The 576,716-nt window shown below is 45.7% G+C and overlaps 1 protein-coding gene across 1 annotated transcript; it reads right to left on the bottom strand.

Annotated features, from left to right (window-relative positions):
- Positions 1 to 106,711: 106,711 nt before the first annotated feature.
- On the bottom strand, positions 106,712 to 547,938 carry LOC147710107 (zinc-binding protein A33-like). The gene is made up of 14 exons (XM_086920807.1): positions 547,863 to 547,938; positions 528,559 to 528,638; positions 430,785 to 430,861; positions 395,848 to 395,880; positions 384,710 to 384,742; positions 288,125 to 288,145; positions 285,023 to 285,043; positions 282,543 to 282,563; positions 277,892 to 277,912; positions 257,162 to 257,182; positions 247,438 to 247,458; positions 209,847 to 209,867; positions 206,032 to 206,058; positions 106,712 to 113,649 (listed from the first exon to the last, which is right to left on the bottom strand). Exons 3-14 carry the CDS (start codon positions 430,858 to 430,860, stop codon positions 113,138 to 113,140), a joined length of 828 nt encoding a protein of 275 aa, XP_086776933.1. The 5' UTR covers position 430,861; positions 528,559 to 528,638; positions 547,863 to 547,938; the 3' UTR covers positions 106,712 to 113,137.
- Positions 547,939 to 576,716: the final 28,778 nt, after the last annotated feature.

The raw sequence follows: 576,716 nt of genomic DNA, 5'->3' as shown, positions 1-576,716 counted from the left end.
CATGGTTACTCCCAGGTCTATGTTCCACTGTATAGTCCATCCCCTGTAGGGAAATGGACCACCTGAGCAGTTTGGGATTTTCACCCTTCATTTGTTTTAGCCACAAGAGGGGCTTATGGTCTGCCTGAACCTTGAAGTGAGTGCCAAACAAGTATGGCCTCAGCTTCTTCAGGGCCCAAACCACAGCAAAGGCTTCCCTCTCAATAGCTGACCACCGTTTCTCTCTAGGGGTCAGCCTTCTGCTAATAAAAGCTGTTGGCTGGTTTTGACCATCTTCATTCAGTTGTGAAAGAACAGCACCTACCCCCAACTCAGAAGCATCTGTTTGCACAATGAATTCTTTGGAGTAGTCTGGAGTTTGCAGAATTGGTGCAGTGCACATGGCCTGCTTCAGGTCATCAAATGCCTTCTGACAGCTTCCTGTCCACTGAACTTTCTTTGGCATTTTCTAGGAAGTTAAGTCATTAAGGGGTGTCACAATGGAACCATACCCCTTGACAAATTTCCTGTAGTGCCCAGTCAGGCCCAAGAAAGCTCTGCCCTGAGTCTGGGTGATTGGAGCAGTCCAGTCCATGATGGTCAGGATCTTGCTCTACAATGGTTGAACCTGGCCTCCACCTACAAGGTGCCCCAGGTATACTACCTGACTCTGCCCTATCTGGCACTTGGTAGCCTTGATAGTTAGGGCTGCCTTTTGCAGGGCCTCCACAATATTTTTCAGGCGGATCCGGTGATCTTCCCAGGTGGAGCTAAAGACAGCAACATCATCTAGATAAGCTGCACAGTAGTCATCCAGGCCTGAGAGGACTTGGTTCACCAACCTTTGAAATGTGGCAGGTGCATTTGTCAGTTCAAAGGGCATTACCACAAATTGATAATGTCCACCAGGGGTTGAAAATGCTGTTTTTGGCTTTGCATCATCAGCTAGTCTGATCTGGCAGTAGCCAGCTGTTCGGTCAAATGTGCTCAAGAACTTGGCAGATGCCAACTTGTCTATGAGTTCATCTGCCCTAGGGATTGGATAGGCATCTGTCCTAGTGACAGCATTGAGGCCTCTGTAATCCACACAAAACTTCATCTCTCTCTTACCACACTGGGTGTGAGGTTTTTGCACAAGGACTACTGGACTAGCCCAAGGGCTATCTGGAGGTTCAATAACTCCCAATTCCAACATTTCCTGGACTTCTGTCCTGATACAGTCCCTGACATGATCAGGTTGCCTGTACATCTTACTTTTAACAGGCAGACTGTCTCCAGTGTCCACTTCATGAGTGCACCAGGTAGTCTGACTTGAAGTCAGTGAAAACATATGTCTGTAGGTCAGCAGAATTTGTCTGCAGGCTCTCTGCTGTTGGTCAGTGAGGCTGTCTGCCAAGGCTACACCATCAACTGAACCATCATCAGGGTTCTGAGAGAGCAAGTCTGGGAGAGGGTCACTCTCTTCCTCCTGGTCTTCATCAGTAGCCATGAGCAAGCCCATGTCTGCCCTTTCAACATATGGTTTCAGTCTGTTGACATGAAGCACCCTAAGAGGGCTCCTGGGAGTTCCAAGGTCAACCAAGTAGGTGACTTCTCCCTTCTGTTCAACAATAGTGTGGGGTCTACTCCACTTGTCTTGGAGAGCTGCTGGGGCCACAGGCTCCAACATCCACACTTTCTGTCCTGACTGGTAAACAGTCAGTACAGCCTTTTGGTCATGCCAGGCCTTTTGTATTTCCTGACTGGCCTCAAGGTTTTTGGATGCCTTTTTCATGTACTCAGCCATCCTGGAGCGGAGACCAAGTACATAGCCCACAATGTCTTGTTTGGGAAGTTTGAGAGGTAACTCCCATCCTTCCTTCACCAGACAAAGGGGTCCTCTTACAGGATGCCCAAACAAAAGTTCAAAAGGGCTTTAGCCAACCCCCTTTTGTGGGACCTCTCTGTATGCAAATAAAAGGCAGGGCAATAGGATGTCCCATCTCCGCCTGAGCTTTTCAGGGAGACGCTTAATCATGCCCTTTAAGGTCTTGTTGAATCTCTCAACTAGACCATTGCATTGTGGGTGATAGGATGTGGTGAAGTTGTAGTTCACTCCACACTCCTTCCACATTGCAGTCAAATAACTATACATAAAGTTTGCACCTCTGTCTGAGATTACCTCCTTAGGGAAACCCACTCTTGAGAAAACTCCCAAAAGGGCTCTTGCCACAACAGGTGCTGTAGAGGTCCTAAGGGGAATAGCCTCTGGGTATCTGGTGGCTTGATCCACTATCACCAGAATAAACCTGTGCCCAGATGCTGTTTGGGGATCCATTGGTCCAACAATGTCAATCCCAACTCTTTCAAAGGGAACCCCGCCACAGGTAGTGGTATAAGGGGGGCCTTTGTGGTGCCACTTGATTTGCCACTGGCTTGGCAGTTGACACAGGAGCGACAAAACTCCTTTGTGTCTTCAGACATGTGGGGCCAGTGAAAGTGAGGGACATGCCTGTCCCAAGTCTTGTTCTGGCTAAGATCTCCTGGTAAGGGAATATCATGGGCTAGTGTCAAAAGGAAGCCCATGAATGCCAAAGGTATGACCAACCTCCTGGAAGCACCAGGCTTGGGGTCTCAACCCTCAGAATACAGGAGCCCTTCATCCTTATAAACTTTATGGGTTCCACTAGCATTCCCAGCAGCCTCAGCAGCAGCTATCTGTCTGAGGGGTTCAAGAGAAGGGCAGTCCAACTGCGCCTGCCTCAGATCTGCCCTTGAAGGTCCCCCTGTCCCAAGAAACTCAACCTAATCAGGTTCAAGCTCTTCTAGGACAGTTCCTTCTTCAGGCCCACAATCAGCTACCTCAGAAGGCTGACTCTCATCCTGAGGCAGGGGGGAGGCTCTGCCTTAACCCTACTGCTTCTCCTCTTGGTAGGCAACTGGTCCATTATTCCAGAATCCAGTGCCTGTTCAGTGTTGAAATTTCTGACCTGTGACCTAGTAACATCAAGGGCATGTGCTGAGATTCCTAACATTTCTGCATGGGTCCTATACTCCACTTCAGACCAGGCTGAAGATTCCAAATCATTGCCAAGCAAACATTCTACAGGGAGGTCTGAGCTAACAACAACCTTCTTTAGGCCAGTTAACCCCTCGCGAGGAGAAATTAACAACTGCTATACTGTGTGTGGTAGTGGCATTGCTAGCATTGGTCACAAGGTAATTCGTACCTAGTATGATCTGTCCAGGGTCCACAAAGTCAGGCGTCACCATTGTGAAACTGGCACATGTGTCCCTGTAGGCCTGAGCCACTTTATTATTAATCAAAGGTGTCTGTCTGTACTTGCCCAAGTTATTGGGACTCCCAGTAGAGGACATGATCATGTCCCCATCACAGATCAGGACAGCTTGAGTTGGTATTCTGACTAGGCCAGAATCCATCTCAGTTCCCATGGTTACCCTACTACACCCTTCTGTTGAGAACGATCACTTGGAGCTGACTAGGGGGAACAGTTGCCCTAGGGGAAATGGTGGCTGGAGCTGCCTCCCTCTTGGTGCAATCACTTGTCCAGTGAGTATTTACCTTACAAACTTTGCACCATGGTTTCTTAGGACCTTCTTTCTTTTTGGATTGTTGGGGACCCCCATCAGTAGAAGCTTGTTGGGGACCGTGAGAAGACTTCTGGTCTTTTGCTTTCTCCCCACCCTTTTGGTCTCACTTCTTCTGATCACCACCTTGGTTCTGTACCTTCTGCTTCACCCTGGTTCTGACCCATTTGTCTGCCTTCTTTCCCAATTCTTGGGGAGAGGTCAGATCATAGTCAATCAGGTGCTGACGAAACAGCTTGTTTTGACAGTTATTAAGAATTTGTTCTCTCATATTAAGGTTGTACAATCCTGTATAGTCACTTACTTTACTGCCCAGTAACCGGCCTTCCAGAGCCTTGGCTGCACAATCCAATCCTGAGTCTGTGTCATCTGGGTATCTCTGAACAGCAGCCTATACTGTTCAGTGGTTAGGCCAAACTGTAATGGCAGGGTTTTTGGCTCTATTTAGCAGTGATATAGACTTTAATCTTGCTCACATCTAGGATAGGTATTCTTAGCTTGTGTTGGCCCTTTTAAGCCCTTTCTTCCAGACCTAGAGGAGGCCATCTATTGCCTATTGGCTTTGGCCTGTCATTATTTCTTATAGTAGAGGTTGGATCCTGTGGTCCTGACTTTATATTACACATTGGTATGGTTTATGTAGGTATTCTGACAGTGCTAAGGGGTATTTCATCCTTCTCAGGCGTACAGGCCTAGAACTAGAGGGGCTCCATCTTGATGGAGCTGAGAGGCTTGCAGGGTAAAGGTGAAGTTTATAGTTAAAGCTGTTGTTCACTTGGAGAGAACCGGTCTGGGCCAGCCCTTATCGGTAGGCTGTATTATTCTCTGTGTGGAAGACACAACAAAAGGCCGGCCGGCTGGGTGTGTGTCCTTGACGCGGAGTGGTGCAGGGATCTGATGGGCGGCAGGCTGATGGCTGGAACTTTCCATGAGGAAACAGCATTCTATATTAGTGAAGTGCAGAGGCGGAGTCAGGCAGTCGAGTTGAGTTGGAGGAGCGGTGAGGAGTCAAGCTGGAGTGGTAGAAGAGTGAGGAGCTGTTGGAGTAGGAGAGAGAGAGGGTTCAAGCTAGAGAGAGCTGAGATGAATTGGAGGAGCAGAGAGTGTTGGTAGAGTTGGAGGAGTGGAATTGCAAGAGGAGAAGAGACAGAAAATGCTTGGAACAGAGAGAAGACAAACAGACAGTCAGTGAGCTGGAACTGAAGGAAGCAGTCAGAAGCAGTTACTTATCAGGAGGAGGTGTGAATAGCTGGAGTCTGAAGTAATGCCTTTTAGAAGAGACTGAAGTTATCGTGGATTAACCTGTGGGAGCAGCTGGAGTTAATTGGACATTGGCACAGAGATCGTATCCAGAAGGAACAAGCTAGTGGAATGAACGAGTATCAGAGCGGCAGAAACCATTAGACTGAAGCTGGAAGGTGGAGAGAAACCGTGGGGGAGAGAAATCCAGTGCAAAGTGATCAGCGCAGAGGTGTGTCCAAGAGTGCAGGAGAGAGAGAGAGTCTGAGATGAGCCAAGGCACAGACGAGAGAGGAACCCAGATGACAGCTAGAACAAGACTTCACACTAATCAGGTGATATCGGTCCTGTCATATTAGTTTACTTTACACTTACATCTTAATCTTGTCTTTATTCCCTAGGCTATTGTATTGCTAATCCTTTTCCTTGCAGCGGTGTGTTCTATCTATAGTCTTTGTCAGTTACATGTGGATGTGTCCATTATAATACAGATCTGTGTATGTGTCTATATTGTTAAAATAAATATAACCCCAGTTCTTAGTGAACTGACATGTGCCTTGTATTCTTGTTCAATCATGGTAACTTTTGTTTCTAGTTGAGAATTGTTTGCATGAACGGATGTGAAATCCCGATCAGGTAAGTAGTGATCAAACAAATAGGAAGCGAGGGGACCTTTGATGCCAGGAGCAGAAGGCACATATTATTAATTGGCTAACTCCTAATATTGTAGTAGCAAGCCCTTAGTGAATAGGGAGAGAGACTTCCCAACATATAACTGAAGGTGTCCATAGGAAAGTGGTAGTCGTTGATATGCGGCGTTAATGAGAGCGCTGGGGAGGATACCAGCGTGGAGGTCTGCCGGATTGCGGGCCGTGTGTAAGTGAGAGCGCTGGGGGGGATACCAGCGTGGAGGTCTGCCAGATTTTAGACCGTGTGTAAATGAGAGCATTGGGTTCTGCAGGCCCGTGTGTAGACACGCCAGATTGTGTGTCATATCTGCCCTAGGGTAGATTAGTCTGGGTCTGGGTGGCCGCGAGACTAGCTGATGAGAATAGAATATGGTAGAAAACCTATGCATGTTTATTGCTATTTCCCCATCCTTAGGTACGAAATGTACATATATATATCCATACCCATTGTAAATACGTTCTAAGGAGGGAGGTGATTACGTTCTGGCTGGGTTAGAGGGGCCCCTAGGGGCTGATCCCATCTAAGCAGAAAATCCGGCCATTACACCAAACCCATCTATTAGAGCACTCTTCAGGACTACATAGTTGTCAGCATCCCCATCACTAACTGTGAGGAGCTTGCCTCTACCTTTGTCTGCAAAGGAGAGCCATAAGATTGCTGCTCACTGACTCTGGGGTACCTGCTGTACTTTGCAGGCCCTCTCCAAAGCAGTTATCTATTTGTGGATGCCATCCCCACTCTTGTAGGGAGGGACAATCTTACTTAGGTTTCTATTGTCAAAAGACCTATCCCTACTTCTAGGGATGTTGCTGCCACCAGTGGGCTCTAGCCCACACAATTTGTTCTCTCTTTCAAGAGCCAGGGTCTCTTTAGCAAGGGTAATTTCTTGCCTCTTGATCCTAAGCTTGACTTCTGTCATCCTAGCTTTGTGCTCTCTTCTCTCAGGGGAAGTCATCCTCCTTTGAGCAGAGGCACTGGACCCTACTGATGAGTCAGAATGCCCAGATCCCCTGGAAAGAGACTTGGGTCTTCCTGTCATACCATTAGGCCTACGTGGAGGAATAATGGGAGGTCTTTCTAAGCCCTCTCTATCCCCAGGCAGTCCTGTTTCTTCCAGGTGAGGTTCATCAACCTCCTCCTGGTCTGCATCCTCCTCATCAGCCTCATCATCCTGGTTGGGTAACCCACCAGGATTTCCTCTGAGGAAGGATGGCCCCCCTCTCTACTACCCTGATTATCTGGGTCTGATGCTTTCTCAACATCATCTGACACTAGGATATCTATCAGGTGGTGAAAGGTTGGACTCTGTCCTTGTCTTAACTTTCTGACCACACACAAGCTTCTCAATTCCTTAAAAGTGAGTGAGTCATACTTAGAAGGCAACCTTGGGTTGTCGTCTGGCAGAGGCACACTAGGCCCTGCTCTCAAGGACATTGCTAGTGAGGTGTGGTGTGTGCACCTACCTACACTACTTGTTTCCTACTAGAACCTCTCTAGGAGTTGTAGTCATGGTGTGCTAAGCCCTTACCACCTACAACTGCTAAGTTAAGTAGAACTTATGTATTATAAGAACTTGATTTAAATGTACATACAGGTACCTTGATAATTTTTCAAATGATATTCTCAAGATTATTTGGTAAAACAATGCAAGCTCTTATCCCATCCGCTGCACACCAATGTGAGACGTTAGCCTGGCATATGATGTCCACTAGTTCTAGTGGGCACCTTGCACCAGTCTAATCGACCTTTATTGATGGTGGTTGTAAAGTCAACCTTATAGAAAGCTATCCTAGTGGTAGCATGGACCAGCAGTCATCAGGCTAAGACTTCTGTAGGCGAGTTAAGCGAGTTGTTTTACCATATATAATCTCTTGAGTACCAAATGAAAGTACACCACACAAGGTATATATCAAATATATATGGATTTATTCTAAACACAACCCCTCTGCATTCTTTAAGAGGTCAGAGGTCAAAGTACATTACAAGAATCTTAATTAGCATACAATAAGTTGCACAGTATACGTTTTGCCCTAGGGGCCTCGCAAACCATATACTAAAATAGTTATGTTATGTTATGTTATTAAAATATTTATTAAGCGCACTGTCACCGATTGGTTTCTTGGCGCTGCGATCGACAGTAGTATAAATATGGATGAAGGTGTAAAGAGTTATTGAAATGCTTGCCGGAAGAGCCAGGTCTTCAAGGCTTTCTGGAAAGAGGGAAGGTCCTGACAATTCCGGATCTCCAGAGGAAAGGTGTTCCACAGGCAGGGGGCAAGTGTAGCGAACCTACGGCCTCCTGCGCGCTTAAGTTTGAAAGAGGGCGTCTGCAGGAGGCTCAGATGGAGTGAGCGTAGGTTTCGGGATGGAGTGTATCTGGAAATTAGTTGATTAATGAATTTGGGGCTTTTGCAGTAACGGGATTTGAATATTATACATCCAGTTTTAAAGGCACAGCGCTGGGTGACTGGAAGCCAATGCAGTTTCCTAAGTAGGGGAGTAGCTGCCTGTCGCCTCGGTTGATTCAGGATTAGCCTTGCAGCGTGGTTCTGTACCATCTGGAGGCGTTTAGATAGGTAGTTGGGAAGACCTAAATATATGGCATTCGCATAGTCCAGATGGGACAGGACAGTGGAGATCACAACCTGGGTGATTGCCTCGGGCGTAAGTAGACGACGGACCTTCCGGATTTTTTTTAACTGGAAGAAACACTTGGAGACCACCTGGCCTACCTGTGCTTTCAGTGAAAGATCACAGTCCACGGTGACTCCAAGTGTTTTGGCCGACGAGGAGGGTGTTGGGGCTTGGCCCAGTTCAGAAGGCCAGTAGTGTGGGCCCCAATACTTGGCGCTGTCCCCGGTCAGGACTAACTCGTTTTTTCTCGGGTTCAGTTTAAGCTGGTTTTGGTCCATCCATGATTTAATGAATCTCATGGTAGACTGAAAATGCAGTATGGAGTTTTCAGTGTTGTCGATGGTAAAAAGCAGTTGTAAATCATTGGCATAATTGAAGACTCTCACCTGTTCGTCTCTAAGAGTCTGAATCACAGGAAGTATGTATAAATTAAATAAGTGGGGTGACAGGGAAGAGCCCTGTGGCACTCCGCAAGTGATGGATTGTTTGGCACCTACTAGATCTCCAAGACGTAGTGTTTGAGTACGGTTTTCCAAAAAGGACCTCAACCAGCAGGCCGCCAAGTCCCGGATGCCGGCCTGTTCGACACGGTCGACTAAGATGTTATGGTCGACCGTGTCAAATGCGGCAGATAGGTCCAGGAGCACCAGGGCCTGTGGGGAGCGTCTGTCAGCGCAGTCTCGCAACGTATCCAAGACTGTGGTGACTACTGCTTCTGTATAGTGTGCCGGCCGAAAGCCTGCCTGGTGGGGGTCAAAACAGGATGACTCCTCGAGGAAATTGGAGAGGCATTTAGCCACATGGGCCTCCAGAACTTTTGCCAGATAGGGCAATAGGGAGATGGGCCGGTAGTTGGCTTTACAAGCTGGGTCAGTCCCGGGTTTTTTTAACAGCGGGATGACCGTGGCCTCTTTAAACGCTGAGGGGACTATGCCGAGGGTCAAGGAATTGTTCAGAAGTGTAAGGGCAGGGGCTGGGTATGTTGAGAAACGCTCTTTCAAAATGTGAGGGGGGCAGCTATCTGAGGGGGCACCGGATTTTACTCTTGTCAATAGTTCCCGAAATTGGTCCTGGGTTATAGGTGGGAAGCTACTGAGGATGTTGTGGTTGGGCTTAATTGTCATACCGGAGGTGAGAAGAGACGCCGGTTGGGGAATACTGGCTTTGATATCCATTATTTTATCAGTAAAGTAAACATTAAGTGAATCGCAGAGAGGCTGGGTGGGAATTATCTTGGGGCGGACAGTGTCTAAGTTTGTCAATTCATTGAGAATGGAGAAGACATCCTTAGATTTGTTTGAGGATTCCAAGATTCGGGATGAAAAATAAGCCGCCTTTGCAGCAGAAATGGCGATCATGTACTCCTTCCTAGCCTTTGTATAATTCGTTTTCAGCTCAGAGTTGTAGTCGCGGCGCCAGTGGCGTTCTAACTGCCTTAGGGCCAGTTTCCTAGATTTAAGGTCAGAGGAAAACCATCTGTTGGCGTCGGCACACCGTGCTAGTCTGACTTTTTTAAAAGGGGCATGAAGATCGCTGGCCGTTTGTAGCCAGCTGTTAAGCGTGGATACTGAGGAATTGATCTCATTCTGGAAGGGGGGGATGGTATTGGCTAATGACTGTAGGAAGGCAGTTTTGTCCATCGCATTCCAGTTCCTAGCTAACCCGCCAGCGCCTGGTGCGGTAATTGTAGCGGGGGTAATGCAAAGTTTAAATTGAAGAAGTAAGTGGTCTGACCAGAGGCATGGTAGAGTGGTTGGGATAGTTATGCAGGTGGTATTGGCCCACACCTGATCTAAGATGTGGCCCTTGCAGTGAGTTGGGGAGGGCACTAATTGAGTGAAGTTTAGGTTGGACAAAAGATCAGTCAATTCAGCCGATTGAGGGCCCTCCAGAGGATCTTTATACCAGTAGTTTAAATCTCCTACTAGGAAAATCCTAGGATGTTCGAGTGCTAAGTTAGCAAGTTGGTCACTCAGGTAGTATAAGAACCACGTTAGGAATTGAAAGCAGGCCTAGGGCCTGTGGGATCGCTGGGGCTACTCTAAACAACCTAAGGTTAGGAAGTAGGAGGCCCACGGGAGACGTGTGCAGTGTCTAAACACAGCTGCGGGTTACCATTGACTTTCTATGGGAAACAAAGAAGTTACAAATATACAATTTAATGACACTTCCGGATGGACTTGGGTGGAACCCTTTTAAACTAGGACACTTCGAGAGTCAAGACCCATGGGAGCACCGGAGTACTCGTGTTACCTCACCCAGGGAAGCCGGGTGCATAGGTGCCTTTTCGTGTCGGGTTTCGTCGTCGTTTTCTATGGAGACCTGTAAAGAAGTGCTGCAGGTGACCAGAGGAAAATTGTCCGGGTGGATCCAAGAGTGGATCGAAGAGCTGTAGAACCTGAAAGCAGAAGGGACAGAGTCTGGGTCACTAGCCAGTGACCAGGAAGGAACCAGGAAGGAACCAGACGATGTTGGGAGCTTTCAAGTGAAGAAGTGAAGCTTGTCTCTTCAGCCACGTGGTCCAGGAGGCCTCGATGATGACCAGGTGCTGGGTTCGAGCTGTCCCACGAAGGATCTAGTTGACTGCGGTGTCGGTATCCGGATTGGACCCAAAAAGCCTTGGTAACTGCAACCCATGCAGGAAGTTGAGATGAGCTTTGTTGCAGGCCAGTAAGGTCTGGGGGGCTTCTCCTTTGTATTGAAGCTGGAGCAAGCCTGGAGCAACCAGGAAAGTGAGTCTGATGTAAAAGAAAGTCTTCCAGGGGCTCACTAGCCAACGGACTAGGAACCGGGAAGATGCGTCGAGCTGAAATGCAAAGGCGGAGCCCACGGGACACTCGTGGAGTGTGCGGGCTTGAGCTTTGGTGCAAATCGTGCTCGGGGCTTCAAGCACCCTAATGCACAACTTCAAGATACCTCGAGAAGGAGTGCAGCTTGCAAAATGCAGGATGTCCAGGAGTTCCGGTCCCACATTTCTCGTGTCCGCCACGTGTCTCAGCTTTGCTGTGAGCGAAGGTCGAGGTCAGAGAAGTCTGGAATTCCATGTCCTGTGTCGCAGTCTCTTCGGGATACAGCGGGAGCCTCGAAACTGCAGACCGGCAAAGTTGCTTCTGGTGCCTATTTAAACAGGGTGGTCACTCCTTGACCACAAGGGAGATGTCTTCCGTCTTCCAGTCAGAATGGAATGTGAAGGTCCAGGATTTCAGTATCAAAGTTTCGTCCAGGTAAATCTAAAGTCCTAGGGACACTGCTCCTATACTTAAACTAAGATTGGGGGCTGGACTACCTAAAAGGTCCCTCCTATGGGTGGACCAGGGGAGGTGGTGGTTACACTCCCTTCCCTTTGTCCAGTTCCGCGCCAGAGCTGGGGCTGAGTGCCCCAGCAACCGGTTTGGACTGGACTATGCATGGAGCACCTTGTGTGCCCCAGGCAGTGTCTGAAAAAGCATTATTTACCACAAAAGAGGGGCGAGGGTCAAGTCAGTTTATACTCTAACACCCCAGACCCCCAAGAAACTCAAATATGTATGTAAATGTAAATGTAAATGTATAGGCATTTATATAGCGCACTACTTACCCGGAGGGTCCCAAGGCGCTTCGACCGCTGCGAAACCCTTCCTGGCTTCCCTGAGAGATGGTCCCTTAATGGGTATCTCCAGGGTGAGACCAGGCATCCCCGGCGGTCTGGTGGGGCCGTTAGTGAAGATGAGGCAAGCTAATGCCCAGAGTTGCCGAGTGTGATCGCTGATCAGAGTGGGCACAGAGGCGAGAGAATTATCGAGTCCGCTGACCCTGGTCCAGAAACCTGCCGCGCCGGGAATCGAACCCTGGTCCCGGGCCGTCCTCTGCTCTCGGGTCTGCCGCCTCTAACCAGTGAGCCACATAGGGGGTGTATAGAGTAGGTAACACATACAAAATGTACAAACAGAGAGAGCCCCAATTAGGCAAATCACTCTATTTGAAAAAACTGCCCTCACTCACATACCAAGGTATGTGACATGCTTCATCATCGGGCCTGCTTACAATATGCCCTGGTGTATCCCCATTAGGGAGGGGGGAAAATAATAAATTTCTCTTAAGAAGACATACAATCAGGACAAATGGACATAGACGACATGTAATATGAAAGTTGGTGAAAGTCGTGCAAACACCAAGTGATCACAACCGAAAAGTGCGATGTAAAGTGCAGTATGAAGAGTGATTAAAACTGATTAAAGGTGTCAACCAGAACACAACCTTTATTAGACTTTTCTTGACACCCCTATCAGGATTAAAAGATGAAAGAGGATGGGAAAAAGCCTCAAAGTGATAATTAGGAACCTCAAGGCTTCCCTCCTACCACTGCCAGAGTCAACATGTTTCGACCGCTCTGTGTGTGCCTTTAAGGTCACTCCGGTCTTCTTCAGGACCGTCGCATTCAGTGCCACTCTGAGTTCCTCCGTACTTCAAATAATGGTACCCCAAGGTTGACGTAGGTCTGATAGATCCGTACCTCTGCCGTATTGTGTGTGGAGATTGTTCCCTTAGATGCGGGAGAACATTCACGAGTTTATAGATATTACAAACTCGAACTGGTGTCCGGTAGGAAGGACGCCAAAGAACACAATCGTTCTGAAGGCACGTCCCGGCTTAGTCACCTGCAAACCGTAACACCACGCAGATGAAAAAGCATTCCCTGAATGCAACCCTCCCTGCCCCAATACACTAACCCTGTCTGGAGAGGTGCTGGCACCTCCTGTGACAGGAAACCTATTGTCCAGGCCTCCCCTGCTGGAGTTTCGTCCAGCAGTACGAGGTCAGACTCGTGTCTGTGGCAGCAGCATCCATTTTGTGATGCCAGGGCTCTGTTTAACTTTAACCGGGTAAACCAGTAACTACATATCTTCTCCCTCTAGAAGGGTGAAATGCTACCCCTGCCGCCAGGACTGGTGGGGGGGTAGTATTCCAAAGTATTTGACACCTTACACAACATGTTTTGATAAAGCCAAACCAAAGTTAGCATTAACCGCGAGGATTATAATGCACTTAAGAGTATATGGTATGGCTATATCATAGAACAGCTATAAGGAGATGGTTCAGAAAGCTGGAGAGGGGCTCAGCTCATGCTAGGGCACCCTCTCACATAAAACCAAGTACTCTGCCTCCAGTATTGTCAAGGCCTGCCATAGGAGTGACTTATAGGTGTATATGTGTCTATATATATATGTACTAGCAGCCCATCCCGACGTTATCCGGGTTTGAATTGCTGCCGGCCAGTAGTATATTGTTTTGTAGGATTTCGTTTTGATAGCATTTCTTATCTGTGACAGGCCTGTGAAAGGCTCCGATTCACAGTGCACTGCTGATGCACTTAAGAGTGCGCGTTCAGTAGTATATGAACTCGAGTTTCCCTACTTTATTTTTCCTTGCAATATTATATAGCACAAACTCGACAACATGGCATGAGCACAATTTACATTACAGAAGAACACATTCATTTGTGGTAGGCACGGGGAGACAAAGCGATTTGCCTGGAATCACAGGATGTTGAGCTGATGCCAAAATTTGAACATAGCTCCCCAGCTCTAAAGTTTGCAATTCTAGAACTTGTGGCGGTAGGTGTGTCTAAAAGTGTATGTCGGTGCTGGCCATCAATGAGAGAGACCTGTGCATTTTTCATATCGGTGGTGAAAAAATATGAGTATGTTGCTGGAGATGTGGGCCGCAGTGCCACCAATGTACTTACCGGGGGAGGGTAAACACCCATTATTCCGCAACTTTCTTTCCGCATACCATCACTCCGCATACTTTCATTACGAAAGTACCATGACTCCGCAATGCCATTATAACGCCTGGCATTACATTTTATATGCTTTTACCACACATATATTTACAACGAAATTCGTTGTAAATGCATGAATGGTAAAAGCATGTTTTTTTTAATGTTTGGATAAGTTAAGTATGGGTATATGTTTTGGGGTACTGAGGTATATGTTTTGGGGTGTTTGGGCATTTTAAGGGTTCAGATATAGTTTTGGGTTATGGGGTACAGGGGTAGTTTTAGGGTTTAGGGATAGGTATGGGTTTTGGGGTACAGGGGTGTTTTTAGGGTTCAGGGCTAGGTTTGGGTTTTGGTCTATAGGGGTATTTTTAGGGTTCAGGGGTAGGTTTGGGTTTTGGGTTTTTGGGTTAGGGGGTATTTTAAGGGTTCAGGGCTAGGTTTGGGTTTTGGGGTACAGGGGTATTTTTAGGGTTCAGGGCTAGGTTTGGGTTTTGGGGTACAGGGGTATTTTAGGGTTCAGGGGTAGGTTTGGGATTTGGGGTACAGGGTTATTTTTATGGTTCAGGGCTAGGTTTGGGTTTTGGGGTACAGGGTATATTTATAGGGTTAAGATGGGTTGGTGTTTAAGGGTGTTGGGGTATTTTAAGGAGTAAGGGTGGGTTATGATTATGGGGTGCAGGGGTATTTAAAGGGAGCAGGGTGGACACCCGGAGCTGGAATGTACAGAACCTGGGAAGAAAAAACAATGAAATATTGGGCACAACTTTTTTTCCCGTAATCCCCCGCCCCGCACACGCCCATGCCCACAGCACACGCCCACAGCACACGATATGAGACATGGCATGAAGGGCGGAACGTACCACCCGCCCCCAGCGTTTGTCAGGCCCCCAGCACACGCCCACAGCACAACGCAGACACGCCAACAAGGGACTACTTTTCTGGCACGGTTCTTTTACCTTTTAAATGTATATGGTGGGCGTCTGCATAGCCTATGTCCTTCTGCTGCAACTGCCCTTTCCAATGCTGTATTGAGTGTTGTGATTGGTGCTGTGGTTCCTCAAAGGTTTGGGCTCTCTCTTTATTATATTAGTATAGATGGGTATAGGTATGCTATATCCCAGTAAGGGGTGATTACACCACCTTACCCAGGCTGTGTGAACAGACCTGTGGTGTCAGTTTGGATGGCCAGACAGGGGTGGCATAATACATGCTGCAGCCCCTGGTAGGCCTTGGATGCACCTATGCCCTGGGTACCTATGGTACACTATACAGGGGCTCACAAAGGTGACCCAATACCCAATCTGGTTTGTACTTAAAGTACATGGTAACAATTTAGAGAGAGTACAGCTGGGCGGTGGTCCTGATTAGCAGGGCCACAGCCAGTCTAGTGTTGAAAAACCAGTGAAGCACAGCAAAACGTGAGGGTAACCATAGGAAGCAGACCCTACTCTCCTACAGGGCAGACCACTGAAAGGCTGAATTTGGACTTACAAACAAGAAAGTCTTATAACTTCTTGTATGTACACTTTAGGAGAAATTCAGCAATATAATATTGTTGGATTTACTACTACCATTCTGGGAAGTCTTTGAATGGTCCGGCTAGTCCTCTCCTATCAATATTTATCAATCAATAACTTCCTACCATGTTAACCTATGGGCCATGGGGTTTGCAATGGGGAAAATGACTTGGGCCAGTTTTCTAGCACCAGGGCTTATAAAAACATATTTTATAAGTATTTCCGTAATCTCTACAGGACCCCCACCCCCTTTGCAACGAGGGGAGACTTCAGGGGTTCTGAATCTGCAGTGATATTGCAGATCCTCCTTACCCAATTCTTCTAGCATCAAAGTCGAATTGAGCAGCTCTTTAATACCATGTGGGGAGTGAAATGTAACATTTCACTTTACCCATGCATATAAAAACTCATTTTATAAGGGCATACCTTATAGATAACTGACCCCCCACCCCTGGGATACCTAGGGGTGACCCTGGGTGTCCCTAATATGCAAAAACATGGTAGGGGTTTCATTTTGAAGTGCCCCTAACCCCAAAGTCGAGTTTGGGCGCAATTTAAGGTTTAAAAGGTGTCCTGGCCACCAGTGCAGCTTTTAAACTGACCTCAGGCTTCAGCACCGCACACATGCTGGTGCAGAAACTCTGCTGGCCTTTAAACTGCCATGCCCCAGGATACTGGAGACTTCTAGGTAGTTTCAATCCCCTGCCCTATTACATACTAGGGGCTTATGGGGTAGGTCATGCCAATTACAGGGGTACCCCACCATACCATAGTGTACCCTAGTGTATGTTGGGTGTCTTAACTGTATTCTGCAAAACAGTAAGAAATCTCAGCGAACACGCAGAAATTCTGCGAATTGCTTGTTTGCGATGCTTTTTTCCTGTTCGCGATCGCTGTTTGCGAGCTCGGGGGGAAATATCTCACGAACACGCATTTTCAGAACGCGAACAAAGAAAAAATTCCGTGAAGCCGCGTAACATAGAATTTTGGGCAATTTTGCGTTCTCCGCGGAACGCGAAATTACCCAAATTCCACGAGCAGAATTTACTGCCCAGGTCTAATCTATAGCAAAGTAGGTGAGAGGACAGAGATAGCCTTTCAAAGACAAATACAAGCTTTTCACTACTAATGGGTTAACATTAACACTTGCTGTAAATGAACATAGCTAACAAAGGATGCTATTTACCAGAACAGTGCAGCAGCAGCAGAAGCGGGCGTGTCTGCAGACACATTTGGAAAGGAAAAACAATATGCTGGCACCATTCTTCCTGAGGGTAATTTCACATGATTTAGAAGGGGCATCTGCATCTCCACTATGATTGATGCAATCTGCCATGAACAGGTGCAACACTTGCTGCAAGTGTGCCATGATGATCTCTTGCACTAATGACATTCCAGAGTTACACCCTCAGCAGGGGCTGCGGGTCACCATGGCCGAGGGTGAGGCTGGTGATTAGTGGGATGCCTCTGTTCTTCCTATCTGAGCACTGTCACTGTGTACGAGGAGGCCCAGCCTATGCAGCTTACCAGTTCAGAAGTAACATCAGCACCAATTTAAAAGTATGGCTTTAGTTTTGTTCTGCTGTGCTGTGCTGTCAATCAGTAGATGCCTGTATGCCAGCCTGCTTCCTATCCACTCAACACCGACAGACCAGTCATGGCATTCGCCGGGTCCTGTACTGTTATGCACTAGGGCTCAGCCTTGATTTGCTATGTGAATGTTATGATGGAAGGTGGCACTCGTTAGGAATGATAATTGTCAGTCACTGTAAGTCACTTGTGCCTTCTGGGATGGCCAAGGCAGCACACATTGGTGATGTTCAGCGGCGGCTCCTCCATTGGGGCGGAGGGGCGTCGCTCCACTGCTTTCTCGCAGTGCGAGAAGCAGAAACATCAAGTGGTAAAACTACCATTTTATGTTTTTGCTTCTCACACTGCGAGAAAACAGAAGTGCCAGGTTGGGGGCGGGCGGGTGGGCGGTCCTGCTCGAGCGTAGCGGGGGAGCGGTTTGCCCACTGTTGTGGACCCTGACTGTTTGGTCGGCCCCCTGGGGCCGACCAATCCAGTCATGCGCACTCTCACTTTTTTTCTATGTAGGCTGCATGCATTGGGGAGAGGATGTAGCCGTACGCCTAGAGCGGTCGACCTCGAAGCTGGGGAATCGTGTTCGAGTCTCGACAACGACGCTCAACATCCTGTGATTCTGGGCAAATCACTTAATCTCCACGTGCCTAAAAAAAATGAATGTGTCCTCATGTAACAAAACTGGTGCTCATGTAAAGCGCTTTGATACCCAATGTCTCGCGTCTAGTTCATGATATATAAAACTCTAAAACAAAAATGGCCTCCCTACAGGCGCCCGCTTGCCATTGAAGCATTGTGATTGGCTTGGGGGGGAGGTTGCCAGTGGAAAACGAAAACGCAGACCCAGCCAGAAGCAGCAGGAGCTTAGGCAGCGGCGCGTGATCTGGGGAATGTTCTTTTTTTTAATTTGAATTACCATCCCGCTCCCCTCGTGAACCCGCGCGACCCTCTCTCCCTCCCCCCCTGCCCGTCATGCCGCGACTGGGGCTGTGTAAAATACAACCTGTCTGTAAAGTACTGTGATGTCGCAGCACAGGGGCTGCATGATGTGGAACGCACCACGAGGCCTGAGGATTTCAAAGGCTCCGCAGCGTGGAACCTGCCCGTAAAACGAATTGACGTCTGCGGAAAGTACTGTGACGGTTGGGGTCAGAAGAGGGTGTTTAGCATTGAATGCGACTGTAAAGTGCAATGACATCTGAGGATAGAAGGAGCTGTCTGAATGGTAAAGAACCTTTCCATATACAGGGCCGGACTGGTGCTTTCTGGCACCGGGCAATCCCCCGGTCGGCTGGAGGGGGGTGGGGGCCGGTTTTCAATCAGAGGGCCGGTTTTGTGAGTGAGGGCCGATTTTCGGTCCGACCCGACCGTCACAGCGTCAGTGTGTGTTAGTGTCAGTGTCACACAGGTGCGTGTGTGTCGTCGTGTCTGAGATTGAGTGAGACTCCAGTCTACTACTCACTCAGTCTTAGACTCCGTCTCCAAGTTCAGCAGGCCTGCCTTGCCGCCCATACTGCAGCAGCATCAACAAGCCTGATTGACCGGCGGTGTGTTTGCACACTGAAATGCAACTTTAAAAAAGCGGAAGCGTTTCAGGAGGGAGGAGGGAGGTGTAGGGAAGTCAGAAATCACACAGGAAGATTGTAGTAGATAGACAGAGTTTATTCAGTTCCTCTCGTCTCAAGTTCCAAGTCAGTAATACAGATAACAGTCCCCAGCCATAACTCCCCACATTCTACACATTCAAAGAATAACACAGTGTCCGCAAAGCACGAGCTTGTCACGAGCTGCCAGACACACCTAAGGGCTCGTGACAGCTCACATGAACATATGTACATTGATAAACCCAGTTATGTTCTTAGACTCCTCAGCTAGTACCACCTGATAAGCACTGGCTAGATCAACACACGAGAAGACTTGTGCACCAGCCAGGGTCGAAACCATCTCATGAAGGTTGGGTAAGGGCTGCGAATCCACCCAAATGGCACCATTAACACTGCAGAGATCAATGCATAATCTGAGTTCGCCAGTGGACTTAACCGAAATTACAAAAGGGGAAACCCAAGGTGACGACTCTATTGGTTCAATTATATTTTTCTCACATAAATCTTTTAGCATTTCTTTAAGTTTGACTCTATAGGATAGAGGAACATTCCTTACTCTATGCCTAACAGGGATGGCATTCTCATTTAATTTGATGACATGTTCGAATCCTTTATACCGACCCAAAGTGCCACTGAAAACATTAGGAAAGGATTTACGTAAATTCTCTACAAGCAGTGAACTATCCCCAGCAACACTTGAAACATTCAACGGTTGCACAACATAGACTGGAGGATTAGCTCTGGGATCAATTTTCATCCCTAACTGGTGTTGGTGTGGCCAACTTAAAAGTGATAACCCAGATCTTGACACATAAATTTTTCCTGATATGTGTCGGTCAGAGAATTGTATATTTGCAATAAAATAACCAATTAGATCAATTTTGTGGCCTGTGTAGCCACCAGGGGATACATTTATTTATTTATTTATTTATTTATTTATTGACATTTGTAGAGCGCGGCGAATACCCGTGGGCGTCTCGGCGCTAGTTAAGGGATGGATCAGCAACTGGAGTAAAGAAGATATACAAGGCTATTGGTCAAATACCCACGTCTTTAGCTGTTTGCGGAATGTGAACAGGGAGGGACTTGCTCGGATATGTGCAGGAAGGGTGTTCCAGAGCCTAGGGGCGGCAACCAGGAAACGCCTGTCGCCCCAGGTGACTGTTCTAGTGCAAGGCACAGCCAAGAAGTTCTGAATAGAGGAACGAAGAGATCGGGTTGGGACATGATGGAGAAGATTCTGTTTGAGAAAGTGGGGACCTTGATTATTGAGTGACTTGTAAACAATACACAGCGATTTGAATTGCGGCTGCATTTTGGATTGACTGCATCTTATTTGTCACTCGGACTTGGGCATTTAAGAATAGAGCATTACAATAGTCCAAGGAGGACAGGACTAGTGAGCTGACCAGTGTTTTCCCGGCCGTGTTCGGTAGGAAAGGTAGTATTTTCCTAATCATTCTCAATTTCATATGAGCTGAAGCCGCAGTTTTATTCGCATGTGCCATAAAATTGAGGCCAGCATCGAAGATGGCGCCTAGATTTCTCACTTTGCTAGCTTGACTCGGCGGGGGATCGAAAGATGGTGGCCACCAGACAGGTGACCAGCCCGGGGAGAGGTGACCGAAGATGACCACTTCAGTTTTTTCTGAATTGAGTTTCAGACAATTCGTGGCCATCCAGTCACCTATTGCCATCATTCCTCTCGTGAATCGATTGGCCACTTCCTCCCCGTCCCCTTTGATAGCCACTACCAATTGGGTGTCATCGGCGTAGGAGGTCAGGCTCATCCCAAATGCTTTGATGACATTTGCAAGGTCCGACACGTAGATATTAAATAGTGTCGGACTCAGGGATGAGCCTTGAGGGACCCCACACGGCAGAGACACCTTCGATGATTGGTAGGGTCCTAGAGATACTGCTTGTGATCTATTGGCCAGAAACGATACAAGCAGGTCCAGAGCAGTTTTCTGGACCAGATTCGAGTAACTTCTTATTCGGGAATTTTTCTCGAAAAACACTTAAAGAAATTATGGTATACCATGCACATGAATCTACGAAGATTTCCAAACTCACTTCATCAATAGTTATAATACAAGATGGAAATTTAGTGCAATCTCCATCCTCACATACATTAATAACAGTGTTAACTTGAAATGTTTCTTCATCATCCAATTGATAACCTTCACAGCATTCATGTATACAATTCATCTTCCCCGGTAATGACCTACAAAATCTTGTAAAATGGCCCTTCTTGTAGCACTTTGAACATGTTTTCCCTAAGGCTGGACAATTCTTACAATCCGCTAAGTGTCCATCACTTCCACACCTAAAACATAATAGTTTTGAGGTTTTCCTCTCATGTTTCTGATTCCTGAACTTGTTATCATTTCTAGGAGAAAATTCATTTCTCTGCAAAAAACTTTTCTTAGACTTATCCAAATCTTTAGGTACACTAAAGACATCACTTTTATCATTGCCCCTAATCTCCTTGACAAACTTCTCTGAATGTTCTATAGACTTCACAATATCTATGGCATTATTAAGAGACATATCAGAAGTTGTCCAAAGACGTTCCTGCACTTTTTTGTTATTAGTTCTCATCAAAATCTGGTCCCTTAATACTTGCTCATAGGATATGTGTTCGAAATCACACGTAACAGCCAAGGATCTTAAAGCTGAGACAAAATCCTCCACAGGTTCATCTGTGCGTTGCTTCCGAGAATAAAAAATAAACCTCTCCATGACAATATTCTTTTTCTTTCCATATCTTAAGCTTAACTGTAATGAGGCATATTCATACACATTAATATTCCCCGGATTTACTAAGGCTGGTAATGTTTTGAACTCTTTCAAAGCTATACCACCCAAACAATGTTTTAACAGCGACAGCTTCCTTTCTGGTTCACACTCCTCTTCTTCCAACACATCTACATAAGCTAAGAAGACAGGTTCCCAAATCTCCCAAGCCATGGGTAGTTCACCAGGTGATGACAAAAATGAAGGAGGAGGTACAATGCCAGACATGTTAATTCAATATTTAACACACTATGCGTAAGTAAGTTTAAATGCAGAATAAGAAAAGAATAAAAAAAAAAAATGTATTTCTAGTTCAAACTTTAAAGTCACAATAAATCATTTAAATTACACAACACGCAGTGTGCGTGTCACTGAAAACCTTCCAATGGATAAATTTTCCTCAATATGATTTCCACAGCGTGATGACTCTGAGCGTTGTTGTGATATGCGTTGTTATTTTAAGGGTGAGAAAGCGTATCAGCACAACGAGATCAGCGAGACTTGAAAAGATCGTCTCTGAACAGCGAGTTGGTACGTCTCTACTGCTCCCAAAGTTGCGCGATGACGTCAAACGTCACGTTGATCAGCGTCGTTTCAAGTACTCATGCGCGAACCTTTGCGCGCGTATGCTGGTAACAGAAGAATGCTCGCGAGTCGAAGTTGGCGATTTCAAATAATGCCACAAAAAAGTAAGTAAATCATCCTTAAATTTCTTGTTTAAAATAAATAGTCTTCCGCTTCCCAAAGAATAGCAGTGGTCCTGCAGTGGTCCTGCGCTGTTCCTTAGAAATCTTGATAGCGCTGGACAAATCCGATGCAGAGGTGAAATTCAGAACAAACAAAATAAAAAAATAGAATTGAAATCTTGTTCCGCTGTAGTCCCTCTGATGCAGGTAACGAAAATCCCGCCCGTCGCCAGTGTAGGGAAGTCAGAAATCACACAGGAAGATTGTAGTAGATAGACGGAGTTTATTCAGTTCCTCTCGTCTCAAGTTCCAAGTCAGTAATACAGGTAACAGTCCCCAGCCTTAACTCCCCACATTCTACACATTCAAAGAATAACACAGTGTCCGCAAAGCACGAGCTTGTCACGAGCTGCCAGACACACCTGAGCGCTTGTGACAGCTCACATGAACATATGTACATTCCCAACAGGAGGTGCCTGTGCGCAGCGCGCAGTCATGCCCTGCCTCCTCCAGCGCGTCTGCGCGTCGCCGCCTAGGGTGCAACTGAGGTTTCCGCATGCGCATTGCATAGTGGGCAATGAAAACTGCGCAGTCAGGGTGCCCTACAGGTTGCAGCCATCATCAGCACGACGAGTGACGAGAGCCAGCCAGGAGAGGACCGGAGCGGCCACCATAATTTATTTATTGTACTGTGGTGGCTAGGCCGCTGCCCGCCCGCCTCTGGAAGTAGCCCTCCTGTCCTGTGTCTGCCAGTGCCACCAACAGCAGGAGCCGGAACGACCCGTGACCGTGGTCCGTGAGTGAGTAAGTGTATTTTTTCCGCCCTGGCCCCCGTACCGACAATCACTTTTAATCATCTTTAGATTCAATATTAAGCACTCATTGACTGTCTTTAATGTATTCAAATCACAAACACTGAAGTTGGCGGGCGGGGTGTCGCGCAGTGGTGATGGTGGTCTGGATCGAGGGACCAGGCCTGAGTGATTCCAATCCGACCGCGTTACCACAGTGTGTAACATACAGAGCTGTGCTGTGCATATATGGTCAGTGTTAAGTTACCTACCACTGACCGTATATGCACAGCACAGCTCTGTATGTCACATGAGGCCTCTCGGAATCGTCTGCTAGAGCCTGCCATAGCTGCCAAGGTTTCAGATTGCTATGTGCGTGACATTTTCTTAAGATCCGTAATTATGAGTGACTGACGTTTTTCTCGCTTGACTACAGCAACATATAAATATCAGAAATTAGTATTGCACCCATTTGAGCAACAAGAAAGTAAACTCTTAAGATCTTACAGAAGCCCACGCCACGCCGGGGATTATTGAGAATACCCCGCTTCACAAAACGCCTCCGAGTCCAAGTATTGTTCATAATGTGCCAAGTGTCTGGAGCGGCTCCGGCAAATGACACGCTGAATCAATTACTCCGAAAACAGCAATATAATCGTACATTTTCTTTCAGATTTGTAACAACACTCACCCCAGCCTCTGCCTGAGAACTTGCTGGAACCATAGTCAAATAGCACAGCAAATTACAGGCTAGCTTGTAGGGCGAGTTAATGTCTGGGTTTAGGGGTCACAGCCTGCAGAGTGCTGCGGGCTACAAATTAAGAAATCTAGATCGTAGATGAGAAGTGTCAAAGGTCATGGGTGAACTAGTTCGTCCAGCCCTGCATTTGTCATAGAATTCTGGGACTTGTAGTCTTGTTTTTAGATTAGGTTTAATAAGACTGCAATTGCCAGAGATTGATGGAAAAACTCGACTGCACTAATTAGTCATGCACGGATCTGGAAAACTTGGGAGCTGTGGTACAACAATAGGGCGGCTTTGGACTTCCCTCCGTGGGCACAATCATCAGTGGCATTGAATGACTGAGCAGAGCTGCTGAGCCAGAAAGCCACCCTGATGCAGGACATTGACATAAGTCCCCTGTGGAACTACAATCGATGGTAGAAAAGACTACAAGTCCCAGCATTCCTCTGGACCATGCATCACTAAAAACGTCCCCTCCAGCCTGTCTGAGTTCTAAACACCAAACTTGGAATAGTGAACATGGAAAACGGGCACTTGAATGAAGATAATTCTACTCGGAAGTGGTGATTTGCTGGTGCGCTGTTACCTGGACGCCTGAGGGTTCATCATGAGACGCTCCCATCCCTGATCCTGGGACTACATTCCCGGAAGTGATGGCCACGGAGGACTCCATCCGCTCTGGAACACTGGAGGTACCCGAGAGGCAGAATGGTCCCTTCAAGTGAGTTATTTTAGTGAACCCCATCATAGAGGAGGAAGGTGACAAGTAGTTAACACTGGGGGAAAGAGCGGCCTCTGGTGGTAGACCCTAGTATGACACTCTGAAGACAGCATCTTAGATCAGAAGTGGTATTTACAAGGGGAGGTGGAGTCTGATTTTGGAGTGTTGCAGGCGAGTGGTTGAAGTAAATATGGCTCCCTGCTCTCACTCACTCCCCCAGACTTCTATTCAGTAATCACTGGTGCATGGTAAAAACGCCACTCCTGTGTCTTCCGCAGGATTCATTGAGAGTGTGGCAGGGGTTGGGAAATGTGTTGATTGTAATCAGGGCGATATTGTAAAAAGAAACAACACATGATGATTTGATCATCCATCGGTTCAATTTAAAAAGGGTAAAACAGAAACCGAGTGTTCTCTGAATATCATCAAAGCGCCACGCTGCCTTTACCTACTGTAATCAGAAGCACTTCAGTAACAACGTTTTATATTATTGACATAGAAATGTACTTATGCATGTCTGTGCCATATAGATATACAATAAACAAGAGTAGCAAAAAATGTTACCGATTCAGTGAGAGACAGGAATCACGCAATTTTGTGCTCAGTCTTAAACTGATTTTTAAAAATGGGAGGTGAAGTGTGTCGATTAAGGGAATAAACCCAGAGACAGCAGCAGAAGTTAAAATCCCTATCTGTCCTTTACAAACTGTGTGAGCTTGGGAAAGTTACTCCCCTCTCTCTTTTTCACTGTTATCTTAACTGCGAAATGGCATCTGTTAGGAGACGGATTTCCTTGAGAAGGGCCATGTAATCAATATTGTAATCCGAGATCTGTTTCAGACTTGACACGCCATCCTGGGCTAAGAGACCGGGTACGTTGGAATTCGTCCAATCAATGTGCAGTTATGGGGGGGCGTGGCTACGCGCGCAGCGAGACTGGCTGCACATTAGCGGAGCTCCGGAGTGATCCCGCACTCAGGGGTCCAATTATCCGGAAAAATCACTACGTAGGTGGCCCAAACTTGCAGCGAGTGGCCACGTAGCGCGGACCCAGCATCGGACCAACTCTCACGGTCCATCGAGCTCTGGGACCGCACCGGCGCCAGCGAAGCCGCCATAGCCGAGGAAGTGATCGCGAGCCCGGCGGGGTCCGACAGGCAAGCCCGGTGCTGGGACCGGAAGCGAAGGCCACACGGACGGAGCGCCGGAGAGACGCGAGCTGAGGCGGCGGCATTGGGACACGCAGAAGTGAACCGACCCTCGGCAGACCATCGGAAGCGGAGGCGACCCGGCAGGCAACGCACGGAGGGCTGAGAAGTGGCGCATCACCGGAATACCGAGGCCGCCATCCGGACTGCTGCGACGGGCCTGGCCACGAGGAGGTGCCCATCCCCCACTCGGCCCACATCCACGGAGCGGACCAGCGCTGCAGTCAGCGGCCCGGGAACGGTCGGATCACATGCAGGACGTCCCTCGGGTCAGAGACCAGATTCCCGGCGCCGCCAGCAGGGGCCTTAGGTGGTGAGTGCCGCGGCGCGAGAAATACCAACTGCCCGACGGGCACAGAACGTGAGCTTGCAGCGCCTAGCACAGCGGACCCCCAGCAGCACCTGCCCGACAGACACAGAGCGTGAGCTCACCGCGTCCTACACAGCGGAGACTGCAGACCCAGACCCGCGAGGCGACACAGACTAGGCCTGCCACGCGCACCCAGGAGTCACCCAACAGGGCGCCCAGCGGCCCGTACTCGCGACCCACAGCGCGAGGTGCTCGAAGGGCAACGCCAGAGGGAGCCACTAACCAATCGCAGGACACGGGGCCCGACTGCCCACGACGCCCGTCACAGCCGCGGACGACCGGAGGGCACTGCCACTGATCGCAAGCGCTAGACGGTGGGGACTGCTGGGTGTGGGGGACACCGCCAACCACACGCTGAACACAACTCAGGCGCCCTTGAGATCACGGCGCAACTGGGCGCCCAACGCAGCAGGGGGCAAGCACGGAGCCCGGAACACGTCCAGCTGCGGGAGAGGTGCAACATAACCCATCACCAGAGCCTGAGACCGTGCTGAGCGGTATAACGGCCACCACCGAATCACGCTGTGCTTTAGACGGCTTGACCACGCAAAAAGCTCTAAGGAGGCCGTAACCAGCCCCAGAAACACCGTCGCAGCAACAGCCAACGGCTCTGCTGATCGACGTGACCAAGGATCACCACCCCATCCGGATCCTCCGAGAACCAGTTCCCTCTCATGTCTGGAGGTGCCGGGAAGCGCACAGGAACGGGGAGCACGTCCCAAAAGGGCAAAATGGACAAGTCGCAGAAGCAGACAGACGCGGACCCGGTGACGGCCAGACTGGACTCGGTACTGGCGGCCATGGAACGCCTGGAAAATTCCATCCAGTCCACCCGGACGTCCCTGGAGGCGAAAATAGACGGAGTCGCCATAGACCTCACGCACTTAAAGGAGGACCATAAGAAACTAGCTGAGCGCACCATAACCCTGGAAACCACAGTGACGGGCATGGAACCTCGTGTCGCCCAGTCGGATAAACAAATTAAAGACCTTCTCAACAGGGTGGAGTTCCTGGAGGACAGGGCAGAGGATGCAGAAGGGCGGGCGAGACGCAACAACGTCCGTATAGTGGGTTTGCCAGAAAAATGGGAAGGCAAAGATCCGACCGCCCACGTAGAGGACTGGCTACGCGCCCTGTTACCCGAAGGCACCCTCTCGCCATATTTCGTGGTGGAACGGGCACACAGAGTCCCGACCAGGCCACTTCACACCGGCTCAAACCCGCGCCCCTTCCTGATCCGAATCCTGAATTATAGAGACCGAGACACTGTACTGCGAGAAACTCGAAAGCTGGGCACCATTCAAGTTGAAAATGCGAACATAATGTTTTTCCCAGACTATACAATCCAGGTGCAGCGCCAGAGGCAATCATTCCTAATGGTAAAGCGGAGGCTACGCCAATTGGGGCTTATATATTCCCTCCTCTTCCCAGCGAAACTCAGAGTGATCGCGAATGAGAAGACACACTTCTTTGACTCCTCGGAAGACGTGGAAGCCTGGCTGGACAATGGGACGGACAAGAGCGCGGGGAGACCAGGAAAACCGGACAGGCCTAGGAGACGCAGGAGATCCAAGAGAAGACGTCGCGGCAGGTCGCCCTCCCCCGCGGCCAGCGGCAGCCAGCACGGCGCAAGCCCGCCGGAAGAGGAGGTCCGCAGGGAACAACGGGAAGCCCTACGGATGGTCTCGGAGCTCAGCGGCTCCCCACCACAGCGTTCCCCGCCCGCCACCAGCCCTAGGATATCGCGAGCGACGATGAGGCGATATATGGTCTCCCGGATTCGCAACTCTCAGGTGGGCTGCCAGATATCACCCCACAAACGTCGGACCTGTACGGCTGAAGAGGTGCCGCAACAGGGGGCTCTCAGTGGTGGAAACATTGACACGGTGCTACCTGGCGGAGACGGACACTGAACACGCAGTAAGTTAAGACAATGCCACGCTTGCAATTTTAAACGGCGGTGCAGATGTCCCATGGCGCCCACACCGCATGGGCCACCACATCGTAGGGTCCATATGGGTGGGCGATGGTTACCTGCTACAAACTTGAACAGGGTAGTGGCCCCGAGTCTTTACGAACACACTGCTCCAATAGACGATGGGCCAACCTGTTGGCCACTCAGGCCTATACTTACACCCCCCTGGGAGGGCACTCACGCCTTCACGCTCAACAGACACTCACTGGCTGCTTGGACTGCGTGATGGACAGCAACCCCCCAGAATGGATTGTTCGCTCTTTTTGCGGAATGTTTGGACGGCTGCCCGTTTGGCAACTGACCCGATGGTGTTATCCCCAGTTAATGTTTACCCTCCTTTTCCCTGTTGTGAAACGCTGCATGCATAGCCCACAGAAGTGCTCGCTAGACTATTCCAGGGGTTGCCCGGACAAGGGTGGGGATGCTCTGAAACTGGATGTGGGGGGCCCCATTGAGAGGGTGCTTGAAGCAAGGGGGAGAACGGGTGTGATTGCCTTGTTGAACGCTGATGGCTGAAGTCATAATGTGTACCTGGAATGTACGCGGAATACACACACCCGCACGCAGGTACATGATTCATTCATACTTGAAGAGGCACAAGGTGCAGATCGCGCTCCTACAGGAGACACACCTGACAGCCCCAGAGGTACACACCCTGCGCAGGCGGTGGCGAGGTCAGATCTATGCGACCGGGTTTTCCTCTTACGCCAGGGGGGCACTGATATGGGTGAGATCAGGGCTCCCATTTGAAGTTGAAGACTCACACATAGACAGGGAGGGGAGGTTGGTGGCAGTGAAGGGACGCCTGGATGGTCGGCCGCTGGTGGTGGCGTCGCTCTATGCCCCTAATACAGACCAACAGAGCTTCCTTGAAATGGTGTCCACAACCCTAGCGCACTGGCACGGGATCCCCCGGATTCTGGGGGGGGATTACAATAGTGTATTGGATGCCACACTGGACCGCTCATTCCCACCTCTACCCAATGCACCAGTGGTGGGAGCCATGAAAGCTCTTAAAGCCTGGGCCTCACACTGGAACTTACATGATGTGTGGCGCCACCGGAACCCAACGACCAAGATGTATTCGTACTACTCGGGAGCCCACACCCTGCACACCCGGTTAGACAGATTCATGCTCACGGATGATCTACTCCCGCTAGTGACGGAGGCGCTTTACATGGGTAGGACACACTCCGACCATAACCCTCACATGTTAACGGTCTCATGGGCGAACACTCGCCCCCCTGTCCCCAACTGGAGGCTGCAGCCGGACCTCCTGCTAGACGCTCCCTTCCGGGACTCATTGTTCGCACATATTGTACACTACTTTGAGGATAATGCAGGTACAGCCACCTCTCTACAGATGGAATGGGAGGCGTTTAAAGTGGTCATTAGAGGACAGTGCTTGGGCACGCAAGGGAACCTCAAGCGGCAGGTGGAGAGGGACTTACATAGGGTGGAGGAGGAATTGAGTCGACACGAACGGGACTTGGTGGGAGGACACAACGCTGGGCTTCAAACAGCGCAGGCGACCCACGAAACACTGCTGGAGAGGCTCAGATGTCTGAATTTCGCAGCTTATGCGGCGCGCACACACAATAGGGGGGACAAACCTGGTAAGTTGCTGTCGTGGCTCATCGCTAGAGAAGATCGGACGAAGCCAGTCACAAAAGTACTAGATACGAACGGGGTGCCCTTACACACGCAGTCAGAGATCCACGGAGCATTCACCACACACTACAAAACACTGTATCGCTCTTACCTACCCACACCCGCCCCGGATACGGAGGAATATCTTAACCAGGTACTGCTGCCGTCGCTTACCGATACCCAACGTACCGTCCTAGCGGCACCCTTCGCCCCCGAAGAGCTCCGGGAAGTCATAGCGGCGCTCTCCAACGGAAAGTCCCCTGGCCCAGACGGACTCCCGGCGGAGTTCTATAAAGCATACCAAGACCTCCTGATCCCTGAACTTGTAAAACTATATGAGACGGCTCTGGCCGGCTCCTCCCTGCCACCGTCTCTGAGTGAAGCTACCCTGGTCTCCCTCCTGAAACCGGGTAAAGAAGAGACTCTTATGGGCTCATATAGGCCCCTTGCCCTCTTAAACACAGATTACAAAATACTAGCCTCTACACTGGCGAGGAGATTGGCCCAATACACACCTACCCTGGTCCACCCTGACCAGAACGGGTTCGTACCCACACGCAGTACATCGCACAACATCCGCCGGCTGTTCAGGGTACAGGAGTACGCGAGAGGCCCTTGGCCACGATCGGGTTGCATAGTATTAGACCTGGAGAAGGCATTTGATTCGGTGGAGTGGCCGTTTCTCAGGGCAGTTTTGCAAAAGTTTGGCCTGGGTGACGCATATCTGGACATGGTGGGACTCCTATACCAAACACCAACCGTTCGGGTCCGGATAGGGGGCCTGATATCGGAGGCCATACAGGTGGGGCGGGGCACACGGCAAGGCTGCCCGTTATCACCTCTACTCTTCTCGTTGGCCATGGAACCGCTGGCGGAGGTACTGAGGATGCAGGGCGCCGGGTGGGGCATCCCATTGACAGATGGGATACACGCGTTCTCCCTATATGCCGATGACCTACTCCGCTACGTCAGAGACCTGACACGGATACCCTCGGGACTCACCGACGCCCTCCGCAAATTCACAACACACTCGGGACTGAGGGTCAACTGGGGTAAATCTGGGGTCTTCCCCTTTCACCCGGATATGCAGGACTGCGCAGTACAACTAGGAGACGCAACGCTGACATGGTATGCCGGCACCTTCAAGTACCTGGGCATCCACGTATATAGGAACGCAGCAGACATACTGGATGGCAACCTGATTCGAGCCATAAATTCCTTGCGAGCCCAGATCCAATTCTGGGGCACACTCCCGCTCAATGTCCCGGCCAGAATCACCCTGACCAAAATGATAGTCCTACCTAGACTCCTGTACTATTTTTCGAACATACCGGTGTATGTCCCAGCTCGGATCTTTCGAGACTTGGAGACCCTGACACGTGCACTAATCTGGAATGCGGGGAGACCGAGAGTGGCCCTGAAGAAATTGTATGCCCCGACGTCCTCGGGGGGGGCTCGCGGTCCCGAACCAGGAGCACTACTACCTTGCCGCGCAGCTCCAATGGGTGGTGGCCTGGTTGGCGGGTAGGAACCTAAATGACACGGCCTCAACAGTCCCAGCCCTGACCCACGCGGAAGCTCTCGCACTGTTCCACCCCCTCAGACGCGCGACACGCGAGACGCAACTACACCTAGCAGTGGCACTGAGATGCTACAGGCGTGCACTGCGATTGACCAAGGAAGCTACCCCCTACGCTCCAGCCCTGCCACTGGAGGGACTGCCAAGGCCTGGGGGAGTGGTGACTGCAGCACACCTACAAGACTGGGCGCAAGTGGGGCTCGAGACACTGGCGGACTTATATGACGACGGAGCCCTGGTACGGTTCGAGGGACTGGTGGAGAATCCAGGCCTGCCAGCGGGACAATTCCTGCTGCATACATCAATGATGCGGGTCCGAACGGAACACTGGGGCGACATGTCAGTGGAACCCGAGACACACCTATTAGTACAGTACCTGCACGTTATGGGGTCAGGATCGCACGTTGTGCACTGGCTAACGCAGGCGCTGAGATCCCACACAACGGCCTCCCTTCAGTCGCTCAGGGACAGGTGGACTACAGATAGAGGGAGGGACTGGTTGGATAAAGAGTGGGAAAGGATCTTAGAGGGACCGCGACACGTTCCCCGCAATTCGAGATTCAGAATCATACAATTCTATGTCATGCACAGAGCATACCTGTCCCCGGACAAGATTAACCGCTACTTTGGTTTGGATACCTCCAAATGCCCGCGTTGCGCACTACTGAATGCGGATCTCCTGCATATGCTGTGGGCATGTCCCAAGCTACGGACGTACTGGCATGATGTGCACACGCTGTTGACAAAAGGGACGGCGCTTGGCCAGCGTCACGACTGGGACACCTGTGTGCAGGGCCTCCTCACCAGGACGAAACATAACAAAGCACACATGAGGTTCTGGGATCTGGGGCTGATAACTGCCAAAAGGCTTATAACCCGCCACTGGAAGGCCGCGGAACCACCCCTGACGAAACATTGGAGTGCCTCCCTCATCTACTGGGCAACCGCAGAGGGCACGGTGCTACGTAGGGAGGAGACGGCGGGGCGGAGGGCCATACCGATAGCCGAGACATGGGAGGGCTTCCTGAGAGCGTTTACCAGGGCCTGCCACGATCAAGGGGTGTTGTAAGGAAATGGCTCCTCCCCAATGGAATAGGGGGGACATGTCCGGTCCACAGGCTGCGTAGTGTGAAAGGGAAGAATCGGGAACCACGCGCGTACGGGCATGTAACACTACCCCTGCACCCCATCGCCCGCCCCCGTGACCTTCCCCCCTCCTTTTCTCTTTCCACTTCCCCCCCCGCCTTCTCTGCCCATCTTGTCTTGCCCTGCCCCCCCCCGCGTGTCAGCGGAGCCCACACACACAGTCGACCCCACCGATACGCCCCCACCCGAGACCTGGAGTAACTACGTACCACTAAGACCTCCTCCCCGAGCACACTCGAGGCCAGCACCCTGCGAGACTATTGCACTCGAAACTGCCTAGACAGGACCCATACTGCAGCGCCCCCCCCCCCTTACCCCGTGATCGGATTCTTTACACCCTCCCCCACTCTCCTGGTTTTCCCCAGTTCGAATTGGTGGCGTCCACAGCAAAGGTCACCCCCCAGTTGTCCACGCTGGTTCTGCCTTCCCTACTCACACTTTCCACTTCTGATACACGGCGGCGAAATACAGGAGCGCAGCACACGTACAAACCACTGCCGCAACCTTATGCCTCACGGAGGCGCGCCACTGTACCCCCTGGCCGACCACAGCACAAATACAAGCTGCCCGGACCACGCCCGGTAGGTTATTCACACCACTAAGGGACATCATGCTGTATCACTAGCCAGTGGGTTACGAACACCGGGGGTGCGGCTGGCCATCAGGCTACCCGCCCTGACAGGTGAGGTCAGGCACTGTAGTAAGGTAGGCGGGGCGCATTGCACAGCACAGTAGCGGTGAAGCGAATGGTTTGGTGAATGCAGTGACTGTCCCATGACAACGGATGGAGTTCTTTAACAATGAGCGCATTTATTGACCCTCAACCGTCGACAACATTCGCATTAATGCTGTACGAGCTGCTCCAATTGTTGTTTCCCCTTTGAATTATGCACACAAGAAATGTAACTGTATGCCAAGTGTACCAATAAAACAGATTAAAAAAAAAAAAAAAATCAATGTTCAGTTATTACAATTTGAACTTGGAGACACTCGCTACAGCAACAGGAAGATTTACCTCTGCTGCTGGCTAGGCAAGAGTCTGACACCATCACCAGCCATGACACTACGGCTGCATAATTTTACCCTCTACACATGAATAATTCCAGTGGACCCTGTGATGTCATAGCCCAGATCACCTTTGCTAACATAAAAGGAGTTAATAAAATGCAGTTATTTCTATTTTAATCGTACAAGTCAATAGGGCTCCAGCATTACTTTAAGACAGGGCCGTTGCTCATACAGACCCCAATGGTTATGTGTCTCCAGTAATTGACATTGCCAATCGGGACATTATTTTGCGTTGCTTCCTTATAGACCCCTATATAGAAGGCGTGTTTCCGGCCCTCTCTCCCCAGCCTGCCTCCACGACATTCCTGCCCATCCCCACACAGGCACTGGAGTTACCTCATGCCACAGAGTTCATTAGCTGACTAGGCATCTTTTTAGACAGGTTAGCAAAGGAGAGGTCAGTTTTGCCCGCGTGTGGATCTTGTACACTCCCATGTTGATATAATTCTATTCACCTTTAGTCTGTAAATTGGAGCAAGAGACTTTTTCAGCCAGCATTGGTTAAAATCTCACACAGTCCGCTGGCTGTCCCAGAAACTCTTCTCTTTTAGAAGAGAAGTTCAACCCCCCAAACTCTCCCTAGTGGTTGCTCAAGGCGCTTGCTCGCTACACACCATGTGGGGGTTGGTCTTACTTTGGTAATGGTAATGGTAATGGTAAAAATCTTATAACGCGCAACTAAGCCCAGATTCACTACTTGTGTCTATTTTTGATGCTCTCTGATGTTCTTTAAGGTCATCATCTAATGTTTACTGTGCTTTGAAAGTTGATACAATTTGAATATGTAATATAAAATGTGATGTAAAATTCACCATTTTGATCTGTCGTTTTTGAAAAATTTCTTGGCCCCCCAAACCTCCCTAATGGTCATCGGGCTCGCTCTCTGCGCTCTCTACGTGCCGGACGGGGGCTGGCTCGCTACGCGCTGGACGGGGGCTGGTCTGGCAGGGCTGGGCTGCTTTCAGTTCCCAGTCCGGCCCTGTCCATATAGTGCTGTGAAGTCTGAGGATAGTAGTGGCTGTATAATCAGAACTGTTGGATAAAGCGCTGTGATTCTGATGACAAAAGGAGCAGTTCAACATTCCACATGCCTGTAAAGCGCACTGCGATCTGGGGATAGAAGGAGCTGTATGATAATGCGCCTGTCAATAAAGTGCTGTGAAGTCTGAGTATATAAGGTGCTGTTTTATCAATGAATGTCTCTGTACAGAGCTGTAAGAGCTTAGGATTGAACGATATGTCTAATGCAGAACCTGTCCAAAAGTGCCTTGAGGACTAGCGGTAAAAGGGGTGTTAGACGGGGACCCGGAGGGTCGGCCGAGGACAGGGGGAGAGGCCTCCGGTGAGGGCCGTCTCCAGCGATCGTACAGACGAGTAACTTCCCCCCCACAGATGGACACCACACAAGGATGAGGTCAACACTCTTTATATACGATTCTTGAAGGAAGGTTATCAGCGATACAGTGAGGTCGGGACACGAGGGTCCTCTCAATTCTAGTCTCTGATGGGGAAAGGGTAGCGGGACAGTCTTGGTACCGGTCCGGTACGGGGGTGGCAAGATGGGTAGCTCACAATCCTCGAGCTCGGAGTTCTGGAAGGTCGGGCCGCGGCAGCGCCAGCAGGCTAGGATGATAAGTCTCGTTTGAGAAGGGCCGCGGCAGCGCCAGCAGGCAAGGGCGATGGTTCACACAAGGATGGGCCGCGGCAGCGCCAGCAGGTCCCGACGAAGGTGTAGGTTGCAGAGGGCCGCGGCAGCGCCAGCAGGCAGGAACGATGGTTCACAAGGATGGGCCGCGGCAGCGCCAGCAGGTCCCGACAAAGGTGTAGGTTGCAGAGGGCCGCGGCAGCGCCAGCAGGCAGGAACGATGGTTCACAAGGATGGGCCGCGGCAGCGCCAGCAGGTCCCGACGAAGGTGTAGGTTGCAGAGGGCCGCGGCAGCGCCAGCAGGCAGGAACGATGATTCACAAGGCAGGGCTGCGGCAGCGCCAGCAGTCCGTCAAGGATGAGTTCTTCAAGGTGTCTCTCGACTCCAGGATACAACTGCCTTCCTGCTCTGGAGCTGCCCCAGTTATAGGTCTGGCCTCCTTTGATGTCCGGACCCTCGCGCTGGGAGGTCAGGAGGTCCGGGATGAGGGAGTCCAGACACCCAGCAGGGGGGTGGAGCCAGCGCCCGGGGAGGCTGGGGGCGATCGGCACCTGGCGGGGGAGAGCTATCGACACTCCTCTCTCCCATTGACCTGCCAAGTGGTCTCTTCACCTCCTGGGTGGATGGTGGTGCCTCGATGTCGGGGCCTGGCCAGGCCCAGGGTTGGGGTCGAGCTGAGGCCACACGGCCTCGTGGTGCAGTGTCCAAGATGGCGGCTGGGCCGGGGCAATGCTGCTGATGGAGGCCCGGGCCAGCCGATGTCGGGGTGATCGGGAGCAGGCGTCCCGTTGGGGACGGGTTGCGGGTTGCTTCGGTGGGTTGCCGGGGTTGTTCTTCTGGAGACACCGGGAGAGCCGGTGTTCGGGCCTTATTATGCGGGGAGGGAGCGCCCCCTTCACGAGGCCTGTCCAACATGCGTCCCCCCCAGCTGAAGGCAGGGAGAGTCACCCATCTTCTTGGGTACTCTCCTCGCCGAGGCGGAAAAAGCGTGACAGGCCGTCCGCGTTGGCGTGGTCCTGGCCAGGGCGGTGCTCCACAGAGAAGTCCATCTCCTGCAAGGAGGTGGACCATCGCAACAGTTTTGGGTTCTCCCCCCGCATCTGCATCAGCCATTGCAGGGGTCGGTGGTCTGTCTGTACCCTGAAATGGGTACCGAAGAGGTAGGGCTGGAGTTTCTTGAGGGCCGATACCACTGCGAAGGCCTCCCGCTCGATGGTGCTCCAGCGCTGCTCTCGGGCCAGCAGGCGTCGGCTGATGAAGGCCACTGGTTGATCGACTCCCTCGGCGTTGAGTTGAGAGAGTACTGCCCCAACGCCATGATCTGAGGCGTCCGTCTGGACGATGAATTCCCGGCTGTAGTCGGGAGCCTGGAGCACGGGGCGGTGCACATGGCGGCCTTCAACTTCTCGAAGGCCGCTTGACAGTCCGGAGTCCAGTTGACGGTTTTGGGGTTTTTCTTGGATGTGAGTTCTGTGAGGGGCCCCACACTGCTGCCATAGTCCTTTACAAACCGCCGGTAGTATCCGGTGAGCCCTAGGAAGGCCCGGACCTCGGTTTGGGTGACAGGAGGTTGCCAGGACTGGATGGCAGCGATCTTCAGCTGAAGGGGGGCCACCAGACCGCTCCCCACTTGGTGTCCGAGGTAGGTCACGGACCCCTGGCCAATCTGACATTTGCTGGCTTTGATGGTGAGGCCGGCCTGCTGGAGGGCGTGCAGGACTTCTCGGAGGTGGTGAAGGTGGTCTGCCCAGTGACGACTGTACACAGCGATATCGTCCAGGTAGGCGGCGCTGAATTCTTCGAGGCCCGCCAATACCTGGTTCACGAGTCGTTGGAAAGTAGCTGGAGCGTTTTTCATGCTGAATGCCATCACTTTGAAGTGGTAGTGGCCATCCGGGGTAGAGAAGGCGGATCGTTCTTGGGCCCTGGGGTTGAGGCCGATTTGCCAGTAGCCTGCTGTTAGATCGAAGATGCTCAGATAGCGGGCAGCCCCCATGCGATCAACCAGCTCATCCGCCCGGGGGATGGGGTGAGCGTCGGTTCGGGTAACAGCGTTCAGGCCCCGATAGTCTACACAGAACCGGAGCTCGGGGGCAACGCCCGGGGCGGCAGCCTTGGGGACCAGTACGACTGGGCTGGCCCAGGGGCTGTCGGATGGCTCGATCACTCCTAGGGCCAGCATTTTGGAGACTTCGTCCTGGATGCAGGTGCGCACCCGATCTGGCACTCGGTACGCCCTGTGTCGAATAGGTGGACTATCCCCAGTGTCCACGTCGTGAAGGCACCAGGAGGTGACCCCTGGGGTGAGGGAGAACAGGTTCGCAAATTGTAGCAGGAGAGCCCGACAGTCTTGGCGTTGTTCCGGGGACAAGGCCTCGGAGAGTCTGACCCCTTCCACTGAGCCATCTTTTTCACGGGTCCTCAGTAGGTCAGGGAGGGGATCGGAGTCTTCTTCCGTCCCACTATCTGTTGCCATCAGTAGGCTGAGCTCTGAGCGTACGAAGTGGGGTTTGAGTCTGTTGGCGTGGAGGACTCGGAGGGGGTTCCGGGGGGACTCCATGTCTATTAGGTAGGTGACAGGGCCCTTGCGCTCTATCACCTTGAAGGGTCCTGTCCATTTGTCCTGCAGGGCACAGGGTTCGACTGGAGACATCACCCAGACTTGCTGGCCTGGTTCGAACTCGATGGAGGAGGCATGCTGATCGTACCATTTCTTCATGTCCTCCTGACTGGCCTCAAGGTTGGCTTTGGCGAGTTCCCTGAATCGCCGGGTCTGGTTGCGGAGGGTCAGGAGATACTTATATACGTCCGGAGGGGTCTTCTGGGGGCCCATCTCCCATCCTTCCTTGACCAGGCTGAGGGGGCCCCGGACGGGGTGTCCGTACAGGAGCTCGAAGGGACTGAAGCCGAGGGATTTCTGGGGAACTTCTCGATAGGCGAAGAGGAGGCACGGGAGCAGCACGTCCCATTGGCGACGTAGGGGTTCTTCCAGGCCCATGATCATTCCCTTGAGAGTGCGGTTAAACCGCTCGACCAGTCTGTTTCCTTGCGGGTGATAAGGGGTCGTGAACCGGTAGGTGACCCCGCACTGCTGCCAGAGAGACCTCATGTACTTTGAGATGAAGTTCGTGCCCCTGTCGCTGACGACCTCCCGGGGGAAGCCCACTCGAGAGAATATCCCCATTAGGGCTCGGCCTACCAAGGGTGCTGTCACGGTCCGAAGAGGAATGGCCTCGGGATAGCGGGTGGCGTGGTCCACCAGGACTAGGATGAACCGGTGCCTCTGGGCCGTTCGGGGGTCTAGGGGCCCCACAATGTCTATTCCCACCCGTTCGAACGGGGTGGTGACGACGGGAAAGGGTTGCAGGGGTGCTTTGATCTTTCGACCGCTCTTCCCGCTGGCCTGGCAGGTGGGGCAGGCTCGGCAGTGGTTTGAGACATCATTTCGCATTTTTGGCCAGTAAAAGTGGGTTACCAGGCGGCTGTATGTTTTGTCTTGTCCCAAGTGTCCAGCAAGGGGGACATCGTGTGCCAAGTTCAAAAGGAAGTCTCTGAAGCGGAGGGGCACCTCCAGCACCCGACTGGCCCCCAGCTCAGCGATTCTTTGCTCACTGTAGAGCAGGTCATTGTCCCAATAAATCCAGTGGGCCCCTGCGGTGTCTCCTGCGCTCTGGGCGAGGGCTTGCTGCCGGAGTCCCTCGAGGGAGGGACAGGTCTTCTGTTCTTGTCGGAATTGTTCCTGGGTGGGACCACCCTCTTGACGCCACTGGGCCAGTTCGGGAAGGTCCTGGAGTTGAACGGGCCCTTCTTCGTTTTGCTCTGGGGGATTGGCGCTTAGGGCGTCTCCCTCCGGGACGATCGGGCGAGGAAGTTCTGGCCATTCGGGTTCTTCGGGACTGGAGATGGCGCGTGCGGCCATGGACCGGGTCGTTATGCAGGCCCATTCAGGGAGGCCCAACATCCCCAGGTGCTCTCTTCTTTTGACGGCTGCCCAGGGGGAACTTTCGAGGTAGTTTCCCAGGAGGCAGTCCACTGGGGCATCATCGCGGACAGTCACCTTCAGCATTCCGGACACTCCTCCCCACTCGAAGGGGACGCAGGCCATCCGACACAGGCTTTCTGAGTTGTCGGCTGACCGGACGGGGCAAAGGACGTTCGGCAAGATCTGCTCCGGGGTTACCAGGTGACAGCGAACTGCCGTCACACTGGCCCCGGTGTCGCGTAGGGCTTCAGCCTGGCGCCCATTTATGTTTACCCACTGGCTGTATTTTCTCGTGTTGGCGGGAAAGGGAGCCCGCGGAATCATGTCTCTTTCCCCTAGGCAGACCAGGGACATGGCGGCTGGTTCCCACTCGGGCTGGTCCGGTTCGTACTCTTCATAGTCTTCTGGGGCTTGCTCTTCTCCCAGGGCCGCGGCAGCGACCTGGCGGGGCATAGGACTCTGGTTCTTCGGGCAAGTAGGGTCGTTGGCGTAGTGGCCGGGTCGCTGGCACCGGTGGCAAGTAACATTGGCTCGGAACCCTGGACGCATCGGGGGGTTTCCCCTGCCGGCCGGGGGCGGGGTGTTGCTGGCGGGAGCCGCCGGGACGGCGTCTCTGCCCCGACCCTGGCCTCCTCCTCCTCGGGGGCCATGGGGACCTTGGTTGGTTCTGTTTGGCTCGCTGGGCCCGTTTCGGGCAACTCGAGTGCTTTCCCATCGGTCAGCTTCGGCGGCGAGTTGCCGAGGTTCAGTCAGTTTACTGTCGAGGAGGTGCTGCCTGAGCTCGACGAAGCAATTGTTGGAGAGGTGCTCCCACACAATGAGGTTAAAGAGTTGTTCGTAGGTGGTTACCTGGCTGCCCTTGATCCACCCCTCGAATGCTCTGCTGAAAAAGTTCACGTACTCCACCCAAGTTGTACCCGGGATCCGTTTGCAGTCGCGGAACCGCTGGCGGTACATCTCGGGCGTGAGTCCGTATCGAGTGAGGAGGGCGGCCTTCATGTGGTCGTAGGACGTCATCTGATGGTCCGGGAGTTGCAGCAGGGCGTTGCGCCCTTCGTTGACGAACCTCCCCCATAACCCGGCTCCCTAGTCACTTCGAGAAATCCGGTGAGAGGTCATGGCTATCTCATAGGCTTTGAACCATTGCTGGATATCGTCGTTCCGGTAATATTCTCTGACGACATCCTTTAGGGTCTGTAGTGCCAGGAGTGTTCGGGCGCTCGGGCACCCCGAGATCTTTATTCTGTTTCCGAAGCTCTATTTCTTTTAGGTTGCGCTCATGTTCGTAGGCTAGCTTTTTCTCTTCTAACTCCCTCTGTCTTTGCTTCTCTTCCCGCTCCTCTCGGAGCCGCAAGTGTTCCAATGTTATTTTTTGTTCCGCCAATTTTAGTTCTCCGTCCAACCGAAGTCGCGCCTGCTCCAATTCATGGAGTCTGCTTTTTTCTCGTTCTCGGATCTCCTCTGGGGAGCGACCCGATCTCCTTCCTTCTGTCGGAGTGGTGCTCGTTTCCGGCGCCTCGAGGTTTTGGTTTTGGGGTACGGTCGGCCCCGTCTCCGCCCAAGATTCCAGGGCCTTTTTGAAGTCTTCTTTCGTGCTCAGTCCTGTGGTAGCAATGCCTAGTTCTATGCAAAATTGTTTTAGCTCTCTGTGGTTGTACTCTTCTAGTTTCTCCATCTGGAAGTTTTCTGTGGTTCCGCTCTCTTTTGTTGACATTGTGGTTGAGTCGTGGGGTGAGTTATTCTCTGTACGATTACGCGTTGGTTCGGATCGCGCCGCTGGCCACCAATGTTAGACGGGGACCCGGAGGGTCGGCCGAGGACAGGGGGAGAGGCCTCCGGTGAGGGCCGTCTCCAGCGATCGTACAGACGAGTAACTTCCCCCCCACAGATGGACACCACACAAGGATGAGGTCAACACTCTTTATATACGATTCTTGAAGCAAGGTTATCAGCGATACAGTGAGGTCGGGACACGAGGGTCCTCTCAATTCTAGTCTCTGAAGGGGAAAGGGTAGCGGGACAGTCTTGGTACCGGTCCGGTACGGGGGTGGCAAGATGGGTAGCTCACAATCCTCGAGCTCGGAGTTCTGGAAGGTCGGGCCGTGGCAGCGCCAGCAGGTCCCGACGAAGGTGTAGGTTGCAGAGGGCCGCGGCAGCGCCAGCAGGCAGGAACGATGATTCACAAGGCAGGGCTGCGGCAGCGCCAGCAGTCCGTCAAGGATGAGTTCTTCAAGGTGTCTCTCGACTCCAGGATACAACTGCCTTCCTGCTCTGGAGCTGCCCCAGTTATAGGTCTGGCCTCCTTTGATGTCCGGACCCTCGCGCTGGGAGGTCGGGAGGTCCGGGATGAGGGAGTCCAGACACCCAGCAGGGGGGTGGAGCCAGCGCCCGGGGAGGCTGGGGGCGATCGACACCTGGCGGGGGAGAGCCATCGACACTCCTCTCTCCCATTGACCTGCCAAGTGGTCTCTTCACCTCCTGGGTGGATGGTGGTGCCTCGATGTCGGGGCCTGGCCAGGCCCAGGGTTGGGGTCGAGCTGAGGCCACGCGGCCTCGTGGTGCAGTGTCCAAGATGGCGGCTGGGCCGGGGCAATGCTGCTGATGGAGGCCCGGGCCAGCCGATGTCGGGGTGATCGGGAGCAGGCGTCCCGTTGGGGACGGGTTGCGGGTTGCTTCGGTGGGTTGCCGGGGTGGTTCTTCTGGAGACACCGTGAGAGCCGGTGTTCGGGCCTTATTATGCGGGGAGGGAGCGGCCCCTTCACGAAGCCTGTCCAACAAGGGGGTACTAGGGGTAATGAGGAACGTATGCTGCAAAGCGCTAAGAGAACAAGCAGCGCTGTATAATGTGAAATATGTAAAGGATGGGGCAGAGGGCTGAGGTAAGAATACACAACCGTCCTACTGCCACCCCAAATCCCATCTCCAGAAACATTAATTATAATATTGTAAAGCATCCAAGACTGTAGCTGCACCCACTGCCTCTGTAATGATGAGAGAAGTACAGTTTTAAGCACCTAGACAACGCCTTGCAGTAAAGAGCGCTGCACAAGTATACTTACCCAATTGGCTTGACTCTCCTTGGAATACCATCTGTTCCTATCAAGTTACACTTAGTCACTGGGGGGGAGCTCAGTTACCCAGGACAGGGGCCCGGGGCCATACAGGCACTATCTGGAGGCTGCGGTGGCCCCTTGTAGTGCAGAGTTTCTCATGGTCTGGCGACTCCGCCGCTGTGGCATGAAGTGCTCGGGGCATGGGCATTTGCTTTGCTGTGAGGGTCGTCCCATCTCTTTGCTGCAGTCGCCGATCTGCGGCCCTCTGAGGAATTCGATGTGGCTTGCGTCAACAAGTGTTAAAATGTTCTCTTGTTTCTCTCCCATGGAGTAAGCATGTCTCTTTAAAAAGGAAATGCATGCTGGGGCACGCGCCCTTCTGTCAGAGGGACGTACGTGTCCGTCAAGGCATCGTGTGATCCTGGGCCCTGCTGCAGGGTCTCTATGGGCACTCTGGGGCTTTTGCCCTGCTGGGGGTTGAGGCTGGCATTGAAGGATCCCTCTGTGCTCAGCGCGTGCTCTGCGATGGCAGCAGAGTTTACCATGTGTAAGTGTTTAGGTCCTGCTCTGCGACGGGGTCAGAGGACTCTCTGGGTTTATTATGGCTTCCTCGGGGTGTGGTTGAGGTCAGAGGGCATACTGTGACGTAAGGTCCTACTCATAGGGTGAACTGCTTAGAGGGGACATCTCATAGGCTCTGTCTTTCTCTAAGTGACTCTTGGGTGTGCAGGGTGGGATCGGGTTCAAGAATGGGCCGCATTTGCGGATTCTGTCTTTTTTCAACACACAGCTTCAGTGTTTTAAGTGTTTCAAAAGGGAGGGGGTTCTATAAAGAGCCATGTTTCTCAACTTCTCTAAGATAAAAAAAGAAAATGTTGCCAGGACTCTTTGTGTCTGGATGAGCTCACAATGGTGAATCACAGCCAAATATAAGTGCTCAAGCCCCCTGCTGAATCTGCATACATTAATGGGCTGGCCAGCAAGAGACCAGGAATGACACCTCAGTGCAGTAATAGAGGCCCATCTGCCGCAGAAAGGCTGCTTAGGCCCCCACTGTGTCGGGGGCGTCATCTGAACTGCACAGACACCGCCAAAACCGGCCACCCTGCTGGCCTAAAAATCAGCCCTCCTCTGGAACACGGATACCAGCCCATTGCCCCAGTGCCCGCCTTCCCAGTTCAACCCTGGGTGTCGGAGAGCAGGCATTCTTTGGGATAAGGTTGTGCAATGGTGTGGGTTGGATGTTCCATGACATAGGCCCAGCTCTGGGGTGTGTACGATGTCTAAGGGTATCCTGTGGGTCTCGTGTCAGTGGGATGTTTCTCTTGCCCTTTCTCTTGAGGGCCAGACTGGGCCTCTGCTTTAAGAAAGGACTGGAGACGGGATGCGGGATAGTGGGGCTTCCCCTGGACTTTGACCCCTGGCACCGGAGGAAAGTTGCCCAAATTACATGCCACGCTGATGGCTCCATTCACATATATAGTGGTACATCATGTTCGTCACCACTCACCCAATCTTTCCCACCCCGCCTTTCCACGAGTGAAACGCATCCCCTTTGTTCTGGGGGGCCATGGCTCGTTCAATCTTCCCGCCTTTTCTTCTCCAGGTCGAATGTGTTTGGAATCTCAGACATACCTATATAAACAGCTGCTCACATTTACATAAGCATACACAAAGATTGTCCTCTATAGCTCATAAAAAGTGCAATTTCTTAAATGATAAATAATTCAATCGTATTGCTTTATAAACCTTCCTGCTTCCTCAAATTTGCTTGAAAATGCACCATTTATTCACTCTTTTTTCAAAATGTTCTCGGTTGGAGAACCTGGTCTGAATGCCCCCCGCCGCCCCCTCCAACCACTCGCACATAAACAATCTGTAAAAAAATAACATTTTGTAACTTCCATGTGTGCTGCATTAGGCAGCACACTTAAAGGACAAAACGGCATTTAAAGTTTGTTTATGTGCAGGAAGGGGCACCTTACTACACATAAACAATCTTCCCTTGCAGGCTGACAAACTTGCTCTATGGTGCAAGGGGGGCGGCATTGGTCCAAGGCAGCTAAGTGTAGCGCCAGCGCAGGAGGAAACACAGGGCTGCTCGATATTCTTATAAATATAGTGCAGCCTTGCATTTCTGAAGTGGTGGAGTGAGGCGTTAAGCCAAGACGGCTAACGCTTCACTCCGCCACTTCTTTGTACATAGGCCCCCATTGTGAGCACAACACCTAGAGCCACTAACATAGTTAACAAGCATTTGCAATGCAATGGTCTCGGCATCATTAAAGGTAGAGCTATTGGCATTGCTCATGACATTTTTTTTTCTTTAAATCACAAATAAATGGCATTGTCTTTAACATTGCCAATACACAGCACTCTGCACTCAACAGCACACAATGCTCTGCACACTCACTCTGCACTCACTACTCTGCACACTCACTCTGCACTCACTACTCTGCACACTCACTCTGCACTCACTACTCTGCACACTCACTCTGCACTCACTACTCTGCACTCACTACTCACTACTCTGCACTCACTACTCGGCACTCACTACTCTGCACTCACTACTCTGCACTCACTACTCGGCACTCACTACTCTGCACTCACTACTCACTACTCTGCACTCACTACTCTGCACTCACTACTCACTACTCTGCACTCACTACTCACTACTCTGCACTCACTACTCACTACTCTGCACTCACTACTCTGCACTCACTACTCTGCACTCACTACTCTGCACTCACTACTCACTACTCTGCACTCACTACTCGGCGCTCACTACTCACTACTCTGCACTCACTACTCTGCACTCACTACTCTGCACTCACTACTCTGCACTCACTACTCTGCACTCACTACTCTGCACTCACTACTCACTACTCTGCACCCACTACTCACTACTCTGCACTCACTACTCTGCACTCACCACTCTGCACTCACCACTCTGCACTCACTACTCACTACTCTGCACTCACTACTCTGCACTCACTACTCTGCACTCACTACTCTGCACTCACTACTCTGCACTCAGCACTCACTACTCTGCACTCAGCACTCACTACTCACTACTCTGCACTCACTACTCACTACTCTGCACTCACTACTCTGCACTCACTACTCTGCACTCACTACTCTGCACTCAGCACTCACTACTCACTACTCTGCATTCACTACTCTGCACTCACTACTCTGCACTCACTACTCTGCACTCACTACTCTGCACTCACTACTCCGCACTCACTACTCTGCACTCTGCACTCAGTACTCTGCACTCAGCACTCACTACTCACTACTCTGCACTCACTACTCTGCACTCACTACTCTGCACTCACTACTCTGCACTCAGCACTCACTACTCACTACTCTGTACTCAGCACTCACTACTCACTACTCTGCACTCACTACTCTGCACTCACTACTCTGCACTCACTACTCTGCACTCACTACTCTGCACTCTGCACTCAGCACTCTGCACTCTGCACTCAGCACTCACTACTCTGCACTCACTACTCTGCACTCACTACTCTGCACTCACTACTCTGCATTACTACTCTGCACTCACTTTCCAATGATTCTTTAGTATCGCGCCTTCCGCCATATTTTATTGTTATTACTAAGTATGATTCATGCTGCTATAAATTTGCAGACTTTTAACATATCAGCAGTGCCCTCTCTAAAGATGTGTAAAGCGTTAGGTGTGTGTAATACTTGTCATGCGGCTCTGGGCTGGCCCTTGTGTTCTGATGATTTTTCCCCATGTTTGAGCTGGCTGATGTTTCATCCTGTGCCTCTTCCTGAGTATGTTTCTCTTCCTTTCTCTAAGATTGAGGAAACACCTGTCGCTCTCCGTGAGTTCCATTGTATAACATTTTATGTAGCTCAGAACTGTGTCCAATCTAGCGGACTATAACCACCCTGAACATCGCAATTTAATTGTGCGGTTTATTTGAAGAGCATTAGTTTTAATAATGTTTGAAACCAATCTTCTAGCACCTGCTCTGAAATGGATCTTATATAATGACTTACAGGTGATGAAGTGTAGTTAGGTTCTGTCGCAGTCACTTCCACACTGCTGTACATGAGAAAGAATCAACTATCTGAGGGTGTTATGACCTTTGCCTTGTTGTTTTATTTTCCCAAATATTAAACTGCTCATTCACAAGTTGCAAATACCTTCCTGCAACTGATTAAACCTTACGGAACTTGTTTAAATCGTTTCTAAGTCTTTGTTGAAAAATATTTTTAAAGGGCTAATGAATTGCAACAATACCCTGAATAAGCACACATACCAGAGTCTGAATTTTGTGGGGTTTTTTCTTAGCTGAATCATCAGTAATTTGTGTGTTCCATATGCTGTTTCAGTGTGCGTGATTTGGTTATGTACATGCTGAGGAGCATCCTAAATGCCCCCGGAATCCCGCCGCGGCCGCCCCGGAAGTCAGGCACGGTCGCCTGTGACGAGGGCGGGGCCACGTCCAGACCGGAAGAGGAGGCAGACGGAGTCAAATGCGTCTCGCGCCCGGGGCTCCTGTGAGCGGTGTGGAGCCCCGGGGCCGCGCCAGCAGGAGGGTGGGCGCCGCGTGTTGAGAGCAGAGTCCCCGACATTGGCCAGGTAAGTTCCAAAAGGCTGGGGGGGCTTGGTGCACTTGTGTGTGTGTGTGTGTGCGCGTGTATGCTCGTGTGTGTATGTATGTGTGCGACGGTGACGGCGGGGGAGGGAGGTGGGGCCTCGGTGCACTTGTGTGTGTGTGCGCGTGTGTGTGTATGTGTCAGGGGGGGTGTCTCTGTATGTATGTATGTGCGTGCGTGCATGGGCGCTTGTGTGTGTGTATGCGCATGCGTGTGTGGTGCTTGAGCTTCCCAGGAGACAGCGCCTGGCCACAGCGCGCGTTCCAGTTTCAAATCCGCTCCAAGGCGATGCGCGCGGCCGGGACTGTCTCCTGGGAAGCACACTCGCTAACAATAGTTCTCGGCGAGACGCGCTTCCGCGCGTTTAGCCGAGACCTAATAAAAAGGAAGCTCTCCTTTTCGACTCTTTTCATACAAATCTTCTAAATCGTTTACATTTCAAAAATTTAATAAGCATCTCATTTGGTTTTGTGTGGAACTGCTAATCTGCAGGAGAGCAGGAACCTGCGAGTCTCCATCTATTTTTTTTTTTTTTTTTGGATTTAATACATTTTTTATTGATAAAAAATATAAGTGGAATATACATTTGGCAGTTCAAGACCCATAATCTTTAGACTGTTGTTGCTCTTATTTACCTGACTGGGCAGTCCAGAATATAATTTGGTATCATAAATCAAATCAAATCAAAGATAGCTTTATTCGATTTCAGTGTTAAAAATCATAAAAGCGAGCACAAGACACAATAAAATTTCATTATAATAAATTACAAATCCAATTAATACAGGATAGTACACAATACTAATCTATTAAGGTGTCAATTCATTGATTTTCTACACTTGATCACACTTTTCAAACAAGCATTTGCAATGCAATGGTCTCGGCATCATTAAAGGTAGAGCTATTGGCATTGCTCATGACATTTTTTTTCTTTAAATCACAAATAAATGGCATTGTCATTAACATTGCCAATACACAGCACTCTGCACTCAACAGCACACAATGCTCTGCACACTCACTCTGCACTCACTACTCTGCACTCACTACTCACTACTCTGCACTCACTACTCTGCACTCACTACTCACTACTCTGCACTCACTACTCTGCACTCACTACTCTGCACTCACTACTCTGCACTCACTACACTGCACTCACTACTCACTACTCTGCACTCACTACTCTGCACTCACTACTCACTACTCTGCACTCACTACTCACTACTCTGCACTCACTACTCACTACTCTGCACTCACTACTCTGCACTCACTACTCTGCACTCACTACTCACTACTCTGCACTCACTACTCTGCACTCACTACTCACTACTCTGCACTCACTACTCTGCACTCACTACTCACTACTCTGCACTCACTACTCTGCACTCACTACTCTGCACTCACTACTCACTACTCTGCACTCACTACTCTGCACTCACTACTCACAACTCTACACTCACTACTCTGCACTCACTACTCTGCACTCACTACTCTGCACTCACTACTCTGCACTCACTACTCTGCATTCACTACTCTGCATTCACTACTCTGCACTCACTACTCTGCACTCACTACTCTGCACTCACTACTCTGCACTCACTACTCTGCACTCACTACTCACTACTCTGCACTCACTACTCACTACTCTGCACTCACTACTCTGCACTCACTACTCTGCACTCACTACTCTGCACTCACTACTCACTACTCTGCACTCACTACTCACTACTCTGCACTCACTACTCTGCACTTACTACTCACTACTCTGCACTCACTACTCTGCACTCACTACTCACTACTCTGCACTCACTACTCTGCACTCACTACTCTGCACTCACTACTCTGCACTCACTACTCTGCACACACTACTCTGCACTCTGCACTCACTACTCTGCACTCTGCACTCACTACTCTGCACTCTGCACTCACTACTCTGCACTCTGCACTCACTACTCTGCACTCTGCACTTACTACTCTGCACTCACTACTCTGCACTCACTACTCACTACTCTGCACTCACTACTCACTACTCTGCACTCACTACTCACTACTCTGCACTCAATACTCACTACTCTGCACTCACTACTCACTACTGTGCACTCACTACTCTGCACTCACTGCTGTGCACTCACTACTCACTACTCTGCACTCACTATGCACTACTCTGCACTCACTACTCTGCACTCACTACTCACTACTCTGCACTCACTACTCACTACTCTGCACTCATTACTCACTACTTTGCACTCACTACTCTGCACTCACTACTCACTACTCTGCACTCACTACTCTGCACTCACTACTCTGCACTCACTACTCTGCACTCACTACTCACTACTCTGCACTCACTACTCTGAACTCACTACTCACTACTCTGCACTCACTACTCACTACTCTGCACTCACTACTCACTACTCTGCACTCACTACTCACTACTCAGCACTCACTACTCTGCATTCTCCCTTCCGTAGTGTAAATGCCCTTCACTGCCGGATGCAGTATGTAGGTACTCTCATATATTTCTTGGCACCTACGATGTAAGACTGTGTGTTGGATCTAGGAGGACATATATAGCAGTTTTGTTTCACTCATTGCACTAGCACTGTGCTTTTATCCTCTCTTCTCCGTTTGATTAAACACATAAGCCAGCATGTAAACATTTGTATTAATGAACACTGTGCCCCGGAAGTCAGGCACGGTCGCCTGTGACGGGGGCGGGGCCACCTCCAGACCGGAAGAGGAGGCAGGCGGAGTCAAATGCGTCTCGCGCCCGGGGCTCCTGTGAGCGGTGTGGAGCCCCGGGGCCGCGCCAGCAGGAGGTTGGGCGCCGCGTGCTAAGAGCAGAGTCCCCGACATTGGCCAGGTAAGTTCCAAAAGGCTGGGGGGGCTTGGTGCACTTGTGTGTGTGCGTGTATGCTCGTGTGTGTATGTATGTGTGCGACGGTGACGGCGGGGGAGGGAGGGAGGAAGGGAGGGAGGGGGGGCCTCGGTGCACTTGTGTGTGTGCGCGTGTGTGTGTATGTGTCAGGGGGGGGTGTCTCTGTATGTATGTATGTGCGTGCGTGCATGGGCGCTTGTGTGTGTGTATGCGCATGCGTGTGTGGTGCTTGAGCTTCCCAGGAGACAGCGCCTGGCCACAGCGCGAGTTCCCGTTTCAAATTGGCTCCAAGGATGCGCGCGGCCGAAACTGTCTCCTGGGAAGCACACTCGCTAACAAAAGATCTCGGCGAGACGCGCTTCCGCGCGTTTAGCCGAGACCTAAAAATGTGACATTAGGTGCATTGACAATTCATCTTCCAGCATCTGAAGCTTCAAATAAGCGGGTCTGCACTGTCTCAATCCCCATTTCTTCAATAGAAACATTCAATATTTCTTCCTGGCGAATGAGTGAAATTTACAAAACAAAACACAGTGAATTGTAGACTGTTGTGAAACACCGTCACAGGGGCATGGGGGCAAATCTTTTAACCATATATTTGTTTCTGGGAAGGTTACCAGTCTAAAAAAACTGTCCCCTCTGAAACGTGTTAGGAGCATCCTAGAGAAGCTGCTCTGTATAAGAATTAAATATTGGTGTAGACCGTATCTATGCACGATTAATTGGTTAAGTATTACAGACCCCTTTTTTCCCTCTATCTGCCACCGCTTTGTCTCTAGCAGTTCAAGACACACTTCTTTCATTTTTTGTCTAGTAATGGAGGTTAAAGTATTAGGGGAATCGAAATATTCAGAGTGTCCGATCTCAAATAAAAATGTCTTCACATAGGAAAACCACCTAATTTTATGTGCCCCCTGAAGCACACGACAGTCCTGTATGATCTCCCTGTTAAGTCCAGTTTCTTCAGATGTCCAAACCTTGTGCCATAATAGCACCGGACTTACTTTAATAAGGTCAGACACATAGGGCAAACCTAGTTCTCTGTGGCACACATAGGTTGATGTTGAAATTGGAAGTGCTAATAAAAAACGAAGAAAGGAGTTTTCACAGAGTGATAGTACTTGCGACTCATGAGGTGGAAGTCGGGAGTCAGGGGCTGAATACCTTTGAAATTGATTTTAAATTGACTATTACGCTGTTTTTTGTGACACCTGCCTTTTTAAAATTTATTTGTAAAATGGTGTGTGATTGGAACACATCTTTTAATAAATTTATTTGCACGTACTCCTAACCTTCACACTCTCCTCCCGAGGTCCACGTGCTGCTAGGTGGCCGATTTTGGGTCTCCTGGACCGCGGGACTAGGCACTCTAACAACTGTTGCACAGGCGCCATCTTGGGGGAAGAACAGTCGGCGCTCTAGTGTTGCGGGCGATAGGGCCCTTGCACTACATATAGGGCGAGCAGAAACTCACTCAGTGATAGTACTTGCAACTCTTGAGGCGGAAGCCGGGAGTCAGGGGCTGTATACCTTTGAAATTGATTTTAAATTGACTATTATGCTGTTTTTTGTGACACCTGCCTTTTTAAAATTTATTTGTAAAACGGTGTGTGATTGGGACACATCTTTTAATAAATGTATTTGCACATACTCCTAACCTTCACGCTCTCCTCCTGAGGTCCACGCGCTGCTAGGTGGCCGATTTTGGGTCTCCTGGACCGCAGGACTAGGCACTCGAGCATCTGTTGTACAGGCGCCATCTTGGGGGAAGAATGATCGGCGCTCTAGTTTTGCGGGCGATTGGGCCCTTGTACTACAAAATGCCCCCTCTATTTCATACGCGCAGCGGAAGAGCGCAATGATGGCGCGCCGGAGGTGCACCAGAGGTAAGCCCGTCTGCGCCCGTCCGCGCCAGACCGGGCCCAGGATCCTGCTCCTCCATTCCTACTTCCATTCCTAATCCTCAGATTCTTCTAACCTATTCTAGGGATTCCATACTTTTACTGAACCAGCCCCCCCTGCCCTCTTGTGCCCATTCTATCACAGTTAATGGTCTTGGTAATCACTGCTCTCATTGCCCGTTTAGGCTACCTTCCCCTAAGCCCTGTCTTCCTGCTCAGACTGTGGAAGTCCACATGCTCTTAGAGGAACATAAACTGGAGATCTTATTTTTAACAGAGACATGGCTTGCACCAGACTCTGACCCGGATGTGGTCCAGGCACTGCCGCCAGGCTATCTGATACAACATCTGGATCGCGTCAAGGGGAGGGGAGGAGGGATAGCTATAATCTACAGAGATTACCTGGGCTGCCGGCTTTACGGCAGTCCTCTCTCCGATTGTGAAAATGTTCACTTCTCCATCCAAATTTCCTCATGTAACTCCCTTTCGGGAGTCCTTATTTACCGCCCCCAGGTGCGTTGGGTCAATTCTGTAGCTCCCTCCTGGAAACTTCAATGGCCTTGGCCGGAACTCTTTCCAATTTTATGATCCTTGGGGATCTAAATATCCATCTTGATAACAGCGGAGACAGGGTAGCCTCTGAGTTATTATTAGATTTAGCAACACATCAGCTCCACCTGGGGAGCCAACATCCCACCCATATACTGGGGCACTTGCTAGATCCCATTTTTTCGAACATCTCGGATCTCGAAGTGGCGGTACCAATTCCGATACCGTGGTCTGATCACCGGCTTATCTTATTTAGCTGGTCGATCCCGGCTATCCCCTGCCCTAGATTAGCTCATGGCAGGCCAACACGCCCTTGGTCTAAATTGAACCTGGACAAATGGAAGCAGGTTCTAGAGCTTTTGTTGCCAATTCAGGAAAATGATCCCATAGCCGCGGACACCTCGTTCTCTTCATGGATAGAAAATTCCCTGAATAGAGTCCTCCAGAAAAAACCCTCCCTTAAACCACGGGAAAAAACCTCTCTGCCCTGGTTTACTAAAGAGGTCCGACTCCTAAAAACTCTCTGTAAAAAGGCAGAAAGAACTTGGAGGAAGGACTATGACCTTACCAGGAAGAGGGAATATAAACTCACAATCCTTAACTATAAAAAGGCCCTTAAAGGGTCGCAAGTAGTCTTCTTCGAAGAAAGGATAAACGCTGTGTCAAATTCATCAAGAGAAACTTTCCAAATAGTGAAAGCACTTCTAAAAACACCGGAGCCCCCGCATCTTGTGGATCCCTCGGACAATCGGTGCAATGAACTAGCTGAATTCTTCAATCAAAAGATCCAAAATATTGTGAAACAACTCCCTCTGCTAAATTCTATCGACCTATCTGATACGCTCCCGATACCATCTCAGGCCCCCAAAATGGGGCTGGATTCGTTTGCCCCCATTTCGGAGGACACTCTGTTACCTATTCTTCAGTCACTTAAGAGTGGCTCCCCGTTGGACCCAGCCCCAGTTAAGATCCTTAAACTAGTCGTTCCCACCATCCTCGCTCCAATGTTGAACGTGATCAACTCCTCCCTTGCGCAGGGCTTGGTCCCTCCAAGCTGGAAGAAGGCGGTGGTTAAGAGCTTACTAAAAAAAATTTATTTGGACCCCCTTGACCTTAATAATTTTAGACCAATCTCCCTTCTGTTAAGCACCAGCAAGGTGACAGAAAAATTCATCAATAGTCAGCTGTCCAACTATCTTGAAGCAAGCGAGCTATTGAAACCATCACAGACAGGTTTCCGCCCGGGTAAGGGCACAGAGACGGCTATGGTTGCGGTTGTTGAGGAGGCCAGGAAGATCATTGATGCAGGAGGATCAGTGGCAGTGATCCTCCTGGACCTGAGTGCGGCCTTTGACACCGTTAATCATCGTACGCTGGTCCAACGGCTCAGGGATCTGGGTATCTCTGGACTTGCCCTGTCCTGGCTGAGATCCTTCCTACACGGACGCTTTTTCCAGGTGGCGGAGGGCAAGTACACCTCTAAAGTGACCCCAATACATTGTGGTGTCCCGCAGGGCTCATCTTTGAGCCCTACGTTCTTTAATGTATATATGTCCCCCCTCGAAAAAATTGTCACCCCTTATAGAATTACATTACTAACTTACGCTGACGACACCCAGCTCGTTGTTTCTGTAAGCCAACAGGACAACCCTGCCATCGATTTGTATGCCTGTCTTGGAGACATAACCAGTTGGATGAACAGATCTCACTTAAAATTGAACAGCGACAAAACTGAGATTTTGGTCCTGGGCAACCAGTCCCTCTTCTGCCCGGAGACTCTGTGGCCTCCTTGCATGGGCCCCCCCATCCCTTAAGACTGATATCAAAAGTCTTGGGATTTGGTTGGATCAAGGGCTCACTTTTAACACCCAAGCAAGGAAGACGGCTGGAACCTGCTATGTCCTTCTCCGTACCGCCCGCAAAATTCTCCCCCTACTCCCTGCGCAGTCCAGGAAGCTCCTGGTTCAGGGCCTAATATTGTCCAGAGTGGATTATGGGAATGCCCTCTACCTTGGTGCACCCAAGAAATTGACAGCCAGACTGCAGGTAGTGCAAAATAACTACTGCTCAGATTCTTACAGGCACCAACAATCGCTGCTCGGCCAAACCGGCCCTTAGAGCACTCCATTGGTTGCCAATATGTGAAAGAGTGCAGTTTAAGGCCCTTTGTATTACCCACAAAATTTTGCACGGTAAAGCTCCACCCATCTTCAAAGACCTCATTGCCCCCTATACTACTAACAGAACTCTCCGGTCCACGAATTCACATTTGACCTTGGTCCCCAGGATCAAGAGGGCTCGATTTGGAGGCCGTCTTTTTTCGTATAATGCCTCCAAACTGTGGAATTCACTTCCATTGGACCTTCGGGCACAACCCAATTTTGTTTTGTTCCGTAAAACCTTAAAGACCTGGCTGTTCCCTTAACTTCCCCTTACCTGTCTTCGCTTGTCTCTATCATTAGCGCTGGGACGCTCACGGGCAGCCATGCGCTCTAGAAATACTTAAATAAAATGAATAAATAAATAAATTGAATATCTCTATGTTGGACTTGGCCTTTTCCCCCCAAAATTTTTCGCTTTTGACCCCCTTATCTAGGATGTCTCCCCCATGGGATTAAACCTGTATAGGCCTTGAGTGGTGCGAGACCCCTTGTTGAAAATGTAATTACATGTAATAATGTGAGCACTTGTAAAATCCCCCATTTTAAAACTGCACCTGACTGAAATGTAGTGTTTTTAAAATGGATGCCATGGCCATGGGTTTTGCCACTGGACTGCCATAGGTCAGCGGTCTAGATAATATTACCCAGCTACTCCTAGCTTTTGGAGGGAAAGCCTGGCACCCAGGGTGCTCACCCCCTCCCCTAGAACCAGTTTAGGCCAGATTTGCCAACATTCCGGAAGGTGCTGGTTCTGTGAGGGAGGAGGGTATAAATAGGGAGAAGTGCCACCAGAAAGTCAGTCAGAGCTGGGACAAGGAAGGGAGAAGACCTGCTGTGAGGTGCTACCGCCACATGGGCCTGTGAGCTGGGCCCTGCACTCCTATAAACCCCCCCCCCCGACTGCTGTCCCCATGGGCTCCTGACAAGGGAGGGCCCCTACCCAGGTCACTGACGCTGTTTGGACCGGGTACCACGCCAGCACTGCGTGAATAAGCGCCCAGGAGGTGAGGAGTGTGCCCCTGAGGCGGACTGTGGGACTGTTCACCCCCCTGTGAGGTGTGCTGCCAGGTGCTGTGCTGTAATAGCGCTGTTTTGGGGAGGTTGATGCCCCCAAGGAAGCTGTGGCCCCTTTGGAAGCGCTGGGCTGTGAGGTGCCTAAGGTGAAGGGCTGTGGACAGCTGACTGGCGTAAACTGCGGTATCGCCCCCTAAGCGCTGGGAGTCCAAAGACTGTTGCTGCCTGTGGAGCTGCCTGGGAAGGATTGTGCCCCCAAGGGACTGTGCCCTGTGACTGGTGTGGCCCCCGGAATGCTGTTGGCCCTGGAAGTGGTATGGGCCGAGGGAGGAGCAGTGCGCTGTAAATAGCGCCGATTTCACTGTTTTCCTGAGAAGACTGGCAGCCTGCGACTAGCGCCGTCTGTAGAGGCGCGCTGTCCGTCATATAATTAATTAATTAAGAAGGGAGCCTACCCCTTATTGCCGCCGATATCACCGCCGCAGCCCGAGGAGTGTTGGCGCTGCCTTGCGCTGGTTGTACATAGGCGAAATCACCGCCGCGGCCCGGCGCTGCCGAGGGGACCCCCACCGCTGTGGGCATCGTCGCGGCGGCCCCCGGGACCAGGAGAGGGCCACCGAAGTGCAGGAAGGGCCGCGCTAGGCCCTGAGGCCATCACATGACGGGGGCCCGGCCGCGTCATCGGCCCGCCCCCGCCGCGCACTGATTGGCCTGCGCGGCCGTGACCTGTGAAGGCCGCGCAGGGATTGGCTGACGGCCGGGAAGGCCAGAAGAGGGGAATCGAAGCCCCGGGTCCCCGTGAGGTAGGAGGGGGACCCGGGTGAATCACTGGAACGGGGCCCCCGTGGTCGGGAGGGAGCCCCGAAGCAAGAGCGACCGGAGCGGGAGCCCACCCCGCCGGTCTGAGCCCAGAGTGAGGGAGCAGTGGAGGAGGCGGGGCCGGGGCACACTGTCGGTGCCAGTCCGCCGGCACGGAAGAAGCGATCCAGAGGAGGAAGGAGGAAAGCCAGGCAGGCTTCCCCCTCGCGGGCCAAGTCCCCGCGCTTGTCCCTGGTGGCCACGCCGACGCCATTTGGACACCCCGGGGCCCTGTGAGGAGGAAGGGCCCCGGGTAAAGTAAATCGCCAGACACCCACACGGCCAGTGAGTGTCCCGGGTCCCCGTAGGGCAGAGGGACCCGGGAGAAGCGAAGGTTACCGCCGGGAGGGGCGCTCGAGGGAGCGCGAACCCCTCCTTCCCTCCACCCCGACGGGTCAGTACTGCAGGGGCCTCGAGGCACATTGTCGGTGCCTGGCCCCTACCGCAGAGGAGAGCCCTGCGCCCACATTGAGGTGGAAGAAGAGCCCTGGGGAAGCCGGGGAGTGAAGCCTCAGCTGCGTGCTGGTTGGGGAGCCGAGAAAGAGAAGCCAGAGCCCTACGAACGCCGGAGAGGCATCAGGCGCCCGGTGAGTGGGGCCTTGGGCAAACTGTGTGGGAGTGGGGTGAAGAGGGCAACGGGGCACAGGGTCGGTGCTCGCCCCCCCCTCCCCTTAGTTTGGACATTTGAAGTTGGGCCCAGATACCACGGTGGTGGCCCGGACTAACCCTGTGGTGAGACTAAGCGAAATTGTAAGGGCCTGGAGAGAAGGAACTGGCCCACCCCCCCCCTTTGAACTGGGACGGAATGGGCATGTCTTCAGATTAGATGCTCTGAGTTAGGCTTAGTGGTCATACGCCCAGGTTCACCTTCTGTCCACCCATGAGGTAGTGCCCAAGGAAATGTTCTTCTTGATTAGGGGAATGTGTACCCTGTCATGAGGAAGTGGTTGTCCTGGTTTAAAGAAAGGTTGCCCGAAGCCTGGTGCCTGCAAATACTTAAGGTGGGGTGCACTTCTGTGCCTAGTTTGTATTGTATGCTGATTACCCGGCTAATGTGAGTATGCTAATGTTATGCCTACACTAAAGTTATTGAGGTCCAGGTATACTGTTGTTTTATACATGCTGGGAGTTTGTATGCTTTGGTGCCCACAGGGCAAGTGAAGGTGCCTTCCCTTACAGGTTGGGCATGGTGTGCCCCCCTTGTTGGCCTGACGAGTTATTCCAGGCCCTTGTTCATGCCCCTGGTCAATGAGCCAGCCATGTTGATTCATGATAGGTGCTCCTGTCTAATATTAAATGTGCTGTGATGCTCTATTTTTCCCTTACAGGGGTGGGGTTTGGCGTTATAACGCAGGAAGTGTGTTTATGCATAATGTTGGATTTTGCAATTACAGCCTACCCCCGAGGATGAGAGCCTGAGTTGGCCCCGCCAGATTGGCCCCAGGCCTAGTGTTCAGTTAACCATCCTTTTTCCTTTCAGCTATGGACTATGGACTCAACCCTTTTGTCCCATGTAGATAATTCCCCATGATGTACTGGGCTCTGGCGCCAGTTGGCGCCTTGTTGTGATTACCAGTGTATTTTTCCTTGTTACCTTGCAGGTTGGAGATATCACTAAACTTCTTCTTTTCCAACCAAAGGTGGAGTTGCGTCTCTTTTGTGGTGTGCCTGGTGTGTCGTCTGTGGATACTGCGTGAATGCTTCACATGTCCTCGAAGTTAGGCCTGCCCGCTTGATGCCATGCTACCCCCTTGGAGATTTGGGTAGCCTCCATTTCTTACACTCTAGTATCGACAATACCCCATATCCCCGCACCATATATTATGGTAGACACACATTTCGACTAGCGCGATAGTGCGAGAGAAATCCAGTTTCCTCGCATCGGCTGCCGACGTCCATGTTCCCTTTTTATTAAAAATTATCCCCAAATAGAAGAAATTTACAGTTGTTTCTATCTTTGACTTCTCTAAAAAAGTGTTGCAGTACACGTTTTTCTTTAATGAACAGCACATATTAAAAGTTTTACCAATATTAATTTTCAGTCCTCTGGCTCCCATGTAGTCTGAAAAAGTGGTGAGCGCATTCTGTAGGCCCAACTGAGTTCTAGACATGATTACAACGTCATCGGCATATAATAAAATAGGGGCTGAGCTACCTTTGATTTGGGGAAAATCCGTTTGAACCTTTTGTAAGTGATTGGCCACACTATTTATGTAAAGGTTAAATAAAAAAGGCGCAAGAATGCAGCCCTGTCGGACTCCTTTCCTTATAGGAAAGACAGATGAGCATTCACCCTTGCTACCAAAACGCACTTTAGCCCCGCCCCCAATATAATTCTTTAATAAAATTCAACAAATTGGATTCAATGCCAAGTTGTGACAACGTATCCCATAAAATATCGTGACTCAGGCAGTCAAATGCCGAGCTAAGGTCGACAAATGTTAAAAATAAGTTACCTTTTTTTGTCACCACATATTTCCCTACTATAATTGCCAGGTTTAATCCTTGCTCCACGGTGCCTAGACCCGACTTAAAGCCGTACTGACATCTAGAAAGAACACCTGTTTCATCCACCCATAACTGGAGTCTATTCAATATGGCTCATCCTTCCACTTTCATTAGGGCATCTAGCAAAGAGATTGGTCTATAGCACCGCGGGTCGGTACAATCCCCTTTTTAAATATTGGGACCACGACCACCTCTTGCCAGGTGCTAATAAAACCTATTCTATTACTGCTATTAAGAACATTGGTTAGAAGAGGTGCCCATAATTTAGTATTAGATTTATAAACATCTACGGGCACCCCATCCGGGCCTGCCGCTTTGCCTGCTGCGCTTTCTGCTATGGCTAATTCAATTTCAGATAGGGTAAATTCAATACCTACTGGGAACAAATTCTGTGTATTTGTCCCAACCATCCCCATGCTATCATTATATATAGAAACCATCCTCTCATCTTTTTTGTATAGCTTGGTAAAATAGTCTACCCATGTTACTTCATCTATAGCTATCTCCATAGAGTCTACTTTTCTTTCTACAAAGAAGGGGGCATTAACCGCCTTCCAAAACCCCACATTGTCCCTCAGGATGCATGCTTGATTTAAAACTCGCCATGCTTCCTTCTTCAGTTCACTTTTTCGGTTTTTGATTGCGGAGTAATAGATAGCTCTGGCCTGTCTAATTTCAATAACATTATTTGGCTCTTTCTTAAGGGTCGCTTTTAAACCTGCGGGCGCTTTACTGCGCGCTGAATCAAACCACCCTTCTCCCTCTTTTTTCAAGCCCTTCTTGGGTGTCCTGGTTAATGCTTTGTGGGTTTCGCTAGAAATCTTCTGAAAAGCTGCAACTATCGAAGCACAATCACTACTTTCTGAGAGGCAGGTCATAAAATCATTGTGCTGTTCCTTTAGCAAGGTCGCCATAAACGCCGTGGCCTCTACTCTGTTCCATTTCAAACTATAACCATTCAGTTTTGCTAGTGTTAGCCCGTAATTATAAAGATTCCCGGCTACATCACTGCACTTATTATTTTTTGAGATAAGAGCTATAGAAAGACAAATAGGAAAATGATCGCTTAATGCGATATCTCCTGTAGAACAACTGAGGACATAGCAAGAGTGACTGTTAGAAACCAGGGCAAAATCAATCACCGAACTACATCCCCTTCCAGAAAAAGTAGGTAAGAAGGGGGCCTGTGGGTAACACAGTTCATTTGCAAACCCTAGGTCTAGCTGATATATCAAAGAATTAAAAGAGCTCCCAACATTTGTGTGCTCAAAATGGGTACAGGGGTCACCTTTTAAATTTGCCAGCCCGCAAATGCCTAGATGGCTATTAGTGCATAAATGGCAGTTTAAGTCACCCAGTAGAAACACACATTCATCCCCCTGGGTGTTTTCCACTGACTGCTGTAAACTTTGAACAAGTTCCTCTAGTATCTTATTCAAATCAACCCTAGGAATATTATTGTAAAGGTTAATCAAGATAACAACTTGATTTCCCCCTGTTGATAGCGTCAGAATTTGATAATAATCTGATCCTACAAGACACTTTTTGACCATGATATTAGCAGTATTAGATATGTAGGTACATAATCCCACAGAATTCATGTCCCTCTTTGATAATTCAGCAGGTGTCAAAAACATATGGAAACTATTTATATGAATTTGAGTTTCATCCCTCTCCCAACATTCTTGTAAACAGATAATTGGGATTTGTTCTATATAGGGTAAAAACGCTGGTTCCTTTAGTTTATTTGATAACCCTGCTATATTCCATGTTAAAAATTTAATGGAGTCTTTGTTGCCCATGATTTTATTAGTGGCCCTCATATTATTTGATGCTACCAAGCTAATGCCTAAAGAAGTTGTTACTGGGTGTGTTGTTACTGGGTGTGACTCACTTCCCATATGGTGTTCTAGACTCCCTTGTTCCTGGGCAGGGGCTATTGGGATAGCCGGCAAATTATTCGACTTCCCCGTTATACAATTAGCAATGCTTGAATTTCTACTACCCCCTGCAACTACAGCTCCATCTAAATCTGATAAATCCTCCCCACAATAACCCGTTGCTCCGTCCTTCTTTGTTAGAGCTATGGTATTTAATGGGATTTGGAAAAATCCTTTCACATTAACCTGTCGTAGCAAATTTCGTTTTTGGCATCTGACGTCAGTCCACCATTTCTAGGCAACTAAACCTATTTTCTACAGGGACACCAATCCAGTTGTTCGTTTGCTCATACCCCCGGTTTGTCATCCTACCCCGGGTATAATGCGTGACCCGCGTCCAGTTGCTATCATGACCAGGTGTAACAGTTGATGGGTAAAAAAACGAGAGATGCCGGGATTCTATAGATGACGGAGTAATATGATTGCTCCTGCTACAAATATACTCAACCGTGCGTGGATCGTTAAAACTGACTAACACGCAGTCACCCGGAATTATTTTGTACTAGGCCCCACCCACGCCGTTCTGCGGACCATCAATATTTTACTTGTCATATGGGGGGTAATGGTAATGGTCGATTTATATTTAGCCAATGAACAACTTTGTTCTTCAAGATCACAAATGATTCCTCCGTGGGGGTCCTTAATTCTGGCACTCCCGTTAGTACAACCGTATATGGGCTGGCTTCTGGGGGTAAATTTATAGTGTGCCTTCTTGGCGGAACTCCCAGTGTCGAATCCCCTCTCTGTGCACTAGCTGGATTATTCAATGCGTTATCACCTCCCTCTGTGGGTTTATCAATGTTAGATGGTTCAACCTGGGAATTCCTCGTTGCTGAGTGTGAATGATTTGGGTTCAATTTTTGGATGGTGGCCAGTGAGTTCCTAGTTTCTTGTACAGCCGGTTTAGTAGTTTTTATTGTTGGACGTGATTATAGCTTATTTGCTTTCATAATATCTATCCATCCCCTAGTGTTAGATTCCAAATGAGACAGATGTTTTTCAATCTGTGAAAGTCTGATTTCCAAGGGGCTAAGAGAGGATTTAAGCAGCACCCTAAATTTCTCTAATAGGAGGTCTTCATCTTCCTCACCTGTTACCACAGTGTCCACCTTCGCACCAGGAGCTAAGTTATCCCTTGTTATAAAGTTGTCTAAGGTACCGGTTAAAAGGGGTCCCCCTATAGAACTTTTGCTCTTACCCCCACGTGCAGGCATATTATAAAATAACTTACAACCAAGTCTTTTTACTTGATAAATACCTGTAGTTACTTCCAAAAGGAACTAAAGAGGGTGAGCCCAGTCCAGTCTCTCTCTGGCTCGAACGGGCTACAACGGGCCTGCCCTTGGCCCAGCTTTGCCCGGCGCGCGCCCACGCGCGTCCCGCGATTTGCGGGTATGGGCGTGGCTAAATAGGAGGAGATGAGGGGCGGGAAGAGGCCCCAGGTGCGGCAGATGGAGAGCTGTGCAGACTGCTGGTCCTCGCAGTCCTGCTCCCAAACGGTTTAACCAAGCGTCAGCCCCAAGGTCGGCAACAGTTCCCGGTGAGCACCAAACAGTTTTAAAATATATTACAGGCAAATAATGCGAAGTCCCAAAGTCTCCGACTGCGAGCTGCCCCCCCGAATCGGGGGCCGCGAGTCGTTTTGTAGAACAGGGAGATGGGGGCAGGAAGAGGCACCAGGTGCGGCAGATGGAGAGCCGCGCAGACTGCTGGTCCTCGCAGTCCCGCTCCCAAACGGTTTAACCAAGCGTCAGCCCCAAGGTCAGCAACAGTTCCCGGTGAGCACCAAGCAGTTTTAAAATATATTACAGGCAAATTCTGCGAAGTCCCAAAGTCTCGCGGGGACGCAAGTCGTTTTGTAGAACAGGGAGATGGGGCGGGAAGAGGCCCCAGGTGCGGCAGATGGAGAGCCGCGCAGACTGCTGGTCCTCGCAGTCCCGCTCCCAAACTGTTTCACCAAGCGTCAGCCTCAAGGTCGGCAACAGTTCAGGGTGAGCACCAAGCAGTTTTAAAATATATTACAGGCAAATTCTGCGAAGTCCCAAAGTCTCCGACTGCGAGCGCCCCCCGCCAATCGGGGGCCGCGAGTTGTTTTGTAGAACATGGAGATGTAGGCGGGAAGAGGCCCCAGGGGCGGCAGATTGAGAGTCGCGCAGACTGCTGATCCTCGCAGTCCCGCTCCCAAGCGGTTTCACCAAGCTTCAGCCCCAAGGTCGGCAACAGTTCCCGGTGAGCACCAAGCAGTTTTAAAATATATTACAGGCAAATTCTGCGAAGTCCCAAAGTCTCCGACTGCGAGCGGCTCCCGAGAAGCGGGGGCCGCAAGTCGTTTTGTAGAACAGGGAGATGGGGGCGGGAAGAGGCCCCAGGTGCGTCAGATGGAGAGCCGCGCAGACTGCTGGTCCTCGCAGTCCCGCTCCCAAACGGTTTCACCAAGCGTCAGCCCCAAGGACGGCAACAGTTCCCGGTGAGCACCAAGCAGTTTTAAAATATATTACAGGCAAATTCTGCGAAGTCCCAAAGTCTCCGACTGCGAGCGGCCCCCGCGAAGCGGGGCCGCGAGTCCGCGAGTCGTTTTGTACAACTGGGAGATGGGGGCGGGAAGAGGCCCCAGGTGCGGCAGATGGCAACAGTTCCCGGTGAGCACCAAGCAGTTTTAAAATATATTACAGGCAAATTCTGCGAAGTCAAGTCTGTACATGAGGCGCACACACACAACCACACACACACTCACATTGCAGGCAAACGCAAACATTAAACAAAGGGACATGCTGTTTAAGATAAGGGCACACACTCTTACACTCACAAAAACAAAACAAAAGTATGCAAGTGCCCAAACACACACACATCCACCTAATGAATGCCCTCACATATGCACCCACAAACACGCACACATGCAAACACACAGACATGCAAACACACAGATAAGTGCCATTTAAAATAAATGCACAGACACAGACACTTGCAGGAACAAGCAGAGGCAGGTGCTTAAATTAAAGTATGAGGATATAAGACATGCGTGCCCTCCACAGCACACGATGAAAGTGGCACAAAGGCATAAATGCTTTTTCGCAGACACACACACACAAATATATGCTCTCAAATCATAACTTTATAATATAACTTTATATTTTATATATTTTTTTTTTTTATAACTTTATAATCATAATTTTATTTTCCCTGTTGTGTTATGAGATTAGTGTGCAATCCAAAGCGTCGGGACACTCTTCCGAGTAGCCGTACGCTATACAAAACCCCTGCATAACATAACATAACATAACATAACACACATGTAGCGCACATACACTCAATTAAAATTCCAATAACGCTTTTACTGTAAATCACTATTTATTTGTGCTTCATAAAAGAACTCCCCATCTGGAGGCATTTCCTGCATATGAGGGGTGAAAGGTCTCCCAAGATAATAGCTATATCTTAGGCAACGAATGAGTAATTTAAGGAGACACGTAATACGTATATGTTTAGCGAGCAGTGGGAGATGGCCGAGCAAGGAATCCGCTCATTTCAGCTCGCATTCTTTCGTTAATTATTCCCTCTCCTGTCTCCGAGGGATAAGGGATTCAACGCTGTTTAAAAAGCACCCATCTGTAATGCGTGCATTTCCAGCAGCAGCTCTGCTCGGAGCTGCTGCTGCTGGCTGGAGCAGAGGGTCTCCTCCCCCAAGGTGGGCGCAGCTGCTCCTGCTGGAGCCGAGGGTCTCCTCCCCCAAGGTGGGCGCAGCGGCTCCTGCTGGAGCCAATCGTCTCCGCTCCAGAGATGGGCGCAGCTGCTCCTGCTGGAGCCAAGGGTCTCCTTCCCCGAGGTGGGCACAGCTGCTCCTGCTGGAGCCCAAGGTCTCCGCTCCCGAGGTGGGCGCAGCTGCTTCATCCTGCTAGAGTCGAGGGTCTCCTCCCCTGAGGTGGGCGCAGCTGCTCCTGCTGGAGCCCAGGGTCTCCTCCCCCGAGGTGGGCGCAGATGCTCATGCTGGAGCCGAGGGTCTCTGCTCCTGAGGTGGGTGCAGCTGCTCCTGCTGGAGCCGAGGGTCTTCGCTCCCTAGGTGGGCGCAGCTGCTTCTGCTGGACCAGAGGGTCTCCGCCCCGAGGTGGGCGCAGCTGCTCCTGCTGGAGCCGAGGGTCTCCGCTCCCGAGGTTGGCGCAGCTGCTCCTGCTGGAGCCGAGGGTCTCCGCTCCAGAGGTGGGCGCAGCTGCTCCTGCTGGAGCCGAGGGTCTCCGCCCCGAGGTGGGCGCAGCTGCTCCTGCTGGAGTCGAGGGTCTCTTCCCCTGAGGTGGGCGCTGCTGTTCCTGCTGGAGCCGAGGGTCTCCTCCCCCGAGGTGGGCGCAGCTGCTCCTGCTGGAGTCGAGTGTATCCTCCCCCGAGGTGGGCGCAGCTGCTCCTGCTGGAGCCGAGGGTCTCCGCTCCCAAGGTGGGAGCTGCTGCTCCTGCTGGAGCCGAGGGTCCCCTCCCCCAAGGTGGGCGCAGTTGCTCCTGCTGGAGCCGTGGGTCTCCTTCCCCAAGGTGGGCGCAGCTGTTCCTGCTGGAGCCGAGGGTCTCCGCTCCTGAGGTGGGCGCAGCTGCTCCTGCTGGAGCCGAGGGTCTCCTCCTCCGAGGTGGGCGCAGCTGCTCCAGCTGGAGCCGAGGGTCTCCGCTCCCGAAGTGGGCGCAGCTGCTCCTGCTGGAGTCGAGTGTCTCCTCCCCCGAGGTGGGCGCAGCTGCTCCTGTTGGAGCCGAGGGTCTCCGCTCCCAAGGTGGGAGCTGCTGCTCCTGCTGGAGCCGAGGGTCTCCTCCCCCAAGGTGGGCGCAGTTGCTCCTGCTGGAGCCGTGGGTCTCCTTCCCCAAGGTGGGCGCAGCTGTTCCTGCTGGAGCCGAGGGTCTCCGCTCCTGAGGTGGGCGCAGCTGCTCCTGCTGGAGCCGAGGGTCTCCTCCCACGAGGTGGGCGCAGCTGCTTCTGCTGGAGCCGAGGGTCTCCGCTCCCGAGGTGGGCGCAGCTGCTTCTGCTGGAGCCGAGGGTCTCCGCTCCCGAGGTGGGCGTTGCTGCTCCTGCTGGAGTCGAGGGTCTCCTCCCCTGAGGTGGGTGCAGCTGCTCCTGCTGGAGCCGAGGGTCTCCGCTTCCGAGGTGGGTGCAGCTGCTCCAGCTGGAGCCGAGGGTCTTCGCTCCCGAGGTGGGTGCTGCTGCTCCTGCTGGAGCTGAGGATCTCCTCCCCCAAGGTGGGCGCAGCTGCTCCTGCTGTAGCCGAGGGTCTCCGCTCCCGAGGGTGGCGCAGCTGCTCCTGCTGGAGCCGAGGGTCTTTGCTCCTTGGGTGGGCACAGCTGCTCCTGAGTCCTGTTGGAGCCAAGGGTTTCCGCTCCCGAGGTGGGCGCAGCTGCTCCTGCTGGAGCCGAGGGTCTCCGCTCACTGGGTGGGCGCAGCTGCTCCTGGGCCCGTCAAGAGGTCCAAGAAGCAAGATCTCCGGAGACGGCCGAAGCCAAGGGATGCACGATCCCGCGGGGATACCAAATATTACTTAACACCGGCAGCAGAGACAGGCGCGCACAGTATTATGTTTTTTTAATTGTTGTGGGTGCATTGTGCCCCTAAACTCTTACACCTCACAAGCGAGCCCAACAGTTGGGTCCATCGGGACGGTGTTAACCTCAATTTTTTATGAGAAAAGTGTCCCAGAGACAAGGTACAAATTTATATACCAAAAAACAGACAAATAAAAAAGATGGACTCAATAGTGAGTTCTAGAGTGGAATTTGGGAAAACCATGAAGGTTTATTATACAAATTCAAAAGATACAATACAGAGTAATAAAATGGAAACATTGCTAAGTTACATAGAATTCAGTTGCCATAAAGACCATTAATTTAGGAATTATACAGAACAGTGGCCGAATCAGGGTAATATTAAGCTACAAATGTGCAACAAAATTTCTGCACAGAGGAGAATGAAAATTGCCAAGACACTGTGGGATGATCAAAGAAATGATTGTTTAACAAATAAGAATACAAATTTTATAATTATCATCATACAGTCCTACCACCTGAGCATTAACTGACTATTGATTCAGTCTTTCCGCCCCAATGTCCTCCGGTGGTGTCAGAACAGACCAGCTAAATAAACAAGTCAAGTCAAGTCAAGTCATAAAATTTGTATAGCGCACTACATACCCAGAGGGTTTCAAGGCGCTTAGGAAAGGGAGGAGGATTATTTGTCAAATATCCACGTTTTAAGCTGCTTTCTGAACGCTAGGTGGTTCTGGGTGAGGCGAAGGTAAGCGGGGAGTGAGTTCCATGTTTTAGCAGCCAGGTATGAAAAGGATCTGCCTCCCATGGTGGTCTTGTTGATGCGAGGTACAGTGGCGAGGGCTTGGCTGGAAGAACGTAGTTGGCGGGAGGGGGTGTAGAAGGACAGTCGAGAGTTGAGGCAATCTGGTCCGATGTCGTAGAGTGATTTGTGTGCGTGGGTAAGCAGTCGGAAAGTGATCCTCTTATTGACGGGTAGCCAGTGGAGGTCTTTAAGGTGACCAGAGATGTGTTCGTTGCGTGGGATGTCTAATATGAGCCTGGCTGAGGCGTTTTGGATTCGTTGGAGTTTCTTCTGGAGTTTTGCGGTAGTACCCGCGTAGAGGGTGTTTCCGTAGTCTAGTCGGCTCGTGACCAGAGCGTGGGTGACTGTTTTTCTTGTTTCGGAGGGGATCCAGCGAAATGTTTTTCTGAGCATGCGAAGAATGTTGAAGCAGGAAGAGGATACGGCGCTGACTTGTCTGTTCATTGAGAGTGAAGAATCCAGGATGACTCCAAGGTTCCGAGCGTGGTCTGTCGGGATGGGTGCTTTTCCGAGGGCTTCCGGCCACCAGGAGTCGTCCCATGCAGAGGGGGATGTACCTAAGATGAGGACTTCTGTTTTGTCTGAGTTCAGTTTCAGACGGCTTTGTTTCATCCATTCGGCAACTTCTTTCATTCCTTCGTGTAGGTTAGTTTTGGCGGTGTTGGGGTCATTGGTGAGAGAGAGGATCAGTTGAGTGTCGTCCGCGTAAGATATGATGTTGAGGTTGTGTTGGCGTGCGATGGCCGCGAGGGGGCTCATGTATACGGTGAAGAGGGTGGGACTGAGTGAGGATCCTTGAGGTACGCCGCAGATGACTTCAGAGGCCTCGGACTTGAATGGAGGAAGGCTGACTCTCTGGGTTCTTCCGGTGAGGAACGAGGTGATCCATTCAAGTGCTTTTCCTTGGATTCCGATGTTATTGAGGCGTTGTAGAAGGGTGCTGTGAACCATTCTGAATCAATATATTACTGTGTGTAAGTGGGAAAAATGTTGTATTAATGAGCCTTCTTTGAGAACAGTCTCATTGTAATTGTAATTTTAATTGCATTTATATAGCACTTACTACCCCTGACAAGGCGTTGCAGCGCTTTTTGGTGAGTAGCACGCTACTCCAGAACCCATTGAGAATTAGAGGCGAATTAGTATAGGGAGATATGAAATTAATTTGCGCAGTAGAAATGCAAGTTTGTTATTTGGATTGAAAAAGAATAGTGAAGGGATAGAAGAGGGAAGGGTTTGCATTTATATAGTGCTTGCTACCCACAATGAAGTGCTGAAGCGCTTTTCGGCGGGTAGCACACATTCAGAAAAAAAGCATGTCTTGCTGAGCTATGTGCAGCAGAATTATGAAAAAGGTATGAACATGATGAGACATCCATGTTGAGCAAGATGGCAATGAGGTCTAATTGAGGCTCAGTTTATAGAAGCCAGGAAAACAGTGTAAACCAATACTCTGTTTATTGTTAATAATGGACATTCTTGATTATAGCCTTATAGCCCGCCGTAGAGGGCTATACCGGCTATTAAAGGCCCTCTCCAGCGTCCCTTTAACAAGGGAGAGGGACTTTAATAGCCGTATAGCCCAGCTACGAAGGGCTATAAGGCTATTAGAACATTCTGCCACTAGAGGGAAGAATGTTCTAACAAAAAATAAACATAGCGTTCAGGGAGGGTGAGGGGATTGGTATCCCCTCAGGCTCCCTAAAGCCTTTGTTCACAGCCAGAGCTGGGAACAAAAAAACATAGGAATGTTGGAGCTCCAGGCTTATACCAGCCATTATTTTCAAAGGAGCCCCCAACATTCCAATGTTCTAATATAGCCTTATAGCCCGCCGTAGCGGGCTATATCGGCTATTAAAGGCCCGCTGAATCGTTAAAGGCCCGAGCCGAAGGCGAGGGACTTTAACGAAACAGCGGGACTTTAATAGCCGGTATAGCCCTGCTACGAAGGGCTATAGGGCTATTAGAACATTCTGCCTCTAGAGGGCAGAATGTTCTAACAAATTAAACAAAGGGTTCTCGAAGCTCGAGGGGATATGAATCCCCTCGAACTTCGAGAAGCCTTTGTAGAACATTGGAATTTTGCTCTGCGGGCCTTTACCGGCCCGTAGAAGCAGGGAGCACTCCATTGTCTGCAATGGAGCTCCCAACATTCCAATGTTCTAATATTTATTCGACTCTTTGCAGAAAGGGGTGTGAGGTGGGGCCAGTTTTGCAGATGTTGGCTTTGGAAAGATTACTTTCACTGTGACTCCTTTTCATTGTTAAACCCAGCTCTGGGACTGCAGTGGATGGGATGGGTGGATGCAGTTTGTGGGAAAGAAAATGAGTTCAGTGCTTGGGGCAAATAAGATTTGAGTCTACAAAAGGGCCAAGAAAGTGACTCTTTTCCCTATCGAAGCAGTTTAGAGTTGGTAACAAGGATGGAGCCCAATGGACTCTGGTGGGAGGTAAGTGAGCTCCAAGCTGGATCACTTATCAAGAGGTTTAAAGATGTACAGGGAAGGGTACTCTCTGATAACTCGACTGCCACCTATGTGGTGGGGATATATCATTTACCAAATACAGCTGCTGAGAGCCCAGATCAAGATGGAGGTTAGGGAATGATTGATTGATTTAATAATTGGTTTTTTTTCTCTGTAGAACTTAATACCACACAGTGGCCCCTTCTAAGCTCCGTAAATGACCTGTCGCGTTTACCCAGTGTATGGTACTCCGCTTACCCGCCTCAAAGGATGGCGCCTGAATCTGGCCTGGAGGGAATCAACCGCGTGATGTTCACAACAGAGCATGTGTCAGCGTTAAGCGTTCAACTCACTGAGCTGCTCTGCTCGCACAGTGAAAGGGACCATGGGTTGTGATCAGGGAGAGAATTTGGATGAATTGAGAGGGAAATATTTCAGAGTCAACATGCAGTAGGTTTATCAATGGTGGGAGGAAGGGGGGGTTATCAACGGTGTAAGGAAGGGGGGTTATCAACGGTGGGATGAAGGTAGGTTTATCAATGGTGGGATGAAGGTAGGTTTATCAGTGGTGGGATGAAGGTAGAGTTATCAATGGTGCGATGAAGGTAGAGTTATCAATGGTGGGATGAAGGTAGGTTTATCAATGGTGGGATGAAGGTAGAGTTATCAATGGTGGGATGAAGGTAGGTTTATCAATGGTGGGATGAAGGTAGGTTTATCAATGGTGGGATGAAGGTAGGTTTATCAATGGTGGGATGAAGGTAGGTTTATCAATGGTGGGATGAAGGTAGGTTTATCAATGGTGGGATGAAGGTAGGTTTATCAATGGTGGGATGAAGGTAGGTTTATCAGTGGTGGGATGAAGGTAGAGTTATCAATGGTGGGATGAAGGTAGGTTTATCAATGGTGGGATGAAGGTAGGTTTATCAGTGGTGGGATGAAGGTAGAGTTATCAATGGTGGGATGAAGGTAGGTTTATCAATGGTGGGATGAAGGTAGGTTTATCAATGGTGGGATGAAGGTGGGTTTTTCAATGGTGGGATGAAGGTAGGTTTATCAATTGTGGGATAAAGGTAGGTTTATCAATGGTGGGATGAAGGTAGGTTTATCAATGGTGGGACGAAGGTAGGTTTATCAGTAGTGGGATGAAGGTAGGTTTATCAATGGTGAGATTAAGGTAGGTTTATCAATGGTGGGATGAAGGTAGGTTTATCAGTGGTGGGATGAAGGTAGCGTTATCAATGGTGGGATGAAGGTAGGTTTATCAATGGTGGGATGAAGGTAGGTTTATCAATGGTGGGATGAAGGGGGGTTGATCAACGGTGGGATGAAGGTAGGTTCATCAATGGTGGGATGAAGGTAGGTTTATCAACGGTGGGATGAAGGTAGGTTTATCAACGGTGGGATGAAGGTAGGTTTATCAATGGCGGGGTGAAGGTAGGTTTATCAACGGTGGGATGAAGGTAGGTTTATCAATGACGGGGTGAAGGTAGGTTTATCAATGGTGGGATGCAGGTAGGTTTATCATCGGTGGTATGAAGGTAGGTTTATCAACGGTGGTATGAAGGTAGGTTTATCAACGGTGGGATGAAGGTAGGTTTATCAATGTTGGGATGAAGGTAGGTTTATCAATGGTGGGATGAAGGTAGGTTTATCAATGGTGGGATGAAGGTAGGTTTATCAACGGTGGGATGAAGGTAGGTTTATCAATGTTGGGATGAAGGTAGGTTTATCAATGGTGGGATGAAGGTAGGTTTATCAACGGTGGGATGAAGGTGGGTTTATCAATGGTGGGATGAAGGTAGGTTTATCAATGTTTGGATGAAGGTAGGTTTATCAATGGTGGGATGAAGGTAGGTTTATCAACGGTGGGATGAAGGTAGGTTTATCAATGTTGGGATGAAGGTAGGTTTATCAATGGTGGGACGAAGGTAGGTTTATCAATGGTGGGATGAAGGTAGGTTTATAAGGCCAATTCAAACAGATTTTGAAGAGAAGGGCATGAGTAAGGGCTAACCTTATACATTTTTACCTTAATCATTTTTAATCTTTCTTGGCTCACGCAATTACAATTGGTTCCTCTTTCCGTATTTCAATTTCATTCTGCAATATAAGTATACAGGACACTTCTGTCCACCGTAATGGAACTGCTCGTGTTTGCTTTGAAAGAAGGCACACTTTCACTTTCAACATTATAAAATGCAAACAGGATGATTAGGAGGTCACCTCCGAGAGATTCATCAGAGTATTTGGATCTTTGCCACAGCATAAACATACTTATTTTTGTTTTTCACTCATGCATCCAGCACAAGTAGGTAATGCGAGACACTTTTATTCCATCCTTACAGTTGTCCAGGACTGTCTTCTCAAAAGAGAGGGATGCTTGGGGCTCTAATAATGTTCTGTATTGACATAGGCAGAATGGAGGTGGCAGAGCAAGAATCTACCAGTAAGCTGGAGACAAGAATAAGAAGGCAATCTAGCCGGAGAACCCAGAGAGAGGTCCTAACATCATCCAAAGGAGGACAATTTCACTGGAGCAACAACATTCGATTGTGCCAGGTTTAGAGTCAGGGCCACTCTCTATTGAAATAAGCGTTGCCTAATATCCACCTCAGCAGGGAAGGACATTTGCTGTAATGATGACGTCATTGGATGCAGAAACAAACTTTCAGTTGAGGTTTTGAGAATGAAACGAGCACTCGGAAGGTTAATTTGAGGCTCTAACTCCAGTCCAACAATTCGGATCTGTCAGAAGTATTGTGCAGAACCACACACACGTCATGTGGCATAGATAGATAGATATGTTAGAGAGAGAGTGTGTGTTTGCGTGTGTCAGTGTGTATGTGTGTGTGTCTGTCAGTGACAGCATGGCCCTGAACATGGCTAAGTGGAATAAAATACTCGGGCGTGGTTGATGTAATTAAGGCTGTGGCTTAAAAATACCTAAGCTAAAAACCTGTGCTGATCATAGTGTGCTCCCCAACTGTTATTTTGCTGTTTCTGTAACTGCATCTAGATATATAACAAGTAACATTACACCTAAACAAGCCAGGATTATTGGCTTTGTCAGTGATTGTTAGTTGCATAGGATAAATAACCACCAGCTATGGATTTGTTGTGCAGAATATTGAAAATGATTCCGTTCTGAAATGAGGAGACTGGAAGAACTATAAGGGATCTCTTCGAAGTTACATCAAAGGCAGTGAAGGGTGGTACTGCTGCAGAGTTAAAAATGTCACCCTGAGGGCAAAAATGGAGAGCCCAATAGGGACCCGTCTCAGCACCAGCTTTATTGAATTGTGGGTGCTTAGCACCGGCAGGACCCAGAATACTTAAAGCCCTGGCCCTGAAACCAAAAAACAGTGTCTGCGTTATATGAACCCTTCGGCAGCTCCCTTGTGATAGCCCTGCTGCGATATTTTTAAAAATAGACCAGTCAGCCTATGTACTATTCTAGCCCCAGACTTAGAATATTTTGGGATAAATTTTAATGTCCCTAAATAGGATGAAACGGGACTAAAGTGTTGCACTTTAGCCCCTCGCCATATCGGATATATTGCTGCCCCGAGGACAAAAAAAAATTATGAATGCTAGTAGCTGCTCTGAGGGTGCCGCTCAAGACAAAAAAAACAAGCTTGAAAAACATTTGCAATGCTATATCGGCATTAGCTGGGCAGCACAGTGGGTGAGCGAGGCAGCGCAGATTACCTGAGTCTGATGCGCAGTGCCGGGGTCGTCTTAAGAGCCCCTTTCTAGCAGGTCCTCCATGCAGCGTCTGGGTGTGTCTAATTATGAGCCTCCGTGTTCCATTAGTCAACACTGAAGTAGGACTCTTCAATAATAACAATGACAAATGCGTCTCACTCTCGGCGGGTGGGGGGAGTGTGGCCGAGAGCAGGGACATGCAACGATTTCCTTGCGGGAGGGTGCACCATTATTGCTAACAGCTGGCGTCGCACGCTCTCGCAAGGGAATACCCAAACGTGCACGCTTTGCAATGGAAAGCAATGCAAAGCGTGAACGTTTTTTGGCCAAAAAGCTGATTGTTTACAAGAGGTCCCCCTCCTATGCAGCGCATGTGAGCTGCATAGGTAAGACCCAAAAACACGATATAATACTTGGATGGTATCCAGCGTTACTATTGAAGGCTACCTAGAATTTATGTCCCCTGCCTCAAGACAGTATAAGTACGTACGGCGGACTCTCGATTTATGCCTCTACTAAACTATCCCGAAGCATCAAACTGTTAAAATTTGATGTAGATTGGGTTGCCGGTATTGAGGTTGGAAGTCAAACATCAGATAGCCAGTTACTCCTGCTCAATGTCTATATTTCTCAGCGTACCTTTGAGAAAAAACTTAAAAGGGATCAACTGACTGACATTGTCTGTAATATACTAAGTGACCACGGTAGTATTCCCTTCATAATCTCAGGAGACTTCAATACAAATCTCTATTGTAATTCTCCCGAGGACACTGGTACTGCCTCTCCAGCAGTTCCCCCACACCTCGCCTCACAATCCATACCAGCAGGACACAGACCCTGGAAAATGGGAGAATATACAGCCCTCCAGCTTAGCAGAGTGGGGTATACCTTATTGAACGGGAGCATTCCTACAGACACCCCCGCTTGGACAAGAACTGACAGTCGAACCTATTCATATTTGGACTTCACATTAGGCAACAGCGAAATACTCCCCCTGATCGAGAGCTACTACATCGCTTTGCAAGAGGAGAGTGACCACCGACCCCAAATAATAACTCTCTCATCCAACATCCCACGCCATCAGGACCTTGCTCGGACGTTCTCAGGTTGCCATACAGAGAACTTAAGGAGAATTAAAAGGTCAGTGCTGCCTTCCCCACTATGGAAAAATGTAGAGCTCTTCTACACGCATTGAGTGATAATGATCTTCCTGTGATTTGCGGCTGGGCAGCCATGGCAAATCAATTACTTAACGAATTTCCATCTAAGAGTTGCACCTGGCAACACACAATGCAATTTTGCATTTCACCTGCAAGAAAATTGTTAAAAGCTCAAAGAAATCTGACCCTTCGTCTGGCTAGGAAAAGTCCAGGAAACAAAATCCTATTTTTTAACTATAAGCAAGCACAAAAAGCTTTCAAGTCATCCATATACAGTGATAAACAAGCAGTGTCCGACCAGTTCAGACTGAAATTAGTCCACACAAGCAAGAACTCCAACACAAAGGTATTTTGATCTCTTTTGAACAGGGGCTTACAAGGAGGAAGCGGTCATGGTAGCGCAAACATAAGCGCAGAAGAATGGACTCAGTTCTTATCAGCTCACTTTAGCGACCATAAAAACAGAATGAAAGCTCACCTGGACATCAAATCTAAATATTACACCAACATTTTATTGGAAGAACTCTTGGCCCGGGCAGAAACACCAATGCTTCTCTCTTTCAACCAGACCAGTTTTGTGGCTAACCCTGAAACAACAAGCAATTTACTCACCCTATCTGTCTTAATAGAGAAAGCGGCAGCCCAAGGTAACCAACTCCACTGCTGCTTTGTCGGTTTTAAAGCGGCTTTTGGCCAAGTGCCCCGGGGAGGATTATGGCAAAAACTACAGCTTCGGGGCATACCTTCGGCTCGTTTAAATGCCATAATTCAACTCCACTCAGAAACTTGGATCAAAATAAAGTTGGGAGAAGGCTCCCATGTTTCCAAGAAGATGGAGACCAAAAGCGGCATCAAACAAGGCTGCGTGTTGGCCCCACTTCTTTTTAATTTGTCCATTTTGGATTTATCTCCCAAACTCAATAGTGTTAACAGCCACCCCCCCAAATAGACAGAACCCGCATTAGTAATTTGTTGTAAGCCGATGACCTTGTGTTATTAAGTCACACAAAGGTAGGCCTCAGAGGTTACTCGTACAGCTGCTCCCCTATACAACAAAAAACTGGCTTGAGCGAAACTTGTCAAAAACAAAAACTATTTCTTTTGGGAAGCAAAAGCGGCAGAACAGACGGTGGCTCTTTAATAATAAATCGATTGAATCAGTATCCCATCACAAATATTTTGGAATTTATCTTGACAGCAGAGACTCTTTTGTAAAGCAGAAAGAGGCACAAAGGGCAAAGTAGTCTAACCCCAGTGCTAAAATTGATGACGGCAAAGATTACCAACTCCTTGGACATGAGATCATGAAGGGCGTAATGAGTACTTCATTAAATAAATTAACCATCAAAACCTTCAAACAAGCTTTTCCCCCGCCAAGATCCGCATCAACAGCCCAAGTTAGACTAGAATTCAGCTTATTGGACTATCAGTGTTGAGGCAGGTGTGTTCATAAAGCTCTGCAACAAAACGTAATGCCCGGGAGCGCTGTCTGGAGGCCAGAATTTGGAACGAAATTACGACCAGCCAATTTAGTCATAAACATCGGCATCATCTGGACTATTCCCTGCAACTACCCGGTGTCAAGGAATATTGTGGAACAAATCCATCTCAGCCGGCACTAAAGGCAGCCATCAAGTCAAGCGTCCGGCTGTGGTCTTTCTACTCCGACAGGGCAACACTGTCCAGAAGGAAACACGCCTGGGCGGTAATCTCTGTTTTTAAACCGGGGGTCGAATCATCATATTTATCAAGCACACCTGCACTTTTTTGGAAGCTAAAGTTTATGGCCCTGAGGATGGGAGAATGGGCTTTTTTTAAAGAAGTTGCCCGAATGGCACTGCTCCAATGCTAGTATCAAATGCAGGGAGTACGGCTATCACTCCGAAGAAATGGGGCATATAGCCTGCGCTTGTCCCGCTCTGCTGATCGACAGAAGGTCCTCACTGCGGGACGAATGGAATAAACTCAGAGTTCGTACCTGTCGACAAGACATTATTACTGCCCTAAACTCAGACAATACGAAGCTGAACATTTGGTTCAATAAATTTGTTGACAGAGTGGCCAAATTGTTGGGAAAAATCAGGGCCGCAAATCTCCCTCAACCTGGGCGTGCCGCTACGTCGCCTTAGGCTTAACCCACAAATTTCTGATTGCCCAGAACAGTCTATTTGATCATTGTTTTTTGCTTAATATTAATTGTTTACTTTTCCTTATACGGCTCTTTGTAAACGTATGTTTAGCTGTCCTCCTCTAGATTCCCCCCCAGCTTCGACTGATCTGATACCTCAGTCTCTGATAGTCGGAGGTAATTCATTATCATTAAGATATTTTAAACCTATCTCCCTATTTTAGATTGTCTTACTATAAATTTGAATCTTTTAAAGCTCTGTTTTTTGTACCTAAGCACCGTATGCCTTTTAAAAAATAAATAAATGAACATATTATAATGGTTTTAAGTAATCACACAATAAAGTTTTGTTATTACTATTTCAAAACTTAAGATAAACGCCTCATTACTGTACTTATAAGTGGACAAGGGGAGGTTAAAGAGACAGGCCCAGCTCAGCCCTTTTTTCCATTTTTCCACTAAGGGGCATTAGCAGTGGCATTTAGACTCTTGCTGGCAGAGCCAGGTGCCACAACTAGCCACAGTGCCAGCCTGTGATGCCTCCGACAAGAGGTTTGGGTAACAGACGACCGCACTGGATAAGGTTTATCTCTATCTGAAAAGGCAGACTGCGCTAAAAACAATTAAATAGAATGCGATCCGAGCCTGTGGCAAAGATTTATTCAAATCTTCCATTCACCCCTTGTTTGCATTTCAAATTATTGTGGGGTGCATTATACCAGTGCACAACACCACCGTGGGCATTGTTTTTAAAGGGTGCCTAGTCTCATGTTGTAGTATTGAAGTTTTTGTAAATGCAACTCCTGCACTGTGGGAGAAAGGGAAGCAGTAGAATAATTCATCTTGAGGGCACTGTGTGGGCCCAATATGAGGGTCTAAATCAGTCTGTGTTGTTAATAACAGAAGCATTAATGAATGAATTTAGGTGCTCCGTTTTTAACCAGAGAGTATTTATAGCGAGGGGATCAATTATCAAATTCATAAGGCTGAAGAGCTCTGGGATATCACGAGGAACACAGAACTCAGCCAAGCTGGGGACTTTAAGTAGCAGAGCTGTGAGGACTCAGAACAGGGAGTCTGGACGAAGGAGAGCTTTGCACGACTAGCTTGTGAATCCAGCGCTTCATTTGGGCACCTACATTTTTGTGGCTCCACTTTTTGATGTATCTTTAAGGGTCCTCCCGAGCCCTATAAACGAACCCACCCCACCACCATCGAGACCTAAAAAGTAATCTGACACCCCTAAGCCCTAAAAAGTATCCCAACCCCCGCCTAAGCCCCCAAAACTACACCAAGGGCCCAGGGCCTGAGAGGCCCCTTTGGGGTCAGGAACTCGATTACGATGGGTCCAGGAGCTATTGGGGAGTCTGCTATGTCCCCGAGGCTCAGATAAGGAGTCCAGCAGACTAGCCCTTTGAGTCACTCTGACATCCTGGGTTCAAGATGGAGTTTCAGATCCAGTTCTTCTTCCCCAGGGAAGGGAGCAGTAGGCAACCAGAAGCACAGAGGTTCCTTGTAGAGCAGCAGTCCAGCAGAGTGGCAGTCCTTATAGCAGCACAGTAGTCCTTCGTCCTGGCAAGTATCCACACCTCCATAAGTGTACTGAAATGGTATTGTGTGAGTTCCTACTTTTATACACAGTTATGCCATGGAAGTGAGGAGAAGCTTCTGGAGGCATACCTTTGAAAAGCGCAGATGCCCTGCCTTCCCTGCCTTGGCTCCAGACTAACTACAGGAGGTTTGCAGCCCTTTGTGAGGAGTGACACAGCCTATTAAGGTGTAAGTGAGGCTGATCCTAGCTCCTCCCTCCCATCCTGCCAGTGATGGCCCATCCAGTAACACCTAATATCTCATTGTGTGTGGCTTTCTAGGAGCGTGCGCTGTTTCTTTCAAAACCTGCTGTAATTACTCAGTAGGCTTGCAGTCAGGTTACCTTCTTGCTTCTGGCTGCTTGCATTTTGACTCATACATTCTGCATTTTGATTTGTTAAAGGCATGTATTTGTCATGCTGTTTTACAGTTGCCCCTCCCTGAGAGCAGAGAGTAATTACAATCTTACTCCTGCAGTCAAGAGAATATGGAATAATGGCAACATTTGTGTATTTTGGTGCTGAGGATCAAAGTTCGAGTTTGGGGACCAAGGTTTTAGAATTGATGTTAACTTTACATCCTGAAATTGTGGTCCATTTTTGAACTTCCTTATGTAGAGATGTGTCAGTTTCCCTGTGCCACCATGGAGGCGCCATATTTACAATACGGTGCACCGTGGTGCAATGATACCTCAGAATTTCTGACGCACCTGTTGCCCAAAGGTCACGCATTGCTGGAGTCATGCCGCAAGCACGACGCAACTCCAGCAATGCACGTTGAGGCCTATACTTATTGTACTGCGTCACTCCTTGAGCCTGCTTCAAGCAGGCTTAAGGAGAGACAAAAAAGTTCACGTTCACAAAAGTGAAGCAGCAGCAGGGCAAAAGTGTCGCAAGGGGCTTGCAAATCTGCCCCTAAATGTTTCTGTGTAATGTAAGAAGTGTTCCTGTATGGCGCTGCAATCTCTTTGCGCTATATACAAATATTATGGTGTAACAGCTACAGCTGCCAACTTTGGAGCTTGGAATAAGGTTCACATTTTGGCGTGACATTCATATGGTGTAATTCTGGTGAAATAACTTACTTAGTAATGGAGGCTAGTGCTTTCATGGTAAGTAGCACTATGACGTCACAACAAAGGGCAGTGTGACTTCACACTGTGGCAACATAAGAAGGGTGATTGTGACATATATCCATCGAGGACTTTGGCATCAAAGTAAAGAACACTGTCACATCACAGTAATGAGCCCTGTTCACCATAGCAGCGCGCACTAGGACATGATAGCAACGCGCTCTGTGAAATCATAACAAGGGGCACTGTGCCATCAGAGAGAGGCTCATTATAACATCATAGAAAGCCTTAGTGCGTCATCGCAGCAAGGGGTGCTGTGACCTCACAGCAGCCATCACTGTGACTTCACGGATGGGCCCTTTGACATCACGCCAAAGGGACACTGTGATATCACATCAAGAAGAACTGTGTCGGATCAAAGAATACTATGACATCACAAGAGTAGGTGTGACATAGTCACATTTGCCATTATGTCCTCACATCAAAGAGCACTGTGACATCACATTAAAGTGCAACTGAGCTGCGTAACATTACAGCAGCAAACATTGTAACATCACAGAAGGAGTAATGCAGCATCACATCATGGGACGCTGTATCATCACAGAAGGAGTAATGCAGCATCACATCATTGGACGCTGTGTCATCACAGAAGGAGTAATGCAGCATCACATCATGGGACGCTGTGCCATCACAGAAGGAGTAATGCAGCATCACATCATGGGACGCTGTGTCATCACAGAAGGAGTAATGCAGCATCACATCATGGGACGCGGTGCCATCACAGAAGGAGTAATGCAGCATCACATCATGGGACGCGGTGCCATCACAGAAGGAGTAATGCAGCATCACATCATGGGACGCTGTGCCATCACAGAAGGAGTAATGCAGAATCACATCATGGGGCGCTGTGTCATCACAGAAGGAGTAATGCAGCATCACATCATGGGACGCTGAGCCATCGCAGAAGGAGTAATGCAGCATCACATCATGGGATGCTGTGCCATCGCAGAAGGGACACTGCAACATCACAGCAAAAGGCACTGTGACACCACTGAAAGTGCTGCGTGACATCACAGTACGGAGAACTGTGACATCACAGAGAGGGATACTGTGCCATCACAGGAAGGGGTAACCAAAAAGTATGACATCACAGCAACGGGCACTCTGGCATCACAGCAAGGGCCACTAATAATCCATAACTGGGCGCTGTCACATAACATCAAGTAGCACTTTCAAATCACAATGAGACACATTATGACATCATTACATTGGACACTGTTATCACATGAATGTAGATTGTGATATCATATCAAGGGGCAACTCAGAAGTGCGCCATCACAGCAACAAGCACTGTGGCATAGGGTGACCAACTGGCATGGGTGCAAATTCAGGACTGTGAGTGAAAAATTCAGGACAAAGATTCAGAACAGGAGGTTACAATTCAGGACAAAACTTAGGGACAAAAGGTTTGTTTTACAGACACCTCAGAGGACAACCACTTAAAATAAGCTTATACAAGTTTGAGACAATTGTGCACTTCAAGATTTTTTTAGTACGCTGGCAGGTTTGAGCAACAGTGCAGGTCTTTTGTGGTATTTCATATGATAATAATCTATTTATATGGTTACTACACATGGTTGTCCAGTCTGATTTTTTGTTAACAATTCATGGTCCCGAGCAAGCACGTTTGGTGAGCGAAATGGTCAGGAAGATCTGCCTGGATAGACATTGTGAGATGTAAAGCGGCACGCATAGGATGCAGCTAATTGGGACCTGCAGTGCTGGACAAGAGTGCAGTCCTCCGAGCGGCTGCGCTAGGTCAGATCGCTTCAGGTATTCCATGTCTGTTCAGCTGGTGATGAGTGGTATAGAGGCTGGTATAGTACTGAGTGGTGGATAAGATCCATAGTGTACATGTCTCAAGGGTAAGAGCATTTAGCAGGAAAAGGGAGTTATTACCCAGCCTGCCTGAGCTATAGCTGTCTGCAGACGGCGGAGTGTTATCGTATTATTGTGGGCCGGAACGGTTAGATAGTTGACATTACTATAAAATCCTCTGGCTAGTGGCTGGCCACGTATCAGCCCTCCTTATTTTACCTGTATATGGAAATAGTATCACTGCTTGGGCTGTTTCATTTCTGTGAGCTTTAAACTCGGATTCTAATTGATGCAGTGAAGTGAGCTACAGACTAGAAACTGTATACACTGTTCAGGCGTCATTGTAGGGCAGAAGGCGGCCCTGTCCTTTACACAAAGAACATCTATTTTCTATTGAATGGAAGCAAAATGCCAACATGCAGTTTAATGATAAAACTATATAGCGCACAAATACTAATGTGTGGAAATGGGGTTTCAGCAAATATGTATCATTTGACCGTCACCAGGTAAAGTGTCCTGATTGTTTTGATCCTATTAAACACTCTGTTTCCAGCACACTTCTGAATTACAAACACGTGGTCCATTTGTGGATTCCTAACTGCAGATATGTTTTGAAACATTTGCACAGTTTATAGACAGATATTTAAAAGTTGATGTGTGTTACAAGCAAACTGACAGCTCACAGCCTTTGTTTTCGCACCCCCAAGAAAATCTGAGAAAACAAGGTGCAATCTACAACACATTCGTCATTCTACGTTCAATTGTATTCGCTTCTAAATCATAGTAAATGATGGATTTACTGTGCAGCAGGATACGACAATCTTTGATGGGCTCTCCAATGACTCCCTCACTATCACCGCCCCCCGACAGTGCCTCTCATCCCTCCATAGCCCCTCTCTCACATGGATTTCATTTCTTTAATAGCCCTTCTCGTACCAGTACATGATGACGGAGCACTTTACATCACACACACTTACAGAGACAATGAATCAGACGTGTTCAAATCAGTGAATATGAATGAATGAATACGTTGTGTATTAGTCAATTAAAACCATAAACGTTCAATAACCCTCACCTCAGTGAAATATTTACCTAAAGTGCTTACAAACGTTTCACCCATCAGCAGCAAACCATTTCATATCTTAATTAATAGACAATCTGATTATTTGCACCCCTCATAATCATAATCACAAATCAGAGTGTGCACAAATATGCTCATTTTAGGATGTTGCAGAGATCAAGTAGTCCTCCATACCTGCCTACAATCTAAAAGAATGTATCATTCTTAGAACAACTTTTTCATGTCTTACTTAAGAAACAAGCATATAAAATGCCTATACATACAGGGAGACACGGTTAAAATGTTAACGTACACGTTGGAGTCGAGAGTATTGTATCATTAATACAGATAATAGAGCAGGTTTTCGACTTACAAATAAAGTGTCAATGTGCAAAATATAATACCATAAAAAACCAGTATGCAAATTGATGGGGGGGGGGAGGGCGTGCCAAGTGTGACTAAGCATTAAGCAAATGTTTATGTGGTTTGACGGGATAGGGACAGGTTATGACTTATTCCTCTAGCAGCCCGTCCCATACATATCAATAGCCCCGGTGAAACAGTTATTCGGTCACTTTACAGCCCCCACCCCCCACCCCTACCCCCACCTCCCATAGCCAAACTTAAGCTCCTATTACAGTTTTAAAAATAGTCAGATATTGCACTAATCTCTTGTTCGTCTTTGTGTTTCGTGGGCCCAATGACCCCAGCATTGCATTCCAACAAGTCCTGACTCCTAGGCCCTTAAACACAGGTCTTAATAAGCCTTTTCGCTGGTTTACCAGAACAGGACGGATACATATGACATGCTGTAAAGATCCTGCCCCCTGATGGCATAGGCGGCAGCTCTTGTTCTCGCCTGCCCCACCTTTCCTCCATTGTGAAATCTTAAGTCCAGGAATGTCGGTTTTACCTTCCGATGGTGGGATGCTTCCAAAAGTGAAGATTCTCCTGGGCTTGAATAGGATTTCAATACCAGCCGTCCATGGAGGCGCTTCGACAACTTGTCTTTGTCTGCAATCCCGCTTTGGAGTTTAATCAACTAGATTACCATTTTCTCTTGTACACTTGACCAGAAATGTTAGCGTTCAATAGATCTCCCAGTTCTAAGAGCACAATGCTATTCTCCAAATATTTCTTGTAGACTCCGTTCCCCCGTTGGAGATTGATTTCAATCCAAACTTGTTTAGCCAGCGTCTTAGTTTGTGTTCCCAGTTTGTGGGAAAGCTTCACAAATGCCGCAGGTCTGGCAAGTGACTGTTTTTTGATTGAAAGCTCCAGCCGAACTTGGGCCGGCGAGGCAGATCTGGGCAGCCGAAAGGTTTGTTTGTACAATCTTATCACTAATTTGTCAAGAAGGGTAGTCTCATTGCCTAGCATTATCTCAGATCCATATGCAATAGAACAGTGGTTCCCAAACTTTTGACTCCTGAGGACCCTCATTGAGTCACCACTGGAAGCCGGGGACCCCCAAGCAATTTGTATGAGTTAAATTTCAAACATTAAAACAGTAATTCGAAAAAAATACACACGTGTGCACACAAAACAAATACTCAAAGTACTAAGGATTTTGGTGCCAGATGTACGACCATTTCCTTTAGCGCCTCGCAATTGGCGACACATTGTGAGTAGCAAATTGCGAGTCGCTAAATGAAATGTACAACAATGTGTTTAATACTGTTTGGGATTCCCAATGGGGTCGCAAATTGCTAATGAGCCTCTCGCAATTTGCGCGCCCATTGGGAATGCCAGCCCTCCCAGCGATTGTGGCCTGCTGGACTCTGCAGGCCAACATGTCTCGGACTGCTTTTAAATAAAGCAGTTTTAAAAAAAAAATGCAGCCTGTTTAACATGCATTTAAAAAAAAACGAAAATGAAACGTTTTCATTTCATTTTCTAAGGGCAGGCAGAGGTCCCTGGGACCACTGCCTGGCCTTAAAACATAATTTTGCATGCATTTGAAAAGGGGAAGGGGTCCCCTGGGGACCCCTTCCCATTCTTGAATGCATTACCATCTACTTGAAGTAGGTGGTAATTGTGACTGTTTTGCGACCGCAAAACATTTGTACATGGTTTTGAGACTCACTATTTGGAAGGGAATGCCCCTTCCAAATAGCAAGTTGCAAAACCTATTTAGAGAGTCGCAAACAAATTGCGACTCGTGAAATAGGCTATGTACATGGCCCAATAGGTTTTTGCATGCGCAAACGGGGATCGTACATCTGGCCCTTAGTATTTTATATTGAAGTAATGGCCCCTCTGTCACGAGAATTTCATTTGTTTTATAGCATCTCTCATACCATTGTAGGATGTCAGAGTACATTACATCACACACATATAGAGACATTGAATCATACATGTAAATCAGTGTGTATATAAAATGTTTAAAGAGTGCTTGGTCGGGAAAAGCACACACTCAGGATTCAGAGCATAACACAGTGGACAGCACTGACTAACATTAAAAATGTATTTTCAGCCAAATATATCTTTTTAGCAGCATCAGGATAATGAATTACTGGGACAAAATATAAGTTACTAACTGATGCCATGCAGTTTGCAAGCAGCTCTTTGATGACAGTTTATAGGTCCCTCTGCTAGATTACGATTGTCACTTATGAAGTGCACAGTAATAAAGGAATCTCTGTGACAAAAGCAGTAACCACGAACTTAGGCACATAAAATGCTGCTTTTTTAGGATGCATGTTAGACGTTCTTTGGCACATTAGCCCTCTGTGCTACATTAGTTAAATCAAAGCTGCCACTGAACAAAACTCTCCTCGCTCTCCAGCAGGTACATTAATCACTGGCATGTTATGTTATGTCATCCGGATTTGTAGATCGCACAGATGCCCAAGCAAAGGGGTGTCCTGTCACTAACAGGACAGAAAACCGGACAAAAGCAATACCAGGGACATAAACACAACAACACTAGGAATCCAAAGAAAAGAGGAAAGTTTTAACAGCCTTCCTGAAGGCCAAGAGTCCGTCAATCGCACGGATATAGACGGGACGAGAGTTCCATAGCATAGCAGCAAGCACTCTAAAGGAGCGGCCGCCGGTCCTAGACCTCTTGAAGCGCGGAACTGTAGCCAGGTGTAATCCTAAGGACCTCAGAGACCGCGTGGGTGCATATGGAGAGATGAGATGCTCCAGAATCTGAGGAGAAGAGCGTTTCAGGATTTTAAACGAGAGGCAAAGAGACATAAACTTAATTCTCTGAGTAACAGGAAGCCAATGGAGCTTATGAATAGTTTTTTGGCCGAACAGAATCTTGGTAAGCCTACCAGAGCCCTGGCGGCAGCGTTCTGAACGCGTTGAAGTCTAGAAAGTTCAGCCTGATTAGCTCCAAGCAAAAGAGAACTCACGTAATCCAACCTGGACAAAATCGTAGCTTGTACTATAAGCTGTCTGGTTGGAGCATCAAAGAATTTAAAAATGGATTTGAGCCTGCGAAGAGTCCCGAAACACGTGGCATCAACTTTTTTAGTACGAGTAACAAAACTAAGCATTCTCTGGACACTTTTATTGTTGCTGGAAAGCTGCTAATTAAAGCTGCTAATTATAGCTAATTATGTGTCTGTGCTTTTAAAACTGCCTACAGACCCCCTGGGAATGTGTCACGGACCCCTGGGGGTCCGCGGACCACAGTTTAGGAAACACTGCAATAGAAGGTTTAAGTTTAGCCTTAAGGACTGCTCCCAAATCGTGGCCTTGGATGGATCTTGCCCGTGTTGAAAAGGCATAATTACTTGTTTGGGCTTTCCCCATAATTGTCTTTCTTTGGGGTACAAATGTTCCTCTTGCATCTATTTTTATCCCTAAATATACATAGGTAGATGTCTCATTTATAATATTGTTGCCGAGATACCATTCGCAGTTTTTCTTTTTTGTGTGCCGGTTAAAAGTGAACACTTTAGTTTTTTTTGCTATTTACTGTCAGGCCATTCTACTCTGCGTAAACCCCAAGACTGTTAAGAAGGCGTTGAAGTCCTGTCTGTGTATTGCTAAGTAGTAATACATCATCTGCATGAAGAATATTTGACAATTGTTGTCCACGCATGCTCGGGGCATGCGCTGTCAGCTCATCCAACTCCGTCAAGAGATCTGCAAACAAAAGGGGTGCTAACACACAGCCTCGCTTTAAGCCCATCAATGTTTGAACTTTCTCTGATACATGGGTACCATTTCCAATCTTGATTTTAACCCACGTATCAGAGTATATTAATCTAATTGCTCGCAGGACGTTAGATGGAACTCCCCATCAATGGAGTTTTGCCACAGACTACTACGTGGAACACAGTCAAAAGCTGCCTTGAAACCAACGAAGCTCATATAAAGCGATGTACCAGCTGCCTTTGCTCTATTCAATATCAGGCCCACCGCCATGATGTTGCTAATAGTACTGTGACCCCTTAAAAAGCAAGTTTGATTTGGTGGAAGTCTTCCGTTTTTATGTGCCCAAGATTCCAGACCGAGTAGAGAAGAATTTAAGGTAAACATCCAAAAGTGCACATAGACGGTAGTTGGTGGGAGAAGATGCTTTTCCACCTTTATAAATGGGATGGATTATTGAGCCCTTCCAGCTTTCGGGGGTAACCTTGTTTTCCAGAATGTTGTTATACACTGACGACAAAAAGGCTGCCCACCTAGATGAAGAATGCTTAAAACGAGCCTGTGGTAGTCCATTTGGGCCAGGGGCATAATCTGCTCTTGACTTTTTGATAACTTTTTCTATCTTCCCTGGAGTATATAAACAGGGTGCCATGGTATCTTTTTAAGACTGATGTGAGCTCATTATATCCAAGGAACTTTCTTTAAAATGTGATTTTAAATGCTGAACCCACTCAAACTCGCAAATATTTGCATTATTTGTTGGTCCAGTACCTTTCTCGATATTGTTAATGAGTTTCAAAAATCTTTATGAATCATTTGTTTTTGTACCTTGCATCGATTGAGCCCATAGTGTTTCCTGTTTGGCTTTTTTATATCTCCGGATCTTCCTTTTTAATCAATGTCTCTCATTGCGGAAATGCTTTAATAATTCTGTATCTCCTAAATTGTGGCGCAACTGCCGCTAAAGCTTGCCTACTTTGGTTTTTATTCTTTGAATATGTAGTGGGAATATGTTAGACCTGTGGGTCACTAGTTGGCAATGGTATACACCTTTGACCAAATAGGGACCCTTGTGACTAAGTCAGGGAAAGGGGATTATACTCCTGGATAACCACTGCTCACCCCCTTGGTAGCTTGGCACGAGCAGACAGGCTTATCTCAGAGGCAGTCTGTTAAGCATTTGTGAACCAATACAGTAATACAGTGAAAACACTACAGATGGACACCACATTGGGTTGTATAGAAAGAAGTATTCTTTTTATAGACTTATCACAAGACGTCAAACAACAAAAATCCACAATACTGTAATTACAAGTAATACTTTACGATGGTAGAACTAATTCAAGAATAGGTAATTCACTTAATCAGTCTTTAGCAACAGATAACCCCCAACGAGAGTTATCACGACATCGAGGTCAAAGACTTTCCAAAGTGCGGCGCCTACCGCGAGGTGCGCAGCGTCAGGCCCGGAGTCAAAACCGACCCCAACAAAACAGTACCTTTGAAAGCGAACTCAAAGACTGCTCACAGCATCAGGGAGATGCGTTGTTTTTGGCACGTTGCAGCGTCGGTTCCTTGCTTCGGGGGAGATGATGCATCAGTGTCCTGAATGCTTCGCAAGCAGGGGAGGCGTTGGTTCCTAACCGTAAAGGAAGTGACGTTATGTTGGCACAGAAACCACCATTCCTTACGATATCACGGTGTCAATGAGTTCTTGGCCACCTTCGTCGAGTATCGGCTCCGCGATGATGTCGGTCTAGGAGTCGATACGGCACAGCAGAAGGCGTTGGGCCTACGTCGTAAGTCAGAGCAGTGCTCACGGCTTATGGCAGGTTACTATGTCGCTCGCAGGCATCGATGTTTCAATTTCCTTTTGTACCGACTAGAACAGCAAGTTTCAGATGCAGGCAAGCAGAAAGGGTGAAGTCTTGTATCCCTCATATTTCAGACAGGAGGCAAGCTCAAATTCAAGCTCTTAGAGAAATATTCTGCAAGATGATGAAAGTTCCTTAAAAGTTCCTTCTCCTTTCCTTGGCAATGAAGACTACAGGCCAACCCACCACAGCACGCTGGCGGAGGGGCAGTCCAAACTCCTGCAGCCTCCTTAGGATCTTCGCCTTGGCAAAGTTTTGTCTTGTGTTCCCAGAAGTGATCTAAAGTCCTAGGGTCTGGGCCCCAATATTTATACTGCAAAATCTGTTGTCCTCTGAAGGCAGAGGGTGTCTGTGTCAGGCCAAAACCAGTTCTGGGTGCTTTCTGCCAGTGCACAACTTCTTCATTTGTCAGTGTGGGCCAGGGTCATCAGACGCACCACAGGAGGTGGATCCAGCATTGTGGAAGCAGGCACAGCCCTATTCAGGCCCAGGTGCTACTCCTCCCACCACTCCAAAGGTAGATCGGTCTATTCAGTCTAGTGCTGACCCACCCTTTCTCCTGCAGCCTCCCCAGCCCCGGTCACTCAGAAACCAGACATGCAATACACACGCTAGAAAATACCTACTTTCAAAAAGTGGTATTTTCAAACACAGAATGTCAAAACCAACTTCACTAAAAGATGTATTTTATCATACTGAGTTCAGGCATACTAAACTTGATTTCTACCTAGTTCCCTGAGTCAGTTAGGATATTAAGATGTTATAATCAAACTGCCTATTCTGGCCTCTTTGGACAGGTACCCTTGCAATAGTGAAAAACAAAAATTGTCTGTAATTCACTATCAGGACATGCCACAAACATCAGGGCATGTCCTACCTATTACATACAATGCACCCTAACCCTGGGGGTACCTTGAGCCTGCCTTAAGGGTGACTAACATGTACAAAAGGGAAGGTTTAGGGACTGGCAATTGGGTGCAATTACCAAGTCGACATGGAAGTACTAGACTGCACACATGCTCTGCAATGGCAGGCCTGAGACACACTTTACAAGCTGCCTCTGTGGGTGGCACAATCAGTGCTGTAAGCCCACCAGCAGCATTTGATTTACAAGCCCTGGGCACACGTGGTGCACTATACTAGGGTCTGACAAGTAAATCAAATAAGCCAATCATGAAGTCATTAATCCATACATCAATTTAACATAGAGGGCATACGCACTTTAGCACTGATCAGCAGTGGTAGAGTGCCCTGAGTCATAAAACAGCCAACAACAGGTCAGAAGAAATACAGGAGGAAGGCAAAAAGTTCAGGGTTGACCCTGCAAAAAGGGACAAGTCCAACACAACCCCCTTCCAGCCAAAACGCAGGGTAGACCAATCACTTGCTTGATGGGCTTCCCTGCTGTGGGCGATAGAACATGGACCCATGCCCGCAACAGCAGGGGCATATTCCAGTTCTACGCCAAGCTGAACTCATTTGGATCCCTCTGTCCAGACTCTCAGGGCCCACCAACTAACCCATGGGGAACCCTTCTCCTCATCTGTGGACACCATCTGTGCAGCGCCTGACTTTAGCTTGCTCACAGGTGTGTCCCAACCAACAGACAGCAAGCCACGGTGGCCACTGACAGTGGTCAGTGATGAGACCCAGGCCTTATGCCTCTCAGGGCTCTCAAACCTCAGTGGCGTCAGAGAGCGGGGGCAGTAGCCCCAGGTGCTTGGCACCCTTTGTCCACTCTCCCTCATGTCAGGTATTATATCCTGACACTGACCCACCAGCCTCTGGCCTGTACCCGGCGGCTGGACCGGAGACAGAGAGTGGGCTTCCCCATACCTGCTCCTCCTCCTCAGGGCTCGGTATCCTCCTAACTGGAGCGGTACCCCCTTCCAGAATTGTCAGGGTACCTGTGGCAGGTGTCCTGCACAATTCGCCCACCAGTTCAGGGGTTCTATCCTGCAAATGGGATCCCGGCCTATGGTCTGTACCCTTAGACTGGACAGAGGACAGGCGTGAGGCTGCCTTCTCCCTGTCCCCATTACTGGGGCCCTGCACCTTCCCTCGTGGAGCGGTGCGCCCAGAAGACAAACCGGTAGGGACACTGATTACAGTTGTCCTTCCCTCCAGGTCAGGCAACACCTGAACCTGGCTTCCCAACCCAGGGACGAAACCCTGAGGCTGAGCAAATACCTGGTGAACCAGGACTTCCTGGGGAGTACCTATACCCTCCCCGAGGGTGACACATGACTCATGTGTCGTGTGACAGTCTGCCTGGCGCAGATCTTCCGACCCCTGTCCATCTGACAGTGTGTGAAGATCCCCCAGGACAGAAGTGGTGTCACCATGGTCACTCCTTGGTGACTCAGCCCTTCTGGCTGGCCCATGACCCACTGGTTCTTCCACTGGGGACTCTTTTCCCCTCTCACCCCTCAATCTGGACTTCTGCACCCTCCACTTAGGAGTGGCACTGCCAGACACCAGAGCTGATGGAGGGCTGCTTACAGATACTCCCAGCTCACCTAACACGGGGAGATCCTCCTCAACAGAGGGTCTATCAGGACAGACAAGACTTCCTACCTGGTGTTCCCTTAAGGAACCATCCAGTACTGGAGACTCAAGTTGGGGCTCGGAATACGACCCAGTCTCACTCCTCCTCCTGTGAGACAGGATGTGAGGCCCTACAACCTCCTCACTATAAGTGGACCTAGATCGGCTACTCTGAGCCACTTCCACCACTCTGGGTTGGAAGACACCTGCACCATTCCTCTTAGGGTCACTCCCCCATGCCTCTCCAGACCCGCTGGAATCCACCAAAAGGTCTGCCTCCAATGTGAGCTCCCTGGGGTCAGAGAACTCACACTCCAACAGGTGTTGACATAGCTCTGGATTTGTAGTAAAGTTTGCGAATCTTACATATTCCTTAATTGCAAATTGCAAATTGTGATTCACAATTAAAGAATACCTCCACATTCATTCCTATGGGCCTAGAGGCTCATAGGAATGAATAGGAAGACATTCTCAATTTGTGATTCCCAATTATTGAATCGCAAATTGAGAATGCTATTTCAAGAGTGCCAGTGTGTCAAAAGGACACCCTGCTGCACCCCAGAAATGAGCATGGGTGCTCATGTGGCGCACATGCATGCCCTAAGGACACGTGTGTGCGCCACATGTCACTTTGAATAATCCAATCGCAAACGCTAAAAATCTGTGAATTTCAGTGTTTGCGATCACAATTCGCCTTGATACATATGGCCCTAAGATGCCTGCTGCAAAGAACATGTACTTGTGTGTTCAGACGTTTTCAGGCGACAATAAAAATGTAAAGGTAACTTTGACGATTAGTGTTCCTGCTGGAGAGAGATGGAAGTTTTTCATAGTGGCTGTTTCCACTCATGCAAAAGATGAAGATGCCTGTGGCAAAGAACATGTCCTTGTGTGTCTGTAGGTTTTTAGGCAACAATAAAAATGTAAAGGTAAATTTGGCGGTTAATGTTCCTGCTATAGAGAGATGGGAGTTTTATCTAGTGGCTGCTGCAAAGAGCATGTCCTTGTGTGTTCAGAGGTTTTCAGGCAACAATAAAAATGTAAAGGTAACTTTGAGGTTCATGCAGGACAGAAATGGAAGCTTTATCTAGTGGCTGTTAACACTGATGCTAAAGTATCACAGAGCGTTCAGATGCCTACTACAAAGAACATGCCCTTGTGTATCGAGTGGTTTTCAGGCAACAATTACAATTTAATGGTAACCAAAGCAATTAATGTTTCTGTGGGTGAGAGATCGGAAGTTTTTGCTAGTGGCTGTTTTCACTCATGCTGAAGTAGCGCAGAGGATTAAGGTGCCTGCTACAAAGAAAATGTTCTTGTGTGTTCAGCGCTTTTCAGGCAACAATAAAAATGTAAAGATAACTTTGGCGATTAAAGTTTTTGAGGGAAAGAGATGGAAGTGTTTTTTGTTTTTTTGTCCTCATTTGCCTGACCCTCACTCCAAGAAACGCCAACCACCTTACATGTCCTAGCCGCGGAGAGAGATCTCATTCTTCTCCCACATCCAGACACCAGTACCAGATTGGCGAGAGACGGATACAAGGAGTATTTTTAAGAGGGGGTGTGTGGGCACTAACCCACAATACTCACTCGAGGCAATTTTCAGTCTGTCGGACCAACTATAATTTAATATGGAGCCACCAGAGGTCCGCGGAGTATAGTAGACATAATCATCGGACCCGGGGGGGGGGGAAACCCCGGAAGTCCTAACTCCACTGAACCAACAGGTTCCAAAAGGATAGATTACGCTTACTGCAGGATCTGGCCAAATCCACCTTTGGTGTTTCATATACTGCGGAAAGCCAGCCTGCATGTGATGGCGCCTTAGTGTCGACCCAATATTTACAGATCTGCTGTCTCGCCAGAAGGATTGCGTAAAACAGAAAGGTCCTAGCTGGGCCAGTGACGCTCTCATCTAACCCAAAAATTATTAATGGCAGCGTCACACGTAACGTGGTATTAAGGATGGAGTCCAATGAGACCTTTACTTCTTCCCAAAAAGGGCTGATAAAGGGGCAGTCCATGAACATATGGACATCAGAGGCTGCAGGAAGGTTGCACTTTTTACAGCACTTTCCTGGCTGGAATTTAGAAAGCCTTAGAGGTGAGAGGTAGGCGCGATGTAACGTGAATAGATGATTTCGCCTCAGCCAAGCTGGTTTAACCGCTTTGAACAGGAGGGTAAAAGATCTTATCCATAAGTCCTCGCATTGAAGGCCCATATCATTGCCCCACTGCTCATCGGGGAGAGTGAACGCCCCGTCCACCTCCTCCAGAATGGACCAGTACCAAATGGCTACCTCCTTACCACCCGCTCGCCTCTCTACTAGCTGTTGTTCCAAGATACTGGTCTTCCCCAACTGCACCCTTTTCCTGTTCATCGCCCGGGCCCAGCTTCCAAGCTGTACGTATTTAAATCTAGATAGGGCTGGACCTACCCTGTCATAGAGCTCCTTTCAAGATACCAGTGACCCTCCTGCTAACAGCTCACCCCATCTTGCAATCCCTGCAGCTTTCACTGGACTTGCCAGACTGTCCTTCAAACATGGGGGAAGCCCAGGTGAATCCCAAATAGGAGCATAATTTGAGAAATAGGCCAACCTTATTCTATTTTTTATCTGCGCCCAGGCTTTTGCCAATGATTGTAAAGTCTTTAATCTCACCTTTTTAAAAAACTTCTGGTCTCCAAACTAGAATAGGAATCCTTCAATTGGCAACTCCGCCCCAGTTAACATTGCCCTTAACATTGCCCCATTAGATGAGCTCGATGGAGTTTTCAGCAACATCCTAGAATATGATAATAGAAACGCCCACGCGTAATACTGGAAGTCTGGTAGTGCCAACCCTGCCTTTTCCCTCCTCCTTCTCAGTTTCTTCCAGGCCAACCTGGTTGACTTGTAGTTCCAGACAAACGAGTTAATTTCCCGCTGGCATTTATCGAGTTGTTTGGGGTCAAAAGCGAGTGAAATCGCGTTAAATATAAATGTGAATTTGGGAAGGATGGACATTTTGACTAAGCTTATTCTCCCTAGTATGGTCAGTGGGAGAAAGGTCCAAGATTTTAGTAGCTTCCGGCATTCTTTAAAAACCAGATCTAGGTTGGTCTGTGCAATATTACCAACTTCCTGGGTAATTCGTATCCCCAGATAGCGCATACAAGGGGTCACTGCTAACAGTGTATTGGAGATGTTCCAGGTCATTATCTCGATTTTCTCAGTGTTAATTTCGTACCCCGAAATCCACCCAAATTCCTCCGCCCTTTTGACGACAATGGGGAAAGATTGAAAAGGGTCCGATGTGTAGATTGAAATTTTGCCTGCATAAAGGGCTAACCGCTTTACCCAACCTCCGAACTCAAAAGAAGGGATGTTATATTATCCTCTCAAGGTTTGCGCAAAAGGCTCAATATACAGATTGAATAGGAGGGGGGAAATCGGGCAGCCCTGCCTCGTACCCCTTGTGATTTTAAAGGACTGAGTCAGAGCACCATTGATCAGCAGTCTAGCCCTGGGGTCCCTGTACAAGAGATCAATAACTCGACAGAATTTAGCCCCAAATGTGAACCTTCTCATTACCGCGGCCAAATAGGGCCAATTGACCCGATCGAATGCTTTTGTAGCATCTAGGGTGAGAGTGGGCAGGGGGAGCGAGAAGGTGGAAGCGATGCCAATAGCCCCCACCAGGTCGTGGGTAAGATCTGCCAACTGACGCCCCTTTATAAATCCTTTTTGGTCTTGATGGATAATTGAGCCGATCTCCCTCCCCAACCGAGCTGACAAAATAGCTGCGAAGATCTTATAATCATTGTTGAGGAGCGAGATCGGCCTATAGGACCCGCAATCAATCGGATCTTTTCCAGGTTTGGGGATCAAAACAATAGTTGCGTCATTCCACGACTCTGGTGGTGCCTCACCTTTCAAGAAAATTTTGTTAAAGAGGACAGCCAGTGTTGGAACTATGGCTGTACTCAATACACAATACAATTCACCTGGTAGGCCGTCCGGGCCGGCTGCCTTCCCCCGCTTTAGATGTCCTATAGCTTCGCTGACCTCTGCTTCAGATATTTCCCTGTCCAGGTGGTCACTCTGTGCTGTTGAAAGCGTTGGCAGGAGGACCTTGTCTAACCAAGACTCCCTGGCCGTAGGATAATTTATAATTACCTCCTTATAGATGGTCTGAAAAAACTCCTGAAATGCGCTCCCGATTTCCGAGCTGGAGGTCCTAGATGTAGCTTCCCCTTCCAGTTTTATTTCCCTAAATGTATTTTGTTGCTTGATCTGATTTTATTTTCCAGGCCAAGACTTTACCTGCAGCTTCTCCATACTCGAAATGGGAGATCTTACTCGCCTCCCATCTCTTAGCCACTCTCTCTTGTAGTATGCACTCAAGGTGTTTTTTCAGCTCGGTCCGCTTCTCTTGGTCTTCTACAGACCCGATGGAGGGACTGCACTTCTGATCCAAAAGATAAATTTCCTGCTCCAGATTTTTAATTACCTCTCTGTAAACCTTCCCTCTGTATGAAGCTATATTGATTATACAACCCCTTAGGTAGGCTTTAAAAGCTTCCCTCACCGTGGCTGTAACTGCCGAATTTAGGTTAGTTTCTAAAAATGACGTTGCTTCAGCGACCAAAAAACTAGTCTCCTCTTCCTCCAGCAGAATCGTCCGATCAAAAGACCAGGAAGGATGTCTAATCTGCTGACCCTGTTCTAGTGAAAAGAGAATGGCTGAATGGTCAGACAAATGAGAGGGAAGGTATACCAGCTCTTTCAATTCATCTTTTAGATTATAGCTGAAGAGTGCGTAGTCGATTATCGACTTATGTTTGTATTTAAGACTCAGGAAGGAGACACCCGTTTTTTTACCCGCCAACTCCCTCTATAAATCTGCCAAGCCCAGAGTTCACATTATCGATATCAATGTTTGTCTCAATTTGGAATGTGTCAATGCTCTGGAGTTGGGTGACCTATCAAGTTTGGGATTTAAGACTATGTTGAAGTCTCCAACCCAGATCACTGGATCTTGAGATGTTATCAGGTGGTTTTGTATCTTGACCAAGTACGAAGGATCGTCTTGATTTGGGCCGTAGTAGCCCACTAAGATGTAAGTCCGACCATCTGCAATGATTTTTGTTAAAAGCCATCTTCCACTAAGGTCCTCCTTATATTCCAAAATCTGAACTTTGGCAGTTTTTTTAAAGATAATAAGGATCCCCCTTATGTTGGCGTTATAGTCAGTGCATAAAAACGTATCTACCCACTTCTGCTTTTTCAACATGTCGTTAACTTCACATTTGATTCGATGCATCTCCTGGATGACAATGACCTGTGCGGGAGAGTCTCTCAGATATTGTAGAATTCTGTGTCTTCTACCCCTCACACGCAGGCCATTGACATTCCAGGATAAAATCTGCAACAGGGTCATATTAATGTCATACCCCCTCCCAACCGCTCACTCAGATCGCCAACAACCCTTAAATATAACTGTTGACCCCTCTTAATCTGGAAGTTTCCACTAGTGTGATGTTTAAAGAACTTACTGGCCATGACAAACTTGACGGGAACAGACTTATAAGGACCATTTAACTTTTTTTCCCTACCACCCCGTATCCCCCCCTCCCACCCTCACTTGTCCTGGCCAGATGGATTGCCAGTTTGCATCTTCAAACAGACCCCCCCTCCTCCCCTCCTGCACCGCTTAAGCTGCACAAAGCCTGCCAACTAAACAAAAAGTCTAAGGCTGGGTAGCACCTACAGACATAAATGCAGTAGGAGAAAGATACTTTTTCCCTCTTTTTTTTCCTTTCCTTTTTCTCCCCATAGTATTATAATTTTATCTATTATTTATTGTTCCCCCTTTTCTAATCCATTAAATTAGTTCAATGCCTTTTCATTTTAGATCACTTCTATTTCACTTTCTCCTCCTTCTCCCTTTCTTCTTTCTTTTATTTAGTTTCCCTCAGCTGTGCTCATTACAACTCTAAAAAAATATATATATTTTTTTTATAGAGAGAGATCTTCGAAGAGATTTAAAGGCCAAACCCAATATACTGGGGGTTTGAAATTCATTTGCGCCCTCACCGACCACAACATGGCTAAAGATAAAGGGGAAAGTGAGGGACATGCTAGCTTCCCCCCTACAAGTGCTCAGTGATAGATGCTATTAGTTTGTCTGCCTCAGGAGGGGATCGAATGTTATACATTTTGTTATTAAACATCACCCTCAAAAATGCAGGGAACCGCATCTGCACTGTCGCCCCCGCAGCTCTACACGTGTCCATTTTCTGACCAAGCTCCCACTGTCGGTCTAGGGTGGTTTTAGACAGATCGGACCTGACTTCAAAAGAGAAGTCTGGGGCCTTTAATGACTTGGCCTTCAATGCAAGGTTCAGGATTTTTTCCTTCAGAGTGCAGGTGAGGAAGTTTACCAGAATCTTTCTTGGTTTTATCCTCCCAGGGTTGAGGCGGAAGGGATCTCGATGTATCCTCTGGATGTCTCTCTCTAATACTTCCGTGGTCTTGTCCAGATTAAGGGCCTTTTTTAGTAGTGACACCACAAACATTTTAATGTCTCCACCTTCTTTCCCCTCAGGGATTTTCAAAAGTCGCAGATTATTTCTTCGTGAGTAATTTTCCTGCGACTCAACCCTTTCCTTCATGGCATCCCCCTCTCTCCGTAGGCATTGAATCTTAGTCTCAGCTGAGTCCAGATTTGCTTTTAACTTCCCCACCAAGCCTTCCAAGGTCTCAGTTCTTTCATAGAGACCATCTACCTTTTTTCCAGCGTCTCACATGCTGCCCTGATTTCATTTGATTGATTTTTGAGACCATAAAACCATTCCTTATTTCTTCCCTCATAGCGGTTAGAAGCACCTCAATTGGACCACCTGCCCCTTTCTCTCCATCGATTGACACATCACTGGGCATATTGGCCCCCCCAGGGTCCCCGGCATCCCTGAGATTAGCTACAGGCCGCGAGGCCTCCATATTGTCTACGGGATGATAGAATCATTCTCCAGGTTAGAGCTAATCTCATTTTAGGGTGGAAGGGGAGACTCAGCCACATTATCTTTAGGGGTGCCACTAACGGGCACTGTAACTGGAAGAATGTCCAATACCTGAGGTAACGCTTTGAAGTAGGAACGCAAGGAGGGTGTAATATGGGCTGCACTGCAGAGAGGGCACTTGTTTTTACCAAAGCCCCTTTTCTGGGAGTTGCTACTTACTTTGGAACGTTTATTTCCCTTCCCTTTGGACCCCTGACTTGCTCCAACTTTATCCCTTGCTTTACCTAAATCTGCAGCCTCCTCATATGTCTCAGAAAAATCACCCTGAAACTCCGTTCCAGCCTCAACCTCCACTTCACTTTCCTTTTCTGGGGGATGAACTACTTCCTCAGTGGAAATGTGGCATCTGGGGCCCTTAAGAGATGGAAGTGTTGTCTAGTGTCTGTTTCCACTCATGCTGAAGTAGCGCAGAGGATTAAGATACCTGCTGCAAAGAACATGTTCTTGTGTGTTCAGAGGTTTTCAGGCAACAATAAAAATGTACGGTTAACTTTTGCGATTAAGGTTCCTGCAGGACGGAAATTGAAGATTTATCTAGTGGCTGTTTACTCTGATGCTAAAGGATCACAGAGGATTCAGATGCCTACTACAAAGAACATTCCCTGCGTATTGAGAGGTTTTGAGGCGACAATAAAAATGTAAAGGTAACTTTGGCAATTAATGTTTCTGTGGGAGAGAGATCGGAAGTTTTATCTAGTGGCTGTTTCCACTCATGCTAAAGTAGCGCACACGATTAAGATGCCTGCTGCAAAGAACATGTCCTTGTGTTTTCAGTGGTGTCCAGGCGACAATAAAAATGTTAAGGTAACTTTGGCGATCAATGTTCCTGCTGGAGAGAGATGGGAGTTTTATCTAGTGGCTGTCTCCACTCATGTTAAAGTAGCACAGATGATTAAGGTGCCTGCTTGAAAGAACATGTCCTTGTGTGTCTGTAAGTTTTTAGGCAACAATAAAAATATAAAGGTAACTTTGGCAATTAATGTTCCTGCAGGAGACAGATCAGAGTTTTATCCAGGGGCTGTTTCCACTCAAGCTAAAGTTTAGCAGAGGATTAAGATGCCTGCTACAAAAAACATGTCCTTGTGTGTTCAGAGGTTTTCAGGTGACAATAAAAATTTAAAGTTAACCTTGGCAAATAATGTGTCTGCGGTAGAGAGATCAGAGTTTTTCTAGTGGTTGTTTCCACTCATGCAAAAGTAGTGCTGAGGATTAAGATGCCTGCTGCAAAGAACATGTCCTTATGTGTTTATACGTTTTCAGGCGACAAAAAAAATGTAAAGGTAACTTTGGCAATTAAAGTTCCTGTCGGAGAGAGATGGGAGTTTCATCTAGAGCCTGTTTCCACTCATGCTGAAGTAGCGCAGAGGATTAAGATGCCTGCTGCAAAGAACATGTCCTTGTGTGTTCAAATGTGTTCAGGCAACAATAAAAATGTAAAGATAACTTTGGCGATTAAAGTTCCTGAGGGAAAGAGATGGAAGTGTTATCTAGTCTTTGTTTCCACTCATGCTGAAGTAGCGCAGAGGATTAAGATACCTGCTGCAAAGAACATGTTCTTGTGTGTTCAGAGGTTTTCAGGCAACAATAAAAATGTAAAGGTAACCACAGCAATTAATGTTTCTGTGGGAGAGAGATCGGAAGTTTTATCTAGTGGCTGTTTTCACTCATGCTAAAGTAGCGCAGAGGATTAAGGTGTCTGCTGCAAAGAACATGTCCTTGTGTGTCTGTAAGTTTTTAGTCAACTATAAAAATGTAAAGGTAACTTTGGCGATTAAAGTTCCCGCTGGAGCGAGACATTGGATTCTATCTAGTGGCTTTTCCGACTCATGTTAAAGTGATGCAGAGGATTTAGAGCCCTGCTGCAAAGAACATGTCCTTATGTGCAATGCAATGGTTTCGCCTTTGGAAAAGTTAGAGCTATTGGCATTGTAAATGACAAAATTTGTATTTATGTGTTGGTTTTGAAAACAGATAAATAAATGGCATTGTCATTTACATTGCCATTAGCTTAATCTCTGCAGTCACTCTGCAGTCACTCTGCACTCCCTAGCACTCCCTAGTCACTCTGCACTCCCTAGCACTCCCTAGCACTCTGCACTCCCTAGCACTCCCTAGCACTCCCTAGTCACTCTGCACTCCCTAGCACTCCCTAGTCACTCTGCACTCCCTAGTACTCTGCACTCCCTAGCACTCCCTAGTACTCTGCAGTCACTCTGCACTCCCTAGCACTCTGCACTCCCTAGTCACTCTGCACTCCCTAGTCACTCTGCACTCCCTAGTCACTCTGCACTCCCTAGTCACTCTGCACTCTGCACTCCCTACTCTGCACTCTCTACTCTGCACTCTCTACTCTGCACTCTGCACTCACACTCTGCACTCACTAGTCTGCACACTCACTACTCTGCACTCTACACACTCACTCTGCACTCAGATCCGTTACAATTAAAATAAAATAAAATAAACCGATGTGTAAAAAATTATATGAAGTAATCTTCCTCGAGTTTTTCTAGCACCCGATTCTCTCCCTTCCTTCCCACTTCTAGCTCCCCACCTCACCTTCTGGCCACACTTTTTAAGATTATGCTGTGAATGGGTGCAAGTATTTATTTTACTTAATGCAGTTTTATATAGCGTAAACTTTTCTAGCACCCGATTCTCTCCCTTCCTTCCCCCTTCTAGCTCCCCACCTCACCTTCTGCCCACACTTGTTCAGATTATGCTGTGAATGAGGGATGGCGGGCAAAAAGAGGTGGGGTGAAGGAGGGACGAGGGGGTCGTAGGGAGGGGGGTGGGGCGCCAAGGATGGATGGTGGACGTGGTATACAAGGACGAGGGAGGGATAGAGTTATTGGGTGTAGGGATAGGGAGGGTCGTAGGAAGTGGGTACGAAGGGAAGGGGCCGGAATGGAAGGGGGGACACGAGGGAGGAGATGAAGAGAAGAAACGGCAGGAGAGCTGAAGGAAGGGGGCCGGACAAGCTGGCTGCAGAGGGAAGAATGGCTGAGTGAAACCGGGTAGTGGAGAGAAAGAGGGACGAAGTGAAGGAGATGTGAGAAGGATAGGATGAGAGGGTTGGAAGGGAGCCTGGCTGAGGCTCGGCAGGGGCTGGAGCTGAGTGAAACCGGGTAGTGGAGAGAAGGAGGGACGAAGTGAAGGAGATGTGAGAAAGATAGGATGAGAGGGTTGGAAGGTAGCCTGGCTGAGGCTCGGCAGGGGCTGGAGCTGAATAACAGACGGGATGCAGCGGGGGTCTGTGTGGAGTGATGGAGGAGTAGGTGAGGCGAAGGGTCGTGAACTGATGGTGGGAAGAAGGGGCACCAGAGGAGAAGACGGACTCAGGAGAGACAGGCAGGGAGGAGGAAATGAAGCGGAGGTGGACTGAGAGATTGGGGTAACTGGAAGGCGTTTTGGAATGAAGGTTTGGCAAGTATAGAGCCGAGACAAGAGTGAAGGGATGGGTGAAAGGGGCTTAGGGGGTCGTGGTAGATGACACTCGGGAGGGGTGGTGTTCGAGGTGATGTAGAAATGACCACACATCATTGATAGGCAGGTGCAGACGAAAGAGGCATATCTATGTGTGAGCAAAATGCAGACATAGAAAACCTGCCGGACATGTCATCATGGACATCCACAAAAGCGGTGAGCAGGGTTGTACTATGCACACGAGTACACATTATGATTATTTTGCCATTTTATATAGCGCAAACTCGACCCGACAGTATCAGTATCAGCTTATAATCGTTTCAATAATGCATAAAACTGAGGCTTTCTTTAAAATACTTCAGTGATGAAAAAAACGAGGCTTTCTTTAAAATACTTCAGGGATGTAAAAAACGAGGCTTTCTTGAAAGTACTTTGAGTTCCTCCTTAAATGCTTTACCAATATTTTAGTTTCCCCCAACTATGCAGTTCTGGATTAAGGGCGCCCGAGGGGGTACAGTACAGCTCTTGCTGCCTTGGAAGGAATGCCCAGTACCTGTTGATGCGCGGTACACGCGGGGTGCGGGGCGGGCTCTGGATGCTGGTCTTGTCGAGCCGGTCCGGCTTGGGGCAGACGTCCTCTCTGGCAGGCAGATTCCCCCAGAGGCGGCAGCGGCACGGGGCTGCCTGTACTTATGTACAGTGCGGCTCTCGGGTGCGTTGCGCCTCTGGGACAGGTGCGGTGCCAACGCGTACACTTCAGGCGTACGACGCGAACCTCTACCAATGCAGGCTCGCAGGATCAGAGGTGCTGTGCTTTAATGCGGGCAGGTTGGTGCGAGGCGTACGGCCACAAAGGCAAGGCGGTACGTCTTGCAGGGGGGCTGAAAATCAAAGGCTGGTGCGAGGTGTACGCTTCTGGCGTATGACGCGTATTTCAGTCGGGGCGAGTCTGAGGGGGGAAACGGACAGCGGGAGGGGGGATCACACGGACAGCAGGAGGGGGGGCGGGCACACGGACAGCGGGAGGGGGGCGGGGTAACGGGCTCACGGACAGCGGGAGGGGGGCGGGTGAACGGGCTCACGGACAGCGGGAGGGGGAGGGGTTAATGGGCACACGGACAGCGGGAGGGGGGCGGGCGGGCACACGGACAGCGGGAGGGGGGCGGGTTAACGGCACACGGACAGCGGGAGGGGGGTCAGCAAACAGCCAGCGGGACAGGGAACAAGAGTAACAAAGAACACAAACATCGGGAAAAAAAAAAAAGTACACGCCCACAGTGGCCACGTCTTCATGACGTTGCGGAGAGGGAAAGAATCGGCGGAATGCCCACCAATCACCTCGGGAAATGACGGACGCCTCTCTCTTCCAATGGCTAGCCTCCATTTATGGAGCTAGCCAATGGAAGACCGAGGCGGAACTGAGGCCACACTGTTTCTAAAATTAGATTTTGCCTGCGCCGAAAAGCTGCGCAGTGCGCAGCTTTCGACGAGGCGAAACCTAAAAATGTAAAGGTAACCTTGGTAATTAATGGTTCTGCGAGAGACAGATAGGAAGTTTTATCTTGTGCCTGTTTCAACTCGTGTTAAAGTAGCGCAAAGGATGAACATGCCTGCTGCAAAGAACATGTTCTTGTGTGTCCTGAAATTTTGAGGCAACAATACAAATGTAAAGTTAACTTTGGAAATTAATGTTCCTGCAGGAGACGGATCAGAGTTTTATCCAGTGGTTGTTTCCACTCAAGCTAAAGTTTCGCAGAGGGTTAAATTACCTGCTGCAAAGAAACATGTCTTTGTCTGTCCAGAGGTTTTCAGGCGACAATAAAAATGTAAAGGTAACCTTTTTTTTTAAACATAGTTTATTAAGATTTTGTGCATGTTTCAAACAGCATGTGATTAGATTGTACATTAGACATTTCTATTGTATAACTTTATATCCTGTCAATGAGCTACCTTGAACAGCAGTTTAATTAAGCATTACAATATTATAACGCCTCACTTGGTGTTCTTGCTGCATACATATATCTCTATTACACTCATATTGCCACTACATATATATATGACTCTCAACAAATTCTTGTATTACAATCCTGTCCCTGTCTTAGTCTAATAAACCAAACTAACATATAATGTAATTTCCTCTTAAGAGCAGGTGGCACCATTATATGTCCAGTGCCCTGTGAGGTGCAACCTTAGCATAATACTTGTGTTTCAGTATCAACATCCTTCCGCCCTGACTGCACACACTAATTATATGTATATTTACTATTAAACATTTGTCCTATGTAAATGCATTAATTTCTGTTGTTTTAAACTCCTCCATTAGTACATTCCATTCAAGTGAAATAGGTTTCTTACATAATCCCCCATGTTCCTCACGTTGTATATCTATACCTTCAGCTCTACCCATCTAAGCACTTCGTTATACCAATCTGAAACCGTTGGCGCTTTCTTCGTTTTCCAGCGCATTGTTTTTGCTCTTTTAGCCAGAAACAGCACTAGAGTAAGAAAGCGAGTTGTAGGGCTCCCACTTTTTCTTTTAAGACCCACACCTAGCAAGCAGGAGTCTAGTGTATTTATTCGTTTCCCCGGTGCTATCGTAGCTAATACGGTATGTATTGTAGACCAGTAATGCGATATTTTGGGGCAATGCCATATCATGTGGACCATATCAGCATTTGGTTCCTGACCGCGAGGGCATAGATCAGCCACATCCGCAACCATCACGCTCAATCTATGGGGGGATAAATATGCGCGGTGTAGTATCATTATTTGAATACATTTAAACTTCGGGTTACGCGACACCTTTCTAGGATATTCCGTAATGGTGGACCATTTCTGGTCTGTGAATACCCTGCCTACATCCGCATTCCATCTTTCCCCAAGAGTCTGCAGTGATGTTGCTGTGTGCGATTTAATCCCATGAACTAACCATTTTGTTAAATGACTCCCATTCCCCATCAAGTATAGCATGTGCTCCAGCTCGTGTGTCGTAGGTGCTTGGCCATCCGGCGCCCAGGTACTACGAATAAATCTCAGTATATGTGCATGCATCAAGAAAAGTACGCTTGGCACTCTGTGTTCTGTCACAAAGGTAGCGCGGTCTGACAGCGTACCGTCTACAAACAGCATTCCTACTGTATTCACCCCTGATTCCGACCAGACCGAAACTCGTCGTTTAGACCCGATCTCTAGTGGCAAGGGTATGCCGATCAGTGGTAGGTTTGGAGCATACGGTATTTGATGTTTAGTATAACGCAGTGCCTTTCTCCAGTATTGCAAAGCCACTTTTAGTACCGGAGGTGTGTTTGGTGGCACCCTTGCATTTGCCAGAAGAAGTGTATGTAACTTACCCCCCAGTCCATTCTCTTTGGGACATACCGAGTTCTTGTAAAGTCCGGCCCACCAGCCACTAGCCCGTCCGGTGTAATTGGCCGGCGTAGCAGTATATTTTAAAGCCTGGCACTCCCATTCCTCCGCTTCTATCGTCTAACTGTAGCTTGGATAATCCTATCCTGCGCCTTCCGGTGCCCCAAATTAACTCCACCAGTAAGGTGTCAAGTGTTTTAAATATGTGTGTAGGACCTATTATAGGCAGGTTCGTAAAATAATAAAGTAATCTAGGGAGCATCACCATTTTGGTGATTGTAATCCTCCCTGCCACTGACGAAGGTAAAGATGTCCATACCTAATTTGTGATCGAAGTGTATTAATCGCTCTAGTTATGTTGCCATCTATCATATTTTCCATTTCTCTGTAGACATGTATTCCTAAATATTTAAATGTTGTTTGTGCTGTTTGAAAGTTCCATGGACCAAAATGCAGCGAGTCATATAACCTTTGACCCAGAAAAGAATATGCGTAGGATTTGGTATCATTGATAGAGAGCCCAGACAGCACTTAAACTTCTGAAATATATCTGGGAGAGGCGTGTGGTCTTTGCTAAGGTCCTCGAGATACAATATAATGTCATCGGCGTATTGTTGTAGACGAAGTTTGGCCAATTGAGGTTCTAAGGCCAGGACAAATATTAAAGGGGATAATGAGCAACCTTGCAGCGTACCTTGTGCCACTACATATAGTGGTGATATATAAGGCCCCGTGCGGGCTCGCGCAGTTGGGTTAGTATATAATAAAGCCAACCATTTTATGCATTGCTCAGGAAGTCCAAATTTCATAGTCCCAATGCAAAGAGTCGAACGCCTGCTGCAAGTCTAGTGATATACAACCTTGTGTATTCATGTGGGAAGATGCTTTTGTCATTAGTTGGTGGAATCTACAAATATGTAGGGCTGTACTTCTGCCTGGCACAAATCCACATTGGTCTGCATGTATTAATTGTGGTATAAATTGTTGTATCCTAGTAGCCAGTAGCTTACTGAGAATCTTGTAGTCTGTGTTTAACAGTGATAAAGGTCTGTACCCTGACATGTCTGTGCTATTTCTGCGAGGTTTCAACAGGGATTCCACTAAAGCCTGAAGTGTTGTGCCTAGTAACGTCTCAGTTTCTGACGATGCCTGATATCGTTTTTCAAGGTGCGGGCTAATTTGGCATATATATGTAACATACAATTCTACGGGCAGCCCATCCAACCCTGGAGTTTTATGCCTAGGAAGCGCTTTGATTGCTGCTTTCATTTCCGCTTCCGTAATAGGCTTATCTAGTTCTTCCTTATGCCCTGCCAACAATTGAGGAAGCTGGAGGTCCTCAAAGAATGTGTCAAAGTCCCTGTCGGAAAGGAGTGGCGGTGTCGTATAGAGTGTCTCGTAGTATAATTTAAATGCTTCATTAATGCCCAGCTGTGAACTGACAATAACCTCCCCTGAGTTAGTTACCGCTCTAATAGGAGACACCGTCAGTGTGTTGCTGATAATTCTCGCTAGTAACACTCTCACCCTATCTGCTTCCGCATGCTGCTTTTGTGTATACGGCTGGTAGTCCAATACCCTAAGGTCTTCTAATAATTCAGCATGTTGTATGTGTGCTTCTCGTAATTCCTCCTTACTAGTGTCATGTGTCAATGCCTCCCTTTCCAGAGTACCTACCCTGTTTTCTAGCGCTGTGAGTTTATCTAACGATGCTGAGCGCTCCCCTACTCTTGTGCTGATTGCAACTCCCCTAATCACTGCCTTAAAAGCATCCCATTCCATCGGTCTTGTGCTGGCGGTGTTGGCATTTTCTGTAAAATAGTTAGTAATCGCCTTGTTTAGAGTACTAACAAAGACAGAATCTTCCAATAATGACGGTTACAATCTCAATGTAGGTGTTGGTGTGGGTATCCGCCCCCACGTGAGGGTACCTTCCAGTGGGTTGTGATCTGAAAGTGTCTTCTAAAGGTACGCTGTGTCTGTCACATTGAGGATCAGCCTCATAGAGCAAAATATCCTGTCAATGTGTGTATGTAGGCCGTGGGGGTGTGAGTAGAAGGAGTATTCCCTACTGTCTGGATGCTTCATTCTCCAGGAATCACCAATATTCCATCCCGTTGCCCAACTTCTTAGAGCATCTGCCTGTTTACTACTATTAGTACCGTGCAGGGGTGGGTGTGACCTGTCCAAACCGACATCTAACATCGCATTAAAGTACAACGCAAAGGTAACCTTGGCATATAATGTGTCTGCGGGAAAGAGATGGGAGTTTCATCTAGTGGCTGTTTCCACTCATGATAAAGTAGCGCGGAGTATTATGGTGCATGTTTGCTGCAAAGAACTGGTCCTTGTGTGTTCAGAGGTTTTCAGGCAACAATAAAAATGTAAATGTAACTTTGGCGGTTAATGTTTCTGCTCTAGAGAGATGGGAGTTTTATCTAGTGGCTGTTTCCCCTTATGTTAAAGTTTCGCAGAGGATTAGGGTGCCTGCTGCAGAGAACATGTCCTTGTGTGTTCAGAGGTTTTAAGGCAACAATAACAAGCATTTGCAATGCAATAGGTCTCGCATTAGGAAAGTGTGAGCCAATGGCATTGTAAATGACAATTTTTTTAATATGTGTTGGCTTTGAAAATCTATAAATTAATAGCATTGTTATTCACAAAGCCAATATCTTACACTTTCCTAATGCGAGTCCTATTGGGTATGGCAATGCTTATTGGTAGCAAGCAAGGACAGTGCTGTTGTGGTGCTGAGTGATGATGTGGGTGGGCTGAGTGATGTGGTGGTGTCCTCAGAGTGATGTGGTCTGTACCCTTGTAACTGTATATATGTAACGTGTTAGCGTGTTTAGTGTATCTTGTGTGCCTTATGTAACTTACCTGGTTCTTTTGTAAAGCGCTCTGACACCTGTGGGTAAAGTTTGCGCTATATAAAACTACAGTAAATAAAATAAAGTATCTCCTAAAATACCCTTCACTCTGTAGCCCTCTAAAGTTCACCCCTCTCCCTCCTTTTGTCCTTGAGGTCGTTCGTGTGAGTCCCAAACATTGCCATGGTAGTGTGGGTGAGAGGTATGTGCAATGGTCTATGGAACTGTAACTCAAGCCCTGGAGCCTCCATCGACCTTGAGAGTGAGGAGCAGAGGTGGCACTTTATTACAGCCCCCATCACTGTATAAAAGGCGCCGCTTGAGTCCTGATATTATCATAAATCCACAGGTTAGCCTCATGTTATATTATTATTTAATGCACACACATGGACGCGCATCCTTCCCCGACCGAGGCTCGGACCCTGGACCCTCAATTCAGAACCAACCACTGACCGAGCCAGCGCCTCTCCTCACCTGCCCCTTGACGTCTCTCCCTATGGGTGCCCGCTACGCCATCATCCCTGTCACCAGGCGCGTGCCCAGGTCCTCGGCGTCTTCGCGGCGCTAGAGTCTGTCGTCCATCTCTATGCCGCTTGCTGTTTCTTTCTTTGGTCCTCAGCTACCACCGGCCGCCCGCAGCTTCTGGCACGCTGAGTGCTCGTGCGCCGCACTCTGGCGTTACACCGGCTGCCAGCCGCGCCTACTTCCTGGAGAAAAAAAGCGACTAAGGCGGCCATCTTTGAAAGGGCAGGTTTGGGTGTTATTTGAAAACTAATGGCATGGTCACGTATAACAAACGGGAAAAAATACATTTCTTTTTTATTTTAGTATGATTCCCGTAAATCCCGTTTAATTATTTTTTTAAAAATGTGTTGAAATGCATTAGGAGCAATTACCTATTACTCAAAAAGTTTTTGGAGCAAGTTGCGTATTCTTTTCGGGATTCTGTACATTAAGTAATACGGGTGTCGGATTACTCCGATTACACTGAAATCCCGTTTTAGCAAGTCCAAAACGGCCGCCTGATGTGCTCTTTTCCCGGGCAGGAGGTGTGTCCTTGAGCACCTGCCTCGTATGCCATTGGCCAATACGATTCTGGAAGTGGCGCTAGACCCGCTCTCGAGGCTCCCTCTTACGCTTGTCTTTGGGCAGGTAAACAAACCAGCCTGAGGCCAACTTCACCCGATTAAGCCCGGGCTTTCTCCCTGTGCACGGTGAGTGGAGGGGGGATATGTGTGTGTGTCTGTGTGCGTGTGTATGTGTGCGTGAGAGCCCGTGGGGGGGGGGGGGGTGTACGCGCGTGTGTCTGTGTGTGTTCGAGTGTGTCTGTGCGTGTGTCTGTGTGCACGGGGGTCTGTTTAAGGGGGGGTGCGTGTGTGTGTGCCTGTGTATGCGTGTGGCTGTGTATGCACGCATGCGTGAGTGTGACTGTGTGTGATTGAGAGAGGCTGTGAATGGGAGGCAGGGGATGTGCACGGCGCCGTGCGCGCCCTCGAGGGCGAATCTGAGACAGCAGAGGCGCGTGACCCAACGCTGTCTCAGATTCTCCCGAAAGTGAAAACAATAGGTGCTTCGCTACGCTCAACCTAAAAAAGAACAGCCGAAGTAAAAGGACCAGCCCTCATTGGAGGTTAATAATGAAGAAAAGCCAGTACCAAGGAGGGACTAACAAGCCTGATAGTCAATCAGAAGCGTGCATTTAGGAAGGACAATGACACAAGTCAATGACAATATAGGCGGGGAGTGGGCGGGGCTTCAAGTACATACTCCAATACAGCATGGCTCGCAGACCAGCGCTCGACCTAATAAGCGATTATCCTAAATAAAAGCACCTCCTTCTCTCTACATATGTGGGTAGAGAAGGTTGCGAGGGGAAGTATGCTGTTTATTATCACATTTAGTATCAATAATAAATAATAATAATATGAAATTTATAATGCGCTCAGCTTACCCGGGGGCATCCCGGCGCAACAGACCAGAAGGAGAGACTAAGCTAATCACTACTATGGAAACAAGTGGGTCTTAAGAAGTTTCCTGAATGGTAGGATCTTGGGCTCTGAGCGAATCTTGAGGGGCAGAGAGTTCCAAAGAGAGGCCAATTGTACAGAGAAGCGCCTGCCCCCAGAACGAGCTCTTCTTACTCTCGCTAACTGCAAAAGGTGTTTTTGGTCCGAGCGCAGCAGACGTGGGGGTTTGTAAGGACGGGCCATGTTAGCAAGGATGGGAGGGCCTTTGCCATGTAAAATTTTGTGGGCTGTACATAGCGCTTTAAATTTCACCCGCTCCTTCACGGGGAGCCAGTGAAGCGCTTTGAGGGCCGGAGCAGCAGACTGCCTTCTGGGAACATCCATAAGGACTCTCGCAGCTGCGTTTTGCACCTGTTGGAGGGTTTTGAAGGTCGTTTCGGGAGCACCGAGAAACAGCGCGTTCCCATAATCGAGCCTCGATAGAATCAGGCCACGTATCAACAGCTTCCTTGCTGGATCAGGAAGCAAAGGTAGCACCTTTCGAGCTGATCTCAGTAAACCAAAGCAAACCCCTGCGGTCTTCCTGGCATGAGTCTTGAAGGATAGGTCTTCTTCCAACCATACTCCCAAGGACTTGATCTCCTTCTTGGGGGATGGTGGGTCACCAAGAGACCGTGGCCAGCAGCTTGCAATAATGGAGGGGCTGGAATTGCCCAGGAGCATCAGCTCGGTTTTACCTCCATTAAGCTTTAAAGCGGAGATAGACATCCAACGATAAACATTGGCAAGGCAGTCGTGTAAGATGAAGTAATACTCTTGATCGAAGTATTTTACCAGCCTGTCTTTGTTTTTAATGAAATGCGATGTTGTATCCTTTTAGTAAATTAAGATGTGGGCTGTATGATAGCCTGTTCCGTAAAATATCTGTGTTGTGCTGGATTTATGGTGCACTGGTGGGGTGGGAGAAGCACGCAGCATGATGAGTAGAAAGGGGCTAGACTAAGTGGGAGAGAGGAAGGAGGACATGACAGAGTCTGAAGTCACGATACTCTGTTGAGGTAGTATTAGGGCGGGCCAGAGAGCAGGTCTGTGGGAGGCAGAAGGCAGCACTCCCCCGTCTCCAGATCGTCTAACACCGACCTCTTATGCAGCCAAACTTGGGGTAGACAGGCTCCAAAAAAAGTGCTTCTTCGGCTGAATTTTTTCCTCAAACGCAGCACAAAAATGATTGCGTTAATCAAAACCAAAGACCACAGGCAGCAGTTTCAGATTATGCAAAAGCGCAAGTTAAGAAAATATATGTAAAGATTCAATTGTTTCTGAGGGAAAAAAACGTACGTGCTTAACTTGGCCGAGGTTAATATTTTGCATTATTTTAGCTTTGTTAGATTCCTGCCTCACACACTAGTCACCACTTCAACTCACTGATCGTTCGTTTCGACCCCAACATTGAACATTCAGAAACGGGGACAGGTTTGCGTACACTAATGCATGCATCCTGTCAACAAACAGTGACACGTAGGTACCCAGGAATCCAATACGCACTGTGTGGCTCTCACAACTGGAAAACTCCTTTCCGTACCTCAAAGGCAGTCAGTGCCCGTTTGGGCTCCAATTTCAAATCGTCTTAGCTTTCAGAATTAAAAAAAATAAAATAATTTGAGATACCTTTCGAAAGACTAATTCACCTAATGAGTCGTGTGTGATTTGACTATTTTGGTGAGAGCATGGAGAGAAAAAAACAGGTCGGTAGTGTTTGTCGAAGAATGTACAGGATTTCCCCTGGGCCATGGTGTAATCAGAAAATATAAATGGTATTGCTTTTGCAAAAATAACAGTTAGACTTTCTGTAAGTGCAACTTAGTGAACGACAAAACGCGAAACATTACAAAACAAGCATCTGTGGGAAAAGTCAACTGCTAGTTGTGAGAGGGCGGGGGCTGCCCGCGCATGCGCGCTCCGAGCCCCGGAGCCAAAGCGGAGGGCGGCATCTGAAGTCCCGGGTCCCGGGAGGGGGCCCGGGTGAAGACCAGCGCTGCGGAGGAGACACAGAACTGGGGCCCGGGTGAAGACCAGCGCTGCGGAGGAGACACGGAACTGGGGCCCGGGTGAAGACCAGCGCTGCAGAGGAGACACGGAACACGCCGAAAGAGCCCGGTGAGTGGGAGGGGGGGGTGTACGCGCGTGTGTCTGTGTGTGTTCGAATGTGTCTGTGTGTGTGTGCGCGTAGGTCTGCGTGTGTGTATGCAGTGTGTGTGTGCCTGTGTATGCGTGTGACTGTGTATGTGCGCATGCGTGAGTGTGGCTGTGTGAGTGTGTTTGCGTATGGGAATGAGGCACGAGAGGGGTACAGCGCCGTGCGCGCCCACGAGGTGAAATCTGCGCTCTGCGCTCGTGCACCCTCTCGTGTCCACATTCCCAAATACGGCTCACAATAGGTCTTTCGCTGACGCTCGACCTAAAAATGTAAAGGTAACTTTGAGGTTCCTGCAGGACAGAAATGGAAGCTTTATCTAGTGACTGCTTCCATTGATGCTAAGGGATCACAGAGGATTCAGATGCCTACTGCATTGGACATGCCCTTGTGTATCGAGAGGTTTTCAGGTGACAATACAAATGTAAAGGTAACCTCAGCAATTAACGTTTCTGTGGGATCGGACGTTTTATCTAGTGGCTGTTTCCACTCATGCTAAAGTAGCGCAGAGGATTAAGATACCTGCTGCAAAGAACATGTCCTTGTGTGTTCAGAGGTTTTCAGGCAACAATAAAAATGTTAAGTTAACCTTGGCGATTAATGTTCCTGCTCTAGAGAGATAGAAGTTTTATCTAGTGGCTGTTTCAACCCATGCTAAAGTAGCGCAGAGGATTAAGATGCCGGCTGCAAGGAACATGTTTCTGTGTGTGCAGAGGTTTTCAAGCAACAATAAAAATGTTTAAGGTTACGTTAGCGTTTAATGTTTATGCTTGAGAGAGATGGGAGTTTTATGCAATAATAAAAAAGTAAAGGTAATTTTGGCCATCAGTGTTCCAGCTGGAGAGAGATCGGACTCTTATCAAGTGGCTGTTTTCATTGAAGCAAAAGTAGCGCAGAGGATTAGGATGCCTGCTGCACAGAACATGTCCTTGAGTGTTCAGAGGTTTCCAGGCAACAATAAAAATGTAAAGGTAACTTTGGTGATTAAGGTTCCAGCATGAGAGAGAAGGAAGTTGTATCTAGTGGCTGTATCCTTGAAGGAGTATGTGGGGAGGTGCTGGGTCTACAGCAGAACTAGATTTCACTTTGCTAAAAAGTGTTGGAAGAGTTTATTTGGTAATGGGGAGGGGGAGTTTTTGAGGCAAACGGTGGTTGAGTCCAGAGTCGTTCCCTTTGGGGTAGAATTTGGTTTATTTATTGTACTTTATAGGGAACAGAAAATTTCAGAGATTTAAAAAAAAAAAGGTTGCTAGATCATTGCAATGAGTGACTGTGGATTCTGGGAAATTGCCGCCAATCGATGTGGTTAGGGATTTATCAATTTGGAAACACAAACAGTAAACGTAAGAGTTACCGACAGGCCGGTAGTTTCGTGGTTTTCAATCGATATTTTACTATTATAAACATGTTAGATAGGGCCATGGGGCCATGCATATTACATTTACCCTTGTTGCCCTTTCAATAGTTTGCAGACAAGCATTATTAGTCTAATTACAATTGGTGATTTGTGTTGTAAAGATGCATATGCCACCCACATGCACCCCAGCACACTACCCACATGCATCCCACCAACACACACCTTATAACAACACACCACCCATGCCACTGCCCCACGTCTCTGCACTAGACACCAAGTTTGCAGTACGGAGCACAGCAGCCACACTGCTCTACAACATACCTTAGACTTTATCATGTTACAAGCGGGTTGGTGCATGATTCACATGGTAAACATTGTCTGACCTTGTTTTAAAAATGTACAAGGAAAAGAGATATATAGTTTCACTGAGGCATCTGGTTGTCATGGAAACAGGTGAGAGGTTCATTGTGAAGAAGATTCTTTGGAATGTTGTAGTTTAAACCGTGGGTGACAGTTGATGGGGGGAGGAGGGGGCTCACACCAGCCTGAGCTCCGCTCCTTCCCAGAGATTGAAGTAAGGGAAGAGCTTCTGTGTGAAGGGGGCCTGCAGGAAGGAGTAGAGAAGCTCCATGGAGTCAGCATTGTACAGCGACAGCCGCCCCCCCTCGTAGTCCAGATACACCCCCAGCTTCAGGGGCTTCTCACGAGGGGACAGAGTGGTCTCAGGGGAGGTGAGAGCCTTGTACTGACCCCCCGACCCGTGCACAGCCCAGAGTCCCCCCTCAGGTGACCATGTGATCCCTTCCTTCCTGTTCACAGACTCTGCTGCAACCCCCACATGCCACCCTCCCACCTCCGGCAGCAGCTGCACCTCCCAGTAATGTCTGCCGGAGGTGAACCCCTCGCTCCCCAGCACACAGGGCCAGGAGGTGAATCTCTTGGGGGTGTCCGGTAGGGTCTGTGCTGTGTACGTGTATCTCACACGTCTCCCCCCCTCAGACAGGAGGAGCCGAGGATGAGCCGTGTCAGGATCCAGAGTCACCATCACTGCAAAGAAGAGATTCACAATTAGGGATTTAATGACACAAAGAAAGGCTGTAATTACTGCTTCTGTTTTACATATGATTCATTTACAACACATCTGGAAGGAGCACGCGGCGCTAGAGAGCGCGACACTAGACTGCTCACTACACTAAAGCGAGCGGCACTAGACTGCTCACTACACTAAAGCATGCAGCACTAGACTGCTCACTACACTAAAGCGCACAGCACTAGACTGCTCACTACACTAAAGCACGCAGCACTAGACTGCTCACTACACTAAAGCGCGCGGCACTAGACTGCTCACTACACTAAAGCACGCAGCACTAGACTGCTCGCTACACTAAAGCACGCAGCACTAGACTGCTCACTACACTAAAGCTTGCATTCATCCAAAGCACACACTACACAAAACAGCACTACATAGAGAGGACATTCTACTACACACTACACTGAACCATGCACCATACTACACACGCTGCTCGCAGTTACTACACTGCAGCGTGCATTCATCTACAGCACACGCTACACCAAACAGCACCAAATAGACAGGAAATTCTACTTAACACCACACTTCATCAAGCAGCATATTACACGCACACACAGTGCTCACTACACTACTCACTACTGCACCATACAGCATACAACATAACACCACATTAGACTGAACACTGCAGCAGGTAGGACACTGTACTAGCAACTCCAAAGTATGCTGTACTGGTCAGTACACTTTATTAGATTGGACAGGGGGAGAGAGCTGCTAGAGGTATACAGTACTATTCACTACACTACATTAGAAGGTACGGAGTGACAGAGCTACTAGAAGATATATTGTACTAGTCAGTACACCACATTATAAGGTACAGAGTGGCAGAGCTACTCCTAGATATACTGTACTAGTCAGTACTCTGACAGAGAGTAACAAAGTTACTCCATAGTATACAGTACTAGGCACTTTTCTGCATTGGATGGTGCAGAGTAGGAGAGCTACTAGAAGGTTTACAGTACTAGTCAGTACACTGCATTAGATGAAAAAGAGTAACAGAGGTACTGAAGTGTACTGTACATTCGGTAGACTACATTAGAAGGTAAGGAGTGACAGAGCTACTAGAAGGTATATTGTACTATTCAGTACACTACAATAGATGTCACAAAGTGACAGAGGACATAGAAGTGTACTGTACTAGCCAGTACACTCCATAAGATGGAAAGCAGTACTAGTCAGTACACTAGATTAGATTGTACGGCGTGAGAGAGCTGGTAGAATTAATACAGTATTAGTCAGGACGCTCTCTACTGCCCGCATCTTGCCTGGATTACCGTTTGTCGCCCGCATTGCTGTGTTGCCTGGGACCTGGTCGGGAGCCCTTCCTGCTGCAATTGGGCCACCTGAAGCCTCTCCTTGCTCCTAAGCGCAGACTGCAGACTGCAGACTGCCTGGGGACTTCATATCCCCGGGGCAGTGCGGTCTCGCGCGAGGAGCTGCGCCAGCCGCCCTACAAAACTCTGAGCGGACTCCCGCGGCGCAGGATGCGCGCGGGCTCGCCTGGGTGAAGCCCGGGCCAAGGGCGGGCCCGTCCTTGCCCGTCTGTGCCTGGATGAGGCTGGGCTGGGCCCACCCTCTAATCCCCACTTTGTGACTATCTGCAAGGACCACTGATAGTAAGAAATAATTCTATCTCCTATAAGGACTATGGCTATATTCTAACTTTGCTCAGTATACCTAGTTCTTTGATTGTGGTTCTTTGCTAATTGTTAATGATATTCACTGTGGGCTTGTTTAACTGGTAATTACTGCAGGCTGTAATCTAGAACAATTTCCATAAGAAACCATTCTAGTCGTCGACTGTCTCCGAATATAGACCACGCCCGTTGAGTAACTTCTACAATAGACATGGGAAAAAGGAAAATGCCTAGTAATAACATAGGAGACGCACCACGATCATCGAGTGACACCCAGCAAACCCTATTAAGTTATCTCACAGGGGCTATGGGTGCCTTGGACAAACAGATATCGCCAGTGGTGGAATCACTGGAGGCAGGCACATCGGGCTCTGCCTCAGTTTCTGAACAACCTAAGGTATTGGACCACCAGGGCAAGACCCTGAATCCTAACCCAGCCCCAAATGGGTGTATCCAGCATCTATCTGAGGAGATTGTATCGAGTGACGCTGAGTCGTCGATGCAGCCTCCTCAATAGAAACAAAAAAATCCGGCTTTGGGGAGAAAACATTGGGAGAACAGCGGTTGGGGGATGCAACAAAAAACAACTGAAGTCTCCCCCATTTATAAAGCAAAGGCAGGGACAACAAGGGAAAAAAAGAGTGGGGACTAGAAAAGGCTCCTACAAGGGGAAGGAAAATCTTAAGAAAAAAGTGAGATTGATTCTGTAGAACTGAGGAACTTAACGATCCTGGTAGAAAGATTAGACCTTTACTTGAGAGTTAGACTTGACCAACTGGGAGAGAGGCTGACTCTTATTGAAAAATCCATTCCAAAATGTCTGCTTCAAGTCAGCGATAGGGACCTGATAGCTCCCGAACTAGCCCCTGTTACTATGGAAAAAAAAGAGCAATTAAGGCCTCTACATCGCAAGTATATAAACCCCAGGAATAAAACTGTGGTGAACACGCCCAACTCTTTAAATACCATAAATAAGATGGGCAATGGTCGTTATTCACATACAAGAACACCTAATCCTCCATCTACCGTAGAGTCGGCGAACGGATACAGGGACACTACAACTACAGGAAATACTAGCAGATCTTACCCACCAGTATCTCAACCAAACTGTGCTACAACTATAGGTCCTATTTCCTCAGGTCACTATTTAGATAAACTCCCCATTGACCAGCACCTACACCTACCCCCAGAGGCAACTCCATATGTGGTTGTTATGACAAACGTTCCAAAAAAAGCTTTAGCGGAAAAAGAAAATTAGGATTCTTTAAGAAATAAATCTTTAAATTGGCTTGGAGGGAGGACGGGGCTAACCCACTTACTCTTTACTGAGTTCAAGACGGCAAGGAGTGTACAGTGGTTTGGGTCACGTGGTAAAATGTTTCCTGGGGATTGTATAGTCCCCACATTTAAAACTCCAGCTTTAGTGAAGAATATACTTTGGATGGAAAGTATGAATTCATTACTTATGGGGAAAATTAATGTCCTTCCGCTTGGCTTTTTTTATCCCCCTTGTACTAGGGCCGAGAAGGTTGAGAACACAAACATTAACATCTACACAAAGGAATATGCCCAAGGACCCTGTTACAATGTCCAAACAACAAATAGGTACAATTTACTATCTGGTCTGGAGGAAATGGATTGACTACTGGAAACAAAATCCCCCAAATTAGAGAAACATAAAACATTGAGTAAAAATGGTTGTCTTCCAACGACATCTCCTCTAAATCACAATACATTACCATCTATTTCTCTAACTGATCTATAATTCCGGGACCCTCAGAAATGGTGCCCGGATGAGAATGTATCACCTATTTTGCATGTTAATGCCGAGCAAAATTTGACAGTTATGGATGAGGAGATAGATTTGCTTGATGTCATATCCCAAGGGGGGCCACTAACTATGGTTTACCTGAGAAAGTACAAAAGAGCAAGTCTGGGCTTGGCATTGTCTACTGGAACGTAGCAGGGTTGCGAACTAAGGTTGCTAATGATGTATGGCTCAGTTTTGTGAAAAATTTTAGAATCCTCTGTTTACAGGAAACCTGGACTACTTCTGCTCTGAACCTGGAGGGATACAAGACGTATTTTTCCCCGCAACTCCTTCTACTTCTGGGATAGCTAAAGGAGGCCTGGTAGCGTTTATTTCAGCTTAGAATTGAGGCGGGTGCACAGCTTCCCTTCGTCGTTCCTTTATCACAAATTTAAAGTTGATTTAAAGGTGCTCCACAAGTGGCGTCCGAATGCCCTATGACGCCTAAAATGAATCAAATTAATGTGCTCCTAATGGGTCATTAGTTGCATCCTTGCAGGCACACCATCACCCCTCAATAACCAATGAGGGTTCTGAACACAGTACTCCTTCAATATTTCTTCATGTTTTATTTCACAAAATGTCAATGCTTTTACGTTTTGCTTTCATTTGTTCCATTCATTAGCTGATTTCATTGTTATAAATGTGGCATATATTGCGTCAACATCACATGCATTTCGGGCATATATGACTGCCCTTCATCAGGGTGCAATATGTTAACATACTCCAATAAACTGGATTCTTATCTTCTGATGGAGTGCAGATCATTTCAATCAGCAAAGATCTACATAATCCCTTTGTTTGCACGTTTTATGAAATACAAAATGTCCTTGGAGGGTGAAAACACTGACAGTCCATGAAAGCACCCTCACGTCCATAGCCCGACTGCCTATGTAACGTTTATATCAAACCTCCTAGATCTTAAAGAAATAGTCCCTCTTAAACTTGAGCCAAACTACCAAATTATCACCCTTGGTTTGACTGAAAATGACACCAACGTCTCGGTTAACTTTTATAACAATCTATGCAACGCCCAGTTGATTTCTGTAATAAAAGCGATCAGTACTATTTTGACTGACGTCATATACAAGAGCACTAAAGAAGTCTCAATAATATGGGGCGGCGACTTTAATTTATCTCCATGGAACAACTTAATACATTTCCCACACACAACAGCAGGGAACTGTCTAAATGAAACGCTGTTTACCCTGGACCTTGCTATGGCCAATGATCTAGTGATGCCCCAGGTTCCGTTAACCCTGACTTTTCACGGTAGGGGAGCTACCACTATAGATAGTTTTTTTATTTGTAACTAGAAACGCCGCGTCCCGCATTTTAAATTTTAAAACTCACGCCAAAGCTACTAGTGATCATTAGCCAAATAGTCTTGAGCTATATCACCCAACTGTAGATAGTGGGAATGATCGCTTTGGACCACTTCAACAAGACAATTTGATTTTAGACAGGCTAAACGGGTACTCGCTTAAATGGTCTAAAATTGATCCATTAGGGGTAACTACGGCGGTGGTAAAAAATTCTTACGAATCAATAGCAATCTGTCTTGCTGACTCCACCTCTCATCAAGAGATTTTAACTAACTTTGAGGCTATAACTAGAGCAATAAAAGATGCTCTGTCAATACAATCGAAGAACACTGCCAAACACAAGGGTTGGTTTAATAGTATTTGCACTAAGGCATATACTGCTCTAAAACTCTCCATACATAAGGCAAAAAGGGATAAAAAAGAAATAGCAACCCTTAGAATAGCGTACAAAAAAGCCATAAAAGCAAGGATAAATGAACTAAAAAATGAAGCAAGGAACAATTACAAAAAAGAAAAAGATAGTGCAGCCTTCTGGAAAATTGTAAAGTCCCCCTTTTTCGTGGAAGATAGGGAGTCTCCCAAGATAGAAGTAGCGATGAATGAAGCAGAATGGATTGCACAATTCTCCCAAATATTTGGAAGAAACAATAAGGAAGTAATCGTTGTAGGAGAAAACAACAGGTCAATCTCTGCTCCTAATTCCTTATCTTTCCCGATTACCCTTGATATTACATTGCTGGAAGTAGAGAGTGCGTTAAAGGCCAGTAAAGGGGGCAAGGCCCCAGGTCCTGACGGGGTCCCTGTCGACTTGTTTTAGTTTAATATGGACCTCTGGACTCCAATTCTCACAAAGGTCCTAGAAGCCTCCTGTACAGTAGGCCTTATTGAATCATGGTCACAATCAATATTGGTGCCGATATTTAAAAAAGGAGACCGCCAAAGTCCATCATGCTATCGGCCCATATCATTGTTAGACTCCCTTGGCAAGGTAGCGGGTGTATCGTTCTTGATCGCCTACACCAATTCGTCAGAGGACAAAAACATTCTGTCCGACCTTCAGTTTGGCTTCAGGGAAGGCATGGGCACGACGGAACAAGCCCTTAATCTGACCATACTGATTGCCAAATATACAAACGCAAAGGGGGGAGTGTCTCCATATGGTTTATGTAGACCTGTCAGCAGCCTTTGACTGCGTAAACCGCTCTAAACTATGGAAGGTACTGGGTGACTTGGGTATAGACTCTGCACTATTAAACTTCTTGCGAGAACTGTATTAAAACGCCACTGCTAAAGTTAGGTATGGAACAGGAGGTGAACTCACAGCCCCCTTTAGAGTCGAGAGAGGGGTAAGGCAGGGGTGTGTCCTGGCCCCCTTTCTTTTCTCGCTCTATACCAATGGGCTGGAGCGGGCAATGTAAGAGCGGTGCCAGGACCTACCCTGCGTGAAAAAACAACCAATCCCTGCTCTACTCTATTCGGATGATGCCGTGCTCATCGTGCAAACTCCTCTTGAACTCCAACTTGCCGTAAACAGATATTACAGTTTTATGGCTAATCTAGATTTACAGGTCAACATCAAAAAAACTTTTTTAATGACATCTGGCCGGAAAAAGAAGAAAATCCGGAATACTTATATAGATCAAACTTAGCTTGAATCCACCACTGTATACCCCTATCTTGGAATTTTAATTGACAATAAGTGCTCCTGGATCCAGGCAATAGAGGACAGGAAACTCTTGTTCATTAGGGCCACTACTGCCTTGGTTAACTTTGCACACAGGCTTGGTAAAAGACCACCGGTAGAAATTATACAAATCTATCGAGCCAAATGTGTTAGTGTGGCGATATATGGAGCGGGAGTGTGGGGTCATGCTAGAGTGGATGCTCTCCAAAATGTAGAGAACACCTTTTTGAGGTTCATCCTGGTGGTCCCCCGTGGCACCTCCACTTTTAGCTGCCATATGGAAACGGGTCTGCCACACATCACAGAGCTGGTGAAACTCCAACCTATCCTTTTATGGTATCACATCTGGTCATCTTCGAAATTAGTTTTTAACAGGGAAGTTCTGATCGATTGTATGTCTCTTGAAAACTCAGATAAAATACCTTGGCTCCTGTATGTTGAAAAGTTTTTGTCTGACATAGGCCTGATAAAATATTACCATAATTCTTTATCGATAATTGAGCTTCCCAGGAAAAAGTTTAAGAAGATGCGCTTAGTACATATGGAGAAACTGCGACTGGCCAGGGAGTCATCAAAAAGTTCAGTTCAGCACATCCTATTAGTACAAACCACCTTGTCTATACAACCATACCTAACCTTTAAATTAAATGGTTATGATAGGTTTGTGCTCACCCGATTTAGAATGAATAAATTCCATCATCTGGTCACATTTCCTAAAATGAATGATTTTTCACATTCGTTATCAGTTTGCCCCTGTGACGAAGCCTCTATACAATCTACATTCCATGTTTTGCAGATTTTATTATGAATCAAGAAACCGTTGGGTAATGCCAGTATTGAAGATCTTAGGCATGCAACAATGTCGGGCTGCCTTCCTGGCACTCCAATTCTTAGAAACAGAGGGCCAGATGTATCAAGATTCCTTTTTTGCGAATCCTAAATAGCGATTTTTTGCGAATCGCTATTTAGAATTCGCAAAATGGAATGTATGTACAAAATTGCTAAATTTTTTAGTGATTCCTTATTATTCTTTATTTGCGAATTCGCATTTTGCGAATTCGCAAATAATGAATAATTTCCAATGCATTCCTATGGGCCAGGAGGCCCATAGGAATGATAGTGCAATAATTCTCAAATTGCGAATTCGCAATTTGCTAATCGCAATTCGAGAATTATTTCAAGGGTGCAGGGGTGTCTCAAAGACACCCTGCTGCACCCCTGAAATTTACATGTGTGTGCATGTGGCACACATACATGCCCTATGGGCATGTGTGTGTGTCACATGCCACCCTCACAAATGCCAAATAGGGCATTATTAAAAGAAATCGCAAATTACCACCAACTAAAAGTTGGTGGTAATTTGCGATTCCTTAACACAAAATCGCAATTTCAAAATGTTTCATACATATCATTTAAGGAATCGCAAAATTTGCGATTCCTTAAATGCTATGGCAAAATAAGGAATCGCAAATTATTGCGATTCCTTAAATTGCGTTTTTTTCATACATTTGAAAAAGTGCAAAAAGGCCGTTTGCGAGTCGCAAAGGCCGAAATTCTGCAAATTTCGGCCTTTGCGAGTCGCAAAAGCCTTGATACATCTGGCCCAGAGTGTTTTGCAATTAATATGGCAAGATTCTTAAAACTGTGCCTGAAACATAGACCAAATTTAGAACAGGAGCACTGATGTAATTACGATGTAATATATTCTTATTTCATTGTATTTTAATCCATTGTTTACGTACTACCCATTTTGAGCTTGCACTAATGTAGCTATGAACTAGTATGCTTAGGAATTTGTAAATATTTAACACGTTTTTATCCTTTTCTATTTTATCGTTTTGTATATGACTGCATATTTTTTAAAGATGAACTTTTATGGTTTTTCTTACTACTGAAAACCGAATAAAGAGATTTGATTGATAGTCAGTACTCTGCAAGAGATGGCACAGAGTAAGAGAGGTACTAGAAGTGTACAGTACTAGTCAATACACTGCATTAGATGGTATGGCGTGACAGAGCTACTAGAAGGTATAGCATACTAGTCAGTACACTGCGGTACATGTCACGGAGTGACAGAGGTACTAAAAGTGTTCAGTACTAGTCAGTATTCTCCATTAAATTGTACAGAGTAACAGAGCTACTACAAGCAAAACAGTACTAGTCAGTACACTGGATTATATTGTACAGAGTGAGAGATCTACTACAGGGTAAACAGTACTAGTTAGTACACTCTATTAGATTGCACAGAGTGAGAGAGCTACAACAGAGTAAACAGTACTAGTCAGTGCGCTGAATTACATGGCACAGAGTGGCAGACCTACTCAAACGCATGCTGTACTAGTCAGTACTCTATAATAGATAGCACAGAGTAACTGAGCTACTCCACGATATACAGTACTAGTGAGTATATTGCATTACAAGATACAGAATGGGAGCACCACTAGAAAGTATACAGTACTATTCAGTATACTGCATCAGATGGCACAGAGTGACAGACCTTCGCAAAGGAGCACTGTATAGATTGACAGGGCCACTCCAAGTTATTCAGTTATACTCAGTACATGGCTTTAGATTGTACAGAGTGACAGAGCTACTAGAAGGTGTACTGTACTAGTGGGTCAACTGCATAAGATTGTACAGAATTATTCAAAGATATACTCTACTAGTCAGTACACTGAATAAGTTGCTACAGAGTGAAATACCTACTCCAAGGTATACTGTACTAGTCAGTACACTGCGTTAGGTAGTATAGTGTGACAGAGCTACTGGAAGGTATACTGCACTAGTCAGCAGTACAATTTATTAGGTGCTGCAGTGTGAGAGAACAACTAGAAGGTGTACTGTACTAGTGAGTTCACTGCATAGGATGGTATAGAGTTACTCAAAGATATACTATACTAGTTGGTACACTGCATCAGATGGTACATGTTGGACAGGCCCCATGAAGGGCTCGCGCCCTCCCCGCATGACCGGGCCCAGATACCGGCTCTCCCAGTGCCACCCTCAGAAGCACCCCGCAACCCGTCTCCTGCGGGACGCCTGCTCCCGGACATCTATGTATCACTGGCCCGGGCCACCGTCAGCACCATTGCCCGGACCAGCCGTCATCTTGGACACTGCACCACGAGGCCGCGTGGCCTCAGCTCGACCCTAACCCGGGGCCTGGCCAGGCCCCGACATCCCGGCACCACCATCCACCCAGGAGGTGAACGGACCACTTGGCAGGTCAATGGGAGGAAGAAGTGTCGATGGCTCTCCCCCGCCAGGTGCCGATCGCCCCAGCCTCCTCGGGCGCTGGCTCCACCCCCCTGCTGGGTGTCTGGACTCCCTCATCCCGGACCTCCCGACCTCCAAGTGCTAGGGTCCGGACATCAAAGGGCGTCAGACCTATAACTGAGGCCGCCCCAGAGCAGGAAGGGAGTTGTATCCTGGAGTCGAGAGACACCGAGAAGAACTCATCCTTGACGGACTACTGGCGCTGCCGTAGCCCTGCCTTGTGAACTGTCGTCCTGCCTGCCGGCGCTGCCGCGACCTTCTGCACCCTTCATCCTCGTGGGACCTGCTGGCGCTGCCGCGGCCCGTTGTGACCTTCATCCTCGTGGGGACCTGCTGGCGCTGCCGCGGCCTCTTGCAACCATCATCTTCGTCGGGACCTGCTGGCGCTGCCGCGGCCCGTTGCTACCTACGACCTACTCGGGACCTGCTGGCGCTGCCGCGGCCCGACCTGCCCGAACGCCGAGCTCGAGGATTGTGAGCTACCATCGTCTCATCTCAACACCAGATTGGTAACAAGACTGTCCCGCTACCCCCTTGCCCTGCTAGAGACTAGAATTGAGAGGATCCTCGTGTCCTGATCTCATTGTACCGCACTACCTTACCTCAAGAATTGCATATAAAGAGCGTTAACCTTATCCTTGTGTGGTGTCCATCTGTGGGGGGGGAAGTTACTTGTCTGTACGATCGCTGGAGACGGCCCTCACCGGAGGCCTCTCCCCTTGTCCTCGGCCGACCCTCCAGGTCCCCGTCTAACGGGTAGATTTGCTAGAAGGAATACTGTAGTAGTCAGTACACTGACATAAATGGTACAGAGTGACAGAGCTACTATAAGGTGTAGTGTACTAGTCAGTACACTGCATTAGATGGTACAGAGTAAGAGAGCTACAAGAAGGTATACAGTACTAGTAATTATAGACCTATAAGTTTGTTGGACATAAGCCAAAAGGTAGTCGGAAAGGTACTGTTGGTCAGAATATTGGACTGGATTAATGAGAACAACATCCTCTCTGACTATCAGGCAGGATTTAGAGTAGGCACTGGCACAATTGAACAAGCCTTTAGATTGATGTTAGTGTACTGGAAGGTGGTGGTCATAGGCAAAGGCAGTCTTTATCTCGCATTTATCGATTTAAAGACTTCCTTTGACCTTGTACCTAGGGCGACCCTCTGGAGAGTCCTTACTGATATGGGGATACCGCACTACATTTTATCGTTACTTGTAAGGCTCCATGACAATAGCTTTGCCCAGATAAGATGGGGCACAGGGGGAGAAAAAACCAGCAGCATCCCGGTGGAGAGAGGGGTTCGCCAGGGATGTGTTCTAGCTCCCACCCTTTTCTCCCTGTATATCAACGGAGTGGTCGAGCATCTGCTGAAAGATCCTTCAGACGAACCATCCCTGGCGGGGGAGCGTATCCCCACCCTTCTCTTTGCCGACGATACGCTCCTCCTGTCTAAATCCCCAATGGGTCTCCAAAAACTCCTTAATAACTTCCAGTCCTTTTGTGTAGAACGGGGCCTGGTAATCAATACTGATAAAACGAAATATCTTGTGATGAATCCCCCCAAAAAACCTGTACGCCCCCCTAAGCTGAATGGTGTACCTTTGGGGAGGGTAGACGTATTTGATTACCTAGGCATCCGTTTGTCGCACAATATGCAGTGGGCCCCCCATTTAGATAAAATGTTGCTAGCCCATAAGAGGGTAACCGGGGTCCTTCTGAAGGAGCAACGTTCTTGTGCTATAAGACCTATAGCCCCTGTCATCGACATCTATACAGCAAGGGGAGTTAGCTCTGCTCTGTATGGGGCAGAGCTATGGGGTTCATGCAAAATTAATGAACTGTCAAGATCTGAGAGGAAGTTCTGTAGGGCCATTATGTCACTCCCCCAAGGCATTCCCATGACCCCACTAATGCTCGATTTAGGTTGTCAACCTATTGAAGATCTAGCAAAGTTCCGGCCTCTACTCCTATGGGCCCGGTTGTGGCGAGTTCCGGAGCTCGCCAATTATGCAAAAGGGCTCTCTGAAATCATGTCACTACCAAGATGGCACAGAATTAAATGGTTAAGAGACATGAAATACCTCCTGTGTAACTTGGGCTTAAGTGAAACCTGGTTAAACAAGGCATCTCCACCAAAGGCAACACTCAAGAGTCTGTACTGGAATTGGATTCTGACCAAGCGGAGTACTATTCGTACATTGGGCAGATTGACGGAGGACTTCTTGAGATTCAAGGACTTACCAATTCGGGAACTCTATCTAGACATTATTGAGAAACCATTTGATAGGTCCCTTTACTTCAAATTTAGAACTGGAACTCTTCCTCTGCATACCTTTACATCTCGGTGGAAACCGCCAGCACAGACTACAGAGTTTTGCCCCTCGTGTCCACTCAAACAGGAGTCAGTGGCACACTTTATGTTTGAGTGTCAGGAGTATGCTTGACCAAGAAGAAAATGGCTTAAGCAATTGTGCCGCTTGCTGGGGACTAGGCATCACGTTGAGGCATTACGTATTTTAATGTCAGACTCACGCCCACTGTATGTCTGTACCCTCTCAAAACTTTTATCATGGGCCTGGTGTATTAGAAGTAAAAGGCTTAAAGAAAATGTTTAATTCTTTTTTTTAACCAAACCCCTATGATATGCTTCTTTTATCCGAAAATCAAGTTTTTTAAAGTTGAATGTAATTAGCTCTTTTTAATTAAATGAACTTGTGTATTTTTATTGTGAAGCTTTTATGATAATTTTAATCCAAATAAAGCCTTTTTTACTTGACTTGACAGAACTAGTCAGTACACTGCATTGGAAGGCACAGAGTTCCAAAGCTACTCCAAGGTATAAATTACTACTTAGTACACTGCATTAGTTGGTACACAGTGGCAGAGCAAGTAGAAGGTATACTGTACTAGTCAGCACACTCCATTAGATAGTACAGAGTGGCAAAGATCCTCCTAGGTGCACTGTACTAGTCAGTTCACTGCATTAGATGGTACTGAGTGACAGAACTACTCCAAGGTATACCGTACAAGTCAAAACACAATGTTAGATGCCAGAGAGTAACAGAGCTACTCCAAAATATATAGTACTAATTAGTACACTGTATTAGATGGTACAGAGTAACAGAGTTACTATAAGGAATACTGTACTACTCAGACGGAGCTACTAGGAGGTATACAGTACTACGCAGTACACTGCAGTGGATTGTGCAGAGTAGCAGGGCTACTAGAAGGTATACTGTACTATTCAGTACACTGTTTTAGATGGTACAGAGTAACAGATCTGCAAGAAGATGTACTGTACTAGTCAGTACACTGCATTAGATCAAACAGAATAGGAGAGTTACTCCTAGGCATACTCTGCTAATCAGTACTCTATATTAGATTTTGAACAGTAAGAGAGGTCCTAGAAGGTATATGGTACTGGTCAGTACACTGCATTAGATGCCACAGGGTGACTGAGTTACTCCAAGGTATACAGTACTAATTAGTGCACTCTATTAGATGCTACAGAGGGACAGAGCTACCAGCAGTTATACTGTACTAGTCAGTACACTGCCTCGGATGATTCAGCTTGATAGAGCTGCTAGAGGTGTACTGTAATAGTCAGTGCACTGCATTAGAAGGTACAGAGTGACAGAGCTACTCGAAAGTATACTTTACTAGTCAGTACACTGCCTCGGATGATTCAGCTTGATAGAGCTACTAGAGGTGGACTGTTACAGTCAGTACACTGCATTAGAAGGTGCAGAGTGACAGAGCTACTCGAAAGTATACTTTACTAGTCAGTACTCTGCATTAGATGTTACAGAGTAACAAAGCCACTCCAAGGGGGGGGGGGGGCGGGGGGGGGGAGTGGCCAGCCAGCAAACTTGGCTGATGCAATTTCCAAACGCACTGCGCACAAACCCTCTATTATACTGAAAAACGATTGAATTCTACTCCAGCGGACTACAAAACAAGTCCTGTTAGGCTCCGGAGTGCAAGCTGATATGGACTGGAGAACGGTATAGTTGTATGGCGAAGGATGGCGGTGAGAAAGTACCTAGGGCCTTGCCATCGAAAAACTCAACCAACACTGCAGAAGTGGACTGCGGTGATACCATGACTGAGGCATTGATTGTGGACGAAGAGGCAAAGACCCAAACGCAGGCAATGGACTTCCAGAGCAGTGCCGGGGGGATCGAGGGTCGTCAGCTTAGAGGTGGTGAGTAGAAGCTGCCCCTGCACCACCCGGGAGTTCGCAGATGCGCCGGCTCTGCCGGACATGTCCCCAGGCATTGGCAGAAAGGGTTGTGCTGGACGGGAACCCCCCATACAGGACATCGCTGAGTAGTAGTGCCAGTCCAGGAACCCAAAGGAAGCGGAGCAGGTAAAAGACCAAAGCAGTCACACGCCATCAGTGACATGAGCGCTGACCGGATGGCCGGCGGGGAGCGGCGATCGGCAGCTCCCGAGCAGCAGCCCTGGGGCCTTGATCCATCACAAGTTGGAGGAACTGCAAGAACAAAGAAAGTGCATCAAAGGAGGTGCTGGGCCAAGGCATAGGGACGGAATGGAGATTGGGCCCTCCCCACTGGAGTTTACACGGCGCACGTAGCGCTGCCAGGTTCTCTAAAGCAGAGCGCACAAGAAGGGGAGGAAGATGATCCAGCAGCCAGACCAATGAGCTTGAACTGCAGGAGGATATGGGGCACACCACACGAGGAATGTCAGAACTGCTCCGCACATCCTAAGGGGAAACGCACCGAGGCCTAGTTAGGCCTGTAGTGATCCGGGGGCTGGAACAGGCCCAGTTCACAAAGCAAATGAGAAAGACCCAGCACGGAGGAGCGGCGAGAAGCCTGGAGTGCCCCGCACACTGCACGCCTCACCCCTCTACTTACATTGCAGCCTAATCAGGCCTTAAATGATCCAGGGTCGGGCTTATACCCAGGTCGCACGCGGGAGTCAGCAGGGGCACACTACGCAGCTGCCATCAGCACCCTAAGGGGAGATACATTAAGGCCTAGACAGGCCTATAAGTATCCCACGGCTGGCTTGGAACCAAAACAAGTAACAAACAAGACAGGCCTGGTGCAGGGAGGAGGCAACGTGTCTGGGGAACCCCATGGACCCCTCATCTCACCCTTCCGCCCAAAATGAGACCAAGCAAGACTTCCACAGACACGGAGACTGGCTCGGGCACAAATCACGCAGCAGACAAGACAAGCCAGGAGCGGGGGAGCAGTGGCTCATCCTGGACACCCTGCATACCTCTCATCTCAGCCTCCAGCACTAGGCAGCAGGATCCACCCCACAGGAGTGATGTAGAGGTGAGGTCCGACGTGACATCTTCACTGCCTCACCAATAGCAACGCACACACGTCACCACTCATGCTCAGATCCAACTGATCCAACATAGAGACCAGATCCCAGGCAAGTGCCAGCACTGTCTATTGAATGCCATCAGCACAAAATCTGGCCGTGGGTCGACTGCGCACCAATATGCAATAAGCCACCAGGCATCCCAAAGGCCAAGAAGCCACACATGCAGAGGGGCATGGATTCAGCGACGAGCTGCACTCGGGTCTTTCCACTAAACTGGACTCAGTCTTGGCGGCAGTGGAGAAGATAGGGGCCACACTAGACCAAACGCGGACCTCCCTAGAGTCCAAGATAGACAAGGTCACATCAGACTTTACATTACTATGAGCCGACCCTCGTAAATTGTCAGACAAGGTTCAAGGTTACTCAACGCCCCTGAAACCAATTACACACAGTCAAACGGCAGCCCAGCAGGATCTCCTGGATCGAGTGCACGCGCTAGGAGATAAACTGGAAGATTCAGAAGGGCGTTCATGCTGCAATAACATATGCACAGTGGGTATTCCTGAAGGAGAAGAAAGACATAATCCAGTGGAATATGTAGAGTGGTGGCTAAGGGAGTTAGTTCCAGAAGGGGTGCTGTCTCAGCAGTTTGTGGGCAAGCGCACCACATGCCAGCCCGTAAGGGCTTTTACTATATAGCATATAAACATTCATCTGACATGCCCCAACCAGTTGCACCAACGAATACACAGTTAGTATGTGGGGGGCCAGACTACGTACCGCCAAACACGCCACCCACACGAAGCCTAACATATGCACTAAATATGTCACGTGATCTCCCATATTAACAGACTAGAAGGGATCACTTGATAGAACACCGAGGGAAAGCCAAAACACACAGTTTCATACCACGCACACGCATACCTAGTTGCAAAGAAGTATAGTTTTTGCCCAGGTTGGGCACCCTAGTTTGCACAAACATTAACAGTGAGTTTGCATTCATACAGTTATGCACAATACAGGTAAACCACATGTTTCAATAATAGTTTGGACACCTCAGAGAGCTTTCAATGACCTCCCAATCCTCCGCCAGGCACCTGTCTTTCCACACAACAGAGAAAACACCGCCAATACACGGCACGGGCTAACATAATCATGTGGAACATGAGGGGAATGCACCCACCAGCATGCCGATACTCCATATTTTCCTATCTGCAGCGCAGAACCACAAGCATAGCCCTATTGCAGGAAATACAGCTGACCCAAATGGAAATGGAGCAACGGGGGAGGGTGCAAGTAGATGGCAATAAGTATTCTTCCCAAGCACGTGAGGCCTTAATATAAATAAAAGCCGGGGTTCCATACGTGAAATAGGAGGAGTTAGATTGAGTGGAATACTGTGGCTAACAGGGAGGATTTTAACTTGGTACTAAATGTAGACCTAGACAGATCAATCCCGCCCCTGACGAGAATCACAGCAAGATCCAAAGCCCAGGCATTGGCAGAGTGGTTAGCTCACTTGTCACTAAAAGAGATCTGGCGCACCCTCAGTTCCAACACAAGTTTTTAATTGTTCTACTCAGTCGTACACGGGTTACATGTAAGACTGGATTGCATAGTAGGATCACATGTCCTCTCCCCATTTATCAAGAAGATCGAGTACCTAGGACGCAGACACTATGATCACAATTCTCAACAACTACAACTCACCTGGGAGGTAGGCCCCCCAATTCCTACATGGCGGCTTCAACCAGCGGCGCTGGAGGACCAAGCATTCGGATCATCTTTGGAGACGGCAATGTTGGAATGCTTTGAGGCAAACAAGGGCACTATAGATGACACCCTGCTCACAAGAGGTCTCTGCCTGAGTGCTGCCTGGAACATACGGTAGCAACTGACTGACTCACTTAATAAAATAGAGAGACAGTTACTACGACACTAAACAAGTGCTATGAAAGATGTGGGAGACGCAGCAACCATGCGCACAGAACATGCTGAGCATTTAGAAGCACGTATCTTAAAATATTTCACTGCTATTTTGGGTCTGAAAGTTAACACTGCTAAGTCCTGCCTTTACCCTTTTAACAAAGCAAACCAAGACCCGGTATACATCCTCAATGGGGTACGAGTACAGTGGAGGGCAGACACATTCCGGAACTTAGGCATAAGAGTTTATAGGCAGTCAACAGACTTGTTTGATGACAACCTGGGCGGAGCATTAACCGCCATCCATTCCCAGATGTCGTTCTGGAGCAAGCTCACACTAGCAGTCACAGGCAGAGTAGCTCTCACTAAAATGGTGATCCTCCCATTATTCCTAAACTATTTCGCGAATCTGACAATATATATCCCCCCGCTTTTCCACTTGCTGGAGAAACTAATCAGAGACTTCATATGGGGCAAGTAGCGGTTACAAGATTATATCTACCCTCAGACCAGGGAGGTCAAGCGGTCCCAAATTTTGAAAAGTAGTACCTAGCCATACAATTACAAGGGGTGGCTAGATGGTTAGCCGACCGCAAACGTGACAATACTACGTGTCCACCCTCCATGCAACCGTAGCTGATATTTCATCCCGATGCGAACACAAGACAACTGGAAACATTGCTACTAAAAGTGGCGCATAGAAGCTTCCGCAGAAGTCTGCACCTAACCCGACATATCACGCCATACGCACCAGCGTTACCTTTGTAAGGAACACCCGATGGGCCAAATGACGGTTACAGAAGCTGAACTATGAAACTGGCATGAGGCGGGTATTCAATGCATGGGAGATTTATACAGAGATGGCAGACTAATCACATACATGACATTAATAGAAGAAGACGAGTTACCACCAGGCCAATTCCTGCTACACCGTTCACTAATAACCGCCCTCGCATCTAGATGGGGCGACCTAACGAATGAGCCTCAAACCCACCTTACCACACAATACATGCACGTTATGGGGCAAGGCAGGCACCTCACGTGGTGGTTCGTAACCTTGTTGAGGCAGAAGACAGCAGCTAATCTAATGGTGCTCCAACACCGCTGAGAACAAGACATGGGTCGCCCACTCACAGACACCTAGTGGACCTCAGTGCTAGAAAGCCAGGTGAGTAACACCAGAAACACACGATTCTGCCAAATCCAGTATTACATCACACAGAGGCCATATCTCACACCCAGTAAAATCAACTGGTACAACCGCATAGATGCCACCTGCCCCCGCTGCACCTTCACTGATGCAGACTTGCTACATATGCTCTGGGGATGCCCAGGTCTATACACATACTGAAAGGAAATTGCAGACACACTGGCCACATGCACAGATCACACAGTTCCATTTAAATGGCATACTTACATTCTACATCTATATAATAGGCACTGGGATAATAGAGTAACTTCTAGATTCCTAGATCTGGGTATGGTGGTAGCTTAAAGACTAATCACTAGGAAATGGAAGGCTCAGGACCCACCTCAAATACTTGCATGGAGACACTCCATGCTCGTGTGGGCCAGAGAGTATAGCGCCCCACATAGAGGACACCACGGGTATGCGTAAGACCCTGATTGTTGACCGAGCTTTCGCAAGTTCATAGCGCTGCAGATTAGGAATGCACACACGAAAAGCAGGAAAAACCCTAACGCAATAGGCAGAGCAGAAGTAGTAGGTGACAAACATGATTGCATCCCAATCACATCCAATTAACAAATAGATGTTAAACTGATCTTTACACATACCAGCATACGAAGTGAATTAGGTGGGGGAATTGGGGGAAGGCTCTGAACCTGTTATATAACACCTGTTATGATTAAAGTTGTCCCGGTTAACTTATCACCCGCCATCCAAAGTCACAAGACAATGCACAACTACAAACCATAGCACTGGCAAATGCTATTCACTAAGGAAACGATATGCATGAATGACCATAGATAATACATGAATGTACTTCATAAACAGACACTGCCTACGGATATATGCTACAATGCAAATGTTGTTGTTGTGGTCCATTACAAAACCAACACTGAATTTATGATATACTATGTATGTTTGAATAGTTGCTGAGTATTGGTAAAAAAAACAATTTAATAAAAACTGATTTTTTTTTAAAACACTCCAAGGCAAACAGTAGTAATCAGTACACTTCATTGGATGGTAAATAGTAACAGAACTACTAGAAGTCTGCTCTACTAGTCACTAGGCTGCATTAGATAGAACAGAGTGGCAGAGCTATTAAAAGGTGTACTGTATTAGACAGTGCACTGCATTAGACAACAGAGTGACTTAGGCATGGCCCGTGCAGGTAAGAGCTGTCGGTGGAGGGAGTGGGAGGGGCGATTCGACAGATGACGAGAAGGTAAACTTAAATAAATAAAAAATGTAATTTAAGTTTTCCTTGTCGTAGTCTGTCGAATGACACCCACCCTGCCCCACCGCTCTTACCTGAATGGGCCACACCTGGAGCTACTATCAATCAATCAATCACTGCATTTATAAAGCGCGCTACACACCTGTGAGGGTCTCAAGGCTCTTGGAGGAGGGAGGCTCCTACTGGTCGAAGAGCCAGGTCTTGAGGAGTCTTCTGAAGGCCAGCAGGTCCTGAGTCTGTCGTAGGCTGGTGGGGAGAGCATTCCAGGTCTTGGCGGCGAGGTGGGAGAAGGATCTTCCGCCGGCGGTGGCCCTTCGGATGCGGGGAACTGTGGCGAGGGCGAGGTTGGCTGAGTGGAGGCTTCGGGTGGGGGTGTGGAAGCTGAGTCGGTTGTTGAGGTATGCAGGTCCGGTGTTGTGAAGGGCTTTGTGTGCGTGGATGAGGAGCTTGACGGTGATCCTCTTGTTGACGGGGAGCCAGTGCAGACTCTTCACGTGGGGGGTTGCGTCCAGGGGCGTTGAGTATCTGTCGTGCCGAGGCGTTCTGGATTTGTTGCAGTCGTCTCAGGAGCTTGGTTGTTGTTCCTGAGTAGAGGGCGTTCCCGTAGTCGAGTCTGCTGGTGACGAGGGCTTGGGTGACGGTTTTCCTTGTGCCGGGAGGGATCCATTTGAAGATCCTGCGGAGCATGCAGAGGGTCTTGAAGCAGGACGCGGAGACAGCGTTGACTTGCTTGGTCATGGAGAGGGTGGAGTCGAGGATGACCCCCAGGTTGCGTGCATGGTCTGTGGGTTCCGGGGCTGTTCCTAGCGATGTGGGCCACCAAGAGTCATCCCAGGCTGATGGGGTGGGTCCGAGAATGAGGACCTCCGTCTTGTCAGAGTTTAGCTTCAGTCTGCTGTCCTTCATCCAGTTGGCTACGGCCTTCCTTCCTCTGTGGAGGATGGCTTTGGCGGTGTGGGGGTCTTCGGTGAGGAATATGATCAGCTGGGTGTCGTCGGCATAGGAGATGATGTTGAGGTTATGTTGTCGTGCAACATCGGCGAGCGGTGCCATGTAGATATTGAACAGCGTCGGGCTGAGGGAGGATCCCTGTGGGACGCCGCAGATGATCTTGGTGGTGCCGTGGCAGACTGTGTCAAAGGCTGCTGATAGGTCGAGGAGGATGAGGGCGGCTGTTTCTCCTTTGTCCATCAGGATCCTGATGTCGTGAGTGGCGGCGATGAGGGCGGTCTCGGTGCTGTGGTTGCTGCGGAAACCGGATTGGGAAGGGTCCAGGATGTTGTTGACTTCGAGGTAGCAGGTTAGCTGTTTGTTGACAATCTTCTCTGTCACCTTTGCTGGGAACGGGAGCAGGGAGATGGGGCGGAAGTTCTTGAGGTCTTTGGGGTCCGACTTGGGCTTTTTCAGAAGGGCGTTGATCTCGGATTGCTTCCAGCTTTCCTGGAAGGTTGCTGTCTCAAAGGAGCTATTGATTGTTTTTCGGAGGAGGGGCGCTATGGTTGTGCTGGCTATGTTGAAGACGTGGTAAGGGCAGGGGTCAGATGGGGATCCAGAGTGGATGGAGTTCATGGTTTTGATGGTGTCTTCGTCGTTGACGTTGGACCAGGCGGTCAGGCGACTAGTGCGGGTGGAGGTCGCTGGGGTGGTGGTCTCGGTCGTGGGTGCGGGGGTGTTGGAGTCGAAGCTGTCGTGGATGTCGGTGATCTTGCGGTGGAAGAAGGAGGCCAGGGCGTCACACAGGTCTGATGGTGGTATGTCGTTGGTGTTGGAGCTGGGGTTGGAGAGTTCTTTCACGATGCTGGAGAGTTCTTTGGTCTTGTGTGCGTTGTTGTCTAGGCGGTCCTTGAAGGTGGTCCTCTAGGCTTCCAGGATGAGCTGGTGGTGTCTGCAGGTGGTGCTCTTTTGGGCTGTGTGGCTGTCAGGTATTCGGTCTTGGAGCCATTTCTTCTCCAACTTCCGACAGGTGCGCCTGGAAATCCGGAGGTCTTCAGTGAACCAGGCGGCTTTCTTGTTGGTGTGGTTGGTTGTTGAGGTCTTCAGAGGGGCGAGGGTGTTGGCGCAGTCGTTGATCCACTGTTTAAGGTTGGTCGCGGCGGTGTCTGGGTCGGTGGGGTCGGCGAGTGGTCTCAGGGTGAGGGTGGTGGTCAGTTGGTCCTTGGTGACCTTGCCCCAGCAGCGGTGTGGCAGCTGTTGGGTGCGGTGGTGTTTGGTGGGTTTCCTGAAGGTGAAGTGGAAGCATCTGTGGTCAGTCCAGTGGGGTTCGGTGGTGTGGTTGATGGAGACGTGGGGGTTTGTGGAGAAGATGGGGTCCAGCATGTGTCCCGCGGCATGGGTGGTTGTCGTTACGAGCTGTTTGAGTCCGAGGTTGGCGAGGTTGGCGATCAGGGTGGTGGTGTTGGCATCGTTGTTGTTCTCAAGGTGGAAGTTCAGGTCCCCGAGGAGGATGTAGTCCGTGGAGGCGAGGGCGTGGATGCTGATGAGGTCGGCGATGGTGTCGCTGAACTGTGGCCATGGTCTGGGAGGTCTGTAGACTAGTGTTCCTCTGAGGGTGGTGTTGGGGTCGGTGTGGATCTGGAAGTGCATGTGCTCGGCTGTGTTGAGGGTGTCGTCGGTGTTGGTCGAGATTCTGATGGTGTCTTTGTGGATGATGGCGATTCCCCCTCCCACTCCATTGGTGCGGTCTCTGCGGGAGATCTTGTAGCCCTGTGGGATGGCTATGGCGACGTCTGGTGCTGAGGTGGCGTTCAGCCAGGTCTCCGTCAGGATGGCGACGTCGGTGTTGGTGGAGTCTAGGAAGTCCCAGAGTTCGATGGCGTGCTTGCGGGCAGAGCGAGTGTTGAGGAGGATGCAGCGGAGGTGGTTGGGTTCTCTGGTTGGTGGTTTGGCGGGCTGGATGCTGGTGAATCTGCAGTTCCGGCAGGCGAAGGACCCTTGGGTGTGCTTCAGGGTGGCTCGGTAGCAGGGGTGGTCTCGTCCGGTGTTGAGTGCGTGGAGGGTGCTGGAGTCGTAGAGCAGTCTGGCGTTGCGGGGGATGCGGGGTCCAGGCGTTCTGGTGCTGGGCCCGGTCCAGGCGCGGACGGGCGCAGACGGGCTTGCCTTTGGCGTGCCAGTGGCGCGCTCCCGCTGCGCGCGGCCTCTATAAGAGGCGAAGTGGGAGGGAGGAGCAGCTGGGATGCGGGAGCGGGCGGCCAATGGGCAAGTGTCAGGGGGTACAGAAGGGAAAAGGGGGCGGGGCCGCGGGGGAACAGCGGCGGGAAGCGGGGAGCGGGGGGGCACAGAGGGCAGGGGCGCAAGGGGCACCTGAAATTACAGTACAATAACGAAAATACAATTACAAATGACAAAATACAATTACAGTACCAGGAAAGGAAAAAGGTTGGCAGTGCAGAGGGGGACAAGAACACAGTTACCAGGGGCGAACCGGCGGAGCAGTGGGGCAGAGACTCGGGCAGACAGGAGGAGCCGAGCGGCGTGGGGAGTGGCCTGGGGTCAGGTACTAGAGGCATACCATACTTGATAGTACACTACATTAGATCGTACAGAGTAACAGAGTTAGTCCAAGGCTTACTGTACTAGTGAGTGCTGTATAATGGATGGTACAGAGTAAGAGAAATACTAGAATGTATACAGCACTAGTCAGTACACTGCATTAGATGGCACAGAGTGACAGAGCTACTACAAGGTATATAGTACTAGTCAATACACTGCATTGGTACATTCACGCAGGTACTAGATGTGGATGTGTACTGTACTAGTCAGACAACTGCCTTATATTGTACAGAGTGACAGAGCTACTCGAAGATATATCAGTACACTGCATTTCATGACACAGAGTGACAGAGCTACTCAAAGGAATTACAGTACTACTCAGTACACTGCATTGGATAGTACAGAGTGACAGAGCTACTAGAGGGTATAGTGCATTATTAATTACACGACATGATATTGTACAGAGTGACAGACGCCCTCCAGGGTATGCTGTACGAGTCAGTGCACTGAATTAGAAGGTACAGAGTAACCAACAGCTACTACAAGGTATACTGTAGTAGTATGTACACTGTAATAAATGGTACAGTGACAGAGCTATTAGAAGGTATACTATGCTTGTCAGTACACTGCATCAGATGTAACTACAAAGCTACTAGAAAATATTCTGTACTAGTCAGTACACTGTAGTAGATGTTACTGAGTGACAGAGCTACTCCAAGACATAATGTACTAGTCAGTACACTTTATTAGATGACATGGAGTTACAATGCTACTAGAAGGTATACTGTACTAGTCAGTACACTGTATTAGATGGTACAGAATGCCAGAGCTACTCCAAGATGTACTGCACAAGTCAATACACTGTACAAGATGGTACATGGTGACCTATTCAGTGCAGTGTATTATATGGGGCAGTGTGCCAGAGCTACTAGAAGGTAAACTTTACAAGTCAGTACACTGTATTAAATATCATATAACCAATTGACAGAGGTACTTAAAGTTATGCTGTACTGGTCAGTACACTGTATGAGATGGTAGAGCAGCTGACAGCTACTACAAGGTATACTGTATTACCTCCTCGACCTGTCTTCCCATCCCATTCCTTAACAGTGAGCAGCTTTTCGCACTTCCCCCAACATGGCGCCACCATCAGGTGACAATAAAGGGGGAAGTGCGTCATAGAAACATCCTGTTCTTTTTTTTTCTTCATTTGCAGTTTCCTTTGTGTGCCTTTCGGAGCTGTGAGGTTACTTAACCCTTATTTTCTTTTATGTTTGGTCGGCCTGCTTTAGCTGCCGCCTTCTTGTTTGTGTATGTATGCCCTGGACCCTCCAATTGTGCTGCCTGCTGTGCCTGACTTGGTCGCGGTACGCTCTAGCGGCCGTTTGTGCCCACCTGATGGGGGATTTCTCGCGGCCCTGTTCCTTCCTGACGGTCCCGCTGAGCCCTGAATTAGCGGGCGGGGTTTGCGGCGGTGATTTCATGCCGCACAAGTGGTCCGCGTTGTTGCTGGTTCTCTGGGGTAAAAATTTGGGTGGCCGGCTGCTTTTTTATTTGCTGGCCCTTTTTCCTGGTCCCGCGTGAGCTCGGACCTGGGGACTTCGTTTGTTTTAAATGGGGTCCTTTTCCTTATGCACCTGTCCTCTGTGAGTGCCTGTTCTGGTGGCATTTTGCTGTGTTTCTAAGCGTTGCTGATCCCCGAAGTTGCTGTCATGGACTCAGGTGCCTCTTCATCCGCTCTCCTCCTTGATTCCCTGCACCTGTTGATTAATTGAGGTGGTGGCTGCTGCTGGACCTCCTGCCAAGGTGCCTCGTGGGTCTGTAGATCCGCTGGACGCTCCTGAGGGAGAGTTCAGTCCTGATGAGGAGGAATGTGTCCGGGTCTAGCTTGAATCCAGTGGCAAAGTGAGCAAGGGACCCAAGTCTGGGCATACCCTGCCAACTTAGGGCGAACAAAGCGATACCCAGGATGCTTGTTTCCGTTCCACGGAAGACATGGCTTGGCAGTTCGGGCTGGACTGTTCCCATGAGGCACAGGGTCAGACTGATTTGCATATGGCCATGTCTGAACTGGGGTGGTGGAGTGAGCTAAAGAATGATAATGGATTAAATCCAGATGAGTTGACTGGGTGAGAGTGCTTCCAATGTTCAACACTCCGTCCATCATCCTCTTTGGTTTTGCTTTGTTCGCCCTAAGTTGGCAGGGTATGCCCAGTCGTGGGTCCCTTGCTCAAATTGCCACTGGGTTCAAGCTAGCCTGGCTGATGACGTCTGATTACTCAGAAACCGGTCTCAGGATGCTTGTTTCCAGTCCAGGGAAGACATGGCTTGGCAGTTCGGGCTGGACTGTTCTCATGAGGTACAGGATCAGACTGATTTGCATACGGCCCTGTCTGAACTGGGGTGGTGGAGTGAGCTAAACAATGATGATGGCTTAAACTCAGGTCAGTTGACTGGGGGTGAGAGCTTGCACTGTTCAACACTCCGTCCATCATCCCCTTTGGTGTTGCTTTGCTTTCCCTGGACTACGAGGCCCTGATTCCCATCTCTCCTGGGATTCAGTTGGATCTGCAATGGTGGTTGTCCCCTCATCCCCTTTCTAGGGGTTCAATCTTCTTCCTCCTAAGAATGTGGTTGTGTTATCCACGGATGCCAGTGCCGTGGGTTGGGGTGCTTTGATGGGTGCCTCCAAGGCTCAGGGTCGGTGGTCCCGTTTCAAGTGTCTCCAGTCCTCGAACTGGAAGGAGTTGAGGGCCGTTTGGTTGGCTCTTCGTTGGTTTGCTCCTCTCCTTCTGGGCCGTGCTGTCTCAGTGCAGACCTAAAACCAGGTTGTTCAGGCTTATGTCAATCGTCAAGGGGGCATGTGTCGGTCTCTTTTTCCCCTCTCCAGGAGGATCAGGCTTTGGGCCGAGCAGAATCACTTGCCTCTGATGGCGGTCTATCTTCCGTGGAAGCAGAATGGGCCTGCAGACTCTTTGAGCAGGGTGTTCCCCTCCTCGGTGACTATTTATCTGTCCCCGGATCTGTTTGATCGGATTGTCCTCCGGGTTCTGCCTTCCTTGGCTGGATCTTTTTGCTTCGGAGGATTCTGCCCTTCTTCATCAGTTTTGCAGCCTCATTCCCTCCCGGTTGGCATGGGCGATCAACGCTTTCTCCATTCCGTGGTCACTGGGGCTCCTGTTTGCCTTTCCTCCGTTTGCTTTGATTCCGCTGGTCCTCCGGAAGATTCGGTTGGACCGGGCGGAAGTTCTTCTCGGAGTGGTCTATTCAGTCTTGGCTTCCCCTGCTTCTGACCGTGTCTTCTGACCGGGGAATATCTCTTCGCTTGCTCGTTCTCACTCAGACCAACTCTATATCCTGTTATGTTCCATCTAGTGTATGCTTGCGACTCATCTCTGGGAATGGTTCTATACGAGTCCCACTATTAACGCTTTGTTGCTTGAGTTACTTTTTGCAGAACGTGGGGGATATGGTTCGATGGCATATATGAACATTGTCTGAAACGCCCACAAGGAGCCATAGTAGCTGAATGGTAGAACCAAGTACGGGATACCCTTATCGGTAGTATGTGGCATAAGACCACACAACCAACAGTTAGTTGTGTTCACCACTAGTTGGTGTTGGTGTAAAAGCTGAATGAATGAGTTATTGGCAAATTCTGATCTCCTAGCGGACTCGTGTTCAGGCAGAGGGTAAAAAGAATGTGAGGGAACAGTAGAAGGAGGCAAGGGCTGTGTAGTGGATGCAAATGCCACTTGAAAGGTGAACAAGACATATTCTCTTAAAAACATCATAACGCTAAGCAACATGGAAATACATAATATCAAAAATTGTGTCTTTGTCATTAATATACACATTCTGGCTTTAAAGTTCATCTCTTTGGCAGGTCTCTCCATCTTGTAAAACTCCATCCTCTATAATTGCTGTCCGCGGCAGTAGGGTGTTTCTGCTAAGGAATGCTTCTGTCAGTCCAGGGCAACTCCCTTAGACCAACCAGAACCGTTGACCTAACGTCTTCGGCTGCACCCCAAAGACTTGGGCAGCCGCGACCCTAGCAGCTGAACCCAGATGGCGGTTCGAAAAATAAAAAATAAGCAAGTTTCTCAGATGAGAGAGCTGTACTTTCAAGAATAGAAGAGAAAAAAAGTATTTGTCCATAGTCATGGCTCTCGGCCTCAAATTATAACGTGTTCTTCCAGGTGCTGTCTGGTCTCGGAACAGGAGTTCAGGCTCTGTAGTGTTCAATCGAATTGACGGTGGCACAGCTGCTTGCAAAACGTTGTTGCTTTCCTGTTCAGAAGTTGTTCCTTTCATATGTGCATCGCTGAAAGGCAGAAAACGAGGCACAGTCTCAGTTTCAGAGTCAGCGATCCCCTCCTTGGTCCACCGGTCGTACGGTAGAGGTAAAGGGACCCTTTTGCAATGGATCCCGTGGATCCAGTGTTTCTTTCCTTCCACTCGAACAGCTGATCTTGTCGAAAGAAGTACTAGATGGGGGCCAGTCCAGCGGGGCTCATCATTCTTTGTCCGCTAGAAATTCTTTATTGATATGTAGGATCCAGGATCGATAGGATGTCCTGGAGCTTCAGTAGCTTGAGGTAGGGTATCATGTACCTGTTGGTGTAAAACACGCAATTTAGCCGTCAATTCATACAGGTAATCAAGCAGTACAGGGTGTTCGATTTCACTTAACTTAGTGGGCCTTGGCACTCCCCATATGTTGGCTGGGCGGCCGAACACGATTTCGTGTGGACTAAGTCCCACTCTCGAGTGTACAGTCATTCTCGTTGATAGGAGTGCCAACGGCAGAGCGTCAGGCCATTTAAGACCAGTGCTCGCTTGGATCTTGGCTAACTTAAGCTTTAGTGTGCCGTTGTAGCATTCTACTAGTCCAGCTGATCGGGGGTGATTTGCAGTGTGGAACTTCTGATGTACGCCTAGCCCTTCACATACTTTCTTCATCACTCGACCCACAAATTCACTCCCATTATCACTCCAGACCATTCTTGGCATTCCAAATCTGGGGAAGAATTCTTTGACAAGGGCTTTAGCTGTGGATAGGGCAGTGTTGTCCTTTAAAGGATATGCTTCTACCCATCTTGAAAAGGCACAAACAACAACGAGTACGTATTTCAAATTGTTGCACCTTTCCATGTGGATGAAATCTAGCTGCAAAACCTCGAACGGATACGTAGGAGGAGCAAAATGACTAGCTGGAGTTGGGGTTCCCCTACCAGGATTGTACTTCAGACACACCATGCAGTTCTTGACCACATTCTCTGCACACTTAGGAATTCTAGCGTTTTGCCATACTGGAGCCAACAACTTGCAAATCCCTTTCACACTGATGTGAGCCATCCCATGAGCCATTGTAACCACTGCAGGCACATACGCATCGGGTAACAACCATCGCTGATGCTCTGACAATTCAACCCAACAACCATTTGCATCCAATTTACCCGTATTCTCTCTCCATACACTCAGCTCTTTCTCTGTGGCTTCAGCTTGGATGGACTTCACACTCTCAATCGTATCTTCACACATACCTACGTCTGGGACCCATCTCGCTGGTCCTGCAATATACATTCGACTCATTACATTCCCTGCCGTTTCTTTAGCGACTTCGTCAGCAAATGCATTTCCACGACCAACATCATCCGTGACCTTTTTGTGCGCACTGTATTTCACGATCGCAACTTGTGATGGCAAGGTCAGTGACTCAAGAAGCTCATTCACCAACTGACCATGCTGTATCTTAGCTCCATGGGAAGTCAGGAACCCACGTTCACGCCACAATCGTCCAAAACTGTGAGCCACACCGAAGGCATATTGACTGTCGGTGTACACATTCACTCGCTTTCCTTTCGCTAACACACAGGCTCTCGTTAATGCAATCAATTCTGCTGCTTGTGCCGAATTGTATGGGATACGTGCAGCTTCAACAATCGTATGCAAAGTCGTGACAGCATATGCCGCAGTCGTATCACCATTCGGGAGCTTGAAACACGAACCATCCACCCATAAAGTACCGTCACATTCAGTAAGAGGAGAGTCCCTAAGATCTACTCTCCCTTTCGTTTCTTCTTCTGTCCTAAAGAAACAGTCATGTTGTTCCGCAACATCCTCTGACTCGACTGGAATCGGCAACAACGTGGCTGGGTTCAGAGTATTGCACCTCTTAATGTGTACATGACTCGCTAAAAGTGTTAACTCGTAACCTGACAATCGAGCACTAGTTAAGTGCTGTGTCTTGGTCCTGTTTAACAAAGTGTCCACCGCGTGTGGGACCATTACCACTAACATGTTATTCATCACTAAACCAGCAGACTGTCGAATAGAAACAGCTGCTGCTGCTGTGGCTCTCAAACAACTTGGCAACGCTCTAGCTACCGGATCCAAAGTCGACGAAAAATACGCGCATGGACGCTGCCTGTCCCCAAACGTCTGTGTCAACACTGACAACGCACATCCCTCTCTCTCGTGGACATACAACGTAAAGGACTTACTGTAGTCGGGGGTACCCAACACAGGAGCCGAACACAATGCATCAAGCAATTCGGAAAAACTTTTCTGACATTCTTCAGACCACGGAATGGGATTCGGCGTGTCTTTACAAGTTAATGCCACCAAAGGTTTGGCCAGCAAGGAAAAATTTGGTATCCATTGTCTGCAATAGGAGGTAATACCTAGGAAAGCGCGCACTTCTCTCTGTGTCTTTAGCACACTCAATTTTGCAATTGCCTGAATTCTTTCCGGGGTCAGTTTCCTTCCCTCCTTCGATAAGAGGTGACCTAAGTAGGTCACTTCTTGTCGACAATATTGCAGCTTTGAAAGAGATACTTTGTGATGTAAATCAGACAAATGACGCAGCAACGACAACGTGGCTTCCTTACAAGTCTCCTCAGTATCTGTAGCGACAAGCAAATCGTCAACGTATTGAACAAGGGTAGCGCCATCATGTAAAACAATCGTATCAAGCTGTGTTTTTAAAGCCTGACTATATATGGATGGGCTTTCACAGTAGCCCTGAGGAGCACGTTTGAAGCGGAAACTTCGGCCTCCTAAACTGAAGCCAAAAATATCCCTGCTCTCCTCGGCTATCGGGATGCTGAAGAAAGCAATCTTCAAGTCAATCACCGAGAACCAAGTGGCTGAAGCTGGAATCATAGTCAATAGGGCAGTGATATCAGGGACAACTGGAAATTGTGGAACAACTATTTTATTTACCTCTCTAAGTTCAATCACAAACCTGTAAACAGGTGGCTGGGAAGAGTCAGTACGCTTCAAAACAGGCAGAACAGGACTATTACGAACGTTGCCTCTTATCTCTTCAATTACATCTTTTTCAATCAGATCGTAAATGATCGCTAGCAACGCCTTTTCGCCTTCGCTAGAGATCTTGTACTGGGGAATGCGCGGCATTCTAACATTGGCTTTCAATGTCACAATATATGGCGGAATTTCCAAAAGACCTACATCATTAGGACCAGTAGCCCAAAGAATATCCGGAAGGGAAGATAGTGCGGCTGGGATTTTATCCTTTGACAAATACATCGGACAGATCACTTTCTTACACAATGCAAGTTGTACTCCCGAAGGAGAACAATACAATGTCGCATACAATCTTTTCAACAAATCCAATCCTAAAAAATTTTCACCACAACCTGTCGTCAGAATAAGGGGTGCTTCTAATTTGCAAGGTCCAACAGAAAGGGACATAGGACTAGAGATCGGGTTCCTAATCGGGGCGCCAGAAAAACCTACTGAAACATTCATTTTGCCAGACAAAGGTGCGCCAGGGAGTTTTGAGTGCATAATAGAACTCTTTGTAGCACCAGTACCCAACAGAAAAGGCTCTGACACACCTGATGTAATCACCTCAACATAAGGTCCACTCTGATCTACTGGAACTGAAACAACTCCCTCTCTTCGTCTATGGCTGTCCTAGCAATCGTTACCTTCCATATCTTCGTCTTCTGCATAGTAGTCGTCAGCATAGTATTGAGTCGTCCTACCAAACGCATTACCTTGCTGATCAAAGCTATTCATTGATTTTTGTGGCGGAAAGGGACGTGCATTCTGTGGGAACGTACCGCGTCCCCTACCTCTAAGCGTTTGTTGAGCACCACGACCTCTTGTACCAAACCCATTTGTGGGCTGAGACAAAACCGGACAGCTACTCTTAAAATGGCCTTCTTCCTTGCAATACGCACACTGATTGGGCCCATATGGCAAACGTTGTTGAGAAAACTCGTTTCTTTGCGAGTTTCCCGAATACTGCTGAGGCTGCTGATAATCACGCTGATTATTAGTGCGTGGTGGATAGGCCTGTTGCAGAAAAACTTTAGTTTTTAATTCCTTAGTCTTTTTATCCGCTTTCTCTAACTCATCTTTGCGCCTATTTTCATAGTACTGGGCTGTAGCTAAAATCTGTGCTGACGTTGACACAGCCCAAGCACTCTCAGAATCCTTCAACTTAGCACACAACTCGGGAAGCAAATTATGCACAAATTTGTCGACGAACAATCTCTGGCCTCCCTCAGTAGCCATATCCTGACCACTATGATCTACAAAAGTCTCTTCAAACCGCATGAAAAAGTCGGACACCATTTCATCTTTCTTCTGCTTACACGCAGACAACTTATCCCAATTGACACGCAATTCAGGGATTAATGTCTTCATGTAAGTAATTATTCTACCAGGGAGTTCTGCTATTAAAGGCTCGGGTTTAGCACCACCAACTTGTCTGTTATCTGTAGCAGCAATATTAACCCATGTATCACCTAACTCCTGACCATGATCGGCGTGGCGAATCTTTCCCCATAAAGGCTGTGGAACAACATTCCCGAACAACATGTCTATATCGGCTAAATTCATAATGCACGAGCTTACAGTCTGTGATAATTCCTTATAATACCCGGCAGGATTTTTACGGGGGTCAGGTAACGTCTGTTTGAGAGCCAAAACCTCTGTTCTTTTCCATGGGACGAGTACCCAAACACGCTGAAAGTGAGCCGGTACAACTGGTGGGTTATAGACCTGGACCAGCGGCCACTTCTTCCTTCCAAACCGGCGGAACCTCTCTCATGGGATACTGTCGCGCCTTTTTCCTACCGGATGCGTCACGCTCAAATAGTGACCGAGAAGTGCCCGCCTTACTCCGATACGACAACAATGTCGCAACCGCTCTCTCAACATCGGGACCTATGATCATGCCCTCTGAGAACTCGAACCGTACACGGCACAACTCAGGCGGGTCGTATTCCAGATAATTTCCCTCCAAATCTTCCCAGAGAAAAACACACATTTGCTCAAAAACATATCTCTGCTTCGATGCTTCCCATTGACGGAAGACTTCCACGATAGACTGTACATCATATCTTACAGTGTCGACAACCCATTTATGCGCTAACCGATTCAGTAATTCTCTCTCTCGATAGTCAGGCAGTTGACTCCGCAACTGTCTACGTTCCGTGTTAGGGGTCGTATTAGGCGACCCGAAGAAAGGTGAGAAAAGATTAGTAACAGTGTTGGCCATTCTCTGTCGAACGGAAGGAGAAGCTGACGGAAGGACAGGAAGAAAGACGTGTTGAGGTAAGGCAGAGGTGGAGGCAGTAGCAGAGGGAGTATTAGGAGAAATAGTCGGTGTAATAGGCAAAGTCGTAGAGAGCACAGGTGGAGCAGGTGTGGTCGGCGGCCCTTGAGGAGTCTGCACCAGAGGGTTAGGGGCCGGCAGAAAAAGGAACTGGCGGCTGTAGAAGGACCTGAGGAACAATAACCGGGGGTTGCACTACTAAAGGTTGCGGGGGTGCTGTAGCACTCTGCGCATAAGGGGGTGGCGAACTCAGCAAATGAGTCATTAAGGGATCTTTTTCAAGTTCTTTTGCTGTATTTTGTTGGACAGTTGGTAAAACTGGGTAACATCTATCAATCGCCATTTTACGTTGCCTGTGCAACTGCTCACTTGCCTGTTCTTCTTCGTTATCTTTAAACTGCGTAGCGGCTTGCATTATCGAGATACTCTTTTCTCTCGTATTTCGTTTTGCAAATTTATTTTCTTTCTGTTTGACTTCCTTTTGCCATAGGCGGAAAGAGTCAAACATTGCCGGCCGGGCTTTCTTCTTAAAAAGTTTAACCTCCAAATTATCTAAGATTTCGGTGTCGAAACTACCATATTGGGGCCATTTTAAAACACCATCTTTCCTGGTGTATCGGATCCATACTTCATTATATGTGATGGGGCCTACGCCATGCTTCACATAAAGCTCATATGTTGGAGTTCCAACTGGACGAACCGGACACGAGTCCTCCAATCGGGAATCCCTACTACAACCAAGACAAAACAAATTTCCGAGTCTGCTAAAACCAGGCATCTTCACTCACTAGTCTAGCTTCAAACTTCGAAGGATTATCGAATACGATAGTCTCGTGAATACACGAGTCCTTCGGTTTTGGCGCTTGCAAGTTCCAAACAAAACCTATCCTCGAAGGGAAACCAAAAACTAAGAACCAGACTAAGGACTGGGAGACGCTCCACTTATACTTAGCAGAGGTATCGATGATGTCACCAGAAGACTCGTCTACAGTTTCGCTCTACCAATCATCAAGGGTCCAAAACAGGGCGATAGTCAGGGCAGCAGTCCTTCGTAGCCGTCGGGACGCGAGGAACCTCGCAGCAAAGACTTTCGGACCACGTCGACATGCAGGGGTCGATGAAGTGGCGGCCTTCCTCCAGAATTTCCACACGAAGCTCCTCACGAACCTCTGGCTTGGACCGGTACCGCTGAAATCGCCCCACATTGGGCGCCAATTGAGGTACTGAGTTTTTCAGAACCCAGTGGTGCCAGGGGACCACACCTGAAGACCTCGAGTCCTTCCTGTTTCGGACTACAGAAACACAGAGTCTTCTAGGTGAAATCAAAGATCGCATTTATTGGTTGCAACCAGTAACAGATATCCTAGAAGTACAACAGCATGTAGGTTCTCAGGAGACTGCTCAAAGTTACAAAGCCAGTCTTCTTCTTTTATACAGAATATTCTGCTCTAGGCAACATTCCTTATTTTACAGTTTGACCATTCACATATTTTCACTACAAAGAAAAAGCAGAGTCATGATGGCAATCCTACATTTCAGTTTGTCCAACCCATAGTCAATTACCCAGCAAGGTCCAGTATTTCCATCAGATATCGGCGGACCCCCAATAAAAAACGTGAACCTCCTCCTCGTAAAGCGAGTCATAAAGAAGGGATCAGGGACAGGTGTGTGTAAGATTAGGCATGGTTTGTGTGCGATGAAAGGTTTATGATATGTGGTGCCTTGATACTAATCTCACTCGGCCACTGGGAAAGGAGCTGTCCGAACAGGTTTGGCTTCAGGCAGTGGAGTCAGCTTGCCCAGGTCACAGAGGAGTCAGCAAAGGTGTACGTGTCCTTCGGACTCGGGCTTGGCCTTTAGTCATTTGGCTATGTGAGGGCAATCCCAAAATGGCTGCCGTTCACAAAATGGAACCCGAGGGTTCGAGACGGAAACTCTGGTTTAAGGGTGATCCCAACACTCGAACACGCCGGAAATGCACGTATGTAGTGTACTCGTCATTTCCGGTCTGCTGATACCAAAATTGTCATGATACGACAATGTTTATAACATGGGCCCAGAATTTTTCAGTACCACAGCGTCTCCTCTTCCTGGACCATGTTCAAGGGGGCCTCCTTGAGGGACATTTGTAATGCTGCCACATGGGCTTCTCCCCATACGTTTGTTTCCCATTATCGTCTTCAGTTGGGGATGGCGGCCTTAGCTGCCTTGGCTCTCATGTTTTGTCTGCTGTACATCGTTTATGAGTTGTACTGCTTTCTGTTGATTAGATGGACCTGTTTACTCACAATTTCTGGTCTGTTTTATTACAATCACCGTGTGCTTGGGTATGGGCTCACTGTTAAGGAATGGGACGGGAAGGCTGATCAATGAGGTAATGCCCGGTTACTCACCATTAATATTCATTACTCTGAGTCCTGGTCTTCTCGTCCCATTCCTGAGCCCTTCCCTCCCTCCATGGTTTTTGTTTTTTTGGGTGATTGTTTTCTTTCTGGGTTTCTCTTTGGTATTCTCAGGATGTATCTACGACGCATTCCTCCTTTATTGTCATCTGATGGTGGCGCCATGTTGGGGGAAGTGCGAAAAGCTTGGCTAGGTAATAGGTTTCTGTGGAGCAGACTAGCTCCTCACTGTTAAGGAATGAGACGGAAAGACCAGGACTTGGAGTAATTAATATTACCGGTGAGTAACTGGGCATTAGCCAGTTCCTATGCATTAGAAGATACAGAGTGACAGAGCTACTTCAAGGTATACCGTGCTAGTCAGTACACTGTATTACATTGTGTAGAATGACAGAGGTATTAGAAGGTATACTACTAGTGAGTACACTGTATCAGATGGAATAGAGTGCCAGAGCTATTAGAAGGTATACTGTACTAGTCAATATTGTGCGTTAGTGGGCATGGAGTGACAGCACTACTAGAAGGTATACTGAACTAGTATGTACACTATAATACCTGGTACAGAACAACAGAGCTACTCCAAGGTAGACTGCTAGTCAGTACACTGTACTAGAGAATACAGAATGACAGAGCAATTAAAAGGCATACTGTACTTGTCAGTAGACTGTATTAGATCGAAAAGAGTGACAGACCTTCTAGAAGGTATACTGTACTAATCAGTACACTTTAATAGAGGGTGCAGAAGGACTGAGGTACTCCAAAGTATACTGTAATAATGAGTATACTGTAGTGGATGGTACGGAATGGCAGAGCTATTAAAAGGCATACTGTACAAGTTGGTACACTGTATGAGAAGGCATGGAGTGTCAGACCTAATACAAGGTCAACATTTCTAGTCAGTACAATTCATTAGATAGTAAAGAATGGCAGAGTTATTGGACGGTTCACTCTACTAGTCAGTACACTGTATTATATGGGTGTTAGCAATAGGGGTCTCTTGTTGGCAGGGCTTGCACCTTTGCCCAATCAGGGACCCTTCTTCCTAGTCAGGATAAGGGAGTTACACTCCTAAAATATCCCCTGCTAACCCCCTGGTAGCTTGGCACGAGCAGTCATGCTAGAGGCAGTGTATAAAGCATTTGCACATAACCGACAGTAATACACGGTAAGCACTACAAAAGGACACCACACCAGTTTAGAACAATAGCCAATATTTTTATATACAAGACCAAAATGAGAAGAATCCACACTACAATACTTAAAAATCTACAGTTATCAAAAAACGCTTTAAAACAAGCTCCGTCCGGGGCTATCACGCCGTCTTGAGCAAACAAATCCAACAGTTCAGGCTGGACGCGGCGTCGCTGACCAGCTACAGTGTTGGGAAGACCCGCAAACGGTACCTGTCAGAGTTGTAGGGAGCCGAGACCCTTGAAGTCACTCACGTTGCAGGGCAAGCTCCTTTCTGTTGGGATCAGGAGCGCTGGCGTCGGCAGGCTTCGGGTGCTGAGATGCGAAGTGGCGGAGTCAAATGGCGTCATCAGTGGGACCAGGGTCGTGGTGCGAGGTGAAGGCGGTGCTCATGACGGTGCTGGCTGGTTACGGTGCAAGCAGAGGCGTTGTCGTTGCTGAAATGCTGTCATCGGCTAACGTACGGGAGTCGATGGTGCCGGCGTTGGTAGGCCAAGGCTGCGGTGCAGGATGAGGGCGTTGTGTCATGTAACTTTACGAGTGGTGCCCTCGAACCACGGTGTAAGCAGAGGCGTCAATTTTGGCGTGGAACGTCGGGGAGGCCAAGGCATCGCCATGAAGTGAGGTGGTGCGGAGTGCAGTGCCCACAGGTCGCAGTGCGAGCAGCAGCTCGGTGGCGGTGTCAGCAGGCGTTGTCAGTGAAAGCAGGGTCGTGGTCCGTAGTTGCGGTGGTGCTCTCTGCACTGCCCAGGCTACGGCGTGAAGCAAGGCGGTGCGGAGTGCGGTGCCCAAAAGTCGCGGTGCGAGCAGAGGCTCAGTGGCGGCATCAGCAGGCGGCGTCGGTGAGACCTGGGTCACGATGCGGCATTGCAGCGGGGCCCTCTGCATTGCCTTCAGAACACGGAGTCAGCAGCAGCATCATAGACGTCGTCGAGTTGATTTTCTGCTGTCGCAGCACAAAACACACAGTCCCCAGTGCTGAGGGCAGAAGAGCTTGAAGTCTTTGTTGTTTCTGAGACTTCTTGAACAGGGAACAAGCACTACCTCAAGCCCTTGGAGAAACTCACAATAGTAGATTGCAGGAAGTTCAGTCCAGTCCTTTCACTGCCCAAGACAGAAGGAGCCACTGTAGGCCAACACAGCAAAGCACACAGCAAAGTGGTAGTCCATCCTCACAGCTTCTCCAGCTCTTCTTCTTGGCAGTCTTCTCGATCCAAAAGAATTCTAAAGTTAAGGGGTCTGGGCCCCAGTATTTGTATCTAAAAATGCTTTGATCCTCTAGGCAGAGGGTGTCCGTGCCCAGCCAGAACCAGTTCTGCCTTCTCTGGTGTGATTTCCCGGCAGGGGGTGGAGACGGCATTGTCAGAGGCAGACCAGGCCCTTTGAGGTGCACGGAAATCTCTTCCATTTTTCCCCATCGCAGCCCAGGTCTATTCAACCCTTTCCTGACCTACCTAGACTATCGGGAGCCACCATTGCTTCCTAGCCATCTGTCGTCCAAAACCCAGACAGGCAATCCACATTCCAGCAGAGGCACACGGGATGATTGAGCAAGAAAATACCTACTTCCTAAAAGTAGTATTTTCAAAGACAGAGTGTAAAAATCACCTTTGCTAAAAGATGCATAGTTGTATTCTGAGTTCAGGCATACTAAATGTTATCTTCCCACCTAGTTCCCAGGGCCAGTTATGTTTATAAGATGGTATAAACAAACTTCCCATTCTGTCTTATGGGGAACAGGTAGCCTTGCAATAGTGAAAAAACTAAATGGTGACAGAACCTCTCATGCATTTACCGCGCATGCCTTTACAATGCAGTCACTACCCCGACTGCAAAGTTACCACTCATTAATTTACCACGCAAGTCGTTAGGGGGGCGTTGAACTTGGGAATAGTATAAATTACTATTCCAACTCCAGTTTGTGCATCAGTAGAGAAGGTGTTGGACTTAATATCCAACACCAGTCCAACAGGGCATTTCCTAAAACAAGTCATTGTATCAACTTGAGTGGTACAGGAACGTGTGGTCGGGGTAGGAACTGCGTTGTAAAGGTATGTCATTGTTAAGACTGTGTGGTAAAAGATGTTTCCTATACTGTGCTAATAAGTCCACTGTATTAAAAGGTAAGGAGTAACTGAGCTACTCCGCGGTATACTGTACTACTCAGTACACTACTACATGGTACAAATTAGCAGGGCTATTCCAGATTATACCGTACTAGTCAGTACACTTAATTAGATGGTACATTGTGACGCAGCTACTACAAGGTATACCGTACTAGTCCGCGCATTGTGTTATATGGCACAGCGTTACAGGGCTACTCCATGGTATACCGTACTAATCAGTATAGTTTATTAGATGGTACTGAGTATCAGAGCTACACCAAAGTGCACTGTACTAGTCAGTACACTGTATTAGATGGTACAGAGTGACAGGGCTACTTATATCAGTACACTGTATTAGATGGAATAGAGTGCCAGAGCTACAAAAGGTATACTGTACTAGTCAGTACAATGTATGAGATTGTACAGACTAACTGACACCTACTCCAAGTTACACTGCACTACTCAGTACACTGTGTTATATGATGTAGAGGAACAGACCTACTCCAAGGTATACTGTGCTAGTCAGTATACTGTAATAAATGGTTCAGAATGACAGAGCTATTAGAAGGTGTAATATACTGCCTCTCTGTATAGTGTATTTTTTGGCAGCATCCGTAACCAGGGATTTGTAGTCCAGCTGTTTCAGACCAAGGGCGTGGAGTTTGGCATGAGTAACGCCTGATTCCAAGTCACTCTCAAGCTCAACTATTTCTGTCTCAAGACGAACAACATCTTGATTTTTGGTTTTCTTAGCTTCAGCAATTAAAGACAGGGCCTGCCCACGAATGACCGTCTTGAAGGCCTCCCACAGTGACAAAGATGAGGACACAGACCCCTCGTTTTTGAGAAAGTATTGATCCAGAGACTTCACCAAACCAGCACGGGTCTTAGGGTTACGTAAATACCAGGGGTTTATGGGGGCGACTCGTCCCGCACCACACACTCTACTATCCATACAGAGCCACAATGGGGAATGGTCTGAAACCCCGGGCAAGGTGTCTGATCTCTCTGACAGAAGGGGACTGCGCTGCAGGCATCAGAATGTAATCAAGTCTGGAAAGACTTCCATGGGCCCCAGAATGGAAAGTGTATTGTATCTGCTTTGGATGCATCAACCTCCAGCAGTCCACCAGACCAAAAGTCTCCAAAAACCCACTCAGCCATGATTGAGAGTTGGCAAGATCTCTGGGGGGGTAGCGATCTACATTGCTAGAAACAACAGAATTAAAATCCCCACCCATAACCAGGGTACCTTCGGGGAGTCCCAGCACCACTTGCCCAATATCTGAGAAAGTAGAGGTCTGTAGACCCGGTGGAACATATACTGTGATCAGCGAAATAGTCCTGCCCTCCCATCATTCAGTGAGGGCGGCGTAGCGCCCTCTGTCGTCGCGGATTACGTCATCTATCTCCAAGGGGAGAGAGGACCGAACAAGAATGCCAACGCCCCTAGAACCAGTGGTGAACCCGGAATGTGCAACGAGACGGTACCCCCACCTGTTCATGGCGTGACACGTATTCCCCACCAGATGTGTTTCCTGTAGAAAAACAACATCGGGGACAGGCGACGCAGAAATTGTAACACCACTCCCCGTTTTATTCTATCACCCAACCCGTTGACATTCCAAGATATTAGCCTCAACCCACTACCACCCATCCCAGCAAGAAATGTGGAACCCACCCCACAACGAACACAGTAGCCAGATCACAAGAAAGAACAATACGATGCCTTGAGAAAAATTAACAAACCCCCAAACACTCCCCCCACACCCCCCAACTCGAACCCGTTACACCTCCCCCCACCCTGCACCCCTGCATTAGACTAAAAAGCCACCCCAACTTGCAGTGTGCCTGTCGCCCTACCATTACACTAATCTACAAAAAGAAACCCCGGAGGAGGAAAGAGACTCGTTTCCCCCGCCACCCTCGGGTATACTACAATGAGGTACAACAATATTAAAATAATCAAACCCAGCTGTGAAAAGTCAAGTATTCGGAGATCAGGAACCACATTGTCACTTCTGTTCTGGCTCGCCACCAGGGTGCTCAGTTCGATCGTTCCGGGCAGGCAGAGAATCCAGCCAGTCACTCACACTTTCAGGACGGTGAAAGAAAAACGTCCGGTCCTCATACTCAACAAGGAGTCTGGTAGGAAACAACATGGCATATTTCAGGCCCAAGTCTCGGAGTCTTCGCTTCACACCCTGAAAGCCCATCCTTTGCCTCTGGACAAGCTGAGTGAAATCCGGATAAAATCTTACTGTAGTGTTTTCAAATTTTACCGGGCCGCTCACCCTCGAGGCCTGCAGGATAGCATCCCGGTCTCTAAAATGAAAGAGATTGGCAATGATAGGCCTCGGAGAGGCGCCCGTCCGCAGTTTTCCACCGGGCACACAGTGGGCACGTTCCACAGCAAAGAATTTGCTCAGTCCTGTAGGAGCAAGGTGATTTAGAACGAGGTCTTCCACCAGGAGGTCCGTTGAAGGATTTTCGGGATTTTCAGGAACACCAATAATTGTAGTTCCAACACATCGGCCGTGAGGCTAGAATTCTTCAAATCCAACGATTTCACTTTCTCGTTGGTTTTAGACAGATCGGCTCTGATCAAGGTGACATCGATGGCAACGGTGTCAATTTTATGAGCCAGAGCTTCATATTGCTGGCCGATGGTAGCCTTCATATTGGCAATGGCGCTCATGACGTCTTGGAGAGACAGTTCGGTCGGCACAGCCGGGTTGTCCTTGGCGTCATCCGGAGTGCGGCTGGCGCCACCGGGGGATCCCTTAGATTGGGTATAACGATCCATGATATTACTTTGGAACGCCCCCCGCGAATAGGCGCCTTGGTTTTCCGCTTCTCGCTGTCGGCCCTGGCTGCCATACTGGAAGATGCGCCCCGAAGGGGCCCGTGAGACCTGGTGAAAATGGCCGCACGCAGGCAAGTCACCAAAAGTCTACAAGAGTAGGCTTGCGTGGCCAAGATGACAACGCAGTTCGATACAGAAGCGTTGAGAACCGAAAGCACACATTGATGAGGCAAGGTCGGACCGGACCTCTGACAACACGGAACAGTTGTGCTATCTGATAGTGCCAGGACCCAAAAACGAAACTGAAAGTCGAGGTAGGGCTACTGGGGGAAGACCCCTCAGCCGTTGTTGTTCAACTTTGTCCCGGCGTGCCAGCTTGCCAAGCCCCCGGCTTCACCGCAAGGTAGGCCTCAAAGGTTCGGATCGACGTAACTGCGGTTTCCGAAGTCCAAATCAAATTCTTGAAAGAGCAAAGATATCTGCTAGGGTTCATCTTCAGTAACCCATCTGAAAAATCAGGATAGCGTCAGGATATTTTGCGAAGAGCGGCGAGGGTCCCGGGAGCCCTGTGCTTACGCAGCCATCTCGGATGCTCGCGTAGCTCCTCCTCCACTAGGACATACTTGAGGTTGTTAAAACGTTCCATATGGATAAAGTCTATTTGCAGTACCTCAAAAGGATACGTAGGGGGAGCAAAGTGACCTGCTGGAGTTGGAGTTCCTTTTCCTGGATTATGCATCAAACAAACAATGCAATGTTTCACCACATTTTCTGCACATTTAGGAATACCTTCATTCTGCCATACTTTTTACAGATATCTTCAGAATCATCAGCTACTAACAAATCATCTACGTATTGGATAAGAGTAGCACCCGATGACAGAGAGAAGGTGTCAAGGGATTTAAAAGCCTGACTATAAATGGAGGGACTTTCACAATAGCCTTGAGGTGCACGTTTAAATCGGAAACTTCGGCCTCTGAGAGAGAAGCCAAAGAGATCCCTCCTCGCCTCAGCAATAGGAATGCTAAAGAAAGCATTTTTGAGATCAATAACCGAAAACCAAGCTGCCGAAGCAGGAATCATAGTGAGCAAAGCAGTGATATCCGGAACAACAGGAAACTGAGGGACAACAATTTTGTTGACCTCTCGGAGATCAATCACAAAACGGTACACAGGTGGCTGTGAAGGATCAGTACGCGTAAGAACAGGCAAAACAGGGCTATTGCAAACATTACCTCTGGTCTCTTCGACCACACCTTTCGGAACCAAGTCATAAACAATAGCCAACAAAGCTCTCTCACCATCATTAGATATTTTGAACTGAGGAATACGAGGCAATTTAACATCAGGCTTAACATTAATCACATAAGGTGGAATTTGAAGTAAACCAACATCATTCAGACCCGTAGCCCAAAGCGTAGCAGGAAGTGAACACAGTTCAAGTGGCAGCTGTTCTTTAGATACATACATCGAAGAAGAAGGGTGAACAATACAATGTGGCATGCAAGCGTTTCAATAAGTCCAAACCCAATAAATTCTCTCCACAACCCGTCGTTAAGAGAAGTGGAGCTTCCAAATCGTACGGACCAATGGAAATGGGCAAAGGACAGGAAACAGGGTTAGTAACTGGGGCATCAGAGATTCCTACAGAAACATTTGTTAAGCCAGACAAAGGTGCCCCAGGGAGTTTGGAATGCATAATAGAACTTCTCATTGCACCAGTATCCAAAAAAAATGGCTCTGTAACACCCAATGCTACAACATTAACATAAGGTCCATCTTGATCCACTGGAACTGATACGATTCCCTTACTCTGTCTATGGCTGTCCTAGCTGGTGTGAAAATCAGCGTTCTCACTATCTGAACAATAGTCATCATTGTAATATTGTGCAGACTGAGAATTCCGCTGATCAAAATAATTTGTAGAGTCCTGAGGGGGAGAGGGACGTCGTTCCTGAGATGACGCACCACGTCCTCTACCTCTACCTCTGGACATAGACCGAGAATCACCACGACCCCGTGGTGCTAATGATCTACCATAACGTTGCAACACAACCGCACAGCTATTCTTAAAATGACCTTCCTCTTTACAATCCTCGGAGGCGGAAAGAGTCAAACATTGCCGGCCGGGCTTTTCTCTTAAATAAAATCGCTTCCAAATTATCTAGTATATCAGGCTCAAAAGTACCATTTTGTGGCCACTGTAGGACACCATCTTTCTTCGTATATCGAATCCAGGTTTCATTAAAAATAATAGGACCAAGACCATGTTTTGAATAGAGCTCATAAGTGGGTGTTCCAACCGGAGGAATCGGACAAGAACCCTCTAGCCGGGAATCCCTAGAACAACCAAGACAACAACATTTTTCTAAACTTACTGAATCCAGGCATTTCTTAACGAACTGGACTTCCTTACAAACGTCAAGGGATTTTAGACAATATAGTCACAGCACAAACGTACTTACCCCTTGGATTCGGTTAACGCGCTAATCGAATAAAAAAACAAAAAAAAGAGTGGGCGCTACCCAGGAATACTTAACTAAATGCTTTCTCACACCAACAGATGTCTCTCTAACGTCTCGCAATACCAATCATCACCAGAGGGCCAAGGCAGGGCGGCAGTCAGGGCAGCAGTCGTCAGCAGCCGTCGGGAAGGAGTAGCCGCGCTTCAAAAGACCTTCGGTCCACTTCGACATACAGGGGTTGCTCACGTGGCTCGTGAAATCCTCCGTAATTTTCTTGCGAAGCTCCTCATGACCTTCAGGCAAAAACTACTACCACTGAAGTCGCCCACACGTTGGGCCGCCAATTGGAGAACCTGAACTTATGGGCCAGGCGGAGCAGGGCACGCCTAAGATCTCCGGGTTCACCTGCCTTGACAGACAGAGACACAAGACACTCTGTTAGGCGTAGAAAAGCAGGTTTATTAGCTGCAGCTAAGCACAGTTGTCTAAGAAGTACCAAACGGGTATATTCTCAAGAGACTGCCACTTCACTCTGTGGCGCACAGTCTATTATACAACACAAGTTTACAATGACAACTCCCAAAACACACAAAACTGACAAATAGTCAAGTCAAGTCAAAAAGGCTTTATTTCGATAAAAAAGTTATCATAAAAGCTTTACATGAAATACATAAGTACAGTTAAAAACAAAGACAGGTATGTACAAGAAACAAGAATTTATATGCAAACAATTTTTTCTTAAAAAGATTTAAAAAGAATCATTTCATGATTAATTTAAAAAAGGATTAAACAGTTAGTTTTAGCCTTTTGGCTCTAATGGACCAGGCCCATGATAAAAATTTCGCTAGGGCGCAGGCATAGGTGGTGCGACTGTCAGACATTAGTATGCGTATTGCGTCCATATGGCGCCTAGTGCCCAGCTGGCGACATAAGTGTTTAAGCCATATCCTCCTGGGCAAGGCATACTCTCCACATTCAAACATAAAGTGCGCCACTGTCTCTGGTCTATCTAAACATACTGGGCAGAACTCTGTAGTTTGGGCAGGGGATTTCCATCGTGAAGAGAAGGCATACAAAGGTAGAGTTCCTCCTCTAAATTTGAAATAAAGGGCCCTATCAAAAGGTTTTTCGATGACATCTAAATATAGTTCCCGTTTTGGGAGGTCCTTGAATTTCAAAAAGTCTTCGGTGGGTGTACCCAAAGAAGTATTGGTATTACGTTGGAGCAGGATCCAGTTCCAATAAAGTTTCTTAAGTATTGCCTTTGGGGGAGAAGATCTATTTTCCCAGGCATCTTTAAGGCCCAAGTTTAGTAGCAATGTTTTCATGTCTTTCAACCATTTGATTTTATGCCACCCTGGTGATGACATGATTTCCGAAAGACCTTGCGCGTACTTACTGAGTTCCTGCACTCGCCAGAGGCGTGCCCATAGCAAGAGTGGACGGAATTTTGCAAGATCGTCAATTGGGCGACATCCTAGGTCCAGCATTAATGGGACCGTAGGAGTACCCTGAGAGAGTGACATAATCGCTCTACAGAATTTCTTCTCAGATCTTGGCAGGTCATTAGTGATAGATGAACCCCATAGTTCCGCCCCATAAAGAGCAGAACTAACCCCTTTGGCTGAGTAAATTTCGAGGACAGCAGCTATTGGTCTGATTAAACAGGAGTGTTGTTCTTTCAAAAGGGCTCCTGTTATCCTATCCTCTTGTGGGTTAGTAGCATTTTATCTAAATGTGAGGTCCATTGCATTTTGTGTGATAGACGAATACCAAGATAGTCAAAAACTTCTACCCTCTCCAAAGGTTCTGCATTCAGGGTAGGGGAGCGTACTAACTTTTTCGGAGGATTCAACACAAAGTATTTTGTTTTGCTCGTATTGATTACCAGGCCCCGTTTGGAACAAAAGGATTGGAAGTTGTTCAGGAGCCTCTGGAGGCCTAACTGACAAATAGGAATAGTTCGAAAACAAGCTATCGAATGTCTAAATCACACCCTTCTTTCAGACCCCGTGTGCTCTCCTCCCCTCAAGTTAATCAACACTAGTGCCCGTAATTCAATTTGCAGGTGGTAGAACATGATACAATGCTTCAAAAGGATAGGCTATGTAACAATAGAAAACACAAAAAGAATAGTGAAGGACAGTTAAACAAGATAAAGTCGAGAAGAATGGTGGGACCCAAACAGTGGAGTAAGACATGGATTAATCAGTCTAGACATGGATTTACGGACTCGGCAAGACCCTGACATCAGTTTCATAAACAAGGGCAAGAGTTACTCTTTAACAGGAAAGACACGTAGAAGCTGAAAGAGCAAAAACACCACGTTTACCGCGTTAGCCGTGCTGCCTGAGTGAGGCAACACAAAATGGCGGCTAGGCACAAAATGGCGGCTGAATACGAAGCGGAGTCGAAAACTACATAACCTCAGGACATGTAGAACTAGAGCAGCAGCAGTACAAGCTTTGTATCTTCAGGGGACAAATAGAACTAGAGCAGCAGCAGTACAAGCTTTATATCTTCAGGGGACAGGTAGAGCTGGAGCAGCAGCAGTGCAAGCTTTGTATCTTCAGGGGACAGGTGGAACGAGAGCAGCAGCAGTAAAAGCTTATCTTCAGGGGACAGGTAGAGCAGCAGCAGTGCAACCTTTGTATCTTCAGGGGACAGGTAGAACTAGAGCAACAGCAGTGCAAGCTTTGTATCTTCATGGGACAGGTGGAATGAGAGCAGCAGCAGTACACGCTTCTTATCTTCAGGGGACAGGTAGAACTAGAGCATCAGCAGTGCAAGCTTTGTATCTTCAGGGGACAGGTAGGACTAGAGCAGCAGCAGTGTAAGCTTTGTATCTTCAGGGGACAGGTGGAGCGAGAGCAGCAGCAGTACAACCTTCTTATCTTCAGGAGACAGGTAGAACTAGAGCAGCAGCAGTGCAAGCTTTGTATCTTCAGGGGACAGGTGGAGCGAGAGCAGAAGCAGTGCAAGCTTTGTATCTTCAGGGGACAGGTAGGACTAGAGCAGCGGCAGTGCAAGCTTCTTATCTTCAGGGGACAGGTAGGACTAGAGCATCAGCAGTGCAAGCTTCTTATCTTCAGGGGACAGGTAGGACTAGAGCAGCAGCAGTGCAAGTTTTTATCTTCAGGGGACAGGTAGAACTAGAGCAGCAGCAGTGCAAGCTTTTCCCATCACTGAACATGCACACATCAGGCAGCAGCAGTGCAAGCTGTTCTTCCTGCAACATGGCAGTAGGAAAGCAAGCTTTCCTCTCTCACGGAAGGCAGCAAGTTCAGAATATATACAGCTATGGCATAAGTGACGTATGCATTAAAGAATGATCTCTGGGGCTCTTTTTTCATTCACTGAGAGGAGTGCATAGGTGGATGAGTGAGTGAATGTGAGAGTTGTGACACCTTTCTCATTTATGTCATAATCCATGTCACCATCTTAAAAGTCGTGTCTTCTGTTTGCATTGATTCTTTAGTTTCCCATGTTTTTACAAGTAGTAAAGCCTAGTAGGCCATTGCAGAGACCTGTATCACTTGGTATACACTACAATTCCTGTTGGCTCCCTAGAGACATGAGCAGTGCTTATTTCGTGCAAGAGGGGCACCCCAGCACTCATTTTTGGGGACTGGAACTTATTTTTCTGCATCAGATATTTCCAGAAAGCAAGAGAGGTAAAAATATACGTAGGAAGAGAAAGACAGAAAAAATGTCAAAAAGTTTAAAAACTGGCAACTGCAGCTGAGAGATAAAGCGGCAAAGAGTATCTGGTGATGGATAAAAGACATATTTGGTGGTTTTAAGACTTTCAGTCTTGCTATGCTGTGTGCAGACATTTCATTGTAACAGTCACCGACGTCTGGCCAGAGCTTCAGGCACCAACACTTTCTTGTACAAAGTAAGCACTGGACATGGCTGTCTGTAAGCATACGTCCCGTCCATGTGATACACTGCCCTTTTCAGAGTCTTCTGGTATATGGTCTGCTGTCCCTCTAATAAACAGGTATCAAGATTCTTAGACATGGCAGGCTGCAGACTGCATCTGCTGTCCCTGTGATGAACAGCTCAGAGTGCATGCCTGTCTTTGATGTGACCTACAAGGTTTTAGACCAGTGATACTCTAAGTACAGCCCGGGGGCCGCATGCGTCTCTTCTGACCTTTACATGCAGTCTGCTGAACAACAGCAGCACTGGGCTGCTGTTCAATGGAGTCAGCACTAACATTAAAAAGATGTTAAATATACAGGCAAGATTTTATTTAAAGGTTAATTGAAGGTAAAGGAAGGAAATGCACCACTTTACTTTAGTAACAACTTGAGTTGCACAGCCATCTTGCATCAAAACTGCACTCCCACCCCCTTTGCCCGCGATTGCCGCCCTGCTGCCATCGATGCAGCCCTCAGTCACATAAAAGACCAAAGTTTGTGGCCCTTGGGAAAATGTTTGCGAGTACCCATGCGGTAGATACATGTAGCTGCCTCACTGTAGACTGTATGCAATCTACAGCACACGCTTTCTGTATCCGGTTGATTACTGCCTGTGGCTCTCAGATAGATCTGACTTTCCTTAGCTTCCACATCTCCTCAGTGTTGACCTAGGGTGTGACGTAAGTCTTTCTAGGTATGTTTGTGACATGCAAGGAACCAACTATAGGCTGAATGTCACCTAACGTTCAAAGATCAGACTGATGATGTTTACACACTAAGCGGTCAGGTTCAACGGTTGAACATTAATTTCCTTAACATTAAATGGAATTATTTAGAAGTGAGTGTTAATTACAAGGAGTGTCGATGAACCCTAGTGTGCTGAGTTGTCTTGCAACTTTTGTGCTGTAGGAAATGCCTAATATAGATATGACATTTATACATTTAACGTAACAGTCGATCTCGTAATATTACCATTTTTAGGTCGAGCATTCGAGACCTCTTGTTTAAACTTTAGTATATACTTATATGTGTATGTATTTTGGGGGCTCTGGAGATCAGACCTATGACTTGTCTGCTTCTGCTTAGAGACTTTATTTTCTGTTCGACTGCCTTTAATTAACTGTCTTGATAAAAAACGACCAGTAGAGGTCAGTAAAATACAAGAATTGCTTTCTGCCTGTTCAACTGCCTCTATTTAACGGTCTTTATAGAAAACGACCAGTAGAGGTCAGTAAAATACCAGAACTGCTTTCTGCTGAGGGACTTTCTTATTTATATTTCTCTAGCAACTGCCTTTATCTAACTTGCTTGCTAGAAAACGACCAGCAGAGGTCAGTAAAATACCAGAATAACTTTAGAATTCTCTAGATCCCAGTCCATAGAAATTGTCGTCCACGAGCACCCGTAGACAATAATATTATTTTCAAATCTTGTATTTTCAGTGATATGACAATTGAAGGCCCTGATTTTCTATTAAAAACAGGGCTTTGGACTCTACAATTTCCAGCTGATAGGCAATATTTCTCTCCATGTGTTCCTATACCTGGCGTGTCACGCAGTTTGGTGCTTACTTTTCCTCCATGTAAAGAACAGTATTTGTTTCAGCACCCAGGTTATTATGCTGCATAGAGTGCAGTTTTCAGGGTGAGAAACAAGATGGTGAGGGGTGGAGGTTTTGGGACGAAGAAGCAACACAGACAAGGGTTAGGAGGGGCAAAGCAAGAAAGAGTGGAATGAAAGGGGAAGAAGAAAATGACTGGGGAGGTGGGAGGGGGGAGAAGCAACACAGACAAGGGTTGGGAGGGGATGAAGTAAAAAAGAGTGGAATGGAATGGGAAGAAGAAAAGGACCGGGAAGGTGGGAGGGGGAAGAAGCAACACAGACACAGATTGGGAGAGGTGAAGTAACAAAGAGTGGAGTGGGAAGGGAAGAAGAAATGGACCAGGGAGTTGTGAGGGGGAAGAAGCAACACAGACAAGGGTTGGGGGGCTGAAGCAGGGAAGAGCAGAGTAGAAGGGAAAGAAGAAAAGGTCAAGGGAGGTGGGAGATGGAAGAAGCAACACAGACAGAGGCTGGGAGGGGTAAGGCAAGAAAGAGTGGAGTAGGAGGAGAAAGAGGAAAAGTACCAGGTAGGTGGGAGGGGGAAGAAGTAACACAAAGTTTAGGAGAGGGCGAAGCAAGATGGAGTGAAGAGGGAAGGGAAGAAGAAGTGAACCAGGGAGGTGGAAGCGGGAAGAAGCAATACAGAGAGGTTGGGACAGGACATACGTTATAACCTATAATGTAATATGTCTTAATGAACAAAGAGGCAAGAAAGCTGTCATGTAAACCCTGTATGCGGCACAAACATACACCAACATTATAGTCTATTAAATCAAGCACACCAGGCTTTTGTACAACTGGTATTCTGCATCCACATATTGAATGTGATTTCATGGGGGAATAATGAGCACCAACTACATTACACAAGATTCAACACAGAAAACCCAGGACAATATCCATGATAGGGAACTAGAGGCTATGGGGCCTCAAGGGTGAGCTGGCCTCCAATCACAACTGTGTTAACACAACTAACCCTCCTGAGTAAATATTTAAAAACAATGCTTCATCTTACAGCTGCCTATCGCTGGGCAAACACAAAAATGTGAAGGTATTTCCTCACACACACCCAGGTGTCATGCTTCATCATAGGACTCCCTCGCTCTTCAAAAGCCTGGTTTGATGAAGAGTTGGCCTACCCCCTGGGGTCAGGAGACACATATAACTAGTTATGGACCTGTGACATAATACAATTATTCAATTCAATTCAATATTGCTTTATTTCAATTTTGGTTGCAAATCATAAAAGCATGCAAAAATAAACATACATATATGCATAAATATATACAATCAAATAACCATACATAGTACAATTTTAAAAAATACAATATTTACAGATAAAAATATGAGACGATTGGGAACCAGCAGAATGAATACATTTAAAAATGTGGCATTGCTTATTACAGTGTTAGATTTCAGACTTAACTGTTGTACAGTGTACAGTCTAAGTTCATGCGTTGTCGAACAAGACATTTAAGAAAGCTAACCACTAAAAGTACCAACTGCTCACCCTGTAGCAGTTGTAAAAAAAGCAAGGCTGGACGACATTGTCTAAAACCAGTGCTCCTTAAAAGAGGTATAAGCCATTTTTTCCTGAGTTCACAGTAAAATTTGCAGACAAGAATGGTGTGCAAAGTAGATTGAGAAGAGGTACCATCACAAGGACAGGGCGACAGCACTTTGGCCCAGTTTTTCCTGGTAGGAAATGCAACCAATCTGTAAAAAGAATTAATCCTGAACCTTACGAGAAGATAACGCTCATAGCTCGTGGTATCATAGGTGAGATATGGCTGTATAGTGGGTACCGCTTGTATAAGCAAAGTGTGAATAACGGAAGGTTTAGTGACCTCTCTCATCAGTCTCAGGTCCTCAAGATGAGCCAGGCATTTCTTTTTTAAGACCTTTCTCGGTACCTCGCGAATTAAGGAGGAGTTTGAATAATATTGGTCCCATCCTAAATCATGAAAAAACCTCGCTATATACCACAGCCACCTAGAGTTATTAGCATTATCTATGTTTAGGCAATCAGCAAGAATAGATTGGGTAAAGGTTGCCTTATCTGAGGTCCAAATCCTGTGCCATAATAACAAAGGTTCAGTTTTTGCTAAGTACGTCGCATATGCGAGACCCAACTCAGTGTGGCAAGCAAAAGTACCCGTGCTACTAGGTACTGCGAGAAGGAACCTCAAAAAAGAGTTTTCTACCCTCTGGATACTGTTTGTGGCCACAAAACCCCAAAGACCAGCCCCATACAAAGCCACAGAAAGGCATTTGGCTTTATATATCATAATAATTTCTGGAGGAACTCTCTTTCCCAAATTTCTGGTAAAATTAAATTTACGTGTTTCCACAGCTGGTTTCCATGAAAGTTTGTGGTCTATTGTTATACCCAGGTAAGAGTATTTATCTGTTGTCGCTATTTTTTCCTTGATAAGGTAGATCCCCCTCATTTTATTTTTGCGACCTGAACCAGCCCTCATAACAAAGGTTTTACTGATGTTTATTTTCAGGTCCAGGCCTGCCATAAACGTGGAGTATCTGTCCAGGTTCTTTTGGAGTTCAAGGGGGATACGAGCTAGTATGACTGTGTCGTCAGCATAAAGGAGTGCGGGAATTGAGCGGTTGTTCACCATTGGAAGATCCTGGCACCCCTTCAACATCTCTCTTTCCAGCTCGTTTGTATATAGTGTAAAGAGAAAGGGTGCCAGGACACACCCTTGCCTCACCCCTCTTTCTACTGGAAACTTCGCCGTCAGCTCCCCCCCCACCCCATAGCGACTTTTGCTGTGGCGTTTGAGTAAAGTTCTCTCAGAAATTTTACTTCATTCAATGGTACCCCCATGTCGATCAATAAAGACCAAAGTTTGGAGTGGGAGACACAATCGAATGCGGACGATAAGTCCATATAGACCATGTACAGGTCTCCTCCTTTGATGGAAACGTACTTATCGATCAGGAGTGAGAGATTTAAGGCCTGTTCAATAGTCCCTAAGCCTTGACGAAACCCATACTGTAGGTCTGAGATAATTCTGCCATCATCTGCCCAATCTTGTAGTAGTTCTAAAATGACTCGACCAGCCACTTTACCAAGGGAGTCTAAAAGAGAGATTGGGCGATAGCAGGTAACCAACCCCCTGTCCCCTTTTTTAAAAATGGGAACTAGCAGGGACCTCGACCAAGATTCCAATAGACCAACATTGCAAGTTGCATTCAGAACTCTAGTTAGAAGGGGGGTTCAGAGGTCCATTTGGGCTTTAAACAAGTCGATGGGAACACCATCGGGACCCGGTGCCTTCCCATTTTTACTAGCTTTCAGAGCCTGTGCAATTTGCTTTGGTGTGAATTGTAGATCAATAGGATAAGGGCTATCTGGGTCATTGAATTTGGGGTCCTGTGGATTTAGAGAATCCGGACTAAGAGAAAAAATCTTAGAGAAATGAAGAACCCAATCCTTCTCCTCTATTGCTACCTCTAACTTTGGGAGCTTATTGGTATCAGTTAAAAACGGAGACTTGACCACTTGACAGAAGGCAGCCGAGTTCTTATGAGTGCAGCTTTCGTGCAGTTGGTGCCATATTTGCCTTTTTAATTCTTTTTTCCTTGTTTTCAGCGCAGAGTTGTATTGCTTCCTTACATTTTTTACCTCTTGTGGGATCCTAACTGACTACCTCAAAGCTGTTTTTAAGTTAAAATAGGCAACCGTACAATCATGATTAAACCAGCCCTTTTTTTTGTGTGGATTTATGTTTTAATTCAACCCACAAAGCCTCATTAATCGTTTTTATAATTGTCTCGAAATTGGCAATGATTTCTTGGTCTGTGGCGTCTAAGGCAAGACATTTTATAAGGGGAGAGAAGGCCCTTACTACCACTCGCTTTGTTATTTCTATAGGGTCTACTTTCCCCCATTTCAATGCGTAACCATTTATTCTGTTTAGAGCCAGATTATTTTGTGCTAAGATGGAACTAAAGCCACTCCTTGGGTTCTGGGACAATGACATTGAGATGCTAATTGGGCTTTGGTCACTTAATGCTATTTTGTGTGAGGTAAACACTGCATCTACAGACATTTCTCCATTTGAGACTAAGATATAGTCTATGACTGTTTGGTGTCCCCTCCCATGGAATGTTGGAGCAAGTGACAAATCTGCCTTGTTGAGATTGTTTGCTAGAACTAAGTCTAGTTCGAACAGTATTTCATTGAGAAGGTTACCTAGGGTGGAATGCCTAAAGTGTGTGATGGGATTTCCAGATTCATCTAGGATACCACAAATCTCATTTCTTCCGAAGATGCATGGTCCCAGATTGAAATCCCCCCTGCCGATAATTACCTCCTCTTTGGTTGCCTTTCTCTTGTGAGCTAATAGTGTAGAGCGAATTAGGGATCCCACATTCAATGCTTCAACATCAGAAAAGTTATTATAGAAATTAACTACAAGGAAGTTATCCTTGTTGTTGAGGCTTAACCTTAGAATCTGGAAATTCGGATCTAATATGATGGGCACAACTTCGATTGTATTAAGGAGGTTTGCAACATAGATTGTTAAACCTCCTTTCGCTCTGCCTGAGGTAGATGGTTGGGCAGGTGAAAAGTAGGTCTTGAAACCCTCCATATGTATCGCATCACATGCCCAGGTCTCCTGTCGTGCTATGATGTCAAATTTAGTAGTGAAATCCACCCATTTATCATTAGACACTTTGGACCGCTGCCCTGCCACATTCCAAAATAGAACTGAGATACGAGGTTTTTTCTCAGCCCCTTTATATCCCCCATTATCCGGTGTCAGTCTATTGGTTGGTTTAGAAATTAAGTCCTGTTTAAAGATGGGAGCTAAGCATGGTTGGTTCTGACCAGCTGACTTAGCCGCGGGATCAATCACTGTATCCTGCAAACAGATTTGTTTTGGAAACTGGCCAAGTGAAATACCATTAGAAGATGGTTCTATGATCATAGGCAACACCTCTTGTGAACTGTCAACAGCATTATTAAGTATAATCCCAGAATCGAGTCAGTCGACTCCCTCCATGCCCGAAAAAACTGCATAGCGGTTATAAATGGGAATAGAATGGTCAAATTGCTGTTGGGAAAAGAACCTAGAGCAACCTTCCAGATTTTGGGATGGAAGCCTGAAACAATCATTCTGGTTTCGAAATGAGGGCCCTGTATAATTACTCTTGGAATGAAACAGGGGCCTAACGTTGCTTACAGGGGCCATTGAACCTCTAGGATAGAAGTATGTCAAATCACATGCGGTGATTACATTACTGTCAATTTGAGGGAGCCAATTAACAAAATGCCCAACAGCTCTTTCGTCTCTAAAGTTTATTATTATAATATCTCCCTTTATGTCCTTTATTCTTTGTCCCAGCCAGGGAAGACGCCTGACATATAAAATGTTGCCGTTTATGTTTGGTGGAAGTGGGTGATTCTGTCTTACCCAAAATATGACTTTGTTTCTCAGTTGGTATTCAGCTTCTGTACTACCCTCCTCTACAGGTGGCACTCCAGTGAGAACCACCACATACGGAACTGCTTCCGGCGGCAATTCCACTATGAGCCTCTTAGATGGAATTACCCTCACAGCGTTTTCTTTGTCGTTTGCTTTTGGGACACTTTGAGGAAGGTTAGATTTTCCACCCACTTGAGCCTCCTTCCCTTTACTTTTAATATTTGGCTCTGTTGTTTTATGAGGAATTAATGTTGGCAGTTTTGTTTTAGCTGAATTCATAGTTTTTGTTTCTTTTTGAATTGTGGTATTTGGAGCTGAGACAGAAATTGGGGGCGCTGGTGTGAACTCTTATAGGTCCTTAGTAGCCCCTTTGATTTCCCCAATAGCTTGTTCTAAAATTCCCAGTTGTTGGGTGTTGGACTTGGCCCTTTTCACTGAAATTTTTCGCTTTTTGCTTCCCCTAATTCAGGATGTCCCCCCTTTGTAATGTATTTGTATAGGCCCTGTGAGGTTAAAATGCCCTGGGTAATGTGAAAACCCATGCTAGATGCAGGTGCTTGGCTTTCCTCAACATGGCTGCCACTGACCCCTACTACTGCAGCGTGGTCTGAATAGGCACACTCTAGTAGCCAGGAGCTGGCTGGAACCCTTAAACAATGTTGCCATACCAGCCTGCCAGCCTGCCCATAGCTAGATTTAGGGAAGCTCCTGGAACCTTCCAGAATAGGGGAGGCACCAACTGCCACTGCCAACTGTCAACTGAATCTATAAAAGGAAAAGGAGGGAAACCTTCTAGTCAGTTGGGACATCACTCACCTGGGGGACCCACACAGGAGTTTAGGCGGGAGGGTTTAGTCAGGGGCTTATGCCACTGAGAGTGACAGGATTGAGGTGCTGCCTCTTAAGTTGAGTGAGGTACCCTAGACTAGCCCCCTGATCTGGCCAGCGTCAGAAAACCCAGGGACCAGCCAACTCACACCCCCCCACTGTGAAAGCAACAACATCACAAGGGCGCAAAGCTATCCAAGCGCCAAGAAGACTGATTATCTGACAAAGAAGACTGTTGAGGATCAACCAGGTATTGGACTAACTGTCCCGCGCAAACCCTGCCTGTTCCCCTCAGAAGCGCTAGAGACTGTGCCTGAAGAGCTTTGAAGTAACCCTGTCCGTGAAGCGCTTTGAAGTAACTGTGCCTAACGCGCTTTGAAGTAACCGTGTCCGTGAAGCGCTTTGAAGTAACTGTGTCCATGAAGCGCTTTGAAGTAACTGTGCCTGAAGCGCCTTGAAGTAACCGTGTCCGTAACGCACTGTGAAGTAACTGTGCCTGAAGCGCTTTGAAGTAACCGTGTGCGTGACGCGCTGTGAAGTGACTGTGCCTGAAGCGCTTTGAAGTAACTGTGTCCGTGACGCGCCCTGAAGTAACTGCGCGTAGGAGCATAGGCCGCCCCAAGTTGGAAGCCTTTGTCAGCCCGGACCATGTGACGGGCGCGCGTCTCGTCACCGGCCGCCCCCCCGAATTCACAGCTCAGAGTGGTCCGTGGAACCGTGCCCCAGTCCCTGAGCGGGGACACGGAGAAGAGTCTTGCGGCCTTAGCCTCCGTTGCGAAGGAGGCCCCGAAGCTAAATACACCCCCCAATTTGCCCCTGCAGTGTGTTACCTGCCTCGCGACCGGCGCTGGTGCTCCGCAGTTGTCCTCTGCACCGCGCCCGGTCATCCGAAGCCTTGGAGAGCTACGCAAGGGCCGGGAAGTGCCTAAGAACCAGGTAACCCCCGCGGGAGGAGGGCGGAAGGCCGGAGAAGACCCGTGTTCGCCCCTCCCCCGGGGAACAGTGAGACTGGGCCCTGTTGGCCCCAAGGAGCCTAACGCCTCTGCAAGGCTCCTAAGTGACAGCTTATACCTGCTTATGCCCATGAACCTATTGAATTGGCCCTAGTTGCCTGTTCTGCCCTGTTCGGGAGAGTTAAACGCATATTTATATGTTTATTTAAAATGCTCATTGAAACGCGTATTTGCCTGCTTATTTGAGATGCTTTCTTGAATCGCATAATCAAATGCTCTATTGGAATACTATGGTGCACCATATTTACAAGCCTGAAATGAGAGGGAGATTCACTTCACTGTACTGAATTTTCTTACAGAGGTGGGTTCCATAGTAATCTGATGATCTGATCCCGGTCGCTAGCCGACCCATATTTACAAGAAGAAAGGCTTGTCACATATGATTAAAGGTTGTGTTCTTTAGAGTTCCTGGTGGGACTGATACGTACTACCGATATGTTTTACTACCTTTGAGGAAAAGCGACCATGAGGTGTAATATCTAAATGCATTACTATAGTCGCTTCTTGTAGGATCCTCCAGGTTAATACAGGTACCCCTTTGCCTGTCGAAGAGTCTGTTGCTACAGGCGGGGTTAGTTAGCATGTTACTGCTAAATGAACTGGTTATTATTTAAATGTAATGCTCACGTATTGATCAGAAATGCATTCTGAGTATGCTTTATGAAATATCCCAATGAAATGCTTAGTTGAAATGTTGATGAATTAATGCTGCATCGCTTTAATCTAAAACTTATATAAAAGATCTTGATTCTTTAAACACAACTACTGGTGTGGTCTCCATTATTGCGCCACTGTGTGTTTCCTTGGATGTGTGCGTCAAGTAGCTGCTTTACACACAAGCCCCTGGCTGCCTTGCTGCTCGTGCCATGCTACCCCATAAGAGCTGGTAACCCCAGGTCTCACAGTGGGCTATTATTTTCAGCCTCTCTGCTAGTGGCAATATGAGTGATCTAATTAAATGTTCCATGCTGCCAACCAGATCAGTGGTGGATGAGTCTTTTATAGGGACATATGGTGGTGTAACTGCTACAGATGTTAGGGATACATTATTTGAAGAGCTTTTAGTATTTAACAAATTAGTGTGGATGATCTTGTTTTTCTGTGGACCACTTCCCCTCTTTCTCCTTTTTTTCGGGGGTGGACCTTGGGCTTGAGGGGTTTTATGGGTCTTCTTTGTTTTTTTAATAGACTTTACGTTTGGTGGAGGAGTATCTGACAAAACTTCAACCTCTGGAATCTGGTTAAGAGAAGAGGTTGAGACATTTATAATCAGGTCGCTAGTTTCAGCTAGTGTAGGGGATCTGTCCAGGAAAAGTAATGGGATACTATCACTGAGGGATACCTCACAACCCTCCCTTTCGCAGTTAGGATTTGGAACAGGCGAAATAGCTAGCTCTAACGTGCCCAGAGACGAGTTCTTGTTCTTAATGAGTTCCACTGAGCGGCGTCTCTCGGCCCGTCGATCCGCAAGCACAGTTTCCCTATCAGTTTCTGTGGCAACCCTAAAAATGTAGTTATCGAGTGTACCTCGATTGGCTCCTCCAGCCAATAGAGGCTTGTCCTTTGGGAGAGACGACATCATAACAATCACTAGTGGCTTTAGGGACCTAGTTAGGGCACACTAAAACTGTAGAGGTAATCTCAGACCAATTACAAAATAGGCAATTGTTACGAAGGACCAAATACAGTATTTTAGAGGGGTCTGCTTACTCGGAAGTTATGGTAGAAGTCCTTATACTGTGACGAACATCGATGTGCACATGGAAAGGGAGGGGGCCCAGCCCGGCCTCCTTCGGCCTCTGAGGGCCTAAGAGGGCTCGCCCTTTGCCCGGGCTTCGCCCAGCGCTCCCGCGCGCTCCCGTGCAGCGTGGGAGTGGGCCTGTTAAATAGGAAGTATGGCGTCCCGGGGGCGGGGCTATCAGGGGGCGCAGACCAGCTGACAAGGGTCACGCAGGGACTCCTGGGAATGCGAGTCCCTGCAGCGCTCCACCCCTGAAGTTGTCAATCCTTTCTCCCCGGGCAAACAAGGCACAGAGCAAAGAGTCCTTGAAAGCTGGCTCCCAGACCGCGTAGCGGCAGAATCCGAAGTCGCTCGGGAGAGGGCAGCGTCCCAGGTACGGTCAGTTCGCATTTGAAGAATACAATTAAAAAACAATGTGATATGCCAAACTGACATTTATGTTAAGTGGGATACCACTAAGTATTGAAATCCCGTCACATGGAGGCCAGCTCACCCTTGAGGCCCCTTATCCTCTAGTTCCCGACCGAACATAGTATCCAGGGTTTTGTGTGTTTATGCTTGAGTACAGCCAGTGGGCTGCGGGATCATTTTTGGGGCAATAATTATGAAACAGGTATTTCTCTTTATCAGGGTAAAGCCAAGAGAGGGATTCATTACCACTGGTTGTAGCCCAGAATGTGGGACTACCAACCCTTGTGGTCATAATGCATGGAGGCAGCAAATTGATTTTGATGATGCTGCAGTGACAGAAATTCTAAGAGCCCCATCACTCCTATCAGAGACTGTAGTCACTCAGTCTTGGGTGTGATCGGGCGACTGGGAATCACTCACCAACATTAAGAACAAACAGATTGGAACATCTTTATAAGGAGCGTTTATGACTGAATATCTGAGGAAGAATGCTGCCCCCTGGGGATTGATTACAACTAATGAGCCCCGATTTTTTATGAATCGTGCTGGATATGGCCCTTATTGTAGGGTCATCCCAAAACTTTTTGCCTTCCTCCTGTATTTTTTCTGACCTGTTGTTGGTGGTTTTATGACTCTGGGGACCTTACCACTGCTGATTAGTGCTAAAGTGCATAGGCTCTCCCTGTAAATTGTTGTTATGAATTGGTGTTACCATGATTGGCTATTTGATCTACGAGTCAGATCTTAGTACACTGCACTTTGTGTGCCCAGGGCCTGTAAATCAAATGCTGCTAGTGGGCTTGCAGCACTGATTGTGCCACCCACAGAAGCAGCCTGTAAAATGTAACTCTGGCCTGCCATTGTAGAGCCTATGTGCAGTCCAGTACTGCCATGTCAACTTGGCAAGTGCACAAACTTGCCAGTCCCTAACCTTCCCCTTTCTTACTTGTTAGTCACCCCTAAGGTAGGCCCAAGGTTCCCCTTTGGGCAGGGAGCATTGTATGTGAAAGGTAGGACTTGCCCTGATGTGTGGGGCGTTTCCTGATAGTGAAATACTGCTAATTTAGTTTTTCACTATTGTAAGGCTACCTGCTCCCATAGGATAGAATGGGGAGTTTGTTTATAACATCTTATAAACATAACTACCCTTGGGAACAAGGTAGGAAAATTAAGTTTGAAATGCCTGAACTCAGAATGTTCCAATGCATCTTTAAGTGAGTGGGATTTATACATTCTGTTTTTGAAAATACCACTTTTAGAAAATAGGTATTTTTTTGCTTAGCCATCCATATGCTTCTGCTAGGTTTGTGTATTGCATGTCTGGCTCTCGATTGTCAGGTGCTGGGGAGGAGCGATGGCTCCAGAGATCCTGATGAGTCAGAGTTGGGCTGATTAGGCCTGGTCTTAATTTGGAGTGGTGGGAGGAGTAGCACCTGCACCTGAATAGGGCTGTGCCTGCCTTACACAATGATGGCTCTGCTGCCCTGTGGTATGTCTGGAGCCAGGGTGCACACTGTCAATGGAGGTTGTTGTGCACTTGTAAAGTGTCCCACAGAACTGATTTTGGCTGGGTACAGATACTCTCTGCCTTCACAGAACAAAGGATTAATATATAGAAAAAGAGGGGCCCAGACCCCAGACTTTTAGATCACTGCTGAACTAAGGAACCTGCCAGGAAGAAGGACCGGTAAAGCTGGAGGAGGAGTACAGCCACTTTGCTGTGTGCTGTGTGCTGTTGGGGTTGGCCTGCAGTGGTTGCTTCTATCTTGGGTAGGGAAAGGACTGGACTGTGCTTTCATCATCCTGCTGCTTGAGTTTTGTCCAAGGGCTTGAAGTAGAGCTTGCCTCCTGTTGGAAGTCTTAGGGAGAGAAAAGACTTCAAAGATCACTTATGGGAAATCACAAGGTACCTTTGCCAAGGAGAAGATCCGGAGAAGCTGAGTAGGAATACTGCCCCTGTGCTGTTTGCTGTCTGGGGTTGGCCTGCAGTGGCTACTTGCTGCCAAGGAAGGAAGATAAGGGCTTTGCTGTTTGCTGTGTCCCCTGCTTGAGGAAGATATCCAAGAGGTTGAAACTGAGCTTGCCTCCTGTTCTGAAGTCTCAGGGACACAACAACTTCACCACTAGCTCCCCTTTACTTCCTTGCAGGGAGTTCTGACCAGCAAAGAGGTGCCTGAAGTTGTTTTGGACCTCTAGAGACTGTTTTCAGCTGGGAGCTGGAAGAACCCACGCATTGTCACAGATCGTCAAATCGAGGCGTCAAGTTTGTTGCATCATTGGGGGATGCAGTAAGAAACCGACGCATCACCTCCTCACGCAGTAAGAAACCGACGCATCACCTCCTCTCCAATAAGGAACAGATGCATCACATCCCCTGCGCAGCAGTAAGGAACCAACACATCACCTCCCCAGAAGTAAGGAACTGACGCATCCCCTTCCCTGAGTGTAAAGAACCGACGCATCACCTTCCCTGCAGCCTGTTTTGTTTGTTTACATGACGCGTCCCAGGTACTTTGTGTGAAAAGTGTCGCATCTGCAATTTGCTTTGAACTGAACAATTTATACCATCTGAAAGTCACATTTTTATTACTGTTTTGTGGATTTCTGTTGTTTGGTCCTGTTTTGGTCGTTTGGTCTTGTTTTTGTTTAGATAAAGATTACTTATTTTTCTAAACTGGTGTAGTGTCTATTGGTAGTGTTTTCACTGTATTAATGTCTGTGTTCTCAAATGCTTTACACACTGCCTCGGCTCTGAGATAAGCCTGCCTGCTTGTGCCAAGCTACCAAGGGGGAGAGCAGGGGTTATTTTAGGATTGTATCCCCCTTAGCCTGACTAGAAGCACGCGTCCTTATTTGGACAAAGGTACCTACCTCTGCCAACTAGAGACCTCCATTTCTAACAAACAACAATTAATTTAGAAGCAACTGATCATTCATTGCCTGGAAGTGTACAAGAGATTGGCTGGTACAGATCATAAATACAGCGAAAAAGCTAGAAGATCTCCTGCTGTTCGAAACCCAGACCAGCAAAAATAATCTGAAATCCTTTGTACACATCTTGGTATTCACAAAGAAATTGGAGGAAATGAATACAGATCAATCACAGAATAGGGATTGCCTTAATCAATCTGAACTCCCAAAGTTGGGGAAAGATGTGCAGAAATTCAGTCATGAGAGAGTGTTCCTTTATACAACTGATGAGTTTTATGAAAAACCACTAATGGGGAGTTCCTTTGCCCCAAGAATCGCCTGCCTCAATGTGCACCAATTTGATGCGAACCATATTTTCACACAGGAAATCACTTACAAAGATAATATTACATTGTGGTTTTAGTACATCAATGATGTACTGATAGTATGGCATGAAAGTGAGCAGCAGTCGAGGATTTCGCTAATTGGATTAACTCCAGAGACAAACACTTGAGGTTCACTCACTCAATATGTAAACAAGAGGTAGTGCTTTTGAATTTAGGGATCAGCATAGGGCAGAGTGGCATTAAAACAAGGGTTCAAAATTAAGGCCACAGACAAAAGTAGCCTGCTGCTATATGACAGCTTTCATCCTAGGGCTCTACGTGAGAATCTCCCAGTGGGACAGTTCCTGCGAATAAAGCGCAACTGCTCCACTCTAGAAACTTTTGAAACACAGGCTACTACTCTTAAAGGAAAACTACTGGCAGGCCACTACCCTAAAAAGACAGTGAGGAAGGCACATAAAATGGTGAAGAATAATAACAGAGAGGCTCTTTTAGAGACTAATCAGAAACCAGAGACTGACAGAATTGCTTGTGTCCCTACCTACCTCCCATTTCAAATAAAACATCAGGAAACATTGGCGGATACTGGATAGTGGAGCTAAACTAATCAACACCATGTTGCTCATTTTCCCTGAGTCTGTTGTGTAGCTTGCCACTTTACCAAACCAATGAAGAAGTACACATCAGGGAGACCATGGTATTGAAAACTTTGGCAAACTACCATAGCGAGAACGTAGTGTACCTTATCACCTGCCAGTGTGGCCTGTTCTATGTTGGCATGACGACTCACAAACTAAAGGTGAACATAAATGAATATCAGAGCACCACACGATATATGAAGAATAATACTAAATTGGCACACTACTACCTGGAAGCTAACCTTAATGACGCAGACATAGCCTGGATGGTACTCGAAAGAGTGGCAGCTAATAACCCTGATATAACCAAGAAACTGTTTGCACATGAACAGAGATGGGTGTACCATCCCAAAACATGGGAAAGGGGCCTCAATGATGAGATACTATGTCTGCAATTATGAACATGGGCCTGGACTAGGAGTAGACCACATGCAGACTGATGGGCAAGCAGTCCCTAGTGCTTGTGGCACGCAAATGGACTGTCTGGGAATAGATTCATGGGGAATGGGTGCCAATTTGGTCGAAGCATGTGTGCACCCCCCATCTTTTCCTAGGTTATGATATGCACCTTTTCATTTAGAAGTGTTCATGTCCCGTTGTGGTGGTTTTAATGCATTTTTTGGAAATGTTTGGACCACTTACAGGGGCCTTCGGGTGGGAGCATATTCCATATGAGGACACCTGGTTCGTACCCAGAACACATTATCAGACCCTCAGTTGTGTGTATATGTATGGGGAGCTCCTATGGGTGCTGTCAGAGATGTCCACAGCTCCAGCATAATGCTTTGTTTGCAAAGAGCCCCTCTGTCCAGTCTGTTTTCCTTCTCAAGGTAAACTCCACTCCAGGTGGACAATGCTTCCCACAATTTCTTTGGGCTGTACCCAACCTTTACATGCAACGTCACGCGCTGACGCGAACTGCCATTATTGATCCACCCCGGTCGCGGGCGACAGGACGTATCCTCGTCATATTGCAGCTGCAGAATAACACATTGATTGTATGAAGTTTAGATTGATGCAGCAATAGGCTATAGCCGTGAGGCAAGTAGTGAGTAATTGGGCAGCTTTTCAAAACATCTGAGATTGTTTACCCCGCTTAACATCGGCAGCTGTGGCACAGCCCATGTTGATACAATACAGTGGCAGTCGATTGGGCGGGGGATTCTGATTGAAAAACAACATGTCTGACGGCAAGGGGCTGCATTTCGGATTCTCACGTACGCTTTATAAACACAGTGGCACAGGGTTAGAAGGAAAAGCTGCCCTCCAATCAGATGGAGTAGTATGTATATTTAAACCAGTCTCACCATGACTCCTTTAATCAACAGGAGGAAGGAGCCAGTACCAGTAGGTGAACAAAGAAGGGAAGCTCCTGGATGTAGTAAGTGGGTTGTGGTGGGAGGCAGGGTCCTCTTACAGTGCCACCCCCTGTTTATGTAATGGGGCAGATGTCATATTCTCTATTGCCTCCCTTCAATAGAATGGGTGACTACAGGGATTCCTGAGCCCTTTCTCCATCGGGCCCAGATGACCCAAACTTTAGGCTAAGAGGCTGTGAGCTGGGCTCGCTGTATAACAGTTGTTAATATGTGATACACGAGTGCAGTGTCACTCTCACAGTGCATGCACATGATGCATGAGTGCAGTGTCACACTCACAGTGCATGCACATGATGCATGCTCTTGATGCTTATGATGCTCTTGATGCTCTTGATGCTCTTGATGCTCTTGATGCTCTTGATGCTCTTGATGCTCGCTTGTCCTTGATGGTCATCATATGCGAAACGATTTAGTACAATTGTATTGTTGTTGTTTTACAGGGTCTTAGGGACCTAGGAAATGAGAGGGTCAACAGAGGTCAGCCCTCCATTAATAGTGGCATGTACAGTGGTATTTGCGACAAAAGAATCCTGTGTTTCTGTCCTGCCAATGCCACAGACTCTTATGAGCCAACAGGCAGAAACATGTTGACGCTTTGAGTGGTGATGGGGCACCAGCTCCCCTTGACTCCACACTGCTTTTTAATACCAAGTGGTATCGGACTTAACACAAAGGTCAGTTTGGCATTTCACATTGGTTTTTACTTGAATCATGTCATGGATCCATACCTAGTTAGAAGTGCCCCCCTGATGTAGGAGAGTAGATCTGCTTCACATGGGTACCCCCACTTTTTCCTGATGTTTCACAGTTGTTTTACTTTAGTCTAGCTAGGGCCCTGCTAACCAGGCCCCCAGCCTAGCTGCTTCCTCTCTAAAATGGATTCCATGCACATTAGGTACATATCTGATTGATTCTGGAGTGCCCTCATAAGTCCCTAGTATAAGGTATACTATGTACCAAGGGCATAGGTATCCCAGAGGCCTACCAGGGGCTGCAGCATGTATTATACCACCCCTGGGAATCCCTCCAAAACAACACCACAGGTCTGCTACTGCAGCCTGGGTAAGGTGGTGCAAAACACCCTTTACTGTGGTATAGGCTACCTATATCACTACCATTGCACACACATATAAAACCTATAAGTCACTCCTATGGCAGGCCTTACCAATCCTGAAGGCAGAGTGCTTGGTTTTTATGTGAGAGGGTGCCCCTGCATGAGCAGAGCCCCTCTGCAGCGTTTGGAGTACCTCCTCTGATGCTGTTTATGGTGCAGCCTGACCATATACTCTTAAGTGCATTATAACCTTGCGGTAAATGCTAACTTTGGAATGGCTGCACAGAAACATGTTGTGTTTGGTGTCAAACACCTTGGAATCATACCTCCCCGCCAGTTAGGAGGTATGATTCCTCCCTTCTAGAGGGAGAGACATGACTTTACCGGTACACCCGGTACCAGCTTGACTGAGCCCTGGCATCACATAATGGATGCCGCTGCCACAGACACGGGTCTGGCCTCGTGCTGCTGACCGAAACTTTAGTAGGGGAGGCCTGGACAATAGGTTTCCTATCACAGGGAGGTGTAACCACCTCCTCAGACAGACAGATGTGTATTGGGGCTGGGCGGGAGCACTCTCTGGTGCTTTGATGTCCTGCACTGGGGGCACATTTGGTGCCCCTGTGCATAGTCCAGTTCAAACGGTTGCAGGGGCTACCAGCCCCTGCTCTGGTGCAAAACTGGACAAAGGAAATGGGTGTAACCACCCCTCTTTCCAAACCCTCCCGTAGGTGGATCCCCAGAGTAAGTCCAACTCCCTGTCTTCGTATAAGTATAGGGACCCTATCCTCAGAACTTTAGATTACCCTGGATGAAACTCTGCAACATATATCCTAGACCTTTTACATTCTATTTCGACTAGAAGACTGAAGAAATCTCCCTTGGGGCCAAGGAGTGACTCCCCTGCTTGGCAGGCACCAAAGAAGCAACTGTCTGGTCTGCATCGCTAAAGCTCCCGCTGGACGCCAAAGTCTTTGCATCACCAGAGGTAGATTTCCAGACTTCCTGGAGGCTACCCTAAGTCCACAGTAAAGCTGAGGCCCATGGCTATCGTGGGTGAAATGGAACCATGAACCCTGGACACCGTAAACTTTTGCTGATACATTATCTTCCTAGTCTTCCTCAAAGATGTGCTTTGGGATCTGAGTAGCCCTAGTCCCACGCACCGACTGCACCGAAGAGCTCTGTCCTCCACTTCACGAGTGACCAGTGGGCCGGGTTCCAGTGCAGCCGCTTGGGACTCCTTTGCGATCTCTAGTCTATTGGCTAGTGGGTCCCCCTGAAGGCAACTCCTCTTCTGATTGGGCTTTCCTGGTTGCTCCAGATGTGCCCTGACTTACCCTTGTTGGGTGAGTCCCCCAGATCTTGCTGGTCTGCACGATCATCAAAACTCTGATTCCAAGTGACTTGCTGTTGCCAAGGCTTGTTGGGGCCAATCTAGTCACCGATACCGCAGCACTTAACAGACCTCGTGGCTGAAGAGTCAAGACACCCATCAACTCACCTGAAGCACCCGACATCGGTGGGCATTCGCCTATTGTGCCCCTGTTCACTGGCTAGTGACCCAGACTCTGTCTCCTCTGCTTTCAGGTTCCTTCCATCTCTGATCCTCTGAATATGAATTGTATATATCTTAATTGGCACGATTTTAAGTACCACTTCGGTGCATTTACTAAAGGCGAGACTTACATCGCCGGAGGGTTCCTGCACGCCTCTCTCCACCGGTTCAGCCGATCTTGACGCTGACGCCGGCACGGAGAGGGACAGACGCCATCTTGGGACAGGCAGGGTAGCGGTCCAGTTCTGGCCGCCTCCCGCCCTCCCGTGTTTATTTAAGGCGCACTGGTAAGAGCGGTGCAGTCAGACTAATTTTGCTCATCCCCTGAGGCGGAAAGCCGGGGGCGCTATTCTCTCTCCTCTACTTGCGCTTGCACTCTGTTGGTTCTACTGTTTTTAAAAAATTGTATATATCTTAATTGGCACGTTTTTAAGTACCACTTCGGTGCATTTACTAAAGGCGAGACTTACATCGCCGGAGGGTTCCTGCACGCCTTTCCCCACCGGTTCAGCCGATCTTGACGCTGACGCCGGCACGGAGAGGGACAGACGCCATCTTGGGACAGGCAGGGTAGCGGTCCAGTTCTGGCCGCCTCCCGCCCTCCCGTGTTTATTTAAGGCGCACTGGTAAGAGCGGTGCAGTCAGACTAATTTTGCTCATCCCCTGAGGCGGAAAGCCGGGGGCGCTATTCTCTCTCCTCTACTTGCGCTTGCACTCTGTTGGTTCTACTGTTTTTAAAAAATTGTATATATCTTAATTGGCACGATTTTAAGTACCACTTCGGTGCATTTACTAAAGGCGAGACTTACATCGCCGGAGGGTTCCTGCACGCCTCTCCCCACCGGTTCAGCCGATCTTGACGCTGACGCCGGCACGGAGAGGGACAGACGCCATCTTGGGACAGGCAGGGTAGCGGTCCAGTTCTGGCCGCCTCCCGCCCTCCCGTGTTTATTTAAGGCGCACTGGTAAGAGCGGTGCAGTCAGACTAATTTTGCTCATCCCCTGAGGCGGAAAGCCGGGGGCGCTATTCTCTCTCCTCTACTTGCGCTTGCACTCTGTTGGTTCTACTGTTTTTAAAAAATTGTATATATCTTAATTGGCACGATTTTAAGTACCACTTCGGTGCATTTACTAAAGGCGAGACTTACATCGCCGGAGGGTTCCTGCACGCCTCTCCCCACCGGTTCAGCCGATCTTGACGCTGACGCCGGCACGGAGAGGGACAGACGCCATCTTGGGACAGGCAGGGTAGCGGTCCAGTTCTGGCCGCCTCCCTACCCTCCCTATGTATATAAATAACTGGACTTCCCGTCCGTGCAGCGGGCGGGCGCAGCGGGCGCGCCTAAGGCAAGCCCGTCTGCGCCCGTCCGCGCCTGGCCCGCGCCTAGTGCCGGTCCCCCTGCCCGTCTTTCAGGGGCTCCTAGCGTTACTTGGTCTAAAACAGCATTATTACAACTGCGCCCGAGGGCGTGTACTCTGACCCCTCCATGCTGCCCGAGTCAATTAGAGGATTCCTCGTTTGAATGTCCGCTATGTACATTTAGATTGCTACCAGCTAGAAAACATGTTTCTCAGCATGGTAATATAAACAAGCGGCATATACGAGCGTCTCCGCTTAAAATTGCGTTACTTAATTGCCGCTCACTGCCACGCCATGCTGGGGAGATTTGGTCATCCCTTACCTCAGATGCTTGGGATGTACTGTTTCTCACTGAGACCTGGCTGAAGGATTCCTCGAACCCTGATATTCTTTTGGCCACGCCTCCGGGCTACCTCTTCAAAGGTTGTCATCGTGTAGGTGGCCAAATGGGTGGGGGCATTGCTATTATAGCCAAGGCCCATTTCAAGGTGACTACCACTAAACTTGGAAATATTGGAAAAATTGAAGCCTTGCACTTCACCCTGTCAGATTCCGCGGCTGTCATTTTAGCCGGGATTTTGGTATATAATCCACCTACTGCCTCGTCTGGTTCTCTCTCTTCGCTGGTGCATTTGATTGCAGATCTGTCCCTTAAACACTCGAATTTTATTGTGCTTGGGGATTTTAATTTACATGTGGATGATCCACTATGTTCCCCGGCCACCCAATTCTTGGACACTTTGAAGGGCCTAAATTTATCTCAACTAGTTCAGGGCCCCACGCATAAAGCCGGCCATACTTTGGATCTTATTTTTTCAAGGCACCTGGACATTATGCTTCACCCTCCCCTTCCGCTTATCTGGTCGGACCATTATCTCTTGCCCTTTGATCTTACCCTTACCTTGGCGCCTTCACCTATTGCACTCAATAAGGAGTATGGGAGAAAATGGCACAAAGTTACCTGTGCCACTCTAGGTCCTCTTTTGCTCTACGGCGATGAACCCTCGTCCTGTAACACTGTTGATGAAAGGGTGTCTAAGCTTAATGCTACCTTGCTGAGCGCCATAGATGCTATTGCGCCCCTTCAATCTATCATGTCTGCTAGATCTCGTCCTTCCTCTCCCTGGTTCTCATCGACTCTCAGGGAGGAGAAGAGCCGTTGTAAAAAACTTGAGCGTCTATGGCGTAAAAACTACGATCCAGAGGCTAAATCCATTTACAAAGCCGCTCTGAGAAAATTTCTCTCCTTAAAGCGGTCGACTATGAGAGACTTTTTCTCACTTCAAATTGAGAAGTCTAAGAACTCCTCTAAATCCCTTTTTAAAATTGTAAAGGATTTCTCGCATCCTGCTGCCTTATCCTCCCAGATCCCGGCTAGTCAGGCACTATGTAATGGTCTCTCGGAATACTTTCAGGAGAAGATCGTGACCATCAGGTCTTCCTTCCCCGTAGTAGGAATTTCATCATCCCCTAGTGAGACTGACGGGGTAAATCCTCTCCTTGAATCTTTCAAGGAGATGACTATTGAGTCGGCTCAGAGACTAATTACCCAATGCAAATCTGGTTCCCCCCTTGACCTGATCCCGGCCACAATGATGGGCATTTTTGCCCCTATATTGATTGAGCCTCTCCTTGATATCTGGAATTGCTCTCTTGGTTCGGGCCAGTTCCCCTCTATTTGGAAGGAGGCCATGCTGGTTCCAATCCTTAAAAAGGCGAATTCAGACCCTGGCCTTTTTTCTAACTATCGGCCCATTTCCCTCCTCCCTCAGTCGGCTAAGATCCTGGAGAAAGCAGTTCAACTGCAGCTGGCTGAATTTCTGGAGACTAATTTGCTCCTCCATGATTCCCAGTCGGGTTTTAGAGCAGGCTTCAGTACGGAGACGGCTCTGCTTGAAGTCTCCGAAACTGTCAGAGAGTGTGTGGATAGGGGCGAGGAGGCCATGTTGGTCCTCCTCGACCTATCCGCCGCCTTTGATACGGTTTCTCATACGATCTTACTAGATCGCCTAAGCCAGTTGGGCTTGGGAGGTACTGTGTTGGCATGGATCAGCTCCTTTTTGAAGGATCGTTCTCAGAGGGTCTTTTTGAGACCTTTTACATCTGCTGGGAAACCCCTTCTCTGTGGTGTCCCCCAGGGCTCGGCTTTGAGCCCTTTGTTATTTAATGTGTATCTTGCCCCCCTGGCCAAGGTGGTAGAATCTTGGGGAGTCAGAGTGATCTCCTACGCTGATGATACTCAGCTGGTGTTTTCTTTTAGTGATCACTCTGACACCTCGTTTGCCAACTTTCGTCAGTGTCTTAATAACATTTGCAACTGGATGACCACTAACCACCTCAGGCTTAATACGGATAAAACAGAGGTAATGTTTTTTAATCAGAAAATGTCCATTCCCTCTAGCCTATGGTGGCCAACGGTCCTTGATCCCCCCCCGATTCCAGCCACTACAGTTCGCAATCTGGGTTTCCAGTTCGACAATACCCTCTCTTGTGCTCCTCACATTAACAAAACTACATCTGCTTGTTTTGCAAAACTGGGTATGATTAAAAAAATTCTGCCTTTCCTCCCTTTAAATGCTCGCAGAACTGTGGTTCAATCTCTGATTACGTCCCACTTAGACTATGCCAACAGTCTCTACGTAGGTGCTCCCCTGTATCAGATTGAACGCCTACAAATCGTGCAGAATGCCGCGGCCAGATTGATTGGTAACATTCCTTACCGTCAATCCGTAGCACTCTATCGTAAACAACTGCACTGGCTCCCTATCATTAAACGTATCCACTTCAAGATACTGATACTTGCTTTCCGAGCCCTGAACAACCTCGGCCCAGGCTATCTGAAAAAAAGGCTTGCTCTCTCACATTCTGTGAGATCCTTACGCTCTAATAGTCTGCGTCTTCTGGTCGTTCCGCGCTTCCGCCTATCTAGAGTAGGCGGCAGAGGTTTTGGAGTGGCTGCAGCCAGACTGTGGAACAATCTCCCTTTGGAGCTAAGATTTGTCCCCACGGAACCCATCTTTCGCCGCAAATTAAAGACTTGGTTGTTCTCCTCTTAATTTTCTGCTCTCCTTCTTGTCTCTGGGCTCATTGGTTGTTAGCGCCGGGACACCCCTTCGGGGGTAGCCGTGCGCTCTATAAATTCCAAAAATAAATAAATAAATAAATCCAGGCTAGGATCTCTTCGGACACTTCTCCTCTTCAACGCAGCCGCACTTCTTGTTCCGCTCCCATTGAAAACGACGCCGTGACCCAACACCCGGCTTCCCTGGGTGAGGTAACTCGAGTACTCTGGTGCTCCTGTGGGTGTTGGCCCTAGACACCTCTAAGTCCAAAAGGGTTTGCTTATAGTCGTCCTCTAAGTGCCCTTAAATTCTTAATTTCCAACCTCGACTTTCCCCATAGAAGTTGACGGCGATTCGCGGCTGTGTTCTCACACTGCACGCGTCCCCCGTGGGTCCCCTGTGTCACTACCTTGGGTGGTTCCTTGGGGTCCAGGCACTTCTAAAGGCTCTAGGCCTTGTGTCTAGTTCAGTTGTGGTTCTTATACCACTTTATTGGTATATGGTCTGGTACGCCCCTAGGGCACAGTCGTGTATTTGTGCTTTTACTGTAGATAACTGACTTGAAACTTATGTACTTTGAACTCTAGCCTCCTAAAGAGACTAGAGGGGTGTGTTTAGTAATACATACATATATTTTATATATATACCTGGTGTGGATCTATTTTATTTGGTCATTCACGAGATTATAGTCTGGTAAAACAAGCTGCTTTACATTCCTTCAAGACTCTCCACAGCTCTCCACAGCTGCCCCTAGGATAGCTTTCAACAAAGGTTGTCTTTAACCTAATCACCACAAGGGGTTGTTTGGACTGGTACAAGGTGCCCGCTTTAATTAGTGGACAGCATATACCAGGCCAACTTCTCACACCAGACTCCAGGGTGTAGGCCCGCTCTTCATCAATGTGGGTTTTTGAAGAGCGAGGGGAGTCCTCTGATGAAGCATGACACCTGGTGGTGTGTGAGGACATCCCGCCACATTTCTGTGTATGTCTAGAGATAGGCTGCTGTAAGATGAAGCACTGTATTTGAATATATACGTGGGTGACTTAGTTGTGTTAAAACATTGAGAAAGGTCACATTCATTGTTTATAGGCACAGGGAGATTACGTAATTTGCTCAAAATCACAGGATGTTGAGCAGACGCTGAAATTTGAACCTGGCTCCCCAGCTTCAAAGTCTGCAGCTCTGCCCATAACACCACACCCTGGGTAGAGGGAAGGTGGCAGGCAGAAAGTCAAAGGAGCGCGAGCTGAGCCACAGCCGGGCTTCAGGCCTGAGCTTTGAAACCTCATGCCCACCCCAGGCGGAAGGCAGATAATGAGATACAGAGTCCATCTGCCACTGATTTGTCCACTAATTAGAGGTGAAAGAAACTCCTTTCCCATTTGCTACGCCCTCTGTGGCTGACAAGCAGGCAAGATTTTTGTGAGTATACTCACCAGTGCACCGCCATCAAAGTGCCCTCTCACTGCACATTTAAAGATAAGACTGATCCTCACTGACAGGTCGAGCACTCAAATGCCACACATTTGTGAGTAAAAATATTAATTTGTTAAATATGTCCCCAAATGCACATTAACAGATTAGTGAGCTGCATAATTGCCCAGATAGGTGGGCCTTTATTTTATGCACAAAGGTAAGGGCTTCTCTGGCATGTCCCCAGTGCAGGTCAATAGGTAAGTGAGTTCCATGAATCCAAGTACTATGAGGAAAGATCTACTTAAAATACAAGTAATTCAAGGAGAGAGGTCAGTCTGGTCTCGGAATCCCACCTTTAGCAACACTGAGAACTCAATAAAATCATGGGCATGGTTATCAGAAACCTTAAACAGCAAAAAAATGGTAAATTCACAACAACGCGAAGTTTAGCAAAGGTGTGACGTTATTGTCCTGGAACCTGGCAGGGAAAACTGATATAAAAATGAAACATGCAATTAAAAATTCCCCTGATATCATCGCCCTCCAGGAAACATGGTTAATCAATACCTTTACTCAAAGAGGATACTATATATACGAAACATTGGCAAAAAGATCAAGAAGGGGACATGCCAAGGGTGGTCTGGCAATATTATTAAAAGAAGATCACTCTTGGTCACAGGAAATAATTAACACAAACACAGACAATCTACAATGTTTAAAAGTATCCCTTAGAACCCATGCCTCAGCCAAACTAGAAAAAATATTACTTTTCAATATTTACGCACCTCCAAGCAGTAATAATAATGATTTGCTGTTTGACCGCCTAATGGAAATTATCACTCATATAATTGATGAACAATCTCACTTGCCATACCTCATAATGGGGGACTTGAATGCTAAAATTTCTAACTGCGAGATAAAGAAATGGGCTCGTCTCCTCAAAGAGGAATCTCTGGAATCATCACTCCCTGAATTCCCAAAAGGAACTAAATCGGATAAGAGGGGACGCGCACTACTAGCTTTTCTCTCTGGCATTAATGGGATTATATTAAACGGTAACATCAATGGTGATATACCAGCAACATACACACGGCAAGGAAATGGATCTCCTTCAACTATTGATTACTTTATATGCGGGATCGAAGGAAAAGAACAAATGAGTCAACTTTCGATAATATTCACTGCAGAAAGTGATCACGCTCTTTTAAACCTTTCAACCCACTGGATTGCACCGTCCTCTTTTTATAACCAGCCACTATTTCTTACAGAAAAAACGGAAGTAAACACAACTAGGCGTCGCATTTACTGGGGGACAGAAAATCTGGAATATCTGCGGCAACTAATTACTGAAACCAATATATTGACCAACATATATTCAGATGACCCTGTAAAGAACTTTGAACATCTAACGAATAATCTCAAACAAGCTCTGCAAAGTAAGCTAGAATACCATAGACCAGCAAAAAGAAAATGGAAAAACAAGAATAAAAACTGGAATCAACCAGTCGTAAAACAAATCAATAGACTGATACGCGCCCAGTATCTGGAATTCTCGTCAATAAACAAAAAGGAAATCAATAGATTAAAGAATCAAATACGACGAGAAAAAACTAAACAGAAAAAACTGAAGCAGGACTTTAATTGGACTGAAATCCAGCTAGCAGCTAAACATAATAATCAACGTAAATATTGGTCACTGATCGCAACAATGACAGGATCCAAAAAAAAGCTGGAGGCTACACCTGTATCAGAAGAAAACTGGGACATATACCTACGTGAGCTATACAAACAGAATGAATATATTAAAAATGAAGAAGTGGGAGGAGAAAACGTGGAAACTAAAGATATTAAGATTAATAAAACGTCGGCAGTGTCAGTCTCTATGAATATCAGGAAGGCAAGGAGCACAGGTGCATCTGGCCCCGATCAGATACCTGTCAAAGTCTACCAAATTGACCATAAAGAGTGGGGAACGGTGCTCTCGCCGCTATTTAACTATGTATTCGACAGTGGTCAAATGCCAAATTCCTGGAAAGGAAGTATCATAATCCCGATTTTCAAAAAAGGAAAAATAAACACACCGGGAAATTATAGGCAAATTGCCCTCATGGACGCTGCTGGGAAGATTTTTGCAGCAGAAATCCTGGACAGGCTGAAAAATTGGGCTTTCTCATTAGGTCTAATTCCTAAATTTCAGTCTGGATTTCGCCCACACCATTCTGTCACTGACAATGTAGCAATCTTCCAAACTATTTTAGATAAGTACGCAACAGGGAAAAAACAAACTATTTACACAGTGTTCATTGATTACTCGACAGCCTTCGATCGAGTGGATAGACCGACCCTGTGGTCAAAATTGAGAATAATGGGGATCCCGGAGCAGCTATTACATCTGATAGTGAATCTACACAGTGACACCTGGTGCCGCGTCCAAATGGGAAGTGACAAGGGCCTATCGAAGGTAATACGAACATCAAATGGCCTGAAACAAGGGTGCCTCTTGGCTCCAATTTTATTCTCACTGTATTTAAGTGACCTACCTTCCCAACTGCAGCAAGGGATATGTACTCCTCCTAAGATAGCCACTGAATACATCCATTCCCTGCTGTATGCAGACGATATAGTCATGTTTGACCTAACACCTTTCGGACTACAAAATCTTTTAGATATTCTATATAAGTACTCAAGGAAAAATTACCTAATCCCAAATACGAACAAAACAAAAGTGGTTGCCTTTTCATATCAGAAGAAAAGGGTCCGGTACGAATGGAAGCTGGGAGGTGAGAAACTAGAACAAGTAAAGGAGTATACATATCTGGGTAGAATTTTCTCACAAAACATGAGCAACATCAATCAAATCAACCACCTGAAAAGGAAAAGTGACCTGCATGCTGGGGCCTTGTCACGCTTATATTCGGCCACTGGACATAGACATTTCTCTGCACTGATTCAAGTCTATCGAGCTAAAATCACACCGGTCCTGTCCTATGCATCGGAATATATTCCTCTAAATCAATGGTCATATATGGATTTAACAGAAGGAAGAATATTGAAAAAACTACTGAAGATTTCAACATCTACCCCAGTACAGGCATTGAGACTGGAATGTACCATCACGAGCGCATATGCTACAGCTATAGCGAGCATCATAAGGTGGGCCCATAATCTTCTTCTTTCAAAAGAAGGTACTTTAAGAAGATTGCTAAAAGTAGAGACATTCGAGAGTAGCATTACTCATACTACCTTTACTAAAAATATGCGAGAGGCTCTACAGCTTGCAAAAGTCAATGTGGAAATTTTGTCTACGTGGTCACCAGCTCAACTCAAACTTTTTCTAAAAAACTTCACTCCCAAATTGAGCTACGAGATTGATCACTCTCATTGTAATAGACTATCATCATATAAATTTTATGTAGCCTCGCAGGAATACAAACAACGTCAGCCTTACCTAGAGTATACTCTTCAACATGGCGCAAGGCGTGCAATTATGATGTTGCGCCTTGGAACACTTCCTGTACAAACTTTTTCTTCCTCTTGGAGGCCCGACAGCTCTGCCCTTTGTACCCTTTGTCAAGGAGGCAACCAAAATTTGGAACACTTATTTTTTATATGCCCTAATGCAGAAATTGTAAATGCAAGGTCAACATGTCTTAAGCCCATCTACCGGTCCTGCAGGATCACTAGCTCACAAGACTTTTTTTCACTATGTAAAAGCCCCCCTAATGAATTCGTTTGTTACAGAATTTTTAAGTTTTTGAAAATCTCATTGAAAATGTATTAATATGGAATGTATAAATGTATATTTTATTTGTGGTCCTCGTAAGAGTACCGTAACAAAAATAAAAAACTTTGAACTTTGAACTTTGAGTTCCATGAATCAGTGAACATTGGCAAATAAGAGTAGTGGTTCATGATTGATGAGGTAAGAAAAGTGGTCCTGTGGGGTGTAAACATCTTGGCAGACTATCAAGTGCTCTACGGATACCAGAAGAGTGTGTGGGGGTGGACAATGGGGCAGTAAAAAAGCTCTATGAATCAGCAGCTTTTTAGGAAGAAGCAACTCTGACGGGGTGTGGTAAAGGAAGAACCAACACCTATGGGGTGGGAGGGGATGATGTAACACAGAGTGGTATAGAGAATAGAAGCAAGAAAATACATTTTAAAAAGGTTCCTAAATCACAGCGCCAGCAGCGGAAGGACCTTAATCAATATGAAGCTATCAGTACTTGGTCCGTGCTCCGGCTAAAAGAAGAGGAACTGAAAACAGCTTGCGCTCCCAATTAGAAGGCAGCACATGAGGGTGTCAATGAAGCCCACAAATGGTAAACAATGGGCAGGCTCCAAGGCACTTATTCAACATGATATATCTAACCTGCAGTCCTTCGTGGTTGGCCCTAACTTTTGACTTTGACTTGGTCGAGCATGAGAAGGTAACTGGAATTGGCTTTTTGAGATTTTTGGTTCCATTTTAAATTAAAAATGCAAATAATCATATCCCCGGTTCAACTTGCTGTGTTTTGGTGTTTGGTGTCATTTTATTGATTAAAATGTACTCTATGTTTTAAATGTGTGACTCCAGTGGTTCACCCTGACAAGGATTGTGATTATTATTTGAGGTGGTTCTCACTTCCTCAAGTAATTCTTCAATGTCTTACAGGTAGTAAAGCTGACAAACCACAGCTGAAGGGATTTTGCAAAATTAAATTATAGATGCATATTCAAGGCACTGTCTTGACAATGTAGGTGAAGACAGTGCAATGGATGCCTCCTCTGTAAAAATGTTTGTCAAAGACAACAACTGTCAATAATGCCAACAGAACTGCAAGACGTTGGACACTGATACAACCAGAATAAACCTCTCCTCTCATGTCACCAAGGATCGACAGCAGTAAGTCATAAGTTATGGGGTGGAAGGAAGTCTGGTTGCACATGAAGAAGCATGCCAGGCTATGCGCCACAATATTAATTTGAGAAAAATATGCCAAATTTAAAGCTCATGCTAAAAACAGAGGAGAAAAATAGGGTGGTAGTGAAAAGGTATATTCTATAAAGGGTTTGCGTCTTCATTTTCCTTTCTTTTCTTTTCCTCTCCCCTTGCATTCATTCCCTCCATTGCCTGTTGTCCTCCCACTTCTTAAACATCACTCGGTTTGTCCTTCTGCCTCAACTCTGGATTCCATTTCCCTGAAGCCCTTCAGCCGAGACAGGTTCTCAATCAGATCACTTATGACGCTGCGATTGAGTGCATAGCTCAAAATCGAGGGAAAGGGATGGTCATGAAGTTCACATAAATGCATGCAACGGGATGCAAAGGCTGCAACAAATAAAGTTGCTCTCATAGGGTGCAGGGTGGCACAGGCAGAAGTATTTTAAACTTAACTCATATCATATGCAGAACAGTCACCAAACAGATAGCAGCATCCTAGGCTTCATGCACACATAAACAGTTAGAATACGGCTAGAAGATTTCCCCCCATATTGAAGAGATATACCTTAGGGAGTAGCATTACGGGCTTCAATCACACAAGCTGTAGAGGTAAGGCACAAAGAGCTATGCAAGCTTCCTTCACACACAGAAACATGGGCATAAGCAGCACAAGCTCTCCTCAGATTGTTTTGTGAAAATGCACCTTCGCGCTCCAAACTATAACATTCAAGGATTTCAGGGATCGCGTCTGCAGGGCGAACTTTGCATTTCAAACAATTGTTTCGTTGCATTGATCTTTGTAATGTATCAGGAAAGTTGTTCAGTGGTTCCCTTCTTGCTAGACTTCATGAGTGAGGGAAATGCAAACTTACCCACACCATGGAGGGCGTTGTAGTCTGTGGAAAGTTACGTTCAGTCACACTGTTTGCCAGTTCCATTCCTCATGTTTGAGAGATACAGGCAGGGTACACACGCACACACACACACACACACACACACACACACACACACACACACAAACACACACACCCACCGTCTTTCTGTCTGCCTTTGGAATCCCCCACTCTTTCTCTCTGGACCCTTTTAATCCGGATTAGAGGCCTGCAGATCTAGTAACATTTTTATGATTTTTCGAGGCCTGCACTGGGCTGGGTGACAGCCTGGCTAGAGTTACCGAAGGGGGACAGGACTTGGTGTGAGATTCATCTGCCAGTGACAAGGCAGGCATCCTTTGAAGCTCAGTAAGGGCTGGGCACAGCACTCAAGGCTATCTTGACAAGGACGGAGTTCCCTTCCCCACATCCAGAGACCTTTGTCCACTTCTGGGAGCAATACACATCTCATTGCAGGAGAGCCATCAGGGGTCAGGTGACAGCTGGGGACGGTCAATAAAGCCTCTTGGGTTTTAGGCATGGAAATGGCAACGTTTTAAAAGTGTAATTTCCAAAATAGTAATATAAAATCTGACTTGACCAGTAGGTTGAACTTTAAATTACTATGAAAATGAGTCCCTGAACCGTTTTCTAGCTATTTCAGAACTGAATTTAGCACTTACTAAATGTAATAGTGTAAACCAGTGTTGACCTTTGGGAGAGCCAGTCATGCGACAATGAAATACGACTTTGGAGGACATGCAAAACATTAAATATACATATCCTGCATTTTAAATGCAATGTACCCTTAGGGCTGACTTATAAGCATTACAATGGAAAGTTTAGGCTTGGTAAGGTTTATTTTGCCAGGCCATGTCAGTTTAAAACTGCACACCCAGCCGGCAGTGTCAGGCCTAGAGGCATGTTCTGCACTCCTACTGTATTGGGTGGCACAATGGGTGCTACAGCCCACTTATTTTGCAGGACCTGGGTCCAGATGGTACCATATACTATAGACTTAAAGGCAAAATAATGTGCCAATGAGGTATATACCAAAGTTACCATTTTGGAAAAAGAGAGCACATGCACGTTACCACTGGTTACCAGGTGTAAAGAGCACAGAGTTCTAAAGATAACAAAACAGAGTTCAGAGCAAAGGGAAAACATCGCAAGTGACCCTACAGGAAAGGCAAATTTCCAATATTAGCCAACAACAAGTCAAGCTAAGGGCTCCTTCATCTCTGATGGTACTGGGGAATGACGACTGAAGGAGGTGGTGGCTTGGTACAGTTTCTATGTGCTGATATATAATGGACGACTCATCAATTACAAACGTATACAGTGTTGTTTTAAAAATATGGATGTCTTCTGCTAGAATAAACATCTAACAAGAAATATTTTGAGATTAGGAATATCTGCGTGTTTTTGGTCATTTTGGACCAGATGTATGTAAATAGTATTCACCGATTCTAAAATACTGAAATTTACAGATTCGGTATTTTAGAATCGGTAAATGCTATGTAGCAAACAATTCGGTAAAAATTACCGAATCTATACGAATCGGTATTTACAGAATCGGTATTTACCGATTCCGTGTCTGCCATTCATTCCTATGGGCCTGGAGGCCCATAGGAATGATTGTCAATTACCGAATTGGTAAATACCGATTCGGGAAAAATGGGGGACACATTCAAGGGTGCCAGGGTGTCACTTTGACACCCTGTTGCACCCCTGAATCGTCTGGCACATGGCAGAGTAGAAAATGCACAGATTTGCATTTTCAAAGGTATTCCTTATTTACCACCAACTTATAGTTGGTGGTAAATAACGAATCCTAAAATGGGAAAAGCACTCATTTGGGTGTTCCCTACATTGCAAATTCGGTTATTTCGGCCGTTACTGACCGGTATTGGGCCACCTACATCTGGCCCTTCATGTGCTACAATTAGGTGTGAGAGTCTTATAATTAGTCATTTAATATCCTTTAAGAAGTGCTGGTTCTGTCCATTTATGGCGCAATACTTCTGCTGAGAAGTGCAGACATTGGATAATTCTAAACTGTGCCTGGTGGATGAGTGGATTAGTGCATGCTTTGCAGCTGTCTTTGTTTGACCTCATGGCCAAAGGTTTGAATCCAAGCTCACCAAACCAGACTTCGCCTTTCTGAAAAACTAAAAGGAATTCCATTGAGTGGGATGATATTAAGCATATGTGTTTTACCAAGCTGGGTGCATATGCCCTTTGCAAGTATGCCTTTAATATTACTAGCATATTAACGTTAATATGGGAAAATACGATGTAGATGTACGCCATGATATATGTACACAGAACAACAAACTCGCATCACTGTTTTATAATACACCTGAAAAGACCTCTCTATCAACCTCGAGTCAGACGTACATAGTCAGGCAGGCCTTGTGACCTCAGCCAGAAGCAATTCTTTGACATATCACAGGTGAGGGGACACAGAGCCCGAAGGCAAACCCGTGAACAAGGTAAACCTAGATCAGTCCCACAGATAGGCAGCGACAACACAAAGGCTAGAGAAGATTGGCCACAAAAAAACACGTTTGGCCGGAGGGATGCACGTTGCCAAAAACCCATAAAGTTAGATGCCACATGCAGTTAGGAACACTCAGCCAATCAGAACACACCATGCACACTACACACAATAATCATGTGCTCTCCATGCTGGAGATCTGGATCTGTTACTCACTGTTGAAACCCACCTGTGCTCCTTATTAGATGGTCAAATCTGCAGCCCTTGACTAGGCCTGGAATTCCAGTTCTAAAGGAATGTACAAATTGTTCTACGACACTTTGTAAAATGTATAAAATGACGGCCAAAACCACTGTACTTTGAAACAGTCTTCAGACGCCGACTCTGTAACTGCTCTCCCGGATGCTGCATTTAATTAAACCAACTGTTCCTTTTTGCCAAAGGCTCTTGTCTTTTATTTTTTAAGGTAAATCCACATTCGAGCAACAATAAAGCATCAACACTCAAAAGCTTTGAGAGCAAGTGGGGGAGGAGACAAAATGGCGGACTGACGCTGTCTATGAGAGCCAGCAAACACAGAGAGGCTCCCGAGACTTTTGGAGCTAGTGATCGGCGGTTAAGATGAGATGTGTAGGAGCAGTAAACACTGAGGAGCAGTAAAACGCAGGAAACGCCGAGAATGCAGAGAGGGTGGTCGCTCTAAGATACCCCTGCCAAATGCTGCTAAAACGCTGATATTGCTAAATTGAGGAACCAGCTTTTCAGCTTTTGTATCCTGTTTTCTCTCCTGCAAGCCTGCATGCCTGTTATCTGTAAGTGTCAGCGGGGGTCGAACGAAAAGATCAAAGAAGTGAAAAAGTGAGGGAAAAGCGACCGCACCAGGAAGGACTTGGCGGGTGGCGGTTAGCGGCTGACATATCCCCGCAGCTTGCTGACTGTTGCTGATAGCCCGCTGACGCTGACAGCTGATGTGTTGCAGCTTGGGACTTGTGGCCAGTGGCAGGATTCCAACTCTGTTGAAGTGTGCACACACCACCGAGGGAGGCTGCCTGCCTCTCATTTTACCCTGAAGATTTCTCCCGTCAAGGTCGGATGCCCCTTCCCAGCAAGTGGGTGTTGACGCTGATGCTAAGAGACTGCCTGCCTCGCTGCGCAATCAGCTGATTTCCTCCACCTGAATCGGATTCTCTCTCTAGTTCTAAAATTACCTGCTTTCACTACAGTGAATCTCCTCCTAGGCTTTCAGGTCAGCTGTTTCCTTTACACTTTTTTGTGGCTTTGGTGGCTTATGAAACCGCTGAACTCGGGGCGTGGCTTGGACGGTAATGTGGACAGGAGCCTGAGTCCATTACCTCCCCCACCCCGAGACAAATAACGGCGAGGAAACCAGCGAAACGGGCTTAAAACCCACAACAAAACTAAGGAAGCTGTGTACGAATATACAGGGCAACAAGGAACACCAACGGAGGGTACTTTTGGTGAAGAGAGTCGAACAAAACAGCCGTAAAACTTTCGAGGAGAGGGCGATCCTACAAGACAAGATGGCGGCGTGCTCCCTTTAACACGGACGAACTGAGCAAGAGAGAATCCGAGCGCGGCTAGAGGTAAGGGCGATCTCACTGCCCTCCCAATCTAGGCCCACTCACCGATAAGCTAAAAGGCGGTAACGGGAGTAGACCACAACTAAAGACATCATCGCGAGCAAAGGCGGAAACGAAACCGAAAGAGCCAGCACTGGAGGTGGCCATCTTGCGCATGCGCAGACGCGGAATGAGAGCGTAAACAACAAGAGATTAAGACACCAACAACACGGGTCTACCGAGCCAAAAGTCTCCCACTGCCACCGAGCGGAACAATCACCCGGCGTAATCCAGGGGATCGTCACGGCTGTCGGAGCTACGGAGGGGGTACAGAGTGACGTTAGAAGCGAAACCGCTTCCACCAAGCTAGTTTGGCAGGGAACCATTAACGCCGCGCAAAAACGATAAGTATCGCATAGCGCCCCCCCCCCCACAATTAAAAGCAGCTGGGGCAAACACAGCGAGAGAGAGACTCCCATATCGCAAGCAAACTGTGCAGGGAGAAGTAACACCACACCACGGCAGCCGCCAAGGAGGGAGGTCGAAGGCAACGGCACAATCCTGCACAGAGCATGAGAGAATAGCCCGCCCGGACCTAGGAACTGGAACTCAGTGGGTAGACCAGTGTGGGGAGTGGCAACTCCCCCAGAAGGGGGAGACACCATCGCGGTGACATCACCCCAAAGGCACAGACCACTAACCGCCGCAGCCTGCCCAGAGCAATCACCGGCGATACGAAGCTAAACGCAGCAGCCAAGTCATGGGGAAGAGCACCCTGGCTAAGGGGAGACAAGCCACGACCGAGGAGAAATCAACAAAGCCTAGACTGCCAACTAGGATCTTAACAATCGGCGCAAGCATAGAAGAGCACACCAAGCAAGGAGACAAACGTAGCACACTCTCTAAGCCAGCGGCCAGCAGAAGACCAGCCAACTGAGCCCTGGCGACACCGAATCAGATCATAGACGACCGACAAGGGGGTCACACTGCCGAACAGCCGGAGCCGGGCTGGCGGTAGCCAAGACAAGAACGAGGACAATCAGAGAACCAAGCAGATTCCGGCTAGACAGGGCTAACGCTAATAAAGGGACCACAACAGAACAGCAAAGAGACAATAGACTCCACACCTACCTAGCCAGACGGACATTTGGTGAAATGGCAGTACAAGAAGGTAAAACCGACCTCAAAAAACTAAGGAAGGACCAGCCAGATTCCCCATCGAAGCTCAAGAGCGACCTCAGGAACGAAAACACGCTGGAAACTATCCTAAAGAAAATAAATGAGGGGAACGAACTGGCCAAAGCAACAAAGAAAACGATAGATAACAAGCAACTGGAACTGGCGGGCATAAGAGCAGACCAAAGCAAAACGAACGACAGGCTAGAGTCAGCTGAGAAGAGGATCGGAGACTTCGAAGACACCAGTGGACAAATGAACAAAGAACTGGGGTTCGTGATGAAAACCACCAACCACCTCCAGAAGCTGTTGGCTGAGCAGGACGATCGAAGCAGGAGGGGGAACATAAGACTCCTGGGAGTTCCTGAGGGAGAGGAAGTCGCTCTGGTGTCTTGCACTGCCCTACTAGAGGCCCTATTGCCGCAGCTGACGGGGCTAAAATTCGACAAGCAATTCGAGAGAGACAAGGCCTATAGACTGCCGGCGACCAAGCCCCAGCAAGGACGAGGACCGCGCCCCATCATTTACAAACCCCTGCGAGCGAACCACACAGAGGCAATCTTCGCGGTTGCAAGGAAAATCCAGAACATGAGATGGAACGGAAACAAAATAGTAATAACACAGGACTTCTCAAGACAAACAGTGGAAGTTAGGAAAGGCTTCCTAGCCCTAAGAAGCAAAAACATCACATTCAGCTTCGCTGGACCGGCAAGGATGGGGATCACAGACATGAGAGGAACACTGGTCTTCGAAGATCCCAGCGAGCTTAGACGTTACCTACAAGGACCAGTCCCAGAAGACATGGAGGCTCAAAGCCCAGGTACAGGAAAGAGAAGAGCCCCGCCAGATAATGCGGAGAGCGGCAACGGAATGTGAACATGAACCGAACTACCTCAACGCGTATGCACATCTACCTCACTGTACCGAGCTACCTCATCGCTTTCTGTAAACCGATCTACCTCATCGCTTTTTGTGAACCGATCTACCTCATGGAACTGCCCCTTTCACCATTGTTGTGCATCCAGAATACCCTAACGTAGACCTCAGACTTGAGACTTGAACCCTGGCCAAACAGAACAATAAAATGCGGTCTTCTGGAATGCGCAACCAAGGCCAGAACGAATAACCGACATAGGCGAGTTCATATCCTTTTTGCTTCAAAACTGCACTACGTGCAGACGTAACAGGGGGGGACTAAGCCCAGGACTGAACTCGGGGGCGAGGGTAGGGGGGTCCTTGCCGTCGCACGCCTACTGCACAATGCACGGGGCAGGGGGGAGGGGAGGGAGGAGGGGGGACAGGGGAGGGGGTGCCCTCGAGTACAGTGGTATGTGATTCTTACTTTCTATGTTTTCCTACTTTCCTTTTCCTTTTCCCTTTCATCACTCCCTATATATCCAAGAATGAATGAATGAATGAAACATTATTTATATTGCGCAGCTATGCCCAATGGGCGTCAAGGCGCCTAGTCCAAATAACGACTGTGAGCAGATAGAAACAGAGCCTACTTGTATGCATTGATAAAGAGCCAGGTTTTCAATGCCTTCCTAAAGAGGTCAAGGGAGGGCAGTATTTTGATTTCCAGGGGGAGTGTATTCCACATCAGAGGAGCCAGTATGGAAAAAGCTTTGCTCCCCCATCTAGCCTTCTTGGCTCTGGGAATAACCAGTTGATTAAGCTCACTGGATCGGAGACATCTACTCGGAACGTATCTAGAGAGTAGTGATCCAAGGGCATCAGCCGAACCTGCAGTTAAAGCCTTATATGTAAGGCAGAGGAGTTTAAAAGTGATCCTTGAGGGGATGGGGAGCCAGTGAAGGTTCTTCCTCGCTGAGGTCATAGAGGCCAGCCAGGGCAGAGCGAGAGCAAACCGCACTGCCGCGTTTTGTATGACCTGCAAACGCTGGAGCAGACCCTTGTTGGCCCCGGCGTACACTGAGTTGCAGTAATCAAGCCTTGAGCCAACAAGGGCGATCACCACCTGTTTCCGTGCCTGTGGGGACAGGTAGTGTACGATTCTTTTCAGGGTCTTGATGACTCCCCAACAGGTAGCCACCGTTCTGTTGACCTGAAGCTCCATGGAGAGCTGGGTGTCAAAGATGACGCCTAGGTTCCTGGCAGATTGTGTTGGTATTGGGCAGCTACCTAAAGAAGGAGGCCACCAATCATCTGACCATATGCCCTGGTCCTTGCCAAAGACCAGGACCTCTGTCTTGTCCCCGTTCAACTTTAGGACAGAGAGACAGAGCGACCACAGCCGCAATCGGTGTAGAGCCTCCGGGGCTGACGTGCAGTGCTCGGGAACCTATGAGAACACAGGGGAATGACCATAGATGGAAGGTATTAAGGGAGAACACCACACTGTCACACGACAAACACGCAAGCAATGTCTGCACAAACACATAGCCAGCTGAGCTCTGACATAAAGGTGGTGTCCCTGAATTTCAGAGGCCTCAACGACCCTGTAAAATGGAAAAAGACGCTTGACTACTTAGCGAAGCTCAAAGGCAACGTCTACGTCCTCCAGGAGACGAGGCTCTCGGAAGAGGACGCGCAGCGCCTCCGAGCCAGCTGGATCAGCGATTCCTTCTGCTCACCAGCCATACACATAAAAAGAGGGGTCATAACACTCATACACAAGAAAAGCAACCTCCCCCTACACGAGAAACACACTGATGATGATGGGAGAGTACTAATAACCAGTCTCAAGAGAGGGGATGAGATCATACACATAGCCAACATATATGGGCCCAACTCAGATAACAAGGACCTCTGGGAAGGGGTGGAAGCCAAACTAGGGAACCTTCCCCAGGACGACCTACTTCTGATCGCCGGGGATATGAACCATGTGCTGGACCAGGCCATAGACAGACACCCAATCAGGCAGAGTCACAGATCCCAAGAGCAGGGCACACTCGAGAACTTGTGCTCCAAATTCCACCTCAGAGACTACAACACCCAGACGCGAGAGAATACACTTTCTACTCACACCCACACAACTCATACAGCAGAATAGACTACATACTCATGTCAGTGACTCACACACATGTCATAGACCAGACGGAAATAGCGGCAATAACAATATCAGACTACGCACACATCAGCCTCTCCCTCAGTGGCCGACACAATAAACAACCTAGCCGAAGATGGAGGCTTAATGATGACATCCTGAAACACCCGACAAACAGGGCTGAGATTGAGGAGGCTATCAAGGAGTATCTCTCCTTCAATGACAACGCGAGGTAGACAAGGCCATCCTGTGGGATGCACTCAAAGCTACGATAAGGTGCAAACTCCTAAACATCAAGGGCAGGATGAACAGAGAAAGGAACAAGTAGATTACAGAATTAGAGAATAGAGAATGAGATCAGGGATCTAGAGAGAGGCCACTCTGTAAACTTGGCGGACGGCAACACGCTGACCGACCTTACGAAGAGGAAGTATGAACTCAACAAAATCCTGAGCGAAAGAGCTGGTACATGGATAAACAAATATAAAGCCATCAATCTTTGTATGGCTAACAAAGCGGGGCGGGCACTGGCGGCATATCTAAAGGCAAAGAAGAGGCAGCACTCGATTGTAGCACTAACAGACACAAACAAAAAGACCCACACAGCAAACAAGGAGATATTGGAAGTATTCAAAGACTTCTATAGTAACGTATACAAGGCAGACAAAGACCTAGCGGCGGATTTGGGGACAAACCTACTGAGCAAACTAAGCCTACCCACGCTGACAGAGAACCAGAGATCAGCCCCAGGGCAGGTCATAACGGGGGCAGAAGTAGAGAAGGCGATAGAGATACTCAAAGTGAACAAGGCGCCAGGCCCTGATGGCTACACGGCAGCCTTCTACAAGCTCTTCCTACAGATATTAAAACCAATCATGGTAGAAGTGTTCTCGTACTGCGCGCAAAAAGGCCGTATGACAGACACAATGGCAGAGGCCAACATCATAGTAATACCCAAAGAAGGGAAAGACCCAGAGTACCCCCAAAACTACAGGCCGATCTCACTAATCAACGTGGTCTGCAAAGTCTAGGCAAAAATACTAGCAACCAGACTCAATAACCACCTCTCCCACCTAATTGACAACTCGCAGGTAGGGTACATTAAGAACAGACTGGCCCAAGACAACACCAGGCTTCTTTGCCATCTTATCAACCCCACAACCAATAGTACTGACACTGCAGTCATGATTGCACTCGATGCAGAAAAATTCTTCGACAGAGTCTCCTGGCCTTACTTAGACCTATGTATGCAGAAGTTCGGTCTGGGGAAGAATTACAGGAGTATGGTGAGGGCCCTCTACAAGGAGCCCACGAGTCGTGGTTAACGGAAGCACATCCGAGCAACTAACACTAGAGATTGGTACAAGACAGGGGTGTCCGCTCTCCCCAGCCCTGTTCCTACTAGCACTAGAGCCACGCCTAAGCATGATCAGGAACAACACTGAGATCGCTGGCATCTGCATAGGGGGAAACACGGTGAAGTTGGCAGCATATGCCGATGATATTCTGATCATAACTAAGAACCCTACCGAATCAATAGCGGCACTAATGCACACCATAGGGATGTATGCGGAAGTCTCGGGGTACAAACTGAACAGGGATAAATCTGAGTGCAAACCCATGAATGTCCACACCACTAGCGCAGTCCTGGGCATATCAGGGCTAGCATGGCAAAAGAAGCACCTCAAATACCTTGGCCTACACTTCGGTAGGGATCTCAGGGCAACGTTGGATCACAATGAAGAAGCCACCCTAAAAAAGGTAAAAGAGAAACTGAACTCATGGTCACCCAAATACATTAGCTGGTGGGGTAGAATAGAAACAATCAAGATGATGATCACGCCCTTGATTACCTACTTGATAGGGATGCTACCACTAACACTGATGGATGGGTTCCACAAACAGCTGGACAACATGATAAACACATTTCTATGGAAAGAAAAAAGACCCAGGATAATCCTGCAGAAGCTAAGGCTGAACAAAAGCCTAGGGGGGCTAAACATTACAAACTTCAGAATATTCCAAAGAGCATGCTTAGCAAAACAGGGAGACCACTGGCTCATCCCTAACAAGGGATACACACTAGTGTGGCTAGCACTGGAGAGGGCGATCATTGGCGGATTAGACCCCATAGCCATGCTCACAGAAAACAAACACCCAAAGAGCAAAAACATTATCCTCAAGAACACATAGGCCGCACTACTAAAAGTAGACAAAAAGATGGAACAGACAATCAGGAACACTAGTTATGAATCCATCTGGTTCAACTCAAAGGTCCAATACAAAGGGAAAACTCTAGACAACAGCACCTGGTACGGGAAAGGAATCTCAACCCCAACACAACTCGAACAGAACAGGACACCACTAACATTCGAAGCCCTAAAACAAGCCCATAATCTACTTACGGTCGAGTTCTATGAATTTCTCAAAATTAGAGCTGCCATCACAAAAGCAAACCTAGACAAAAAAATCCCCTTCATCATACAATACATGCACAACCTGAACAAGATAGGCCACCAGACCTCGCACATACACAAACTCCTGTGCCCTTCCACATCGAACCTCAACACCAAGGCAGTAGGGTTCTGGGAGACACTGCTCGTGAGACAACTGAGCGAGAGGGAAAGTTCCGCCTGTGGCTTTCAGCATCCCAGAACAAAGTCTCCCCCCAGGTGGCACAAACTAAATATTGGCTACTACACAGGGTCTACTGGACACCGGCCCACTAGCGGAGGTCGGAGTCAGAGACAACAACACCTGCTGGAACTGCCAAAAAGAGAGAGGCGACCTCAGCCACCTGATTTTCTACTGCACCAAAGTAAATAATTTTTGGAGCAAGGTCATGGACTTCATCACTAAGATAGCAGGGAGGGAAATACAACCAGGCTTTGTGGGGCTAGCCACTGCATTCATGGTTACAGATTTAGACTCCAAGGGGGACAGGGACCTGATAGACCTTCTCCTCACCACAGCAGTCAAGACAATACTGGCAAACTGGAAAGATACGGGCAAGGCGAGCTTCAAAGGTTGGGTCAACTGGGTCACCTTCCTCAGAGGGGCGGACAACATAACGGCACTACATGCATCCAACCACACAGCAAGGGGCGAAATGTGGGCCTCGCTGGACAGACACTTGGGGACAAGCAAACCCCCAAACAAACCCCCATAGAGGCCTCCATACCCGGTCCACCGAAGCCAAAAAGAGCCAGTAAAGAGCACTGGATCGTCACCGCGGAGAACCACCAAACATCTTAACGCTCTGTCTCCCCCCCCCCCCCCCCCCCCCCCCCACACCTCCTCTCTTTCTTCTTTCTTCTTAGTGGGGGCACAACATTGTGACCGAGAACAATTTATGCCAGCCAGTAATTTGAGAAGTGTCGACTTAATTAAGCCATACGAGCCACTACGCCTAATGTAACCTCGAAGGCGTCTGTACTCACCCTCACGCACCACTACTACTGTACTGTATATATCTATATAATCTTCAATAAAATACTTTGAAATAAAACAAAAAAAAGAAACCGCTGAACTCTGCGGCTGCCCGGCCCTGGCCTCGTCAATTCGCCGTAGCATTCCATCGATTACAGAGACCCCTATGGAACTCTCAGTGAGTAGAAACTGCTTTGTTATTTGTTATTTTTTACTATCTGACTCAGCTACAATTGTAGCAGGATTTGCTACCAGCAGTGGGTGTCTGACATTTTCTTTTCTCGACTTTGGGTGCAACCGACCTCAATTACGTCGAAACGTAGATGTGTGCCTCTAACTATACAAGATGGTAATAACAGAGCATCTTCAGCAGTTCTAATCAGAGTGAACTGGGTATTTTTATTTCTGGCAATTCCTGACTTGAGAAACAGGAGAATGTCACAAAACGGAGATTTATGGAGGTTTACGAATAAATCATCCCTCACAAATACCAGTAATTGTTGCTCGCTCGTACAGGACTACGGACTGCCGGATTGCCAGCTGAAAAGACTTACCACGCTGCAACCGCTGTACTGAATGCAGGCGATTGCATGAGTTGGACCTAACCGCTTGCTGTCTACGCAGGTGGCTGTTTGTTAAGCGGCTCAACGGCACTCACCGAGCCTTCGCTATTGGCTTACACTCAGCCCGCAATTACATACGGCGTCCGTGGCATCTTGGAATATGTCTCCTCCATAGAACCCTGCGTATTTGCAATGGTTTTTTAAATCACGCAATAAATACATTTATTATTATAGAACCCTGCGAGGAGCACCCGAGCAACAAACCGCTGACCGGTAAGTGCCGCTGAGACCAGGGTCTGTGATCCGGGTATCGAGGCTCTAAAGGCACTGCTGGTCATACTACAGGGGCAGGGAAGCACACTCTGCACTCACTCACACTCTGCACTCACTCACACTCTGCACTAAAAAGTGCATTTCTTTAACTTGTAGAAGCTGTGACATTAATGTGTCACATTATATCAATGCACTGGGAAGTACTTATTTATCGGACTGTTTTTAAACATGAACCATTAGTGAAATCAGAAACAAGACAGTTGTCGTATAAACCTGAAAGTTGCCCAGAGTATCGCAGAGCAGCATTGCAGCGTATTCACCTCAGGACGGATTCTGAACACTTGCTCCAGACATCGGAGCACATTCTATCCCTCTCAACTCAACATCAGGAGCAGGAACACCGGAGAGGAGGGGCTGCGGCGTCTTGAGGAAGAAGCAAAACCGAAGTGTGTCAGGAGGCAGCGCGGTCTGTCTGTCTGTCAGCATCACCCGAAGAGACAAACACATAAAATAGCGAGAACCACACAAGGGGCAGGAAACAACAGCAGCCCGAGGTGCCTGGAAGGGGCGGGTCTGCAGTGCACTCCAAGCGCATGATGACGTGTCATGCCCAAACTGTCTTTAAAGTGTGTGGCGTAACTGCCAGAGCAGCCGACTTTGGAGCTGGGGGGTCCAGGTTCGAGTTTCGGCATCGGCTGAACTCCTGTGATTCTGGCAAATCATTTCATCTCACAGCGCCTGGAGACCCGCACGAGTCTTTAGCACTATACAAATCCGAGTATTATGATTCTATTGCACACCGCGACTTTCTGAATAAAGAGTCAGCAATAAATGTCAAGTTTCTGAGTGGTCGCCAGTGACTGCTGTGGGTATTTCGGTGTTGTTGCGTGCATGTGGTCACGCGAGCTTGAGAGTGGCATGTGCGTGGTCATTTATGCTTGGCAGTGGCATGCACTTTTTGCAGTTAGCTAGGCAGCTAGCTAGTCAGTTAGAAGTCAGCTAGCATTGGTGGCAGCAGAGGTGATGAGATAACAACAGGGAGGTGAGGTGCAAAGTCGGTGGATTTATTTAAGCTATTTTGTATAGCGCGGACTTTACCCGAAGGTGACAGAGCGCTCGACAAAAGCAACAGAGCTGATATAACAGAACATTACAAGTGAACAAATTACAGAAGCAAAAGTCGCAATACCTGAGGCAATAGTGACAATTGTGAGTGTACAACGTACAAGAAGTAGCAAAGACAGTGGGGAGGTTCATTCTCTGAGGGTCAGAATGTCAGACTGAAGTCAAACTTTGACCGGGAGGCGGCATGCACACAACACACACAGCAGAGAAAACGAGGCTTCGTAGAGCAGACAGCAAACAATGGTGCACGCGCGCCCATCATCGGTCTTCAATTACCGCAAGCCATGACAGCTGGTAATTGAAGAAATATAGCCTTCTGCTGCGCGTGTCCACACGGAATATGCACGAGGCGGAGCAACTCTACCGCCTACGGCCTATTGCGTGCTGGCTTGTAAAAACACAGGCATGCGAGGCACAATTGCCAAGCAGCTGCCATAAATAACGAGCAAAAATCACGAGCTTCTCTGGAATTCGTAGGTTAGATTTTCGAAGCCCTCAGAAAAGGACTCTTAAGCCTCGCCCACTTCGTGGGACGTAGGCCGAGCCCTAAAAATTAACTGGAATCAATGTTTTTCTGTTAAAGGTACAGCAAAATACTACTTACAGAGATCATAATTGCTATATTGAGAGAAAGACCTTTTTCATTTGGGAGAAGGTCTGTGTACACAAAAACAAATTAATAGGAGTTCACTAGAATTTTTGTATATAAGATCCATCAATTCTTGTTCAATTTATAAACTTACCTTTTGCTGCTTTAATTAATAAATCACCTATCAGAGAATATATAGAGAAGAATATTATAATCTTGTTTTGATGCTGTGCAATTGATTTCAACATTGCCTATCATTGAAACTATACAGATAAAGGAAAATCCAGAAAGGGTCTTATTGGCTATCTGGGTGGACTTTTAAATATTCAAAATACTTTTTGCAAATCAAAATGTCTGAAATGTGATATTCATAAAATATTTCTGTTCATAAAGCCATATATATTTTACACTTTTCAAACAAACCTATCATGTTCACATTAATTATACCTTTCTAAAATCCCTCAATCATTGGCATGGTATTTTGAAGTATATCATATCAGTTGCCTTGCACTATAATGGTTAGAAGTCTGTAATATAGAAGTAATTTCAATTTCAATGCAGATTATAAAGAGGTTTCTAAGATATGTAACAAACAATATGTGCAAAATGTATAAACCTTACAGCTATTTTTTAAATACCCTACTGTCATTTTCACTTTATTTCTTTTGATATGTCTGCCCTAACAGATGACAATAGGTTATGAATTTCAAAGCTGGCATTTCTGAAGGTTTCCAAACTGGCGTCAAAGAGCACTTTTTTGTTTTGTGTTGCTGTGCAGAGTAGGCATTGCCTTACTCACTGGATAGGAGTCTGTTGCTGTTTAAAGGAGACATAATCAAGGTAATAGTCTCTCTATAGAGCAAAATATAGTTCTCATTATCGTTTTCCTTTTGCCGATTTTTGCCGGCTAAGAAAGAGCATCTAAAGCTGGTTTGCGGTCTATTAAATGTCCGGTCAATGCGTGCGCACAGACTGGACATTCACGATCTCCTTAGTGAAAAGCAATGGGATCTTTTTTTTCTCACAGAGACGTGGTTGGACAGTGACTCCTCCTCAGAGGCCCTTGAGGCCATTCCGGAGGGCTATACCCTGATAAGGCAAGATAGACCAAAGGGGAGAGGTGGAGGAATTGCCATTGCTGCCCGGCAGGGATTGCGCTGCTATTTTGAGCCGACGGCTATTAACAATAGCGAGGCGGGTGAGTTTTCCATCCAGGTCAACGGGGGCCTCTGTGTAAGGGGCCTTCTGATTTACAGACCTCCTGGCTCTGCTACAGGGTTTGTTGATAGCTTAGTCGAGGGCGTCACAGAGCTTGCCCTACGCACGGATAGGCTCCTGGTGTTGGGTGACCTCAACCTGCACCTGGAAGACCCTGTGGATAAGCTAGCCGGGGATCTTTGCAAAGCCATGAGTGCGCTTCAACTTGAGTTGTTAGGCACACTTCCCACTCACGCACGGGGTCATCTATTGGATCCTGTCTTTGCTAACTGGGAACAAGTGGAGGTTGATACCCCCGTACCCATTCTCTGGTCTGATCACTCACTGGTGCCCTTTTCGATCTATATCCCGGGAACTAGAACACCGGAACAGGTAGCACTGCATCATCCCAGGCGGAGATGGGCTAACTTCTCCCAAGACAGATTCAATGAGGCACTCATGAGGGGTGGGGACCCGGGGGGCGAGGATGCAGAGACAGCCAATAAGAATTTGAACAAACGCATTACGGCTGCCTTAGATCAGGTTGCCCCGCTTGCCCTAGCTAGATCAGAGGGACGTGCCCGGAAATCGGCATCTTGGTACACAGATGAGGTGCGTATGGCTAGGAGCGCATGCAAGCGCGCAGAAAGACAGTGGAGATTGGACTTTGCCGTTCAATCTAGGATGAATTATCTTGTAAGCAGGCGTAGCTATCACAGTTTGATTAGAAAGGCTAAAAAGCTGTACTTCAATACTAGGATTATGGAGGCAGAAAATTCCTCAAAGGAACTGTTCTTAATTTATAAATCTCTCTCGGTCGGAAAGCCCGCTGCAGTCCCTGAGCAATTTTGCACGGTGGATAGCTGCAACCGAGTAGCAGAGTTCTTTGCTAATAAAGTTGCTACTATCTACTCGGCCTTTCCTAGTCAAACCATCACTTCCTCCAAGACAGCTGAGGATTGTGGGGTAAGGGTGGGACATAAGATGTTAACCACATTTGTCGCACCACCCACTGAAAAACTTATTCAGATCTGTGGCTCGATAAAATCAGGCTCCCCGACGGATCCTACCACCCCTAGGCGGCTGAAGGGCAGTCTGCCCACTATAGAGCCATACATTCGGCATCTCCTGAACATCTCTTTCGGGACTCATTCTGTCCCTGAGGCCTGGAAGCAAGCGGTAGTCCTTCCGCTACAGAAAAAGCCCAATATTAGTTATGACAGGCTGGACAACCTTCGCCCAATTTCTCTTTTGCCATACATGGCGAAGGTTGCTGAGAAAATCGCTAACCTTCAGCTAATGAGCTTTGTAGAGGAAGCCTCCCTGCTTCATGACTCGCAGTTTGGATTCTGTCCGCGGCATTCAACCGAGTCAGCACTGCTGATGGCAGTTGAATCTCTACGGCAAGGAGTGGATGAGGGCCAGACTATGGCTCTGATCCTCTTGGACCTAAGCGCAGCATTCGACACTGTAGCTCATTCCATCCTGCTACAGTGTCTGAATGATGGAGGAGTTTCAGGGGCTGCGCTTGGGTGGATCCGATCTTTCCTGACAGGCAGATGCTTCCAGGTCCACCAGGGAGAGTGTTACTCTAGGGAGGTTGGGTTGGGACAGGGTGTGCCGCAAGGCTCGTCCCTGAGCCCGACCCTGTTCAATCTGTATGTCTCCCCGCTGGCGACCATAGTGGAAAGCTATGGACTTCGCCTAGTGTCCTACGCCGACGACACGCAGCTGGTCATCTCCCTTTCGCGCGCGCCCGGTTTGGTGGCGGACAATTTCAGAGCTTGCATGCAAGAACTGGCAGCCTGGATGTCCGCCAACTGCCTGAAACTTAATGGCAGTAAAACCGAGGTGCTCGTGGTGGGGGGATGCCCATCTGTGTGGACGTCGGCGTGGTGGCCATCTTGCCTTGGAGAGACACCGGTTCCTTGCCAAGAAGCCAGGAATCTTGGGATGTGGTTGGACACTAAGCTTGACTTCGAGTCCCAGATTGGTCGTGTGGTGGGGACATGCTTTGGAGTCCTAAGAACTCTGAGAAAGGTCTTGGACTTCCTGCCCACTTCCGCTCGTCGGACGTTGGTGCATGCCTTAGTCACCTCACGCCTAGATTATGGCAATGTGCTGTATCTGGGGGCCACGGAAAAGGCTCTCAACCGCCTACAGGTGCTGCAAAATGCCGCCGCTCGCCTTATTTTAAGGCTTCCTAGAAGATCTTCCTCCAGGGCAGCGCTTCAGGCTCTGCACTGGCTGCCTGTGAGGAGCAGGGTGGAATTCAAAGCCCTCGCTACGTGTCACCGAATTCTGGGTGGCAAAGCCCCTGCCCCGCTACAGAGCCTGGTGACCAGGTATGAGCCCACTAGAACTCTGCGCTCCTCCTGTACAGGCCTCTTGAAAATTCCTAAAATCAGAAAAGCGCGTATGGGGGGAAGGTCGTTCAGATTTTTGGCACCGAAGCAATGGAATGACCTTCCGTCTGAGATACGCCAGGAGGCATCAGAACCTCTGTTTAGATCTAAACTTAAGACCTACCTTTTCAGACGGTAGTTGGCTGCGCTAGCTGTCCTACTGCTTACCCCACTATTATAGCGCGGGGACACGCCTGCAGGCGTACACCAGGCGCTCTACAAATGCCCCTAATAAATAAATAAAAATATTAAGCAAATGATTCATGACCGGCAGTAGCAATCTACAGACTTGTTGTTTAACAGAGGTAATCTACCATGACTAGATTTGTGTTTGCCCCCACCCTTCGTTCAATGCAATTTCACATACCTTTGTCCTTCTGGAGAGTGTCTGAAATAGGGACAACAAATGTGTTAATTATGCAGATTTTATACTCCATTGATCACAATTTCATAGGTAACATTTCAAGAGTTATTTCACACTTGAATATTACGACAACTGTGTTTGAGTGTAATTCCCTGAACTCAAGCTATTCACAAAGATTGTGGTATGAAGTTAAAAATGATGAGATTGAAAACTTCCCACCACAATGAACATTTGACTGACAGGGTTAAACAGAACAAATGAATCTGCATTTGGAACATTACAAGACCTCAACAGTGTGCACCATCTCAGGGACTGTGAAAGAAAATTGTGTAAAATTGCACCTAGAAACATATTTTGTACAATGTTATGAAAGATTGAAATAAGAAAAGAGCTATACATGACATAAATAAAGCACACAATGAAGTAAAGATATTCAGAAATAGACCTGGGCGGAGCTCACGGAGTTCTACTAACAGGAATTCTGCAGAGCGGCCCAAAAACTCGGAGAGATTCTGTGGAATCTAATGTGTGGGCAGAGATGCTCAACAAGCCAATTCATGCTAAGTTACGGACTGAACGTCTCTGCAATGAATTACCTCCCAGACCATGAATTACCACAAACGCAATAGATTACATTAGACGTGTTGCAGTTGGTTAACTCTTCATGTGTGGTAATTCTTCCCATATATTCAAATTTGTCGCCTTCAATTGAATTAACGCACGAGGAACAATTTCCGCATCGGTGATGCCCTTTAATGAGGGGAAGGGGCAAATGCTCTGGATAGAGAGATTTGGTTTCTTCACTTGGGTGTTTGCTCGCATCAGTTTATCTTTAATGTTTTTGGGTCAGATGTATCAAGCAAAATTGTGATTGTAAATGGTGAATTTTGCAGAATTTCACCATTTACTATCTCAAAATCACTTGCAAAATCAGGAATCCCAAAATTTGCAATTCACTATTTTGCAGACGCATTTAGAGAACCGCAATTTGAGAATCCCTAAATGCTATTCTAGTAGCCATCGCAAATTGCCATATTGCTTTAAGGAATCGCAAATAACCACCAACTTCAAGTTGGTGGTAATTTGCAATTCCCTAGAACAATGCACTTTCTTCATTTTTAGGTCTCGCATGTGTTGCAGGGCAGAGTCCTGCTCCGCCTTCACGAGAGATTTTGTAGGAGAGGATTTTCAGAAGAGGGCTTTAAGCCTCGCCCCTCATTTCTATTGGCCCGTGTCTCCGTTTATGCTAAATGGTGGCCTGCCATTGGAAATTAGGGTTTTTGGTTGTCGCCCTTGGGTTTGCGATCGGACTGGTTTCCCTGCTTCACGGCTGTTGTGAAGCACTTTCTTACCTTTGGGGGCCATGTGTTTAAACGCATGGCCCCATAAAGGCAAGAGATCGATGCTTGTTTTCTCTATAGCTGGGTGAGGAAATGGATCTGATGAACTTTGAACGCCTTAATATGGGGCACATGTACACATCACAACGGAAAAATACATCGGTTCATAGATCCGAGGAGGATCGAGCCCTCAGTCGGAAGAAGCGCTTCTTTTCAAATATGTGTCTTCCAGGCACCTGCAGCAGTGCGGGGATGCGTAGAGGTTCAAGAATCGTATGCAGATTGGGGAGCGTTCTCAAGATGGTTCTGGTTGGGGTCTGGGGCCTCTGGAAGTGAAACGCTGATAAATACATCTCCGACTGAACCCACCGGGCTGTCTTAGGCTCGAGGGACTGGTGAAAACTGCCAGTGAGCACTGGTTTTTGCATAATCACGTGACACAATGAGAGAGTGATATAGGCACGCCTGCCTCGAAGATCAGTCCGCATATCAATCCTTATTGTTCAGCACGTACTCTTGAGCCCAGTCGAGCGCCGTGAAGCTGCAGTGCACAGCACTGTACAAAACCGTCTAAATATAAAGCACTGGATTGTAGACGGTTACAATTGTCCGTCTCCATTACTGGCTTCTCTATTCCTCACAGAGCGCTTAGAGAGGAGTCGAAATGCAGCGCACAGTGCTTGGAAAAAACACATGAAATACATAACTGTATTAAACTCTGCTGAAAGACACCCACAGTTTGTGGCTTTAATATCAGAATTCCTTTGCTCCACACCACCCAATCTTGCCTCATGGCTGAAGTCTTCAAATGCTGGTACAACAGGGTCTTCTCATTCACAACAATTACATCAATTTTATGGACTTGGAAATGATGAAAGACTCGCCTTCTTACTTGGCGCTATAGTCCTGGACATCCAAGAGCTGTTTGATGCCGTTGCTAAGGAATTCCAGGAGTTGCGCTTGGTGGCAATGGATGTATATTTGATTTCTTTCCGCGTGCAAAGCCCTACCAGGATTTTTATCACGTTACCCTCGAGAAACCCTGAGGAGTGAGCGGAAGGAGCTACAACCCACCGAGCTATCGCCCGATGTATTGCCCGCACCAAAGCGGGATCAAAATGTCTGAGGACGCGGAACCCCGAGAGGTGCATGGTTGAGCCCCGTCTTCAAGGCGCCGTAGCTTCTCCCCTACTCTGTGTAGGAATACCATCACAACTATTGGTAACGAGGATGGGATTGGGGGGGGTGGACGATACGTTAACTAAGGGCCATGAGGGTGAGACCCCAATCACTGGGGAGGATGGCGACCCCGTAACAGCTAGAGAGGAGCCTCACACCCTAGAGGAAGGGTGTGACTATTACTAATGGAAGGAGGAAAGAAGGCTAAGATGTCAGTCAATAGGGAGGATTCTGGTTCCCCATCACTGGGGCAGTGGGAGTGGAGGGTGAGATCCTAGGGAACAGGATGACACGAGGGAGCAGGGTGAGACACTGCGACCTCTGGGCTTTCAATAAGAACCACCATCTCTCTGCTTAAGGTAATAGCATTATCCATTCTACTGGGGTGTTGGGGTGTAGAAAAGTGGGTTTCAAAGTACGGTTTGGGGGCAGATGGCGAAGCTAAAAGACAATTCGCAATAGGTTGCGCGGTAGGAATAGCGCCAGGATGAGAAGTATGCGGAAATGTAGGGTTAGGTAAGGGATGTGGGGTAAGACGGTCTCCCCTTGGGAATAGAAGAAAAAAGGAATATCATAGTTATCTGTTAGATTTTCCAGAAACAAGATGGTCAGAAATTATTGAAAAAACAATATGTCATGTAGGGGATTAGTTACGCCAAGATTAATGGCCGGTTATTATTCTCAACCTGATGAAAACATTCAAAAATCAATGATCCGCTTCTGATGACTCCCGGACCGGCCTTTTTCCATCATCCCTCTGCACCACACTGGCATGTATTTCTCACTCTCACACGCATGGCTCGATGAGCGACATCCCTGTGAGATATGGACCTCACGCACTCCCTTTGGTATTGTGTCTCACTCACATTACACAAGGTTCGATGGCCGACACCTCCAGGAGCTATGGACCTCGCGTCACGCCGCAGGTTGTGGTCTCGCATACCCAGTATTGGATGTTTAACATATGTAAGAGATGTGGATCTCACGCCATCTCTGGGGGTGGGTGCACTCACGTACCCAGGGCTGGGTGTCTGACACATGTATGAGATGTGGATCTCAAGACATCTCTGGGGGAGGGTGCACTCACGTACCCAGGGCTGGGTGTCTGACACATGTAGGAGATGTTGACCTCATGACATCTCTGGGGGTGGGTGCACTCGCGTACCCAGGGCTGGGTGTCTGGCACATGTAGGAGATGTGGAACTCACTCCATCTCTGGGGGTGGGTGCACTCACGTACCAAGGGCTGGGTGTCTGACATGTGTAGGAGATGTGGATCTCATGACATCTCTGGGGGTGGGCGCACTCACGTACCCAGGGCTGGGTGTCTAAAACATGTATGAGATGTGGATCTCAAGACATCTCTGGGGGAGGGTGCACTCACGTACCCAGGGCTGGGTGTCTGACACATGTAGGAGATGTTGACCTCATGACATCTCTGGGGTGGGTGCACTCGCGTACCCAGGGCTGGGTGTCTGGCACATGTAGGAGATGTGGATCTCAAGACATCTCTGGGGGAGGGTGCACTCACGTACCCAGGGCTGGGAGTCTGACACATGTATGAGATGTGGATCTCAAGACATCTCTGGGGGAGGGTGCACTCACGTACCCAGGGCTGGGTGTCTGACACATGTAGGAGATGTTGACCTCATGACATCTCTGGGGGTGGGTGCACTCGCGTACCCAGGGCTGGGTGTCTGGCACATGTAGGAGATGTGGAACTCACACCATCTCTGGGGGTGGGTGCACTCACGTACCCAGGGCTGGGTGTCTGACATGTGTAGGAGATGTGGATCTCATGACATCTCTGGGGGTGGGTGCACTCACGTACCCAGGGCTGGGTGTCTGACACATGTATGAGATGTGGATCTCAAGACATCTCTGGGGGAGGGTGCACTCACGTACCCAGGGCTGGGTGTATGACACATGTAGGAGATGTTGACCTCATGACATCTCTGGGGGTGGGTGCACTCGCGTACCCAGGGCTGGGTGTCTGGCACATGTAGGAGATGTGGAACTCACGCCATCTCTGGGGGTGGGTGCACTCACGTACCCAGGGCTGGGGGTCTGACACATATAGGAGATGCGGATCTCATGACATCTCTGGGGGTGGGTGCACTCACGTACCCAGAGCTGGATGTCTGGCACGTGTAGGAGATGTGGATCTCATGACATCTCTGGGGGTGGGTGCACTCATGTACACAGGGCTGGGTGTCTGACATATGTAAGAGATGTGGATCTCTTGACATCTCTGGGGGTGGGTGCATTCACATACCCAGGGCTGGGTGTCTGACATGTAGGAGTTGTGGATCTCATGACATCTCTGGGGGTGGGTGCACTCACATACCCAGGGCTGGGTGTCTGACATGTAGGAAATGTGGATCTCATGACATCTCTGGGGGTGGGTGCACTCACGTACCCAGGGCTGGGTGTCTGACACGTGTAGGAGATGTGGATCTCACACCATCTCTGGGGGTGGGTGCACTCACGTACCTAGGGCTGGGTGTCTGACATGTAGGAGTTGTGGATCTCATGACATCTCTGGGGGTGGGTGCACTCACGTACCCAAGACTGGATGTCTGGCAAATGTAGGAGATGTGGATCTCATGATATCTCTGGGGGTGGGTGCACTCACGTACCCAGGGCTGGGTGTCTGACATATGTAGGAGATGTGGATCTCATGACATCTCTGGGGGTTGGTGCACTCACGTACCCAGGGCTGGGTGTCTGACATATGTCGGAGATGTGGCTCTCACGCCATCTCTGTCGGTAGAAGTGGTACTGACGTACCCAGGGCTGGGTGTCTGACATATGAAGGAGATGTGGATCTCATGACTTCTCTGTGGGTGGATGCACTCACGTACCCAGGGCTGGGTGTCTGACATGTGTAGGAGATGTGGATCTCACACCATCTCTCTCGGTAGAAGTGGCACTCACGTACCCAGGGCTGGGATTCTGACATATGTAGGAGATGTGGATCTCATGAAATCTCTGGGGGCGGGTGCCCTCATGTACCCAGGGCTGGTTGTCTGACATATGTAGAAGATGTGTATCTCACGACATCTCTGGGGGCGGGTGCCCTCATGTACCCAGGGCTAGATGTCTGACATATGTAGGAGGTGTGGAACTCACACTTCCCGTGGGAGCTGAGGTCTTCTCTTACACAGGACTAGATGGCCAACATTCTGAATAGATATGGACCTGGGTCTCACCCACCCAGGGTTGCATTTCTGGGATGTGCAGTAAATGTGTCTCTCACGCCTCCCTCCCCCTGGGGAGTTGCAGTCTCACTCACACACACAGGGTTCGATGACCGGCACCGTCGAGGGATATGCGTTGGGGTCTCACTTACATAGCAAAACCAGGGTTGAATCGCTGATGTATGTACTTATGTAGTAGATGTGGATATTATACCACTCCTGGCAGTTGGGGTCATACTCGCACACACACAGGGCCGGATGTCTGACATATGTAAGAGATGTGAATCTCACGCCACCCGTGTGAGCTGAGGTCTCACTCACATGTATAGGGCTACTTGGCCGACATCCTCGATAGATATGGACCCCGCGCCATGCTTGTGGGTTGTGGTCTCACACATACCCGGGGCCGGATGTCTGGCATATGTAGGAGATTTGGATCTCACGCCTCCTTGGGAGTTGCAGTCTCACTCACACACTAAGGTTTCGATAGCCGCTGTCGTCAAACAAGTATTTGCAATGCAATCGGTCTCTCATTTGTGGAAGTTTTAATTTTTGGCGTTGTAAATGATTTTGGTTTTTTATTTATGTTTAGTTGTTTGGAGTGGAGTGGATGTATGTTGTTTGAAGTGGAATTATGCGGTTTGAATTGGAATTATTCGTTTTTGAATTGTTTGAGCTGGAATTCTGTGGTATGTAGTGTATTTGCTTTGTTGTAAATATGTGATATGGTGAATAGATAGGGTGAGAGCTGTATAACATACATAGAAAGTAAGAATGAGAGGGATAGGTAGTTTGTGTATGAGGAGGTTTAGCGAAGGAAGAAAATGAAAGGAGACAAAAGAAGGAATTGGTGAACGAGAAGGATAGGGAGTATGAGGAGAAGAAGAGTGGTGTTGAGGTGATGTAAAGAATGAAGAGAAGGGAAGGAGGTAAGGAAAAGAAGGAGCGAGGAAGGAAGCGACTGTAATCAAGTGATATCTGATGAAAAGGAAGGACATAATGTGTTAGAGCCTGGATGTAATGGAGAAGAATGAGAGAGAAAAGAGCACTAGAAGATTGTATCATAGAAAGGCAGGAAAGGAGTGGAGTGGAGTGGAGTGGAGTGGAGGCAGAAGGAGGCCAGTAATGCTGGACGAATACTGTGCTTCATACTATGATTTTTGTTTTTTTTAGGCTGACATATCGGTTCTCCTGTTCTAACTCTTACTTTCACAGAACTTAAGCCCAATTGACATTATTTAGAGGCGATATTTTGATTCAAGTGTAGTCTGTTGTTGATTGCGAGTAGTTACCCGGAAACATTGCATATAACCCGAGTACGATGACACGGAAGTGCATCGTTGAAACAGCAAGGCGGGTCAGTTCGGAGCTGCTTGAATTGAGAATAGGTAAGCGTGAGTGTTAGTTGTTTCGCGTTTACTTACTAGGCATATTTTTAAAGGTACTGATGTTACCGTTATTCCTGCAGGCACAGATGAATATTTAACCTCCTACAGATGGGTTACATATGTTCGTCTTGAGAGAGGTGAGCTTCTAAATTACTGGTCACACGTTATGTCTCTATTGTAATCGCGTTGGTACTGACGATACATACTTGTTCCCTAACAGAGTCGTCTACATTTTATATTTTTGGTTGCTGAACCACGACGTTCGTCTTTTTCTTGATTAAGGTGAGCACGTGTTGAGTTAACGCGCAGTTGTAGGTCTGTTTTCTCCATATCAATCAGTCATAGTGATTGTTTATTTTCGCACGTCCTTCTTTCAGATAGCGTCCCTCACATCTCGACGAGGTATGTTTTGGTCAAATTGCTATCAGCCCAATAGTGGTTTCAGTCATATGATTATGTATTTCTCACATACTTTTGATCTGATCATTTATTTCATGACTGTGATGACGCCTGTATTTATTGTGAATTATCATAAAGTTCTGAAGTTTGAATGGCAATAACACACTGCCGAATATTTGAAAATTTGAAAACGTTGCATAACTGTTAATTTTTTGTAAATATGCAGTATGGCGTTGTTTTACTTTGTTTCCTTGTTCTTTTTAGTTGTCAACTGGAACCCCTGACGAAGGGACAAGAATGTCCCGAAATGCATTGGGTGGTGGTTCATGAAATATTTCAAAAAAGCAACATTGAAAGTTTAACATGAATTGATTTATGGAATATTTAATTTTATTGATGGCCTAAGCATATGAAAATGTATTAAATATATAGCTGATCAAATTGAAAAGTTTAGTTTGAATGCTTATAATTCAGAGTCAGTAGTGCGCACTGTAGTCCTAGCAGCCCTTGTGGGGTTAGGCCTTATTTCTCTCGAATGACGCCACCTCTCTCTGACCCCAGAGTCTCTTACTGTCTGTGACTGTGACCAAAGACCCCTCTGTGCCACCTTAGCCGCCCTCGCACACACTGTGGCTTCGCCGGTGATGCCTCTCTGACCCCTGGGTCTAGCACTCTCTGCCACCCCCCAGTGATGTCTCTCTGCGTGCCGTCTGCCCCCTGTGTCTGGTGGTACTGTCTGAGGCTGCGAGGCACCAGTTCTGTCCCCCTGCCCCCTGCCCCAAGTGTGGTATTCTGTGGCCTCTGTGATGTCGCTGTGACTCTGCCCCTTGAGGCTGGCACTGTCTGAGGCACCAGTGTGTCCCACTATGAGTGATCCTTTCTTGTGAGCAAAATCAAGCAATGAAGACGAGGGAATCATATAGATATCAGGAATTGCACCCATTTGAGTCTAGCTGCTAATGTTTCAGATTGCTTATGTGTGACATTTTCATACATTCAGTGGATTTATGAGTCATTCAATGACTAAATGTGTGGCACTTTCTTGCAACCAAAATCATGAAATGAATTCAATGGAAATAGACAAATATCAGAAATCACACTCATTTGAGCAACAAGAAATTCGAACTCTGCAGCAGGTGCTTTTAAGGCGATTATTTAATTTCTAAAAAAACCAGCACCCTCCACCACAAACTCAGCTTCAGTTGTGGCTGAACCACATGTAACAAAGGGATCTATGTGACAAAAGCTGCAACCCACTGAGCTATCCACAAATAATACAGTTAAATACAATATGCCGGTACCAGTAGTTATATTAACCCCCTGCGCTACTCCATGGTTAAAGTAAAAACTGAAACTGCCACTAGATAAAATTCTGACCTCTCTCCAGCGGGAACATTAATCACCTGCCTCATCTCTGACATAGCAAGTCTCTTTGCACTGGGAAAATAAAGGCTGCTGCTTCATTGTGCCACTGTCAATCACGGATATTTAACACTTTTCACTAATAAATCATAAAAGCTGCTAGTTTAGAGAAAAGGTCCACCTTCGATGGCACTGCATTTACAGCACAGAGAGAAAACATTAGTGTGCCCATTTTCCAAGGCACTATGCCGTGCTGGAGCCCCCTCCCCATTCTAGTAACAAACATACCACGTCATCAGACAGTAGCAGATTAATAAATTCATATCTGATTTACCCGAATCTCTTTATAGCTGTCGGAATGATCCACGGAGAGGAGCTGCTGGCATGGCACTGTGGCACTATCTTGCCTCTTCAGAGTTTGAGAGCGAGCCATGCTATCTTGCCTCAATCTGTGCCACCTGCTCTCACTATGACCCAGACTCAGCACAAGTTGGGCTCTGCCTGGACAGGGCACAGCAAAAGAACATGTGGAGGTCAGGAAGTAGGGCCGGACTGGGAACCAGAACCGGCCCTGGCAAAGTGCTCGGCCGGCCCCCCTCCCACCTTCCGTGAGGAGAGGAGAGGGGGAGAGGTGCGACCGCGCTCTGTGACAGGGCCGTTTTTCGGCCGTTTTTGTTACAGGGCCGTTTTTGCACCATAACGGCCCTATAACAAAAACGGCCCCAGGGGCCCAAAACCGGCCCCCAACCATGCGGCCCACCGTGGGATTGCCCGGTGCTCTCAACGGCCAGTCCGGGCCTGTCAGGAAGAAGTGAAGACCGGCTTCCTCCTTTAACTCTGGGCCATGCAGCAGGAGGTTTCCTCGGTGCTTTGGGGCCCGGTTTGCAGACAGGAAATTCAACATCCTGCCACAGAATGCGCGCCGACCGGACATGGCTCCTCTGCAACAGTGTGTCCATGTGGGACCTGACACTACCCGGGGAACAGTAGCAGAAAGCAGGTTTGACTGCACAAGTTTAAAAAGCGTGGTATTTGATCATGCATTTCATTAGGAACATACTTGTCTCTGCAGAAAGCAGTTAGAGACGAGCCTGCAGCATTCTCCTCAACAATAGTATTGTCTGGACACCGACTCTCCCGCAAGGAGAAAATACTACTGGAAGTGTGAATCTTCCGCCCTTGCTTGCCCCTGACAACATTTCTATAAATGAAAGCAATACCAAGCATACGCTGCACGGCGCACCCCATCCTCCTGAGCTCATCAGATCCCATACTGCGGATCAGACTGTAAATCGGTCAATCCCTCCCCGGGGGCTGCTAATGGAAACTTTCAATCGGATCAATCGCCGCTGGGATGTCAGGATGCCCCCTGCCCCCGTGCATTTATTATTTTAATTAAGTGGAGAGGATCTGATGCCAGAGAGCAGCCCCGCCCTGTAAACTTGACTCTGAAGGGGAAGGGCTGGGGGCTTGGGGGTCCTGAGCAGAGGGGTGCCCTTCCCCCGCACTGTAAACGTGACTCTGAAGGGCTGGGGGCCCAGGGGCGTGTGTGTGTCCCCTCGGCTCATTGATCGATTAGCTCTTGTTAGCACTCAGTGCAGGATATTCAAATGAGCTCGGAGGATTACCCATGACCACGAGACAGGCCTCCTTTATTCTCGCACCACAACAACACCGTTCCCAGGGCCCTTTTGGGCCCGCCCCCCTCTCAGCGGGCAATTATCTCGAAATTTGGGTACCATGAGTCTAGGGGCTCCGGCAGCCTATGAGAAATGGCAGAGTTACACTGAGGGGACACCACCGAGAAACTCAGACCACAAAACAGTGATCTAGCTTTGAGTAGCGCCTGCCTATTGCCTTGCACTTCGAAGCACGAGGCATAGCAGAGTGTGATCATCGCGGTCACCCCTGCTGTGACCCCAAATTGTGCGAGATGCTGTAGACCCGGCCCTGTAAATTAAGTGCGGAAAGCACCGGCACAAATTAAGCGAGGGCTGTAAATTAAGTGCTGGTGCTAAGCACCGGAAAGCACCAGCACAAATTAAGCGGGGGGTGCGGCTGCGGAATGGGCGGTTTCAGGATGCTAAGGTAGTTACTAGTGAAAGGTTTTGGGCTTCAAGCTGCTTAGCTGGCATTTTTCCGTGGGGAGAGTGTTTCCTGAAAGGGGGTGGCGTGGACAGAAAGGCATACATGGTTGCATTAAATGTATTTTTAAAGTCCCCTAACTGAGCTGGGGTTTGTGGTGCCTTTCACAGTATTTTTAGGTGTCGTTCTACGGGCCGCATTTCTTTTTAGTTTTATAAAGCGCAAACTCGACTTTACGGTATCACAGCGATTTACACCAGCACAAATTGCGTTACAGACTGATATATTCTTTTCTTTAGAGGCAGGGACAGAGTCTGTCTTAAAGTACTAGGGCGGCCGACATTGGAGCTGAGGAAGCAGGTTCGAGCCTGACCGGAGGCTCAAGCCTCCTCTGATTCTGGGCAAATCCCTTCATTTCCCCGTGCCTAAAAATGAATGTGTTAATCTGTAAGGCAAATGGTGCCCATGTAAAGCGCTCTGATACCTTCCAGTCAAGTTCACGTTTAGAAAATAAAATATGGATTTGCCTAGAATCACAGGATGTTTCATCCTGCCGCCAGACTTGAACCTGGTTCCCCAGCTCTGAGGTCGCCGCGTTAGCCATTAAGCCACACCCTCTAAGATCAGCCGCATGTCTAGAATGTCGGCGGCCTTCAATGTACAGAAAGACAATTGTAACTGTAGTGAGGGCTGGGCCTTCTTACTTACACTGCTAGGTTAGCATGCGCTTATTAGAAGTTTAAACGCCATTTTACCCTTTTGCTGCTTTTGCACACAACACTGCATATAACTGTTGCTGGAAGTTCGGCTGCGTGAAATGCTTCACATGAGAATGGCTTGTTTTCAGCATCCCTAGACTTACATTATGACTCTAGTCTGCACACTGAGAGCTAAAGCCTCCAAGGTTATCATAACAAGGTAGCTGTTGTTCTGGCTCGGCTCACGTTTTAGCCCTAACATACATGCAGCTGCTGCAGCCAACGTAATTCTGGCGCCTTTAATAATTCACTGTAAGCATGATTTCAGGCACTTGGAAGCATTCTGTTTCCAGATAAACAGAGAGCTTTTGTAGATCCTGATGTGATTCACGCCTGCTCATCTTAGAGGTATGGGGTCCCCCGCACAAGCCTAAGAGATCTTCTATATTTTATAAAACATAGTTCCTATCTAGGGAGGGTGTTATACTAGGCACTATAATACCCGTTTTCACCATCATTGTAATATGATTTCTCCTTTTCTGTTTTATGGAATTGTAACAATGCTGATCATAATATTTCTGACTATATGTCTGCTTATGTTAGCCAAGATACTGCATCTGAGAGCACGTTGTTAAAATAAATGTTTTAAACTTTCCCGTGTCTCTTTTTTACTCGTTATGTGTAGTGGACTGGTATGAGAGTATAACGAAAGAGTGTTCTTGCTTCTCACCATTCCTGTAATGGTCCTTAGTTGCATGTTCTTGTCTAATCATTGGTTCATTTGCTATAGGACGAAGAGCTAATGTGACACTGATGCTATCTGGTTAGGGTTTCTAGGCACTAAGGTGAGTTTTTTGGTACACCACAATTCACTGGGGTCCTGGGTCTCTGTGCACAGTTCTGTGTAGGAGCAGAATCCCTGCGACATAACTTTCAAGTTAAAAGAGCAGAAAATGGTGTAAATTAGCTAACAATAGCATGTGCGTTCATACACACTGACTCTGGCCTGATAATAAGGGAGTAGACTGCAGATGTGACGCTGAAGTAGTCTCGATGAGATTGAGGTGCACAATCACAACGCACAGGGCTTGTGGGTGGGTGTTAGGATGCTCGCTCATGACGCACAGATGTGGGGTGTCGTACTCACTGTACGCAGATGTGCGAGGACTATTTGTATGTTTCTCATGTTAGATGCATGCTTGGGGAAGCAAAGCGAAATGAATCAGCACTCAAGGGCAGTCCATCTCCCTGGAACCAGATTGCTGAGTGCCAAAACAGAGACCAGAGAGAGCGTTCCGCTGGCTCCAGTAGGGAACATTCCAGATGGTTCATAGTGTCAAAGTGCCTCAACCAGGGAGTTTAAGTCCCCCACAACTCCGATCTCACCAGTAGGATTGTGTCATTTTGTTTATAAACTTCCCCTTCCTGGCATCCTTCGGCTGAAATGAAGACAGAAACACACCACCAGTGGATATAGTTCACCCAAATATGGTAGCTGCTTATAAGCCTGAGAGCTCAGCAACCTTACAAGAGGTGGACAGAAATAATAAGCAGCCTTGCTTCACAGGGCGCAACCTCTGTGACAGCACAAACTTTATGAGCAGCCGGGCCTCATCTTGCGCCAGTTTTCATATAGCATCTTCAAAATAAACCTAACAAGCATTGGAATGCAAATGTTGCTTTGAAAGGCTGTGCCCTTCAGCTGGCAGTCGGTGTGTTAGCATCAGTGATGGTGAAAAACAATTGAAATCTGTTCTTTCCCATGTTGTCCAGGTACCTCTCACTGTAAATCAGTGACAGAGGAAATGCATGAGTCTGTAACTGACAGCGTTTTGTGAGTGCGATTCCTATAACGTTGTATGTGCGTGAGTACAGATGTGTGTACACACACACATGTACACAAACACCCTTCACGATTGCCCATTATAGGGGGCTCCACCAATTATATTTGTGGCCAGTTGCATCTCCTTCCCCTGTCCCCAAGCCCTTAGAAATCACTTCTAGAAATACTGCTGTGGCTGTAAACATCTGCACTGTTTCAGGTCCACATCCGACTGAGGTCTACTCTGCCTTTCATCCTTCGGAGGTCGATAAAACCAGTGCTCTGTCTTTTATGCGAGCGTGGCTCTGCAGCACCGTTTGTACAGCGCCTAGGCACTTTGGAAAGAGTGCGCCCAGAGCGGTGGCACCCAGCTGAGAACAGATGTGAATGCTGGGGGCAGTGAATGGGTAGCTGTATTCCTGAGAGCGGGGAGGGCGTCTCCTCTCAGGAGTTCACCGATATTTAACCACAAGGGTGTTATGTTCCTGGAGGTCCGCCCCTGGCGCCCCGGGCCTGGGGCGTGCTAGTCATGTGACTCCTGATAATGAAAAGAGGTCTCGCACGCACGCAGGCGTTCAGAGGCGCGCAGACCAAGCAACAAAGTTATTCCCAGTGTCCGACTGAGTTTATTCTAGGGCCACGTGTTAGGCCTAGTCAGGATTAGATGCCCCGGAGTTTAGGTCCCAGATTGATACCCCTAGGGCGATCACTCCCCATCACCAGGACACAACAATTGGTGATGAGGGTGGTTGCCGACCCCTCGCTACGTGCGTGTGTGTGCCCACTCTCGAGCGAGGCGGCTGCGAGCGCTCTCATTCGCTCGTGGTGCTCGTGCCTTGCTGCCGCACACACCCCCACATGGCGCACCTGGAGGGACGACGACTTCCATCCCTGGCTCTTTGAAGGTGAGCGGCGCTGCCCGACGCTACCCTGCTGCGCTTCGAGGCACAATTGGTCGCGCGAGGCCATTCCCCCGCAGGATCTTCCCGTCCGGTACCGCACTGAGCCCGGTGGCTCGTGCGTGAATCACACCTCGGCACGCCTGGCGAGGCGATCTGGTCGGCGTCCGGTCCTGCCTAGCTGCTCGAGGGGCCGCGACATCTGCCCGTCCCTAGGCGCTCTTTTGCTGCCCGAGTCCGGAGCGCCGGTCGCACGCGCTCCGCTGCGGTCGCTGAGGGACGCGCAGCGGTCATCGTCCGCACTGCCGGTGGGTATTGACACGTCCGCACAAAACCCCGGTCGTCAACGGCCACATCGAAGTGCCTTCTCGGACCTCACCTCGGCCGGCCACGGGCCTGATCAAGCGCGTCCTGGGCGATGGCTACCATTCCGCCCATTGAACCGTTTGTGGTGGAGGGTGCGCCCTCCACTCTCGCTCCGAAATGGAAGGAGTGGGTGGACAGGCTCCTAATATTCTTTGAGGCCACCAAGGTCCACAAGGAACAGAAACGTGCCATGGTTCTCCACCTTGGTGGCAAAGACATTCATTCCATCGCTCGGACCCTCACAGAGGCGACCCCTAAAACTCATCATACCCTGATTAACGCGCTCAATGCACACTTTGAGCCAATGGCGAACCAGGACTATGAACGGTTCATCTTCCGACAAGCACGACAACTGCCGGAAGAGTCGCTGGATGCCTACCACACCAGACTTAAGAAACTGGCACTAACTTGTGGGTTCCAGGACGTAACGGAGGAGATCAGGGGACAAATATTTCAAGGGTGCGCTTCTGCAAAGTTGCGAGAAAGGATCTTGGAAGAATTGGGGAAGCCTCTACCCGACATTCTCACCCTGGGCCGCACAAAGGAGCTGTCCAAGGCCAGGGCGGCCCACATGGAGGCCGCATTACAAGCCAATGTGAAGGTGGAACCGATCAACAAGATACAGGTCCAGACGCCGTCCAAATGGCCCAAAAGAACGACACCCCCTCAAGGAGGGGCATCAGGACAGTCATGCGGCTACTGTGGGGGCCCGAGACACCCGGCACCAGAGTGTCCAGCAAGGGGCAAGAGATGCTCTGGATGTGGCAAGATGAACTACTTCGAAAAGGTATGCCGGTCAAAGAGGTTCCGCAAGCCACGCCAGATGGTGCACACGGTCACAGAAGGGGAGCCTAGCAACAGCGACATGGATGACGATGATGAGGAGGAACGGACCGTACACAAGGTGCACATGATCGGCACCGCCACCAGACGCACCAGGACACTGCCCCAATGCTCCATAGAGGTGGCGGATCAGGACATCATGGCGGTAGTAGACACTGGCGCATCCATAAACCTTATGAGTGCGTCTCTCTACAGCAACATGTCTACACCTCCGAGACTCAGCCCCACCCCCATCACGGTGTATGCCTATGGTCAAGACATCCCGCTCCGGATCCATGGGAAGTTCAAAGCTGCAGTCCGCCATGGGGACAAAGTCACAAGAGCCAACATCTTCGTGTCGGAAGAGGGTCAAGGCATGCTCCTGAGCTGCAGAACAGCCGAAGACCTGGGGGTGGTCACCTTTGCCTTTGGAGTGCATGAAGAGTCGGTGCAACAGCTAATCATGGACTTTCCTGATCTATTCGAGGGAATTGGGTGTCTCAAAGGTCGTGAAATACATCTGCACGTGGACCCCACCGTGCAACCTGTGGCCCTGCGACACCGTCGCATTGCATTTCACCTCCGGCCACTAGTGGAAGAAGAGCTGCAGAAACTGGAAGTGGCCGGAATAATCGAGAAGGTATCAGGCCCCACCCCCTGGGTTTCGCCCATCGTGGTCACGCGGAAACCGAAACAGCCGGGAGCAGTCCGGATCTGCGTAGACATGCGCCTCCCGAATGCTGCCATCAAAAGGGAGCGCCATATCACCCCCACAATAGATGACTTAATCGGGGAAATGGCTGGAGCCTGTTGGTTTTCTAAACTCGACCTTCGCGCGGGGTACCACCAACTAGTGCTAGACAAAGAGTCGAGAAACATCACAACCTTCTCCACCCATATTGGGCTTCGCCGATACACCAGACTTAGCTTTGGGATATCCAGTGCGGCTGAAGTCTTCCAAAATGTCATTCAGGAGCTGATCGCTGGCATACCTGGGGTGATAAATGTCAGCGATGATATCATGGTGCATGCCCGAACAATTCCAGAACACAATCAGCGGCTGGCGCAAGTGTTCCGCAAGCTCCGCAGTGCGGAACTCACGCTACACCGAGACAAGTGTGAATTCTTGCGGACCAAATTAGGGTTCTTTGGGTATGTCTTCTCTGCTGATGGCGTCAACCCCGACCCTGACAAAGTCAAAGACATCAAGGATGCGCCACCACCCACGACGGTCACGGAAGTCAGGAGTTTTCTTGGCATGGTAAACTACTGTGGTCGTTTCATCAAGGACCTGGCCAACCTGACCCTCCCGTTACGTGAGCTCACTAAGGACTCCACTCCATGGAGCTGGGGACCGGAACAGGAGAAGGCGTTCCAGGACATCAAGAGCTCCCTCTCCAGCAACACCACGCTGGCATTCTTCGACCCGCGAAACTCCACACTCATCGCGGTAGATGCCGGACCGGCGGGGTTGGGAGCCGTACTAATGCAAAGGTCAAGAGATGAGATAGACTGGACACCAGTTGCCTTCGCCAGCAGGTCCCTCACGGACACGGAGCAAAGGTACTCACAGATCGAGAAAGAGGTAATCGCAATGTATTGGGGATGTCGCCACTTCCACCTGTACGTCTATGGGAAGCCATTTACGGTAGTGACCGACCACAAGCCGCTGATGGCTCTATTCTCAGGGACCTCATCGAAACCACCCCCAAGAATTGAGAAATGGATATTGCAACTGCAGGAATACAACTGCAACATCGAGTATCAACCTGGAGCGAAAAACCCGGCAGACTACTTATCGCGACATCCCAGACCCGCGACTCCAGAAGAAATGGATGAGGCGGAAGAGACAGAAGCGTACGTGAAGTGGGTAGTGGCTAGGTCGTGCCCGCGTCCCATATCCCTGGAGGACGTCGTGAGCGCCACGGCTCAAGACGCCTGCATACAGCGGGCCAAGGACCTCCTTCGCACTGCCAACTGGCAGAAGGCCAAGGAGAGCTGGAAGGCGCTCACCCCGGAGGCTCAGAAAATCATGGAAAGTTTGTACAATGTCAGGGCTGAACTTAATGAAGACACGGCAGGATGCCTACTGCGAGGACATCGCCTAGTAATACCAAAGGCTCTCACGGGACAAGTGATACAATTAGCCCACATAGGTCACCAGGGGATGGTCAAGACCAAGGCCCGGCTGCGAACCAAAGTATGGTTCCCCCTCATGGACGACATGGTGGAGAACGTGGTGAGGTCGTGCACTGCCTGCCAAGTCACGGGTGACACATCCCGGGAAGCCCCCATCATTGTAGAGCCCCGACCACAAGGACCCTGGGAGCGGGTCAGTATGGATTTTGGCAGTCTCCCGGATGGGAGACACACTCTGGTAAAGATAGATGACCATTCAAAGTACCCCGAAGTGGAAATCGTGACAAGTACCAGTGCAGACTGTGTCATACCCAAAATGGAAAAGATTGTTGCCACTCATGGTGCCATGAAGGAACTTCGAACGGACAATGGACTGCCGTTTCAAGGACAGGATCTGGCCACCTACTTGTCATCACTTGGGACACGCCACAGGCGCATAACACCTCGGTGGCCTCAAGCCAATGGGGAAGCCGAGAGGTTCATGAGGACACTAAACAAAGTCATCCGTATTGCTCATGATAAGGGACAGTCCGTGGAAATGGCCATTTTCACGTTTCTTCGTAGCTATCGCCAGACCCCTCACTCCACAACGGGGGTTGCACCCGCACATCTTCTCCTAGGACGAGTGATTACGGATTCCATCCCTCACCATCCACAGTGGTCACCTGAAGTGGTAAATGAGGAGGTGGTAGCGAGGAGAAGAAACAACACGTTTGCCAAAACCAGCCAAAAACGACGGGCAGTGCCACCCCAGTTCCGACGAGGAGATGTGGTGCTTCTTCGCAATCGCGTCACCAGTGGCAAGTTCAGACTTAATTATGAGAAAAGGCCGTGGCGAGTGATTGGGGTGAAAGGCACCCGTCTTACAGCAATTCGAGGAAGAGAGAGGGTGACTCGCAATGTGTCTCACTTCAAACTGTTTCATTCAGCAGCCCCGGAGTCAGAGCGGCGGCAGGGTGGTGACCAAACCGAAACTGCAACTAATTCACCAAATGTCGAATCAACACCCAGTCACGAGGTCAGACAAAGTAACGATCCACATGCCTTTAGTGAAGAAGTGGGAGGTGATGCGGAGGTCCTTGAGGAGGCCCCAGATCCGGAGGGGGCCGACAGCGAGGCGCCAAGTCACGAGTTGGAGGCTGGAGCGGAAATGCTGAGTCACAGGGGGTCGCAACGTCGATTAAGAGACAATCCCACCCCCTCCGGCTGGTTAAGAGACTACTTCACGTAAGACTGTTCCTTTTTGAATATGCATATAGTTGAGCAGGCCAGCCAGTAAAGTGGCGCTGCGCTGAAAGGACGCTGAAGGTATCGGTCCTAATGTTAACTGGAACTGGAGTGAAAATGTTGAAGTGTGATTTTGTTTGTGTTTTGGTTTTTCCTTATTTTAGGAGGAATGTTATGTTCCTGGAGGTCCGCCCCTGGCGCCCCGGGCATGGGGCGTGCTAGTCATGTGACTCCTGATAATAAAAAGAGGTCTTGCACGCACGCAGGCGTTCAGAGGCGCGCAGACCAAGCAACAAAGTTATTCCCAGTGTCCGACTGAGTTTATTCTAGGGCCACGTGTTAGGCCTAGTCAGGATTAGATGCCCCGGAGTGTAGGTCCCAGATTGATACCCCTAGGGCGATCACTCCCCATCACCAGGACACAACAAAGGGCAGACGCCCACTTTGGGACAGAGCGCTGCGCTCACAAGCACGTGCCTCTTATCTTAAAAATGCACGGTATGGGGGGAACGTGTGGCAAAAACAGTTTACAAAGACTAAAATATATATAAAAAAAAGAGCACGGCATTGTCACCAATACACCGGGATTAAATGTGGGCGAAATTGCGTTTTTCCCCACTTGAGACATGCACCACTTTGATGAAATGTGAGTGTAATATGTGAAATACTCCTGGGCTGTTGCCTGCCGAAAGCTGAGCTCGAGCGGCCCTTGCATGCACACCCCAGGCCGGACACCAGCTCCACTTATCTCCCACACAGAAGCTACAACGCACAGCAGGTTCATAGTTTGTGTAAGACATTTTCAGCTGCAGGAAGAAGAAGAAGAAGGAGGACCGTCTGCCTCTTCCTGCCACACTGAAGTGCAAAACGGAGCTCACGCCCAACTCTTCCACAAATACCCCCAGTACCCTGAGATACTGGGGCAGCGGTGTGGACAGACACCAGATCGAGTGAGGGCAGGACAGTGGTGGTGGTGGGTAGCAATGGATGTTAGAAGCAGAGAGACGCTCAGTGGCACAGTCACAGCTCACAAACACGCTGCACAAGCAGACACAAGGAGCTGACACAAAGCAGCATCCCTTGGCACATGTTAAAACAAGACCGCATTATAAATAGTAGGTCTCGCCAGCACTTGCTGTCCATTGGCAAGTCCGCCTGTGCTCGCAGGCGGCCAGCAAATCTCGTTGGCCGCAGTGGGTGGCCAGGAAATCTCGCCGGTGCTTGCAAGCGCTCGCAAAATCCCGTCTCAAGAGCACAAACTTAAAATAAATTCAGCAAATTCAGCAAGCAGAGCCGAATTTTACACCCAGGCCTACTCAGAAATCCCAAAATAGCTGCCCTTCTCACATTCAAATAGGGTCATCAAACCCAACACATTAAAAAACAATTTGTATTTGTTTCTGTTTCGCTTCTCTGGACAGGGCCATTTCTCTTTATGGCTTAAAGAATTTCAGCATACTGGCTAATCAAACCAGAAAAGCAGAGGGATTAATGTCTAGGAAAGTTCTAGGCTTAGACAGGGAGGGGATTACTATTCTTATCTGTGTGATCAACACTGCCTGATGGAGATTCTGTAAGAGACCTCAGAAGTGACACAGGCAGTCTCTAAGGAATTTAACATTGTTATAAGTCCCATATCAACATTTGGCATCATAGCCAAGAAAACATCTCTTCATCGTAGATCTGTCTCTGTCTCATTCTTCTCTTTGCTTTTTATGTATCCTGAAGCATAGATGATGCTTAAGTCCACTTCCATCAGCAGCAATAACATATACTTTTAGCTGACACATATATTCCTTAGATGTGCCAATATTTGTCAGATGTGTCAGTTGGTAAGTCCTGTAAGATTTCAGAAGCTTCTTGATAAAGAAAGGTATCTGGATGCTGCTCAGCCGTACACCCTTGAGAAACCCCACACTAAGGCCCAGATTTACAAAACATGCGCACAATCAGCGCAGCACCCACAAACGCTGCTATGCATGAGAGGGAGAGAGAAGGACAGTGCCATATCCACAGAGATATGGCTCTCTCTTCCTCTCTTTTTACCGGTGGCGCTGGGTGCTGACCGCCAGACATTCACTTTTGTGCCAGAGTGCAAGGGTGTGTGCGTGAGAATAGCATAGGTTTCTTTTGAACGGGTAGGTGACCCTATACTATGGTTAGACTAACTCTAAAAAAGTGCCCCACGTTGGATGTGTGCTGCAGAGTACAGCACACTTGAAAAGTGGGAAGTATTGGGAGAAATGAGAGCATTTATTCTTTCTAACACCTGCTTCAAAGTGGTGTACCTTGTTGCGCAAAACACTGTCTTCTGATGTTAGTAAATAGGGTTTTGCATCAAAAAGCATGGATGGTTGCATGAGAATGCCTATGTACCATCCATGTAACTCCCCCTTGAAGGTAAGTAACGCAAAGCGGCGCTTAGCTCTGATTTGTGTTACTTTTAGGCAACTTTTCGGTGCCAAACAAGTTTTGTGCTGGAAAGTAAATAACAACAAAACCAACTTTGCTCTGGTCTGGTTCAATTTTTTGACACAAACACGGCTCACAATGTTTGTAAAACTGGGCCTGAGATGCTATTGTTCTGGCTTGAACTGTATACAAATGCTTCAATCACAGCTGGGATAGAAATGTATATCCTGTACATCAGGGCCCAATTCACACTATACCCCACACTTGTGGCAGGGGCCCACGGAAATGGCTGGGGCCCGCACTCGTGGCAGAAACTTTGCACTGCCGTTACTCATTGTGGAGGTCCCACCAGGAGTGCGGGATCCCCCGCCACAAGTACGGGAACCTGCTACAACTGCTGGCCCCTGCCACGAATGCAAAGGAATTTTGTGAATCAGACCTGCAAACATTATCCAATACCCAAAGGAAGAAGTCAGATGTAGGATTCTGATTATACCATCCCTGATATGGAGGGGCACTAGATCGCCACAATATCGATACGTTCCCTAGCGATATAGCATTCTCCACGGCGTCTCTCCACTGAGGATCAGCCAGGAACCCCAGGGTCGGGGAAGGGCAAGAAGAAGAGGAAGACAGAGTTCAGTCCGCAGGAAAACTGGATCGTCGTCGCGTAGGTGATGGAACACTACCAACAACTGTTCGTCACTTCCACTGTGTCATTTGCAACACAAACGGAAATATGGCAGTCCATCGTGAACAACGTGAATGCCGTCGGAGTGTTGAGGAGGTCAATGGAGGAGGTCAAGAGGCGCTGGCATGAAGTGAAAAGACAAACCAAGCAGAAACTCGCTGACAACCGGAAGGCAGCAACGGCGACTGGAGGTGGGAGTCCTGCGCCACAGGAGGAGGAGGAGCTGGATCGCTGGAGGAAATGGTGGCCACAGTCATCAGTGTGGAGATGGTGCAAGGAGTTGGGGGTCCGGACACAGCTCGATATGACCTGACCCAACAACAACTGGGTGAGTAAGGACCAAGGACTGGTGGATGAGGGGAGATGGGCACTATGGCACACATGCACAATTCTGCGTGGCACACTGCACCCCCACAATGATCGTGGGACATGTCCCTGGCACACTGCAGCACACATAGAAACACCAACTAGGCCCCCGTCCACTATGTGCACAAAGGGGCACCCCTCCCTATCACCAATCCCACAACCTACCCATGCACATGTGCTGAATACAGCAAAGCAGCGGCTCTGTGAGCCACACTGACAATGTAAGTGACACAGCATGACCAATAGCATGGCTGCAGTCAAAATACATGACATGACACTGAGGTGGCCCAGTGTGGATCACATCCTCAAAGGAGCAGGTCACATTCTCGCACATCCACATGCATATACAACCCCTGACTTCAACGACACATCTGCAGACAAACAATGCACAAGAGTACAAAAACCGTCCAAGAGCACAAATGACCCATGCCACCAACATCTCAGCCCCATAAAAGCACACAAGTCAAAGGCACGCCGCCTCAAAGGGATAAGGGGCTGCTAAATCAGAGCTGCAGGGGTGACTCTCCCACAATGCAGCACACACACATAGCAATCATAGCACATCAACATCGATGACAATGTGGTACAAAGTGCAACACTTTGATCAATGAACAAAGGACACAACTGCTGCCGCTTGTGCATAGAAACTGGCCAATCACATCTGTCATTGCAGGAAACTGTAAGAAGATAATGTACGAGTACAACCTCACATCCGTCATGTAGTCGAAATTTCCACTGCCTCCCCGCAAATAACAAGCTCCTCAAAAACAGTCACAATGTACATTGTCATGCAGTCTGTATGTAAACATGTACAATGCGTCAACATACATGGAACACACTGTTAACCTGCATCTCCCATTAACATTGCAGAGGGACAATCAACAATAATAATTATAATCCACATTTGTAAAGCGCACAACCACCCGTAAGGGTCTTTAGGCGCTGGGGGCCGTCGGGAAGATTAAGCAAGCTATTGCCCACAGTCACATGCTGCTGGGCTAATCTGCCACCGGTGCCGGGGATCAAACCGTGATCCCCAGATTCCGGAAGCAGTCACCCTAGCCGCGGCGCCACACCACCTGCAGAGCAGACCAGACATCTCTTCAGTGATGATCAAAAAGGCACCTTGCCATCTGCTCCAACACCCTCCAACGGCTCATAGACAGCTTCCACACCCCACCTCCAGGAGCAGGGCCGCCCAGCTGCATCGAGGTGACACCACCCCCTACACAGACCACAAAGCAGGAAGCACTCACCACCACGGCTGGCTCCCAGCACCTCACGGAAAAACACATGGCCTTCCAACGCCGTGTGTTAGACTGCCAGAGGGAGCAGGCTGAACAGGTGCGGGTGGGTTTCGAACTAATGGCATACAAACTAGATGACATACGTGGGTGCAAAATTGCCACCAGGGACCACTTACATTCCCTAATGGAAACCCACAGTCCTTTCCATGCTCTACAACAATCCTTGGCTGACCTCGCTGGGGCCATCACTCGGGTACAAGAACTGTCTAGTCAGACAGGCTCCAGCGATGCCAGCACAGAGTTGGCACAGATGCAGAGGACAATGGAGACCATGGAGCGGATGCATGCTGGAAGAATGGATGCAATGGCTGAACACCAGCGAGATGTAGCTGGGATCTTCCATGCCCTGCAGATACTCATCTTGCCATTGCTGCCACAGAGCCTGTCCCATATGTCTGCTGCAGGAACTTTGACACACATATCTCTGCCCCCTGATGTCTCAGTGGCACACTGTGATATAGCCATTACACCTCCGCCCCCTGATGTGTCAGTGGCACACAGTGATGCAGCCATTCCACCACCATACACACCTGACACACCGGACACAAAAGACATATCAGAGGAGTAAGATGTGGATGGTAATGGTAATGTGTGAGAACGGAGGTTGTAGCATTCATCCCCGCAAAATGGCCTGTTCCTGCCTGGTTCAGCACTATTCATCCTGCCCTGGAACAACACCTCCACTGTCCTCCAAAACACTCTGCGACATTCACCTGCACTCCAACCTTTTTTCTTTTTTTTTTAAAGTAAAAACTTTATTGCGTGATTTAAAAAAAAACCTTAGCACAATACAAAAGATAAAACATTTTGATGCTTATTAAATTGATAGAATTATGAGTAAAAATGTAACACTTGTATGATAGCAGTAGTAAAAGTAATAAAAGAATGCCCAGCCCACCATGTGTCTGAACTCTCTTATTTGTGCCATGCACCTTTGGAGACTATGGGGCAGATGTATCAAGCAGTTTGCGAATCGCAATTTCGGCCTTTGCGACTCGCAAAAGGCATTTTAGCATTTTTTGATATGTAACAAAAAAAATCGCAAAATAAGGAATCGCAAAACATTGCGATTCCTTATTTTGCTTAACCATTTAAGGAATCCCAAATTTTGGGATTCCTTAAATGAGATGTATGTAACTTTTTGAGATTGCGAATTTGGGTTAAGAAATCGCAAATTACCACCAACTTGTAGTTGGTGGTAATTTGCGATTTCTTTTAAAAATGCCCTATTTGGCATTTGTGAGGGTGGCATGTGACGCACATACATGCCCATAGGGCATTTATGTGCACCACATGCACACACATGTACATTTCAGGGGTGCAGCAGGATGTCTTTGAGACACCCCTGCACCCTTGAAATAATTCTCAAATTGCGATTAGCAAAATACTAATTCGCAATTTCAGAATTATTTCACAATCATTCCTATGGGCCTCCTGGCCCATAGGAATGCATGGGAATTAATCCTTAATTGCGAATTCGCAAAATGCGAATTTGCAAATAAGGAAAAATAAGGAGTCGCTAAAAAATAGCAATTTTGTTCATACATTCCATTTTGCGATTTCTAAATAGCGATTCCTTAAAAATCGCAAAATCGATTCTTGATACATCTGCCCCTAACTCTTCAAAATTATTGTGGCCAGGATTATGTTTAGCAGATTAAAGGTATCCAGCCTGTGTGCAAGGCCCTATATTTGTGTTGATAGCACTTTTGCAGTTCCGTCCGGTTTTCTCGAGGTGCCCACATGGCAGTAATTGACCTTATTGTGGAGGTCCAAGCATCTGCGCCTCTGGCTGAGCTAGCGATTGGCATCTCCCCTTCCCTAGTTTTTTTACTGCGCAGTCCATGAACCTCACCTGGACCCCGACATGGACTGCCATATCTGCTTTGGTTACCAATGACACAGCAATCAGGCTGCAGACTGAACTCCTTCTCTGCCGATTAACTTGTCATTCCCCAAAGGACTCTGGTTGGCCATCCACTGGGCTAACATGTAATGTGGGGTTTGCATGGCCATGTACTGCTCCAGCTCGAATCACACCACAGAATGTGAATAAAACATTCCAAATCACACAGATGTGTCATGTCTTTTATTAGATTTGGGGGTCTCTAGTTGGCACAGGTAGTTACTTATGACAAATAGGGACCCTTGCCTCTAGTCAGGGTAAGGGGGTACACTCCTAAAATAACCCCTGCTCACCCCCTTGGTAGCTTGGCACGAGCAGACAGATTTATCTCAGAGGCAGTGTGTAAAGCATGTGTGACCACATACAGTAACCCAGTAACAACACTACAAATGGACACCACACAAGGTTTATATTAAAAATAAATATTCTTTATACAGACTTAACACAAGACCACAAACAACAAAAATTCACAATACTATACTTAAAAATGGCAGTTTTAACTTAGTTCAGTTCAGTCCTTAAGATGCAACACTTTGCGTCAATGTACCCTATGATGCGTTGCGCTTCCACAACAAGTAATGTTGCAGCGATGGAAATGCGGCAAAGTTCCGGTGCAAAGAAATAAAGACGTGAAGATCTTCCAGATAAGGTACGTTTCTCTGAGGATGCGAGAAGTCTCGGTTTGATGCATTGACTGCAGCGGCGACACCCTTGTTCAGCGATGCGAGGCAACAGCCTCGGCTGCAGCACTCTTCTCCGACGTTGCGAGAGCCTTCCGCACAATGCGGCGACATCCAAGATGTGACGGCAGCAGCTCCAATGGCGGTGCGCTTCTCCGGGGATGCGAGGCACTTTTCTCGATGCGGTGCAATACGACAGCTACAACGCTGACATCCACGATACGACGGCAGCAACAGCATCGGTGACACGCTTCTCCTTTGTTGCGAGACTCTTCTCCTGATGCGGTGCAATACAACAGATACAGTGCCAATATCCACAATGCGATGGCAGCAGCAGCGACGGCGACACGCTTCCTCTTCGTTGCGAGACGCTTCTCTCGATGCGGTGCAATACGACAGCTACAGAGCCGACATTCACGATGCAACGGCAGCAGCAGCGACACGCTTCTTCCTCGTTGAGTCGCGCTTCCATCTCCTTGCGACGCGCAGTCCCTCAGAAGGCCCAAAACCTGCAGCAGGCGCTTCCAAAGAACTCTGAGGAGCTGGGGGTTGAAGTCTGTTGTCCCTGAGACTTCAGCAGGAGGCAAGCTCTTTTCCAAGCCCTTGGAGATCCTTCACAAGTTGAAAATAAAGTACACAAAATTCCTTTCTCCTTTCTTTGGTAGTCAAGCAACCACTGCAGGCCAATCCCCCAAGCAGCACTTCAGCTTAGGGATAGTCTCTCCTCAGCTTCTTCAGGTTCCTCTTCTCAGCAAAGGTTTCTTCTTGTAGTCCAAAAGTGATCTAAATTCTTGGGATCAGGGTCCCAATACCCAAAAATCCTTTGTCTGAGGGCAAAGGGGCCTTTGCCAAGTCCAAACCAGTTCTGGAGCACTCTGTTTACATGACTCCTTCTTTCCTTTATCAGTGCAGGGCAGAAACATCAGACGCCCCTCAGGAGGTGGAGCCAGCATTGTGGAGGGCAGGCACATCCCTATTCAAGGTTCAGGTGCAACTCCTCCCACCCATCTAGATACAGATCTCTCTATTCACCACTGGGCTGGCTCATTCTGTCTCCTCGAATCCCCCAGCCCTGGCACTCAAACGCCAGACAAGGAATAGACAACCTAGCAGAGGCAGGCTTAGATATTAAGACAAGAAAATACCTACTTTTTAAAAGTGGTATTTTCAAACACAGAATGTTAAAACCAACTTCACTAAAAGATGTATTTTATCATTCTGAGTTCAGGCATACTTAACTCGAATTTCTACCATGTTCCGAGTCAGTTAGGATTATAAAATGTAATAATCTAATTGCCCATTCTGGCCTATGGAGAAAGGGTACCCTTGCAATAGTGAAAAACGAAAATGGCTGTAATTCACTATTAGGACATGCCACACACACCAGGGCATGTCCTACCTTATACTTGCAATGCACTCTGCCCTTGGGCCTATCATAGGGGTGCCTGATATGAAGAAAAGGGAAGGTTTAGGGTCTGGCAAGTGGGTGCACTTGCCCAGTCAGCATGACAGTACCAGACTGCACACAGGCTCTGCAATGGCAAACCTTAGACACACTTTTACAGGCTGCTTCTGTGGGTGGCACAACCAGTGGTGCAAGCCCACCAGCAGCATTTGGTTCAAAAGCCCTGGGCACACTCAGTGCATTATACTAGGGTCTGATAAGTAAGCCAAATCAGCCAATCATGGAATCACTAATCCATACAACAATTTACAATAGGGAGAGCATATGCACTTTAGCACTGATCAGCATTGGTAAAGTGCCCAGAGTCATAAAACCAACAAAAACAGGTCAGACGAAATACAGGAGGAAGGCAAAAAGTTCAGGGATGACCCTGCAAAAAGGGCCAAGTCAAACATCTATGTTGAATCAAGTATAAAAGTATGGATGAATGTAGGGACATTGGTTGCCACAAACTCGCCAGGAGCCGTTCAGCACCAACCAGGGGGGACTACTAGTCCCAGAATCCACTCAACTCCCAGGGGGAGGAGTAACACTGCACCTGCACACTCAAAGCACGCCAACAATCACCCTGGCGGGGGACGCGCCCTTGCTGTCTGCGGCAGGAGGAGGCTGGGTTGGGCTGGGCCCCCTCTCTTGGTCTCATCAAACCGTGAGTGGAGTTGTTGTGCTGGATTATATCTGAAATGTATGTGTCACTCCTAACAATACCTAGTGTTCACTGTTATTTGTGGTTATCATGAAAGTTACTAGTGGGAAGCTGCATGCAGATTGGATGTTGAAAATGGGGAAAAGGAAATTACCCAGTACTAAATTAGAGAAACAGTTTAGCAAACCAAAAGTTATGAAAATGACCCTGCTAAACTACCTCTTGGGCGCAGTGGGCACCATCAAAAAACAGATCTCCACAATAGAAGAGTCATTGAGTGTAGAATCGCAGGGTCTAACAGGGAATAGTCAAGAAAAAACTATACCTGGTAAAGGGACTGTGGAGGAATGCCCACCAGATAACCCGAGTTTAGGGCAAAGTAGAAATGGTTGCATTCAAGTTGTTTTTGATGATATAGATGATGTCTGAAACAGTGATCACGATACTGAAACCCTACCCCCCCAAAGACCGAAGTAACCCAAAGCTGTCAAAGAACCCCAAAACTATCCAGGTAGAAACATATCAGGCCCCCGTGAATGGCCATTCTAAGACTATACTGATTAAACAACAGGGGAAAAGGGTAGCTTGCTGAACCAAAAGGGAAAAGATTATGTTCCACATTCAAAAAACAAATGCACTGCACAATCCATTTCCTGATAGTAAAAAAATGGAAAATCTATTTACAGAGCTAACAAGTTATGTTAAACACTATATAGGCAGTCTGGAAGCTAGATTAGACCGAATCGAAATAGATCTAGAGAAGGTTATTAAAAACCAGAACACTATACTACAGAATGAGGGCCGCAAACCGGGCATTATTAATAGCGCATTTACCATAACTAGATGCCAAAAGCCCAAACTCTACTGATAACTCTTCAGGAATGGACAGAAAACCAGCTGAAAGGGGTGGGGTACAAAAGAATGTCGCTGTATGCACACATAGTAGCACTACAAGAGAGGCTGGAGCCGCACGTATGTTAAGGAAGAGAACACCAGAGAGACATCAAGGGGGGAAGTCTAGCATGCGAAACGCAAATAAGACCACGCTCAATTACACCTAGCTCCCATGAAAGCCAACAACATGTATATAACCTAGATCTTCCGACGGCAGCAACCCCCTTTGCAGAGATTTTGGCAATTGTCCCTGATCCCCAGCCAGGAGAAGTTGAAACATGGATCACATTGATGAAAAAGGCCATTCACTGCCTGGGGAGCAGAGTAGGTCTGACTACGGAAATGTTTAGGGCTTTTAAGATGGTAAGGCTTGTACCCTGGGTAGGAACAGGTAGAAAAACTTTTGTAGGGGATTGTGTTGTTCTATCCTTTGGTTTACCATCCCTGGTTAGGGAAGTGTTGAAATGAGTAAGATATAAAAACATCACTGATACAGGCATAAATGTCCTCCCTTTGGGCTTCTTTTATCAACTCAATTGGATTAACAGGCACAATGGGAGTCATCCTAGAGCACAGAGTACTGCCCAAATGTACTATAACCTGGAGGTGTCAAAGAGATTTGGGCCCCTCCAATCACTAGATGAGGACGATTGACTTCCCGTAAATAGAGAACAGATGTTTGATTTGAGGGACTATGATAACTTAAAGGACTATGAAGCACGTAGGACCAATCATAAAAAGGTACAGGTAGGAGGGAGAACATGTATATATAGGAAGGAGATATTGGGTTGGGGCCTAGAACCAGTGGACCATTAAAGTTAAGTCTGGCCAGTGTCCCAAATAGGGATGAGAGTATGGGGCCTGAGCGGGCTTGTCAGACCAACTCTCCCCCGGAAATAATGATTCCGGACAAGCAGATTTCTCAGAAGGTTATTAGGGTGTTCCTTTGGAATATAGCAGGCCCCCGGAGTAAAGAAAATAACTTAGCTTGGCTTGACTTTATGGATACATTTGAAATCCTGTGTTTCCAGGAGACCTGGTTGGCAGAGGAAGTCCACATCGAAGGATATAAGACATACCACACAACAGCAATACACTCAAAATATGGCAGACACAAGAGGGGGCTTTGCCTTTACATTTCAAATCTGCTGGAGGTACAAAAAATTACTCTGATAAAATCTGCTGTTTATTACCAGATAGTTTCGATACATGTGGACCCAAATTGTATTTTAACTGTAATACATTTTTACAATAATATAGAGAAGGGCCAGCTGGGGGACATTTTAAGACAGCTTAGTGATGATTTTGGTAAATTATGGATTCCAAAGGATACAGATATGATTACTATCTGGGGGTAGATTTTAATGTTAACCTATGCTCAAAAGCAGGGCTAGATGTCTGTGCCTTAACGTCAGAAGAGGACGACCCACTAACACATTTTGATCATTCAGAAAGTGGGGAAAAGTTCAATGAATTTCTGTTTTCTCACGACTATGGTTTTGCAAACCGGTTGTGTTCCCCTAGAGAGAACATTGACTATACCTTTATAGGCAGAGGCTTCCAATCTATAATAGATTTTATAATTGTTCCAAATTGTTATTTAAACTGGGCAGCAAATTATAAAATCCACTCAAATGTCATGAGTGACCTCTTGCCCCTAAGTATTGACATAGTACTGTCAGACGTCATTGATCAGAAAATAAATAATAAATTGGTCTGGACACAGGGCGTATCCCTCTCCCGTCAAAATGGATACACCTTGCATTGGGACAGTTGTGACTCGGTCGAGCTGAATAAGCAAATCAGATCTAAGGCTTATGACTCAATTTTAGTATGCTTGCAGGAAGGTACCACTCACAAAAGAACCTTGAATGCCTTTTCACAGATTACTTCGACTATTCAAAATCTGCTCAGAGTTGAAAATAAGGGCACACGAGATCGCAAAAATGGGTGGTTTGATTCAAATTGCACAAAATCATACTCTTGATTAAAAGGGGCCCTTCATAGGACAGAGAGAGACCAAGGCGAGATTAGAGAGTGTAGAAAGTGTTATAATTTGGCACGAAGATCCCGAAAGAAGGAGCTCAAAAATCAATCATGGGTGACACTCCACGAAGCATTACTGAGTAAAGATTGTTCTATATTTTGGCGAGCAGTGAACGTGCTGTTTTTTAAAATCAAGGATGTTGCAACAATAGCAGTCGCAAAAGACGGAAAAACATGGGTAGACTTTTTGTCAAAGGTCTATAGCACCCAAGGGAACGAGGAAATCACTCCTGACTTTATAACTCAACAGGTGGAAAACTCTACTACTTTCTCACTCATTGACCTCCAAATCACCCATGATGAGGTAATTGGGGCAATAAATGCAAGCAAGGGTGGTAAGGCCCCAGGGCCCGATGGGCTCCCCATTGACCTATTTAAATATATCCCACTACTCTGGTCACCGCTGATAACAAGGGTCCTTCAAGCTAGTTGCACAAAGGGCTTTATGAAGACCTGGTTGGAGTCAGTAATAATGCCGATTTTTAAAACAGGGGAACGAGTAAACAAGGCGTGTTATCGCCCGATATCCCTACTTGATTGAAGGTAATGGGAAGGGTCGTCTTGAACAAATTACATACCTCAGCAGAAGAGAGCAATATAATAAGTGATATGCAATATGGTTTTGGACAGGGGTTAGGGACAAATGAGCATGTTTTAAATCGTAATATCATAATAGGAAAGTACACTCAGGCTAAGGGTGGGAAACTTTATGTGGCGTTTGTAGATCTTACAGCCGCATTCAACTGTGTCATACATAATAAACTGTGTAACATCCTAACAAATCTGAGGATCGACCCGGTACTGGTCCAGTTTTTAAAACAATTATATTCTGGGGCCATTGCCAAGGTGCGCTATGGTTCCAAAGGGGAATGTACCGCGCCATTTACCTTGGATAGGGGGGTGAGACAAGGTTGTGTTCTTGCGCCATTCCTTTTCACTCTATATACCAATGCTCTGGTACAGAAGCTTGAAGGAACGAACACGAGGGAGAGCCAATCTATTAAGTGGTCCGGACAGATGTGCTCCGTCCACCCTGTTTCACCAATCCGCAACACATTCCAATAGGGGAGCGCCTTGATGTGGCCACTGCACATGAGGACTTGTGCAATCTCCCATGCCCAACTGTCAGCACATACGCCAGAGATCAAGGCATCCCATGCACGGGTATCACGGTTACACTCCTGGTCATGGGCCAACGGGGGGGGGCACACACAAGTCATAATCCAGTTCAGCTACCGTTGTGTTGGATAGGCAGACATCCATGGGCCACTCAAATATGCATGATCAACAGTGGAACCTGGGCTGGACGCAGGTGACGTACGCTAGACGGCAGCTCAGACGGTAACTGATGCACAAGACTGCCAGTGCCAGTGCTCCAAACAGATGCAGCATATGTGCACTGTACAGTTCCACGTGACGGGGGTTGTGCATGTGCCTGGGATGTCCTGCCATTGTATTGATGGTCTTGTAGAATCGGCACTCTTCTGATCTGCGGCAGTTATGTGGATGAAATGCCACAGCTCGGAGCAATGAGTCCTATGTGTGTGCAACGTTTGGACGTATGAGTTGTTGTGTATGTAAGTGTCAAGGGCATGTCATGCAAGGATACCTCTCACAGGGACTTCCGTGTTTTTGGTGTGGATAAGTTTGTCTTTCATTAGCTCTGTGTGTGGTCTGAGAGTCATAATAATCTGGTATGGTATCTCTCTAAGGGTCGCCAGCTGCATTCAAGACCAAGGTCGGAGGTGCAGATTTCCTTCCGCCTTATGTATTTCAGCCCTCATCCTCCTGGACCTGTCAGCCGTTTTCGACACGGTCTGCCACTGCACACTAAGAACACGCCTCCAAGAAACAGGAATCCAGAAGAAAGTCCTGGACTGGACCACATCTTTCCTCTCCGGCAGAACCCAGAGAGTACGCCTCCCGCCCTTCCGATCCGAAGCCACCGACATCATCTGCGGCGTACCCCAGGGTTCATCCCTCAGCCCGATCCTGTTCAACGTCTACATGGCCCCCCTCACACGAGTGGCTCGCCAGCACGACCTGAACATCATCTCGTACCCCGATGACACCCAGCTCATCCTCTCCCTCACCAGGGACCCGCACACCGCCAAAACCAACATCCACGAGGGAATGAAGGCCGTCGCCGAGTGGATGAGGAGCAGCCATCTGAAACTGAACTCGGAAAAGGCGGAGGTCCTCATCCTAGGTCCCACCCCCTCTGCATGGGACGACTCCGGGTGGCCGACCACACTGGGAGCAGCTCGAACACCCATGGGCCACGGACTCAACCTAGGATTCATCCTCAACTCCGCCCTCTCCATGTCGAAGCAGGTCAACGCCATCTCCTTCTCCTGCTACAACACCCTCCGCTGGATCTACAAATGGATCCCGACCGAAACAAGAAGAACAGTGACCCAAGCCCTCGTCAGCAGCAGGCTGGACTACAGCAACGCACTCTATGCAGGAATCCCAGCCAAACACCTGCGATGACTACAACGCATCCAAAACGCCTCCGCCCGACTGATCCTCAACATCCCCCGCCGCAGCCACTTCACCTCCCACCTAAGAGACCTGCACTGGCTCCCTGTCAACAAGAGGATCACCTTCAAGCTCCTCACCCATGCACACAAAGCACTCCACAACACCGGACCAGCCTACCTGAACGACATACTCAACTTCTACACCCCCGCCTGCCAGCTCCGCTCCTCCAGCCTTGCCCTTGCCGCCGTCCCGCGCATCCAACGCACATCCTCTGGCGGCAGATCCTTTTCCTTCCTCGCTGCCAAGACCTTGAACACCCTCCCCACCCATCTGGGGCAGACCCAAGAACTCCTCACCTTCAGAAAGCTCCTCAAAACTTGGCTCTTCGGACAGTAGCAGCACCCCCCCCCCCGGTCCCCCCCCCCCACCCCACGCGCCTTGAGATCCTCACGGGTAAGTAGCGCGCTTTACAAGTGCTGACTACTGCTTGCATTCTGGAAATGTGATGTAACTTTTGTGCAGCAATCGAGGCCAGGCCTTGGGCTTATGGTGCATCAATAGGGATACACACACAACTGTTGGAATGTATGAGCCAAGAGCCCGATTGGCCTTGTGCTCCTTGTACAATGTCTTTCCCTCTCTCTCTTTCTCTCTCTACCCCTCTCTCTCCCACTTTCTCTTTCTCTCTCTTCCTGTCTCTCTATCTCTCTCTCCCTCTTTCTCTTTCTCTCTCTCCCTCTCTCTCTTTCTCTCTCTTTCTCTCCCCCTCTTTCTTTCTCTCTCTCTCTCCACCTTCACTCTCTCTCTCTCGCTCTCGCTCTCTCTCTCCCTCTTTCTCTTTCTCTTTCTCTTTCACTCCCTCTCTCTCTCTCTCTTTCTCTTTTTTCTCTCTGTCTTTTGATGAGCGCATGACACACCTTCTTATCTTGAATTTTGTCTTGCAGGCTGTGACCTACAGATTGTCCAGTGAAGACCTGCCATGACTCTTCCAAATAGTTGTCTTGAGTTAAATTTGAATGTAATATTTTGTTTGGAATTTCAATGATGGATGAATGATTCTCCTTTTTCTGACCACACATGAATGTTAATTGTTGTAATTGTGCAACGTCATGGGAATTGTTTTGTTCATGATTTTGTAATGTTCATGTGAAATATCTTTTTCCAAGGGGGGGGGGAGGCGTGCCCGGGGTAGGGCCATGGGGGAGAGGGGGGGTCCTGCTTACCACCAGTAAAAGGCAGATGTTAAATCCCTGCTGTTAACGCGCCTTATCGCATGTTTTGTGATCTTATTGCAGATCGGGCTTGTAGTTGACAATGTTGTGAAGTGGTGTTGTCGCTGCTTTTTGCACGGGAACGCCTACTCTGCATCTCATTAGCGTTAGTTGCCGGTGTCACCCGTGGCGATGTTTTTTGTGGATGCTACAGCTGGAAAAGTGGTGATATCGGTAGTGAGCACAAGCTTTTGAATGGTGCGTAAAACTTATCACAACGTTTGCTGCACTAAAGTTGCGATAACTCAGCGATACGTCCTTGAGAATATGCCCCTATGTATTTTCTATCACAGCTTAGCAGTGTGTGCGAGGCTAGAACATAAACCGTCACCAGCTGAAGGCCACATCTCCTCACTGCCACATAACATTTGCCTCGATAGCCAAGGCTCGAAGGCGCTCTTTATGCATGATCCTATATCTGAGTTTCTATATTATCTGACGTCCAATTTATCTTATCGTACTTTTTATTTTGAAAACAATGACAGGTTTTCAGACATTAAAGTAAGAATAGGACAAGACAACCGAGCAGCAAATGAGCTAACTCCTTTATCATAGTGACACTGTTAACATTTATAAACAATCCTGCACAGCAGGGACTTATGGTGCAGGCATTCCTGATATTTCTAGACATCTCAAATACTGCTCACGTTCTAGTATAGGAAATGTATGCCACCGTAAGCCCTCTAAAGGACGCCACTGTTAAGAAGATGTTTTGTAAGTTGTGCCCTGTAATTTATACCCATTGCAAAAGGTTGTGTCATTTGTATTGAACAGATTAAATAAACATGGGATTCAAAACTTAGAAATCACAGAAGGGGATTACTTTTTTTGCCCTATTATAAGTGAAACTCCAAAGAGCTACAGTGAATGGGGGATACCCATCTCACATGGAGGAAGTACCCAATATTACAACAAAGGTTTCCCTTATACTGTAGTAATGGTTATTTTGAGTGAGTCATGAAAAACAACTCAAAGGTCCAGGTATTCTGAGCCCTGCCATGTGTGCTAATATGATACACTGTCTGGGCTGCCCCCCTCAGAGTTGCAGCAGAAGCTGGAACATGAACAGCAACTGGCTGAAGGCCACTTCTCACTGCGGTTGCCTCCGACTGAGGTTTCTGCCACCAGCATGCATGACCTCTGACTCAATATCCCTGGAGGGAAGCTACTATTTAGCTAAAGACTGATATCTGGTTTTTATAGTATTTGCTTGCTGATTATATCAAAATAAGACAAATACTAATTGTTGCAAATGCACCAAGTCAATCATCATAGTGAGAAGATATTGATAAAATGTTGATACAACCCAAGACAGCATGTGCAAATGGTGCAGACATTTATAGTATTTATTCGCAGCTCTAAAACCTCACGCTTTCTAGGAAAAAAAATAAAAAAGACTGAAATTAGCCAAAAAAGATGAAATTGTAGCATCTGAAAGGACAACGTGATGGAAAAAGGAAAGTCTGAATGGGATTATCCAACAGTTATGAGCCACTGCGGAGCTCCTGATGGACCTATCTAGAATCATTGCATGCTGACTATACGTAAATAAAAAGAGTTTTCAAAGCCAGAAAGGGATACTGGAGCAGCAGCCTTTACCTCTTGGGCTGTTCTGGCCAGACAAAGTCAGTGTTTGTACCATAGCAGAGGGTGGGATCTATTTGTATCTCATGTCGAGCTCAATCCCGGGAAGGGAGGGAAGCCCAGAGTTGACCCTGGAGGTTCTGCACGCGGAGCAGTGGGAGTGGCATCACCCGCACCCTGTGCTGTGCCAACCGACAGGCGAGGGGAAGTCAAAGAGCGATGGTGCTTCTTTGACTTCTTCCTGTGCTTTGACTTACCTGACCCCGAGTGCAAAGACTTTGATGAGGATTGATGATGATGACTCCGCGACCGGTCCCTCGACCTCCCATGGGACCAGGACCTTGAGCGGCATGGAACCATCTGCCCAGCCTCGAGTAACTTACTGGACCGCTCCCGTAAAGTCTTCGGAGCCATGGGCCAGCAGTCAGAGCACGACTTGGGGTCATGGTCTTGCTCCAGGCAAAAAAGACACATGCGGTGCAGATCAGTCACTGACATCAGTCGCTTACAGGAATTGCATTGCTTGCAACCGGGCATCCCTCGTACACCAGGTGTCATACGACTCGAAAAAGAAGTTGACAAAAGTCGCAAAAAGATTAGTCAAAAGTGTACTAGAGGTACCGCTCTTCCCTGATCACCACTAGCTAGCGCAGAAAAAGAAAGAACTGATGTCAGCGCTCGAGGGCGGTGTCTAAGTAGCTGCCGCAACGTCATTCCGGCAACCACGATGCAAATGACGATCGCGGAGCTGACCGACACCACCTTTCGACGTGCAGGGGTACTGCTGACGAAAAAACTTTCTGGATCCAGTCTGACGCCTGAGGGAAATTCTAAGGTAAGGAATCTATAACTACATGTTTCTTTCAGATTTACTTTTATATAAGATCCATTTATGATTGCTCAATTTATAAACTTACCTCTTTCTTTAATTAAATCACCTATAAGAGAATGTGTAGAGAAAACTAATTTAATTTTGTTTTCAGATGTGTACAATATTTCATCATCAAATAATTTATTCAGAGTTTTCAACCATTAAAGTACATAAACATATACAGTACATATGTAAAACTAAAGGTACACAAACTCAATTTACAACACGGTGCTGTGTCATGCCATTACAAAATTTAAATGATCAATGGAAGTGTACCTTTAAAATGTATTAAATAAAATACTTTATAATTAGTTACAATTGGCATTTACAAAGATATGTAGTTAAAATACAACAAATAAAGGACACCGAAGCTTAGGGTCATAAAACAAATACATAGATACTGGGAGACTGAGAAAAAGAGAAAGCATAATGCGAAAGCCAATCACTCCAGCACCCTGTATCTGTATACTGTACAGAGGAACCGTGTGGCAACCTCTAGTAGACGGCATCCAAATTGCTTCCAAAAAGGGATGATCCATGTTTTTCTTGGCCAGGTATAACCAGAACAGAATAAAATAATGTTAACTAGTGACTCCTCTGGCTGTTGGCAAACTGGACATACAGTACTTATTGAATTTAAATGGTTCCACTTTGATAAAAAAGACATTAATGGCAAAGTTTCCAGGAGGGACTTTGCAGCAAATGGGTTAATAAAATCCAAGAAGGGTTCAAATTGAAAATCAAGTTTAAAATAAAAAAAAGAGAACTAAGCAACCCTTCAGACACATTCTGGAATTTACATTTTACCAGAATGCATCCTTAGGTGTAATCTTGAATAGATAGGTCGGAGATGCCGAGAAGGCCCATGGGTCCCCTAAAGGCGATGTGTACTAGCAAAATTTAGACATAAGATAACCACTTAATTTTACCATTACTGTCCAGTGATACTAGCTCCTCCTAGGGTCCACGATGGTCGTCAAGATCTGCATAGTGTTTCAACCTTCTCCAACTATGTAAGAGCCTCAATTAGGTCACATATATCATTGAATTGAGGCCCCAATCTCGTCTTAATTGTATTAGCGGAGTATTATACGGGAGGTTAGTCAGTGCTCTCAAGAATGTATTCTCCTCTACCTCAAGTTTAGTCAGATTCCAAGTGCCCCATACTTCTACCCCCTACAGGGCACTGCCCTCGGCTTTAACCCTGGACACCTAGAGTGGGGGCATGGCTTTGAAGCCAACGATGGCGGACGCATGTGCTGAGAGCTCCGCACCAGCCAGGTTAATTATCCTGAATATAGGTGACTCCACCCAGCCACGGGGGCGCAATCATGGGGGCCCATGTCACGAGAACTATTAGAGAGGCTGCTGGCGTATGCTGACCACGAGCACCTGCTGAGAATTTCCAAACGATTATACCCATGCAGAGATTGCTGCAGCAAAATGGCGGCCTGAGTAGAAACGGACCATGGAGCATCGGACGGGTTCACCCGTACCGGCCGGCAGCGGTGACCGGCACACATATCCAACGGCCTGGAGGCACATTAAAGTAATACGGACTACATCTGAAGTTGGTGTGATGCCGAGGCTGAGTTTGGGACTGCGAGAACGGCGAGCCTTGAAGTGCGCTCAGACATCACACAGGTGCTGAGAGCCCACAATTGAGAGCAGCGCTGCGGCCTCAGTGAAGTGCGGCCACTGACACTGGTGAGGTGAGTGAAGAACAGGCACCGGGAAAATCATCAGCCTTGGGGTGGCGCGTGAAATGAGCACTTAGCTGCGCAATTGGAGGATCGGTTGGGTGCACCGTAGCTTGAAGAGAACGCAGTGGATAATAGACCGGCGGCCCACAGTCGGTGGGAGGCGTATGCTGGCTTGTGCAGAGCTTGCCGAGATCCCCATGGTTCTTGTGGAGTGGGGGGAGTCAGGATCAAGGAGCAGGGCCACCTGGACCTGCCTGAAGACGGCTAATATCAGACCTTCCCCCAGCAATTGAGAGGGTTGAGAATCTGCACGATTGAGAGATGTGTTGCTGCTCGACCTTCTCCACTCACCGTGATCGGTGTGGTTCCATGAGAAGGGGGTTCCGTTCCCTGCGCCGCCCCACAAACTGCAAAAACGGGTGTGCTTGAGTACCTTTGGGTTGGCCAGTGAGGTGGAGGAGGGACTATCCTGGGGCGAGTGAGTTTGGAAATTGCATGAAGTATTATTCTGCAGGATTTGGGCCCAAATTGTCACCCGTCGCCCTCCGCTGCTCATAGTCTTACTTGACATACCAGTCTGAGTGGGACAGACACACACAAACTGGCTGCTGTCTTGAGGTGGGACTGTTAAATTGCTCACCCTTACCTAACAGCCCCCATGGACCAAAGGTCATTGGTTTGTATTCATCAGTGCACTGCCTCGACATCGAATAGGGGTACTAGGTAGGTTGGAAGATATTCATAGCAGCTGCATGGTACCTCGCTAGTGCCCAGAGGGGGATGTACCAGCACTTAGGGGTACTCTCGCTGAGACTATTACTTGTGACCTGGGAGGCTCTATATTTGATGGAAGCTGACGTGACTCTGGAGGTAGCTCATCCTCGCAGGTGATCTTTCTACAGGAGCTGGAAGGTACAAAAGGTAATTCCTCAGATGTAGTTGCACAATAATAGTCCATCTAAAACTGGCTGAGATACATAGAGCCCTGGAAAGTTCTGATCGGATAACTGAGTGGTGGCGGCCGGGGACACTGGCGTGTGCGTCGTACCCCCCTGGAGAGCAGCGCCTTCACCCTTCCCACTCTTCCACAAGAGCTCCTGCCGCAATGCAAATGGGGAAACCTAGAGGGAAACAGGCAGGTCCCCCCCCAGACCAAGAGGAGAACACGAAAGGCACTGTATCAGTTGACGATGGGGGAGAGCAACCGGGAGTACCCATCCACCAACAATTTGCTAAGATACTAGACGCTATAGCCGACACAAAGGAGACCCTGCACCAGGACATCAGTACGGTGGCAGTGGGTCTGGGGATGTTAACTTTAAACTTTCGGAGAGAGTGAAACAAACCTAACAATCCTTGGGTACACTTGCTCCTGGGCATCAGACCATCGCTGGTCGGAGAGTGAAACAAACCGAACAATCCTTGGGTACACTTACTCCTGCGCATCAGACCCTCGCTGCACAGGTCGGAGGCTTGACCACCAGAGTCAAATATCCAAGAAAGGCGGCCAGAGGATGCAGACGTACGAAATAGGAGGAACAATGGAAGGGTCCTTGGACTTCTGGAAGGAGTGAAAGGATCGGACATGGCCCAATATCTGGAGACATGGCTCTGGGAGGTAGTGGCGCCTGAAGGACTCTCGCGATTCTACACTTTGGAGCGTGCGCACAGAGTGCCAGCCAGATCACTGGCTCCCGGGCGGCCACCGCGAGCTGTGGTGGCCAAATTTCTCAATTTCTGAGACAGGAACCTACTGTTAAAGAGAGCATGAACAGCTGGGCCCTACAAGGTGGATAATAACAAGGTGTCCCTATTCCCGGACTACACCATGGAAGTCCAGAGACTCCATAACTCCTTTTTGGAATCAAAAAGAGCTCTGAGGGATGAGTGGATTCAGTATGCACCGATGTTCCCGGCTAAACTCAAAATAATGCTAGATGGGAAAACTATGAGGATCCCAAGACGACCTGGGAATGGGTTGAGGCCTACAGAACAGAGGGTTCTCCCAGACCGCGCTCGGAATACAGACCTGAATCGGTAACCCAAGAGAAACGACTGTGGAGATGACAGATTAAAGACCACAAAGAAACCAAGTCCTTCTAAGACAGTATTAGAGAGAGCGGAAGCACTGAAGGCCATGTCTGTCATGATGCGTAGCAGAGATGCCTCCCTGGACACGGACTCGGAAGCGAAATATGGAACTGAGAACTCTGAGACTGATGACTCACACGCTGATAGTGGTTCTATGCCTGTAGTGACTCCTCAAATGGCTGATGAGCTCATGTGACCTGTGATAAGTTTCTCTCTTTCTATTTTATGTTTCTGCTGTGTTGGGGAATGGTTGGGTGGGCATCTGGGTGGGCTTACCTGGGTGGGGTTGGAACGGCCCGCCAGGCTGTGACGTCTTCCTGCCTCTTTCACTATTAAATAACCTGAGAGGGAAGACCATGCTCCCCCTTAGACACTGGTGCTAGTAGCTGGTGCCTTAACTGCCTGTTGTAGGTAACTGTTATGCAGTATTACTGTAAGTTTGGGAAGCTGACAGTTGTCAGACCACTCGTGGGTTGGGGAGTTTTATGGTTGGGACTGTTGTAACACACCGGATGGTCTGGCATGATTTTGCGGGCGGATGGGGGATGGAAGGAAGGGGCTGTACATGCTAATGGCTGGCAATGCTGATCAAGTGGAGGAGTATAGATTTCTAACGTGGAATATTAGAGGCATGGGTTCATCCTCAAAATGCTACAGTATCCAGAATTATATCAGATGCAGGGATGCACACATGGTCCTCCTACAGGAGACGCACCTTATGGAGATCGAGGTCACTAGACTCAGACTCAGGTGGAGAGGACAACTCTTTAAAACCACGTACTCGGCCTTTGCAAGGGCGTGTTAATATGGATCTACCCGGGGGTTCCCTTCTCCCTCACTCAGAAAATAATAGACACAGAGGGGAGGTTCGTAGCTATCACCAGCACTTTAAATGGGAAAGAGGTATGCAGTGTGTATGCACCTAACTGGGAGCAGCTTCCCTTTCTTGAACATTTATCGGGTAAATTGGCAGGAATATCACATGGAAACTTTGTAGTGGGAGAAGACTTCAATTGTGTGTATGATGTGGAGTAGGATAGATCGACTCCTCCACTAAAGGGTACGGTGAAGGTTCTTCGGAGCTGGCCTGCGGGATGGGACTTGCTGGACATATGGAGGTTACAAAATACACAATGCAGATAATACTCCTATTATTCACATTTATGTGATTTACACACAAGATTGGATATGGTCTTCTGCTCGGCCACATTGTCCAATGTGGTGACGGGAGGAATATCTGGGTAGATCCCTTTCTGATCATAGTCCCCTACTCTTGCGATTTACACCCACCCCTAGGAGGACCCCCATTCCCTTGTGGAGGTTAGACCCAGCGTTGTTGGAGGAAGATAGTTTCCGCCAAATCCTTTCTGCAGCTTTGGTACACTACTTTGGCGAAAATCAAGGGACAGCAAGCTCCCCATTAGTGGAATGGGAAGTGTTTAAAGTGGTGATCCAGGGACACTGTGTGGGACAGAAGGTGGGGATCTGAAGGATGGTGACCCAGGAACTAGATGTCCTAAAAGGACAAATCCTGACACTGGATATGGAAATTCCAGGTGGGTCTTGTTCGCAGGGTAAATTGGTGGAACTGAAAAGCCTCTATAATACCACATGGGATAGATTGAGGGCATTAGACCTCAAAACCTACCAATTGAAACAACGCATGGAGGGAGGTACAGATGGACGATTGCTGGCCTGGTTGATTAGGCCGGAAAGTAGGGGTAAACCTATCAACATTATAACGGATACACAGGGCCAGATAATTTTCTCTCCAAGGGCTGTTCAAGCTGCGTTTCATACCTATTATGAGTCGCTATATGGGTTGCTGGAGGTGAGCCGGGAGGGTGAACTCCTTTTATATCTTGAAGGCTTGAGACTGCCAAGCTTAGACCGCGACACTGAAACCTCGTTGGCACAATCAGTTACAGCGGCAGAAATTAGAGTGGCGATCAGAGATATGGCTAGAGGGAAACCACCGGGACCTGATGGCCTACCTGCTGAATTTTACGCTACCTTTGGAGATATTCTAACCACAAAACTAGCACAGGTGTATGCCATTGCACTTAAAGAACAGCTACTGCTGCCCTCAGTTAATGAGGCATTGGTGATCCCACTGCCTAAAACCAAAAAAACACATGCCCAATTGACTGAGTTTCGACTACTATCCATGTTAAATATGGATTTTAGGATACTGAGCAAGGTGCTGGGGACTAGGCTCGTGCCCCATATGAGGTGCTTGGTTCATGAGGACCAGACTGGTTTTATTCCTACACGATCCACGTCCAACAACCTTCGGCGTCTGTACCGCGTCATGTTCCTTTCGGATATAGGGAATTTCCCAGATGCGGTAGTAGTTACGATAGATTTGGAAAAAGCTTTTGATTCTTTGCGCTGGGATTTTTAACTAGCAGTAATGGAGAAAATGCAGATGGGAGAAGGATGGCAGAAGTGGATTCGTCTTCTATACACAAAACCTCAAGCACGTGTGAATACTGGCCACATATTATCGACTCTGTATCTTATTCATAGAGGGATCAGACTGGGATGTCCCCTGTCACCCTTGATTTTCGCACTAGTGATGGAACCACTGGCGGAACACTTTAGACAAGAAGGCAGTATATTGGGGATCCCCCTCAACGGGGCCGAACACATAATATCGCTATATGCTGATGATGTGTTGAAATATTTGGGGGATGGCCTCAGTGGGATCCACACAGCAGTACGCATATTGGAAGAATTTGCGCGACTCTCTGGTCTACGCTTGAATCAGCGGAAAACTTCTGTGTTACTGCTGCACCCGGCTCTCCAGAGGCCACCAGTATTACCGCCTAGCCTAGAATGGTCTTTGGTCCCCTTCAAATACTTGGGGATACAGATTTATCACACACAAAGTGATTTATTTGACAGTAATTTAGGGGGTGCCTTGAGAACACATCGGGCGAATGTGGCCTTCTGGCGTACGCTCAAACTTCCAGTCATGGCTCGCATGGCATTATCCAAAACGGTAAAACTGCCACGACTTTTATATTACTTTGTCAACCTGCCAGTTGTGGTGCCCAAACACTGGTTCCAGACTCTCGATGGGATAATGCGGGATTTGGTTTGGGATGGTGGTCGGAATAGAGTGTCGCTGCAGACCACAAGGCTTCTGTTGGCGGGCGGAGGACTGGGGGCCCCTGACTTTGGAGCCTGCTATCTGGCAGCTCAGCTTCAGTGGCTTGCTAGATGGATGGATGGGAGAGACCTGTCTACATTATTGTTCACCCCTAAGACTACACACATGTCTCTACTCCCTAGGTTGCTTAATTGTCGTCAGAGAATGAATCGAATGGGGGTGTTGCTCTCTGTGGCGGTGACTTGCTGGGATAGATGCATAGCACGTTCCAAGGGAACCCTGCTCTAGCACCCGGTATGCCACTTACAGGTATCCCTCAGGCGGGAAGAGGTCCTCCCCTTACTGACCGACAATTGGTGGGATGGGAAGAGGCAGGCATACGGACAGTTGGTGATTACTACAGAGATGGCGAATTGCTGCCATTAGATGAGTTTCTTGAATATCACAAACTCCCACCAGGACAATATTTAAACTACCATATAATTCGAGGGGCGATGACAGACTTATTGGGTATAGCAGAGAATGAACCGGGTACCCACCTGACCCTACACGCACTATTGACTCTGGGTTTGGCAGGGCATTTGGTTAAGTGGTTATATCTGGCAATGTGTGAACTTGCTTCACCATTATTGCCTAAACTGCTAGAGCGATGGGAGAGCATGCTAAATAGACAATCGACTGAGAAAGAATGGAGGAGGGTTTTGTGTGGTCCAAAAAACATATCCCGGAATACAGCCTTTAAACTAGTGGAATTTGACATTATACACAGAACTTACCTTACCCCACATAGGTTAAATGTGGTATATGGCAGGGAGGACCAGGCCTGTGCTCTGTGCTCACAACTGGATGCAGACTCTGACCATATGATTTGGTCCTGTGGGCAGCTAGTAGACTTCTGGTGCACAATTGTGGGTAATGGGGTATTCTCTAGATCACTAGCGTGTTCCCGGGAGATTTGTCTGCTGGGATTATTTCCGAGACCCAATCCACAGAGAATAGGGCATAGGTTTATAGACTTGGCTTTCATCCTGGCCAGACTACGGATAGCTCTTGGGTGGAAATCAAAACATGCCCCGCTGGTGGTGGCTTGGGAGGAGGACGTTACTCGCTGGACTACAGCAGAGGAACAAGCTTTGTTCAAGAAGATAGGATTAGAAAACGGTAAATCGCTGGCAGAACCCTGGGGCGATATGGTGAAAATGTGGGAACAAACACACACACCGTATCAGACCCAGATTTCATCCTCGACCGACGGACGGATAGCTAGAAGTATTTATTTAGATACCATGACTCTTCACTTTCCCCTATCTATGTTTGGACCTGCTTCCCCCCGCCCCTCTTCTAATAGACACTGATGGAGATTCTTTAAATGACAATTGTATTTTAAATGCACAGACTTCTGGTGGTTTAGATTTAGTTGTAGTTGAAACTTTGTTTTGTTTCGTATGGTTAATCTTTTTTTGAATGGAGTCTTTTATTAGCCTGGCACTGATTGAGTGAATACTGCAGAGATGGTAAGGTAGACAACAACCATATGTATATGGACGACAATATACAAAAATAGATGCTCACCAGCTCCCCATTGAATCGGAGTTAATAACAATTGACTGTTATGAAGATGCTTGTATCCGGAATTCTTGCCTCCAGTAATATTGTATGTGTATGCGATACTGAGCTTAAAACTTAACATTGCCTTGCAGGATGCACCTGAAATATTATCCTAGCTGTAATCCAAACATGCTGTAGTGAGCCTGCTCTTCTTTAGTAACTGTGCAGGTTATCTGCCCACTATATGTATAAATGCAAATATAAAAGCTATTTAAAAAAAAATAACTCTGGACACCTAGAGTACGGGAGAAATACACCTGGTCCGGGATATCCAATAATTTTTTTAATTGCAGCCGAGTGTGGAGTTAAATTTAGGCTGCTCTTCTCAACATGTGGTTAAAAAAAAGAAAAAGATCCATCTATTATTGCTCAATTTATAAACTTACTGGTTGCTTTAATTAAATCACCTATCTGAGAAGCTATAAAGAAGACTAATGTAATCTTGCTTTGAGGAGTGCAATTCATTTCTACATTGCCCACTGGTAAAACTAGACAGACAAAGAAAACTCAGAAAGAGTAGCATTAGCTATCTAGGGGTATTTTTCTAAATATTCTAATTTATTTTTGAAAATATTCTGAAAATGTGATATTCATAAGATATTTCTGTTCATATAGTCATAAATAGCTTATGTGTTTGACCTATCACATTTATAATTATTATACTTTTCTATAGCCCTTCAATTATTGGCATGGTTTGTTGAAGTATATGACAAAGTTGCCTGTCACTATAGTAGTTAGCGTGTCTGTAAAATAGTAATAAGTTCAATGTAGATTAATAAAAGGCTTCAAATATAAGTAACAAACAAAATGTTAATGATGTAAACCTCAAATTTCATTTGGAGATTCTTTCTTTAGATGTACTATCATTTGGAAATTATTTTCCTAGATATGTCTGCTCAAATAGCAAACAAATGATTTTTGAACTTGAAAATGGTAATTTATGAATATTTTTAAGATGGAGTCGAAGAGTCTAAATTGAGTAAAAACCCTTGGTGTGTGTCTTAGTGTTTGGTGTTGCGGTGCAGAGTGGGACTTGCTTTTCTCACTGTGTAGGGGACTTATGGTTTTGTGTAAAGGAAACACAGTTCAGCTAATAGTCCCTGTGCAGCACATAACAGAGTTCTCAACTTCATCAAAAGCAAATGATGCACGACAAGCAGTAACAATATACAGACAAGTTGTTTAACATACGTACTCTAACTTAAGTAGATGTGTCCTTGACCTCACCCTTGTTTCAATGCAATTTCACATACCTTTTTCTTTCTGGAGAGTGTCTGAAAAAGGGATGACAAATGTGTTACTTTTGCAGATTAAATACATCATTGCTAAAATTGTAAAAGGCAAACTTTCAAGAGTTGTTCCAAGCTTATGGCAACCGTGGTCGGGTGAAATTCTCACAATTCAAGCTATTCACAAAAATTGTTAAAAATTATGTGATTGAAAATGCCCACCACAATGAGCATTCACCAGTCAGGATTGAACAGAACAGATTTATCTGCATTGGGAACATTGCAAGACCTAGAACCATGTGCACCATCTTAGAGGCTGTGTAAAATCTTTGTGCCTCTGCCCACATTTAGCTTACATGATGCCTTCATAATGTGATGCAGAAAATATATTTTTAAATAAAGCCACATATTACTACTTTAAATCATAAGCATGGGACCATCCCTTCATCATAGATCTGTCTCTGCCTCACTCTTCTATTTGTTTCTTATTTATGCCGTAACCATAGGTAATGCTTATGTCCACTCACATTGGCAGCAATAAGGTATAACCTGTGGCCCAAGCCTACATTGCTCAGATGTGTTTGTTGTGGAATTCTGGTATATTTCAGGTGCTTGTCAATGAAGAAAAGGAAATGGATGCTGCTCAGCCGGATGTACGGCATTACAACGCGGGCATTTACACCGCGTGCCGTTACAACGCTGTTTTTACAACGCAAGTCGTTACAACGACTTGCGCTGTAAGGGCTGGATAGTGGAATAGTTTCATTTTCTATTCCAACTCCAGCCCACGTTACAGTAGGGAAGGTGTTGGAATAGAAAATTAACTATTCCCTATCCAATAGCGCCCTCCAGCGCAAGTCGTCGTAACGACTTGCGTTGTAAAGGCAGCGTCGTGATAGCAGCGCGGGGTAATGCCCGCGTTGGTAAGGATGTTTCCCTGCTCAGCCACCTACCCTTGTACGAATCCTACACTAAGATTTTATTATGCTTACTTGAACTGAAAAGAAATGCTAAAATTAAAGTCAGTATAAAAATGTAAATCTTCAGCTACTAGGTATCAGGGTAGCTAAGTAATACAGCAGCACTATCTAATTCTGAAAGGAAGAAGTCTGATTGGGGTTTCTGCTTATGCCATTCTAGAGACGGTGAACTGACAAATCAAGTCAAGTCAAATTAGCTTTATGCAATATCAAGTATCAAAAGCATTCTGCACTCATACATTATAGTATGAGTGTACATTTAAAAGTTACATTGAGTTAAAACACAATAAAATCTTGCTATACATGACAATTTAATAAATAGACAACTCTTTTTTTAAAAGAATAAAAATATATATGTTACTAATAGGTATGACTCACAATTACTAATTAATCGCTAGTAGCGTGAGGAACACAATCCTATGCCTGGCCTTACTCCAATAACCATGAGTTGGATACTACTTATTGGGCTTTATTGCTTATCACTTTTGTTCGAACAATCCAGGCACAGCCCAGAAACTTGGCAACTCCACATACAAGCCGAGACATAGATGAATCAGTTCTCAGAATACGTAGGGCAACTAGATGGTTTGTAGTACCTAATTGACTGCATACGGGCTTGAGACATTTGGCCCTAGCCTGTTTATAAGCAGGGCAGGCAAATAGTAGGTGAGTTTCTTGCTGAGCGTCACAGCAAGGGCAGTTTGGTAAAGTGCGTTTTGGTGAGTCCCATTTGGCAGATATAGTGTTGAAATCTAAATTGCATATACAGTGCCTTGTCTCTATGCGTCTTAATAAAATATAAATATAGTTCAAAGGATCTGGCCAATTTATGTTGCAGAAACTCCTCGGTTAATCTCCCGAGCTTTGGATTGTGTAAATCCTGTTGGTTGACCCAGTTCCAATAGATCCTTTTAAGTTCATTCTTGGGCGGCGGGAGCTGGTTTACACAGGCTTCGCCTAGACCCAGGTTTATCAACATATTCCTTAGATCCCTGAGCCATTTGACCCTTTTATTGGTATCTAGTGTAATGAGCTCAGTAAGGCCAGTCGCATAGCTGATGAGTTCTGGGGTGCGCCTTAATCCTACCCAAAATAATAGGGGGCGAATTCTAGCCATATCGCTAAAGGAGCGTCTGCCCATGTCATAGAATAGAGGCTTAAGTGGTGTGCTAATAGGGAGAGATACAAAGTCTCTAAAGAATTTATTTTCTGATCTACCAATCTCTTCGTTTTTTCCAAAACCCCAGAGTTCTGCATCGTACATTGCTGAACTCACAGCCTTTCCTTCGTAAACTGCAATGGCTGGGGCTACCACTCTGCTTGAAGATGAGCGTTGGTCTTTACCAATAGCTCCCGACACCCGCTTGTGATTGAGTAACATTTTGTCCAAGTGGGACCGCCATTGCATATTATCGGAAAGCCTAATACCCAGATAGTCGAATGTGTGGACTCTCTCTAATGAAGATCCATCTAGAGTAATTTTGCTTCTAAAGCGTTTTCCTCGGTTAAAATCCATAAACTTTGTCTTAGAAGTATTTATCGTTAGGCCCCTTAAGCTGCAAAACAATTGGAAGCGGCTGAGAAGTTTCTGGAGTCCTACTAGGGTTTTCGACATAAGAAAAGTATTGTCGGCAAACACAGAGAGTTGGTATTTTTTTTCCTCCTGCCAGGGTTGGGGCATCAGTTGGGTATTCTCTTAAAAAACTAACCACTCCATTCACATAAAGTGAAAAGAGGGTAGGAGCCAACACACAGCCCTGGCGGACCCCCCTGTTAACTGGTATCCTCTCTGTGGTTTGTCCCTGCTCTCCCCATCTGACTCGGGAAAAAATATCCTCATGGAGCCGTATTAAAAAGTTTAAGATATAGGAAGGGATGTCATTTTCTTGGAGCGCTACCCATAGCTTTTCACGAAGGACTAAATCAAACGTGGTCTTAAGATCAATAAAAGCAAAGTAGAGGCTTCCCTTGCCAATTACGACCACTTTCCAATAAAGGAGAAGTAGTCTAAATACCTGATCCACCGTTCTAGTGCATTTCCTAAAACCCGCTTGGTAATTGGAGAGAATACCCTCATCCTCCATCCAGTTCTGAATCCTATTTAAAAGGGCTCTGCCGACCACTTTCTGAATAACATCAATTAGGCTAATAGGCCTATAGTTAGCAGGGTCCTGGCAGTCTCCCTTTTTAAATATAGGTACGAGCTCTGCCCCCTTCCAAGAATTTGGGACTTAAGGTCCCTTTAATATAAAATTAATTAGGAGCAAAATATAATGGGCCCACTTCTGCGGCTCTGCAAGAATTACATCACCTGGGATGCCATTGGGTCCAGCTGCCTTTGCAGGAATGATACAATTTATTGCCACCTCAATTTCTTTCAATTGGAAGAGATTGGTGGCTTCAATAGCTAGTGGGACCTGTGTCTGCTTTTGATGGAGTTGTGTGGGGACAGTCATCCGCTTCCATGTACAATTGAGGGAAATGATCTTGCCAAGCCAAAATGGTAATGTGATTAGGGATTACAATGTTATCTCTCCTTTCTCCCTTTGTGTTTAAATCCCAAAAGGAGGTGGAGTCCCTTGCATTGCACGCATCTTTTAAATCCTGCCAGTTGGCATCATCCCAACTGCGTTTTGCCTGTTTCAAGGATTGGATATACTCCTTCCTCGCTGTTCAGACCTTAGAGAAATTTTTATCTTTTACTGCTGCAACTAATGCCTGCCTTTTTCCTCTACATGACTTTGTGTACCATGTATGGGGACATTTTGTTGGTCTCTTTTTGTGTCAATTACTTGATCGAGCAAGGAAATAAGCACCAATCTGGCCAATTGTTTCTAGATATATTGTAGGCACCGTCTCCCTCCCCCGGACTTCAGAGGATGCTGCCTCGAGTTCAGCTGTCTTTAACAGTAAAATTGAAGAAATGTTTTTGAGTTTCAAATCTTGCCCCGCGACCTTCGACCACCTTAAACACCTACCACAATTCAAGGGAATTAACTCCTTAGGGTAAGAAAAAGGGGTCACACCTACATTTGTTATAGATGGGGACCACAGGTTCTTAAGTTTAAGCATTAATGGATTATGGTCGCTATCAACGGTTTGACCCACTTCCATATCTATAACATCGGACCAAAGATTCAAGTCCACCAAAATATAATCAATACAGGAAGGACATGTAAGTTTGTTGAAAATGTTAGACCCCCGGATGTCTGATGGAGTTCTACCATTCTCAGCTCTAAGACCATACTCTATTGTTAGAGCATTTATTTGGATTACGATCTGGGTCCTTTTTTTTAATAGGAGGCAAGTATAAAGGTGGCACTTCCCAATTACTATCCTCATCCATAATCCCTAGGAAGTCTTCACTACTTAGTGGCGCATATGTACAGTTAAAATCGCCAGCCACAATGACTTTGGAGAGAGGGAGGCAATTACTTAGTTCTTCTTCCAGGTGTGCTAGGATGGGTGAGGACTTGCCATCCTCTGTCCCTATAATATAAACATTAAAGAACTCCAATATTTCTCCTCCCTTTGTGTCCTTTATTGTTAACTACATAATATCGGAAGATGAGGTGTTATGTAGGGAGACCGTCCAGACCAGGTCTAATCTAATCCATGCAACCAATCCTCCTGAAGGCTGCCCCTTACCTATAGACACTGCCGGAGCATAGAAAGTGTTCTAACCAGATTTATGTAAAGGAATTATGCTCCAAGTCTCCTGGAATAGGCATATGTCTAATGCTTTCACATACTCGTTCCACTGGGGCAATAGCAGTTTTTTTTAGCCCTGCTATATTCCAGGACAGGATTTTTAAATGAGATTGATCTTCTGGGGTTGAATTTACTATTTCCTTTTGAATAACACTTACTGGTGGGATAATATCAAAATGTACTGGGGATGACACAGACTTAGTCAAAACAGAAGAGCTACTACAGATGGAATAACTGCTCCTATTCCCTGCTTTTGAGAGTTCTTGATGAAGTCAATTGTTTATATCTAGGCTTCACTCAATCCCATTTGCCACTAAAGCGGGATCCCACCTTCTATCTTGTATATTTATAATGGGAAAACACCTTAACTGTATGAGGGAAGAGTCAGGAGAAGATGTTCGGAACTCTAATGCTATGAGGTATTCCGCCAACATGGGATTAGCCACGGTCAGTTCAATATTATCCAATGCGGAATTGGGCATGGTGCATCTTCTTGCTCTAATCATGTCCTCCCTATAATGGAGCGACACCCACGAACGTGGCAAATCCAATGAATAGATTTATTGATTAATGGTTCGCCACTTTCAATCCCCTTACCTCCGTAAGTTTAGGGACGTTAACCATAAAAACTATATTTGGAGGCATGTTCTGGTCCATAGCATTTCTTAACTCTGGTGTTCCTAAAGGACCAGGCGGATCAGACGTCAGAATTCTGGGTTGTTTATCTAATATGGCTTGTTTGTTTGCTAGGGAGGTTGGTCTATGGGAACTCTCGTAGATGGTATGATGTATATTGGGGATATGCTGTTGTAAACTTCCTTTGCCACTAAATGGCTCCTCCTGACAAATCATTACAATGTCTGATATTTTCAGGGATACAGTCGAACTCGAGCCCCTCTTTCATTGATGAGTAACACACTCAAAAACACTAAGAATAGGACGTGTATATAAAAATATTTATTTTAAACTCATAACTCAATACATAAACTCTGAATGTTAACAATACAGACTAAAAAAAGTAGTAAATACTGTCATGGTGAGATGAAACAGCAGGAACAATTCTAACATGGATGTTGAGTCGTTATCACCCTAACTCCCTCTTACTTTTTTGAGGTGATATGCTAAATTTGCTAGAGCAGAAAAGAGTGAGTCTCTTCTTGAGTTTCTAAGATGGTTCACACAACATGGCTTTGTTATGGAATTGCAAGTTAGCTATTTCCTTTCACAGCCTAGCAACTTGTGCAAGGCTGAAACATAAACAGTGACAGATAAGGCCACTTATCCCCAGTGAGACCTCCAATTGAGGTTTGTCCTGCTTCGAAAGCCAATAGCTGAATTTCAGATGTTCGTGATATCAAATATATGGTCCTAAAAGACTCAACATTGGTCAATAAAAATGCAAGCTAAGCAAATTAGTTTGTCTTTCACTATTAACGTAAAGGGAAAAAGGAATGGTTAAAAAATAAAAAGTTAATAGCTGCCCTTTGGCACAATTTTCTTCATTTTATCTCCAAAAAGTAGGGAACAGTCTCTTTTTTTTGCACTGGAACGTATTTATGCATTTCTACTTTTTCCTAATCAATGATGATGTTGTCATGAAATATTCTTGAAATCCAAGTGTTAATGCCAGTTGATAGTAAGTACTTGGTTGAATGACATAGGAATGGTCTATAAATTGCCCTTTTACTCTTGATTCAGTAATGGCTAATGGGGTGGATGTGCATATGCAGTGGAACAGATCATCAATGTCCAGAAAACCCAGCCAATCTGATGTCTCCTCCTTTGAAAATAAGGTTATCTACAATAACAACCCTTTTATAAATATTGTGAAGAAATATCTAAGATAAATTGATGATGCCTTTTTGAATTGACACGGTTCCGTGGATGAACCTATGGATTTCCATCTGTGGTTAATTTGACAAAACAATAACTTTCAATTTACTATAGACTACCATAACCAGTCAATAAGCTTTCTTGATTTAAATATTAGTTATGACTCAGGATCTTTATCACTTAGTCTATATACAAAACCTACAGCTAGGAACACACTTTTGAAATACACGAGTTATCATCTTCATAATCTGAAAGATAATCTCTCTTTTGGGCAGTTTTTGAGGATCAAACGCAACTATATCTAAAAGAAAGACTATTTCAAAAACGGTAAAAATCCTCAAGTCCCAATTGGTTTTGAGGGGTTATCCTAACCGTCTTGTGAAACACTCACTCAAATGCCCCTGGTACTACGATTGTGATGCCTTGCTCAAAGTAAAAGAACATGAGGGATCTGATCAAAGAGACCAACTTGTGTGACCACATTTGGAACAGAATCCAAGAGAATAAAAAAGATTATATTAAAAATGTAATACAGAAAGTGGACACACAGAGAGATAAACAATTGTTTGCATTTAAAAAATCTAAGAGATCATCTGGTCAGGGCTTACAACAATTGTGAACCTAATTCATTACAACAGCTTTGGGGCTTGACACCTGTAGTGGGTCATTATCCAAGTGGCCATTGTACAGCTTGCGCTACAACATCAGTAGTGAAAACATGTATGCTTAATGATAAAAAGTGGATTTTGAAACATCATTCAAACTGTCTGTCAAAGAATGTAATGTATTGCATTGAATGTCTGTGTTCACTGTACTAAATGGAAAAAACAACAGAAGGAGTTAAGAAACATATAATTCAACACCAATCGCGTATACATTGTAAAATAATTACTGCACCCCCAGTTGAACATTACATGAGTATGGCTCAGGCCCGAATTAAATGAAATTGTTTGTACTAGAGTCGGTTAAATGTTCAAGACGTAGATGTGATATTGATCGCCTGCTCACACTGAAGGAAAACAGGTGGATCTGGTCAGCCAAAACCTACGCAGTATTGAGGAACCTGAATTGGTGAGTACCCTAAAGTGCCCTTGTGCTTTTTTGTTTTCCACTAGCATGTATGTTCAGGCCATTGAGAAAAATATCTCCTTATGTAAGATCTGGAGCTCTTGTTGCGTATGTTTAGTTTTAGTTTCATTCATCATTATTATTATTATTATTGTTTTATTATTGTTCTAATTGGATGTCCAGTGGGCCATTTATTGTCTGTAGTGATAAACTGTGAATTATATCTTTGGTCCCAAGTCAAAATGGCACCCATTTTTAGTTCCGCTCTAGTGTGTCCGTGAAGATTTTTTGCTGCTTCGTTTATAGATGCAGTACTTTTTTGGAATCTCTGTATTAACAGTAAATGTTGGGAGTTTTGTGTGAACATAGTTTTTTTGGAGACCACCACACACTGGTTGGTATAATACGCTGGTAATATCAAGATGGCGGACTCTTTTGTGCGGCCGGTGCACGTGACCTACTAATTGTGCACGCTAACCGAGTCGATTAATATTAGGCTTGTAGAAGCACAATGTGTGCTGGTCATATGAAGTAGTTGGACGCCGTAAGCCATTTGTTTGTTTGAAGTAAATCGAGTAAGTACATACCGCCCTAGATGCCAACTTTGTCAGTTATTAGAAGCTGGTCTTTGATTGCATTACATCCAACTAGCAACATGTGGTCACTTTATGTTTGTTGTTATAATTTGTAGAAGAGATGACTGTAATTTCCTTGAAGTCGGGTAAGGACACAGAATCAATAATTTTCCATGAGTCTTCCTAGCACATTCGGTGGCAGTTCACTTTGACTGATTTTAGTTCTTCTATTTTTCGTTTGTTGTTTTTGTTTATAATTGGACAATTAGAATCATTGGAATCTCATTGAATCTTCATAAGAAGGCAGCAAGGTATACTGTTTCAATAGATTTTTGGGTATGCAGTACTAGGTCAAACTTGCTCTATGTGGTGTTTAACACGAATAGACACTCATGGTGTTTGTTTTTGTTTTTTTAGAATATGCTGGTAGTATCGTGGATACACGGTTTGGTATTATGGTCACTGATGGTTCTTTTTGTGAGCAGATGATACATTAGATCATGGATGTATTGATTAGTTTCTTTTGTTAGTATTTTCAGAAGTCATCATCTTTTGTGCAACACTGTGTCCTGAGGAGGGTCTTGCGGACCCTCCTCAGGACACAGTCCTGAGACTGACTGACACGTCGACAAAACAACCTTATTTCTTTTGAATATCATGATGTGAACATTCTCTATCTGATGTAAATATTCGATGTTTGGAGTATATGGGCTATTATATTTACTGTCCATACTATTTTGAAAACAGGTGATTGCACTTCCTGCTATCCCATTACAAAATTGAGAAACTCAATGGGATTGTTTTTGGTAGTGGCAGTGTTGCGACATATATTTGTCTATTTGTATTTTGTGTATATATTGTTTATAATTATGAGTGTTCTGTAAGATGAATGAAATATAATATGAATGAAGTAAAGACATTTATATTTGAATACATCCTTGAATGTAATCTTCCTTCTTTAAAGGTTTGGATCACATCATTGACCTGGAGTAAAAATCAATCTTGGTTGTGATATAAACAATTCCTCAAGGGATATTTTGTATATAAAATTATATTTTACACAATTCCTTGGGTATGATTGGGTTGCCCTATTTTGTTAATATAGTGAGTCCATGCTCATGCGCTTTGGGATATATAGGTAAGGCGGGATGCGAATTTAGGGTAAAGTTCCGTAAACAGAAATTGGCTAAACACAATAATAAGATCCCTGCCCCTCTTAAACAACATTGGGCGCAACTTGAACATTCTGAAAATTGCTTCAAATTAACTATTTTGGAGGCGATCCATCAGATTAGAGGAAGTGAAGACAACAGATATCAGAAGAAAAGGGAAGTGTACAGGATGTTTACTTTGGGGACACACAAGGAAGGCCTTAAGTAGTAGCCGCAGCCCATACAGGTAAGAGCAGTAGGGTGGTGCTTTTTTTTATAGACGCTGACGATTTTTTAATTAAAACAGCGGTTAGTTTCCTGGGCAATTTCTGGAAGCATTACCTCAATGCGCTGTCCTTAAATACCTCAATCCTCAATGGGATGCGCTGCTGCTTGCGGCTGTACGCTGATTGTTACCGTAATTTTAATTTGCTGATTGCAAGCTCGATTGATGTGGAGGGAGCCCATTGGCCGCGACACTTGCTAGAGATTCCCCACTTCCGGTAGAAGGAGGTGAGCGGTCTAGCGCTCCGACCTCCTTCTCTTCCTTATTACCCTATGCAATCCACGACGCACAGCGGACACGCTTCAAAAGCCGGGGCAGGAAGGACACGCGCTGGATGCGCTGCTGCTTGCGGCTGTGCGGTGATTGTTACCGTAATTTTAAAATCTTTGTTCTTTGTGCCTACCACCACTACAGCTGACTAAGAGCTGTGTGTGCTGTTTTACACTTTCCCCGCGATTGTTATCGTAATTTTAAAATCTTTTATTTCTTTATGCCTACCATCACTACAGCTGACTAAGAGCTGTATGTGCTGTTTTAACCTTCCCCACATTTCTTCTCGTACACTCCGTGTGTGTGGCTGTGCCGCTGGACTCCCTGGTCCACCACAAGCTGATTGCAAGCTCGATTGATGTGGAGGGAGCCCATTGGCCGCGACACTTGCTAGGGATTCCCCACTTTCGGTAGAAGGAGGTGAGCGGTCTAGTGCTCCGACCTCCTTCTCTTCCTTATTACCCTATGCAATCCTCGACGCGCAGCAGACAAAGGCGCGCCTAAGGCAAGCCCGTCTGCACCCGTCCATGCACGGCCGGGACCAGGGGCCAGTCCCTCTGCTACGCGGATATCCACTAGGGTGTATTCGGCTGAGGAGATGTTTGCCTTATGCGGAAGAGTGCCCCCTCCTAAGCTTACGCTTGCCTCAGACAACTATGTATGCCCCAGCTCACTGGAACCCTCCCCCCTATCTCTGCTGCTGCCACGCTGTCTTCTAGTGACCTCAACTTGGTCCCATCGCTAACCAACCTGCCCTCAGACAGCTCGGGTGTCAAACTCAACTGCCTGTCCATCTGGTATCTCAACACCCGATCGTTGGTTAAACACCAGGTTGAGATATTTTATCTTCTAGATGCAGCAAAGCCAGACATACTTTTGCTGTCTGAAACTTGGCCCACAGAAGAGTCCTCTCCTGACATCTTGGCAGCCGTCCCTGACGGCTACAATGTCCTTCAGGCCAATCGCGCCCGAGGCAAAATGGGAGGAGGGGTGGCAGCCATCATCTCCCATTCCTACATATCCAAATCCCTCACAATGTTTCCGATACCCTCTGCTGATTATATCATTTTTAAACTTGAGTTGGATACCCTCCCTCTTACTTTTGCTTTATTCTACCGCCCCCCTGGTCACTCGCCCAGCTTTCTGCATCACTTTGGCAGCATGATAGCTGAACTGGCAGTTAACTACGCCAGGATCCTCGTTATTGGGGACTTCAACTTCTGGCCTAACGCGCTGCACGAAAGCGCCCTTTCTAGGGAGTACAAAGACCTGCTAGCCGGTCTCAACTTTCTCCAGTTCATCCATGCACCTACTCATGTCAAGGGACACACCCTTGACCAGATCTGGTCACTAAACCAGGACATCCTTAACGTACAGATCTCCCCATGTGTTTGGTCGGACCATTTCTTTTTCTCTTTCACGGTCCCCAAGCCCCCAACAACCACAGCGTGCCCTTGCAACCCCCCTTTAACTCGTAACTGGGGCCGAGTCAACCTCCCCTCACTCTGTCTCTCGCTGACTACAACGATCCCCCCTTTGATTGGGGAGACTGGTCTTCCCTTGTCCGTCAATGCTCAGGCTGATAACATCCACACCTGGTTGGGAGACGGCCGGGACACATTCGCCCCACTAAAGATACTCCGGTCTAAACGCCCCCACAACGCCCAACGTTGGTTTACTAAAAATCTTTCTGATATGAAACTTACCCTTCGGCAAGCTGAGCGTAAGGGGAGGGCTGACTACTGCCATTGCAAGAAGCTGGTCTTTCTGGCAGCCTTGAAAGAATACAAATCAGCCATTCCTTCGGCGAAAACAGAGTATTTCTCGCAGAAAATCCTCAATTCCTCCAATAAATCTAGGGAGATCTTTACGATAGTCAATGAACTTGCTAAACATGGCCGGATCACGATGACCCCTGTGTTCTCCCAGCCCCTCTGCGACTCCCTCAATAATTACTTTGTTGAGAAGATTGATCCTATTAAAGCTAGCATTTCTAACCCTGACCCAGGATTTGACACAGGCTGCCCCCAATAAACTCAATCTCTCTGCTGAACCTCCCTCCTATCACCATGGACACCCTCCCCCCGCTCCTCTGCAGAGTTCGCTCTGGCTCTCCTTCTGACAGTTCCCCTGCCCATATTACTCAGAAGATTTTTCTCGACCTCCCTGAAGTCCCCCTCTCCTCGCTGAACAACTCCCTTTGCCAGGGCATAGTTCCCAGTTCTTTCAAATCGGCCATTGTTACACCTATCCTGAAAAAACCTGGGGCTGACCCAGCCACCCTTAGTAACTATCGGCCGATTTCCCTGCTCCCCTTTCTGGGGAAACTACTGGAGGCCCATGTTTCCAGCTGCCTGGGCACCTTTATTGAAAGCTCAGACTTTTTGGACCAGCACCAGGCAGGATTCAGACCCCAGCACTCAACCGAGTCGGTCATAGTGGCAGTCCAGGGCGGACCAGAACATCTCTCAGGCCTTGGTGCTCCTTGATTTGTCGCCGGCGTTCGATACCGTTGACCATTCCATCCTTATTCAGCGGATCAAGAACGCCGGCATCAGGGGCACCCCGCTTAGATGGCTTGCTTCATTTTTGCAAGACCGTAAGCAAGCAGTTCGTCTTGGCTCCTTCATGTCCAAGGCGAAGGACCTGACTTGTGGGGTCCACCAAGGCTCCTCCCTTTCCCCCTTGCTATTTAACCTTTACATCCTCCCACTGATCGCCAAACTCAGGGAGAAACCTGTGGTTATTTTCAATTATGCAGATGACATGCGGCTCATCTTCAATATTGATTCTTCCCCCTCCTCAGTGGCGAATTTCCAGAACACTATGACCCTTATCAGCTGCTGGATGAGGGACAATCAGCTCAGGCTTAACCCAGACAAGACTGAGCTGGTGCTCACTGGTCACCCGAATAATCCTTGGAACCCTAGTTTCTGGCTGCACACGCTGGGCGGCGCACCCTGCCCGGCGAGTTCGGTTAAGAGTCTTGGTGTTACCATCAGTAAGGATCTGTCTATGAAACCTCAAATTAAATCAGTGATGTCGGCCTGCTTTTTCTATCTGCGCCGCATCAAGAAGATTAGCAGATTCCTTACCCATGATGCCCTCGTCCACGTCATACTGGGTCTAGTAGTGTCCCGCATTGATTATGCAAATTCTCTCTATATCGGGATTCCCCTTTACCAGTACCATCAACTCCAACTGGCTAAAAACCAGGCCGCCAGACTGGTCTTTCGGCAGTGTAGGTCTTGTTCTGTGAAACCGCTTCTGAGAAGCTTACACTGGCTTCCTGTTGTTCAGCGGAGTCTTTTCAAGGTGGGCTGTATGACCTACCTAGCCCTCAAAAACCAAGGCCCCTCCTTCATTGCCGCTTTGCTCCACCGTTACACCCCCTCCCGAGCACTCCGGTCGGCGGGCCTCAATTTGCTTTCCACTTGCCTGTTCAAGCGTAAAAAGCTTGTGGGCTTAAGATTTGCTTCACAAGCCCACCACCTCTGGAACTCCCTCCCACCTGACCTTCGCCTCATCCCTTCCTACCAGGTGTTCAGGAAAGCCCTGAAGACGTGGTTATTCGCACAAGCATTTGATTAGAATCTTTTTGCTCAGCTGTTAGCTCCAGTCTGTCCCAAAGCGCCAAGAAACCGTTGGTGAATGTGCGCTGTATAAATTCTTTTTTCATTCATTCATTCATTCATTCAATGAGCTCCTGATTCAAACCTTGTCGTAATAAACAATACCAATTACCAATTCTGCTTAAGTTCAACTCTTGTGCTGCTTTCAGAATTATTCTTTCCCTCTCAATGATTATTTTATACTTGTTCGTAAGGAAACAAATTGTCTGTCTAAAACTTAACCTGAGATTGCCCCTCTGAAGTGCACAATGTGATACAAATACCTCCCATAATATAAGAATGGTACCGTTGTAGGAATCTCCAAGTTTACGGAATCCTAGCCTATTATAGGACGGCAATACATTTTGTGAAACATGGAGACCCCACAACTCACAGTCTTTAAGGGGAGTAAATGCGTGGCACAGTGGAATATTGTAAGCTTTATGGATCCGTTGATTGCGGTTAGCCATATTGTTCACCACCTTATACCTTGTTCTTTTGGGTAGCTTCGCAGTACGCAGAAATGCTGGTAACTTAATTTCGGTTTCTGCTAGCATCAGATTAAAAAATATGTTGTCACATTTCGAGGTAGGAACCATCAGCTACGTTAATAAGCTCATCAATGCAGCTTGATAATAGATAGATAAATGAGGGAAGGCAAGTCCTCCCTGCTCCACGTCTAGTTGAAGAATAGAAGCTTGTTCCTGGGCTTTTTTTGTCCATACAACCTGCCATAGAGTTTTGTTTACTTTGTTAAAATAAAAAATCTGTATTTTTAAGGGGAGATTAAAAAAACAGAGTATCAGCAGAGGAAGAATTGACATCTTCACTAAAGAGACTCGGCCTACTATTGTCAGAGGTAATAGCGACAATTTTTCTAAACATTTTTAATTTTATTGAGCGTTTTTATGTAGTTTAATTAAAACAGTTGAGAGAAATCTGTGTTGACAAATAAGCCCAGATATCTAATAGGTCTTAATGGCCGAACTTTTAACCCTTAAGGAAGATGAGCTCAGGTGAATTAAAAAGGAGGAGCTCCATTTTGGACTTGTTGACCTTTTATTCCCCATAATCTGTAAATGCTTGAATTTCCCCAAGCGCCAACTGGATATTTGCCTTATCTGGGTTCAGATATGAAATCATCTGCAAAGAGCTTAATTTTTGTCGTCCCTGGTAGAGGGGCCAGATTGACGTTTTAACTCGTATTTTTATTGCCAATGGCTCGATGAAGAGGGAAAATAAAAGGGGCGAAAGGGGACAGCCCTGCCTGGTCCCCTGTCATATCCTTACTTTCCAGAATCAGATCATCATCGCCTAGAAGGATTTCAACATTTGAGAGCTTTATGCAAGAAGCCACTAAGGTCCCTGATATTGATGCCAAAAAAACTATTTCCAAACTTGAACTGGGATAGATGAACTACTGTGTACAATGCCACTATATGAATAGAAATACCATCACACTCCCCTTTTTCATGTTGGAGATTGTGTACACAAAAACAAATTAATATGAGATAAGTAGAAGCAAAAGTTAATTACCTTCGGTAACAATATATCTTTAAGAAACATAAGTTAGTTATAGATCCCTTACCTTAGAATTGCCCTCAGGCTCAGCCTGGATCTGGAAAGTTTTTTCGTCAGCAGTACCCCTGCACGTCGAAAGGTGGTGACGGTCAGCTCCGCGATCATTGTTGGCATCGTGATCGCCGAGATGATATTGTGGCAGCTGCTTAGACGCCACCCTTGTGCGCTGACGTCAGTTCCGTACACAACTTTCCACGTCAGTAGCACTGAGCCATACAAGACACTGACCACTGGTGCACAATACTAAGTCCCTGAAAAGGAGATACCTTAACCCTAGATATCAGTTCGCTGAACGGGGAGGATGCGTGGGGCGGTAAGGAATCTATAAGTAACTTATGTTTCTTACAAAAATATCGTTACCAAAGGTGAGTAACTTGTGCATCTGAAAGAAACATGTTAGTTATAGATTCCTTACCTTAGAATAGATACCCGAGCAATACCAACCCTGGAGGTGGGTCTGCAAACCAAGTTCACACCAGAAAGTCCTGGAGAACAGAATGGCCAAAGAAGCCGTCTCTCCGGACTTAGCTGTCCAGGCAGTAGTGTTTAGTGAATGTGTGCAGTGATGCCCACGTAGCTGCCTGAAAGATGTCATTAAGGGGAACTTCACCTCACAGAGAAGTGGTAGCTGCCGTCGCCCTGGTAGAATAGGCTCCTAACCCCACTGGATGCTCCTTCTTAGCCAAAGAGAAACAAGCCTTGATGGCACAAGACAACCCATCGAGAAATGGTCTGCTTGTGCACTGCCTGAAATTTCATGGCGCCCACGAAGCCAACAAAGAGTAGGTCATCCACCCGGAATTGTTTCGTGCGATCCAAGTAATATGAAAGCTCACATTTTGGATGCAGACGGTGGAGTTGCTCTTCTTCTTTTGAAGGGTGCAGAGGTGGAAAGAAGGTGGGCAAAGTGATGGTTTGGCCAATGTGAAAAGAAGTGACCACCTTTGGCAGGAAGGACAGACCGGTCCGAAGGACAACCTTGTCTGGATGAACAGCAGGAAAAGGAGGTTTTGAGGAGAGAGCCTGTAGCTCACTCACCCTGCGTAGAGAGGTGATGGCAACGAGAAAGGCAGTTTTTATTGTCAAAAGTCTAAAAGACAGTTTTGTAGCGGCTCAAAGGGAGCACACATAAGGTAGGTAAGAACTAAGTTCAAGTCCCACTGAGGCATTACGAATGGAATAGGAGGAAAGAGATGAGTAATGCCCTTAAGAAAGTGATACACAACAGGGTACTGGAAAAGAGAAGGCTGATCAGTAAGCCTAAGAAAGGCTGAAACGGCCGAGAGGTAGCCCTTTAGGGTGTCCAGAGCAGATCCCTGCTGGGCCAAAGAAAGGAGGGACAAGAGAACCTCAGAAAGAGGGGCAGAAAGGGGATCCACAGCCTCTGCTGTGCACCATGCCACAAATTTGTTCTATCGGCAGGCGTATACCGTTGTTTGTGGAGGGACGCCTGGCCAAGATCGCATCACAGACTTCGGGGGGAAGGTCAAAAGCTGTCATCTGTCGCCGCTCAATCTCCACGCAAGGAGGTGGAGGCTGGACAGGTTAGGGTGGAGGACTGTCCCCTGCTGCTGCGACAGAAGATCTGCCCGAAGAAGCAGTAGAGTCGGGCGATCAATGGCCATGTTCAAGAGCTCGGGATGCCAGACTCTCTATGCCCAGTCTGGAGCCACAAGGAGACTTGGGCCCAGTCACACTTGATCTACTTCAGCACACTGGGCAGAAGTGGTATAGGCGGAAAGGCGAATAAAGACCACAACTCCACTTGTGACGAAAAGTGTCACTGAGCGAGTGCCGCCTCGGAAATTCCAACGCGCAGAATTGCTGACATTGCGCGTTCTCTTTGGAGGTGAATAGATCTAACCAAGGCTCTCCCCACTGTCGAAAGAGACCTTGCACCGCCTCCGAGTTCAGAAGCCATGCGTGAGACATTATGCACCTGTGGCTGAGTTTGTCCGCCCTGGTGTTCAGTGAACCTGTCTGGTGATGAACTACCAGGGCAATGCCCTGATGTTCCAGCCATATCCAGGACGGAGGGCCTCTTGACAGAGGGTCCATGGACCCCACCCTACCTTGTCTGTTACCGTACCATATGCGGCGGTGTTGTCTGTGAACACCTGAACTACTCTTCCCCAGACAGAGGGAAGAAATGCCTTGAGTGCAAGACGAATCGCCGAAGCTCCAGAAGGTTGATATGGAGCCCGGACTCCGCTGGAGACCAGAGTCCTCTGATCTCCACATCCCCCATGTGGCCGCCCCGTGCCAGAAGTAATGCATCAGTCACCACTGTGAACTCTGGTTGGGGAAGGGAGAGGGGTCTGACGATGATCCAATCCTGGTTCGTGAGCCACCATTGCAGTTGGTGTGCAGTGTCCTCTGAGTTCTGGACGTAATTGGACAGGTTTCCCTGATGGTCTGCCCACTGGAACTTCAGGTCCCACTGCAGAGCCTGCATCTCCCATCTGGCATTATCTACCAGCAGGATGCAGGAGGCCATCAGACCCAGCAGCCAGAGGGTCAGTCTGACCAAAACCTGGGATAGAGGCTGAAAGATCAGAATCATAGACCGAATATCCCGGACTCGCTGCTCATGAGGATAAACCAGAAACTGCGTCATGTCCAGAACCCGACCAATGAAAAGGAGCTTCTGAGAGGGAGTCAGATATGACTTTGGCACGTTGATGGAGTACCCCAGTGAATGAAGGAGGTCGGATGTAGTCTGGAGGTGGCAAGCCCGCCTTCAACAACCAGTCATTGAGATGGGGGAAGACTGGAACCCCTGATCTGCGCAGAGGAGCTGCGACCACCGCCAACACTTTTGTGAACATCCGAGGGACACTGGTAAGGCCAAAGGGGAGCACAGTAAACTTAAAATGCTTGTGGCATACTGTGAACCGCAGGTAGCGCCGGTGGCCGGCAGGATAGGGATGTGAAAGTAAGCGTCCTGCAAGTCTAACGCTACCATCCAGTCTCCACGGTTGAGGGCACACAGGACTTGAGCGAGGGTCAACATTTTGAACTTCTCCTTCTGTAGGAAGCGGTTGACATTCCTGAGATCCAAGATAGGACGCAGGCCCTTGTCCTTCTTGGGCACCAGAAAGTAGTGGGAATAACAACCACAACCTACTCTTGGGGCAGGAACGCACTCAAGGACTCCCTTGGCCAAGAGAGCCGCAACTTCCTATTGGAGAAGTGCCAGATGATCCCCTGACAAGCAATGGTACTGGGGTGGCATGGCTGGAGGGGTGGTCTCGAAGGGGAGGGAGTAGCCCCTTCAGACTATCTGCAAAACCGACCTGTCCAACGTTCTGGTGCACCAGTGGGGGAGGTGATGGCGGATCCTGCCTCCCACTGGCGTCTGATGGGCCTGAAAGGTCAGACTAGGAGGGCTTGAAGGCTGCTGCAGGGGGGAAGTGGTAAACTGGCCCGCCCGCTGGCCCCCAGAACCACGTTGGTTGTTCCCAAGTCCCCAGCCACGTTGGGGATGAACAGCGTGTGCCGGCCGGGAAAAGGGACGTGTTGGGGCACCCCTTCCGTTGCCACGAAGGGGGCAAAAAGCAGACTGTGCGCGACATGTGGTGGAGAGGTTGAAACGCGTTGCCAGTGTGCTTTGTCACCAAACAGGCGATGGCCATCAAAGGGCTTGTCCATGAGAGAGTTCTGGACATCCCCTGAAAAGCCAGTCGATAACAACCAGGCGTGACGGCGAAGCACCACCGACGTTGAAATGGTCCAACCCAGTGAGTCGGCAGTGTCCAGTCCACAACGAATCATAAACTTTGCTGCTTCTCTCCCTTCTGCCACAGTACGGCAGAGTACGGCCCGGGCCTCCTAGGGATACTGGGCAGAACTTGCACCACTGTATCTCACATGGAGTGGGAATAATGGCCCAACAAACATGCAGTGTTTGCAGACTGTAGTCCTAAGCTGGAGGGAGAAATCATCTTCTTCCCAAGCTGATCCAGCTTCTTGGATTCCCTATCAGGTGGTGCATTAGGGAATGCGCCTTTGGAACTTGAGGCTTGGACAGCCAAGCTCTCACAGTGGGATGTTGGCAGAGGAAATTGGGGTCGCCTGGAGCCGGGTGGTGGAGTCGGGCAATTAATCCTATCCACAAGAGCCCCTGTGTTGGGCCAGGACCAGGTGCTCAAAAGTATGTTGGTGATGGCATCATTGAACAAAAGTATTGACTTGGAAGAGCTCACTGACGGCTGAAGCACCTCTGTCAGGGGGTTTGTCCTGACTGCCACAGTAGGAAGTTCGACGGTTAGGGCTTCGGCCGCCCTATGCAACACCGCAGGGTAAGACGCTCCTTCCTCTGTAGCCACTGTAGGAGGAGACACCATGCCAAGGTCTGGAGATGTATCTAGACCAATGGCTTCCCCAAGTTCCTCTCTCCAGTCCTGTTCATCCACGATCTGGTCAGATAAAGGAACACCATAACCCTCCCAGTCCTCATCATCCTCCCCTGGCTGTCAAAATGGCTGATAAGGGCCAGGGCTGAACATAGAGACAACATTTCCCATCCGTGCTAGATCTGGCATCGGGCGATGCTGGTCTGGCTCTCTGTCCATGTCAAGGATGAGGTTGGGGTCAACGCCAGCAGGGGGTCCAGCTGGTGCCGGCTATGGACATGGTGCAGTGAAGCCAGCACCGGGGGAGGTGTCACATTGCCTGCTGGTGCCGATCCGGACCAGGTCTGGATCCAAGGGGGCCCTGTGGTGCCGGGGCCAGAGCCACTGGTGACGAAGGTCTACGGCCCCACCCGGCTTCATGTGGCACAACGGAGCGCCGGTGGAATCGGGCTGTGCAAAAATGGCATGCATGGATTCATAGAACTGACGAAGCTGGCCAGGGGTCGAGCTCGATCCCAGAAAGGGAGGGAAGCCTGGAGTCGACCATGGAGGTTCCACATTCGGAGCATTGGCAGTGGCACCACCAACACTCTGTGCGCTGCGCCAGCCAACGGGTGAGAGGAAGTCGAAGAGCGACGGAGCTTCTTCGACTTCTTCCTGTGCTTCGACTTACCTGAGCCCGAGTGCGAAGAGTTCGACGAGGAGTGATGATGATGACTCCGCGACCGGTCCCTCGACCTCCCACGAGAACGGGACCTTGAGCGGCATGGAGCCAGCTGCCCAGCCTCGAGTAACTTACGGGACCGCTCCCGCAAAGTCTTCGGACCATGGGCCGGCAGTCAGAGCACGACTTGGGGTCATGGTAGTGCTTTAGGCAAAAAAGACACATGCGGTGCGGATCCATCACCGACATCAGTCGCTTACAGGAACTGCATAGCTTGAAACTGGGCATCCCTCGTACACCAGATGTCATACGACTGGAAAAAGAAGTCGACAAAAATCGCAAAAAGATTAGTCAAAAATTTACTATAGGTACCGCTCTTCCCTGATATGCACTGGCTAGCGCAGAAAAAGAAAGAACTGATGTCAGCTCGCGAGGGCATCGTCTAATTAGCTGCCGCGACGTCATCCCGGCAAACATGATGCCAATGATGATCGCAGAGCTGACCGACGCCACCTTTCGATGCGCAGGGGTACTGCTGACGAAAAAACTTTCCAGATCCAGTCTGACGCCTGGGGGTAATTCTAAGGTAAGGAATCTATAACTAACATGTTTCTTTCAGATTTACTTTTATATAAGATCCATTTATGATTGCTCAATTTATAATCTTACCTCTTTCTTTAATTAAATCACCTATAAGAGAAAATGTAGAGAAAACTAATTTAATTTTGTTTTCAGATGTGTAAAATATTTCATCATCAAATACTTTATTCGGAGTTTTCAACCATAAGAGTACATAACAGTACATATGTAAAACTAAAGATACACAAACTCAATTTACAACACGGTCCTGTGTCATGCCATTACAAAATTTAAATGATCAATGGAAGTGTACCTTTAAACTGTAATAAATAAAATACTTTAGAATTAGTTACAATTGGCATTTAAAAAGGATATACTGTTAAAATACAACAAATAAAGGACACCGATGCTAAGCGCTATCTAACAAATACATCGGTACTGGGAGACTGAGACAAAGAGAAAGCATAATGCGAAAGCCAATAACTCCAGCACCCTGTATCTGATGGACCTGCTCCAAGGAAGGTACTTGGATACCGCAAACCAAATAACTGAGAGGATACTGTACAGAAGAACCGTGTGGCAACCTCTAGTAGACAGCATCCAAATTGCTTCCAAAACAGGATGATCCATGTTTTTCTTGGCCAGGTATAACCAGAACAGAATAAAATAATGTTAACTAGTGACTCCTCTAGCTATTGGCAAACTGGACCTACAGTACTTATTGAATTTAAAGGGTTCCACTTTGATAATAAAGACATTAATGGTAAAGTTCCCTGGAGGAATTTAAGGTAAGGGACTTTGCAGCTATAGGGTTAATAATATCCAAGAAGGGTTCAAATTGAAAATCAAGTTTAAAATAATAAAAAGAGTACTAAGCAACCCTTTGGACACATTCTAGAATTTTCTGGAATTTACATGGTACCAGAATGCATCCTTAGGTGTAGTCTTGAATAGATAGGTCGGGGATAATGAGTAGGCCCATGGGCCCCCTAAACCGATATGTACTAGCAACATTTGGACATAGGATAACGACTTAATTTTACCGTGACTGTCCGTTGATAATAGCTCCTCCAAGGGTCCACGATGGTCATCAAGATCTGCATTGTGTTTCAATCCTGGTTTGTGAGCCACCACTGCAGTTGGTGTGCAGTGCCCTCTGGGATCTGGACGTAATTGGACAGGTTTCCCTGATGCTGTGCCCACGTGGAAAAGTGTGGCTCAATGGTTAGAGCGGCAGACCCTGATGCAGAGATCTGGCCCGGGACCAGGTTTCAATTCCCACCTCGGCGGGTCTTAGGCTCAATTTCCTCGGACCTGATAATTCTCGCCTCAGTACCTATTCTAATCATGGGTCCCACTCTGCAACTCTGGGCAATAGCTTGCTTAATCTCCACAACGGCCCCAACAGTGCTGGGATGCCTGGCTTCACCTTGGGGGTGCCCAGGAGTGGGCATTTCAAAGGGAGAAGCCAGGAAGGGTTCCACAGCGGTATGCGTACAGCGCCAAGACGCCTCAGGGTATAAGTGCGCTATACAAGTATGAATTCATTTCATTTAATTTCACTGGAACTTCAGGTTCAACTGCAGAGTACGCATCTGCCATCTGGCATGATCTACCAGCAGGATGCAGGAGGCCATCAGACCCAGCATCCAGAGGGTCAGTCTGACCAAAACCTGGCATAGAGGCTGAAAGATCGGAATCATAGCCCGAATATCCCGGACGAGCTGCTCAGGAGGATAATCCAGAAACTGCATCGTGTCTAGAACCCGGCCAATGAAAAGGAGCTTCTGAGAGGGAGTCAGATATGACTTTGACACGTTGATGGAGAACCCCCGCGAAAGTAGGAGGTCAGAGGAGCTGCGGCAACCACCATCACTTTTATGAACACCCAAGGGACACTAGTAAGGCCAAAGGGGAGCACAGTAAACTTTAAATGCTTTTGGCCTACCTTGAACCGTAGGTAGCGCCAGTGGCTGGCAGGACAGGGATGTGAAAGTAAGCGTCCTGCAAGTCGAACGCTACCATCCAGTCTTCACGGTTGAGGGCAGACAGGACCTGAGCGAAGGGTCAACATTTTGAACTTCTCTTTCTGTAGGAAGCTGTTGACATTCCTGAGATCCAAGATAGGACGCAGGCCCTTGTCCTTCTTGGACACCAGAAAGTAGTGGGAATAACAACCACACCCTACTTTTGGGGCAGGAACGCGCTTAATGGCTCCCTTGGCCAAGTGAGCCGCAACTTCCTATTGGAGAAGTGCCAGATGATCCCCTGACATGCAATGGTACTGGGGTGGCATGGTTGGAGGGGTGGTCTCGAAAGGAAGGGAGTAGACCCTTCAGACTATCTGCAAAACCGGCCTGTCCAACGTTAAGGTGCACCAGTGGGGGAGGTGATGGTGGATCCTGCCGCCCACTGGCGTTTGATGGGCCCGAAAGATTGGACTAGGAGGGCTTGGAGGCTGCTGCAGGGGGGCAGTGGTAGACTGGCCCGCCCGCTGGCCCCCAGAACCACTTTGGTTGTTCCCAAGTCCCTGGCCACGCTGGGGCGGAACAGCTTATGCCGGCCTGTGGCTGGAAATGGGACGTGTTGGGGCACGCTTCCGTACCCACGAAGGGCGCGAAAAGCAGACTCTGCGCGACATGTGGTGGAGAGGTTCAAACGCTTTAGTGCACTGTCTGCTTTGTCACCAAACAGGCGATGGCCATCAAAGGGCGTGTCCATGAGAGAGTTCTGGACATCCCCTGAAAAGCCAGTCGCTATCAACCAGGTGTGACGGCGAAGCACCACCGACGTTGAAATGGTCCTACCCAGTAAATCGGCAGTGTCCAGTCCACAGCGAATCATAAACTTTGCTGCTTCTCTCCCCTCTGACTCAGTACGCGGAGTACGGCCCGGGCCTCCTGGGGATACTGGGCAGCACCTGAACCACTGTATCCCACACGGAGTGGGAATAATAGCCCAACAATCATGCAGTGTTTGTGGACTACAGTCCTAAGCTGGAGGGAGAAATTATCTTCTTCCCAAGCTGATCCAGCTTCTTGGATTCCCTATCAGGTGGTGCGTTAGGGAATGCGCCTTTGGAAGTTGAGGCTTGGACCCCCAAGCTCTCACGGTGGGATGTTGGCAGAGGAAATTGGGTTCGCCTGGAGCCGGGTGATGGCGTCGGGCAAGCAATCCTATCCACAGGAGCCCCTGTGTTGGGCCAGGACCAGGTGCTCAAAAGGATGTTGGTGAGGGCATCATTAAACAGCTGTAGGGACTCCGAAGAGCTCGCTGACAGCTGAAGCACCTCTGTCAGGGGGTAAGTCCAAATGCCACCATAAGAAGTTCGAGGGTTAGGGCCTCGGCCGTCCTATGGAACACCACTGGGTAAGACGCTCCTCTGTAGCCACGATAGGAGGAGAAAACATGCCAAGTACTGGGGATGTATCTAGACCATTGGCTCCCCCAGTTCCTCTCTCCAGTTCTGTTCATCCACGATCTGGTCAGATAAAGGGACACCATAACCCTCCCAGTCCTCACCATCCTCCCCTGGCTGCCAAAATGGCTGATAAGGGCCAAGGGTTAACACAGAGGCAAAATTACCCATCAGTGCCAGATCTGGCATTGTGCGATGCATATCTGGCTCCGTGTCCATGTCAGGGATGAGGTTGGGGCCACCGCCGGCAGGGGGTCCAGCTGGTGCTGGCTATGGACATGGTGCAGTGAAGCCAGCACCACAGGAGGTGTCAAAAGGTCTACTGGTGCAGATCCAGACCAGGTCTGGATCCAAGGGGGCCCTGTGGTGCCGGGGCCGGAGCGGCAGGCATCGAAGGTGTATGGCCCCACCCGGCTCCGTGTGGCACAACGGAGCACCGGCGAAATTGGGGTGCCCAAAAATGGTGTGCATTGATTCATAGAACTGACGAAGTTGGGCAGGGGTCGAGCTCGATCCCAGAAAGGGAGGGAAGCCCGGAGTCGACCATGGAGGTTCCACATGCGGAGCCTTGGGAGTGGCACCACCAACACCCTGGGCTGCACCAGCCGACGGCTGAGAGGAAGTCGAAGAGCGTTGGTGCTTCTTCGACTTCTTCCTGTGCTTCGACTTACCTGAGCCCGAGTGCGAAGACTTCGACGATGAGTGATGATGATGACTCCGCGACCGGTCCCTCGACCTCCAACGGGACCGAGACCTTGAGCGGCATGGAGCCAGCTGCCCAGCCTCGAGTAACTTACGGGATCGCTCCCGCAAAGTCTTCGGGCCATGGGCCGGCAGTCAGAGCACGACTTGAGGTCATAGTCGTCCTCCAGGCAAAAAAGACACATGTGGTGCAGATCCGTCACCGACATCAGTCGCTTCTAAGAACTGCATTGCTGGGCATCTCTCGTACATCAGGTGTCATATGACTCGAAAAAGAAGTCCACAAAAGTCTCAAAAAGATTAGTAAAAAATGTACTAGAGGAACCGCTCTTCCCTGATCTGCACTGGCTAGCGCAGAAAAAGAAAGAACTGATGTCAGCTCACGAGGGCGGCGTCTAAGTAGCTGCCGTGACGTCATCCTGGCAACCACGATGCCAATGACGATCGCAGAGCTGACCGATGCCATCTTTCGATGCGCAGATGTACTGCTGACGAAAAACTTTCTGGATCCAGTCTGACGCCTGGGGGTAATTCTAAGGTAAGGAATCTATAACTAACATGTTTCTTTCAGGTTTACTTTTATATAAGATCCATTTATGATTGCTCAATTTATAAACTTACCTCTTTCTTCAATTAAATCACCTATAAGAGAAAATGTAGAGAAAACTAATTTAATTTTGTTTTCAGATTTGTAAAATATTTCATCATCAAATACTTTATTCAGAGTTTTCAACCATAAGAGTACATTACAGTACATATGTAAAACTAAAGATACACAAACTCAATTCACAACACGGTGCTGAGTCATGCCATTACAAAATTTAAATGATCAATGGAAGTGTACCTTTCAATTGTTATAAATAAAATACTTTATAATTAGTTACAATTGGCATTTAAAAAGATATACAGTTAAAATACAACAAATAAAGGACACCGATGCTAAGCGTCATACAACAAATACATAGGTACTGGGAGACTGAGACAAAGAGAAAGCATAATGCAAAAGCCAATAACTCCAGAATCTTGTATCTGATGGACCTGCTCCAAGGAAGGTACTTGGATACCGCAAAGCAACTAACTGAGAGGATACTGTACAGAGGAACCGTGTGGTAACCTCTAGTAGACGGCATCCAAATTGCTTCCAAAACAGGATGATCCATGTTTTTCTTGGCCAGGTATAACCAGAACAGAATAAAATATTGTTAACTAGTGACTCCTCTAGCTGTTGGCAAACTGGACATACAGTACTTATTGAATATAAATGGTTCCACTTTGATAATAAAGACATTAATGGTAAAGTTCACTGGAGGACATTAAGGTAAGGGACTTTGCAGCTTATGGGTTATTAATATCCAAGAAGGGTTCAAATTGAAAATCAAGTTTAAAATTTGAAAAAGAGTACTAAGCACCCATTTGGACACATTCTGGAATTTTCAGGAATTTACATGGTACCAGAATGCATCCTCAGGTGTAGTCTTAAACAGATAGGTCGGGGATGCTGAGTAGGCCCATGGGCCCCCTAAACCGATGTGTACTAGCAACATTTGGACATAAGATAACCACTTAATTTTACCATGATGGTCCAGTGATAATAGCTCCTCCAAGGGTCCACGATAGTCATCAAGATCTGCATAGTGTTTCAATCCTGACTTTATTCCTAACTGCCACCATAGGAAGTTCGAGAGTTAGGGCCTCGGCCGCCCTATGCGACACCACTGGGTAAGACGCTCCTCTGTAGCCACGGTAGGAGGAGATAATATGCCAATGTCTGAGGATATATCTAGACCATTGGCTTCCCCCAGTTCCTCTCTCCAGTCCTGTTCATCCAAGTTCTGGTCAGATAAAGGGACACCATAACCCTCCCAGTCCTCACCATCCTCCCCTGGCTGCCAAAATGGCTGATAAGGGCCAGGGCTGAACACAGAGGCAAAATTACCCATCAGTGCCAGATCTGGCATCGGGCGATGCCGGTCTGGTTCCGTGTCTATGTCCGGGGTGAGGTTGGGATCAATGCCAGCAGGGGTTCCAGCTGGTGCCGGCTATGGATGTGGGGTAGTGAAGCCAGCACCGGAGGAGGTGTCACAAGGACTACTGGCGCCGATCCAGACCAGGTCTGGATCCAAGGATGCCCTGTGGTGCCGGGGCCGGAGGCGCTGGCTTCAAAGATCTATTGCCCCACCCCGCTCCGTCTGGCACAACAGAGCGCTAGCGGAATCGGGCCGCCCAAAAATGGCGTGCATCGATTCATAGAACTGACGAAGCTGGGCAGGGGTCGAGCTCGATCCCAGAAAGGGAGGGAAGCCCAGAGTCGACCATGGAGGTTCCACATGCGGAGCATTGGGAGTGGCACCACCCGCACCGTGCGCTGCGCCAGCCGACGGTTGAGAGGAAGTCGAAGAGCGATGGTGCTTCTTCAACTTCTTCCTGTGCTTCGACTTACCTGAGCCCTGAGTGCAAAGACATCGACGAGGAGTGATGATGATGACTCCGCGACCGGTCCCTCGACTTCCCACGGGACCAGGACCTTGAGCGGCATGGAGCCAGCTGCCCAGCCTCGAGTAACTTACGGGACCGCTCCCGCAAAGTCGTCGGGCCATGGGCCGGCAGTCAGAGCACAACTAGGGGTCATGGTCATGCTCCAGGCAAAAAAGACACATGCTGTGTGGATCCGTCACTGACATCAGTAGCTTACAGGAACTGCATTGCTAGACACTGGGCATCCCTCGTACAACAGGTGTCATACAACTCGAAAAAGAAGTCGACAAAAGTCGCAATAAGATTAGTAAAAAATGTACTAGTGGTACCACTCTTCCCGGATCTGCGCTGGCTAGCACAGAAAAAGAAAGAACTGATGTTGGCTCGCGAGGTTGGTGTCTAAGTAGCTGACGCAACGTCATCCCGGCAACCACGATGCCAATGACAATCGCAGAGCTGGCCGACGCCACCTTTCAACATGCAGGGGTACTGCTGATGAAAAAACTTTCCGGATCCAGTCTGACACCTGGGGGTAAATCTAAGGTAAGGAATCTATAACTAACATGTTTCTTTCAGATTTACTTTTATATAAGATCCATTTATGATTGCTCAATTTATAAACTTACCTCTTTCTTTAATTAAATCACCTATAAGAGAAAATGTAGAGAAAACTAATTTAATTTTGTTTTCAGATGTGTCAAATATTTCATCATCAAATACTTTATTCAGAGTTTTAAACCATAAAAGTACATAACAGTACATATGTAAAACTAGAGATACACAAACTCAATTTACAACACGGAGCTTTGTCATGCCATTACAAATTTTAAATGATCCATGGAAGTGTACCTTTAAATTGTAATAAATAAAATACTTTATAATTAGTTACAATTGGCATTTAAAAATATATATAGTTAAAATACAACAAATAAAGGACACCGATGCTAAGCATCATATAACAAATACATAGGTACAGGGAGGTTAAGACAAAGACAAAGCATAATGTGAAAGCCAATAACTCCAGCACCCTGTATCTGATGGACCTGCTCCAAGGAAGGTACTTGGATACCGCAAAGTAAGTAACTGAGAGGATACTGTACCGAGGAACCGTTTGCTAACCTCTGGTAGACGGCATCCAAATTGCTTTCAAAAAGGGATGATCCATGTTTTTCTTGGCCAGGTATAACCAGAACAGAATAAAATAATGTTAACTAGTGACTCCTCTAGCCGCTGGCAAACTGGACATACAGTACTTATTGAATTTAAATGGTCCCACTTTGATAATACATACATTAATGGTAAAGTTCCCTGGAGGAATTTAAGGTAAGGGACTTTGCAGCTAATGGGTTAATAATATCCAAGAAAGGTTCAAATTGAAATTCAAGTTTAAAATTAAAAAAAAGAGTACTAAGCAACCCTTTGGACACATACTGGAATTTACATGGTACCAGAATGCATCCTTAGGTGTAGTCTTGAATAGATAGGTCGGGGATGCTGAGTAGGCCAATGGGCCCCCTAAACCGATGTGTACTAGCAACATTTGGACATAAGATAACCACTAAATTCTACCATGACTGTCCAGTGATAATAGCTCCTCCAAGGGTCCAAGATGGTCATCAAGATCTGCATAGTGTTTCAACCTTCTCCAATAATGTAACAGCCTCAATTAGGCCTCATATGTCATTGAATTGAGGTCCCAATCTCGTCTTAATTGTATTAGCGGAGTATTATACAGGAGGTTAGTCAGTACTCTCTGAATGTATTCTCCTCTACCTCAAGTTTAGTCAGATTCCAAGTGCCCCATACTTCAGCCCCCTACAGGGCACTGCCCTCGGCTTTAACTCTGGACACCTGGTCCGGGATATCCGATAATGTCTTAAAATTGCAGCCGAGTGTGGAGTTAAATTTAGGCTGCTCTTCTCAACATGTGGTGCCCACAACATAAATCTAGTTAACCTAACCTTCAAAGAGTCAAACTCACATATCCTATCCAAAGTTTGTTTTGTTTTGTATGGTTTATCTTTTTATGAATGGCGTCTTTTATCAGCCTAGCACTGATTGAGTGTATACTGCAGAGATGGTAAGGTAGACAACAACCATATGTATATGGACGACAAGATACAAAAATAGATGCTCACCAACTCCTCACTGAATCGGAGTTAATAACAATTGACTGTTACGAAGATGCTTGTATCTGCCAGGAATTCTTGCCGCCTATATTACTGTATGTGTATGCGATACTGAGCCTAAAACCTAAGACTGCCTTGCAGGATGCACCTGAAATATTATCTTTATTATCCTAGCTGTAATCCAAACATGCTGTAGTGAACGTGCTCTTGCTATACTTCAGTAACTGTGCAGGTTATCTTCCCACTATATGTATAAATGCAAATAAAAAAGATTTAAAAAAAAACTCTGGATACCTAGAGTACAGGAGAAATACACCTGGTCCAGGATATCCAATAGTGTCCTAAAATTGCAGCAGAGTGCGGAGTTAAATTGTCTGCTCTTCTCAACATGTGGTGCCCACACCTTAAATCTGTTTAACCTAACCTCCAAAGAGTCAAACTCACATATCCTATCCAGAGGTCGACCCCTCCAGCATTATCAAACCCCTAAATGTTTTGTGAGGGGTAATGGCCATAAACCTGGTCTTAGAATGGTTTATTACAAGCCCACTGTTCAGTGCTAAAGTCTTTAGATTTATTGATGTATTAACCAAACATTGTAGTCCACTAGGGTCTTTGAGATCAGGAGGGTGTTGTCTGCAAATAATAGGAGATGGATTTTGCAACTACCAAGGCAGGGGAAAATCATTGAATTTGCTTTTCCATATGATCCATCTATTATAGCTCAATTTAGAAACTTTCCTCTTGCTTTAATTAAATCATCTATCTGAGAAGCTATAGAGAAGACTAATTTAATCTTGCTTTGAGGATGTGAAATTCATTTCTACATTGCCCACTGGTGGAACTAGACAAACAAAGAGAACTCAGAAAGAGTAGCATTATCTATCTCGGAGAATTTTCTCAATATTCTAATTTTGTTTTGCAAAACATCTGAAAATTTGATAAACATAAGATATTTCTGTTCATATAGTCCTAATAAATAGTTTCTATGTTTGAAACTGACCTATCACATTTACGATTATTATACTTTTCGATAGCCCTTCAATTATGGGCATGGTTTGTTGAAGTATATGACTTAAAGTTGTCTGTCACTATGGTAGTTAGGGGGTTTGTAAAATAGTAATACATTCAATGTAGATTATAAAAAGGCTTCAAAGTTATGTTATAAACAAAATGGTCATGATGTAAACCTCAAAACTATTTCATTTGGAAATTCTTTCTTTAGATGTACTATCAATTGGAAAATATTTTCTTAGATATGTCTGCTCAAATAGCAAACAAATGATTTTCGAACTTGAAAATGTAATTTATGAATATATTTAAGATGGAGTCAAAGAGTCTAAATTCAGTAAAATCCCTTGGTGTGTGTCTTGGTGTTTAGTGCTGCAGTGCAGAGTGGGACATGCTTTGCTTACTGTGTAGGGGAAACAGATTTCAGCTAATGGTCCCTGTGGAGCAAAATATAGTTCACAACTTCAACAAAAGCAAATGATCCACGACAGGAACTAACAATATACAGACAAGTTGTTTAACATATGTACTCTAACTTAAGTAGATGCGTCCTTATCCTCACCCTTGTTTCAATGAAATTTCACATACCTTTTTCCTTCTGAAGAGCATCTGAAAAAGGGAAGACAAATGTGTTACTTGTACAGATTAAAGACTACATTGTTAATAATGTAAAACGCAAACTTTCAAGAGTTATTCTATGCTTATGGCAACTGTGGTCATGTGAAATTCTCACAATTCAAACTATTCACAAACATTACTGGCATGATGTTGAAAATGGTGACATTGAAAATGCCCACCACAATGAGCATTCAACAGTCAGGATTGACCAGAACAGATAAATCTGCATTTTGAAAAATACAAGACCTACAACCATGTGCACCATTTTAGAGGCTGTGTAAAACCTTTGTGCCTGTATGCACATTTAGCTTACATGATGCCTTCATAATGTGATGCAGAAAATATATTTTTAAATAATGCCACATATTAATACTTTAAATCATAACCATGGGACCATCCCTTTATCATCGATCTGTCTCTGCCTCATTCTTCTATTTGTTTCTTATATATGCCATAAACCATAGGTAATGCTTATGTCCACCCACATCGGCAGCAATAAGGTATAACTTGTGGCCCAAGCCTATATTGCTTACATGTGTCTGTTGTGAAATCCAGGAATATTTCAGATGTTTGTCAATGAAGAAAATGAAATGTATGCTGTTCAGCCACCTACCCTTGTACGAATCCTACACTAAGATGTTATTATGCTTACTTGAACTGAAAAGAAATCTTGCTAAAATTAAAGTCAGGATTAAAATGTAAATCCTCAGCTATTATGTATCCGGTGTAGCTAATAAACACAGCAGCATTATCTAATATTGAAAGGAAGAAATCCTATTGGGGTTTCTAATTAGGCCATTCTCGAAACGAGGGAGTGACAAATCATTACAATATCTGATATTTTCAGGGATACAGTCGAACTCTAACCCCTCTTTCTTTGATGAGTAATACACTCAAAACCACTAAGAAACAGGACATGTGTTTAAAAATATTTATTTTAAACTTATAACTCAATACCTAAACTCTGAAGGTTAACAACACAGACTGTAAAAATAAATGTAGTATATACTGTCATGGTGATATGAAACAGCAGGGAAAAATTCGATGTTAAGTCCTTATTGTTAAGAAACCGCTGACACAGAAGTGGAAGAAAGAGCAATTTATTTCAACTCTGATCCTCAGTACCAACACTGCCTCACTCCAACATTCTAAGGTGAACTCCTCACCAACATTCCAAGGTAGGGGCAAACCACGGGCAGGGGAAAGGGAGGGGGGAAAGGGAAAAGGGGGCATACCACTTGTAACATATCACTATAGGTAAATCCCAGAGCGAGGAAGATTACAACACACCTCTTTCTGTAGGGAAAAAATGGAACAAGTGAACTATTCTATACACAGTATTTACAACAGAAGAGGAACATCAGAATATTCTGTGCATGGTCATTACATCACAAAGTCCTCTTGCCATCGTGGATGAAAGAATGACCTGGTCTCTCTAGTCAGTGGGTTCTTGGTAAGCATGTCTTCTTGGTTATCTCTTCTTGCAGACAAGGGAATACATACACTGGGGCAGCAACATATATTGTTCATGCTCCATGTGCTACCATCCTCCAAAACAACCAAATTATTATTTACTCGTTGAATCCTTTGAGGTTTGGAAAATGATGAAAATCTTGCACAACCTACTTGAGGTCTCTTGACCACTATCCACTGACCTACACACCATTGCCTATTCCTAGTACCCCACTTCTGATCATATCTTTGTAACTGGATTGATGGAGACCAATTTTATCCAAAATTGATTCTCTATCCACCCAGACAGAACTACCCCCATTGAGCCAATTGGGGTTAAGTTTGGTCCCTGGATTCCTCCCCTTGAGGGACAAAAAGGGAGAAACTCCAGTGACTGCATTGGGAGAAGAATCGTACAACCATAAAGTCTTCCTTATAGCATCATCAACAGGTTCATGTGCCGTAACAGCTAATTGAATGGTGTTCTTTAACATTCTATTTACTCTCTCAACCAGCCCATTAGCCTTAGGACAATAAAGAGGAGTTCTTATATGTGATATGGCCAAATTAGATGAAAACTGTGTCAAAGTGTCAGATGTAAATTAAACCCCATTGTCCGTAACTAGGGAACTGGGTATTCCCTCTTTCGAGAAAATGTCTTTTAAGAATTCAATCAAAGCAGATGTGGTGATAGAAGAAACCGTTTTAGTGGAAATCCAATGGGATTGGTAGTCCACAAGAACAAATATGAATTTCTTAGAGAGTCCTAGGAAGTTTAGAGTACCAATGATGTCTAACCCTAACTTGTCCCAAGTGTCATATAGATACTTCTTTATATATACTGTGTTAAGTTAGCATGAGCTTATTACATGTTTAACCGCATGCGTGCGGGCGGAATTCCGCTCGTACGCTGAGTTTTTTAAAACCGCATGTTACGTGACGAGCTGGGCTCGTCATCAGCGTGCGAGCGGGCTACGCCATGACGAGCCCAGCTCGTCATCAGCGTAGAAGGGGTTAAACACCATTTTTCCTTCGGCTTCAGTTTGCACACAACACATACTTGTTGTTGAAGCTTTCAACCTAGAAGAGCAATGTGATTTATTTGAGAATAATATGTTATTACTCTGATATCAGTTTTGCTTGGTACACTGTCTGAACAGTGAGTGCTGAACCCTCTACGAATAACTCAATACAAGGTTGCTGGGAGGTCTGATCTTCGCACCACATTAGACATAACATAAATACAGTTGCTGCCAACATTGGGCTCTAAGCGGGTTTAAGATAGAGTTACAGGGAATGCAAGAAAACACTTGATGATGCTTCGCATGCAGAGAGCTGGTGGCAGATGATGTGATCCTCTCCTCCTGACATTTAGAGGTATGGGCCCGCCCTGCTAAAACCCAAAAGAGACCTTCATAAATATAATATAATATGCTAAATAGGGAGGTGAGAAATAGGTGTTGTTAATTCCTATTCATTTCAGCATTATAATATGCTATCACCGTTTGCTTACTATGGACTAGTAACTATGCTGATAACTTTGATTCTTATAATCTGTTTGTCAGTATTATACAAGATACTGCGTTTGAGAACATTGCATTGATTAATAAATATTTCAAATATGCACGTGTCCTCATTTACTCCAAGTTCTGGTTTGAAATGATTAAAGAGCGAAAGCGTGTTCATGTGTTCCACGATACCTGAGGTAACCTAAGTTCATGTTCTGGTTTGTCTAAGTCATTGGGAGTTTGTTATGACCAATGAGACACTGTAGCTAGCTCGGTAAGGGGATTTTGGATACTGAGGTGAGTTTTGGGTCACCCTAAGTCACTGAGGTTCTAGATCTCTATGCACAGTTCTGTAGGAGAACGGAATCCCTGCTACACAAGGTTTTGGATGGAGCAGATACAGGAAGCAAGGGTGCTTTACGTACCACTTTGAATTTGTCACTAGCTCCACAGGTTATGCAATCTTTCACAGTGTTTTCAACATTACTATCCATATTGGGGAACCACTAATACTGTCTAATCTTGCTTTGGGTCATACTTCTACCTGGGTGCCCTTCATGTGCAATCAATATAATGCGTTCTCTTATGTTTGCAGGTGGCAGACTTTTATTCCCTCTATGTACATGATCACCAATTATAGATAGTTCATCTCTTACCACCCACAAGGAATTCAACCTCTCCGTAATCCCATTGATGGATCAGGCCATCCATTACAAATCAAATGTTTAAGTTCTTTTAGAACAGAGTCTTCCTGTATACCTGTTTACCATTCTTCATGGTTATTAGCAGGACAATCAATGGCTAAAATAGTTTCATCCGGAGGATTACATTGGAAACTATCATCAGAAATGGGGAGTCTGGATAAACAATCCGCTATAGTGTTTTTCTCACCCGCTACAAAACACATGGAATAGTTAAAACCTTGAAATGCTAAGACCCATTTGGAGATGCGTGGAGTGGCTCTTTCTATGCTCTTTGTAGAGAAAATGGGGAGTAAGGGTTTGTGGTCCGTGCGCAAAATAAAAGGAATACCCCACAAGAAAAATTTGAAGCGGTTTATTGCCCAGTAGCACCCAAGTGCTTCTTTCTCTATTGTAGAGTAATTATATTCAGGTTCTTTTAAGGCTCTAGATGCCAATGCAATTATTCTTTCACTGCCATCAATAGTTTGGGTAAGGGACGCACCAAGTCCCTTTTTGCTGGCATCAGTGGTTAGAGAAGTTTTGGCGTTGGGGTCAAACATGCCTAACGTGGGAGCTTTTGAAAAGGCTTGTTTGATGTAGTAAAAATCATCTTGACACTGAGAACTCCAGATAAAGGAATACACTTTTTTTAATATGTCTCTTAAGGAGTGCACATGCCCCGCAAAATTCTCCTCAAACTTCGACATATACTCTACAAGGCCAAGAAACGATTTAAGTTCTTCCTTGTTAGTAGGAGGGGGGGCTAATTTCACATAGTCTACCAAACTGGTTTTAGGTCTAATGCCTTCTTCAGATATAGTGTGTCCTAGATATGTTACTGATTTCACCCCTATCTTACATTTGTCTTTGTGCGTGGTAAAACCTGCTTTACTTAGCTTGTTTAAAACATCCCTGAGAATCTTGTTGTGTTCTCTTTCTGACTCTCCATAGATTAAAATGTCGTCCTGGAAACACAACACTTTGTTAAGACCTCCTAAAATATGTTGCATGATCTGTTGAATTACAGCCGCAGCTGATGCCAACCCAAACGGCATTCTATTGAATTGGTATGCCCCAAAAGGTGTTATAAATGAAGTCAAAGCTTTGGACTCCGGGTAGAGGGCAACTTGGTGGTAAGCTGCGGAGAGGTCAAGGACACTGATGAATTTAGCACCCTGTATGATACTGAGCATTTTGTTGATTCTAGGAAGGGGATGTCTATCCACCCAGATGTTGGAATTTAAATCTCTCAGGTCCACACATAAACGAATACCTCTACCCCCTTCCTTGGATGCAACTACTATGGGAGCTAACCACTCCGAGCTTCCAATCTTTTCAATTACCCCAATTGACTCCAATTTCTCTAATTCCTTCTTGAGGGGATCTGTTATGGATAAAGGAATAGATCTGGCTTTGTGAACAGAGGGTTTATACTGTTTCTTCAATTTGATTTTGTGCAAAAAGCTTTTTAATAAGCCTAATTCATCAGAGAACACCTCAGGAAACTCATCATAAACTTCTTTCCCAATTCAATCTCTTTCCACCAGATACACCGGTTCAGAGGCATTAGGATCTTATGTTATGCCAAGATCCTTTTGATGCCTCCATCCAAGTAAGTTCGATCCATGTTTAGTGATGTAAATTTTAAACACAGTAACTCTGTCTTTAAAGTTAATTTGCATAACAAGCATACCCACTAGTGGTATAGGGTCATGGTTATATCCACCTTGGTTAATATCTGGGGTCAACATCTCATATACTTTGTTTCATGAGTTGGCCTTAAATGTGGCTTCATTGATTAAAATATATGGGGAACTGGAGTCTGCATAAACCTTGTACTGCATGTCATCAAGAAAAATATTACACTCAGGATACTTCATGTTAGATACATTCTGAAGGTTCTCAACATGGAAAATAATGTCTGCATTGGGTATGTCCTCACCATGCACCATGTGAGATACATTACCTTTCATGTCATGACACACTTTTAAAAAATGTCCACGTTTGTTGCATTTCCTACACACCACTCTCCTCGCTGGACATCTTATATCATTAGCCAAATGTTTAGGATCACCACAACGAAAACATTTACGGTTTGACACAACATTCTTTTGTCTATGATCTACCTTTTGTTTTGAATTTTGCAGAAGAAGGTGTTTTATTTCTATCTTCCTTTGCGACCACCTTTAGTACCTCATTATCACTCACTTGTTTAACTTCCATAGCATCCTTCATTTCATTCATACAAAACGCTGTATGCTCTATACCCTTTGCGATGTCAATAGCCTGCTTCAATTCAGGTGCATCCGCTAATAACTTCTCTTTGCTGCCTGCATCTTGGAGCGGAATTTTGGTCGCTGGAGGCTCGTGGAAGTGTCTCCTTTCATTGTGAATATCCTTGGGCACTGTAAGCAGCAACTTCTTGCCGGACACGCTTCGCGGGTCCCGCTACGCGGTGCTGGACACAGGACCCCACGCATTGAGGGCACTTCAAACACAGGGCTGCGAGCGGTTTCTCAGCAGGACTCCAGATCCCAAGAGTCCCTGCTGCTCACCGCAACCACCTGGTGACGCTCTCCCTGTTGGACACGCCCCCCTGCTTGCATTGAAAAGACCTCAGGATACGAACCCTTGCCGGTTACATTCTCTTTGCTGCCTGCATCTTGGAGCGGAATTTTGGTCGCTGGAGGCTCGTGGAAGTGTCTCTTGTCATTGTGAATATCCTTGGGCACTGTAAGCAGCAACTTCTTGCCGGACCCGCTTCGCGGGTCCCGCTACGCGGTGCTGGACACAGGACCCCACACATTGAGGGCACTTCAAACACAGGGCTGCGAGCGGTTTATCAGCAGGACTCCAGATCCCAAGAGTCCCTGCTGTTCACCGCAACCACCTGGTGACGCTCTCCCTGTTGGACACGCCCCCCTGCTTGTATTGAAAAGACCTCAGGATACGAACCCTTGCCGGTTACCTTCTCTTTGCTGCCTGCATCTTGGAGCGGAATTTTGGTCGCTGGAGGCTCGTGGAAGTGTCTCCTTTCATTGTGAATATCCTTGGGCACTGTAAGCAGCAACTTCTTGCCGGACCAGCTTCGCGGGTCCCGCTACGCGGTGCTTGACACAGGACCCCACGCATTGAGGGCACTTCAAACACAGGGCTGCGAGCGGTTTCTCAGCAGGACTCCAGATCCCAAGAGTCCCTGCTGCTCACGGCAACCACCTGGTGACGCTCTCCCTGTTGGACACGCCCCCCTGCTTGCATTGAAAAGACCTCAGGATACGAACCCTTGCCGGTTACCTTCTCTTTGCTGCCACCATCTTGGAGCGGAATTTTGGTCGCTGGAGGCTCGTGGAAGTGTCTCTTGTCATTGTGAATATCCTTGGGCACTGTAAGCAGCAACTTCTTGCCGGACCCGCTTCGTGGGTGCCGCTACGCGGTGCTGGACACAGGACCCAACACATTGAGGGCACTTCAAACACAGGGCTGCGAGCGGTTTCTCAGCAGGACTCCAGATCCCAAGAGTCCCTGCTGCTCACCGCAACCACCTGGTGACTCTCTCCCTGTTGGACACGCCCCCCTGCTTGCATTGAAAAGCCTCAGGATACGAACCCTTGCCGGTTACCTTCTCTTTGCTGCCTGCATCTTGGAGCGGAATTTTGGTCGCTGGAGGCTCGTGGAAGTGGCTCCTGTCATTGTGAATATCCTTGGGCACTGTAAGCAGCAACTTCTTGCCGGACACGCTTCGCGGGTCCCGCTACGCGGTGTTGGACACAGGACCCCACGCATTGAGGGCACTTCAAACACAGGGCTGCGAGAGGTTTCTCAGCAGGGCTCCAGATCCCAAGAGTCCCTGCTGCTCACCGCAACCACCTGGTGACGCTCTCCCTGTTGGACATGCCCCCCTGCTTGCATTGAAAAGACCTCAGGATACGAACCCTTGCCGGTTACCTTCTCTTTGCTGCCTGCATCTTGGAGCGGAATTTTGGTCGCTGGAGGCTCGTGGAAGTGTCTCCTGTCATTGTGAATATCCTTGGGCACTGTAAGCAGCAACTTCTTGCCGGACCCGCTTCGCGGGTGCCGCTACGCGGTGCTGGACACAGGACCCAACACATTGAGGGCACTTCAAACACAGGGCTGCGAGCGGTTTCTCAGCAGGACTCCAGATCCCAAGAGTCCCTGCTGCTCACCGCAACCACCTGGTGACTCTCTCCCTGTTGGACACGCCCCCCTGCTTGCATTGAAAAGCCTCAGGATACGAACCCTTGCCGGTTACCTTCTCTTTGCTGCCTGCATCTTGGAGCGGAATTTTGGTCGCTGGAGGCTCGTGGAAGTGGCTCCTGTCATTGTGAATATCCTTGGGCACTGTAAGCAGCAACTTCTTGCCGGACACGCTTCGCGGGTCCCGCTACGCGGTGTTGGACACAGGACCCCACGCATTGAGGGCACTTCAAACACAGGGCTGCGAGAGGTTTCTCAGCAGGACTCCAGATCCCAAGAGTCCCTGCTGCTCACCGCAACCACCTGGTGACGCTCTCCCTGTTGGACATGCCCCCCTGCTTGCATTGAAAAGACCTCAGGATACGAACCCTTGCCGGTTACCTTCTCTTTGCTGCCTGCATCTTGGAGCGGAATTTTGGTCGCTGGAGGCTCGTGGAAGTGTCTCCTGTCATTGTGAATATCCTTGGGCACTGTAAGCAGCAACTTCTTGCCGGACCCGCTTCGCGGGTCCCGCTACGCGGTGTTGGACACAGGACCCCACGTATTGAGGGCACTTCAAACACAGGGCTGCGAGCGGTTTCTCAGCAGGACTCCAGATCCCAAGAGTCCCTGCTGCTCACCGCAACCACCTGGTGACGCTCTCCCTGTTGGACACGCCCCCCTCAACTTCTTAACTATATTATACCGAGTACATTTCCGCTGCGCGGGAGCGCACGGGAAGCGCCCGGGAGAAGCCAGGGACAAGGGCGGGCCCTCTGAGGCCCTCAGAGGCACGAGAAGGCCAGGCTAGGCCAGTCCTCTAACATTTGTCTATTCACATACTGCTTGCCCAGGTTACTCCCACCTGTTTTTGACTCCCATGCTCTCTTTGAGAAAAGTATTAGACGTTTAAGATTACTATATAGGTTGTGTAGATATAGTTTATTAGCTCTGGTTTCGTTTTTACAATATATAGTTTCGAGAAAAAATTGTCAAGTATTCTAGTTTATGTGTGTTGAATAGTACTTTCTATCATATATTTTTCCGCTCCCACTGATTGAGATGATGACAAAAAAATTGAGATCTGGGAGAATACTGGTAGGAAGATCATGCTCAAAAACCAGATCGAACCCCCTTCGAAACAAGAGTAGCCAGGCTACTCATTTGAAAAGCACTTGTCAGCTCTTCAATCTTTGGGAAAAGGGTAGGAATAGAGCTACAATGGTGGACAATAAGTCGGAGGATATTAAGGACTCTGGAGCTATTCATTCAGATATGTTACCCAATATATCAGGAGAGACGCCTGTAAATAGAAAGGTAATTGTGGATAACAGTTCAGTAGCAACAAGAGTAGTACCTATACTCTCTGAGGGTGGTTTTTCACCCCCTTTATTTTCCACAATGAAAAACAATATTGAATTAGCCCCAGAAGTAATCATAAAAACAAGGAAAGACATAGAACAAGATATTTTGCACAAAGGGAAAATTCCATATGATGATGTTCATCACACAGTAAATACATCACCAGTAAGAGATTCTTTCAACAACGGCTTGTCTCCTATGGTCCTAGATAAGGATTTATGTCAAAGATACATAGAGACTGACTTGGTCAAAGCCGAGACAGATTTAAAAACACCGGTAACATCAACTCATGCTGGCTTACAGCTCTACAGCAGCACCCCCTCCAAATCCTCACACACAAATTTTTCTATAAGCCCCAACCTAAATTTGACTGGTATAAATGCACTACAACACCAGGGGATAGATAAACCTATTTCTGATTCTCTCCACATATTAGAACACTTATTGTCTTCCATTTTACAATTACTGGAAAAATGTGTGGGGGGCTCCGACTGTGTACTAGATACAGTGACCCAAATTTTGAAAGTTTTATTGGGCACTCGAAGCGACAAGGATGCAGTCCAAAAGGAGCAGTCCTCTCTAGTACAAGATGAGGTAGTAATAATAGATCAGTTACCCATAGACAATGATGATCCAAAAATAGTAAATGAGGAAGCAAATACAAGTGCTATTCAGCCACTCCCTATTTTAAATTGCTCAACAGTTAATGAGTTAGAAATAAAATCCTGTAGGGAATTCCCTCCAAAAACAGGGAATGATCTTTTCCCAATTTTTAAGAAGCAACAGGGAGAAGGAGATAGAGAGGTGGATGCCGCTTTGGAAGAGAATAGTAATAAAGGGAAGTTAGAGAAACCAAAAAAGAATGGAAAGAATTAGAGGAAATTAATAAGACGGATTGAAAAAAATAGGCGGAGGAAAATCCTTTTTAGAAAACATCTTAACTCCCCTATATATAATGAGGTACATCAAACTCAGGTGGTAGCTGGAAATGATAATAACCCCGAAAATAAGAACAATAAGGAAAATATCGTTCCCCCGCCTCCGGCCACCCCAGAACTAGTTATTTCCTCCCCCCTCCCATCTATAACAATAGACACAAATACCCTCTTCCAACAAGCTACCATTAATAGGGAAATAAGTGGGACAAAAAATTCTATACCTTTGAGACAGAAGCATAACCCCCCTGGCCATGTAGTTCCTATCCTTAATCCCCTAGCAACTTCCTTTGCGGGAGTAGTTGCACGAGGCGTCTCGTTAATAGAGACTAAGGAGAAAAGCATTGACACCGTCTGGGTAGAATTCTCTCCCCTTTTTGATGTAGAATGCATTTTGAATAGATCGCTTTTGCTTAAATATTTTCAAGAATCGGCTAACTTGAAATTAATACAATCAGCTGATTTAGACAGGGTACAAATATTAAAATCAGATGTGGGTATGATAACTAGGGTGAAGTTTCACTCTAAGTTAGTAGCTAATTTAATCCTGCAACGCTCAGAAGATTTACAGAGCAGAGGGATAGATGTAATCCCGGTGTTAGGGTACACTAGACAAAATAATGTCCCTAAATCCCAAATTTGTCAGAAGTCTCCTTTTTCTCTGTTGCAAGCAGCAACAGGTAGTATAAATAAGGTAGGTGAGCTTACAGAGTTAAAAATATGTACGTCTAAGGACTTTCGTTTAGTATCCTATGCTAATCCGCCTCTGTTATCTCGCCAACTAGATACTGGAGATGATAATGTTCAATGGAATTGGCTTCCTAGAGTTCTGGCAGAAAAATCCCTAAATAAACAAGCGTCTAATTTGCATCTTTAGCAAAAAGTTATCTATAATATCCTGGAATGCAGCTGGTCTAAAAAACAGTCCGGAAAAAATGGCATTCCTTCTGTCCCTGGAAGCAGATATAATATGCCTCCAGGAGACATGGTGCCCCGATAAAGTTCAAGCAGGGAAAGACTATTTTGTATTGGAAGGTAGTGCCACTTTTAATAAGAAAGGACATGCTAGTGGGGGGATAGCTTGCCCTTTATTGAATCGAATAAACTGGAACTATGCACATCTTATGGACCCCAGTAATCTCTTTCAAGTAGTAACTTTATTTAGGTCTAGTAACACTAAAGCTGGTAAACATTTGGTTTTGATTAATGCTTATATACCACCGGAAGCTTGCTTTAATGTAATTTTGAAAAAGGTTTTTTTACATATTCAGAGCATCAGGAGAAAGATCCAATGACGGCTATAATTTTAGTCGGGGACTTAAACTGCAAGATTTCCAATTCAAGTATAAATTTATTTTGCGATAAATTTAGAGAAGAAACTCTCCACATTCCTCGGGCAGTATTTCCCGAAAATACTAGAACAAATAAACGTGGAAAACTATTATTAAATGAGTTCGCGGAAATGGATGGGATTATTGCAAATGGGAGACTCCCCTCGGATTCCCCGGCTAATTTTACGCATAAATCATATCAGGGGGAATCGATTTTAGACTATGTTATAGTGAGGACTCACTCATTTGAGTTGTTGAAGGACCTTAATATTATCGACACACCGCTAAGTGATCACAGAATACTTTCTATTTTGGTGAATGTAAAGCCCTCTAAATGTGATCAGTGGTCTCTGAATAGCGATCAAATAAATTTCGGCACTAAATCAGGAAGATGTTACTGGAATGCAAGAGCGCAACGAAATTTGGAAGGAATGCTCGACATAGCAATATCTGAGCTCCCTTCCTGGCATGGTTCTGAAATTGAAAATTTCTCTCTGTTCATGAAAACAGTGATAGCGGGGGCAAAAAAGTCCAATAAGAAAAAGTCCATTAGAATCCTGCCAAACCCTCTGAGACTGCTTAACATAGAAATTAATAAATTAGTAAGGGCCCAATACTTAAATAGATCCGTTGTTATAGCGCAACAAATAACATTGCTAAAAAGGAAAAGGAGAAGGCTATTAGCAACAATACGTAAAGAAAAAGAGGATGCCATCTGGGTAAAAATAAGAGAAGCCGCCATTAACGGGGAAATGAGGCAGTTTTGGTCCCTTATAGGTGAGGGGTGCGGACTGAGAACAAGACCTTTACCCATCCCTATTGAGGAACAAATATGGAGGGACTTTGTTTCTAACCTTTATGCAAGCAACAACCGTGTGGCCCCACAATTATGGTCAAAAGAGATGAGTCTGCCTATAGAGCCATTCTCAGAAAAAGACATAGATTTAGCTATTGGAGAAATGCGGCATTCCGGGGCAATGGGCCCGGACGAATTGCCCATCACTGTATTAAAACGAAACAGCGCTAAATGGAGCAAATTACTTTGTCGAGTATTTAATATTTGTCTATTGAGAGGTAAGGTTTTTCCCACCTGGAAGGGAAGTATCCTGGTGCCATTGTTTAAAAAGGGAGATCGCTTATCCCCTCAGAACTACCGCCAGATTGCACTGCTGGATGCAATCGGCAAAGTTTTTACAAGATGTTTGCTGAAACGAATAAATGACTGGGTGGAGTATTCAAACATACTTTCACTCGAGCAGACCGGTTTCAGGAAAAACCATGGCACCATGGACAATCTAACAGCCCTCCAGGTAATAACCAATAAATACATTGGAGCCAGAAAGGGGAGAGTCTATGTGGCATTCATAGATTTTTCCACGGCCTTTGATAAGGTCGATCGACAATTACTGTGGAAAAAGCTATCTGCTCTGGGAATGCCTCATGGACTTTTACTTCTGGTACAAGACTTGCATGACAATACGTGGTGTAGAGTGCTTTTGGGGGGAGAAAGGGGCTTATCTCAGCTTATTCCCTCTGCGAATGGCCTCAAACAAGGCTGTCTATTAGCTCCCCTTTTGTTTTCCCTGTATGTTAGTGATCTCCCCCATACTGTATCCACATGTGAAGGAATTGCCCCACGCCTGGGAGATACACACATTTCCTGTTTAATGTATGCGGACGACATACTAATCCTAGACCTTACCCCGAAAGGTCTTAACAACCGTCTGCATTCATTACATGTATTCTCCGAAGATCATTTCCTGAAAATAAATATCTCTAAAAGCAAGGTAATGTGTATAGAGGGGCGGAAAAAACTGAAGTTGGAACACATTAGCTGGAAGCTGGGAGGTCAAAAATTAGAAAGAGTAAAATCATATGTATTTTTGGGTAAGGTTGTTAATAGCAACTTGAGCAACAAACCCCATATAGATAATAGCGCTCGTAAGGCAAAGTCGCAGGGAAATGGGTTGAGAGCTTTATATAAATCAACCGGTAAAAGACACTTCAGGTATCTGCTGGAGGTATTCCGGGCAAAAATCCCTCCAACTTTGCTTTACGGCATAGAACTCATCGATTTAGGTGAATGGGACTTTTTGGACATTATTGAGGGTTCCCTCTTGAGAAACCTAACTTCGGTTAATAATAGTTGCAGTGCAGCAGCCCTCCGATTAGAATTCGGCTTAAGAAGTAGCTGGGCACAGGGCTTGGCAGGAGTCATTCGCTGGGTTACCTGTTTGATCAAAGGAAAGCCAGCTACATTAAGATCCCACATCACAAAAGAGTTGATGGGCCCCCTAAAAGAGCACTCGTTGCTCACAAAGAACTATAGGAAGGCCATTACTCTCCTGGACCTGGAGGAAGCCACTCTCTTGGACCTCTCTATGCAACAACTAAAATTTACATTAAAACAAGCCACATGGAAGCTAAGCTACGAAAGGGATCGCAACGCTATTGTACAGAAGAGGGGGGTTACCCAAGCTATTGATTCTCTTCAGTTTAGACAAATACAACCTTATGCCTCCTGGAATATACCTCACAGTCTGCGCCGTTTTTGGCTGCTTCTTAGGCAGGATCTTCTTCCACTGAATAAGTTGATGGCCAAATGGTATGGTATATCTAATATATGAAATTTCTGTAACAACTCAGTCCAAGACTCTATACATGTTCTGTTAGTTTGTCCAGCACTAATGGTCCACCGCCGTTTGTGGGTGAAACCTGTATGTATACAATTTGGTATTTTATCGGCAAGATCTCTTATTGATGCTATCTTCTGTCCCCCAAATGAAATTTTCTGTAATAGAATTTTTAACTTTTTTAAATGTTTTTTAGAATTGTATTAGATGAGTTGCATGATACTCTGTATATTTTGCCAGAATAAGCCAGATCATATGTGGTTTTACTTTTATATTACTTGTCTGTTACTTTGCTATATGTGGATCTCCAAGGAGTTCCAAAATCATATTTAAATAAAATTGAATTGAAATTGAATTGAATTCTCTTGAATTTTCTTGTCACTTGTGCACCGCACTAATTGATCTCTTATAAGTAATTCAGTAATAGGTTCAAAATCACAAGTAGCTGCCAAACCTCTCAGTACAGCAATGTAATTTGCTACTTTTTCATTTCTTCCTTGCGATCTGGAGAAGAAATTATGACGTTCCAAAACTATATTTATTTTTTTTCCAACTTGAGCGTCAAATTTTTTAAGAGTAATTTGGTATACGTCACGTTGAGGGTCACTATGGGCATCCTAACTCCCTCCCTCACCCACTGTGATAGTGTCAGGTAAATCATCGCAGATTTCTCTAGCTTGTTTTCCTAGATTGTGTAATAAAATATGTTGTTTGCGCACTGAAGAAAATCGATCCCGCCCAATAGCAATTAGATATGATTCAAACAATTTGATCCATCTATTCCACGGAATGAGAGGTTCCCCTCTTCACTTAAAAAATGGGGGAGGCTGAGACATTGCAAATGACGCCATTGAGAATACTGAAGAGAGAGAAAAAAAATAAAAGTAAGGCTTCCACCGCTGAAAAATCACAGAGTTGCTATGGAAAAGTACCACTAGAGGGCACCAAACAATATTGAATCAAGTGCGCCTTCTCTTTTTTTAATTTTTTTTATTTCAAGTGAATTTTATTGAGGAAGAAGTTTGTGTATACAGAATACAGTATACAGGAGTACAGTGTGGATCGCCTGAGGAAAAAAAAAAAAAACTTGATCACATTATATGCCGGTTGGGTAACATACGGCCTCTTATTAGAGCATGCATGCGATATTCGTATACTTGGTGTGTGTCGTTGTGAGCGGCTCGTGTATGTACCCCCAGGTGACGAGGAGAGGAAAGGAAAGTGGGAAAAGAAAATTGAGAGTACGGGAGGAACACCTGGTTCAAGTGTCGATTGGGTCGGCCAGGCTGTGCCCCTACGATGTATGTGGGGGTGCTGTACCCCTTGGATGGCCGCCTATGGGGGCTTGTGTGTGGACAGGTAGTTATCTAGGGAGATTTCAAAAGAGAGGTTACCCACTTTCACCAGGGAACAGGGCACAAAGTACAAAAAGTCAAAGAGGGATCCCTGGGATGTATATATTAGATTGTAGTATCTATACCCATACAGTTATACTGTGGTACCCAAGTTACAGGTTACCCTAGAAAACTGTTTTACAGGACGCAATATATATAATGATTCCCACAAAGAAAGAAAATTTGTTAACAGTCTAAATTTTTATTAAAATGAAAAGATCATACACATTAAAAAATACACAAGTTTAAAATTTCAAAGGAACTTTCCCTGAAAAGTAAAAGTTAATCTTTGCAAAAACAATAGACAATGTGAAACAATAACACATATAGGTACATTATATATCACAGACTTCAAGATTATATTTCCAAAATACAGTACATAGCATAAAGTAAAATCACGAAAAAGGACCCCTATTAAAACGGTGGCACTCAGATATTATTACCACTATAGATTACTAGATCCACTGGCTATAGATGGCATATACACAAATACACACGTGTGACAAAAATATATGTACATCCAGTGTATTTGAGCTTAAGGTGGATTCTCATATGGGAATGCGTCGACGCGTTTCGGTGCGATACACTCGATAATGTGGCACCTTCTTCAGGACTTCTTAGCAGGGGTTTTCCGAGCTACAGGGGGCTTCACTCTCCCTGTGTGAGGGGTGAAATAACATCATGTCAGAATCTATTCACCCTGGGTGTGTATTCACATTCGCATTGGTCACAATTTTTGTGTTTCAGCTAATTTCTAGGGAGTGATAGTCCGTTAAATCACTATTTGGTTGTTTCCGTTTGCCAGGATATACAACATTTATACACATTTAATGAATAGTGTCTGCAGGTAATTCAAAATTTTGGACCTATTCGTTCAATTATTGTAGCAGACATGTACGTTTTCATGTTACAATTAATCATGCTCTCACATTAGAGATTTAATATAGCACTAAGTTTCCTTCAAACATCTTTCATATGTGGAAATCATTATTGGGGGGATGTTACCATCAGGGGTGTGATAAGGGTAATGTGATAGGCAATAGACCCCACACCCTCACCTAGATTGGGTGGTGTGCACCACTTGGATTCTTCCAGGTCAATTCTATGTGGTCAATGGCTGTTTTGGCCTGCAGGTGAACAAAATTATGGATGATTCTTAAACAAAGGAGAGTCTCAACAGAAGTTCTACCTATAGCTGGTAAGGTCGTTTTATTACCTCTATGTCTTTTAAAGACTCCTCTAATGGTGTTCTTTTGTCTTCCGATTTCTTTTTCTTAAGGCACGGTATCTGGTTAAGAGAAATAATAGGTTTCTATTCCCTCATGTTGCAGGGCACTAGGCACTTTGGTGTAAATATTATATTGCCGTTCTTACCTGTGATATTTTAAAACTCGCTTCAAACGGGCATATTGTTGGGGGCCTCGCCGGAACTGGATATGTTCTGGAGGGGTCAGAGAAGCAAATGATTTGTGGAAAGATCACATCTATGCTGTCGTTTGTAAGACTAAACCGTTCAGGGTTCTGTACGGTGTTTCTATCATTAACTCTGGGGGGATACATGCTTGACACTATACGGGTCATCCTTACTGTTACTTCTACGAATTTAAACTAAACAATTATTCTAAGGCATCTACGGGTTCTCCCTGGTGGACCTACCCTTGTAAACATTGAAGGAAAGCTATTATTTTTCCTAATTTTTGGGGGTTGTGTTGACACCGCCAGTAGGCTGCGCCCACACTTCCTGCATCGAGTTGTCATTTAATTTATTCACCGGGGATTCGTTCCTCTCTCTATTACCACCATCCCCACTTCTATTATTACCGATATTGGCTAGACATGCACGTACGTCTTACTGTAACGTGGTGCTGCCAGGTCGGTTTTCCCTCCCTGAACATGAGGGGACCCGATAGATTACATGTTACCCTTATTATAGCACAGACCTATAGTCGGCTGTGTGCTAGCGTTTGGACGCAGGCTATTCCGAAATGACAGAGGTGGGGCCCCCCAATACTAAGGTCCATACAGTTTAAATACCGTGATTAATCAGTATTCCCTCGGTATTCTACGGGCAGCGCGCTCACTAGCTCTTACCTCTTTTTCCGTGGCTCCTAGCTTCTGCCTCGTTCGATCTCCTCTCTATCGAGAGTGCTTGGGGATTGGCTATTTATGTTAGCGTGGGCTTAGAAAATTGTTTGCAGCTGGTTTATTGTGGTCCCGATAGGCGAGCGAGCTGCGCGAGGGGTGACGCCATCTTGGAATGGTGTTTTACAACGCTCTGAGCCCAGAGTGTTTCAATAGTTTTTGTTATATTATTTTTCCTTTTTAGAAATGTTTAATTGCGTTTGGGATTGAATCCTATATTACGGTTTGTTTAAGAAATATTTATAGCTTTAGATTGGTATTTTTACCGGGTTTGACTATAAACGTTATACCTTGTATTTTATAAGTTTAATATTGCCATTTGATCGTTTTAGGAGCATCCTTAATATTATAAGTTTTATGTTTGTTTCCCTTGGCTCTACATTCGTAAGGGGCATTTGTATATGTTTTTTTAATTGCATGCTGCAGCTCAGCATGTTCGGAGTACTCCATTTGCTGTTGTATGTCCACTACTGAAGTTTTCTATTGTTCGCCTAAATTTTATTTGCAAAGGTGCTACATTGTCTTACTGCATTCAAATAATGCAATGAGAACCGGATAGATTGTAACCGCCGGGAGAGCACTGTCATCTGCTATATATGCCTTATTAAATGCCGATCTGTGGAGATACATATTGTTTATGGAAGATGATGTTGTACTTAGCAATATTTTCAGCCAGCATTGCTGCCATGACCTGGTACATATGTATGAGTAACCGGGTTGTCTCCCTGATGGAATTCTTTTTACCCTATATCTTACCTTTCATTGCTATTATATTTCATTTTACGTTCAAAGGGGTCATATGTCACAGAGTCCAGATACTATCCCCATCCTACTTCAAATGAGGGCTTCCCATTCTTCCCTCGAGTTCAAGCCTTTTTTAATGGTGTTAAACTTGATCATATACCACTGTTCCTGCTGTTTCCTTCTGGTGGTACTATCCCCTAGCCTGGTTAGCTCTTTTATCCGTTCTATGATGACCCACCTAAGATCTTTTTCATTGTGGCATTTTTCTTTCCAGTGCGCTACTAAGGGGGCATTTTCCTTGTTATTTTTAATAGCTGATTTGTGTTCGCTGATCCGTACTCTTACCTCACGTCCTGTTTCTCCAATATAGGCTTGTTCGCACGGACACAGGATCATGTATATTGCGTTTTTCGTTCTGCAGTTGTTCAGTGTTGTGATATCGTGTGTTGCACCATTGTGTACCACTTGCTTAGTGACTACACAGAGATCACATATACTGCAATTGCCACATTTGTTATTTCCCACTGCTCTATTGCCAGTGAGTGTGGTCTGATTTTCTACTACATCATCCCTGTACGTGTGTACTAGGTTTGATCGTAGATTTTTGTTTTTTCTGTATGCAAATAGCGGACGTTCTAGAACACTAGTGTCAGGACCGTTGTTGAGGATTTTCCAGTTATGATTGATTATGTTTTTTACTTGGTTGGTTATGGAAGAGTGTTGGCTGACCATCACTATCTTATCCTGTACATTTTTCTTCTCTTTTTTCGTTAGTAAGCTTTCCCTATCATAATAGCGGGCCCGCTTACAAGAATGCTCAATCAGTTTCTTAGGATATCCACGTTCCCTGAACTTCTTTTTCATCTCTCCCGCATGCTTGTGGAAGTCTGCCAGATCTGTGCAGTTTCTTCGTAAACGAAGAAACTCCCCGAATGGTATGGAATCTTTTTGGCTTTTTGGGTGGTAACTACGATAATGTAGAATGGTGTTCCGATCAGATTCCTTTTTGTAGAGCTCTACTTTGAGTTGCCTGTTCTCGGTTTTGATGCAGATATCCAAGAAATTAACCCTCGTTTTACTGTAGGTGGCTGTAAATTTGAGATTTGGATCTCCCAAATTCAGCCATGACAGAAATTCTTCTAGTGACTCTGTGTTACCCAGCCAGATAAAGAATATGTCGTCAATGAAGCGAGCCCAGTTTCGGATGTTCTCGAAAAAAGGACTCACTTCATTGTATATGTGTTTGTTTTCAAACAAACTGACATATATACAGGCCAGGCTCGGCGCACAGGTTGCGCCCATGCTGGTCCCTTTCTTCTGAATATATAAATCTTTCTTGAAGAGAAAAATATTGTTGAGGAGTACCATGGAAACACATTCGACAATAAATTGTTTGTTTCCTCCTATGATCTCCGTCTCTTCTAAAAGACTGCTGACTGCCGTGATGGTATCTTGTTGAGGAATATTAGTATAGAGTGACTCTACATCGAGAGTCACCATATATTCATTGTCCTCATCGAAATGGGTTCCCTCGATCTTTGATATCATGTCCGCAGTGTCGCGGATATAAGATTTCTGTTTTTCCACTAAGGGTTTTAAAAATCTATCTGCGTACTGGCTCAGTGGTTCCAGTAGTGAGTCTATTGAGGCTACTATTGGTCTTAGGGGCGGATCTGTAAGACTTTTGTGGACCTTTGGCAGTCCATACATCGCTGGAGTTTTGGGATTTGAATTATTCAAAAACTTCCACTCGTCTTCAGTAATGCCACCCTCTTCTAGAGTGGTTAGGAGCAGGGTTTCAACATCTTTTTTCAGTTTGTGTAGTCTGGACTGATGGACTCTACTGTAGTGTTCTTTGTTTGCTAAAAGGTACCCTATTCTGCAATCATAGTCTGTGGTGTCGAACACCACGACTCCTCCCCCCTTATCAGCCGGTTTTATGGTGATACTAGTGTCGGCCGACAAGGAGTTTATGGCTTCCCTTTGTTCTCTGTTGACATTTTGCTCCTGGTAGTGTTTTTTTTCCAACAAGATACCTACTTCTAGTTTAACCATGGATTCAAAGATCTCAAGATTCTTATCCACCATGCCGAGGCTGGGAGTAAAGGTGGACTTTGCTCGTAGGCCCGAGTCGGGTGGTTGTTCTCTAGTGGGTCTATTTTCGAAAAATCTGCGCAATCTGATTTTCCGAAAAAATGCTCTAAGGTCCTTCTCTAGTTGGAACTTATTTATACCTGCGGTTGGGACAAAATTAAAACCCATACCCAGCACCTGTTTCTCTGTGTCGGTGAGGGTTCTCTGGGATAGATTAATTATGGGTGTTCTTTCTATCGCCAGTATATTTTGTTCCTGGTCCGCTTGTATTCCTGAGGGGCCGGGTTCTGCTGATACTCCTGTTCCTGTTCCCTCTGGATAGGTCTCTTGGAGTATTGGCCTCTCCCTCTGCCACGGAAGTTCCCACGACCTCTCTGAGGGCGTTGATCTAAAAAAGGAGTGTCATATTCTCTATTTGCTCCTGCATATTCCTCCTCTTCTCTACAATGTTCCTCTTCCTCTATACTGCTCTCAGACGTGCCTGAGAAATGTACATGTCTGGGTCTTCTCGGTTGGAATCTGGTTTGGAATCTAGATTTTGTATTCTCATTTCTAAAGTTGTCTGGTTTTTCGGTGTAATAATCTTTCTGTAGGAAAGGGTAGACTACTTCTTGGCTAAATTTAGCTATGTCTTTCCTCAATTTTTGCGTTTTGCGGTTAGTTAAATATTCGCAATAACCTCGCATATCTTTGTTTATTTCCTCAAGTCTTTTCTTGACATCCTCAACTACATTGTTATCTAAGAGTGCTTTTTCTAGTTCCTCCATTTCTTTTATCTCTATTAGGACAGTGGCCTGAGCTGTTTCGATGATAAGTAGCATAAGGTCTCTGCTACAACGGTTGCAGATAAATGTCCATGTCTCCAAAAATTTTGGATTATCCACAAACAAGCCCGGTTCATTCCGGATCTGCAACCCTATGGGTATTTTGCCTGCCCTAACATACTGAGTCATGAAGTCTGCATGTAACTCAGTTCTAATGATCTTCTTTTTTAAGTTAATGAGCTGATTCCACTTTTCCCCACCATTGGGAATAACTGTGATATTGTTACCGCCTCTATTAGAGCTTAGTATTTTATTAAGTTGTTCTTCACTGAAGCCGAAGGTCTTCAGTGTATCCATTTTATGATTGGATGAAGACTATTGGGTTTTATTCGGGTAGGAAAAACTGAAATAGTCACCATGAAAAACCTATACTCTCCAGCACAAGGCCGTACTTAACAGATTTCAAAAGAGAGGTTACCCACTTTCACCAGGGAACAGGGCACAAAGTACAAAAAGTCAAAGAGGGATCCCTGGGATGTATATATTAGATTGTAGTATCTATACCCATACAGTTATACTGTGGTACCCAAGTTACAGGTTACCCTAGAAAACTGTTTTACAGGACGCAATATATATAATGATTCCCACAAAGAAAGAAAATTTGTTAACAGTCTAAATTTTTATTAAAATGAAAAGATCATACACATTAAAAAATACACAAGTTTAAAATTTCAAAGGAACTTTCCCTGAAAAGTAAAAGTTAATCTTTGCAAAAACAATAGACAATGTGAAACAATAACACATATAGGTACATTATATATCACAGACTTCAAGATTATATTTCCAAAATACAGTACATAGCATAAAGTAAAATCACGAAAAAGGACCCCTATTAAAACGGTGGCACTCAGATATTATTACCACTATAGATTACTAGATCCACTGGCTATAGATGGCATATACACAAATACACACGTGTGACAAAAATATATGTACATCCAGTGTATTTGAGCTTAAGGTGGATTCTCATATGGGAATGCGTCGACCCGTTTCGGTGCGATACACTCGATAATGTGGCACCTTCTTCAGGACTTCTTAGCAGGGGTTTTCCGAGCTACAGGGGGCTTCACTCTCCCTGTGTGAGGGGTGAAATAACATCATGTCAGAATCTATTCACCCTGGGTGTGTATTCACATTCGCATTGGTCACAATTTTTGTGTTTCAGCTAATTTCTAGGGAGTGATAGTCCGTTAAATCACTATTTGGTTGTTTCCGTTTGCCAGGATATACAACATTTATACACATTTAATGAATAGTGTCTGCAGGTAATTCAAAATTTTGGACCTATTCGTTCAATTATTGTAGCAGACATGTACGTTTTCATGTTACAATTAATCATGCTCTCACATTAGAGATTTAATATAGCACTAAGTTTCCTTCAAACATCTTTCATATGTGGAAATCATTATTGGGGGGATGTTACCATCAGGGGTGTGATAAGGGTAATGTGATAGGCAATAGACCCCACACCCTCACCTAGATTGGGTAGTGTGCACCACTTGGATTCTTCCAGGTCAATTCTATGTGGTCAATGGCTGTTTTGGCCTGCAGGTGAACAAAATTATGGATGATTCTTAAACAAAGGAGAGTCTCAACAGAAGTTCTACCTATAGCTGGTAAGGTCGTTTTATTACCTCTATGTCTTTTAAAGACTCCTCTAATGGTGTTCTTTTGTCTTCCGATTTCTTTTTCTTAAGGCACGGTATCTGGTTAAGAGAAATAATAGGTTTCTATTCCCTCATGTTGCAGGGCACTAGGCACTTTGGTGTAAATATTATATTGCCGTTCTTACCTGTGATATTTTAAAACTCGCTTCAAACGGGCATATTGTTGGGGGCCTCGCCGGAACTGGATATGTTCTGGAGGGGTCAGAGAAGCAAATGATTTGTGGAAAGATCACATCTATGCTGTCGTTTGTAAGACTAAACCGTTCAGGGTTCTGTACGGTGTTTCTATCATTAACTCTGGGGGGATACATGCTTGACACTATACGGGTCATCCTTACTGTTACTTCTACGAATTTAAACTAAACAATTATTCTAAGGCATCTACGGGTTCTCCCTGGTGGACCTACCCTTGTAAACATTGAAGGAAAGCTATTATTTTTCCTAATTTTTGGGGGTTGTGTTGACACCGCCAGTAGGCTGCGCCCACACTTCCTGCATCGAGTTGTCATTTAATTTATTCACCGGGGATTCGTTCCTCTCTCTATTACCACCATCCCCACTTCTATTATTACCGATATCGGCTAGACATGCACGTACGTCTTACTGTAACGTGGTGCTGCCAGGTCGGTTTTCCCTCCCTGAACATGAGGGGACCCGATAGATTACATGTTACCCTTATTATAGCACAGACCTATAGTCGGCTGTGTGCTAGCGTTTGGACGCAGGCTATTCCGAAATGACAGAGGTGGGGCCCCCCAATACTAAGGTCCATACAGTTTAAATACCGTGATTAATCAGTATTCCCTCGGTATTCTACGGGCAGCGCGCTCACTAGCTCTTACCTCTTTTTCCGTGGCTCCTAGCTTCTGCCTCGTTCGATCTCCTCTCTATCGAGAGTGCTTGGGGATTGGCTATTTATGTTAGCGTGGGCTTAGAAAATTGTTTGCAGCTGGTTTATTGTGGTCCCGATAGGCGAGCGAGCTGCGCGAGGGGTGACGCCATCTTGGAATGGTGTTTTACAACGCTCTGAGCCCAGAGTGTTTCAATAGTTTTTGTTATATTATTTTTCCTTTTTAGAAATGTTTAATTGCATTTGGGATTGAATCCTATATTACGGTTTGTTTAAGAAATATTTATAGCTTTAGATTGGTATTTTTACCGGGTTTGACTATAAACGTTATACCTTGTATTTTATAAGTTTAATATTGCCATTTGATCGTTTTAGGAGCATCCTTAATATTATAAGTTTTATGTTTGTTTCCCTTGGCTCTACATTCGTAAGGGGCATTTGTATATGTTTTTTTAATTGCATGCTGCAGCTCAGCATGTTCGGAGTACTCCATTTGCTGTTGTATGTCCACTACTGAAGTTTTCGATTGTTCGCCTAAATTTTATTTGCAAAGGTGCTACATTGTCTTACTGCATTCAAATAATGCAATGAGAACCGGATAGATTGTAACCGCCGGGAGAGCACTGTCATCTGCTATATATGCCTTATTAAATGCCGATCTGTGGAGATACATATTGTTTATGGAAGATGATGTTGTACTTAGCAATATTTTCAGCCAGCATTGCTGCCATGACCTGGTACATATGTATGAGTAACCGGGTTGTCTCCCTGATGGAATTCTTTTTACCCTATATCTTACCTTTCATTGCTATTATATTTCATTTTACGTTCAAAGGGGTCATATGTCACAGAGTCCAGATACTATCCCCATCCTACTTCAAATGAGGGCTTCCCATTCTTCCCTCGAGTTCAAGCCTTTTTTAATGGTGTTGAACTTGATCATATACCACTGTTCCTGCTGTTTCCTTCTGGTGGTACTATCCCCTAGCCTGGTTAGCTCTTTTATCCGTTCTATGATGACCCACCTAAGATCTTTTTCATTGTGGCATTTTTCTTTCCAGTGCGCTACTAAGGGGGCATTTTCCTTGTTATTTTTAATAGCTGATTTGTGTTCGCTGATCCGTACTCTTACCTCACGTCCTGTTTCTCCAATATAGGCTTGTTCGCACGGACACAGGATCATGTATATTGCGTTTTTCGTTCTGCAGTTGTTCAGTGTTGTGATATCGTGTGTTGCACCATTGTGTACCACTTGCTTAGTGACTACACAGAGATCACATATACTGCAATTGCCACATTTGTTATTTCCCACTGCTCTATTGCCAGTGAGTGTGGTCTGATTTTCTACTACATCATCCCTGTACGTGTGTACTAGGTTTGATCGTAGATTTTTGTTTTTTCTGTATGCAAATAGCGGACGTTCTAGAACACTAGTGTCAGGACCGTTGTTGAGGATTTTCCAGTTATGATTGATTATGTTTTTTACTTGGTTGGTTATGGAAGAGTGTTGGCTGACCATCACTATCTTATCCTGTACATTTTTCTTCTCTTTTTTCGTTAGTAAGCTTTCCCTATCATAATAGCGGGCCCGCTTACAAGAATGCTCAATCAGTTTCTTAGGATATCCACGTTCCCTGAACTTCTTTTTCATCTCTCCCGCATGCTTGTGGAAGTCTGCCAGATCTGTGCAGTTTCTTCGTAAACGAAGAAACTCCCCGAATGGTATGGAATCTTTTTGGCTTTTTGGGTGGTAACTACGATAATGTAGAATGGTGTTCCGATCAGATTCCTTTTTGTAGAGCTCTACTTTGAGTTGCCTGTTCTCGGTTTTGATGCAGATATCCAAGAAATTAACCCTCGTTTTACTGTAGGTGGCTGTAAATTTGAGATTTGGATCTCCCAAATTCAGCCATGACAGAAATTCTTCTAGTGACTCTGTGTTACCCAGCCAGATAAAGAATATGTCGTCAATGAAGCGAGCCCAGTTTCGGATGTTCTCGAAAAAAGGACTCACTTCATTGTATATGTGTTTGTTTTCAAACAAACTGACATATATACAGGCCAGGCTCGGCGCACAGGTTGCGCCCATGCTGGTCCCTTTCTTCTGAATATATAAATCTTTCTTGAAGAGAAAAATATTGTTGAGGAGTACCATGGAAACACATTCGACAATAAATTGTTTGTTTCCTCCTATGATCTCCGTCTCTTCTAAAAGACTGCTGACTGCCGTGATGGTATCTTGTTGAGGAATATTAGTATAGAGTGACTCTACATCGAGAGTCACCATATATTCATTGTCCTCATCGAAATGGGTTCCCTCGATCTTTGATATCATGTCCGCAGTGTCGCGGATATAAGATTTCTGTTTTTCCACTAAGGGTTTTAAAAATCTATCTGCGTACTGGCTCAGTGGTTCCAGTAGTGAGTCTATTGAGGCTACTATTGGTCTTAGGGGCGGATCTGTAAGACTTTTGTGGACCTTTGGCAGTCCATACATCGCTGGAGTTTTGGGATTTGAATTATTCAAAAACTTCCACTCGTCTTCAGTAATGCCACCCTCTTCTAGAGTGGTTAGGAGCAGGGTTTCAACATCTTTTTTCAGTTTGTGTAGTCTGGACTGATGGACTCTACTGTAGTGTTCTTTGTTTGCTAAAAGGTACCCTATTCTGCGATCATAGTCTGTGGTGTCGAACACCACGACTCCTCCCCCCTTATCAGCCGGTTTTATGGTGATACTAGTGTCGGCCGACAAGGAGTTTATGGCTTCCCTTTGTTCTCTGTTGACATTTTGCTCCTGGTAGTGTTTTTTTTCCAACAAGATACCTACTTCTAGTTTAACCATGGATTCAAAGATCTCAAGATTCTTATCCACCATGCCGAGGCTGGGAGTAAAGGTGGACTTTGCTCGTAGGCCCGAGTCGGGTGGTTGTTCTCTAGTGGGTCTATTTTCGAAAAATCTGCGCAATCTGATTTTCCGAAAAAATGCTCTAAGGTCCTTCTCTAGTTGGAACTTATTTATACCTGCGGTTGGGACAAAATTAAAACCCATACCCAGCACCTGTTTCTCTGTGTCGGTGAGGGTTCTCTGGGATAGATTAATTATGGGTGTTCTTTCTATCGCCAGTATATTTTGTTCCTGGTCCGCTTGTATTCCTGAGGGGCCGGGTTCTGCTGATACTCCTGTTCCTGTTCCCTCTGGATAGGTCTCTTGGAGTATTGGCCTCTCCCTCTGCCACGGAAGTTCCCACGACCTCTCTGAGGGCGTTGATCTAAAAAAGGAGTGTCATATTCTCTATTTGCTCCTGCATATTCCTCCTCTTCTCTACAATGTTCCTCTTCCTCTATACTGCTCTCAGACGTGCCTGAGAAATGTACATGTCTGGGTCTTCTCGGTTGGAATCTGGTTTGGAATCTAGATTTTGTATTCTCATTTCTAAAGTTGTCTGGTTTTTCGGTGTAATAATCTTTCTGTAGGAAAGGGTAGACTACTTCTTGGCTAAATTTAGCTATGTCTTTCCTCAATTTTTGCGTTTTGCGGTTAGTTAAATATTCGCAATAACCTCGCATATCTTTGTTTATTTCCTCAAGTCTTTTCTTGACATCCTCAACTACATTGTTATCTAAGAGTGCTTTTTCTAGTTCCTCCATTTCTTTTATCTCTATTAGGACAGTGGCCTGAGCTGTTTCGATGATAAGTAGCATAAGGTCTCTGCTACAACGGTTGCAGATAAATGTCCATGTCTCCAAAAATTTTGGATTATCCACAAACAAGCCCGGTTCATTCCGGATCTGCAACCCTATGGGTATTTTGCCTGCCCTAACATACTGAGTCATGAAGTCTGCATGTAACTCAGTTCTAATGAGTCAAACCCGGTAAAAATACCAATCTAAAGCTATAAATATTCTGGACTCTGTGACATATGACCCCTTTGAACGTAAAATGAAATATAATAGCAATGAAAGGTAAGATATAGGGTAAAAAGAATTCCATCAGGGAGACAACCCGGTTACTCATACATATGTACCAGGTCATGGCAGCAATGCTGGCTGAAAATATTGCTAAGTACAACATCATCTTCCATAAACAATATGTATCTCCACAGATCGGCATTTAATAAGGCATATATAGCAGATGACAGTGCTCTCCCGGCGGTTACAATCTATCCGGTTCTCATTGCATTATTTGAATGCAGTAAGACAATGTAGCACCTTTGCAAATAAAATTTAGGCGAACAATAGAAAACTTCAGTAGTGGACATACAACAGCAAATGGAGTACTCCGAACATGCTGAGCTGCAGCATGCAATTAAAAAAACATATACAAATGCCCCTTACGAATGTAGAGCCAAGGGAAACAAACATAAAACTTATAATATTAAGGATGCTCCTAAAACGATCAAATGGCAATATTAAACTTATAAAATCCAAGGTATAACGTTTATAGTCAAACCCGGTAAAAATACCAATCTAAAGCTATAAATATTTCTTAAACAAACCGTAATATAGGATTCAATCCCAAACGCAATTAAACATTTCTAAAAAGGAAAAATAATATAACAAAAACTATTGAAACACTCTGGGCTCAGAGCGTTGTAAAACACCATTCCAAGATGGCGTCACCCCTCGCGCAGCTCGCTCGCCTATCGGGACCACAATAAACCAGCTGCAAACAATTTTCTAAGCCCACGCTAACATAAATAGCCAATCCCCAAGCACTCTCGATAGAGAGGAGATCGAACGAGGCAGAAGCTAGGAGCCACGGAAAAAGAGGTAAGAGCTAGTGAGCGCGCTGCCCGTAGAATACCGAGGGAATACTGATTAATCACGGTATTTAAACTGTATGGACCTTAGTATTGGGGGGCCCCACCTCTGTCATTTCGGAATAGCCTGCGTCCAAACGCTAGCACACAGCCGACTATAGGTCTGTGCTATAATAAGGGTAACATGTAATCTATCGGGTCCCCTCATGTTCAGGGAGGGAAAACCGACCTGGCAGCACCACGTTACAGTAAGACGTACGTGCATGTCTAGCCGATATCGGTAATAATAGAAGTGGGGATGGTGGTAATAGAGAGAGGAACGAATCCCCGGTGAATAAATTAAATGACAACTCGATGCAGGAAGTGTGGGCGCAGCCTACTGGCGGTGTCAACACAACCCCCAAAAATTAGGAAAAATAATAGCTTTCCTTCAATGTTTACAAGGGTAGGTCCACCAGGGAGAACCCGTAGATGCCTTAGAATAATTGTTTAGTTTAAATTCGTAGAAGTAACAGTAAGGATGACCCGTATAGTGTCAAGCATGTATCCCCCCAGAGTTAATGATAGAAACACCGTACAGAACCCTGAACGGTTTAGTCTTACAAACGACAGCATAGATGTGATCTTTCCACAAATCATTTGCTTCTCTGACCCCTCCAGAACATATCCAGTTCCGGCGAGGCCCCCAACAATATGCCCGTTTGAAGCGAGTTTTAAAATATCACAGGTAAGAACGGCAATATAATATTTACACCAAAGTGCCTAGTGCCCTGCAACATGAGGGAATAGAAACCTATTATTTCTCTTAACCAGATACCGTGCCTTAAGAAAAAGAAATCGGAAGACAAAAGAACACCATTAGAGGAGTCTTTAAAAGACATAGAGGTAATAAAACGACCTTACCAGCTATAGGTAGAACTTCTGTTGAGACTCTCCTTTGTTTAAGAATCATCCATAATTTTGTTCACCTGCAGGCCAAAACAGCCATTGACCACATAGAATTGACCTGGAAGAATCCAAGTGGTGCACACTACCCAATCTAGGTGAGGGTGTGGGGTCTATTGCCTATCACATTACCCTTATCACACCCCTGATGGTAACATCCCCCCAATAATGATTTCCACATATGAAAGATGTTTGAAGGAAACTTAGTGCTATATTAAATCTCTAATGTGAGAGCATGATTAATTGTAACATGAAAACGTACATGTCTGCTACAATAATTGAACGAATAGGTCCAAAATTTTGAATTACCTGCAGACACTATTCATTAAATGTGTATAAATGTTGTATATCCTGGCAAACGGAAACAACCAAATAGTGATTTAACGGACTATCACTCCCTAGAAATTAGCTGAAACACAAAAATTGTGACCAATGCGAATGTGAATACACACCCAGGGTGAATAGATTCTGACATGATGTTATTTCACCCCTCACACAGGGAGAGTGAAGCCCCCTGTAGCTCGGAAAACCCCTGCTAAGAAGTCCTGAAGAAGGTGCCACATTATCGAGTGTATCGCACCGAAACGGGTCGACGCATTCCCATATGAGAATCCACCTTAAGCTCAAATACACTGGATGTACATATATTTTTGTCACACGTGTGTATTTGTGTATATGCCATCTATAGCCAGTGGATCTAGTAATCTATAGTGGTAATAATATCTGAGTGCCACCGTTTTAATAGGGGTCCTTTTTCGTGATTTTACTTTATGCTATGTACTGTATTTTGGAAATATAATCTTGAAGTCTGTGATATATAATGTACCTATATGTGTTATTGTTTCACATTGTCTATTGTTTTTGCAAAGATTAACTTTTACTTTTCAGGGAAAGTTCCTTTGAAATTTTAAACTTGTGTATTTTTTAATGTGTATGATCTTTTCATTTTAATAAAAATTTAGACTGTTAACAAATTTTCTTTCTTTGTGGGAATCATTATATATATTGCGTCCTGTAAAACAGTTTTCTAGGGTAACCTGTAACTTGGGTACCACAGTATAACTGTATGGGTATAGATACTACAATCTAATATATACATCCCAGGGATCCCTCTTTGACTTTTTGTACTTTGTGCCCTGTTCCCTGGTGAAAGTGGGTAACCTCTCTTTTGAAATCTGTTAAGTACGGCCTTGTGCTGGAGAGTATAGGTTTTTCATGGTGACTATTTCAGTTTTTCCTACCCGAATAAAACCCAATAGTCTTCATCCAATCATAAAATGGATACACTGAAGACCTTCGGCTTCAGTGAAGAACAACTTAATAAAATACTAAGCTCTAATAGAGGCGGTAACAATATCACAGTTATTCCCAATGGTGGGGAAAAGTGGAATCAGCTCATTAACTTAAAAAAGAAGATCATTAGAACTGAGTTACATGCAGACTTCATGACTCAGTATGTTAGGGCAGGCAAAATACCCATAGGGTTGCAGATCCGGAATGAACCGGGCTTGTTTGTGGATAATCCAACATTTTTGGAGACATGGACATTTATCTGCAACCGTTGTAGCAGAGACCTTATGCTACTTATCATCGAAACAGCTCAGGCCACTGTCCTAATAGAGATAAAAGAAATGGAGGAACTAGAAAAAGCACTCTTAGATAACAATGTAGTTGAGGATGTCAAGAAAAGACTTGAGGAAATAAACAAAGATATGCGAGGTTATTGCGAATATTTAACTAACCGCAAAACGCAAAAATTGAGGAAAGACATAGCTAAATTTAGCCAAGAAGTAGTCTACCCTTTCCTACAGAAAGATTATTACACCGAAAAACCAGACAACTTTAGAAATGAGAATACAAAATCTAGATTCCAAACCAGATTCCAACCGAGAAGACCCAGACATGTACATTTCTCAGGCACGTCTGAGAGCAGTATAGAGGAAGAGGAACATTGTAGAGAAGAGGAGGAATATGCAGGAGCAAATAGAGAATATGACACTCCTTTTTTAGATCAACGCCCTCAGAGAGGTCGTGGGAACTTCCGTGGCAGAGGGAGAGGCCAATACTCCAAGAGACCTATCCAGAGGGAACAGGAACAGGAGTATCAGCAGAACCCGGCCCCTCAGGAATACAAGCGGACCAGGAACAAAATATACTGGCGATAGAAAGAACACCCATAATTAATCTATCCCAGAGAACCCTCACCGACACAGAGAAACAGGTGCTGGGTATGGGTTTTAATTTTGTCCCAACCGCAGGTATAAATAAGTTCCAACTAGAGAAGGACCTTAGAGCATTTTTTCGGAAAATCAGATTGCGCAGATTTTTCGAAAATAGACCCACTAGAGAACAACCACCCGACTCGGGCCTACGAGCAAAGTCCACCTTTACTCCCAGCCTCGGCATGGTGGATAAGAATCTTGAGATCTTTGAATCCATGGTTAAACTAGAAGTAGGTATCTTGTTGGAAAAAAAACACTACCAGGAGCAAAATGTCAACAGAGAACAAAGGGAAGCCATAAACTCCTTGTCGGCCGACACTAGTATCACCATAAAACCGGCTGATAAGGGGGGAGGAGTCGTGGTGTTCGACACCACAGACTATGATCGCAGAATAGGGTACCTTTTAGCAAACAAAGAACACTACAGTAGAGTCCATCAGTCCAGACTACACAAACTGAAAAAAGATGTTGAAACCCTGCTCCTAACCACTCTAGAAGAGGGTGGCATTACTGAAGACGAGTGGAAGTTTTTGAATAATTCAAATCCCAAAACTCCAGCGATGTATGGACTGCCAAAGGTCCACAAAAGTCTTACAGATCCGCCCCTAAGACCAATAGTAGCCTCAATAGACTCACTACTGGAACCACTGAGCCAGTACGCAGATAGATTTTTAAAACCCTTAGTGGAAAAACAGAAATCTTATATCCGCGACACTGCGGACATGATATCAAAGATCGAGGGAACCCATTTCGATGAGGACAATGAATATATGGTGACTCTCGATGTAGAGTCACTCTATACTAATATTCCTCAACAAGATACCATCACGGCAGTCAGCAGTCTTTTAGAAGAGACGGAGATCATAGGAGGAAACAAACAATTTATTGTCGAATGTGTTTCCATGGTACTCCTCAACAATATTTTTCTCTTCAAGAAAGATTTATATATTCAGAAGAAAGGGACCAGCATGGGCGCAACCTGTGCGCCGAGCCTGGCCTGTATATATGTCAGTTTGTTTGAAAACAAACACATATACAATGAAGTGAGTCCTTTTTTCGAGAACATCCGAAACTGGGCTCGCTTCATTGACGACATATTCTTTATCTGGCTGGGTAACACAGAGTCACTAGAAGAATTTCTGTCATGGCTGAATTTGGGAGATCCAAATCTCAAATTTACAGCCACCTACAGTAAAACGAGGGTTAATTTCTTGGATATCTGCATCAAAACCGAGAACAGGCAACTCAAAGTAGAGCTCTACAAAAAGGAATCTGATCGGAACACCATTCTACATTATCGTAGTTACCACCCAAAAAGCCAAAAAGATTCCATACCATTCGGGGAGTTTCTTCGTTTACGAAGAAACTGCACAGATCTGGCAGACTTCCACAAGCATGCGGGAGAGATGAAAAAGAAGTTCAGGGAACGTGGATATCCTAAGAAACTGATTGAGCATTCTTGTAAGCGGGCCCGCTATTATGATAGGGAAAGCTTACTAACGAAAAAAGAGAAGAAAAATGTACAGGATAAGATAGTGATGGTCAGCCAACACTCTTCCATAACCAACCAAGTAAAAAACATAATCAATCATAACTGGAAAATCCTCAACAACGGTCCTGACACTAGTGTTCTAGAACGTCCGCTATTTGCATACAGAAAAAACAAAAATCTACGATCAAACCTAGTACACACGTACAGGGATGATGTAGTAGAAAATCAGACCACACTCACTGGCAATAGAGCAGTGGGAAATAACAAATGTGGCAATTGCAGTATATGTGATCTCTGTGTAGTCACTAAGCAAGTGGTACACAATGGTGCAACACACGATATCACAACACTGAACAACTGCAGAACGAAAAACGCAATATACATGATCCTGTGTCCGTGCGAACAAGCCTATATTGGAGAAACAGGACGTGAGGTAAGAGTACGGATCAGCGAACACAAATCAGCTATTAAAAATAACAAGGAAAATGCCCCCTTAGTAGCGCACTGGAAAGAAAAATGCCACAATGAAAAAGATCTTAGGTGGGTCATCATAGAACGGATAAAAGAGCTAACCAGGCTAGGGGATAGTACCACCAGAAGGAAACAGCAGGAACAGTGGTATATGATCAAGTTTAACACCATTAAAAAAGGCTTGAACTCGAGGGAAGAATGGGAAGCCCTCATTTGAAGTAGGATGGGGATAGTATCTGGACTCTGTGACATATGACCCCTTTGAACGTAAAATGAAATATAATAGCAATGAAAGGTAAGATATAGGGTAAAAAGAATTCCATCAGGGAGACAACCCGGTTACTCATACATATGTACCAGGTCATGGCAGCAATGCTGGCTGAAAATATTGCTAAGTACAACATCATCTTCCATAAACAATATGTATCTCCACAGATCGGCATTTAATAAGGCATATATAGCAGATGACAGTGCTCTCCCGGCGGTTACAATCTATCCGGTTCTCATTGCATTATTTGAATGCAGTAAGACAATGTAGCACCTTTGCAAATAAAATTTAGGCGAACAATAGAAAACTTCAGTAGTGGACATACAACAGCAAATGGAGTACTCCGAACATGCTGAGCTGCAGCATGCAATTAAAAAAACATATACAAATGCCCCTTACGAATGTAGAGCCAAGGGAAACAAACATAAAACTTATAATATTAAGGATGCTCCTAAAACGATCAAATGGCAATATTAAACTTATAAAATACAAGGTATAACGTTTATAGTCAAACCCGGTAAAAATACCAATCTAAAGCTATAAATATTTCTTAAACAAACCGTAATATAGGATTCAATCCCAAACGCAATTAAACATTTCTAAAAAGGAAAAATAATATAACAAAAACTATTGAAACACTCTGGGCTCAGAGCGTTGTAAAACACCATTCCAAGATGGCGTCACCCCTCGCGCAGCTCGCTCGCCTATCGGGACCACAATAAACCAGCTGCAAACAATTTTCTAAGCCCACGCTAACATAAATAGCCAATCCCCAAGCACTCTCGATAGAGAGGAGATCGAACGAGGCAGAAGCTAGGAGCCACGGAAAAAGAGGTAAGAGCTAGTGAGCGCGCTGCCCGTAGAATACCGAGGGAATACTGATTAATCACGGTATTTAAACTGTATGGACCTTAGTATTGGGGGGCCCCACCTCTGTCATTTCGGAATAGCCTGCGTCCAAACGCTAGCACACAGCCGACTATAGGTTTGTGCTATAATAAGGGTAACATGTAATCTATCGGGTCCCCTCATGTTCAGGGAGGGAAAACCGACCTGGCAGCACCACGTTACAGTAAGACGTACGTGCATGTCTAGCCGATATCGGTAATAATAGAAGTGGGGATGGTGGTAATAGAGAGAGGAACGAATCCCCGGTGAATAAATTAAATGACAACTCGATGCAGGAAGTGTGGGCGCAGCCTACTGGCGGTGTCAACACAACCCCCAAAAATTAGGAAAAATAATAGCTTTCCTTCAATGTTTACAAGGGTAGGTCCACCAGGGAGAACCCGTAGATGCCTTAGAATAATTGTTTAGTTTAAATTCGTAGAAGTAACAGTAAGGATGACCCGTATAGTGTCAAGCATGTATCCCCCCAGAGTTAATGATAGAAACACCGTACAGAACCCTGAACGGTTTAGTCTTACAAACGACAGCATAGATGTGATCTTTCCACAAATCATTTGCTTCTCTGACCCCTCCAGAACATATCCAGTTCCGGCGAGGCCCCCAACAATATGCCCGTTTGAAGCGAGTTTTAAAATATCACAGGTAAGAACGGCAATATAATATTTACACCAAAGTGCCTAGTGCCCTGCAACATGAGGGAATAGAAACCTATTATTTCTCTTAACCAGATACCGTGCCTTAAGAAAAAGAAATCGGAAGACAAAAGAACACCATTAGAGGAGTCTTTAAAAGACATAGAGGTAATAAAACGACCTTACCAGCTATAGGTAGAACTTCTGTTGAGACTCTCCTTTGTTTAAGAATCATCCATAATTTTGTTCACCTGCAGGCCAAAACAGCCATTGACCACATAGAATTGACCTGGAAGAATCCAAGTGGTGCACACTACCCAATCTAGGTGAGGGTGTGGGGTCTATTGCCTATCACATTACCCTTATCACACCCCTGATGGTAACATCCCCCCAATAATGATTTCCACATATGAAAGATGTTTGAAGGAAACTTAGTGCTATATTAAATCTCTAATGTGAGAGCATGATTAATTGTAACATGAAAACGTACATGTCTGCTACAATAATTGAACGAATAGGTCCAAAATTTTGAATTACCTGCAGACACTATTCATTAAATGTGTATAAATGTTGTATATCCTGGCAAACGGAAACAACCAAATAGTGATTTAACGGACTATCACTCCCTAGAAATTAGCTGAAACACAAAAATTGTGACCAATGCGAATGTGAATACACACCCAGGGTGAATAGATTCTGACATGATGTTATTTCACCCCTCACACAGGGAGAGTGAAGCCCCCTGTAGCTCGGAAAACCCCTGCTAAGAAGTCCTGAAGAAGGTGCCACATTATCGAGTGTATCGCACCGAAACGCGTCGACGCATTCCCATATGAGAATCCACCTTAAGCTCAAATACACTGGATGTACATATATTTTTGTCACACGTGTGTATTTGTGTATATGCCATCTATAGCCAGTGGATCTAGTAATCTATAGTGGTAATAATATCTGAGTGCCACCGTTTTAATAGGGGTCCTTTTTCGTGATTTTACTTTATGCTATGTACTGCATTTTGGAAATATAATCTTGAAGTCTGTGATATATAATGTACCTATATGTGTTATTGTTTCACATTGTCTATTGTTTTTGCAAAGATTAACTTTTACTTTTCAGGGAAAGTTCCTTTGAAATTTTAAACTTGTGTATTTTTTAATGTGTATGATCTTTTCATTTTAATAAAAATTTAGACTGTTAACAAATTTTCTTTCTTTGTGGGAATCATTATATATATTGCGTCCTGTAAAACAGTTTTCTAGGGTAACCTGTAACTTGGGTACCACAGTATAACTGTATGGGTATAGATACTACAATCTAATATATACATCCCAGGGATCCCTCTTTGACTTTTTGTTATCTAGGGAGAGCCACATTTCGCCCCTTGTGCGGGTGTTTGGTGTTAGGTTTGAGGTTATGGTGTCGGCCCCCGTAGGAAGGTGATCCAGTGGAACCAACTCCTGAAGGATGCTTTACCTGTGTCTTTCCAGTTATTTAGGACCGTCTTAACTGCTGCTGTGAGTAGGAGGTCAGTCAGATCTCTGTCTTCTTTGGATTGGATTGACGGTGCCAAGAAGGCCGTGGCCAACCGTGGAAATCTAGCTGTAGTGATAGACCTAGAGCGTTGTTTATAAAGTCGTTTATTCTAATCCAGAATCGTTTGACCTTAGGGCAGTTGAAGATTAAGGGGTCGATTAGGATCGCGGACGGACTTGCGTCCGTCCGCGACCCCAGAGCAGGAGGGAACCTCCGCATGGCATGCGGAGTTCCCTCCTGTGCAATTAGGATGTGACCGCCACCCTGGCGGTCACATCCTCTATTTTTAACATTGCCGAGGGTGCAGCTTCAAGCTGCACCCGCGGCAATGTTAAAAATGCACGCATTGCATTTGCATGCAGAAAGAGGCAGGCACCGCGCGGTGCCTGCCGCTTTCTGCATGCAAATGCAGGGGGGTACCATAGGTACCCCCATGTGCACCCCCCACACCCCCCTTCACCTAGGGGGCCCGCAACGGGCCCCCGCAGTGAAGATCCGTTTGCTTTTCCACGGCGGAAAACCCGCCGCGGAAAAGCACTTTTTAAAGCCCATCCTGATATGGTGGACGGTGTCTGGAAGACACCTTTACCATATCAGAGCTTTTCCGCCGCGGTTGTAAGCCGACCGCGGCGGAAAAGCTGCGGACGGAAACCAGGACCCACCAGCCATCCTAATGTGGCGGTGGGTCCTTGGTCAGTCCGCTGCGGTTTTTCCGCATCCTTTGGGCCGGCGGTGGCTTCCGCCGGCCCCGAGGATGCGGAAAAACCGCAATCATAATCGGCCCCTATGTGTGCCAGGTCCCCTTTTTGTTTGTTACAGTTCCAACACACGTCGCTGTCACGTTGCCCTATTGTCGCTAGGCGGGAAGGGGTCCAGTATGTTTTGTGGAGTAGCCAGTATTTAGTTTGTGCTAGATTGGTGGTGACTTTGTTGTGTGATGCTGACGCCCAGAGGTTAGACTTTTCCCTCTCAGTGAGACGTCTGTGGAGGATGTGAGGAACTGCACCTCCGCACTCCAGACTGCTGAAACACACCACCAAATAATATATATATTTTTTTTTTCCTCAGAAAACGATGTGGCGAGAAATAGCACCCAAAACGGTCCCTGAGCCACTTGTAGCTGAAGAAACACAACTGTCCCACACTCTCCTCAAAACGTTCACGGAGAGCGAACAATGATGGAGAATCGAGACGTCAACACAGTCAAGCTGACAGGGCAGCTGAGCAGGGCTTAGCCTCAGGCGAACAGGACCGCATAGGAATCCACAGATCGGAGCAGCTGCTTTGTTCCAATAGAAGGGCAATGGCACTAAATTGTTGTCGAACTAAATGTAAATTAAATTGATACTTGTATAGCGCACTACTCACCCGCAAGGGTCTCAAGGCGCTTGTACGAATACCGCTGTGGAACCCATCCTGGCTTTCCTTGTGAGGCGTCCACTCCTGGGCACCCCCACGGTGGAGGCCAGGCATCCTTAGCGTTGTGGGGGCCATTGTGGAGATTAAGCAAGCTATTGCCCAGAGTTGCAGAGTGGGACTCCATGATTGGAATATGCACTGAAGCGAGAATTATCAGGTCCGTGGAATTTTGAGCCCAAGACCCGCCGAGGCGGGGAATTGAACCCTGGTCCCGGGCTAGACCTCTGCATCAGGGTCTGCCGCTCTAATCATTGAACCACACTTCTCCACTTCTCAGACTGCGCCTCAGGCGAGCAGAACCAAAAGAGGAACACAGCCTCTAGTGGCATGAACCACTCAACGAGCGCACTTCCGTAAATGTGACAAGTGAAATAGGCAGAACGCACTCAAAGGCACAACGTGCACTCAAACAATGCGTCATAGAATTATTATTAAGTTAAGGAGTTTCTGCCAAGAATCACTCTGCATGCAGGGATGAAAACGGACCACCACTTGAATTAAGCAGCTACCAAAATAAAAGTCATGAGGCGGCAAAACTATAAGGAGGCAGCCCACAAGAAGGAACAAACTCAATCTTCAAAGGGTTACCGCTGGCTCCAAGAAAATCCCACAGCGGTTACGATGTATTTATTAAGTGGCTGGATGGTATCACCTCAGTTGGTACAGGAGAAACAGGGGGAGGATCAGAAGCTGCCCCCAGCACAGCAGCGTGGCCAAAATGTTAAGAAACCGCTGACACAAAAATGGAAGAAAGAGCAGTTTATTTCAACTTTGATCCTCAGTACCAACACTGCCTCACTCCAACATTCTAAGGTGAACTCCTCACCAACATTCCAAAGTAGGGGCAAACCACTGGCAGGGGAAAGGGAGGGGGGGGAAAGGGGCATACCAAGTGTAACATATCACTCTAGGTAAATCCTACAGCAAGGAAGATTACAACACTAATCATCCTAACTCCCTCTTGCATTTTTGAGGTCATATGCTAAATTTGCTGGAGCAGTAAATAGAGAGTCTCTTCTTGAGTTTTTAAGATGGTTCACACAACGTGTTTGTTATGGAATAGCAAGTTAGCTATTTCCTTTCACAGTCTAGCAGCTTGTGCAAGTCTGGAACATGAACAGTGACCAGATGAAGGCCACTTCTCCCCACTGGAGAAGTGTGGCTCAGTGGTTAGAGGCGGCAGTCCCGGAGACTGAGAGCGGCCGTCGACCAGGGTTCGATTCCCGACGCGGCAGGGTCTCGGGCTCAAAAATTCCACGGACTCGTTAATTCTCGCGCCGGTGCCTACTCAACTCACGGGGTCACACTCTGCGACTCTGGGCAATAGCTTGCTTAATCTCCACTACGGCCCCTCGCGGCGGGATGCCTGGCTTTCACCTTGTGGATACCCTGCCGGGGGTATCTCACAAGGGAATACCAGGACGGGTTCCCTAAGCAAGCGCCCTGAGACCTTCGGGTGATTTCTGCGCTATATAAGTCAAATTACATTACATTTACATTACTAAGACCTCCAATGGAGGTTTGTGCTGAAATCCGGCATTACTTTTGTTTTGAAAGCCAATAGATGAATTTCAGATATTCGTGATCTCATAGATATGGTCATAAAAGACTCACACAAACCTTGGCCAATAAAAATGCACCATTACAGTTTCTAATTAAGTTAGTATTGATGGAGCAAGGTCTTGTATAAAAGAGACTTGCTTGGATGCAATCCTCTGAAATAACGTGTAACACTATAATCAACCTGTTTGTTAATACTAATATTGTATCACACACATTATACAGTATCTAGGGGAAGCTTGACTATGTGTATTACTAACCAGTAACCCAACTGTCACTAAAATGGCCGCTAAAAATGCAGGATTCTTACTGCGCATGCGTCTACTGCTTCTACGTAGTATGACATTTTCTATGCTTGGGGGAAAATCTTTGCAGCTGCGAAATAGCTCTCAAAATGGCAGCTTGAAACTCACATGTTAATGCACACGCTATGCTTGAACTAAACCTTGAAAGTTTTACTAAATTGCTAATGCGGAAGATATATAAATTAAATGGGATTAGAGTAGAGATAAGTGGTATACAGTGAACTCATTTATTTTTGTATTTTAACATGTCTTTTTCTGACTTTATTATTAGCTCTATTTGGGACTTGGAGGGTGACTGAAATTCCTACCCCACCTAACTTATGCGCATGCATATCCAAACCTGCCCTGAACTATGATGACACTGTTAAAACTCAGCAAAGTTCGCGCAAGCAAGAATCTCCTGGGAGCATTACCTCTTGACCAGAGAGGGGAAGGAGAAATACAACATTTGCATAAAATGTATTGATCATAAAATGTGAAATGCAGAAAGGACGCTTGCGAAAGTGAATTAAGGGGCGGGAATATTAAACAAAGGACTAAAGAGAGAGCATAACATTTAGTATGGTGTGATGACCTCTTCCCTTGCCAGGCCCAATTAGGGGTTTTCACGATATTGAAACATTTGGGGGTGGAACATACACATAGAAAAGTATAACAGTGGTAGTTTAGTTAGTTGGAAACACAGATGAAGGTGATGCTGCAGATTACACAGCCCCTACAAGAGCATGCCGAGATACTTAGAAGGGGATGGCGGAAGAAAATCGAAGAGGCACATACAAGAAAGGGCCTGCGGAAGAGAATCAAGGAGAGTAGTGCCAGAGAGGGGTGTGACGCTGCCGTTGCATCTAGAAGAGGTCATCTATCTTGTCCTGAACCTGTCCTGATCCTTTGGCTCCTGACTTGTCCTGGGGTCCTTATCCAGCTCCTTGGCCAGGGGTTGGACCTCACACCATTCTAGGTAACACTAATTCTGTGTAGTATGTCCTTTTACTGCTCTCTGTTTCTCCCTCTTCAGGTACTGTCAACACAAGAATTCTAACTGTGACTGATATTGAGCTAATTTGATTTACTTCCTGATGAATATGGTGTATTAACATGTATTTGATGTTTGACTCACAACATTATTGATCAGATAAACTTTTAAAACTCCCTTGAGTCTCTGGTCATTTGAAGGATACATTTAATGTTATTTCTACCTCTTCTACTACTAATTAGATCTATTGACCAGAGGAAAATGATACCCAAATGAGATAGGGCTGGTAAGAATTGGTAAAGGTAAATACATCACGCAGGAGTATCAAAGTCGATCCCAGCCGTAAATTATTAGCTTATTTGTATGAATGTTTATGGGCCCAGGTGAGTATATGGTTTGTAAGTAATCCAAGTTGGTAACCCGCTGGATCAGTTTTCTTGGTAGCAGAGGAAGGTTAGGAATTTTAGTTCAATACAAAAATATTTCATGAACATTTTTCAAATTTGGCCTCTGAAATGGGAATTAAAATAGGGAGATCTAAAGTGTTGCAGAAATCCTATAGAGCAGAATTTTCTGATAAAGATTTGGGAAGAAAGTTACAGATTAAAGAATTATTGTCTTTATTGCAAAAATGGGGAGATTTAGACAGATAGAAAACTAGGTGGACATAGAAAAAGGAAGAGGCACAGGGAAATCAAACGACATCTGAATATATGATGAGAGAATCAGAAAAGATTGAGAGACTGTGTCCAATGAGAGAGGTACCAGGAGGGGGGTATGTACATGTCCCATGGACCCGACAGGATATTTTGTCTTTTGCAAATGTTTTTCCAAAGTTGAGAGAAAAACCTGTGGAATGGTACAAGTCGAAAGGTTTGTGAAGGTTTTAAAGGTGTTACTCAAAGACCTGCATGGTCTATTCGATAAAGTGGTACCTGCTGATTTGTGGACAGAATGTAACATTACCATAGATTGGTCCAATGATGAGTACCCAAGGGATGAAAAGACAGGAGCACCGTCAGAAGAAGTAATAAAAAAATATCACCAGGTGATCATTTTCCTGAAAGGGAAAATTCCCCCAAAAGTAACTGATTGGATAAAAATAGACAGAACAACCCAGAAAAAAAAGACGAGTCCGTACATGCCTACTATGAGCGCCTTTTACAGGTGTTCAAACAGTACAGTATTTTTGAGAGTATTGGAGACCAGAACATGAAACATTTTGTGTACCGGTTTGTGTCTGGGTTAAGGTTGGCTACATCTCAAATGATTAAGCAGCACGGGCTGTGCTGACAATCAAAACACATAGAAGAGATCCTCAAGTACGAAAGTACTGCAGAGATAAAATTGATAACAGACTAAAGACTTTAGAAGAAGAGGTAATGTGGGCCCAAGTCAAATTAGCAGAATAGCAAAAACTCCAGTAAAATATTCAGGCAGGAAACCAAGGAAAGGGGCAAGGCCAAGGTGAAATTAGTGGGGGTAAACCAAGAGGGCGATTGAGCAGAGAAGAGGCAAAGAAAAAGTTCCCCTGACACGGGTGCGGAAAATTGGGGCATTGGAAACACGAGTGTAAAAACATACAGACTAATAATGGCCCAAATCAAAATTTAAATCAACATACACAAAATTAGGTGATAATGAGTCAACTGCAGCAGGTTGTAAATCTACAGAGCCAATTGCCAACTGCCACTATGCCAAATTTTGTGAGTCAAGCCAGGTACAGTGTGGACGCCAGATTTCAAGAAGGAAGTGGTAAGAAAATTATTGTAACATCACAGTTTTTTTTGCAGGATTCATATTTTGTAGGTGACACCCAATGACGGTGCCTGAGGGGGGAGGAAGGGGAGGGTGTTCTTGGTGCATCCCTACCGGTAGATCAGTCAGGTCCATATATTGAGGGTAAAGTAGAAGGAAATGACATTACCTTCTTGTTGGACATTGGTGCTACTCTTTCTACTCCCTCTCGGGAGAAACAATCCAAGTATAGGCGTTTCTAATAAACAAATAAGGACCCCTATCACAAAACCAATGGAGGTACAAATTGGTAATTTTAAAGAAAGTAGTATGTGACTCCAGTCCTGTAAATTCACTAGGAAGAGGTTTACTATGCAAAATGAATTGCACGATATTCTGCACGCCGGGCGGTGTTGCAATTCAGACCCCAGATGAAGACGGAGTCTACAAATTCATGTTAACCAAACAAGGAACAGAGGTAGATGAAATGTAATCCCTGATGACAAAAGATGAGTTACAAGATGAGGTCAAAGCAACCGTAAATCCTGAAGTATGGGATTTTACAGAAAGAGAATTCGGAATAATGGCAAATGTAGATCCTGTGAGAGTGACTGTGAAAGAAGGTGCCATTTATCCAAATACTGGACAATACAAAATGAGTCGGGAAATTAAAGTAGGAGTTGCAGCAGAAATTGATCGATTGGTTGAGCAAGGAATTTTGAAAGAGATAATGAGCAGTCCTTGTAACTCACTCATAATTGGCACTAGGAAACCTAACAGGAAATATAGGGTGGTTCAGGATCTGCGAAATATCAACAGGATTGTTGTGCCATATTGCCCTGTAGTGCCCAACCCAGCTGTGTTTCTGTACCAGATACCATTTACTGTAATTGATTAATGGTGCATTTTTCTCTATTCCATTGCATCCTGTCAGTTTTTATTTTCGTTCAAATTTGAGGAGCGTGTTTACACGTGGAATCATGTGCCTCAAGGGTATACTGAAATTCCTTCAATTTTGAGCCAAATTCTGAAAAGATGTCTTGAATCTCTAATTTTGCCCAGACATTCAGTCCTGGTGCAATATATTGATGATCTATTGATCGCATTAAATACACGAGAAGACTGTGTTACTGACTCCATTGCCTTGCTAAATCACCTGGCTGAGGGCGGACATAAAGTGTCCCCAGAGAAACTACAGTTTTGCTGAATAGTGGTCAAATATTTGGGACATCAAATAGAACGAGGACTTAGGAGAGTGACCGCTGAAAGAAAAAAAAAATATGACAAATGCAATTGCCACAAGCCCAAAAAGAAATAAGGATGTGTCTTGGAGTCGTAGAATATTGCAGGCAGGGGATTGTGGGTTTTTTATTACTGGCAAAACCCTTGATACAGATGACCAAGAAGAGAGCAAAAGACCCAATACAGTGGAATGATGAAAGCATGGGAGCTTTTGTGAAAGTGCGAAACTGTTTGTGTGAACACCTGCCCTGGGTATGCCAGATTATTCAAAAGAATTTGCATTATTCTGCTACGAGAGGGATAATTGTGCACTAACAGTCCTAACTCAGAGTCATGGTCTAATGCAAACCTCCTGTGGCATATTTTTCTGCTACTGTAGACCCTGTCACATCTGAATTGCCAGGTTGTCTAAAAGCTGTAGCCACAATGTGCATTAGTCTGGAACAAAGCAAATCAATTGTGATGGGACACCCTATAAAAGTGTGATTCTTTTAACAAGAACTCAAACTCAGTATCTTTCCCCTAGTCGATTAACAAAGTACGAAATAAGTATATTAGGGGCTGAAAACGTGACCCGAGTAAGCTGTACTGTTCTTAACCCAACTACCTTGTTGCCAGATTCATACCAAGAAGAGGTGAAAGATGAAGTTGAACATGAATGTCTCGACGTGACAGAACTCAATACCAAACCCCCTCCAGACATACAGGAAGAACCCTTGAAAGATGCGGAACATGAGTTCTATGTAGATAGGTTGTGTATGTGCCATGAAGAAGGAGGATTGAGTGCTGCTAATGCTGTGTGTACAATGACTGGAATAGTCGAAGCATCCTATTTACCAGGAGTCAATTCTGCACATGTAGCCAAATTGATAGCTTTAATTAAAGCATGTAAAATCGGGAAAAATTGGAAAGTAACCATTTACACTGACAGTCAGTATGGTTACGGGGATGTGCACGGCTTTGGCCGGCTCTGGATGCAGAGGGATTTCATGACTTCTTCAGGATCCCCCATTTAAAATGGACATTTTGTAAAAGAATTGATTGAGGCAATATAATTGGCAAAAGAAGTGGCAGTGGTCAAGTGTGCTGCTCACCAGTCAGGAGATGACTATGTGACAGCAGGTAAGCAATATGCTGACCAGGTTGCCCAGCACTGTGCTAAGCATACGATAGCATTAAACAAGAACATTGAAACATGTGGACTCAGCTGCCAACTTATGCTACTCTCAGGATTGGGAACATGGGAGGAGGTAAAAGATCTACAAGAGATGAAGTGGAGATAAAGGAAGAGGAGTAGTGGGTAAAAGTAGGTTGTCAAAGAAGGGCAGAAGATGGTGTGTTGGTCTATTTAGATGGCAGACCAGTAATGCCACACTGTATGCTTGCACCCATGGCTAGAATGTATCAAGGAGACACCAATATAGGCAGGGATGCTATGATTAGATTTTTCAGACAAGACTGGTTTAATGCAAAGTTCAGGAATGTCGCAGAGAGTCTTTGCCAGAGATGCTTAACATTTCAACAAATGAATCCAGGCAGGAGAAGAGTGGTCAGTATGGGAAAGAGGCAAGCATGTATACCAGGACACAGGCTGTTGAATATATCTGATGATTTCGTTTTGGAGCACTGCAGAGTTGGCTGACCGAGTGCGTTCTATCTCTCACCAGGTTGAAGAAGACGCAGTCACCAGGCAGCCAAACAAAGCGCATGATCTGAATCCCGGCGACTGGGTAGTTGTGAAGAATCACACCGGAGAATCGTGCCTATATTGGTTACAACAACAGCAGTAAAATGTGCAGGCTTGCCTAATTGGATTTATGCAAGCCATACAAAAAGAGTGCCAGCTCCTGAAGAGGGAGAACCTCAACTGACTCAAGCATTTGTGGCTGCTGAAGGTTGTGCAGTTGAAGTATCTAGAATAACAGATCCTGAGGTAGCTGACCAAGAACAACCAAGCACCAGTCAGGATGATTGGGTCCCAGTAGTAGACATACCTGAAGTAATCATAAGAACAAGAAGTCAAACCAGATTAGGAAGTGAGGACCAGTTAGGATTAGAAGAACGAGCTCAGCTGAGTAAAAATACAGCTATTAGGAAACCTAATCAGGAACAGACAAACTAAGAGCAATGTACTCAGTCAGAAGAGAATAAAAGCCCCGTCCACGAGTCAGAGGAGGGGCAGATAGTCCTTAGAGTACACTTTCAGGCATAAGAAAACCAAGAGGCAGAAAGACCTGAACAAGACCAGATAGGCAAAGAAAAACGAGTTCAGGGAGAAGAAGAAAAACAAATTGAAACGAATCCTGAACAGGTTCAGATTAGGGTAGAAGAACACATCCGGGCAGAAAAGGCTAAGGTAATAAGCCCTGGACAAGGTCAGATAGAGAGGAGTTCTGTAGACGAAGGTGATCACGTTGTGCCACAAATAAATGAAAACAAAAGAACTCTTGAAGAAACTGAAAGTGCAGTGCAAGCTAAAAGAGTCAGAAAAGGCGATAATTGGTCCAGTTTTATCAAAAGAATAAAATATCACATTAAAACAATAAGTGAAGAGCCTGATCAAGTAAACAAAGTATCCAGCCTGTCTGGACCTTGAACTGAGACTCCCAAACGCAGAAGCCAAAGATTGAAAACATTGAATAATAAATTCAGGGGTATTGAATGGATATACGTAATTCTTGAAGATTTTAAAAATCCTGAAATAAATAAAGAAAGTGATGAAGAATTAAATGCAGAGCAAATTGACGAAGAAGTGAGACCAACTTGAAAGAAAAGAAAACACCCAAGGTGTTATCTCATACTAAATTTCTGAATTAAAGGAGAGAAATCTTGCTATCCCAAAAATGCCTGATAATAGAGCTGCTGGAAAACAGAAACAAAGCTGTATAAAGAAATTATGTAGAATATGTGTCTGTAGCATATTTTTAGTACTTATGATGTGGTTAGTACTAACAGTGGCCATTCCCTAGTTGATGGTTACGGACAAACAGAATAGTACTAACACACATGAAAGGGTAGCTAACACTAAAGGAGATAGAGTAGACTTAGAAACACCAGATGAGTCAGATTTACATCACACGGTAAATAAAAATGACACTGATTTTATTGTTTTTGCAAATTTATCAGTACATTATGTAGAAACCATTGACGTTAGAGACTGCTTTGTATGTATGAAACTGCCAACATCAGTAGCAGAAGGTGTAACATATCATCATTTACCATTGACATATGGTAGTTCATGTAGTGTTTTAGCTAGTTTGTTTTATGGAACCGGGAAGTTACAATATTATTATTCGAATGTAGATATGATTTTTTCCGAGGTTCCTATGTGAAAGAGCATGAACCCAGTTCTTAGCACTAGAGACTCACAATTCATGGGTGAATACTTTCCAACAATGAGAACAATAGATATAGCTGAAGCACACAAGCACAATTTAACTTGTAAATTACATGAAGAAGAAAAGATATTTCTGAATTTAGTTGAGCAAAGAAGACAGGATTTCCTAAGAAGGGCCACTGAACCGAAACCTTAGACACCTAAATGGGCTGAGAAGGAAGACCTTAGGGCATCAGGCAAGACTCCTGCTACTATGTCCCAGGACTTTGAGAAGAAAGGGAAAATCTGTCTCCATAGGTTAAAGACAGAATATAACATTGCATTTATTGGTTCCAGTGAGTGTGAACATAATTTCTTAGTAAACAGGGGATGAGGACTTTAAAGGAGGAACAGATCCAGTATTTCCTGGAATCTATTATGTGTGTGGTAACAAAGCCTATTTCAGGCTACCTGGTCATTGGTATGGGAGTTGCTATTTTGGAATAGTATTCCCTAAAGTATATCATGTTAAAGGAATCACTGGAAGCAATGAAGACAATAGAGGAATACCACACAACAAAAGGGCTAGTTTTGCAGAAATAGTAGGTGACATATTTGGTGCATTGATACCTTCAGTGGGAGTTCTGATAAATTCACAAAGTATCTGTCAATTGTCTACAGTAGTTGATCGGTTATCAACTGACACTACTGGAGGATTCTTGAAGATCAACACAGAATTAGTTGCAGTCAGATCTATGGGTTTATAAAAATCAACTTGCCCTTGATATATTATTGGCAAAAGAAGTTGGAGTCTGTAAAATGTTGAAAGTGCAACATTGTTGCACTTACATTCCTGATGAAAGTGTTGAAATTGGAGGATATATCAAAAATATGACACATTTGGAGGAAGACTTGAAACCAATGGAAGTTGACAGTGTATGGAAGAAACTAACTAATTGTATTACCACCATAGGTAGTTGGTTTTCTAACATAGGTAAGAGTATTTTAGGTCAAATACTAATGTCAATAATGGGCATAACTTTATTAGTTTTGGTAGTAATGTTCTGGCACAAATGTTGCAGGAAAATATGTATGAAGTGAATGAGAAGGGAAAGAAAAGAAAATATGATGAAATACAGCTTGAAGAAATAAGAGGAGATATTTACAAAAGCATGAGGGGTTTACAATACAAAAAGGAGAAGGAAAGAAATGAAAGAGTTGAAGAAGAAATTGAAATGGAAAAGTGCTAAATGTTGGCATCTGATTTAGTAGTGGAAATTAGTGATGGCATAAAATGCCATCAGAGAGGGGATTGATGGCGCAAGGTCTTGTGTAAAAGAGACTTGCTCGGTTGCAATCCTCTCAACTAATGTGTGACACTATAATCAACCTGTTTGTAAATACTAATATTGCATTACACACATTATACTGTATCTAGGGGAAGCTTGACTGTGTGTATTACTAACCAGTAACCTGAGTGTCACTAAAATGGCCACGCAAAACGCGGGATTCTTACTGCGCATACGTCTACTGCATCTACGTAGTATGACGTTCTCTATGCTGGGGGGAAAACTTTGCAGCTGCGCAATAGCTCTCAAAATGGCCACTTAAAACTCATATGTTAATGCGCATGCTATGCTTGAACTAAGCCTTGGAAGTTTTACCAAATTGCTAATGAGAAATATATATACAAGTAAATGGGATTAGAGTAGAGATAAGTGGTATACAGTGAATTCATTTATTTTTGTATTTTAACATGTATTTTTCTGACTTTATTATTAGTTCGTATTTGGGCCTTGGAGGGTGACTGAAATCCCTACCCCACCTGACTTATGCTCGCACGTATCCAAACCCGCCCTGACCTATGATGACACCGTTCAAACTCAGCCAAGGTCGCGCAAGCAAGAATCTCCTGGGAACATTACTCTTGACCCAAGAGTGGAAGGAGAAATATAAAATTTGCATACAATGTATTGATCATAATGTGAAATGCGGGTTCGAAAGTGAATTAAGGGGCGGGAATATTAAACAAAGGACTAAAGAAAAAGCATTACATTTAGACTGGTGTGATGACCTCTTCCCTTGCCTGGCCCAATCAGAAGTAGGGGTTTTCACGATATTGAAAAATTTTGGGGTGGAACATACTCGTAGAATAGTATAACGGAGGTAGTTTAGTTAGTTAGACACACAGATGAGGGGGATGCTGCAGATGACACAGACCCTAAAGAGCATGCCGAGATACTGCCCGTGAGCTGATCGAAGAATCTAATCATCTAGAAGGGGATCACGGAAGAAAATCGAGGAGGCAGATACAAGAAAGGGCCTGCAGAAGGGAATCGATGAGAGTAGTGCCAGAGAAGGATGCAACACTGGCATTGCATCTAGAAGAAGTCACCTATCCTGTCCTGAACCTGTCCTGATCCTGTGGCTCCTGACTTGTCCTGTGGTCCTTATCCAGCTCGTTGGCCAGGGGTTGGTCCTCACACCATTCTAGGTAACTATAATTCTATGTAGTATGTCCTTGTACTGCCCTCTGTTTCTCCCTCTTCAGGTACTGTCATTACAGGAATTCTAACTGTGACTGATATTGAGCTAATTTGATTTAATTCCAGATGAAAACGGTGAATTAACATATATTTGATGTTTGACTCACGAAATTATTGATCAGATAAACTTTTAAAACTCTCTTGAGTCTGTGTTCATTTGAAGGAAAAACATAATGTTATTTCTACCTTTTCTGCTACTAATTTGATCTATTGATCAGAGGAAAATTATACCCAAATGAGATAAGGTCGGTAAGAATTGGCAAAGGTAAATACATCACACAGGAGTATCAAAATCGATCCCAGCGGTAAATCACTAGCTTATTTGTAAAAAAATTTTATGGGCCCAGGTGAGTATATGGTTTATAAGTAATCCAAACTGGTAAACCGCTGGATCAGTATCAGAGCAACCGCGCACAAGACTTATCTTAAGGGCAACAGCAAAAAAAAAATAAGGAAGATGACTGCAGGTTCAGGCACATTGTTAGATTTCTTAGAAGTTTGGTTGTGTTCTATATTCTTCAAAGGTGGTGCTGTGGGTGGCGCAATAAAGGAAGATTGCATAATCTTAGCCTCCGGTTTTGCCATAAAATTAATTTGTTTTTCACTATTGACGTTAAGTGAAAAAGGAATGGTTAAAAAATAAAAAGTTAATAGCTGCCATTAGGCACAATTTTCATCATTTTATCTCCAAAAAGTAGGGAACAGTCTCTTACTTTTGTTCTAGAAGGTAATTTATTCATTTCTACTTTTTCCTAATCAGTGATGATGATGTCATGAAATGTTCATGAAATCCAAGTTTTACTGCCAGAAAAGAGTTACTGCTTGGTTGAATGACAGGAGTGGTCTATAAATTGACCTTTTAATCTTGATTCAGTAATGGCTAATGGGGTGGATGTATATATGCAGTGGAACAGATCATCAATGTCCAGGAAATCCAGTGATGGAGGCATTGCCATTGAATTAATTCTTGTCAGAAAGTGGCTCAGTGCTCGAACATTGGAAATATAGATGGCCCACTTAGCAAATTTAAATATTGCCAATTGCAATGAGCAACACTAGGCTTGGTGGCAGAAGGAGTTCTTTCACCTTGAGTGAAGGAGGCAAACTAGACGGGAAGAAGAAGAAAAGCGCAAGCTAAGAAGAGAGAGAGAGAGGAACAGCTTGCACCTAAGAGAGAGAGAACAGAGCAGCACACCTATCACCTAGGGAAGCGTTGTAGATACAGGGTACAGAGCAACGATCGGGGAAAAATCAGAGATAGAATTAGATGGGAAGCTTCTGGCAGGGATCTGAGCCTCACCAATCATTCAACCTAGGAGACGGTCTGACTGGGAATTAAGAGAGCAGGCCAGCCTGGTACTGACCCAACCAAGACACAGGACAATGAAGATGGCATCTTAGCGCACATATGTGGGGAGCAACAACAAGGACCTAAGCTGCTCCACCCGAACACACAGGAAGGATAAACTGACCCCAAGGGAGATAGTAGAAAGAGAGGAAGGCAAGATCTTTGGGAACCCATTCTGCCACTTGTAAGCATGCTGGATCAAAGAAAGAGACTAGTACGATAGACCTTGGCCGGAGGAAGGAAACTTCGAACCAGATGACATGGATATAGTGGAAGGACACCCTAATGCAGCTTACGTTCAGGCAAAGGGAGGTCCATCAACCGCTGTACCCCGCAGAGGAGATCAGGTAGTTGGACAAACATGTGGCAGAAGCAACCACAGACAGGGAACTCAGCCCAACAGGGACCAGGGCCAAAACCTCGGAAGGGATTGATTACTGTCTGGGGAGGTAAGCCTTCACACAAGCGCAGGGTCTAAATGTGCAGTAAGATAAATCCCCAGAATAAATAGGACCACTTCACCCACAGCCCCAAAAACTGCATCAAGACAAAAGAAGGACCAATGAGACAGCACTGGGAATGCAAACCTTTACTTGCGTTCAGGGATTCAGAAATACCAAGGGCTGCTGTATGTGCTCTGTCGACCGGGTATCCTCACTAAAATGAGCCTTCAGGGGCACCTGCGGGAGCCAAGACCCCCCTCTGCTGCTGATCCCCAGCGGGAGGGCAGTCTGACATCGGGACTGAGTGGCTCCCAGATTAAGTACTCAAAACACAGGCACCCAGGTCCCCATGCACAAAAATCGATACAGGCAGTTTCCAAGCACCAAGTCGAAGTGTCCCCATTCCCAGGCATTCCACCCAGGACCAAAGTTTCCTTTGTGGCACGTAACCCCAACAGCGACTCCAAAAACCAGAGGTCTCCACCCAATGGAAGCCCCCATTTCACTTCTAAAATGAAACTGTCCTCCAGTAGCGGGGAGCCAGGATTCCTGTACGCCTAGGATAATGAAGGCCCTACACCATCCAAAGCACGCACAAGAACCAATAAGCTGCAAAGTGTCCACATTATGTCAAGTCAAAGCCCTTAGGTGGGGGGTTTCTACAGAGTAGTTAGGCATCCCATAATTGCTGCAGCAGTTCATCATCAATATTCGGCAGACTTCAGCAAAAGTTTTTTGACCATAGCCCCGGGCTCTTCCCATTCTTATGTTCCAAGTATTATTTTTTCTCTTTTTTCTCAGGTTTTTACAATTTTCCAAGTCTGACCACAGTACCACACTCCTCCACAATTCAATTACAACAGAAGCATGTCCGCTTGTCAGAAGTCCCTCGCAACAAGCCAGAAACAGATGGTCTAAATGTGCTAAAAGGAGGCAGGACGTGGACCGAGGGAAAGGGGGGTGCCAGGGGGATGAGGCATCCCCAGCGTCCACCCCAGCTTGAGTTGAACACAAAATGAGCTCAATCCCATATCAGGTCTCGCAACTAACCAATGTACCCAGCCTCCAATGCACCATCTGGGAAAAGCAGTAGAGCCAGACCTTGAATACGACAAGATGGCATAATCGGGGGTTCAATGGGGCCACGGATCAAATTTCCGACCCCATCCGCCTCAAGATAAATAAGGTAGCTGATCCTGCAAGACCTAGGGAAATACCTAAAAACAACAAAAGAAGCCAAAAGTTAGCCCAAAAAGAAGTCTTTAAAGAGAGGGGGAGTCGAGATATCTGGTGCCACAAGGAAGAGTCACACTGCAAACCACATGCCAGGAACTGAGAGATACATACATGTGATCTTGGGGCACGTTGCAAAAACCAACAACACATAAAAGTGACGCCCATTTCTTGCACAGTGCTGCGCAGGTGTAGGGAGAAAGACGTAGCCCACACTGACTGTGCCTACAGGCACCCACCAGGACAGACATGTTCTTGGAAAGCTGGTGGAGCCCATAGAACCCTATCTAAAAACTGATGCTATCCATTCCTAAGATCGCAAGACCACTCCATAAATATTTTGCACTAGTCAAAGCGCCCAGTTCAATAAGAAGGAAAGGTGGTCCTCATGGCTCCTAAAAGAGAATAATCCACCTGATTACCAGTAAGTTACCTCTAATTTCAAACTATTAAAAAGTTACCTTTACCAGGGACACCTTCCGGTGCCTCACTAAAATTGCTACTAGTGGAGTGGGGAGAGCACACCCCCAAGGGAAGTACAAGAACCCCAGAATAATTGAATACGCCACACATGTAATGTTTCTGAATTATTAAAATGAACAGAATGCTTCTCCAACAGGTCTACAACAGAATCTCCAAGTGCACCATCTTTCAGCTACCACATCAACACCCCAGCATGGATCCAAAGTGTACGAATTAAGATTATGAACTATTAAAAGGGAACTCCTAGTCGCAAGAGGAGCACAGACACCTCTCCTGGATCCATACAGGGACCTACAATGTTCAATAAGTTATATATTATTGCACTTCTATTTTCCCTCCGTCTTTTTTGGGGGCTGCCGCACCTATTTACTGCTAAGGCTTAAGAACTGCCTGGCAAATGGAGTCAGTTTAAAAACTGTCACAACGCTTGTGCAGGGATCTCTCCCATGTCACTTACAATTACACCAAATACTAGCATCCCGCATGCACTACACAGCGCCTCTTGCACAACACGTGGTTTCAGCACATTACTGCAGTGGGCTCCCAGACATTAGCTAGCTTATGTTACATCTGTTCACTGATACAGCATGCAGTGGGCACAGACAGATTTTAATTGTCCCCAGAGGTAGCCCCACAAAAAAGCAAAATGCCTACTTCACTTATATCCTTATGCAGAATTAGGGCCAAAATCCAACCTAACAAAGTAGACCTCCACAGGGTAGTAAGTGAATCTGACACTATACGAAACCACCCCAACGGTTCTATGCCTTTTCACCGAGCATAACAATATCCAAATTGAGCTGGACAGGATGCACAGAGAGGGCACTATAGGGGAGGATACTGTTTGGCCCCAGGACTTCCCAGAGAAGAGATTCTAGGAGGTAGGAAAACCACCAACTCAATGCACAAACGTGTCCGCTCCCGCCTCCATTTGTGGTCCACAGGTGGCTCTTAGCTTATTTGGGGCTGTCTTCTTTAACAACAAATGGACCTCCAACATGAAGTTCCTATTTAGGGCTGTCCTGCACAAGGATAAAAAGAGGAAACAGTCACATGGGGGTGGGTTGAATAAGCACATGACCACCCTATGCCAGGAAATCTGGGATACCGAGGTGGGTGGATGTACTTGGCTAGAAGGGAAGGGACAACCCATAATTGTAGAGAAAACATACACTGAATTTCTTGTGTTTCAGAGGTAAAGGAACGCTTCCACAGGGCATGAATGAGAACTGCAGCATGACACAAAACGGCACCAGGCACCGTGGTACTCTTCCGCCTTGCAGTTAGAAAAAGGTACATGTAAAAAACTCGAACGCCTGTGACGGCGCTCACAGAACATGACAGATAAAGAAAAATTTAAGCAGGCTTTAGCACACTATCACCGTAATTTAAAAAATGCTAGGAAATCTCACATTGCATCCACACTTGAACAAGCAGGGAGCTCTCAGAACATTCTCTATCAGATCGTAAAAACATTCACTAACCCTAAGGCCTGCGACATTGTATCGGCCCCATCACAAACATTGTGCGACAACATAGCTAGCCACTTGACTCAGAAAATTGACACGATCTATAATAAAATCACCTCTACGAAAGATTCTCCAACTTATCCAGAAATTGCTCTACCACCTATCCCGCCTATCTCTCGTAAGCTAGAGAACTTCCGATTACTCACTCCAGAAGGAAGAGAAGCCCTACTAAGATGCGCAGAATCCGGATCCCCACTTGACCTCAATCCTGCGAAAACTACTGCAACTCTGTCCAAACAACTAGCCGATCCCATCTGCTCTATTTTAAACAGTTCCCTGCAGGAAGGGGTCCTCCCCGGGATTAGAAAGCTGTGCAGATCCTACCGATTAGAGAGAATCCTAAAAATTCCCCCATTGCTCTTCTTCCCCTTCACACCAAAATTTTGGAAAAACACTTTAACAAACACCTCTCAGACTTCACGAAATCCAATAACTGCCTAGACACCTCACAATCAGGTTTCCGTCCCAGATACAGCACTGAATCCGCCCTGGTGGAAGTCACAGACAACATCAGGATGCTGCTGGATAAGGATCAAGCAGTGCTTCTGGTGCTGCTGGGCCTTTCCGCAGCATTCAACACCATCTCCCACCAAACTCTGCTCTGAAGATCAGAAGACATAGGCATCACAGGAAATGCACTAAAATGTCTGTCCAACTTTCTGTCCAACAGAACTCAGATCATTAACCTAGGCCCATTCCACTTACAGACAACCAAGGTGACCAAGGAAGTACCACAGGGCCCATGCTTGAGCCCCACCTTGTTCAACATTTACGTTACTCCCCTGGCAAGACTGTTGTGGAAACTGGGATTCATCCCCATATCCTACACAGATGACACCCAACTACTCCTCTCCTTTGACAAAGCCAACTCCCAATATTCAGAACACCTTCGCTGAAGGAATGAAGGCCACTGCAGAGTGACTGAAAGTCAATTTTCTCCAACTCAATACAGCTAAGTCGGAGATAATGTCATTTGGCGGAGCCACCGTGAAATGATCACCGAGCTGGTGGCCAGAGGAATTAGGTCCTACCCCATGTCCCAAACAAGTGGCAAAAAACCTTGGGGTCCGATTGGACCCCATTCTCATGCTGGGAGACCATGTGTCTTCCACAGTTGGAGCTTGCTTTCATAGCTTCAGCATGCTCAGAAGAGTATTCCCCTTCCTGCCTTTATTAATCCATAAATCCGTGATCCAGGCACTAATCTTAAATGGCCTGGATTACTGTAATGCACTACTGATTTCAGCTAAAGAAAGTGCCATAAACAGCCTCCGAATGGTCCAGAACACTGCGGCCCGACTAGTGACCAATGCCCCCTAAGAACCACTTCCCTCCCTTTGCTTCAAAAACTACACTGGCTATCAATTAGGAAAAGGATAAAATGTAAGATCTGCTGTATGACATACAAAGCTATAAACAGACTTGGCCCCAGCTACCTAAATCAAAAATGTGTTAACAATGTTCCCTCCGGACCCCTCCGGTCCAGAACCAAAGCTCTGCTCCAAGGTCCGTGCTTCAAAAAAACAGCAAAGGTGGAAAGGCCTTCTACCATCTGACCCCACACTACTGGAACGAACGTCCCCTGAACCTGCGTCATTGCACAGACTACCTAGCATTCAGAAAACTACTGAAAACATAATAGTTCTTATCATCCTTCATCAGCTTCTTAGGTGGTCCTAGCGCAGAGATACCCTTATGGGGTGATTCGGGCACTCTATAAGCTTTTAAAATATATAAAAAATAAATTGTGCACATTCCAGGTATGCAATGGGACACATTCACACTGAACAATTTTTACTGGCAGTGCGCCGAGTTTGCCTACACTCAGCTTTTCCCCGGATGGTGCAAACTCTGGTGCATATTCTCAAGAACGTGTGTTAATTTTCACAAATTTAGCTTAACGCAACTTCTCACATCGCAGTACATCGCAAGAAAGAAACACAGTGTAAACGTGGAATTTTCAACCTGGCGGCACCATGCGATAGTTCCACCATAACGCGACAAATTACTGCGTTAAATCCAATGCGACACTGCAAACAATTGCAAAACACCATTGCAAAAAAAGCGGTGATTACACCAATCGCGATACAAAAATCAGCTAAAACCAGTGACAGGCCTGCAATGCCCACGTCTCATGCGGGAAAATGCACAATAAAAGCAGTCAAAACATAAAAAAACAAACATTAAACTGCGTAGCACCATGGATGCACCAGGACCGAGTGCAGAGGACCAGGTGGACCCCACAAGCCCATTGGAGGACCAGCCTGCAAACGCGGGGTCAGGGAAGGGCAAGGAGGAGAAGAAGAGGAAGATGAAGTTCGGTCCGCAGGAAAACAGGATCCTGATAACAGGTGACAGAACACCATCAACTACTGTTCGTCACCTTCACTGTGTCACTGACAACTAAAAATGGAATATGGCAGACCATCGTGGACAAGGTGAATGTAGTCGGAGTGCTGAAGAGGTCAATGGAAGAGGTCAAGAGGCGCTCAAATTATGTCAAGCGCAAAACCAAGCAGAAATTCTCCAACAACCGGAAGGCAGGAATGCAGACTGGAGGTGGCAGTCCAGCGCCACAGGAGGAGCTGGACGAGATGGAAGAATTGGTGTCCACAGTCATCAGTGGGGAGACGGTGGCAGGAGTCGGGGGCCCGGACACTGTTCAACAGGACTGGACACAATTGAAACAGGGTGAGTAACGAACAGGGACTAGGGGGACAGTGGGAGATGGGCACAATGGTACACATGCACAAACAAGCACAGCACATCATCAGACAAACCATGCCCCAGACCCCCAAATCCCACAAAGATACCATTGTACCCACGAATGTCACAACCCAGCACTGTAGAAGCACAGAAGGCAGAGGCATACTGCATGTAAGGGAGCAGGGGCAGCCAACTCCGAGCTGCAGGTGCGACTCCCCAAAAATTGGCACACACATTACATGCAGAGCACATCAACATTGACAGCGATGTGGCACAATCTGCGACACGTCCACAACACCACTGGGGACTCCACTGGTCCCGATTGTGTACAGTACCTGGCCAATCCAATCACATATGGCATTGCAGGGAAATGTGAGTTGACAATGTACAAGTACAAACACACATCCGTGAAGTAGTTGAAATGTCCACTGTCCCACACCACATAGGCAGCTCCCCACAAACAGTCATAATGTACACTGTCATGCAAACATGTTCAATGCATCAACATACATTTGAACACAATGTTAAACTTCATCTACCCTTCACATTGCAGAGGGAAATTCAACACCTCCTGCAGGGCAGTCCCAACCTCTCTTCTCTGATGACGAAGAGGACTACCAGACCTTCGACTCCAACGCCCACCAACAGTTCGTGGACTGCCTCCGCAGCACACCCCCAGGAGCAGGGCAGCCAAGCTGCTATGAGCAGAACCCACCCCCCTGCACAGCACACACAGCAGGCAGCATCCACCACCACGGCTGCCTCCCAGGACCCCCACGACCAACACATGGCCTTCCAACTCCGTGTGTTGGGGTGCCAGGAGAAGCTAGCAAAACAGGTGCAGGTGGGGGGGGGGGGGTTCGACCGCATGGCAGATAGTCTAGACGACATTCGTCAGGGTCTAAGTCCCATCAGGGACCACTCGCAGTCCTTGGCGGGCACCGACAGTCCGAACCATGCTCTCCAAAGAACCATGTGCGACATCGCCAGGGTCCTGACTCAGAGGCAAGAACTACTGTCCAGTCACAGTGCCTCCAGCGAGCTCACCCGGGAGTTGGGACTCATCCAGAGGTACATGGAGGAAAGCAGGTGTAAGCATGCGGAAACAATGACTGACACAGCTGCGCACGAGTGAGAGGTGGCTGGGTCCCTCAATGACATAAAGAACATTCTCATGGCATTGCTGCCACAAGGCCTGGCGCCGATGCATGCTGCTGCTACCGCTCCATCCACATCTCCTGTCCCTGATGTGTCAGTGCCACTCAGTGCAGCGGACATTTCGCCTCCAGCTCCGGCGGTGTCACTGCCACACTGTGCTGGAAAAAGACCATCACCACCCAAATGTGAGGCGCCTGAAACAGCAGTGGACAAAGATGCAGATGAATCTGGCCTCATGGTCAGAAGGAAGCTGTAGCATCCATGTCCGTCATTTGGCCTGTTACTGCTTGGTCCTGCCCTCAGCATCATCTTCTTCTAGTGTCCCCCGATGTATTCTGCGACACTCACCTCGGACCTTGACATGGACTGCCATAGACGTTTTGCTCACCCATGACACAGATAGCAGACTGCGGACTGAACTCCTTCACTACTGAGGAACATGTCATTCACAGAAGGGCTTTGGCTGGCCCGCCACGGTCCGACGCTGCAAGGTGGGTTCTCCATGTCTCTGTACTGATCCCCATACAACACTACCTTGAAAGAGCACTAAACATTAATTTTCACAACGAAGTGTCATGCCTATGATCTTGCAGGTATGGAGGCATGAATGCATCTAGGGCCAATGATTTCACCTCACATCCATGTTGCTCATGTTGTGGGACTTCAATCAAGATCCAGCATCCAATGTGAGACCTGGTGCCTGTGGAGCGGGGCTGCGTGGTGTGGACGGTGCCATGTCCGTGGGCCCCGGGCATGTGGCTTGCAGCAGCACGTGGTGGGCCTTCGTTGCTACACGATAAGGGCAGAAGGTTAGAAGTGAGGCCTGGGTGCGTAGGGGTGGGCATGCTCCGCAGGGTGGTGGAAGAGGCTGGGGTGCATCTGCCTGGGTGGAAAGGGGCGGGGATGCACCACTGGGTGGTGGTAGGTGCTGGGGTGCATCTGCCTGGGTGCGCAGGGGCGGGCATACACCGCTGGGCAGCTGGAAGGGCTGGAGTGCATCTGCCCGGGTACGCAGGGGCAGACAGGCGATGATGTCTTGTGCAATTGTATGTACTTTGCCATTCATGTATCTGTACTCTGTTTCAGATGACGGATCTGTTTCAGATGTGTGACCTGGTGTACTGCACTACATACAGGATCGTGGTAGGAGACACACCAGTGGCAGCAGGTGAGCAGTGTGGCCTGGTTGCACATTGTTGGCACTCTCTCTCCCTGTGCATCTCTTCTGTTGTCTGTGTCTCGCTCCCCCTCTCTGTCCGTCTTTCTCTCGCTCCCCCTCTCTTTCTCTCTTTTTCTCTCCTTTGCTCTCTCTCTGTCCTTTGATGTGCGCAAGACACACCTTCTCATCATGGTTTTTGTCTTGCAGTCTGTAACCCACGGATTGTCCCGAGGGGAGACGACATGTGTCTTCATTTCTGTTCTGTGTTTCTTTGAATAAATGTTCATTTGTTACATCGATAGTGAATCGGTGATGCTTATTATTGTGACGACACATGCATGTCAACAAATGTTATTGTGCATGATCAGGAGGATTATTTGGTACGTGATTCCATGTAGTTGATATTGCATGTCTTTAGCTGGAGAGGGGGGTGAGAAGGGGTGGTCCTGGGGGTGGTGGCGGTGTGTGTTGTTGCCCTCTTGGGGCTCCGGCCTGCATGATGAGTGGCTCCATGGCATCTGTTGTTCTTCATGTTTGGCTATGGGCTGTGCTCCTTTGTCTGGTGCCGGTTGTTGTCCGACTTTACACCAGGTAAGAGCAGGTGCTAGTTTCCAGCTGCTAATTCGCCTTATCGCCTGTTTTGTGTTCTCATCTCAAATCTGGCTGGTTGTTGAGAATGTTGCGGTGTGGTTTTTTCGCTGCTTTTTACACAGGAACACCTACATTGCATCTCATTAGCGATAGCTGCGGGGGTCATTTGTGGCAATGGCTACGGTGCTCGTGTGCTGATGACGGCTGGGGTTCATCATGGCCCGCCCCTGTTCGTTTGTTTACCGCACAGAGGCGGAAACGGGCCAGCAGCGAAGGGGTTAACACCTGCTTGTGAATGGGGTGATAAATGTATCTCGACTTTGGCTGCGATAAAGTGCCGATAACTCGGTGATAGCTCCTTGAGAATATGGCCCTCTGTCTTCCTTGTAACCATACACACCTTGAACCTGGTCATTCCCGGCGAAAAACTGTAAGAATTGCACTCGCATCCGCTAAGGAAGAAGACAACCTTGCTGGATCAGGCTCATGAAAAAAGCACTGTATTATTATCGCTGGGCTCATTACAAGGACATTTCAGGAGAATTCAATCAATCAATCAATCAATCAGTGACACTTATAAAGCGCGCTACATACCCGTAGGGTCTCAAGGCGCTGGGGAGGGGGGGTGCCGCTACTGCTCGAACAGCCAGGTCTTCAGCTTCTTCCTGAAGGAGAGGTGGTCTTGGGTCAGGCGCAGGTCGGTCGGGAGGGAGTTCCAGGTCTTGGCGGCCAGGTAGGAGAAGGACCTTCCTCCTGTAGTCGCTCTTCGGATGCGGGGGACGGCGGCGAGGGCGTGGTTGGCTGATCGGAGGTGGCGTTTGGGAGCGTAGAAGTTGACTCGGCTGTTGAGGTAGCTCGGGCCTTGGTCGTGTAGGGCTTTGTGTGCGTGGGTGAGGAGGCGGAAGGTGATTCTCTTGTTGATGGCTGTTTACAGACACACAAGTATCGGCAGGAGGGGCTTTATTCTTCTTAAGGGTACAGACTAAAGTGAACGCTCGCTGGTTACAATTAACTAGGTAGAAGATGCTTAAAATTATGAATAGCACTGAGCTTGGCCTTAGTTTAATCAAGGAAGAACTGAGAGCAAACTGCCTCATGGTGATGCAGCATTGATATGTGCTAGACTTAACGTGGGTGATGGAGGAAGGGGTGTGTGCCAAGATAGATGCAGCCTGCTGCACATTTATTCCAGGGAACAATATGGACAATGGAACATTGATTTTTAGCATCCAAGCACTGCACCATTTATAAAGAGAAATGCGTGAGGAGGTAGGTGCCTCTGAGCAGTAGTGGTTGTCATATTGGTTCTCCTGGCTCCCCTGGTAGATCTCTGGCCGGTGCACATCACTGTTGCTGGTTTTCACTGTGTTCTTGTTTTTGTGTGGATCTGTACAAAAAACACAGCCCTCAAACTGGGTAGATTACAAGTACCTAAGAAAGTAGCATTTGTCAAAAGCGAGCTTAAAGCTTAAATCACAACAGGTCCCCAATAAAGTAACTGTCACGAAGTATGGGTTAGATAGTGTAGTTAAAAATTCAACTAGAGGGGAGGTATGCTAATATTGAGAAAGTCGATGTCAATATGAGGAACGATACATTCTTGTTTAAAAAACAAAATCACACCCTTCTTTATACATTTGCCTATTGTGAGCTCCACGTCAACCCCAACTTGAAAATATATAGTCAGGAAGGATCTGAGACCTAGGTCTGAGGTCACTGATTGACAGGTCACAGGTGTGGCATGTTGGTGGCAGACAAATGCACGAATAGGAAACCCCAGATCAATTCCACAGATGGGTGCAGCAACATCCCAATGGTCCAGGGAGATGGGCCCAATAAAGCACACATGGGTGAGAGGGTGCACGTGCTACCAAAACACCAGACAGCCAGATGTCACATAAGTTAGGAACATATAGCCAAACAGGACCCAGCTCATGCAGTGATCACATGCTCTGTCAATGTGAGGTTGAAGCCCACTTCGATTCCCCATCAAATAAATTAATTTACAACTCCAGAGGCAGCAACTCACATTCCTTACCATACAGGGATAGCCGGAACTGTTTATGGCATCCAATGAATTGTATATAAACAGATCTCAGATCGCTGCAAGTTGAGACAGCCCTCAGACCCTATGCTTGTTACTGTTCTCCCAACCACATTGTTTAATTAAATGAAATTTTCCTGTTTTGCCAAATGCACCTTCTATCTTGTTTTTTCAAGGTATTTCATGTTTCAGCAACAAGTGTTTACTCAACTCTCTAACTTTATCAAACATTATGGCATACTGTCAGACCAACCGTCTGATTTCAGACCAGGTCGAGGCAGAGAATCAGCTATCACATCCATCCGAGATGATCTAGAATTTACAGTGAACAATAACGGAGTACTACCTTGCTGCTTCTGGATTTATCAGCCGCATTTGAAATTGTCCACCACCAGATGACTTCACAATATCAGAATCCATGAAAATGCTGTAAAATGGTTTGCTTCTTATCTCACAGATGGGCAGAGTGTAGTCTACCTACCGCCTTCACATTACCTCCTCCCACATAACACTGTGGTGTTCCTCAGGTGTCCATCATAACCCCTTTATTATTCAATTTCTACCTACCCACCTTATCTAATCTGATCAAATAATACAACGTGACTTGTTTCAACTATGCAGATGACACCTAAATCAGTAAAAAAATATATAGCACCGAAGTACTCTCCCATTCACAGCTCAATGACTGCCTTCATGTCATAAACACATGGATGATGAATAACCTTCAAGAAAAAGATCATGACCTAACGTCAATGGCACAAAAAAAGCAGCTTACAGCCATGTGGCTTAAGGAACTTGAAGCACCTCCAACAACATCAAGAGAAGTTAGAAGCCTAATAATAACCAAGGATTCAGGCCGTTCCTTGATACCACATGCTAAAAATGTCACAAAGAGTGCCTCTTATGTAATGAAAACATTACTTTGCCTTTTCCTATATCTTGCACACCAGCATGTTATGTTATGTTATGTTAATAACATTTATTAGGCGCAACAGCTGCCCCAGCGAAGGGGCGTCCTGGCGCCTGATCATATGCAACAACACAACAGATCAGAGCTGAAAAAGGGGGATATTAGCTAACAGAGATGAACAGGTGGGTTTTGATGGCCCTTCTGAAGAGGGTCAAGCTGTTGAGGGTGCGAATGTGAACAGGAAGGGAATTCCATAGATCCGCCGCCAGCACACGGAAGGAACGTCCTCCCATCCTGCTAAGCCTGAACCTAGGCTTGTTCGCCAGATACTGGGCTTCGGATCTGAGGGATCGCATGGGGACATAAGAAGAAATAAGGCCTGTCAAGGCCGAAGGAGAAGAAAGCTTTAAAATCTTGAATGTCAGACAGAGAGCCTTGAATTTGATTCTCTGTCTGACCGGAAGCCAGTGCAGAGAGGCCAAGACAGGAGAGACAGAACATCGTCTCGGGAGACCTACAATGGCCCGTGCAGCAGCGTTCTGCAGCCTCTGAAGCCTAGTCGCCTCGGCCTGGTTGACTCCAAGGAGCAAGGCACTCCCGTAGTCTATCCGTGAGAGGATAGAGGCCTGAACCACCAGTTGACGTGTGGGAGGGTCGAAAAATTTGAGGACTGGTCTGAGTCCTCGCAGAATGCCATAGCAAGTAGCAGCTGTCTTCTTTGTATGGCTGGTAAAGGAAAGGTTAGAATCCAGCCATACCCCCAGATTTTTGACTTCGTCCACTGGACTGGGCATCGCCCCCAGTTCGAGAGGCCACCACTGGTCTCCCCAGAGTTCCGCCTGCTTCCCCACAATCAGGACCTCGGTTTTCTTGGCATTAAGCTGTAAGCAGTTGTTACGCATCCAGCTAGCCACAGCTATCAGTCCTGCCCGGAATCTGGGCGCAGTCACCTCAGGGTCCCCACTGAGTGTCACCGCCAGCTGCGTGTCGTCGGCATACGATGTCATCGTAAGGCCATATTGCCTGACGACGGCAGCCAGCGGTTTCACATATAAGTTGAATAATGTGGGGCTGAGGGCAGAGCCCTGAGGGACTCCCAGTTCCAAAGAATGGTACGAGGACTGGCCAGGTGGAATGGCTACTTTAAAAAACCGGTCCGAGAGGAATGAGCGGAACCACTTAAGAGCCTTCCCGACGATCCCCACTTCCTCCAGACGCCGCAGGAAAATGTCATGAGACACCGTGTCAAACGCGGCGCTCAGGTCTAACAATAGGAGCGCCGCGGTCTGCCCCGCATCTAGCACTGACCGCAAATGCTCGATCATAAAGAGCAGAGCCGTTTCAGTGCTATGTTGAGCACGAAACCCATTTTGACTCTCGTCTAGGATATTGTTACGCGAGAGGTGGGCAGACAGAATGGTATTCACGTGTGCCTCCGTGACCTTGGCGGTCCAAGGCAGGAGGGAGATGGGCCGATAATTCTCCAGGAGCAAGGGGTCAGAATTAGGTTTCTTCAAGATGGGCTTGACCACAGCCTGCTTCCAGGATAACGGAACCACGCCCTCACTGAGGGAGAGATTGATCAGCTCCAGAATGGGCTCACGACAGAGGGGCGGGAGAGAGGCGAAAAACTCCGGCTTCAGAGGGTCTGAGGGAGAGCCTGATTTAATTTTGAGGCTCAGAGTGTCGAATACCTCATTAGACATAGTCGGCAGGGTTGACAGGGTTTCAGACACCAGGACCTCTACTTCGCTAGGAGCATCCCCGGGGGCAGCTGGTACGAATCCTCGGTAGATTTTCTGTACTTTCTCCACGAAAAAGGATGCCAGGCTTTCACAGTGCGAGTCCGTACAGATTTCTTGCGAGGTGGCCCGTTTCCCCATCAGGTCTTTAAGTACTTTGAAGATCAACTTAGAGGGGTTGGGGCTGTTAGAAAACTCAGCAGCGTAATATGCGGCCCGGGTTTGGCAGATAGCTCTGTGGTAGGACTTAAGCTGGGCAAAGTACAACAATTTTAACGTGGGGTCAAAAGCTTTTCTCCAGGCCCTCTCAGCTTGCCGGCAGGTTCTCTTAAGCTCGGCAAGAGTCTCATTATACCAAGGGCTACGATTTTTCGTATGACATTTTGCCCAACGCAAAGGTATGAGAGAATCGAGGGCAGTAAGAACCCAGTTGCAGAATTGCTCATAGCCCTGTTCTACATTCTGCAGTTTGCCTAGGGGTTGTGCCTCCAATAACCTGACAAACTCCTCCAGCTTAAGTTTACGCCAATTTCGCTTTAAACTCTGTTTACCTGCAGGTTTCAGTTGTGGGGTGTCAAGGGGACATGACACTTTAACCAGTAGATGGTCAGTCCAACCCACCACCATCGGGTCAGCTGATCTAGCCCGAGCTAAGGTGGTAAAAAAAGGGTCCAATATGTGTCCTCCTGTGTGGGTGGGGGAGGTGACCAGTTGGTCAAGTTGCAACGCTTTTAAGTCCGCCAGCAAGGAGCTGATGGAGGGAGATGACAACTGATCCAGATGTATATTTAGGTCACCTACTATATTGAAATATACTGCATATATATATTATGCAATATATTGCATAAACTGCAAGCCATCCTCACACTCATAATCTCTAATTTTGGCTATGTTAAAAGACTATACCTTGGTGAACTCGCATTTATTATACACAAAATACAACTCATCCAGAATGCTGCTTCAAGGCTTTTTCTTTGCCTTCACCCAAGAGAACTCCTGACTGCAGTCCTGCAGTCACTCCACTGACTACCTATAGCTAGAAGGGCAATGCTCAAGGAGTTCTGCATTATCCAGTCTCCTAAGGGAAAGAACCGGTATACCTACAAGTTACAGTCAAGCACCTTCAAACGCAATCCTCAGATTACAACCCACAAATTCAAAACAACCCAATCAGCAAACGGATTTTGATGCCCATCAGCTGAGATGAGATGCACTATGATTTTCGGTGGCGTTATATATAGATCTATACGTCCATATAAAAAGGTTATCGCTCACAATAATACTAAAACCATAATGCACATCTGTCAGCCTTTTCCCCTTAAATTAAAAACAGGCAGATCTCTTATGGGTGTTGGCCATCCCCAGCATTGTACAAGAGCTCTGTCTCACACTTCTGTACAATTCTGAGGAGTTAATATATTCCACCACTGCAGGTCCCAAATATCAATACAATCTGACTGCTTCTTTATATATCACAAAGACACTCAGATATCAAATGATGCCCAACCCAACAGATCTCTCCACTTCTTTCTTCTCCAACCATGACAGCTGGGGACCACAACTATACACATCATCTCAGCTTGGACAACCCAGTGCAAGGGACCAGCTAAGCAGACTATATCATAAAATACCCTAAAGGGATCTCCAGAGCTGTTTGAAGCTACCAGCACACTGAAAACCATACAATTGGGGTCGGTCTCTCACACTTAATCATCCAACACCCTGTTGCGTGCTGTGCCCCATAACACGAGAACTGCACCTTGGCGGCCATCACGCATGACATGGAAACACTCCACAGATAGGATCCAAACAATACAACATCCTTCCACCAACACACCTCACACCCTGCAGCCTGATACTCATGAGGGCAAGTGGTTCAATGTCCCACAAAGAGATAGTTAGAACTAAATAAATGCTGCAATACAACAATGCAATGCAAGTGTGTTTAATCATCAGGTGCATATCTTGCAAGTTTGTTTCATTAATCAGGTGCATATCTTCCATATTTATTTGAGGTCAAGGAGCATTTTCAAATACCCCACATGGGGGAAGATACAAGATTACACCACAAAATGTTCTAGTACAGTTAACACACAGGAGAACTCAGCAGCCATGCTGCAGCATGTTTCATTTGTCTTTATCAAATAAGCACCATTACTTAGGAGTGTATGAAGGGAAGGGATTAACGGAACAGGTGAGACTAGCAGTTTACAACATAAACGTGTCAAAGGGTTAGAGGCTCCGTGCAGAGTGATGGGTTTGTAGAGGAATGAGTGATGTAGAGGTTTGGTACATGTAGCTGTATTTATGGACACTGCATTGGAATGGATGGGACAGTGGAATTCAAACAGAAACTTCAATGTCTGCAAAAGGAAATTGTTGTATATTTTTCATAAACCCAAGGACCTATGTTTTGACACTCACAGAAGTGAAACGCAGTAATGGGTAAGGGGTTTACCCAATGTGTAGTCAAGTAATTAGTCGGTGTGCGGCTACAATACTTTAAAGGTTGTAGGTGGCTTCTTTCGTGTCCTTTGGGTAAAACGTACAAGATCAGATTCAAACACAGCACTCTGATTCATCAGCTGCCTTGTCACTTGGCAGATTCTTACGTTTGTAAGGCCCAATTTACCCTAGTAATCTGAGTATGTAATGGTTGTAAAAGACTTACATTTTCTTTTAGGACATTAAGAGGTGAGGGCATTATAGTGCTTATAGTTACACCCATTTTCACAATGCTTAGAAGTTTTTTCAATAACTTTAAATGTGGTTTGCATTATCGCTCATTCGGTTTCTCTAATTCTTTCAAGCACTTCTATTTCTGAATAAGTCTGCACTTATATACGGCATAACCTAAGAACAGCGCAAAGCATTTATTTATATCAAGATGTGGACAGTATAGATAATCATTCAAATCAATGTATTCCCATTAGTGTGCTTGTCATCTTTGGCACAGCTGACCCACACTGTATTTATGACTGGTGTGTATTTATTATATCTGGGGAATGGGTGATTTGGACCAGGAGTCTCAGAAAGAACTAGATTCATAAGTACTGTAGGAAGGTAGGATCCTTCTGGCACAGTTACCACTACTTTTTTGCCTGGTGTTATGCTGTTTCTGGCTAGTCTGACTGGGATCTTCCTAATCAGGGCCCCATTCTCGATGTTTCTTTCCTAAATTGGGCATGGTGAGTACTTAGGTACCCTCCAGATTGGCAACTGATGTACCCTTGTCAGTCCCTAGTATATGTTACTAAGGTACCCAGGACAAAGGTACACTAAGGGTCCCCCATGGGCTGAAGCATGAATTATGCCACCCATGGGAGAGCACTCAAATTGTGATTACAGGCCTGCCATTGCAGCCTGTGTAAGCTGGTGCTAGCACCACTTATGACACATATAAGTTTCTTTATTTCTGAGCTCAGTGCACTTAAAACCTATGAGTCAGCCCTAAGGCAGGCCTTTAAATCCTGAAGTCAGGGTGCTCGGTTCTAAGTGTGAGGGTGCCCTTGCCTGAGCAGGACACCCCTACATCCTTCGAAGTCCATTCTACCGGGTTGTAAGTGCCTCAGCCATTACAATATATTGAGTGGCCATGCGTCATTACAGGATGGCTATCTCTAAACTGGCTGTAAATGTTGGAATCATACACCAATACTGTAAATGGTGTTGGAGGTATGATTCTATGGACTGTAAAGCGCCTTCGGGAGGCCCTCAGTGCTCCCGTTACCAGTCTTCTAGACACGGACAGCAAGCTATGGCTGCTGCCGACCAGAGATACGATTCTGCCCTCCTGCTGCTGAGCAAAGCTCGAGCAGGGGAAAGCAGGACAACAGTTTTCCTGTCACAGGGAGGTGTGACCACCTCCCAGACAGGAGTTAGTGTATTAGGGCAGGGTGGGGCGCTTGCAAACGCCACTAGACTGCTTTGAAGAGCACATTTGGTGCCCTCCTTGCATGCTCTAGTTGAAACCAGTGCTGGTGCGAAACTCGACTATATGGGATTATCCTCTCCACTATTTAGCCCCTCCTCTGGGAGAGACCCATGAATCATACCAACCCTTTCCTTAGGGTACTTGAGGGCTTACCTGTGGGTGGGACCCTGGATTCGATGTGGGACAAGATTCAGATCCGAAACCACTTCAACTTCAACCATCTGGGTACTCTGGACTTCGCTTTGGGAACCGAGTCGGCCAACTGGGAAGACTCCTGCTGCTCCTGGTCTCATCATCCTGCCAGTCTTCTGCAAAGTCTGTGCCTATGCTCCATACAGGTTTTTCACCAGGCCTGTGGCCATCCAAGACACTGCAAAGAAATCTTCCTTGGAGTGAAGCAGTCAATCACCTGCATTTGCCGGCACCGCAGTGCAGCTGACCGGTCTGCTGATCCTGGGCTCCCATGGACTCCAAAAGGCTCAACAACACAGGTTGTAGTTCTGCAACTCCCTCAAGGCCCACCCTGTCTTCATAGCAAGTTTGAAGCCAGTATCCCTTGTTGGAACCACTGGAGCAGTACCCATGTGCATCGCGTTGACTTGCCGTTGCCAAGGCCTGCTGATTCTCTACTCCAGTGACCTTCAGGCTCCAAGTAGCTCCAACCTCAAGCATCTCCTGCAGTCAAGATCTCCGCCCGCACCACATCCTCTTCCCCATGGTCCTTCTTCCTCTGTTGAGCTGCTCCACATCTTCCTGCAACTCCTGTTCCTCTGGCTTGTGGGTCCTCTTGAGGGTCTTCTTCGGCTCCAGTGGGCTCCCCTGCTTGCTCGGTACCTGCTCTTACTTACCTGCTCATGGTGAGTCACAAGGAACTTGCTGGTCCCGACACTGCACCTTTTTCTATGACTATGTTGATTGCCGTTGCTAAGGCTTGTTGGTGCCCCCGCGGGATACTGACCCTTTGGCTCTTGAGACCCAACTTGGGACAGCTTGTGAAAGGCTCCTGGTCCCCACAGCTGCAACTTCAAGGGCACCGTCAACTTTCCTGCATCTCCGACATTGGCGAGCATTCGTCTTCCGTGCCTCATGGACAATCCTGAAATGGCATAGACTCTGCCCCCTCTGCTTAGAGATACCTCTCATCTTGAATCCACCTTTGGGTTCCAACGGACTCCTTCACCTTCTTCTCCAGCGGCATCCTTTCTGAAGTCCTCCATTGTTTTCTACGTCGGTTTCTGACGTCACTTCGCACCTATGCACCCGGCTTCCCTATTGTAGGTATTCTGGTTCCTGGTGTATCCACAGGTTGGGTGCCTCTGCAACCTTCCATCTTTCACGGGGTTTCTTCAGGGTCTGCTGGGAAGCCTTCTTCTTGTTTAAAACTGCAATGCAACTTACCCTTTGACTAGCATTGAACACGCAGTCGTGTTCCCACACTGCACACAGCCTCCGTGAGGTTCCTAGATACTCACCTTGGGTGGTTCCTTGGGTCCCCTACTCTTCTACGTCTTCTGGGTCCAGTCTAGACTTAAGTCGTGGTTCACATTCCACTATTTTAGTATATGGTTTGGCCTCTTCCTGGAGACCACTGTGTATGTATGCTACTTACGTGTTCTATTTCCAAAGTATTTTTGTGTATGATGTTTATATCACCAGGTAGGAGATATTGCAATGTGTAAGTGAGTGTTGATAATAAATGCATATTTTTATAACTACACTGTGATACCATTCAAGCCATACTTCTCAGCATGAGGAAAGAGATTAGAAACGGATTTGAGGAATCAAAGCGATGTTTCGAGGAATCCAGACTCACTCAATCAGAGATCCGTACAATGTGTGAAAATCTAGAGTCTAAGGTGGACCGTCTCTCATTAAGAACAGGGGGTCTAGAGAATTGTGTTGAAGAACTCAAGGCAAAACTGGAGGCTACCGAGGGAAAGATTCAAACATTAAGACGAGAAGGCAATACAGTAAAAGAGAGGGTTGAATCCCTAGAAAACTTTTCTAGACGAAATAACTTAAGGCTCCTAAAAATACCGGAGGGGAAAGAAGGTGGAGACTTAAAGAACTTTGTCGCAACTATATTAAAAGACTCTCTAAATCTGGATGAATCTTTGTCCGAGATAGAAACAGACATTCAGAGGGTGCACAGGGATCCGTTCCGCCTTAAACCTGGCAGAGATAAACCAAGGAAGATCCTGGTGAATTTCTTAACATATTCTCTAAAAGAGAGGATTTTGACTTCAGCCCTCAAAGTCAAGACCTTGAAAACTTTAGACTTCTCTTTTGAAGTGAGGTCAGACCTGTCCAAAACTACACTGGATAGACAGTGGGAACTAGGCCAACGGATGGAAAAATTCAGAAGTCTAGGAGCGACTGTTCAAATGAGATTCCCTGCCTTTCTAAGGGTAATGTACAACAACAAAATGTACAATGTCAAGTCCCCCTTTGAAGCTGATGAGCAACTTGTTACTATTAGCGAACATGCAAACCCTCCGGATCAAGTGTGAAAAATAATATAATTTAATATAAATAAATAACAGAGCAATTTGTTAAAAAAAAGGGTGTGAAAGTAAAATAGATATGAAATACAAAAAAGAGAACAAAATTCACAAAGGGAGAGGGTTAAAAAAAAAAGCAGGGAAGAAGGGGAAGAAGGGAATAATGGGAAAGGAAAAAAAGGGGAAAAAAAAGGGAAAATAAAGGGGAAGTAAAGAAACAGAAAAAAGGTGGGGGGGGGGAAATAAATAAATAATTTTTTTTTTTTAAAAATGGGACAAATAAATAAAAGGGAAAACAAAAAGGATTTAAACTTGGGTGTTGATATATAATTCCGAGATTAAATTCAGGAATACTAAACAGTGTGTGATGGATAAACATTAGTTAATCAACCTCAGAACCTTACTATAGATCTTAAAACCCCTAGCAAATTTACTCTCAAAAGTTTGACGTATAAGGTGTATCGGGACTATTTTCAATCCCCATACTTGCGCCCAAATCCACCCTTGGCCACCCGAGAACCTTCACTCGGAATAAAATGATACAAGATAACTAATATATAAAGAACTAAAATTAGAGCTTTTAGGAGTTGCCACTGCCTATATCTTAAATATAGCGACCAACAAAATAGATATCAGAGCATGGAGCAGGAAAACGTCAGAGACGACAAGCTGGCAATACATCAAGCCAGAGTAAGTTGGGGGGGTTTTCCAGGGGAGGGGGGGTGGGAAGGGAAAGGCAAAATATAAAAGTCCTCATAAACCGAATTCAATAATCATGAAGAATATAGATCCATCAGTGTCCCAAAGCGGCTGTTTGGTCAAAATAGCAAAAGATAAGATTAACAATAGGCTTTTAAAAAAAAAAATAAGATTCAGAGGAGGGGGGCGGGGAACTTTGCTAAATATTAATGGCAGACATTAAATTCATATCCTGGAACGTAAATGGCCTTCGTGTTAGGGCTAGAAGAAATAGAATCTTACAATACTTAAGGGATTCACCCGCGCAGATCATTGCGATCCAGGAAACACACCTGAATAAACAGGAAATTACAGATATACTTAAAAAGCTCAAATGGGTTGATAAATTTATAACTACGGACCACAACACCAGTATCCGCGGCACAGCTATCATTTTCAAAAAAGCAGCTAGGGCCCAGATTACGAGTTGGGAAATAGATGCGAGTAGCAGATGGCTGATAGTTAATGTTCAATTACATTCGAAGGACATTACTATTATCAGCTATTATGACGATCCTTCTTATTTAAACATCCTGCAGAACCATTTGATTACCTGTTCTGACCCTTTAGTATGGGTGGGAGATTTCAATCTTGTCCTAGACCCAAAGTTAGATAAATCCCCTACTTCCAGAGCGGTTGCTCATAGTAATATGAGGGACACACTACTCAGATGTATGTCGAATCTTGGCCTAATAGACCTATGGAGGCAAAGGTCCGGCAATACTATGGGAGTCTCCTACCACAACTACAAATACAAACATAAATCACAAATTGATTACGCTCTATTTAGTCGCTCCATTAAGGATCGGGTTAAAAATATAACATACCTCCCTCTACACCTGTCAGATCATTCTGCTATCTTTTTCTCTGTAAAATTAGATCAGAACTCTACTCACCATTCTTGGTCTTTCGACCGAACAATTTTACTGGAGGAAGAGGAGAAAGTTTATCTGATGCATGAAACAGTCTCCTTTTTAGAGCAAAATTTAGGCTCTACTTCTCTGGTCACAGTATGGGAGGCTTGGAAGGCCTTCATTAGGGGCTGCATTACAGGAAGGGCCTCATACAGGAGAAAGAAATATGAAGAGGGAATTTGACATATTGAGCAAGAATTAATTCATCTAGAATCATTAGCTCAGCTCCCTTCAGACAATCATGAGGAGAAAACAGAATTAAAAACCAAGTTAGACACACTACTACAGGAGAGGATAAATAAAAGATGGCAGGTAAGCAAACTGGACCACTTCGAATATGGTGAATCTGCAGGAAAATTGTTGGCCTGGAAAATTAAAGCCGATCAATCTAGAAATTTTATTAAAGAAGTGAGGGTCGCTGGAGAAGCTAATAGCAGGTCAACAAACACGGCCATAGGGGAAGCCTTCAGTGAGTTCTTCCAGAACATATGCACGGAGGAACTGAACGATAATATAGAGGAAAGGAACGAATGGCTGAATAATATAATTCTCCCGGAACTGAAGAGCTCCCAAACGGAAAATATCGATAAAGACATAACGGAACTAGAAGTTTCTAACACCATCAAGCAACTGTCACAGGGCAAAGCAGCGGACCAGATGGCCTCCCCGGAGAATTATATAGGGTACTCAATTCTACGCTTACCCCAGTCCTTACGAACCTTTTTAACGACATAATGATCAGAGGGCAGACACCACCAAGCTCCTGGGGGGAGGCAAATATAGCCTTAATATTAAAAGCAGGCAAGGACCCAGCCGAATGTGGATCATATCGCCCAATCTCGCTTCTCAACAATGACTACAAGATATTTACCTCAATTTTGGCTACGAGATTGGGAAGCGAGATTGGGTCGATAATCCACTCTGATCAAAAGGGGTTTATTAGAGGCCGGCAATTGGCTGATCTAACCTATGATCTGGTGGGAGCCACGGACATTGCCTCAACTTTCGGTCTACCCCTGGCCATCATGACCCTCGACGCCACTAAAGCGTTCGATAGGGTAAATTGGGCATACCTAAATTCAATAATGAATAAATTTCATCTGGGACCCAAATTTTGTAGGACCATTGGCTTATTATATAACAACCCTAGAGCATCTTTATTAATAAATGGTACACAAACAATTCCTTTTAAAATTAGCCGAGGAACAAGGCAGGGATGCCCCCTATCCCCTCTCCTCTTTAATTTATATGTGGAACCGTTTGCACAATCCATCAGGGAGGATACCAACATTCCACATTTTACTTTTTCAGGCTGGGAAAAGAAGATTGGCCTCTATGCCGATGACATACTTATTTATACAACTGACCCCACACTGGCATTCCCCATAATTATACAGAAGGCGGAGATGTTTGGGAAATTCTCGGGTTACAAAATTATGGCTTGGAACATTCAAAATCTTCAACTCCCGGTAAAATCATCAATGAGGTACCTGGGAATTACAATAACTAATGATCTAGAACACTTGACGCAAAATAACCTAGCCCGTGTTTCCCGAGAATCCCAAACTTTGATGAAAGCCTGGTCCTTCCTTCCACTTAACATCTATGGGAGATCTAGCCTGATAAAAATGAGTATTCTCCCGAAATTTACTTTTATTTTCAATTCCATTCCGCTAGTTTTTGACACCAAACAGCTTGCAAAATGTCAGCAGAATATTAATTCTTTCATTTGGGCATACAAATCCAGCAGATTAGCTTGGAAAAAATTGAGAAGGAGAAGAGAAAAAGGAGGGCTTGCATTGCCAGACCTGGAATATTACGCTTGGGCATTTCATCTGACCCATTCTAGGATGCTACTTAAGCTCCCCTGGGAAAATGCAAATGGGCTTATGTACAAGGCAATGCTATTGGGTTCGGACCTACCAGTTAATGGCTTTCTCTTCAAGTTCGGCCACCAGAAGTTTTTCAAAAAAGTCAGGCTAAAGACACTATTGAGCATCTTGAAAGAATGGTCTCAAATAAAATCTAAGGCCGGGATAGGATACTTATCTGAACATGCACCAATTTGGGACCTACCTGGACTAGCACCACAAGAAGTCAATATAGTCAAAAGAGTCCTGTTAGACGCAGGGATCACAAAGTGGGGTGATATGCTGATGGAAGGATCAATCATCGACTGGGATATCTTCAAGCTAAAAGCAACATCATCACTCTCCTGGATAGTATATCTACAAATAGGAAGCTGGTTTCGGACTCAAATTAAGAAAAAAGGAATGATGGGAGAGGAGAGTCCTTTAGAAAATATCCTAGTTGAAAAACCTGCGGGAAAAAAGGAAGTTGCACTCTTCTATTGGCATATTATAGAGGATGGAGAGCGTGATTTTAACCTCCCGGAAAAACTTTGGGGTGCGGAGGGAGAACCAGATAGAGAGGTTATTTGGGAGGAATCTTTCACCCTCCTTTACAAAATCATTAAGCCAGCATGGTTGAGGCGCAACCACTTCTTCACACTTCACAGAGCGTATTACTCCCCTAAAAGGCTGTCGAAATTTCAACCAGGGAAGTGCTGCTGTAAATGTTCTTTACCAGCAGCCTCAGACCTTCATATGTTTTGTGAGTGTCCGAATATTACCACTTTTTGGGACGAAGTCAGAACAACACTCTTATCTATTCTTGGTATCACTATTCCGTGCACATGGTCTTTAATTATTTTTGGATTAAACCACAATATTAAGGGATTAGAGAGAGATTTTCTGTTTTATGCCATTTTACTGGCAAGAAGAGAAATTTGTAAAAATTGGGTTAACATGATTCCCCCAACACATGCAGAGTGGCTGTCTTCACTTTATGCAACATCAAAGCTGGATTTATCGAGAACATGCAGCCCTCGATCTCTTAAATTTTGGGACCTTTTGATTGATTGGACGAGGGATAGTTAGACAACCGGGTTTTTTTTTTTTTGTTGGTTTTTTTTCCCCCGGGTCCGATGATTAGGCCTAAAATCTCTCTGTCCTAAAGGGTGGTATCGTACAGCTACGGGACATCTGGCCGAACTGGTCTGAAGGGAGTATGTCTGTCCAAGCTCTGTTGGTGACATTGAGGCTGACTCTTGGGGCACCTGGAGCTCAGCAATGGGTTCCGGGGGCTACGGGGGGGGTCGGCCCTCGTGTTTGGGAGGACAAGAGCATAGTTGGATCGACTTTTTGGCTAATGAGGACAAAAAAAACAAAAAAAACTACACTGTGTGGCTATTTTTCGTTTAACCTACACCTTCTGTTCTCTAAGACAACTAAAATCACCATAAGGGTTGTCTGAATTAGTGCAGGGTGCTACACATACATAAGTGAACACCATATACTAAGCCAGCCTCCTATAAGTACACTCATATCAATTGGCCACAGAGCTTTTCCTTTAGACTGGAACACTGTCAAGTTATAAGTGCTATTTTGGATCCTTTCATTTAAATCTGTATCTGTAACTTTGTGTCTTCATTGCAAACCTAAAAACGGTGTTGAATTGACGTTTGTAATAGAGGGTGTTTTCAAATCTCTAATAGACCCAAATCCCAAGCAGGCTGTCTGCTGAACTGCTTTATTCAGGAAAATAATTTTTGGGGGTCATATACATGTTCTAAATAAAGCCTCCACAACAAAATTGTACCTTAAATATTTTTTCTCATTAATGTTTTCTTTTCAATTCTCATATCCCTTTATAGCTGATTGTCAAGAAACTGGGTACAATATATCAGTTTGTGGTTTTAAAGTATGTATGGTTTCTGGGAACAATACAAGCGGATGAGTTTGACCTTTCAGCACCACAGAAATAAGAAATCTCTCGAACATTTCGATAGCTATTTATGGGTAGAACCCAGCAGTGCTCCCATTCACAAAGCCCACGTTACCGCCTCGCATTGTGTATAATTGAAAGAGTTATTAAATCATATAGATGTACTTTAGAACCATATAAAATCTGAAGAAACTCAGTGGATCCCAGGATCAGATAGGGAACCTTGCCCCAAATTACACCGTCCAGCACAGGTTATGCAGCAATGTTCACAGCAAGATGATCCCAAAGTGCTCTGTGAGAAGAATGCGGTTGCAATTCCTAAACCATGGTAAACAGCATTTTTATCAGGAATGTAAATTCCATTCATTAGCAACAAGATTGCAATCAGCATGATAATCCACAATAAGTGGAAAATACTCCAGACGTAGTAATCCAGAAATAGGACCAGGTGGAATGACATACCTATCTCAAAACCAGTAGCTAACAATAAATCTTCGGTGGCGTTGAGTAACTGTGGAGTGTGTGTATGATGTTTAATGCAAAATCTGTATCAATGCCATTCTCATGCAATTTCTGAAGTGCCATCATTTGAAGTGGCATTGGCTAAGTGGATGGCTCATATTACACTACCTAAACACGAAAAAGGGTGTGGTCCTGTAAGGCAGGAGGTGGAATAATCAATAGCAACACCGTGAATAACAAATCCCCCTTGAACCTTTGTTAAAACACAAAGAAACAGCCCTGTGTGCTTGCACTTGCTCTCTACTTATTCTATTATTTATTTTGATAGAGAACACGGCATCAACATATATTTTGGTAACCTGAACATATATATAGGTTAAAAATGCAAAAGGAAAATGCTACTTACCAGTATGCATCTGTTCTTGGCATGTAGGGCTGCAGAACCACACACTATTGCATTAGATCACCATCTGGTGGTGGGCCTGGATGATTACACTTTGTTGTTGTCAGATTGTTTTCGCCATTGGGCAAATGATGGAGTTGTATGAGTACAGATAAAGATGAACATGTGTTGTGTATCTAAATAAGATAATACTGGAACAGATACAGGTAGCCGGGGAGGCGGGTGGGCGTGTGTGGTTCTGCAGCCCTACATGCCAAGAACAGATGCATACTGGTAAGTAGCATTTTCCATTCAAGGCATATGGGCTGCAGACCACACACTATTGCATAGATTGCACAGCAGTTTCTCCCTTAGCGGCAACCACCCGCATCTGTTGCAATAGTTTGAAATATTGTTTTTAGTACAACCTGGCCCACACTTGCTTGTTGTTTTGCCTGCACATCTACACAGTAGTGTTTTGTAAATGTGTGCGGAGTAGACCATGTAGCTGCTTTACAGATGTCATCTAATGGTATATTCCCTAAGAATGCCATAGATGCTTTTAACTTACGGGTTGAATGAGCCCTAGGTGGAACGGATAGAGTGCGTTTTGCTTTTTGGTAGCAAAATTGAATGCACTTAACAATCCATCTTGCAATGCCTGATTTAGAAATAGGATTGCCCTTATGTGGAGGTGAAAAGGACACAAACAGTTATTTACTTTTCCGAAATGGTTTTATCCTATCAATGTAGTAGAGAAGTGCTCTTTTTACATCTAATGTATGTAGAGCTCTTTCTGTAACCGTTTGCCGTTGGGGAAAAAATACTGGCAACTTAATAGATTGGTTGAGGTGGAACGGTGAAATGACCTTTGGCAGAAACTTAGGATTTGTTTTAAGAACCACTTTATTGTGATGAAGTTGTATAAATGGTTCTTGAATTGTTGATGCCGGGATCTCACTTACTCTTCTTAGTGAGGTAACTGCTACAAGAAAAGCAACTTTCCATGTAAGAAATTGTAACTCACACTTATGTAATGGTTCAAAAGGTGGACCCAAAAGTCTGGTGAGGACAATATTTAAATTCCATACTGGAGAGGGTGGTATTCTGGTAGGAATTATTCTTTTGAGTCCTTCCATAAACGCATTGATTGCAGGTACTCTGAACAATGACAAATGTTGTCTGTTTTGGAGATATGCCGCTATAGCAGCAAGATGTAACCTGATTGAGGAGTACGCTAAGTTAGATCTTTGCAGATGTAACAGGTAGCATATGATGTTTTGTATGGAAACATCTAAAGGGTTGACGTTGTTATTTGTACAAAACACAACTAACCTTTTCCACTTTTCTGCATAACATGCTCTAGTGGTAGGACGTCTTGTTTCTTTAATGACATTCATGCAATCAGGAGGTAAATTTAGATATCCAAATTCTAAGACCTCAGGAGCCAGATCGCTAGAATGAGCTGCATTGGGTCTGGAAGCATAATCTCTCCATGGTTCTGTGTCAGTAGATGTGGGGAGAGCTTTAGTTTGTGATGTGGTACTACTGAGAGCTCTAGTAGCGTGGTGTACCACGGTTGTCTTGCCCACGTTGGTGCTATGAGAATCAATGTGAGAGAATGTTGCTGTAGCTTGTGTACCACCAATGGAATTAAAGGGAGAGGTGGAAAGGCGTACGCAAATTTGTTTGACCAGTTCATCCATACCGCATTGCCTTTGGATAATGGGTGTAAATATCTGGCGGCGAAGCTTGAGCATTTGGAGTTGTGGTGTGTAGCAAACAGATCTATCTCTGGTTGACCCCATCTTTGAAAAAATGGCTGAAGAACTTGACGATGAAGTTCCCATTCATGTATCTGTTGTCTCTGACGACTTAACAGATCTGCCACTTGATTGTGAACTCCTGGTAGATGTTCTGCTAACAGAAACATGTTTTGAGGAATGGGCCACCTCGATATGCTCTGCGCCAGCCGGGAGAGCTGTAGGGAGTAAGTCCCTCCTTACTTTTGAATGTAGTACATTGCTGTCATATTGTCTGTTCCGACTAGTACAGCTTTGTTTGATAGGTAATGTTGAAACGATTTTTGAGCTAGAAAAATCGCTAGTAACTCGAGAGGATTTATGTGAAGTAGTTTTTGTTGCAGTGTCCATGTACCTTGTACTGTGTGTCTTTGCAAATGCGCTCCCCATCCTGTGAGAGATGCGTCTGTGGTTAGTATCATTGGTGGAACAGGTTCTATAAACTGCCGACCCGTGGAAAGGTTTTTGGTGTTCCACCATTGCAGAGAGCGATGTGTCCGGTCGTCTACCACCACCAGATCTGTTATTTGTTGCTGAGCCGATTCCACTGCCTTGCCAAGCATTCTTGTATGGGGCGCATTTGTAGTCTTGCGTATGGTACTATGAAAATGCAAGATGCCATCATTCCTATTAGTTGCATGAACACTCGAGCTTGTAGCGAGTGTTGTGGCTGGAATCTTTGTATGAGATTCTGCATAGCTTGTATTCTTGTTGGGTTGGGGTACGCTATTGCTCTGGAGGTATCTATTGTGGCACCTAGATACTGCTGAGACAGGGACAGTTTGAGATGTGACTTCTTTTGATTTACCGTAAATCCTAATTTGTGCAACAGGCAGATTGTTTGATGCGTGTGCTGTACACATTGGTTGTATGACTTGGATTTTATTAACCAGTTGTCCAGATAAGGGAAGACATAAATGTTGTCCCTTCTTAAGTGTGCTGCTACTACTGCCAGACACTTTGTGAACACTCAAGGTGCTGTAGTTACTCCGAAAGGGAGTACCTTGAATTGGTAGTGTTGACCTTCTAGTATGAACCGTAGGTACTTTCTGTGAGAGTGATGAATGGGAATATGGAAATAGGCGTCCTTGAGGTCTAATGTGGCAAGGAAGTCGCCTTTCCTTAGTAACGGTAGAACCTGTTGTAGTGTGACCATATGAAAGTGGTCTGATTGTATGTACAGGTTTAGGGGTCTCAGATCTAGAATAGGTCTGAGGGACCCGTCCTTTTTGAGTATGATGTAGATGTAGATGTAAGGCTCATTTATACCGCGCTAACAATCGCTCCAAGGAGCATCTCGGCGCCAATAAAAGGACAACCAGATGTAAAGGTTGCCTTACTGCTTAAGGAGACCAAGACCGGAGTCACACTAGTGCTCTGGCAGTTGAGTCTGGAAGATTGTAAATCCAGGTTTTCAGTTGTTTGCGGAAATCAGATTCCTTGTCCAGTGCTCTTAATGGAGGGGGTAGGGCATTCCATGCTTTGGCCCCCAATACCGCTAGGGATTTGCCCCCGCGGGTTTTGAGTCTGAACCCTGGAATGGTCAAAAGATTGGCATTTGAGGACAGTAGTGCGCGAGTTGGGCAGTATTTTACAAAATTTTTCCTTAGGTATATGGGGCCTGAATTATGTACAGCGCGAATGGTGATTGTCAATACTTTGTGGAGGACCCTTTTAGTTATAGGCAGCCAGTGTAATACATTGAGGGCTTTGGTTGCTGAGGATTTTCTTGGCCATTTCAAAACCAGCCTTGCCGCCGCATGCTGTACCATCTGGAGTTTATGGGTGACCACCTTATTGGTACCAGCATACAGGCTGTTGCAATAGTCAATACAAGAAGTAACTAATGCAATCGTGACTGTTTTCCTTGCTTCGAGGGGCAGCAAGTCAAAGAACTTCCTGAGCAGTTTTATTACCCCGAAGCAAGTGCCTGCCACTTTTGACGCCTGATGTTTAAAGGATAAATCGGCGTCAAACTGTACCCCAAGGTTACGAGCCGAGGAGGTAGTGTGGGGTGGTATTTCTGCCTTCTCGGGCCACCACAGTCTGGGGATGAATTCATTTTTTGGGCCTATAGGCATGATCTCGGTCTTGCCTGTGTTACATTTTAAGTGGTTTTTCCGCATCCACTCAAAGGTGGCCGTTAAGCAGCACTTAAGTTTTTCCTCCCAGACCTGGTTATCTTTGTCCATGACCAGGATCAGTTGAGTATCGTCGGCATATGCTATTACATCTATGCCGTAGGACGATATCAGCTGTATCAGGGGTGCGGTATAGACATTGAACAATGTCGGACTCAGACTAGAACCTTGAGGTACTCCCGTTGACAGTGACTTCTCACTGGAACGGAATTCCCCCAAGGTCACCACTTGTCGCCTGTCACTAAGAAAGTTTTTTATCCACTCTAAGGCAATGCCTTTAATGTCAGATTAGCCGGTCTATTAAGATAGCATGTGAGACCGTGTCGAAGGCTGCCGACAGGTCTAATAGTATCAGGACGGCCTTCTTGCCTTGATCTAGAGCTGAGCGGATAGTTTCAGTAGTGAACAGGAGAGCCGATTCGGTGGAATGCTGAGTCCTAAAACCAGCTTGGTTAGGGTGCCATGCCTCATTCTCTTCCAAGAAGCGTGTCAGCTGTTTGTTCACTGTGGACTCAGTGACACAATGCCGGAAGTAATGAAATCGGACGTAGATTTGAGAGTGTGGTGGGGTCGGGGAGTTGTTTTTTTTGTAGAGGTTTTACTGCTGCCAGTTTCCACTCAGGGGGGACGTGGGCAGTAGACAGTGAGTTGTTAACGATAGCATTTATGTCTGAGTTAACAATATCAGCAATGAGATGTAGGAGTCCTATAGGACATGGATCAAATGGTGATCCTGACTTGGTTGCCAAAATGGCACGTTTTGTCTCCTCCAGGCTGATTGTACGAAAAACTGTAAGCTGGGTGACTTCCTGTCTTGTATTTTCGTCTTCATATATTGGATCGAAAATGGGAGCCTCAAAGTCTTTCGTCAGACCCCTAACCTTTCCTTCGAAAAAGTCTGCGATCGAATCACAAAGCATTTGTGAGGGAGGGATGTCCTGCATTAAACATTTGGGTTTACTAAAGTCCTTTACGATATTAAAGATCGCTTTCTGTTTGCTATTTGCTGTTGCTATGGCTGACGTGAAGTACTTTGTTTTAGCCTGTTTGATTAGTGCGTGGTACGCTTTCTTGGTCATTTTATATTTGCTGCGTTCTGTGCTGAGGTAGTTTTTCCGCCAGCTACGTTCAGCCCGTCTTAGTTCCCCCTGTTTGTTTTTGAGCTCTTGGTCAAACCAAGGGGCGGATCTCTTCTTTTTCCCGGGTTTGAGCTTGCGTCTTCCCTGTCCGGTCATACTTTTTAGTACAGTCATCCATTCCCTAAAGGTGTTTAGGTTTGGGGATCCTGCTGACTTAGGTCTACAATCTCTAGCTATTGAAATTAATTCTGGGTGCTTCATAGTGGCTTTCCAGTCCTCTTGTCTGGCCTGGTTACTTTTGCAGGTATGCTTATTATTGGCATTAGTCTCTGGTGTGATCGTAAAAGGTATTAGTACATGGTCTGTCCATATTTGGGGCTTCAGCTGGTCTATTGTTAAAATATCTAAGTTGGTAGCAATACAATCAATCGTGTGTCCCGCCTCGTGGGTGGCTGGGGTATCACATATTTTGAGACCCAGTACATCCATGGTTTCTCTAAAGGAGGCAGTGGATGCCTCAGTGGTAGACTCGAGATGAATGTTCACATCCCCCAGCAAGGTAAAGTTTGAATATCTAAGTATCAGTGGGCTTAGCGCGTCTCCCATACTTCCTAAAAAGTCAGTACTAGTGCCGGGAGGGCGATAGATTAATGCCCCGGAGAAAGAGAAGTTGTCATGGATTTTAAGACTAAAGCCCATCCCTTCCGCATCCTTTAAATCATGGAGTTCTGTCATTACGCACCCAAAAATATCTCTATGTACAATGGCCACTCCCCCCCCCCGTTGCTCATTACCTCTGTCAACCCTTTGGATGCCATACCCTAAAGGTAGGGCATGTACCAGATCCGGAGTGCACCAGGGTTTGAGCCAAGTCTCTGTGATAAAGAGACAATCTAGGTTGTCATCTATTAGGAGGTCATGTATGTGCTGGGCATGTTTTGGTAGAGATCTAGCATTTATTAAGCCCACTTTTAAAGTATGGGTAGGGGCGGTAAGTGTTATAAGGGCGGATACCTGAGACCATGAGAATGTGCTGTGACATTTATGGCAACTCACCGGACCTGTCCAGTCCGAAGGGTCTAAATTGTGCAGCTCACAATCATAGTCCGGTTTTATGGCTAGTAGTTCTTGCCTGCTGTAATTTCCTTTAGTGGTCCCAGCAGAGTCCTTAGCCCTATGCCCGGCCCGTACGCGGACGGGCGCAGACGGGCTGGACTCTGGCTTGACTCCGGCGCGTCCGCTGATCGCGTCCGCTGCGCGGAGTCATGGCTGTCTATTTTTATAACGGTGACTCTCGCCCCTAAGGAAGGATAGCCCTACCCAAGATGGCCGCCGCAATAGTTCCACCCTTGCCAGCAGGTCAAACAGCCCTGAAATCGGCTGGACCCTCTGGGGGAGGCAGCGCTATGCAGGAGGAGTGCAACCAATCTATTAAAATGGTCAGTGATTTAAAATAATGTCTCTACCCAAAATCGGCAGAGACACCACAGCGTCGCGCTAAATCCGCGCGCTGGTGCAGGGGGGAGAGGACACAAAGGGCAAGTGAAAACAATAAGCAAATTTTTTTAAAATGCAGCAAGAGAGAAGAATGACCGCCCGGCTCAAGCCTTAGGCGAAAATAGCAGTGATGGTACGCCAAAGTCCTTCTACTCTTTTTATAACGGTGACTCTCGCCCCTAAGGAAAGATAGCCCTACCCAAGATGGCCTCCGCAATAGTTCCACCCTTGCCAGCAGGTCAAACAGCCCTGAAATCGGCTGGACCCTCTGGGGGAGGCAAATAAAGAGAGTAAACCCCTGTGTTTTGATGCTGTGTTGGGACTGGTTCTATTGCATTCTTTTGCAGTAGAGATTCCGCCTCTTGTCTTAATAGTATGAGGTGTTCCCGTGACATGGGACACAGTCTGGGTGGTATTGTTAGAGGAGCGGAAGTGAGCTCCAGGCAATAACCTGACTGAATTATTTGTCTCACCCACCTGTCTGTGGTGATGGAGTTCCAGACAGGTAGGAACTGTTGTAATCTCCCCCCGACAGGAGTGGAAAGGTCTAGGGGGTTGGAAGGGAAGTCACTTATTGGGGGCAGAGGTGTTGCGATTGTTGTTGCCTCTACCGCTACCCTTATTGTTGTTTCCCCTATACCCTCCTCTATAATATCCCTTACTGGGCGAAGTTTGGTTGGTATCTTTGTAAGAAGAGGAGGTGTTATCAGTTTAGAAACTTTTAGAGGCGCCCCTATATGAGGAGCGACGAAAGGAAGGTCTAAGGGCTTGCGTCTGTAAAGCTCCCATTGATTTTGCCTGGTCCGTATCCTTCTTCATCTTTTCTAGTGCACTGTCCACTGCTGGACTGAAAAGATGTTGTTGGTCGAATGGTTGGTTTAGGATACTAGCATGTAGAGTCGCGCGAGCACGTCGACCAAGATGGCCACCGCCACCGGAGCTCCGTAAGTGTACCGGCCCAATTAGCCGATAAACGACGATATTCCTGTCAGGAATCACCAATTTGTGGCGGGGCTTGCATTTTATACATATTTCCCACCTTGTGCTTGAATTTTGAACGATTTCTCTGTGGGGAAGTGCTTCTGCTGGCTCTTTGGTTCCTCTCCCCTGCCTCTGCTTCAGCTTCTGCCGGCTTGCTCTGCATAGGGGGCGGAGTGCTCACAAAGAGAGGGCCTGGCTTGGGCCTGGCCACACCCACGACCCAGTTTAGCTGCAGCACCAGTCCTTTTGAAGAGCTTTTGGGGAATTTTACATCCTTTTTCCCTCATATTTATTACATTTTGAGGTGTTTTTTCATATCCTACATTTCACTGACGCAAAAGGGTATTTTTTCACCTCAAGATGGAAAATAAAAATTTGGCTGCTAATAAAAGGAAAAAGCAGATATCGCCTACTCCATCTAAGTCTAACGTTGTTGAATCTTCTGAGACGTCACTTGCTCTAATTTTGGAGGAAATTCAAGCGCTGCGCATGAATACTGATACTATTGCGACTGAAGTGAAAAATGTTCGCAAACATATGGCTTCTATATCCATGAAAGTGTCTGATAATACTATCAAAATTCAGAACAATAAAAATAAGTTGGACTCTTTTACACCTTTGGTGAATCAAATAGTACCAATGCATACTCAATTGCTGGAGTTGGAAAACCGTAATAGACAATACAATTTCCGTATTTTCAATCTGCCTGAAGAGATTGAGGGATCTGATTGTCGCTTATATCTAGAGTCATTGCTACCTGGCCTCCTAAATATCAAATTCCCCGAACAATTTGAAGTGGATAAGGCTCACAGAATTCCCTCACATAGGAATCTTCGCCACACTAAACCCAGGCAAATGATTTTTAAGGTTTTGCGACACCATCATTTGGTCCTTATCAGGAAAGCAGCAAGAGACATTCCCTCACTCTTAGTGAATGGTTGTAAAATCTTTATCCATCAAGACTTTGCTAAGGAAACAGTTGCTATTCGCAAGGAATTTTCCTCTTATCGCCCACAACTGAGAAGCCTTGGTTTTAAGTATGGTCTATTTGATCCTTCTACGATGAGAGTCTGGAAAGACACCTTCTCTAAATCTTTTCATCGTCCTGAAGATCTAAGACTTTTTCTGGAACAACAAGCTTCACCGTCAATGGACACTCATGATCCTGTTACTTGAACGCTTATAGTCTGATTTATCCTGGCATTTAAATATTTCTCTCTTCACGGGCTCCAACGGTTTTATGGCCATGCTTGAGGAACGGGTGTGCGTCTCTATATTCTTCTTCATGGTTATGTTTCTTGTTTGTCCTTTTTCCTTCCCTTTGTGTTTCTCCCTATTGTGTCTTTCCTTTTCTTGCTCTCTACATAGAGTTGCTCTTTCTCCATGGCTGTTTTTCATTTCCTCTTCCTCTGATTCTTTTTTCTATCCTCTTCTTTCTAATTCCTAATGGCTAATACTCATAATGTTAAAATTGTTTCACTTAATGTCAAGGGTCTACGGCATCCAGTAAAACGCACTAAAATCTTGGACTACCTGGGTGCGTGCAACGCTGACATTTGTTTTCTCCAAGAAACGCATGTTGATGACAAAATTTTACAATATATGAGGAAAAAGTGGGTAGATAATATTGTTTCCTCTCCTGCGCTGGGGAAGAAAAATGGCGTTGCAATTTTCTTTGCAAAAAGGTTGCACTGTCAGATTCTTAGTAAGTTCACTGACACAGAAGGTAGATATATTGTGGTTAAGGTTAAAATTCATGACTCAACCTTCTTTTTGCTTAATATCTATGGTCCTACGGCTGATGACCCTTCGTTCTGGTCTACTATAACTACCGAAGTTCTAAAGTTGGGGCAAGTTCCTTTGATTGTTGGGGGGGATTTTAATGTGATTATTGATCCGTTGCTAGATAGGCTTTCCACTACAAAATTCCGACCCCCTAAAGTTTTTCATGCCTTTAAATCTTTCCTTCGCACAACCAAGTTGGCTGATATTTGGAGGCTACACTTTCCTACTGATAAATGGTTTTCCTTTTTCTCTAATCCCCATAATTCTCATTCAAGGATTGATTATTTTTGGCTTTCGCCTTCATCACTTCAATCAGCCACCAACCCTGTTGTAGGTAATATTGATATTTCGGACCATGCCTTAATTTCCTTTGTTTTAAACATTTCCTCTACTTTTACCAAACAAAGTAGGTGGCGTATGAACATGAACATTGCACTTAATGATACGCATAAATCTAAACTATTACAAGCTATTCAAGACTATTTTTTGTTCAACCCTGAAGGTTCAACTTCGATTGCCAATAGATGGGATGCCTTTAAGGCCTACATTAGAGGTACCACAATTTCTATTATGGCCCATGAGAACAAACAATGTAACTCTAATGTTAAACATTTGGAAACACAAATTGCTAAATATGAACGTTTATTTATTTCTTCTAATGACCCTCAACACAAATTTAAACTACAAAAGCTTCGTTATGAATTTAATGCTTTACTTAGAACTAGAGCAGGAATCCAACTCGCAAAATCTAATGCTAAATTTCGCTTTAATACCAATAGATCTGGGAAACTCCTTGCAAACTATTTACGGATCAAGAGGGATAAAACTCAAATAACATCAATACGCGGTTCCCGTGGCCAAGTTGCTATTTCCCATAATGACATTGTCAAGAATTTTAAAATTTTTATTCTACCCTATATAGTAAACCAGTCCCCTGTGATGATTCTTTAATTGATTGCTTTTTAAACAAGTGTAATTTACCTCACGTTTCTCCCTCAGATAGAATAGGTTTAGATTCTCCAATTACTTGTGATGAGATTTTAATTGCTATTAAATCACTTCCTAAGAATAAATCCCCAGACCCGGATGGTATCCCAGCTGAATTTTATAAAGAGTTTCAGTCTCACCTTTTACCTTATCTAAGTGCACTTTTTTCCCATTTTGGTTCCTCTGGTACTATTTCGGGGTCCTTTACGGATGCTCTAATCATTGTTTTGCCCAAGCCTGATAAAGACCCTACCCTGGTTTCTAATTATCGTCCCATCTCCCTAATAAACCAGGACTGTAAGCTTTATGCTAAAATCCTTGCCACTAGATTAGCTCCTGTCCTTCACTCCATCATTCATCCAGATCAATCTGGTTTTATGAAAAATAGGTACTCTGCTAATAGTACTAGAACACTTTTACACGTTATTGAACAGAGCCCTTACCTTACTTCCCCTGCGGGAGTGATGGCTTTTAATGCAGAAAAAGCATTTGGCAAAATTCATTGGCAATTTTTATTTAAAACTTTATTATCTTTTAATTTTGGTGCCCATTTTATTCGTATGATTTCTGCTTTATATTTTGCCCCTACTGCTCGTTTGTTTATTAATGGTCAAATTTTTACTCAATTTCCTCTCTTTAGAGGTACTAGGCAGGGTTGTCCCCTTTTCCCACTGTTATTTTTATTAGGAATTGAGCCTTTTCTTAATTATATCCGCTGCTGTGACAATATTCAGGGTATTGCGATAAATGATGTCACTGTTAAAATTTTAGCTTATGCAGATGATGTATTATTGTTTATTAGTAATCCTCTTTCCTCTGTTCCCTCCCTATTAGACATCATTGCAAATTATTCTGTGGTTTCAGGTTATAAATTAAATGTAAGTAAGACTGGATTTTTTCCTTTGAATGCTTTTTGTACCTCGGATATGTTACCAAACACAGATTTTCTTTGGCAAAACATTAAGCTTAAGTACTTAGGTAGCCTATTTGCCTCCTCGTTGCCTGCTACATTAAAACGAAATAGCAATTTTATACTTGATTATATCAAAAACAAAACGTCCAAGTGGTCTTCCCTTCATCTCACCTGGTGGGGGAGAATGGAGGCTGTAAAAATGAATATTGCACCAAAAACCTTTTACTCCTTGGCTATGATTCCCCCTCAATTTCCTTTAAAATTCTATAAAGATGTTGATAAACTGTTATCTAAATTCCTTTGGTCTAACAAAGTTCCTCGTATTGCTTACAGGAAATTAAAACGTCCCAGGCGGGATTTGCCCTTCCAGACTTTTACCTCTACCATAAAGCTTTTATCTTAAAACAAAGCTCCTTATGGTTTACAAATTCACATGTGGTCAAACCTCCAATTTGGTTTGATATAGAGTCCTAAAATCATTTTGGACTCTTTTCCCAATGGTATTCCCTCTTCCACCACTAATGACCTATTAATTTACCTTACGGCTGTTACGTCTTCCCCCAAAGCTGTCCCTGTTTTTTATAAAAAATGTACCACCTCCCAGGGCTCCAATGTTGGTGCAATCTCATCTTTTTGGAATAATGAACTTTCCATTTCCCTATCAGATGACTCATGGTCCTCAATATGGCTCAACAGTATCTCTGGTTGGCTTCCGGTGTCTCTTTATCAGACTAATGCTTATATTTTATTTAACGCTCTATGGACCCCATCTCGATTAAGACGTGCGAAATTGTTACCATCTGATGTTTGTTGGCACTGCAATTCAAGTTCTGGGTCACTTCGTCATATGTTATTTGAATGCCCAGTTATTATGAAATTTTGGTCGGATGTTTGGAATGTCATTTTGAAAATTTTGCCTTTACATGATGATATTTCTTATGCTATGTTAATATGTAAATCGGTTGCCCTTTCCCATCCTCTTAGTGAGTCAGAGGCAAAATTATTTAATTTTTTAATTACAGCTGCTTTAAAGTCCATTACTTTTTTTTGGAAAGATGCTTCTTCTCTTTCAGTTCATGCTTGGTGGTCGTGGATTACCTTTACAAGAAGAGGTGCTCAGCTGTCTCTTAAAGGCGGTATTCACAATTCACAGTCATTTCAATCTTTTTGGTCTCCTATTGATTCATATGTTATGCAATGATATGAATAAGTATTCTCTTATGAATTTTGGTGCTTAATTTCTCCTTATTTACCCTCTTTTTTGTATTCAATTTAATTGTGACTCTATATTTTATGATTTTATGATTCTATGATATGTTCACTCCCCCGCCCCTCCCCCCCTTTTTTCTCCCTTTTCCCTTCCTCTTCATTTTTGGCTTACTGCATTTCATGCTCATCATTTAATCATTTACGCATGTAAGATTTATTCTTTTTGTATTGTACTTGTCTATTTCTTTTGTCTACAAAATACTTCAATAAAATCCTTTTGAACTTAAGGATACTAGCCTGTACTTCTGGTTTGAACGCAACAGTATCCCTGTATTTGCTGCTCTAGATGATGTGTCTGCAGCGTCTAGTGCGCATCTTATAGAGGTATTTGTTATAACCTTGCCTTCTTGTATTAGGTCAGAAGCCCTAGTCTTATATTGTTCTGGCAAGTGTTGCATGAGTGACTCTAACTCATCATAATGAGCTCTGTCATATCTTGCTAACAGGGCTTGAGTGTTAGCAATCCTCCATATATTGGCTTCTTGTAAGATGGTGCGTTTTCCTGAGGCATCTAAAAGGTTAGACTCTTTGTCGGGTTGTGGAGCATCCCCTGTTGTCTGTGAGTTAGCTCTCGTTCTCGCATTTGACACTACCATTGAGCCTAGTGGCAACTGTCCTTTAATATATGCTGGATCAGTTGAAGCCGCTTTGTACTTCTTTTCTAGTCTGGGGTTAAATACCCTGGCTCTGACTGAGTCTTTAAATATTTGTGGTGCGTGTCTTACCACTCCATTAAGTATTGTCAGTGTGGTTGTGGTCTTATGTGATGTTAACAGTGTGTCCATTAGAAAGTCTTCTTCTACGATCTGTATGTAAGTCTACTCCATGGAAAGTGGCTGCTCTATGAATGAGCTGGGTGAACCCAATAGTATAATCAGGGGGAGATGGCCTAAACGGGTATGCCTCGTCTTGTGGTAGATCTGGTGCATCTGGTGCATTATAATCTTCCCATGGGTCACCTGATAGCTCAGCCATATCATCTGGGTCATTAATATCATCCGTTTAATGTTCTCTCCCTACCTCTTAATCATCTTGAGGTATAAGACTATGTGTACTAGCTGGTGAATATACAAGAGAGATATCTACTGGCATTTGTACTTTAGGTGAAGGAATTCTTATAGGGGAAGTTTGAACATGCTTTTTTGAAGGAACTGGCGATGGTTTAGGCTGGTCCATTTTCCTCTTTTCAGGCACTGTGTATATGTGTCCAGTCTTTGGATGAATTTTAAGAGTCTTTTGCCTTGAATCAGGTTGGAAAAGCTCTTCTATTGTTAAATCCTTTTTCGGCGCCGATTTTTCTTGTTTGGAGCCGACAGGCTTAGACTTTGCATTGTCTATTGTCTTTAGAACGGTTTTTGGTTTCGGTTCCGAAGACTTTTATTGTCTTTTCTTTGAATCTGTGCTTTTTGGATCCGAAGGTTTTGTTCCCGGGTGTTTAGATTGACCTGCTCTTGGAGCCGAAGTATGTTTCGGTATTGGAACTGTCTTCGTGTCTGCTTTTTTCGGAACCGGGGTTATTTTCGGTTCGGTAACTTTGGGAACGTCTTTTGCCGCTGAACTTGGTTTCGGCTCGCCCGTTTTCGGTACCGATGGATGTTTTGGTGCCGGTGTTGACTTTGGCTTAGGCACCTTCTGCTTTTCGGGACCGACAGACTGACTCGAGCCTGAGTTGACTGGAGGTTTTTTAGTACTCTTCGCTGCCGAGCCTGAAGGCGGGGCGCCGGAAGGTTTTGGTCGGTGTGCACCTGGACCCGAAGGTGGAGGTGGAACAGAAGCCTGTCCCGGTATGGTGGGGTAAACAGGGTCGACGCTCTTACTCACGACCTGTTGACCAGCTGGAAGAAGATTGTCATCTTCGGATCGATCCTCGGCTCCGGAAGCTGAATCCTCTGCTTCGGAAGCGACGTCTTCTTGCTGTTCTTCGGCGTCTACCTCGATCGGTTCCTCGTCGATGATGAGGTCTGGTGTCGACGACGATGACTTTTCCATGGATCTTCGAGCTCGACGGTTCCTGATTGTTTTCTTGGACCGGAACGAAGCGCAGGCCTCACAGTCTCGACTCTCGTGCTCTGGAGACAAGCACAGGTTGCAAACCTCATGCAGGTCAGTGTGGGGAAATTTGTGTCCACACTGAGGGCACTTCTTGAAGGGTGTTCTTTCCATGTGACAAAGGCCCAATGGCGCAGTTGGACCCGACGGCCCCGATGAACGCTGGAATCGAGAAGTGGAACCTTTCTTCGACGCGGGTAACCGGAATCAGTGTCGAAGACGATGTCGATGTTTGTAGATTGATTTATGGATTCGAAAAGAGATCGGTAACGGGAACGAACGATGAACACATCAGAGCCCGATGGCGGAAAAAACCAATCTGAAGATGGGGTCGATGCCCATGCGCACTACGATCGATCTAAGGGAGGAGTCATCCAGCAGACAAATACTCTTCCAAGACAACAACAAAGTGTAATCATTGTCTGCAGCCCATATGCCTCAACAAGTCATTTTCAAATGAAAACAGAATGATCACTTCACATAAAGACGACATGTCCAAATGAATACACACACTTAACTTGAATGTACAAACCATTAAACAGACATACAGAGAACAGTAATATTTAGTCAATATAGGAATGACTTTTGATAGTCCTTTGGCAATGTCTCCTTAGTCAATCAATCTATTTGGGCCCACATTGGAGTGTGTTATTGTTTCATAGAACATTTCATAGATAGTTTCATGTATAGTTTTCATAATAAACTACAGCAGTAGATTAAATCATTGGGATTGATGAAATTGCAGCATCAAGGCCCTCCATGGAAACTGGCACTTGGAGTAAAGCTGGAGACGTAGAAGGATTTGGAGTCCCCGGAATGAGACTCAGAATTTCAACAGGGCTGTGCTTCTTTTCTAGGCGGGAGGGAGACGTTGTGAGATTCTACTCTGAAGACATTTTGGTGTCAAGAGGGGTCTGCTGAATAGAATCGACCACTTAATGCTTTTTGAGGTGGTAGATGGAACCTTCCTGTTTTTCTTTGAACCAAGCAGTCGAAGCAGGTTTACTATTTGTGTCTTTACCTCAAGAACTAGAAAGGGTGGTCTGTAAGATGGTATGTAAACTTCTTTTTCAGGGATCTTTTCTTGAGCTAGCACTTCCACTTTGGGGAGTGACCCTCCAGCCGCTTTAGAAACCTTATCTTCACCAGTGGTGGATTTGGAATGCTTCACAATAGATAGGTTGGTTCTGACTTCTTGGACATTTTGCAATAAAAGTGAGTGTACAGGTCACACATGTTCTCTCGGCCGGCTCAGATCTATTGAGATCAAGTACAATCTTACTCCAAAAGTGTAAGTTTAGCTTTGTGAATTAGGCCCATGGAATCCCTGAATGCCTTTGCTGCAAACACAGGACATTTGTCTGAATGAAGTGCGCCAATTGCGACTAGTCATAGCAAGTCTTTTATGACTGCTCAGGCATCAGCAGTTCTTTGTGGTCAAACACATGAATCTGGAGCATGGATCAGCAGCAACTAGCATATTGGTTTACTGCTGTGATTGATATGATATGATCAAGGCAAGTTATTCCAAACTTCTATTCAGAGCCAGCAAGGGGAGTCTATGCAGGTCTATTTTTTGGCAACATTTGTTTGTTTGCAATATCGTGTTGCTGCATATCATTTTAGATTCTTTAGGTAGCTATTTCCATCAGTATTTTTGGTATAGTACTGCGAATGTGAACTGTGAACTGCCCACTGCAGGTAAAAAGTGTAAAGATTAGGTGTACTTGCTTTTGTCATCGCTTTCAGTGTAGGAACAGGAGACATATGATAATTAGTTTCCGCTGTGCCAAAGGCGCTCCTTCAATTTGGCCATGTGCACTACATAATAATTTTCTTTATGAGAATGAAATGGGCTTCGACTTCGGAATACAAATGTAAATTTGAAGCTATAGGAGTTGTCTGTCCCACATTGTAAACTACGTATGTGTAGCCTGAGGGACTAGTAACAATTATATCCCTAGCCTGTATGATTATAATACCTAGGTTTCTTTTTATATCCCTAGCCTCTAGGATTAAAATACCTAGGTTTCTTTTTACATCCCTAGCCTGTATGATTATAATAACTGGGCTTTGTTTAATATCCCTAGCGTGTATGATTATAATACCTAGGTTTCTTTTAATATCCCTAACCTGTATGATTATAATACCTAGGTTTCTTTTTATATACCTAGCCTGTATGTATTTATGTATTTAGTGCCAGATTTGCTAACAAGTCACACAGCGCAACACAGCAAGACACCTTACTGCACAATGTTGTGTGACAGGGAGAGGACTGGAATGCAACGTATCTACTAAGATAAGACGCACGCCTGCTATCTTACTGTGCCAACGCAGGCACCCACACTCCACCCATGGAACGCCTTCCTGTGGCAAGTGCAGACCTCGCTATTCTGATTGGACTGTTCTGATTGGAGCAGGGTCAAAACTAATTTGAAAATGGCTGGGTCTAAACTGAGGTGGCATGGTAAGTGATCAACAATGGATTCGGATGCAGTCCAGAGCGATCACCAGTCGCTGAGATTGATTCAGGCATTCCATCTATCACTTTGTTTTTCGATACCCTAAGTGTGACCGGGGTGCCTAAACTTGGATCCCAGTACTCACTGTGCCACCGGAATCAAGGTATATCTGGCTGACAAGCCCATTATGAAGGCAGAACCAGTCCTCGGTTGCTTTTTTCCCAGTTAAGGGAGGTCCTGCCTAGGTACTTGGAACTGGACTGTTCTGATTGGAGCAGGGTCAAGACTGATTTGCATGTTTGGGTCTTGCCTCAGGTGGCACGGTGGGTAAAAAATTATGGATTTGGACATGGCTTTCCATACGTCACTTTGTTATGTGATGACCTAAGTGTGACAGGTATGCCCAGACGAGGTTCCGTGCTCACTGTGTCACCGAAATGAAGGTGTTCATGGTTGATGAGCCCATAATAAAGGTGAAACCGGTCCTGGGTTGCCTGAGTTCCACTGCAGGGAGGAACTGGCCTGGCAGTTCGGTCTGGACTGTTTGAAGCAGAGTCAAGACTGGTTTGCAAATGGCTGGGTACAAAATGAGAGTGACATGGCGGGCATGAAATGAAAGATTGGGATGCGGCCCAGAGAGATCGCCAGTGGTTTAAATTAATTCAAGCTTTTCATCCAAAGCTTTGCTTTTGATGCCCTAAGTGTGACTGGTATGCCCAGACATGGGTCCAGGGCTCTCTGTGCTACTGGAATCAAGCTATACCTGGCTGTCGAACCCATAATAATGGCAAAACCGGTCCTGGGCCGCTTGTTTTCCAGTTGAGGGAGGTCCTAGCCTCACAGTCCAGCTGGACTGTTCTGATTGGATGAGGGTAAAAGATTATCTACATATGAGTGGGTCCAAACTGAGGTGGAATGGTGGGGGAAAATGGTGGATTGGGATGTGGCCCAGAGTGATCGCCAGGGCCTGAGAGTAATTCAAGCATTCCATCCATCACTTTTTTTTTATGCCATTCCAGGTTCAAATATACAATGAAAACACAGGAACAACAGAACACAATGGGTGTTGTTCATGGTGCTTTTTTCGGCACTATTTTTTTTGCACAAAAGATTCCTTCACATAAAAAATTTACGCTATTAATAATTTTGTGCTAACATTTAGTGCAAATTTGTACATCATTTAATTATGCATAATCTTGCATGATTCCTATGAAATGTCACTTATTCACACAAAAGCAAACTAAATGAGTTTCTAACACCTCTAAAGGGTACTCCTTCCTTCAGTGTGGAAGCATATCAAAACATATGTGCTTACACTTGACCCCATCTCCACAGATTTCATATTTAGCTCATAAATATTCAAATTCCCTAATATGTCATTTACCTCTTTCCTTCTCCAGGTCACAGGCTGAGGCTCCTGAGGGGAGAAGAGAAATATCAGACACAATCTACTTTGGAATGTTTCCATCTCATGATGAAGATGTGAGCACACACTGGTACATTTCAAACACAACATTCACATTAGTTGCATGGCCACTTTCCCCATTTGGCGGTGAATGGAAAGGGGCGACCACTCGGTCCCCCCGAACGTATGGCGGAGTGCCTCGATCCCCCCGGGAAGCCATTTTTTGACGGGAGGCGCGTCTCGGCTGGTATGCCCGAAGCGGCGTAGCCGGGGCGCGCTTTTTCCCGCCCTAGAGTGGGCTGGCCTAGACACCGACGCAGCCAGCCACGCCCTCGGGGCAGGCAGGGGCGGGTTTACGCCCGCCCTGAAGACGGATAAAAAGGGACGCAAGACCAGAAGACGTCCTCTTGTTCTTGTGCTCTGAAGCTGCACCTCCTCGCTACACGTGAGCTCGGGACAGAACGAAGAGACAATTTTGAGCGTTTTGATCTTTTTCTTTGTCTTCTAGATACTTCGTCGGAGAGATGCCCAAGAAAGGCGCAAAGAGAATGACGACTGATCAGATGGTGCGGGCCCTTTTTAAGGAGATGTCCGACATAAAGAAGCGGCTGGCGGAGCGAGACGGGGAGGAGGGTTCGGGCCGTCCGCCGGCTGGAGGGAGACCTAAGAGGCCGAGAAGGGTTCCAGCCGGTGGAGACGTCCCGGTTCCCTCTGCCCCGCTCGAGGCGCCGACCCCAGTACCGATGGAGGGGAATCCAATCCCCGTTGTCGTCACCCCGACATCCAATGAGGATATGCCCCCCGAGCTGGCAGCACAGCTAGCAGCGTGGTTGGGGGATAGTAGTGAGGGCGCCACGGCTGCCGAGGCACAGGCGCTGATAAAAGGGCTGCGTGAGAAAAGAGATGCAGCTAAGGTGACCGCGCCGGTGGCGGTGATAGACAAGCCGCAAGTGGCGGAAGCAGCGTCCGGTTCAGGTAAGCGGCCATTGCCGATCGCAAGGGATGAGTCAGCACCCTCTCGTAGAGAGAGATTGGGACAACATGTGCCTTTAGCAATAAAGGAAAAGATTTGGGCGGGGGAGTATGTGAATATTTTCTCCATGCTTGTTGATCATTATGAGGTGGAGCATGTTAAGAGTCAGAAGGACCTAATGCATCCGAGTGTTTGGCGCGCAAAAATGGCCGCCTTTAAGGTAAATGAGAATATTGGCAACTGGGGCAATGCGTGGGGTATTTTTACATCGATTTTGGGGGAACGTAGGCCCGAGTTGCTTCCTGAGTTTCCCATTTATCAGTCACGAATTATGGGTTACTCGACAGCGTATCAAGGTAACCATTGGTTCTGTTATGACAATTTGTTCAGGAAAGAAAAGGAACATAACAAAGGTTTAACTTGGGATTGTTACGATTCTGTGACATGGGATAAAATGAAAGAGTCATGAATGTTAAAAATGCCGTTGGTAGGGAGCAATGTTGTTGATTACTCCCGCCAAAATGCGGGGACGCCCTTTCGGTCAGGTACGAGCACCGACGATTACTCGAGACCTGCCGGCAACACAGGAAAAAGGGGTTTCTGCTTCAATTTCAACAAGGGAAAATGTACCAGGCCTCCGGGATCGTGTAAATTCAAACACGAATGTAGCAATTGCGGGTCGTCCCATCCTGAAGTCCTCGTGTAGAGCCAGAACGAGTGAGAATGGGGGTAAGGGAGGCGCCAAACAAGTCTAATATAGGCCGAGGGGCGCCTTTACCAACCCCGATTGATACCTTGGCGATGACTCCTTGGCTCAGTGAGTACCCAGATCGTACTTCTGCTGGGGTGCTGCGGAACGGTTTTTCATATGGTTTCCGCATCCCGGTAGGGGACTTTCAAGGTGTCGGGACGTGCAGAAATCAACTTTCCGTCTTGCAGCATACATCTGTAGTGCAAGATAAGATCCAGAAAGAGGTTAGCAGGGGACGGGTCGCCGGGCCGTTTAGTGTACCCCGGTACCGTATTTTGTCTGTTCTCCGTTAGGGGTGGTCCCCAAGAAGGACCCAGGTGAGTTTCGATTAATCCATAATCTGTCAGCTCCACAGGGTCTTTCGGTGAACGATGCAATTGATCCAGAGGTATGTTCGGTGCGGTACGCATCATTTGATGAAGCAGTAGCCATTTTGAATCGCCTGGGGCCCGGGACGTTGATGGCGAAATCAGATATCGAGTCAGCGTTCCGGTTGCTCCCGGTACACCCAGACGACCAGCGTCTTCTGGGATTCATGTTTCAGGGATCATATTACATGGATAGGTGTATGCCAATGGGATGCTCTATATCGTGTGCATATTTTGAGAAGTTCAGCACTTTTTTGCAATGGGTGTTCACGAAGAAAACGGGTTTCCGAAATGTGATGCATTACCTTGATGACTTTCTGTTTCTTGGACCCGCCGGAAATCCCGAATGTGCCCAGGCCTTGGCTGAATTCTGTGTATTGATGGGTCAATTTGGCGTGCCATTGGCACCAGGTAAAACTGTGGGTCCCACGACTTGCCTCGAGTTTTTGGGGATCGAGTTGGACTCTAGTGAGGGTTGTTTCCGTCTACCAGCTAGCAAAGTGTCGAAATTCAGGGCAGCCCTGCAAGTATGTTTAAATGCATCTAAGGTTACACTGCATCAGTTGCAACAATTGGTGGGGAAGTTGAACTTTGCCTTGAGGGTGATCCCAATGGCCCGCCCCTTTTCCCGTTCAATTGCCCAAGCGATGGTTGGCCTAAAGGAGGGTCATCATCGCACGAGGTTATCGGCTGAGGTCCGCCAGGACATGCGTATTTGGTTAGCATTTTTGGCGGACTTCAATGGTCGAGTCGTCTGGAACAAGCCAGCCGTGTCCTCTGAAGAGCTTGGTCTATGGACAGATTCAGCGGGAAGCATAGGCTTTGGCGCCATCTTCGGCACAAAATGGTCGGCACAAAGGTGGCCCCCATGGTGGCATGAGGAGGGGCTGACGAGTAATATTGCTTTACTTGAACTGTTTCCCATTCTGGTGGCCCTGAGAACCTGGCCCGAAGGGTTCAAAGATCATTCTGTCATGTTCTGGTCTGACAATATGACCGTTGTAGAATGCATCAATAGTCAGGCAGCCCGTTGTAAACTGATTTTGAGGCTGCTCAAAGAAATTGTCTTACTGTGTATGCAACTGAACGTGATATTCAGAGCAAAACATGTCCCAGGGGTGATGAATCAGGCGGCTGATGCACTGTCTCGTTTTCACATGCAGGCTTTCTCGGGTTTCCTTCCCTCAGCGGACCCAGAGCCGGCACCCTTCCCCGAAGCTCTCTGGTCTCTCGGTGCCCCGAACTTCGTCACCTCGTGGGAGAGAGTCTAGCACCCAGGACGAGGAAGGCATATGAAGGGGCGTTTCGGGCCTATTTAGCCTTTTTGGGGACTGAGAGAGGGGGACTTTGGGGTCAGGAAGAGTGGGTAGTACATTTTCTGATGTCCTTACGTAGGGCTGGGAAGTCGGTGGCTACGGCCCAAAGGCATCGTGCTGCCATTTCCTTTGTTGCCAGGGCCCATAACATCCAGGACCCGACAGCGTCTTTTGTAGTACAGAAGGCGCTGCGTGGGTGGCAACGCCTGGAGGGTCGCAGAGTAGATGAGAGACGACCGATAGGTCTGGATAGGTTGTCCCAGTTGCTGGCCACACTCCCTACCACATGCTCGTCTCCTTTCGAGACGTGTTTGTTCCGGGCTGCATTTACGCTGGCATTTCACGGGGCGATGAGGATAAGTGAGCTGGTTGCAAGGAACAAACAGGATGTGGTGGGGGGTTTGTGCCGGGAACACGTTCAGATCAGGGGTGAAGCGATGATTGTCTCCTTTGTCAGGTCCAAGACCGACCAAGATGGGATAGGGGACTGCACGATCATTCGCAGGATCCCCGGGTCCTCCATGTGTCCGGTACAGTGTTTAGAGGATTATCTAGCACGAAGGGTGGCATCATGGGGGGGGACATTGTTGAGACACGCAGACGCCACCCCACTGACGAAGTTTCAGTTTCAGCGGGTGCTTGCAATGTCCATTACCGCAGCGGGCTTGGACCCGGGCGACTTCGGGACCCATTCCTTTCGAATAGGGGCTGCCACTGAAGCTACAGCCAGGGGTCTTAATGTTGAACAAGTGAAACGAGTGGGGCGATGGTCCTCCAATTGTTATAAGAGATATGTGCGATTGCACATGTTGTGAAGCTGTAATAATGTACTCACGCTTCTTGTCTTTTGTTTGGTTTTCAGTTGCGCAAGCCTACGAGGCAGGGCGGACTATGCAGTCGACCCAACACCAGGCCAGCGGTCAGACGTCACCGGCTGTGAGACAGGAGGTGTGGGTCGTGGGCCACTCATACGTGAGGCGTGCCGCAGACGTATTCGAAGCAGGTGACATGATTCACGTACCTGGGGAATACGGGTACAGAGTGTCCTTCTACGGAAGAGGCGGTCTCTGTATTGACCGGTTTCAAGCATTCTTTGAGGGTTTGTTAGGGCGGACGAGGTCACCGCCGTCTATAGTCATAGTACATTTAGGGGGCAATGATTTGGTCACCACCGGTAGACGACTTCTCCTAGAGGCAATGCTTTCCACGGTAAGTTGGTTAGCAAGGAAAGTTCCGGGGTGCATAATTGCGTGGTCTCATATGATCCCACGAAAAGTGTGGCGGGGGGCTATCTCGATTCCTGCTTTGAATCATTCTGTTAGAAAACTTAATAACAAAGTGAGTAGGTTGTTCCGTTCCAAGACATTGCATTCTATCTCACATGGTTGTATTAACGATGACAGTATGTATTTGGGGGATGGTGTGCATTTGTCACGGGTGGGGAATGAGTTACTCATAGGAGACTTCTTGGCTTGGTTAAAAACGTTAAAACATGACCTTTAGGTAGGAGTTTTGTGGGGGGTCCGGATAGCCGGTCAACTATCCGGACCTGTGGCGGTAAGGTCATGATCGGTGAGCACTAATTAGAAGATCCCTATGAGTGGGCGTCACCCAACACGGATGGGAGCGCTCGGGAGAGGTGGCCATTGGCCCCTCAATGGGGAGGCGGTCCCGTCTAAGGATGGGTCGCCGGAAGTAAAGGAAAGGCGGTCAAGGCCCCTTCCTTTGTAGGAGGGGTTACAGCCCCCTCCTGGTGAATTTCCCGGGGCCAGTGACATCTGCGACGGCAGATGCTGTAAGTTGTGTGGGGTGGGGGGAGGTCCACGATACCTTCTAGATACCTCACACGAGTCTTCGAACGACCTTTAAATGGCGTCGAGTTCTTAAGTGCCCCCGTCAAGTCAAGGGAAATTGTTAGTAGTTGCACTTGAGGTAAGCCTCTGTGCTGTCGCCCCTCCCAAGTGGGAGGGGTAAGTTTGGTTAGGGATCTTGACACCGGTTATGACCTTGCCGTTGGCCCTTAAACGTTAGGATGTACAATTTCAGTAATTTTTAGAGAATGTTTTTTAGGATGCTAGTTCGGCTAGGAGAACCTCTGTATTAGAGAATCTGTTAAGGTTAGCCAAACATCGCAATGTGGTAATGAAATTGTACATAACATGAAACGTTTAATGTTTTTAATTTGTTTTAATAAATACGGCCGGGAGGGTCACTCCCTCCCACTTCCAAAAACTTCAAGAACTGTTTCCGGTTTCCCTCCTTTTGGGGATTGTGTTGAGAGGGGGTGGCGGGTATCTCAGCCATATGGAAAGGGGCGACCACTCGGTCCCCCGAACGTATGGCGGAGTGCCTCGATCCCCCCGGGAAGCCATTTTTTGACGGGAGGCGCGTCTCGGCTGGTATGCCCGAAGCGGCGTAGCCGGGGCGCACTTTTTCCCGCCCTAGAGTGGGCTGGCCTAGACACCGACGCAGCCAGCCACGCCCTCGGGGCAGGCAGGGGCGGGTTTACGCCCGCCCTGAAGACGGATAAAAAGGGACGCAAGACCAGAAGACGTCCTCTTGTTCTTGTGCTCTGAAGCTGCACCTCCTCGCTACACGTGAGCTCGGGACAGAACGAAGAGCCAATTTTGACCCACCCACCAGCCCCTGAGGACAGCCAGTTGTTTTGTAATAAAGAGAATTTATAATTATGTTTTCTGTTTCGGTTACAGGTTGTGAGGGTATCATGTTGATGTTGACCATAATAAAGAATGGTGTATGTTGTGTAGGTTTTACAATAAAATGATTCGATATAGTGTTGATTTTTAAACATGCTCTTTCGGTCGTAGCGACCAATGTTTTCGTAGGTTTGTGTAGCATTGTCGTATTTATTTTGGTAGGCGGTAAGGTCATGATCGGTGAGCACTAATTAGAAGATCCCTATGAGTGGGCGTCACCCAACACGGATGGGAGCGCTCGGGAGAGGTGGCCATTGGCCCCTCAATGGGGAGGCGGTCCCGTCTAAGGATGGGTCGCCGGAAGTAAAGGAAAGGCGGTCAAGGCCCCTTCCTTTGTAGGAGGGGTTACAGCCCCCTCCTGGTGAATTTCCCGGGGCCAGTGACATCTGCGACGGCAGATGCTGTAAGTTGTGTGGGGTGGGGGGAGGTCCACGATACCTTCTAGATACCTCACACGAGTCTTCGAACGACCTTTAAATGGCGTCGAGTTCTTAAGTGCCCCCGTCAAGTCAAGGGAAATTGTTAGTAGTTGCACTTGAGGTAAGCCTCTGTGCTGTCGCCCCTCCCAAGTGGGAGGGGTAAGTCTGGTTAGGGATCTTGACACCGGTTATGACCTTGCCGTTGGCCCTTAAACGTTAGGATGTACAATTTCAGTAATTTTTAGAGAATGTTTTTTAGGATGCTAGTTCGGCTAGGAGAACCTCTGTATTAGAGAATCTGTTAAGGTTAGCCAAACATCGCAATGTGGTAATGAAATTGTACATAACATGAAACGTTTAATGTTTTTAATTTGTTTTAATAAATACGGCCGGGAGGGTCACTCCCTCCCACTTCCAAAAACTTCAAGAACTGTTTCCGGTTTCCCTCCTTTTGGGGATTGTGTTGAGAGGGGGTGGCGGGTATCTCAGCCATACGCTAAGAGCATCCACTGAATTCACACATATACGAGTCATCATCACCCTTCTTCTTCCCCACAGTTAAAAGAGAACCATGGACAACAGACACCAGACACTGAAATGCAATTCACAAGAGTAAAGCTCACAGCTCCCCAACAGCAAACCAGAAGAAAGGACTATTGGAAGTATCACCACAGCATATTCCCAAGCGGTTCTGGTGTGACCGATACTGGCCATGCAGCTGTGCCCCAGAATCATGCTGCCCCTCAGCAGATAGACCCATCAAAGTCAAAGTGTGTCTGGGGGAGTTTAGGGTGCTGTTTAAGCATTAGGAAGGATTTGCATATGTTTGGTTGTTATCGCTAATGATATAATGAGCACCACGTCATGAACTAGAAGACTGCAAAGAGTCATTTTCAGTAGTAATTCCCATTCAACAGATTGTTTTGTTTCCATTGGCATCTGCCTGTGTTCCGATCCTTTTAGAGTAGTTATGAGTACCATGGGCTTTGCCTGCCTACACAGACCTTACAGCACTCTGGGAAATGATTTTACTTATAGTGATATGTTGTTCATATGTGCACAGTTTTATCTCCCCCTCTCCCCCAAGCCAATAAATGAGAACCAGAGATGATATAAAGTATATGCTGAAATTCAGTTTACAGGAACATAATGTTGAATCATACACTGAAGCCACCCTAGGACCACTAAAATGGAGAGTGTACGTCTAAGTGATATTTGTTAGTGTATATCCAGGGCCACTAGAATTATGTGGCGGGGACGACTGATTTACAAGACAGTGGCAATGTTCCTGTATTTTTTGTCTTTTATTTTGCCTTCTTAACAGGTATTTTTAACGTCTGGGCAACGTGGCCCCTTATTAATGCCAGGTTCATACCTGAGCGGATGCTGGTACTGGGAAGCAGAGCCGGCGGTGCGGCGTGGAGTGGCTCCAGAAATCATATCTACTCAAAGAGCTATCCGATGGCGAGGGTGCGTGCATGAACTCTAAGAGCCTTGAGATCATGGAACAAGCACCTCCCATAGGAGACTTTACTGTCCAAATGAATACACACACTTAACTTGAATGTACAAACCATTAAACAGACATACAGAGAACAGTAATATTTAGTCAATATAGGAATGACTTTTGATAGTCCTTTGGCAATGTCTCCTTAGTCAATCAATCTATTTGGGCCCACATTGGAGTGTGTTATTGTTTCATAGAACATTTCATAGATAGTTTCATGTATAGTTTTCATAATAAACTACAGCAGTAGATTAAATCATTGGGATTGATGAAATTGCAGCATCAAGGCCCTCCATGGAAACTGGCACTTGGAGTAAAGCTCGAGACATAGAAGGATTTGGAGTCCCCGGAATGAGACTCAGAATTTCAACAGGGCTGTGCTTCTTTTCTAGGCGGGAGGGAGACGTTGTGAGATTCTACTCTGAAGACATTTTGGTGTCAAGAGGGGTCTGCTGAATAGAATCGGCCACTTAATGCTTTTTGAGGTGGTAGATGGAACCTTCCTGTTTTTCTTTGAACCAAGCAGTCGAAGCAGGTTTACTATTTGTGTCTATATGTCAAGAACTAGAAAGGGTGGTCTGTAAGATGGTATGGAAACTTCTTTTTCAGGGATCTTTTCTTGAGCTAGCACTTCCACTTTGGGGAGTGACCCTCCAGCCGCTTTAGAAACCTTATCTTCACCAGTGGTGGATTTGGAATGCTTCACAATAGATAGGCTGGTTCTGACTTCTTGGACATTTTGCAATAAAAGTGAGTGTACAGGTCAAACATGTTCTCTCTGCCGGCTCAGATCTATTGAGATCAAGTACAATCTTACTCCAAAAGTGTAAGTTTAGCTTTGTGAATTAGGCCCATGGAATCCCTGAATGCCTTTGCTGCAAACACAGGACATTTGTCTGAATGAAGTGCGCCAATTGCGACTAGTCATAGCAAGTCTTTTATGACTGCTCAGGCATCAGCAGTTCTTTGTGGTCAAACACATGAATCTGGAGCATGAATCAGCAGCAACTAGCATATTGGTTTACTGCTGTGATTGGCATGATATGATCAAGGCAAGTTATTCCAAACTTCTATTCAGAGCCAGCAAGGGGAGACTATGCAGGTCTATTTGTTGGCAACATTTGTTTGTTTGCAATATCGTGTTGCTGCATGTAATTTTAGATTCTTTGGGTAGCTATTGCCATCAGTATTTTTGGTATAGTACTGCGAATGTGAACTGTGAACTGCCCACTGCAGGTAAAAAGTGTAAAGATTAGGTATACTTGCTTTTGTCATCGCTTTCAGCGTAGGAACAGGAGACATATGATAATTAGTTTCCGCTGTGCCAAAGGCGCTCCTTCAATTTGGCCATGTGCACTACATAATAATTTTCTTTATGAGAATGAAGTGGGCTTCGACTGCGGAATACAAATGTAAATTTGAAGCTATAGGAGTTGTGTGTCCCACATTGTAAACTACGTATGTGTAGCCTGAGGGACTAGTAACAATTATATCCCTAGCCTGTATGATTATAATACCTAGGTTTCTTTTTATATCCCTAGCCTCTAGGATTAAAATACCTAGGTTTCTTTTTACATCCCTAGCCTGTATGATTATAATAACTGGGCTTTGTTTAATATCCCTAGCGTGTATGATTATAATACCTAGGTTTCTTTTTATATCCCTAACCTGTATGATTATAATACCTAGGTTTCTTTTTATATACCTAGCCTGTATGTATTTATGTATTTAGTGCCAGATTTGCTAACAAGTCACACAGCGCAACACAGCAAGACACCTTACTGCACAATGTTGTGTGACAGGGAGAGGACAGGAATGCAACGTATCTACTAAGATAAGACGCATGCCTGCTATCTTACTGTGTCAACGCAGGCACCCACACTCCACCCATGGAACGCCTTCCTGTGGCAAGTGCAGACCTCGCTATTCTGATTGGACTGTTCTGATTGGAGCAGGGTCAAAACTAATTTGAAAATGGCTGGGTCTAAACTGAGGTGGCATGGTAAGTGATCAACAATAGATTGGGATGCAGTCCAGAGCGATCACCAGTCGCTGAGATTGATTCAGGCATTCCATCCATCACTTTGTTTTTCAATGCCCTAAGTGTGACCGGGGTGCCTAAACTTGGATCCCAGTACTCACTGTGCCACCGGAATCAAGGTATACCTGGCTGACAAGCCCATAATAAAGGCAGAACCAGTCCTCGGTTGCTTTTTTCCCAGTTAAGGGAGGTCCTGCCTAGGTACTTGGAACTGGACTGTTCTGATTGGAGCAGGGTCAAGACTGATTTGCATGTTTGGGTCTTGCCTCAGGTGGCACGGTGGGTAAAAAATTATGGATTTGGACATGGCTTTCCATACGTCACTTTGTTATGTGATGACCTAAGTGTGACAGGTATGCCCAGACGAGGTTCCGTGCTCACTGTGTCACCGAAATCAAGGTGTTCATGGTTGATGAGCCCATAATAAAGGTGAAACCGGTCCTGGGTTGCCTGAGTTCCACTGCAGGAAGGAACTGGCCTTGCAGTTCTGTCTGTACTGTTTGAAGCAGAGTCAAGACTGGTTTGCAAATGGCTGGGTACAAAATGAGAGTGACATGGCGGGCATGAAATGAAAGATTGAGATGCGGCCCAGAGAGATCGCCAGGGCCTGAGAGTAATTCAAGCATTCCATCCATCACTTTTTTTTTTATGCCATTCCAGGTTCAAATATACAATGAAAACACAGGAACAACAGAACACAATGGGTGTTGTTCATGGTGCTTTTTTTGGCACTATTTTTTTTGCACAAAAGATTCCTTCACATAAAAAATTTACGCTATTAATAATTTTGTGCTAACATTTAGTGCAAATTTGTACATCATTTAATTATGCATAATCTTGCATGATTCCTATGAAATGTCACTTATTCACACAAAAGCAAACTAAATGAGTTTCTAACACCTCTAAAAGGTACTCCTTCCTTCAGTGTGGAAGCATATCAAAACATATGTGCTTACACTTGACCCCATCTCCACAGATTTCATATTTAGCTCATAAATATTCAAATTCACTAATATGTCATTTACCTCTTTCCTTCTCCAGGTCACAGGCTGAGGCTCCTGAGGGGAGAAGAGAAATATCAGACACAATCTACTTTGGAATGTTTCCATCTCATGATGAAGATGTGAGCACACACTGGTACATTTCAAACACAACATTCACATTAGTTGCATGGCCACTTTCCCCATTTGGGGGTGAACGCTAAGAGCATCCACTGAATTCACACATATACGAGTCATCATCACCCTTCTTCTTCCCCACAGTTAAAAGAGAACCATGGACAACAGACACCAGACACTGAAATGTAATTCACAAGAGTAAAGCTCACAGCTCCCCAACAGCAAACCAGAAGAAAGGACTATTGGAAGTATCACTGCAGCATATTCCCAAGCGGTCCTGGTGTGACCGATACTGGCCATGCAGCTGTGCCCCAGAATCATGCTGCCCCTCAACAGAGAGACCCTTCAAAGTCAAAGTGTGTCTGGGGGAGTTTAGGGGTGCTGTTTAAGCATTAGGAAGGATTTGCCTATGTTTGGTTGTTATCTCTAATGATATAATGAGCACCACGTCATGAACTAGAAGACTGCAAAGAGTCATTTTCAGTAGTAATTCCCATTCAACAGATTGTTTTGTTTTCATTGGCATCTGCCTGTGTTCCGATCCTTTTAGAGTAGTTATGAGTACCATGGGCTTTGCCTGCCTACACAGACCTTACAGCACTCTGGGAAATGATTTTACTTATAGTGATATGTTGTTCATATGTGCACAGTTTTATCTCCCCCTCCCCCCCAAGCCAATAAATGAGAACCAGAGATGATATAAAGTATATGCTGAAATTCAGTTTACAGGAACATAATGTTGAATCATACACTGAAGCCACCCTAGGACCACTAAAATGGAGAGTGTACGTCTAAGTGATATTTGTTAGTGTATATCCAGGGCCACTGGAATTATGTGGCGGGGACGACTGATTTACATGACAGTGGCAATGTTCCTGTATTTTTTGTCTTTTATTTTGCCTTCTTAACAGGTATTTTTAACGTCTGGGCAACGTGGCATCTTAGTAATGCCAGGTTCATACCTGAGCGGATGCTGGTACTGGGAAGCAGAGCCGGCGGTGCGGCGTGGAGTGGCTACAGAAATCATATCTACTCAAAGAGCTATCCGATGGCGAGGGTGCGTGCATGAACTCTAAGAGCCTTGAGATCATGGAACAAGCACCTCCCATAGGAGACTTTACTCTCCTTGACCTAGTTATTGACCTTAACCAGCATCATCGCATATCAATCAGTGGCGGTTCCTCTGCCAGGGAGGTGAAGTGTTGCCCCACTGCTTTTGGCAGTGAAAAAAAAGGAAAAAGAAACTAATAAGAACTCTAAGTAAGGGGTGGGGTGAATTTGCTCTCAGAGCAGTGGGAGGAGTGGGGTGCACTATATAAGTGCACATGAATGTTTTACTGGCCTTTTATGCGCTCTTTGCATGTTCTCTATGCAGGCTGGATTACAACCTGCATGGAGCACATGCTCAGGCCCTCATTCCCTATCTGAGCACCGAAGCACAGCGTTCAGACCAATCACAACGCTGCATTGCAGAGTTGTGATTGGCTATGGGGATCCTGGGAGCTCGGGTGCTTCCTGTTTCCACAGAAGAAGCCAGGAAGTGGACGGAGCGGACGGTGGAGAGTTGGCGGCCGGATGGACGGCTGGCAGGTAAGTCATTTGTTTTTTACCCGCCTTCCCCTTTTCCCCGATCCACGCCCCACTGCGGCTTCTCGTGAGCAGACGCCACTGCATATCAACTGCATCACCTGTGAGGTAAGCACTCCTGTGGGCCACATCCTGCAGCCTAGGATGCAGCTCTTTAATAGTACGGTGAGAATCTCTTTACCACTTGAAAGACGTCTGCTACTATCATTTGAGTTATATCTGCTGTAATCCATAAAGTACTCTGAATCATTACAGGTTTTAGAGAGAATTCTGCCCTCTAATTTGGCTCACTTGAAAAAATCTGTCAGCAATTCAGATCCTATTTTAGATTCTCTCCTGACCATATTAAAGTCCTAGACCCAGTATATAAGGGTTTCTTCGGATAATACTACCTGCCCCCCCCCCACTTCCAAGTAAAGAAAGCAGGAGAGAATCTTTTTTTGCTGTCCCTCACAACAAGTTGTCCAACATGGTAAATCAAGTAGGGTACCGCTGTCTAGCTCTCGATTCAGGGAGTTTGGAGCACATTTTGAAGGAGAATGAGCTGTTCTTCTCCCTGAAAAGTCTCTTAGAGCCTTCGTCAATGGAATCAGTAATTGGGCCCTCGTCTCTCCCTATTAAGGGTAAAATGAGCAATCTCTTCCCAATGTCTGTGAATGAAGAAGCGCCTGTGTCTACAAAATGGGCGGTAAGAAAAATCTGAAGAATAGAGGGGGCAAAAAACAAAGAAACTAGAGCATTATAAAACAGCTTAGGACATTGTATCATCTGCAGAAAACAAGCTAAACGCTAAAAACTTTGCTTCAACTTAAATGCCAATGCTGGTGTGGAAGTTAAGAAAAAAGACAATGTTCCAATGTTGGAAAGGGTGGTTGTTTCTTCCCCACAACAGGCTGCCAGCCATTCATTGTGGCAACAGGCTGAGGATATCCTGGCCTCTCCAAATGGAGATCTTCCCCCAGCTGTCTCCTCTATCTCCCTGAATCTACAAGTTAAGATATTTTCCTACAATTTGGCGCACAATATATTTTATAGTTGAGCGGGGGCCAACATCTTGTATAATGTTTTGAATTTGCCTTTTTCGTTGAAATGTATTGGCATCTTGACCAAGAAATCTTAAGAGTGCTTTACTAATATTGATGAATTGCAGATGGCTCAAAGAATTATTATTTGCCTCAGGCAAATTGAGAACCCATGTGCATCTAGCAGGGCCAGAGTATTTTTCAATTCAAAAGGGGTATCAAATGTAATTCTATGAAGTTATGACATGCTATGCAGTCGAGTCATCGATTTAATTCCTTTAGGAGGAGGATAGCAGAGTCTCCTTCTCCAGAAAACTCTTGGTGAGACATTTTGGCCTTCAAACCTCACAGTATCACCATCACTGTAATCTATGCTAAATGAGAATCTAACAATTTTGCTGCTGTCTGTGGTAAAGAGGGTAGGAGTGTATCTCTGCCAGGAAAGGAGGGGTGGTGGGAAGCTCTGGCTACAGAAGATGAGACAGGGAGGCGCTATTGTATAGCAGTTATTCTTAATTCTAAGAGTGACATGGGGTTAAACAGCAATAAATACACCTAGTAATGGTCAAAACTAAAGACTGCTTTTGTGAAATACAGCAGAACACCAGAGTGATGGTAATAAAATGGTGTTTCTGAACAGGCTGCTGGCCGATACAACAAGCACCCAGTAAACTTGGTCAACTAGCTGTTTTGTGCTAGAAGGGTACTTTGTTGTAAGCTGTGTGTCAATCCCCTCCAAGAGGGGGCATACAAGGGGGTGGTGCTGCATGTCTTTTGAGCAATAATTACAATTGACTTGCAGTCATTTCATCCATGATTGGAATGTAATCCTTGCCATAAAAATATACTTCAAGGACATCAAGACACCAACGAGTATCTTTTGGTGGTGAACCCATATATCCCCACCGACTCGGTGCATGTCAAGTAACCACATGTGTCACCTTTATCTATGGCATTAGGGAGTGAAAGGATTGTAAATATATAATATTGGTAGCTGACTTTAATGCCACAGTATCCACCCATGCCCTTAGGTTATTTGCAAGTGAGGACAAAGACATAGCATTAAAAATTAGCCCTTCAATCGTCCCTACCAATAGTAAAACTCATAAAAGAGGTGCTCTCCTTTTGAAGTACCATGAAAAAAGTAATGCGTAATACTCAATGGAAGAATTGAGAATGAGATTCCTGCACATTTTACACTTCAATCTACTGTTTTCTGTCCGCTCAATGACTATGTAGCTGTCCCTTTTGCTACTTTTGGTATGATTTGTGATATGAATGTCAATGATAAATCCCTTGGTGATCTTAAAGCACTCTCCTTTATGATCAATTTAGTTCAAAAGGGAGTAGGGGCTCGTCAAAGAAACAACAGTCAAATTTGCTAAATCAAATGGTAGAACTCATTGAAATATGAAGCGAACTGCTAAAGTGAAGGAATCTTTATCGCATTAACTGCAGAGTCCCATTTTCTGCACCGAGAGCCACTATTTGAATTTGAAAGCTATAAAAAGTCCCTGGTGGCAAAACCAAAATCAAACACGTTGTTTTCCGCCCAAAGAACCCATTATAATCCTTTTGGCCACCTAAATAGGGAGATGCATAGACTAGTGAGAAGTCAATTCATGTCTTAATTAATCTCCTGAAAAGATGAAGGCAGAGACTACAAATTGCTCCTTAGAAGTATGATCATAAATGGTTTGAGCTAAAAGAAGGTGCCTCCCTTAAGAACACAGAAAGATTTTGGGGGATTATTTCTAGCTGCTTTGGTTCTAGAATAAAATCTTTTCCAAATCCAATTAAGGAAGGTGAATGGCACATTACATTTGTGATCTTTATGCATGGAATTATGATGTAGAGTTGCCTATTGCCCTTCTCGTTTCCTCCTATATCCGCAGCAGCATTTGGCCCTGAATCAACAAACAAAGGAGATGCGGCTAATATAGGGAGACTGAGAGTCTCAAGGGAGATGAGAAGATGGTGCCCCATGAGATTACCCTCTCCGTAATTAAAATAGAGAACTCACTTTGGGCTACTTTTATTACTCCTTTTGTTGTACACTGCTACCACCATAGCATAATTCCCCTTTTCTGGCCTGGAGCATTCTAGTTCATTTACATAAAAAGGGTCCCAAAATCGCCCCTCTAATTGCAGTCAAATTGCCATAGGTGGTGCGGTAGTAAAATATTTGACAGAAGTATACGTGGTCATCTTTTCGCACAAAATTTGTACAGAGAAACTGATGAATTGTGAGACCACGGACCACATTGGGATGGTCTGAGTAATACTGGATCTACGGGAGTGGTACATATCATAGTACTAACCAAAAATATGCCTGAAATGCCGATACGCCTGTTAAACAGTGAAATATTAACGGGAATTTAGAAAGTACCATTGAGGCATAATAAACTGAAAGCATCTGCCCTGTGATCTCACATTTCATTCTTATCGTTTCTGTTACTAACAGATATGTTTTGAATAGTTACTCAAGTGGAAACCAGTCTAGCTGTGCTTACCTTGAACATTAGCCCTGAAGAAGCCTACGGGCGAAACGCGTTGGCTGTTTCTTTGGTCTTCACTTATTAAGAACATCGGCTGTCGATCTGTACATCCTTTTATCAAGAGGATATATCAATAGTAAAAAGGACTTTTTTCACATCAAAAGAAGGACAAGTGTCTCATTGGATATATTTAAGCATTGTATAAGTATCTTTATTGCTGCCTCTCTGTGTGCTTTTTGGTTTGTTCATAATTGTTTAGTCCTGTGGCAGTGGACTAGCAAGGTGGGCAGCATTTGTGGAGTGGTGTGGCTCACTGGTTAGAGGCGGCAGACCCGGAAGCAGAGGACGGCCCGGGACCAGGGTTCAATTCCCGACGCGGCAGGGTCATGGACCATGGTCAGCGGACTCGATAATTCTCGCCTCGGTGCCTACTCTAACCAGGGATCACACTCGGCAACTCTGGGCATTAGCTTGCCTCATCTCCACAACGGCCCCCCACATACGCCGGGGATGCCTGGTTTCACCTTGGAGATACCCAGTAGGGACCATCTCACAGGGAAAGCCAGGACGGGTTCCCCAGTGGTCTACAGCGTGGAGATACCCCATGTGGGGTGATTCATGCGCTTTACAAGACATCATTACATTACATATTCACTAAAAAACCTCTAGTGTATAGTCAGGTGGTGCAACAGATAAATCCCTTACTGCCATTTCAGTATGTTTTTGTTATCTTTCAGTGTGGGTTGAGGACCAAAGATGCTCCCTGTTAAACAAGCGGGGTTTGGGAAGAATTACAGCATGCTAGATAGCATCTTTATACTGAAACTAAGGCCTGATTATGATTTCGGGCAGCAGGACCACAGCCCGACATCACGGCGGACGGAAGATTGCCTGACATGCAGGCATATTGTGGTATGACCGCCGGTGTTACGGTGAGAAATTGTTCTTTTCCAATGTGGCTTGTGCTGAGGCCCAGCTTAAGGGCTGCAGCACATGTCGCAAGGAAAAAGGACAATATGTTCACATCCATGCACCGTGTGCCATTCACCATGTGGTGAATGACCATGTGGTGCATGGCACACATGCATGTTTGTGTGTGGGGGCACTACATGTGTCCCCAGGGCCACATTTCAGCCCTGTTTGGGGGCCCCAAATACCATTTTCGACAACCTTTTCTTGGTAGTCGGACTGCCATGAAAAGGCTCGGGGAAATGGTAATCATAATCTCGATGGTGGTGTCTGCTGAGCACCGCAGCCATTAAGGGAATATGATTACGACCGTCACCCCGGCGGGATCGTAGATCCTGTCGGAAGCAGTGGTCTTTCCCCCGACAGTTTCTGTTGCAACCACCGGCATCAACATGAGGAGAGACATTGTTTACTTCGCATGCGTTACATCGAATGCCATTACACGGCGGTCGTTACAATAACTGCGTTGTTACATCGCATCAAATTGCATCCCAAGTTGTTACTACGACTTGCTGTAGGGGGCAGAAGGTGTTGGATTTATAATCCAACACCGTCCCAGCTGTACAAACTGGAGTAGGAATAGTATATTATTCTATTCCTAAATCCAGCACCCCCCCTACAGCAAGTCATTGTAACGACTTGCCATGTAACAACGCGGTCGTTGTAACGACCGTGTTGTAATGGCATGTGATTTAACGCATGCATTATAATGACATATATTCTGTAATGAGGCAGTTGGTCCGCGTCCCTGATTGTTGGGCGGATCACCACCAATGGCCTGTCGGTGGTGATCTGCCCAACATTATATTGAGCCCCTTCTATACGCTGCCTTCATAGAATTTTCCACAGCATTTGAGAGTGGATCATCCAACCCTGTGGAAAAAAAGAAAATGCATGATCGAAAAAGTGTCTGGCCCGGTACATGTACTAAGTGAAGAAATTGGCTTAGCAAGTTATCATGTGAACGGCTGGCTAGTGTGATCTGGTGGAGATACCAGTTTATGAAAGGTAAGGTGATTTCACTGAGTCTTTTTATACACTTAGAAATACTTGAATCAACGTTAGGAACATATTATCTTCATTTTTGCACTAAATCAATCTGATCTAAGGCTGAAACAGCGGGGCTAATTCTCTTATATTAAATTTGAAGCTTTTTAAAGCGCAGGAATCAAGGAGAATATTTAAGGTGTTAACCGCCTCCTGTCCTTGTTCTGTTCCATATCATCTCTTTCTTCCTGAAGACCTCTGGCACTGATAACACTGGTCCTCATAGATTATGTCTCATTAGGCCTGGTTCTTCTTGTCCTGTTCCTCATGCCTCTGGCCGTCCTAGCCCTCCTGGTGATCCACGTTCTGTCGTCATGCTCCTACTTGCCCGCAACCTGCTCCTAGTGGTCGTACACCTTCATCCCCCAAACCCTCTTCCCAATGGCCTTAGGTACAGGCTCCATTCCTTTCACCCAGATTTTTCTTCTTTTTTTTTTGTGGCTTTCACATTTATTTTGCAGAAACAGCACTGTCAAGTACAGAAAAGAGAACTCCGAAGGTAGGTATTCCTTCCTGCACAAAATAAATCCTGCCCATAATGCAGACACCCTTGTACCATGGTGCAAGGGGGCCTGCAATGGTGCAAGGCAGCCACAAGTTTCCTAGCACTTGTAGAGAGCCGAAGAGCACCGTATCCGTGTACATTTATCATTTTCCAACTATCTTCAGTTCATGCAGTGCAGTGCAGCAACTCTGTTTGTTGCTGTGCATTGCATGAATGTTTGCCAATATAGGGTATTATTTTCAGAGATGTTGCTGTTCTACATAACCATTCTCCTACTTGTGTAGCTGTGAGCTAGCGATGCGTGGGCGAGAGGAATCAACCCTACTCTATCAAGAGAGACCCCACACTATCGCCCATTTTTGGTGCAGTATAACCAGCTACATCTGAAGGATTTATGGGGTCTGGGCAATTAATATTTTGGACCCCTGTTCTTAACAACGTTGTATATATTGCCTCTTCTTATCTCATTCAAGCTCTTTTGATGCCAATAATATTGATATTTTAAAGCTGTAGAAAATGGGATATACAAAACAGCCAAAAGCTCGACCTGCCTTGCGTCTGCCAGCCAAACAGTAGCAATTAAATCTTGAACTAAATAGAGCTATGTGTTTTGTTTGTTTGGATCTAGAATATTTTGTGCAAACACCACATTTTATTTGGAATTCAGTGTCGAGCTTATTACTCTCAATGTAGAAAACAATATGCTTAGGGTGACTTGTTAAATGATTAGTGTATTAGCGCATGATGCTAAAATAGAACATATTCCACAGCGCTTGGAAATGGAGTTTTAGATTCTGAAGATTTGTAACCACAAATACATCCCCCTTCACTCCTGGCATTCTTAATTAAACACTGAAAATCAAAGCACTGCTCTCTGGATATTCCCTATTCCATTGATCTAATGACTTTCCCATAATTTCTCTTCACCAACCTTTTCCTCCTTCTTCTCTTTGTATGTGTGCACTTCTCTGGCTAGACAGTCACCTGTGACCCTGCTGAGTAAGAGGAATGGGAAGGACAGCATAGAGGAGACCGACAAACACAGAAATAGAGCAGTTTAGCAAGAGATATAAAGTAGTGGGAAAAAGAGTTAGACATAAAGATGATGTAAAAACATACAGGAGGAAGGGACAACAGTAAAGTAAATAGAAAAATGTGAGGTAGTGTGGACGGGTATGGCGAGTCCATAATTATGGCACACCAAATTTACATTAGAGAACGCCAACAATTGGATGAATCAGAACCAGTCTAAACCTAAAGTTCATGAGGCAATGTGTTCCAGGGGTAAGGCAACTCCCATTAAAAATCTGAAAATACATTTAATTAGGTAAAAGCGCCCACTCAATAACTGAGTTCCAGATGAGCAGAATAATTAAAGGGGTTCATTACAAATTAAAAACTAAGCGATACAGAGAGAATTCCACGAAGGTTCTTAATGAATAGGGCAATACAGAGAAATTAAATATAAAAAAGTCCCAAATGGGCAGCAAAATCAAAAGAGAAAAAAATGCACCCACCAGCATCTCGTCTTCAGAAAATTCTTCAGCCTCACCTCTAAATCAAGACGTTTTATATCTTATTTTGCATATTAAATTAACAACCTGCAGAATTACTGCGTTGAGAGGAAAAAAGTTACAATCTCAGGAAATCAGAGCACAATTCTGTTCAATGTCATATTGTCTTAACATCTAAGCACTATCCCACTACATGAATGAATATTCTGCCCTCTATGCCAATTGAAAGGATTATGGGGCTACTCAATAACCTTGTGTCCTGGGCGAGACAATAATTCAAAACAGAAATGGTTCTTAAGAAGGGAAATATAACCTTAGACTTCCAAGGCAATAGCTTGCAATAGTTAAGAACAAACCTTCATTAAAAAGGTTGAATTTAAAGAAAATCATTTATTAGAGAATTCATTTTATTAAAATCAGGAAATTAATTGTAATTTGGTTCTCAGTTACATACACATATCAGGTGCTTCTAAGGTGTAAAGATCCAAAAAACTGTTTAATTAATGAGCCTGTATGTTTGATGTGATACACTGCTGAGAATGACTTACTAACTAGGTAAGTCACCACCACCGTCCAAAGATCCATGCGGAAGGCGCATATCCCTTGATGTAATGGAGTGGTATAACCTCCAATGCGATGTGCAGTGAACACTTACACAAGCTTAAAACACTAAAGAAAAGATCATATGTCTATTCCCAAATTGGTCATTTCAATGGGGCTGTGAAGAAATAGGAATCTGTCTTAGTGTTGTTATTATTGTGGTAACATTCAAACAGTGGTATCTACAGGAATACCAATACCAACAAGAAATTCAAATCATCTACAAATAAAAGGACAGTGTGAATACAGTAAGTGTTGGACCTGGCCTCGTGGCGTGGTTCCCCCCCATTCCTCAGCACCCCATTAGCGTAGCCCTGCACCCCAAGTCCCCTGGTCACCCTGCTCCCTGTACGCCCAAACCCCCTAATCAACGACCAGCCCTGCATGTCCCGTCCCGCTCCCGGCTCTGAGCGCCCAGAACCTGTATGCCCCACAAGGCCCGGCAGCCATTTTCCTTCCCCGAGACCCCTGACTCCCTGGGCCTAGCATGACCCCGGCCGCAGCGAAACTTAGACTCCAAGGCACGCCAATCGCGGCTGGGGGTAAAGGGCTCCCTGAGTGAGATAAGCCAGGGAGTTTCGATGGCACTACCGGCCTCCCCCGAGAGACTGGTGGTTGTCACACCTTTTGCCCTCCCCTGGGGGCCAGTTTCAATTGCACCTCTGGCCTCCCCGAGGGCTGGCTCCAGACCTGCTGGGCGTCTGGGAATTCCCGGACGCATCTTCAAAGGATCAAAGAGCCAACCGCCGGACCTCTCCAACGGCCAGCCCCCAAGGCCTGACACCTCCGCCTGCGAGGGTCCGGACATCAAAGGGCCACTGGACTATATCAAGGCCCGCACCACAACTAGCGGGCAGTTGTATCCTGGACAAGAAAGCCCTGCTTATCTGATCGCAGCTGACCCTTGGGAGAACTGAACCTGTGAATCCGAGCCCTGCTGACGATGTCGCGGCTCCTACTCGTAACACGGAACTTAACCATCGGAGCCCTGCTGATGCTGTCGCAGCTCATCCTTGCCAAGACCCGACCTAAGACCTCCGAGCCCTGCTGACGCTGTCGCGGCTCCTCAAGAACATCTCCGGATCGAGCCCTGCTGACGTTGTCGCGGCTCATCCTCGCAAGGACCGAACTAAGACCTCCGAGCCCTGCTGACGCTGTCGCGGCTCCTCAAGAACATCTCCGGATCGAGCCCTGCTGACCTCATCGCGGCTCGAGGAGTACTCTGGTCCGGCTGGACCATCAACGCTACCACCCCGACCTGAGTCGACTCGAAGTGAGTGAAGCAGCCAGTACGACCATCATCTTCCGTATCCCCCGGTTCAAGGATTGAGAGCTGTGCGCAGGGTACGCTTCGTATTGGCCTAAAGACTGAGACTGTGCCGCTTCCCTCTTCCCGAATCCCCAAAGACTTTACGATCCCTCAATCGCTTGTAAATAAGAGTGCTAATTTCTTCTTACTGTTTGATGAAGGACTTGTTACTGAAAACCTACGGTGTGGTATCTGTTCGTATGTGTGGTGTGAGTTCAGTGTGTACGATCCTAGACTCGAAGTCCCCCCCCGGTGGGGACCTCACGATAAGACTCGGCAATATCTGTGGGAGAGGTGGGTCCTGGGGTGGTCGGGTGAGCATAACCTGGCCCTCTGAGATTGCCCCTTCTAACAGTAAGTCACTAAAAGGCAACCACTGGGGCTGCTGATTGAATACTCATCTGGCCATTTAAAATCCTATAAATTACACCCTTAGGCACGTGCCTAACATGTATTAGAACATTGGAATGTGGAGCACTCTAATGAATACAATGGAGTGCTCCGTGCTTCTATGGGCCGGTAAAAGCCCGCTGATCAACATTCCAATGTTTTTTTAACAAAGGTCTCTTGGAGCCTGAAGGATTTCAATCCCCTCGGGCTCGAGAGTCCTTTGTTTTATTTGTTAGAACATTCTGCCCACTAGAGGCAGAATGTTCGTAGCTGGGCTATACCGGCTATTAAAGTTCCACTTTATAGTTAAAGGCCCTCGCCCTGGGCTCAGACATTTCACGCTGGAGCGGGCCTTTAATAGCCAGTAAGCCCGCTACAGTGGGCTATAAGGCTACATCAATGCAAATGCAAGGTAAAAAATCTAATTTGATCTCTCAAAAAAAATAGCGACAAAGCAGCCCTTGTGACTGTAACACTGCCAATAAACAGTAGATGTGCTGGCAGCTCATTTAACATGCAACTATGCATGAATTCCACAAAGCCAGGGGTCTCATGCATTGACTCAGGTATGCAGGCCTTATGATTCCAAGGCCGACAAGCATGAATGTGAGGAGCCTATCTTTTTAAATCTCTACACGTGCCTAGTGACGCCCGCACGATGAGAACAGAGTCTTTTGTTACTAATGGCCTTCCAAAATTAGTTACCCAATACTAAATTCATGGTACCTAAATTATTGTGATAAATACCGGAAAACATAAAGAAAATAATTGACTAAGGGTGAAAAAGGCCTTTCAGAAAATGTCATAAACAAATGTATGTACACTTTAAAAATGCTATCACCTCAGAAAACAAATGAGTCCTGTAAGGGAGGTGTAGTATTGTATTTACATAAAACAATCACAGAGTATTAAGGGTATTCCCTATTGGAAATGTCATGCATTCAAAATCTATTCTACGTGAGATTATGCAAACCCATTTGTCAATGTTGACATAAGATAGAATCAGGAAGAACATAAACTATGCATGCTCTATTATAAAATACACATGTAAAGGAATATACTGAGGAGGGAGCATAGCATAAGTGATGACCAAATGACCATCACTTTCAAAGGATAAAGCTCAACATTCAAAAAGATTGAATTTGTAATAAGAACATCTTAATTTCTGTCATTGACCATTTTATACACTGCAATATTACAAATAATTTAGAGGATGTAACATAATATATTTTGACATTAGATGGCCAAACCTTTCCAAGGTCAGACTCAATTATCATAAAGATGCATTTGGGAAGAGAGAGCCTGTGAACTACTTTCATTTACCATCATATACACAAAGATTGAAGTATTCAAACGCTGCTTCCAATCTTCTATTGTGTTGAGGCCAGGAGTGATTGACTCCAGACACTTCTGCTCAGCCAGAATCCTGCTCACACACCTCTCCCACATACAAAGAACCAGCTTTCCCCTACCTCGTGCCCAAAGCCTGGAACAACCTACCCCAACACATCTGATCTGCCTCCTCAGCACTTGCGCCATGCAAGAAACTGAAAACATGGCACTTCACCCAGAACAAGTCACATTACAGTATCTAACTACGACACATTCCTACTGACTAGATTTAGACTAAATGTTTTCCATTGTCTTATAACTTTCCCATCCACAAACGATTGGTCAAAGCAGCTAATCCAATGCCCGTGTGATGGTATCTCAGTGCAGTCTCTTCTCCATGTAACCCGTATCTGTAAATTTTATTCTGAACCCAGAAAACGTTGGCTGATCCCGCTATTGAAACTGATGGGTTTACGTAAATGCCGACCAGCCTTTCTGGCTCTTCAAATGCTGGACTCAGAGTTTATAGCTACAAATATGGCAAGGTTTTTAAAATGATGTATTCGACATCGAACTAACCTGTAGTCTGAGCTTAGTTTTACGAATTTCTTTTTATACATTATGTTTTTACATTTAGATAAGAAACATTTTAAGAAAGCAGACTAATAATGTTTTTTAAGAGGTTATTGCAATTTGTATTTCATGATCTAGCAGGAAAACTCCTAATGCATTTTTCTCGGTCACTAAACAAAGTCCCTAGAGAAACTTATATATCATAGTATATATTATAAGCGGATGTATGACGTTACAACGGTAACTTTTACATCGCATACCATTACAACGCGAATTTTACAATGCAGGATCATTTACAACGACTACCTTTACAACGCATGCCATTACATAGCAGATACTATTACAACGCATGCAATTACAACGTAAGTATAAGTAAGTATATCATTTTTTAATAAATTGTTAGTAATAATAATTTTATTTATTTATTTAATTTAATTTATTTAAGTAATTTTTTTAAAGTAATTTTTAAACCCAAACCTAGCCCTGAACCCTTAAAATACCCCTGTACCCCAACACCCATACCTAGCCCTGAAACCTAAAAATACCCCTGTAACCCAAAACCCATACCTAGCCCTGAAACCTAAAAATACCCCTGTACCCCAAAACCCAAACCTAGCCCTGAAATCTAAAAATACCCCTGTACCCCAATACCCAAACCTAGCCCTGAAACCTAAAAATACCCCTGTACCCCAAAACCCAAACCTAGCCCTGAAACCTAAAAATACCCCTGTACCCCAAAACCCAAACCTAGCCCTGAAACCTAAAAATACCCCTCTACCCCGAAACCCAAACCTAGCCCTGAAACCTAAAAATACCCCTGTACCCCAAAACCCATACCTAGCCCTGAAACCTAAAATACCCCTGTACCCCATATCCCAAACCTAGCCCTGAAACATTAAAATACCCCTGTACCCCAAAACCCAAACCTAGCCCTGAAATCTAAAAATACCCCTGTACCCCAAAACCCAAAACTAGCCCTGAAACCTAAAAATACCCCTGTACCCCAAAACCCATATCTAGCCCTGAAACCTAAAAATACCCCTGTACCCCATATCCCAAACCTAGCCCTGAACCCTTAAAATACCCCTATACCCCTAAACCCAAATTAAATAAAAGATTAAAAAAAATAAACTTACCTATACTTACGTTGTAATGGACTGCGTTGTAATAGCATCTGCTATGTAATGCCATGCGTTGTAAAGGCAGTCGTTGTAAAAGATCCTGCGTTGTAATAGTTGCGTTGTAAAAGTAGTCCGTTGTAAAAGTTGCGTTGTTACTGTTGTTTCCCATTATAAGCGGGGCACTCATGATGCAATCAGTGTAATTTGCATCTCCAGTATGCACTTAAAAGCGTAATTTGCACATCTTTGAGCTCAGCCTCAAGCACTGTATTATTTTGCACCTTTTGTAAGTATCTAAAAGCGAAATTTGCACATTGCTGAGCCTAGACTAATGCACTTTATTGCTATTTCCACACGATGTTCCCTGCTAAAAATATCCGTCATTCCTGCAATTGAACTGAAATTAGAAATAATTTCATCCTTTTTTAGTGATAACATCCACTTTAAGCTTCAAGAGATAGACGTTTTGTCTCCTCATCTTTTCTATTTCAAACTTGGCAGTATTATCAATATCTATGTATCTGTGATGATTTTAACATGTGTATTTGTATCTGCTTATATGGTCGTGCACTGCATACCGAATAAAGCATTTTGATGATGAAGTCACATTTACAGATGACATAACCCCTGCTTTCTCAGCACCAGGATACTCTCCCGGGTGAGTAATGCAGTTCACAGATACCCTGAACATAACAAAGTTTGCCTTAGCATTATTGTTTAGGTGTTGTTCATAGATCTATCACTGGTGTCTCTTGTTTTATCTCCCTCTCTTTTCTTTTCCACCTCAGTCATACTATCCTCATTTCTTTCTCATATTCGCACATATGCTAAATTCTCTTTCACTACTATCTACCTTGTCTTTCTCTCTTTCTCTCTCTCTTCAATCGCTTCTCTCACTCCCGCTTTGCTCACTGTCAACCTCCCTTCCACCTTCTCTTCCTCACCCCCTATCAGGAAGATTAACCAGGGTGAGAGACGTGTGATACCCCCACAGAATATTCGCTGGTCCTGGTTCTTAGTTCTCACAGAACCTCAGGTTTTACATTATGGGAATGAATGCCGAAAGAGCTCAACTCTGGCTGTGAACTGGCTCACAACTGTCAGCAATAGAGCTCAAATGCATTCTTAGAAGAGCTCAACTCTGTCTGCCCAGGGTTACAGTACTATGTATGCATGAACTGAGCTCCAGCTCAATGAAAGAAATGACCTATTGGTATATACAGTCTCTGCTCTATTTGTGCAGGGATTTAGCACTATATATGCAGGGACTTGGCCGCCTCTGTGCTGGAGCTCAGCTCTATCTACAAAGGAATTAGTTCAGCTCTACAAGATGATAAGGTATTTTTGAGGCCCTAGCTCCACTCTCCCTGTATGCACAAGAACGTACATTTATCAGTGGAATTAATTCCTTCTAAGTGTTTAACCGATCTCGAGAAGAACAGCCACTTCCTCTCTTTAATAAAAAAAGCACTGAAATGAGCTTATATTTATAGATTTATAAAGTGCACAGCTACCCAACAGGGTTTCCCGGCACTGAGCAGGACAATACGCAAGCCACAGACTGCAGAAGGAGCAGAAAGCGGGTTATGCTTATTAGTAAAGGAAAGTCTTTAATTTCTTATAGAAGGCTTAAAGCGAATGACACAACCTAAGTTGCAACGGAAGAGAATTCCATAATTTGGGGCCAAGATATGCGAACGAGCGGCCTCTCAAATGAGTTAGACGGACTCTGGGAACAAAAAACAGAGAAAGGCTCATTGATCTCAGCTGTCGAGAGGGCACGTAGGGTTTGACCAGACTTTGTACGTAAGGGGTCATCAAACCATGTTTGACCCAGAATATGTAGCATAGGGCCTTGAACTGAACGGGTTTATTCACCTTGAGCCAATGGAGTTGATGGAGCAACGGTGAGACTGAGGCATGTCGAGGCAGCAGAAAAAGAAGGTGAGTGAGCTGTAAGTGATGGACAGAGGCTTTATCAGAGCCCAGGTACAAAACATCGCCATACTCAAGTCTGAAAATCACCAACGTCTGCATTACTGTTCTCTGGGCAGCAGGTGGAATTAACCAGAATATTTCTTTTAGCCACTTGAGAACTGCAAAGCAGGTTGCGGTGACCTTGGAGACCTGGGCTCTAGGGAGAGATTGTTGTCAATAATAAAACACAGGTTCTTAACTTTAAAGACCGGAGCATGTAAAGGTACCAGAGTGTCAGGGCAATGGGTACTTTCCCATTGTTCGGGGTTGTTTCCCAGAATGAGGACCTCCATTTTAGAAATTTTCAGCTTCAATGAATTTCTTGACATCCACAAAGAGATATTGCACAGTAGGAGCTGGAGAAAGAAAGAGTCCTGATGCTGAGCAGCTGATAGAGAGAAGAGGATCTGGGTATCATCTGAGTAAGAAAACACTGTCAGTCCCGACTTCTCCGCAATGTCCGCCTGAAGGCAAATGTAAAGATTAAAAAGCAGAGGCCTTAAAATCGAGCCCTGCGGCACTCCTGAAGTTAGAGCTACTGGATTCGATTTAGTGGTAGGTAAGAAGACTTGGAATGAGCGATCTCTAAAAAGAAATTAGATCAGCCACCTCAAAGGCACACCCACAATACCTGAGGCTTCAAGATGATCAAACAAGATGGAATGTGAGACCGTATCAAATGCTGTGCTCAAATCCCGTAAAATGAAAGCTGTTGTGCCACCACGATCAAGCTGTAGCCTGAGATATTCAGTGACCCAAGCAGAGCTGATTCAGTGCTGTAGCCAGAACAAAAGCCAGATTGTGACGGATGAAATAGATTGTGAGTAGCCACGTGAGAGGAGTGTTGGGAGTTGATATGCCTTTCCAAGACTTTATAGAAGACAGAAAGGAGGGAAATAGGACGATAACTAGACCAGCAGAGAGGATCAAGATGGATCTTTTTCAGTAGGGGGAGCACCTGAGCGTGTTTCCAGTTCTGAGGAACTGGATCAGAGCTTAAAGAGGTGTTGAGAAGATTAAGAATCAGGCTAAGGGCCGACTTGTGGAGAATTCTGAGCTTGGATGGGGTAAGAGGGTCAAGTGGGGAGCCAGACTTCAAAGTTTCCAACGAAGATTGAAGAGTAACCAAGTCTAGTGGGAGCCAGATGCTGATGTTTCGAGTCTCATCAGGTGAGGTAGCCTGATGGAGTATATCAGCCTGATCAGCATGAAAAGTAGCAGGGAAGGTAATGTTGCCTTGATGGGAAGAATCTGAATCAAGCTGGCGGTGAATAGACTCTACTTCATTAAAAAAGAACAATGCTAACTTGTTGCACTGATGTAGAGAGTGAAGGAGAAGGCAGAAAAGCACTAGATGCTGAAAGTTGTTTTACAACCTTAAATAGGGTTTTCTGGCAGTGTTGGGAATTCGTAATCCTTTCCGTAAAGAAAGTGGTGCGAGCTGATCTACACAGAGCATGGTATTTTTTCAGTGCAGTCAGGTAAGCTAACTTAGCCTCTGGTGCGTAGTACTTCCACCATTGTCTTTCTAAAGCTTTGCAATGTTTTTTATCTTGTTTGAGGGAGTCTGTGAACCAAGGGCGGGAGGATGTACTCTGACTTGAGGGTTGGCTGATAGGGGGAGGGTAGATTCAATAGCCTCCGAAAGCCAATGATGCACAGAAAATGTATCAGGGTCAGGTTGGGATATGAGTAAGCCTGGGCGGAGTGCAGATAAAACTCTGCCACGTTACGTGGAGCTCAGCAAGCTGCAGAGTGCGTTAGATAAATGCTGTTTGCGATGATTTTCAGTGGCAGGTGCTTTTACACACTGTGCATCGTTTTAAGGAAACAAGGGAACCCAATAGAGGCCTTCGGACCGTGGGTTAAGTAACTTATTTCAGGAAACAAGGGTCCTAAGGATTTCAATCTAATAATAGAATAACAATATAGACTACAATCAGTACTATATGAATTCAACGTCCAGCCGGGCGTGAGTTTATTTTAAGGAATGGTATAAAATCTTGTTGGTCCGACAAGGACCAGATTCAACTGTGAGATAGGGTACAGTCCTGTACCTATCCCAAAAAGTTAGGAAGAACAGAACAGGGTATAGAATAGAGGAAGGAAGAAGGTTTTTCATGCAGGGAACAATTTTTGAGCCAGAGGGTGACTTGCAAATACAATAGAAAGTGTTCTCAACAAATTCACCCTGCAGTGTAAACAATTACAAGTATGCATATTATATCATATGTTACACTGCATAGCGCTATGCAGTGTAACATATGATATAATATGCATACTTGTAATTGTTTACACTGCAGGGTGAATTTGTTGAGAACACTTTCTATTGTATTTGCAAGTCACCCTCTGGCTCAAAAATTGTTCCCTGCATGAAAAACCTTCTTCCTTCCTCTATTCTATACCCTGTTCTGTTCTTCCTAACTTTTTGGGATAGGTACAGGACTGTACCCTATCTCACAGTTGGCTTTACACACTGTGCAATCATCGCGAACGGCACCATGCACAGCGCAAGCGGGTGCTTCTTCCTTTCTGCCGCTTGAGTAGATTTCTACTTGAGCTGCAGCTTTCTCAATGTGAATGGATGTTTTCTCAATGCGAGTGGTTGCGGGCATACACGACCATTCACAATGAGAAATCAAACCTCCTGCGTTCAGAAATCTCACAGAGAGGTTGATTTTCCAAGCTCACACTCGCCAACTTGATGTTGACATTCGTGAATGAGGAAAAATCTTGCCATGAATTGGATTTTCCTCACTCGCCAACTTGATGTTGACGAATGCAAGCGAGGAAAAAAACTACGATCTGCTCCATGGAGCCGAGTTTTTTGGAACTCCACGTAACGCAGAGTGCGGAAAACTCTGCAAACTCCACAAGCCGAATGGAGTTCACCGCCTAGACTTAGATATAAGGCAAGGGATTGTGCTTAAGAGCCGCTCGAGTTTTGACCAATTTCTGGATCATTGTGATAAAGTTGGTCGAGTAAGAGAGACCAGGACATAATTGATTATAAAAGGAACAGCAAAGTGGTCAGACCAACTGAGTTGAATAGGAAGTGCAGCAGACAAGGTAGACAGATTGGAAAAAATGGGGTCCAAGAGGTGCCCCGCTGAGTGAGTAGGTAAGGAATCAATAAGCTGGAGGTTAAGAGTCTTCAAGTCTTCCATGAGAGCTAATGCCAATTTATTTTTAGAGTCCTCAAGATGAAGGTTGAGGTTACCAAGCACTGGGAAATATATCACCCAGAGAATATGGGGGGGTCAGTGAGTCTGCAAAAGCTGCGCCCCTACTGTTAGAAGGCTCAGGGGAGTGATAAATAAGAGCACCCGAAAAGGTGAATTTGGGGGAGAAAGGAATGGATAAGAGCATGGCTCGGCAGTTAGAAATCTGGAGTTTGACGATTTAACAATTGTGGAGTTCCTTAAAGACAATGGCAATACAGCTGCTATTTTATACCTAACAGCGCAAAGTTGTCAGGGAGTGCACCAATCACATCAGGTAAGGACCCATCATGAAGCCAGGTTTTGTTTAAGAAAACCACATCAGGATCAGTATCAACAAGAAAGTTATAGATGAAGCTGATGTTTGGGAAGAGAGCGGCAGTTGAGGCTGAAACAGCGAACTTTGTTAGATACCTAATCGACTTTATCCTTTTGAATGGTAATTTTTTTGTTGACTTTGTGCTCTAAGAGTTTGGACAGATGGTGGTGATCTCTATTTAGCCTGTCTTCTTATCCCCTCTCAACAGTGCACCCTCTCTGTCCCAGAGTGCACTTTGTTGTGAACATCTTCTTAATATTCATTGCTTTTATATAATTTGGTATGCTCTTTTGATCTGCATCTGTAGTGAAGCAATTTAGGAAAAGCAGGAAAGACCAGGCTGCAACAAGGAGACAATGTTCATTATGAAACAAAACAAAGGTGAAATATATTGTTTGGAAATGAGCAGGCTGAGAAAATGAAAAGGGAGGATGACAGAGAATGGGAGAGAAGACAGCGACACGTGGAGTGATGGTCAAGAGGGACACAGGCCAGGATGAACAGTGCTGAGGTTTAGGTGACTATCTATGGGAAATGCAATGGAAGTTAAACTGCACTCTGGCACATGGGAATTAAAAAGTGGGCCTGAGAAGAAAAACAAAGTAAAACTCTTATCTTGAGAACTCTGAAAAGACAGGAATCAAGTAGACCATGTGTCTGAAGTAGGTGTGTTAACCCATGGGACTACTCTTACTTGTTTGGATCCTTTGAGTTGTGAACGTGTCTTAGATTTTGAAGAGGCACTGTTCTCCCTTTGGCGTAAGGTTTTCCAAACACCAAATACCACATGCGGAGATGGTACAGATGATCAAGACTTAGAACAACACGAGGGCAGAGTTATCTGGGGAAACCATGCTCCTGTGGCAGAAAGCATCTGTTGTTCACAGATATACATGCATGCATTTGATAACAAGATGAGGTCTATACAGTGGTAGAAAGTTGTGAATGAGAGGAAAGGCTGGTGAGATAGAGAGATTAATAAAGTAAGACGTGGAACAGTAAGCTGAAAAAGGGAAGGAGGTCTAGAGAGAGAGCCACGTGTTTGTGTGAGAGAGAGACAGACGGTGTGAGAGGATTTGATGGAAGAGAAATAGTGTGAGAGGTAGAAAAAAGAGGGTAGCCAGAATGCAGCAAGAAATTTAGAGAGTTGAAGAAAAGGGAACAGAGGTGGAGCAAGAGAAAGGGGATTTGTAGGTGTGAGATTAGGTACTGAAAGAGCGAGGTGGGATAGAGAGTGGTGATATATTGAGATAGATGCAAGGTGGAGAGAGAAATATGATAGAGGTGAAGGAGATTAGTTAGGTAGAAAAGGGACTGAGAGAAAGGTAAGTTATACATGTAGAGAGAGGAGAGGTAGAGACATTTAAGGTTTTGTGATATGTGAAGCAGATGGAGGTGAGATAATGGGAGGTCAGACAGAAAAATTGTAGTGAAGGGCAGAGATGATGACGTGCAGAGTGTTGAGGTAGAGAGAGAGGTTTGAGGCACATAGATAGAGGCACAGAGTGTGATTGAGAGTGAGACAAGGTCATAAGAAAGAGGTAGGGAAAGATGAAATTGAATGACTTGGAATAAGTATACTGAGAGAGAAGGAGATAAATGTGAGACAATGAAAGCAAAGCTAGAGAGAAAGGGGATGCGGGTATGTAGAGAAGTTAAGATAGACTAAGAGAAAGGCTGAGCAACAGAGTTAAGGTAGGAATAAGGTGAAGCACAGGCTTGAAGATGGGAACTGGCAATCCTTTAAAACAACGCAGGAAAAGATGTCAGAAGATCTCCAGTGGAAGATGGAGGATTTTGAAAATCGTCAAAGGCGAAACAATGTCAGACTTTTGGGTGTGGCTGAGAGGCTGGAAGGGCAAGACATCAGGCGTTTTGTGATAAACCTACTTGAGAGTGTGTTCCCGGAGTCCCAGTGGCAGTGGGACAGGGAGGTTCAGAGGGCACATAGGTTCCCTTTCACGCAGAAGAAAGTGCACGGCGCAGAAGGAGGAGGCCAGGCATCCTTTCCTAGAGCTATTCTAGTATACGTAGGGAACTTTTTGTTACGACAAGAAATTATCGACAAGGCAAGACCTGATAGGAAGAGATCCTTTGAGGGTACCACATTTTTTGCCAGGCCAGATTTTTGCCATGTGACAGTTGAGAGAAGGTGGAGGTTGAGGCAGATGATTTCGCAATTTCAGGCACTGGGATCAGAGGCCTTTCTACTGTTTCCTGCCAAACTCAAAGTAGTTACGAAAGGGAGAGTCAGAATGTTCTTATCAGAGGTTATAGCACAGAAATATTTGGAAGACTTGAAAAAATAGGAGGTACAAGGAACAGTTTGAATTGAATTGCTGTTTGGGTAGAGAAGTAGCAGCATTAAGACGCATCTGGGGCCAAGTAGGGTCATCGGTTGAGGAGGGGGAATTTCCCCTTTATTTATTTTTTTTCCTTTTTTTCTCTCTTCTTTTTTTTTTCTTCTCTTTTTGCCCTTCTTGAGGGGGGCTACTAGAAGGCGGGGGATGATGGGGGAGGGGGGCGACCGACGCAACCCAGAAACAGTCACATATAGGTCATCTCTGACCTATTTGCCTGTTACGGGGGGGGACAGAAGGGGAGGGTATGGCAAGGGAGGGGGGTAGGGGTTTTAAAAACGGTTAAAATTGTTGGTTTTTCTAGTGTAATAACACACATTTTCACTGAGTGTCGGCTATACCATATGCAGCACAGGCATCACCACCGCTATTCACCTATTCCGATCTAGGTATGTCGAGGGAATTCTTGTTGCCGTGCAAAGGGTCCCATGTCCACTGCAATGGTGTGTTACATCCCGGCAATTGGCATGGCCCCGTTTGTTGTATTTGGTGTCGTACGACGCTGACCCCTGAGCCCCCTATGGAAATATCTGCAGATTCCCCTGTCATACGGGGCAGATTAATTAATGCACGATCTCTCTCCAAGAATGCCCAGAATATTCATGACCTTATCGTCGAAACTAATCTTGACTGGCTTCTGGTCACCGAAACATGGTTAAAACCGTGGTGTAACCCCGACTTAGCCATAGCCCTTCCGCAGAACTTTCTTATCCAACGTTTGGATAGACCTGAACTACGGGGAGGGGGTCTTGCTATCATTTACCTTAACACTCTTAAGTGCTCCACTGAAGAACTGACGGACATTAAGGGGGCAGAGGCGCTAGCATTTTCTTTGGGGATTCATGACTCCTTTGTCTTTTCCGGGGCTCTCATTTATCGCCCTCCGGGACCTCCATTAAAGTTCCTGGAAACTGTGGGCGATGCTCTGAGTGAACTGGCACTTAGATTCTCCCATTTTTCAGTACTGGGTGATTTAAATTTGCATCTAGATTCCCTTAAAGAACCTGGAGTAGGCTGCTTTATGGACATCATTGATGTGCTAGGACTTACGCTTTTGAATCGGGAACCCACTCATCAGGCGGGACATTTGTTGGATTGCATCTGCTCTAATTCCACCAGCCTGAGAGTCAAACCCCCTAGCCCCCAGACCTGGACCGATCATTTTTTTAATTCCTTTTAACATTGTGTGGAACTCGACATCCATCGCCAACCCCATAATGAGCACAAAATATTCCAAAGCTAAACCCATTCCTAATTGGAAATCACTACCCAGTAGACCTGATGTGGTTGAACAGCTAAAAGCCAGTATACCAGCCCTATTTGACCTCACCTCTGTAGATAATCAGACTTTTTGTGACTGGATTGCTAGAGTGGGGGCCCTGTTAAGTTCACCCAGAAATAATAACTCAAGAACCATTAAGACCAAAAAAGTGCCCCTTTGTTCTCAATGGCCTTGAAACTAGAGCTGGGAGAGGTCAGAGCACTGGAAAGGAGGTGGCGTAGAAATTATGATGCCACCGCCCGTAATATCTATAGGGCAGCGAGACAGAAGTACCATGCTGGAATAAAATCCGCAAAGAAAACTCATTATTTACAGGCCCTATCCATGGCAGGCCAGGAACAAAAAGAAACCTTCAAGATTGTAAAGGACTTTATGAATCCATCAGCTCTATCGCAGGAGATCCCTCCATCTCAAGATCTTTGCAATGCGATATCTGATTACTTTGGCAACAAGATCCTTACCATCGTGAAGACTTTTCCACCAGGACCAATCGCGCCGGTGGTTTCTGAACAGACAGTGGAGATGAAGACCTCTACCCGTCCGGAGGAATTTGTCCCAGTATCTCTTGAAGACACCTCTAAGGCTATTTTGGCTAGCAAATCGGGATCCCCTTTTGACCCCTGTCCTCCTCCAGTGTTACACACCTTAGTAGAGATGGTTAATCCTATAATCAACAGGATCATTAATTCCTCTCTAACTACGGAAGACATTCCCAATAACTGGAAGCTTGCAGCTGTCAAGCCTCTCCAAAAAAAGGCACCTGCTGACCCTACCACTCTTTCCAACCTGCGCCCTATCTCCTTGCTTCCTGTCCTGTTCAAACTGACAGATAAGTTCGTCAACAGTCAACTGACAAACTTTTTGGAGAAGAACAACATCCTCCATCCTAACCAGTCAGGGTTCCGGTCAAAACATTCTATTGAGACGGCCCTGCTTTTTACAGCAGAGACCCTACGGGCGGCCATGGATCAAGGAAAGAAGGCTGTCCTTATCCTACTTGACCTGTCGGCAGCCTTCGATACGGTCTCACATAACATCTTAGTGGACCGATTGGCTGCCGCAGGGGTAGGAGGTCAGGTCTTGGCCTGGCTTAGGAATTTCCTTAGCAACAGACGCCAAGTCACAGTGTTGGGTCAATACCAGTCTGAGGCTAAAGCCGTCAGCTCAGGAGTCCCTCAGGGCTCGAGCCTAAGTCCCGTACTTTTCAACCTGTACATGGTACCCCTAGTGAAACTGATCGCATCATTCCAGATCAGTTCTATTTCATACGCTGGCGGCACCCAACTCATTCTGGTGTTGGATAGGGAACGGCCCGGTGCCGAGGAAGATCTTAAGGAATGTCTAGCAGCAACTTTTAAATGGATGACCAACAATCATTTAAAATGCAACGCTGGAAAAACAGAAATTTTGCCATTCGGGAGTCATAATCTGTTTTCCCCAAAAATGTGCTGGCCGGTGGATGCAGAAGCCCCTCCCAATACAATTACATCTGCCCGCAATTTGGGCATCAAATTTGATGATCAACGATCTTTTAAACATCAGGCTGTGGCAGTAGCTGGGACGTGCTTCCAGATCATAAAAGCTCTGAGGAAGTTTTTTGATCTACTTCCGTTGTCGGCTAGGAAAACAGTTGCAGTGGCCTTAATAAGTTCCAGGTTGGACTATTGTAACGGTTTATATGCTGGAGCTAACAAAACCGTTCTCCACAGGTTACAAATGGTCCAAAATGTGGCGGCCCGCCTCGTACTGCGTTGGCCCCGTAGGTCTTCAGCCTCAGCAGCACTTAACACCCTCCACTGGCTGCCAATAGGTAAAAGAATTTTGTTTAAAATTCTCATCATTACCTTTAGGGCATTTCATCAGAAAGGCCCAAAATACCTATGCAATGGTTTCAAAAGATATCACCCGACACGTTGTCTGAGGTCTGCCAGTCAGAATTTACTTACACCTCCCCGATTCAAGCTGGCCACAAAAGGTGGTAAATCCCTTTTTGTATTAGGTACTAAGGCCTGGAATAAGCTTCCGCCCCTGTTACGCTCACTATCCCAAGAAACGTCTATCAGGAAGGCATTAAAAACCTGGATCTTCTCTTTGCCCGATGCGGCATGTAGGGCGTTGGTGTAATTTGTGGTGTAGAGTGTAAGTCATCCTTTTCCCTCCAACTCTTCCATCTGGGTTGGGTGAGCGCCAAGATACTCCTTGGAGTGAAAGTAGCCCTATAGAAATGTTTCTTACATTACATTACATGGTTTATGAGCAGAGACATGTTTGAAGGTTCTTAATGTCTTGTAAGATTGCTTCAATTAATGTATGTGGTCTTAATGGTTCTAATAAGAGATCGAAAGTTGCGGGTTTGTTGAGAGCTCTCCAACGAGATCTGGCATGTCTCCAGGAGACTCATATTGAGGCACCACAGGTATATCTTTTGGATCACTTGGGGTTTGCAGTATTAGCAGCAAGCAAGCAAGGATGTAGGACTAGAGGGGTGGCAATTTTGGGGAGGCACAGAGATGTTGTGGTCCATAGGAAGAAGGAGGATCAATGGGGTAGGTGGGTTATATTGGAAATATGTTTTAAGGGGGTGAGGTTTACTTTAGTTACAATATATGGTTCCACCGATGACGATCCTGATGTTTGGCAGTTTATGGATACGGAACTTGCCCAGTGGCCAGAACCCATAGTATGCTGTGGGGACTTCAACATTCATGATCCAGATAGCTCTTTTACACAACCGGGGGGGGTAGATGTGTAGGGAGAAAGAAAAAGACATACAGTGCATTAGCCAATATGGTTCAGAACAACTCTTTAGCTGACCCTTGGGTGAAGCAACATCCCTTTTTGGATGGTAGTACTTTTTTTTCCGCCCGCATAAAATCCTGGTTAGATTGGATTATTTTTTAGTTTCTAATTCTTTAATTCCGGGTGTGCAAGTGGAAAACAACCTAGGATCATCTCAGATCATAGTCCCCTGGTGTTAACTTTTAATATGCCTATGGTTCAGAGTAGGAACACACAGTGGACTTTTGAACGTGTTCTATTAAAAGATGGGGCTTATCAGAAGCATATTGAAGCTTGGATAAAGTTTTTCTGGGATATAAATAGAGGTTCGGCATCTCCAGGGGCAGTTTGGGACTGCTTCAAAGCTGGTATAAGAGGGGAGACGATGAGTTATGTGTTGGCAAGTCGAAAAAGGGAAAGAAATAAAATTGAAGAAATTCGACAAAGGCTAATTGTAGTGGAAGAAAAACTAGCCACAACTATAAGACAGAATATCTCATTGGAGCCCTTCTTGCTTCAAATTATAGCCCTCAAAGGGGACGCTATAGAAGGCTTCAGTAGGAAAGCAGCTGAGAACTATTTGGTTAAAAAGCAGGATGCGTACGAACTGAGTGAGAGAGTTGGTCACATCCTGGTGGTGCGAACCAGGCAGCGTACAGCTGCAACCGATATAAAGGAGATTCTAGATTCACAGGGGGCTTCTGTTACAGATCCAGACCTGATAAGGGAAGTTTTTAGGAAATTTTATGATGATTTATACTCTCAATCAATCAATCAGGAGTTTGTTAAAGCGTGACTACTCACCCGTAAGGGTCTCAAGGCGCTAGGGGTGGGGGTTGCTGGTTCCATTCCATCAAGGAGGGGGTCTGTCGAAGAGCCAGGTTTTGAGGTTTCTTGCGAAGATGGGGAGCGATGTTGTCTGTCTGAGGCGGACCGGAAGGGCGTTCCATGCTTTGGCTGCGAGGAAGGAGAAGGAGCGGCCTACCGATCTGGTCTTTCTGGTGCGGGGGACCACGGCGTAGGAAAGCTGGGCTGATCGTAGGGTCCTTTGGGGTGCGTGGAATTTGAGTCTGCTGTTCAGGTATGCTGGTCCGGTGCCGTGGAGGGCCTTTTGTGCGTGGGTGAGCATCTTAAAGGTGATTCTTGCCTCTACGGGGAGCCAGTGGAGTGTGCGCAGGTGCTGGGAGATGTGGCATTGTTTTGGCAGGTTGAGGACCAGTCTTGCGGCGGCGTTCTGGATGTTCTGTAGCTTGTGGATGAGGTTTTTGTTTATTCCGGCGTAGAGTGCGTTGCCGTAGGTGATGCAACGAGTCAGAACGAGATAGATAGATATCTTAGCGATATTCCTGCCCCTTCTTTGTCTTCTGAGGAGAAGGAGATATTAGATGCCCCACTGCGTTTGGAGGAGCTTGCTGAAGCTCTGGGTAGCCTCCCCTCGGGGAAAGCAGCTGGGCCTGACCAAATCCCGGTTGAATTTTATAAAGTGTTTCAAAAAGTTTTACTGGTTGACATGTTTGATATTATGTTACATACACAACGGGGTGGGTTACCTCCAGAGACCTGGGGTGGTGCGGATATTATTGTCATGGCAAAAAAAGGGAAACCTGCAACACTTCCTGGTTCATACAGACCTATTACTTTGATGAACTCAGACGTCAAAATATATTCAAAAATGTTGGCAAAAAGGCTTGCGGGGAGTAAGCTCATTTCAACACGGCTTCATACCTGGGAAGGGCACGACCCAGCATGTTAGAATGGTTGTCACTATGTTCAATGCTGCAGGGGGCTTGGGCGACCCTATCGCGGCACTCTTTTTAGACGCCGAAAAGGCCTTTGATAGGGTCGCCTGGGAATTCCTATGGGCAGTTCTGAGGTGGAGTGGTATTGGTGAAGGTTTTATAACAGCTATTCAAGCCTTGTACAATGATCCCACCGCAAAGATCAGAGTGAATAGGGGACACTCAGAGGCAGTTAAAATTTTAAGGGGGACGAGGCAAGGGTGCCCGTCATCCCCACTGCTCTTTGCACTATATCTGGAGCCACTGCTACGAAGACTAGATAGAAATGAAGGGATTCCACCAATCAAACTGAATGGCTACACAGTCAAATCTTTAGCTTACGCTGATGATGTGGCTCTACTAACTCCGGACCCAGACACAGCTATCCGGGGGGTAGAAACAGAAGCTCATCTGTTTGGCCAAGTCTCGGGTTATAGCTTAAATAAATCCAAGACGCAAATTGTCATGAACAATTTCACGAGGAGTTTTGACAACAGGGGGTTTAGTTCAGCAACATATCTGGGGATTTTAATCTCCGCGAACTTGGATACTGTGGTTGAGATCAATATGGCTCCGTTACTGGCTAAAGTTAAAAAAGATTTAGAAAGGATGAATAATTTGCATCTGTCTTTGGTGGGGTGTACTAATGTTTTGCAAATGATGATTTTACCTAGGTTTCTTTATTTATTTAGATCGATTCCCCTTTTTTTTGTAGACCAAATGGTTTAATATCCTGGAAGGCACCTTAAATAGGTTTATATGGGCTCATGGAAGAACTCGGAGGGGGTGTAGATATATGTCTCTACCAAGAGAAAGAGGGGGTTGGGGCGCGCCGGACTTTAGGCTGTATTATCTGGCGGCTGCAGAAAATTACAACTATGTCCACAGAAATATATGCAGTAGTGCTAGGGCAAGAGGCAGGAAATTGTTTCTTATATTATACTGAGTTAGGTTACTTTAGAAGGAATCAATCTAAGACTATTAGTGCTGCCCTTAAAATATGGAATGCCTTTTTGAAAAAGATGGGACTGGGGAGACACAACAGGTATATTAAATTATATAATAATAAATCCTTTCCTTCAGAAATCTTCTCTGATTCTGTAATGGCTGCTTGGGAGGTTAAAGGAATTAGACAGATAGGCGACTTAAGGAATCATGAGGGAATAATGCAGTTTGGGGATCTTGTAAGTAAGTATAGTGTAGACAGAAGAGATTTTTTTAAGTTTCTACAGGTTAGGAGTTTTTTGAGCAATAAACAGGGGGGCCCAGCAGGGTATAATTGCAATGATTTTATGGACAATATAACTCGGGTGGTGAGTCTACGATCAGGTCAGCGTATGCGTTTTTAGTAAGTGGCAAGCCGGATGATATGGTTAAATACAGCCGTAAGTGGATAGAGAAAATAGGGGCTGAACCTGAAGCCTTTAAGGAGTCATTGGATCTGGGCCACACTATCCTGTGTTCATCACGCCTGCAATCCCAGCATTACAAGACCTTATATGTTCACTTTACTACACGCCATCCAGGATTGCTAAATGGGGGGGCTCTGAGGGGACGACTTGCCCCAGGTGTAATTCCTCTGATGCAGATATTTTTCACATGTTCGCCACCTGTCCGCAACTTCACACTTTAATTAAAGACATAGAGGGGTTCCTGGACAGGTCATTAGGGATACAGATAATTTTAACCCCTATTTGGATCCTGTTGGGAATTGGATCAGAAGGAAGTAATTCTGCACAGGCTGACTTCTTGTTCTTAGTTATGGCAGTCTACAGATTAACGTTAGCAAGGGCTTGTCTTGACAGGATCCCCCCGACGATGCAATTTTGGTTGGCTAATGTAATAGCTGCATACAATTTGGAGAAACCTATATATGCTAGGAAGGGTAGGATAGGGAGAGCCCGAGGAGAAAGAATTTGGGAGCCTTTAGCTTGCTGGAGGCAAGGGATAGGGTAATATAACTATGATTAGGATTCTGTTTAAATTCTGATTTTGGTTTTAAAAAAAAAAAATGGTGATTTATGAATAATGAAAAGTATAATGGTGTGGTTATCATTTTTTTTTGTTTTGTTTCTTTTCATTTCCTTTCTTCTTGCTGTAAACTGCTTGTGCTGTATTACCATATTGAATTTGTGTTTTTGGAGTAAACAAATTGTGGAATGTATAATGTGTGTGAACAGAAGTATAATAAAAAAATAATAAAAAATAAAAAAAAGGAATAAGATGAAGCAATGAGGGAGAAATGATGCAGAAAGATCATCCTTCAATTTACTTGCCTTAATTTGTGAGGGTTAAGGCTAAGCAGGCTCATGGCAAAATGGAGAAAGCAGCTTAAAGTTACATTTGTTAAAAATGGCCTGCTACTGTTCACTACTGCTATGCCTTGTGCTCAAACAGGGTGCCTATTTCCACACACAAGCTGTGCATCATGGTGCAGTTTTTTGCGTGGCTGTTTAGCATAGATGCACTAGAAGTATACAGTTGCAGTAGAAACTCTAATGAGTAGACACATTGATAAACGTTACACTCATTGTGTATGTGGTGTACAGTGCACCACACATTCAATGTAAGGAAATTTTGGCGAAATATATTTTTTTTCCATGTTAGTGCCTGTTTCAAGAAAGCATTATTGTTTTACCCAAAACCTGTTCTGGCTATTTAACTAGATCAGAGTTTGCCTCAGAAACTATTACTACTTGTGCAAATCTTATAAGCAATGAGACCCCCTTGACACAAATTGAGGGCAAATCAGTGGAAAGTGTTATTTGTGCAGAGAAAAGGGCACTTTTCAGCACAGAATACCTTTTTTAAAGTAAATACTGTTACAAAATTGTGTGCTGCTTTCCTTCACTTTGCTGGACTTTGCCTTGACACAAACCCCTAGTAAATGTAGCAGTAACTTTCTGTTAAGCTACACTCTGCTCACAAATTAGAAAAAAGCCTGCTGCTTTTTATCAGCAATGTTTTTGTGGGATGATTTTTGACTGTACCACTCACTTTACCAGCGGCTCCTTGAAAGTTGTCCACTTTTCCCTGCCTCAAAATATTTCTGAGCATAACATCTCACATGGACCATCAACACAGGATTGCCCCCACCCTTCTTCAATTTAAAAAAGAGTCAATTACACACTTCTATAAGGAACACTACGATGCAGTATATATTCTACAAGCAAAACACACAAGATGATGGACGGAATGTTGCACATTGGCAAAACATTCACCCCCAGTCACAGATCTATCAATCAATCAATCAGTGACACTTATAAAGCGCGCTACATACCCGTAGGGTCTCAAGGCGCTGGGGGGGGGGGGGGGGGGTGCCGCTACTGCTCGAACAGCCAGGTCTTCAGCTTCTTCCTGAAGGAGAGGTGGTCTTGGGTCAGGCGCAGGTCGGGAGGGAGGGAGTTCCAGGTCTTGGCGGCCAGGTAGGAGAAGGACCTTCCTCCTGTAGTCGCTCTTCGGATGCGGGGGACGGAGGCGAGGGCGTGGTTGGCTGATCGGAGGTGGCGTTTGGGATCTGGGTTTAATACATTGTTATTTTGCTCACCACGCCACCCCAGTTCAGACATGGCCATATGCAAATCAGTCTTGACCCTGTGCATCATGGGAACAGTCCATCCCGAACTGCCAAGCCATGTCTACCCTGGACCGTAATCAAGCATCCTAGGACTGGTTTCTGGCTATCAGCCGTTGTTAGCCAGGATAGCTTGACTCCAGTGGCGTAGTGAGCACGGGACCCACGTCTGGGCCTACCCTTCCCACATAGGGCAAACAGAAAAACACCCAAGATGATGGATGGAATGTTGCACATTGGCAAAACATTCACCCCCAGTCACAGATCTGGGTTTTGTCCATTGTTATTTTGCTCACCACGCCACCCCAGTTCAGACATGGCCATATGCAAATCAGTCTTGACCCTGTGCCTCATGGGAACAGTCAAGCCCGAACTGCCAAGCCATGTCTTCCCTGGACCATAATCAAGCAAACTAGGACCGGTTTCTGGCTATAAGCCGTCATCAGCCAGGATAGCTTGACTCTAGTGGCATAGTGAGCACAGGACCCAAGTCTGGGCATTTCCTTCCCACATAGGGTGAACACCAAACACACAAGATGATGGACGGAATGTTGCACATTAGTAAAACATTCATCCCCAGTCACAGATCTGGGTTTAATCCATCGTTATTTAGCTCACCACGCCACCCCATTTCAGACATGGCCATGCAAATCAGTCTTGACCCTGTGCCTCATGGGAACAGTCCAGCCCGAACTGCCAAGCCAATGTCTTCCCTGGACCATAATCCAGCATCCTAGGATCGGTTTCTGGCTATCAGCCATCATCAGCCAGGATAGCTTGACTCCAGTGGCGTACTGAGCACAGGACCTACGTCTGGGCATACCCTTCCCACATAGGGTGAACAGCAAAACACACAAGATGATGGACGGAATGTTGCACATTGGCAAAACATTCACCCCAGACACAGATCTGGGTTTAATCCATTGTCATTTTGCTCATCACACCACCCCAGTTCAGACATGGCCATATGCAAATCAGTCTTGACCCGGTGCCTCATGGGAACAGTTCAGCCCGAACTGCCAAGCCATGTCTTCCCTGGACCGTAATCAAGCAACCTAGGACTGGATTCTGGCTATCAGCCGTCATCAGCCGGGATAGCTTGACTCCAGTGGCGTAGTGAGCACAGGAACCACGTCTGGGCATACCCTTCCCACATAGAGTGAACAGCAAAACACACAAGATGATGGACGGAATGTTGCACATTGGCAAAACATTCACCCCACAGTCACAGATCTGGGTTTTATCCATCGTTACCTTAGACACTCTTCCATGCTATCTCAGATGTTCTTCAATAGATATAATACCTCTGTTATATAGTTCTCCTTAGTTACATCAACTGTGTTGAAGGCTAGTTTATGGATATATATATACGTTTTTATAAAGTCTGCCATATGGATATACCACCTTTGCTGGGAGTTGCTCCATGCAACACCGCTTCTGCTAGGAGGTATTCCAAAGACACGGTCTCACGCATCATCCTTATCAGGAGCCTACTTGAGATAGGCATCCAAGAACTTACACTTTGCTGGGTCTGCTTCTTCATAATGGATATCCCACAAGCTGTCATCCTGGCATCTTACTTCTCTGAAGCTCGCAAACTCCTCTGCAGAATGCCACCGTGTTCACTGCTCAGCCCTACCCTCTTGAATGCATGCATGATCCCTCTTATCAACTTCATCTGTGCGCACAACAACAACATCCTCTCCCACACGGACGGTGTGGAACTTTTACTCTCCCTCTCGGACAAGACTTCCAACACAAGAAACAAGTTTACCGTCTGCATGACCGAAGTTGCTAACTGGTCGAAAGCAGCTGTCTCAATCTAAACACTGGCAAGACAAGAGTAGTGATCTTCAGCAAGAGCACCTCACCAAACTCAGACCTACACCCACACCCAGATCCCACACCAGGAACCCAGAAATAATCATGGACAGCAAACTTTACATGATGACCACACAAGTCAACGCCGTCAATGAATCCTGCTTCCACATCCTGAGGATGTAGAAGATAATCTTCAAATGGCTTCCAAGCAACACTAGAAAAATTGTCACTAAGAGTTTAGTCACCAATAAGTTGGACTTTGGTAGCACACTTTATTCCGGGATCACCAATAAACTCACCAGAAGAAGACTAATCATCCAGAACTTGGCAGTCAGACTCATCCTCAACCTCCACACAGAATGCACCTCGCACCACACCTCAGGAAACTCCACAAGCTCCTGCACACAAAAACACACGTTCAAGGCACTACACAGGTCTCAGCTACCTGAACAGTCACATCTCTTTCCACCAACCACCCAGGCACCTGAACTCAGCAGGACTTCTACTCACACACACCCCACACATACACACAGCCAGATCAGGAGAACAGGACTTCTCTTACATTTCTCCTATAGCGTGGAACAGCCTCACACTCCACATCAGAGCCTCCTCCTCACTTCTTGAATTCCTCAAGAAGCTGAAGACTTGGCTTTCCAATTAACCAACCAACTATAGGCAAGGCTAGGCACATACACCTGCTCAGTGCCAGGAAACCCCTACAAGTGCTGGTGCGCTTTACAAATACATACAGCATAACATGTCAGCCACATGGACGAGTCAGTAATTTGAATGCCAGTCACTGTCAAAATGCAGTGCCTGGAGATCATGAGTTCAAATCCCAAAAGGTCGGATTAGCCTTCGATTCTTTCGTTGGTCAGTAAATTGTGTAATGATAACATATTTTATTTAGTGCACTTAGAAATGAAAGAAGTGCAGTATTTAGCACTATTTTTGACACAGATAAATATTATTTCTGATTCTGGAATCGTAATCAATTCAGAGAACAATGTACATATATGTTTTACCACAATATTGTTTCAGTGATCTTTTGGTGGAGAGTCTAACAGTGTGTTTCCCCCAAAGTGGTTTCAAGTCTTTGCAGCAGAACCCACGTTATGAGAAAACCTCCCTACACTGTGGGAGCTGTCTTTGAATATGAGGGACTTTCTTCCACAAATGTGGTGGGTTCAGGGACTCTGCTAGACTGGAGGATTGTAAAATTAAATAAGGCCAGAAATTATAAAACAAGAAAACAGAGTTAACCTACCTGAAACAGGTGTTTCATGGTACAGACACAGCACCAGCAGTGAGAAGAGTCCTGGCAGGCACGGATGCACCATCATTCTGTGAGAGAAGAAAGAACAAATCCCACAGGTTTCTCATAGAGATCACAGTGATGAACAAAACAATGCAATGAATGAAATAACTACACTTCTCACTAAGGTTTGTGTGTAGAAGGCTGCGATATTTGCTAAGAGTTGCCATGCTTATACTGGACCACAATATGGCAGACGTGCATTACCAAACAAATCTTTACAATAAAAGTTAAATAAGACATGAAATTTACAAAATTAAAAATGAAACAAAATGTGAGATATTATTGTATGCAATGTCTGAACAATTTAACAAAATGAACAGAGATAGAAATTCATACTATTAGTTCAGATCACAATAATTTTATGCTTAGTATACAGCGCCCCAAAAAGCTACTAACTACACCTCTACTATTTTGCTTGAACAGATTCACTTAATTGTTACTCCTTAGTATTAACTATGGTATGAACTGCATATTGATTATTACTCAGGATTCAGTCTAACAATAACAACACGTACAAGGTAAGGGTCCTCCCCACTGGGCCTGCGTTCAGCTCTGTTTATGGATTTGTAGAGCGCATGGCTGCCCAAAGGCTTCCCAGCACTAGGAGAAAGTTGGCATTACGGATGCAAGGATATTAAAGGAAGAGACAAGTTTTAAGTATTTTCCTGAATGCCAATTCATCATTTAACAGATGCAGTTCCACAGGCAGGGCGTTTCACAGGCTAGGAGCTAGTTGCAAGAAGGATCTACCGCCCCACTTAGATCTCTTTATCCTAGTCTGTTTTGTGAGTAGATCTGCAGAGGATCTCAGGGGTCTGCCTGGCATATAGTGTGTGACAAGTTCTTCGATTAAGGCCGGACCTTTGTCATTCATAGCTCCAAGGGCAATACTTAAGGACTTGAACTTGACTCTGGCCTGGATAGGGAACCAGTGTAATGTCTTCAGGGCGGCCTTAGCTGACTTTTGTCTTGGGATGTGCAGTAATATCGTATTTGGGTGCGCCTAGATACAGAGTTACCATAATCCAGCTGCGACACCACTAGGTCCTGGACCATGGTTCTGCGAGTATGTTCAGGAATAAGAGGAAGGATCATCCGGAGCATGCACAGAAGTCCAAAGCATACACCTGATAGTTTCTTGGCTTGAGTTTCCATGGACAGACTTTCGTCTAGCAATATTCCCGGATTTTTAACAGCATTCTTTGGGACAGGGGTTTCTTCCAATTCTGGAGGCCAGCTGATAATGGTTCTTAAGACCGCCTTATTGCCCAAGAACATGAGCTCTGTTTTTCCTCCATTCAGCTTTAGGCTACACTTATTCATGCAATATGCTACTTGTACCATGCACGGTGCCAGGTTGTTGTGTATGGATTGGGGGCATTCCATTACTGATAGAATCAGCTGGGTGTCATCCGCATATGACACTATGGATAATCCAAATTCTTACACTATCTCTGCTAGTGGTTGCATATACAGGTTAAATAGTGTCGGGCTTAATGCAGATCCCTGTGGGACTCTGCACGAGATTCGGAGGGTGTTAGATAGGTGCTCACCTTCCAGTAATTGGAAGGATCTATCTTCTAGATATTAGGTTTTCCACTTTAGCACAGAGCCTGTAATACCCTCTTCCTTTAGCCTGTGGATCATGGTATTGTAATCCACTGTATCAAACGCAGCGCTAAGATCCAGAAGCAGGGTAGCTGCTGTGCCCCCCCGGTCTAGGATTCCTTTTAGTTCCTCTGTGGCCACTAACAGGGCTGACTCTGTGCTGTGTTGCAGTCGGAACCCATGTGAGTGGTATGCAACACCTGATTCCCTTCTAGATAATGGACAGGGCCTAATCGATGTGTTTTCCAGTTATTTTGCCTAACAGTGGCAAAAGTGATATTGGTTGATAATTCCCTGGCTCTGCCGGGTCTAAATGGACCTTTTTCAGCAGTGGCTGGATTATGGTGTGTTTACAGGTTTTGGGATAATCCCTTGTGTAAGAGAGAGTGATATGAGTGCTGCAGTGGTAGAACTAGATCTTTTCCCTACCTGCAGCAAGATGTCTGGTGGAATCGGGTCTTGTGGAGAACCAGATTTAATCTTCTGCAGGATTGAGGTCATCTTCTTCACTTAGATCTGTGAAGTGATCTAGTCTCTGTTTTAATTCTCATGTTATCATTGATACTAGGGTGAACATCAGCACTGTTTGGACTACTGTTTCTTTGCAGGGAGTTAAATATTATTTCCTCCTTATTTTTGAAGAGTTTCGCCATCTGATTACATCTCTCTTTGAATGAGGAGTGCTTGTTTGTTTCCTGATCAGTGGAGGTTAAGGAGCGCACTACCTCAAATAGCTCTCTTGAGGAGTTACATGCTGAATTAATTTTTCCTTTTTTTTTTTTTATATTTTATTGAAAGTTCATGACAATAGCATATCAAATACATACGAGAAAACACGCGCTGACAAAACAATTACCATATAAATATACATACAGAGATATAAATATGCATAACAGATTTTCAACTTATAATAAGGATGTTCGAACAGATTAAAACCATTAATATAAGGAAAAATACAGGAAATATGTTAAAAAGCTATAAGCCCAGAGTTTTTAACCACCTCCATGATGCCACGGGTGACCAGAGCCTTAGTCCCGTATCCCTGGATTTCGCTCCCTTCAGTGCATACAGCTCTGACTCTATGTTATGGATCCCAAGTAGCCTACAAATCCACATCTGAAAGGTTGGAGCCTCGGTGTCCTTCCATGCAGCAGCGATTAATATTCTAAAGACTGCTGTTGCTATAAAAACAAGTGCCTCCGACTCTGTGCTCAAACCCAATTTGGCGTCAACCCCAATTATTAAAAGTGTAGGGGATAGGTCAATCCTGACATCTAGCAGCCCCTCTAAAAACTTTACAATTTCGTTTTTAATTGGCCCTAGTTTCTCACAGCCACAAACATGTGAGGCAGATCGGCAGGGCCCTTACCACATCTATGGCAGTTGTTATCTGCTCTCTTTCCCCAGTCAAACAGTTTTGCCGGTGTGTGATATAAGTTAAATAGAGTTTTAAAATGCTGCGCTCTTAGGTTTGAAGATCGTAGAAACCTTTTATCCATAAGAATGGCTCTGCCTAGATCGATATCGGGGTCACTCAGTTTCCCAACCCAGGTAGCCTCTGTCTTAAGCATGTCATCTGACAGTGTCCCCAAGAATAATGCATACATTTTCCTTATGCGACGGCCGCCTCCCTTCATATAATCTAAAAGTGTGCATTCTTTTGATATATCTATGATGGGTCTCTTGGATTTAATTGTGTTGGTCAATTGTATGTATTTAAACTCTTGAGAGCCTTGAAGTGCATACTGTGACGTCAGGAGATCGAGGGGCCTTAGAGCATCCTTTACCATCACTTGGCCCAATGTGGTGATTCCCTGTCTTTCCCAATGTCTCCAGGACCCATCTGTACTTAAGTGAGGGAATAGCCCTGAGTTCCAAAGTGGAGTATGCTTGTTAAACTTCGGAATGCTCTGGTTCTTCTGTATTGCCAACCATCCCGCCCGGATATCTTCCAATATTTTATACCCTGGGGACTTGAAGAAACGTTTATCATAGTTCCTCAACAGTACCCCATAAGCTTTGTTCCCTAATACTAACTTGTATATGGATGGAATACCGCATTGGCAGTGTATCATATTAGCAGGGAAGAAAAGTATAGCCATATCTGTAAGGAGACAAGACCAGTGGTGGAATTGTAGATTAGGTATACCCAATCCGCACTGTTCCTGGGGTAGAGACATAAATTTGATTGATCTCCTCACCTTACCATATTGCCAGACAAAGTTCATAAAAATTGCCTCCATTTCCCTAATCAAAATATCATCGATTTTAAAGGGGATAGACCTAAATTTATATAAGATTTTTGGAAACATTGTCATTTTAATGACATTGGCCCTGCCTATAATTGATAAATGAAGAGTATTGATTCGCTTTAGATCCTGTTTCATTTTCATCAATAATGGTGAGAAATTATCTTTAATAATTTCCTGTGTCTGGGCATTAATTGTGATTCCCAAATAGACAACTGAGTCAACATACCTATCATCCAGTTTGACTGTTTTACTTGAACATAATACCTGTGTTTTTGCCACATTTAATCTATATCCAGAAGCACTCCCAAAATCAGAGGTGATGTTAATTAATTCCCTCATAGCTCTAGCAGGATCCACAGTGGTGATAGCTATGTCATCCGCGTATGCAGGATTTTGGTTTCAAGTCCGTTGGTGATAATTGGTTTTATATTAATATTGCCCATAATGTGGCAAATCAGGGGGTCGATATACAGTGCAAATAGGATAGGCGAGCACGGGCACCCTTGTCTTGTCCCTCTTGAAATATGGATTGGCTTGGAGCCCTCACCCATTAGCTGGATACTAGCTGTTGGAATGTAATACATGGCCTTAATTGCCTGCAGAAATCGGGGGCCGAATCCTCTGCCCTCCATCACTTTCCAAAGAAAGCTCCACTTAACCCGGTCAAACGCCTTCTCGGCATCGAGGAGGATCATCGCGATTCCCCCCCTCCCCCCCCCCCTCTCCCCAGCATGCATATCAAACAAAGTTATAGCTCTTTTTATATGGTCGGTGGTACCCCTTCCGGGAATGAAACCGTGCTGCCAGGGAGAAACGAGGCCCGCGATAATCCTCCCCATCCGTGAGGCCAGTATTTTAGCGTAGAGTTTGTTATCGCTATTTATTAATGATATAGGCCGATAAGAACCTAGGCTCTCCTTGGGTTTGCCTTTTTTGTGAAAGACCACTATATTGGTTTTAGTCCAGGATTCTGGTATAGTGCCTGTATTAATAACCCTGTTAAATAGATCTAATAGGAGAGGGGCCGTTTCTTCACTCAGGCATTTATAGACTTCCAAGGGTATAAGATCAGGCCCTGCTGCCTTTCCTGCTGATAGATCTTTCAGTGCCTGCAGGAGCTCCTCCATAGTGATATCCTGTTCTAAGGATTCCCTCTCATTGGGCGACAAATTAGTATCTGTATCCTGCCAATTCATACCCGGGTAGGTTGTATCTGCCTCCTCCTTATAGAGAACCTGATAGAATTGCCTAAAAAACCTCTAAAATTTCTGTTGGCTTTTTATAGGTCTGTTCACCATCTTTAATTTCAGTAATGATATTTTTTGAGGTGGCTTGTCTTATCCGAAGCGCTAGGGCCCTGCCTGCATTCTCACCTGTTTCATACATTCCCAGTCTGCGAGTCTGATATTCTGCTGCAGCTTTCTTTGCTAATTGCCGCTGGATATCTGCTTTTATAGTATTTAAGCTATCTAGGCTCTGAGACCCCTGGATCCCGCTGCATACATCTCTCCTATGTTGTTCCTCGGCCTTCGCCAACCTAGCCAAATGACACTCCCTGTCTTCCTTCATATTTTTCCACAACCGTGCAGAAAAGCTAATAGTCTCCCCTCTTAAACCAGCCTTGAAACTATCCCAAACCATGCCACGGGAAGCACTATATCTATTAGCGTCAAAGAAAGATTGGGACCACCCCTTTATATGTGCGATGTAATTACTATCTACTAGAAGTTTTCTATCAAAAGACCACGGTCTCATTTTTTCCCTTGGTTTAGTAATAGACATATTCAAAACTAGGGGATTGTGATCCGAAATTAGCTTTGGGAGCATTGAAATTTCAACATTGCTAAGTTGTGTGGCTGATACTAAAAAATAGTCCAATTTTATATATTTATTGAATGGATGTGAAAAGTATGTGAACCCAGGTTCATCTTTCTTTAGATTACCCCAGACATCCTTCAGGCCATAAGAATGAATTATAGAGGAGATCGCCCTGAATACCCGGGGCTTTCGACCATTATATAGGGTGTTACCTGTAAAATCTGCTGAGATATTGAGGTCGCCGCAAAATACCAAAGGTGATGGCCAGTTAGTGAGCTCCCTTTCAATATAATCCATCACCCCTGGATCGTCCAGATTGGAACCATACACTGAACAGAGAGTGATACCTAATTTCAATTCACATATAGCCCATCTTCCCAACGGGTCAGCTTTTGATTTTTTGACCCCACCCAATCCAACCCGGCCTATGATGGCTACCCCCCTTACAGTTGAGGTCTGTGAGGAACAAGACAATATTTCATACCCCCTTATGTTTAACCAATGTTTCTTTTTCCATGGCAGGTGAGTCTCTTGTAAGCAGACAATATCGGGCCTTATTAATTTAACATACTCCTCGAACTTTTCCCTCTTTTTCCAATCGTTCAGTCCTCCTATATTAAGGCTAATTATCTTAATCCTTGACATAGCCCTGGAGAGAAACCAGCCAACAAGCTAACCAGTCATATTGTATCCTGTATCTAGCAATGACAAGTGTAGCCACTTTCAACAGCTCCGATATATCAAAAAACATATTTATTGCATGAACTTTCTTTTTGCTTCTTTTTCCCCCTTCCCCACCCCCCTGACCCCAACTCACCCCCCGGTGAGGCGCGCAGACTGAGTCTGTGCATGTGATGGGTGCGGCAATGGACACAGTGCAATCAATAAATCCAACTTCAACCTCGGCTTTATGTGTACCCGCGATTTTCCCTCGAATCTCCCACAAATCACCCCACAAATCTCCCTAACGTGACACGCTTTACTATGTGAGATTCAAACTTAACCTTGAGCTAAGCTAAACCTAAGACTTCATCCAGTAACAAGAGTTGGGATCTTTGCCTTTGTTAGATTGCATGAATAATGAACATGTTATAGAGAGTCTAGAAACTCCTGAGCCTTGATTTCCGAGGAGAAATACATGGTCTTGCCTAGGTGGATAATCTTTAACTGGGCAGGATTGATGAGGTAGACCTGTACCCTTTTGTCCTGGAAAGGTTTAATTAATTGCCTTAATCTCCATCTTCGTTCCACAGTGGAGTGAGAGAAATCCGGCCTAACAAAGAAGGTCCCTCCTTCAAATGTTCTTTTAGAGTCAGGCCGGGCTTTCTCTGAAATGGACTGGCGAAGAAGAAAATTGCCTATATAGATTAAGATTGCTCTAGGCTTATCCCCTTCTCTGGCATTTTTTCTCAATCTGAAGGGTGTCCTATGTGCTCTCTGTATTTCAGTGGCCCAGTTCCAACCGGCGATGTCCGGGAAGGCTTTCTCAAATATTTTAACGATAAACATCTTAACATCCTGGCCCTCTGCCCCTTCCGGAATATCCAGGACCCTGAGGTTGTTCCTTCTTTGCCTGTTCTCAAGGTCCTCCAGCTTCCACTGGACGTCAATTGCTTGGGCTCCAAGAGTTTCCACTTTATTTGTGGCTGCAGCCGCCTCAGCTTCGGTGGCGACCACCCTCTCTTCTAGATTTGAGACCCTATCTCCCACACTTACCTAGGCTTTAGAAAGCTTCCTGACCACTGCTTTCATCTTTCTTATCGCAGCCTGGGATTTGAGACTGTCTGCCCGAGTTTCTTCTCTGTGAGCAGTTATTCCTTGGTGAATTGATTCCATCATCGCCATCATTGACACCTGTGTGGGCTCATTGTGACTTACGTTGCCCGTCGCCGGGTTAGGATTCCCTTGAAGGGATGTTGTAGGAGAGTGGTCCCAAGTCAGTGCTGTGTGGTCTCTTTGAGGAGGCACATTTTTTATAATAGATGATGGTAACCCTACCTCACTATCGCTCTCTGTTTCCGGATTGCTGCCATCAATATCTGAGCTATGTAACTCATCATCCTTCTCTGACCAGTTGGCCTCCTCTGTAACAGAGAAGAAGCACTCGCTGGGGGTCTTTCCTTTTCCCTCTCACCGTGAGTGGCCCCGGAGTAGATTGTATTGGCTTTAGAATTGGCAAGTAGACCCCTATGGCTCTCAGGGGCCGTGGTAAGACTGATACTCTCTTTGAATATATCAGCTGTAGATAAGCCTTCTTGATCACCCTCGTCGTTAGTTGGTAAGACTTCTGACCCTTCCGTTGACGAAAACAACCAATCTTGTGAGGGTAATGACAGGGGTAATGAGGTGGTGCACTCATTGTTGTTGGAAGCACAGATATCGCCAGATCCCAATCCAACAGCTAGAGACTCTGAGTGCATCATTAAAGACTTGCCCCCACCTGCGGTGTCATCCCTGGCTTCCTCCACCTGACATAACTGAGGGATCTGTGTCTGTGGGTGTAGATTTGAGACTGATAGTGCTGCAATTTGCAGTGCCGGGTCTATGCCTGGGTTCTCAGCTAGAGTATTGGCCGGTAATGGTAAAGCGGGCAGCTCACATGGTACAGAAAGTGCAGGTAGCACAGGTAGTACAGATAACACCGGTAGCCCAGAGTTCACAGCTGCTGGCGCTGGCTCAATATCCTTCAGTTTTCTTTTCTTTTCATTCCGATTCAGCATTTCCACCACGCTGACCGTCGCAGTGGCTGTAGCTTGACGGGTTCTGATCTTAGGGGAGTTCTGCCCTGTGGGCGGTTGCAGCTTTGCCCGCCCTGACACAGCTTCTGATGCTGCCCCCTCCAACCCGGTGTTTGCCACATTGTCCATGCTCGGAGTATTATCCGAGTTGCCAGATGCAGAGGCGCCATCCGCCATACCTTTTTTTTTTGTCTTTCCCCCGGTGTTGATTTTAGGTGCCATAGATACAAATGCTATCAGCAGAGAGATCCCCTGCCTCACCTTGACCGGTCCGCTGCAGCACAGAGCGTCTCCACGTCCTTGTGCCGGGCTGTCGGGTCTGTCCGGTCTGACAAGTCTGCCAGGTCCGCTGGAGTTGCTGCCGTTTCCGCTCCGCTTCCCTGGTCCCGCCGGTCCTGTGTGGCCCCGCCTCCAGGCTACGCGAACTCCGCGAGCTCTGCTAGGGCTACTGCGAGCTAATCCGACTCCCAGCGCCGCTGCAGCTGTAGCCAGGAGCCTCCGCAGACCCGTGCGAGGCAGCCCACTGCCAAAGACACTGGAAAGCATCAGGATTGCATCAGGATTCAAAGAGGTAATTTCCAGCCGCTTTTGAATGCCGCTATGCTTCTACGGCATTTTGCTCTGTCTGAGCGTTTGGTTGTGTCTCGCCAGTGCAGAGTGCTCTTGTAATGCCCCGTGAGTCTTAGGGGTCAAGTAGCCTCGAGGTTTACTGTAGCCTTGTTTCTTTAGTGATCCCTCATTGCTGACATTAACGGAGAGTGCCTGGATGTCGGGGTTGAATCAAAATACATTATTCCATCCCTGCGCTGTGTCCAGTGCTGCCGCTCAGCCGCTGATCACGGCCGCCATCTTGCCTCGGGAGTCGAGTCCTGAATTAATTTTTCCATCAAAATGTTTGGCTTGGCAAGTAGAGGATCTATGGTTAAATTCTTTCAGTCTCTTATACAAAGCTGTTAAACCTGCTTGGTTAAGACACTACCAGCTCTTTACACTCCATCGGGCTTACCTTTCCCCCCCAACGGCTTTCTAAATTCCAGCTAGGAAAGTGTTGTAATAAGTGCCTCCTCCCAGCAGCTTCCGACATTCATATGTTTTGGGACTGTTCTGCTATAAGTGGCTACTGGGAAGAGGTAAGGGTCACCATGGAGTCAATTCTCAAATCCCCGATTTTCATTAGTCTGGCACTAATTATATTTGGACTTGAGGAAAGTATTAAGGGGAGAGAGAGGACCTTCCTTTTCTATGCAATTCTCCTTGCAAGAAGGCAAATTTGCAAACACTGGCTCGATTCCAACCCTCCAACCCATGCAGAATGGCTGTCATCCCTTTATAAAACATCAAAGATAGATACAGCTAGGTCTGGTAGTCCTATGAGTCTTGCCTTCTGGAATCTTTTAATCAATTGGAGTCGTTGAGTTAGTCAGGCCTTCGTGGTTTTTTTTTTCCCCCGAGTACGATGATTATGCCCTTCTACTCCATGGTCCAGAAGGGGTCTGCCAGACCACGACGAAACAAGGGCCACAGGCTGTGATAGGCCTTGATGGAGTTCGATCTCCCTGAAAGTACCTTCCGCCAAAGTCACATATCTGTCCGAGTACAGGAGGAGGTCATGTCTCCACTGCTCTCTCCTGGAAGGATAATAAGGTGGTTGAATACTTCTTGGAACGAGGATACGGCAAATGAGGACAAAAAAAAATGTTTGGCTTGGGCTTGGATCATCTCATTATCATACTGTCTAATAGCCAGCTTGTATTGGCTTTTGATGTCAGGATCATAGATTTTCCTCCATTGTCTTTCTAATTTCTAATGCTCTCTACACATAAATTAAATATTTACTCGCTGACTGAGTACAGGCAGTGTCATCTCTTTCAAGCAAAATCCTCTAATCATCTGTCTTTTTCACTGTGTAGATTCACATGGTCAGTTTAAATATTCTTCACAGTTGTACAAAGATCAGCAATAGGTACTACAAATCAATGTTTGTTACATAAATCTTTTCATCAAACTGTAGAGTACTTTCACCAGTCGCCTCTGCCTAGGCTCTCATCACACCATGTAGCAAGTCAATCACAGAATATAATTTGGAAATATAAACTACTTATTTCAATACCAAGTTAGTGAGACAAGAAGTGTAAACTTAAATAATGTGACTTTCTCATTGCTATAATCTGACCTTGCATTCCCACACAGAACAAACTGAAACATTTATATTTTATTATAATAAAAAATCAGTCAATCATCTTTAAAAGATCATCTACACTGCAATGCTTTTACAAGTTAAAACATTCTGTATGTGTGATATCTTCTAGAATGGATTCCAAGGACGTTGCCCTCAACCTGCGCTTGGTGCAAACGCATTTACGTTTTATCATTCCTATTGTATTCCTTAGCAAAGCTTGTTGTGCTTCTATTAAAAAAATCCTTGCAGCTGTCCAAACATCTATTTTGAAGGAGGGAAAACATATATTTGTTTTTTCTCCCGTACCAGCACTAGAAGCAGCCACCAAGGCAAGCATTCCTAATGCTCAGGCCATATACAAGAGATGGGTACAGTGGATGTAAAGTTTCAATATGATCCAACTCTTTGCACACAAGCTTTCCTTCTACATGCACAAGATGTTGTTCTGACTCTTGCTACTTTACCCATTGAGTCTTACCAGAGCATATACTATAATGATGGTTCTGCCCAACCTGCATTTGGTATGAAGTACAAAACTCCATAGCCTGTGCGGCTCTACAAGCTGTAGTGCATGATGATGAGTTCATCCCATAGCACACTCACACTAAAATCTTAGGTGATAGCACTACACAACATTCAGAATTACATGCCCTGTTGCTTTCATTCAAGAGGCTGACTCATCTGTTCCCAAACTTATTGTGTCCAGTTCATCCTTTTTTGTGCAGGGTTACAATGTTGATTTCCAGCATTAGTGGTTGAATGGAATCAAAGATTCAAAGGGAAAACCTATAAATATTAAATAGCTCTGGGGAAGGTAGCTATCTTACAAGACAAGTTCCATTTGTTCATGTAAGGCACCATTGAGGCCATCAGTGTGAGGGTGTTCACGCTAAATGAAAGCTAGTGGCAAAAGCTGCATTTCAGACCGTCGGAGTAGCAGTCTTAACCAGATCTTAAACAAATATCAACACAGATATTGAACAGCCATAAATGCAACCAAGCAAGCAGGGAAGTCTCCTAAAGGCTTTACTCTCAAATACCCCTACACCCTCAATTCAGATAACATTTCTGTGCTCACAATACCAGCAGTGGGAGACGTAATAATACCTAATAGTCTGTCTAGTTTAGCTTTCATCAAAGAAGCAGATATGGGGTGGGCTTCTGCCCATGCAGTAATTAAAGCTACTTTAGTAATGCTACAGCAACCACTCCTGGTAGCCCAGTTTATATAAACATACCATGGACTATGTTAGACAGTATGAAATGTGTTAATAGATTAAACACTCCACTGTAAAAATACTTTTGCCAATTCTCCTCATGATTTCAAATAGCCCCTTCTGGGTGATTTATGTGGACCACATCGGTCTCTCAATCCAGCTAACCGATTCAAGTAAATGTTGTTAGCGAGTGATTTATGTTCTGAATTCCTATAGGTTTGGCCACAGAAGCAAACTCTTCAGCAGTAGTAAAAGATTTGCAGTTTCTAGTGTCAATGGGGGCAGTTCATTCATTTTATTCAGATAATGGTCCTGCATTTGCCTCTAAGGCTTACATGGATTCAATGTCTGCTCTGAGAGTTTATCTGCAATTAAGCAGCCCATTCAAAGCTGAACCGAACAGCATTGCAGGGAGAATTCAACAGGCGATGCCTGTTCGGAGCTAAGTTCAGGTCGTAGCTCGTACCACAATCTGCATGGAGTTCAGAGAGCATTAAATAAATTGCCTAGATGAGTATAGGGAGGAAGCACTTCATGTGAGTTTCTCTTCGAAGTTCCTATCTATGTGCCTGGCTTAAATAATTCTGGGAAGGTGACAGTTAAAGATAAATTTGACATGGAGGAATGTTTGGATGCTTTACATAGTATCCAAGACATCAGAGACATGCTGACTAATACAAACCACTCTGACGTCTCCACCTGTGAAGAGAAGGTTATCGGTGCTGCTGACGGTCGAATCGCCAAAGTTATGGACTTAGGGGCACATTACCAAGCAGGGCGAGAGGCAATTATCGCCGCTTTAGCGGCCGTTTTCAGCCGCTAAGTGGCAATAATTCTATCGCCCTATTAGCAAGCTGTCGCTAACTGATGTTAGCGACAGCTTTTAGGCGATAGCGAGCGGTTTGGGGCCCGCTTTACATGTCAGCGATGTTTATCGCTAACAACATGCAAAGTGGGTGTACCCAACCAGTTAGCGACTGAAAGCAGTCGCTAACGTCGCTATCGCCTATTAGCAAGGCAGGCGTAGCGATGGAAATATTCGCGGTAAGCGCGAATATCTCCAAATACTAACACCTGCCCAGACCAGTTCTTAGCAATGTTATCCAATGGGAGGTGGATAGCATGGCTAAGAGCATTTCGTCGCTAATGCGTGAATATCGCTGTATTCACACATTTCGCCGCTATCGCTGGATATTTTAGCACAATGGAGAAAAACGTTGCTAGTAGCATGTTTTCTCCGCTAACATATCCAGCGATATGCAGCGATAAAAAAAATGCGCTAAGCGCCTTTTGCGATAAATATCGCTATTCCTTGGTAATATGCCCCTTAGTTCATGAAAACCTCCATGGCAAGCAAGCTTTTGAACTATCCTACAGACCACCTGTCTCTGTTCTTGGGGGAAAAATGTAACAGAACTGTTATACTGCCTCCTTTGCCTGGATCAAGAAAAACCAGACAAGCGTCTATTGATCACGTTAAAAATTATTGGAGGGATTAGGAAGGATCTCCTCCAATTCTAAATGATCTGCATCGGACACTTTAGCGGGGAAATGATAGGGGGTCTGAGTATATGAGCCACCTTGGTTGGGACCTCTAAGTACCCACCACTGTTATTAATAGGGCTTACAGGAACCTCCTGAGTTGTTTTGAACTTCGGGGACAATATATCCTCCTCCTGAAGTCAGTCTACCCCCTCTAAACTCGATAAGGCTGCAAAGCGGTTAGCAGTAATGATGTTAAACGATGGAGCAAGATTATTCAACGAGGTCATAGGTTTACAGTTGTCTACAAGGGGTCTCGGATAGAAGTAACTTAAAGTTTTGGTGGATGTACCTCCCTCGTCGCTGCTACTGTACCAATCTCTGATAAAAGAGGTAGCCCTATGATCTTTGAAATTTATGATTATAATGTCTCCATACATGTCCTTTGGTCTTTGACCCAGCCAGGGTAACCTCCTCACATTTAAAATGTTACCATCTATGCTTGCTGGTAGAGGCCAATTTATGCTTAGCCAGTGCATGACCTTGTTTTTTAGGGCCAGATAACTTTCAAGTTGGCCTGACTTCCGCTCCGGAACCCCTGTTAGCACTATTACATAGGGTTCTGCTTCCGGCGGAAGATTTACATGCAACGCCTTCCCTCTTGAGTTTCCATGCACGGTAGGCCTTCCCCCAAGTGGATTATCCAGCTTATGGTCAGGAATATTACTTTGATCTACACAAACACCTGCAATAGTTACCACATACAGTGTAAGTAAGCTGTGCCAATGATAGCTGTAAAGGAACCCTTTTACTTAATTAAGGAAAATATGGATTTTTCTGATTTCTTTCTGACCATGTTCTAAAAGAAATAAATGTTTCCTCACCACAGGAATATACACTATTTATAATGAATTAAATAACAATTCAGAAAAAGGTGCTGCAGAAAGAATAATGCAGTTAGACCAAGAAAACAACTGAATGCACACACTTTCTAAGAGAGTGCACTCATTAAACCAGATTTTGTCCACAGCCCTGTTTCAACCTTACAAAACTGAAGAGGCACCATACAGTTAGTGACACTCCAACTATCACTTGGCGTATGCATGCTTATTTCCTTGCCCATTTAAACGTTTAATTTTCATGACGGTCAGAAATATAGATCCTTTGGCTGGTATGAAACTATGCACAAATGCACAATTGTTCTATTCATGGAAGTTTCCTTTTTCTTACATTTCTTTAAATGAAAATGAATATGTCTTTGTGTATTGCAGCACAGCAAATTACAGAAATCCTCTTGGATGCTCCCTTCAATGAGGCACCATATCCTTACACGGAATGTGTAGTGCTTTAATGCCAGGGTTAAGCTGTGTTTTACCTGTTTCCCCATTGCCTCCATTCCTACTCATGAAGAACTCCTGAATAATGGTTCTCATTTATTTCTAGCAAATGTTACCTGCTGTGGGTTGGAACTCAGACAGTGGTACCTGATAACAGTTACAGAAATTATTCAGTGTGGTTGAATGACCTTGTCTCCACTGCCTTAAAAAGTATATGTGTTTTGATAATTGAAAAATGCTAATGACTGTTCTCTTGCATAAAGATGTCCCTTTGACTTTAGAAACTGATGTTTATAATCTGCAGACAGACAGAATTGTTTCAGAAATTCAGGGGCTGTTACACATGCAAGAACCAACACATTTCGCAGACATTGTGTGAGCAATGATTTATTCATCAGTGTTGTGCATCTTTTCTAAGAACATTGGATCTGGTCTGGTGACTTGGTTTGATGCAGTATTTTTAAATGATTCTGTCATTTTTTCATTCTTTGTCCTCCAGCCTTCTTGGAGCATTTCTGATCACAACACTGTTAATCAGCTGAGGTATCATCATCTTTCTCCTGTTCCGACAAGGAATCAGCAACATGGAGTGCACGTATACACCTCAACTAACCTGCAGAGAGAGTCTAGCATGCTACTTGAGATATGCTTTGCTATCTGAACTCAGCGAGCACTGGATGCTCACCTTTTTGCAAAATAGATCCTGCACAAGTCAAACCTGTGTTCTGGTGCATAACCTCACTGAAATAATCTTTGACTTTCAACTGGAACCTCACCCAGTGGCTTACCTTTCTATAGAAACAATCATTAAACCTCGAAATGAGCACTAGAGACAATGTTGATCAATTCACCTGTCCCATCTACAATATTCTATTTATGACAGAGCAAAATCAACAGTGGTATTTTCCGACGCAGCTCTTGATCTGACTCATTGTTATGCTTCGAGCCCAATGGAGAGAAGCTTCAATCACCATTGAGTACCTCAGATGAGCAACCAATTGCTGGTCCATCATAAACACAAATTGTTAACAATGAACATGTTCTACATGGATTACCTAAAGACAACACGTATGCTACATGTGCACCTGACAATGTCGACATATCAACTGATGAGGAATTAACTCAACAAGTGAGTCAGCCAACAAACAGCAACAATATCAGTCTTGTCAGGCTTAGCGTGGTCTTCCCCAAAAACCTTTGCCTCTCGTACTTCATTTTGATGCTCTTATTAGAATTGGCATTGGGACTTTAAACCAGTGTAAAGTACTTGTGATTCCTTCCCTAAAACCTAGTTAAATTGACTTATACCCAATTGGCATGTTTAATCTATTTGTTAGTCCCACGTAGAGTGGTATACCATGTACCCAGGGCCTGTAAATAAATCCTGCAAGTGGGCCTACATCCCTTATTGTTCCACCCACTTTAGTAGTATTTTAAAAACATGTCCCAGGCCTGTCATTGCAGCCTGAAAGCAGTTTTGAGATGCCATATTGACTTGGCATTAAAACACCTTTTCAAGCCTTAAGGTCCCCTTCTATTACACATAACTCACCCCTAAGGCAGCCCTTACGTAGTCCTTAGAGCAAGGTGCTGTGTAATGAAAAGTTTGAACATGTACTTTTAAGTTTTACAAGTCCCGGTAGCGAAAAACACCTAAACCTTTTTTTCTCTACTGTATGGCCTACCACTACCACTCCTACAGGATGACATTAAGGATTCCTTATTATATTTAATAAGTTATAAATTCCAATTGGAAGCAGGTAACTTGATGTCTATGAAATTGCAATGATAAACCATCTTTAATAGTAAAGTCACATTTTTCATTACAATTTTGAAAAGTGAACTTTTAGAAAGTTGGCATGTTCCTGCCTTTACCCCTTTTTGTGCCTGGTTTGGGTCACATTACTGGGAGTAATTGACAGACTGTGTCAATGCTTCTCAGGCAGTAACACAATAAAGGGATTAGGTGTGCCTGGGTGGGCCATCTGATAGCAGGATGGGGCGGAGCTGAGCACAGTCCTATTTGCAACTGAATAGCTTATACCTTGCCAGGGCAGGGGAGTTAAGAAATTCCATGCACTTCAAAGCCACTGTCTAGAAGTGTCTCCCTCCTTCCAGGACAAGGGCACACAGGTAATAAAGTAAGACCTCAGGCTCCAACTCTTCAGTGCACCGCTGTGGATACTATGCCAGGAAGAAGGACTGCTGTGCTGCTAATAGGACTGATACTCTGCTGGACCGCTAATCTGCTGCTGCTTTGCTGGAATGTTTTCTTTTTGCGCTGATGTCCTCTTGCCTTGGGGAGAAGAAGAACACAACCTTCAACTTCATCCTGAACCCAGGGCTACCAGAGTGACTCCAATGTCTTGTCTGCTGGCCTCCTGCACGGAGCCTCAGAGACATAAAAGGCTTGTCAACATCGTGCAGCATCAGCTGGACTAACCTAAAGTGAGTTCTTGACCCACAAGTTGTGCCCCTCAGGTCCTGTATGCTTGGTCTGGCTCTGAAAGCTGTATTCAAGCTTTTGGTTTCAACATTCATCCCAAGGGACATCGCTGGGATAGGATAGATGGAATAACTGTTTAGAATGGGATGTGGTAAATACTAGGTATTTAAGATTTAAAGCTAAAAAATCAGAAGGTGTCACTACTTGAGTCCTGAAAGAACCACGTCTTCAGTTTTTTGTGAAACTCACATGATTTTCCATGAGACAAAGTACTAGCAAGAGGTTGTTCTAGTGGGTAGCTCTAGGATAGGTGAAGGAGCAACCCCCTGTTCTGACTTTTCTGATGTGTGGAGTTTTGGCTAGGACGAGGCTGCCGGACCTAAGGTTGCGAGAGGGAACATAGAATTCCAGTTTGTCCTGCAATATTGTAGTTTATACCAACACTCTCTCTGTGCACATGGCATAGGAGCTTAAAAACAGCTCTTTTTCTGATAGGAAGCCAATGTAAATCTTTCAGACAGGCCGAGGCTGAACTGTACTTAGTTTTGTTGCAAACCAGTTTGGCTGCTGCATTCTGAACAACCTGTAGGCAGGAAAAAATATAGACAGCCAAGCCAACATAATGCGCATTTCGGTAGTCTAGATTGCAGGTAAGTAGGACGTGGGTAATGGTTTTCCTCCACTTTAAAGGGATCCACATGAAAAGTCTCCTGATTAGTTTTAGAGTAGCAAAGCTTTTGCCACAGAGAGCTCGGACTTCGTCCTGCATGTTTAGTACATTATTTACCAGGATTCTCAGTTCTTTCACCGCATATTTGGGCATAGGAACAGTGCCAAATTACTTGGGCCACCAAGTTGTGTCACAGACTGAAGATGCATAGCAGTATTGCTGATTTGTCTGCATTTAATTTTAGGCGGTGGGCTAACATCTAGTCCACAGTTTCTGAGAGGCAGTGGTTCAGATTAGGTTTGATGGTCTCATAGTTGTCCATGAATGCAATCAATAACTGGGAATCATCGGCGTATGACCAGATGTTTAAATTCCATTTTCTACCAATCGTAGCTAGAGGAGAGACATGCGCATTAAATAGAGATGGGCTGAGGGAGGCTCCCTGCGAAACACCGCATTTGAGAGTTTTGGGGTTGAAGGAGAAGGAGCTCATTTGTACCGATTGGGTTCTATTCAGCAGAAAAGAGTTGAACCACTGAAAAGCCTTAGAATGAAGCCCTTTATTATGTAAAGTTCTTAGCAGTTGGTCATTTGAAACGGTGCCCAATGCCGCGGACAGCTCCAAAAGGATCAAGGCAACAACTTTACCCTGATCTAGCAAAAGTTGGATGTTGTCTAGTATGGCCAGTAGGGTAGCCTCAGTGCTGTTGGAAGCACTAAAGCCGGTCTGAGTAGGATCCCATAGTTCATTTATCTCAAAGTAGTTGATTAGCTGTTGGTTTACCAAATTCTCGAAAACTTTGGACAGGTTAGGAAGTTGGGAGATCGGTCTATATAATATTAGTAACCTCTATGCCAGCATTTTTTGCCAGGGGGATACAATAGCTAGTTTCCAAGACTCAGGGAACATTATTATTATTATTAAGGATTTGTAGAGCGCCTGGTGACCCGAAGGCATCCCCGCGCTGTGAACTGTAGGATGGCTCAGAAGGGGGAGGGTGGAGTTGGACTCACTAATTGGGGAATAGCAGCGTTTTAAGTTGTTTGCGGAAGGCCAGATAGGAGGGTTCCATTCGCAATCTGCGGGGGAGCTGGTTCCACCGAGTGGCAGCTTTAACAGAGAAGCGACGGCCTCCGGTACGTGATCTCCTAAACTTAGGGACGTTCGCCAGATGTTCGTTGTCCGACCTTAGGGATCTCAAAGCTTTATACGGGGTGACCATTTCTTTAAGAATGGCTGGGCCTTGTCCGTTCATGAGCTTATGGGCGATACACATAGCCTTGAACTCTATTCTCTCCCGCACTGGTAGCCAGTGGAGTGTTTTAAGGGCAGGTTTTGCAGAAGACCTAGAGGGGAGACCAAGCAGCAGTCGAGCGGCTGCGTTTTGAGTTCGTTGCAACTTTCCCAGGGTAGATTCCGGGGCTCCCAGGTAGAGAGCGTTACTATAGACCAGGCGGGCCAAAACCAGTCCCTGGATCAGTAGCTTCCTGGAAAGGGGGGGAAGGAGGGGGAGAATCTTGCGGACCGACCGCATAAGTCCAAAACAGGTGCCGGCGGTTTTAGTGGCCTGTGTTTTCAAGGTGAGGTCTGGTTCAAGCCAGACCCCTAGGCTCTTGAGTTCCTTCTTTGGGGTGGGAACCTCGCCCAGGGAGTCGGGCCAGACAGATGGTGGGATGGATGTCCATTTTTTTCCCATCAGCATGACCTCTGTCTTGGACCCATTTAGCTTGAGCGAGGATTCGCACATCCAGTGATGGATCTTCTGGAGGCAGTGCAGAAGGCTGTCTGGATGTTGGTCTAGGTGAGATAAAGAGACGACCAGTTGCGTGTCGTCCGCGTAGCTAACGATCTTAAAATCAAAAGGGGCAACTACATCTTCCAATGGAGCCATATAGGCATTAAAAAGGGTAGGACTCAAGGAGGAGCCCTGAGGAACCCCGTTTACCAGAGGAAGAGGGTCAGATCGTGAACAGCCATCCCAGACCTGAAAGGAGCGGCCCGAAAGAAAAGACTCCAGCCAGGCCAGCGCTGTGCCCCCGAGTCCCGCCTCAGCCAGCCGATGGAGCAAGACACGGTAATCCACCGTGTCAAAGGCAGAACTGAGGTCCAGGAGGATCACTGCCACTGATCCTCCCGTATCCAAAATGCACCTTGCTTCCTCTATGACAGCGAGGAGGGCGGTGTCCGTGCCCTGGCCTGGGCGGAACCCCGTTTGGGACTGGCGGAGCAGATGGTTAGATTCTAGGAACTGGGATAGCTGCCCATTGACCAGTTTCTCTGCAATTTTGCTAATGCCGGGAAGCAGCGAGATTGGTCTATAATTCGCTAGGTTTGAGGGGTCTAGTTGGCAGTATCTAGTGACTGATAACAAATGTGTGTAACATAGGGGCAAAGAACTGGTATAAGACACAAAATGATAAAATGTGGACAGGGATCGAGAGGAGAACCAGATTTGACCTTAAACATAGCTTTAGCAACTTGTTCCTCCGTGAAAAGAGACACCTTTTCCTAAGTGAGAGCAGGCACCAGGATGGGGTTCCAGAGATTCTCTGTCAGTCTCCACAAGGAAGGTTGTTTATTAAACGTAGAGTAGATTTGGATAATTTTGTCAGAGAAAAAGTTGCTAACAATCTCGAAGTTGTCTGTCGATGGGGTCAAATTTTGTGCCAGGCCCACTGAATTACATAGTTCCTTCACAATTTTGAACAGTTCCTTGATTGAATTGCTATTAGCTTTAATTTGTTTCAGAAAGTATGCTTTGTTTGCTTGTTTTAAGGCTATGTGGTAGTTCCTTAGTTCAGTTCTATAAGATAATTTGTCGTTCAGATCTTTAGTAGATCTCCATTTATGTTCTAGTGACTTACATTTCCTTTTTTGGAGCCTAATGTTAAGTGAGTAACACCTTTTGGAAGGTGATTGTCTTGTAAACTTATCAGCTATCTTCGGGACACATACATCCACTGTCAAAATAATCACAGAGTCTAAGGTGTCGACCACTACCTGGACTGGAGGAGACCCTAAGAATGTCTGATCTCTTAGTGGAAAGTGTGAGGCAAACAGTTCAGGAGTGATAAGGTTCCAAGATCGCTTTACCCCTGTCGAGGGAATACCTCAGTTAGTTTTATTTACCAGCAAAAAAATAATGTATTAAATAATGATCATTCCAAATGAGGGGCTTACTTTCTGTGATCATTAAAGACTCAATGTTGGAAAATAAAAGGCCAAGGGTATGTCCAGCAACATAGGTGGGTTCTTTGACCCATTATTTGAGTTGTAAGATCTGCATATCATCTCTTAGTTGCTTGCACCTAGAGTCAGTCCTGTGTTCGTAATGGATATTAAAGACAGCAATCACCAGAAAGTGGATTTGTTTCAGGCAGGAAGGATATAGTTGGGCTCGTAGGTTGGTGGTGAATTCGTGTTTATATCCGGGGGTGGGGGAGAGGTTGGTGGACAATGGAATACAAATTATAAAATAGAAGAAAAAAAATAATAATAACTTACCTACAGCTGGCAGTGTCACGCTCATTTGCTTGGCTCCTCTGCAGGCTCCCAGATTCCACTGCAGCCAATCCCGTTGCTGCTCTCATGTAGCTGGAAGCAGTATCAGGATTGGCCTGAGCACTCCGAATATAAATCTGGGCAGCGTCAAAAAGCAATGTGTATTGCAGTGGAGCACCCAAAGCAACAGCCATTGCACGCATACTGATGCTCGTAAGGGGCCGTATTTAAAAGGCGGCGTTAAGCCACTTTAGTGCACCTTTGTAAATATGGAGAGCGGCACAGTGCCACTAGAACGTTAGTAAAAGTGATTATACCCCCTAGTATTCTTATCTTGTGTACGTTTTCTTACTTCCTTGAAATAAGTCTTTGAGACACTCAGCCAGTCCAGATCCTGGGCATCAACTCTATTATTAGTTTAATTGGAGCATCAACACTCTTATGTGCATTTTTATTCAGAGACCCAATTTTGAAAACGCTGCCTTCAAAATTGCCCACACTTTGCTTAACTTGTTATTCTCCCTTACATGGCATAATGATACCAATTTCAGCTCCTGAGAAAATCTTGCTTTGCCAGGAACCTTAAGTTATGCCATTTCTACCTCTTGATCCTTCTATATTTGGACACCACGGTTCACATAGAGTTTGGCAAAGCAGTTGAACTGCCATAAATTTGTGCTCACCTGCCCCTCCAAACTTGCAACTCTACCGCCTTGTATAGGAGGAGGATTTCCACTCTTAGAACCCTTCATTGGAATCTCCAGCTGAAACCCTTGACTTAAAACTTAAAACATGGGCAAAAGGGTCACCCACCAAGCTTGTTTCTACTGGACCTGTTCTTAAAGGCATTTTAGGGTCTCCAGGGATTAGCAGAAAGTTGCCGCCTCGTTCTCTTTTCCTGCACCGGGTCTTAGAGATTCCTCCCTTACAAGTATTTAATTTAGGTTACATATGACTGTTTGCTCAACAATACTTTACATTATGCAAACTAAATAGGTGCACATGTGTCAGATATATGTGTACTTACTTTTATATGAGGCCTCCTTAGGTACCCCAAAACTTGACCTTTTGACCAGACTTATTGGTCTTTAAATGTTATCCTTTATCTAAAGTATTTTGTCTTTGTCCAGAATCTGATTCCAAGGGAGGTGGCGACCCTGGCCCACAAGTTTTGAAGAAGCTGCAACTTAGGGTCTGATTACGAGTTTGGCAGTGCACAACACCAAACCTGTGTGCCCATTGCCCACCATATTATGAGTTTCCTTGTGTCTTGCATGCTTTTTTTGGCAGTCCCATGGCGGTGCCCCTGAAAACGCATAGTGCACTGGGAATGCTAAAAAAAGGCCTGCACATCATGGACTTAAATCCATGCCTTGCAGGAACTGGAGTGCATGCACACAGGGGGCACATGTTGTCTCCCCCCTGAATGCATCCCCGCACACATGGGCAAAAGGGGGCCCTGTAGGATTTCCTTTGTTTTAGGACTGTCTTGAGCCACAGCTGCACCACCCGCATATTACTGATGCCCTGACTGTTGCATCACCGACAGAAAATGGCGGTTTCCTGGCAGCTGCAGTGGCGCAATGTCTATCTGACTTCCCAACTTGTATTGGGGTGGTGGGACTGCCTGTCTGGCAGTGTCTGGACAGCCACTGCCACGCCCACAACCTTGCGATTCTGACGATCTTCGAGAATCATAATTAGGGCGTTAGTATTGATGCACAGCTCATTTTAATGAACCTGCAACTCACATGCTGCTTCACAAGAGCTGTGCTTCTGATGGCTGCACATGTGTCCTGCTGAATGGGGACGCTAATAACACTCACTGACACACCAGCCTGCTGCTCCATACCAGTACAGTCCACGGGGGACTGCCACGCTACCCAAAGCGCCCAGGACTCCATTTCCCAGAGTCCCTGGGGGCGCCTACTTGCCGCATCATCCTTCTGTGCCGGGAGGAGCTTTAAATCGCCTGGAAGAGGCTGGACTGGGCCACCCCTCTAACTTCTGGATTTTTGGGCTCCATATAAATACGCGAAGATTAAGGTACTGTGAGCTTTTTAAGCTACTTGGTTGGTCCGCTGTTTGTGCAACTATTTTTTTAGTTTTTTTTGTGATGGCTCCACCAAATCCCCCTTTACGTACCCTGGGGAGACATGCTTGTGCAGTCCAATCCACCTCCACCATTAGTGCCCACAGCAATTGACTTAATGATCCAGAAGGCGATAGGAGTTGTTACATCCGAAATAGAACTGACTGAAATACGTCATTCAATTACGCCCGATTGCTTTCTTTTGACCCCACCTGCTTTAACTGATCCAACAAACTTTTTAGAACAGAGTGATTGTCAAAATGTGGTTCCATCTAATAATGAACATATTTCCACACCAAGTATTGAGTCTAGAACTGAGGGTACTACTGCTATGGCCCGTAAATCTAGAAAAAGAAAACAAGGCAGTAATGGGGGCCCTAAAGGGAAAAAAGCAAGGAGAGGGTCTGCTAGAGGTATTGTGAAGCCAACCAATAGTGGAACTCCTCTGATCAATTCCTCCAAGTCCCCGCTACACCAGACCTATTCCCCCCGGGCCAAGTTCTAATGGTTGATTTTTTAGCCCAGTGTAGAGTGATCGTGAGGGAAGAGATTGACCCATTCTTCAACACCTACAGAACCTTGCACTCATTAAGAATCTACCGCAAGACCACCCTTACCAGGAAGTTTCTGCTAATGCTACATCTCTCCTACATAACAATGGGCTTCTTAATTGCCCCAAGATCGAGCTCTCCTAAATCTTGAAGTTAGTAGTGTAAATGACATTGGAGGGACTCCAGCCTGTGGACACGGGCCCGTCCGATCACCATCCCAAAGTCTGCAGGAGAGAAATCCCAATATTGTGAGGGCGCCCTCTATCCGCACCCAACCATAGGCAGAAATGTAACCGTTATTGATACAAGTGTCCTGCCCTCTGCTATAGGGAACGCAGGGGGAGGTGGTTGTGTGACTCAACAATCCTGCCTTCCTATAATCAATCTCCCCCCTGAGGCTGTCCCCTATGTAATTATTCTGGCAGGAATACCGGAACTTAAGAAAGGGCATAAAGAATCACAGTTAGAACTACGCAATAAGATTCTGTTTTGGCTGGCTAAAAATAAGCAATTCCCATATGATAACGCAGGTGAGATTTTGATGGTATGGAGGGTTGCTTGGGTGGGCCCCACACATACGTCCATCTGTGGGGATTGTGTGATTATTAATTTTAGACACCCAGAAATTACCCAAAGATTAGCATTTCAATTCTTGTTCCCTATGGATCATCCCACGACTATCAGAGCCCTTACCCTAGATTGTTTCTACCCATGTTCCCGGAGGGTCGGCGTCTCTCAGTTTTCTAATGATTATGAAAGACAGGGTATGAATTCTTATATCACTCCCACTAGTTCCCATCAAAATTTTCCTCTCTTTAGTATCCCTGTATCTAATCGATATGCCCCACTGGAGGACGTAGATTGACTGGGAAGGCTGGATGCCTTAAATACAGGTAGATATTCATCAAGCCCCTCTGATACATCCACCCATAATGGTCAGATCATTAGTATCTCTGGGACTGGAATCAACTCACATAATAGGGATACTCCAATAAATTTGGATGTAATAGGGCATGGTGCAACTGAAGGATTACATCAGTCATCTTTTGCTTTGCCTATATGGCCACACAGAGAATTAAACTATCAATTCTGTTAGTGAAAATAATATTAGTCCTCCCATTGGACCAGCTACGATTACAAGGGTCTCAATTGATATTGGTGGAGGGCAGGTGACATTTGACAATAAACTCACTATTCTGTCCTGGAACGTGGCAGGGCTCTCTAATAAGTTATCCTGCCCCGATTGGGGACTTTTTATAGATCAGTTTGATGTCTGCCTGTTCCAGGAGACCTGGGCCAGGGACAATTTCTCTAGGCTGGGCTTTTGTTTGTAGGGTTTTATATAGCGCGAAATAGACCCGAACCGAATCAGGTATCAGAGCGCTTTACATAGAACAAGTTACGTTTTTACATGAGGACACACACTTTCATATTTTTAGGCATGGGGAGATTAAGTGATTTGCCCAGAATCACAGGAGGTTTTTGGCGTCGATAACGAGACTCGAACTCAGTTCCCCAGGTCCGAGTTCGAGCGCCTTAGCGGTTAGGCCAACTCCATTATGTCAGTCAATAATCTGGCTTCGATTTGTGAGAGGGGTACACCGTTTGGGGGTTTGTCCATCCTGATTGGTTTGCACTTAGGATGCACAGTGACGCAAATTGATACCCCAACCCTAGATCTTCAATGTATTAGACTTTCCTTCTTGTCCAAATTTAGTGTGATCCTTATTAACGTCTATTCCCATCCCATTAGGTTGGGAAAAGAATCACCAACATTGGATATTTTAGATAATTTTATTTCTACAGTACAGGGGGTGAGCACTTTGAATGTCGCAGGGGATTTCAACTGCCAATATGAACCACTGCCGGTCATCATAGAATCTATGTTAGGCTCATTTATTATGCGCACAGATGCTCCAGCAAAGGAGCGTCCTGGCGCCCGACAAGGTAGCTACACAACATAACTGGACAGAATGAAAAGGAAGAACTACAGAAACAAAAAAGTTTTTACAGCTCGGCGAAAAGAGAGCAAGTCCCTGAGGGCACGGATTTCAGGGGGAAGGGAATTCCACAGAACCGCAGCGCGTACTTGAAATGAGCGGCCGCCAGCCCGACAGCGCTTGAAGCGGGGGACGACCGCAAGTTCTAGGTCCGAAGATCTTAAGGCACGGACCGGGACATAGCGGGACAGGTGGTTCGAAAGAATCAGGGCAGGAGATCCCTTAAGGATTTTATAGGCTACACAGAGAACCTTGAACTGAATCCTTCGTGCAATCGGTAGCCAATGCAGGGTGCGCAGAGTATTGGTTGTGGGACAGAATCTAGGCAAGCCCACAACAGCTCGAGACACTGCATTCTGAACGCGCTGTAGGCGAGTGATTTCGGCCTGATTTAGCCCCACTAAAAGGGAGCTGGCATAATCGAGCCGGGAAATCACAGTTGCTTAGATCACAAGTTGCCTGGTGGTAGCATCAAATAATTTTAATACGGGACGTAGTCCACGCAAGATGCCAAAGCAGCAGGCCGCCGTGCGCTTAGTGTGGCAAACAAAGGTGAGAGTTGGATCAAGCCACACCCCAAGGTTTTTTAACTCAGGGGTGAGCACTTTGAATGTCGCAGGGGATTTCAACTGCCAATATGAACCACTGCCGGTCATCATAGAATCTATTACTAGTGAGGAGGATTCGCTTTGGTCCATTCCAGATCTTTAAATACCTCCGATTAATGCATGGACACCACTAGCTTTTCAAATGAATTCCATCACTATGGCTCACTCTTTGAGAGCCTGTAATGGCCGTGCCCAATCTGACCTGGAGGGTAATGCTACTTTCAACCGCTCAGGTCAGCCTTCCCGCATAGATTACATCTTGGTAGATGTAAGGACTTGGACTAAGTTCATTGACTTTGTGGTTCTTCCATGTCACGATAGTGACCATAATGCTTTGGTACTTGGCATAAGCCTTCCTGAGATGGGTTTAAAGATGGGTGATAGAGTGGATAACCGAGGGACACCCCTTCTTTCAAATGACAGAAGAAGGCTTAAATGGCCAACGGTGAAAAAGTCACCAGATAAAATGAGTTCCCTTTACCAAGTTGTCCATCAGGCGTTCTTTGAACTAAGTGGTCATATAAACCATGGGCAGGACATGTTCTTTAATCAAATTTATAATATACACACAGGTCTAGTGACTGCCCTTGCTGAATTATTAAATCCACCAATGGTTAAACTCAGGAAGTATAGGAAGGCAAGAAAGCTACGGGTGCACTCCTGGACTCAATTAAAACCCTGAACAGACCACTAATAAAATGCAGGAGGTTAGAATACAAGAAAGTGCTAACTGAGGCGAAACAGAACTGGGAAAATAGCAAATAGGATGCAAAAAAAACGCCCTGGGGAGTAGGGATATGAGGGAATTCTGGACAATAGTACGATCTGGCAGTAGAGACGGACAAAAGGCTGATGATCCAAATATCGAACCGGAGAGATGGGTTGAACACTATCAGATGCTGTATGCCCCTCCGGTAGAAGTCAATCCCTTTCATGATCCTTCTGCACAGCCATTGTCACAGAATACAGATGAGGCATAAAATTGCTTCCTCTATAATCCTCCCTTAGTCTATACTAACAATGAAAAATTAGATATTAAAGTAACATTGATGGAGGTCGAACTTGCTATAAATAGGCTCCCAGTAGGTAAGGCGCCTGGCCTCGACAAAATCCATGGAGATCTTTACAAGGACCAAACAGAGATATGGGTTCCATATCTCTGTTTGTTGTTCAACGCTATACTTCAGGGTTCTAAATTACCTGATACCTCAGTGGGTGCTGAGATTATACCAGTGTTCAAGAACGGATCCCCACTACTCCCGGCTAACTATCGTCTGATCAGCCTGATCGATGTAAGTCAAAAACTATTTGACCGTATCATTCTTGATCAGCTCTAGATCTGGATGGAGGAACAGCTGATCCTGAGCCCCTATCAGGCCGGTTTTAGGGAAAAGACATCCACGGTCGACCAGTTACTAAGGCTCCAACTTTTGAATTGGAAAACTGTGAGAGTAGAGGGTGCGAGCCTCTAATTAATCTTTGTTGACCTTAAAACGGCCTTCGACTTGGTACCCCGTCAAATACTTTGGGCAGTATTGAAGGATATGGGGATGCCAGCATATCTTCTTAACATCATTAGGAGACTTAATTCGGATAATTTTGCCCAAGTTAGGAGTGGTAAATGGGGAGGTTTAACATCTAAATTCCCAGTCAATAGAGGAGTAAGACAGGGGTGAGTGTTGGCACCCACCCTATTCTGTCTTTTCGTCAATGCACTGATTGCCCACTTCAAGGGGGTCAAAGACATCTATTGTCAAAATCGCCAATGGGAATCCAACGTGCCCTAGACAGCTTTGCCAATTTTTGTCATAAAGGGGGGTTGGATATTAACACACAAAAGACTAAGTTTATGGTCTGCATAAACCATTGTAGTTTATACAACGCTCTGTGTGCTTGGCTCTTTGTCTGATAGGCAGCCAATGTAAATCTTTCAGACAGGCCGAGGCCGAACTGTACTTAGCTTTGTTGAGAACTAGTTTGGCTGCAGCATTATGAACAACCCATAGGTGAGAAAAAAGATAGTCAGACATGCTACTTAATGCGCGTTTCGGTTGTGCGGATTGCTGGTCAGTAGTGCCTGGGTAATGGTTTACCTCCAGTTTAAAGGGATCCACCTGAAAAGTCTCCTGAGTATTTTTAGCGTAGCAAAGCTTTTGCCACAGAGAGCTTGTACGTGGTTATGCATGTTTAGTACATTATCTACCAGGATTCCCACATTTTTCACCACACATTTGGGCAAGGGGACAGTGCCCAATTACTGGGGCCACCAAGTTGTGTCCCAGCCTGAAGATGCATTGCCGAACAGCAGTATTTCTGATTTGTCTGCATTTAATTTTAGGCAGTGGGCGACATCCAGTTCACAGATTCTGAAAGGCAGTGGTCAGATTGCTTTTGATGGTCTCATAGTTCTCCATGAACGCAATCAACAACTGGGTATCATCGGCGTATGACCACATGTTGAAATTCTATTTCCTACCAATCGTAGCCAGGGGAAAGACATACGCATTAAATAGGGATGGGCTGAGGGAGGTACCCTGCAGAAAAACGCATTTGATAGTTTTGGGGTTGAAGGAGAAGGAGCCCATTTGTACTGATTGAGTTCTATTCAGCAGAAAAGTCTTATTATGTAAAGTTCTTAGCAGTTGGTCTTGTGAAACGTTGTCAAATGCTGCCGACAGGTGAAAAAGGATCAAGGCGGCAGCTTTACCCTGATGTAGCAAAAGTCTGATGTCGTCTACTAAGGCCAGTAGGGTAGCCTCGGTGCTGTTGGAAGCCCGAAAACTAGTCTGAGTAGGATCCAATAGCTCATTTATCTCAAAGTAGTCGATTAGTTGCCGGTTGACAAATTTCTCAAAAACCTTGGACAGGTAAGGAAGTTGGGAGATTGGTCTATAATTTTTTAGATTAGTGACTACCATGCCAACTTTTTTTGCCAGGGGGCATACAAATGCTAATTTCCGTGACTCAGGGAACATGGCAGTATCTAGTGATTGATTAAAAATGTGTATAACATAGGGGCATAGAACTGGTATGAGATGAGAAAAGATTAAATATGGACAGGAATGAAAAGGAGAACCAGATTTGACCTCAGCATAGCTTTAACAACTTGTTCCTCAGTGAAAGAGACCACATGTTCTAAGCGGGAGTGGGCACCAGGATGGGGTTCCGAGGATTTCTTATCAGTGTCCTCAGGGAAAGGCTGTTTGTTAAACGTAAAGTATATTTGGATAATTTTGTCAGAGAAAATGTTGCTAACACTCTCACTAATGATGGGGTCAACGTTTGTGCCAGGCCCACTGGATTACATAGTCCCTTCACAATTTTAAACAGTTCTTTGTTTGAATTGCTATTAGCTTCAATTAATTTCAGGAAGTATGCTTTGTTTGCTTGTTTGAGGGCTATGTGGTAGTTCCTTAGTTCAGTTCTATAAGATAATTTGTCATTCAGATCTGTCGTAGTTCTCCATTTATGTTCTAGCGACTTACATTACTTTTTTTGGAGCCAAGGGTTAACTGATTACCACCTTTTGGAAGGTGATTTTCTTGAAAACGTATTAACTATCTTCAGGGCACATACATCCAGTGTCAAAGTAATCACAGAGTCGAACGTGTCAACCACTACCTGGATAGGTAGAGACACTAAGAATTCCTGATCTCTTTGTGGAAAGTGTGAGGCAGGCAAACCGTCAGGGTCAAGATGGCGGACTGAGGACGCCACGGAGCAGTAGCTAGCCAGAGGTTTCCCATTTACCTTACCCGGTAGACCGCTGAGATGCTCCCTTTCTCCCAGACGGACTGGTGATTGGTCATTCTGTGGCTCGGTGGTTCTGTAGGCTATACAGGAACTGCGAGGATTCGACGGGGGAAAGCATTCGGAGCGGAACGGAGAAAACGCTCTGATCTGAGCACTGCGATTAGCAAAACCTGGTATGGACCGTTGGAAACAGCGGCGGAGAGCTTCAGCCCGAGTGAGGGAGATTAAGCATGAAGAGAGGCCGCGTTGGGTTTCGGACTTGGATCTGGATATCCGGTGCAAAACTCACTGTTCACTGCTTGGTTGTAAGGTGCCGTGAGGTTCTTTTTTTTCAGGATAACACCTAAAACTGTGTTTTACTCACTCATGTTACAGCAGCTACTGATTTCAACCTGACCCACACAGTAGATTCCGTGGATGCAGCGGCTGCTTCGAGCTCCCTTTTGGACTGCACGGCAAATTATACCGTGGCTGGTCAGTAGCTCGACTTTTGGCTGGTCAGGTTTGTGGTGCCGACCCGCCTTGATCTCGCCTTCTACAACAAAGCGTACCACACGGGCGCTGTGGAGGTTATGGATATCAATGGCTCCTAAGAATGTGCCGAGATTTACCCGCGCCACTAATAAAAATGCAATAGTGGAAGTTGAAGCGGTGGCACAGACCACGACCATCTCAACAACTGCAATCTCAAAGAACACGGCTCCAACGAATGTAGCTAAACAAATCATTGCTGCTCCCGCCCATTTAGTGGCTCCAGTGAACGCACTGGGAGGGTCCACCCTAACTCCATCGGGTAAGCAGATGCTTTGGCCATCCGTGCTAGTTATGTCCGGGGTCTCCAGTATTTCTACAAGCAGGTCTATTAAGAACATTAAGAATAACAAGAGAGGGGTGGATATTGAGACTGGTGATATTACTGGTGCAGTGGCAACAGCTGAGATAGATACCGGGATTGATACTACTGATTTGACACCAGTCCCCGATGCGGAAAATGGTACTGAAACTCTCCAACTAATTGAACCAGCTCCCTCCGTACCACATGTTTTTGAGACACTTACAGATCATAGTAGTCAGCCAGATGTCGCCCCTCAGTCGGAGATCATCTCTGATGGGCTTTTAAACCAGGAAACTGAGAACACTACATGTTTGAACCTAGCTGTGGACAATGTAATCTCCGAGGCAACAGAGGCGCCCAAATCTGCTGTTGTACCTACTGACTGCCTATTAGTTACCGAGGAAGATGCCTCTAATGGGGAGTATGAGGATTTAGTGGATACAGGATCTCCATCAGTCACCGCTAAGTATCTGACTGACAGAAGAGATAAAGCCAAACTAAAACCCAAGTCTAAGACTAAGAATAGAAGAGGGAACTCACTTGGCTTAGTAAACATATCATCTTTAATTTCCGCTCCGCCTATTAGGAAATTACATCCTGTAGAGAAAAGCCCCCTTAGGAAATGGATACAGGCAAAGGGGTTGGTGAAAAATATGACTCTGAGACTGTCCGGTACGAGTCCATCAGACCAAGATTCCCACAGAGACTCTTCAGTTTTATTAGAGGATACTTCTCCCATACCTAATATTTTACCGCTGCCTGTTTCCAACTCTCTATCTTCCACAGTATCTATTGAGACCTCAGCCGCTGTACCCCCTACTAGTTTAGGCGTACCCACCTCTCCAACTTCATTTTTACCAACTCCTGTGGTACCACATTCTCCAACCACTGCTCCTGGATCAAGTATACCAGGAGCACTAGGAACACAAGAGGCTGTTAGCTCTTCTCTTGACATTATTCCTGCCGACTTTAAGCAACCACAGGCAGGAAGCACAAGAACATTTCCTGTATTTGCGAGATGATAACAATAAGCTGCAGAATTCTCTGCAAGAGATTACACACAAGATGGGGGGATATCACAAGAAATGGAGGATTTACAATGCAGAGTGGGTAATATTGAAGAAGGGTCTGCTCGTACCGAAGTTACGGTGGATCAACACGAGGCCAAGATTACGTCTTTACAATTAAAAATTGAAGATCTAGAAAATTGTCAAAGACGATCAAATCTGAGGCTTTTTGGTATTCCGGAGGGGGCAGAGGGAGCTGATCCCAGAGCTTACGTAGTTAATCTATTCCAAAAAGCATTCCCGGATTTAGCTGACTGGGATTGGGACTCCCAACTCCAGAGAGTCCAATAGATTACCACCTGTTCTGCGGAACATAGAGAGCAAATTTCCCCACCCCTTTCTTATTTACTTCGGAATTTTTTTACTGAGACAGGCTGTTTCATTTAAGGCTGGGCCTAACTCACCCGTTATTACTGAAAATCTCACTTTTTTTGTACGGTCTGACCTCAGCAAAGCCACTATGGACAGGCGCTGGAAGCTGCGTAAGCTTATTGATCCGTTTAAATCCCTCGGTGCGCAAGTGTTCCTACAGGAACCTGCACGCCTAAAAGTTATTAAGGGAGGTCATACGTATTTTTTTAACTGACGAAAAGGAGTCTGAGAGTGTATTATCTGCATTTGCTTAATTCAGAGAGATTGAGAATCTAGTTATTTAAACTTAACACCCAAGTTTTTTTCACTATTTGGGGTTTTTTATTTTTTGCTTGACTGGTTATTTTTTTTGCTTATTTATCTCTCTGACCACATATTTCCGGGTAAGGTAATGGGTTGAGCCCCCTGCTGCTCCCTAGGGTAACTGCCAATTCAGCTGCAGCAGTGTGTTGAGGGGTGTTTCCTCCTGAGGGAGGAGAGGGAGTCAGGGGAGGGGTGCAAGCCTTTCAGGGGGAAGGGGGGTGGGAAGGGTTTTTATTTAAAAAAGAAAGCAACTCGGGTAGGAGCTTTGATGGAGGCACTAGGGAAAGGTTTATCTGTTTTAATTTTGCAGTATGGAAAGATACGCGTGAATAAAATTTTGGAATGTTACAGCTAACATTTTTGCCATGGAATGTTGCAGGTTTAAATAATAGGAACAAAAGACGCTTGGTTCTTGAAGAGTTAGCATTGTACGACCCACATTTTGTTTTTTTCTGTGAGACTCATATCACTTACAAAGATAAGAAACTATTGGGACAGCTAGGCTATGAAGTTATCATTTGTTCTTCCTTTATTCAATTAGGGGGGTTGCCAATCTTAAAGACCGACGACTCAGAGTTGAAATCCTTAAAACTATTTGTGATAAAATCGGACGATGGGCTATTGTGCAATTATCAACTGAAAAATGTAAATTTGTATTCTGTGTGTTTTACGGTTCTAATTGTGATGATTATTATGTTTTTGACCAGCTGAATATTGAACTTTTGGATTGGGAGGGAGAATTAGTTATTATGGGTGATTTTAACTGTATTATGGATTACCAATTGGACACTACCAGACACGGTGCGTTCCAACGCATGCGCAAGTCTCGCGCTGCTATCTTAGAAATTGGACGAATTCATAATATCAAAGATGTCTGGCGTAGTATTCACCCCAATGATCCTGGTTACACTTACTATTCTGCCCCTCACAAACTGTGCTCTCGTATTGACATGACCTGGGCATCTGATAATATATTGAATACTGGCTTTATTGCGTTATGTCAACGAATTACTTCCGATCATAATCCTATTTCTCTTTTATTTAATATCCCGCAAATTCAATCAAGCCCCAGGATGTTTTCTTTTCCTAGACATTTACTCACAAATACAGTGTTTATTACTCAACTCAAGGCTCATATAACATAATCTTAATTCCACTTCTTGTATTATTGTGTGGTATGCTTGTAAAGCCAGCATCCGGGGGTTTACCCAGCAATTTCTTTTTAGACAAAACTCTGAGCGCCGTGAAGCCAACAAAACCTTAACTAATGATATTCTCTCTGCTGAACTTTTAGTGGCCAAAGCGTTACTCACATCTTCCCCTAATGTGGTGGAACTGGGGCTTAAACTTGGACATTTAAAAGCTACTTTAAAATCATTACTTTGGGAAAAAAGCAAATTACATAAATCCCAAATTGCCCAGTATGAAAGCGGAGACAAGGTAACGAAACTTCTCGCTTATAAAGCAGCCGACGAGAGAGCTAACACTCTGATTAAATACTTAAAGGGCCCTAATAATGTCATATTTGATCAACCCTTACAGATACTGGAACAGTTTGTACAATTTTATAAGAAACTGTCTACACCGGAAAGCTCTCCTACTTAGGCTAGTATCCAGGCTTACCTGGATTGTCATATCTCTGAACAATATGACCATTTTGGATTTGATCAACTGTCCGTACCTATCAGCCTTCTAGAGATACGGCAAGCCATTCTCTCTCTACCATCTGGGAAAGCAGCAGGGGAAGATACTCTCTCCCTAGAGGTGTATAGGATCTGCATTGACAAGCTATTGCCTCTCTTCCATCAAGGTATTAGTTATATTGGTGAGAATGGGAAAGCTCCGAACTCTTGGAGCACTGCTAAACTGATTTTCTTTTTGAAAAAAGATAAGCCGGCTAATGAATGTGGCTCTTTTTACCCTATCTCGATTACAAACACGGATGCAAAGGTATTTGCGAAAGTGCTGGCCACAAGACTGGCCCCTTTGATACCCAAGTTAGTTAATCCACAGCAACATGGATATGTAATTGGGAGAGATACCCCAACTCATATTAATATGACCAATACTGCCTTCGATATAGCAGAGACGAATCCCTCCCCACTCGGTTCGATCCTTTTGGATTCTGAGAAGGCGTTTGACTGAGTGGGTGGGATTATCTCTGGTCGGTAATGACAACTATGGGCTTTAACGGTCAGTTCTTAACATGGATCCAGTCTTTACATGATAATTCCACTGCGAGAATCAGTTATGCAGGGTTGATCTCTGCTACCTTCCCCACATCGTGGGGCACCCGTCAAGGGTGCCCTTTGTCACCTTTATTATTTGCTCTCTCAATGGAGCCATTTCTTCATGCTCTGCAATTGCAATCTTGTATAATACCTTTTTACTCTGGTCCTCATTTATTGAAAATTACGGCATATGCCGATGATATTGCTATTTATTCTACGGACCTTGTAAAGGCCTTAAATGGAATAACTATGGAAGCTAGCAGATTTGGCAATGTCTCCGGCTATAAATTAAACTTAAATAAAACCCAAATCATTGCTAATTATACACCAATAGCTACAGTACCGGGGCTATGCCACTAACTTAGGATTTAGAATTTGAGAAAAAATCACAGAGATAACATCAATCAATTACGATGCTTTAGTTAAAGTGACTTCCACTCAATTAAAGAAATGGCATAAAATCCCCTTAAATATTATTGGTCAGATTAATTTAATTAAAATGAAAATACTTCCAAAATGTTTTTATTTATTTTGTTCCATTCCTTTTTCTCTTCGCGGTACAAAAGGGGGTGGTGATGGACGGAGCATCTTAACCAATCAAACACTCACACCCAGTCAAAAGATCTGGGTTTGATCCATCACCATTCTTTAGCCCACTCTGCCACCCCAGTTCAGACATGGCTATCTGCAAATCAGTCTGACCCTGTGCCTCATGAGAACAGTCCAGCCCGAACTGCCAAGCCATGTCTTCCCTGGACCGGAAACAAGCTTCCGAGGACCGGTTTCTGGCATTCCAGCCGTCTTCAGCCCGGCTTGCTTGAATCCAGTGGCAAAGTGAGCAAGGGACTCACGTCTGAGCATACCCTGCCACACTTATGGAGGCCAAAAGCGGTACAAAAGGGGGTGGTGATGGACGGAGCATCTGAACCAATCAAACACTCATACCCAGTCAAAAGATCTGGGTTTGATCCATCACCGTTCATTAGCCCACTCTGCCACCCCAGTTCAGACATGGCTATATGCAAATCAGTCTGACCCTGTGCCTCATGGGAACAATCCAGCCCGGACTGCCAAGCCATGCCTTCCCTGGACCGGAAACAAGCTTCAGAGGACCGGTTTCTGGCATTCCAGCCGTCTTCAGCCCGGCTTGCTTGAATCCAGTGGCAAAGTGAGCAAGGGACTTACGTCTGAGCATACCCTGCCACACTTATGGCAGCCAAAAGCGTTACAAAAGGGGGTGGTGATGGACGAAGCATCTGAACCAATCAAACACTCACACCCAGTCAAAAGATCTGGGTTTGATCCATCACCGTTCTTTAGCCCACTCTGCCACCCCAGTTCAGACATGGCTATATGCAAATCAGTCTGACCCTGTGCCTCATGGGAACAGTCCAGCCCGAACTGCCAAGCCATGCCTTCCCTGGACCGGAAACAAGCTTCCAAGGACCGGTTTCTGGCATTCCAGCCGTCTTCAGCCCGGCTTGCTTGAATCCAGTGGCAAAGTGAGCGAGGGACTCTATAATAATATTCTTTATTGATTGGTTAAAAAAAAAAACATTTACAATTTGCGACATGACAAAAAATTTATAAAAATGAATGTGATAAAAAAGAATTTAAAACAATTAATTTAAAACAGCTTAGGATTCAGGGGGCCAATAAGATCTAATAATGTTCTGGTACAGTACTTAAATCTGGATTACTTGTAGACTCTGATTTGGATATTGTGTCTGTTAACACCACCGTCTGCTATAATGGGGAGACTTTGGGTTGGAGAGTGGCTTCAAGGGATTTTAACGCTTTATGGACAAATTTTGAAAGCCCAATGTTTAGCTTGACGTTGTCAGGGTCGAGAGCGGCCATTATTGCCTGGCGGCAAGATCGAACTTCCAACTGGATACATTGGCCTCGCAACAGTGACCATGTGGCTGTAAGCAGTGCAGAGCATGCACAGACGATATGTTCAATTGATTCTGAATGGTAGCAGCACAATCTGCATTTCGTGCAAGTACTCGGCTGCCGCCATTCCGGGAGGTTCTTCAAAAAGGGCCATTCTCCCATCCCCAGGGCTAAAAACTTGTGTATGTGCTTGACAAGTAGAGCAGCGGAATACCCACTTTAAGATTGGCAATTACAGCCCAGGCATGTCTCCTCTTTGAAAGGATCACCCTGTCCGAGTGGAAGGATCACAATCTAACGGATTTTTTGATGGCGGTCTTTAGCACCGGGACAGATGGATTTATGTTGCAGAGATCTTTTGCTCCTAATAACTGTAGGCTGTAGTCCAGGAGTTGCCGATGCTTGTGGCTGGTCTGTTTTTTGCTGTATTTCCTGCCAGAGTCGGGCCTCCAAGGAACCCTCCTCGGCACGGCGCAGTCTATTGCAAAGTTTGATTAATGCACCTGCCTCCACTCCATGCTGATCTTGGAGACCCAATTCAAGTCTCACTTGAGCTGGCGAGGCAGATTTTGGCAACCCAAAGGCTCTTTTGAAGATTTTTGTTGCTGGTTGCGCCTTTGGTGATTTCGTGGCCATACGTCAGGGAGTTGATTACTTTGGTTTTCATTACTTTTAGCATGGGTATTAAGCTGGGACCTAGTAGCTGTTTTGCCAGCTTTGCAGCAGCCACCTCTAACGACAGAGCTTTGATTTTTAATGCTTCTTTGTGCTTGATAAAGGAGCCTCTTCTATCCAGATAGATGCCCAGGTATTTGTAGCTGTGAGTTGAATCTAACTTTGTTTTGCTGAAATACCACCTTTCTGTTGACCTTTTTTGCTTCCCAAAAGAGATGGTTTTGATTTTTGACAAGTTGAGCTCTAGATGGTTTCTTGTCGTATAGGGTAGCAATTCATCCAGCAATCTCTGGAGACCCACTTTTGTGTGGCTTAAAAGTACTAGATCATCGGCATAAAGCAAGTTGGTGATGTGAGTCCCGTCAAGTTGAGGAGGGTGGCAGTTTACACTGTCGAGAACTGGAGAGAGATCGGTTATAAACAAGTTGAAGAGAAGTGGGGCCAATATGCAGCCTTGTTTGACGCCGGTTTCCGTTTGGATCTTCCTGGAGACATGGCAGCCTTCGCCTAGCTTAATTCTTATCCACGTTTCCGTGTGGAGTTGAATTTCGGCTGCGGAATGCCCCACGATTTTAGTTTCTGCCATAACAGGCCCCTAGGCACACGATCAAAGGCTGCTTTGAAGTCTACAAAGCAGCAGTGCAGCGGGATATGTTGGCAGGTCGCTTTATCCATCAAGTCGGTTAGCGTTAGCAAATTGGTTGTGGTACCGGTATTAGCCACAAAGCCCGTCTGGTTGAAAGTAAGGAGTGCAGTTGATTCGGTCCAAGCCTGTAGCTCCTCCAGTAGAATATTTGCGTAGTACTTGGACTCTGCATCAAGAAGCGCTACCATTGGGTAATTTTTTGGCTCATTTCTCTTCCCGCCTTAGCAACTTTATTTAAAAAAAAACTAAATGGAATCTTTAGTAGTTTTATTTGTGGATATCACAAAGTCCGACGCTCCATGTTACTACTTAAAGGTTCCCTAGATAATGGGGGACTTAATTTCCCTGATTTCAAACTTTATTTTTGGGCAACTTTTATTGGTCGTTTACGAAGCCTACTTAATACAGAAAACCAACTTTATTTTCAAATTTTTATGTTAAACTCGGATTCTAATATGTTCCTACTAAGAGTTAATTACCCTAACTATTTAAAAAGAGTCAAATTTAAGACTGCCAGGGATATGGTTAAGATATGGTTTAACATACTGGCTTTTTGTAAAACCTCTTTCTATCATCCTAGATTGGTATTATGGGGTAATCCTGGACTTCCTGGGATTTTAAGTGATAATTTGACAAACATTTGGCGCACTCTCGGCATAAAGACATTGGGGGACCTATTCGGTACTCACGGTTTTCTGTGCTTTGAGACACTCAAAAATGTATATAAAGCTACAGAATCAATGAGGTTCAACTAAATGCAAATTTATTATTTTTTTTCCGTAAAATGAGAATACGAGAAATATTGGATTCTGAAATTTGGGACTGTTTCTAGAGTGAATCTCTAATCAGCAACACCTATCGGTGCCTTACCTCTTATAAAACCAGTGATTGTTCAAAAATAGCAGGAAAATGGAGTGCTGAACTCGGGTCTAACATCACCACTACCATGATTACTTCATCTTTTCATAATATTAATCACTTAGTACACTCTTCAAGTCTAAGGCTACAGCAATTTAAAACCACCTGTATGCTTTATCATACGCCCGAAAGGATATCCAAATGGACCACCAATGTTTCGTTTAGTGACAGGACCAAATGTCCAAAATGCGGACTAGTGGCCGCGGATTTGGAACACATGCTATTTTCCTGCCCAGTTTTATCTGATTTTTGGTCTTCTTTGGATGAAATTCTGAAATTAAAACTGATTTGTCCCCCCCTCTCACAGTAGCTTCTGTATTACTCGACATTCATTTGCTACCCAACCCGCAACATGCAGTAGTCACTATTATATTATCTTGTGCCAAATTAGTAGTTGCACGTGCCTGGATCGCCCCTAAACCCCCGCATATTATGGAATGGTGGTCATTGATAAATGACATTTATTCCATGGAATTGGCCCTGGCCAAACTCAGAGGTACTCATTGTTTAATGAAATGTGATAAAATTTGGGGTTCTTTTTTCAATTGAATGGATTCTGAGACTTATTTTGCCGAATTTACTTGCAACATTATTTGCTTTTTTGCTTTCTAGTAATTGTGCTTTATAATTGTTTTGCTTGCCTCATTTTTGTGAATTTTTTATTCATTTTCCCTGTTTGCTCTGTGATACTTGATTTATATATTTTTCTCTGTACCGAGTTGCGAAAGAAAAATATTAAAAAAATAAAAATTTTAAAAAAGGAAATTGTGAGGCAAACAGTTCAGGAGTGATAAGGTTCCAAGACTGCTTTAACCCTGTCGAGGGAGTACCTGAGTTAGTTTTATTTATTAAATAATGATCAGTCCAAATGAGGGGCTTAATTTCTGCGATCTTTAAAGACTCAATGTTGGAAAAAAAGGTCAATGGTATGCCCATCAATATAGGTGGGTTCATCGCCCCATTGACCCATTGTTTGAGTTGTAAGATCTGCGTATCGTCTCTTAGTTGCCCCTAGAGTCAGTCCTGTCTTTGTAATGGATATTAAAGTCAGCAATCACCATTAAGTGGTTTTGTTTCAGGCAGGAGGGAAATAATTGGGCTAGTAGGTTGGTGCTGAATTCGTGCTTGTAGCCTGGAGGATTGTAAATGACCTCCAAGCGTCCTAGTGGCTGGGCGTGGGGAGAAGGTTGGTAGACAAAGGAAGAAAAATGGTAAAATAGAAAAATTAATTAAAAAAAATAATCACCGACAGCTGGCTGTGTAAAGCTCTTTTGTTTTTCTCCTCTGCAGGCTCCCAGCCTCCACTGCAGCCAATCCTGATGATGCTCTCATGCTGCTGGAAGCGGTAGGCAGACAAAAAATCGAAATTAAAATATCGATATACAATAATATCGATGTTTTAATTTCAACAGTATAGAATATCGATGTCCAAAATATTGACAGACAGAATATCGTTTTTTTAAGGTATGTATGTTACTAATATCGAATTTTACTAATATCGAATTTTACTAATATCGAATTTTTTTTTAGTGTTATGTATTTTATTATGTTGTTTATATGTTGTTAAACATGTTTTGTAATGTATGTTTGAAAATTTGCAAATTTGTTTACATTTTGCGTTTTAGTATCAGAGCGGGTTGTGGGTTTATAGGGGAATAGGGTGGGAAGTAATTTAATAATAATTAATTAATTAATATATGTTTGTAAATATTTTTAATCAATAATTAATTGGTAATTAATATTAATTAGTTAATTAATTATTATAATTTGTACATATTTTTAATTAATAATTAATTGGTAATTAATTAATATTAATTAGTTAATTACATTAATTAGAGTAATTTATTTTATATATATATATAATTTTTTGTTATTGTTAATTAATTAATTGGGAAAAATATTAATTATTAAATTTAATTAATTACAGCTAATGTGCTAATATATTTACTTTATTGTTATTGTTAATTAATAATTAATTGGTAATTAAATAATATTAATTAATTTTGGGTAAAGGAGTATTTTTAGGGTTCAGGGTCAGTTTTGGGTTTTTGGGTAAAGGGGTGTTTTTAGGGTTCAGGGTCAGTTTTGGGTTTTTGGGTAAAGGGGTATTTTTAGGGTTCAGGGTCAGTTTTCAGTTCTTGGGTAAAGGGGTATTTTTAGGGTTCAGGGTCAGTTTTCAGTTTTTGGGTAAAGGGGTATTTTTAGGGTTCAGGGTCAGTTTTCAGTTTTTTGGTAAAGGGGTATTTTTAGGGTTCAGGGTCAGTTTTCAGTTTTTGGGTAAAGGGGTATTTTTTGGGTTCAGGGTCAGTTTTCAGTTTTTGGGTAAAGGGGTATTTTTAGGGTTCAGGGTCAGTTTTCAGTTTTTGGGTAAAGGGGTATTTTTAGGGTTCAGGGTCAGTTTTGGGTTTTTGGGTAAAGGGGTATTTTTAGGGTTCAGGGTCAGTTTTGGGTTTTTGGGGTACAGTCGTACAGGGTAAAAATAAAATAAATTTAAATTAAATCAATTAAATGAAATTAAAAAAAATAAAATTACATTAAATTATTAGGTTTTTTATTTATTTTAAATGTATATGTATTCGTTGTAATTTTTTAATTATGTTTTAATATTTTTATTTAATAATTGTAAAATTATATGTATTTTAAAATTATTTTTACATTATTATTAATACATTTAAAAAAACGATATTTTTAATTTCGATATTTTTGTACTACGATATTAATTTTTCGATATTTTTGTACTTACCTTTATGAAGATATGACTCCAATAGTTTTGATTTCGATATTTTTGTGTCGATATTTTTGTATGTAGATATTCTGTCTGTCGATATTATGTCAGACATTCGCTGGAAGCAGCATCAGGATTGGCCTGAGCGCTCTGAATGTAAATCTGGGGCAGAGTCAATACGCAATGTGTATTGTGGTGGAGCACCCAAACCAACAGCCATTGCACGCATACTGATGCATGTAAGGTGGCGTTAAGCCACTTTAGTGCAGCTTTGTAAATATGGAGAAGTGCACAGCACCATTAGAGCATTAGTAAAAGTGATGATACCCTCTAGTATTCTTATCTTATGTAGGTTTTCTTACCGCCTTGAAATAAGTCTTTGAGAGACTCAGACAGTCCAGATCCTGGGCATCAACCCTATAACTAGTTTAATTAGAGCATCAACACTCTTATCTGTTTTTTTTATTCAGTGACCCAATTTTGGAAATGATGCCTCCAAAACTGCCCACCCTTTGTTTAACTTGTTACTCTCCCTTACATGGCATAATGATACCAATTTCAGCTCATGAGAAAATCTTGCCTTGCCAGGAACCTTAAGTTATGCCATTTCTACCTCTTGATCCTCCTATTTTTGGACAACACAGTTCATATAGAGTTTGGCAAAGCAGTTGAACTGCCATAAATGTTGTTGTTCACCTGCCACTCCAAACTTGCAATTCTACCGCCTTGTACAGAAGGTGGCTTTCCACTCATAGAGCCCTTCATTGGAATCTCCAGCTGAAACCCCTGACCTAAAAATTAAAACATGGGCAAAAGGGTCACCCTCCAAGCTTGATTCTACTGGACCTGTTCATATAGGCATTTTAGGGTCTTCAAGGATTAGCAGAAAGTTGCAGCCTCCTTCTCTTTTTCTGCACCGGGTCTTAGAGATTTCTCACTTACAAGTATTTAATTTAGGTTACATATGACTGTTTGCTCAACAATACTTTAGATTATGCAAACTAAATAGGTGCTTAAATGGCCAACGGTGGAAAAAGTCACCAGATAAAATGAGTTCTCTTTACCAAGTTGTCCATCAGGCGTTCTTTGAACTAAGTGGTCATATAAACCATGGGCAGGACGTGTTCTTTAATCAAATTTATAATATACACACAGGTCTAGTGACTGCCCTCGCTGAATTATTAAATCCACCAATGGTTAAACTCAGGAAGTATAGGAAGGCCTCTACATGGTTCGATTGCAACCGCAAGAAAGCTATGGGTGCACTCCTGGACTCAATTAAAACCCTGAACAAACCACTAATAAAATGCAGGAGGTTAGAATACAAGAAAGTGCTAACCGAGGCGAAACAGAACTGGGAAAATAGCAAATAGGATGCAATAAAAAACGCCCTGGGGGGTAGGGATATGATGGAATTCTGGACAATAGTACCATCTGGCAGTAGAGACGGACAAAAGGCTGATGATCCAAATATCGCACCGGAGAGATGGGTTGAACACTATCAGATGCTGTATGCCCCTCCGGTAGAAGTCAATCCCTTTTATGATCCTTCTGCACAGCCATTGTCACAGAATACAGATGAGGCATAACATTGCTTCCTCTATAATCCTCCCTTAGTCTATACTAACAATGAAAAATTAGATATTAAAGTAACATTGATGGAGGTCGAACTTGCTATAAATAGGCTCCCAGTAGGTAAGGCGCCTGGCCTCGACAAAATCCCTGGAGATCCTCACAAGGACCAAACAGAGATATGGGTTCCATATCTCTGTTTGTTGTTCAACGCTATACTACAGGGTTCTAAATTACCTGATACCTCAGTGGGTGCTGAGATTATACCAGTGTTCAAGAACGGATCCCCATTACTCCCGGCTAACTATCGTCTGATCAGCCTGATCGATGTAAGTCAAAAACTATTTGACCGTATCATTCTTGATCAGCTCTAGATCTGGATGGAGGAACAGCTGATCCTGAGCCCCTATCAGGCCGGTTTTAGGGAAAAGACATCCACGGTCGACCAGTTACTAAGGCTCCAACTTTTGAATTGGAAAACTGGGAGAGTAGAGGGTGCGAGCCTCTAATTAATCTTTGCTGACCTTAAAACGGCCTTCGGCTTGGTACCCCGTCAAATACTTTGGGCAGTATAGAAGGATATGGGGATGCCAGCATATCTTCTTAACATCATTAGGAGACTTAATTCGGATAATTTTGCCCAAGTTAGGAGTGGTAAATGGGGAGGTTTAACATCTAAATTCCCAGTCAATAGAGGAGTAAGACAGGGGTGTGTGTTGGTACCCACCCTATTCTGTCTTTTCGTCAATGCACTGATTGCTCACCTCAAGGGGGTCAAAAACATCTATTGTCAAAATCGCCAATGGGAATCCAACGTACCCTAGACAGCTTTGCCAATTTTTGTCATAAAGGGGGGTTGGATATTAACACACAAAAGACTAAGTTTATGGTCTGCATAAACCATTGTAGTTTATACAACGCTCTGTGTGCTTTGCTCTTTGTCTGATAGGCAGCCAATGTAAATCTTTCAGACAGGCCGAGGCCGAACTGTCGTTAGCTTTGTTGAGAACCAGTTTGGCTGCAGCATTATGAACAACCTATAGGTGAGAAAAAAGATAGTCAGACATGCTACTTAATGCACGTTTCGGTTGTCCGGATTGCTGGTCAGTAGTGCCTGGGTAATGGTTTACCACCAGTTTAAAGGGATCCACCTGAAAAGTCTCCTGAGTATTTTTAGCGTAGCAAAGCTTTTGCCACAGAGAGCTCATACTTGGTTATGCATGTTTAGTACATTATCTACCAGGATTCCCACATTTTTCACCACACATTTGGGCAAGGGGACAGTGCCCAATTACTGGGGCCACCAAGTTGTGTTCCAGCCTGAAGAAGCATTGCCGAACAGCAGTATTTCTGTTTTGTCTGCATTTAATTTTAGGCAGTGGGCGACATCCAGTTCACAGTTTCTGAAAGGCAGTGGTCAGATTGCTTTTGATGGTCTCATAGTTCTCCATGAACGCAATCAACAACTGGGTATCATCGGCGTATGACCACATGTTGAAATTCTATTTCCTACCAATCGTAGCCAGGGGAAAGACATACGCATTAAATAGGGATGGGCTGAGGGAGGTACCCTGCAGAAGAACGCATTTGATAGTTTTGGGGTTGAAGGAGAAGGAGCCCATTTGTACTGATTGGGTTCTATTCAGCAGAAAAGTCTTATTATGTAAAGTTCTTAGCAGTTGGTCTTGTGAAACGTTGTCAAATGCTGCAGACAGGTGAAAAAGGATCAAGGCGGCAGCTTTACCCTGATATAGCAAAAGTCTGATGTCGTCTACTAAGGCCAGTAGGGTAGCCTCGGTGCTGTTGGAAGCCCGAAAACTAGTCTGAGTAGGATCCAATAGCTCATTTATCTCAAAGTAGTCGATTAGTTGCCGGTTGACGAATTTCTCAAAAACCTTGGACAGGTAAGGAAGTTGGGAGATTGGTCTATAATTTTTTAGATTAGTGACTTCCGTGCCAATTTTTTTTGCCAGGGGGCATACAAATGCTAGTTTCCGTGACTCAGGGAACATGGCAGTATCTAGTGATTGATTAAAAATGTGTATAACATAGGGGCATAGAACTGGTATGAGATGAGAAAAGATTAAATGTGGACAAGAATGAAAAGGAGAACCAGATTTGACCTCAGCATAGCTTTAACAACTTGTTCCTCAGTGAAAGAGACCACATGTTCCAAGTGGGAGTGGGCACCAGGATGGGGTTCCGAGGATTTCTTATCAGTGTCCTCAGGGAAAGGCTGTTTGTTAAACGTAAAGTATATTTGGATAATTTTGTCAGAGAAAATGTTGCTAACACTCTCACTAATGATGGGGTCAACGTTTGTGCCAGGCCCACTGGATTACATAGTTCCTTCACAATTTTAAACAGTTCTTTGTTTGAATTGCTATTAGCTTCAATTAATTTCAGGAAGTATGCTTTGTTTGCTTGTTTGAGGGCTATGTGGTAGTTCCTTAGTTCAGTTCTATAAGATAATTTGTCATTCAGATCTGTCGTAGTTCTCCATTTATTTTCTAGCGACTTACATTTCTTTTTTTGGAGCCAAGGGTTAACTGATTACCACCTTTTGGAAGGTGATTTTCTTGAAAACGTATTAGCTATCTTCAGGGCACATACATCCAGTGTCAAAGTAATCACAGAGTCGAAGGTGTCAACCACTACCTGGATAGGTAGAGACACTAAGAATGCCTGATCTCTTTGTGGAAAGTGTGAGGCAGGCAAACCGTCAGGGTCAAGATGGCGGACTGAGGACGCCACGGAGCAGTAGCTAGCCGGAGGTTTCCCATTTACCTTACCCGGTAGACCGCTGAGATGCTCCCTTTCTCCCAGACGGACTGGTGATTGGTCATTCTGTGGCTCGGTGGTTCTGTGGGCTATACAGGAACTGCGAGGATTCGACGGGGGAAAGCATTCGTAGCGGAACGGAGAAAACGCTCTGATCTGAGCATTGCGATTGGCAAAACCTGGTACGGACCGTTGGAAACAGCGGCGGAGAGCTTCAGCCCGAGTGAGGGAGATTAAGCATGAAGAGAGGCCGCGTTGAGTTTCGGACCTGCATCTGGATATCCGGTGAAAAACTCACTGTTCACTGCTTGGTTGTAAGGTGCCATGAGGTTCTTTTTGTTTTCAGGATAACACCTAAAACTGTGTTTTACTCACTCATGTTACAGCAGCTACTGATTTCAACCTGACCCGCACAGTAGATTCCGTGGATGCAGCGGCTGCTTCGAGCTCCCTTTTGGACTGCACGGCAAATTATACCGTGGCTGGTCAGTAGCTCGACTTTTGGCTGGTCAGGTTTGTGGTGCCGACCCGCCTTGATCTCGCCTTCTACAACAAAGCGTACCACACGGGCGCTGTGGAGGTTACGGATATCAATGGCTCCTAAGAATGTGCCGAGATTTACCCGCGCCACTAATAAAAATGCGATAGTGGAAGTTGAAGCGGTGGCACAGACCACGACCATCTCAACAACTGCAATCTCAAAGAACACGGCTCCAACGAATGTAGCTAAACAAATCATTGCTGCTCCCGCCCATTTAGTGGCTCCAGTGAACGCACTGGGAGGGTCCACCCTAACTCCATCGGGTAAGCAGATGCTTCGGCCACCCGTGCTAGTTGTGTCCGGGGTCTCCAGTATTTCTACAAGCAGGTCTATTAAGAACATTAAGAATAACAAGAGAGGGGTGGATATTGAGACTGGTGATAACACTGATGCAGTGGCAACTGCTGAGATAGATACTGGGATTGATACTACTGATTTGACACCAGTCCCCGATGCAGAAAATGGTACTGAAACTCTCCAACTAATTGAACCAGCGCCCTCCGTATCACATGTTTTTGAGACACTTATAGATCATAGTAGTCAGCCAGATGTCGCCCCTCAGTAGGAGATCATCTCTGATGGGCTTTTAAACCAGGAAACTGAGAACACTACATGTTTGAACCTAGCTGTGGACAATGTAATCTCCGAGGCAACAGAGGCACCCAAATCTGCTGTTGTACCTACTGACTGCCTATTAGTTACCGAGGAAGATGCCTCTAATGAGGAGTATGAGGATTTAGTGGATACAGGATCTCCATCAGACACCGCTAAGTATCTGACTGACAGAAGAGATAAAGCCAAACTAAAACCCAAGGCTAAGACTAAGAATAGAAGAGGGAACTCACTTGGCTTAGTAAACATACCAGCTTTAATTTCCGCTCCGCCTATTAGGAAATTACATCCTGTAGAGAAAAGCCCCCTTAGGAAATGGATACAGGCAAAGGGGTTGGTGAAAAATATCACTCTGAGACTGTCCGGTACGAGTCCATCAGACCAAGATTCCACCAGAGACTCTTCAGTTTTATTAGAGGATACTTCTCCCATATCTAATATTTTACCACTGCCTGTTTCCAACTCTCTATCTTCCACAGTATCTATTGAGACCTCAGCAGCTGTACCCCCTACTAGTTTAGCCGTACCCACCTCTCCAACTTCATTTTTACCAACTCCTGTGGTACCACATTCTCCAACCGCTGCTCCTGGATCAAGTATACCAGGAGCACTAAGAACACAAGAGGCTGTTAGCTCTTCTCTTGACATTATTCCTGCCGACTTTAAGCAACCACAGGCAGGAAGCACAAGAACATTTCCTATATTTGCGAGATGATAACAATAAGCTGCAGAATTCTCTGCAAGAGATTACACACAAGATGGGGGATATCACAAGAAATGGAGGATTTACAATGCAGAGTGGGTAATATTGAAGAAGGGTCTGCTCGTACCGAAGTTTCGGTGGATCAACACGAGGCCAAGATTACGTCTTTACAATTAAAAATTGAAGATCTAGAAAATTGTCAAAGACGATCAAATCTGAGGCTTTTTTGGTATTCCGGAGGGGGCAGAGGGAGCTGATCCCAGAGCTTACGTAGTTAATCTATTCCAAAAAGCATTCCCGGATTTAGCTGACTGGGATTGGGACTCCCAACTCCAGAGAGTCCAATAGATTACCACCTGTTCTGCGGAACAAAGAGAGCAAATTTCCCGACCCCTTTCTTATTTACTTCGGAATTTTTTTACTGAGACAGGCGGTTTCATTTAAGGCTGGGCCTAACTCACACGTTATTACTGAAAATCTCACTTTTTTTGTACTGTCTGACCTCAGCAAAGCCACTATGGACAGGCGCTGAAAGCTGCGTAAGCTTATTGATCCGTTTAAATCCCTCGGTGCGCAAGTGTTCCTACAGGAACCTGCACGCCTAAAAGTTATTAAGGGAGGTCATACGTATTTTTTTTACTGACGAAAAGGAGTCTGAGAGTGTATTATCTACATTTGCTTAATTCAGAGAGATTGAGAATCTAGTTATTTAAACTTAACACCCAATTTATTTTCCCTATTTGGGGTTTTTAATTTTTTGTTTGACTGGTTATTTTTTTTGCTTATTTATCTCTCTGACCACATATTTCCGGGTAAGGTAATGGGTTGAGCCCCCTGCTGCTCCCTAGGGTAGCTGCCAATTCAGCTGCAGCAGTGTGTTGAGGGGTGTTTCCTCCTGAGGGAGGAGAGGGAGTCAGGGGAGGGGTGCGGGCCTTTCAGGGGGAAGGGGGGTGGGAAGGGTTTTTATTTAAAAAAGAAAGCAACTCGGGTAGGAGCTTTGATGGAGGCACTAGGGAAAGGTTTATCTGTTTGAATTTTGCAGTATGGAAAGATACGCGTGAATAAAATTTTGGAATGTTACAGCTAACATGTTTGCCATGGAATGTTGCAGGTTTAAATAATAGGAACAAAAGACGCTTGGTTCTTGAAGAGTTAGCATTGTACGACCCACATTTTGTTTTTTTATCTGAGACTCATATCACTTACAAAGATAAGAAACTATTGGGACAGCTAGGCTATGAAGTTATCATTTGTTCTTCCTTTATTCAATTAGGGGGTTTGCCAATCTTAAAGACCGACGACTCAGAGTTGAAATCCTTAAAACTATTTGTGATAAAATCGGACGATGGGCTATTGTGCAATTATCAATTGAAAAATGTAAATTTGTATTCTGTGTGTTTTACGGTTCTAATTGTGATGATTATTATGTTTTTGACCAGCTGAATATTGAACTTTTGGATTGGGAGGGAGAATTAGTTATTATGGGTGATTTTAACTGTATTATGGATTACCAATTGGACACTACCAGACACGGTGCGTTCCAACGCATGCGCAAGTCTCGCGCTGCTATCTTAGAAATTGGACAAATTCATAATATCAAAGATGTCTGGCGTAGTATTCACCCCAATGATCCTGGTTACACTTACTATTCTGCCCCTCACAAACTGTGCTCTCGTATTGACATGACCTGGGCATCTGATAATATATTGAATACTGGCTTTATTGCGTTATGTCAACGAATTACTTCCGATCATAATCCTATTTCTCTTTTATTTAATATCCCGCAAATTCAATCAAGCCCCAGGATGTTTTCTTTTCCTAGACATTTACTCACAAATACAGTGTTTATTACTCAACTCAAGGCTCATATAACATAATCTTAATTCCACTTTTTGTATTATTGTGTGGTATGCTTGTAAAGCCAGCATCCGGGGGTTTACCCAGCAATTTCTTTTTAGACAAAACTCTGAGCGCCGTGAAGCCAACAAAACCTTAACTAATGATATTCTCTCTGCTGAACTTTTAGTGGCCAAAGCGTTACTCACATCTTCCCCTAATGTGGTGGAACTGGGGCTTAAACTTGGACATTTAAAAGCTACTTTAAAATAATTACTTTGGGAAAAAAGCAAATTACATAAATCCCAAATTGCCCAGTATGAAAGCGGAGACAAGGTAACGAAACTTCTCGCTTATAAAGCAGCCGACGAGAGAGCTAACACTCTGATTAAATACTTAAAGGGCCCTAATAATGTCATATTTGATCAACCCTTACAGATACTGGAACAGTTTGTACAATTTTATAAGAAACTGTCTACACCGGAAAGCTCTCCTACTTAGGCTAGTATCCAGGCTTACCTGGATTGTCATATCTCTGAACAATATGACCATTTTGGATTTGATCAACTGTCCGTACCTATCAGCCTTCTAGAGATACGGCAAGCCATTCTCTCTCTACCATCTGGGAAAGCAGAAGGGGAAGATACTCTCTCCCTAGAGGTGTATAGGATGCATTGACAAGCTATTAGCTCTCTTCCATCAAGGTATTAGTTATATTGGTGAGAATGGGAAAGCTCCGAACTCTTGGAGCACTGCTAAACTGATTTTCTTTTTGAAAAAAGATAAGCCGGCTAATGAATGTGGCTCTTTTTACCCTATCTCGATTACAAACACGGATGCAAAGGTATTTGCGAAAGTGCTGGCCACAAGACTGGCCCCTTTGATACCCAAGTTAGTTAATCCACAGCAACATGGATATGTAATTGGGAGAGATACCCCAACTCATATTAATATGACCAATACTGCCTTCGATATAGCAGAGACGAATCCCTCCCCACTCGGTTCGATCCTTTTGGATTCTGAGAAGGCGTTTGACTGAGTGGGTGGGATTATCTCTGGTCGGTAATGACAACTATGGGCTTTAACGGTCAGTTCTTAACATGGATCCAGTCTTTACATGATAATTCCACTGCGAGAATCAGTTATGCAGGGTTGATCTCTGCTACCTTCCCCACATCGTGGGGCACCCGTCAAGGGTGCCCTTTGTCACCTTTATTATTTGCTCTCTCAATGGAGCCATTTCTTCATGCTCTGCAATTGCAATCTTGTATAATACCTTTTTACTCTGGTCCTCATTTATTGAAAATTACGGCATATGCCGATGATATTGCTATTTATTCTACGGACCTTGTAAAGGCCTTAAATGGAATAACTATGTAAGCTAGCAGATTTGGCAATGTCTCCGGCTATAAATTAAACTTAAATAAAACCCAAATCATTGCTAATTATACACCAATAGCTACAGTACCGGGGCTATGCCACTAACTTAGGATTTAGAATTTGAGAAAAAATCACAGAGATAACATCAATCAATTACGATGCTTTAGTTAAAGTGACTTCCACTCAATTAAAGAAATGGCATAAAATCCCCTTAAATATTATTGGTCAGATTAATTTAATTAAAATGAAAATACTTCCAAAATGTTTTTATTTATTTTGTTCCATTCCTTTTTCTCTTCGCGGTACAAAAGGGGGTGGTGATGGACGGAGCATCTTAACCAATCAAACACTCACACCCAGTCAAAAGATCTGGGTTTGATCCATCACCATTCTTTAGCCCACTCTGCCACCCCAGTTCAGACATGGCTATCTGCAAATCAGTCTGACCCTGTGCCTCATGAGAACAGTCCAGCCCGAACTGCCAAGCCATGTCTTCCCTGGACCGGAAACAAGCTTCCGAGGACCGGTTTCTGGCATTCCAGCCGTCTTCAGCCCGGCTTGCTTGAATCCAGTGGCAAAGTGAGCAAGGGACTCACGTCTGAGCATACCCTGCCACACTTATGGAGGCCAAAAGCGGTACAAAAGGGGGTGGTGATGGACGGAGCATCTGAACCAATCAAACACTCACACCCAGTCAAAAGATCTGGGTTTGATCCATCACCGTTCATTAGCCCACTCTGCCACCCCAGTTCAGACATGGCTATATGCAAATCAGTCTGACCCTGTGCCTCATGGGAACAATCCAGCCCGGACTGCCAAGCCATGCCTTCCCTGGACCGGAAACAAGCTTCAGAGGACCGGTTTCTGGCATTCCAGCCGTCTTCAGCCCGGCTTGCTTGAATCCAGTGGCAAAGTGAGCAAGGGACTTACGTCTGAGCATACCCTGCCACACTTATGGCAGCCAAAAGCGTTACAAAAGGGGGTGGTGATGGACGAAGCATCTGAACCAATCAAACACTCACACCCAGTCAAAAGATCTGGGTTTGATCCATCACCGTTCTTTAGCCCACTCTGCCACCCCAGTTCAGACATGGCTATATGCAAATCAGTCTGACCCTGTGCCTCATGGGAACAGTCCAGCCCGAACTGCCAAGCCATGCCTTCCCTGGACCGGAAACAAGCTTCCAAGGACCGGTTTCTGGCATTCCAGCCGTCTTCAGCCCGGCTTGCTTGAATCCAGTGGCAAAGTGAGCAAGGGACTCTATAATAATATTCTTTATTGATTGGTTAAAAAAAAAACATTTACAATTTGCGACATGACAAAAAATTTATAAAAATGAATGTGATAAAAAAGAATTTAAAACAATTAATTTAAAACAGCTTAGGATTCAGGGGGCCAATAAGATCTAATAATGTTCTGGTACAGTACTTAAATCTGGATTACTTGTAGACTCTGATTTGGATATTGTGTCTGTTAACACCACCGTCTGCTATAATGGGGAGACTTTGGGTTGGAGAGTGGCTTCAAGGGATTTTAACGCTTTATGGACAAATTTTGAAAGCCCAATGTTTAGCTTGACGTTGTCAGGGTCGAGAGCGGCCATTATTGCCTGGCGGCAAGATCGAACTTCCAACTGGATACATTGGCCTCGCAACAGTGACCATGTGGCTGTAAGCAGTGCAGAGCATGCACAGACGATATGTTCAATTGATTCTGAATGGTAGCCGCACAATCTGCATTTCGTGCAAGTACTCGGCTGCCGCCATTCCGGGAGGTTCTTCAAAAAGGGCCATTCTCCCATCCCCAGGGCTAAAAACTTGTGTTTCCAATAAAGTGCGTATGTGCTTGACAAGTAGAGCAGCGGAATACCCACTTTAAGATTGGCAATTACAGCCCAGGCATGTCTCCTCTTTGAAAGGATCACCCTGTCCGAGTGGAAGGATCACAATCTAACGGATTTTTTGATGGCGGTCTTTAGCACCGGGACAGATGGATTTATGTTGCAGAGATCTTTTGCTCCTAATAACTGTAGGCTGTAGTCCAGGAGTTGCCGATGCTTGTGTCTGGTCTGTTTTTTGCTGTATTTCCTGCCAGAGTCGGGCCTCCAAGGAACCCTCCTCGGCACGGCGCAGTCTATTGCAAAGTTTGATGAATGCACCTGCCTCCACTCCATGCTGATCTTGGAGACCCAATTCAAGTCTCACTTGAGCTGGCGAGGCAGATTTTGGCAACCCAAAGGCTCTTTTGAAGATTTTTGTTGCTGGTTGCGCCTTTGGTGATTTCGTGGCCATACGTCAGGGAGTTGATTACTTTGGTTTTCATTACTTTTAGCATGGGTATTAAGCTGGGACCTAGTAGCTGTTTTGCCAGCTTTGCAGCAGCCACCTCTAACGACAGAGCTTTGATTTTTAATGCTTCTTTGTGCTTGATAAAGGAGCCTCTTCTATCCAGATAGATGCCCAGGTATTTGTAGCTGTGAGTTGAATCTAACTTTGTTTTGCTGAAATACCACCTTTCTGTTGACCTTTTTTGCTTCCCAAAAGAGATGGTTTTGATTTTTGACAAGTTGAGCTCTAGATGGTTTCTTGTCGTATAGGGTAGCAATTCATCCAGCAATCTCTGGAGACCCACTTTTGTGTGGCTTAAAAGTACTAGATCATCGGCATAAAGCAAGTTGGTGATGTGAGTCCCGTCAAGTTGAGGAGGGTGGCAGTTTACACTGTCGAGAACTGGAGAGAGATCGGTTATAAACAAGTTGAAGAGAAGTGGGGCCAATATGCAGCCTTGTTTGACGCCGGTTTCCGTTTGGATCTTCCTGGAGACATGGCAGCCTTCGCCTAGCTTATTTCTTATCCACGTTTCCGTGTGGAGTTGAATTTCTGCCTGAAGAAGAGGCTGCGGAATGCCCCACGATTTTAGTTTCTGCCATAACAGGCCCCTAGGCACACGATCAAAGGCTGCTTTGAAGTCTACAAAGCAGCAGTGCAGCGGGATATGTTGGCAGGTCGCTTTATCCATCAAGTCGGTTAGCGTTAGCAAATTGGTTGTGGTACCGGTATTAGCCACAAAGCCCGTCTGGTTGAAAGTAAGGAGTGCAGTTGATTCGGTCCAAGCCTGTAGCTCCTCCAGTAGAATATTTGCGTAGTACTTGGACTCTGCATCAAGAAGCGCTACCATTGGGTAATTTTTTGGCTCATTTCTCTTCCCGCCTTAGCAACTTTATTTAAAAAAAAACTAAATGGAATCTTTAGTAGTTTTATTTGTGGATATCACAAAGTCCGACGCTCCATGTTACTACTTAAAGGTTCCCTAGATAATGGGGGACTTAATTTCCCTGATTTCAAACTTTATTTTTGGGCAACTTTTATTGGTCGTTTACGAAGCCTACTTAATACAGAAAACCAACTTTATTTTCAAATGTTTATGTTAAACTCGGATTCTAATATGTTCCTACTAAGAGTTAATTACCCTAACTATTTAAAAAGAGTCAAATTTAAGACTGCCAGGGATATGGTTAAGATATGGTTTAACATACTGGCTTTTTGTAAAACCTCTTTCTATCATCCTAGATTGGTATTATGGGGTAATCCTGGACTTCCTGGGATTTTTAGTGATAATTTGACAAACATTTGGCGCACTCTCGGCATAAAGACATTGGGGGACCTATTCGGTACTCACGGTTTTCTGTGCTTTGAGACACTCAAAAATGTATATAAAGCTACAGAATCAATGAGGTTCAAATAAATGCAAATTTATGATTTTTTTTCCGTAAAATGAGAATACGAGAAATATTGGATTCTGAAATTTGGGACTGTTTCTAGAGTGAATCTCTAATCAGCAACACCTATCGGTGCCTTACCTCTTATAAAACCAGTGATTGTTCAAAAATAGCAGGAAAATGGAGTGCTGAACTCGGGTCTAACATCACCACTACCATGATTACTTCATCTTTTCATAATATTAATCACTTAGTACACTCTTCAAGTCTAAGGCTACAGCAATTTAAAACCACCTGTATGCTTTATCATACGCCCGAAAGGATATCCAAATGGACCACCAATGTTTCGTTTAGTGACAGGACCAAATGTCCAAAATGCGGACTAGTGGCCGCGGATTTGGAACACATGCTATTTTCCTGCCCAGTTTTATCAGATTTTTGGTCTTCTTTGGATGAAATTCTGAAATTAAAACTGATTTGTCCCCCCCTCTCACAGTAGCTTCTGTATTACTCGACATTCATTTGCTACCCAACCCGCAACATGCAGTAGTCACTATTATATTATCTTGTGCCAAATTAGTAGTTGCACGTGCCTGGATCGCCCCTAAACCCCCGCATATTATGGAATGGTGGTCATTGATAAATGACATTTATTCCATGGAATTGGCCCTGGCCAAACTCAGAGGTACTCATTGTTTAATGAAATGTGATAAAATTTGGGGTTCTTTTTTCAATTGAATGGATTCTGAGACTTATTTTGCCGAATTTACTTGCAACATTATTTGATTTTTGGCTTTCTAGTAATTGTGCTTTATAATTGTTTTGCTTGCCTCATTTTTGTGAATTTTTTATTCATTTTCCCTGTTTGCTCTGTGATACTTGATTTATATATTTTTCTCTGCACCGAGTTGCGAAATAAAAATATTAAAAAAATAAAAATTTTAAAAAAGGAAATTGTGAGGCAAACAATTCAGGAGTGATAAGGTTCCAAGACTGCTTTAACCCTGTCGAGGGAGTACCTGAGTTAGTTTTATTTATTAAATAATGATCAGTCCAAATGAGGGGCTTAATTTCTGCGATCTTTAAAGACTCAATGTTGGAAAAAAAGGTCAATGGTATGCCCATCAATATAGGTGGGTTCATCGCCCCATTGACCCATTGTTTGAGTTGTAAGATCTGCGTATCGTCTCTTAGTTGCCCCTAGAGTCAGTCCTGTCTTTGTAATGGATATTAAAGTCAGCAATCACCATTAAGTGGTTTTGTTTCAGGCAGGAGGGAAATAATTGGGCTAGTAGGTTGGTGCTGAATTCGTGCTTGTAGCCTGGAGGATTGTAAATGACCTCCAAGCGTCCTAGTGGCTGGGCGTGGGGAGAAGGTTGGTAGACAAAGGAAGAAAAATGGTAAAATAGAAAAATTAATTAAAAAAAATAATCACCGACAGCTGGCTGTGTAAAGCTCTTTTGTTTTTCTCCTCTGCAGGCTCCCAGCCTCCACTGCAGCCAATCCTGATGATGCTCTCATGCTGCTGGAAGCGGTAGGCAGACAAAATATCGAAATTAAAATATCGATATACAATAATATCGATGTTTTAATTTCAACAGTATAGAATATTGATGTCCAAAATATTGACAGACAGAATATCGTTTTTTTAAGGTATGTATGTTACTAATATCTAATTTTACTAATATCGAATTTTACTAATATCGAATTTTTTTTTAGTGTTATGTATTTTATTATGTTGTTTATATGTTGTTAAACATGTTTTGTAATGTATGTTTGAAAATTTGCAAATTTGTTTACATTTTGCGTTTTAGTATCAGAGCGGGTTGTGGGTTTATAGGGGAATAGGGTGGGAAGTAATTTAATAATAATTAATTAATTAATATCTGTTTGTAAATATTTTTAATCAATAATTAATTGGTAATTAATTAATATTAATTAGTTAATTAATTATTATAATTTTGTACATATTTTTAATTAATAATTAATTGGTAATTAATTAATATTAATTAGTTAATTACATTAATTAGAGTAATTTATTTTATATATACATAATTTTTTGTTATTGTTAATTAATTAATTGGGGAAAAAATATTAATTATTAAATTTAATTAATTACAGCTAATGTGCTAATATATTTACTTTATTGTTATTGTTAATTAATAATTAATTGGTAATTAAATAATATTAATTAATTTTGGGTAAAGGAGTATTTTTAGGGTTCAGGGTCAGTTTTGGGTTTTTGGGTAAAGGGGTATTTTTAGGGTTCAGGGTCAGTTTTGGGTTTTTGGGTAAAGGGGTATTTTTAGGGTTCAGGGTCAGTTTTCAGTTCTTGGGTAAAGGGGTATTTTTAGGGTTCAGGGTCAGTTTTCAGTTTTTGGGTAAAGGGGTATTTTTAGGGTTCAGGGTCAGTTTTCAGTTTTTTGGTAAAGGGGTATTTTTAGGGTTCAGGGTCAGTTTTCAGTTTTTGGGTAAAGGGGTATTTTTTGGGTTCAGGGTCAGTTTTCAGTTTTTGGGTAAAGGGGTATTTTTAGGGTTCAGGGTCAGTTTTCAGTTTTTGGGTAATGGGGTATTTTTAGGGTTCAGGGTCAGTTTTGGGTTTTTGGGTAAAGGGGTATTTTTAGGGTTCAGGGTCAGTTTTGGGTTTTTGGGGTACAGTCGTACAGGGTAAAAATAAAATAAATTTAAATTAAATCAATTAAATGAAATGAAAAAAAATAAAATTACATTAAATTATTACGTTTTTTATTTATTTTAAATGTATATGTAGTCGTTTTAATTTTTTAATTATGTTTTAATATTTTTATTTAATAATTGTAAAATTATATGTATTTTAAAATTATTTTTACATTATTATTAATACATTTAAAAAAACGATATTTTTAATTTCGATATTTTTGTACTACGATATTAATTTTTCGATATTTTTGTACTTACCTTTATGAAGATATGACTCCAATAGTTTTGATTTCGATATTTTTGTGTCGATATTTTTGTATGTAGATATTCTGTCTGTCGATATTATGTCAGACATTCGCTGGAAGCAGCATCAGGATTGGCCTGAGCGCTCTGAATGTAAATCTGGGGCAGAGTCAATACGCAATGTGTATTGTGGTGAAGCACCCAAACCAACAGCCAGTGCACGCATACTGATGCATGTAAGGTGGCGTTAAGCTACTTTAGTGCAGCTTTGTAAATATGGAGAAGTGCACAGCGCCATTAGAGCATTAGTAAAAGTGATGATACCCTCTAGTATTCTTATCTTATGTAGGTTTTCTTACCGCCTTGAAATAAGTCTTTGAGAGACTCAGACAGTCCAGATCCTGGGCATCAACCCTATAACTAGTTTAATTAGAGCATCAACACTCTTATCTGTTTTTTTTATTCAGTGACCCAATTTTGGAAATGATGCCTCCAAAACTGCCCACACTTTGTTTAACTTGTTACTCTCCCTTACATGGCATAATGATACCAATTTCAGCTCATGAGAAAATCTTGCCTTGCCAGGAACCTTAAGTTATGCCATTTCTACCTCTTGATCCTTCTATTTTTGGACAACACAGTTCATATAGAGTTTGGCAAAGCAGTTGAACTGCCATAAATGTTGTTGTTCACCTGCCACTCCAAACTTGCAATTCTACCTCCTTGTACAGAAGGTGGCTTTCCACTCATAGAGCCCTTCATTGGAATCTCCAGCTGAAACCCCTGACCTAAAAATTAAAACATGGGCAAAAGGGTCACCCTCCAAGCTTGATTCTACTGGACCTGTTCATATAGGCATTTTAGGGTCTTCAAGGATTAGCAGAAAGTTGCAGCCTCCTTCTCTTTTTCTGCACCGGGTCTTAGAGATTTCTCACTTACAAGTATTTAATTTAGGTTACATATGACTGTTTGCTCAACAATACTTTAGATTATGCAAACTAAATAGGTGCTTAAATGGCCAACGGTGGAAAAAGTCACCAGATAAAATGAGTTCTCTTTACCAAGTTGTCCATCAGGCGTTCTTTGAACTAAGTGGTCATATAAACCATGGGCAGGACGTGTTCTTTAATCAAATTTATAATATACACACAGGTCTAGTGACTGCCCTCGCTGAATTATTAAATCCACCAATGGTTAAACTCAGGAAGTATAGGAAGGCCTCTACATGGTTCAATTGCAACCGCAAGAAAGCTATGGGTGCACTCCTGGACTCAATTAAAACCCTGAACAAACCACTAATAAAATGCAGGAGGTTAGAATACAAGAAAGTGCTAACCGAGGCGAAACAGAACTGGGAAAATAGCAAATAGGATGCAATAAAAAACGCCCTGGGGGGTAGGGATATGATGGAATTCTGGACAATAGTACCATCTGGCAGTAGAGACGGACAAAAGGCTGATGATCCAAATATCGCACCGGAGAGATGGGTTGAACACTATCAGATGCTGTATGCCCCTCCGGTAGAAGTCAATCCCTTTTATGATCCTTCTGCACAGCCATTGTCACAGAATACAGATGAGGCATAACATTGCTTCCTCTATAATCCTCCCTTAGTCTATACTAACAATGAAAAATTAGATATTAAAGTAACATTGATGGAGGTCGAACTTGCTATAAATAGGCTCCCAGTAGGTAAGGCGCCTGGCCTCGACAAAATCCCTGGAGATCCTCACAAGGACCAAACAGAGATATGGGTTCCATATCTCTGTTTGTTGTTCAACGCTATACTACAGGGTTCTAAATTACCTGATACCTCAGTGGGTGCTGAGATTATACCAGTGTTCAAGAACGGATACCCACTACTCCCGGCTAACTATCGTCTGATCAGCCTGATCGATGTAAGTCAAAAACTATTTGACCGTATCATTCTTGATCAGCTCTAGATCTGGATGGAGGAACAGCTGATCCTGAGCCCCTATCAGGCCGGTTTTAGGGAAAAGACATCCACGGTCGACCAGTTACTAAGGCTCCAACTTTTGAATTGGAAAACTGGGAGAGTAGAGGGTGCGAGCCTCTAATTAATCTTTGCTGACCTTAAAACGGCCTTCGGCTTGGTACCCCGTCAAATACTTTGGGCAGTATTGAAGGATATGGGGATGCCAGCATATCTTCTTAACATCATTAGGAGACTTAATTCGGATAATTTTGCCCAAGTTAGGAGTGGTAAATGGGGAGGTTTAACATCTAAATTCCCAGTCAATAGAGGAGTAAGACAGGGGTGTGTGTTGGTACCCACCCTATTCTGTCTTTTCGTCAATGCACTGATTGCTCACCTCAAGGGGGTCAAAAACATCTATTGTCAAAATCGCCAATGGGAATCCAACGTGCCCTAGACAGCTTTGCCAATTTTTGTCATAAAGGGGGGTTGGATATTAACACACAAAAGACTACGTTTATGGTCTGCATTGTAGTTTATACAACGCTCTGTGTGCTTTGCTCATTGTCTGATAGGCAGCCAATGTAAATCTTTCAGACAGGCCGAGGCCGAACTGTCGTTAGCTTTGTTGAGAACCAGTTTGGCTGCAGCATTATGAACAACCTATAGGTGAGAAAAAAGATAGTCAGACATGCTACTTAATGCACGTTTCGGTTGTCCGGATTGCTGGTCAGTAGTGCCTGGGTAATGGTTTACCACCAGTTTAAAGGGATCCACCTGAAAAGTCTCCTGAGTATTTTTAGCGTAGCAAAGCTTTTGCCACAGAGAGCTCATACTTGGTTATGCATGTTTAGTACATTATCTACCAGGATTCCCACATTTTTCACCACACATTTGGGCAAGGGGACAGTGCCCAATTACTGGGGCCACCAAGTTGTGTTCCAGCCTGAAGATGCATTGCCGAACAGCAGTATTTCTGTTTTGTCTGCATTTAATTTTAGGCAGTGGGCGACATCCAGTTCACAGTTTCTGAAAGGCAGTGGTCAGATTGCTTTTGATGGTCTCATAGTTCTCCATGAACGCAATCAACAACTGGGTATCATCGGCGTATGACCACATGTTGAAATTCTATTTCCTACCAATCGTAGCCAGGGGAAAGACATACGCATTAAATAGGGATGGGCTGAGGGAGGTACCCTGCAGAAGAACGCATTTGATAGTTTTGGGGTTGAAGGAGAAGGAGCCCATTTGTACTGATTGGGTTCTATTCAGCAGAAAAGTCTTATTATGTAAAGTTCTTAGCAGTTGGTCTTGTGAAACGTTGTCAAATGCTGCCGACAGGTGAAAAAGGATCAAGGCGGCAGCTTTACCCTGATATAGCAAAAGTCTGATGTCGTCTACTAAGGCCAGTAGGGTAGCCTCGGTGCTGTTGGAAGCCCGAAAACTAGTCTGAGTAGGATCCAATAGCTCATTTATCTCAAAGAAGTCGATTAGTTGCCGGTTGACGAATTTCTCAAAAACCTTGGACAGGTAAGGAAGTTGGGAGATTGGTCTATAATTTTTTAGATTAGTGACTTCCGTGCCAATTTTTTTTGCCAGGGGGCATACAAATGCTAGTTTCCGTGACTCAGGGAACATGGCAGTATCTAGTGATTGATTAAAAATGTGTATAACATAGGGGCATAGAACTGGTATGAGATGAGAAAAGATTAAATGTGGACAGGAATGAAAAGGAGAACCAGATTTGACCTCAGCATAGCTTTAACAACTTGTTCCTCAGTGAAAGAGACCACATGTTCCAAGTGGGAGTGGGCACCAGGATGGGGTTCCGAGGATTTCTTATCAGTGTCCTCAGGGAAAGGCTGTTTGTTAAACATAAAGTATATTTGGATAATTTTGTCAGAGAAAATGTTGCTAACACTCTCACTAATGATGGGGTCAACGTTTGTGCCAGGCCCACTGGATTACATAGTTCCTTCACAATTTTAAACAGTTCTTTGTTTGAATTGCTATTAGCTTCAATTAATTTCAGGAAGTATGCTTTGTTTGCTTGTTTGAGGGCTATGTGGTAGTTCCTTAGTTCAGTTCTATAAGATAATTTGTCATTCAGATCTGTCGTAGTTCTCCATGTATGTTCTAGCGACTTACATTTCTTTTTTTGGAGCCAAGGGTTAACTGATTACCACCTTTTGGAAGGTGATTTTCTTGAAAACGTATTAGCTATCTTCAGGGCACATACATCCAGTGTCAAAGTAATCACAGAGTCGAAGGTGTCAACCACTACCTGGATAGGTAGAGACACTAAGAATGCCTGATCTCTTTGTGGAAAGTGTGAGGCAGGCAAACCGTCAGGGTCAAGATGGCGGACTGAGGACGCCACGGAGCAGTAGCTAGCCGGAGGTTTCCCATTTACCTTACCCGGTAGACCGCTGAGATGCTCCCTTTCTCTCAGACGGACTGGTGATTGGTCATTCTGTGGCTCGGTGGTTCTGTGGGCTATACAGGAACTGCGAGGATTCGACGGGGGAAAGCATTCGTAGCGGAACGGAGAAAACGCTCTGATCTGAGCATTGCGATTGGCAAAACCTGGTACGGACCGTTAGAAACAGCGGCGGAGAGCTTCAGCCCGAGTGAGGGAGATTAAGCATGAAGAGAGGCCGCGTTGAGTTTCGGACCTGGATCTGGATATCCGGTGAAAAACTCACTGTTCACTGCTTGGTTGTAAGGTGCCATGAGGTTCTTTTTTTTTCAGGATAACACCTAAAACTGTGTTTTACTCACTCATGTTACAGCAGCTACTGATTTCAACCTGACCCGCACAGTAGATTCCGTGGATGCAGCGGCTGCTTCGAGCTCCCTTTTGGACTGCACGGCAAATTATACCGTGGCTGGTCAGTAGCTCGACTTTTGGCTGGTCAGGTTTGTGGTGCCGACCCGCCTTGATCTCGCCTTCTACAACAAAGCGTACCACACGGGCGCTGTGGAGGTTACGGATATCAATGGCTCCTAAGAATGTGCCGAGATTTACCCGCGCCACTAATAAAAATGCGATAGTGGAAGTTGAAGCGGTGGCACAGACCACGACCATCTCAACAACTGCAATCTCAAAGAACACGGCTCCAACGAATGTAGCTAAACAAATCATTGCTGCTCCCGCCCATTTAGTGGCTCCAGTGAACGCACTGGGAGGGTCCACCCTAACTCCATCGGGTAAGCAGATGCTTCGGCCACCCGTGCTAGTTGTGTCCGGGGTCTCCAGTATTTCTACAAGCAGGTCTATTAAGAACATTAAGAATAACAAGAGAGGGGTGGATATTGAGACTGGTGATAACACTGATGCAGTGGCAACTGCTGAGATAGATACTGGGATTGATACTACTGATTTGACACCAGTCCCCGATGCAGAAAATGGTACTGAAACTCTCCAACTAATTGAACCAGCGCCCTCCGTATCACATGTTTTTGAGACACTTATAGATCATAGTAGTCAGCCAGATGTCGCCCCTCAGTAGGAGATCATCTCTGATGGGCTTTTAAACCAGGAAACTGAGAACACTACATGTTTGAACCTAGCTGTGGACAATGTAATCTCCGAGGCAACAGAGGCGCCCAAATCTGCTGTTGTACCTACTGACTGCCTATTAGTTACCGAGGAAGATGCCTCTAATGAGGAGTATGAGGATTTAGTGGATACAGGATCTCCATCAGACACCGCTAAGTATCTGACTGACAGAAGAGATAAAGCCAAACTAAAACCCAAGGCTAAGACTAAGAATAGAAGAGGGAACTCACTTGGCTTAGTAAACATACCAGCTTTAATTTCCGCTCCGCCTATTAGGAAATTACATCCTGTAGAGAAAAGCCCCCTTAGGAAATGGATACAGGCAAAGGGGTTGGTGAAAAATATCACTCTGAGACTGTCCGGTACGAGTCCATCAGACCAAGATTCCACCAGAGACTCTTCAGTTTTATTAGAGGATACTTCTCCCATATCTAATATTTTACCACTGCCTGTTTCCAACTCTCTATCTTCCACAGTATCTATTGAGACCTCAGCAGCTGTACCCCCTACTAGTTTAGCCGTACCCACCTCTCCAACTTAATTTTTACCAACTCCTGTGGTACCACATTCTCCAACCGCTGCTCCTGGATCAAGTATACCAGGAGCACTAAGAACACAAGAGGCTGTTAGCTCTTCTCTTGACATTATTCCTGCCGACTTTAAGCAACCACAGGCAGGAAGCACAAGAACATTTCCTATATTTGCGAGATGATAACAATAAGCTGCAGAATTCTCTGCAAGAGATTACACACAAGATGGGGGATATCACAAGAAATGGAGGATTTACAATGCAGAGTGGGTAATATTGAAGAAGGGTCTGCTCGTACCGAAGTTTCGGTGGATCAACACGAGGCCAAGATTACGTCTTTACAATTAAAAATTGAAGATCTAAAAAATTGTCAAAGACGATCAAATCTGAGGCTTTTTTGGTATTCCGGAGGGGGCAGAGGGAGCTGATCCCAGAGCTTACGTAGTTAATCTATTCCAAAAAGCATTCCCGGATTTAGCTGACTGGGATTGGGACTCCCAACTCCAGAGAGTCTAATAGATTACCACCTGTTCTGCGGAACAAAGAGAGCAAATTTCCCGACCCCTTTCTTATTTACTTCGGAATTTTTTTACTGAGACAGGCGGTTTCATTTAAGGCTGGGCCTAACTCACACGTTATTACTGAAAATCTCACTTTTTTTGTACTGTCTGACCTCAGCAAAGCCACTATGGACAGGCGCTGAAAGCTGCGTAAGCTTATTGATCCGTTTAAATCCCTCGGTGCGCAAGTGTTCCTACAGGAACCTGCACGCCTAAAAGTTATTAAGGGAGGTCATACGTATTTTTTTTACTGACGAAAAGGAGTCTGAGAGTGTATTATCTACATTTGCTTAATTCAGAGAGATTGAGAATCTAGTTATTTAAACTTAACACCCAATTTATTTTCCCTATTTGGGTTTTTTTATTTTTTGTTTGACTGGTTATTTTTTTTGCTTATTTATCTCTCTGACCACATATTTCCGGGTAAGGTAATGGGTTGAGCCCCCTGCTGCTCCCTAGGGTAGCTGCCAATTCAGCTGCAGCAGTGTGTTGAGGGGTGTTTCCTCCTGAGGGAGGAGAGGGAGTCAGGGGAGGGGTGCGGGCCTTTCAGGGGGAAGGGGGGTGGGAAGGGTTTTTATTTAAAAAAGAAAGCAACTCGGGTTGGAGCTTTGATGGAGGCACTAGGGAAAGGTTTATCTGTTTGAATTTTGCAGTATGGAAAGATACGCGTGAATAAAATTTTGGAATGTTACAGCTAACATGTTTGCCATGGAATGTTGCAGGTTTAAATAATAGGAACAAAAGACGCTTGGTTCTTGAAGAGTTAGCATTGTACGACCCACATTTTGTTTTTTTATCTGAGACTCATATCACTTACAAAGATAAGAAACTATTGGGACAGCTAGGCTATGAAGTTATCATTTGTTCTTCCTTTATTCAATTAGGGGGGTTGCCATTCTTAAAGACCGACGACTCAGAGTTGAAATCCTTAAAACTATTTGTGATAAAATCGGACGATGGGCTATTGTGCAATTATCAATTGAAAAATGTAAATTTGTATTCTGTGTGTTTTACGGTTCTAATTGTGATGATTATTATGTTTTTGACCAGCTGAATATTGAACTTTTGGATTGGGAGGGAGAATTAGTTATTATGGGTGATTTTAACTGTATTATGGATTACCAATTGGACACTACCAGACACGGTGCGTTCCAACGCATGCGCAGGTCTCGCGCTGCTATCTTAGAAATTGGACGAATTCATAATATTAAAGATGTATGGCGTAGTATTCACCCCAACGATCCTGGTTACACTTACTATTCTGCCCCTCACAAACTGTGCTCTCGTATTGACATGGCCTGGACATCTGATAATATATTGAATACTGGCTTTATTGCATTATGTCAACGAATTACTTCCGATCATAATCCTATTTCTCTTTTATTTAATATCCCGCAAATTCAATCAAGCCCCAGGATGTTTTCTTTTCCTAGACATTTACTCACAAATACAGTGTTTATTACTCAACTCAAGGCTCATATCACAGATTTTACTTTAAATAATCTTAATTCCACTTCTTGTATTATTGTGTGGGATGCTTGTAAAGCCAGCATCCGGGGGTTTACCCAGCAATTTCTTTTTAGACAAAACTCTGAGCGCCGTGAAGCCAACAAAACCTTAACTAATGATATTCTCTCTGCTGAACTTTTAGTGGCCAACGCGTTACTCACATCTTCCCCTAATGTGGTGGAACTAGGGCTTAAAATTGGACATTTAAAAGCTACTTTAAAATCATTACTTTGGGAAAAAAGCTAATTACATAAATCCCAAATTGCCCAGTATGAAAGCGGAGAAAAGGTAACGAAACTTCTCGCTTATAAAGCAGCCGACGAGAGAGCTAACACTCTGATTAAATACTTAAAGGGCCCTAATAATGTCATATTTGATCAACCCTTACAGATACTGGAACAGTTCGTACAATTTTATAAGAAACTGTCTACACCGGAAAGCTCTCCTACTTAGGCTAGTATCCAGGCTTACCTGGATTGTCATATCTCTGAACAATCTGACCATTTTGGATTTGATCAACTGTCCATACCTATCAGCCTTCTAGAGATACGGCAAGCTATTCTCTCTCTACCATCTGGGAAAGCAGCAGGGGAAGATACTCTCCCCCTAGAGGTGTATAGGATCTGCATTGACAAGCTATTGCCTCTCTTCCACCAAGGTATTAGTTATATTGGTGAGAATGGGAAAGCTCCGAAATCTTGGAGCACTGCTAAACTGATTTTCTTTTTGAAAAAAGATAAGCCGGATAATGAATGTGGCTCTTTTTACCCTATCTCGCTTACAAACACGGATGCAAAGGTATTTGCGAAAGAGCTGGCCACAAGACTGGCCCCTTTGATACCCAAGTTAGTTAATCCACAGCAACATGGATATTTAATTGGGAGAGATACCCCAACTCATATTAATATGACCAATACTGCCTTCGATATAGCAGAGACGAATCCCTCCTTACTCGGTATGATTCTTTTGGATTCTGAGAACGCGTTTGACCGAGTGGGTGGGATTATCTCTGGTCGGTAATGACAACTATGGGCTTTAACGGTCAGTTCTTAACATGGATCCAGTCTTTATATGATAATTCCACTGCGAGAATCAGTTATGCAGGGTTGATCTCTGCTACCTTGCCCACATCGTGGGGCACCCGTCAAGGGTGCCCTTTGTCACCTTTATTATTTGCTCTCTCAATGGAGCCACTTCTTCATGCTCTGCAATTGCAATCTTGTATAATACCTTTTTACTCTGGACCTCATTTATTGAAAATTACGGCGTATGCCGACGATATTGCTATTTATTCTACGGACCTTGTGAAGGCCTTACATGGAATAACTATGGAAGCTAGCAGATTTGGCAATGTCTCCGGCTATAAATTAAACTTAAATATAACCCAAATCATTGCTAATTATACACCAATAGCTACAGTACCGGGGCTATGTCACACGGCCACTAACTTAGGATTTAGAATTTGAGCAAAAATCACAGAGATAACATCAATCAATTACGATGCTTTAGTTAAAGTGACTTCCACTCAATTAAAGAAATGGCATAAACTCCCCTTAAATATTATTGGTCGGATTAATTTAATTAAGATGAAAATACTTCCAAAAGGTTTTTATTTATTTCGTTCCATTCCTTTTTCTCTTCGCGGTACAAAAGGGGGTGGTGATGGACGGAGCATCTGAACCAATCAAACACTCACACCCAGTCAAAAGATCTGGGTTTGATCCATCACCATTCTTTAGCCCACTCTGCCACCCCAGTTCAGACATGGCTATCTGCAAATCAGTCTGACCCTGTGCCTCATGAGAACACTCCAGCCCGAACTGCCAAGCCATGCCTTCCCTGGACCGGAAACAAGCTTCCGAGGACCGGTTTCTGGCATTCCAGCCGTCTTTAGCCCGGCTTGCTTGAATCCAGTGGCAAAGTGAGCAAGGGACTCACGTTTGAGCATACCCTGCCACACTTATGGCGGCCAAAAGCGGTACAAAAGGGGGTGGTAATGGACGGAGCATCTGAACCAATCAAACACTCACACCCAGTCAAAAGATCTGGGTTTGATCCATCACCGTTCATTAGCCCACTCTGCCACCCCAGTTCAGACATGGCTATTTGCAAATCAGTCTGACCCTGTGCCTCATGGGAACAATCCGGCCCGGACTGCCAAGCCATGCCTTCCCTGGACCGGAAACAAGCTTCAGAGGACCGGTTTCTGGCATTCCAGCCGTCTTCAGCCCGGCTTGCTTGAATCCAGTGGCAAAGTGAGCAAGGGACTTACGTCTGAGCATACCCTGCCACACTTATGGCAGCCAAAAGCGTTACAAAAGGGGGTGGTGATGGACGAAGCATCTGAACCAATCAAACACTCACACCCAGTCAAAAGATCTGGGTTTGATCCATCGCCGTTCTTTAGCCCACTCTGCCACCCCAGTTCAGACATGGCTATATGCAAATCAGTCTGACCCTGTGCCTCATGGGAACAGTCCAGCCCGAACTGCCAAGCCATGCCTTCCCTGGACCGGAAACAAGCTTCCAAGGACCGGTTTCTGGCATTCCAGCCGTCTTCAGCCCGGCTTGCTTGAATCCAGTGGCAAAGTGAGCAAGGGACTCTATAATAATATTCTTTATTGATTGGTTAAAAAAAAAAAAACATTTACAATTTGCGACATGACAAAAAATTTATAAAAATGAATGTGATAAAAAAGAATTTAAAACAATTAATTTAAAACAGCTTAGGATTCAGGGGGCCAATAAGATCTAATAATGTTCTGGTACAGTACTTAAATCTGGATTACTTGTAGACTCTGATTTGGATATTGTGTCTGTTAACACCACCGTCTGCTATAATGGGGAGACTTTGGGTTGGAGAGTGGCTTCAAGGGATTTTAACGCTTTATGGACAAATTTTGAAAGCCCAATGTTTAGCTTGACGTTGTCAGGGTCGAGAGCGGCCATTATTGCCTGGCGGCAAGATCGAACTTCCAACTGGATACATTGGCCTCGCAACAGTGACCGTGTGCCTGTAAGCAGTGCAGGGCATGCACAGACGATATGTTCAATTGATTCTGAATGGTAGCCGCACAATCTGCATTTCGTTCAACTACTCGGCTGCCGCCTTTCCGGGAGGTTCTTCAAAAAGGGCCATTCTCCCATCCCCAGGGCTAAAAACTTGTGTTTCCAATAAAGTGCGTATGTGCTTGACAAGTAGAGCAGCGGAATTCCCACTTTAAGATTGGCAATTACAGCCCAGGCATGTCTCCTCTTTGAAAGGATCACCCTGTCCGAGTGGAAGGATCACAATCTAACGGATTTTTTGATGGCGGACTTTAGCACCGGGACAGATGGATTTATGTTGCAGAGATCTTTTGCTCCTAATAACTGTAGGCTGTAGTCCAGGAGTTGCCGATGCTTTTGGCTGGTCTGTTTTTGCTGTATTTTCTGCCAGAGTCAGGCCTCCAAGGAACCCTCCTCGGCACGGCGCAGTCTATTGCAAAGTTTGATGAATGCACCTGCCTCCACTCCATGCTGATCTTGGAGATCCAATTCAAGTCTCACTTGAGCTGGCGAGGCAGATTTTGGCAACCCAAAGGCTCTTTTGAAGATTTTTGTTATTAACTTGTTTATTAGTGTCCTGGTTGCGCCTTTGGTGATTTCGTGGCCATACGTCAGGGAGTTGATTACTTTGGTTTTCATTACTTTCAGCATGGGTATTAAGCTGGGACCTAGTAGCTGTTTTGCCAGCTTTGCAGCAGCCACCTCTAATGACAGAGCTTTGATTTTTAATGCTTCTTTGTGCTTGATAAAGGAGCCTCTTCTATCCAGATAGATGCCCAGGTATTTGTAGCTGTGAGTTGAATCTAACTTTGTTTTGCTGAAATACCACCTTTCTGTTGACCTTTTTTGCTTCCCAAAAGAGATAGTTTTGGTTTTTGACAAGTTGAGCTCTAGATGGTTTCTTGTCATATAGGGTAGCAATTCATCCAGCAATCTCTGAAGACCCACTTTTGTGTGGCTTAAAAGTACTAGATCATCGGCATAAAGCAAGTTGGTGATGCGAGTCCCGTCAAGTTGAGGAGGGTGGCAGTTTACACTGTCGAGAACTGGAGAGAGATCGGTTATAAACAAGTTGAAGAGAAGTGGGGTCAATACGCAGCCTTGTTTGACGCCGGTTTCCGTTTGGATCTTCCTGGAGACATGGCAGCCTTCGCCTAGCTTAATTCTTATCCACGTTTCCGTGTGGAGTTGAATTATTGCCTGAAGAAGAGGCTGCGGAATGCCCCACGATTTTAGTTTCTGCCATAACAGGCCCCTATTCACACGATCAAAGGCTGCTTTGAAGTCTACAAAGCAGCAGTGCAGCGGGATGTGTTGGCAGGTCGCTTTATCCATCAAGTCGGTTAGCGTTAGCAAATTGGTTGTGGTACCGGTTTTAGCCACAAAGCCCGTCTGGTTGAAAGTAAGGAGTGCAGTAGATTTGGTCCAAGCCTGTAGCTCCTCCAGTAGAATATTTGCGTAGTACTTTGACTCTGCATCAAGAAGCGCTACCATTGGGTAATTTTTTGGCTCATTTCTCTTCCCGCCTTAGCAACTTTATTTTAAAAAAAACTAAATGGAATCTTTAGTAGTTTCATTTGTGGATATCACAAAGTCCGTCGCTCCATGTTACGACTTAAAGGTTCCCTAGATAATGGGGGACTTAATTTCCCTGATTTCAAACTTTATTTTTGGGCAACTTTTATTGGTCGTTTACAAAGCCTACTTAATACAGAAAACCAACTTTATTTTCAAATTTTTATGTTTAACTCGGATTCTAATATGTTCCTACTAAGAGTTAATTACCCTAACTATTTAAAAAGAGTCAAATTTAAGACTGCCAGGGATATGGTTAAGATATGGTTTAACATACTGGCTTTTTGTAAAACCTCTTTCTATCATCCTAGATTGGTATTATGGGGTAATCCTGGACTTCCTGGGATTTTTGTGATAATTTGACAAACATTTATTTATTTATTTATTTATGTTTCTTGTAAAGCGCAGGAATTCAATCTCCGGAGAGATATCTCCGCGCTGTGTTGTTCCGAAGATAAGTAAGGACAGAAAGTTTGTATGACATAACCAAGGTTGCTGGGTGGGAAACAGGTACGTTTTCAGATGTTTTCTGAAAGTAACAAGATTGGAATTTTTTCTTAAGAAGGGGGGTAGTGAATTCCATAGAGTGGGACCTCTAAATGCCAGGGCTCGGCCTCCCTGTCTTTCTCTGCTGATCCTAGGGATCTGCAGCAGGGCTTGATTTTCAGATCTTAAGGATCTACCTGGCTGATAGGGTTGGAAGATTTCAATTAGGTATCTAGGGCCAGTACCGTACAAGCATTTGTGGATAGTACAACAAATCTTGAATTGCACTCTCTGGCGTATTGGGAGCCAGTGTAGCTTGCTCAGTAAAGGATGTGAGGGGGATCTCGCAGGGACATTAAGGATCAATCTGGCAGCAGTGTTTTGAACAACCTGCAATCTCTTCAGCTGTTCTGCATTAGCGGATATAAGCAATCCGTTGCAGTAGTCAAGCCTACTCATAACTAAAGTTTGTACTAGTGTTCTCCAGTGATGGTCAGCTAAGTATGGGAACACCCTTCTGAGTAGGCCAATGACTCTCATGCAGGTTCCCGTAACCTGTGTGGCATGATCTTTTAGTACCAGAGATTGATCTAACTTGACGCCCAGATTTTTCACACTTTCCTTAGGACAGGGAGCTGTACCCAATTCTGGAGGCCACCACTCAGGTGTCCAAAGGAGTGGTGCATTCCCAAAAAGCATGACCTCCGTCTTGCCCACATTGCACTGTAGGCAATTGGAGGTCATCCATCCAGCTATGGCTCTCATTCCAGCAGCAAAGAAATTCCTTACTCCTGAGGTCATGTTTTGGAATGGGAACAACAGCTGGGTGTCGTCTGCGTAGGATATTGGTATGAACCCAAATTTCCTTGCGACCTTCGCCAGGGGGGCCACATACACATTAAATAATGTGGGGCTTAGACATGAGCCCTGTGGAACCCCCTTAGTGAGCTCCCTGGAGGTGGAATAGTGAGAGCCCAGGCGAACATTTTGGGATCGGTTGGAGATGAAACTTTTCAACCAAGATAGAGCAGTTCCTTGCACTCCTACTCCCGCCAGACGACTGATCAAGGTGTCATGAGACACCGTGTCGAAGGCAGCGGACAAATCTAATAGCACCAGAATCATAGAGCCTCCTTTGTCCTGTGCCATTCGGATGGTATTGGTCACGGAAAGGAGAGCTGATTCTGTGCTATGATTTGGTCTGAACCCAGATTGGGAAGGGTCCAGACCGTCCACTGCCTCGATGAATTTAGAGAGATGAGTGTTGACGTGTCTCTCAGTCATCTTGCTGATGTGAGGTAGGAGGGATATGGGACGCAGATTATTGAGGTCTGACCATGGTAGCGTGGTATTTTTGTGAATGGGGTTCACAACCGCCATTTTCCAATCGTGGGGAATTTTACCTTCCTTGAGGGAAATATTGATCAATGCTTTGAGGCTTGGGGCCAGAATGCTGTCCAATGGCACAGCCATCGAGGCTGGTAATAAATCAGTTTGGCGCACTCTCGGCATAAAGACATTGGGGGACCTATTCGGTACTCACGGTTTTCTGTGCTTTGAGACACTCAAAAATGTATATAAAGCTACAGAATCAATGAGGTTCAAATATATGCAAATTTATGATTTTTTTTCCGTAAGATGAGAATACAAGAAATATTGGATTCTGAAATTTGGGACTGTTTCTAGAGTGAATCTCTAATCAGCAACACCTATCGGTGCTTTACCTCTTATAAAACCAGTGATTGTTCAAAAATAGCTGGAAAATGGAGTGCTGAACTCGGGTCTAACATCACCACTACAATGATTACTTCATCTTTTCATAATATTAATCACTTAGTACACTCTTAAAGTCTAAGGCTACAGCAATTTAAAACCACATGTATGCTTTATCATACGCCCAAAAGGATATCCAAATGGACCACCAATGTTTCGTTTAGTGACAGGACCAAATGCCCAAAATGCGGACTAGTGGCCGCGGATTTGGAACACATGCTATTTTCCTGCCCAGTTTTATCTGATTTTTGGTCTTCTTTGGATGAAATTCTGAAATTAAAACTGATTTGTCCCCCCTCTCACAGTAGCTTCTGTATTACGCGACATTCATTTGCTACTCAACCCGCAACACGCAGTAGTCACTATTATATTATCTTGCGCCAAATTAGTAGTTGCACGTGCCTGTATCGCCCCTAAACCCCCGTATCTTATGGAATGGTGGTCATTGATAAATGACATTTATTCCATGGAATTGGCCCTGGCCAAACTCAGAGGTACTCATTGTTTAATGAAATGTGATAAAATTTGGGGTTCTTTTTTCAATTGAATGGATTCTGAGACTTATTTTGCCGAATTTACTTGCAACATTATTTGCTTTTTTGCTTTCTAGTAATTGTGCTTTATAATTGTTTTGCTTGCCTCATTTTTGTGAATTTTGTTATACATTTTCCCTGTTTGCTCTGTGATACTTGATTTATATATTTTTCTCTGTACCGAGTTGCGAAATAAAAATATTTAAAAAATAAAAATTAAAAAAAAGGAAATTGTGAGGCAAACAGTTCAGGAGTGATAAGGTTCCAAGACTGCTTTAACCCTGTCGAGGGAGTACCTGAGTTAGTTTTATTTATTAAATAATGATCAGTCCAAATGAGGGGCTTAATTTCTGCAATCTTTAAAGACTCAATGTTGGAAAAAAAGGTCAATGGTATGCCCATCAATATAGGTGGGTTCATCGCCCCATTGACCCATTGTTTGAGTTGTAAGATCTGCATATCGTCTCTTAGTTGCCCCTAGAGTCAGTCCTGTCTTTGTAATGGATATTAAAGTCAGCAATCACCATTAAGTGGTTTTGTTTCAGGCAGGAGGGAAATAATTGGGCTAGTAGGTTGGTGCTGAATTCGTGCTTATAGCCTGGAGGATTGTAAATAACTGTCCCTCCAAGCGTCCTAGTGGCTGGGCGTGGGGAGAAGGTTGGTAGACAAAGGAAGACAAATGGTAAAATAGAAAAATTAATTAAAAAAAATAATCACCGACAGCTGGCTGTGTAACGCTCTTTTGTTCTTCTCCTCTGCAGGCTCCCAGCCTCCACTGCAGCCAATCCTGACGATGCTCTCATGCTGCTGGAAGCAGCATCAGGATTGGCCTGAGCGCTCTGAATGTAAATCTGGGCAGAGTCAATACGCAATGTGTATTGTGGTGGAGCACCCAAACCAACAGCCATTGCACGCATACTGATGCATGTAAGGTGGCGTTGAGCTACTTTAGCGCAGCTTTGTAAATATGGAGAAGTGCACAGCGCCATTAGAGCATTAGTAAAAGTGATGATACCCCCTAGTATTCTTATCTTATGTAGGGTTTCTTACCGCCTTGAAATAAGTCTTTGAGAGACTCAGACAGTCCAGATCCTGGGCATCAACCCTATGACTAGTTTAATTAGAGCATCAACACTCTTATCTGTTTTTTTATGCAGAGACCCAATTTTGGAAATGATGCCTCCAAAACTGCCCACACTTTGTTTAACTTGTTACTCTCCCTTACATGGCATAATGATACCAATTTCAGCTCATGAGAAAATCTTGCCTTGCCAGGAACCTTAAGTTATGCCTTTTCTACCTCTTGCTCCTTTTATTTTTGGACAACAAGGTTCATATAGAGTTTGGCAAAGCAGTTGAACTGCCATAAATGTTGTTGTTCACCTGCCACTCCAAACTTGCAATTCTACCTCCTTGTACAGAAGGTGGCTTTCCACTCATAGAGCCCTTCATTGGAATCTCCAGCTGAAACCCCTGACCTAAAAATTAAAACATGGGCAAAAGGGTCACCCACCAAGCTTGTTTCTACTGGACCTGTTCTTAAAGGCATTTTAGGGTCTCCAGGGATTAGCAGAAAGTTGCAGCCTCCTACTCTTTTTCTGCACCGGGTCTTAGAGATTCCTCACTTACAAGTATTTAATTTAGGTTACATATGACTGTTTGCTCAACAATACTTTAGATTATGGAAATAAAGAGGTGTACATGTGTCAGACATATATATACTTACCTTTATATGAGAAGACTTGGCCTCCTTAGGTACCTCTAAACTTGACCTTTTGACCAGACTTATTGGTCTTTAAATGTTCCACTTTATCTAAAATATTTTGTCTTTGTCCAGAATCTGATTCCAAGGGAGGGGGCTGCCCTGACCCACATGTTTTGAAGAAGCTGCAGCTTAGGGTCTGATTATGAGTCTGGCAGTGCACAACACCAAACCTGTGTGCCAATTGCCCACCAGATTATGAATTTCCGTGTGTCTGGCAGGCTTTTTTTGGCACTCCCATGGCAGTGCCCCTGAAAATGGGTAGCACACTGAGGATGGTAAAAAAAAGTCCTCCACGGTATGCAGGAACTGGGGTGCATGCACACAGGGGAGCACGTGCTGTGCCCTCCTGCATGCATCCCTACATACATGGGCAAAAGGGGGCCCTGTAGGATTCCCTTTGTTTTAGGACTGTCGACCTTTTCATGGAGGAAAGACCTCCATGACACCACGGGCAGTCTTGAGCTGCTGCAGCACCACCAGCATATTTCTGAGGCCCTGCATGTCGCACCACCGACAGGAAATGGCGGTTTCCTGGCGGCTGAAGCAGTGCAATGTTGGTCTGACTGTCCAAATTGTATTGGGGTGGTTGGACCGCCGGTGTGGGGGTGGCTGGACCGTCACTGCCACTCCCTCGCGATTCTGATGGTCCTCAAGACTTGTAATTAGGCCGTTAGTATTGATGCGCAGCTCATTTTAATGAACCTGCAACTCACCTCTTGCTGCAAAAGAGCTGTGCTGTTGCTGCTGCACATGTCCTGCTGCTCAAGAGCTGTGCTGTTGCTGCTGCACATGTCCTGCTGCACAAGAGCTGTGCTGTTGCTGGCTGCGCATGTCCTGCTGCTCAAGAGCTGTGCTGTTGCTGGCTGCACATGTCCTGCTGCTCAAGAGCTGTGCTGTTGCTGGCTGCACATGTCCTGCTGCTCAAGAGCTGTGCTGTTGCTGGCTGCACATGTGACTGAATAACCCTTCTTCTTTATGGATCACCTATGCATTTGTCATTACTCACAATGCCTGTATGTATTCTAAAGCAGGGGTACTCTAGACAATGCCACCCGGCTATTTCCACCGCCAAACCCTTTTTTTCTCAGATACGTTCCCTTCTCCGGACTTTCTTTCTCTCTTGCCAACGCTAATGTCACCATTTCTTATTATTATTGCAAGTTGTCCTTGTTACTTCTACGGGGAAATCTGCTTTAAACTACTTTCCTTGTGTTTTTTTCAGTCTGTTTTACTCACACCCCTTCACAGGCTGCACCCTAAATGCAGGTATTTTAAATTATATTATTTTGTAGGGTAATTCCTTAATTTTGTTTGACCTAATTTAGCACTAAAGTCTGTAACCTGTAAATATAACTCTCCATTGCCGGTATCTTCAATCGCTGTGCTAAGCAAGACACCATATAAAGTCCAGTGAGTTTATAATTATGTTTGTGATAAAACAGCATAAACAACGTTTACATTGCTGGTTATTTCCATACGTCTGATTTATTCTGAAAACCTGAATTGATTTTTCTATTCAGTGGCTTAGGAAGCCCTACCCGGCATCCCGGCAGATTCACTGATCTTAAAGCACTTTTCAAAGTGAACAATGAAACCCATCTCCAACCATCAACAAGAGCTTTCCAGCAGAGGCAGCACAGGCCAGTAGGTGCTGCCCCAAGGTCGCCAGTCCCGCAGCACACATTAAACCCTGCTCTAGGCCATCATTTCTACATGAAGCTTCCTGGGAGACTATAGATTTCTTCATCTCGGGGAGGGCAGGGCGGCTGAATATAATGACAGAGCAATACAGTCACAAGAGCGAAACATTACTGTGTCCATCATGGGCTGTTAAGCAGGAGAAGTTAACAAGCAGCACCTCCATGAGGAATGAGGGAAAGGAGAAATTCAATAAATAAAGGGTGGGTTTAAAGGCACAGTTTGCCATCCTGATCATCCCTTTCCTCATCAGAATCCACACATTTAGGGCCCGATGCTGATGCGGTTCGGAGAGCTTCCCAACCAAATTGGTTTGAAAATGGTTTCCGACCCACTCAGATCGGGAGAATCCGACCGACCGAGTACGATGCATCCGGATACGATTTGGTTGGACTCCCATTGACTTCGATGGGAGCATATGTTCCTAACTGCATCGTAATTGGGCCCTGGATAGGAAAGCTTTCCTAACTGCATCAGAATCAGTCCCTAAGTGTTTGGGTAACATTGGCCTTGGACTTCGTGAAGCAGCATTAGATATTTCACTAATGACTGCAATGCTGGATAGATAGCTCAGTGGGATAATGCATTATTGGCACAAATCTGTGTGTAAGGTGAATGACACAGGTTCAAATCATTTTGTAGAGTTTTCTAACACTTTCATCCGTGCAAGGTTGAAAAAATGAGTACCATTTTCGTAATAAAATAAGTACCATTTGCTTGGCTAATAAATTTATAGCATTAAGTACTACATAAATATGGTCATTATGATTATAATAGCATTATAATTGTGACAATGCTGCTAATGTGTTCTTCCTTCGAGAGTGAGATCTAGGTCTCTCTAAGATGATCCATTTTGATAAAACAACAAAAGGTGTTGACAGATTGGTCACAGGTTCCTATACACTATCAGGGACAAGAACTGTTCTGCTAGATATGTCAATAACTGCATTGCCTGAGTAGGAAAATGAAATGACTTTATTGAGGGAAGAAGGGTGAGTACAAAGCAGATCTCTTATGCCTTATAAAATTCTATAGACCTGCATCTCTTAATCTCTGCATCTATCGCTATATTTCAAATGCATCTCCATTTGTGATGCAGCCTTCTCTTTTCCCACTGTACCTGCATCCCTTGTTCTTCTGCACATTTTTACATTGTTTGTGCTGTAAAAAGGTAGAGTGCAAATGAAGGTATCAAAAGTAGTACAGATAAACAAATATTCAAATCTGCACCACGCGTGTACCACGGTAAAATGAGGCTAGCACGCAGACAACCTATTGTCACCAAAATAGACGAAGCAGGTGGCTTGTCAAAGGAATTATTTAGACTCCTAAACATCTTTGTCAAACACCTAGCATGTTCTTCTGTTATTGCTACCTCCAAGACTCTCTGGGACACCTTGGAAAGCCACTTTCAAACTATAATTGACAACATCTACCATAGTTTTCATTCCATGATTAACTCTTCAACTGACTGCAGCATCATTGATCTACCACAAAGCACTGCTACTGTGGTACTCAAAAGGTTTGCGCCTATTTCTTTAACTCAGATATTTGACTTGCTAGCTAAAACAAAATCTGTCTCTCCTTCTAATCTGTGTCCTCCTGAGATCATTGCAACTCTATCTCCTCTTCTTTAACCTGTTACAACATCATTGTGTAACCGGTCCCTGACCCAAGCCACTATCCCACGGCTCCTGAAAGGAGCTCATGTGACATCTATCCAGAAAAAAACAAATGCAGACCCTAAGGATCCAACTAACTATTATCCCATATCGTTAATCCTTCTGTTGGGTAAGGTTTTGGAGGCCCACGTCAACAAACAGCTCTTCACGTATTTGGAGAGCAATAGTTAGTTGGACATTTCTCAATTGGGCTTCAGACCTTCCCATAGCACCGAGACGGCTCTGCTTTCAGTGATCGACATTATCAGGTTACAGTTGGATACCAGAAACCACACCACGCTGGTCCTGCTTGACTTATCAACAATGTTCAATATGATATCCCATTCCATCTTGGTGTAGCATCTTTAGCAGCTCCCTAGATGCACTAGGCTGGCTGATGGATTTCCCTAAGGACAGGGCCCAAGCAGTTTCTATAGGCATGTTCCATTCTAAAATTATCACCATGGACAAGGGGGTTTCTGAGTAGTTCTACGCTTTTCAACATCTACGTTGCCACCCGAGCCCAATAAGTTGAGCCCTGCTAGTTTGAAACTTTTTCTTATGCAGACGATACTCAGTTGGTGATCTCATTTGGGCAAAACACTGAGAATGTCAAACAGCGTTTTGTCACCTGAAGAAAAATTGCCATTGGGATGTCCCTCAACTGTTTCCAACTGAATGGGGTAAAACAGAGATTATTCTGTTTTTCAAAGCCCAGCTATTGTAGACCGAGGATTGGTGGCCGTTGGAACTTGGCCGCGCCCCATTGCCCAGTAGAACTGCCAATAACCTGGGCATACTTGTAGATGAGAAACTATCTATGAGAGGCTAGATCACCTCTGTCTGAGGAGCAGGTGTAAGCCATTCCAGCCCGCCCTTAATTGGAAGACTGAGGGTAAGGAAAAGTCTGGGCCTGGAAGCATGAGGAGTGCAGGGGTGCGGGGGTCTAGATGCTTGCACTCTTCGTCCTCCTACTGCCTGCCTCTCCCATCTCCCCTCAACTGCTTCACCCGCCGACAGCGCTGGCCGCCTATACTGCTTGCCGTATCCTGGGCTGGAGTAGAGCCGTCAAGGGGTTGGTGAACTGACAACGCTCGTCAACGGCACAAGGCGTCACATAGCTTCGCAAGGCCATCCCTTTTCACACGCGAGCGCGGCTGCCGATAGAGGCGGCCGCCGAGTAAGAGCCTGGGGGATGGCCGGAAGGCGGCTCGACTAGGTCGTGCTGACCTGTGGTCCTCCCCATGTGCACCGCTCGCTAACAACAGTGACTGCTTGTCCCCTCAGTGCGCCAATGCGCATTAGATCTTAGATCGACCGTGCAGCCGACAGCTACAAGACAGCCACTACCTACAAAATGTCTACTGCTCTTCGTGCGAGCCATCAACCACCAGCGACTAGCTATTACCAACTATACCTGCGAATAAACCTGGAAATCACAGTCAATTGACAAGCTGGATTCTATTAGGCCTCAACAGAGGGCGCTCTTATACTATTGGCAGATAATTACAAGCAAAACTACAATTGCAACTACAACTCCTGCCAGGGCCACTTAAAAGCGCAAGTAAATAAGGATAAAGCTGAGTGGCCTAAACGCCAAGAACAATGAGATCAGGTAGAGTCAGACTACAACTAAAGCCCAAACCTAATGATAAGCATAAAGCACGGAAAAGGAAACTTGGAAATCCAGAACCCACGTCTCCACTAAAACTAAATAACTCTCCGGTCATTAATCCATTCAACCTTAATAAAAACACTCAGGAGGATCCAACCATGTCTGTCATGGCAACACCACCTTCAAATCAAAATTCAGCCTCAATTCCAGTTTCAAGTCAGACGACAAACAAATATGATCAGTCATATACTTCCCTGAGATCACTCAGCCCAACTTCGGCCCTTCAGCACCCAAACAGGTCTGTTCAATCTGGATTATCCTCTGTATCAAAGACCTCATCAACAACCTCGGCCAATCTTATAACCTTCGACGGACTCCCAGCACAGAAAAGGCTATGTACTTTTCAACCTAAGATTTACACCAAATATTTCTTCCTAAAAGACCCAGGTACAGCTATTTACTCTAGGACAGAGAATATTTGAGGCCTCCAAACTCCGCTCCTTCAAGGCAAACCTCTCTGTAGTCACACGATGATGGACCAGAAGGATCTTCCCCAACCATCTAACACCTTCTTTCCATCCAGGAACGAGGCCGCCACGGATATACACATACCATCACCACTCGACCTAAGAAAAACCACAGCTCCAATCACTCTTGCAGACCATGATCTCGCCACCTTTAACCCCTCGGAAATGGAATCCGACAGTAAAACTTGCTTGAGAGATTGGAGCCCATCAATGAATCCCGAACTGCTTGAACCGGCAACCCATCAACATTTGCTCAAGCAGAGTGAGACCCACAGCAGAAAGTCCAGTCCACAACACCTTGGAAGCAAAAATGCATCAACGGTAATCGAGGCCATGATACATAGCGAGGAGGCAAGTGATGATGAGCCCAATCTCCAACCAGTCAGCAGCTCTCCAATCGCAGTGAAGGTTACCCAAGATGTAACCATAACTTTTCCAATGGACGCCAAGGGTGAAGGACGCAAGCCCCCTTTCTCCCGCCAGGCGGGTACTCCTTTGACTCTGTCTAAAACATCCCACCTGAATTTGAGCAGCACTAGTGAACAAATTACTCCAAATACCCGGCCAGAAGTACCAACGGCATCTCAACGCCGCACCTTATTGCCGTTCAATGATTCCCAACCCATAAACAACTCCATCAACGACGACATGTCCCCAATAGCAGCCCAGGAGTGGGAGGAATTAATTGCCACATACAACCTCAACTCTCCCAAAGGGAAACCGCCTACTGCCACCTCGCAAAAAATAGAAGGGCCCAATAGCTTAGGCAAACCAGCTCTTGAAACTCCATGGATAACAATCTTAAATCCCCTACAATACTCGGCCTCCGCTCTGGACTTCCAGACACAAAAAATGGACCTACATCTTTCTGTCCTACAATCTAGGGCTGACTCCATTGCCGGAATTGATTGGAAAATCTCTGAATTGAACGGCCTCATAGGCGAGGCCAAGATGCTGTTTTTGCAGACCACTCATCCCCTTCAAAATTGGCGCAGCATGACTCTCTTTTAGATAAGCTCTCATCTCTCCCATCGATGTTAGGGGATTTGATAAGTGACTTAAAATCAACAGCCCTCCGAACCTTTAAGCCACAAACCCCTGACCCAATTCCAGCACCTCCATCAATGCCAACATGGCCAGTGATCAAGCTGTCTGGCGACCTGAACCCTGTTACCATTTTATCCTCAACTAAAACATTATCCCTCGGTCCACTTGAATCAGAGTCAACATCTACCACTCCGCTCACAGCGGAACTCCCTTTGCACTGTAATGCCAAGTCTAGGCGAAAGAACAAAAGGAAAGGTAGGAACCGGACACTAACAGGTGCAACACATAACATAGAAGAGCATTTGATATCCTCTCCCTCAGCGGCTGCTGATACTGGGAGTTTGACAACCAATGACCAGCCTTTCCCTCCGCACAAGGTTGCATGCAGCACCCCTCCAGTGTCTCCATCACAGAGTGCAAAATCAGTCCACAAACTTATAAAGAAATTGACACCTAAAAAATACAAACAGATACCGTTACAATTCAAAGCAATACAACTTGACCATAACACTGTTACCATAAAATCCAAACCAGTCGACGAGGGTTTAACAACAGGCTACGTGGATACCCTCACGGCAACCACCACAGTGACCCCTCAACAGTCGAAATCAAAATCTACCAATACATCGGGGCACTCGAGGTCAAACAATCTCCAAAGTGGGCTTTCCCCTGCCCCTGACACAACATCCCCAATTTTCTTCCCTGAACGAGGGTGACCTGAGAACAAGAGTCCGGCTATAGTCTCACCAACATTGAAGAATCCAGGCACCCCAACCTCAATCCTTTTCATTCCTGAATATAGATCCAGAGGCAGGGCCGATATGCTGAACAGGGGCAACATTTTAAAACTCATGCACTCACTAACAAACCTCATAAATATCAGTAACACTGACCTTCTACAAGTAGGGTTTCAGTCCAACACTGTCCCCCAAGGCCCAGACATAACAAAGACAATCTGGAACACCGCGGAGATGGCGCACAAAATAATGAAAGAAGAAGCAGCGTTCCAGCAATGGGGGATTGCTCTGAAGCTCGAAAAGCAACCACGCTACCCTACTCCTCTACTACCCCTTAATCGGCCACAGTCTCAAAAAAAGACTAGCTCAATGCTAAAGGGAGCCAGGAGCAGTTCACCCGGGATTCGTACTGGAAACACAAAAAGCCCCCGACCTGGCCAAAATAATAACCAAGGCTGTCAACTTTTGTATACAACCAACCCCAATTGGAAGTCAATCCAGTGCACAGTCTTGTGATTTAAATAACGGTGATGGATCAAGCCCTGATCTTTGGACTGGGTAAGAGTGGTCTGCTTAATTCAGACACTCTGTTCATCACCACCCCCTTTTCTGAATTTGAGTTAAATAACTGTGATGGATCAAGCCCTGATTTTTGGACTGGGTAAGAGTGGTCTGCTTAATTCAGACACTCTGTTCATCACCACCCCCTTTTCTGAACCACTACGACTACAGACAACTGACAAAAAAAAAAAACTCCCTCCAATTCCTCAGTGAGACGCAGGGACATAAGAATTTGTTCCTTTACAATGACTAGCCACATTTGACCTCCTACTTCTACAAGAAATCTGGGAGGACAAGGCATTTGACCTCCAGGGGTTCACGTCTTGTTTTATCCCGGCAAACAAAAACTCAATCTTTGGACGCAGTTCAGGAGGGCTGAGGGTCCTCGCCTCTATATCAACAATAGGCAAAATTGAGGCAATGGATTTTTGTATATCCACACCAAGTGTCATCCAGGTTGTAAAGCTCTCACTTGGGCTAAAAATGCAGCCCCAGGAGACAATCATAATTAACACATATATTCACCCCAAACAGAAACATAAGGCGATAGAAGAGCTAGCGAAAGTCCTACGAAAAATAAGGGAAACAAGAGTGTCTGAATTATTCATCCTGGCTGGTGACTTCAATACGCTCCTCATCAGCAAAGACCAAGACAGCGATCTTATTCAAGAACTGAACAGAGTGTGGGGCGTGCCGCCACAGGGTGATTTAAAAAATAACAATCGGACGAAGCCCTCAAAAAACTCCTATATCATCTAGAACAACTCAATCTAAGGGCCTTAAACGGCCGCTACATTGAAGACGATCCCCCAGTAGCCACCTTCCATACTAACTCACAATCTTCGCACCTCGACTACATGTTCGTATCTCTGAATATGTTTTGCTGGATTTCTTCATTTAAAGTAGAAGTGAGTGACCACAGTGATCACTTGCCTTTAGTGGCTGAAATAAGATCCAACTCGACACTGGAAATTGAGCTCCTTACTGGCCCAGACACAGATGTCACTTCAAACTTAAATCGACTACGGTGCAACCCCGCCAATATCGATTACATCAGCCTCACTGCGAAAACTCTCTTTTCTCAAGTCTCTGAGTCTTCAACCAAGCTGTCGGACGTCTGGCAAAACTTCACCGACGCCATGATGCCGAGAATGAGATGCACGGTGCCTATAAACTCTGGCCAAGCAAAGGGGTTTTCAGTTTGGAAATCTCTAACCCCAAACATGAAAACACAAAAACGAATAATAAACCAAACCCTGGAGGAGGAGCTACGCGGGCATCCAAGATGGTCGCGTGAGCAGAGAGCTCCTGAGACCCGTGCCGCCCTTCTTGATTTATCCTGTAGTTATCCTGGTCACTTCGACGGGCTTTTGAAGTGCTACTCTCACTGATACCATCGATCCTTTTTTGGCCGAGATCGGACCTTGGGGACCATTTTTACATCGTCTCCAACTTTCTGGCCTCACCCCCGACGAGACTGGGGTCTCTGCTGCCGAGTATGGCCGAGCTGTAATGCAACAACAACGGCTGCCTGGCATCTGCTCCACCGGTGGTGTGCCACTTTCACTTTCGGTTTCCAGCCCTCTCGTCTCTGACTCCTTGGGACCTGCTACTTCAACCTGGTCTGCTGCTCTCACTGTGACCGCTTTCTCTCTCGGTGCCGGCTAGATGGCCCGTGACATTTTCTTGTGAAACTAGACTTTTGGGGTTCAAGACCCGTCACCACTCAGCGGCACTCGGGTGTCCCTGGCCGGTGCTGAATACAACATGGCGACAAAACCCGATGCGGAGAAGCGCAGGAAGACCAATACTCGCGGGGGGTCGATCCAGTCCAACATGATCGAGCGTTATACCCAACCGAGAGGTTCCCCCGGCGCCGCCAGTCGTGGCTTGGAGGACCCGAAGACAGACATGTCGTCTTCCTCAGACGTGTCCCTTCAAGACCTGTTGGCCGCCATTGCAGGCCTCAAGGCCGATATGAGTCAACAATACGAGGCCATCGTGTCCCAGATAGACACGGTGGCGGTGGACGTTACTCTTATTTGTGCCGATTTGGCCAAGACGAACGAGAGGGTCAAGGCATTGGACTTAAAGGCATCGAGTTTGGTGGCGGACATGGCGGAGGCACAGTCTGAATTAGGGAATTTGCGTTCCTCGCACGACCTTTTGCTCAAACGCATGGAGGACTACGATAATAGGGCCCGGCGGAACAACATACGCTTGGTCGGAGTGCCGGAAGACAATGGTGCTGCCTCGATCGATCTACTGGTCGAGGAACCCATTGTCGCTAAACTCGCTCCCGCAGGTCTCAGCAAGTTTTTTGTGGTCGAGCGTGCCTATCGCTTCCCAGGTGGTCAGGTGAAGCCGGGGGGCCCCCCGAGGCCTATCATTGCTAGACTGTTTCACTTTCGGGACAGAGATGCCATCCTTCAGGCCACTCGTAAACACGGCCCGTTGAAGTACGATAATAACTCTGTCTCGATTTATCCTGATTTCACTCCCCAAATGCAACGGCAACGTTCTGGTTTCCTTGGAGTGATGCGTCGCCTGAGGGATTTGGAACTGAAATACGCAATGCTGTTTCCTGCTCGCCTGCGGATTGAATACAGAGAACGTGCCTATTTTTTCGATCAGCCTGATCGTGCTAGTGACTGGTTGGACTCGTTGCCAAAAGATGACACCGAGAGCGGAGGCCCCGGCGGCGCGGAAGGTGGTGCGACGGCCCAGGTTTAACTTGGGGCCCCAGAGGTCCGGCTTGAGACTGTGAACTTTGCGGAGTAACCTATATTGTATGCTTTATGATTGTGCCCGTGGTGGTGCGGGTACGGGTGGTTTCTCCCTTCCTCCTCGGGAGTTCTTTGTGTAGATCAAATGGGGCGACAGGCACACTTCAGTTTGGGGTGGCTTTTTAGTCAGCAGGGGTGCAGGGTGGGGGGCGTTGTAACGGGTTCTTGGTTGGGGGGTGGTTGGTGGGGACTTGGTTGTGTTGTGTGTTTCTTGTTGTCTCTCTTTTTTCATGGTATATTACTGATTGCAAGCATTCTGGATCTGTGGTTATGGAGGGGGGTTGGGTTGGGTCGTTCTTCCTGGGATGGGGGGGGGGGTGAGATGCAGGTTCTTTCTTGGAACGTCAATGGTTTGGGTGACAGGATTAAACGTGGCATTGTGTTACAATTTATGAGACGTCATGCCCCTGATGTTGTGTTCCTTCAAGAAACCCACTTGATTGGTAATGCCTGTAAAGCTCTTGACCGTCGGGGCAACCGATTGGCCGCCCACGCTGGTTTCACCTCCGGCTCCCGGGGAGTGGGTATAATGGTTAAATCCTCCCTGGCCCTTGAGATTGATGATGTTGTCCTAGATGATCGGGGACGTTATGCTGCTATCTCGGGGAGATGGGAAGGGAAGCCAATTGTGTTAGTGGTTGTTTATATCCCCTGGGGCTGCAGGCCACCACGTATGCCGATCTTGGCAAGACTCTTCTTGGTCTCCCCGATGGTTTGCTGATCATGGGTGGAGGCTTTAACTCTGTGATGTCTGGCGAATGGGATCGACTGCCCCCTAGAGTTCTGCCGCAGTCCCAGATGTGGCTCAATGATATGACTGAAACTTTTGGTCTGGTGGATGTTTGGCGTTCGCTGCACCCCTCCCAGACGCAGTATACCTTCCACTCTGGTGCGCATTGCAGCCTCTCTCGGATAGACTACTTCTTTATGCTGGCTTCTACCCTATCCGTAGTACGGGAAGTTCGTCATCTCCCCCGGGGTATCTCGGACCATTCCCCCTTGCTGATTAAGGTCTCTGTGGGTGGTCTTTCTGGTAACAGAGTTCCCCCTGGTCCCCCCTGGCACTTTCAGAACCCCCGGCTCCGCTCAGATGTGGTGAAGGCTATCGATTGCTATTTCGATGAAAATGTGGGTTCGGTGACCTCCCCCACGGTTCTCTGGGAGGCCTTTAAAACGGTCATTCGGGGATCCGCACTGTCACTTATTGCTGCTGAACGGAGGGCTAAGAGGGAGGCCGTGCTGGCCCTGGAGACTGAAATTACAGCACTTGAAAGTGAGCTGGGTGGGGATGACACGCCTGCGCTTTTACACACTCTAGAGTTGAAACAGGCGGATTACAAGGCTTGTGTGACCGATACTGCTAAGTTGATGCGAGCGAATCAGTTGGGCCGGCTGTATGATGTGGGTGACAAGGCTAGCAAACTCCTTGTGTGGCTGGATAAGGCCGAAAGAGCGAATCGTGTTGTACCCGTCATTGTTCGGGAGTCTGGTGAATGTGTGTCTGACCCCGGTGAGATTGTTGACTGTTTTGTTGATCATTTCCGGAATGTTTACACCCCGGTGAGTGATCGTGAAGAGGCTGATTCCCGTTTACTGTTGCGTGTTATAGCTCTTCCTTGTGTCTCGGAGGAGGAGGGTCTGGCTCTGGAGGCTTCCTTTACGGTGGATGAGATTGCCCTTGCTATCAGATCCTTGCACTCGGGTAAGGCGATGGGGCCCAGTGGTTTACCTATCGAGGTCTACAAACTTCGACCAGACAAGATGGCCGCGTTTCTAGACGCGTTCGAGGCCGGAGTCCTTCCGTTTGAACAGCGCCTAGCCACTATAGTGGTCATTTATAAGGATGGCAAACCTCGTGATCGCTGTACCTCCTACCGCCCCATTTCCCTGCTAAATGCGGAACCTAAAATCCTTGCCAAGGTTCTGGCCAATCGGTTGTTGACGGTGATCTGTGACATGATTCATCCGGATCAATCCGGCTTCATACCACATAGGAACACGGCCCTTAATCTGCGTAGGTTTCATGGTGTTCTCGCGAGAGCTGCAACTCTCACGGAACCTGCGGTGGTGGCCTCCCTGGACGGTACGATGGCCTTCGACACCATTGAATGGCCTTATCTTTGGGCGGCCCTCTCCAAGTTCGGCTTTGGCCCTAACTTTATTGCGTGGGTCAGGCTTCTTTATGAACAACCGCTGGCCCAGGTCGTGGTGAATGGCAGAAGTTCTGACCCCTTCCCATTGGGACGCGGCACCCGTCAGGGATGTCCGCTTTCCCCGCTTCTGTTTGCGCTGGCGCTTGAACCCCTTGTGGCATGGCTCCGGTGGGAACCCTTGATTAAAGGGATCCGGTGGGTGCCAGACCTGGAAGATCGCATCTCACTGTATGCCGACGACATCCTCCTTTATTTTACTTCCCCTCAAAAGTCCTTGAACGTGCTCTTCGACGTTCTTACATCCTTTGGTAAGAATTCCGGATTGGTCATCAATTGGACCAAATCCTGTGTTTATGTCATAGCCGGGGTTCTGCCGCCGTTGCCCCGTAGGTTTCCAATTCTAGTAGCGGATGACGGTTTTAAGTATTTGGGGATCTATGTCTCCACGGTTTCTGCGGTGCGTTATGAACGGAATCTTTATGCTCCGCTCCGTCGTCTTAAACAGGATGTGAGGCGATGGTGTGAATTGTCCTTGTCTCCGCTGGGCCGAGCGGCGCTCTTTAAGATGATGTCGCTCCCTCGATTTCTCTATGCGTTGCAGAATTTCTTCGACCCGGTCCCTGCTCGCTACTTCCGCGAGATCGAAAGTCTACAGCGGCAATTGATCTGGGACGGACGTGCCCGTATCGCGCTGTCTAAGCTCACCCTTCCCTGGTACGACGGCGGTATTGCTTTGCCAGATATCAAACGATACTACTGGGCCTCGCACCTGAGCGCCATTAACCACGTAACGTATTCATCGGAACCCGCTCCTGCCTTTGCCCTGGACAAATTTTTACTGCCCGGTGGCAACTTCTATAGGGCTTTGTACTCAAAGTCACCAATCCGTCTCCTTACGGGTCCTACGAAGTGTGCGGTGCGGGCCTGGAGGGATGCAACTGTGGCTACGGGCTGGTTGTGGCAAGCTGACGCGTATGACCCCACTGTACGACTCTGATCGATTGGGCAACCTTTGGCAGACGAAAGGGTTTGACAGGTGGGACATGATTGGGATCAGTAAGGTGGAGGATCTTTGGGCCAGGGGCACTGTGAAGTCCTTTGAAGCCCTAAAACTGGAATATCAGCTTGATGATAGGGAGTATTTTCAGTATATGCAGGTTCGACATGCCTTGTCCTCAGCCTTTCCCCCCGGGACTGATATTCCACAATCCTCCCCACTGGAGGATCGTATCCTAGACGGACACGTCCCCGATAGTACGATTTCCTTAATATATAAGAAGCTCATTAACAACAGGGTTGACCAGCTGGGGAAACTTCGTGCTTCCTGGACGGCGGACGGGCTTGAATTAGACGATGAGGATTGGCAGTAGGCTGTTTCTTCCCCTAAGGAAGTGGCTATTCCGGCCCGACTCCGTTTTGTTCAACTAAAGATCCTCCACCGTGTGTATGTAACTGGTATGGTGCGAATGGGGCTTGCGACGGATGGACGGTGTAGGCGTGGGTGTGGCATGGATGGTACTTTTCTTCATATCCTATGGGAATGTCCGGTTGTCTCGGCCTTCTGGTCCAGGGTGCCTGATGTGATGGGACGTGTCACTGGGGTCCCCCTCCTTCCTGAGGCACGGCGCTGCTTGCTCAATGTGTGGGAGCCTACGGACTGTACTGCTACACAGACGTTCTGGGTCACTCTGGGCAACATGGTTGCCAAGAGGGACATAGCTCAGCTCTGGGGCTCCGCCAGGCCACCACGGCTCAGTGCCTGGAAAGACAACATGGACTGGTGCATGTTTCGAGAAAAGATGGTGTACGAGGCACGGGTTCGCCCTAGAAAATGGTCCAGGGTTTGGGCACAGTGGAATTCGTACCGTGGTGATATTTGTTCCCCTCCACTCGATTATGATGTTCCTATCCCCTCCTCCCCATGATTGGCGTTCCGTTTTTGTTTCCTATATTACCTGTATCATTTCTTCCTCCATGGTCACCCCCCCTCGTCAGATTTATTCCTTCCTATATGTACTCCTTCCCTTTCCCCCCCTTCTTATGACCCTTGCCAGTATAATGCCATGTGTTTGTGTTTGTTGTTTTCCTTCGACAAAATCATAAAATTAAACCTTTGATATCCTTTAAGTACTATTTTATGCTCCACACTATATTGTGTGCTCGGTGATCGTCTCAAAAGTGTACTGTCCTGCTTTATTCTTTCAATATGTGTCATAGCGGCCGGCCCTGAGGGGTTGTAGGCAGACGCTGTGTAACGTGCATTTTATAAATAAAGATTTAAAAAAAAAAAAAAATTCAAAAAATAAATAAATAAATAAACCAAACCCTGAGACTCATGAGGAAGGACCAGGCAAACTACAGCTTGCAAACAATCCTGCGGGAAGCGAAAAAAACAGCTCAAACGTATAAAATGGGAAAGCCAAAAGCAAAGAAATGATGATCTTTGGGCTAAGCTTGTCCACGAGGGGAAGCAAAAAAACAGCTCCAGGTTCTGGGAAATGGTAAAAAGATTACAGAACCCCGACCACTTAGGGCTAAACTCTCACATATCGGAGGAAGTATGGTCAAAATATCTACTATCACACTTCAATGAAGATGTCACCACTTGTGACATGACAATAATGCCTCCTGATATAAAAACCTTAAAGCCTGGCAGCAAGGAACAACTCAATCATCATGTGGTCGTAAGCGCACAAGAAATATGGGAGTGTGAAGGAATAATGCCAACGAAATTTGACTATCCCAATAAGGAAGAAAGACCTACAAAAGACGCCGAGCAAGGGTCAAATAAAACTACCCCAGCAGACATCAGATGGCAAATAAAAAAAGGGAGACCCAATGGAGCGCCAGGGCCGAATGGAATACCGTCTATGCTGTACAAATCAGATCCAGACTTCTGGAGTGCATCTCTGGCACCAATATTTAACAACGCAAATTTAACTCAGACACTTCCTGACTCATGGCATGGGTCTGTCATAAATCCGATCTACAAACATGGGAAGAAGAGTCACCCAAATAGTTACCGACTTATTGCCTTGCTCGACGTAGAAGCAAAATACTTTGCAGGTCTTATTCCATCATCCCCCTTAACCAGACGGGCTTCTGTAAAGGCAAAGGGACCACAACTAACAGCATGGCTCTGTCCTTTCTGATGGGTGCAGCAAAAACAACTAAGTCACCCTTGTTCCTTACATTCATCGACTACACTGCCGCCTTCGATCACGTGGACCGCAACAAACTTTGGAAGAAATTATACAGCTGGGGTATTCCGAAGCACCTCTTAGACATCCTAATACTGCTCCATTCCAACACTTGGATCAAAATTAAGCTTGGGGCAGGTACACACCTTTCAAGACCAATTAGGACGACAAAAGGATTAAAACAGGGCTGCCTGCTAGCGCCGATCTTATTTAATCTTTTGTTAGTGGATCTGCATGCAGAACTTGAAAAATGCCGCAATCATGCTCCTAAGCTTGGATGCATTACCCTCTCAAATTTGCTATACGTGGACGATCTGGTGCTGATCAGTCGTACCCAAATATGTCTTCAACATCTCCTGAATGCAACTTACGCCTTTTCAGCAAAGAACGCCGTCTAAAAAAATCTTAACAAGTCTAAGGCCATGACTGTCAATTACAGTACAAAAAGGACTCCTTGTTGGTACCTGAATGGCGAGAAACTTGACAGGGTAGCCTCATATAAATATCTGGGTGTCCTTTTGGACTCAAACAACAACTCTAGGCCTCAACTTCACTCCATCCGAGGGAAAGCTGTAATGACTTATCAAGCACTAAAATCGTTAAAGGCAAAACTCCCTGACCTTACTCTTAAACCATTCCTCGAAATCCTGCGTGTAAAACTACAGCCAACGCTCACGTATGGGAGTGAATCACTCCACGGGAGGGACGCCGTACTGCTGGACACAGTCATAGCTAACTCTTATAGGGCCATTTTTAACCTTCCCTCATACGTTTCCCCCGCCTAGATTCGCTTGGAATTCGGCATTGTCAAGCAAACTTTAGAAAGGCGGAGTGCCTTCGTAGCAAGCTGGCGTAAGATCCGTAACGCAGATGCCAACTCCCTAAATGCCAACGTATGGGAAGAGTTACTACGGCACTGCTCCTCGCTACCTAGAGCCTACCTCTTTGAATCAATTGAAGTCCTAGGTTTGTCCACTACATGGGAAACGTCTATAGATCTCCAGTCCTTCCAAAAACTGGCAAAAAAATTGGCACGCATCATTTCAGTGATCGAAGATAAGAAAGACCTAGCAAACAGAGCGCACGGATGGGCAACCTTGGGGGATTACGGCAAAATACAGCCACAACCATATCTCAATATTGGGATGAAAATTCAAGTCAAAGAAAAATTCCTAAGACTACGCCTCGGCGTAATCCCGATACTGCCGCACCTGCCACCTTGGGAGAGAACACCGGCCTCGCAACAGTGTCGCTTGTGCAAATCTGGCAAAGAGGATATTGTTCACGTGATCTGTATATGCCCTAAACTGAGGGACTAGAGGTGCAACTCATTGCTTCCATCCTTCAAGTCATATGCAGTTCGGACCTGCCGGCAGGCAGTTAGACTATGCTTCAACTCTAGTGACACAAAATTCAACTGCCAGGTCGTGAAGTTCTTTGACTTAACAAGAAAAAGACTCGATACCAATTGAAGCCCTTTTATTAGTACCCGAGGACAACCTTGATCTGACCATTGTGAACTTTGATCTTTTTAATCTTAACTACTTACCTTACCTCTGTCTGCAGTACCTGTTTTTGCACAATGAGTCTTCTCAAGAAAACCTTTCGGTGGCTTCCTTTGAGTTCCTGGATGACACTCACCCAGGCATTAACCATCAGCCACCTGGATTATTGCAATGCCCTAATTCTCGCTTTTAATACATCCTTTCTATCAGAATTGTAGGTTGTCCAAAAAGACCGCCGCCCGTATGGTAAACAACCTGCCTTCAAGGACACTGGCAGCCCGATGCTCAGAGCCATACATTGGCTCCCCATTCGAAACAGAGCACTGTCCACACTGCTCTGCCTGACCCACAAATCTTTGTCAGGCTGTGACCCAAAGTACCTTTAGGACATATACACTCTGCATCTCACAAACAGGAATTTAAGATCTAGTTCTCAATTTCTTCTATGTCCCAGGCATATTCACTGAGCTATAATGTGTGCCCAAGCCTTTTGCTATCTTGGCCCTCACCAGTGGAACAAGCTCCCCTGTGCATCAGTGCATGCACTAGCCTGTTGTAACGCTGCCTCCACTGCATCTAGCTGCTAGTCACAAGCTCCCAGATATCCCTTTGGGGAAGAGTCATGCGCTTTATCAAGACCTTAATAACATAACATTCCATTCTCAGGCTCCTCCTATACTGCTGCACCTGCACATCCTCTCTTCAGCTGCACCTGCTGTGTCTCTGTTTCCACTGCACCTGCATCCCTTGTTCTGCTGCATCTCCATCATTGCCCCTCACCATCTCAGCTCCTGAATCCCTCATCCTGCTGCACCTCTTGACATGCGACTGCAGTGGCGCTGTACGCCATTCTCCCAAGGCAATGGTGAACCTGTCAACCATGCGCTGTGTGACTCACTCACACATCCATCTAAGCATTGACTCAGCTGCACATTCACCCACTCACATATTCACACAACCACAAGCACAAACTCACCAACCAAAAGACTTTCTTTAAAAAGGCCAGACGTATTATCTTTGCCAATGATTTTTATGTCTTTCTCCATGATCCTCTTGCAGAAACAGGGACTCCTGTCATGACTGTGTATAGTACTTTGCTGCTGCATACATACTTACCTTTGTCTAGACTCACACTCTGATTCTGTCTCTGCCTTCCATCATATATGGTGCTCATGGTCTTTCTGCTAGGTTCACACGATCATCACACCCTGACGTACACAGCCAGCTCCCATCTCAGAACCACCCCCCTGTCTACGGTCATGTACATTGCTTCACTGCCTTTCTGCTAGGGTCACACATATACCACAGACTTACATGCACAGCCACCTGCCTTCCCAGAACCCACCTACCTTCTTTCAAATATGTATGGTGCACTTCTGCCTTTGGGCTAGGGTCTTTAAAACTCAGTATGCTTACATGCAACAAACCCATCACCAAAGAAGAGGCCAAGGACTGAATGGGAATTGACCACTGGTTTAATCACCCTGGGTACAGAGGAGTTAAAGATCACTTGGTGGTGAAGTCAGAATACGTCTGTTTGTTGACTTCTCTTTCCGTCAGTAAATTTGTCTAGCTACTGAAGCCTGCATGTGTGATTTGTGATTGCCATTGTGTGTTGTTGATCCGTGTGTCTCTATAGGGTTCTCTCTTTGAGCATTAAAGTGTTTGTCTGCATCAGTCAGTGACTGCATGTCTGGTAGTGCCTGGGTTCCATGTGTCCTGATATAGGTGCGCTGTATATCGATATGCATGCTGCTATCTTCATATGGGTGTACATGTGTGTGATCTATGCCAATATATGCATGCACAGGACAAATGTCGGAGCAGTTGGCTTTGTCGATGCTTGTTAGAAAAGGCACTATAGGTCGCGGTAATGGTTGCCAGGTCCGTTGTCTCCTGTCTGCCTGTATCCTTCCAGAATGTAACTACCAGTTGTTAGGTCTCGCCTAAGGCAGCGCATGCGCTGCCCTGGCGAGTCATTTATTAACCGGGTTAAAAAGTGCTACCAGCAGGCTGGCTTTTGCCGGCCTGCTGTCATGCGCACAAGCGCGCGCGACATGCACAGATATGCCTCTCCTTCTTTCGCGCGCACCACTTGTGTTTCTTTTAAGCGGTCGCGCACACACGACTCCCGGGCTATCTTCCTCTCATCGGCAATGCTTATTGATACTGTTCTTGCGACGCACGGGCCATTTCCGGTAAGTACAGCTCTAAATATGCTGAGTGGGTTAGATCTATCTAAACCCAGTTACTTGTGTGTTCCCTCAGTCTCATGGCTATGGAAGAGTGCACGTCTTTGCATACTGTGCAGTAGTTACAGTCAGTTTGTTGATTGGGGATTTGATCTGCAATAGACATGGCGAGTGCTAACAATGTAATTATCAGTTGTATCCCTTCCCCACCCCTGCTTTCTCCCTACTGCTCTCCGGCAAATAGGTATTTATTGTGCAGCTTAAGTTTTTATTGCTGCAAAATGTTCTCAATAAGTTGAGCATGTACCGCAGAGGTATGTATTACTTATGCATGGTCTTCTCTGTCTCCCTCCCCCTTCTGATGTCCTTTGAAGTTGGCTCCATTTTGAAGCGGGAAATGATGGCTGCAATTTAAACCAATTGTCTATTCCTTGCTTTGTACGCTGTTTGCGTGTGTGGTTAGATAACATAAGTGTTGTGTTTTCACTTTTTCGAACTGCTACCAGCTAAATCTAGTTCTCTGTGCTTACTGCTTTAAGTAATTGGACCACCATTGATCGAATTAACGAAGAATAGCTACACACAAATGAAAATGGTGATCGATTACTTACAGAAAACAAGTAAATTGCCTCAAAAAACAGTTTACGTCATGAAGAATTACGAGAAAACCAAGTCACCAACATATCAAGCCTTAAAAAATGTTTATATTGCATAATGTAAGGGTGTGGTACCTGATTCTCTTGTATTTTCAGGCCACCAGTTTTCCATTCAACACGCTCTTAAACTACAGAAGCTTTAACTGGTTATATAGGGCACAAGTTAACATTTCTGTACTATTTAATCAGTGGAGTACATTATGAATATTAGAGCAAACATTGGCGTGTGAGATCTATTGGAGCTCTGGTTAACGTGGCATACTGCTCTTAGTGGATAGTCTTTTACACCGTTTACCCCCAGATGTTGATGCATACTGCTGTTGGTTTGGTAAATGGCATTTTTGTTGTTATTTGATCTGAGTTTCTCTCATCTGGCAGAGCCATCTACTTTGGCTTAATTGTGCTATGTTGTTTTGGGAATTATTTACTATATAAGTGAAATTATAGTTTGCTACAAAAAGTGCCCGTACTTTTTAAGACTGTCCCACTGCAGTATAGGTGTTACTAGTGTACCACATGGTTCCAACACAAAATACCCCTATGCATGTTCGTTTCAAACTATTCGGGACAACGTTTTTCAGTGAAAGCATAATGTAACCAAGACACATACTTGCCCTTATTAGAAGTGAGGCAAGGGGGTATGAAGACCCGCAGAAACGATATTTAGGAGTTTATGAACACAGCAGAAAAGAAATGGAATTTTTAAACATTTTATATTTTTTTGTTGAGTTGTGTAATCTCCAGTTTTGGTGTTTAGCAGAGTTTAATAGATTTTTGTGATGCTGCGGGGACTGTATTCCAGTGCAAAATATAATAGTAGTTTCAAATAAGAAACTGCATACAGATTTGACTTCCAATTCCAGTGCATATTGTAGATGACCTCTACCTGCATACCAGCTGTGGCAGAGGTCATGACTAGGTCCTTCCTGCTAACCATCACACATTATTCCTGCATGCTAAAAGGCCCAATTAACAGACTGTTCTTTTTCTTCAAAGAAGACATTATCAGTGCAGGGGGCTTGGAATGACAGGAAGGATGCACTCATTAACTCCTAGTTATGGTAATTTTATGCTTCAAGTCTTACCATTTGTGATTGCTAAGCGCTTATAGTGGTGACTTTAATAATCTTTTTTATCACTTAAAAGAGGAGCAGCTTGGGATTGAAATGTCAGTAGTTTACCTTCGCAAACATGGAGGCTGCTTTCTATAGGGTAGATAAAGCATTTCATACATTTTAGTATAAACCAATGATATGAAAACTCTGAAACCGTCACTTATATGTACATTACCAACTCCGTGGTGCCTCTGTAGATACAGAGGATCACTACCCCGCAGTGCACCCGCCTTCATAAGCACTTATTGATAATGCTGAAACTATAGTTGTGTGTAAACACAAGTTATTTTGTTCTGTTTTGCACTAGAACGCCAATGTCAAAAGTACAAGAAAATATTACTTTTTTAAAGATCTTTGGTTTTCACTTTAGTTGTGATGGAAAATCAATGAGTGGCAGTTTGTTAAGGTGTATGGGTGAAATATTTCTTTTCTTGCTGCAGTACGCGTGCTCCATAGTGTACACCGCTGTGCAAAAGATCACAGCTGCATAAAACAAAGTTGTTTTTAAATGAAAGCCTTAGAATAGGTGACATGCTCTTCAAGCACAAGAAAAGAAATGAGAAACTAAGGCCCTAGTTCATTAGGGCTTAATATATATCCTCTCAAGTCATTTTAAATTAAAACAAGCATTGGCATAGCCAATAGGTCTCGCCTTTCGGACCATATAAGTGTTTAGCCATGCAACAGTTGGTGTTGTTGCACCAAGGATATTGTACTGCATAACTAAATACTTATACGGTCCCAAAAGCGAGACCTATTGGCTATGCCAATGCTTGTTTTTGTTTTAAACTTTGTTGCAGTGCCCGAGGTGAAGTGCTTTGCAGCCACAGCATGTCATGAGCTTGTCAGGCTGCAGTTGGCTCTAAGACTCGTTTAGCAAAAGAAATGAGCGTGGCCTGGGAGGAACAAAAGTGCTTTGTACTATTTTCACAACCGGTTTAAATATGCGCCATGAGATGCTTAAAACATGTAGGGCTTGAACTGAATGTTGATAAATGGTCACTCACCTGCCTGAAGACAATAACCTCTCTGGGCTCAGGGACCAGGTGCAGCAAAGAAACTTCTGACAAGTGTGGCCAGGCTGCAGCTTTGGAATAAAAGGCAACAGCTGGGATCAAAGTCTGAATACTGGCCTTGAGGGTGATTTCTACATATGGAAATGTAAACAGTGCAGTTTAGAGAAAACAGAGTTAAATACACAGAAGGGCCGGGGCAGCCCCTGGAGTTCATGCCAGCTTGATGACAGCGTGTGTCACTCACAGGGAGGAATGGCTGTGCCCTCTGTGCCCTTGATGTGCTGAGGGCCTTCAGCTGCTGACCCTTCTCCAACAGTTCACCGGGATTGGGGCACATGTATGTACATGTCCATGCAGCCTTCTTTCGGCCCTCACGCCCCCCACTGATTAAAAAGTGGTGAGATAGTTGCACTCTCTTTTTAAAAAGTGAGGTAAAATGAGGCCACTGTGGCGGGCGCATCATAATGTGCACAGCGGGGCCGACGCACCCCTTTCGGGCGACTCGCATACTGTTAAGGTGGTAGATGGACATCGTAATAGTGCCTTAAGGGTTTCATTATGATGGCGGGCGGACGTAATGGTACAAGGGACCGACCGCCAGAGTTGCAGCTGTCCTGCATGGCAATTTGGATGCCACCGCCACCCTGGCGATGGCATCCCGCACATATTCAATTCGGCGGGTGGTGCTGTTAGCAGCACCCGCCACAATGCAATATGTGCATGTTGTGTATTGGCATGTACAATGTGACAGGAACCGTGTAGTGCCTACCTCCTTGTGTATGCCAATGTTGAGGAGTACCGTGGGTACCCCACAGGTGCAGCCCCTCACCCCTCCGGGGGCCCACAACAGGCCCCCAAAGTTAATTTCGCAGGCCATTCCATGGCGGAGTCTCTACCATGGAAAGGTCCTAAAAATGGCACATCCTAATATAGATGGCGGTGCCTGCAATACACCGCCACCATGTTGAGGGCCTTTTCTGCCTGGCCAGGAATCCAACTAGCGGAAAAGCGGCTCACGGTCTTTCCGTCTGCCGCAGTGCCCCTCTCCATGCTAATATGGCGGGGCCGAAGATGGGTCATTTGGCGGGTGGATCGCCACCGCCGGGCTGGCGGTGGTGATCCTCCTGCTATGCTAATAGGCCCCTAAGCTCTTTAACCATCCTGTTGTTAGCCATGACCATAGCCAGAACCAATCATCAGAATGAGTCATTTTCTGTGCTCCACAGAATATTTGAAGTGCATGCTTAATTTGGGCCACATCCCTTGCTATGTTTTCACTATTATTTAAAAAATAACAACAAGAGGAATTCAATAAAACACACAGTCCTACTTAATGTAGTGTTAGGAGGTCAAGTGCAATTCTATGTTAAATAGTCATGGCAACCACTGAATTTATTTCCATCTGGAACTGGTGAAGTGCATCTCTTGCTGCATTGAATGCTAAAGCTGGCTCAGCAGACACGTTAACATGGGCAATTCTAAATCATATACCCCATATCCAGGAATGAATGTACGCATTACCTCATAGAATAGGCCTTGTCTAGCCTCCAGAATAGGCGCATGTATATCTATTTAAAATCTATGAGCGAAACACCTGAAATATAATGGGTCATGGACTGCAATGTGCGACACAACTAAAATGTTTGGTGTAAGATACGAAATACGGCACATGTCTTTCCAGTGCGGGGGAAGTACCTTGAATGCTTTGGTGCCACAAATAAACTGCATAACGCCCTGTAACTGTGTGTCCAATGTGAGATATTTACTGAGAGGAAGGCATACCCTTTCAGGGAAAAGTGTTTTGAAATTGATCACACCTTTTGTAACCACTCCATGATGAATATATAAGCGTAACATTTGCCCACCGTGCCATGTGTAAGCAGCGAGCTGACCATGAGGGATATTCTAATATTTTAGAAATCAGATTTGGTGCCCTAGCATAATCATTCTTTTGCTCAATTAATGGATCATATAGAATACCATTAGGTGTTATTAATAGTGTCTCTCCATCTTCAGTGATGTTCCAGTAATGTGTAGTTCACTTGTTTCCCTTGTACCTTAGCTGTCCAGTTCCTACTTACTAACTGTCTGTCCCTTATGTTCCAATTACCTGTGCTATCATCAAATTCTAATATGTTAGTTCACTTGCAAATGTTTAAATGTCCTAAGTATGATGCTTTATACATTCAGGAAATGCATTTTCCTTGGCATTGTTTTCCACCATAGGTGACGCTTGGCATTGGGCTTGAATATTTGGCAGACATACCACTGAGCCCCACTCTTGTTTCTTTTCTTGTGTCCTTGTCCATTGTACTGTCTATGTGGTGCCCCTGATAGTACATTCCCTCTGGCTCCTCCTCTCTTTGTTCTTGCTGCAACATCATTTTTTTGTCATTTTTAGTGGTGCCCTTCCTTATCCCAAAAATACTGGGGCATATTTACAAGGGCTTTATCTCCGCTTTTTTGGCTTAAAACTATCACCCTATTCACAAGAGGGTGCTAACATGCATAATCGCATGTTAGCACCCTTTTTCCCAACGCCTCCCTTTCCATCTCTAATAAGATGCAAAGTGGGCGTCACTCGGCGTACCCCGGATGGACAACCTTGCAAATATCGCTGATGTTCACATTGCAATATTTACAAGGCTGCCCCAGTATTTTAGCACACGTTAGTCTTTGGAGAAAAAGGCTGTTTTCTCCAAAAACTAACATCTGCTAAAATGCAGACTTACCTATCCCCAACATTGGGGTGAATTATGCTGATACGACCCTGTGGCTATCTCTGTAATTTTTATCACCTTGGAGAAACGCGTTGTTGATAACGCGCTACCAGGGCGATAAATTCCAGAGATAGCCTGCGATAATAAAATTATTGGTAAGCACATCCAGCGATAACTATCTATGGCCGTTGATAATATGCCCCAATATCTGTTTCCATGGTTATGAGAAGTGTGCACAACTCTTGATATTCTTTAGTGGACCAATCAGGGTGGCGCAGTTTACAACTATGGGCAACCAAAGCTAACAATGCATTCATAAGAGTTTGAGTAACTAATATTTTATACGCCTCTGTTGTGTGTGATACCCCTGCACTGTTATCCCATACTTCATTGTACCTTAAGATGTAATCAGGCACTGACTCACCCTTCTTCTGCAATGTGGCGTGACCTGAGAAAAATCACCAAGTTTAACTGCTAGGCCATTATTTGTGTCTCTGATAGGCTCTAACCAATTTATCAATCTATATTCTGTGACATTCATATTATTAGTCAGTATTGTCCAATCTCTTTCCTGTGGAATACAGCATCTCTGACAGTTTATTGGCCTAGCCACTTTCCTTTTTTCTCCATTACCACAAGTATATACGGATTTCCGGTCCAGGGCTATCAATCCATCTTAGACAATCCCTGACAATCTGCTATACTGCTACCTAATCATAGGACTAAATAATACACACAAAAAAGTAAATAGGGAAAAAACATAGAAAAGAAAAAACAAAAAAAGAGAAATAAGAAAAGAATACTTGTAAAAATTCCTCTTAAGGAGGTGTATTCTTACACCAATTATCCCATAAGTTCCAACATTTTGTTTTTTTTGTGTTATATGTTGCCCTGTCTAATTTTGCAGTTCTATAGAATTGAGCCATTTGCATGCTATAGGTGAAACGGGAAACATCCTTAACAACGATAATTGTATAACGACTTACCTGAACAACGAAGCCGGAACCACGATTTTCTTAAACCACGACTTTCATTAAGCACGACTTCCCTGAACCACTAGTCTCTCCACTACACTCCTCAGAATTAAGGGAACATTAGGTGGGTGTGGGGGGCGGTCTCCCCCCCCCAAAAAATGAGAAAAAAAATAAAAGCTAATGGTATGCGTAGTAAAACAACAAAAAAGTAGATTTAGATCTGCTTATTTTTTACGAGTGGTTCACTCAAGAAGAATTGTAATTACAATAGTGCCATCTACTGGCAAAACACAAGATGTAAAATTTCGTGGTTTAGGAAAGTCGTGTTAAAAAAAGGTAGTGGTTGAGAAAATCTTGTGGTTAGGCTTTCGAGGTTAAGGAAGCCGTGGTTTAGGAAGTCGTTGTTTAGACATACAACCAGGTGAAACGAATAAAATCCATTTAATGCACAGTTCTCTACGCGCCAGCAAAATTAACAAAAAAATAATGGTTTTATATTGTTTAGTTATATTAATTATATGGTCTTCATCTGGAATTACTCCGAAAATGACCAGCGCTAGACTCATTTTAATTTCATGCCCCACAATACTGGAAATCGTTGCACTACTTTTTCCCAGAAGAATTGGATGGAAGGACACCGCCAAAACATATGTGCTTCATCTGCATTTGTTTTGCCGCACTTTAGGCACTTCTCCATGTATTAGAGCCATTGCGGAGTCTAATATGCCTTGTGGATAATAAATATGTGATTTTTCCTTAGAAGTGCAGACTTAACACTGTGCCGTAAAAAAGATAGAGATACTTGCCATAGAATGTCCAAATCGTAGTTGGGCAGCTCCTTCCTCCAAGTTGCTTTAAACCAAGGTTGTGAATCTTCATGAGACTGTATCGACATCCAGTTTCATGTTGAAATTTCATTTCGACCCGGTGGAGACAAAACTAATTTTGAAAAATAGTTTCCCTTTATGCATTTTCTCAACGCTTTGGCCCAGTTTAGCAACTGGTAATATTTGAATTTGGAGACAGAACCTTCTGTAATGTCCTGTATTTTCTGCCAAGAAATTAGTTCCGAGCCCTCTAACAATTGGCCCCGTCTGTCAATTCCTTTTTCTTTAATTGGAACCGCAAGAGAGTCTTGTAAACAAACTGGTGTTCCAGGCAATTTGCAGATTGGGGCATAGTTGCTGTAATAAGGAATTTGCAATATCCCCCATGTTTGTAACCATACCTTACATGCTGCCTGAAGAATTTTCAGTCTCACCTTTTTTTAAGGTTTCGTGTCTCCAAATTTAAAAAGAAAAAAGCTGGATCAATCGGGAGGGCCGAAATTAAGAGCTAAAAAAAATGGTAAGAGGTCAGCAGTGTGTCTTAAAAGCTGACTGAAATGTGTTATATGGAAGGCTCTCTGGTATTGAAAGAGGTCTTGACTGGCTACTCCACCACTTTCCTTTTTTTACTTGAACTTCCGCCAAGCTATTTTAGGTCTTTTCTTGCCCCAAAGAAAACTAGAAAAAAAGCTTTGCACTTTCTTTATTCAGTCCTTCTTAAACTCTAATGGAATAGAGTCAAATAAAAAGTTTCTTGACCACCTTGATCCCTAAATACCTTATGCTATGTCGGACTAGGTCACACCTGTAATTTGTGTTCCATTTCATAATCTCTGTCTTGGCTGGATTGACAGCATATCCAGATATTTCCCCAAAACTCTCTAACGTTTCCCAAATGGCTACTATTGAGTCCTAAAAATGGCCGGCAAATATCATCAAGTCATTTGCATAAAGGCCAATTTTCTTAGCCCACCCGTTACAGGAGAATAGTATGATATTCTTACATGTTCCTACTTTAATGGCGAGTGGCTCTATATACAAACTAAACAATAAGGGGAAAAATTGGGCACCCCTGCCTGGTGCCCCTACCTATTGTAACCTGCTTAGATAAAATGCCATTCACTAAGACTCGGGCTGATGGATGTTTATAGAGAGTCTTAATTGCAGAAATGAAATTGTGACCTAGGTTAAAACATTGGATCACCGCTTGAAAGAAGGGCCAACTAACCCTATCAAACGCTTTTGCTGCGCCGCATGTCATCACCGTTAGGGGGCTGGCACTTTCCATTGCTAAGTCAATTGCGCCTACCAACTCATCGTTTAAGTCATGTAAATGCCTACCCTTTATAAAACCCTTCTGATCATTGTGAATCAAGAGGCCGACCTTTTAATAATGATACAATTTATAATCAATGTTGAGAAGGGAGATCGGCTTATATGATTCACATAACCTTGGATCTTTATTAGGTTTTAATAAGATGATTATTGTGGCTAGGTCCCAGGATGGAGGGAGTTCTTATTTTAAAATATATGCCGATTTAAAAAGATCAAGCAAAATGGGAGCCAATTCTTCTTTCAGATGGAAATAGATTTTGTTTGGGAGAGCATCAGGTCCTGCAGCCTTGCCTTTCTTTAGGCTTTTTATTGCGCTATGAATTTCTTCTATTGTGAAGGGGGCAGATAATACTTCTCTAAATTCATCACTGAGGAGAGAGAGATTAATATCTTGAAAAAAGGTTCCTATTCAATCCCTGTCCAGGTTTGTATCCTCTGTGTAGAGATCTTGGAAGAATTGGACAAAAGCCTGTTCAACCTCCCCATCTTCAGTGATTCTATTCTCAGTAGTTTGACATTTTACTTCTGTTGCAAAGTCATCCTGTGCCCTGGGCACCCCCCAACTTTTTGCTGACTGGAACTGGTGGTAACTGACTGACTGACCCTGGGCTCTGTTTAACCAGGCCCAGGGCCAGTGCCAAGCCAAAAGGAACACATTAGAACACAGTTAAGACAGGCAACCTACACTAGGGTACACTTTTGTATGGTGGGGTACCCCTGTAGTTGGCGTGATCTACCACCTAAGCCCCTAGTATGTGATAGGGCAGGGGATTGAAAGTACCTAGAAGTCTCCAGTATCCTGGGGCATGGCAGTTTAGAGGCCAGCAGATTCTCTGCACCAGCATGTGTGCAGTGCTGAAGCCTGAGGTCAGTTTAAAAGCTGCACTGGTGGCCAGGACAGTTTTTTAAACCTTAAATTGTGCCCAAACTCGACTTTGGGGGTAGGGGCCCCTAAAAATTAAACACCTACCATGTTTTTTGCATATTAGGGACCCCCAGGGTCACCCCTAGGTATCCCAGGGGTGGGGGGTCAGTTATCTATAAGGAGCGCCCTTATAAAATCAGTTTTTAGAAGCCTGGGTAAAGTGAAATTTTACATTTCACTCCCCACATTGTCTTAAAGAGGTGCTCAAATTCGACTTTGATGCTGGAAGAATTGGGTAAGGGTGATCTGCAATATTTCTGCAGATTCAGACCCCTGAAGTCTCCCCTAGTTGCACAGGGGTGGGGGTCCGGTAGAAATTAGGGAAATACTTATAAAATATGGTTTTATAAGCCCTGGTGCTACAAAAGTGGCGCAAGTCATTTTCCCCATAGCAAACCCCATGGCCCATAGGTTAACATGGTAGTAAGTGATTGATTAATAAATATTGATAGGAGAAGAATAGCCGGACCATTCAAAGACTTCTCGAGGACCAGACAAGTCAACGCCGTCTCATCATCATGTTTCAACATCCTACGCATGCTCCGAAAGATCTTCCGATGGATCCCCACCGAAACCAGGAAGACGGTCACACAGGCACTCGTCACCAGCCGACTGGACTACGGAAACACCCTCTGCACCGGAACCACAGCCAAACTGCAGAAAAGCCTCCAACGCATCCAGAACGCCTCCGCACGAGTCATCCTGGACATCCCCCGACACAGCCACATCTCCGGACACCTGAGAAACCTGCACTGGCTCCCCGTCAGCAAGAGAATCACGTTCCGACTCCTCACCCACGCACACAAGGCCCTTCACGACCTGGGCCCCAGGTACCTCAACAACCGCCTGACCTTCTACACTCCCACCCGCCAGCTACGATCGACCAGCCACGCCCTCGCCGCCATTCCACGCATCCGAAGAGCCACCATGGGAGGAAGATCCTTCTCCTACCTGGCAGCCAAGACTTGGAACTCCCTCCCGATCCACCTCCGTCTTACCCAAGACCACCTCGCCTTCAGGAAGCAACTCAAGACCTGGCTCTTCGAGCAGTAGCGGACCCCTCTCCCCCAAGCGCCTTGAGACCCTCCGGGTGAGTAGCGCGCTATACAAATTTCCTGATTGATTGATTGATTGATTGATTGATTGATTGATTGATTGATTGACTTCCCAGAATGGTCGTATTAAATCCAACGATATTATATTGTTGAATTTCTCCTAAAGTGTACATACAATAAGTTATGAGACTTTCTTGTTTGTAAGTCCAAATTCAGCCTTTCAGTGGTCTGCCCTGATTGGTCAGAATTAAGTGGATTAGCCAGGCTGCTGGGAGGGCAGTGATCTGTTCTATAGGAATGCCAGGCCAGGAGGTGGCGTCGTAAACTACGCTCTTCAAAGGCAAGAGGGGAGGCCTGGGTTTTAGTCCACTTTGACAGTAGTGACCCAAAGTCAGGACTAGGCTTAAGAAAGGTATTTGAAGATGTTACTGGGATGGTCCATGGAAATGAGATATCCCAGGGGGTGTGTTAAGCCAGCTCTTACCTCCTTGCTGGAAAATCAGCCATTATGGATTTGGAAGGATGATGCACTCTGGGACAAAACTAATGCCACACTCCACCGGATGTGGTCATAACTAGGAGGAGTTGCCCTGCTCTCATTGGTCAGCAGTGACCTGGTGCTTGACCCAGAGAATTTTGAATAAGTATCTGAGAGGGGCAGAGTCCTCCAGATCTGCTGCTTGAAACTGAAAGAAGCAAGAAGTGCCCTGCTGAAGATTTTGCTGTGTGCAAGGAACTCTAAGGCATGACCTATGAAGACTGCACCCTCTGAAACTATAGCCCTGTGGATTACCTTGCTGCCAAAAGACTCAAGAGTGGAAACTCCCTGCAAGCTACAGGTTAACAGAGCTCACCTGAACAGCCCCACAAAGAATTCAAAGCCTGGAGTACCAGTGGATTTGTAAGGGTTTTGTTCAAGTGGATTGCGGAATTGAAGTTTCAACTTTCAAGGACCCTCTTGGAGATTCCAGAACCTTGGATTGTGTGTTGGATACTTTGGTACCTGCACGCAGAATGCCAGGAAGGTGTTCTAACTGGGCCCCGCTTGCTGAAGAAGGCGGCCCACTACAGTGGTGAGAATTCTTCTGAACAATTTATAAAGGTGTGTCCCTGTCAGAGAAAACGAAATGACTTGAAGGGGCACTGTTGGTTTCTAAGCACTAGAAAGTGACTAATCTTTAAAAATTCATATATCAGGTTCCCTACAGTGGATTATTTTCGTTTTGGTGTCATTTAAAAGATAACAATATTACCTATTTTTATAAATTGGTGTTGGATTTTTATTTTGTGTGGTGTCTTAAATATTTACTGAAATGGTGTTTTTAAATGCTTTGCATACCTGTCTTTGAAGTTAAGCCTGTCTGCTCACAGCCACGTTACCAAGGGTTGAGTAAAGGAATACTTTTCTAAGACCTAAGCTGAGTCCTATCATGTGTTAGTGGCCTTATTGCCAGTAGCAGACCTACATTTGCCCCTACCAATAACCCACTTTTCAACATTTGGTGTTCAGCGGTGTGGATGAGGACTTGTGTTTAAAAAGTACACCTTTCAGTGAATATTTTAAGATTATAAAAATCCTCTAAATTGCCGTAGAACAAAACTTTTGAGTTTGATTTTTCGAATTTGGACTAAACTGTTTTTTATCCATTGTTTTGATTTTTCCAAATTGTTCTAAGTCTATTGTGCCTAGTGTTTGTGACCCAAAACTAGGGAACCATGGAGCTGGATCTGGCTAAACTGTCCCAGTTTAAGATGGCGGAGCTTAGGGAACAGTGTAGGCTTAGGGGGCTGCGTCCTGCAAAGATGACGAGGAAGGCAGGGTTGCTTGAGTCCCTAAAGGCCTGGGCCAGGGCAGCGGAGGAGAACCCAAGGGGTGGAAAGATGTTCCCCCCAACCTCACTCGAGAGGGGGGTGAGGATGAGACCTTTCCCATTGTGACTAGTGTTAGCCAGGTGAATCAAGGTGGTGGTGGGAGTGGGGAAGGGTCCCTTACTCATGTACCACTACTGTCCCTTGCAGAGAGACAGCTTCAGGCTCAATTAGAGTTGATTGCCTTGGAGAAAGAGAAATTTGAATTGGCTAAGAGAAAATGGGAGAGGGAGGAGAAAAGGTATGGTGGTAGCAAAAGTGAAGAAGATGCTGAAATGTCTAGGGTTGGTAGATTTGAACCTAAACTTCCCAAAGGCATAGTACCCAAGTAGACTGAGGGGGATGACATTGACAAGTGGCTAGCAGCTTTTGAGAGGGCCCTTAAAATGAGTAGGGTTCACTCTAGGAATTGGGGCGCACTCCTGTGGGAGTTGATTCCAGTAACTGGGAGGGATAGGCTCCTGACCCTGAAGGGAGAGGATGCAGAATCATACCAGCAGATGAAGGCATGCTTAGTCAAGAGATTTGGTCTGACTCCAGAACAGTACAGGGTGAAGTTTAGAGGCACGCAGAAATTGAGTTCAAAGTCTTGGGTAGACTTTGTGGACGTTTCAGTAAAGGCACTGGAAGGCTGGATTGTTGGTAACAAAGTTGACACATATGAGGGATTGTATAATTTGTTTTTGAAAGAACACATTTTGACTCATTGTGCAGAAGCGAAGTTACGCCAGTATCTAGTGGACTCTAAGCTAACAGACCCCAGAGAGCTGGGGGAATCAGCTGATGAGTGGGTGAGAACCCGGGTTTCCATTCAGCATCAGGGGGGTGACCAGAAGAAAGGAGGACAGGTTCCTTCCCAGGGGAAAGCCCAGGGAAATGAAGGTCAAAATCCTAAGGAGTCCTCCAAAGACCCACAAAAACCTGCACAAGGAGGGGGGGCTTGAGCCAACCCAAATTCAAGGGGATGGAGCTTCAGGGAAAGCCTGGTAGGTTCTTTGATCCCTCAAAGGTGGGTAAGTGCTTTGACTGTAACCAGCCAGGGCATAAGCAGGTAGATGCTGTCTGCGCCAAGAAGCTTCCCCCTGAGGGGCCATCCACAGGGATTGCCAGTGTCAGTGTAGGGGTGGAGGGTGGGGTACAGAACAGGCAGGTGGTGGAAGCAACCTTAGTATCCCTGGGTGGGGTGAGTATTGCCACCCTTGCTGCCTTACCTCCAAACATGGACAAGTACAGGTAGAGGCCTAAAGTGAATGGGACTGAGATTGAGGCTTTCAGAGACACTGGGGCTAGTGTAACTATGGTCCTGGATAAACTGGTGCCGCCAGAGAGGTTGTGACCATGTTACTGGCCACTGATGAGGGTGTGGAGGAGGAAACTGAGCCTGTGCCCGACCTCCTCTCCACCAATGTGCAAGATGGGTCAGTGAAGGGAGTTGTGCTCTCTCCCAAGTTGACAGACCAGCAGCACCGAGGCTGTAAGCAGGTGCTGGAGCAGTTTGCTGGCCTGTTCTCTCTGACCCCAGGCATCACTGAGTGGTATGTGCACCACATTGACACCGGTGACAGCCGACTTGTCAAAAATAAAATGTACAGATCATCTGATCATGTCAGAGCCAGCATTAAGGCTGAGGTTGCTAAGATGTTGGAGCTGGGGGTAATTGAACCGTCTGAGAGTCCATGGGCCAGTCCAATGATACTGGTACCTAAACCTAATCCTCGTGTGGGACCCAAGGAGTTAAGGTTCTGTGTGGACTACAGAGGTTTGAATGCAGTCACAAAGACGGACGCTCACCCTATACCTAGAGCTGATGAGCTCATTGATAGGCTAGGGGCTGCTAAGTACCTGAGTACTTTTGATTTGACTTGAGGTTACTGGCAGATTGCCCTCACTGATGGAGCAAAGGAGAGGTCAGCATTCTCCACACCAGAGGGACATTATCAGTTCAAGGTAATGCCCTTTGGATTAAAGAATGCGCCTGCCACCTTCCAAAGGTTGGTGAACAGGGTCTTGTCTGGGTTGGAACAGTTCAGTGCAGCTTACCTGGATGATATAGCTGTATACAGTTCTACCTGGGGGGATCACTTAAACCACCTAAGGGGAATGATTCAGGGCATGCTGCAGGCAGGCCTGACCATTAAGGCAAGCAAGTGCCAAATAGGGCAGAGTTCTGTGGTGTACCTGGGCCACCTGGTGGGTGGGGGCCATGTACCGCCTCTCCAAGCTAAAATACAAACTATTTTGGGTTGGACAGCTCCTGTTACCCAGACTCAGGTCAGGGCATTCCTTGGACTGACAGGGTACTATAGAAGGTTTGTTCAAAATTATGGGACCATTGTGGGGCCCCTAACAGAACTGACTTCTAAAAAGAGGCCCAAAAAGGTGATTTGGACCCCAGAGTGTCAGACAGCTTTTGACACTCTGAAAGCTGCTATGTATTCAGCACCAGTGTTACTGGCCCCTGACTACACAAAAGAAATTGTAGTTTAGACTGATGCTTCAGAGCAAGGGATTGGTGCAGTTTTGTCACAGCTGAATGAAGGGAGCCATGACCAGCCAGTTGCCTTTATTAGCAGAAGGCTTCTTCCCAGAGAGCAGAGGTGGAGTGGCATTGAGAGAGAGGCTTTTGCTGTGGTGTGGTCACTGAAAAAGTTGAGACCATATTTGTTTGGGACTCGCTTTCGTGTTCAAACTGACCACAGGCCTCTCAGGAGGCTCATGCAGATGAGAGGGGAGAATCCCAAGCTGTTAAGATGGTCCATTTCCCTACAGGGAATGGACTTTACAGTGGAACACAGACCTGGGGTTGCCCATGCCAATGCAGATGGACTTTCCAGGTTTTTCCACTTAGCCGATGAGGACTACCAGGGTGTAGGTTAGTAACCCATCACCTTTCGTTTGGGGGGGGCTATGTTGCAAAGTCATCCTGTGCCCTGGGCACCCCCCAACTTTTTGCTGACTGGAATTGGTGGTAACTGACTCTGACTGACCCTGGGCTCTGTTTAACCAGGCCCAGGGCCAGAGCCAAGCCAAAAGGAACACATTAGAACACAGTTAAGACAGCCGACCTACACTAGGGTACACTTTAGTATGGTGGGTTACCCCTGTAGTTGGCATGACCTACCACCTAAGCCCCTAGTATGTAGTAGGACAGGGGATTGAAACTACTAGAAGTCTCCAGTATCCTGGGGCATGGCAGTTTAGAGGCCTGCAGATTCTCTGCACCAGCATGTGTGCAGTGCTGAAGCCTGAGGTCAGTTTAAAAGCTGCACTCGTGGCCAGGACAGTTTTTTAAAGCTTAAATTGTGCACAAACTCGACTTTGGGAGTAGGGGTCCTTAAAAATAAAAAAAACTACCATGTTTTACATATTAGGGACCCCCAGGGTCACCACTAGGTATCCTAGGGGTGGGGGGTCAGTTATCTATAAGGAGCACCCTTATAAAATGAGTTTTTAGAAGCCTGGGTAAAGTGAAATTTTACATTTCACTCCCCACATTGTCTTAAAGAGGTGCTCAAATTCGACTTTGATGCTGGAAGAATTGGTTAAGGGTGATCTGCAATATTTCTGAAGATTCAGAACCCCTGAAGTCTCCCCTACTTGCACAGGAGGTGGGGGTCCGGTAGAAATTAGGGAAATACTTATAAAATATGGTTTTATAAGCCCTGGTGCTACAAAAGTGGCGCAAGTCATTTTCCCCATTGCAAACCCCATGGCCCATAGGTTAACATGGTAGTAAGTGATTGATTAATAAATATTGATAGGAGAGGAATAGCCGGACCATTCAAAGACTTCCCAGAATGGTCGTATTAAATCCAACGATATCATATTGTTGAATTTCTCCTAAAGTGTACATACAATAAGTTATGAGACTTTCTTGTTTGTAAGTCCAAATTCAGCCTTTCAGTGGTCTGCCCTGATTGGTCAGAGTTAAGTGGATTAGCCAGGCTGCTGGGAGGGCAGTGATCTGTTCTATAAGAATGCCAGGCCAGGAGGTGGCGTCGTAAACTACGCTCTTCAAAGGCAAGAGGGGAGGCCTGGGTTTTAGTCCACTTTGACAGTAGTGACCCATAGTCAGGACTAGGCTTTGGTATTTGCAGATGTTACTGGGATGGTCCATGGAAATGAGATATCCCAGGTGGTGTGTTTTGCCAGCTCTTACCTCCTTGCTGGAAAATCAGCCATTATGGATTTGGAAGGATGATGCACTCTGGGTCAAAACTAATGCCACACTCCACCAGATGTGGTCATAACTAGGAGGAGTTGCCCTGCTCTCATTGGTCAGCAGTGACCTGGTGCTTGACCCAGAGAATTTTGAATAAGTATATGAGAGGGGCAGAGCCCTCCGATCTGCTGCTTGAAACTGAATGAAGCAAGAAGTGCCCTGCTGAAGATTTTGCTGTGTGCAAGGAACTCTAAGGCATGACCTATGAAGACTGCAACCTCTGAAACTACAGCCCTGTGGATTACCTTGCTGCCAAAAGACTCAAGAGTGGAAACTCCCTGCAAGCTACAGGTTAACAGAGCTCACCTGAACAGCCCCACAAGGAATTCAAAGCCTGGAGTACCAGTGGATTTGTAAGGGTTTTGTTCAAGTGGATTGCGGAATTGAAGTTTCCCACTTTCAAGGACCCTCTTGGAGATTCCAGAACCTTGGATTGTGTGTTGGATACTTTGGTACCTGCAAGCAGAATGCCAGGAAGAAGTTCTAACTGTACCCCTACAGAGGATTATTTTCGTTTTGGTGTCATTTAAAAGATACAAATATTACCTATTTTTATAAATTGGTGTTGGATATTTATTTTGTGTGGTGCCTTAATTATTTACTGAAATGGTGTTTTTAAATGCTTTACATACCTGTCTTTGAAGTTAAGCCTGTCTGCTCGCAGCCACGTTACCAAGGGTTGAGCAAAGGAATACTTTTCTAAGACCTATTCTGAGTCCTATCATGTGTTAGTGGCCTTATTGGCAGTGGCAGACCTACATTTGCCCCTACCAATAAGCCACTTTCCAACAACTTCTTTAATCACATTTTTGGTTTGATCTGCTTTCGCCTTCCATGCCAAAAGTTTGCCACATCCTTCCCCATATTCATAGTTAGCAAATTTACTTGCTTCACATTTTTGCTTTACCTTAATCTCCAAATAATAAGCTGAATTAATTTTCGCTTTTGCTAATTCTGTGGTAAGACCCAAGCCATTAGTTGGATTTGAACTACACCATATGTTCCCCCGTATTGCTTTGATTGTATCTTTTAAACCTTTTTATTGTGTGACACATTATTACCAACTAATATGCCTTTGATGTAAGCTTTATACATGTCCCATACCTTATTTAATGGAGCTGAGTCCAGGTTAAAAAGAAAAAACTTGTTCGTAGAGTTTTTCAATTTGTCAATTATCAAAGCATCTAAAAGTAGCGATTGGTTCAAAGTCCAGCGCCTTTCGGCTGACTTTTCTTTCATCAAAAATTGCAGTGAAACTGCCGAATGATCGGATAAGTGCTTTAGAATATGTACCACACTCTTAAGATGGTCACTAATAGTGGCTGTTACCAGGAAAAAATATATCCTCGATCGGTGACTGTGTTTCTTGTTATGGTAAATATATCTTCCTGGCTCTGACCCCAACTTTACGCCTTTTAAGGACCAAATATCGACAAAACCTAGGTCTTGGATTATTTGTGTTAGGGTCGCTCTCAATTTTGGTGCAGAGACAGCCGCTCTCTTCGACGTTGTACCCTGTGCAAGATTACGGGGTACATTAAAATCCCCCCCATGATAAAGGGTTTGTTTATCTCAATTAAACGTAAAAATAATGTGCTTAGGGGAGTCGAGTCATCCGGGTTTGACCCATAATAACCTACGAGTGCGGCCCAATTTCCCTGGATCTTTGCCTTTGCTATTACTCCTCTTCCTAATGGATCAACCCAAGTTTCACCTAAAATACATTGGGAAGCTTTTTAAAACACAATTGCAACCCCTTTTACTGTAACTGCTTGAGCGGTACAAAAACAACGGTCTATCCATGGAAGACTTTATAAAATTTCCGACCATTCTTCTTTTAAGAGATGCGATTCTTGAATAAAAATAATATCTGAATCACACAACTTCAAATACTCTAATATCCTTCTCCTTCTTGGTATCACCCTCAACCCATTGACGTCCCATGTCAGAATTTTCAGACATCTAGACTTAGTTTGATCTGCCATTCAGATGGGTAATGTTCCAGTAATTTTTTGAGTAACTCCAATATTCAAACAATAAAGACAGCCATAACACATCTAAACTAACTGAAAAACTAAACATATATGACATTTGAGGATTTTTTTGCTTTTTTCCCACATGCTCCCCCACCCTTTCTGATTCTTATTTTTTTGCTTTTTCCTAAATTTCGATGTTATGCCCATTACCCACCCCACCCTCTCCGGCGGAACCCTCCCTAACAACTTGAGGTATACCGGTGACACCTCTTCTTTGATCTCTCCTACCTCCTGATGGACTTATAAATATCACTATTCTACCGCTTGTGCTTTAATCTGTTCTACAAAAGACTCTCACATCATTTGGATCACGGAAATTATGCATCTTATTTTTCCTCATGGCCCTCAGGGTTGCGGGGAACCAGATAGTCACATTGGCGCCAAGATCTCTTAGTTCCTGAATATATTTGCCAAGCTCCCACTGTCTATCCAGTGTTGTATGGGATATATCAGCCCTTATACGGAATGACCAGTCATTTTTCCTGAATCATCCCGCTAGTTGTGCTACTGTAAGGATACTTTCTTTCAGACAATACTCAGTTGGTGATATCTTTTTGGCAAAACACTGAGAATGTCAAACAGCGATTTGTCACCTGCAGGGACAAAAATTGCCATTGGGATGTCCCGCAACTGTTTCCAACTGAATGGGGTAAAACAGAGATTATTCTGTTTTTCAAAGCCCTGCTATTTTGGGCTGAGGAATGGTGGCTGTCGTAACTTGGCCCCGCCCCATTGCCCAGTAGAATTGCCAGGAACCTGGGCATACTTGTAGATGACAAACTATCTGTGAGAGGCTAAATCACCTCTGTTTGCAGTACCTGTTTTTGCACAATGAGCCTCCTCAAGAAAACCTTTTGGTGGCTTCCTTCGAGCTCCCGGATGACACTCACCCAGGCATTAACCATCAGCCACCTGGATTATTGAAATGTCCTAATTCTCGCTTTTAATACATCCTTTCTATCAGAATTGCAGGTTGTCCAAAAAGACCGCCACCCGTATGGTAAACAACCTGCCTTCCAGGACACTGGCAGCCCGATGCTTAGAACCATAAATTGGCTCCCCATTCGAAACAGAGCACTGTCCACACTGCTCTGCCTGACCCACAAATCTTTGTCAGGCTGTGACCCAAAGTACCTTTAGGACATATACACTCTGTATGTATGTAATGTATTGCGACTTATATAGCGCACGTATCACCCGAAGGCATCAAGGCCCTTGCCTTGGGAACCCCGTCCTGGCTTTTCCCTGTGAGATAACCCGTACTGGGCATCCCCAAGGTGAAAGCCAGGCATCCAGCAGCGGGTGGGCCGCCGTAGTGGAGATTAAGCAGCTATTGCCCAGAGTTGCAGCGTGGGACCCCATGATTAGAATAGGCACCGAGGCGAGAATTATCGAGTCCGTGGACATTTTTGGGTTCAGGACCCTGCTGCGTCGGGAATTGAACCCTGGTCCCGGGCCAGACCTCTGCATCAGGGTCTGCCGCTCTAATCTGCACCTCACAAACAGGAATTTAAGATCTAGTTCTCAATTTCTTCTATGTCCCAGGCATATTCACTGAGCTATAATGTGTGCCCAAGCCTTATGCTATCTTGGCCTGCACCATTGGAACAAGCTCCCCTGTGCATCAGTGCATGCACTAGCCTGTTGTAATGCTGCCTCCACTGCATCTAGCTGCTGGTCACAAGCTCCCAGATATCCCTTTGGGGAAGAGTCATGCGCTTTATCAAGACCTTAATAACATAACATTCCATTCTCAGGCTCCTCCTATACTGCTACACCTGCACCTCCTCTCTTCAGCTGCACCTGCTGTGTCTCTGTTTCCACTGCACCTGCATCCCTTGTTCTGCTGCATCTCCATCATTGCCCCTCACCGTCTCAGCTCCTGAATCCCTCATCCTGCTGCACCTCTTGACATGCGACTGCAGCGGCGCTGTACGCCATTCTCCCAAGGCAATGGTGAACCTGTCAACCATGCGCTGTGTGACTCACTCACACATCCATCTAAGCATTGACTCAGCTGCACATTCACCCACTCACATATTCACACAACTCGCCAACCAAAAGACTTTCTTTAAAAAGGCCAGACGTATTATCGTTGCCAATGCTTTTTATGTCTTTCTCCATGATCCTCTTGCAGAAACAGGGACTCTTGTCATGACTGCGTATAGTACTTTGCTGCTGCATACATACTTACCTCTGTCTAGACTCACCCTCTGATTCTGTCTCTGCCTTCCATCATATATGGTGCTCATGGTCTTTCTGCTAGGTTCACACAAACACCACACACTCACATACACAGCCTCTCCCATCTCAGAACCACCCGCCCTGCCTTCAATCATGTACGGAGCTCCACTGCCTTTCTGCTAGAGTCACACAAACACCATACACTTACGTACACAGCCACCTCCCATCTTAGAACCCACCTACCTTCTTTCAAATATGTATGGTGCACTTCTGCCTTTTGGCTAGAGTCTTTAAAACTCAGTAAGCGTATATCCCATCACTAAAGAAGAGGCCAAGGACTGAATGGGCATTGAACACTGATTTAATCACACTGGGTACAGAGGAGTTAAATATCACTTGGTGGTGAAGTCAGAATGCGTCTGTTTGTTGATTTCTTTTTCCCTCAGTAAATTTGTCTAGCTACTGAAGCCTGCATGTGTGATTGGTGACTGCCCTTGTGTGTTGAGGATCCGTGTGTGTCTATAGGGTTCTCTCTTTGAGCATTAAAGTGTTTGTGTGCATCAGTCAGTGACTGCATGTCTGGTAGTGGCTGGGTTCCATGTGCCCTGATATTTGTAGGTCATGTGCGCACTGACACGTGTGTGCCTGGACTGTGTATGTTTCTGTCTGTGTGTTGAACTGTGTGTGCATGAACGCATGCAGGTGTTTTGCTGTAGGTGCGCTGTATATCGATATGCATGTTGCTATCTTCATATGGGTCTACATGTGTGTGATCTATGCCAATATATGCATGCACTGAACAAATGTCGGAGCTGTTGGCTTTGTCGATGCTTGTTTGAAAAGGCACTATAGGTCGCTCTAATGGTTGCAGGTCCATTTGTCTCCTGTCTGCCTGTATCCTCCCAGATTGTAACTCCCAGTTGTTTTACACTTTGTTGCAGTGCCCGAGGTGAAGTGCTTTGCAGCCACAGCATGTCACGAGCTTGTCAGGCTGCAGTTGGCTCTAAGACTCGTTTAGCAAAAGAAATGAGCGCGGCCTGGGAGGGACAAAAGTGCTCTGTGCTATTTTCACAACAGATTTAAATATGCACCATGAGATGCTTACAACATGAAGGACATGCAGTGAATGTTGATAAATGGTTACTCACCTGCCTGAAGACAAGAACCTCTCTGGGCTCAGGGACCAGGTGCAGCAAAGAAACTTCTGACAAGTGTGGCCAGGCTGCAGCTTTGGAATAAAAGGCAACAGCTGGGATCAAAGTCTGAATTCTGGCCTTGGGGGTGATTTCCACATATAGAAATGTAAACAGTGCAGTTTATAGGAAGCAGGGTTAAATGCAGAGAGGGGCTGGGGCAGCCCCTCCTGGAGTTCATGCCAGCTTGATTGCAGCTTCTGTCTCCTCACAGGGAGGGATGGCTGTGCCCTCTGTGCCCTCGATGTGCTGAGGGGCTTCAGCTGCTGACCCTTCTCCAACAGTGCACCGGGAATGGGGCACATGTATGTGCATGTCCATGCCGCCTTCTTTCTGCCCCCCCCCCCCCCCCGCCCCCCCCCCCCCACACTGATTACAAAATGATGAAATCTCGTTGTCAAAGACTGGGATGAAATCAGGAATTACTGGGTGAATCAGACCCCGGATTACAGTTTCCATCTCAATCCCTCTTGTCTTTGAGGCCCCTCAGGCTCCGGTTCATCAGGGATTCGATTTCTCTCCCCCTGATTTACGCCCCCCCCCCCCCACCCCCCCATGGGTAACTCCAGGGTATGGGCGGATTGGTCTGTTTTCTGAGCGCTTTGTAATAAGGGCCTTTATTGTCAGAGTGAAGTGCCTGGCTGTGGGTGTCCTGCTGAGCACCGCATGCCCCCTGGTGAGATGGAGGCCATGTCCATCAGAGACAGAGAGAGTTTCACCCCCCCCCCCCCCCCTCAGAATCAGAGATTAGGAGGAAGTGATGCTTCCCAGGGGGAGCCTATGATACTGGAGCTGCTGTTGTAACTGCATCTGTCTGCGCAAAGGATTCAGGGTAAGAAGCCTTGGTGGAGTCTTAGAAGGAAATAGGTACCACAGTAAACAAGCATTGGCAAAGCCAATAGGTCTGGCACTGGCTGCCTAACTATTAGCTTTTCCACTGCTTGTTCCCTTTCAATCGTGCTTAGCAAAGTGTAACAAACATCATTCAAAGATGGCTGCATACAGATGCACAGGTAGTGATCTCTGAATCACTTTAGTTTCCCAGATTTAAAGATTGGTGCTGCTAATAGTGCACACATGGGCAGGGCCACGGTGCAAGCACCAGCAAAGCTTGGTGTGTCTCTGGCAGTCTTTACAGAATAGAACAAGCCCTCTAAAGGACATTAGCTGTGACGTTTGCATGAAAATACACCCATCAAACGTAGCACCTTAATTTAATTACTAATCGACGATACTGAAAAACTAGTCGCAAACATTGAACACATTTTCATGCTGAGTGCAAATCCAAAATGCAAGGACTAATTGATTCTGCAAACCTTCCCATGATTTCATAAATATTAGGCAATCTGTCTGGCTTTTCAGTAATGAAAGTTAAGTGACTTCCCATTTTTGCTATTTTGTATGTGTGCTGGCTCCATTCGGCCATCTAGCGGCCTGCCATGCTCTTGAAGCTGGCACCTTCAATTGTATGTACCCTCTTGGTAGGAATAGAAGACATCTCTCTTTGTTCGTGTTTAGAAATAATGAAAGAATGATGCGACGCCTGCTCCACACTCCCTCCACCAAGCTGTGTGAGTACAGTGTGTTAGTGGCTCAAACAGGATGTTGCTCATAATGCTGCAGAACTCCCCTTTACTGATAGGGGGCGTGGTAATCAATGAATCACAATATATGAGATTCAAAGAAGAAACTTACCTGCATTAAAGAAAAACAATTATGAGCCAGCGACAAAAGGTATACAATTATAGCATAGTTTTCCACTCGATATATCTTAGAAATGTGAAACAGCAAATATTTTATTGATTACTTTTCAAGGAAAAGAAATAATCAATACATCCTTTTGTCCATATTTCTTTTTTGGCATCTCATTTTCCAGGACTAGAAATCCAGCAGTGTAGGAATGCAGTCGCATGGAGTTCCTTGCCTTCTGGGGCCTCGCACTGAAAGGAATTGTGCGCTTTGAAAATTCGTAAAACTCAGACTATGACTCAAGTGTCATCAAAAATGTACTGAGAATTAAAGGACATTTACATTAATCAAGATAACAGGATGAAACAGCAAAGATGCTCTATTCAAAGGCCACTGGAAATACAGTGGCATAATAAGTGCCTCTAGCAATGGAATGTATGTGACACCCAGACACAGGCCAACACTCACATGCACTGGCCCAACAGGCCACTGCGCTGCGTCCTACCTAAATATGCACATTTAAAGCGCCAATGTGGTACACAAGTACCAAAGTGACATCTATTTGTGGTCACTAAGCACTCTTCTGGAGTTCACTTATAGGTGTTAATTTACAACATGTGTTCAGAATATCAGAGTTCAGTTATGGGTTGCTGGAAGTTGTTTCGTTATGTGTGACAGATCTGCATTTACTCTTGGTCCGTCAGAAGTAAGTTGTAATATGACCAAGCATATTGAAGTCCTCCTGGAGGTGGCGGCTATTCCATGGCTGTCCGGCCACCCAAGTTGTAATCCAGCGGTCAGACTGCTGGTTCAGCGGTAGCTGGACCACCACCGTTGCTCCACCATGAGTTTGATGGTGGGGTCAGCAGACCCCAATGTCTATGTTTGCTTTTAAATGAAGCAAATTCTGTTTTTTATGCACCCCGTTCTTATTGAGACCACTGCCTGCTCATAAAAAATATGTTTTCAACTTTCTCAAAGGGGAAGGGGTCCCTTAGGGGCCCCTTTCCATTTGCGAGCGGATTACCACCAACTTTGAGTTGTTGATAAAGTGAGAATGTTTTGCATCTGCATTTCGGTTGCAAAAGATTTGTGCATAATAATGTGAATTGGTATTTGGAAGGGACACTTTAAGCACGCCCCTTCCTGATTCCGAATCGCAGACCCAATTTGTGATTCGGTAATAGGTTGCTGAATCACAAATAGAGTGTACAGTTTAAATGCCTTTTTGCATTTGTAAATTGCCTGATTCTTCAAATTGGGCATTTGCAAAAGAAAAAAAGCTTTGTACATATGGCCCAAAATGAGCCCAGAAGCAGGTGGCCCAGGAATGTTGACCAGTATGACTTACCAATCAGAATCAGACACTGACTGCAGGAAGTTGCAAGAGGCAGTAGCAACTCTTCTGATTAGAGGTCATCTCCACATCACAAGTGTCCCAGCAGTTATCCTGCATGCATGCCTTTTCTTTAATCACAAGGAGATCTTGAAGGGCCCAGCTGCTTAATGCTTTCAGTCAGAGGCACAAATAAGTGCCCACTGCCATTTTCCCCATGCCATGAACCTGATTTAAAAGCAGGGCTCTAGCTAAAGGAGCAGAGAATTGGTGATTTAAATGTGTCAGTCTGGTAATGGGGGGGGGGGGGGCTATGACTGAATGTTTTAGTTTAACCCTTGCTATGTCAGATTTAGCTGAACTGTTCACGTATTAACCAACAACTTATGGCAATGGAATAAAAAGTGCGGATTCTCAAGGCCTGTCTCCCCAGACAACAGTGGCCTTCGCTATGTGGGCACTCTAATGAATACAGTCGAGTAATTCTGGTGTTTGCTCATAACAATCAGGCTCCGCATGCGGCCAATGCTGCTGCCTTCCCTCCAGTCCTGCTAGATAAAAAGAACGGTAAAGGAAGAAGAAATGTTTTTGGGAAAGATTACACATTTGCTCCAAAGATAAGACACTGAAGGGGACTTCCTTCAAAGCTGATGTGTACTTTTTCCAAAATGCCATCACTCACTGGGAGAGAAGCCAGTTGTTCAAGTAGGCTGAGTCAATGCCCGGTGCTATATGCTGGGCACCCATGGTACCCCCCAACATTGGCATACACAAGGTGGCAGGCACCGCGGTGCCTGTCATGTTGTGCATGCAAATGCACAACATGCTGATTTTACATTACATTTTACATCCTGCAATGTTTGCGCCCGCCAGTGTGGCAGGCGCATCATAATGTGCACAGCGGGGCTGCCACACCTCTGGCGGGTAGCCTGCATACTGTTACGGTGGCGGAAGGACATCGTAATAGTGCCCTAAGGGTTTCATTATGATGGCAGGTGGACTTAATGGTACACGGAACCCCCCGCCAGAGTTGGGGCGGTCCTGCCATGGCAATTTGGATGCCACCGCCACCCGGGCGGTGGCATCCCTCATATATTACAATCGGCGGGCGGTGCTGTTAGCAGCTCCTGCCACAATGCAATATATGCATGTTGTGCATTGGCATGCACAAAGTGACAGGAACCGCGTGGTGCCTGCCACCTGCCACCTTGTGTATGCCAATGTTGGGGGGTACCATGGGTACCCCCCAGTATAGCCCCTCACCCCTCTGGGGGCCCGCAATGGGCCCCCAAAGTAAACTTCGCAGGCCATTCCATGGCAGAGTCACCGCCATGGAAAGTTCCACAAAATGGCACATCTTAATATGGTCACCATATTGAGGGTCTTTTCCACCCGGCCGGGAATCCAACAGGCGGAAAGCGGCGCATGGTCTTTCCGTCTGCAGCGGTGCCCCTCGCCAGGCTAATATGGCGGGGGCGAAGATGGGTAATTTGGCGGTGGTGATCCGCCCACTATGCTAATAGGCCTATAAGCTCTTTAACCATCCTGTTGGTAGCCATGACCATGGCCAGAACCAATCATCAGAATCAGTCATTTTCTCTGCTCCACAGAATATTTGAAATGCATGCTTAATTTGTGCCACATCCCTTGCTTTTTTTTCACTATTATTTAAAAAATAACAGCAAGAGAAATTCAATAAAACACACAGTCCTACTTGTTGTAGTGTTGGGAGGTCAAGTGCAATTCTATGTTGAATAGTCATGGCAGCCACGGAATTTATTTCCATCTGGAACTGGTGAAATGCATCTCTTGTTGTACTGAATGCTAAAGCTGGCTCAGCAGACACGTTAACATGGGCCAATTCTAAATCATAAACCCCATATCCAGTACATAATATACGCATTACCTCAAAGAATAGAACTTGTCTAGCCTCCAGAATAGGCGCATGTATATCTCTTTAAAATATGTTAGCAAAGCACCCCAGATTTAATGGGTCATGGGCTGCAATGTGCATCACGATTGAAATGTTCGGTGTAAGATACGAAATACGGCAAATGTCTTGCATCATCCCAAATGCAAAAATCTCAATTTAAGGAATCTCTAAATTGAGATTCCTTAAATTGCGATTGCATTTAAGGAATCCCATATTGAGATTCTTTAAATGCAATGCAACAAAGTAAAAAAAATTGTGATTTTGCTAATGGGGGGAGCAAATTAGCATGAAGTTGAACTTCATGGTAATTTGCAAAAACTTTGAAAAATGCACTTTTGTGGATTTTTAAAAGTTTCATGTTGCGCACACACATACCCTTAGGACATGTGTGTGCGCAACATATATGCACAGATTAATTTCAGGGGTGCAACAGGGTGTCGTTTGGACACCCCTGCTTCCTTGAAATTGCATTCTCATTTTGCGATTCACTAATTGCGAATCACAAATTGAGAATGTCTTCCCATTCATTCCTCTGGGCTTATAGGCTCATAGGAATGAATGGGGAGGTATTCCTTAATTGCGAGTCGCAATTTGCGAGTCGCAAATAAGGAATATTAAGAAATCGCAATTTATTTATGCATAGCCTTTTGCTATTCCTTATTAGCGAATCCTTATTTTTCGCTAATAAGGAATTGCAAAATGGGGGATGATCCAAGCCTGTTCCAACAGAAGCGTCATCCCTGCGGTGTTTTGTAGAGGGCTACTTTTTTTTTAGCTCAGGAGTTTAATGGAAAAAAACAACCTAAAAACAAACGAATACGTCTTAATGATAGTATGTATGTATTACCAGCATACAAGAAATATTCAAACAAGTATCGCATCTAACAGAGGCAGGTAACGAGGCCTTGTGCACTAAATAATGGAGTCAAACGGATACTTACTATTGTTGTTTTGTTCTAGAGATTTAAAAAAGACACATATCTATATGCTGTTGGGAAAAGAAAATACACCCAATGCATGGGGACAATTGCATTCTGAAACCACCTGGTAGGCAAAACTTAAACCTGGAATGAAATGGCTGCTATACACTAAACACCACATTTATTTATGAATTTCTGTTGGGGATTTTTATTTTTAAATTGCACCTTTCCTTGGAAAATGGGCACCATTTCTGCGAGAGCAACGTGACCGAAAGGTGTGCTTGTGCAGTTTAAAGTCTTAGTGAGAGGTGACCAGTGATTTAAAAAACATTATTTTGTATTGGGAAACAGATTAACTTCGAGAGCGGGTGCACACTGGGGCTTTTATGCAATGTAGTCGCAGTGTTTCCGGGGGTTGCCAACACTGCATCTCATTTAAATGTTGTCTTTCAGTTTTTATTTTGCATAAAGAACTGGGCAACCTCAAACCCTATTTCTTTTTTTTATGCTCATGACGTGTTCTCGTTCTTTTTGCATCGTCTATCAATGCTAAAAAGACACAAGGAAAACTGAACTTGTTTAGCTTTCGTTTGATATTAAAAAACACTCTTTGGAAAGATGAAGTGTTGCACTTATGATGTTTGTGCTTGGCTAAAAGAAGTGCCTAAGGTTAATTTGTGATAACTGTTTATGATGTCTGTTTGCAAGAAGCGGTGGCTGGAGGGTTGAAAGGGCTGCTGTTATTGTGGGGGTGGCAGCGTTTCTGCCTGGACGAAGTTACTGGAGTTTGCTAACACACTGTCAACTGAAAAGGCAGCTCGAATGGGTTGTGCTCCTGTTGCTGAGGTGGAGTGCATTCTGCATTTCTTCCTTTGGAGGTGCAAACAGTCAGCAGTGTTTTGTGGTTCGTTTTATTGGGCTGGGCAGAGAGTCGCAGCTGAGATCGGCCTCGCCACACAGACACTTCACTGAAGCTGAACCCCCAAACTGCAGACGGGGGCGGGGGGGACAATCGCCTATGCTCACTGCAGACTGCAAATTTGGCAGCCATGGAATGGAGATGACGCTCGCCAGGCCTTTAGGGCAGTTTGACTAACGAGGCAAGGCTCACTCACCTGTACTCAGTGTTTTCAGCTTGATTACGCCATAGTGCCCACACCGCCAGCGCTCGCTCCGCACTGCGCACGTTAACACTTATATACCAAGGAAACTCATGAGACATACTTGTGGGAAAGCAGTGGTGCAGGTTTATTTCGTACAACAAGTAGCTGATAAGGTGGGTCATCTTACAGGCGATCCAATGCGGCAGCCCCTCGCTGACCCGCATGCCTAAGGAGCCATCTTGCACGGCGAGTCGATGCTCTGACGGTGCAGTAAATTATCACTTTATTTCGTTATACTCCCGCCCCCCTGTCAGGGCGGAGCGATGAGGCACACCCCCGGTCGGTTCAGGCTCCCCGACCGCCCGAAGGACTAACGGGGCGCCTACGCTGCTTCCTGGAACCCCCTCGGCTCCAGTTTCTTGGCTCAGGCACCCTTACTGTGCCAGGCAGAGGTATTTAGACTGTATCCTTCTGCCGCAGAGGTACCCCTACTGTCCATCTGCTTCCAGATCGCCCTGTGACTCCACCTGCAACACAAAACATGACCATTAAAAGTTCACAACTTTCGCCCTCCACTCTGCAGCTGGGTCAGGGTTAGGGTGGGAACAGCGCAGAGCAGCCCAAGGAACCAACGCGGGAAGGAGAGGCCGAGCAAAGTTGCTGGGCCTGCTATATACCCTGGGAGCGCCCCCATCCCTAGGCGAGCCCTCCCTATTGGCCGTTGGCTAGGAGGGCGGCTCAGGGGGGTTGGCGCGCTGCATGCTCCTCTCGCGCGATGTGTGGGACTAAGACGCTGTCCCGCCCATGCTCCCCTCTGTGTCGCGCGGCCAGCAGCATAGTGCCCACACGGCCAGCGGCATAGTGCCCACACCGCCAGCGCTCGCTCCGCACTGCGCACGTTAACACTTATATACCAAGGAAACTCATGAGACATACTTGTGGGAATTTATTATTTATTTATTTAATTTTATTTTATCAATTTATAGGGCGCAACAGCTACCCAAAAAGGGTTTCCCGGCGCCTAGACACAGCTAGAATGAGGACAGAAAAAGGAGGTGACTGTTAAGTGGTTATTGTTCATACAGCCAGGTCTTTACAAGCTTTCTGAACCTACAATAGTTTTCTTCCTTCCGGATACCGGGGGGAAGCGTGTTCCACAGGGAGGGTCCAAGATAGGCAAAAGATCTGCCACCTGTTCTTGCACGTTTAAACCTTGGTATGCAGAAGCAAGCTGCTGTCTGAGACCGGAGGTTTCTCTTGGGCGTATAGAGACAGGCAAGGGATTGGAGGTATTTAGGTGCTACTCCTGTTTTTATTCTGAACATGTAGTTCAGGGCCTTGAAACGGATTCTGCTTTCTATCCTGAGCCAATGAAGATCCTGACGATGGTTCGAGACTCCAGAGTTCTTCGGAATATTGCAAAGGAGTCTGACCGCAGCGTTTTGCGCTACCTGTAGTCGTCCGATGACAGATTTGTTTGCGCCCAGATAGAGGATGTTGCCGTAGTCAAGCCTTGATGTGATAAGGGCATTGACTACGGTCTTTTGTGTTGACATTGGCAACATCCACAGGATCTTCCTCAACCATTTAGCTATGGTGAGACACAGGCCGGTTACTTTACTGGCCTGTTTGTCCATGGATAAGGCATTGTCCAATATAAAGCCCAGATTTCGAGCATGGGACACCGGGGTAGGAAAAGTGCCCATCTGGTCCGGCCAATGCGCAGGGTTCCAGAGAACTTGGTCCTTTCCCAAAATCAGTATTTCCGTCTTGTCGCCGTTCAGTTTTAACTGGTATGTTGTCATCCAGTTCAGTATTTTTAATAGTCCTTCCTTGAGTAACGACGGGGAGTGGGGACAAGATTCAGATAGGGAAAAAATGATTTGGGTGTCGTCGGCATAATTCATAAGCGTTAGACCTAGCTTTTCAACAAGTTCTGCCAGAGGTTTAAGGTAGATATTAAAAAACAGAGGGCTCAGGATGGACCCCTGAGGCACTCCATGAGATGCAGGTAGGGTGTCTGACACGGCTTGTGCAGATGCGATCTGAAAGGTTCTGTTTGCCAGGAAGGATTTGATCCAATCCAGAGCCTTTCCTCTTACACCATTTGTATATAGCTCTTTAATAAGCGTTTCATGAGAGATGGTGTCGAACGCCGCACTTAGGTCCAATAACACAAGTGCGACCATCTGGCCTTGGTCAAGAAGTTTTCTGATGTGTTCAGTGACACCTAATAGGGCGGTTTCAGTCGAGAAACCAGCCCTAAAGCCAGATTGCGAAGGATGGAGTAAGGAGTTTTCTTCTGCAAAAGTGGCTAAAGTAGAGTGTACGTGTCTCTCAAGACACTTAGAAAAAGCAGGAAGCAGAGATATAGGTCTATAATTGGCCAATATTTCTGGGTTTGCAGTTGGCTTTTTCAAAAGGGGTGTCACCATGGCATGCTTCCATAAGGCTGGGACAGTGGCGAGATCGAGGGACGAGTTTAAGAGATTGGCAATGATTTCCAAAGACTGGTCATCCAATTTTTTAATAATTTTAATAGGGATGGGGTCCCTAGGGGAGCCGGATTTTACAGTTTTTAGGATTCCTTTCAAATTCTCTAATGAAAGAGTCGGCCAGGATTCCAGTAAATTTTCATCCAAAGCAGTGGGTTGAAGCAGAATTGGGTCAGAAGGAGGGGGTGGGTCGGCGCCCCTTTAGTCTTTCAGGCGGTCGGGGGGCCTGAACCGACCGGGGGTGTGCCTCATCGCTCCGCCCTGACAGTGGGGGCGGGAGTATAACGAAATAAAGTGATAATTTACTGCACCGTCAGAGCATCGACTCGCCGTGTAAGATGGCTCCTTAGACATGCGGGTCAGTGAGGGGCTGCCGCATTGGATCTCCTGTAAGATGACCCACCTTATCAGCTACTTGTTATACGAAATAAACCTGCACCACTGCAGTTTTCCACCCTTTCTTTTTATGTAGAATGTATTATTTTGGAAATATACATTTTAACCCTCTGCTATCCAACATTTTCCCTACTGGTGCAATCTCTGGAGTGGGAATAGTGTTTTGAACCCCTCCGCTATCCCACACTTTCCCTACTGTTGCACTCACTGGAATAGGAATAGTAATTGTTACCCTTCGCTATCCAACACCTTTCCTACTGTGGCACTCACTGGAGTGGGAACAGTAATGTTTTCACTTACGCTATACAACACTTTCGTTACTGTTGCACTTTCTGGAGTGGGAATAGTAATCTTTACCCCTCCGCTATGCAACACTTTCCCTACTGTTGCTACCACTGCAGTGGGAATAGTAATATTTACTCCACTGCTATTCAACATTTTCCCTACTGTTGCACTCACTGGAGTAGGAATAGTAATTTTTAGCCCTCCGCTATCCAACACTTTCCCTACTGTTGCACTCACTGGAGTAGGAATAGTAATTATTTCTCCTCCCCTATCCAACACTTTTCCTACTGTTGCACTCACTGGAGTGCAAATAGTAATTTTTCCCCTACGCTATCCAAACATTTTCATACAGTTGCACTCAATGAAGTGCAAAATGTAAGTTTAAAAATGTATAAATATTTTAACAATTTATTGAATTATGTAATGTTTTTATTATTAGATTTTGTGTTATAGGTGTATGTATACACAAATATATATTTAACCCCTTCCGTGCTGCCGTCGGCCATTGGCCGACGGCAGCACTACCTCCCTAGGGCTGCCGTCGGCCAATGGCCGACGCAGCCCCGCCCATTTTTCGGAACTGCCGCAAAATCGTGGCAGCGGCCAACGGGTTCATCGTTAATTTTTATATATTTAAAGTATTTAAAAAAATAAAGTTATTAGTTTATTGTTTTAAAGTAAATATATTCTTATGCATTACATTTTATATATGTATGTTTAAAGTATTTTAAATTACATTTGTTTATTATATTTTTGTAAATGTTCATTACACCTGTCATATTCTAAAAGTAAATGTTATTATTACATTCAGTTAACATGTTTTTATATATAAAAATTATATTTTTACATCGATATTTTTTACATCAGTATTATTTTTCAATATTTTTGTAATATACCTTATCAGCATAGGATGTCGATATTTTGGATATTGATATTTCTGCATCGATATTTGTGCAGGTAGATGTTTTTGTGTTTGATAATATGTCAGTGATTCGTATATGAGTTCTCAACCTTTCCCTTTAGTGCCTCTGTGCCTGACCGTGCATGTATCAGCCGTTCCCTCTTCTCTAGCTTATACTGGGGTTTATTAATGGAGCGTTGTATTGCTTCCCTATCAGTGTTCACTTCTTTTTGGAACTCATCTGCCTCCTTGCTCAGGTGTGCCATCTCCTTGCGTTCCTCCTGGTTGTTTCTCTCTTCTTCACTCAGACAAAATGCAGAAGTTTGGGCTGGTGATTCAAAAGCATGTGGCATGTCTCTTCCAACTGATAAGTGCCCATTCAAGACTGGTGTTCTAGAACTGCCTTCTCTGTTGCTAGTTGGCTTGTCAGATACCGTAGTTAAATCACCTCCCAGAGATATGTGGAAATTAGTGACATGTGATAAGCCTGGTTTTGTAGCCAGTGCCTGCTTGTGTGTGTTATTCTTTTCACAGTGTATGTAGGGACCTGAAAATGATGGCTAAATTGATGTTGCTGGAGGAGGGGCTGAGAAATGAGGTGCAGGAGGAACAGGCCCTGCAGAATGGATGCTTTGTTCCAATGTTGGGTGGCTGTTATCATTGCAGTATCTATCTGTGACCCAGGAACTAAATTCACTATTTGTATTCCTTTCCAGTCTTTTCCTTTCTTCCTCCGTAAATAACAAAAACTCCTCCACAGTCAATGTGCCACTAGTTATTTGCTCACTGTCTGCTCCTCCCTCCTGTTGGACATAAAGGCGTTAGAAAGGTTGTAGAAAACAAACCAAAATTGATGCTGGAGAGGGGCCGAGAGCCATGCCTGACACCCAGACCGGTAGGGACTACATCTCCCATCATCCTCCGGCAGGCTTCACCTACAAAGGAAACGACCTCGCCAACTCCGAACACCTTCACTTCCAGATCCACATCAACCCCAAAACCACACTCAGAGGCACCCTCCTCTACAGACCACCAGGACCCCGCGCAAAATTCAGTGAAGACATCACGGACTTCATCACTCCACACGCGCTCCCATCCAAAGACTACATCCTTCTGGGAGACCTCAACTTTCACCTTGAAAAGATCAACGACCGCAACACCACCACCCTCTTGGACAACCTCGCCAACCTCGGACTTAAACAACTGGTCACTTCCCCCACCCACATCGCAGGTCACACACTCGACCCCATCTTCACCTCCAGCAATCATGTCTCCTTCAGCAACACTACGGAGCGCCTCTGGACTGACCACAGCTGCGTTCACTTCACCTACAACAAGCCAAAATCCACCAACCACCCCCAACCAACTCTGCAAAGAAACTGGAACAAAATCACCATCGACCAGATCTCCGCATCGCTCCTTCTAAACACCCCAGCCCACTCTTCTAACCCAAACCAAGCCGCCGACAACCTCACCCTATGGTTATCCAACACCGCCGACACCTTAGCACCACTGAAAAAACGTCAAAGCAAACCTGACAGCAAGAAGGCCTCATGGTTCAACGATGATCTTAAGAAGTCCAAGAAACTCTGCCGCTCCCTTGAAAAGGCCTGGAAAAAAGACCCAACCACTAGCACCAAGGACGCCTTCAAAAACGCCACCCGCACTCACCACCAACTAATCCGAAAGGCCAAGAAAACAGCATTCAAGGATCGACTTGACAACAACGCCCACAACAGCAAGGAACTTTTCAACATCGTCAAGGAATTTTCCAATGCCTCGGCCAACTCCAACGACATCACCCCCTCTCAAGCCCACTGCGACTCCCTAGCCTCATTCTTCCACAACAAGATTGCAGACATCCACAACAGCTTCGACAATCAACCCGGAGACCAACCCACCCTACCATTTGCTGAACATTCTCCCCCCGTGAACACCCTTAACGACTGGAACCCAATCTCCACTGAGGACACCATCCGCCTGATGAACTCCATCCACTCAGGATCCCCCACAGACCCATGTCCTCATCACAACTTCAACAAAGCAGACTCCGTCATAGCACCGCACCTCCGAGACGTCATCAACTGCTCCTTCAACTCCGCCACCTTCCCGGAAGACTGGAAACACGCCGAACTCACCGCCCTTCTGAAAAAACCCACAGCGGACCCCACCGAACTCAAAAATTACCGCCCCATTTCGCTCCTTCCATTCCCGGCCAAAGTCATCGAGAAAGCTGTCAACAACCAGCTTGCCGCTTTCCTCGAAGCCAACAAATCCCTCGACTCCTCACAATCTGGCTTCCAAGCAAAACACAGCACTGAGACCGCCCTCATCGCAGCAACAGACGACATTCGAACTCTACTGGACAATGGAGACACAGTCGCCCTCATCCTCCTCGACCTCTCTGCAGCATTCGACACAGTCTGCCACAGCACCCTTTTACAACGCCTCAATAACATCGGAATACAAGGAAAAGCACTTGAATGGATCACCTCGTTCCTCACCGGAAGAACCCAGAGAGTCCGCCTCCCACCATTCAAGTCCGAGGCCACTGAAGTCATCTGTGGCGTACCACAAGGATCCTCACTCAGCCCCACCCTCTTCAACGTATACATGAGCCCCCTCGCGGCCATCGCCCGCCAACACAACCTCAACATCATCTCTTACGCGGATGACACTCAACTAATCCTTTCTCTCACCAATGACCCCAGCACCGCCAAAAACAACCTACACGAAGGAATGAAAGAAGTTGCCGAATGGATGAAACAAAGCCGTCTGAAACTGAACTCAGACAAAACAGAAGTCCTCATCTTAGGTACATCCCCCTCTGCATGGGACGACTCTTGGTGGCCGGAAGCCCTTGGAAAAGCACCCATCCCGACAGACCACGCACGGAACCTAGGCGTCATCCTGGATTCTTCACTCTCAATGAACAGACAAGTCAGCGCCGTATCCTCATCCTGCTTCAACATTCTTTGCATGCTCAAAAAAACATTCCGCTGGATCCCCACCGAAACAAGGAAAACAGTCACCCATGCTTTGGTCACGAGCCGACTGGACTACGGAAACACCCTCTACGCAGGTACTTCCGCTAAACTCCAGAAGAAACTCCAACGAATCCAAAACGCCTCAGCCAGGATCATATTAGACATCCCGCACAACGAACACATCTCTGATCACCTGAAAGACCTCCACTGGCTACCCGTCAATAAGAGAATCACTTTCCGACTGCTAACCCACGCACACAAATCACTCTACGACATCGGACCCGAATGCCTCAACTCACGACTGTCCTTCTACACCCCCTCCCGCCAACTACGTTCCTCCAGCCATGCCCTCGCCACTGTACCTTGCATCAATAAGACCACCATGGGAGGCAGATCCTTCTCATACCTGGCTGCTAAAACATGGAACTCACTCCCCGCTTACCTTCGCCTTACCCAGAACCACCTAGCATTCAGAAAGCAACTTAAAACGTGGATATTTGACAAGTAATCCTCCTCCCCTTTCTAAGCGCCTTGATACCCTCTGGGTATGTAGTGCGCTATATAAATTTTCTGACTTGACTTGACTTGACGCAGCCCAGCACCCTTTGTAGTAGAAAACTAACTGAAATTGACGCCTGAGATGGGGCTGAGAGCCAAGCCTGACACATGCATTGCTGGGTACTATATCTCACATCACCCTCCAGAAACCTGGATCTACAAAGGACGCAACAAAGACCTGTGGCATGGTACGCAGCCCTGAGGTGTGGGACGCGCCCAGGCTGCACCGGGGCAAAGCCTGTGCCAAGGGTGGGCCCGTCCACACCAGCCGGAGCCCAAAAGAGCCTAGGCTGGCCCGCCCCTAACGTGTGAACTTGGAGGAGCTCCATTTGGTCTACACTGTCAAATAGAGCGCCTCCAAAATGGATAAGTGGGAGGCAATGGGTGAATACCAGGAGGGGCAATAGTCAATACCCTTGATGCTTTTTAAACAAGGGGCGCAAACGTTCATTCTCAAGAGATAGAGCTTACTGAGCGCCGCCTCTCACTGGAAGAGGGGAATCAAAGCGCGGGCTTTACTTTAACCACACACTGAGGTTTATACTGAGATGCATGTAATACCCCGCTTAATAGCTCTTCTGTGACTTTGCTCTAAGACGAGTCCCCTTCGCTATCTAAAACAAATATCCAACCAGTGGTCAAGAGGAAAAGGGGCTGGAAAAATATAAAGCCTAAATCCACAAAAGTCACGAAAGCTAAGGAAGTGTCTGCACCGATAGAAGGAGCGAAATGGATCAGACTCCCTTTGCTAAAATTTCCTTGTTGATGAAGGATGAGGATGTATGGTTTAGACTTGATAATGTGGTTACTCTTCTCATCCAAAAATTAGAACATAGACTAACGAGGATAGAGGAAAGCATAGAATCCCGTGGTAAAACCGAGTTTACAGGGGGAAGGGATCTGAATATTCAGCCAACCCCACGGTGTGTACAATGAACACTAGGGAGAGTGTTAGGGGGGAAAAGGTCCATAATTCACCAAACCCACCTATAGTCCTGGTCCCGCTCCCACTTGCTGTCCCACTTCATCAACCCCCTCAGGTTCTCCAACCTCCCTGGCAGCATGAGAAACCGGCAGAGGAAAAATTGATCTAGTTAGAGCAAATGTAGCCCAGAGCACAAATGACCTCAGGGGAAACACAGACGGTTGAGGCCCTGAGGTCAGCGGGAGGAGGAGTAGGGAACACAGGTAGTGGTACGAAACATTAGCTCGCACCCCTGCTGCTTCCCCTTGTGTTCTGGTTTTGGCAAATGTTACAGTGTTGGAAGAGGGGCAGGAGGAATCAACAGAACAGCTGATGGATAAATCACTCCACTGGTTAGCTTCTCTTACGTATAACTATGCAGGGGCGACTGTGCAATATATAGGTTACACCTTTGTTGGAGTTGGGTACAGCTGTGTTGAGTTTTAGACTTTTTAGGAGTTTTAGTATGTTTAAACATTTTCTCTAGGTTTTCTCCAAGTTAAGCCAGTCTGCTCAGTTACCAGGGGTTAAGCTCAGGTTTAATCGAATGAAACCTTTAACTGGACCTAACAAGATAGTGACCACAAGATTCACCCCGCATAAAAAAAACACTTTTTCACAGTAGCGGGGTGGGTGGTGTCAGAGTATAAATTCTAGCAAGTATTGCAATCTGCATAACGTGAGCTCCTAAAGTTAGCATTTATCCCAGCAGTGTGTAACAATGTTTAGCAAAACAATCAAACATATCTAAATGGCCAACGTGTTGCATATTAGCATTTTATACATATGCTGAAGTAGTTAGACTATGGTGGTTTATGATTACATTTCAGGGCCAATGTTAACCCCTTCGGTGCTCACGACGGACCCCAGCCGTCGCACGTCACGGTGGGCATCTGCGCACGATGGCCAAGGGCTGTCCGAATCCCGCCCACTTGCAAATTCTCCCGCACAGCGGGAGAATTAACACCACGTGAAAGGGGTTAACAGAATAGTGTCCCTGCCAATCACCTGTGCTGGATCTTCAGCTTGTGCACACTTATAGAGAACAATTTACCATTTGGTTCTTCTGAGAGCGTTAGGTTAATTTTAGTGAGTTGTAGTGGCTTGTTTCGCTGAGCCAAATGGGAAACAACCTTTACAACGCAACTTTTACAATGCACTACCATTACAACGAAACTTTTACAATGCAAGATCCATTACAACTCATGTCATTACAACGCAACCATTACAACACATGACACTACAACACATACCATTACAACGCATGTCATTACAACCCAGTCATTACAATGCATACCATTACAACGCATACCATCACAATGCACAGTACCCTTACACTATCCAACACTTACCCTACTATTGCACCCCCTGGAGTTAGAATAGTAATTTTTACCCCTACAGTATCCAACACTTACCCTACTGTTGCACCCCCTGGAGTTAGAATAGTAATTTTTACCCCTACACTATCCAACACTTGCCCTACTGTTGCACCCCCTGGAGTTAGAATAGTAATTTTTACCCCTATACTATCCAATACTTACCAAACAAGCGTTGTAATGGTATGCGTTGTAATGGTATGCGTTGTAAAGTAGTATGCGTTATAATGGAATGCGTTGTAATGGTAGTTTCAGGAAATTCCTTGTAATGGCATGCGTTGTAATGGAATGCGTTGTAATGGATGTTGCATTGTAAAAAATGTGTTTTAAAGGCATGCGTTGTAAAAGAATGCGTTGTAACGTCATATATCAAGCCAAATTGTTCAATCTGCATGTCATCTTACCTATTTTGGGTTGTGACATTAAAGGCCACCGAAAAAAAGTCTTAATTGTGAACTATTTCCCGATATTCACTTTACATTATAAAAATGTTAAATAGATTAATAACACACAATTTCATCTTTCTTCCAGGGATTGTGAAAAAAAGAAATTTGTTCACAATGACAGCGCCGCTCTCAGAGCATTAATCAGAGCACCTGAAAAGCTCAACCTTACAGGCCTATCACTGATACAAGCATTCACCAATCATTCCTTCTCAGTGTGTGAAAATAAACACTGTAGATGCAGAATCCTGACAGTAAAAAGTTATACTGTCCCACATTGCACTTTATGTTCTTTATATACTAAAAAATAAAAGAGCAGTTTATAATTTCCGTACAATGCACTTTGCATTTATATTGTGACATAACAATACACATGTTGCATAAAATAAATTTGAAATATCATTATTCCCAACAAAACACACATTTCTCAAGAAGTACTAAGTACTAAAATCAATTAATACACCATATAGTATAAAAATGCATAATGGGTAACGAAAGCCATAGTAGGACAGAGATGTTGAAAGAACCCATATATGTTCCCACTGTTTGAGAATTGCTAGAGGTTCCTCTGTTAATGAGGACAAATGAGACTTTAGTTTGCAGACACACAACAGACATCAGGGCCCAGATTTACTGAGCGCTTGTATTGCCTTTGCATCATGCCTGACAACGCTAGGCATTGCAAGGGTTGTATGGCAGAGGCATGCATGGCTAAACCACGTGTGCTTCTACTTTGAGGCCCCAACAGCGAATGCGTCTATATAACGCGTTCCTTTACCACTCATGTATTTACCATGTATGCCTTTACCATGCAATTTTGTAGTAAAGGCATGACTGGTAAAAGGATGCGTGGTAAAGATCACACCCCAATCCCCCAGCCTTGATCTCTAAACACTACCCCAACCCCTCTCAAGTCCAAAACAGTACCCTGACCCCCCCAAGCCTTGAACACCACCCAACCTGAGCCCTAAACCTTACTCTGACCCCACCTGAGCCCTAACACTGTCCCAATACCACACTAAGACCTACACACCATCCCGATTCCCCCTGAGCCCTAAAAACTACCCCCACCCCCCAGAATCCAACCTTAATTACCTCACCACGTCCTCTCCCGATCCTTCCTGCTCCTGGGCCCTCCCATCCCAGCATCGAGACTGAGCACTGCCTTAACCACGCATATGCAAAGCTAAGGCATATGCGTAGCTAAGGCATATGCGTGGTTAAGGCATATGCGTAGCTAAGACATATGCGTAGCTAAGGCATATGCGTAGCTAAGGCACATGCGTGGCTTAGGCATATGCGTAGCTAAGGCATATGCGTGGTTAAGGCATATGCGTAGCTAAGGCATATGGGTAGCTAAGGCATATGCGTAGCTAAGGCATATGCGTAGCTAAGGCACATGCGTAGCTAAGGCACATGCGTAGCTAAGGCATATGCGTGGTTAAGTCATATGAGTAGCAAAGGCAGATGTGTGCTGAAGGCACGAGTGGTTGAGCTTGCGTTGTTAAGGTCATTTCCCCAATGCAAGGGCTTCATGATATGTCCTGAGCCCCTCAGAACCACCTTGTGTGAGTTAGTGAATTCCGAGTGCGCAGGGCAGCGCCATATACTCTCTTGCATTACTGTGCATTGCGAAGGTGCTCCATGGGTTCCCAGGCATCCACGCAAAGGATTTTGCACATTCCTAGATTTACTAGGTTAATCAACCTGGGAATGCGTCAAAATGCTCTGGCATCCCAAAAGGCATAATGAGGAGAAATATGTTTATTTCTCTCTCGAATTCCTCTTCGGCAGCACACATAGAAAGAGGAAAATGCCTCTGAGGAGTGTTTTTGTGCAGGAATGTGTCCCTTGCTGCACAGAAACAAAGCTGCCTGTAATGCAGACACACTTGTACCATGGCTCAAGGGTGCCTGCATTGGGGCTAGGCAACACTCCGTATCTTAGTAACTACGGCCCATTTCTGCTCTCTCAATTTGACGCAGCACAGCAACTTGTCTTGATGAATTGCGCTGTGTTGCATCAAATGTTCGTAAATCTGGCCCCACGTGAATGATGTCCAGACAGTAAACATTTTCAAGGATGTTGATAATTTAGAACACTTAAGGTATCATTAGATTTCATTAACGTATTGCTGGTGGGTGATTTTCGTGGGCTAGCTGGCACTTCCAGCGTCTCGATGTGCAGGAGAAAATGGGTAATAATAGATCCCCAGCGAATACCAGAGATCACAAGAGGCAATGAGAATATGGTGGATTCGATCTGTATCAAAACTCTCCTGCGATCATTAGTCTTTCATCAGTCACTGCTGTCACCGAGGCCTTTCTGGGCTTTCCACTCCAAATTGGACAACACACAAAGGTTTAATGGGTTCTACTGTTCAACATCCATAAGCACTACCACACCCATCACTGATGCGAACACATCTTGAGTGCACCTCTAGAGAGTGTAAAACTGAGGTTTACAAGACACGCAGGGGCATACAAGGGCAGCGTAAATAGGAGCCAGCGCCATAATTTAGATTAGGGAAAACCTGGCCTTAAAAGGTGAAACAAAGAGTAAGGCTTTATTTCTCCTCGTTTTTGTTGTTTCCATGTGTGCTGCCTTGTGCAGCACACATAGAAACTGCAAATTACCTATGATAGTTTATGTGGAGGAAGGTCCCTCTTCTACACATAATCAATCATTTTTTTAAAAATTGCAGTTTTGCAACTTCTATGTGTGCTGCATTGAGCAGCACACATAGAAGTAAAAACAACATTTAATGATTGTTTATGTACAGGAAGGGGGACATTCCTGCCAATAAACAATCTTCCCCAATGCAGACACCCTTGCTCTACGGTGCAAGGGGGCCTGCATTGGGGCTAGGCAGCTGAACTCCGAGCCAGCGCTAGAGAGAACATAGGGGTGCGCTGCATTCTCTTGAATACAGCACATCCATGTATTTTCAGAATGGAGAAGCGTGATGATAGCAATGTTTACCTAACGCCACGCTTCTCCATTGTGTTGTAAATATGCCCCCAGTGCACTCTGAGTCTCCCTTTACTTTGCTTCTATTCTTTATTCCTTGATCAGGGTCTCAAAAATGATTCTCAAAGTCAGCCTGTCAAGTTCTGCTTGGCGCCTAGATACCCGCCGGTGATTGTCGCGCTTTATAAATTCTGTTTTCATTTCAATACATTTTAGAGAAGACTGTATCTTTGTGCTGTGTTTACAAAAGTGTTAAATAGAAGGACTCCGGCACCCGTCTCTTTCAACACATCAAAAAATGTTTTCCATTTACCTGGTCTGGGGGACCTTGAATCCCAGCACACAACAGATAATGTTTACCTCAGTGTAGAACATATGCGGCACCCTTCACTGTTGATTTAATGGTAGAGAGAAGAAACATGGCCAACCCTTAGCTATATCAGCCACGTAGAAACTCTATGGTGTGCAGCCTGAGGGCTGAATGGTCATGCCTTGTGTATCCCTTACTGGGGGGGGGGGGCATTAGGTAGAGCAGGAATTCACTCACTGCCAGGAAATGATCACGTGACTTCTGAAAAATGAGCACGCATCTGGTTAGAGTTGCACAACATGAGAATATTTGCCTTCCAGATAAGAGAACTCTGTCTCCCATCAGTTTCTCTTTCAGGGTCATTATCCTGGAAACTATCCAGTCACTAGTTTCAAACACTCACATGTCACTTTACAGAACAAATCAGTTTCCATTACAAACCAGAGACTATACATTTAGGTGCACATGCAACAAAGAAGTCAATAGTGATTCTTCAATTGCAATTTTTAAGGATTCGCAATTAAAGAATCGCTATTGCCTATGCATGTAGGAATCGCAAATAAAATTGCGATTCATACAAATTCCTTAATTGCGACTCGCAAATTGCGAGTCGCAATTAAGGAATTTCTTCCCATTAATACATATGGGCCTTTATAGCACGCGTCACGCTGACAAGTTAGCACATTTTAAAATTAAAACCATGAACCATCATGCACAAACTTCAGGAAAACATACATCATGCACAAGCCTAACAAAAAGAAAACAAGCCCCTGCGTGCCCTAAAGGCTGCACGTAAACACTGCTTTGTTCCTGGCCGCCGCGCTTCAGCTTTGATCTTTGCGGTTGCAGTTCCAGCTTTGTTTCTTGTTTCTGTCAGTGTATATTAAGTTTTTGCTTTTATGGAAGGTTATTACAGCTGTATTAATTAGTACCAGGGTTTCTCGGCAATGATGTGAGTTGTTTCTCTCGATGCATAACCACTGGCTTTGGGTATGCCGTTTGATACTTGATTTGCATCCCCTTAGGTATACGCTGAGATCTTATGCCCACATGCATCAACAATGCCATTTGCGATTCCTTATTAGCGGAAAATAAGGTTTCGCTAATAAGGAATAGCAAAAGGCTATGCATGTAGAAATCGCTAAAAAATAGCGATTTCTAAACATTCCTTAACTGCGACTCGCAAATTGCGAGTCTCAATTAAGGAATACCACCCCATTCATTCCTATGGACCTGGCGGCCCATAGGAATGAATTGGAAGACATTCTCAATTTGCGATTCTCAATTAGAGAATCGCAAATTGAGAATGCAATTTCAAGGGTGCCAGGGTGTCAATAGGACACTGTTGCATCCCTGAAATCTGCATATGAGTACATCTTGCACACACACATGCCCCAAGGGTATGTGTGTGTGTAAAATGGAACTTTGAAAAATGCACTTTAGGCATTTTTCAAAGTTTTTTGCAAATTACCATGAAGTTCAACTTCATGGTAATTTGCTCCCCCTATTCACGAAATCGCAATTTTTTTTACTTTAATGCATTGCATACAAGGAATCTCAATTTGAGAGGACTTAAATGCAATAGCAATTTAAGTAATCGCAATTTCAGCCTTAATCCTGATTTGCTCTCACCCCGCCCCACCTGCTGTGCTCGCCGTCATGTGTGTCCCCCCCTTGTGGTATCTCCTTCATATGCTGCAATTATCTCAGCGCTGCTTAAGTTACCACCCCCACCCGCTCCTCATTTTAACACACCTCTATGGCTCTCCGCTGCTGCTCCCACTGAAGTCCATACATCCTGGACTCTTAAATAGACTCGATTGAATGGGAGGGGTTCACTCACTTCTTTCTAGAATCCTGCTCTTGCTCTGCAGTTCCTCTCGTAAACCTCTTGACTGCCACATTGATATCTTGTGTGAAAGCACTCTAGCCCCTTTTAAATTTGGGGCTTAGAGTCCAAGTTCAGGGTTTATTGCACTCTCTTTCTCTGTACAGCGCTAATATCGCGCTAGATTGTTCAAACGTGACTGCCGAGGTCTATTTTTTTCCACTTGTCTGAATAGTGCACATTCTAGTACTGTGAATTATTTTGAGTGGGTGGAAGAACTTTTGACCCTGTGGCTGTAGGGTACAATCGTGGCTTCCTTCTATCACACCACACCATCTTTCCTTCTATTACAGCACACCATCTTTCCTTCTATCACAACGTACCATCTTTCCTTCTATCACACCACACCATCTTTCATTCGATCACACCACACCATTTTTCCTTCTATCACAGGACATCATCTTTCCTTCTATCATACCAGACCATATTTCCTTCTGTCCCAGCACACCATCTTTCCTTCTATCACACCACACCATCTTTCCTTCTATCACACCACACCATCTTTTATTCTATCACACCACACCATCTTTCATTCTATCACACCACACCATCTTTCATTCTATCACACCACACCATCTTTCATTCTATCACAGCACACCATCTTTCATGTTATCATACCACACCTTCTTTCATTCTATCACACCACACCATCTTTCCTTCTATCACACCACACCATCTTTCCTTCTATCACACAACACCATATTTCATTCTATCACACCACACCATCTTTCATTATATCACATCACACCATTTTTCATTCTATCACACGACACCATCTTTCATTCTATCACACCACACCATCTTTCCTTCCATCACACCACACCATCTTTCATTCTATCACACCACTCCATCTTTCATTCTATCACACCACGCCATCTTTCATTCCATAACACCACGCCATCTTTCCTTCTATCACACCACACCATCTTTCATTCTATCACACCACGACATCTTTCATTTTATCACACCACACCATCTTTCATTCTATCACACCACACCATCTTTCCTTCTATCACACCACACCATCTTTCCTTCTATCACACCACACCATCTTTCATTCTATCACACCACACCATCTTTCCTTCTATCACACCATCTTTCCTTCTATCACACCACACCATGTTTCATTCTATCACACCACACCATCTTTCATTCTATCACACCACACCATCTTTCATTCTTTCACAGCACACCCTCGTTCATTCTATCACACCACACCATCTTTCCTTCTATCAGACCACACCATCTTTTATTCTATCAAACCACATCATCTTTCATTCTATCCCAGCACACCATCTTTCATTCTATCATACCACACCATCTTTCATTCTATCACACCACACGACACCATCATTCCTTCCATCACACCACACCATCTTTCATTCTTTCACAACACACCATCTTTCATTCTATCACACCACATCATCTTTCCTTCTATCACACCACACAATCTTTCCTTCTATCACACCACACCATCTTTCCTTCTATCACAGCACACCTTCTTTCCTTCTATCACAACGCACCATCTTTCCTTCTATCACACCACACCATCTTTCATTCAATCACACTACACCATTTTTCCTTCTATCACAGCACATCATATTTCCTTCTATCACACCACACCATCTTTCCTTACATCACACTACACCATCTTTCTTTCTATCACACCACACCAACTTTTATTCTATCACACCACACCATCTTTCATTCTATCACAGCACACCATCTTTCATTCTATCACAGCACGCCATCTTTCATTCTATCATACCACACCATCTTTCATTCTATCACACCACACCATCTTTCCTTCTATCACACCACACCATCTTTCCTTCTATCACACCACACCATCTTTCATTCTATCACACCACACCATCTTTCATTCTATCACACCACACCATCTTTCCTTCTTTCACACCACACCATCTTTCATTCTATCACACCACACCATCTTTCCTTCTATCACATCACACCATCTTTCATTCCATCACACCACGCCATATTTCATTCTATCACACCACGCCATCTTTCATTCCATAACACCACGCCATCTTTCCTTCTATCACACCACACCATCTTTCCTTCTATCACACCAAACCATCTTTCATTCTATCACACCACACCATCTTTCATTATATCACATCACACCACACCATCTTTCCTTCTATCACACCACACCATCTTTCCTTCTATCACACCACACCACCTTTCCTTCTATCACACCACACCATCTTTCCTTCCATCACACCACACCATCTTTCATTCTATCACATCACTCCATCTTTCATTCTATCACACCACGCCATCTTTCATTCCATAACACCACGCCATCTTTCCTTCTATCACACCACACCATCTTTCCTTCTATCACATCACACAATCTTTCCTTCCATCACACCACACCATCTTTCATTCTATCACACCACGCCATCATTCATTCTATCACACCACGCCATCTTTCATTCCATAACACCATGCCATCTTTCCTTCTATCACACCACACTATCTTTCCTTCTATCACACCACACCATCTTTCCTTCTATCACACCACACAATCTTTCATTCTATCACACCACACCATCTTTCATTCTATCACACCACACCATCTTTCATTCTATCACACCACACCATCTTTCATTCTATCACACCACACCATCTTTCCTTATATCACACCACACCATCTTTTAGTCTATCCCAGCACACCATCTTTCATTCTATCCCAGCACACCATCTTTCATTCTATCACACCACACCATCTTTCATTCTATCACAATACCCCACACCATCATTCTTTCCATCACACCGCACCGCACCATCTTTCATTCTATCACACCACACCATCTTTCGTTCTATCACACCACATCATCTTTCCTTCTATCACACGACACAATCTTTCCTTCTATCACACCACACCATCTTTTATTCTATCACACCACACCATATTTCATTCTATCACACCACACGATCTTTCATTGTAACACAGCACACCATCTTTCATTCTATCACACCACACCATCTTTCCTTCTATCAAACCACACCATCTTTCCTTCTATCACACCACACCATCTTTCATTCAATCACACTACACCATTTTTCCTTCTATCACAGCACATCATCTTTCCTTCTATCACACCACACCATCTTTCCTTACATCACACTACACCATCTTTCTTTCTATCACACCACACCAACTTTTATTCTATCACACCACACCATCTTTCATTCTATCACAGCACACCATCTTTCATTCTATCACAGCACGCCATCTTTCATTCTATCATACCACACCATCTTTCATTCTATCACACCACACCATCTTTCCTTCTATCACACCACACCATCTTTCCTTCTATCACACCACACCATCTTTCATTCTATCACACCACACCATCTTTCATTCTATCACACCACACCATCTTTCCTTCTTTCACACCACACCATCTTTCATTCTATCACACCACACCATCTTTCCTTCTATCACATCACACCATCTTTCATTCCATCACACCACGCCATATTTCATTCTATCACACCACGCCATCTTTCATTCCATAACACCACGCCATCTTTCCTTCTATCACACCACACCATCTTTCCTTCTATCACACCAAACCATCTTTCATTCTATCACACCACACCATCTTTCATTATATCACATCACACCACACCATCTTTCCTTCTATCACACAACACCATCTTTCCTTCTATCACACCACACCACCTTTCCTTCTATCACACCACACCATCTTTCCTTCCATCACACCACACCATCTTTCATTCTATCACACCACTCCATCTTTCATTCTATCACACCACGCCATCTTTCATTCCATAACACCACGCCATCTTTCCTTCTATCACACCACACCATCTTTCCTTCTATCACATCACACAATCTTTCCTTCCATCACACCACACCATCTTTCATTCTATCACACCACGCCATCATTCATTCTATCACACCACGCCATCTTTCATTCCATAACACCACGCCATCTTTCCTTCTATCACACCACACTATCTTTCCTTCTATCACACCACACCATCTTTCCTTCTATCACACCACACAATCTTTCATTCTATCACACCACACCATCTTTCATTCTATCACACCACACCATCTTTCATTCTATCACACCACACCATCTTTCATTCTATCACACCACACCATCTTTCCTTATATCACACCACACCATCTTTTAGTCTATCCCAGCACGCCATCTTTCATTCTATCCCAGCACACCATCTTTCATTCTATCACACCACACCATCTTTCATTCTATCACAATACCCCACACCATCATTCTTTCCATCACACCGCACCGCACCATCTTTCATTCTATCACACCACACCATCTTTCATTCTATCACACCACATCATCTTTCCTTCTATCACACGACACAATCTTTCCTTCTATCACACCACACCATCTTTTATTCTATCACACCACACCATCTTTCATTCTATCACACCACACGATCTTTCATTGTAACACAGCACACCATCTTTCATTCTATCACACCACACCATCTTTCCTTCTATCAAACCACACCATCTTTCCTTCTATCACACCACACCATATTTCCTTCTATTACAACACACCATCTTTCCTTCTATCACACTACACCATCTTTCTTTCTATCACATCACACCAACTTTTATTTTATCACACCACACCATCTTTCATTGTATCACAGCACACCATCTTTCATTCTATCACAGCACACCATCTTTCATTCTATCATACCACACCATCTTTCATTCTATCACACCACACCATCTTTCCTTCTATCACACCACACCATCTTTCCTTCTTTCACACCACACCATCTTTCATTCTATCACACCACACCATCTTTCCTTCTATCACATCACACCATCTTTCCTTCCATCACACCACACCATCTTTCATTCTATCACACCACGCCATCTTTCATTCAATCACACCACACCATCTTTCATTCCATAACACCACGCCATCTTTCCTTCTATCATACCACACCATCTTTCCTTCTATCACACCACACCATCTTTCCTTCTATCTCACCACACCATCTTTCCTTCTATCACACCACACAATCTTTCATTCTATCACACCACACCATCTTTCATTCTATCGCACCACGCCATCTTTCATTCCATAACACCACGCCATCTTTCCTTCTATCACACCACACCATCTTTCCTTCTAGCACATCACACCATCTTTCCTTCCATCACACCACACCATCTCTAATTCTATCACACCACGCCATCTTTCATTCTATCACACCACGCCATCTTTCATTCCATAACACCACGCCATCTTTCCTTCTATTACACCACACCATCTTTCCTTCTATCACACCACACCATCTTTCTTTCTATCACAACACGCCATCTTTCATTCCATAACACCACACCATCTTTCCTTCAATCACACCACACCATCTTTCCTTCTATCACATCACACCATCTTTCCTTCGATCACACCACCCCATCTTTAATTCTATCACACCACGCCATCTTTCATTCTATCATACCACGCCATCTTTCATTCCATAACACCACGCCATCTTTCCTTCTATCACACCACACCATCTTTCCTTCTATCACACCACACAATCTTTCATTCTATCACACCACACCATCTTTCATTCTATCACACCACACCATCTTTCATTCTATCACACCACACCATCTTTCCTTCTATCACACCACACCATCTTTTATTCTATCCCAGCACACCATCTTTCATTCTATCCCAGCACACCATCTTTCATTCTATCACACCACACCATCTTTCCTTCTATCACACCACACCATCTTTCATTCTATCACACCACACCATCTTTCCTTCTATCACACCACACCATCTTTTATTCTATCCCAGCACACCATCTTTCATTCTATCCCAGCACACCATCTTTCATTCTATCACACCACACCATCTTTCCTTCTATCACACCACACCATCTTTCATTCTATCACACCACACCATCTTTCATTCTATCACACCACACCACACCATCTTTCATTCTATCACACCACACCATCTTTCCTTCTATCACACCACACCATCTTTCATTCTATCACACCACACCATCTTTCCTTCCATCACACCACACAATCGTTCCTTCTATCACACCACTCCATCTTTCATTCTATCACACCACACCATCTTTCATTCCATAACACCACGCCATCTTTCCTTCTATCACACCACACAATCTTTCATTCTATCACATCACACCATCTTTCCTTGCATCACACCA

The sequence above is a fragment of the Lissotriton vulgaris genome, chromosome 5 (assembly GCF_964263255.1).
Source record: "Lissotriton vulgaris chromosome 5, aLisVul1.2, whole genome shotgun sequence".
Taxonomy (NCBI): domain Eukaryota; kingdom Metazoa; phylum Chordata; class Amphibia; order Caudata; family Salamandridae; genus Lissotriton; species Lissotriton vulgaris.
Note: the sequence above shows the minus strand (reverse complement) of the source record. Positions and strands in the feature narration are given on the sequence as shown.

Coding starts and splice junctions, on each gene's coding strand:
- LOC147710107 (XM_086920807.1), bottom strand. CDS start 430,860: ATGATGGTGCATCCGTGCCTGCCAGGACTCTTCTCACTGCTGGTGCTG. Junction 395,881..430,784: donor CCATGAAACACCTGTTTCAG/GTAGGTTAACTC, acceptor TTCTCCCCTCAG/GAGCCTCAGCCTGTGACCTG. Junction 384,743..395,847: donor TGACCTGGAGAAGGAAAGAG/GTAAATGACATA, acceptor TTCTCCCCTCAG/GAGCCTCAGCCTGTGACCTG.